This window comes from Pezoporus wallicus, unplaced genomic scaffold, assembly GCF_028554395.1.
Source record: "Pezoporus wallicus isolate ANWC-B61680 ecotype Strahan unplaced genomic scaffold, APGP_CSIRO_Pwel_v1 contig_593, whole genome shotgun sequence".
Taxonomy (NCBI): Eukaryota; Metazoa; Chordata; class Aves; order Psittaciformes; family Psittacidae; genus Pezoporus; species Pezoporus wallicus.
In genome coordinates, this window is record NW_026642342.1 from 662,342 (window position 1) to 1,231,251 (window position 568,910).

The following is a 568,910-nucleotide window of genomic DNA, read 5'->3' on the forward strand; positions in this document are numbered from 1 at the left end:
CAAGGTTTCTGTGTGGTGATCCTTGGGTTGCTTCATTCTGGAGTGCTTGCTGACCTCTGAAGCTTCTTCTGGACTGTCCCAGAAAGAAAAGGACAGGAGCTCCCAAATTTACCTTGCTGATTTGGAAACCTTCCACCCAGAGAAGCTGTGGACAGGGCTAACTTACCCATCTCCTTTAATTCAGCTGTGGCTGCTGAATGGTGGTTATTTTCAAAGTTATTTGTGAGAGAGAATGGATTTCTGCTCTTGGAGTAAATAATACAAATTGCTGCCAGTTTTTCACTGATACCACACTAGCAGTGGTGGCTATAGCTTGTCTTTATAGTCACATTTAAGGTAAAACATTTGCTTAAAATCGGTTGTGTTTTGTTTTTTTTTTTTTTACTTTGATTAGCTTTTTGTGTTGATGTAGTACAAAGCATGACCAGGGTTTGGAATCACTTCACTTTGTCATAGCAGCAGTGAGCCTCTGTTTGTAGAAGAGAGGGTCCTGGGTTTGGGGACCAAAGAGCTCAGCAGAGCAGCTACAGGCTTGTCTGAATTGACTGAAGTCAAACCTTGAAAAGGTAACTGGCAATTTTTACCAGCTTCTTCCAAAAAAAAGGCACAAGTTCAGGCAGACTGGTGTGGTGTGAGATGGAGAGCTGAACTGATTTGATGGGTTGAGGTAAAACCCCTCTGCAAAAGGCATACAAGGAGAAAGACGAAGTATCCTGAAGCAGTGGGTGAACAGAGTGAACAGGAACAGCAGCAGTGCGCTTGAGGCACAACCCAGCAGGAACAGAAATGCCAAACTAAGAGAGCGATGCACCAAAGGATGTTGGGGTACCAGCTGTTCAGGCCACCATGGGCTGTGTCTGCATCCCAGCACACATCTGCTGCTTGAGAACAGGGTGTCACTTGCTCAACAGGTGAGTCCTCAAGTCCTTCATCCCACTTCCTCCTAGTGTGAAAATGGAATTGTGCATTCCCAGGAATACAGGTCCTTCCTGGAAAAGGATGTATCTCTGAACTCCCATAGGGAGGAGGAAGAAATGTAATACACAGAAGGGTTGTAGGATCACCATCTCTGGAGAATCTTCAGAAATTGGCTGGATGAGGTCCTGAGAAACTTGCTCTAACATTGAAGCTGTCCTGTCTTTGAGTGAGGAGGTGGACTAGAGACACATGGAGGTCCCTTCCAACCTGACTTAATCTATTAATCTGTACAACAGCATTTGGAGAGCTTCTTTTCTTTGAGGCACAAGGGCTATCCCAGGTTAAAAACTTAAAGAGACAATCACCAAGTTACTCTGGATTGAGGCTGTACATAATTTGCAAACTGGACATTCCAGTACTGCTGCTTATGGAGTTAAAAGCTAACAATGCTGACGTAACATGGAGGTTCAATTTCAGCCTAGAATGGGGTCAGGTTCTTCTTGTTCCTTTGAGGAATTTTGTCTTTGGAGAGGTGTAAAATTTTACCAAGCTAAAAGGCCATTCTGGACCTTGACAGTGAAGAAAAGCAAAGAACTACTTTGCCTGGGTTCCTTAAGGTACAACATGGATGGAGCTTGTTAGAATTAGCAGTTGTATGACTTCCATCCCATGTTCATTTCTGCACCCATGACTTAGTTTCTTCTGCGTTTGGGCCTTTGTAGAATCAGCCCCAGTAAAGCTTTTCCCCTCAAGCTTATAGTCATGATGGAGATGCGATTCCAGAACCCTGGTGTTGAACAGAGCTGCTCGTGTGCTTGCTACATTCAAAGAGACTTATCCTAGTAGAGATTTATCCTAGTTTGGCTAGAGTGCTCCCTCCTGCTTACATCTTTTATTATGGAATGGAAGTTACCTTGCAGTGTCTTTCCTAATAACCTGGGCATCCAGAATTTTCCCAAGTATCAAATCCAGGATCCTGGGTGTGTGTTTATGCTTCTGGATTTAACAGCAGCTTCGTTCAGGAAAAAGAAAATAGATCTCCAAGCTCAGTACAATTGAAATCTTCCTCTTTTCTGGAATTCGATCCTGAGGAGAGTCACTAACCTCCACCAGGCAGCAGTGTATCCCACCTGGGCACTGGCAGGCAGGCATTGTGCTTCAAAGGCTCCTGGAAAAGTCAAAGCTGCATTGTAGTGATCAGCCAATTACTTATTTGGTTATTAACACTCAGGGGTATCATCTAGGGATTAGTGTTCCATTGTGCTAGTGTGTTTATACTAAACACACCCAGCTAATAGTGTGTATACACAAGTTCTCTATTAACTGGATGGCTTCTGGCTTTAGTAAGGAGGTGCCTGCTTGAAGAACTCATCATGGCATTGGCAGTTGTCTCCTGCGTATTCTGGAGGCAATGTCCTGAGGAAGCATGGTCTGATAGTCTTACAGTGAGGTAAGAGGAAATACAGTGTATACACATCAACCAAGCAGTACATATTTGAGCACAATTATGACAGTTAAAATAAAATATGACAGCTGAAACCTATCCCAAGCTGGAGAAGGTAAGTACCAGATATTGCTTGTGTGTATATGATGGCTAAAATTGAGAACTGGTAAGAATCTGTTATAATCACCTCTGTGCTGAATCACAGACAGCTGCTAGTCAGCAAGGAGAAACATCTCCAGCAGCAGAGCATGTGCTATTATTACAAGAGCCACCAGTTGTGATTCTATGAAGAAAGTAAGGTTAATTTTGCACTTAAAGCAATAGTTTATTAGTTAGTTTTCTCTCTGAGATGGGTGGAAAATATTACAGACCAATTCTTTTACTAGTTAAAGGATCCCTCTGGTGACAGAAATATAGCACATGAGGGTTAGATTTTTTTCTTCACTATCTATCTCAGCTTAGGCTCTTAGAGAAGGCTACAGGTTAGCAATACAGGAGAGCAGGAGAACACAGGGAATGGATGGAACTGGTGCACACAAGACATGGCAGTTTCTGCATACCAGCTGAGCAGCATGTCTTGTTTTGTAAATATGCTACAAGGTACTTCTCCAGAGACAAAGCACTAGCCTGAGGAAGATCCTCTTAGACAGAGGAGAATATGTAGAAATGTTATCTGTATCTCAGATTCTTAGACAAACATTACATCATGTAGTGCTTTAACTGTCCACACATTCATACAAGTAAAATAATGTCCAATATCAACTCTAAGAGCTTGTGGTTTAAAGCACACCAGGGGACTTCCCTCTCCCCACGTGGAGGCATGTTGCCTTGGCTTCCAGGACACTGAGAAAGAAAGGGAACTTCATTGTGACTTGGTTTTAAAAGGTTTCTAGACATACATTTAAACTAAGTGAATTTGGCAGCTCTTCTGTCACTCCTGGTATAAAGTCAAGGGGACAGAATGGCAGAGGGCTGAAGTGGGAAACAACCACTGTAGATCTCGCATGCAGTTATTACAGTTAATCATTTGATGCTGGCATTTATTGCACATTTGGGGACACAACAGGATTTATATATAAATGAAAAAAGGTGCAATCACCATTTTTAATGAGCGTGCATGATAACACATTGTAAAAAGCCTTTTTATAGAAATTACCTTAATGCAATTACACGGGAAAAGAAAAGGGGTTCTCAAGTTACAGTGTACAAAATAAAGCACATTGTTCCAATGACAGACTTCAGAAAAATCCCTAAGTGTCTCGGGACAGAACACTATCCAGTTTGAAAGATACTGATTAAATGTCTTCCATTTCTCTATGCTGAGAGATCTGAGATAACAGCTAGTTTGTCTGACTTGTCTCCAGTTTCAGGGGGAGATAAAACTTCATCTGTGTCATAGTCTTCTTCAAATGATCTGCAAAGATAAAAGGTATGTCTTTAAAAGCTGCGTTTTGCTGCAAGTGTTTTCAGGTAAGTTATTTCAGTGGCTACTAAACCAGCTGGCTAAAACACAGTTGCATGCAAAATATATATATCCTCGTCCAGGTTAACAAGACACTGAAAACAGCGTGGTATTAATCAGTATTCTGACAGCTGACATGAGTTTGTGCTCCCATCCATCCTCATTCCTAAATTCTGGAACAACTTTTCACCGGTGTTCAGCATTCTAAAACTCAAATCCACTTTCAGTAACAACTGTCAGTAGCTCACAAGTAGCATTAGTAGTTCAGGGTAGAAATAAAGTCATCCAGCCACGCATCAGGGCCCTAGAGGAGAGTTGGCTTTCTTAGACTTGCTCAGAAACACCTGGTTTCCAAAACATCTTCTGGCTTAGGGTATGTTTTGACATCCACAAATGAACAATTGTGGCCATTCTGTTATATTCCTTTCTCACTCCAAGTTTAATATCCAGGCCTTAGCAGTTATGGTCTGAGGAGGTTCGGCTGTGAATCCTCAGCTCCAGCCAGTTACTCTTTTCGGACTGGCTGGGTTCTGTGCTCTGCAGCAGAGGATATTGCTTTAGGTCTCTCATCCCATTCCTATTCCTGAGAAATACCATTTTTAGTGCGCTCAGTCTCAGCACACTACAGGTTAGTTTCTCAGGGCTCCCAAGAAACTAAAATTCTTCCTTTTGTTCTGAAAGCAATGCTGCTTATGAAGGAAATGTTGCAGCAGATGTTTCAATGGCAAGCACAGGAATAACTCTAGTTTCTTCATGGTAATCTGTGCTGCACAAAGGTTAACTCCTCCAATACCCCTTGGATCCAAGATGGTCTTGGATGCCAAGAAAGAGCTCTGTACTGCTTCTTGTGCTGCTCTTCCCTTCAGTAACTCAGATGCAGGCAGAGCAAATCCTCAGGTGCCTGTCAGTGTGTATGTCCTGCTGTGGAGAGGATTCTGTGCTATAGTATGGTGATCCCTATGTGAAAAAGAGACAAACAGCAGAGATCTTCCTGGACAACAGTGTTATCTCTTCTATAAGGGAAAGCACCTGCTTATTAATTCTGCCACCTTCTGGATTCTTGCATAAGTGGGAGAAAGAACAGTCTGGATCCTACACCAGTAACTGTTCTGATCATGCATGTAAAGATTGTCAGTACACAATGTACACACTTCTTGCTTCCGTGGTACCTGCTGGGAGCTGGGATGGCTCTGCCTCCTGCACCCCTACCTGGGAAGGGACCGTGCATGTCTCTCTGTGCCTTGGTTTCTCTGTTTCCCTGGTTAAAGATGATGCAGCTGAGGAAACCTCTATTTCCATTTGAACACTGTTCTTAGGGATGTTCCTGCTGTGTCCCCTTTTCCTTCAATCTCACCAACTTCTGTCAGCTTTCTTCCTTCTGTATGTGAAATATGACTTCTGTCCTGTATTGTTTATCTTGCACATACACCAGCCCTTGGAGCTCCATTCTATTATTTCTTTCCAGTGCCTTTTGCTTCTAGACTAAACCTTCTCATGTCTGCTTTAAAAGGGGCTTCCCATTGTCCTTTCCCAAGTTAGTTGCCTTTCCACTTCACTCTTTTCTCCTTAAGTCTCAGCAATGTCTGCCTTTCCCATCTTTGAAAAAAATCCCACCTTTATGGCCAAGAAGCATCCAAGGGACAGCTTTTCCACAAGATTATCACTAAAGATAAGTCACCTTCTCTCCTTCCAGGCCAGTTTAAAAATTTCACAGTCTATAAATACAAATATGGACTTGTGCAGATTAAACACCCATTCCTCAAGACTCAGCCATGGCAACTCTAGTTTGTTCAGAGAAGGCAAAATACTCCAGGAACTTCTTTGTCCATCTTTCCAGCAAGCACACATTTTGCCACTGGGTGGTTCAGTGATGTGCTTCTCACCCCTTTCCCTTATACTGCCAGGTTCATGAAAGCAACTGAGCCATCAGCCATCAGGGAGGCAAGAAAAATAGCCTGAGCTGCCTAAACCTTATTTACGTTTATCTGCTTCTGTGTCTTTGTCCTGCCTTGGAGCAGAGTTGCCCTGTTGTGTGCCCCCTCCTTGTTGCTCAGGTGAAGGGGATTCTCTTGTACCAGCAGCTGATATAAGAGGGCCTCTGCCTCCTTATTTCTCTTCCTATGGAGAAATACCTCTTTACATGAAATCAGTTGTGGTTTCCATGTATATCAGCTGGTTGAAACTGGTTTCTGGAACAGTGAACGAAACAGTGCCCACTTCTGCTAGGCAGGCCGTAGCCTGGACTGCAAAAAAGGACTTCTGCAAAACAAATGCTTATATCTGCACAAAAAGCTTGTGTTGGTCAGCTTCAGCTATTGGTTCTGCCTTCAAACAATGTGTGTGTACATTCACCAGGGAACAGATTCTCTTCCCTGAATCTCATGCATAGATGTATAAAGCAGAGCATGGCTGAGAAGTGTTCAGATGAGCTTAAGCTTCCAGTGGAACATGATGCTTCATTATTGTCTTGAGCAAGACCACTCCTTTCTCATCTTATTTTTGGTGACTACAGCTCTCAACAGGGTCACAGCAGCGTTGAAGTCACTGAGTATCCACTATGTCTTGATGAGATTCCTCTTCCAGGACCAGTGCTCACACATGGGCAAGCCTGCAGACAGCCAGAAAGACACTGACTGGGTTTAGAACTTCCCATCCACAGAAACTACGAACAAGGCTATGTCACAAATGTGGTACACACCAATTCGTCTGTGATTGCTCAATGATGGCTATTTTCAAATGTTAATACAAATAATAAGACAAATATCAGTTTCCTTATTTTGTCAGCTAATCTTCTGGTATGATAGAGCTCATAAATTGTCTTGGTTTTGTCCCCACTCCCTGCCTCTGTCATCCTCAAAAGACAGCAGAAATAATGTATGTGCAAAAACTCAATGCCTGTTTCTGGCAAATTTGTCTGGGCACCCAGCTCTTTGTTTTTCCTTTTCCATTCCTTTTTTCCTGTGTGGTCTGTTGCTATGCTGCACAAATGAGATCTAATCCTGCTGCCATGACTACAGAGCTTTCCAGGGGCTCTTAAAAGCAAGCAGCAAGGTTGCTGACATGCTCTTTACAGGAAGACACAGAGCTGTTTCTGACAGACTTCAAATATCTGACATCACGTGTCACTTTTCCTCTGGTTTTGGTGAGTTTGGGGATTCATGATCCTGCAAAGCTTTTATGGCAGATTCCTATTTCTTTCCTGTGCTGAGGACACAGGTGTTGCAAAGCAGCTGCACAGAATACAGCAATTTTATCTTCCATCCATGTTACCTCATCTTCCATTGTGAAGGCCACAAAAAGGCAAGGCTGCTCAAACGAGATGAGGGAACAGCCCATAGCTGTTTGGATGCACATCACAGGGAGAAAGGGAAACACTGCTCTCAACAGCATTGCAAATCTCTGTGGCTAATTAGTAGGTGCTACTGTTAGCCCAAGCAGTTTTCAGTGGGGGAAATCTGACAAGTATGCAATCTTCTCAGTACTCTCACTTTAATTACTCAGCAAATACTGTTCAAGAATGGATGAAGTCCTGAATCATGCAAGATTAACATGGGGTAAGCATTCTTTGGATGTTTGTTATATTAACCTTGAGACTTTAGAGAAATATTCTCCAGAATATATTAACACAAGTGCAACTCAAAAAGACTATTGTACTGAGTCTCCATCAAAAGCCTCTGCAGGAAGCCCTGGTACACAGAAAGGTTATGGAGCAACTGCTCTGTCTAAATTCACTGACTCTAAAGATAGCTGGAGTATCTGTCCATAATTTTATAGAAGGCTGCAAAAAAAGTCTGTAGTTACTGCAGAAACCATCAGTATTTTAAAGAAAACATCTCAACGAACATATTATATTAATTAGAATGTTGAAACACAGCTAAGAGCACAGGCTGGCAGGCATGGAGTTTGACAAAAGTAAAATTACTTGAATAAAGAAAATCTCTGCTTGGTATAATTAATGTAACATAGCTCCAGCTTCTAATATATGGTAGCGTGACATGGTCAATGCATGGCCAAGACCAGCCAAAGTAATTTGATTGCTTTATTTGTATCGTTGCAAAAAGAAAAAGGCTTTGTCCTTTTCCCCAGCTTCTTCATTACTACAGCGTGTGCAGCTGATTCAAATGGCTGCCCACAAAGCAGCCCATTGTGACAACCTCACCAATACCGCATTTGGAGCCACTGTTTCAGGCTTCACATGCTTCAGTGTTGAGTTCAAATGGGAAGTCCACTAAACCTCTGTTAAAAATGGCATCCACAAACTACTAACCCTCAGCTGGAGCCAAGGAGTGCATCTCAAGGGCAGAGCAATGCCTGTGCTTACCCTTCTTGCAACTGTTCATTCCCAGACTCTTCAGCCACAAGAATCTCATACTCTTCGGCAGCATATCTGTCCCAGTCAGAGGGTTCAGGGCCATCATTTTCAATGTCCTAAAGAAATCAGTCAAGCACACTACATCCATACAGCTGTTTCACATGTTTAGACCTACTGCAAACAGCAATGCTAGGAACAGTAAGCAACTATACAGAAACAGCTAATCAAAAATTGCCTATAACTGAAAGATTCACAATTATCTTCAAGTTCTCTTAATTTTAACATCTGCCCATAAATGACTGTGAAAAAAAATACATTACTTAGTCAACAAAGCTGACCTGAGCTGCCAACAAACAGCCTACTTCATTTCACAAATGCTGAACGTGAAGAACCACACATTTTCTTTGCTCCAGCACAGCAAGCCCTGCATCTGTGCACTTTGTAACTGGTTAAAGAACTTAGTGATTTAAAATCTTTAATGAAATGTCAATTTTAACTGATGTTTTGAGGAAATTTTCACAATTTGCTAAGTGTCCTGGTTTTGGCTGGGATAGAGTTCATTTTCACAGGAGCTAGTATGAGACTATGTTTTGGATTTGTGATGAAAACAGCGTTGGTAATTAAGGGATGTTTTGATTACTGCTAATCAGTGCTGACACAGAACCTAGGCCTTTTCTGCTCCCCACACCACCCCAACAAGAAGCTGGGAGAGGACACAGCCAGGACAGCTGACCTCAACTGACCCAAGGGATATTCCATACAATATGGGATTGTGCTCAGCATATAAAGCTGGGGGAAGAAGGAGGAACATGTGGAGTGGTAGTGCTTGTCTTCCCAAGTTAGGAATGATGGAGCTTTGCCTTCCTGGAGATGGTTGAACACCTGCCTGGCCACTGGAGGGAGTGAATAAATTTCCTGTCTTGGTATGCTTTGCTTGCGTGTATGGCTTTTGGTTTATCTATTAACCTGTCTTTATCTCAGCTCATGAGTTTTCTCATTTTAACTCTTCTGATTCTCTTCCCCCATCACACTGGGGTGGAGTGAGTGAGCAGCTGTGTGGGGCTGAGCTCCCAGCTGGGGTTAAACCAGGACACTAAGTCTGTGAGAAGGTATCAGAGCAACATCATTATAAACATCTGGCTCTCTGCCATTTACTATAGGACAGGGAAAATAAGTTATCCCCCAGGGCCCGCTTGACTGCTCTTACGATGATCCAGTTTAAGCAAGCAAGCAAGCAAGCAAGCAAACAAACAAAGAGGGTGGTTCTGGCCTGAGATATATTTAAGCCTTGAATCATGGAACCACAAAAGTTCTTACAGATTACATGGGAACAGCTGGGAGGGAACCAGAGTTAATTTTGGCACCCCCTTCACTTTACTGTACTTTGACCAGATAAGAGGCTTCTGGGAGATAGTCTCTAAGCTGTAGTCACATCTGGTTTCACTGGATGTGCAAGGAGAGCCAGAAATGAGGGACTTTACACCAACAGCTGACAAAACTCAGGTCTCTGAACATCCCACAGTGGTGAGCAACAACCTCAAAATACAACAGCCACAATTTCCTCCTGTATTTTCTCTGCTTGTGAAGAGAGGATGATGAATAACTGCAGCCAGGCACAATCTGCAACATTCAAAGCTTCCATCTAGTCCGCTACATGTGTGACCTAATCATGAAGCTGGCATCTCATCTGCCTCAGTCCCTGTGTTGTAAAGAAGATCTGTTTCTTCTGTTCTGCTTAGGCTATGGGAAAATTGCTAGTGTTAAGGATCAGGCACCAGCCCAGATGTTTAATGAACGTCACACGTAGCCTACAGCTGTGTATGGGAGATGGAAAGAGACAAATGGGATCTCAAGTTCTGAATCTCACAGCTCCTTTCCAAACTGAGTTAACCACTGTCCTGGGTTCAGCAGTAGCAGCCATTTTTCTCCTTCTTAGTAGCTGGTGCAGTGCTGTGTTTTTGACTTTCGGCCTGGGAACAGTGCTCATAACACCAATGTTTTTAGTTGTTGCTAAGTAATGTTTACCCTGACCAAGGACTTTGTGAGTTTCATGCTCTGCCAGGGAGGAGGGGAAGGCGGGAGGAAGAGAGACGTGACACCTGACACAAACTGACCAAAGAAGTATTCCATACCACAGCACGTCATGCCCAGTATATAAACCGGGGGAGTTACCCAGAAAGGCTAGATCACTGCTCAGTCAGGCTGGGTATTGGTCGGCAGGTGGTGAGCAGTTGTATTCTCTTCCCTTGTTATTTCCTTTACCATTATTATTAGTGGCAGCAGCAGTGGTTTGTGTTATACCTTAGCTACTGGACTGTTTTCATCTCAACCCGTGGAGTTACATTCTTTTGATTCTCCTCCCCATCCCTCTGGGAGCAGGGGGAGGAAGTGCGGGAGTGAGAGGCTGTGTGGCTGGGCTTAAACCACAACAACCAGATTCCTTTCCAGTGCAGCTGAACCCACCCCGCTCTGAATTGAATCAGTGCAACTCAGCAGACTCTTGTCATTCGCTCTAGAATTACACACTGCACTGCCAGTGCTGGTGTAGTAGGATCAGTGATGGTAACCAAATCACAGAACTGTATTAGCATAACTACATATATATATGTATATATATGTACACACATGTATATATGTAGTATAAAACTATATATATAGATTAGTATAACTTGTGTTACTATTATACAAGTAATACATATATATAAAAAATATATATATACTACAACATATATATATATATATATATATATATAAAATGTATTTCTGTAGTAGTATAACTTGTGTTGGATGAGAACCAGGAGGTGTCTAGTCCCAGCCTCTGCTCAAATCAGGATTTGCTATGAGGTCACATTCAGGGGGTTCAAGGCTTTGTCCAGTCACATGCTGAAAACCTCAGAACAAAAGCTGCACAACCTCTCTGGGCAACCTGTTCCAGTGTCTGACAGGCCTGCTTGGGGAAAAAGTATTCTTATATTAAGCTGGATTTTCCCTTACATCCCAGTAGCAGATATGGGAATTTTTTAGAAATCTGTATTTAGAAATAAAGATGATTTATACCTTTTGCACTGCAAAGGGATCCCTCTGTTCATTGTCCAGATATTTCTCTAAATTGAAGAAGGTGTTGTAGAATACATGAGCCATTCTGCACCTCTTCAAGTCTCGCAGGGTTACTCTTCCTACAGAAAAAAAAAACCCACATTATTGTGCTACTGAGTTTTTACTTAGTGAGAGACTGGACCTGTTCCTTGTCAGTCTCATAAAAGTTTTAATTATAACACCGATATTCTACAATATTACATTTCTTCCCAAGTCAGTAAAGGATTTTAACACTATTCAATAAATGTATATGTTTATTAGGCTTGTATCTCACATACATATGGAGGTCTTTCACATTCATGAGAAATATGAAAGAATGTGAATGGGGATGGTTCAGTTTCATAATCTAAGCTGTCAGCACTTCCCACAGCTGCAATATACAAGACTTGTAGCTCCAGTTCCAGCAAGTTAATTCACAAGGTCTCTTGTTTCAGTATTTCAAACCTCCTGATGCATAACATGAGACAATAGCCAGTGTTCAGACTTTGACCTTGTGCAGTAATTTCAGCCCTGTGATTCCAGCACTTACAGATGGATTTCACAGTAACATTACTCTCTCAGTTCATCACAGATCTAAGAGGATGGAAACTCTCATTAAACAGGACTTACCTTCCTTCTCTGGCTTAACGAGATCAAGCATCTGACACAGCAAGTCATGAAATGGCAGTGGTTCTATGCCCATCACTTCCATCCGCTCACACTGCTCCTCATAAAAGTACTCCAGTTCATACATGGAGAGCACTCCATCCCCATCCAGGTCCATGCACCGAAACCAGTACTCAATGCTAGGAAATAGAGACAAGTCTAGTGAAAGCACAGCACTGCGCTAGGAAATCTGTACAGCAGAGATTGCAGCAATGCACATTCCCCTTTTCTTATCCTCTAATCCTCTTCTGCACAAAGGATGGCATAAAATGAGGTACAAAAATACCTTCTGGGAAGAATCGAGACACAGGCCAACACTCAAGAGCATCTCCTGTTAACCTCCTAGGCAGCTTGTGAGCACAGCCATGTTCATGACGTACTTCACCTGGTAGCTGTAGCAAGCGTCCACTGTGCTGCAGCTCAAGTGGCTCATTTGTCTCTCTCTGATTCAGTGGCAAATGTTGGCTAAATACAACCAACTCTAAACCCAGGACACTGGTTGTGCCCAAGTGACCCTGGTGAGTGATGAGGCAGGCATGGTATGCGCTTATTTTCTCTACTCCTTCATACAGAAGGCAATGCTTTGAGGCAGCTGCACGTTACATCCTCCCTTCACCTCTGGGCAGTCCAACATTTATGAAGCTGTCTTCTCATTTTCACTCGTAAGAATCTCTGTCATAATCACATGCAGATCTAGTTCAGCTCTGCACAAGTCTCACAGTGGCTGTACAAACCACGTACACAGGCAGGTTCTACAAAGTGACACAGCAAAGTTTTCCGACAAACCCTTCTTACACATTTACTACATATATGAAGGGAACATGCCCATCTGCTGGAAACATATCATGGGTTTACCCTCAAAGCCAGTGTTTCATGCCATGGAGTGACCAAAGGGATTAATGACTACCAAGGCACTTTAACATTAAAAGAAAACTCTGCTTCTACACAATTTCTCTGAGAGGCAAATTATTTGATCAAACATTGACAGTAAGTTGCTTTCTTCCTAAAAATCACTGGAATCCAAGCTGCCATCTCTTGTAGAAAGCAGTAGGTCACAGAAGTTTTGTATACTCTTATCTGCTCATATCAATGCTTTTACTAAGACACAGAAATCAGTCAAGACCTTGTAGCACTCCTTTTGTCTTCCTCCGAAATCAGGAGCCACACAAAATCAGCGTAACTCATGCGGCCTTCCTTTTGAACTTCGTTGCCTCTGAAACATACATGAAGAAAAATAATAAACAAAAAAACCCCAAAACCAAACCACCAAGCTCCTAAATACTCAGGATCATAGAATCATAGAATAGTTCGGGTTGGAAAAAACCTTAAGATCATCTAGTTCCAACCCCCCTGCCATGGGCAGAGACACCTCACACTAAACCATATCACCCAAGGCCTCGTCCAACCTGGTCTTCAACACTGCCAGGTATGGAGCATTCATGACCTCCCTGGGCAACCTATTGCCATGCCTCACCATCCTAACAGGAAAGAATTTCCTCCTTACATCCAATCTAACTTCCCCTGTTTAAGTTTTAACCCACTACCCCTTGTCCTATCACTACAGTTCCTAATGAAGAGTCCCTCTCCAGCATCCCTATAGGCCCCCTTCAGATACTGGAAGGCTGCTATGAGGTCTCCATGCAGCCTTCTCTTGTCCAGGCTGAACATCCCCAACTTCCTCAGCCTGCCTTTATATGTTATCAAACACATTTTTCAAAGGCCCCAAATCATTGATAAGAGAAAATGGGGCATGGTCACCCATTTAGCCTGTACTCCATGCCCTCTGCAGCACCCATCTTTGTGTGCTTCCCCACAGGCACAGCACTTGCTGCCTTGCTGTCACTGCAGAGCTGAGGCTCATCTACCACATTCCCTCTCACAACAAGTGCTGGGCTGTTTAGTTTTCAGTGACTTTAAAGCAGGGCTCTCCAGCTATCCCTGTGACACTGCAGGGCACAAACACAGTGCTTCCATGTTCCCTCCAGCTATGCCCAGCTTATTCCACAATGAGGTCTATAGGTGGTCATCCTATGGGAATTTTGTACTTATTTTCTTAAGACACTCAGAAGTGTCACTCCATTTTCAGGCAGCTGCAGCACCATGTTGGAAACCGTTCTGATCAGTGGGATTTCTGAGGGTATCCTGCATTTCTAATCAGCCTGACAGAAATTCCCTTTGCTTCCATCCCCAGCCAGGATGCTATTCCTCACCTCACCACAGCGCCACTGAATATTCGCTCAATAATCCTGTTCGATAAAGCTGGAAACAAAGAAAACATGGAGAAAATGAAACTACAGGTCACAGGAATACCTAGTCAGTTGTTTATGCTACATCTACACAAAGCCATTTCCCACTACTGAAATAATGCTCTATCTATACTGTCTAACCACTTCATGGTCTCTTTTTATCAGCATTTTGTAAAAACCAAAGATAACTCTTGCAGTGTATCTGCTTTTGTACCCTCCCAAACACTATATCTTCCCACAGATATGGCAACTGTCTTGTCTCGATTCTTGGACATGGGCAGTGTTGTTACTCCTACTTTGCTGCAGTAGGATTTCTCACATAAGCAAATCCTGATGATAGGAGACTATTTCACTGTGTATTGCAAAAGAAGTTCAGTTATCAAGCAAAAACCCACATATTAAATCCCTACAAAACACTTCTTTGCAGAGCACAAGCTGTGGCATTTCTGCTGCAGGGAAGCACAACGGAAACCAAGCATAGTTTTAGGTGAATGGGAAGGCTTTGCCATTCAGGAAATGTGTGCTATAGATTGTTACGTCAGAGACACAACAGCCAAGCAGTAAGAAGTCCTGAGGACTATACCTTCCTAGACTGCTGACACCCTTTGTTTAGACCCCTACCTTAGCTCCTTCTACACATTCTCCATCAGTCCTCTAGTCCTGGAACACTTCTGACACACCAGCCAGGCAGACTCAACCTGTACCACCCCTCATACCTCCCTGGTATAGTGCTGACAGGCTGCTGTAGCACTGAATTGATGGCTTCTCCCCTTCACCCTGCCCACAGCACCCCTTCTGTCTTCAGCTTCCCAGTGCACAGTGCTCTCAAGCTTCCTGTGCAACAAATACTTCATCCCCACACTCCACCCTCCCAGCAGGGACCAAGTCTCCCATATCATTTACCCTAAGTCAGGTCCATCCTCACCCCAAGTCAGGTCCGTCCTCACCCCATCCAGCCCTATTATCAATGCTCCTGACTCCTGTGACTGCCACACTCACCCAGAACCTCCATGGCCTTCCCATAAATATCTGCACTCAGAACACATGAGCCACCACACCACTGACACACGCACACCGCTACAGCATTGTCATTCTCACACCCCTTTACTTCTTTCTTACTTCAGCCTTGTACAAAGCTTTGGCTTGTACAAAGCGTCCCCATCCCAGAGCTCCAACAATGCCTTACAACTTGTCACACACCCAGCTCCCTATAGCCCTACATACTAAAACAGATCACCACATACTTCACCTTTCCTGACACAGCCAGTCACGTGTCCAAACAACTCATTTTCCCAAATCTGATTCTCTGTCCTAGACCTACTTTCCCCAAAGATGCAGCTACTACAAAAAGAATCCAAGAAAGCTTTGTTTTCAGGATTAAAGGTGCTGGTCAACAGCTCAAGCTCTTGTCCAAGACATTATATCCTAAAGTCTTAACAGCTTCACTGAACTCTGGAATATTTCTCATGCATAATGAGACTGCACTTCAGCAGTCTCTGAAGTTCATATGGGTTTGTCCTTGTCCCTACTTCCAAGTTCCAGCAAAATCCTTAATAAATAATAAGCAAGCTTCAAGACATGGTATTAGCTTCCCCTTCTAGCAGTGGCTCACACCTGAACAGAAACTCCCTCTCTAGCTGCTCATGAAGAAAATAACTCGTACTGCATGTGTCTGTGTCTAAGCCCCTACAACTGGCTCTGTAAATCAGCATTTGTGTAAGAAATGGATGGCTCCATTTAGATTTTTTTTGAGGCATCAAAACAACCAAATTAAAGCTAGGCTTTACTCTTTAGTGGGAACATTCTATTTTCATCCATCCCCTTTATCCCACCATGGCTTAAAGGCAGCATACCTTGATCACTGTACCTAGCCAGATCCTTCTGGCTGATGTAAAGATCATGGTCAGTGTCCAGCTCCCAGAATTTACAGTATATAACATAGAAGTGCTCATAGGAGAAATAATCTGTGATCTGATTTATGTCATCCTCTTCTTCCAAGAGAGCAAGAGTCTGAAAGAGTACAAATAAAGTGGGAAGTTAAACCTAGACAAAGAGGCAGTTCAGCAGCTGAAGTCCTCCAACCTCTGGGGAAGTTGGGTGAACACAGCTCCAAGAGCTAATCCAAAAATACAGCCTTTCTCCCCTGTAGGAGATTTTGCTGCTTCATTCCTCAAGAGGCACTTACAGAGCATCTGGCTCAGTTATCCTGGTTAGTGTGTGTGTGTATATATATATGCACCATATTTCTGCCACTCCTGTGAACAATTTCTGCTAATTTTCACCTAAAGTGAAAAGTGAGGCAGAGAAATAACACAACTGCTGTCTCAGCTGGGATCCATTATTTGTGGAACATTTCTAAGCTGCACCAAAGACTCTTAGAGCCATTTACAGCAGCAAGTCTCGGTTCTCCACAAGAACCGAGATCCATCTTTACACATCACACATCCTTGCCTGGCTCCCAAAAGGCAAAATCAAGTCTTGCTTCAGACTCATGCCTGAACTGGGGAAGGAGGGATGGATCCCAAGCAGCTCAAACCAATCATACTAATTTTCCTGGGCTGCAGCTGGCAGGAATTAGACTGGTTTAACTGGGAAGCTTAGATAGATTTCCAGCCATGACATCTGTTAGCATGGCTTGTTAGAAAACATTTAGAGACAACTTTCTTGTTTCATTCCCACTTCACATCAAAGTCTACTCTTCCCTCTCATGAGGGTATCACGTTTACCAGTGCCAACTCCCTGCTTGCCCTTCTCCTAGTGCAGAGGATACCAGACCACCTTTTCTGTCTAATAAATTATGGCTGCAGGAATATATAAAAGCTAACAGACTCCAGTGAGCTGTAAGTCTGGCCTCCCCTCACAGCCCCTCAGAGGGAAGGAGGTGAAACACAGCCCAAGAGCTCTATCCCAGGAAGTTGGGCCTCTAAGCAGGCAGGCTTAGTGGCCCTCCTATCCATAACCACAAAAACAGATGCTGTACTATATGTAGGTACTGATAGTTAACATCAGCTTTCAGTCATCTTGACATTCAAGGAGCCCGACTGAGTCTCAGCAAAACTCTAACATCCTGCTATCCACAAGGTTCAGTGAAGTTTCAAGCACTACCATATGTACTGTTCTGGCTTGCTGGTTCTTAAGTCTAAAAACTTCTGATCAGTCACTCAGTAGTCTTCAGATTCCTCACTGGTCTCTCCATTTCTCTGCAGGTGATAACCACTTGGGGAGGTTTTTCAATAGCTCTTTTTTTCTTTTTTCTTTCATAGCTCATGCCAAAATATGCCATCTACACACAGTAAAGAACTGCCCAAGCAAAATTAAGTTCCTTTAGCTGAACTTCCCTGCAGCAGGAGATGAAAGAGTAGATATGCAAGGAGAAAAATGGGAAGAGTGCATAAAGGGACAAAATGAGTGAGTAAAGATGCAGGATAAGTTGAGAAGATTTGTTTGTAGCAGACTCTAGGGAAGAACTAGCATCAGAGAGCTTGGACTGGCATGAAACAATTCAAGAGAGCACTGATGTCTCCATTAGCTGATGTGATTAGTGGGGCAGACGATGTCTCAAAGGAGGAGTGTGAATTCATGCTTGAGGTTTTTGAGGAAGCCAGCATGCTATATCTGGAAGGGAGAATAGGATGCAATAGGGAAGCCTCACTGCTTTAGCTGAGTCCTTAACCTTTCAACCTAATGACTTTTAGGTTGGGCTGAACTTCAGCAGCCTTAGACAGTTTTAACCTGGTACTCTCTTGGCAAAGTACACAGGGAACAGATACCCAAATCCTGAAGCATCTGCCCAATATAACAACATATCACAGGGATTGTAACAAGAACCAAGCTTCATTTATTAACTTTTCTGAAGGAGTCTACTGCAGAAGTGGAGATCTGCTCCTGAGATACATACCTGACCAACTGTCAAGTGGGCTAACTGCTGGCTGGAAGTCAGGAAATTGGCTGTCCTACCCACCACCTACTGTAGGCAATCCAGCAGCTATTCCTGGCTGCTCAATGAGCCACTTAAAAATAGTGCACTGCTGTGTCTTGCTTCCCTTCCTCTCTGGCTGGGTCAGGAGCCAAGAGCCAATCTGCCAGATGTAGGTTTAGAGTGGGTGCACAGTCGCCCCTGACCTTCCATCAAGTGCACTCTTGGCTACTCCAGTCAGAAAATCCCAGAGTGGTTTGGGTTGGAAGGGACCTTAACACTCATCCAGTTCCAACCCCCTGCCATGGGAAGGGACACCTTCCACTAGAGCAGCTTGCTCCAAGCCCCATCCAACCTGGCCTTGAACACTGCCAGGGCTGGGGCAGCCACAGCTTCTCAGGGCAACCTGTGCCAGCACCTCAGCACCCTCACAGGGAAAAACTTCTTCCCAGTATCTAATCTAAATCTCCCCTCTGTCACTTTAAAGCCACTCCCCCTGTCCTGTCACTACATGCACTTATGAGAAGTCCCTCTCCAGATTTCTTCTAGGCCTCTTCAGGTACTGGAAGGCTGCAATAAGATCTCCTCAGAGCCTTCTCTTCAGGCTGAACAAGCCCAACTCTCTCAGCCTGTCTGGCCTTCTCTCACCTCAACTCAGACAGAATTCCTCCACTACCTTCAGCCATCTCCTGGCACTGAGCATTTGCATTTGGCCTACCTCACTACACCCCAGGCACAGCTCCCTCGCTATACAGTACAGAGCTACAGGAACAAAGGTCTGATGCATTCCATATCTTATCCAGGCAGAAACCAACATACTTGCAAGAAGTTGCTTTTCCTCAGCTCTGTTAGAGTGATCTTCCCAGACCAGGATCGGTTGACTGTGTAGAATACTCTCTGTATAACCTGTAACACATGAATAGTGCTCTTGAAGTCAACTCCTGAAATATACCAGTTTGGGAACATAAATGCAGAAACTTTATTTTGTTTATTCACTCATCTTAAGGGAAATTCTTTCTGAAAAATCACTTTGTGGTCTTTTTTGTAGCTACTACTATCCTTATTTCCCCATGCAGTCTGAAAGGCACATGTGTTTCTGAAACAGTATTATCCATTTTGACTTTGCAAATATTTTTACCGATCTTAGTTCACACATCTGAGCATGCAGATACATTATTTATGTCAGGAAATACGTTTAAAGTGCTCACAAATCACTTTGAAATAGTTTTTCAGGTTTCAGGCACTGTAGTTTGTGCATGGATCTCAACTGAATACTCTGCACAAGCAAAAATAAAATCAGGACTTTAGAAGAGGAAACAGGACATGTAAATGAAAGCCACAATTGATGTCTGACCTATTGTGTCTATAACAGTATCTCATCCTCTCTGTGGCTCCACTGAAAGTAAGCAACTGGGATTATCTCTCTGCATTTATCTTAGGAAGGTGTCAGCCTCATTTGTCTCCTTTACTGATCTGCCTCTGGTGAAAGTAAAAAGCATGGGGGGAAATACACAGACTTCTGAGAACCCAAGGGAAACAGTTCATAGTCAGAGACAGTATGCTCCCAAGCACCTAAAGAAAGTAAGCTGAACTCTGAATAGCCTGCTCTTTCCTAGCTTGCCAAATATCACAGCGGGGAAAAAGTAATGTGTGACCAAGCAAGCACGTACATGCAAGAATAAACTTAACAGAGGAATCAACAATTTACTCAACAAGAAAAATTAAAAATATAATTAACTTGACCATCAGCACTGAAAGATATGGAATAGAGTTCTTGCTGATGAAACCAAATACAAACAAGCCTTTGATGTCTCCAATATCAAGTTGACATACTATTATAGAATCCTGGTAAACCTTAATAATAATGCATGCTTTTCCAACATGCAAATTAACTTTACACAACAATATGGACATTATAGAGATTAAGCCAGTTAAATTAAATGGGATGGATTTGTTTCATAACTACAACTAGCTCTGAGTAGGCAATCACCGTTTAAGGGTCATACTTTTGACTCAGTCACACAAGTGCTGGTTCTTAGTCCAGAATGGATCTGGAACCAAGTATGAGATTGCTGCTAACAGCCTGCTTTGGGATACACAGATCAGTAAGCCAGTAAATGCTGATGAGCACAAATGATTTTTGAAAGCGACAAGAATGATCTGAGGACTTAAAATGCATCCTCAAGAGAGAGAACTAATAAATTCAAATTAGATGAACATGACACCTATTGGTAACTATTCTGGTCCTTGAAAGCCTACACATGGAGATGTGGGATAGCAAGAGGACTTTTGGTCTCACAAAATATATAACTAGAAGCTGAGATCAGCCTAATTCAGACAGATAAGAGTGCATTACTTTTACACTGCCACAGATTAACCACTGGGACCACTCCTAAGGAAACGCTGCAACTATCACTCCAGACTTCAAAGATGAATGTCTTTCTGGAGTTAGGTATCAATTCATTTAAAAACAAACAGAAAAACCTAACTATAGGAGTCATTGAGTAATGTCCTATAGCCTGTATAATGCAAGAGGTCAGACTAGGTAATTACAATGATCTTTTCTGGTCTTAAGTACAATGAAAAAAAACTGTATGCTTGCTTCTTTTTGAATGCCTGTGGCAGTCCCTGCCATTCTGGACTACATTATTGTACTTTGTTTGGCCTTTACTTCCAGATTGCACAAGATCCCAGAGACTGAAATGGGTCTCACCTCATATTATCACACCTGACAATGCTGCAGCTATTCCTCAAGATGCATCATTTGCACACCATTTCAAGGACTCAAAAATAACAATCTGAAGAATCAGAAAAGGGACACCTAACCAGCATTTTTTTGCTCTGCCTTCAGGAAAGACAAAATATCCCCCTTTATGACATCTAAGAAACAGTTCCCTTATCAGATCATATTCATATAGACGTTCCAGCTGCTCTGTCCTCACTTAGTGGTAAAGCATTCAGAGGTAAAACGGAATCTTCTTTCATCTTTTACCACAGCAAGTCACTCAGTGCATCCTTTATTATTCAAATAATGGTCCAGTTTCAACAGACACTACATAGTGTATATTTCAGTAGAAAAATGTCAATACCTCTCTTCTATATTTCAGTAGAAAAATGTCAATACCTCTCTTCTTCAGGTTATGAAAACTAAGCTGTCAAAAATAGCATTTGGAAAACATCCTAGAACACAGTTACACAATCTGAGATAATCTGCAGCATTCAAGCCTTACACCTTACGGAAAGCCAAAACTAGTTTCATTTTTCCCAGCATGAAAGATTATTTATTCTAAACTCAGTACAACAGCCTTTGGAAGGGAGAATCCCTTCCTATTTAACCATTATCCTCATGAAATCTACCTCCAGGACCCAAACCATTGATAGGTCAGTTATAGACATTTCCCCCATTTTCCCATTGAAGAACAAAAGCAATACCACTTCTGGAAAAAGCCGTAAGACTTTATTAAACCCTCCCCTTACACATTCGCATTGGTAATACTGCATAAGCCAAAACATTTTTCAACAACCAATATGTTTTGCCAAGCTGTTTTTAGTTGAATCAGCTCTTCAACAACAGCATGCAGTGCTAACTCAGAGCCTTGTCTGAACATTCTGCCAAAAGTCACATTTTAAAGATTTCCCAATAAATGCCACATGATATTCTGCACCGTCTTCACCAGCTTCAGGAGTCTGTCTCTGTTGAAACAAACACAAGTAGTTTAGTACACTGGCAATACAACAGCTCACAGATACTGATATAGGTAAATTACAGCTTATTGTATCCAAAAGGCGCCTCTAAAAGGTGCAGAGGTAGGCAAAAAGAAGCATGTGTACACATCTTACCCATACTAGACTGCTAGCTTATGCTCCAGGTGATTTCAATCAAGTGATGCTGTATCCAGCAATGGACACACAAGTCAGTCTCCTTACAGCCCTTCTCTGTAACACAAAAATAAACTTAAACTCTTGCACTGGCAGCAAATATAGCATTCTCTCAGTGTAAGTAGGTATAAGGCACTCTACCTTGAAGGAATCAAAAGGATCCAAGTAGTCCCAAAATCCAAGGACAAAGCTGTTTCCTTCATTACCTCCTGGTGGAAATACTGAGTTTTGTAATATTGAAGAGACAAAAGTGCCAAACTGTCTGTGAAAGGAGATGTGAGAAATAGGAACTCCTGGTATCAGAGGAGAGTCACTGCTGCAGTGGGCCAAGTACTGCCACTCCACATGGCAACAACCTGACCCAACAGACCGTCTGTCTCCCAGTGTCTTGACTCTGCTCCAACTCAGTGATATGTCCGAGGCCAAACACTGAGCTCAGAAGGTATTTGTCTGTTAGGACAGACACCCGGAACAGCACTGGCCTGCCAATGTGAGAAGTCTAAAGGGACTTCTCAGCTTTGTAAGATTTGCTGCTATATGCATTCAACTCCAACGCAAACACAAGTTTCCTGTCTCCATGGGAGCAAGCCTAGGAAGTCACCTCTGTCAGAGTATTGTGAGTGACGGTGCCTGAAGGCTCCAACTCTTCAGTGGAGAGACAAGCACAATCAAGAAGCACTAAGGAGCTTCACATCCTCATGAATGGTCTGGTTCTGAGACTGCTTTGTGACGGTCACGCAGGGCCTTGCCCAGGCACAAGGGAAGTTGTGGAAAAGGAGAGGAAGAAAAAGGTGCTGCTGTTTTTAGTAGCAGCCTGCACTTCACTTATCTTGAAGTGGAACCTCAGCTTCACACAGCTGGTCTCTCAGATCAGAACATGCACTGCATCCCAATGAGGTCCAAAAAGTGCAGCAAGGGTGATTATGTAGGGCTTACTCTACAAAGATTTTTGTTTCTTGCCTTTATTCCCTCATTTAGACGCTGAAATATACAGGAAACAGCATATGACTTGAGAAGAGGAAAGGCAGATGCACAGAAATGCTTTTGTCATCAGCAAACAGCTAGCAACAGGACACTGTATCATGACCCACTCACCAGCAAAGAGCAACTGGTTGATATTGCAGTCAGAAACCAATGCTAGTATGACCTTAAATCTCTCAGCTCTCACCTTTACTTTAAGCAACACATATAAGGGTACGCGTGCCACAGGTACCTTCCACTCACCCATTCACGTGCCTCTAATCCCTTTGCCACTGTTATACCTATTCTGTCCAGTTACTATGCTTAATGTATCTACTGCCTTGCTCCATAGGGACTAAATATGTTGATAATATACAGATGTTCACTGTCAGGTTCAAGTGCATCTGAAACATTTAGAATTGATTCTTGTCACACATTTTCATAAAATATTAGTGTGACAGCGAGGTTAACCCATAAAAAACAGTGTCTTTCCACCATCAGTGCTTTAAATGACAGGAACAAGCCTATGTCTGTCAGTAATCTCTCAGCTGCCAGTACATGGTGCAGCTGGCCCCCATGCAGACCTCAAAGCAAATAGGAGAAACCTTAAGATCTAAAGCCCTGCTGCGATATAGCTCCCATCAGGTCTATCATTTATACTTTTTACCAGGTTTATACTCAATATGAGACAGGCTAAAGGCTTAGAGAAAGTACAACTTATTCTATAAAGTAACAGTCTAACTGCTGACTGCAACATTGGAACAAAACTACAGAACAAACCCAACAACAAACAGTAGAAACCTCAAAGACTCAGACTTGATAGGCTTTCTGGTAAGAGCAAGGGGCAGGAGACTGGTCAGGAGACCACTGAATGCAGTGGATACTTTGTACCACAGAACAACCACAGATTCTTTAGGTCTGAGTGACAGAAATCTTCAAGCATACAGCCTTCCACATCTCCACCAAATGAGGACATCTCGTTTTCTTTCATGAGTATTAAAGGCCAAAGAAGATGTTTTCATAGATTTGCTTAAGACCAGAAAATCATTATTAACCTTTTGAATAACCTCTTGCACACACAGGCAGATTCATTTTGCCTTTGGAAGCCGTTCTTCACATAACTCATTGCCAATAATATTAAAAACACCTTTAAAAAAAAAAAAAACAAAACAACCCAAGGATTCACTGATGGAAACAGTGACAAATCACAAAGGGAAGGTTGGTATCATAGCAGATCAAAGGAGCCAGCCTACCGTCGTAATATACCGCGAATGGAACTCCGGAGCATCCTTCAGGAACGTCAGGCCAGGATGCGTTTCCACCACATCCTGCAAGATAAGACCAAATAAAATGAAATAGATTTTCTTCTCCTTTTAATGTTTAGAAGTTACTGGGTTTACAAACCAATACTTGTGCTTACTTTTGAAACTGTATTTGCAACATTAATGGTAAAACCAAAATGACATCTTTTATCTATAACCTTCTCATATTATAAGTAGAATACATTTTCTGGGCAATACGCACCTGTTGGGCCATTTTGATTTACTTAAGGACAGAAAAACAAAGGAAGAGAGTTAGTGAGTAGATGAAAAATCATTTTCATTGAATGAGACAAAAAATTAGTTAGTTGGCCATGCAACTACCTCCCTTCCAAGACCTTTTTCTTCCATTCATTGAAGATATTAACATTTATTAGAGCTACACGTCAGAAATAGACATTCCTTTACAGGTTGAGAAAGTTACCTTTTTTGTTCTCCACAACAATGAAAGCTCCTGTGAGCCTTAGAATGCATACAGATATGATCACTGCTTTTCCAACTTGAACTACTTTAGAAATGCCTCTTTCTCAAGATCAGCCTTTTGCAAGTCAAATACATGACCAAAGTCATAGATAAACTGCTCAGGCCATGAACGATCAGTTCAGATCCTGTATGAATCAATATTTGTGTAATCTCTATGTGTGACTCCTCTACCCTTTAAAGAAGTGTTCAAAGTTTTGCTTGTCCATAGCACAACATGGCAAAGGGATAAAGCAGACACAGTACCCTTAGGGGTGCGATATGACCAAATACTGGCCAGTCTAACTTGATGTTTAATATGATGGTGTAATATTGCTAGTCTCTGGTTGACTGACAAACAAGATTGTACATGCCTCTGATTGCACCAGTAGCTAAAAAGCAGAGCTGCAATCAGCAAAGGCAGCGTGCCCAGTGGAGAAAAGATAAAAGCAACACGAGAAAATATACCCATCACAGTCCTGGTTTTGAGACATAGAAATACTCAGTGCAGACAAAATCTTTCCCCAGAGCAGCATCTCCTCAGACATTCTGTACAGAGGGCAACTCAACGTGAGAAACCTACAGATATGTGGGAAAGCTCAGAAAAAGCATCAACAAATTATCTGAGGAGCAGATGGACCCGATTTATAGAGAAGCCATGAAGAAACCTATCCAGAACCTGCCTAAATGGCCACAAATAATTAAAGAATGATACTTTGCTTTGTTAAAAACATCACATGGGAATAAGAGGAAAAGAAATTAAATCAGGATGCACACACTTAGCCTAAATATTAGGAAACGATAAATCAGCACTGAGACTTGTGCACTAGCAGGTTTAGAGGCATATACAGAACAACTGGAACTGAAAAAAAATTGGAGATTTCCACATATTGTAACTGAGAGTCTTACTACACAAATTCAATCATAATGGTCTTATCAAGCAACTTTTACAACTTTCCTAATAAGCTTTTATATTGTGCTTGACTATCAACAGCACCATGCATTTTCCCCAATAACCACTTAGGGAAATGGGTCAATTTTCAGACTGGTTACCAGATACTGATAAATATTAATCCTAAGAGACTAAATAAAGCTTTGACAATCTTCAGTGACTACAGCAAGACATGTAGTTGGTTGGTACTTTTGCAAAACAGTCCACTTTAAATGCTTATTTTTATTTCACTCCAAAATAAACCTCACCAAGGAGCTGTTAAATCAAAGGTCTGCAGCTCCTTTGTAAAGGTTTAAAGGCATGAAAATGGAAGTAGTTACAAAATAAACACAGCTTGCTTCCCCATCCCTTCACTGCCAAGCTGTTGCAGGTACCTGAAGCAGTGGGATGAAGTCCTCCTGTTCTAGGTAGTCACAGTTGGGCTTTGCTAAAAGGGACGTAAATCTGGATGCATCATCATGGCAGTTACATAGGATTCTACAAGAGAGAGAAAAAGTTACTCCAACCACACAGGAGTACTTTGCAGGACAATAATGAACTATAGATTGATTACGAAGTGCTTTATTACATGTTTGAAAGGTGTCCCTGCCCATGGCAGGGGGGTTGGAACTAGATGATTTTCGAGGTTCCTTCCAAACCAAACCATTCTGTAATTCTACGTTACACCATACTTCTACACTGTGAATGATGCAAAATTGACCTCAGGCTACCAGCACCCATTTTCTTCAATATCTTTCAGCAGCACCAAGGTACTTCCAGCCAGTGTAGCTTTTTTCATGTTAACATTGCAGTGGTAAACAGTTTCTTATTGAAGACCGTTCTTACTTTGATTCACAGCAATATAGTAAGTAACCTGACTTTTAAAAATGCTGCATTATAGCAATTACAGTGAGAAAAACTTGTCTTTGGAATGGTGTGGTTAAGAGAATACAGAAGAGGGGCATGACCACAGTGTGCAAATATCTGAAGGATGTGAAAATCAGAGGAGTGAAAATATGTGGTTTCATGAGGGATTAATTAAGAGTAATTGGAAGAACCTAAGGAAGGAAAAAACGTTGGCTATGTTAAGGAAAACTTACTGATCACAGTCACCCTAAACATTTTTGAAATTTTGCCAGGGTAACTAGAAGCTGTTTTGACAATATTATCACAGGAAATACTTTGGGAGTCCAGGGTTAAAGGCTACTTCAAGAATCTGAAGAGCAAACCATTAAGTGAAAAATTAGAACTCTCTCTAGACATGAGATGTAGACATTTCTCAGGTGTTTCACAACATAGACTGAATAGTTCTGGAGTGAAAAAAAAGGTTAGGCAAAAGAGTAAGCCTGTTCCATCTCACAGCTCTGACTTCGAGTACAATATATCCAGAGCTCTCAATTTCAAAAAGAAGCCTTGACAAAGATATATGGAAGTGACTGTCAAACCCCAAGGATTTACTACACAGCATGCTTGAGGAAAGGAGTAACTATTAAAGCTCCCAGAGTTTTCACCTGTATGATGCTTCCTAATTTTACATTCCTTCTTCCTGTCCTAGAACATTATCACATGCCTCCTCTTCCCATTCCCAAACAGCACTCACTCAGTTGCATTAATGTAGCAGCACACACATCAGGCCTGAGAGAAATATATCCAAAATCCACTGACATCTACCAGCTATCTCAGAATAGCTGACTTATTTCTAGAGAGCATGTTAGTATATTTTATATGCCAACTATAGGCATACAGCTGGCATATAAAATAACTTTAGGCCAATGGAGATTTTTAAGCCATTTATTTTCTTCTAAAGAAGAGACAGTGATATGAAAAATCTGGTGGAAAGAGAAGGGGGCGAGGGGAAAGGGGGATGAGAAAGACTTTCATGGTAGGCTGCTCTTATTCCAGAAAGAGAACTCTGCATTTGTTATACTCACTTTCTCCACACAGATACAAAAGAGTGTAGAGGTACACATCCTGTCCTTTCTCCTCCTGATGCATGGAACATAGGTGCTTTCCAGTAGAGTGGGCAGCCACATATCTGTAATAAAACACCAGAAGAAAGAGGAATATAATATCACTCACCAGAGGAGCTTGCTTGTTTACACACCAAATTCATCATCGACCCTTCTACATAAGGGAAAGGAAGTGGTAAGGCACACAGGTTGGTCAAAAAGCTCTTTACTGTATGCCAAGGTTCAGAATTCAACAAAAACTTTCTGCCTTTTTAAGTAGCTGAGAAAAATGTCCTGTGAGGCTAGGAAATGGATCAGAGACTATCAAGCTCTTAAGCTCCGTCTCTGACTGAACCGCTCAGCAAGATACCCAGCACAGTGGAAAAAAACAGGTACCTCCTTCCAGAAGGGCACTCACACCAGCTGCCTCACTGGCCTGCCTTAGAAAAGGATGACCCATTCTATATGAGCTGACTTCTTATTGACAGCAAGGAAACTTCAATTCTGATTATAGACAATTAATGATTAAATGCCTGAAGGTGAAAATTCACAGTTTTTGGTGTGGTGTCTTCCACCCAGAACAGCCCATTTACTTTCTGCTATTTTAGTGGGCTTTTTTGTAGCATTTCTTTCAAAGCCTCGAAACTTGTACCATTATTGCTAATCCCACTGAACAGAAACAAGCCTTACAATAGCTAAATAGCATAGAGTATATCCATATAGGGACAGATGATGCAGAGACCAGACAGAAAGGTAGAGGTCTCTTCTACACCACCATCCTGCTTTTCTCAGTTTGAACATGACAGGCCACACTCAGTTGCCTGTCTTGCCATAAAAATCAGTTTCAAATGTTTTGGGTTTTTGTTTGTTTGTTTGTTTTTTTGCTTGAGCAAAGAACTTGTTTGTTTTTTTTCCAGAGATAGTTTACAAATAATGCCCCGGATTCCTTAAACCAACAAACAAATACCAACCCAGTCTCTCCTTTCAGAAAAATCTTCCTTCTTGGAAGAAAAGGGCTCCTCTTTGACAGAACCTTCATTTACTTCTCAATCTACAGTGCCAAAGATGCATTCAGGGCAAACTGAACATATGAAGTGTGTCTGACAACTGCTAGTTTTAGATCAGCATTACTAAAAACCATGGATGAAGGAAAGGAAAATAAAACCACCCATCTGCATCATGCTCCCACACAAGTGCTGCATTTTGTTCCCTGAAGCCAGGAACTCATTAGCAGACTGTAGCTACTCCAAGTCTGCTGACACCTGAATTATGGATATTGAGTATACACATCTCAGTGGCTGAGGGCTAAGTGTTTTTCTCTTCTGCATCCAAAGAGGCTGTAGGCTGCAAATGGCCTTCTCAAGCAACACTGCAAGAGCACACACAGATCCTGGCCAGATCAGCGAGGCAGCTAATCACAAAGCAGTTAGCTAGCACTACCTGAAGAGGCTAAGTTTCTACTATCTCCTGAGCATAACTATGGAGGAACAGAAAAACAAAAATGCCATCTGCATTTAGCAAGAAATCTAAGAGCCATTTTGCAAATCAAAGCAAGAAAGAGCATACACATCAGGTGCGGCAAACATCAAATTGAGCTCCTTTTTGTTTACTATTTTCTTAATCTAAACAAAATGATTCAGAGCAAAAGGATATTGGTTCTTCCCCCCCAAAAATGAGAACAGCTATGAGATACTTTATTAGCTTTAGTTTCAGTCTGTCTCTCAGAAAATTAAAACCCTAGAGAACAGTTACCTTAGCAATTTTCCCCATTTCACAGATGTTTGCTTTCTCGTCTTCAAACTCTGTAAAGGCTTCTTCAATCCTGGCAATGGTTTCTTCATGATTAGTGCAGACATTTGGAAGTCCTTTAGGGAAGTAGAAACGTGGAATGTTTATGGACAAAGGGGTACTGCTGGTGGCTTTATTCACAGGCAGAACAGTGCAAGAGCTAACTGCAGAGTTCAAAGAGACTGGGGGTGAAGTTCCAGATTTCTTCTCTTGTTTACTTTGAACCTGAAAAGATAATGAAAAACAGACACTTTTTAACAGCATGGCACACAGAGCAGGAGGAATTAGTTTGTGCTCCCAGTGACTGGAAAGATACTGGAAACCAACAACAACTAAATTACAGCACAGGGATAAAAACGCATATATTAAGTAGCAAATAAAATGTTTCCACAATATCAAACATGGCAAATTTAGGACACATCACATCTGCTTTTATGTAGCTTCTGTGCATTTAATATATGTAGCCTTTTATTCTATGCCTAACAGCCCAAGATCTGATTCTGTTCAGGGTACTGAGTACTGGAAAATCAATTTTTACATCAGGAATCAGGAGTAGCCAGCAGTTTGCTGTTAGGCACCCACATGATATAGCACACAGAGCTAGTGCAAAATGCAAAAGGTATGTTTTCAACTCCAGTTGAAAAGGACCCTTTTGCAGGCAAAGCACCCAAAGGTATTACTGAATCAGCACCTACAACGTTTGGTGAGAAACAAGGAGAAAACAGGGAACTGAAAGTAGGCTTTCTGCGTGCCTGTTTGAGGGTGGTCTTTCTTCCTATGCCTACCTCCTCTTTATTCATTAGTTCTATGAGCCTACCACTCCTCTCCTGTCTGTAATAAACATATGGCTGATGTGGTGATCCCACTAGATCCCCTTTCTAATGGGAATCTGCAACTTTCTAGTTCTAGCTATACATCAAGAATTCTCATAAATGGCAGCATTTGTATTTAAGTACATCATGAGAGCCTAAAATAGGTAATTTTTCAGACAAGGGAGAGAACACTTCTTAAACTAAGAAAAGCAGTCACAGTATAAGAGAATTCAGATGCTGGAATGCCAAGAGATGACAAATTCCTGCTCCCCCATGAATACACACTGTCTTGGGAAAGGGCGACAGGCTTGTCTGTTGCACAAGGGTTCAAATGCAAGAGTTGTTATTAATATTACAACAAATGTGATAAGAGGCTAATAAGGGAGTAGTCAAGTAAACACAGCTGCAACTTTCAGTTTGTTTATTCTAAATGCTTCAAAACAAAATGGTTTTAGGATAAAGTAGCCAAGTCCAAGTTCACTAAATACAGAAGAATGTATATGATGAACTGACTAAACTCTTTGCCTTAATTTCCAGGAACTTGGAGCTTTTTCCTTAACACATACTGACTATCTCAATTTACCATGGGCTTACTTTTAGGAAAGTGAAGAAGTGAGTGTGAAAGTGTCCCTAACCCCTGTTTTTACTTGCAGCTTAGAGGATATCATAACCCATTCTTCAGAGACCTGTGAAATGAGAGATGGAAGGATTCCATCTTCACTGTGCTGCCTCACTGATCTTTCTTTGAATGGGGAGGAAGTCTTCCTTCTCCCAAATGCCATCCCATTTCAGTAGCAGGAACACTCACACATACATGCCACCCAAAGTATACTTTTATAGTGTAACTGCTCTGTACAGAACACATTAGCCTGGAGCTTGAGTTTCTTGAAGTCCTCCTGTGTCTTAACAACAGAGGAAAAGCTGAAGATCACTTTCAGCCTTCAGGATTTCTGAGTCTATCAAGACCAGTACTCATAGTCTGTATAGCCCTCAGTATAGCTCTTAACCTTTGGTGAACAAGCCCATCTGTTCTTCCTCCCATCTTCCTTGACTTTTCCTACTCCCTCACATACTGCCCATCTTTGTGTCTGATCCTGAGTGACACTGGAGCAGGCCAGGTCTGAGGCTCAAAGTACTACTAGGGCTGAAGAGAACTGTGGGACAGGGTAAGCATCAGCCTGGGTTACTCTGTCTCATAGTATGACAATGCAGGTAGGTGATCTCAAATGGTGGCAGGAGTTAAGATGGGGCAGTTGTTCACTCTGTGAGCAGCAGCTCACAAGTCTAATACAAGACAACACTTCTCCTGGGTTCCTTTTGCTCTACACCCATAGTAACAAAAGCAAAACCCAGACACGTTGAATGTATCTGGAGAGGGAACACATGGCCCTAGAGCAGACACTGCTGCATATTAGAGGTAGATGAAGATCCATCTCCTTCCCATGGATGGGTGCTTCAGAAAGGAAAGCAAAGCAAGGGGTGAATAGAGCTCCCAAGGACAGGCCTTTGCAAGAAGTCTTCATCTGACTGGTAAATAGTGCGTTCATGAATCAGACCTTGGTGTCTAAGCCAAGCTAGGACTTGGAAAACTCTCTCACACCACCACTTCTGCTTTTACAATCTGCCTCCCCTGCCTGCCCTGCCTAGCTAGTGGCTTTTCCAGCCAAGACCTGACTGCACTCACTAGTTTTCACTTTCTGGATTCCAGCAGAAGGGAAATCCCTGCTGGTCTCTTACAGTACCATATTCATACAAACAATGCAAAGCTGGAACAGACAATAAGGTGCCAATTGCAGACTCTTGACTTCTATAATAGGACCTAACATGAGTCTGTCCTCAGAAACAGGTTTATTGCTCACTACTCTCTTCAGTGCCCTCATGCACTCCCAGCTGTCAGGGCTGTGATGAACTAGAAGTGATTCAAATTTAACAAACTGGTCCACAAACCAAAAGGAAGCAAACCAACATATTGTTCTCCTCATGGACACTACCTCTTCACTTGAACAATATATCCCCCTCCCTTAGGGTACAAGAGACCATGACAGCACTATGCCATTCTCCTCCTCTTCTGCATACCACATACATCCTGATATGGCACAAGACTTGAGCTGATCATCCTGTAACACAACTCTTCCACTTTGCTTTGGCCTCCACCTTCTGAAAGGCTGAGCAGATACCTCCAGGTACTGCCAAAGTCAGCAATACTCGGTGCCAGCTCACACAAGCCACAAGTCAGGAGTCCAGAATCTACATTAATTTCCTGATCCACAACACAAGCGAGGTCACATATCTATAGGAGAAATAGAGGGAATGATGCTAAGCTTCAAACTAGGGTGCCAGTTCAGACACAGGTTTGCAGCTGACCTTCCCAATAAGACTAAGTCACTAACTCTTACTCAGTCCAAGTCAAACAAGGTGGAAGCGTTGCTTGTAGACAGCTTCTTTTCAGAAGAATCTATTTCAGAAATAGAAATAAAACCTTTGAACTTTTCTTCCTTCTCATGTAAGAAATGAGCTTTCTACAACATAAAGAAAAAACAAGCAGCAGCAGCTAGCTCCTGACCATCCCATTCCTTAGAACAATCTTGTAAGTGAATATTCTGGAAATGGTATAACCAGATGTCAACCACTCTGGGCACAGCAGGGAGTCAATTACAACTGTTTGTGGAAACGAAACCAACCCAACCAACAATCAACAAAGAAAGCAACACAAGGGGTAATTCTGTGGCAATTCCTTAGGGAAAAAAAGTTTCTCATTGCAAAAAGTTAAACTTAGTGCTATTCGATTAGTCAAATACATTCCTCTAACAGGGATGTGCATTTTCAGAAAGGGCAACTAAGAATGGAAGCTACAAATACTATAATAATCTTTTAGCTTTGTTATGAAAAGCTAATGGGCTTTCTTTTTTTCCCAAATAGGAAGGTGAGAGTAAAGCCCATTTTTAAATATTACCCTACAGTGCAGTGTAATTTACCTTAACTCTCTCTATCCACCATATAACACCTTTTGCCAGTCATATAATTTATTTAGGGACAGACTAAAACAGTGACATCTGGATTATAAATAAACCAGACAGAACTGCAGCCTCATTGTAGCTACACAAAGCACAGAGAATAAGCCTCTGCCAGTCCCAGCAGAAAACTGCAGAAGGAAGCAGTATCACATCAAACGCTCAGATACTTTCTACTCCTTCCTCCTGGCCCCAGGCTCCAACAGGATTCTAGATAATAAATTTAGCAGTTTCTTGAGGGTTTTTTTCCAAATTGGATTCTGTAATCATCTCTTCTATGGGACAGTGACTCAGCCTGGTTTCTCGCAGTCCACACTGCTGACTTCATGTCTCTTTCCATTTTTTTTTTAATGGTTCCTGTCTTCCTGAAGTCTGATGGTAACTGGACATAAGCCATCCTCAAAAGATCATCAGTTCTCCAAAGCTGACTCGTATCTATTGCCTGAGACCTCCTCTTCCTTTCCTTCCCTGAAGCACTTTCCCTTCATTGTATTTATCCGCTGCCTCTCTCACCCATCTCTAAGGACAGTAAGAACAGCAAAGTTTCATCCGCAAATGGCTCCAAACAGCCCAAGAAAGTGAGGCTCTGAGAAAATGCATTTCTGAATAGACTGTTTTCTACTGTGAATTGTAAACTCTCCTGCAGAAATAAAGTTCAACTGTAGCAAAACAAAACTGAGAATAAACTCTACTTAAGCAACACAATCACAAGAGGATTTAGGTGAGAAGGGACGCAGGGATAACTCTATGGCTAGACCAAGTTCCTCATGGATTTATCCAGTTGAGTTTTTCAAACACAGGCCTCGCATGCCTGACAGGCGTGCCTATAGATCTTACACATACCCTTCCCACAACTGATATACTTCACCCCACTCTCCAAATGCTTTCCTGAAAATTCCATAGAGAAAACCACCAGTGTTAATTCAGACAGAAGGACAACAGTGGGCATAAATCCCCACTCCTCTCAGAAGCTCCACTGCAATTCTCATCTATTCTGATTTGCAGATGACACTTCTCTAGGGGAAGACTGCCATGATGAAAGGCCTCTCAGGCAGAGAGGCTTTGACAAACTGTTCAACTGCTTCCATTAGTAAAGGTGACAAGTTCTGCTCCTGAGTACAGCAATCCCAAGCACTACCTCAGGCTGGGGACCCACTGGCTGAGCAACCGCTCTGCTGAAAAAAGATGTGGGGGAAATAGGTGCATCAGGCTGAACACGAGCCTGCAGCACTGGCTAATTATAAATAAGGCAAACTGCACTAGAAGTAGTGCCAGAAGAACATGGGAATTTACCACCTTCTCTGCCTGACACTAGTGAGGCTGCATCAGCATTACTGTGACCAGTTCTGAGCCTTCAGAAAGGATGGGGAGAGACTAGACAGTGATCTACAGAAGACAAATGAGACAGCCAGGGTCAGTATCAAACAGCAGGAGAGACTGAGGGGCTGGGCCTGTTTAGGCAGGCAAAATGAAAGCTAAGGGACAGGATAACCACAGCCTACAGCTATTTGAAGTATAGGTAGAGATGATGGAGCCAAACTCAGTAATGGTAAATGGTATAAAAGGGGCGAGAGCTATAAACTGCAGCTTGGGAGGGTTAGGCTGGAGGATGAATTTAACTGCTGGTACTATAGCCTGCAAGAGGTCATTGGAAAGGGGTGAGGGGAACCCCTATCCTTGGGGAGTTTTCAAGACTTGAAGAAAGCCAGTGCTAATGTGACCTAGTGTTAGGAATAGTTTTCCTGCAAGTGAGATTTTGGATTAGAGACCTTCCTTCCTACCAACACTACTATGGGAGGCTCTCTGATCCTTCCATAAATAGTCCTGCAAGAGATGAGCACAAAACCTGAAATGTACAGTACTTGAGACATGGGTTTACAATAAAGCTTCTCCCTTGCCTTTCAGGCCAACATCTACGTGTTCCACAAACATCTGTCTGCTCCCTACAACCACCTTACTACCTTTTCTCCTGCTAGCATTTTTTCTCTACTTAGTGAGACAAATTACCTCCACTCTTGGCTCACTTCACACTAATAAACCCAAACCATAAGGTATAGCCCAACAAGACACAAAACTTAACATCTCACTGCTACCAAGTGGGAGAACTCCTATCACTGCACCACAAATGTACACTGCCACTGTGTACTAAATGCCAGATCCCAAGCTTGCCCTCTGTGAGCCAATTTAACCCACTAAAAGGAGGAAAACAGACTTGCTGGATGATATTTTACCATGTTAGGAGTTAAGCCAGCTCATAGAAAGGTCTGTGGGGCCCACTGCAAGATGGGGGTGACACACAGTAGCAAGAGGGAACACGTACTGGAAGAAAGATAAGAGAAAGGAAGGCACTATTTTTTCAGCTGCCTGCCCACTGCATTAACTCACTTACTTGCCTTGGATCTGTAGCCCCAGAGCAGCTATTCTTGACGCATTTAGCAGTGAAGGTGCTGCTCCTACTTCAGCCCAGGCACAGGGCTTGTATACCGAAGGCTAGTCAGGTTTTCCAGCTGGTCTACCAGGAGATCTTATCTCCCCCTGCAATCCATTCCCTGATGATGTCCTTAGGTGATCAGGCCAGCTCTGGAGAGTGAACCTCACTGTGCTGAGTGGTTCTTGTTAGTCTCTCCTAAATTGCTCATGGTCCACACCCAAGTTATTACTCCGCATTATTACTTCATGCAATTCTCCTCTAGGGAGCAAAAAAACATGTTCCAGAAATTAACCTCATATGTACTTTAGCCTGTCACCAGGAATCACGAAAACAAAAGCACTACAATATACTCCGGAGCAACTTTAACAGCTGTTTCTTTGGAAAACAGCTGCACCACTCAGAATTTAAACTTTTTAACTTCCTTACTGGGTCACTGATTACTTAAATATAGATGAAGCTCAAGATCAGCTGATTCCAGCATATTGGGACACAATGTAAATCTGGGGTGGCTACATGACCATTTGGTGTCCTAGCATAAAATACCCCAATCTTTTGACAGTTGTCTCAGAAACTGAGTACAGCAGCTGGGGTTGACCAAGACATACAGCCGTGGTGCAGTTTCCAGTTCTGCGGCTACATCTCCATGATCTTAAGGGCCTTTTCCAACCTAAGTGATTCTATGATCTCCTTCATCCCCAGCCCACAGATTACAGGAAACAACACAAAGAAGCACCTTGCTGGTAAAATCACAAACGCCAAAGCCAGGTAGGCTGCTCTGTGCACAGATTTGTATAGTAGAGAGCATAACCCACTAAATACAACAGAATGTTGTGGTTGTTTCACATGCAACAGGAGGCATTCAGAGCAATCACACAAAGAGTTTTAGAAAAACACAGAAAAGACTTCAGTGTCTTACACTACCTCTCATTATTCAATCACTGCCCTTGCTGTTAATTTTTTCCCCTTGTTTACAGACACTTAACTCTGCAATCTAAGCCTGGAAGGTTTATTTTTAAACCTGCTGGTATCTAGCTGCAAATAGCTTTCTGCAAATAGACATGCCTAGAGGGGGGACAGTTTGATTCTCTGATCCAAGGAAAAAAATACAAAAAGGGGGGAAAGAAAAAAAGAAATGCCAAGCGTTCAAACCTGGGCCTGCTGGAATAACTTCAGCCTCTTCTTGAATCGAGATGGAAGAACGAAGTCACAGCCCTTCGCAAGGAAAGCTAGCTCCCCTCCCAAGTCTGGGTCCCTCCGCAGAGAACTTTCTTTGATCATCATCCTGGTCAGCTCCTAAGCAGATGCTGCCCTTTCCAGAAGGAGACCACGTCAAGACCAGCACGTTGCTTTCTTGGTTTTGATTTTTACATGCAAAAAATGCCAAGTGGCTTCAACATACTATGTCTTCTCTCTCTTCACAAGGACAACATCTAGAGATTTTATCTCAACTCCTGAAGCCAAAGCTCCCTTTTTTAACTGATATTCAAAGTATCTTTCAGTACCACAAGGATCTTCTGCCTTCTTGTAATAGTTTAATTGAGAAACATGATCTACAACAGAATCTATTTCCCTGCTGGCTACATGACAGACAATCTGTCCTTGGCTTGTAATAGGCCAGGGGTAATATGGGAAAGGAAGCACCCACCACCACTACCAAGAGTGCTAAAATTAGATGCACTGCAGAAGTGGCTAAATATACCATCTTCCCCAATAGTACTTACTTTATGCACTTCAGTGTTGAAAGTTTAGGTGTAAACATGTATCAGACTCAGCTAGAGTTAAACCACATGATCTCAGCCAAGGCCTGTGCCTATATAATGCTAGCAGTTTGAGGTTCCTGCTTCCAAGGTGGTGAAGCAGAGGATCAACATTAGTTCCCACTCCAGACCAAAGGCTGCAATTTTAAAAAAACATCAACTTTTCCTTCTTGCTTGGAAAAAGCAAATGATCAATTTTCTTTAACACCAAGCAAGCACATAATGATGATCTTGGATAATAAGCTCGGGCATTCTAAAGCAGTTCTTAAGAAAACGGTTTCATACAGACACCAAAAATGCACCATTATTCACTTTTCCCATAACCCTCAAGGCAAAGGCAGAGCATTTCTCAGTGGACAATAGTCTACTCTTTCTCTGCACAACTTTTGAGCGAACAGACTTCAAAGTCTTGCTCAGACTTTGTCTAGACTTGTTAAAAGTGTGTTCTCCCTCCCCTATCATGACAATGGTGCTGAACAAAGGTCTAAATGCAGTTCTTACTCCACCAAATGAAAAACACTTAGTCCCATGAACTGTTTTCTCTACTTGACTTGAGAAATTCTAGCTACATGGCCAGTTTACTTTCTAAGCTTAGTAACACAGAACAACATCCCATTTCTAGCTAGTAGGGCTTGCTTTCACCAACGTACTGCATTTGAAATGAAAAGGTCTCACTAGGCCTCAGTAACAGAAAGCTTTTGTTCAATATGTGCCTCTGATGTCCTTTTCCTGATTTACTGTAGGAGGCCCAAAGTTAATTCAAATGCAGCATCACCTAATGTGACTTACTGCATTACAGGTAGACACAGAAACAGCCAATACAAAAGGTTGTTCTTACCACAGGTTTGCTCTTGTGTAGTTAAATAGGCTATTTACTAAAAGACAGAGACTCCCCAGATGGCATTCACAAAAATACTTTTTTAATGTCTTTGGAAATCTGCATCACCCCCCCACCCCCCAGTTGATTTTCTCTCCTCGCGTTTCTCAATCACCAGGTCACGGTCCCAAAACCTAGGCTGGGGAGCCCAGTTCTTTATGAAAGAAGATTCGAACAAGAATGTATCATAGTTCAGGTCCCATTAGGTCACTGAACTGTGCAGCCTGGGAACTGAAAACCTTTAATCCCAGATGTATCTTCACAGCTACAAGTCCCAAGAATTGCAAGGCTATTACCATGTCATCAGCCCACTTTGCTGTGCGCCCTGCAACTGAACATGGCCTAACAGGGTGGTAGGATGATGACGACAATAAGAAAAGGAAGCCCTAGGAGAAAAAAAAAAAAAAAAAAAGCAGGCAGGAATGTTTTAACTGGAATTGCCACTAAGTGAAGGATACACAGATCCATGTGCAACAGCTTTGGAATACATTTTTGTTTCCTTACTGTGAAAGTTTTTTCTAAACATGAAGGCAATGCCTGAAGAGTCCACAAGGCTCCACTGCACTGAGAGTTCTGCACATATATAGCAGCATGTCAGAAGGGGCATTTTAAATCATTTGTGGCAAGTGTACTTACTTTGTCTTTAACTGAACTCTAACCCAGCTACAGACTGCTATTCCTTTTACAGACTGCAGAGGAAATGCTGTCTGAAGAACCTCTGATACCTACAGCTGCATCCAGACCAGCTACAGAGGACTTTAAAAGATGGATGCATGAAAGAGACATAACTACTACTTAAAAATACCCCCCAAAAAATCAGCCACATACTTGACACTCACAGATTAACCAGCCACAAAAGATCCTGGAAGTCTGGGGGTTTTTGCACTGATAACCTAGGAAAAGACAAGTAAATTGCAGGCAAGGCTTGCTGTGTCTGAATGCCAGTGTTTTGCACTACAGCAGGTTCCTAGCACAGTAGTTCCTACCCTCAAAACACATAAGGTGGGTACAGATAAAAACATAAATATACAATACTGTGAGAAATTCACTGTAAAAGAACCTTGTATCAACAGTTTCAAAGTCAACTGGACAAAATCCACAGCAGAAAAATCTGATACCAGCAGCCTATGGATCAACTGAAGAAACCAAGTCAAACTTAAGAAATTCCTTTTCACTATAAATGACCCAGTTTAAAATGTGAAGGTTAGAGGTGTCAAATCTAAAGAGGTGTCAGACTGCCTTCATTAGCCACCAGAACATAGAATCTCACCTGCACCTAAAGCTGGAGGCTTAGTCCCAAAATACTTGTATGATTTGATCATCACAGGACTTAGCTGTACCCCAAAGCCTGGCTGCAACAATTCAATGCACTCTGCACAGCTGAGAAGGGCACCAGCTTCAACTGCTTCCTAAACTGGTTAAACTTTTCCAGCAACAGTGTGGTGTTTTATTGGTTTTAGAGTCAATGAAGCTGAAAAACCTCAATGTCTACCACTAGACTGTTTCACCTGCCTTTAGATGTCTACTTCAAAATAAATCAGTTTCACACAAGCAGAGACTGTGTCTGTCCCTGACTACAAGGTGCCCATGTCATGAGCATCTCCCCAAGTCATCCAATTTAACATTTTGTTTTTTTTCTCTAGCATCTTTGATCTAAGATTCACTTCCTATTTTCATTTCTTTTAATAATTATTACCAAGCAGAAAAAAAAAAAAGTACCTTTTTTACTATTTGGTTTAGATTAATGAATAATTGATGTTTGAAAAGAATGCAGACTGTGTGCAAGCTTGACAGATACAAATATTTGATGAAAACAATTTGTAATACATGAGATGAAAGCTGATTTCCCACAAGTGGTTTTACATCATATTTTGGATGCATTTTGAGAAAATGTGATTATTTCCTGAAAAAGCTGAAGTTACACTGATGTTATAGAAGCCACTTTTTAGAGTCAATTGCCCCACACAAGATCCTTCATAATCATATAATTAGATTTGCTGAATGAAAAGTTACACAGAATTATGAAGTAACATTTTGAAGGGGCAGAATTATGAAGCTGCTAGGTCAACTTCAGCTTTATATGATTATGAAACTCAATTCCACTCAGAGCCATATGCACGCCACCTGTTTAAGCATGCAATATAGACATTTTGACAAAAAAAAAAATTAAGGTGCCTGGCCTCAGGACAGCATTCTAGAGCACGGTGAGTTAAGAATACTTCTGAGGATCCCAGCAATACCCACCTCAGCCATTAAGGAGAGGCAGGACTAGACAGATGCTACCTAGAGCCAGCTGAGAGGAAACATGGCGGCAGGCAATGGTCTCTTGGATACTTGACTTGCGGCTCTACTATCTCAGTCAGATACAATGCAGTTAGACAAAATGGTCTGATACCATCCATCAACCCTGCAAACTGTAAACCCTCTGCTCTCAGACCTACCCTCTCTGTCCAGAAACGGTTGTGTCACCCATTTGACCTCTGTGAGCAATTCCATTTACTAATCTGGCAGAAAACAAACCTACCTATAATTTCTATCTTGCACAAAGTATCAGAGTTGGCATAAAGATTCAGAACCATGCAACAGCAGGTAGCGGCATGGGGGAAGAGAGAAATGGGAAGCAGGACTGCTTTCTGGCTCACTACACCATCTCACTACTACATCTCTTGAGAAGATATACTCAACAGAAGAAAGACAAAAAGAGAGATCTCTTCTTGTATCAAACTCTGGTCCTGGTCTCTGCTAAGTTATTTACAAACTTTATCTAACAGCTCTTAAAATAAAATGCATGAGCAGGACTTGCATCAGAGCCCTGTACTACTCAAACAGGGTAGTTCCTTACAGACTTTTCTAGGGTACTTTCACTAGAGTTCAGAGTATTCCGCAAACATTACCCGATTTAAATACTTTGTCAAATCAGCCATTCTGTACAGGCAGTAGACGAAGGGCACAGAGAGGCTAAAGTCAAAACCATCTACCACTGACTTTTCAAAGGACTTTATGTAAGACAACAGTTTACCCCAAAGGCAGCACCCTTTGCCTTCCAAAAGAACCCCCAAAACAACCAACCAAACCCCAAACAGAATAAAACCAAAAGACCCCAAACCCTGACCCTAGCACTCCTGCAGTTCAGGTCTCATGATCCCAACAGCCCCATCTCCACCTTCCTCACTACTCACTGGTTCTAGTTTTTCCTATCTCCCTCACACGTGCCAGTCCACCCAGGACTCCTTACTGCCTCTCTATCTAGAGACAAAGCTACAGATAAACACTTGGGCTCTTTGCTAGCCTCTACTAGACAACTGAACTGTTTTTACTCAACTATTTCTTTCAAAACCAACACATTAAAATAATCAGCTTAAGACAGGCACACAGAACAGGAAATGTTAAAACAAATAGTTGGAGGTTTAGAGATAAGCAATGGAAAACTGAACCTCAGAATGGGAAATGTTGGACAGTCTCAAAGTATGTAACACTTCCGGGCCTGCCTGAAAGAAGCATGATGCATTCATTATGTGCTCTGTAAAGTTGATGGACTTCTTGAGTATTCATTTCCGAGTTTCTAAATATTTTGGCTTTAAAAATGAAGAGGCAATTCTATTGTTCTCTGTGGAAAATCATAATTTGTTTTATGATAAAGGCTTTTGCTGATATACATTAGCACAGATTTCAGCATAGATAGGCCAACTGAGCCAGAAAACAGTCCTGTTTGAAGCAGCTCTCCCTCTCTTTTTTTACCATTTAGGATTTGAGGCATATTAAAACTGTCACAGCCTTCATAAATGAAAGCTGGACTGCATTTTCATTGGCACTAGATCTCTGGGGTTTTGCTTGTGCATGCAATCATTTGATAAGAGTTTTATGAGCCCTAATAAAATACAACAAATACTTTACATATTATTTACTCAAGCACAGATGTGCAATACTGAATCAGAATCCATATGGAGCTCCACGGCAGATCCAGAGTTATCGAGGAACATGGGCATATTGCCTAGATGCTATACCTAGAGAGGGCCTTGTGACCACAGCCAGATGTGTGGCCACATCTGTACTATAAATGACAGCAAACCTCAGAATAAGTATAGAGGCAGCGGTTCAGATGACTTTTGTCCACTCTGCCAAGGGCTAACTCCCTCCAAAGCTTACCAGCTGCATCCATGCTGCACAGTGCTCAGCCCAGGCCCCCTCCAGCTCCTCTGGGTCCTCAAGGGAGTTATTTTCTCTTACGATCTTTGGTTCTAGGCATCTACACAAAGCAAGGCTTGTGCTGCTGCACAGAAAAGAAGAGCTCCTGTAGCATGGGTGCATGTTTTATGTCCAAAGAAGGCAGGCTGGGAGCAAACTAACACACAGGCTAGGTGGGTGATTAGGGAAACAGAAGCTGGCAAGGGACCAGATTGATAAGCTATTTAACAGTGTAAACGCATCCAGCTTTCAAGAATTCCAGAAAAACTGCCACAAACTCACTGCCATGCTGTCAAACATTTTTATTTGAAGTTCACAAGTTAGAAAAAATTCTAAATTATTATTCAAGGCAAGAATAGCTATTATAAGAGATCACTTTAGAGCTTTTGCAGGTTCTTAATTCTACACTCTTCAAGGGAAAAAGACTTTTTCCCTTGCTGGAGATATCAGACAAGGTTATGCTCACCATTTTCTGTAAGCAAAGATGTGCAGAGAAACATCAGAAACACTCAGAAAACCCAGTCTAAAAAGATCTCAGTGGTCATCTTGGGTCAGACACACTCCAGCCTTTCAAAATTGCACCAAACTCCTGTATTTTCAGAAAAGCAGACAGTTTTGCAGACACATACATCATGCTCCACTGGAAGCACCTGTGAAAGTACACTTCCAACCTTGGCACTTTTTAAGTGCCTGTATGAAAGGTGAATTTTGGAAACTGAAGCCCTCTCTATACTTTCTGTTCACCTGGAAGGAAGTTTGACACCAAGTTGTCTTGAAAACTTGGCACTTATCAGATAAAAAGCATTAAAAGATGGACAAACACCCGTGGCTTCCCTCTAAAGTAGGCTCCCATTAAGACCCTTTTTCCTGGGAAAAGCTACTCATTATTTGAGAGATACAAGCAATGAAGACTCCACAATGACTACATGCACTAGGGACAGGGAGAGGTATATTAAATCCTCCTAGATTCTGACCTTTGTGCTATGGAGGATCTCTCTCCTTAGAAGCTAGAAATGAGGAGAACAACAAAGGCCTGCCCAGAGATAGGGAAAGGCAGAGGTAGAATATTCAGTTCTCATTAATCCAGTATCTGCTCCCAGGAAGAAAGTAGCTAGCTGGAATAGTTTCTACTTGCTATTATATAGGACCCATTTAAATCACAAGCAAACAGCCTACAGGATTACCAGCAGGAAAGGAACAAGCTCAAGGGTAAAACCATGTCATGGCATACTTAGTTTGCTTAGGGGGTTTCATTTCCTTTTTTTGTTTGTATTTAAATAAAGGCTCCATTTCTGCCAGGTTTAGCATGTTATTCCACACTACAGCATCCCAAGCACAATGAATCATTTAACAGTGGTAACTGTGTGCCCCTACACATGTTTCCCATGTTTGTTTTACTCACTACCCCATCAAAGGTTTGGTTCTCTTACCTTAATCACTTCTGGGGCCTGCTGAATTGAAGCTGGGACAGAGTCTCTGGAGACAATCCCAGCACAGCATTTTTGCCCTGCTAGGAGGGACTGTGAAGAAGTCGTTAAAGTTTCCTGAAGAATTTGCATCACTTCCCGCTCCTTGGATAAGCTTCCCCTGCCTGTCTGGAATTCCACAAGCTCCTGGGCAAAGTCCTCAATGCTTCCCAGGATACGCAGTAAGAGGGCTTTATCGTCCTCTTCCATTTTATGTCCATTGGTTTCCATGATTTTTGACAAAGGGGAAGCAGGGTCAACTGGTTTACTTTTAGGTTCAAGAGACAAAGGTAGTACCTGCCTACCCTGCCAGCCAAACATCTGGAAATGGGCAGGTTCACTCTCCTTTTTAGAAGGTTCCCTCAAAGTACGCTCCATTTTCTGTGAGAAGCACTCCAAGTCCAGCAGCAGTTTGTCTATCTCATCCTTGTCTATCTTACTGCACATCTGTTCTCCTTTGGACACATCAGCTTGGGAACCACACAATACAGAATCTGAAGCTGGTTTTAAATGAGTGATTTTCTCAGAGGGGTGTGAAACCTCAGCATCTCCCGCTCTGGCACATTCTGCTTTAGCATTGGCAGCTAGATCTGAACCACCAGCTAGCTGGTAGCTGAGCTCTAAACTCTCCCAGCCCCCTTTCTGCTCTGCCTTCTTTGTTTTCCCTAATGTTCTTTCCCCATCATACTCCTCCTCAATGTACAGAGCCTCAGCGGAGGATGTGCAGTCAGAAGGGCTTGTGGCTGGTAACTGAGGTAGAGCACAACCATCTTTCACAGCTCTCTCACTGTTCTCCTGTGGGATGCTATGAAGTGAGTTTGAGGTAAACGTCACAGTACTTGCTGGGATGGACTGAGAGGTGCTTGTCACCTCCCACTGATCACCTGGTCTGAGAGAAAGTGCACTTGAGGATGGCTGCTGAATAATATCTTCATACCTAGGTGGCTGCTCATCTCCAAATACTGGGGGAAAGGGAGTTTGCTGCAAGCCATGAAAACAGTTAACCAGATCTGCTAAGTCACTAGCTTCCTTGTGTCCTGGGTGCTTGAGCTCAAAAGGTAGCTTTTTCAGGTATGAAGAAAATCTTGTCATCAGGTTCATATATATCATTTCTGAACTGGCCAGGGGGTCATTGCTGTTCCCTCCACTAACACTGTCTGCAGATTTCTTTTTGATGCAATGTTTTATTATGTCTGTGCACTTTTTCAGATCCTCTGAGCACTTGAGCAAGATGTCTAAGCACACCTTGATATCTCCACCAGAACCACCATCTAGCTTGTGTTTTTCCAAAATCTGGGTAATGAAGTTTTCTTCAGAGAACGAATGAGGCGAGAAGGTAACCACGGGATTATTCATGGTAACTTCTGGAGCATCACTGCTTTCCTGCCATTTCTCCACAGGTGAGGAACTCTGCAAAAATCCACATGGAGGGCAGTTCTCATCATTGCCGAAATGCCCACAGATCAAGTCAAAATCAAATGAACGTCTGCTGAAGGATTCTGAGCGAACCTTCCTTCCCTTTCTGTAGGCCACGTGGCTGGAAGAGTTTTTGAGCTTTTCAAAGGAGAATTCCTTTATTTTACCACTGGCAAGGTTTATTGCCTCACCAGTAATGTCTTTCAAACTGCTGGAGGCTTGCACTGAAGACCCCTTTTTGATTCTTAGATTATTTGGGAGGATTTGGTGAAAGTCCTCATTTCCAGGCAAGGCAAGTCCATTTTCAGGAACAGGAATTTTATGGTCTTGGTTGGTATCTTGGGTAGTGAGCTCTGCGCAGACACTGTGGTGGGCAACTATGCATGTAACCCCTTGCTTAAACACTTGGCAAGTCCCTGTGCAGTAATGTACAGTGTGCCGAAAGTGCTGGTCTATCACCACGCTGCTGTAGCAGTTCACAGAAGTGACCATAAGCCTGTAGGTTGCTGCCATAGCACAGATCACACTTGGAAGTGAGGCTTCAAAATTTACCATGAACTTAACAGGAAAAAGTTCACCCCACACATAAACTTTTCACAGCCACACCAGATTTGATAAAAACATTCCAATGTCAGTTGGAAACACTCAAACTACATGAGAAACTTGGAAATGCCAAGTCTGGAGTGGTATCAGCAGTACAGTTATGACAATTAGTGCAACTTGCATACGGTTTAACGTAAGGCAACTTGATTTTTGTACTCCATGCATAAAGCTTTGCTGACCAGAGATGCAGCACAAGCTGCTCTATTTCTAATAGTCCAGGAAGCTTCTCCAGCAGGTGTCATAAAAGTCAGCCAGTTCTTAGGCAGAAGTGACAATGATTTTTGTTTGACTCTACTTTTGCGTGGGTCAATAAAAGATAGATCAAGTAGCATGTACAGACAAAAAATCCACAGTATGCTTCTGAGATTCCCCTCTCACACTGGTAAGGTAGGTCCCTGCAACAGAAAAAAGGTGTCATTATGATTTCCATGTAATATGCAGCCTTGTCTACTACCAAGCATATGGCACCAGCCTGTAACAACCAACACACAAGCTTGTACAGAGTAAGAGTAGGCTGATATTTTTCCTTCACTCAGATCTACCATATAAGAACACTGCTGAGGAGCTAGCCTATATTTATACACAGGCTGTCTGCGTGTTGCCATTTTAACAGCTCTATTTTAACCACTCATTAATTTCTTTCAGACTTGCTTTTTCTCCTCCACAGACTGAAGAAAACATTACCTTGAATTCTAATGGAGCAAAACATTTGGATCACATGAATTTCTGACTTCAATTTTCCAAGGCTCTAAAGATAAGGCAAAGAGCAGTGGAGAAAAGTATTTTCAGGATTTCCAAATTCTCTGGATTATAAAAAGCTGCAAACAGCCTGGAGCAAAGTAGATGAATGCCCCTAAGAATGCATGGCCTTTAGGAAAGGGCACATGGGCTTCCATTAGCCTTTCACCAGGGTCTCTGGGACCATGGCAAAGTATTTTAAGGAGGAATAACTGTTTTTCCTTTCTCTCAGAACCCATGAATAGCAGCATACTTTACACTTTTTTGTGTAGACATCAAGAACAGAAAGCAACATTTGCAAAAAGGTTAAGCCTGTGAAAACTAGGAATTGACTGTTTTACACTTAGCACAGCCATTTTGAGTTGCATTTCCCTTCATCAGTTAGATGTACACCAGAAAACACAAAAGCTGCTCAACTTTGTTACAAAAAGATAGAAAATCCTAGGTTTAAGACGCTTATATTTTAGTAATTGCTTCATCTGTGTTTAATATTTCAATAATCAGAACACCCCAATGAAATTCTGAGCATCCTCTATATTCCTGTACAAACAGAAAACCACTTAATCAAACATGCTTATCTCGCAGCTAAGTCATATTATCACATGGGTTTATTTTGTGGCTTTTAAAGGTAAATATCTAGCACCAAGTGAAAGGCCAGACCTGCACCCGATGAAAGGAATGCCCTACATGCACGTTATATCCCACCTATCCAGCTCATAAGGCTGTACGAATGTATCACACAAAAGGGAAGTTCCCGAGTTTGGTGCTGTTGTAATTAAGAACTGAGGATAGCTGATGACTGCTGAACTTCCACATTTTACATATTTTTAAAGTCTTAATTTGCAATTCAGCAGCAGTGACAAGAGTATTCAATGGACTTTGTAGTGTGCCATGTGTGCTCATCACAATTAGGTAAATTTGTACACTGCAAAGAAACCTTCCCTATTTGTTTAGATTATATAAAGCACTGAAACGCTTGCATTCAAGGTGAAGAACTAACTGCTCCAACTACCACGCTGGTATCTGTAACAGGCTGCCACCTGCCTATCAAACATCACAGGCCAAGTTGCATGTTGTGCCAGGGCCAGCTCCTCAGTACACTTCTGTGCCTGTCCTGCTCCCCTCTACGCCCACTGGCACTGCCCCAAAGCCCCATAGGCATGGGAGGGCCTTCCAGAGGGATGATCTGAGCTATGAGGTGTGCCCCAGCCACAGCAGTGAGTCAGGGCGCTGGGCACAAAGAGCATAAACAGAATCGTTTTTAAACCCCGGGGTGCTTCTACCATCAGGCATCAACCCAGGTAGTAAGACTCCACACCCTGCAGCCACTGACTCTCAGGCTTCACTATGGGGTGTGCTAAATGCTCTGCTGAATCAGAGCCTCAGTTAAGAAAAAGTACTGTTGGCTCCCCAATGTTTTCACCTTACAGGACTTAATGGGCTTTGTTCAGACAGGAAAACCCATACTTCTAAGCCTCCAAAAAGTCTAAATGATCCACCAACTCCCTGAGAGTGCCTTCTAACACATTCAGGGTAAGAGGTCTTCTGCTTTTCCTTTTCTGAGCCTTCATCAATTACAAACAAACCTTCTGGCATTTCCTGAAATCAAAGTTAAATAATATTTAGAGAAAGTAGGGTATTTCAGGACAAAAGATCTGATGAAGAATTAATATTGCTTCTGAAAATGCGTGGGATTTTCTCTGAGCTCCTTCCATCTCACACACAGCAAGGAGAGACTAGTAGTCTTCAGGAGAGAACAGTCTGGGTTTACACCTAATTTGGGAAATAAATACATCTTGATTAAGTTATTCCTTAATTAGAGAAATAAGGTATTAGAATCACTATCTCCTTTTTTATACAACTCCAAGGGTAATTTTCTCCCTAAGGTTATTCAAGGTGCTGGAACACTTCATTCCAACTATGCAAGACCAAAAAACCCAACAAAAACACACAGAGAAGAACTACAAAGCCCCCCCAACCAAACCCTATTATTGTATAGGCAGCACAAATACATATAGATACAGAGTAGAAACTATTTTCCTCATTTTTCCCCTGGCTTGACCAAGGTAGCACATGCACAGATTGTAGCTTTATTTTCCAGTGATCCACCAAACATGATCCAGCATGTAAACCTAGTCAAGGCAAAACCTAAGCTGAGAGTATTCCTGTTACCATCTGGGGAACCTGAACCCAAGCTTAGCTTGAATGGACTTTTGTTGTGATTTTCAGTTGCTGACTAATACCTACTAGTTATGAATAGCAACAATGGAAAGACTGACTGCATGAAAAAACATTCATACTTCGTTCTTTTCAGCCTGCATTTCATTCCAGTTGGGGCTCTAGAACAGCCCCCAGTTCAGATATACTGTATAAAGATTCTGTAAATAGGACTGCTGCCACAAAACCAGTTCCAACCCCGAGGATATGGGACTGGCTTCACAATACAAACTGTGAATGAATAGGGCTTCTTGTATGACTGCAGAATAATGCTTTATGTCTTTCCTATCTGCAAGATGACATGAATCACTTTTCAAAGGAAAAAATTATTGCAGATACTAATTATATAAAAGGTTATTATATAAAACACACAAGAAATTCTATTCATGCAAAGATTATGTTGGAGTTAAATAACTGAACAATGAAAATCTGTTAGGATGGGGACTGTCTTACTTGTCAGCAGAAGTCTCGAAAGCTACTAGACAGGCCTCTGCTACCTCTGAAGGTCTCAAATTCAGCAAAGACTTCTTGAACTCTTATCTCCAGCACTAGCAACAACATTATTAGCAATCACAAGCTAGAAACCACCATAACGTACTATGGGGTAAACTAGCCCTTTCTGCACCAATGCATGGCATGAGGATCACTATGCAAGTGTGCTTATTTCTAGTAGAAGAGGCGTTTGGACAAACTCTCCTGTTTGGTAATCTTGCAAAGGACAAACAGAAAGACACACAGAACAGCTTTGCCATTTGGACAGTCATCAGTACATTTTCAGAAGCATTATCCTAGCTACATAATCAGGTCTCAGGTCTTACCCTCTTGGAGGAGCTTGTGGTGCCAAAAACCAGCATATAACTGCATCCTCTTACTTACAAATATGTGACTTTTGTTTGCAGTTTACCAAACAAAGTATCAATATGCCAATGCTCAAGTAACAGTATTATAAGACATACAGTATTTCCTAGGAATGCTCTCCTAGCCTCCAACTCTCTCCAGCTCATGAGAATTGTGAAGCTGGATTTGGTTTCTCTGTACTTAGGAACCTTCAAAGGATTTCCCTCCCATGTGCTTAGGCATCCCTCAGATTCAACAGAAACCCTTCACTTCTTTTGAAAAGACTTTCCATCACATACCGCCTCTTTCAATTCTGTTATTCACCAGCTTCAGTATGTCAAGTTCTTGTACTGAAACAGACCACAAACACTAGACCTGTATGCACATTATCCACAGCATTCCTGAATCTATGGAATTCTACATCCTCCCCGTCTTCACCTTTCCAGGATTATTAATCCTTGATTACACAGTTGCTCTTGTATAGAAGCCACTTTGTGCCTCTGATCACTTACACTGCTCCTCTAATAAGCTCTTCTGGTTCAACTACACACTTTGAGATGTAGAAATCCAAACTGTGCACAATATCCAGAACAGATTATCACTGTAGAGTACCCCCCTCTTCCAAGCCTCACTGTTTTCAGATAATATATTCCAAAGCATCTGCTCTCATGGCCACCTAGGTTAATTCATGCATTCTGTCCCTCTTGTTAACCCATCTTTCAAGGGTAAACAATGATAGTGCTGTCCTTTGTAAAATGTGCAGGGAGCTACCTAATGATAGAATGCTCTATGCAAGTGGAAGGTTTTCACTCTTAAAGACTAAAATTTTCATACAGTCTCATAAGAAAGGCTGGGAGATGGGTAACAACAATGATCCAAAGGAACTGAGCAGGTTGTCTGTCAGGAATGACTGAGCAGGACTAGGCATTTCAGACTGGAAGAGAGATGACTCTGGAAGAATATCTATTCTTCTATAAAATTATGAATGGCATTGAAAGGGTAGATATGGTCTGACTCCTCACCTCCTCCTCCTCCAGCACAAGACATGGGTGCAATGACGTACTGCAGGAAGTAGCTTAAAAAGCACACATGCAGCAAACCTCTGAAATGCCTCAAAGGATGTCATGGACCCAATAGGGTTCTGGGGAATCAAGAGGTCATGTTTTAACACTTCCTCTGTCAGCAGTTACCATCTTTGCTGGGGTACCACTTGATGCCCTCTAATTCTAGCTGTATTTGGGCGACAAAATAAACAGGAAAGAATTGCTTCATATTCCCATGGTGGCAGATTACTATCATAATCCCTCCTCTTACCCATCCTACTTCCAATCATGTATTTTCCAGGCTAAGCTTCAGTTTATTTGGCTACTCTTCTTACTAAAAGCTATTTCAATCATGCTCCTCTGTGTTTCCCCCTATTCTTACTCTAATTCTTTGGAGAGGGGAGAATGTCTGCCCCTAACTTTGAGGAGGGTATGTTATTCATTAGAGAAACATAAAACAGATCTACAGCTTGGCATCCTGATTTGCTCCTTCTCATTTTCCTAGAGATCTCCATTATTCCTATTTGCTCCTCCTCCCCCCTCCCTTTTCTTTTTTTTTTTGACTCCTGATCATAGTTTTGCAGAGCACTATCTGGAGTACTTAAAAGATCTTTCTCTAATGGCACAGATTAAGAGCTCATCACTACGTAGACACAGTTGTTTCTCTCTGTGTATGTAATTTTATCACTACTCGCATCAAATAAAACTCACCTACAAGCAAGTACTGCGAGAACATTCTGCACCCCCAGTCACCTCTTTTTTCTGCTACCCTGATTAGTGATTTTCAGCATATACTGTCACCTCATACTCAGCCTCTCTTCCAGACCATTTATAACTATGTTGAGCAACACAAGCCTGAACACAGATCCCCATGGGATTCCACTAGTGATTACTCTTCACTAGAAAAGCTGACAGTTCTTCCTACACTTTAACCAGGTATTAATTACTGAAAAACCTACACTCCTTCTCCATAGCAGATCATTTCATTTAAAAAGCATTAGCAAAGAACGCTCTCTGAAAATCCAGAAAAGGCAGAATACTCATTCACCTCTTGTGTCTTCCTGTTGAATAGCCTCAGACCATCTACCTTTACCATCTGAAGCTGGACTTCAGCATTCTTGCAGTGAACCATGAAGGTCACTGCAATGGGAACACTTATCAAGGCAGGCTTCCAAATAGACATGACCTTGAGAATCACCATCCATGGCAGAATAAATACTGCTCTGCAGTCCATATAGATTTGAAGAAGTCAATTTTTATATTAGGAAATCTTGTTTCAGTAGATTTACTGTAAAAATAATCTCCCAACAGTAACTTAAATACAAGCTCTCCATGTTTGTAGTAGCAGTGATGTAAAGCAAGCCCAACACTTCAAAAGGTTTATACTTGTATAAATAACAATAGTCTAGTCTACACTTCTTAGAAAACAAACCTGGCAGCAGACACTAAACTATTGTTCTAAACTACTGACTTGCAGTTAGTGAATGCTGTATTATTCAGTGTCATTCCTTCAGGTTAAGTCACAGGGTTCTCTAATATTCCAGTGCTTCTATACCCTTCGCAAATACCAGCATGAAGGATCTTTGAACACCAGTATACTAGAAACTGTTAGGGATGACAGATGTATGGGCCTTGTAAAGCCTGTCATTATGGGCCTTGGCTGGGGAGGACAATAGTTAATAATATCAAGAACGATTTCACCCTTTTCAACTTTTCTGAAATATCTTTCTTCAACTTTTCCTCTGCAGAGACTTGGAGCAAAAACTGACCAGACAGGAATTTGTGTCCCATGAGACTGGTTTCCAGTTCTACAGATGAGACAGCAAAAGAGTAAAAGCTCACACGATTTTTCCACACAACACCAGTCTGTTAAGTAGAAACAACTTGCTAACTATTTTTTGTTCCAGTCCCATGTCTCTCTAAAGCTACTATTTAATTTTAGCTCATTTATCAGGCCCAAATACATCAACATACATGTTGAAGCTTAGCAAGGTGCAAGTAAAAATAAACAACAAAAAACCCCAATAAAACACACTGTAGGAAGTATAACCCTAACTGAGCTTTGTCATGCTGACAGAAATTAAGGTGACCAACCAGAAAACACAGGAGGTGAAACAGCTTCAAAAGCATGTAATTAGCAATGCTCAGAGCAGGGGTCAGAGCCATCTTGATTAAGTAATGCATCTCTTGGCTGGTTATATCCTTATATGGAAGGGGATAACTTCATATTTGCAAGCTACATTTATTTTCCCTGGAATCAGTTAATTTAGAGTTAACAGTATCCAGCTACTTTCCACAAAGTGATTTTATTAGACTGTTAAAATAACAGAGGAAGAGTTGTGTCCAAGGCAGCATTCCCTCAGTTATTAACCTTTGTTGATACTGAGGTTCCAATATACAGACTCCCTGAACACACTTTGGAAACTTATTTCTGAGTTAGGTAAAACTCCTCCGTAGCTGCCCAGCCATTTGCTAATGATCTACAGAGTACAATAAATCTTTAAATTAATAAGAAAAACCAAAACTTGTTTTCATTCCTTGCCAATCTATTCAGAACACATACATTTCTCACTGCTGTCCTATTTGGCTTATGTGTCTTATCTGCATCTCGTTGCTCTTTATTCACTTACTTCCTCATGCAGTCAATAGTTTTGGTAAAGTTCTCTCTGTCTAAAGTGACATGCCATTTCTCCAAAGTAGCCTCAGTTCCCAGCCCATATCTGGCCCCAGCTCCTGAGCAGGTCAGCAATGAGAACAGTGAAATGCCAAGCTGGAGAGAAGCGATGCAATTCTGTGCTGCACACACATCCTTTCCTCTGATGCATCACCACAGCAGTACAAAGCTAGCAGTCATTTCCACCAGTCATACCTTCCACAAGCCCATTCCTGCCGGCTTTCCATCTCACACTGAAGAGGAGCAGCTGTTGAAATGTAACAAATTATGCCAAAAGGTGCAAAGTGTTCTAGCATTCAAGAAGTTTGGCACTCCTACAGCCTTTATTGCTTATAACTTTGATAAGCCACACCACAGGCACAGAGCAGCACCATCAAAGCAACACGTAACTTAAGCGGGGGTTAACTTTTCTAACTCATTTCCTCTACCAAGGAAAAGGTGTTTGAGCCCAACATCCCAGCAAGACAGAGGAAGTATCTTCCCCTGTATCTTTAACCTGGGACATTTAAAAAACAAACAAGAAAAAAAAAACCCAAACAAAAACCAACCCAACTTTATCTGCCTCCCCAACCCATGTATTTAAAAAGAAACAGGTTAGAAAGCTAAATGATACACACAAAACCCAGAAAACAAAAAAAAAAGTGAAGATTGCCTTATTTTAATTTGAGTGAACAGCTGTGCTCACATTCATGAATCCTAATATTCTTTAAAACGACTAGTCATTTTTCACAAGCTTGCCTGTTACCTGTGTGACCTCAGGTATTGCTCCCTGCAGTCTATTCATACACAATCCTGGAATTAGAATTCTTTTTTTTCCTTCAGCACAGTATTTACATGCTACTTAATCATTAACTTACTTTCCACTACTATCCTCATTTTACCTTGCAAGAATTGCTGCAAAGAGAATACATCAGTTTTTGGTGCTCAAAGCCTGATTTTCCAAAGTATGTGACATGACAGCAGGTTTCATGTGGTCAAGGCACAGTACCTGCTCAGCTGCACATCAGACATTCCACAGATCAGGTCCAAGGACATAAACAGCTCAGGAAATACAACAGTGAAGTCTGGTAGAAGCTTGTCCCATCACACAAATTAAACCAGTTCTTAAAGACAGCACTTAGCTACCTTAATTATGAATGAGAAAACTCCCACAGTTCTACTTTGCCATCCAGTTTTTGCCAGCATTGGAGCTCAGGATCTAAACTCTAATTTAGTCTTCAGAAAAGTTCAGTTCAGGCTAACAGAAGAAAACCTAGTCTTATGGGGAAGAACAGCATGCAATCATTCAAGTAAAAACAGTATTGAAAACATTTATATAAAGGAAGTGAAGCAAGATTGCACAGCAACCTTTGTGCTGGATCAACATGCACGTAACTCAGAGGTACTGTTTGAAGGATGGAGAAAGGTTCTGGGTTTTGTGGGGTTTTTTTCCGCTCTTTTACAAGGAGGAAAGAACTAAAATGAAAACAAATTCCACTGCGCAGCATCATATTTACACCTCCAGGGATAGCAGCAATGAGTCTTAGACCACATGGCTCCACTACAGAGATTTCTGAAGTGCCTGAGCCACAATATGCTTCACCTGCTCCACAGGTTGCAGCTGAAGGAAATGAAGTAGATGCTTTACCAGTGAATCTCTGCACTCTGCCTCTGAACTTGAGCCACTTTGCCCGTAGCTACCTTTAACACTGCACTGCTGTGCAAATTACGAGTACAAAATAGGATGACACATGACAGTGGTTGCAATGGTCTAGGTAATGGAAACTGGCTATGTGCCATCAGAGAACAACTTTTTTATTTTATATGAAGTCAAATGTAAATCAGTCTCAGCTGATATACAATGTTACCATTTCCAGATACATAAATACTGGAAACACCTCCAAAACAAAAAAAAAAAACAAAACCAAAGCAACAACAAAAAGCAACCCACCACTCTCTCTTGCTTCAACTTCTCAGAATACAACAGCCATTTAATAGGTAATTTTACACAACTGAGAGAAATCCAGCAATACTGACAATTTCTTCAAAGCTGTCACAGAAATAACTTCCCCACATGTAACCTGTGAGAGCACACTTACCAAGCTTGAGAGATTCACAGGAAAATCATGACAAGAGGTGGCTATCATAAGTAAATGCTTGGATTTATTTCCTGAAGCTGGTATCAGATCATGTGAGGTAATGCCATGACACCACCAACAAAAACGTACCCAGCTTTTCACTTCAACAGCAAACAACTGTGGGACTATTTACCTCTTGAGCTCTTTGCACTGCTAGCCTGCCTTTACAGGGAAAATGGGGGCACATAAAAGCACACCTTCCAGGGCTGCTTCTCTAGTGTGGAGAAGAGGTAATAAAATTAGCACCAGCCTTAAAAACATTTACGTTACTTGAGACAGTGTAGTGTGATAACCTTCAGAAAGTATCACTACGTTAGGAATATGTACTTCAGTAAATAATTCCATTAGTTGTTCAATCTCAGTTTTACAAGTTTATGCCCAACTTAATCCTGGATTTGCCTACCCACAAACCGAGGAACCTTGTGCCCACGCTGTTCCCTTCTTGCTCACGAAAAAATACTTCATAAAGCATAGAAAAGATAGCCCTACTTTCATGTATTAACGGCTGCACTGAAGACAAAGGTCCAGACACACAGGGTCCTGCAGCAAGTAGCAAGCAGCAAGCATTCACCGAAAAAGAGAACAGCGTAAGTAGAGACGATCCTTCAACGGTGTTAACCACCTGCTTTACAACTAACAGCTTCGGGCCATCCCGAACTGGAAACTACACCCAGACCACTGTGCTAAAAAGCCGTTATGCCTCTCAGCACATTGTCAAAACAATTTCAGACAATTTATAGCCTCGCTTTCCACACCCCCACCTCGTACTGGTGCTCACGTCTAAAACGCGTGCGATGCGAGTATTTCTTCGCCCTTCACCCTCTGTACTACCTGGTATCTCCATCCAGGCACCGCTCCCCACAACCGCGGCTCAGCCCATCTGTCCCGACCGCACTCCCAGAAGCAGCCCGTCAGCAGCGCCGCTCCCCACAGCCCCCGGCGCGGCCCGCAGCTCCCCGACATACCCTGTCAGCACCGGCACCGACAACGGGACGGTTCGCCACCGACACACAACACACCGGCGCCCCCCACCCCGAGGGCCCGCCCGGCACCTGCCACCGGGCCCTGAGGGGAGCAACCGCTGTCCCCAACCAGGGAGAGCCAGCGACCGCTCGATCCCACCTCACCTCCGCGTCGTTGTCACCCCCTCAGCGGCCCCGCACCGCACCTACCCGTCGGGGCAGCGCCCCGTCCCATGCCGAAGCCTCTGCTCCCGCCGCTGGGCACGCTCTCACCGCCCGCCCCGTCCAGCCCCTTCCGCGCAGCTGGGGGGACCCCGCCCTAGAGGCGCGGCGGGAGGGCCGCGGGCGTTCAGGTCGAGGCCGGGCTATGAGGGGGCGGCGGCGGAATGGCGCTGCCCGCGCTGAGGGGAGAGGAGAAGGAGGAGGCGGGAGAACGCCGCTCCCCCCGCGCGCGTGCATGCGCCTTGCTCCGCCCCTCCTTCTCCCCACAGCTGCCGGGTGTGAGGAGGGGAGCGCGATGGGGGCCCTTCGCCTGAGCGCCTGTACCACAGCGCCGGCCGGGCGGGACCCCGGTGTACCGGGACTTAGCGTCCTCGGGCGGTGGCTTGTGTTGTGTCTCGGCCACTCGGGAAATCCGGCAATACACCGTTGCTTCATCTGTTGGCTTCATCGGGTTTTCAGCCTCCTTTGGCTGGAGGCCATTAGTAGTGTCCGCCAGCAAAGCAGCGTGATGAGTGCCTCCGAGAAAAGGTAAAAATTAGAAAAATTAAGAGGCAAAAAAGCCAAAATGCAATTGGAAGGGCCTCAGTGGCGAGGCCCCGAGTGGTGCTTGTGTTGACAGTGTGTTTTGCTACGCTGCAGGTCGTGGTTTTACGTTGCAACTCCCAGTACTGCAGGAGGAGGTGCCCAGCGACACCGGAACACAGCTGCAGGTAAGCCTTGTGATGTTTAGGCCAACCTCACAAGCTCTTGCTTGCAGCAGCCTCTTTCTTCAGTCGCACACATGCACACCAACGTGCTACCCCATGCTCTCTCGCAGCTTACAGGGACACCTTAAAATCCCAGCTGGAACGCAACAGGTATGTCTCCTGTGCCTCCATTTTATATTCCTCTTCTTCACCAACATGTACACTACTGCCTCCTAGCACTTCTCCCTCATACATTCCTTCTCAGCCACGCTATTCCTCCCTAAAAGTCTGAAACAGATGTCTCCTTTTTGCTATTCCTCTTCATTTTAGTATCTTCTAAATGTGCTGGAAATCCTTTAATATCTTCTAAAAGCACCACAAAGGACTTGGGAGGAAAATCTCCAAGAACATCTTTCATTCTGTTCTGGGAGATGAGGGAAGCAATCCTGTCATCCACTGCCCCTTAGGATGCCTTTCATTCTTCCTCTTTCCTCTGGAGAGGAAATCTTAATTACTTCCACGTCACTAAATTATCATAGTTAACTCAAGAAAGAATCATTACTTGTCAGGCCAAAAAGGCAAATACCTCCTATCCAAAGCATCCACTGATCTGCTGGGACTCTTCCCTCTTGGCCTCACAGTTCCTTCACCTGTTGCGCAGGACAGGGTGTGCATTTGGTCACATCCAACAAGTGAGGGTCCTCTGCTGGAGGACGGGACATGCAAAGATAAGAGACCTGCATAAGCAGTTCAGGCCAAGGGACTATGACTACAAAGCCCAATCCATAGCTAGACAATGGAGTGGAAGAGGACTGCGCTTCAGTCACAGGGGTGAAGGACCTTCACGTTCTTGAAGGACTGGACAGAATTACAGTAACACAGTTAAAACATTAACTTGCTGCTACTTACCCTGTAAATAGTAGCACAGCTACTAGAAAAAGCCAACTAACCAAACAACCCTTACAGACTTTACTGTGTACCAATTTACTTGGGATAAGTGGCACATGGAGTATGAGAAATGAGGCAAGCTAACAAATCCGGGAATTAAAATTGCAGTATCATCTTATCTTGACTGACTGGAGATGAATTTGGGTAGGCAGGAGAAGCATCTGCTCCCTGAGATAGCGTACGTTGGGGAGGGTGATTTCCAGAGACTCATGGACTTTTTCTGTCTTTCACCCATTCCCTTTCAGCAAGTCTGAGATGTAAATTGGAGGGGCTCCAGCTCTCTCCCAGAGAACCTGTAAAACCTTCCCAGCAGATGTGTGGGGCTGACCAGATTCTCACAGCACACCTAGGTGGGTGTCAGCAAAATTAGTGAACGAGTTTCATGCACCCAGGACTGCTCCTGTGTGTGCTTTTACCCTGGAGACCCTGGGGGGGGGGGAATGTGTTAAAAGCCAGAGGAACTTTCCCCTTCACTTCAGCTGGGCTTGGATGAGAGTCCCGAAGAACACACAGTAACCTGAGATTGTGAAATTATGACATGTATCAGAGAACACTCATATTTTCTTAGTATCAAAAGGGGGATCATTATGTAATACTTGCTATGGTAGGGGAACAGGAATGTTTGCTTGGTTTCATGATTACAGGGTAAGCAGCAGCAAGTTCATGCTTAATTATGTTCTTGTAATTTTGCTCCATCCCTCAAGACTGCTTCAGAAAACCCAAAACCAGCAAACCTGAACAGTGGAAAGTATCTGGAGTGGGTTTTGTGACACACAGGTACCACCCTATGATCCGGTTCACTGCCCTTAAAACCAAAGAAACCACTGCTTTCCAAACGAGGGAGCCTGACATTCTGTGAGTAAAACGGGAGATGCCTGATTTTTTGCCCTGCCTTGTGCCCCATTGCCCTGGTAAAGGCATTGACTGCTCCTGTCCTATGTTAGGAAGTTACAAGAAGCCAGTGCTTGAATATGCTGAAAATATGCTTGCTTAATGCTGAAGTGGCAGGACAAACACACTGAAGGAATGCCATGTCCTTTGCAAGCCCAAAGCCTGCCTTTTATTGGCACAAATGCCAGGCAAAAGCATGCACAGCTACTGCTTGCTCTGTTGCTGCTCCACCAACATCTTTGCTCCTTGTTCTTGTGCCATGCAATGAGAACCAAGTGAAGCCTTGCAGCTTCCCTGCTAAGCTGGCAGGTAGCGTGGGCTGCACTCACCGGCTGTGCCTGTGGAGAGAGCTGCGTGGTGGTTTGCGAGCTAAGTAGCGTTCCCTCTGCGGGGCCCCCTGCCCCGTTGCAGAAGGCATCGCGGGTTCGCGAAGCTCGGTTGCGTGTAACAGGCGTTTCTGACCGATTACGGTTCGTTGTGCCGGGGCAGTTCCCCCCTCCCCTTTGTGCAGGTCCCACCTGCCAGCGGTGTGACTCTTCCCCGCGGCTATTGGGGAGAGAGACGGGGAGCTCAGCGCTAGATTCCCTAGGCCAGCCTGACAGCCGGCGAGCTTGGAGCGGCTTTGGCGGGCCTGGGCACCCGAGGCCGTGGCTTCTACACGGGCTAGGGGGGACCGGTCGCACCCACCGAGCTCCGCCGCGGTGCCGGCACCGGGGAGGGCGGTGGTTAGTGACGTAGTTGGTGACGAGAGTGGTGACGAGGTAGGCGCGCGCGGCGCGTGCGCGGTGGCGGGGCGGCGGCGATGAAGGTGGCGGTCGCGGGGTGCTGCCATGGCGCCCTGGACAAGATGTACGAGACACTGGAGCTGCTGCAGCGGCGGCACAATGTGCGGCCCGACCTCCTGCTCTGCTGCGGCGACTTCCAGGCCGTGCGCAACGAGGCCGACCTGCACTGCATGGCTGTGCCCGCCAAGTACCGCCATATGCAGACCTTCTACCGGTGAGCGCCGCCCGGCCTGGCCTCGTCCCACCGGGGCCCGGCACGGCCCACCCTGCTACAGCATCTGTCGTTTCTCCTCAGGTACTACTCCGGCGAGAAGAAAGCCCCGGTCCTCACGGTGTTCATTGGTGGGAACCACGAGGCATCCAACCACTTGCAGGAGCTGCCCTACGGCGGGTGGGTGGCGCCCAACATCTACTACCTCGGTAGGGTTTCCCAGAACCGTTTTCCCCCCCAGCCCTTCGCCCTGCCCCAGCTCCGCCGTGACAAGCCGCGCTCCCGTCTCTCCTAGGTTACGCAGGTGTTGTGCGATATCGCGGAGTGAGGATTGGCGGCATCTCCGGCATCTTCAAGTCACACGACTACCGGAAAGGTATGGCTGGACAGAGCGGGCCTCGCTGAGTGGGTAGCCGGGAGGGAAGCACTAGGCCCGAGCTGTCATGTGTGGGTCTGTCTGTGCCTCCTCTCTTCTAGACTGACTCTTATGATGGAAGCCTTTCTTGGCTCAACACACGGATTTTTCCGGAGGTGGTAGATGAGTCGGTAGCTGTGTGGTGACACAGCAGGAAGCAATGCACCTTTTAAATGTTGTTGTTGGAATAGTCTTGTTTTTTCCATGGTAGTGACCTTTTAGCATGCAATGGAAGACTGTTTCGTTTTCCTTGTGTGAAACAGTCAATTAATAAGTATGATATTGTACAAATGGACTGAGGCTTAGTGTTGGTGCATCTCGGGATTGGTTCCTCCTGGTTATATGTATGTATATTCAAGTTATTCCTTGGAAGGGTCTCCATCATTGTACAGATGATATCTGGTATTACCTAGAAGATATCTAGCTGAATCATAGATTTATATCTAGCTGATATGAATCTATACATTCATATCAAATAGAAGATAGTTTAGCCTTTCTGATCTCCTCAACACATTAAATAGTGCTCTCTTACTTACGATTTCTTGTCCAGTAATATTATGTTTAGTAATACAGTGCTTCAGAGAAAACATGATTCTGTCAGATATTTGTTAATGCTACCTAAATTTGTTATCAAGCATACCTGCTTGATATGCTGAGTGTTGCATGGGGAAATTAGGCTTTGTCGACAATAGCGCTGACTACTAGAAAAGGAATTTTTCTGTCCATTCTTAAGAGTCCTTGGGAGCTCTGGTAGGCATTCAGGTTTCTTGTCCTGAGGGAAAGTTGGAGACTCCGTCTCTTTTGGCAGGGTATGTGTTTGCACTTCCAGATCCTGTGGTGCCTGTGGGCAATTACAGACATGTTCAAACTGCTGCTGAATCTGTTAAGATGTAGTTTCATGATTGACAGTAGCAATCTTGAAGAAACACGAAAAGATCACAGCCTCAGTGGCCTGAGTCAGTACTCATGCATTGCTTTGTGATCTTTTGGTTTCTACCTCTTTTTGAGTTGTTAGGTCCTAAGTTATGTTCTGGTCACTAACCACTCACAGAGGCTTGCTGTGTGCAACACATGCTGGTGTAAGCCTTGTGTAAAGGAAATACAGTGTCTCCTTTGATTGGCAGCCTTGTATTTGGGATTGCTCTAGGTGTCTATGTAACCCCAAGAAGTTAGCTTTCAATAGCATTAGGAGGCAACTATCAATTTGGGCAACTACTTTTCCTTTTCCCAAACGTTTCAGGCCACTTTGAGTGTCCGCCATATAACCAGCAAACAATCAGAAGTGCTTACCATGTGAGGAATATTGAAGTCTTCAAACTCAAGCAGGTTAGTGAAAAATCTTTTTTTTTTTTTTTTTTTTAAACAGTGGTAAATAGTTATCATTAATTTAGAAGTAAACTGCTAAAGCTAATCTGAACAAATACACTATTGGATAGCAAATCTTACCAATATCTCCTAGCTAATCTGGACAGGCCATTTCATGCTGGATGTTATTAGAATCAGCTAGGTTGGAAAAGACCTTCAAAATCATCCAGCCCAATTGTTCCCCACCACTGCTGAGTCCACCACTAAACCATGTCACTAAGGGCCTAATCTACATGGTTTTTGAACACTTCGAGGGACAGTTATTCTTCTAAAGCTTTGTGTGGCAGTGCATATTTGATCTGAATTGGCACAGGCAGGAGTGATTTTGTTTTAATTAATTGGATAAAATTCACAGAATGGAAGGTACTCCAGCTATACTCCTCTCTTATGTTAGCTTTAGGAAGATGGGGTGCTGCCTTGTCTAACATGCGAGATGGTTGGTGAAAAGTTAACTAATCAAAATTGAACCAGCTGAATAAGCAGATACCAGGTTTCTATGGCTGAACTATTTTTGACTCCAGGGTGAGAAGTTCAAAAGACAGATTAGCTTTAGTTTTGAGCTGTTGCCTACTCCCTGCTTTGTCAGAAGGGCTACTCCCTTTGGCTTAAGTTGTGGTGTAAATACATGTATTTATAAGCATCTTGTGAATGGTTATTCAGGTTGCAGTTGCACACTTAAGTGTTCAGTAGATACAGCAATGCTGCACATATGACAAAGGTTTGCTGTCATTCGAAGTTTCTTATTAGTTGGATTTGGATTTAGATTAGACTTCAGAGGGTGCTTCCTTTGAGGAGAAATGGCTTAGCCATTATCCCTTTTAAACAAAGCTGTTTAAAAATTTTCAGGAGGAAGAAGATTCCTTTGATTGTGGGTAGAGAATTTGCTCTATAACTGTAATTTATAAGAGTCTCCTTCAGAGTGCCTGACACTTACTGTGATGATATGATCTCTTTTATAAGGCAGTATATATAAACCACAGCTGACTGTCTCAAGAAAGTGCAGTACACACCATGGAGACTAGAGTCCCTCGACAACTGCAAAGGCCACCTGAAAGATGGGGCTCAGTGGTGTGCTTCCTTGCTTTGAAAGTGAGGCTATTGTCACAGCTATCTCTGCATTGATCTGAGGTAGAACATGTTACACGTGTTCCATCTTGTGCTGTGTAATTTTGAAAGTTACCATATGTGTTTTATTTATATTATATGCATTTTGGCTTGACAGTTAAAGCGTCCAATTGATATATTTATGTCACATGATTGGCCAAGGAGCATCTATCACTATGGGAACAAGAAACAGCTTCTTAAGATGAAGTCTTTCTTCCGACAAGAAGTGGAGAACAACACGTTAGGAAGCCCTGCTGCCTCAGAGCTTCTGCAGCATCTGAAACCCACCTACTGGTTCTCAGCACATCTTCATGTTAAATTTGCAGCTTTTATGCAACACCAGGTAAAGGGAGTGGTGGGGGAAGTATCAGAAATGTATATATCCCAAGCACATTTAGAATTCCAGTGCAGGTAATCATGTCCAGAAAAGCAACTTCTAAATATTTTTGCTCAGTTATTAAAGCTCAGCTTAAGCTGCAAAACATTAAGAGGTTTTAAGACTACTGAGCTATGTAAGTTAAAGAGACGTTATAAATCAGTGGTGGAAGTACCTAATCTTCTTCAGGGACAATGTGAAACAGCTAACATTACTGCACTTGAAACTGATAAAGTTTATTAGAGAATCAGTCTTTTTTAACACTTCACTGAGGAAGGAGACAACTATAAAACAAGGTTATAGAGAAGCAACTGAACAAGAAGAGAGCAGTTAACTGGTGATGGGAGGATACCTGTAGTAAGGCTTGGCAGGTTAAGTTGTCTGGTGGCCTGGGTAAAGCCAAAAGACACCCCCTGTAGGTTGCAGCTTCTCTTGGTTTGAGTTATTCCTGAAAGTGGTGTGACACGCTATTCCTATTTGCAGATTATTTAGCTGTAAATCTGTAATTCTAGACCTATTCTCAACAAGTCTATTTCAAATTATGTTAAGGCTTTTCTTTTTGCTTCAAGGCTATGTGTGCTCAGCTGCCTGGGTTAAGGATGAAGTATGGCCCTTGCTTTCTATTGCTGTCATTTGCATCTGGCTTCCTGTTAGACTTCACATAAAGTCTGTCTTTGTCCCACCATCTCTTTCTTACAGTCCCATGCTGATTTTCAGAAAGTCATCTTCTGTATACAGTATGCCTTTGAATCTCTCTATATAACTTATTTAGAATGGTCAAATTTCACAGAAATGGTAATGACTGTGTTAACACCATTTGTTTCCTAGACAAATTCCAAAGAAGAGCTACCAAAAGCAACAAAGTTTTTGGCTCTGGATAAATGCCTGCCACACAGAGACTTTCTGCAGGTGATGACTTTGTGCAGTGGGTTATCACTTTTGAAGTGCCTCACTTATCTGGACTGCTAAGTGGTGTTTCTGGGTACAAGCATAAGAATAGTTCTGATTAATGGAGGAATTGGAAAGAAACTAGGAATGGTCCATGTATAGAATGCTCTTTGTATAGTGTTAAAATAAGCAAACCTTGTGTCCTGTCATGCACGTGTGGTGCTTGCTTATTCCTATTGTTTCTTTCCACCTTAGAACAAACACTTAACTGGAGGAGTAGCCCTACTTTAACCTGAATTGAATCTTCTCTTATGGTGTTTGGGTTTTGTTTTTTTTTGTTTGGTCCCACCCCTCCCCAGATGTCAAACCTAAAAAGAAAGGCCATCCTGGGGCTTTTCTTCTTTTACAGTTTAGTCTGGGTAAGTTAAGGCCTCTGCCTCTGGACTCATGAATGCAGACAGGATTGAGTCCTAAGTTGAATATTGTAATTTCTTTTCAGTTTTCTTAATTCCAGCAGGAATTGCTGTGGCTTCCTATGAGAATGGTTCTGCTTCTTTTTGTTTAGTGCATATCTTGGCTAGGAAGGGCAGTGGACAAGTAGGAGGTCTGGGTTGTGGGAATTCTTAATACAACTGCCAAACTATGAGCAAAACAATGTTCATGTTTGTGGCTTGTGCTGCTTGGGGTGCCATCTGTAAAATCTCATATGGATGTATGTAAAATCTTTTGTTATGAAAGGGAGCTGCTGGCAACGTGTTCTTCAAATGCAGTGAAGTATTTCAGTGATCTTCCTTTAAAGTAGCCCTTTTTTGTCAGCTTAAAGGGAAGATGGTTCATTATCTGTCTTTTGGATGTGTGGTGGTATCCATTTGCCCTAGTAGCTACCTTTGAAGGATAGAGAGAGGATAATCTTTTGCTATGCAAAGGTACACTGGGGTGCTAGTCCAGACTTAGACTCCTGTAGCAAAACTGATCTGGAGTAATACTGCCTCCAGCAGCATGGTGATTCGGCTGTATGTAGCTCTGGTTTAAAGTGTATCTTTGTTTTGTTTATACAGCAGAGTGACTGTTGCTATCAATTCTTGATTATATATTTGCCTAGAAGGTGGTATGAATTTCAAGAGTAGGCAAATTCTGTTTTCCAAGTTCCATAACTGTCCAGTAGCTGTGGCAGTGGGGAGGAGGATGTTCTGCTTTAGTTGCTTGTAAGGTAAAATACAGTAATGCTTTTTTTAACTATTGCTGATTGTCCTTTCTTAGCCCTTTATTGCTGTAAACTTTAGGACTAACTGAGAGGACTTGTTTGAGATCACTATCTCAGTGTTCTTGAAACTTAATTAAAACTGTAAACCATGCAAGTAATACTTGAAACTTTAATCAGTTTCTGGTGCCAAGGGAAATAACTCACCTCATGTGTTTTTGTGGTTTCGTAAACAGATAATAGACATAGAACATGATCCTAGTGCAGGTGATTCGCTGGAGTATGATGCTGAGTGGATTGCAATCCTCAAGGCCACCAACAGTCTTGTTAATGTGACTCAGAGCTCATGGAATATGCCTGAAAAGAATGGCCTTCATGGAAAGTAAGTTGCATGCAAAACAGATGAAAGGGTGATTTTTGCTGAACTGGAAGCAAACTTACCTTAGAATTGTGTTTCTTGTTCTGCAGCTTGTAATGCCTGTAGGTCCTGCTAAATGCCTTGGAGAGCAAAGGGGATTTTGACAAGAGCTGTACTCTAGAGTATATGACTTCTTTGCTGCTCTGCAGGGGCAGTTAGTTTTGTTTTGCAAACTTAGACACAACCATTTGAGGAGTGAAATATACATGGTTGCTGATCATCCTGGCAGTTACACTGTGAGACTGAAAATCAGGCTGGATTATGAGGGTGGGTGGGTTAATGTTTCTTGGGTGCCTCAGTACACAAGGGTGACATAATACAAAAATGGGGAGAGGGGAATGTTAATATTTTCCAAAGGTAATGTACTTAACTGAAAACTCATTTGAGGAATTAGGTGTCTATTGTAAGATGAATTCTTTATCCATTTTATAAAGATTCTCTTTGCAGCGGGAGCAGGAAATGGGTTTTCATTAGCCACACTTGTTTAAGCTTTATACATTTATTTAGGTGGGACTACAGTGCATCAGAAGAAGCCATCAAAGAGGTGTTAGAAGAGATGAATCATAACCTCAAAATCCCTTGTAACTTCACATTGACAGCTGCTTGTTATGATCCCAGGAAGCCCCAAAAACATGTGGAACCAGTTCATACCATCAATCCACAGACCACTGAGTTTTGTGCCCGGTTTGGTCTCACTGACATCAATGACAGGATCCAGCAAGCTAAAGATGAGGGCTCAGTACGAGGTGAATATGAAGAAGAGGAGGAGGAAGAGGAGATGGACAGTACTGGGTCAGCAGAGGAACCCAGTGAATATAGTACAGATAATTCTGGACTTTCATCCATTAATCCAGATGAAATAATGCTGGATGAAGAAGGTGGTGATGAAGACTTGAGTACATGTTCCGTTGATCCTTCTCCTGACCATCCTCCTGACTTCTCTGCAAGTTTTTCTGACATCCGGATCATGCCAGACTCCATGGCGGTATCATCTGATGATGCTATGGACTCCACTAATGAGGAACTGGAGAAATCTGGTGTGAGTAAGCAGGTGGAAGAGAAGAGCTTAAGTGAGAGACCATTAAAGCGCATTTGTGGTAGTGAAAATGGGAACACTGGCATTAAAAAAATTAAGAGAAGGAATCAAGCTATTTATGCTGCAGAGGATGAAGATAAAACAGAATAATACTTCATATGATGTATAACTAAGTTCTCACCCTGCCTTTTTATGGGAAGATGGCAAGAACTGTTGTGGACTACTCATGCTTTTAATGTTACTTGATCTTATTGATATTACTTTCTTAAGCTGAAGAGGCTCTGTGTACCTCTTACAAGGAAGAAGATTTATCTGGATTGAACATCTAAGTCAGAAGCAGACTTTTCCAAGAAAGTACTTTGTCAAAGGATTTAAAGCTTATGTATAATCACCTGATTTTGCTTCAGTTCTTGGTTATTAGTGTATACTACATATCTTTCACTGTACTGCTATATAAGAATTCACCATGTCTGTTTAACAAGAAAAGGAATCTTAAATTATAACTCAAGTCAAAGTAGGAGGATGTCTGACTTACAAGACTGAATGATTTGATTTTACTGCTTTTGTTTTATACTGAACTTTTAATACAAAGTAGCATATGCAATAACTCCATGAACTAAATTTGAAAATAGAATTCCCTTGATTACAAAACAGCAATAGAAGAGTGAAGATTTTTGTTTCTGATGATATTCATGCCACAGAAAAATGTCATAAACAAAACAATGTTGTCCAGTATAGGCTTTTACTTACTGTTTGATAGAGAACAACGTCTCTTAATTTGAAGCATGGCAGTTTTATGTGGACCATGGAAAAGTGCATCTCTTCTCAAAAACTCACTTGTGTGCTGTTTCCTAAAACTTGAAAACAATGTCTTGAAATTAAAATGCAAGTAGTTAGGATGAAGAGCTTCCTAAACATGGACATCATCACTGTCTCGCCTTAATTAAGGCTGGTTTCAGATAAGGTGGTTGATGTTTATAATTATTAGTTGCTTGAGACAATAATGCCTACCATTGTCATTAGCCTGGGGTTTCACCTGTCACTTCTCTTCAGCAGTTTGTGACTTGCCATATTCTTACCACTGGATTTGCGATCTTCCACAATACCTTCACAAACTTCAGCTGAGGGAAGACAGGAGCTGCCAGAAGAGGGACCCTCTTGGGAGTTTTCTGTTTACTGTTCCAGTTTGTCCTGAATTATTAGCAAACTGATTACACTCTTCTGGCCTACAAGGCCAAGGATAACAAAACTTACTGAATTAATGAAAAGACAACGTTTTCAAGCGTATGTCTTTACACTCGCTAGTCTTCCTATCAAATACTGCTGGTGTGCTGTGCTGAGGTTTTGGAGTCCAGACAGTGTGGCTTCCTTATGACTCTGCTGCCCTTGAGAGCACAAATAGCTCCTGTGTGCTTTTGCTCCTCTGAGGCACAGGCACTGTGGAGAGAAAAAAGCATCCTGACAGGAAAAGGGAACTGGACAGGGAGAAATAAGTGAAATGGATTGGTGAGTGTGAGTTATGTTGCAGGGAAAGACTAAGGGCAAGACTTTGTCTTTCTGCATTGTGGGATTCATCTTGGTTCCTCTCCTGTCAGCAGTTCACTGTGAAAACTAAATATGTGTAAGTATTCAGGGGCTATTAAATGGCAAAATTAATGTTCTCCACCTTCAATTAACAGCTTTATACTGGTGGCTACTAACATCCTGGGCTTTCTTCCAGAGGATGTTATCTTGTTTACTAAACGATTAGTTGAGCCCTTTTAATACTCCTCCTCTGTCTGTCTGTGCCTGCTTATCTCTCAGAACACCCACCAAAGAGAACTGTACTAAGATGTGATGGAAAAACTGGAAGTGTTTGGTGTAACCCTCAGGTTATCTAAAGCAGTTGTGAATTATTAGCGACATTACTGTAGATATTTAACTATCTTTAAGGGTCTTGAGTCTGCAGTGCTAAAATTTTAAGCATGCCTCATGATCTGAAGACTATATTGGAAATAAAATATTTTAAGCATAAAATGTGTTGCGAACTTGGAAAGTCTCACAAGATATCCGGGTGTAGTATTCAGCTGTCAGATTGCCTGTGAACTGGAGTAGATTTATGTTACATGTAATAGATAGACTTTTTAGTCTTATTTGATGTTTTAAAAACAAACTGTTCTGTTGAGTGTTGTCCCATGTCCGTCCCTGTCGTGTCTGTCCCGTCCGCCCCCCCCCCCTTTTCTGATATGTGTTTCTGCTTTCCATAAAGCAGGAGACTTTGACAAGATAATGATTTTTGAATATTTAAATATATTTTAATACAGTATTTCAGCATCCATTGAGCAGAGTTTAGCTGGTAAATATAGTTAACCTGTTTTTGAGTACAAATCGTGTGTGATCTGTATAATGTCACTGTGCCCTTTCTTGCAGTTGTTCACACCCTCTTTGCAGTCTGAAGTGTCCTCCCCTACTGAGCTTTTGTCCATGATAGGCTTTCCCTGTCAGCAAGATCCTTTGCTGCATGTAGAATTCAGTTGAAGCTCTGAACTTGAAGCATCTCCAGTGAATATCAAGTACTCCACAAATTACAAAAAACACCAGGGAAGGCTGACAAAGTTTATTCAGCTTTTAAGACCCAGATGCTTCAGCCCTCTTCAAAAAGAAGCTTTAGAGGATTTTGAGAACTTTTCAAATTTTTGTGAGAAATTTTGTTTCTTGAGTAAATTGAGAAATTCTCTGTCAAGATCTCTGTCTTGTACCACAGTGTTTTTCAGCATGAGCAACTTGCACTTAGTCTAAAATTATATGTGCTATTCCCTACAAAGTGCCTGAGAAAAGTGTTCACCTGTTTTATTCCAGACCAGCACAGGTGTTTTGTTCAAAGCTTCATCATTTTTTTCTCTTCTTAATTCAAGTATTAAAGTCAGTGTGTGACAGCATCCCGAGCTATTGTGCTCCCATTCTCCTCTGCCATTTCTAACAGCTGGCAAGCCTGTGTTTAACTTGCAACAGCAGAAGTTAACCTGACCTTTGTGCCTTTTACTATCCTACCTGCTGCCCCTTTAATTCTGCTTTGAGGAGCAATGGTTGATAGAATTGGAACCTCCGTGCCACAAGAGGTGAAATACAGGGGTGCTAATACAAAAATATCAGATCTTACTGTGTGAAGTTGTGGGTGTTTGAGGCGTTTTCTACAAAACCTCCAAACTAAAAGATCCATGAAAGCAAAAAAAGCTATGACCAAACCTAAAGTTCCTAAACCGTTTAGTTTCTGTGCAGCAAGGCAGAGCCTGGGAAACCGTGCCATGCCCGTGTCCCAGAGTAACCGGTTCTCCTAACGCTCCAGCTCTGTGGATGAACCGCAGGCCCACGCCCTGTTCACGCTCATTAAGTCCCAGGAGCTCCACACAGGCAGGGGCAGGGCTACAGGAGGGCCTACCGAATTCCATGATTTCTATTCCAGGTAGCTGAAGCTACACTCGGTTGATCGCGATAAGGTCGGGCTGTGACCGTGTACCGCATCGTGCCCATTTCGGTGCTGCGAGAGCAGCCCGCGCTGAGGCCCCTCGGCCTCTCCCTCACGGCCAGGCTCGCGTCTACAGCGTCCTCACGCGGTTCCCGCCCAGGGCGGGACGGGCCATGGCCGGCGCATGCGGGCTGGCGGTGGGCCGCCGGAAGGGAGCGTGGTGTCAGCGTCGGCCGATTCGCCGCGCGGGAGGCCGCGGAGCTCCGCCTCCTTTCCCCCCGCCGCTCTCCTCCCGCCCGGCGGCGCTGTGTTGCGCTCCGCCATGAGGCCGTGCCCGCCGGCGGCGGCAGCGGCGCGCGCGCGAGCGTGAGGGCGCCGCCGCCGGAGCTGCTGCTGCGTCCGCCAAGATGGCGTGCGTGCTGGAGGCGCCGCTCCGCATGAGCGTCCTCTCGGTGAGTGCCGCGGGGCCTGCGCCGCCGCTGCGCTCCTCGGCCTGACCTTGGCCTTTGCTGAGGGGGGCCGGCCTTCCGGCCCCTTTGTACGGTAGCGGGGGTGACTGGGGGGGGGGGGCGCGGGCTGTGGTGGGCCGCAAGGGTGGCGCGGGGGTCGGTAGGGCGCTCGTTCTCTTGTGTGGCGTGTACCCCGTCATCCCCTGTGGCAACAACTTCTCGAGAGAGGGAGACTTCTCTTCAGAACGGCATCCTCTCTTTTTCAGAGGAGTGCGTTCCTGTTCTGGCTAAAGGTGCCGGGTCTTCTGAACGTGTTTTACCTCATGACACGACTTAGGCTGTTCAGTTGCTCTCCTGTAAATGTTTTTGCCAGTCTTTCCTCCAGCCCCCCGAAGCTCCGATTCAGCAAAAAGAGGCTTCGCTGACATTGTTTTGCGCTGAAACAGCGCGGCTGCGGCAGGGCAGAGCTGAGGCAGGGTCTCTCCCAAGCGCGGCGGGCTGGCGGAGCATGTGGGTGGTGTTTTGGTGGCGAAACGCTAATCCTCTCGTAGGAGCTACTGGGGATCTCCCGGCATGGCCTGTGCTGAAGGGAGGAGGCTGATGGGTTGCATCTGTGGGCAGGGCGCTGGTGTGGCAGGAGGGTCTGACAACTACCGGTAGCTTCCTTGGAGAAGCTGAGAGTAAGTAGAACTGACGGTGCTGCTAGCCTAGTCCTGCTGCTCATCAGGGTTCTGCTACCTGGGAGTAATAATGCAAAAGATGTAGTGTAGATGCTGCTTAAAAGAACTGAATTTTGGGGCTGTTTCTTCCCTTATTATTTCTTAGTGGTTATTAGAACCTTGAAACTGCTGATGTTGGTAGGTTTTTTGGGGACTACTTGAAAAACTTGTTTGCCTGGATACGAAAGCTCTTCTACATATTGCAAACATAATAGTTGATAGGGTGAAAGCTAGGGTATTTTAGAAACAGAAAACAGTGGGATCTCTGAAGTCTAGAAGACTTTTGTGTATAAATATGTAGATCAGGTAGATCAAAGTCTACTGCTTTTGTCAGAAAATACTTTCATTACACAGTGACTATGAAGCTGTAGAATTCATTTTGCATAATTAAATAGTTTTTCTGGAGTCAGAGAAGCATTGCTACCTCTAGATGATTCTCTTTGAGACTACAGGCAAGATGCTGATGGTGCTTCTGACATCTGGGTGGGGAAGCAGGAGCAGATTCAGCTTGAGAGTAGATACTTGTAAAAGCAAGGAGGGGTTGTCAGTTCCCTTATAGCTTCTTTCAGGGAAAATTCAGAAGGAAAAAATATATGAAAAGCCTAAGGAAAAGTTGAGCTGGCAAAAAGAAAAAAACCCAAGACATAATGGAAAAGCACCCTGGCACATGTTCCTGAGAACCTGGAGGGAAAATTCCCTTCCCCTGTCCCATCCTTAGTTTTTGGAACGCTTGTCATGTGCAACTTTGGATCTTCTCAAAGGGAATAACAATTCATTGGTGCGTAAATGTTTAGCTTACAAGCATGGTCCTGTTGCTGAGAGGAGAGTTCACTTTGTTTTACAAAGTAGCTGTGGGAATTACAGAGAATGTTTTGCTGCTGTCTCTGTTGGAGCTGTGTGGGACGCTGTATAGAAGGACAGTCTCTGAATTGTGTACATATGTCATGTTAAAGTCAGTTACAGAAAAATGCCTTCATACAGGCTTCCTTATTTTCAGGAGCTTGTTTGTGGGTGTTCTTCTTGAGCAGCATTAACTGCTCTTAAAGCTTTCTTTCAGGAATTCATGTTTTTTCTATGTAGTAATTAAACATAATAAAATTGGAATTTAATGTAACTGAAGTAGATGCTTTTTGCATGCCCTGTTCACAGCTGACACTGTTAACTTGCTTTGAATCATAACAGGTTATGTATATTACGTATATCATCTTCTTTAAATCGCACTTCAACACAAGCTTAATTCTTTGCGTGAGTGTTGCCCAGCAGTAACATACTACACAGTTAAATATGATTCTGTGGTTTTGCTGCTATCTTGCCTGATAGATTTTGTAAACTTGCTGCTGTGTTAGCCATTTCTGGTTGTCTGCCATTATATGATATAATCTCAGACTTGTTTGGGTTGGAAGGGACCTTAAAGCTCATAATTCCAAATCTCTGCCATGGGCAGGGATATCTTCCACTAGACCAGGTTGTTCCAAGATCATCCAACCTGGCCCTGAACACTGCCAGGGACTGGGGAAGCCACAGCTTCTCTGGGCAACCTGGGTTAGTGCCTCAGCACCCTCAAAAGGAAGAACCTCTTCCTAATATCTAATGTAATTAATTGATATGAAATATTTAAAGCATTACTTTTTTTTTCCTGTCTCCACAGGAGGTAACAGCGAGTAGCCGCCACTATGTTGATAGATTATTCGACCTTGATCCTCAGAAAGTCCTGCAAGGTGTCATGTAAGTCATCTGAAACACCCTTGGGCTGTTGGTTGTGCATAGGCTAGGTTTACTTGAATTCCACTAGAATTTTATGTCAAGGGCCAGAAGTTCTTCCTATCTTTTTTTGAGAAATCTTGTTGGAAAAGTTTTAATGCGAAAGTGACAGCATTGTTGAAGCAGACTGTCACTCTGAATTGCATATGGTTCATAAGAGCCTTCCAGTTGCCAGAAATGAGGTTAAATGTTCTGTGGACATTCAGAATTTTATTTGGGTACATTTCTTCCTTTTGGTCACCCATTATTCTTCTTCCAGGTCTACTGAAACTCTTATTCCACTGCCAAGCCAGTGTACCTGCCTCTTATTCTTTCCCCTGCTGCTGTGCCTGAATGTTTTCTTTTCTTTTCTTTTTTTAATGTGTGGCCTCTGTCTTACTGATGGGAAGTGCAGGCTGAAAGAAAATGCTTCCATAGAAATTAATTTGGATGCAAATTATATTTCAGTGCTCTGCTGTGTGCCAGTGATAAGGGGTAATCATTGAAGGAGTGAGTAGAAGACTTGCCCTGTTGAATAGGAGTAGAACTGGTGCAAAGATCTAGTTGTTTTCTAGCTGTCCTTGGGCTATAAGTTTTTTATTGTAACCACATATAACGTGGCAAACAACTCCTTGCCCAGGACAGACTCTTGATGGTAAAACCAGACCTTTTCAGGCCTACCAGTAACTTGCTGGCTGTGGCTATCTAGCCAGAAGACATTGAAGAACCAAGTGGATCAAAAAGCCAAGAGTGTTGGTTGTGTTGCTTAGGACAGTGTGAGGTGTTTACCAGTAGGAGGTGAAAAAAATTATTCCAGATGGTGTCCCAGGGGCAACATACCAGAATTGGTGTCCCTTTGAAATACATGGAAAACACAAAATACATGAAACTGTCCTGGGAACTTCATTGGTTGAAATGCCCCCTTACCTGTATAAAAACTGGTGGTACTCCACTATAACTATGTACAGTTTCTTAACTCTGCTGTAGGAGAGTCTGGTTTTGCTTCCACCCGTGACTTTTAGTTCACTGCTTGTAAGGGCTTGTGTGATGGTCCCAGAGGCAAGGATGTGCCTCACCTTATATCCAGGTGGGTTGACTGAGACCCTCTTTTCTCCTTGTCAGATGTCCGAGCCTTGGGTGGTGCTTCCTCCCTGCTCTCCTTTCTTGTCCAAGGACTGGAACCCACAACCCTTGGTAATCCCTTCCTTGTCTTTTGAAGTATAACTGATTTCCCAGAAATAGAAGTTTTGAGCAGTATCTTTGTCTTGGCTAACATCTGAAATTCTTCATCTTGTCCATAGATGTCAGTGGGTTCTATGCTGAGATGCTTTTCTTGCATTTCAAGACAAGAAAATACCAATATATTTCACAGTAGCTTTCAAATGGCAGATTTGGGTAAACCATATTTGTGATGCTCTGGTCAAAACCCTAGTTTTGAGAGCGTATCTTTCCTGAGACTGAGCAAATCCTCTGTGATAGATTAGTGACTTTTGGAATATTGGTGGATGAGTGTGAAACATTCCAGTTTAGAAAAGTGTATATCTAAAAATAGAGTTTAGAATAGTGTATGTATTAAAAATGGCTCTAAGGCCAAGATTTCCTTTGGGCAGAAAGATACTGCTTTGCACTTCTTTTGGCTTCAGGGTATCTGAAGAGATTGAATTTGGAATGAACTGGTATTTAGGAGGTGGGGTAGAAGAGGATTAAAGTTCTACCAGAAGTGTCTGTCAGAAGCCTTACTAGATATTGTGCATAATTTGCTGGAAATCTTTGGTTCCTAAGATGTGCTGTGGGTGTTTTTTGGGTTACATCCCTGCATCCTGGCTGAAAATACTGATGACCTAGATTTTGATTTTGATTGATGGAACAGTATGAATATCAAGGATCAGAAAATAGGCTGTCTTAAGAGACTTTGGTTTTGCACGTTGGTTTCAGTTAACAATACTCATGTTTTTCATATGGTGTTAAAGACACTTGAATGAACTTTGGTTTGGGGCTTTTTTAATTGCATCCTTTTAATTTCAATGAAAACCATCTTCTGATGGTTTGATAAAGGTAGAATATAGCTAAGTGCTTCCTGAACTTGAAAATCATGCCAGTCCAGTTGTCATCTTGTAACTTGAGAAAGCTTTTATTTACACATTCTGAAAGTATTTAAAAGATTAAATATCATCTTTTCTTTTCTTTCTCATGAATTGTCAGAGAGGTGGTGTTCAGAATCTTCTGTCCAGTCAGTGAAGTCTTACCTGGCTAGGAGCTTTTTCCTTTTTCTCCTCAAGGGAAAACTGAGAGACCATTTCGCTTTTGTCAAGTGCTGCTGTATGTGGTTCCATTGATCTTTATTTCCAAATAACAAGTTTCCTGCAGAACTTCTGTTCACATTGTTTCTATCGTGTTCATCTGGGTATTGATAGTAGATAGGAAGGGCAGAGTTGTGTGTACCTGCCAGTAAATCAGTTTCAGTTCTTAATTGGAAATGTTGAGATTCTTACAAAGGTGACTGCTACCTCTTACTGATTGTGGTAGCAAACTATTTAAAGTGTGCCAGGCCCACATCTTCATACCCACATCTGTCTGGCAGTGTATGTATTTACCTTTCTATTTACTGTTTCTATAAATGGAACTTAGTATACTAGCTTTATTCTGTAAGTCTACATTGTGGCCATACTTATGCCTGGAAGGTCTTTCCAGCTTTACTCTGTGACTCCTTGAGCGGTCTTCTAAACTTTTCACCTTCTACATACTGTTTTACAGTTCAGGTTTTCTCAAGTATGCTTTGACTGCATTCTGCAAGGTCAGCATTAGTGTCAGGTGTGCAGCTATTGAATATGTTAGTGTTGACAGCACATAGATTACCTCAGCCAGATACTGTAGGGGATTAAATACTGTGTTCTCTTAAAATATCTTGCTGTTATTGTCAGGGGAGCAGAACATAGCTCTGTAAATTTCTGCATTGTTGGAAGAGTTTAATTTTTCCCAAAATAGTTGCTACAACATTATCCTGTGCTCTGTGTGCAGCAGTATTTCATTTAAACAGTTCTGGGTGGTGATCTTTAGACTATAATTTGCTTTTCATCTGCTCTTAAGCTCAGAACCACATTGTTCAGATGCAAGACTAATACCAATTTTTGTCCTCTAGTTTATTTTCTGGTCTGGGGCTTCTTTGAGAGACTTCTTGTTGTGCTTACATTTACCTGATGTCTTCAAGGAGGCAACCTATCATTTTATGAAGAGCTATTTAAGTCCATCTCAAGGGCTGGTGTTGAAAGGAGCATTCTTTCTGACAAATCTAGCTTACTCAAGGTCCCAACTGTTTCTCATCAGGCTATTTGTCAGCAGTCAGAGGATGTCATCTTTTAAAGCTTGTAAATAATCATCTTTGATGCACTGAGAATTCCTGTGCTACTGCTGTTTCTGTCCTTTATGAGTGTGCTTATCCAGCCAGCTGCAGTTATTAGATAAGCATTTTCCAAACTTGTGTGAGCATTTTCTTTCTCAGAAAAATGAGGTAAACATACTATAGAAGTAGCACTTGGTACTGAAGAACCAATTTCCAAATGTCTGACAGCATCTTCCTTTTTCCCAGGGAGTATGTGGTGGGAGCACTGGTACAGATCTGTGCAGTGTATTTGATTGGAATTATAGATGCTTTCTGCACAGTATGGTTTTGAGTGATTGAGAATTTGTGTAGTTGATAATAAAAGTATGATAGCTGGTTTATGGGTAAGAACTTGTGGATGGCTTTGAATCTGACAGTTATGTTTTTAGGGTCCCTGGAGACCCTAAAATATTGACAGCACTGCAGTGGTTAGTGATTACGCTTAGTGTTTTGAAGACTGAAACTGACATTGGATGTCAGTTGGAAACTTGGATGCAAAGTTAGGTATGTGTTAAAAGCACCTCTAAGGGACAGTGGACTTGTATTGCATTTGACTGAAGATGCGTTGTACTGCCTGATGGTTTCTGCCTTCTTCAAAGTAGTCACAAACCAGAGAAAAAAGCCCAAACCCACCCTGCTTTTGCGGAACCTGTTTTATGTCTCTTTAGTGGTTGGTTGCTTTGAAATGAATTAGGAACACCTCAAATTGTGTGTGGTTTTGATATACAACTGTTTTCATTTGTGTGTTCTTGGTTTTGAGAAAAAAAATTAAAAAGTTCCAGGCATGTGTTTAATATTGACTGTATAATAGTGTCTTGTATTTCTCACCTATGGCAATTGGAACAAGGGCATCAGTGCAGTGTTCCACACGTGCCTTCAGGGAAGGTTGTGTGAAATATAAGAGGCAGCTTCATGGAGTGGGAAGAGAAGAAATTCCTGTCTTGGCTCTAATGAAGCAGCAGGTACCTCCTTCAGACAGTTGTGAAGATGCTACTTCTGCCTCTTGTTTTTTATGTCCTGTTAAACAAATCTTTTAACAGTAAATAATGAACAGGACTTGTTTACACATTGTGTATCCCAAACATATGCAATCACATTTCCAGTCTCAATGGGCACTTCTGAACCTAAATTTTCTGCAGGAGCCATGCTTTGTTCTTTCCATGTTCTTTTGCTTCAGTTTTCGCCAGAATGGCCTTGTGGAAACAGAGTGGTCCTTAGAGGGTTACTCCTGATACATTCTGCCTATATTTTTGACTGATTCTTTTATCTCCTAGACAGTACTCTGTAGTAAATACATATTCTTACAGATGCAAAAGGGAACTTTGAGGTCTGATTGGCTTAGAACAAGTGATGCAATTTTTTTAAGCACTGTTTTCGTGCTTCGTCATTCATGTATTGAGGGAAGAGGCTCCTGAATGTCCTCTGTTGATACTTTATGAAGTGCAGGGTAGGCTCCTTGTGGCTTAGAAATGGAAAGCATGTTCTTTAGGTTGCAGGACCTGACGGAACTTTGAGCAGGTTTAAGTGATGCTGAGAGAGTGCTGGGAGCTCTACTCCCTTTGGGTTTTTTTTTCTCCCTTTCAAGAGGTAAGCTGAGGAATCTAATAGCTAGACAAGCTTTTCAGAATGAGAGAAGATGAAATTGAAAGGCCTCAAGCATCATTTGAGAATTACGTAGTGCTCTGTGAAGAGTAATTTTCAATATAATGGGTTTTGGAGAGTCAAACAGAAGAATAGGGTAGGTAAAGAGAGGAAGATGCAATAGGAAGGGTCAGAGTAAGATACTCTCCTGCTCTTGTGCTTCCTTTATCATGCAGCAAAAGGTACGAATGTACAATCCTATTTTTTTGCAAGCAAATTGTTCTTTATCTCTTGCTCTAATATTTAGAGGTGGTCTAAACTTTAGGAGATTAGTTATCCTTATTCCATTTGGCTTGCAGTTTTCAGTCTAATGGGGTTGTTTAATATTTCAAGCTTGCATTTGCCACTGTGAGCCTGTGAGAGAGAATTGATGATTAATAAATGTGCTTCAGTGCTGCATTTCTGAAGGGCATGAAGCCATTTTTCTCCCAAATCCCCTGGATGCCAGAGTACTGCTGTTGTTGTGATGGTTTGAGGCTGTACGTAGGATGAGAGAGGAAAAGCAACTTCTGTCAGACCTAGCTGATGTAGCTGGAGAAAATCAAGTGAGTATTGGTCACAAAAGTTTCGACGTCTGAGTTTGTGGCAAATGAATGCCAGTACATCATCTTAACTGACAGCTATTTGGAGCTAAAAATCTGAGATTGGACTTTCATGTTAGAAACAGATTATAATCTAGCAGGTAGTAGCTGTGTCATATGAACAGGTTTTTGTGATCCTTCAGTGACTGCTGGCGTAAGCAGAAGTGGACATTGTGTCATACACTATTACAAGCTCATACCCGAGAATAGCTAAGCAGGTGCTAGAGGGCCACTTTAAGGTGTTTTCTTGTACTGAATGAAACTTGAGTTCTCTATGTGAATGACTTTTGGTGGATAACATTCATTAGATACAGACTGGTGGTCTTAAAGTGGGAGAATGGATGAAAATAACATTAAACCCAGCAACAGTGAATGTATACTAGTGCTACAAGAATGGAGCATTGCAGGATGCCTCTTAATGAAGTTTCATTTAATTTTTGCTTCAACTGTGGGATATACTGCTAAATCCTGAAGGCACTGCTTCGTCAAGGGAGGGGAAATACCCTTGGGGGAAGATGGAGACACAAAAAAGTAACAGTTACATTTGGTGGTCTGGCTCATTCACCTGAAGCAACAGTGTGAAGGCTGTTCTTTCTGTGTGGTTTGTCTGTTTTGAGATGGTTAAAAAAGTGTTTTGCTGACCTGATGTCACAGAGCAGGAGATATCTCAGTTTCCCAGAGTTCTGAACTGCAGCTGTTTTCCCCACACCTCTCTTGGATAATTCTTTGGTGTTATGACCTAGTTTATTTAAATAATGGATATTGAATCTGAACATGAAATGCTGATACATAGAGTTCCAGCTATGTTTTTTATGGTTGGGTTTTTTTTAGTTTAAAAAGTTTACATAATAAAAGCTAAACTCCCATCCTTCACTGAATTCAGCATTTTAAATTTGAGCTACATCATTCTTAAAATTGAGTACGCCATTTTTATTATTGATCATGCAACTTGTAACACAATTTTAAGGCTTAGTGTAAAGGATGAGGCAATAAAACATGCTTAAGAGACACGTGGGCAAAGCAGCATCTCCTGTTTTGTCAATCAGCCTAGAGATTTGAAAGGAACTTGGGTTGAAACTGCAGCCAAAGACATGGAGAGCTGAAGTTGTTAAGCTTTATGTAGAAGCCTAGGATGTGAATTGGCTGATGTAAGTTCTTATATGGAAGTAGAGATTTGATATGTGAGGTTTCTTCAGTCTTACACGTATAGTAAGACGAGTACTGGAAACCTGGGTAGATTCAGGGTAGGAATAAAGTGTAGATGTTTCTAACTACAGTTACGGATCGTTCAAATAGCTGACCTTTGTATTTAGTAGACTTTCCTTGGCAAGAAAACTTATTATAAGGTAAGTTGTCTCTCCAAAGAGGAGACTTCAGGTAGGAGTTCGAGTGGTTTCTGTGACATTGTGATCTGGATAAGCTGGATTAAACAGTCACTTTTGGCATTATCTATGTTACATTTAGTGTTCTGCATTGCTGTAATTATAGCCATCTGCTGTTTTTCTACAGTACTTTGATTTTATGCAGTGTCTGAGAGTACAGAATTAAGATTGGGAACAACCATGGATTTTAGGGTTTCCTTGTTTGAACATTGAGTTTGTTTAGTTTGCACTGTATATTAATTGTGTAGCAATTTCTAAGTGTTAAAACCGGAAAACATTGAGTAACAGTGTCTCCATGTGGTATTTTTTTTTCTGAATGAGATCAGAAATCTGGAAACCTTTCTTCCCAACCTGATGATTAACCTTAAAAATAAGCTGATTTATGATTTCTGTGGTTTGCTTTAGTTGGCAGGAGTTGTTAACATTTTTATTCACTTGGTTGGACTAGTAATCATGTTAGTACAAACATGCTCCCTGCTAAAGGGGTAGAAAACAAGTTGGTTTTTTGGTAATTAACAGATGTCCATCTGGGAAACGAATTCTGTCAAAATAAGTATGGACATATTTTAACATGCAAAATTTGTCATTAATTTCCATTGCTCATTGTTTTTGCATCTGCCCATAAAAATGGGAGAGTGGGTGGAAGGGAGAAGGAAAAGGAGGTGAAAGCTACAGAGAGCATAATTGTCAAAGCTGTACAGTTAGCTTCTTATGCGAGTCCAGTCTGCCCAGGTACTATTGGCTTACATGATACTGGAACCTAGAAACCATGCTGAGGTTGGGGCAAACAAGTTTCTTTTTGAGCTATGTCCTTGTATCAGCTCCCAGTACCTCAGCTTTTCATATAGTTGCAGTTTGAGTTTTTGAAATCCTGTTCAAAATGATGGTTTTTGTTCGTTCTATTGTTCATAATTTTGACCAGTCTCTGGTAGATAAATCTTTTGGTCTGACAGTGCATTGTTTTAGATGCTTCCTCTGTGTGCGTAATGTTCTTGGAATCCCTTGTAAATACGTAATTTTATACTAAAGGTGAAAACATTGACTTGGAAGTGTCTAGGACTGCTTTTCCTTCTGTGATTGTTCATCTCAAGTTTGTTCTCTGTCTAGGAACCTCTTAAATGTTGTTACTTACTCTATTTTCAAAAGACATGAGAAAATATCATGCAGGCTGTTTATTTCACCCTCTTCTGTGTAGTTCCTGTTGCTGCTTCCTTAGTAAGTTACACTAGCTTGTTTCAAGTTCTTCTGGTTTGCTTTGCTGGAAAGTGACACGGGCTCCAGGGCTTCCTATCAGAAAGTTAATATTTCGTGTATTTGTGCTTGATTTACTGTATTTAAAAATCTAGGAAAAAAACAAATGTCATTGAGGAGTCCGTGTATCCGTGTTGCGTTCTTGTGCTCTTTTTGCAGAAGAGGGGCAGGTTTGAGGTCTTCTGGGAATGCTTTAGAGGTCTGTCCTTTCTCCACTGGAGGCTGGCTCATACCATGTCAGAAAACTGAACACTTAAGTACTGGACGGACACTTATGATGGGAGGAGCCCTGAACTAGATCAACTTCATGGGAAAGTTGAACTTCAGTGATTTCTGCTTAGAAAAAGGTTCAACACCTTAAGCTGCTTCTGCAGTAATAACTTACATGGACAGACTAAAATGCTCATTTTCTCAGGACGGAGACATGTCATAATACTATTTTTCTTATTTGCTAGAATCATTAAAACTCAAACCTTGTATTTTACTCACAGGTTGTTTTATTTAATACTGCTTTTTGCTTATCTAAAGTGAGCTAGAGCTGGTGCCTTTAAACGATGGCACATGAAGCATCAGAATAAAAACATATCAACTTAATACACAATTGGCAGATTAGTTCCTCTTGTAACTCTTGTCGAGCTGCATGTGTATGGAAATTAGGGTGGGGTGATTTTAATGTACTCCTAAGCTACTTTATTTTAAACACTCCTACTGCGCTAATACACTTACGAATCTAGCATGCATTGCATTTTATATATAGCTATTTAATTGATCTGATTGCTTCGGGGTTACTATGTTCCAGAAGATTTCAAGCTGATAAACCTCGCCTGATAATCTCTTGACATGCACACACCCCCCCCCCCCCCCCCCCCCCAAGTTTGTGGGAAGAAAATGTGTTGTTCTGCTGTTCTGCTTTTCCAGCCTGTAGTTGGTTTCATAATTTAAAACTGAGTGGTCACAGGATTGAACTGATGAAACTATATTCTTATTTTTCATAAGCAATAAGAGGTGGAAAAAGCTGGTTCAGCAGAAGAGGAAACAATATTTCCGAGTGCTTAGCTAGGATCTCTTTGCCATATTTTACTGCTGGCAGCCTATATTATCCCATTTGAAAAATAATATGAATTACTTTATTGTATTATAGTAAACGTAGGCATAAATATCAGCTATCAGATTTTAAACCTATACATTAAAATTATTGTAATTCAGGTTATTTTGTTCTATGAATATAGTTTGATTCTAAACTAGAAGATTGAACACAAAAACAACCAACCTCAAATACATCTTAAGACCTCTGTCGTATGAAAGCTGCATGGTTTGACTTTTGGCTATAGAAAGGCACCTTTGTGAGGCTGAGACACTAGGGATATCTGCATTTTTCTTCTGAAGCTGTTCACAATGTGCTTTTGCGTGGCAGTATTGATAACCTACCTGAGAACTTGGAGCTGATCATTGGGAGAAAGCCTGTGTATATCCCATTTCTGGATCACGGCCTTCTCTCAGATTAGGCCTAGAATCACCATCAACTAATTGTTCTTTTGAGGTTCTTACCTTTTTTCTAACGTTTCCTTTTTCCTCATGTCGAGGACTCCTTTTCACCCATCAGGGAGGTATGAGCAGTGTGCATGACATTCAGAAGTAGAGTGGGTATCCAGTTTTGAACTACAGATTTCTGAGGTTTCTTTGTTACCTGTTATAGAAGATAGTGATCTTTACTGCTTTTTCTCCTTGAATTAATTTCACATTGTCTTGGATCTGAAATCAGTCAAGCTCAAACTTGTTGGAGATGATGTTTTCAAATAAGGGATTTTTCCTCAGTTTTTCCAAGGTTCATGATTCACCAAGGACCATGTACACTGGGACAGTACCTGGTACTTCTTTGATTCTTAAGGAGATTAGCTTCCTGATGAGGGAAATCTCCTTCAAATGTAATGTGGAATCACATAATTGTTTTTTTATGGTAAACAGGAATGAGGGGGAGGAATCCTCTACTGTTATTCTACATTGGATTATGGCATTTTAAGGATATTCTTGGTTTCCATATCCACCTGCTTCTTTGTTATTGAGTAGGTTCGTTTCTGTAAGGCAAATTTGAAGAGATAAGTGTGGCATGGAACTTGGGAGTGCCAAGGCATAATGCATGCAAACATGGTGATCTTTGCTGGTCTTTCTCTGACAGTTTTTAATCACCAACTTGAAGGTATTTTACTTGTTTGCAAGTTGAAGTGGTCAGATGTACATGTTTTGGATTTGTCAGAAGTCTCAAGCTTGTGATATTTCTTGTCTACCTTTCTGAGGAACTTTGTGAACTAGGATGTAGAAACTCATCTGGATTGTTTACAGATGAGGTCTGTGACCTCTGAGTTTGAGTGTTATGGAGGTTGTCCATGTTCCTGCCGCTTCTGAAGGGGTGTCTCAATCAAATTGTCTAGGCCCTACTTAAGACATAATAAATGGTTGAAAGGTTATCAAGCCATTCTACTGTGGAGCTGGTGCAGGAGTCACCAAAGTTTGGTAGTGGGTTTGTTGTTTTGTATAACACAAAATAGTGTGTAAAATCACTTGAGCCGGCCATAAAAATGTCACCAAAATCTGTCAGTTCTTCAGAGTGCTTGGCAAGTGCCTTTTCTTTAGCTTCTCAGGATGCCTTCATGAATGCATGGCATGATGAAGCCTTTCTGATGACTTTGGGAGCTGGTGTCTTACAGATAACAGGGAGAGGTAGCCTTTTTAAAAGTCTTAAGAGTGGCTTGAGCACTCACTTTAGTGCCTGAACCTCGCACATCTTTTGATACAGTTTCCATTCCTTTGAGACATCTGATCATTGTTTCTGCCACTGTTTGGGACTGTCTCTTGTATTTTAAAAGCCTTTCAAAATGACGAGGATACTTTCATGTCAATCATTCAGCACAGAAACCACTGAGGTACTGTTTCTGAGGTTAGTGGAAGTTTCAAGTCCATTCCTTAAACTTTCTTGGGCTTCCTTCCAGCTTAGCCTGTCTTCTGATCTTGCTCCTTCTCCTCTCCTCCTGTCTTGCGGTGTAGTTACCAAACTTACAGTAGCTACAACAGAAGGTCCAGCATTTTATGCTGATGCTCAGCTGCATTAAGCTGTGGTGTACAGGCAGATTCCCCTGAAGTAAGGGCTCACTCGACGAGTCAAGTGGTTTCCTGACTCTGCCTGCATTGACATACGTAAAACTGCAGTGTTCAGCTGCTTTTAATGCTGCTCACCTGTTGGAGCTGCAAGATCACTAGCCAAACTTGGACAGCTTCCATTTGCTTAAGATTCCTAGAGCACTATTCTGTGGCTGGATAACTGCAATGGGAAAGTGAGTCACGCGGAGACATAAGTCAGGAGGAACGGGCAATTACTTTTTACTAATTGAGGTTTATAAAGGTTCTGCTTATGCCAGTCTAGATATTGGCTGCCTTGGCTAAAGAGTTCTTTATAGCTCTAATGGAGTGAGTTTAACACTTGGGACAACTTCTTATTGCAGTGGAATTGGCATGTTCAGTGGGTACCTGAGGTATATGTAGTGTTCATGCAGGGCCAGATAGATCTTAAAGAACAAGACTGCTCTAAATCTCTTAAGATTTGAAGATAACAGGTGAAAGAGTGATATAGTGGCAGGCAAATATACTCACTTAAAGCAATCACTGAAGCTCTCAAATGACTTGAATGATGGACATAGTTAGCCAGTGATTTACTTACCAGTTTTGCGACTACAAACACTATAATAATAAATATTGCTTTGTTACTTGTTGATAAAGAATTATCTGAATTTGGACTGGTTTTGTTTTCTGCTCTTATAAATATCCCTACAGCTAGGAAGATTCCTGGAAGTGTGTAATCTTTATTTTTCTGAACCTGGCCATAAGTTGCTCTGGTTGTTCATAGATCTTTAAAAGGCAGCGGTGGTTATTAAGATACAGTAGCAGTTTTCTGAACAACATAGTTGCAAATTACACATTTTCACAGAACTTCTTAGTATATGCTCCCCGTGTCCTCTTCCGAAAATACTTCCCTTGTTCCTTTACCATAGTATGAGCGTCTTTAATATATTTAACCTTGTAGTAACACCAAGACAGGAAAATGTCTTTGTTTGCACTTTACACCTGGGATTTTGGCATACAGATATTTAGGTGTCCTGCTGAAATTCATTAAAGGAAGCCTGTGGTGAAGAGGAGAGTGAAAGCCTGGTCTCTGGAGACTGGTGATAGTTCTTTTTTTTTCCTTTTTTTCCCCCCCTCCTTTTTTTCTTAATTTTATTCATTTCCAGCTTGTTCTTTCCTGCACCCAGTAGAATATTCAGTTAATACTTCAAATTACCCACACCTGCTTTCCCAGCCCAATAGTGGGGGTTTTATTTTGGAAGTCTAGTTCAATATATGGGCACAAAGAACCAGTATATCTAGTTTTCCTCAATAATGAGACTTCTTAGTGTCTGGCGTGCATGTGAGAGAGTTTGGGGTTTTGCTTACTCGTGTAAACTGGGATGTAATAGAATCCCAGAGCTCTGGGGTATTTATGTGTGGGCTGTGGAAACTCTGCCCTAAAGCACTCCCCAGTCCTGTAGGTGCAGCATGGACATGTGGAAGACTACCTGATAAGCCTTCATGGAAATAGTAAGTTCTATAGTTTAAGCCCTCAGTACCTCAGCATAATTTACCAGGGTTTGTTTTTCTTTCTGGATTTACAGAGATATGAAAAATGCTGTAATTGGAAACAACAAACAAAAAGCCAACTTGATTGTTTTGGGAGCAGTTCCAAGGTATGTCCTTTGCTACTCTCCTTTTCACTGATTCACAACAGATCTGGAATAATGATCCTTAGATCACAGGCACTTTTTTGCTTTAACTTTTGTTTGTAGTTGACTGCATACTTTCTTTAATGTAAGAGAGACTTGAAATGTTGAACTCATGTATTACAGAACAAGCTGCTGAGTAATGCTTTTAATTTAGAATTTTATAGAATTCTGTAAAGAAGTCGTGGTGATTTTTATTAAACTTTTTCAGCTCAGGAATGAAATCTGATTTCTGACATGGATATTAATGGTGAATGAAAGTGGTTGTATCTTAATCCTGTTCTTTAGCCAATTGCCTGGTGAGTTCACAAGTGAAAATGTGTAAGGTTATGTTAAAAAATAATTTAAAAATACTGAAAGCCATCTGAGATAATTTGCTTGTCTTCTCTACCTGCTTCAGTGGACTAAAAACCATTGATCATACTTTATTGCTGAATTACTGCTTCAGCTGATGTTAATGTTTTCTGGATCCTGATTCCACTAGTACAGATTTAACAGGTAACTTTATCTACTGCATTGCTCACTCCAGTTTTCATTTCACACCTCTTCTCCTCCAGGCTTCTTTCTCCCAACAATTTGCAGCAATGGAGAAGGAAAACATGGAGCAATGTACTAGTGCTAGGAGTATGGGATCCCCTATGATCTGTTTGCTTAAATGGTAACTAAGTCCCAAAACTGTCCTGCTTCAGAAAGCTTCTGGCTTGTTAAAAATGTCTTATTTGCAGGAAATACCTTCTTATTTACAGATTGAGTTTGTGTTAAGGCTTGTCCTTAAAGTTCTCTAAGGATTAGCTGTGAGGAAACCCCCCTGTAAAAAACCTGCTGAATTATCTTCTGTTTTGACCAAATATAAACAGGTGCAGAGAAGACTTCACATGAGAGGAAAAGATCAAAGTGGACATTTGTTCATTATGCAGCGATTAAGGGATTTTTTTTTTTCATTAACATGCCCTAAGGGATTCTTGCAACTGTTTTTGATTCTTGTGGTTCCCATTTTAAAAGTGACAGATCTCTAGCTTCCAAATCTAGAATCTGCCTGTTCTTAAATTTCGTAGGACTTCATGTTCTTTCAGTTATCCTGCTTTCTGCTGTTACTTGTTCTATGCCCAGTAATGAAAATCCAAATGGGCTTTTTCTGTTAATGCCTTCTGGCTGTCCAGGTAAATTATATGGTTAATCTGTAACTGCAGATAAATGACTGGATTTGGAAAATCTTAAAAGGTTAAACTATCATGCTTGTCCTCACTTCAGTACAAGTTATCCTCAAATGGAAGTAATTCTAATGCCAAGGCTTTTCAGACTAGAGGTGTAAATGATGCTAAATTGGCTGGGTTATAGTGAGAAAAGAGGATTGATTCTCCCTGGCTAAAACTTAAGTGGCATCATCATCTACTCCCAAGTACCTTTCTGAAAGCTTTAGAATTCCCTCACGGTGTTGACAGGCTTAGATTATAGGTTAGAGAACTGCTTTTGTTGTTCTCTCTAACAAAGTGGTAGGAATTCATTGGTGCTTTGGATACTTTATAATTTGTGAAATGGCCACTGAAGCCCTTAGAGAATGGGAACCTCTGGAATTCCAATTGCAAAGTCAGACCTTTCCCTCAATAAGAATAGGAGTTAAGCAAGCTAGTGTTTTAAGTCTCCTCTGCAAAGTTAATGAGAACAGTTTTCACAGTGTTAGATTGTGGTCTCCCAAGGGAAGCTGAGTCTTTTCTGTAATGGCATGGGGATTGTTAGAGTTCTACTGCTGCTTTGTCCTGTAGCTCAACTTCTTGTTTACACATTTCGTGCTTCTCTTTTCTTCCCAAAGTATTTCTCCACCAAGCTTTCAGAAGAGACCCTTTAGACCCAAAGAACCCCTTCAGATTTCTGTCACTTACTGAGAAAGAAAACAGTATGTTCAGATATTAGAACAAATTCATATGGGATTTGGAGACTAGTCTAGGAATCTTGTTAAAATTGGGTGAAATACTACTGGTAGGTTTGAAATATCCCTATTTTAAAATATCTGACTGCTACTTGGTCGGAAAGAAATGCAAAGTCCTTTGAATATCTCTGTACAGGAAGAAAATGGCAGGGTAGTATGGCTGAATCTCTTGTCATTTCTAGGCCAGTGGACTAGAAGGGGGACTTAAGACTTGTAATGAACTGTACAGATGGATGTACAAACATGGTCCTGGATGTTAAGAATATAAATGCAACAACCTGTATGTGGGTTTTCTTTCTTAAGAAATTATATTCTGTATGTCTTCCTTGCTACAGAATGAGAGTTACTCCTTTACATTCTCAGGAAATGCTGGCCTTGGGCACCTCTGTCAGGACTGCAAAAATTTTACTTTTTGAAACCGTAACTTTTTTAGTAGCAGTGCCAGAAAACAAAATTTCTGAAGTTCAGGGGGAAAGCGGGTATTTTAATGCCATGATATACCAAGTTCCTTCAGTGGCAGGCCAAAAATAGCCTTGCCTAAAAACAGTTTACTACCTGTATTGTCCTTCAATTTTCTAGGTTTTTTTTTTTACCCTTCTACTCTACATCACAGCTAGCAGAGAATGAGAAAGTCTGTACTAATTGTTGGTGTGCTCATTCACTTGGCAATTTAATACTGCTGCTCTTGTGCCTATGAACATAATTAGAAAGCTCTTCAGAATACAGGATCAGTAATTGAAGTTTTTTGTCAGTTGCTCTTGACTCTTAAATCTCAGGAAGATGATTAAGTCCTCAGCTCAAAGTAAATTTTTTTTACGAAGTCATCTTGGTGGGACTTCTGATTCAATGAAACAACTTCCCTCTAGTAGCAGTTTATCTGAAGTGCTGCTGGCTCCCAATAATCTGAATTGTAATTGAAGCCCCTTTGTGGTGGAGTTTGTAGTAGAGGGTAGAAATGTCACCATGTTCATTGCCACTTAGTAACACATAAGGCATAGAGGAATACAGAAGGAACTAGAGACTCACAGAAGTGGTTACTAGGACCACCCAGAAGTCTCACCGTTCTTTGACATAACTTCTGAAACTAAGTAGTTTTTCTCTCCCTGCTCTGTGGTACCTTGAGGCCTTCTTTATGAGCTTTCCCATGAGCTGCACATCAGCTACATTTTAAGGCCACTGAGCTAGTGAGTAGTTTAGGTTCTGTTGTAGGCAGAAGTTATCGCTTGACAGCCCTTTCTGAATTCTGCAGTAAACAGTCTAAAGCCTCTGGCTTATAGAGGTGGAATTGAAAAAGAAGAACATTCCATGAAATGAACACATGAGTAAGTTCTTGATAACTGTTTTGCAAGTCTGCGGACTACTTTCTGGTACCCTGAAAGAGATGGCATTCAGTGGTTGGTTACACAGTCAACAGTTGGCCCTTTCAAGCTGGTGACATATTTCCTCCCTTCATCTGGCGGGTGGCAGAGTGTAGAGAAGACAGTATTAAGTTCCAGTCATCAGAACAAAGCTTTGTCTTCCTGTGTGTTGTGGTTGCCTGTTAAAGCTCTGACCTGTGCTATTACATCACAAATGTTCACTGAATCAAGTTATTGACTATCTAATTATTACTGAGAGTTTAATATTTAAAGTCTAATTCACTTCAGAGCTAGTTTCTCATTAAGAGCTTCAGTTACTCCTTTGCTCCAAAATGAATACAGAGGTTTTTAAATCAGATCTTCAACTTTACCATCCAAGTCCTATAACAAAAAACATTAAAACATTCTTGTCATTTAACAAAATGATTTTCTAACTTCCAGTTGATTGTTCTCCAGAGTTTTAAGGCATAAGAAAGACTTGGGGGTGCTGGTCGATGAGAAACTGAACATGAGCTGGCAGTGTGCACTTGCAGCCCAGAAAGCCAACCAAATCCAGGGCTGCATCAAAAGAAGCGTGACCAGCAGGTCAGAGGAGGTGATCCTGCCCCTTTACTCTGCTCTTGTGGGACCTCACCTGGAGTATTGTGTGCAGTTCTGGTGTCAACATAAAAAGGCCGTGGAACTGTTGGAACAAGTCCAGAGGAGGGCCACGAGGATAATCAGGGGACTGGAGCACCTCTCATATGAAGATAGGCTGAGAAGGTTGGGGCTGTTCAGCCTGGAGAAGAGAAGACTGCATGGAGACCTCATAGCAGCCTTCCAGTATCTGAAGGGGGCCTATAGGGATGGTGGGGAGGGACTCTTCATTAGGGACTGTAGTGACAGGACAAGGGGTAATGGGTTCAAACTTAAACAGGGGAAGTTCAGATTGGATGTAAGGAGGGAATTCTTTCCTGTTAGGGTGGTAAGGCATGGGAATGGGATGCCCAGGGAGGTTGTGAATTCTCCATCCCTGGCGGTGTTCAAGGCCAGGTTGGAAGCCTTGGGTGAGATGGTTTAGTGTGAGGTGTCCCTGCCCATGGCAGGGGGGTTGGAACTAGATGATCTTAGGGTTCTTTCCAACCGTAGCTATTCTATGATTCTATAAAGTGCTTAAGTCTGGAGCTATAATATGGTAGTGTACTTCTTCCTGAAAAAGCTAAAGGCCAATCTCCAGGTAGGTTCACCTCAAAAAACTTTATACAGTTAATTTTCGCCTTTCCCAAAGTAATCTATTAGGGATTCTGTTTAACTGTTGCTGTGGCTTTCATCTATTCAATTATTTACTTATCTATCTATCTATTTATTTGGAGCACATTTGAAATGACGTGTAGAGCAGCTGATGAACTCTTACCCATTCCATCATTTGAAATTTGAGTTCTGCGAAGCATACTGCTAGATTGTGTGGTAGTGAAAGGTAGTAAAAATTTGTTGGGGTTTTAAGTTGTTTCTGGGGCCACACCCATGTGGACATCTGTGAAATTTGACATTCCTTTTGAAATTCCTCCAGGCAGTGTTCTTTTAATGTTTAACAGAAAGTAAGACTGCTGCTTTGACAACTGTGAAACCCACTAAGATGATAAGATGTCTATTAACTGGAAAGTTCTGTTAGATCCCAGTCTGTCAGCTGAGGAAAAGGATTTTATATAGGCTAGTATCTACATTAAACGCAAAAGGATCTGTAAAGATGATTTTTGTGTCCATTATTAGCTGGCAAATCTGGAAAACTTAAAGCTGATGGGCTGATAAGTAAGTAGAGGAATTTGCGTATCACTGATATAATTTGAAATGTTTGTGTGTGTCTTACTTTTGTTTTGAGACTTAAAAAGAAAACTTAGGCAGGATGGTTTTGCATAGCTCACAAGTACCCCAAACAATTCTTTAAATGCATGGTATTACAAATTCGTAGATGACCCATGATATTAATGATCCTGCATGGAGCTTAGCAGAAGAACACCCTTGCAAATGGAGTACTTTTATGCTGGGGTGCTGACTATTGTGAGAGCAGTTGCAGGAGTACAGGGTGAAAAAACACGCTGTTGCTTTCAGCTTTTCTTGGAGTTAGACACATGTCAGATAATGTTATTAGTTAAACAATTAACTTACTGTTTATGTAAAAGATATGCAAGAAGCTGCCTGTGTTTGGGTATTTAGGAATATAGAGGCTTGTGCGTATAGTAAGTACAATTTTAGTTTAACACAAAGAAAGTATGTCTATTACTTTGTGTCCTGGAAAGCTTGTCTTCATGGCTGACATACTTACCCAAATACTCTATCTGACCCTGCTTTGAGCAGAGCATTGATCTAGGTGACCTCCAGAGATCACTTCCAGTATCATCTACTCTTTGATTCTGTAACCTGATTTAATGAAAAACTGCCTTGATGTGTCTACTTTTTCCTTAGCGTTAGCCTTGAATTCAGACACTTGCTCAAGAAGTTGTTTTAATTAGTGTCCTATTATAACACTACTGCTAAAGGACTGGCCATCTTTTAACTGTAGGACTACTTGACAGAACATCTCCTGTACAGACAAAATGTGTTAGTACTTGCCTGAGAATATTGCGCTCTAAAATCCATTATTAGCTAGTATAAGGAAGCCTCCCCATATGAGTGAGGGTATGGTTTTAATGAAAGCTTTAATTTCTTAATTTATAACTTTATATGCTAAGATTATGCATGAAAGATGTATTTGTGCAAATATATGTTGTGCTTGGTGTCATGCAAATCTCTTTAATTACTGTCTGGTTAGGATTAGGCAGAGCAGTATTGAACCTAGTGCTATCCCAAAATGGCTTTAGACTGATTCTCTAAAACAACACCTTTGGGGAGGTATGCCCTGCTCTGTGGACCTGATACTGAACTTTGGTAAAGAAGGTTTTTTCTTGTTTGTGTCTGGGGCAGTAAAGCTGCTGAACAGTTTCAGGGAACAAATTTGGCCATCAGGTTTCACTACAGCCTAGGTTAGTAGGCAGATGTGATTAGGTTTAGCAATGATGGCAGATTATTTTTTTTTTTTAATGTTTTCTGGTTTCTAGTCTTAAGGTGTCCACCAAAAATAAGTTCTTCTGTTGGAAAAGTTCTGATATTGTGAAGTGGGAAGGGCTGATGAATGGTGGAAACTGGTATGAGAAACATTTAACTTGTGTTTTGGTTGGTTTTTTTGTTTGTTTTGGTTTTTTGGGGGTTTTTTTATTCTCTGTTACCTGAGTGACTGCTAAATTGTCTGCAGGTGACTATTTCTATATCTGATGATTTATATCTTTCAGTTTCTACTATGAATAATTTTGAAAAGGTAAAAAATCCTTAGTAGCTGGGCATTGTTCTTCTTGATTAGCTGTGAATAATATTGCAGGGTTGCCTGTTTTGCCAAATCATACAAACCTAGGATTCAATACAGTAAAATACAATATGTGTGTGCGTATATATATACACACACACACAAAAGTATATTTTTATTCAATACAGGAAGAACTGCACCTTTGGAGGTTTCTAGATTCACTACATGCTTTTGTATGAGGAAAAGGGAGCAGCCAGTTACTTTTATGACATGGAGGAGAGAGAAGAAACCTCATCATGAAAGATGAACCCCTTTTATGGAAAGGAAATGGCAACTCCTTCCTGTCAATGTGTCTGTGCAGCACCATTTGTTAAAGAGGGAATAAAACCCGAAGCATTCTTAAGCCTGAGGGGATGAAGCATGCCTGCAGTAGCTCCTGCAGACATGAAGAAAGATTTCTAGTCTGAGGCCTAGAAAAAGAGCAGCTCTAGAAATGTTAGTGAAGTGACAGATAGGAAGCTGTCAATAGTATTATTTGTTGTGGTTTGGGTGATAAGCTGGACTTTGATATGCCAGATAACTTGTCTAAATGTGTGGTAGGATCTTTGGTTCTAACAGGAATAGACAGTGTTCAGAAATCAAGCTTGGAGGAACAAAAAGAAAAGGCATAAATTTCAGCCTAAAAAAACCTATGTCAAATTTGCATGTGAGGTTTGGGTGTTATAACTATTTACCCTAAATTTTAAGTGCTTACCAATAAAGGGATCAAAGTCTCTTTTTAGGATAGTGAAACTGCAGTTTACAGAAGGCAAGGAATCTGTTACGTTTCCCTTGGTCATTTGATACTGCAGGGAACAAATTGTTCTAAAACTGTAAGCTGATGTTTCTGACAAAGAGTTGGCTTGATTGTTCTAATAAAGCCTTTGGTTTATCAATAATCATTATATGAATTGTTTTGGCACGAGATCTCTCTTAACTGCAGAAAAATGTGTTGTGTATCATCTCTTCTCCAGAAGAGAGACCTCGTGTGCTTAGTGATACAGGAAATAATTTTGATCTTCCTAGTTTGTTACATCTTTATAAAGTAGTTATTGGCAAGATTGTGTCCAAAGCCAGAAAATACTAGGATCTACTCCATTTCTGATCTCCAGCTTGCCTTCCAGTGTGGGCACCTTTTCAACTTGTTCTGTTTCAGTGGGAAACCATAAGGATAACAGCATGGACATGAGATGGAGCTCGTTTTTTTTGCAAGTGGGGGTTTATTTCTTAGAGAAGGGTTGCCAAATATGCAACATGCTAGCACTTTGTTGTCCTGATGCTACCTTCCATTCTAAACATTATCTGTTGAGGTGATGATTTAGGTTCAAATGAGCCTTCAAGCTTCATGCCTGTGTTTTGAGCTTTTTTGTTTATTTTTGCTTTGGTGTCTTCTCTAAAATTAGTATTTCTGGAGTAATCCTGTTCCTCATCTCTCAGCGCTGGGTAGCAATTCCTTTCTTGTGAAAACTTCTGTTGGTGGAAGTGCATCTTTTGTGCATCTCGTCTGTCTGTTGCCTTGGGATTAGGACTTTGTTATGCTAATGAAGCTGCCTTTGGTGGCTCTGACCTAGGCAGTGTTATGTAAAGGTGCAGGTGAAAAGCCAAGTTGATTTCACAGGTCTCTTCTCACAGAACCATCCTTCTCTGCTTCTGATCGTATCCTGCCACCACTTGTGGTGATGTTAGTGTTGCTGCGCTGAAAACTGCTTCAGCTCAGTAATCACAAAAAAACTTAACAAAAGTTTTCACAAAAAAAGCATTGTTCTGTTAAGTTAAAAAGAAAAATGGACATAAGAGCACAGAGAGAGTGAGACTGCACCATAGTAGCAGAGAAATGTATGTACATCCTACACCTTGCAGTGCTGAAAGGCTGCTGGTGGTGGCAGTGTGTGGTGAATCTCCACCAATGGAAGTACTGAAAGCAAGACAGTAACTGCAAGCAGTTTAATGACTGATAATTTTGCCTTGGAGCAAGGTTAGTGACTAGAAGATCTGTCAAGATTCCTCACAGCTCTGGTTCTGTGATCCTCAGTTCCTACCTAATTGACTTGCTGACTGCAGAAATTGTGATGTCTTCAGGTCAACTTGAGCTGCATGACCACTGCTGGTGGTGGAAATAAGAATTGTACTCATCATCAGTTACACACGTCTTTTAAGACATTCACGATCTCTGGCATGTTACCAGTTGTCAAGAACTCAGTACTTTTGGACGCAGTATTACTAAGTTTGTCATGCACATTAACAAAGTGATCTGTCTGAAGTCCTGAGGAGCCATTGTTTTCCTGACACTTTGTCCTGTTCTTGGCTGCAGTTGACTTTAAAATTGGAGGTTTTGTGTCATGTGCTCCATAAGGTAGGGATCTGTGCCCAAAACTAGTGGTTTGTGTGCTTACATAAAGGAGCTTCATCTGCAATGCTGATATTTTTAAAGGCTTCCTTTGCTTTTAGAGTGGTGAAAGAAGTGGAGAGCAGAGGCTCTAATAGGCTTCCTGTGGTTATCCCTGCTTTTTCCTCAAAGCAAGTGAGAGCCTGTTTAAGTAATTATATGTTTCTTTATGAGGAATAACCCTCATCATGAGGGTTATATGTAACTAGAACAAAGTATTGTAATTCAGCTATGAAGTACATGTGTGTCAAGGCAAATATTTGCAGTCAGCAGAATTGCATTAGAGATGGTTTTGTTTAAAAGCTGAGCAGCCCTGTATTGCTTAAGTGCCTTTTCTGTTAGCAAAAAAGTTGTTAATATTAGCTCTCCTTCTAATGGCACCTTTTAAAGTGTGGTTTGTTTTGGTTTGTTTTTTTTGGGGGGGGGGGGGGGGTGTGAGCTTAAAAACCTCATATAAAAGGTAGTTTTAGGATATCTCATATCTGTTCCTAAGGAGCTGTAAGAATCAAATTTGTAAGAAGTACAGTACAGTAAAGAAGAAATTCTTTACATCATCTTTGATGTGCAGGATGGTGATATCAGAGTGAAAGTGTAGTGTAGCTGTTTTGTGTACAGTAAAGAATTTCAAAATGCAGCTGAATGGGAAGTTGAAACAGTGTATTTTATGCTTTAAAACTCCTTAGTATTTTCATTCAAAAGCCTTTTAAAATGAGTTGGTCTAAATGAACAGTAGTTTTTCAGATAGTGCTCATAGGCTGGCTGATTCACTGATGTTTTAACACAAGAGTATTTTCACACAGTAACTTCTGGAAGACTTGGAATGAAGTTTGCATGTTGATGGTTTGCAAAGGTAAATGGAATGAACAGTGAACTTACATCAGTCTTGAGCAGAGTGGTAGAGTGCTTGAAGCAAGACTGGATGAAGATGTTGCTTTATATAATGCCTATTATAAAGCTTGTATCATGTCAAAAATAGTCTTACTTTGATGAAGGCAACTGATGTAGTAAAATCTTTTAGCCTGTGTCACACTTTAAATAATACTAAACTGAATCAGTGTCATTCACTGTGTAAGTTAAAAAGCTTTGAGTATTGTTAGTGAAATGTAAGCCTGTTTGGCTTCAGGGGCTATGTGTTGATCCCACATATTCTAGTATAAATGGCTGCAAATAAAGGATGTTTTTATTTTTGCTAAATGGCTTCCAGAGTTTTCTTGGAGGTGGAAATAGAATAATTTAGCTCATACAGACAGTGTAAATGCACTTGGATGTGAGATTATCTAGTAGCAGAAAGAAGCCATACTGTATCAAATTCAATATCCTTCAAGTTACTTTAAAAGTGCCTGCATGTGAACAACTTCAGAGATCTGGTAGCACGTTGGGATACACAGTGTTACATGCTGAATGAAAACATTCATGTTATAAAAAGGTGAATCAAACTGCAATAGTTCAATGGAAAGTAGCAAGAGTTATTTTCAAATGAAATTGATCATTAAAGAGAAAGGTGAGGAAAAACTTGATCATAGTCCTTATTTACTCCATGTTGTTTTGTTTCTTCTTTAATTCAGACTGAGCTTACAGCTCAGTAGGTATTGTACTGCTCCAACACTGGATTTAGTTAAGTGAACAAAAATAAGATTAAGCATTAGAATAAATTACTAGAGCTGTGACCTGAGACTCCTTGTTTTGTTCCTAAAGGAAAAAGATTTCTTTGCAACTTTCTTTCCTACTGCTTGTGTTAGTGCAGAAGGGTTTTTCTCTCTAATTCGCATGGAAGGGGACTGCTAGTGTTACTATCTCTTTTAGAGATGTTGAAGTAGTGAGAGCATTTTCAATAGTATGGCTCAAAGCAGAGTCCTAACATTAGTTTTCTTAACTTGGCTTTAAAAAATAAAAGTTACAGGTACTGTTTGCTTTGTATGAAATTCTTCAGAAGCAGTTATCTTTGCTTTGTAGGTTGGTAGTAGAATTAACCCAGGCCCTTTGGCTCCAGCTTCTGGAGATTTTGAATTAAGTTGTTGCGTCCAGAAGTGAGAATGTGACATCTCAGTTTGGGATATATTTGTTTGACTAACAGTCATAAAAATAACTCATTCTTGAGTCCTAATGTGTAAGAATCCATAACATTGTTTGTCATTTCAGATATTTTACAGAAATTAATCTGTGTACTTTCAAAATGATATTTAGTTCTTGCATTGGAAAATTCTGTGGCCAGTGATTGCTTCTTGTACACTGTTTGAAAACCAATGCTTAGAATGCATTAAAATGGGCAGTTTGAATAAAGTCTGTAAATTGTCCTATCCTGTTTGACCTATTCTAATACTTCAGTTCACAGTTTGTGATCAGTATTAGCTGGGGCTTCCCATGTGTTCAGAGGTCAACCTCTTTATGTATTAACTTGTTTGTTATTCAATATTCTGTAAGCTAACACAAAAGAATATGCCTCAGTAGTACTTTCAGCTGTATATTCTTTGCATGTTTCCATTGTATATTTTTCAGGCCTGTTGGCAATGGACTGAAAGACAAGCATCTTCCAGGGCAGAATAAGAAGAAATCATGACCATTCCAGCATATAGTGCATTCATCTGCTTTGTGGGGGTACTATTAATACATATTCAGATAATCGTGATTTGAATTACAGCTCTTATTTATTCATATACTTTGATATAAGGTATCTCAAGATTCATGGCACTATAACTTGGAACTGTAGCCCTGAGCTCTTTTTCCTTGATTATGGGGCTTGATGAAGTGCTGAGTTTTGTCTCCTTCCCAGGTGTTTTAAAAGCTGCAGAGATTTTTGTGACAACTTGTAAGTGGGATGGAATGTCAAAGAGTAAATTTCTGCTATTTTTAGCTAACTGTGAGGTCTGTGTTCACAGTGGATTGATGAGGTCTAAATCGTATGAGTCTGTTTTACAGTGCACAACTTGGATGCACCAAATCTCAGTCTTAAAAAGAAAGGCAAATTTGAATTTGAATCTTCCTTGCCAAGCCATGATAGTTCCCATTTTTTCAGCAGCTACTTTCCTGGAAAGTTTTCTACTTCACGTAGAATCCTTTATGCTTTCCCTAGATGAATCCCAGTCACTTGTTCAGAATACATCATGCCTTCAGCTGACCTTGTTTTTGGTTTCTAAGCGTTCATGGAGTTAATAGAATTGTCTCTCTGTATGGATTTACTGCCCTACCTCATTTAGATACAATTGCCTGGATACCATTACTGACATCTGAGAAAAAAGCCTTAATTAGTTAATTGTTATTAGAATTGCAGGGACAAATGGAAGAAATTGTATTCTACATCAGCAGTAGAGGAAAATAGCATAGGGAAGCCTTCTAGAAGGTTGCAAAAGTCCAAATATTGTGTTTTAAACTACTTAGCCTCAAACAGTGTCTTAATGTTAATGAAGGTGTTGCAAGATCTTCCCATTTATTTCATTTTGTGTCTCATTGTAATGAGCTTTACTGTGGGATCACAGGCTGAAAACTGAGTCAATAAGAGCATGAGTACCTTTTTGCTATTTTATAATACCTGTTCTTTTGATTCCTCCTGAAACACTCAGGCTCTACAAAACTGAGTTATGGTGGTTCTAGCAGAGCCTTTGTTCCAGTATTTCTGCAGGTTTAGTATAAGTCTGGCTGATTAAGGAGCAATGCTGGATATAAGAGATCCAGGATAAGTAGGGATGTCATGTTCTTAAAAAATGTGGACAATTACCATAGTAATATCTTTTAAATTTCAAAAATCCAAATGATGACTTTTCCTCTTATCCCTTGCGTGAACGTGCCATTTTTTTACCTTTTTAACTTCTTAATATTGACATTGGTGGAATGAATTACAAATATCTTTACTGAATTTGTCTATATTAGACCCTTGGAAACCCCAAACCAGTCCAGGATGTACATTAGTGTGCTATTCCTGTGTTCCTTTTGACAATAGAAGGATGTGGTCTTTGTCTTTAATGTTTAACAGTAATTTATTAATTGATAGTTTCATCTTTATTAATTATATGAGTTCTTTTCACTATATTTTTTGTAGTTTTACAGTTTGTCATTTAACTACTTAGTTTTCAATGTTACTTGCCATCAGTGCTCTCTTTTTAAAGAAGGACACAGAAAATGTTATAATATGGGTATCTAGCTCTGTGGAAAACCTAATCTGAAAAACAAGCATATTTTAAAGATCTAGGAAAAGATATCATTAATAGTTCCAAAATGTATTGTGTGTAAAATCTGAACTTAAATTTTCATCTTAACTAATTATAAAGCTGAGTTAAGGATTTCTATTTTAGACACACAGAAAGACCATATAGTCAGCATGTTTCATTTTCACTCTTTAACATTAACATAGCTGTAACATCTGTTCCAACTGCAGAGTGTTCATGGAAAAGAAAGTAGCAATTAATTTCTTTGGAAGAGAACAACCTTCAGAATTTAGGGTGCTTTTGGACTTTGTAAAAAATACCTTTTTAAAGTGTTTTAGGACATGGCATTGAGGTGCTGGAGCATGCTCAAAGGATGGTAACCAAGCTGGTGAAGGCTCTAGAATATGTCTTAAGAGGAGTGGCTGAGGGAACTGGGACTGGTTTAGTCTGGAGGAGAGAAGGCTCAGGGGGGACCTTATCACTGTCTACAAATACCTGAAAGGAGGTTGTAGTGAGGTGGGGGTTGGCCCCTTCTCCCACGTAACAAGCAACAGGACAAGAGATAATGGCCTCAAGCTGCGCCAGGGGAGGTTCAGACTGAAGAATTTCATCACTGAAAGGTTATTAAGCACTGGAACAGGCTGCCTAGGGAGGTGGTGGAGTTGCCACTCCTGGATATATTTAGAAGATATTTAGATGTGGCACTTCAGGACATGGTTTAGTGATGGACTTGGCAGTGCTGGGTTAATGGTTGGACTCTATTAAATGTTTTTTCCAACCTAAATAATTCTATAGTTCTTTGAACATTTCTGGTTACAAGGAACAGGTTATTTATTGAAGTTTTCTAAATTGCCAATTCTTTAAAGTCAAATTTTCCGGCTTTTTAAATTGTGTGTGTTAAATTTTATGGTGAAATGAAGTGATAAAGATTATAGAAGATACGTAACTGTTTCTAGTAGTAGAGTTAGAACGTGTTGAGAAGTGTTCTGCAACATTAGCTTACAAAATATATGTGTGTAAGTTAAAAGGGTCAAGAAATGTCAAGTCTTTGGTGTTAGAACAGCTGTACAGGTTACTCCACTAAATGAATTAATCTGCTCATGGTAATTCATGTCAAATTATTTTCTACATTAATGGATTTTTCTTGATAATTGGCAAATGTCACAGTTAGAGTAGTAGGTGAGAGTGTGCTTTCCATATATCTCAGAGTCCAGAAAAAAATGTAACACCTTTTCAAGGAGGAATTTTAGCTGGGATCACTTGCATTGCATTTGTACACGATCAAAGAAGTTTCTGCTTCCTGTGTATCCTTACCTGATCTGGACGGCAGAGAACAAAACCAGCTGTCTGTGAAGATGTAACAGTGATGCAGGGTTATTCTGTCGCATTTGGAATAGAAATGGAATGTTTTTTTTCCTTTGCGATGCTTTTGCATAACATTGGCTATGTATTTTACTTATTTTGTAGCCTTTCAGAAGCAGCGCTAATCTTTACCCTGAACATAGTGCAGTTGATAGTTCAAATGGTACATACCAGAATTTGTAGCTTTAGAAACATGTAATTAAATTGCCGTAAGTACGATTTTTGTTACTTTTCCAGAAGGTCATTATACAGGTGCGGTTAATTGTGAGTTTGTACAACTAATGTGTGAACACCTGATAATCTGAGTTTTCTTTACAAACCTTGCTCTGTCAGTATTACAGGCAATGGTACAATGAAGATAAATGGATGAGCAGATCAACTCCACTGAGCCATGTGGGCACTCTGGGCCAAAGTGTCTCAGGACCATTATGTCAATAAGAAATGAGAAGAAATACACAAATTAAAGGATAATATCCATGCAATATGAAATGGATGTAAATCAGTCAGGAATCGCTTTCTACAAAAAATTAGAGATTTCTAAATATCAGGAATAAGGGGCCTTTCAGATAATCAGATGGCAAGGGACAAAGAACCTGGGTGCCTTTGGTAAGTTTTTTGGAAGAAGTGGATTAAGGAAAACATCAATGACTCTGGAAATCTGTGCCATTCTGAACATATGCCAGTCTGAACCTTTGAATATGAAGAAAGTTGAAAGGAGAAAAGATGTCTGTGCTTTTGGGTTTGCTTGCATCTCACACATTAATTTTGTGCCACATTTCAACTGCTTTGTTTGTGTTCAGGGAGAAACTGTATTTCATTTTCTTAGTATGTGTTCATGTTTTGGAGCTTTTTTCCACCGTGAAATCAGGAAGGGTACATGTATGCTTTGAGTGATACTAACATACCTCTGCTTCCTGGCTGCTGTCAAACCTGTGTTTAGCAAAGCAGATTGGCAATCACAGAATTTTTCATCTAAATAGATTCTTAGGGAATAGTGGGGGATTATTTTGCTGTTCTCCTTCTCTAAGAGATTGGGAAATTATCTGCTGCCTGGGATAGAATGAATTTTATGTAAAGAACGTGCTGCTCATAGGTATTGAGGCTGCTTATAGGTATTGAGGAGACCTTTCATCTCATGCCTTTCTTGCAGTGGCATGCCATAGTTATGTCTGTGGCCTTTTACTTTAGATTTCAAATGTAGTGGAAGCAATTTTTGCCTTACGTAAGTGGAAAACACTTGGAATGCGTGTTAAAAGATACTCTTCTGTGTTACTGTCTGTTGTGGGGCTGCTTGCTATTCCCTTGGTTGGCCTTTTCCATTCCCATGTAAATAAATTGCATTTTTGTTTTGTGTTTCTGGTTACTTTTTCCCTTGCCTTTAATTGGGGAAGTCAGCTTTTGGGGTATTTTGTTCAGGGATCTGTCAACCTCAGTAACTACTACTCTCCCTTTCAGCAGTGGCTCCTTTTTGCTCCTAGAGAAGGGTTTAGTATGTTGCCTGGCTTTACGGGAGACCTTTTGAAACTAGATAGGGTAGTGTGTTACTAAATTGAGAATATTTCTGTCTTAGCTCAGTGAATCTAGAAAAGTGACAGTGTATGTTGCATATACAGAGAGAATTGTATCTCTGTGTCCGCTTAAGTCATCTTACCTCTTTCGGTTTTGCTCAGACTTGTATGTAATGTGGGTGTCCTTAGTTAAACACTTTTCATCTTCAGCTTGTAAACCATGTGAATCTTTAAGTGATTATCTTCTCTGCTGATGTGAAGTAGGAATCTGGTCACTCTCTATATGACTCAGATTTAGACTGAAAGTGATTGGGGACCTCTGCTGTGATTCAGGTGCTACATGTGTAATCTGAAGTATGTTCAAAGGGGCTTTTAGCTGTCTTGATTCTGTATGAAGAATCCAAATTGGTTGAGACCCAAAGTATGAGTTTGGCAAGATGTGTTTTAAGCTTGAAGTGATCCTGTTTAGCTACAATTCAGCTGCCTTCCTGCATATAAAATTTTACTGTGCTTTCTTTATGTTCTATATGATCATTCCTCAGTGTTCAAAACTCGGATTACTCTCGGACCCCATGCTTATTCTTAATGATGGCATTTAATATGAACCTGGACCCAGAAGAAGTCACTGCCAAAGATCATCATCTAGGCAATAATGTCCCTAGGTGTTAGGGGAGATTCTTGAGGTTCCCTTTCCCGTTGACGTCAAACTGCAGACTCGTTTCCTTTAATTGAAATTTGCAGTCTTCCTGGTATCCTGAAAGACCTCGTCTGGGATATTAGTACTGTGACACTGCATTTTTTAGGGGACAAAAAAACCTGAACCACCAGTGTGATATCTCTGTACCATAACAGCAAGTAAAACCTGTGTAGGAACACACAGTGTAAAAAGGGTCTCATGACTAAGGTGTTCATCTTGCTCTTTAGTTCAGCCTTCATCTTCTTTACATAGCAGGATTCAGATAATTTTTTTTTTCCATATGTAGAAGTTCTCTTTAATCTGAATTTATCTTTATAAATAATTCTATTTCCAGGTTGCTGTATTTACTTCAGCAAGAAACCTCCAGCACAGAACTGAGAACAGAATGTGCCGTGGTCCTTGGAAGCCTCGCAATGGGTACAGAGAATAATGTCAAATCCCTACTAGACTGCCATATTATCCCAGCCTTATTGCAAGGTACTTTCCACTTAATGGATCTATGTTAATGAATGTTCCTAAAGTACTCGAATAAATGAAGATAATGAAGCTGAATAGGAGTTTTTGTTTGTATTTGTAGGATTGCTGTCACCAGATCTGAAGTTTATTGAAGCTTGCTTGCGATGTCTTCGTACTATTTTCATTAGCCCTGTAACTCCAGAAGATCTGTTATATACAGTAAGTTGCAAGATGACTGTCCTTTTAAAACCTGTAAATTTGGGAGTGAAAGATCTTGCTGTCTGCAGTAGTAATGAGGACTTACTTGACCAACAGTGTTAGTATTTCTCATCTACGTTTAAGGCCTCTGTCTTGCCAATGTTTGTAGCAATATTTGATATGAGATGGTCAACAAAGTAGCGCACCAAAATTTTCAGGCTTGTGTGCAATCTTAACGAGTAAAAACTGTTTCTAAATGGTATTTGCAGGTACCATTATCACAGTTATATTTGCAAAAGTTAGTTTCTGAAATTTAAAATATTGACGCTATCTTCCCACTCCAGCTGTGAGCGTGCTTGCTTAGTTTGAGCATTTGATGTGGAAAAGATTCACCCTCAACTCTTCTGTTCTTTTCATTAATGTATGTGTGATTTACATTTAACTGACAGGAATATGCTCATATGAGCAGTTGAACTCATAATCTTAAGTTCAGCTTGGAGCGTGTGAGCAATAGGCCTGTTGGTGCTGACTTTGTTAAGGTGACTGGGCAAAGCCAGTGAAGGTAAGGCTGTCTTTTAGCAGCTTAGACCCAAAAGGCCTAGCTGAAACTCGCTATCTCTTAATTGGAAAGAGGGGAAAAGGGATTTGCACTTTTCCCTTCTCTTTTGTCCCAGTGTAAGGGATGAGGCAAGCTCTGGCATGTGAACTGTACTGTACCAGCAGTCTGTTAGGAAAAGGATAGCAGTGCACCGGTCAGCTGACTGGATGCCAGTTAATAGGTTCAAATTCTGAGGGCAATTGGAAGCCCATAATGCTAACCACCCTAGTCCCACCACTCAAAGGAATGACTCTTGCTTGCTGAGGAAGACTTGATGCTTGTAGTGAAGCTGGCCTCTGATTTTGTACTTTCTCTGTGGTTCAGGTGTCTCTGTCATTACTACAGACAATTTCTGTGTATTAATAATCTTCAACAGATTTTCCTCATGATTTTGTCTAGTTGTTACATAGTACTGTAATGATGGCTTTGTTCTCTATTTCTTTTCTAATGATTTCTTACATTTTCATTGCAGAAATAGGTATGTAAACTTGTTTTCTATGAACTCAGTTTTACCATACCTGTTCTGAATTTCATCTGCTAGGTAGTCCATCTCATGAAATCCTTCTGCAGCTCTTTAGAGAGTTGTATTTAGTATGTGTAGGTAATCCGCCAGCTTTGTCGTCTGCTCGTTGCCTTTTTCCAATTGTTTTTTTGATTGTTCAGCAAGGAAGCCATCTGCAGATTGAATGTATGACCGCTGGAGGCACCCCTTACGAGTGATGTGAGAGTTTCCTCTTTGTTTCTCAGTTCCTTCCTTTGACTCCACTTTATGCTCCCAGATTCCCCCAGGTTGGCCCCTAAGAGCTTATAATTGCAGGGGCATCTGCTTCCTGCACTCAAGTGTCCAAAGTGAGGGCTTAAGATGATTGTCTCCATTAACAATCCATATCTCTTCTTGGGAATCAGTGCTTAATGAGACTGTTAATTCCTCCCTATTTGGAGGAGAGATGTGATATCTGGAAGGGAGAGGAAGTGGAAGAGCATATACAGAAATGTGGAAGAACCTCTATTATCATATAAATTACCACTAACATTGTGGAACTATATGCCTAAGATAATGGATTTTCTATTTCACCCTTTGTGTTTCTCTGCTTCATAGCAGTGACATCAGAATTCTGCTACTCCGTTCCTTATTCAGGCAGACATGATGTCCTTTAATCACAGCTACAGGAAAAGATCATCTGGTGAGGGTGCCATGTTTACTTTCAAGTGTAATACCCATTTTCCAATCACCCATTCCAGTTGGACACCTGAATGTTAAGTATTTTATGGCCATGCTTAAAATTTCTGTGCATTAGCTTCTTTTTTGCTTCTCTTGTGGGAATACCCAAACCCGTGCTTTGAACAGTAATGAATGAAAATCCCTTGAAAAGAAGGGGTGCTTTTCCTGTTTCTTGGAAGGTATAGCCACAGCCCCCACTGCTGCAAACTGTGTTCCACAAGGCACCATTTGAGAAAAGTAATTACAGGTCTAATCAAAAATTTAGGGCAGACATTCCACTTTCCCAAAACTGAGAAGAACTTAGACCAACATTTTCATCCTTGTAGTTGCACCTTTTTAAATAAGCCGTATGACATAACCAGTGATTTCCCTGCAGATGTCAGGTCCTGCATCTTGCATTTTGAAGCTCCTTTTTGTAAATTTTACTACCTCTGAATTGTGGGGTGTCTCTTTTCCTCCTGCCTTCCTGACTTCTTGTTTGTTTTGTGTAAGATGCACTTCACCAGTGATAAGCTTCTTAGCATATATATATCTATGCTGTACATACATATATACATACTGTATATATATACATACATACATATATATATACACACATACATATTGGATAGTACTGTGGCTTGATATCTTCAGCTGCCAGAGATTTACAGATGATGGCAAGAATCTGTTTTAATGGGTTCAATGTGTTAAACCACAGAGGAATCCTGGGTACATTGTCAGCTTGTTTTGATGTAACTCAAAGGAGACACTTTGAAGTCTTAGGACCTGCTGTGACTTTGTACCATGTCTTTCTTGACAACAAGTTTGGCCTCTTGGCTGCTTCTGTTTGCTTTTTCATGGAGGTTTGCTGTTCTGCTTGGCATATGGCCTAAACACAGTGCCCACTTAGTTTACACACCATTGCAGGCTTACTTCTGTCAGAGGGAGTCAAGAGCACCATCAGTGCTATTACAACATGGTTTTAGATTTAATTTTCACTATTACCCTGCAACTAAACCAGTTCCCTGCAGGCGTTTGGGTTCTGAAGTTGCAAAGAAACCAGAGAAATAGATGCATTTTTATATATGCGATGTGTAAAGGTAGAAGATGGCGCTACTGTTAACCAGACAATAAGAATACTGCTTAGAATAGTTTGTTCCTTGCTTTTCCTGTGCGCGTGCTTGTGGATGTGGAAGAGCTCCAGGACATCTCTCTATAAGATGTTGAAATGGCAAATGAGGCTTTTGCGTATTGACCCTTTCCAGTTATTGAGAAACAAGCAGTAGAAACAACTTGTTTTTGTTCTCCATGTGTTTTTTGGCTCTGTTGGTCTATTGTTTTCTGTGGAGAATAAGAAGGCCTGGTTGTTGGCAGCAAAGCTTTCTAAAATAAGCTGGTAAATTATATATATATAAAAATACTTTAAAATACTGCAGAGCTTAGCCTGACCTCAAAATGTATCCAAAAAAAAGAGAGACTTATACACGTTCATTTTGCTAATATAAAAAAGTGTGCTTAAAGATTTCCCAAGTAACTGGGAAATAAAATTTGTCATAAACAGCTGTATAGCTCTGAAGCTGTAGTCATGAAAACAGGCTGGTGCTACTTTCATTACTGTAAAAGCAGCTGAAGAGCATGAAGATTTTTCTCTAATTTTAATCCCCTTTTCCCTAGTCAGAGGGTTGCAATTCATCATTCTGCAGATAAAACAAAGAGTATGATTTGCTTGTATAGGGAAAGTATAGCATACATCCTTTGTAAAGGAAGACTCACACAGTCGTTCAACTCTTGCATTCAACACCCTTTCTCTCATAGGAGTAATTTAGTTAACCATTATTCCAAACTAAAATAACTAGTATTTCTTTTAACACCATTCCCGTTGCTGCCATCCTGCATACCGGGATGTACTGGTAAAAGTAACTTAAAAGCTTTAAAATTTCATGGTATACTACACAGCTTAAGTAACTGGATGTGTTTTCAGAAGGGAACTTTAGTATAATGATTTTTCTTTAGCTGATATATTTGGAATTAGTGTCACACATGCTAATAGCACCTATTGTGTATGTTTGACTTAAAGTCAGTCAGTGAATCACGTGATTCAGTTAGAAAGTGAGTGCCACAGAATTTATGGTGGACTGTACATGGTTCAGTCTGGTACCTTGTTCCTCTCCCTGCTTTCTTGTACTTGGACATGAAATGAAGAGGTAAGTAAATCACACTTGTACTGAGAAAATACAAACACAACTCCTGAAGTAATTGCTTTCAGTAACCATATCTGCAGTCAGTAAGTTTTTGGGCTTTCCCCCCATTCTTTCTTTGCTGTCTTATGAAGTAAATAATCTGGAGACAAATCCCAGAAGTTTTATATCTAACTTGCATTGACCCGTTATGTTTTCCATGCAGACTTAATTCAGAACTGTCACTCTTGCCTTGAAGTTTCTCCTGTACTATTTTAATGATCTTGTCCTGTGCCCTTGCAAATGAAAGGGAGAAAATGGAATGCAGTATCAAGAGTATTCTTTTTAAGTAGCAAACTGTGAAGAAACTATGTTGAAATACAGTGTTAATACTATTTTCTTTTCTCACTTGTTTCCAGGATGCTACAGTTATCTCCCACCTCATGGCACTGCTCAGTAGGTCTCGATACACACAAGAATACATATGTCAGATCTTCTCACATTGTTGCAAAGTAAGAAAGAGAATACATGTTCTTTATGTAACTTGTGGTTTTGGCATATAAGAAGCTGTGAAAAATGCCTTTTGTGGCAGGAACAGTAGGACAGTAATGACTTAACTGTTATTGTTCTGGATTTGCTGACAGATTCATTGGGGTTCACACAGTAAAATGAAATATGTGAATAAGTGTTTTATTTCTAGTGTGTGTGTTTGTACCTTTGGCTTCTAAATAAAGTCAGCGGTGCAGGCAAGTTTTAGTCCTCACTGTTGTCTTTACAAATTTTGGAAGGCTGTAGGGTGAGAGGAAGTAAAATGCTCTTTTCAGTTGAGCTCTACCAGGTTTCTCCAGATACATGTGCATTGCAGCTATGTAGTGCAATGCCACTGATATGGGAAAACTAATTTAAAAACAGCAGTAAACCCACTCCAAACACAGAGGGTTTTGTTTCTTCCCCCTTCTCCCCCACCATGTTTGTATACACCACTGTTTTTTTTAATTGTTGTGTTTCTCTGGTATCTACTAAACCCATGAGTTATACAGTAACTGCATCAAAATAATTCAGTATAGGAAATCAGACTTGTACAGCATCTTTCCCTTGTAGAAACAGTTTAAAACTAAAAGATCATACATCATATTTATCTCCCAGACTAACAAATGAAAACTGTCTAAAATTTATGGATTTTTAAGCATTTACCTCCAATTTCTTCCTTCCTTATCACTGTGAGTCTTCTGGAACTCTGAATTATTCCTTATTTAAAACTATTTTTTTTCTCTACCTTAAGTATTCTTTATGTACAGTCATCCAATTGCATTTCTTTTGAAAGGCTGAAAACTCCAAAGTTAGTGTGATATAAAAATGTAACTCAGCTGCTAATAGTTATGGAATTGTTTAAAGAAAACATGAAGACAAAATCCTACACTGGACTGTGGAAGTTCAGTTCTCTAGCTAATACTGGAAAAAGAGTTATGAAATAGTTTGGGTTGGAAGGGACCTTAAAGCTCATCCAGTTCCAGCCCCCTGACACAGGCAGGAACACTTTCGACTAAAGCAGATTGCTCCAAGCCCCGTCCAGCCTGGCCTTGAACACCTCCAGGGATGGGGCAGCCACAGCTTCTCTGGGCAACCTGTGCCAGCGCCTCAGCTTCTCACAGGGAAGAACTGCCTAATGTCTAATCTCAGTCTCCCCTCTGTTAGGTTAAAGCCATTCCCCATTGTCCTGTCCCTACAGACCCTTGTCAAAAGCCCCTCTCCAGATTTCTTGTAGCCCCTTTAGGCACTGGAGCTGCTCTAAGGTTTCCCTGGAGCCTTTTCTTCTCCAGGCTGAACCAGCCCAGCTCTCTCAGCCTGCCTCCAGAGCAGAGCTGCTCCAGCCCTCGCAGCATCTCCATGGCCTCCTTTGACCTCGCTCCAACAGCTCCACATCCCTCTTGTATTTTTGCCCCCAGAGCTGGATGCAGGACTGTGTGTGTGTGTGTGTGTGTGTGTTCCCAGAGCACAGCAGAGGGGGAGAATCCCCTCCCTCAACCTGCTGGTCACACTGCTGGGGATGCAGCCCAGAACATGGGTGGTTTCTGGGCTCAGGTGCGCACTGATGGCTCATGCTGAGCTTCTTGTCAACCAACACCGCCTCAGGGCTGCTCCATCCAGTATCTGTGCAACCTGTGTTTTGCTTGGTATTTTCCCAGCCCAGGTGCAGGACCTTGCACTTGGCCTTGTTGAACTTTGTGATGTTCGTACGGTCCCACTTCTCCAGCCTGTCCAGGTCTCTCTGGATGGCATCCGTTCCCTCCAGCATGTCAGTCACACCACACAGCTTGGTGTCATCAGCATACATGCTGAGGGTGCATCAGTCTCACTGTCCGTGTCACTGGGAAAGATGTTAAATGGCGCTGGTCCCAATATGGACCCCTGAGGAACACCACTCATCACTGGTCTCCACTTGGACACCAAGCCACTGACCGCAACTCTGCGTGCAGCCATCCAGCCAAAAAGAAATTGGTATTTTAAGAAGAAAAGTACAGTTGAGGCATCTTTCAAGCCCTTGAAAGTCTCCTTAGTAGCTGGAACAGGTGAAAAAATGGACCATGCTGGCTTACAAAATAACACAGGACTGCTTATTGGGTGGTATAGAAGTCAGTTCATACAATCAGGAGTTAGCTCTGTAGCAGTATAAACACTGTTGGCTGTGTGAGGACTGCTGAGTAACTCCACATAATTAATCCAACACGAAAACTGTTATTGTCGTCTTTTTCCAAATGAATTACTTAACAGGAGTAGGGTAAAGAAGATCTTACAAACTCACTGTGCTCACTGAGGTTTTTAATGCCTCCTCCACCCCTCAAATATCTCTTGAGCAAATTTTACAGTGAATGTTTTGAATAATCAAGTTTTTGGAAAGAGAAAGATGATTGTGTGAACAGATAGGAACATGAATGCACATGAAAAGAGTATTAGAAAATAGTTGCATTTACAGAATAAACATCTGCTACTTAACAAAAATATTTGAGGTTGAGTAACCAGATCATCACAAATGTTAAATTGGTCAAGAACTCGTTTATTTCTTTCTTGCCCAGGCAAATGCAGCTGTTCAGCAAAAATCTGAAATGCCTGTTTTCTTTGTTGTTTAGCTCTTGGGTTTCAGGTCTGATTATCAAAGTCAATTATTGTATTTTCATAGGATCAAGTAGGTTGAAAAAGACTTCTTAAGATCATAAAGTCCAACCATTACCCATAACAAAATGCATCTAATACAGTGAAGCAAAATTTGCAGGGAATTTTGTGATTTATATGGATAGGCAATGTACATTCTTATAATTTGAAGAAGAAAACTGAAATACTGGAAGTTTTAGTATTTAGTACATTTTTAAAGAAGACCTCAGCTTCCCCCCAAAAGGGCATGAGTGAAAGAACTTTTCTAACTTTTTTCAGAAGTAAGTTAATATAATCTTTAGTATTTAGGTAAGGCTTAGCATATATTATAAGAGGTATTAATGTTTTTCTTTTTCCTTGTTTTAGTACATTCATTCATTAAACTAATACTGATGTATCATAGCTCCTACCCTCCTTTTCCCTGCATACTGTTCTCTGCTTAGATCTTGTGCATCTATTTCTTCCTCTTCCTTGCCAGAATCTTGTTTGGTTGGGCTTCTCAGGTTTCTTTCTTTCTTGCCTGCTCAAATATCCCTGGAAAAGCTCAGATCTGTTCTCTTGAGCTAGGCAATACTTAACTCAGGCTGCTAGCGTATTGCTGCTGTTTTCTGGTTTTACTGCTTATTTTATAGTGTCTCACTGCACTTTAATTAACTAATGAAAAACATTGTCCTTGGAGAAGAGTCATCCTAAGCAAGGGAAAGTGTTGATTTACAGGGGGAGCAGATGACGTCCTTAACATACAGAGACAGGATTCTATCAACATATAAGCAAACAAAAAAAAAAAAAAAAGAGGTTGATGTACACAGTAAGCTAAAATGCAAGTCAAAATTTACTTTTTAAGTTTATTGCACAGAGAAAGTGATATGGGTAGGTAAGCTTTACTATTCTAATGGTCAAATTAAAAACATAAGGTGCATTTGGAAACATGTTGTTTGAATAATTGGAAGGATAGTTCTGGAACTTGTATTTGAATGTGGTGACATCTCTGTAAGTAGTAATTTCACCACCAGTTGAAAATTAAAATCTTGTGTCTGGGAAAGATCCAGGATACAGCCTGTAATCAAGGCAGCTTCCTCCCAAGCCTGTTCTGAGAATGTTTTCTTACGTGATCTTAGGCCTGGTGCTGGATTCCTGAACCAAGGTACATTTGCATTTAGATACCTGCTTTTAAAATGTCATTATGGAATTAATTGTTACATTGTTCTGTTCTACTGTTTTGTTGAAAATTGACATTTTTATGGTGGAAAATCATGCAAGCAGTATGATTTCTGTTCCCAAAATATTATGGCATTCAATCATATTTGGAGTTAAAAGATCACTCTAGTAGGACTGGCTCCTGGAACTCTGTTGGTATATGCAAAAAGATACAAAAGTGGAAGGTCTTGCTATTAAATTGGTGCCTAAGCTGCTTGGAAATGATACATCGTATTCTCAAGTTTTCACATTTAAATTTGAAGCTGTCCCTATTTGTGTGTTAGTGATTAACCTGGTTGTGAATTAAAAGAAGCAGGATTGGTGTGTGCAAACACAATGTGTACAGCTTAGGTATTTTCTTGTTCATCTAGCAGTACGCAAATGAGAATACACCTAGGTGTCAACTCTGAAATGCATTTGTCCTGTTTGCACAGAATTTACCATCTGCATCTCATTGAAAAGTAACTAATACTTGTAGATTACTAAAACTGTGTAGGTCAATATGAATTCTTTTACTTTAATTTCATTCTTTTTTTTTTCACATATTTTAATGTCTGTTCTTCAGCTTCAACACTGGCATAGCTGCGGCTTTAAATCATTGCCTCAGCCACTTCTGTGTGCCAATGTAAGTTGTTTTCCTACTTCAACCATGCTGTTCTAATTGCATTTTTTGATAGAAAGCTCTTGGTGGCAGTAGCAGCTGAAGCATCTCTTAAAGCACCAGATATGTTACATCTAAAGTAATTTTATGCTTTTTTACTTAGAGTAAGGGATGTTATAAGATGTTCTTTTGACTGTAAGAGGAATCTGATTTCAACCGTTTTTCAAATGTGAAAATAAAGCACCACTCATGCCTACTAGGATGTTTAGATGTGCACATAAACTCAGCTGGGTTTGAACAAAAGAGCAAGTGAAGATAACTTTCTTCACTTGCAGATTAGTCAAAAAAATGCATCAAGGTATGATTAATGCTGTCACATTCCAAAAGCTGGATTTAAATTGCACGTAGCTCGTACTTAATGCAAAGATGACTAGAGTTGTGAAGCTACTTCTGAAGAGATGTTTGTAAGTCACAGATCAGATTTCACAAGAGACAGTTGAGGGTTACAGGTCCTACTGAGACTTCATGTTTTTTCCAACCTCATCAAGCTTTGTCATACTACAGAAGTTCTGAGACCTTTCTACTGCAAAATCCAGTATCTGTTTAACTCCAGATGCTTTTTAAATCTTGGAAAAATATTGATGTATCAGCCATTGCCAGCTTAGATCTTGAAGACAATAAATGAATGGTGGCTGACTAGGTTTATGGCTAAATATGTTTGAAACTAAAGTAATCTGTAGGAGGAGAATGTCAATCTCAAAGCACTACCACATTCAGGAAACAGTTTCAGAATTAAAAATTAACTTAAAATTGTTGAAAATACTTAATACTACCAATGAAGATGTTAGTAACTGAGGGTAATTGATAAAACTTTCAGAGAAAATCAGGAGCTTCCAGTTGTTTCCAATAGAAAGAATAGAAATATAAATACTCTATTTTTCTGAAATTTTCTATAACTCTAAAGTTTTTTCAGTTGTGGCAACTAATTTCATTGCTTATTGAAAAGAGTGGAAATGATTACTGGAAAAGGACAAATGCTATAAAAATAAAGAGTTGTACTCCTTTATTTTAAAAAAAGTTGATATGCCAGCTGATTACGATGTAAATGTTAATATATCTACCTTTAATACTTAACAGTAAGTTGTAGATAGTGGAAGCCTCTTCCATGTTTGTTAAAAAAAGTAAATCAAGTAAATCATGTTGTATGTTTTCCCTTGAAGGGTCCAGATCACCAGACAATCTTATTTAACCATGGAGCTGTTCAGAATATCGCACATCTATTAGTCTCCACCTCCTACAAAGTAAGACGTTAAAATTATTCCATGTTTTACATATATTTATGAAAGGAATCCAAATGAGGATTATAAAAATTATGTCTGTGCATATGAACTCTAAACAGGTGTAATATGTATTACTAGAATAAAAGTTGGTTTTACTTACATGGATTTCTAGCAAAACGAGACTGATTTGAAGTGCTCTGTGAAGTTAAAACACAATTAATTAAAATAAAGCTATCTGTCATTCATCCAAAGGAGAACAGTCACTTGGCAATCCAATAAATACGGTCTGATTTGCTGAACAGTAGTTGAGAAAAAGAAATTTAGACAATGAGAAGCAAATGTGAGCTGTCCTAAACAGAAGTCACACCTGCGAAAGCATGCACATGTAATGTGTGGAGGCTGCTGACTACCTGTGTTTTGTGCTCGCTGAATTTCCGAAGTCTCAACTCCATTGTCCTTTGCATTTTGCAAGTCCATCCTGGACTATCTGAAAGTACTGCCTCTAGAGAAAGGCATCATACTCTAGCTGTAACTTGGAGGGTCAACTAGATCTTTGAAGTCTAAGGCCAAATTTTCAGATCCTGAGCACAGCCTTAGTAGTCTGCTGTAGATGACTTAATAAAATGTTTGAGTGCATAAAATGCTTTCTGAGGCTCTCCTGTGTAGTGTGGGGTTTTTAGGGCTAGCAGATGTCTGCTACACAGATAATTTTAAATCTGAAGCCAGTCCTATGATGTCTCAGGAGTTGAACTTTCAAGGACTTTCTTATGAATCTATCAGTTATTCCCCTCCAAGTATGAATGTCTCAGTTCTGAAAATAAGAAACACTTCAACGTATCCAAATTTATCTTGAGTTATTTTTACTAAAATCTCTCATACAGTATACCTGGTATGTTATCGTGCCATTTTTATTTTGTTGAAAGTAGGCTGATTGCTGGTTAATTGAGGTTGGAGGAGATAATTGTGCTTGTTTATTTTGATCTCCTGCCTAATGCAGAACATTCCTGATAAAGTATCTTTCAGCAGGAAAAACTCTTTAAATGAGAACTTAAAGTGAAGGGAGGTTTGGTGCTCTGTTCCAGGGGCTTGTTAATCTCCTGTGTGGTGCTTTTTGTTTGGTTTGCGGTTTTGCTTTATTTTTTTTAATAAATCCAGTAGGAAGTGTGTGTTCAATATTTTGTTAGAGGAACTGATAAATTTCTATCTTCTGTCTCTCTGTACTGAATAGTTTTCACCATGATAAGGCAAAATTTTACTCTTTCTCTCATTAGCTAACGTTTTTTATCCTGTAGCTTAAGGTAAATTTTCCAAGCTATGTTTGGGTTGCAACCTATTCTAACAGCTTTTTGGCTTTGAATCTTCCCTAAGTTTTTCAAAGAGCTGCTTGAAAATAAAGAAATTGGAGCAAGGTGAAGTTTTCCAAGTTGTTTTTTCACAACAAGATACACGTAGCATTGCATTAAAGTACATATTTTTAGTCCTACCTTACTGGAGAGATACGTACTCTTTATTTCCTTCTTTGCTAGTTTGGCGAGGCCTTTAAATTCCCAGTGCACATACTGAACTGCTCTTCATACACTTTCATACTTGGGGGATTAATAGCTTCCTTGTAGTTCTAGCTGCATTCTTAGTGTTCTGCAGTAATTAAACATTCTCAGACTTCTCATGTAACTGATACATTTTTGCAGAATACAAGCCATCTCATTCTCATGCTTTTATATCCAGTTTCTTAATATTCAGTCAAATAGAATTTAACAGGAAGGTCAGCATGTATTTCTAATTACACAGTATCACAGTATGCTAGAGATTGGAAGGGACCTTGAAAGATCATCTAGTCCAATCCCCCTGCCGGAGCAGGAACACCTAGATAATGTTACACAGGAATGTGTCCAGGTGGGTTTTGAATGTCTCCAGGGAAGGAGACTCCACAACCTCCCTGGGCAGCCTGTTCCAGTGTTCCGTCACCCTCACTGAGAAGAAGTTTCTTCTCAAGTTTAAATGGAACCTCTTGTGTTCCAGTTTGTACCCATTACCCCTTGTCCTATCATTGTTTGCCATTGACTATTTTGCAATACTTACAGTAAAGCAAAGCAAGGTATCTCAGATGAGTTAGGCAATAGGACCACATCAGTAAACAGCAGAAACTCTCAAAATGGGATTTCAGTCCCCACTAGAAGAGTTTGTCTTGGTCTGCCAAGAGGTTTGGCTGCTTTTTTTCAAGAAACTCTTTTCCTTTGGTTCTGAGATTGTCCCATAGCCAGCTGATTGCATAAGTATCTTTCCCATGTGTTGCATCATTACAAATGTGCATCTTCACCACTGGTGAGATGTCTAACACGAAGGGACTACGCTTTTACAGCAGCATTACAGATAACATTTTCAAGACCACATTTACGTATTTTCCCAAATGCTTGCCTTCTCTTTCTCATGTAACTACAAACTAATTGCCCTTAAGTAGTCTTTACTAGCAAAGAAAGTAGTCGCTGTAGTAATTTTAATGTATTTAATAAAACAGTATTTTATAAAACAAGTAACTTCCAGCTAGACTTTATTGTTCTCATTAGAACCTTTACCACCCCACCCCTCCCTGACTTCCACCTGGCAGGAATATGGGTCTGATTTTTTTTCAGTGCTTTTTCAATACACAATCTGCTTCCTGCTGATTTGAAGCATAGGCTGTATTCATTAGATTGTCTGAAAAGTAAATGGAAGTGTTGTCAAAGCTTTTGTTCTGAAGCCAGGTAGCCTCTTATCTGTTCCTCCTCACTTAAGATCTCACTACTACTGAGAAGAGATTTTACTGCAGCTGTGATTAGATATTATAAAATTAATTTTAAATTAGCATTTACATTTATAGTTCACATATTATGTTTTTACACAGGTTCGAATGCAAGCATTGAAATGCTTCTCAGTTCTAGCCTTTGAAAACCCACAGGTATCAATGACACTTGTAAATGGTAAGTATAACGCTGCTGTTGCTTATTTGACGTTCATTTTATTAACTGGCTGAATTAGAATGACTTGGAGTTCTCTTTCCTTGCTTTCAGTGTCAGTTGATGGAGAATTGTTACCACAAATTTTTGTGAAGATGTTACAAAGGGACAAGCCTATTGAAATGCAGCTCACATCAGCCAAATGGTAATTTTCACCAGGAATTAGAATGAAATAGTATGCAATTTCATACTTTTTAACTGTTTGTTTTTTGCTTGTTGCATAGTAATGTGATCTGAAATCTTAGGAATAATTATTCTTTTGCATCAACTTAATCCTTGAATAAGTGGTTCTTATCTAATGATCTTTATAGCATAACTTTCACTTTGCTGTACATAAACAGGAAAAAAGGTTGCTGAGCTGCAGTTTTGTCAGGAATGTGTATTCAGATATATGAATTTTCTTAAGCTGAACTGCAGTTTTCATAAGTAAATTGGATTTTGCTTTGAATAGGCTACGGTCAATGCAATGTATATACTCAATGTATATAGCCCTTACATAATGTACATACTCCTTACAAAGTATAATACTGAAATATCACCATGTAGTGTAATTTAAAGTCCTTGTTGCAACACTGTTTAGAGGACTCACTTGGGTAACTAGGGCTGTGGTTTGTTGAGAGCTATCTGCACTAAGATGATGATAGAGCAGAGGTAGGCATTATTGCCAAATGTTTTAATTAAAATAGATTATTCTTTAAGCTTCTTGTGGTCGTACAGCAGCATTAATGTTATCAATTAATTTTATAGTTCAAATCAAACTTTCCCTTCTAGTGTGGGCACATGTCTATGTGTTCATATTCATGATGACTTTCTACCCTGTGACAAAATGTGATCAAGTTCTGTAACAGCAACACTAGGGTTATACTCACTTCGTAAGCTGGGAATTGACTCTCTTTAAGACCCTTTTCCTTGTGTTGATAATAATGGAATAAATTCTTTCAGGCAGTTGAAGAGATAAAACTACCCATTGCTATAAACCGCTAAAATTAAACATAACTCAAGAGTTTGGACACTGATGATATATTGTTTGATTATTGTTTTAGCTTTTGACCTGGATCAGTGAGTTGTCTGGTTCAGTTCACCATACAATTTCATTGGCACTTGTCTCAGTGTAAGATCTCAAGATTCTGTGTGAAGAACATGTAGGGTAGGTAGGGTGACTTCTTTCATAATGTTTCCAGGTTATGATGACTTAACCCATTCGTGGAAGAAACTGTAGAGGTGTGTATGTGGGGGGGGGGTTAGGTAATCCTGCTCAACGTGGGATGTCCATCTGGGGCCTCCTGTGCTCCCTTCTAACCACAATTAGTCTATGCAAGCTGGTTTTGCTAGGTGGGTCTTAGTGAAGAAGGCAAGTTAAATTAACTGTGTTGTAGCAGTCTCAGTTCTGATTGATGTTTCTTTGAGAATTCAAAGTATACATAGAGAATTATTAGATTATTTCTTAAGTCATGAAGGTAGGTTGGAGTTAAACAAATTGTTCTGGCTCTGGACTGTCTCCTTGTTCTGGGAGGAATGCTCCTAGGTCTGTTGGTTGCTTTTACTGATTCTGGGATGAATGCTTTCAGGTCTGTTGGTGTTCTTTACTGATCTGCTTCAAACTGGGAGGAGTTGGGTAGATAGTCCCATCTTTTGCTGTTGCTTTTCAGTACTTTGGCTCACATGGACCTTTGGAAGCATGGAAGAAATGACGTAGTGAAAAGTAGATTGCAGGGAAATGGAAGACAAGCTAGAATCTTGAGTTTCAGATTGGGTTTCTGATTAGTCCATGGGCAGTCATCCTTCTTAGAAGAGCACTCAAGACCTCAGTTTCACAACAGTCCTGGGGTCTTGCAAAGACCTATTGGCTTTTCTTCTATAAGTCCATTCCCTGCTTAATTGCCTTCAAGTCAGTCTCTCTCTTTTCTTTTTTTGTAATAGGAGTAGTAGGGGAAATTGTCATAGGTCCTCTTTTCTCTGCTTTTAAATTAGACTTAACTCCTGCTTGGTGTTTTATGTATTTGTGTATAAAAACATACAAGGCTATCTTATGAAGTTTTGTTTGATTTTCAACAATTGAAGTAGACCTGGAAGACTAATATCAAGTTAATACCTCTTGATTGAAATGGAGTAAATATCCTTCACTTGAGCAGCAGTGTTGGCACAGAGGGAAGAACAGGAAGCCTCTTGGGAGAGTGATTTGCAGCTATGAGTGCAGCAGTAACCTTCTCTAGTAAAATTACTGGAATTGCTTCCAGCTAAGCCAAGCATATTTTACCTGAAGTGAACATACTTTAAATTATTTCAAGTTTGAAATAGAGCTACTTTGTCTGGCAAATAGGGTTTGGCTGTACTAAATGACAACTGCAAGACAAGCGCTTTTCTCCTGATTGTTCAGGTGTGAAAATGAGTAGTTTCTGCTGTCAGCTACAGGGCTTGCACAGTAAAGTTTATAAAATTATCTCTATGCTAACAGTCAAGCCTTTTATCTTCTGACAAATAGTATCTAAAAAGACTTTTGATTATGGGATGTTAGCTTTGTCTGTCAACTGATAGTTGTTTGGAAAAGGATCAGTGATGATACCTTCTAAGAGGTGAAAGAACTTTCTTTAGGCACTTGGAAGGAGCTCAGGAATGCAGTGAAACACAATAGTTACAGTACGTTAGCTTATTACTGTTCCTTAGCTGAGCAGTTATAATGGACTCTATGTACACTTTTGACCTGCCCAGTTGAGAGTTGAAACATGTTACTTTTAAGTCACCTTTACTGAAATTCTGTTATTTTTTTTAACCTCAACTGTGGTGATAAAAGCCAGTTACAATGATTTAGTTCAAAGCTGAATCAAAAGGTACTCGACTTCCTGCAGTGAATGCAGAGTAGTTACCATCTATCTTCATTCTACGTCCTTGTAGCAGAGCAGGTAGAAACTATAAGCCGCTTAAATGTAAACCACTTTTAGTGGTGAGTGAACTACTTTGCGTTTCTGGTAGCTTCTAGCAGGTGTGCAGGTAAAATAACAGAGCAACTTACTTGTTAGTCTGATGTTGTGTGTCAGCACTGTAGTTTGAGACCTTGGAGTTGTCATGTCCACTAAGTTGTCTAACTAAGAGCAAATGGTGGTTTAGTTCAGAGGCAAGAGACTTAATTGGGCTCATCATTAGCAAGGAAGTGCTTATTTCGGTAGAGCTTAAGGCATGCCTGTGGACAAGCATCACAATAGCACATCTCCTAAGGTAATGCAAAGCTTGAAGGGTTTCTGACTAAGCTGACAATGTACCAACCCTGTATAGATTCTTCCCCAATTGTTTAAGTGCACCCACATGTCTATGTATATTGCTCCTTTATTTTAAGGTATGTTGTTAATTTGGGGCGGGAGGGGGGGAGTCTGTTGGTAAAAGGGATCTGTGAATCAGTTGAGTTTGATGGTTAGACCTTTTTTGAACCAGTGTGTGGTGTATGTATTAATAGGTGCTCCAGCATGATGTCCTGTACTAGAAATCTGCTTAAAAATACACCTGTAGTAGTTTGTGTGCTCAAGTCTAGTAAGCACAAATGTATTTAAATCAATGGTAGAGCAAAGGGGAGTATATCTTGTTAGTACTGTTGGTTGTTCTGCAATATCTGAAGTGCATAAGAACAATGATAGCTGAATGTATGTTTTGTTGTGTTGTTACAGCCTTACTTCCATGTGCAGAGCTGGAGCAATACGAACAGATGATTCTTGCATCGTTCTTAAGGTGAGCTGGTTAAACAGTTTTCTGTTTAAAATGTTTTTTCTCATGTAGGGCTATCCTGGTTTCATGTCTGATATAAGACGTAGCACAAAATCTGTTATACCAAAGGCTTCAAAGCACCAAGCTCTCATGTTTGTTTGTTTGTTTTTTTTTTATTTATTTAAAAGATTATTTCCCTAGTTTCCCTTTATGTTTTTAAGCATTAAGCAAAAAGCTTTTATTAAAAGCTTTTTTAAGAAGCTTTTAATAAAAGACCATACTAAAAGGTCAGTAACCAAGAATAAATATTGCAGAGTTTTACACACATCCATCTGAGATTTGTAATCATTTCAATATCCTTGGAAAGAAACTTGGAAACAACATTACTGCCTTGGTCTCTGTGTATGAACAAGGCACTGGTTTGTCTTCCAATAGCTTGTTTTATATGGCTATAGTCAAAATACTTGCACAATCTGGAGTCTGTCGTGAGCAGGCGATTTCTCAGCTTTCACAATGCTTGACCTTGGAAGGAGTTGGGAATTAGGTTATCTTTGTGATTTAGATGTGGAATTCCACTTTTTTTTCCTTACTCAACCTAAATATCAATTTTGAGAGCTTATGTTCAACTTTCATTAATTTATTTATGCTTGCCTCATGTTTTTAATATAATCTTATGCCAGCCTGGTAATAGAAACTGATGATATTTAAATCATAATGGTGCAGATCTAAATTTACTGATTAGAAAGTATAGTAATAATTAAACACCTGAAGGCTTTTAAGGCAAACTTTGAACAAACTTGCTGAGGTCTTAGAAATCTCACTTTTGGAATGAGGTGATTTCCCAGGGCTGCTTAAATTTACCAACCCTCAGCAGCTGTTTTCTCTTTTAAAGAGTTCTGGAAGACTTCCTAAGGAAGCAGAAGGTCTTTAGGTGTGTCTGTGCTGTTAGAACAAGTTTACAACTGCTCAGGCTGGAAGTCTTATCTGGTGTCTTAAGTGGCAGATACGCAGGGAGAATGTGTTTTGGCTCATTTGATTAGGTACAAGATGCACAACCTAAATGGTAATCCTTGTGGTAGCATCTATTTTTTTTTTACTAAATGTAGGCAAGTCCTGTAATTCTGCTTCCTTACCTGTGGAGTGGAGATGAGGTACTAATCTATTTAATTATTTGAACGATCAATGGATAGATGTTATTTCAGGTCCCCAAAAATATAACTCTCAGAAACATTTTCTACTAGTGTAATTCTGTTGAAATTGGTAGAGTTACACAAGCAAAAACCTTGATGTTACTCTTCATCCATGTTCATACTTCTATTTGGTGAGACTTAAGTGAACAGAGTCCCAACCACTGAAGAACTGATCTTTCCACTATTAAGTGCTTTTTATTGAGCTTCAGGTAAAGAATGAATTGATTGGTTTTACTATATAAAATAGAGAAGGGATGACAAAAATGCTGCCATGTGAGTGTAACCAGCCTAGGGGGAATGTCAGAATAAGGCAGAATGGACCTGGATTCCAAGTCGACTTCATTTCTGCTTGACCAAATATGCTAGTTAGGAGTAGTCCTCCCTTCCCTACTACTAGGAGCCAGTGTGGGTCAAGGAAGCCCTGAGATTGTTTTTGACTGCATTGTCCTTAGTCAGTCCTAGATTGCAGAAGGGCAGGAGTGGTCGAGTACTTCTTGAGTACAGCTTAGGTACTTTTGATTCTTGCGTATAGTAAGAATAAACCTGTGCAAATATGAACTTTTGAGAGGATTTTCCACTCCATCCCCCCCAACTTTTGTGAAACTTTGACCATGGTCACTTCTAAGCATTGTATAATTTTGATTGCATGAGAAGTTGATTGTAAGTAGCCTCCTGTAAACTTTGTAATGCCTGAACAATTGCTCAGTGTGTCTTTAAAACCTCTAAAATCTTTTTGTTCGAAAGCAGAAATCTAAAGAACATTGTTGAGAATTGCTCTAGGATAGCTGTTTTTTTTCTTGTGTGTGTGAGCTTCTTTATGAATGTAGCTGCACTAAACAATGGTGGTTGGTGTTTTTTGTTTGTGTTTTGGTTTTTAACTTTTCAGACTTTGCCGTGTTTGGTTCGAATGTGTAGTAAGGAAAGACTTCTGGAGGAGCGAGTAGAAGGAGCAGAAACACTGGCCTATTTGATTGAAACAGATGTGGAGCTCCAGAGAATTGCCAGCATTACTGACCACCTCATTGTCATGCTTGCTGACTACTTCAAGTATCCCAGCTCAGTGAGTGCAATCACTGATATCAAGAGGGTATGTTTCCTTACCCAGTTCTGAAGCTTTGAAAAATGTGCAAAACCAACAATAAATGGGCTCAGGATATTTTTTAATTCTATTTAAACCTTATTCAGAGTTCCTCAACAGAAAAGTGACCAGAAGTCCAGAAGGACTTGATGCATATAACCTTCCAGAAACCTCCTAGAAAGTTTGTACCCTGCTGAGTTATCTTTGCAGCAGAAGTCAGAAGTTAATATCCACCTTAATATGGATGTCATGTGACTTTAGAAGACTGGCTTTGGTTGCTTTTGGCTGCTTTTGGAATGGTTTGGATTGAAAGGGACCTTAAAGTTCATCCCCTTGCCATGGGCAGGGACATCTTCCACTAGACCAGGTTGCTCTAAGCCCTGTCCAGCCTGGCCTTGAACACAGTTCTCTTGATAAAAATTCCCTTGATTCTCTCCTTTTTTTTTTCTTTTTTTTTTTTTCTTAAGTCTGCCTTCTTTCTGTTGGGTAAAAAAGAATATGTTCTGCCTGAATATGGTCTGGATGGAGTCATAATTTTACAGAACTGTTTTGGCCTCAATTGTTTAAGTTGACTTATCTGTAACTCAGCAGAGAAATCAACCATATTCTTCAGTTACTGTATTCAGTTGGTAAATGTGGACATCAGCTAATGGAACATCAGTTCATTTGTGTTTCTGGCTGCCCGTGGTGTGGTAGACAAAAGCCCAGTAGCTAAGCATTAACTTACAAAAAGATAAGAACATCACACCTGTAATTTTTCAGTGTCTAAATTAGGTATCTGTGCTTTATTTAAACAGCTTGACCATGATTTGAAGCATGCCCATGAACTGCGCCAAGCTGCTTTCAAGCTCTATGCTTCCCTGGGAGCAAATGACGAAGATATCAGAAAAAAGGTGAGCCTCTGAAAAATGTTAGCAGTTGGGCAAAGATGTAGCTGAAAGAATTTGCACCCTTTCCAGCCCTTTGGTTTGTTTTTTTATTCACTGTGATGTAAATAGGTTGAAATGAGAAGGATTTCTTTCTCTGACATTAATATAAATGTCCAGATTGCACTTTCTTTGCATGGTACTTGAAGAAACATTAATGTCTTGTCATCATAAAATACAAAAGTAAAGGTTATTTATGTAAGCATCTTTACAGGGATGAACTAGATTCTCACAATAACTTGTTTTTCAACATGTTATGGCCCTTGCTACTCATAAGAAATATTGTGGCATATGAGTAATTTCTAAAGCCTATGATCTGAGGGACAGAATATACCTCTGTTGTCATATATCCTATTATAAAAGAAATGTTGGGGGTTTGGGGGGTTTAGTTTGTTTGTGGGGTTGGTTTTGTTTTGGTTTGTTTTTAGGTAACCCCTGGAAAGGCCTAATTATATTGGTAAACAAATTCAAAATTTGTTCCATGATTCTGAAGCAACCAAGGGGGCTTGCAGTGTCATAGCAAAGCAGTTGGTATGAAGGAAAGCAGACTGTATTCAAACATCACAGTAAAGAGATGGGATGATTGGAGCACTTATAGTTAAAAATTTATTTGGAAAGTGGTGGGGAAATTAAACAATGAATAATTAAAAGCAAAATTTATTTTAGAATTAAGCATGGAGTTGCTATATTAAACGTGGCAAGGGCAGGAGAATTTCCTGAGTTTACTTGCTAGTTAAGGGGGGAAAACAAAGAAGAAAGATCTGGACATGAAGGAGGCAGGAAAACAGTGTTGAAAAGATAACTCACAGGAAGGTTCATCACTGGGGAGCCATTCAGGATCTCCAGAATTCAAACCCATAAGCTTCTGTTTTGTTGCAGGATTAACTTCTTTACTTAATAGTAAGGATCCTTCTTTTACAGTCAAAGCTTTGTTTTTTTACTAAGTGGTAGGGGTGTGTACATGACCAAGTTGACTGATTATAGAAAAGCCATCTTTCATCTTGGTACAAGTTCCATTTTATCCTAGTCCTGAGTGCTTGTGCTGGCCATGTCTAAATGTGGCAGATGAACTACCATGTATTTTTTTCCAGATAGCTCTACAACATACCTCTACTCTGTAGTTTGTATATATTGTGTGCAGTCACACGTGCTCTCTTTTGCTTTAGTATGACTTTAAGGGTAATTCATATATGTGTGTGTATATATATAAAAGACCCTCTTGTTCCTTGATGATTAATAAAGTAATTTAAAGCAGTAGTGGGGCATAGAATGTAAATTTTTTTTTTCTAAATTGTGTGCAGATACACGCTGCTTTCCACCTAATTTGGGAAGAGAATATGGCTTGCTGGTTTTAGCTATGTTTTTTATATGCAGTATTTCAAATGTTGCAGACAAAAAAAAACACAACAAACCATAAGTATTCATATTACTTTGTTCATACACCATTCATAACCCTTTTTGTTCCAGATCATTGAGACCGAAAATATGATGGATCGTATTGTTAATGGCTTGTCTGAATCTAGTATCAAGGTGCGATTAGCTGCAGTCAGGTAGGAGGCTTTTCTGATTCATACTTGTCTGGCCAAAAGCCAGTGCTGCACTTGTTAGTTAGAAGTTCCGTTAATTTTTTAAAAGCTAATTTGAAGTTAGTTCTGTTGTTGGCATAGTCACTGGGGGAGGGAGGGGGTTATCCTGGACTAGTACAATTGGGTTTTTTTGCTATTTACAGTCTACTACATCCCAAATTCTAAGATGAATCTTTTTGTAGAAGCAGTGTTACAGTATGGTACATGTGGCATGTATGTTTCACAATGACAGTTAATTTTCCTGTACAGATGTTTGCACAGTTTGTCCCGTTCCGTACAGCAGCTCAGGACAAGTTTTCAGGATCATGCTGTATGGAAACCTTTAATGAAGGTAAGTAAAGAAAAGTCAAGTCTCAAATACTATGGTGTCTGTTCTATTTGCATGCCTTTCTGTAGAATCATAATAGAAATTACCCAGACATCAAAATCCCATGATCTCCTAATTAGGAGTAGTAAATTAAGAAAAGCCAAGCAGCAGTGAAGAGGACTGTGGAGAAGCGGTTTTATCTCAAATGCCTATTTCCTCACTGAGCTTTTTCAGAACATGCAAAAGAGATGCTCGTTTTAAGAGTGGCATGTATGGGTCCTGCTGGAGATTCTGGGCACAGATAAGAGAGTGTAACTTGTTGCAGGCTACATGCTTTCCTGAAAAGATAGTCAGGAGGAAGTTTACCCTGTTGTGCTTTGCACAAGGTACGGAAGTGTTGAGGAGGCTCCTCCTGGAGTTTCATCTGCTTTTCTGTAAACCATGGCACAGAGGTGCACTACAGGACACAGCCTGCTCTCTGCTGAGAGATTGGCTGCAGAGCTAAATTACAACTGCCAGCACATACATGCTTTGCAGAGTGGGGATCTGCTGCTACTGATTTCTTTTTAATTTGGCCTGAAAGCTCTCAAATCTGGCTTCTGTGAAATAACTTTGCATTTCTCCAGCTTGTCATATAATGTGTATCATCACACTGAGTTGAATGAGCACTGTCTGGATCTGCACTACTAGCATCAAAGTGTCTCCTAAAGTATGGAATATCAGAATGCAGCATGATTACTAGTATTCCATTTGAGAATTATTCCTTCTTTATCCTACCAGTTAACAGAAATTCCTCACTCTCCCCCTTATAACTGCAGGTTTTACAGAATGCTCCAAATGAAATTCTTGTAGTAGCATCTTCTACTCTATGCAATCTTCTTCTGGAATTCTCTCCAAGCAAGGAGGTCAGTATTTATCCAGAAACAAGAAGGTAGTAATAGACAAAAGTTACCTTTTATGCTTATAGAACCATTGTATAATGTATTTTAATTGGTAGCCACTGCTTGTGAAACACTACAGAGCTGTAAGGTTAGGCAGAGTGTACTACTGATAGCTTGTGAATAAAACTCTGTTTAAAGTGTTGTGACAGTTAAACATGGTTGAATAGTTAAATGTCTCAAAGAAGTAGACATGAAATTGTGGAGGTTTTGACTCGTAAAACAGTATTATCTAAAAAACTCAGAAGCAAGAAGACGACAAACTGATCATTGGCACTATGATCCATTCATTGTCTTGGAGAATTACTGCTGTAATCTTGAAAATGCTGGCAAAGCTGAGTCTTGTGGGTTTTATTGTTCTTGAGTGAACAGTACAGGATCTGTTCTTGAGTTCTGTGATGTCTGTATTTTGTGCACTTCATACGTATCAATACTTGATAGCAGTGGAACAGTTCAAGTCTTAAATATTACTTAATTACAGAAAACTCTCGCAAGGTTGTGGTATATGTGGGCTCCTACAAGGCAGTTGGGATTACATTGGTTTTATAATCGATCTTGGTGGCTTTAGTCATGTCTGTGAGATAGAAAATTAACTGAAATAATGCCAAGGACAGTTCATTGGCCCATGGCTTTCTTGTTCGTACTGCGGATCAGAGTTGGCTTAGTGTTTCCACTTCAGAATGGCTTGAAATAATGTGTTTTTCTATTGGGATACATGGTTCATGTCTTTGTATATATTTATGCTTGTATAGATATGTAGTTAGTCAAAGTAATGTTTTAAAGTTTTGTTTGTTTGTTTGTTTTTTCCTTTTCCCTTTTCATTTTAGCCTATTTTAGAATCAGGAGCCATAGAACTTCTATGTAGTTTAACACAGAGTGAAAATCTTGCCTTGCGAGTGAATGGCATTTGGGCTTTAATGGTAAGTAGATCACACTGATGAAATACCACTTCTGATTTTGCTTTTTAAAAAGTTTGTGAATGTAACTTAAAGAACTCATCATAGCTGAAATCTGGCTTGTCTTTCCACCCTACTACTACTGGAGAACAGTATCAGCTTGGAACACTTCATCAATTAGTCTGTAAAATAAAATAAGCTCTTCAGTTCTGATATAAGTTTGGTTGCCCACATTATTCAGGGAAACAGTTTAGTGTCTTAAGTAGTGTCGGTAGCATGCCAGGGGACAAATAAAAGTAGGTAAAATAACCAGGTCAGCTGTAATGATGTGTGGAAATTCAGTTCACTGTGTAGCAGTTGCTCATAAATTAGAACCTTTGCAAGCTTAATTTAGGAAAGATATATGCTTGCAGATAATTGTCTGCTACAAGAGTGAAAGCTCAAATTTAAGTTAAGACAAAATCAAGCAAAACCAATTTCTCTCTTTCAGAATATGGCGTTTCAAGCAGAACAGAAGATCAAATCAGACATCTTACGAGGTCTGAGTACAGAGCAGTTATTCCAGTTGCTTTCTGACTCTGATGTAAATGTTCTGATGAAAACTTTGGGACTGCTCAGGAATCTTCTATCTACTCGCCCAGTAAGTAGAGCTGCAGACAGACCTTCTTCTGAAAGCTGATAAAACTTTCAGATATTACAACACTTCTTTGAAAGACAAGTTATTTGTCTTTTTAATATTAGATATTTGCTAAAATTGAGGCTTTATCCAAGTATCTGTAACTAAATATACAAATCAATGTAAGAAAATACTTGAAGGAATTCTCTGCATCCACTCAAACTCTGTATTTATTATCAAGTATGGAGCTAGATGGTTATGTTTAATATTAAATTCCATTGCATTTAACTTTCAGCAAAAGAATTTTTTTAACAGTCTTTGTGAAACTTGTCCAGAACAACAAGATTGCACTGTTGAGTCAATGTGTGGAGAGGTACATATCTTAAGGGTATCTGTGTTTCTTCTTTCTTGACACCTGATACATTTCTGCTCTTATCCAATTGTATCGATAGTACTGGCTTTTTGAGTTTGACTGTGGGACTGTGCACTTACAAAATACATACGTTCATTTTACACACTGAAATAAAATGGTTTGAAAATGTAAGCCCGTGAATTGTTTTTGACAGGGAGAAAGAGATATTGGTGGAGGAAAAGAAAGGGGTAATCCCCTGTGAAGAACAGAGGGAAAACATGCAACAAACATTTGGCAAGCCAACATTTTTGTGGGGGAAAAAAACCACGAAGCCTCTACTGTGCATTTATCACGTATTGTGTTTCTACCATAAAAAGGTCACTGCAAAAAATCTTCTGATATTTGTACTCGTTGAGTCTCAATGCGCTTCATAGAAAATTAGCTCTGTCTTAATGTGAAAGGATATTTAATAACCATTCATTAAATTCACCCTGAGCTCTTGACAGCAGAGTCTCATTTATCACTGAAGGCTTTCTTCACTAGCTTCACCTGCTTTCTATAGTATGTCTTAGAGCCAGAACCAGCCATTCTCATTCTCTACCCAAAACTCACTCCGGAGTAACTCATCCAGCAGCTTTTGAATGAAGTCTCATTATTAGCAATTTTAGGAAGTCCTATGAGAATCCCTAATGTCTTAAAAAAATTGTAGTGTGCCATGTACTGGTAATCTCTGGTGCTGCCACTCTTGAGTTTTGGTATCTGTTAATCCAGTAGGCCTAGTTTCATCTTTTTCTGTTACTCCTAATGATCAGGCTTATTCTAGTGTAAGTGTTTATAGTCTGTGATCAAATGAGCTTTTACTTGTTAAGTCTCTTGAGACAGTTTTCCTGGGTGATAAGTAACATATATGGCTTATTTCTCTGAACCCTGTCAGACTTTTAAAATATGGATATCTGATCTGGTCACAGATTGCCAGTAAGAGTAGCTGTTAAGAAACAACAGTTTTCTTACCCCTCTCTGATATCCCCCTGTTATCAGAAGAGAAGTGTTTCCTTCTAACTGCAGCATCATACTTAGAGCTCGAGTCCAGCAGGATTTAGTCTTCAGACTGGCCTCCATACAACTGAGAAACCAGTGTCTTTTCTGCAGGTTACAGTGAAATCAGAACTAAGGCCCATATCATGCTCTCTCAAACAAGACCAGGCTTCAGATGAAGAGGAATATTATGAAGTGTTTCTGCTGTAAGAAGTTCTTGGTTTTGGGAGACCTCACTAGGAGCTAGGGCCTTTGTGCAGTGTTGTTACTCTTAAAGTAATTCAAGTAGGAATGCCCCTTCTTTGTCTGGAAAGTTACACTGATTGTATTTCATCATTGCTTTGGCAGCACATAGATCATATCATGAGCACTCATGGGAAGCAAATCATGCAAGCAGTGACCCTCATTCTGGAAGGGGAGCACAATATAGAAGTCAAAGAACAGGTATCCTTTTTTGTTTCATGGTGCCTTGGTGGAATAAAATGTAAGAAATGGCTGAGAAGGCTTACTTTTCTCAACATGTCATTTTTGTTTGGGATTATGATGTGAATATTTTACTGAGATCTGGGAAATGAATAACTTTACCTACAAGAACATTGTTTTTTATAATGAATTATTACAAATGTGTTTGAATTGAATTAAAAGTATTTTTTTCAATGTAGGTTTGGTAAAGAGAAGGGCACTGTATGTGAGAGCAAAAGAATTAAATTTAAGGCAATTGCAGTAGCAGAAAAGTGACAGTAGGAACAATGGAAGATAAAGAAGCCAGTATGTCGTGCTGTGGAAAGCATTATGGTTATTTCCTCCTATAGCAGTCACAGGAGCAGGCAGTAAGGAAGAATACCATCATCACCTGCCTTGCTGGCAGTTATGTATGATCTGCTGGGAGACTGGGTAACTCACCTACTTTTGGGTGCCTGCAGGAGCCAGCAGCAATGAGAGGAGAAGCGCTAGCAGGGAAAAGAGCATGCTGGTGTAGCCCAGGAGAAAGTGGGGAAGGACATGCCTACAAAAAATAAAGCTTTAAGAAAAGCAGTGTGCAGGAGGAAGGGGAGTAGGGAAAAGCATCTCTGGCTTGGTGGCTGCATAAGGAGGCCAGCAGACAGGAATTCCTGCTGTGGGTGTGCTAAAGCAAGAGGATAGATGGGCAGAGTTTGGCTGATTAACTGTTCTGACAGACAAGACAGTTGGAGAACCCTGTTTCTTCCCTATACAAAACATGTGGTGATGAAGAATGGGGACAGCGAGAAACTGTGGGTGATTCCAGAGGATTGTTTTGGCTTAAGATGGGTACTGGTAGCAAACAGCATTGCAACTGAGTGTAAAGTCACTGAGCTAAATCCAGACGGGTCAAGTCATCTATGCAACACTGCCTGTCTGCAGACCATACTTCTAGCAGGACAGTACTTACTGGCTTACTTGTTCAGCAGTGTGTAGTTAGCAGCTTGGAAATAATAAATCTCTGCTACTGCTGACATGAATAGAGTGTACACACAGGCGTCATACCAGTGCTAATCATTCCCTGGTGTCCTCTGAAGTCATCCCTGTATGTCCAGAAAGGACGGTTAAGTTCTTCCACAGCTCTTTGGGAAAGAATTTTTAGAGCATTTCCCAGTGCCTCCTGAGAGCAAGCAAAGATGCCTGCTCAAGTCTTAATGCTTTGTGCATGTAGTTCCAAAATGGGCCTAGGTGCTTCATGGGTGTTCGGTAGGATTGCTCCTCTGATTTGCAAGAAATAACCAGATGCATTAATAGTTTCAATTATTTCTGCAGGCAAAATGTGTGATTAGATTTGTTAACAACAAATTATTACTCTGCCAGATCAGAATATAGGTCTGTTTTTTCCTTTTCTGGCCTGAAGAACTAGATGGATATGTTAGTTTGGTTGTTCTGGATCAGGTTTTTTCCCTAGCCACTGATACAGAATAGACTGCTTAATTTTCCAGTATATTTATTTTTTTATATGCTGCTTATTTCTATGAGAGACTTAATTCATTTCAATGAGTAAAACTTTAGTGACTATTGCTTTTTATTTTAAAATGGCAGTGACTGGGTTTTTTGCCAGGGCTGTTCATCCATGGCTGTTAACTCTGGCATTGGCCCCAGATGTATGCAAGCTGAAAACTCCAGATTAAAGATATTAAAACTAATTAAAGAAATTGTTTGTCACAAGTTCAAAGCTGTCAGAGAAACTGTATAAATCATGGGATGTGATCTGTGGCCAAATAACAGTTTTTCTGTCTTTCAGACATTATGTATACTTGCCAATATAGCAGATGGGACAACAGCAAAAGAACTGATTATGACCAATGATGACATCCTGCAGAAAATCAAATATTACATGGTATGGAAAATTTCTCTGAAAGGTTTTATGTTGATCTTTTGCAGGAATGAAAAAAAGGGTACTTTAGCATTTTGGTGTGTAAATTATTCAGTATCATGCACTTAACTTTCATATACCCAGTTTTGTTTAAGGAATAATGTAGTGCAGTTCTGTATGGCAGGCATACTGAGGATCTGATAAAAAGGAAAAGTCCGTGGTTATTTCCCATAAGAATGTTACAGTGACTTAAGCAGTGCTTCTAACACCTGGAAAAAGCATCATGATCTTGGAAAAGGCATTTCCTGTAGACCCCAATAAATATTTGGAAGGATGTGATTTAAAGCTACTCAAGAGCCTTATGTTATGGCACTATCTCTGAGAGAATTTTTAGATAAGAATTAGATAAGAATTAGTCCCTGCTTTGCTACCTTATTTATTGCAGGATGAATGCAAAAATGTAACTCTGAGGATTTCTGAATTTATTCTAAATTTGAGTAATGTTTTTCTATATTTAGAGTCATTCAAATGCTAAACTTCAGCTTGCTGCCATGTTCTGTATATCTAATCTCATATGGAATGAAGAAGAAGGTAAGAAAGCCTCACTATTAATGCATATACAAGTTACTATCCTGATTGAAAGGTTAATATTGCATAGTGATCACTATTTGCAGTGCACAATGCAGTGGGATCCAAAGCATAAAAGGAGACATCATTATAGGTATAACACAGAATAAGTGAGAGTGGTCAAGAGGCCATTGAGGAAAGTGTAGAGAGCTTTTGTGGGGCAGGAAGAAGAGTCACAAGACTGTCAATAAATCGGAGTTGATGAGAGGCACATGGTGGAAGGTTTCTGCCTATAGCATTTCTGTAATAGCTGTAAACAGTTGTAGTGAAGTGAGAGCTTCCAAGTCTCAAAAGGGTTGTGAAAACTAATTGTTGGAGGAAACAGGCTTACTGGAGAGGATCAGCCTGGGGTTTGTTGCAGAGAAATTTTCCCCAGTATGTATGGTTTGAATGGGTTGGGTGGTGAGACTCCGAAACCAGTCAAAAGGCTTGTGGTTGGAACTGGAAGGAATGGGGAAGGCATTTGGTAAAGAGTCATGGTCTGGAACAGTGAAAAATAACCAGGAGAGAGCTGAAGGTTGCTGCTGCAGAGAAAAATACATGTGTTTGTGTTGAGGGGCGGAGAGGGGAGGTGGAGTCAGCAGTGTGGAGCTAGAAGAAATGGCAAGGGAAGGAGTGGTGGGAGGTGGTATGCTTTGTGGAATGGTGAATCTGGGAGGAGGACTTTGAGGTGGATGATTTCAAAACCCTCAAGTTGACTGTGCTGCTCTTCAGCAGTTAGTGTCTCTACTTGGCTTTGATTAGTGTCTTCCCTGTCCCCACCTCAACTATGTACTTCATTCCACATCTCTCAGATCACAGAACTTCATTCAGTGTTTGATACTCGACAGATAACAGCTGTGTTCCTGCTGGCTTTCTGCTCATTATACTGGAATTGTACAGTGCTACAAGACAGACTCAGAAACGCACCTCCAGTTAAATGTTCTCTCCATCCAAATCAGAGAGATGAGAATAAACAAACTAAAGTCAAGCTTCTTACTTTAGGATAAAATGTGTTCAGATTTTTGCCTTCAACATTTTATTTTCTTTAAATATATGCACCAAGAGTACAAAAAAAAAGAAACTACAACTCCTTTGGGAAGTAGCTGCAGTGAAGTTTTTCCGTTGCTGTGTTCTAGCTGAACTGTGTTCCATACCCCTCCTTTAAGCTGGTTTCTACAACCACTCCTTTCTTCTGTTCTGTAGACATTTATTTTTGGTGGTGTTCCCAACAATGTGATTTATCATTGTAGGTTCACAAGAACGCCAAGATAAACTACGAGACATGGGAATAGTAGATATTCTACATAAATTGAGTCAGTCATCAGATCCAAATCTGTGTGACAAGTGAGTATAAAGAAGAAATCAAAAAAGATGATTAGAGGGAAATCTTTGCTTTTATTAAGATTTTTTTTTAATATCTTGATTATTAAAAAAAAATCCCCAGAAAAAAAGCTGTTTATTATTGCACTAAGTTTTATGGTATAGAAAGAAATAATGACGAGTACTTAAGGAACAGGTTTTGTATTGCTCAGGAGTAGCAAATTTTACTGCAGTTCTCAATAGTCTAAAATAACTACACATAAGGTCTTCTAAACCAGTGGAAAGTCCTCTCTGAAATCTCACTGATATCTCACTGATACACAAATATTTGTGTAAACCTTGGGTTACTAACAAAGTTCCAGAGGATTGCAACAATAGTGAACAATCACGTAACACTGAATTAAAAAGGTAATACAGGATCAGCACTGTTGTTGATCTCAAATTCTTTTAAACTAACTAAGCTCAACAGTAAGTTTTCACATACCTGTTCTGTCACTCAAAGTATCTACACAGATCATCTAACTTCTTCAAATAACCAAAATAGCTAATGAAAGTTTCTGTTTTTTTATGGTAACTTTTTGCAGTTATCTGATCTACAGTTAGTAATGACCCATACTTCTTTCATGAACTAAAGGAGATGACCTGTTTTTCGGAAGAGGTCGTACACAGACAACTACAAACTGTACAGTATTTAAAAATCTTTAGATTTTGGTTTCTTGTTTCTATGGAAGATACTCTTAGCATTCTTGGACAACTTTGTAGTAAAGTTAGGACTTCTGCTTAAAAGTCTGTGATGAAGTATCACTATTGAAGGTGATAACCAGCAGCAAATAGATATCAACAAGCAGGCTTACAGAAAGTTATGGAATAATTAAATAAGGTTTTCAAACAGTGAGAAATAGGAATAAAACTTCTACCAGTAAAAATACCTCCTGGTAAGTGGGCCTTGCTTGTCAACGTGTAAGACTTGTTTTTAAGAGACACGGAGCTGCTTGTGCTTAGCACTGTCCCAAGACAGTGTCTCCTGTTTCTTCTGGCCACCTGCTCCCAGGTTTACCTGAGATGTTTGGATGTTTACCCTGTCCAAACTCAGCCTCATCAGCCCTCGTGATGAGCTGATACAGCTTGCAAGGGCAGCAGGAAACTTGGAAGAAAAAATAAGTGATCTCCCTCAGAGTCACTGAGTTGTATTGGATCTTAGGAAAGTCTGTCAGGATCATGATAGCATGGCTGGGAAGTGTGGGAGACAAAAGAAGAGCAAAGCTGCTCACTTCAGGTGATAGGAAACACTGAATTAACTGAAGTGATTATTATGAAACTGTAACCGTGGACTTCTGGGAGGTGTTTTTTTCTTAACAGAAATGTTGCACAATGTTAGATTACATAAATTCCAGTATTACAGTGACTGTTGGTTCTTTTCTCCCTTTCACATCATGGTATGTTTCAACATACATTATATGTCAGGGATGGCATTCCTGACAAGACTAATTTGCTTGTAATATGTTCTGAGTTATGACACCTCTTTCATTTCCCAGGTCAAAGACCTACTTTTCATGGTACATATGTATTTCAGAAAAGTAACTATTTTTCACAATTACTGCTCTTAAGGTGTGTTGATAACGAGGTTCAATATACATCTTGAGCCCCACCATGCTTAAAAGTTGCTCAGTTGGGCTGAGCATCTATATACTTGGATAGACCATGTTATTCTTAGATGCAGGGTGGATTCATAAATGGTTACAGCCCATGCAGAACACTTCTGCACCATGGGCTCGATCCTTCCAAACTGAAGGAGGCAGCCGTGCGGCTTCCTTTTACCTCACTCGTTCATCCTGTATGTCTTGTACAGTCTTGTACATAAAGCTGTTGCTGATAAAGCCAAACCCCAATAACTGACAGGTTGTTCCTTTATTGCAGGGCGAAGACAGCACTCCAGCAGTATCTTGCATGATCAAAGACTAACTGAATCTATGGACACCCCTCATGTCTACTTAAGGAATAACAGGAGATATTCCTGACTCCTTGTATTTGCACAAGTCACCTTGGGCTGCGTTTTTCTCAGGTGCAGGGAGCTGCTTTGCAGAAACAGTTTAAATGATCAGGTCTCCAGTGCACTTGAGAATTTTCTTGAGGTAGTTTCTTTACTCAGAGGACTCCTGGGGGGTTGTTTTGGTATTTTTTGGGGTTTTGGTTGTTTGTTTTTTTTTTTCCCTGAGCTACCTGGACTTCCGGATAGAACAATCAGTCATCACCTTCCTTTTGGGCCTACAATTTTCTGCTTTTGCTGCAGCCTGTGTGTGGATGTGCGAGGATGTGCTCGAGTGTGTGCTTGGGTGAATGTGTGCGAGTGTGAGACCTCAGTTTCGTTTTTCCTTTTTTTGTGTGTGTGTGAAAATCTTTTTCTACAGGTTTTCAAGGATTAACCATTGTTTGCTGTATGAATACTTCAATGAATTATATACAGTTTGAATGAAATGTTATTTAAAAAGAAAAACCAAACTGTTGTATCCCATAAAGTTTATTTTGAATTTTGAGCAGATGAATGTTTTTAAGTAAAATATATGCATTTCTGAACTTCAGCTTAACTTACATTATACTTCCTTTTTAGAAAGAAAAGTAGAGCAAGATAGTAGACCCTAAATTATAAGCAGTGCATTCTGTACTCATGAGGTCCAAGAGGTTTTTGCTACCGTACAAGGTCACCTGGTACTGATGACATGCTCAAATCCATGGAATGGGTGAACGGGATTGCTTTGGGTTTCTTTGGTTTTCAGAAGAAAAGCTCATACTTCAGAGTTTGCATGACTGTTGACTTGTCTGGAAAGGAACAGGTGGCGGCAATATTGGCAGGCATAAGCTATTGCTTTAGTAGCCAAGAACTTGCTCAGATAATTGCTGAAGGATTGGCCTATTTCACTGGTGATTTTTTTTTTTAATTTTTTATTTTTTTTGCTAATCATGAATAGCAGTAGAGCAAACACTATATTGCAGAAGTTGTACTTTCAAGAGGCCAGAAGGAGCTGGCAAGCAGTGATTAAGGGATTGCTTTTGTTCTGCATCCTTTGCCTCCAGATATAATGAAGTGACTTACAAATTACTTCAGTGAAAGATCAGCTGGGTGCATTAAGTTGGGGAAGGGATGGAAAAATTGGGTTTGGTGGTTTGGTTTTGGGGGTTTTGGGTTTTGTTTTGTTTTATTTTTAGTTGAGTAATGTTGCTACAGATTTTCTGTATATATGCAGATATACACACTTGCATGGATTTGGATACCTGGATAATAAGTGATGGGATTTTACTGCATTCAGAAGCCTAGATTGTTCATAAGTTCCTGAAATTATGCCTGTAAGTGTGGAGAAAAAAAATACAGAAAAAGACCACTGTGTAAGGTTAGGCTGGAATATGATGAGAACCCAGTCAAATATACATAGGAACAAAGGTGGGCAGCAAGGAGCTCTCCTTCATGCAGTTCAGGGTTCTTGCTTTCTTCCTGTGTCCACTTTCTGATTTCAGTTTAGGCCATAGTTCTAGTAGTCAGAATCTCCAAGCACTGTATTTACATAGCACTAACTAGCACACTAAAGGTAGCAGCCGATGTCTTAAACCAAATCTTCCTTTTGTTACACTCAACTTCAGAAAGGCTGCAGCAAGAAGAGAGGTCTGTAACTTTGCTAACCAATTTTGATAAGTATCTTAGTCTTTTATTTCTAATCAGAAGGTCACATTGTGATAGCCTTACTTTTTTCCAAGGTAACTACTTGTGTCAGAAAATGTGACAACAGTTTGGCCTGGAATTTGAATGTGCTATGTATCAGATAACTGTTATCACTTGGTTGCAAAGGACAATATATGCATTTCATGTAACTTCTTCCATCCTTGAAAGACAAATAAAAGTGAGCACCTGACACTTTTTTCCTAGACATAGCAGTAAGTGACTGGCAGTTTTTTAATGTCCTTCTGCAAATTTTCCATGATGGACGTTGGGGGCTGAACAAAAGCAAAAGTAAAAATATGTGAGAACTTGATCAATACCAGTATCTCAGAAGTGAAGTCTTCTTCACAAAAGTCAATCAAGTAGATTTTTTGCTTGACGTGGGGAAAAAGACCTTCCAAAAGCAGATACTGTAAACACAAAACTGTACAGCATGCATCTGACTTCCACATTTGCACTCCTGCTATGTGTGTTTAGGAGCTCAAGTTTTTACATACCTCTTCTCATCCTCCCCCAGTTCATGTTTCTAAAAACAAATCTGAGTTTGCTTCTATAACATTCCGGTGCCTAAAGGTGTTCAGAAGAAGGTAAGTATCTCTGTACATGTTTCAAGGTGGTTTCCTAAAATTCTTCCAGAAACAGTAAAAACCAGTGCTCAGACAATCGTGTTTCTGCATGAGAGCAGTTGGCATTTTCCACAGATATTGGTAGGACAAACTGTTGGATGAGAACATCTTTACATTCAGTTAAGCTTTGTGAATAATTTTTGATGTCGCTATAGGTATGTACAAAAAGAATACTGTAAATAAAAGAACTTTACCAGAACATCTAGATTTTTCTCAGCTTCATGGAGAAACCTCAGCTTTCTGTGCCAGCTTCTCTGCAGACTGACAGTTGCTAGCCTGAGATTCACAGTGGGAACAAACTTGTTTGCTGGTCAGCCAGATCTTTACCGACTTCATTTAGGTAACAGCATCTTATGAGTTACTTATGTATTTGCTTGCAGAACCAAAGCAAAGTTCTTCAAGTTGGCATAATACCAATCACCAGGATTTCTGCTGTTCTTGTGCCATTTCTCTTTTAAAAAGCAGTCTTAATTTTGATAAGTATGTCAAGTCTATGTATCAGTGTCCAGCAGCGGTAGTGCTTCTCTCGAAGGTTACATGTGTTAAAAGAAACGAATAGTTTGGCATGCTAGTTGTCAGGGTAGTGGTCTCTCCCACTCAGAAAGTCAAATGAGACTTATTTGGCTGTTGTTTATATCACAGATTTGCATTTTAGTTATGAAAGAAGCCAAATGATCTGCTTAAAAGCATATTGTGCCAATATATTCTTAAGGAAAACATCTCATTTTTTAAAACTTGTTCTTGCAGACTTAAACCTGCAGTAGATCTAATTGCATTAGGTGGTGCACCTCCACGAAACTGCTGAAGCAGTGACAGAACAGGCAGAGGAAGGAATAATTGAGGTGAATGAAAGTAGATTCTTGAAGACCAGAAAATGGGTTTAACAGGAGTGTCTTTGGTAATCCTAAAGTGTAAGCACATATGTGTAAACATGCAAAATTTCAGTAGCGGTTAAAATCATCTGGACTTTACTGAAGGCTTATTCCTACAAAAAGAAAGATGCAGGGGGCATCCAGGGTGCAGTTTGCTCTGCTGAGCTGGTGCTGGAGGCAGGGGAGCCCCTGCCAACGTTCAGCAGAACCATGTCCCCTGCAGGTCCTAGACAATGTCACCTTAAGTTGCCAGGGGCACTAGGAGAGCTGACGTGCCAAAAGCCAAATCCTCAAGCAGCAGGGACCTTGGGCAGCTGGGGGACCAAGCTACCAGACATTATGTGTCTGCATCTGGAGCCCAGTGACCCCCCCCCCCCAGGCATGTGAAGGGACGAGTTGAGCAGCAGCCGTGCTCAAAAGCACATCGTCCTGGGGTGTGCTGGGCACAGCACTGGCCTCTCACTGCAAATAAGGTTAAAACCAACCAACCTTCAAAACCTGAGCTGCCTTTGGAGTAGGGCCAGCAGCTCATCGCCTCTCCTGGGTTCTAGGCAGGGCCGTGGGGAGCTGGGCAGGTTTGACAGACAAAGGGAAGGCAGAGAGGCTCCAACTGCAGCTGCTGCTGCATGAATGGGAATTCGAGAAGACCGAGCTGAACTTCCTGTCTGCAGGGGACTTCGATAAGAGAGTGGGGCGGGCTGGGCTTGGCTTCCGCTCCCCCTGGCATTGCCATGGCTGCCATAGCAGCGTTGGGGTGCTGTCATAGCAGCGTTAGGGTGCTGCCATAGCAGCGTTGGGGTGCTGCCAGCTGCTGCACAGGTACTGATGGGCCCTGTGTGGGGACAGGCTGCTGAAAGCAAACGGCAAGTTCGGGCTAGCAGCAGCACCCTGCCTCTGTGAAAAGGGTGTGACCAAAGCTGTGTCCAGGCTTTGGACACTGCTGAGCCAACACTGCTCCCTTCCAAAAGGGCAGGGTTGTCAGGCTGTATGTGGTGGGTTGGAGGAGCAAAGACACGTAAAAAGCTTTCTCTGTGGTGCAGATTGAACAGCAACTGGATTCATGTAATTAGAGGACATCTGCAGTGCTTTGCACTTGGGACTGCTGCTCAGAAGACCCTTGTTCCTGCAGAAGGATGGCTGCAAAGAAGAAGGAAGTAGTACTGCAGGTCAGTAGGAGCCAGGCTTTTAAAGTGTCTTTTAAACTCATAGTATGTGCAAAGGAGGAAGTTCGGTCTTGGGATATTTCAGATTCTCCTGGCAAAGCCCTGCTGTGAGGTTTCTGGGGTGGAAAAACCTTCCTGAAGGCAGGTAGGAAGTATGGGAAAACATGGCAAGTCAAACCTGTCCTCAGGGTCAGTGCTATGGTGTGCAGAGGGAGGTTGCTATGGGGCTGCAGGTTGTATTCCAGAGCTGTTAAGAGCTGGCACAGGTTTGGCTACTTTCATAGATCAAAATGCGTCTGTGTTTCATGGGACAATGGTTCAGAAGCCATTCAGAAGTAGGGAACTGGGGGAGGGAGCATTTCTCCTGAAGGGCAATTGTCACTGAGCATCTGACCAGTTCACATACTTAGAAAAATCACTGTAATGAAAGAAAAGTTAGGAGGTACAAGAAAAAATTCAAAGGCTGAAAAATCTATTTCACAATGGTGAGTAGATGAATTTCTTCCTGTTTACACTGCACAAGTGACCTAATGATGCATTATAATTACCTGCATAGGGGAGAGAGTATTTCGGAGAATAGTTTCATATGCAAAGACATTGAAAAAAAACCCAAAAGTAGTTATGAAGGTCTTAAAATTTTGAAAAAAAAGCTCAGTCTTTGCAAGAGAGAAATATGGAAGGAGATTATGGTCTCTATAACCTTGTTTATTCACTGTTAAAACTGGAAAGCATGGAGTGCAAATGTGAGCATTTCTATAAGACAGAAAGGATCACTGTTAAGGTAAAACTGCTTTCCCCTGCTGTTTGTCTAGCTGTATTCCTGTGCCATGCAGAAAACGTCAAGCAGGCTTTGCAACTTTTGCAACTAAGGGAAAGCTAGGTCTAGATTTGCAAAAATATGATCACATCTGCAGATGAAAGCTGAACTTTGTGTAAGACATAATGTGATGTCCTGGAAAGGTTCTCGTTGTATTAGAGAAGAGCCAAGTCCTAGCAACCTCAGGGCATCGAAATTAGCAAAGCACTTTGAAGGGTACCTCAATCTATCAGTTCAACTCAGGCTTTAACTCGTTATCACAAATTATTATCTGAAATCATTTGAATTCATTAATGTTCTGTGAAACACTCCGAGGGTGGTCCCAGCACTAGAGGTAACTGGAATCATTACATTACTTAATTCTGCAGGTGTTCTCTGAATAAAAGTAGGCTTGGGGACATGTGTTAAAGAGAACGGATGGAGGTGTTGGACCAACTCGTCATTCTCTGGGAGATGCTGGACTCTGGAAGTCTGTATGAGGCCATTTAATTTGCACTGGAGTTTCCACTCTTAGTATTCTTTGCAATTTTAGAAATGTTGGTGCTAGTTATTGTAAAATCACTGGTCTTACTGAAACTTACTGTCTTCCAATGTAGACTAAATGTAGTTAGGGTTTATGATGCCAACTGTGAAAGTTATTAGGAATCCTCATTGTTCAGGATGAACAAAACCAGAAGATCTTACATTTCTCAAGGAGCTTTTTTTTTTTTTTTTTTTTTTAATCTTACTGTGTTTTTCTAAGTACATACTACAGGGCAAGTCCTGTAAGATAGGAAAGATGCTGAAGATACTTCCCTTTCTAATAACAGGAAACATGGGATAAAATAGCATGTGGCACAATATGGGATTGTCTAGGGCATCCTTGACTGGGTAAGTTCCTGAGCAATCTGCTCTAATACTGACCTTTGAGCAGTGGATTAGACTAAGGACTCCATAGACCTCTTCCAGCCTAAATCTCTATTGTTCACTATGTTTTGGAAGTCTTTAAGTAGCAGCTGGTAATTCAGGTAAGGACATGATGAGCTCAGATCACCCTCTAGTGACCAGACATTGTGAAAGCTGTGTATTTACTAGTTTATCAAGAAACACCTGAAACATCTTAAGGAAGTAGCATAGCATGTGTGCAGGTAAGGTGAGAAACTGCTTGTGGAGAATCATCATTCTCATCCCTTGTAAAATGGGATGAGAACGGGGTCTGAAATAGGTGTGAGGAAAGTAGGATTGTGTGCTGGAGATGAGCATGTTGAAGTAGCACTCTGAATGCTCAGGTTAGCCCAGGCCACAACCTTGCACTGCTTTTGAGCACCATGCTGGCTCTGATAGGAGGTCTCTGCAACCTAGTGGTGTCTGTGTGTGGCTCTCCTCCAAGCCTGTGTTGCGTGACCCAGGCAGCCTGCAGAGAACTGGTCCAGTTATTTGCCAGTGGCTCTAAACTGTGTTAGCTGCTAGCCTGTGTTAAAACATCATTACATATCAGACTTCCATTTAAGTGAAAGCAAAGTAGCTCTTTGTGTTTCTCCTGTAGCAAAGTGCTGTGGTAGGGAGCTCAGGGTCTCTGAGACCTGCTGCCTTGCTGTTCTTCCTGGTAGCAGCACATTTGCAGGGCTGTATGATAAGCCAAGGCACAGGAGGAATATCTGGAGCCCTTCCATGCTTTCAGATCTTGCTGCATGGCCCCAGAAAGACTTTTGTTGCCATAAAAGCAGGAGGGTGCCAGGAAAAACCTGAGGTTGTACAGGTATTTCAGACCTTCCCTCTTGTGCCATAGCACAGCCTGGTAGGATAAACTGGGGCTCCGGTCAGCCATCCAGAGGTCCTGTTGGGTTGCAAGGGACCACATCCCCAGTCACCCCTCAGAACAGGAGGTGACTTAGTCTCACTGCAGAGTGTGGGGCCCCCAGGTAACCAGGCTGTTCAAGTAATTACTGCCACTAAAGAGGGGAAGGCTTGCTGTTGGCTGGATGCTGTTACCGTTTCTATCTGTCTTTCCTTGGTTCTTGTGAGTCTCTAATAAGCTTTTCTAGAGTTAGCTGGCTTACTGGTGGCTGTCTTGGAGCTGGCATCAGGTAGTAGCAAGAGCATGTGGAAAGGAGGAACGAATGAGAGTTTGGGTGTGAGAATATCTGACTTCTCAGCTGCTTTTTCTCTGAGGTCTTCCACACACTTTCTAGCACAGCTTGGCCTTGCCTATCTGGTCAAAGGTGAAAGAATTGCAGTCAAAAAGAGTTTTGAGTGCTCAGGTAACATCAGGCAAGCTTGAAGTGATTTGTCAAGATATTTGCAGCAGTCAGGGTGATGACTTACCATTGCTTTTACTGTGTTTTTAAATTTTCACACAGATTAACATCAATAGCCAGGAGCTTTGGGAAGAAATGCTGTGTCTCAAAGGACTCATTGGTAAGGGTTTGATCAATATAATAGATTGCTTTTGTTCTGTGTTAAAAAGACACCAGTACTATCAGGAGTCAGTTACTAGTGATACGGACGTTCAGTCAGTTCCTCTACTCCTCTGGCCCTGAATGAAAGAAATATGCTAATAGAGGTGTGACTAGCTGGAGGTTGTAGCCCTCATCATTTATGAGGGACATGTCAATGTTTCCTCTAAAGACTCCTCTATATTACTGTTATTAGCTTGTTTATTTATAATGTGATTTGATTCTCAGATCTAGCATTTGAAGCCTGACAGAGGATAATAGTTTCTACTTCAGAATTGAATCTATAGCCTTTCTAGCATTCAACAGGGGTCTTGCCACACTCTAGACAGAAGTCTAGGAGCAACAGCCACAAGTTGCAGCTTGGGAAATTCTGATTGGACATGAGGCTAATCTTCCCCAGGGTGGTGCTCCAGAGGTCACCAAAGAGGACTTCAGTCCTCAGAGGTTTTCAAGATTCTTCTTACTGCACTGGCACCCTTCTGCAGTGCCCTTCCAAATGCTTATGTTGCAAAGTGGAAAAATGCCAAAACCAACTTAATGGTCTGTGTCTAAACTGACCCATTTTGACCTCATTCTTACTAATTTTTCTGCTTGCAGTTGTTGATGTGTATCAAGCCTGGTGTGGTCCATGCAAAACAGTAGTGGATCTTTTCCAAAAAATAAGGAATGAAGTTGGCAGTGATCTCCTGCATTTTGCTGTGGTAAGGACTAATTTGGCACTGCTTAAAATACCTAGTCCCCTGAAAACAGCTTGTAGCTAAAGGCTAAAGCCATTTTATCTTTCCAATATTGAGCTAAAATTCTAACAGTCCAGGAGTTCCAGCTTGTGAGAATGAGCCTGCCAAATACAGACACTTGGCTACATCAGTAAGAATCCAGATCAATAAGAATTTTCAAGCTTCAAGTGTTCTGTACTTTTCAGATTTCTGCTTAAGCAAGTAATGCTAAAGAGAATCATTAACATGCATGTCCTTCTGATGTACAGGGAGAGTCTGAAGGAGCTGGGTTTTTTCACCCTGGAGAACACTTAAGATACAGATGTCTAGTAGGGTATAAATAGAGAAGGCAGAGACAGGCACTTCACAATGATGCGCAGCAAAAGAACAACAGGATCAAGTTGCAGCAGGGAAAAATACAAGTAGATAGAAGGAAAAAGTATTCATTCAGTGTAGGAGCGGCTGGACACTGGGATTAGTTCCCAGAGAGGCTATGGAGCACTGATTCTTGGAGATTCTCAAAATTAACACAGTCTTGAGAAACCTCCTATTGCATTCAGACTAGCCCTGCTGTGAGGCAGAGTCTTGGCCTTGGACTAGAGCCCTTCAGAAGTCCCTCCCTATCTCAACCATGCTGTGATTCTGTCTTTAAATGCCTTTCCTTGCTGAAGGCCAGCTTTTACTTGCCGACAGCCATGGGCAATGAGGTTTCTCATAGAAGCTCCTGCCCAGGACTCTATGCAGCCTACTGCTGCTGCTGCCACCACAGCTCCTCCAGTCTCTTCTCTCACTCCCTGTAGACAAAAGGGCTTGATTTCATTCTTTCAGGCTTTTTCTCTGGGATTTGCTAGGGTAAGCTGCTATGAGATAGATGTCCCTGCCCCACAAGAGCTGTGAGTGAAATCTGCTGGCTTCTCATCACTGATCGTGAGCTGGGAGTTGGTTGTCGCCCTGGCTCTGACGAGTGTCATTTTGCCCCATAAGAATGGGATGTGGAGCTGTTCTGCTCTATGTGGGGGATGAGTGCCAGCCAGCTGGGGATGCCTGAGCCCAGGTGGTTAACATGGGTATTCCTCCAAAGCAGAAATGCTTTTCTAGAAACACCTGTTTTATTTTCCATTCATTTTAGGCTGAAGTTGATTCCATTGACAGTCTGGAAAAATACAGAGGAAAATGCGAGCCTGTCTTTCTGTTTTATGCAGTGAGTGAAAATATTTTTTTACAGTAGTTGCATAGCAATAAACATGACTTACCAGTGGGAACAACTGTTTTGAGGGATACTCTTCTTTCATGTGTGTGCAGGACAATTTTATTTGCTCTGTATATGCCAGTATCTGCTGGTGATCAAGTGCTACATGGATAACAACACACAGCCAGAGTTTACCACGAAGAAACAGAATAATGTAATAATGACAAAGAAGCTAATTCCAAAGTTTTCTTGTTCTGGAACAGAACAGCTCTGTTAGGGTGGAGAGACTGGTACATAATACCATACATGATGTGCTGCTGTGGTGATTTCTAGAGCTCAGAGGGCACAACTGGAGCACATACTGACAGATTTCACACCTTTCAGGGAGGAGAATTAGTAGCTGCAGTAAGAGGAGCAAATGCACCATTGCTGCAGAAGACCATCCTTGAACAGCTGGCTGTGGAAAGGAAGGTTTTAGAACATGGAAGACAGCGTGTGGTAGTAAGTCAATAAATCCTTTACCTGCAGATGTGCACACCAGAGAAAAGGTTCAGTTCCCCATTGCCAGCATAGCTCTAAAGCGGAGTCACTTCTCTGCAAAAATCCTGTCCTTTCGTCTGAACTGACTCTGAAATCCAGTTACTACATTGTTTGAGCGTTCACAAGCCTGTGGAGCCTACCTAGGTGGAGGAACCTGGATAGGGTGACTGCAGTTTTTAAAACTTCGGTGCTCTTGACAAGAGGTAAAAGGAGTGCATATCATCCGGCTCTAGAGGATGAAAGGGAAACTCTGCTGTGACTTCTTTTCACCTCTTCACCTACCCATAGCATTTATGGTATTCCTTAAAGCTGCCTTCCAAATCAGTTTCTAATTTCAGCATCTCTAGCAGGTCTCTACAGTAGAACCCCAGACTGGTTTGGGTTGGAAGGGACTTTAAAGCTCATCCAGTTCCAACCCCCTGCCACGGGCAGGGACACCTTCCACTAGATTAGGTTGCTCAAAGCCCTGTCTGGGCTGCTGAGGTGGAAAGTGGGGACCTGCCTGGCAGATGCCCTCCTAGAAGGCAAGAGGATGCTCAGGATGTTCCTTGCTTATGCACATGCTCTTACTGCTAGGTACAAGACAGAGCCTTCTCCAAAGAAGAGGGAAAAGTGGCTGTTCTTCAGGAACAGTGGAAGGCTAAATAGGTGAGGTAGGTACAGCTGTAGGATGCTCTTTTTTGCCCTTAGCCATCTGCATTTGCTAAAGCTGGAACCCTAAATGATGATTCAGCTGCTGCTGCTCCTTGAGTGCTGGAGGGGACATTCCTCCAAATGGGCACCACGTGCTCTTCCCCACTCTCTAACAGAGCAATACTAAGGATATATCACCTTGAAACAGTCTTTGTAGGCACAAATAAGAAAGCAAGGTAGCTTAGGTGCCTGATACCATTGAACTATTTATCCTTCCAATGGTTTAAACTGCATTTGTCAGTACTGACCTTTCCCCTGAGCTTGGTGAGGGCTTTCTTCTGTCTTTAATAACAAATACTGAACTAGCTGCACATGCTGCTCAGCTGTTCCAAGTGGCTTTTAGAAGAAAACACGTTTGGGCACCAAATCTTATTACACCAGCTCTTGCCTTGTCTAAAATTAGCCACATATTCCCAAAGGCTTTTGCCTCTCACCAGACTTCTAACCTACAGTGACACTCGCTTTGGCTTTGCTGGGACGCAGCTGCAGTCTGCCGCTGCGCACACCACGTGCTGGCTCCCAAAATGCTGGAAATTGCAGCAAAACCCACTGGGCTTTAGCTAAGGCACCGTGGATCTGGAAGGGATGTAATGAATTTTGATCTCTCATTTCTTTACCTATTACTAACTTTTTTCCCCTTTCCTTCCCTCGGAGGCTAAGGCACCTGTTGATTCCCAGCCGTTGTCGTGGAGCAGACGTGGGATTTCCCAATAAACACATGGATTTTGTGCGACACCACCACCGCCGTTCTCTGTCTCTTTCTCGATAGCGCAGGCACCTCGGCCCCTTTAAGGCCGGCACCTGGGAAGGTGGCCTCGCCGGGCTGCGCCTGCGCAGGCAGGGGGCGTCTCCGGACGCGGGTTCGAGTTCCGCCGGTGCCGGCCTGGCGCTGTCACCGCCGCGGCGCTCGCAGGCCCGGTGATGGACGCGGCGCCGGAGCAGGGTGCCTGCCCCACGGGAGCGGAGGCCGACCCGTGCCCGGAGCCTCCTGTACATCGGCTGAGCGTGGCGGAGCTCGAGCGCGAGCTGGACTGCCGCAGCGAGCTGGTGCGTCGCGATGTTGTGCTCGGGCGTAGATCTCCGCCTGCCGGGGCGCTTCCTACCTCCTTCGGGGACAAGCAGTCTGAGGGAGGCGGCCGCGGCTGAGGCCCGGCCGCTCCCTCCCTTCCGCTCGGCGCTGGCGGCTGCGAGCCCGCTGAGGCAGCCATGAGGGGAGGGTCTGTGGGGACAGGACCGCAGAAGTTAGGTGGGTGAGCAGGACGCAAGTGCTGCGCTAGTTCACTGCTATAGCAAAGCTTGCTGTTCAGTTATGCAAACATCTGGTTAAAGTGCCTTTTTTTTTGAGAAAACTATGCGTTTTTCCCGTTAGTAAGCAGTCAGGAAAAAAAAGAATCTTGTGTACTGATGTCTGTCGGTATTAGAAGGACAGTGTAACATTGGTAGCGATCTTTACAAATAGAAAAAGGATTTTGATATCTGTCGGATTGACAGATCTGGCCACTATATAACTATTTTCTATTTCAGATGCTAAATACTTCTTGTTCAGTCCTGCAATGCCAGGTTTCAGAAACTGCATTTCTAATAGGAGAAACTGCAGTGTGTATACTGCCTTTCTGGGCAGACTCTGGTTGGAAGGAGTGCATACATAGCTGCTTTTTGGGTTTGTTTTTCTTTAGTTAGAAATTAGTTTGGAAATTGGAGTAGGCAATTTAAACTCGGTCTGTGGTTTCTGATGTACAGATTGATGATAAAGAATTCGACATTCCTCAAGTTGATACCCCTCCAACACTGGAGAGCATCTTGAACGAGGTGAGTGATCCATTGGACATGCAACCGGCTCCAAGACAGGGAGGAGCTAAGATGAGGCAGCACGTACTCCTGTGGCTCTTCTCATGTTGTGTTTTTGTGGGAAATAAAACTGTATAACTTACTAATTTCCTGATACCTGACAAAACATGTGCTCAGTTAACTGATTGCTGTACAGTTTGTAATATGTTTGGAGTGGGTTTTTTTAATCAAAATATCTACTGCTGAAACATAGAATCAGGCAATGGTTTGTGCTGGAAGGAATCTGAAAGTTCATCCAGTTCCAACCCCCTGCCATGGGCAGGGACACCTTCCACTAGGCCAGGTTGCTCCAAGCCCTGTCCAACCTTGCCTTGAACACTGCCAGGGATGGGGCAGCCACAGCTTCTCTGGGCAACTTGTGCCAGCACCTCAGCACCCTCACAGGGAAAAATTTTTTCCTAATGCCTCATGTCAATCTCCCCTCTGTCAGGTTAAAGCCATTCCCCCTGTCCTGTCCGTACAGGCCCTTGTCAGAAGCCCCTCTCCAAGTTTCTTGTACCCCCTGGTTAGGTATATATAAAGTGTTTTCATCAAATTTAACATGTTAACCTGTGGCTTTGGACAGTCACCTAAAGACTATTAAAGTCCATTAAAGGTCAGGGTCATCAAGCAACTTTTTTTCTTTTTGGCTAGAAATAAATGCAGAGATTTTTGGGTAGTTCTTAAATTGTGAGAGGAGATGAGAGCTGGGTTCTTCACAACTCCATTTATATTGTAAATTTCGTGTATGTAGCCCTCCGAACTGTCTCAACATCTGATGTTGGCTATTGTAGTACCTTGCAGAGGAGAGCCGATTCTGTCTTGTTTATATCCCCATTCAGTACTTCTTTTACAATAGCAACATGAGTACATGATCCTTACAAATAAAAAGAAGGGCATGGAAGTAAAGATAAATTTTTAAGAAAACAAGTGTTTTAGCAAACTGAAGAAATTGTGGTTGGACCTCCTAGGAACCCAGTATAAAGGGAAAAGAAGCCTGGGAGAAGTGACAGGGCTTTTTAAAAGCTGTATTAAAGATGCATGTGTAAGGAGTCCCAAGGAGATACAGTCTGGGAATGAGAAGAATAGTAGAAGCAGCAGTGTACAGAGATATGTCCTGTTCCCACAGATGCCTTGGATGATGAAGGCAGAAGGAACTTACTGGATTTGGGTATTACCAAACTGTAAGGCAATGCAGAGGAGTAGAATCCAAATCTTGAACTTGAGAGGAAATCACAAAGAAAGTGTAGTTCAGTGCAAACAAATCCAAAGTCTGACTTCACTGCTATTTATCTCAGTACATACGGGATGGAATAACTGGCAGAGCACCTTCCAGAAAGGGTTTTAGTGGAGACTGAGCCAAAAAGGTATACAGCTACGCTGGAAAAAGGAGCACTTTAATGGGCACAGGACTGCCAGCTGTAAGACAACTGGGGTGTACCTGCTCTATTCCCTGTACATTTAGCATTAGGTGGGGCTGTTCTCTTTGGCTCTGTGCTTTGAGAGCAATGTGAACTGTATGGAATTTGAAGACATCAGGGAGAATGGTTGTTTAAAACATACTGTCCAAAAAAATTTCAGGCTAAGCCTGAGAGAGAAAGAGGGAAGGTTATCACCAGCAAGAGCACAGAGGAGAGCAAAATAAACCCTCATATCAGCCAGAGGGATTGCTAGACTCTTAGCCACCACTTGGTGAAGAGCTGGAGCAGATGATGATAATTCTAGGCCTTCTCTCTGCAATTGGAGACTTTCGAGAACAGCTTAGTTAAAGGTCAGTTGAAGTTCTGATGGAGTAGATAATATCTGGTGAAGAAAGATCAGTTGACTGACTCTCCAGTCCACTTCTGTGTTTATTGTGAATTCTGGAAACCATTTTTTGGACAGAATTGGTCTCTTAAAATAATGCGTAGTTCTGTTCTTTACATGTAAGACTATCTTGTCATCTCCTCGAGTTTTCTGCTTAACTTGATGCTGTTTTGCTAATGTTCCAGTTTGGGTGTTTTGTATTTTGAATGTGTAATAAGCTGCGTTGATTCTCTTCCTTCAGACTGATGATGAAGAAGAGTCTTTCATTTTGGAGGATCCCTTTCTCTTGAACATTGATAACACAGATACACACTCCTATGACACATCTTCTGTAGCAAGCTCTGACAGTGGGGACCGGACGCACCTGAAAAGGTATTGCAGGACTTATACCCTGGGAAGATAAATGATTTTTGAAGGGATACTGCTTATATCCATTAAAAAAATTCCTTTTTTTTTTTTTTTTTGGAGTGGGTAGAAGGACAATCTAAAGCTAAGAGCAGTTGAAACTTCCTAAGGCAACTTCCTGCTGCCTCCTCCCTGAGCATTGCTTTGAGCATGCAAGTTGTCTGTTACTTGAGTAGTAACCCTTTAATTGCATGGATAGATTTTGTCTTGTGCTGTTACATCCAATGCTGAAGTCCCACAGGAAAGCTGCAGGGGCTCCAGTGAAGCTGCTTTTGGCAGAACACAGTTACTCCTGCAAGATCAAGTAGGCAAAGATGGGATTTAGTTTTGTACTGAGGGCTCACCTGTTTAGCTAAATAAATGCATTTAATGGGAGATGGACTATTTAAATTTCTCTGAATTTTTAATGGAATCTTTCAAACACTGAACCACGATGACTTTAAAGAAAATCTTTTGGAGGTGTTTCTGGTGAATGCCAGAGTCTGCAAATAGCTGGTGGGTATTTTGAAAAGTCAAGTGAACGTCTGTCATTCCTGTCAATGGAATGCTAATCTTGACATCTAAGAGCAGCCCAGAAAGTGATAATTAGTTATAATACTGCTGACTCGTTTCATTAATTACTCAAATGATGGCCTGATCCTACATCCTGAGCCACTCAGGATGCCGTATGTGCTGTGTGAAGATGTGATTGTTGCATGAGTAATAGAATAGAAACACTTTTAAGTGTCATGGCTTATGGTTGCATATAGTGGTGTACTGACTCCTTTCTTTTTTCCAATAAGATGGTTCCTGTTGAGGGAAATGTTACCTGGAGTGGCTTAGACATTTTCCCGTAGAAAGTGGGCAGAAAAACCTGGGAGTGTTACCGTCATCTTTGGATGAAGCTAGTTGCCATGTTTATGGGTCCTTAGCCATAATATAAGCTATTAGCATATTTCCTACACAGAGTCATACATGATTTGGGTTTGAAAGGACCTTGAGATCATCCAGTTCCAGCCCATGCAGTTCCGACAGGCGGGGACACCTTCCACAAGACCAGGTTGCTCCAAGCCCTGTCCAACCTGGCCTTGAACACTGCCAGGGATGGGGCAGCCACAGCTTCTCTGGGCACCTTGTATCAGCACCTCAGCACCCTCACAGGGAAAAATTTCTTCCTTATATCTAACCTAAATCTCCCCTGTTTAAGTTTGAACCCATCACCCCTGGTCTGATCACTACAGTCCCTGATGAAGAGTCCCTCTCTGGCATCCTTCTAGCCCTCTTACATGTTAGCTACTGACTTGTGCACCTCTGGAGAGATAAGAACCAAATGTTTGTGTGTTAGTTTTGGAAATCTGCCTTTGTGGTGGTGTGTACTTGGTAACAAAACTGCAACCTCCTTGGGGATTTTTCTTCTGCTGTGTATGCTACAGTATACCAGTGCTCCTTAGAAGTAACTGTCCCACTTAGACTAGTTACTTTGTAAAGACGTTTTCTCCATAAGCAGAAACACTTAACCTTTCATAGCAGATCATCTGTGTTTTAATTGAATGTTATACCTTATGCATGCCTTCAGTTTTCCTAGGGGTTTATATTCTATTAATGAGTCTTTTCCAATTGTGTATGTTCCTTGTATACTCACCTTTAAAAGCTGAAACTTCCTGACTTACTGGAAGATTAATTAAAGAGCAAAAGTGTTGCTTTCAGGCTTCATTAATAAATCTAAGGTTTGCAGATACGTGCTTGAAATTTTTTTTAATAACTGTTTTTTTTTTTCTTTTATCCCATGGGTGATGAGATAAAAACCTATTTTATGCAGGCACAGTGGTACATAGCAGGCTTTGCTAATAACCTCATGCCCATTTCATTCTGTGTGTGTAGGCCCCGAGAACAGGAATGGAAACTGCATGCAGGATTTACCTTCTGGTTTAGCTGTGGTTTAGGCGAAGTCACAAACTTTTATACTGCTCTAATACATTTGGTTTATATCTCATTTCCTTAGGAAGAAAAAGCTCCCAGATTCTCTCTCACTCCATGGATCAGTTATACGGCTCTCACTTCTGAAAGGAATTTCTGCCCAAATAGTGTCTGCAGCAGTAAGTGTCCTTTTCTCCTGGTTTGCAACCATTAAGAATAAAAAAAAGTAACTTCTGGTGTGAAAGAGAATGTGCGTGCAGTCTCCTCCCTCCGCCTACTATTGGTTTTGGATAATACCAAGATGTTTAGTACATAACTTACTAGCTAGTAATCCCTAGCTGGTAGAGAATAGGGCAGTAGCTGACTCTTACTGCAGCAGTAATATGGTAGAAATACAGAAGATCCTATTTAACACTGGTTTATGTTGCTAGGTATCATTAAACTTGATGGGAAATGTTAATATAAAATGATAGCAGTGTTGTTGGTCTGCTTGCTTGAAGATGCTGGAAAAAGGTTTGCTTAATGCCTGCAGCAGGGACAGACTATACTCCTCTGAGTGGAGTGAGGAGGGGGTTTGCATGTTCCTGTGTCTGTGACTGCGCTTGAGTCACAGGTGCAGTAGAGCTGCTCTGTAGATTGTACTGCCAGGGGAAAACCGACTGTCCCAGATTACAGCTAAGGTGGTGATTTACTAAGCATATGATTTCTAAAGCATGCAAGGGTAGGCCTGTTAGAAGTGACTCATCTGTAGAGTGTGTGATGGCTGTGTGACCAGAGTCTCTGTGGTGTGCTGCTGCTGTTATTCAGGTTGATGGAGGTGTGGGAGAGCCACCTGCATGTGGAGCTAAGAAGGTGTGCTTGAGAGGGAAGGGGGGAGTAGTTTTGCAGACGATGACTATGCTGTGTACAGAGAGAATACTGAGAACTGTTATTAAGATTAGATTGTTTTGAGAAAGACACAATAACTTCCATACGGAATTACAGGATATTCTACTTTCTCTCCACTTCCGTGCACTTTCTCATCGCTTCTGGGTATTTCTAGCCAGTGGTTCCCTCCCTCAGCACTCTCTGCCTTGGTGGGACTATTAAAATGCAACTTGGTGTTTTTTCTGCATTTTGTGGTTCTAATTATGAGACATATGCATGGAGCTGGAAGTTCTGTCTCTCTTAACTCATGACTTCTCCTGTTTTTTTAGGACAAAGTGGATGCTGGCTTGCCCACTGCAATTGTGAGTACTCTAGCAATTTTCAGCTGTAGTTAGTTTCCATGCAAGTTTGTTAAAGCAGTAATTTAAGACAGCTAATAAAGGTATCTGCCTTCTTAGCCTTATTGAAAATTTTCAGATATGAGGGGTGGGAGAAGCAGCATGAAGTATCTAGTTACTGGGGACAGTGCAACCTTTATTAACTGTCCAGCTGCTTCTCTGCTGATCAGTCCCCACACTCTCCCCATTTTCATGTCATCACTAGGGCTTGTTAGTTGAGTACCTAACCCTTCCCCATAGAGTAAGTGTTCATCTGTTGAACACAGTACATTTCCCTAGCTATTTCTTCTTTGCCAGTTATTGCTTTGACTCCTAAAAAGTTTTTAGAGAAACTTAAACTGAAGTGCTCATAAAAAGTGATGGGCTCAAAATCTCTACAGCTCTTAAAACATAACATTTCACTAAAACCCTGCCTGAAAGATACTCCTGCTTAGCAATTTGCATTAAACTTCTGAAGTCAAGTGTGCTAATTAAAATACTGAAGTGTCTGTAGTTAAAGGAGAAGAGAATTATTTTAAGGAGGTGAAATACAGCAAGTATTTGTTCTGTCCCTGTGAAATGAGTTTTGATGTTTTAGGAAGAAACTAAAGATGTGCTTAGTTGCAGCAGTCCAAAAGAAATAAGATTTTTTGTTTAAAAAAGAAAAACAAAAAATGTCACATCTAAGGCAGAAGGTTGCACAGCAGAAGTGGAAGCACGCTCGTGCGCATGGGATAAAAACCTGTACTTACATACTCCATATGTTAAAGTGCTTAATATTTTTAATCTGACTTACACTTGCTAAGAAACATGAAGTAGAACAACATTAATATATCTACAGCATCTTGTGTTTCTATTAAATTTTATTTAATTTGGTGCAGGTTTGCAAGTGCAGTAGGACCTTGGAACTATGTTTAATTCCCCATGGAATGAAGCTGGAGTCTCTGGGCTTGCTGTGGACTGTCTCTTCAGGGGACCAGCACTGCCCAGGGTTGTGGGAGAGTTCAGATGTGGGTATAAACAGCTGAGTGAGAAAAACCTTCTGGGTATTTAGACTCAGCTACCATAGCAAAAGAGTGAGGCTACCTTTACGGAGAAGATACTTCACTGTGGGTATCACTCTGAGCATTTGAATTTCAAACAGCAGAGGAAATGGCAGCCCTCTGGACATGAGAAAATGCATGTGATGGTTGTTTAGGTGCAATACTTCTCTAGCTTTCACATAGGAATTGCTTGTCACAAATTAGAAAATGGTTCTGTCTGTAACCTTTTGAATCGTCCCCTTTTTTGGCAAACTTCGCATGAATGTAGCAAGAGTTTAAGTGGTGGATTTGTCACTGACATTTCATCTACTTTTGATCCTTCTGCATGACTGTTTCAGGCAGCATCAAATCTGATTGCAGTGGGGACTTCCCATGGGTTAGCACTCATCTTTGGTAAGTTTAAAATAATGTTTTGAGTTTTTTGCATTTTAATGATCTTAAACCCAAGCACAAGGAAGAAAAGCCCAGCCTGAATTAGAATTGCAGCGTGGATTTCTTGTAGTGTGTTCTGCGTGTGCTAAATGGGATTTTCTTTACTGAAAGAAATGAAGCACATGTAATATTCTATATTTGCATATTTCTTCTGCTTCGTTGGGGATTGGCACATTGAGATATTTAGCTCTGTGACAATTTAGAGTCTTTTGTTTTTTTTAAATATAAATTACTCTGTTTACATGTGGAAGAAACCAGAACCAGTTTGCAACCGTCATCTCGCACAGTGTTTATCTTACTTATGGCATACTGGCTGCCAGAATTAGGGAAACAAAAATGCATTCTTCTGGAAGTGAAACTTCTGACCCATGGTACCTGCAGGCTTGCATCATAGGTTTCTCCTTCCCTGACTTTCCCCTGCACCAGTCACTTCTGTGTCCCTTCATTCAGTTATTATTTCCTTCCTCTTAACACCAAACTTTCTTTAAAAGGTTTCTGAGCTTTTGCCTTTGTGTATCCAGCTTGCCAGCTGAGCAAGAACAGATCCTGAATTGCTCCTGTCACATTGGGGTTCTGTGCCTTTTGTTTATGCAGCAGCAAATCCTTAACAGGTTTAGAAATTTCATTATCTTCTTTGCTTTTCTTTTGAAGTTGGCTTAAACTATTCAAGAGACCAAAAGTTATGAGGGACAGGGTACAACAGAAGGATGGGAAAGACAAACAGTGTAAAACTCACCTTTCTGGGTGATTTGAAAACTATTTGATGCCATTTGCTTACCAGTATTGAAACGATTACATGATGTGCTTAATCTGTATGTAAAAAACTACTTACCTGCTACAGTCAGTACATGATATTACAGAGGTTTTAGTTGTACATCTTTGTGGTTTTCCTAGAATTTGTCTGATAAATGGAGATCTCCAATACCACTGCTATGGAACACATATTTACTCTGATTTTCCTGTTGTGCCTCTATTTGCAGACACTCTGAAGTCAGTAACCTTTTAAACAAGAAATTATTCTCTGCAAGTATCATAATAGAGAACAGTTATTTTTAGCATTTTACACTGCAGAAGGGGCTGTAACACTCCATATAAGCATGCAAAGAGGAACGGTCATTCTTACCTTTGTCGTGATTATTTCTGCATCAAGCCCTGTTTAACAGAGTGGGCCACTGAATGCCTGAATGTCCAGGATGCTTAGTATGCTGTCTTATTTTGGGTTATGTATTTTGTAAGGTTTGCTTGTTTTGCTCAATGCTAGTTTTCTTTGATGACTGGACCAACATGTTTACTGTTGTTTTATCCATGATATTTGCAAGGCTGTATAGTCTGTAGTTATTTGGTTCATTTTGTGGCCTTTAGGAAACTTGGAGCAATGCAAGCTCTCCACTAGTTAGCTTTTATTAAAATAAATTAAAATAAAATAAATGTCTGTGCTTTGAAGAACTTCTCTGCATACTTGCAACAGAGCCTTTAAAGCTTTCTGATCTATTGAAACATACAAAGTTATTGTTTATACAGCTATGTGCTGGGCTGTATTATCACAGGTGCATTCAGCAGGTTCTAAAAAATGAATACTTGCCTCTATTCTGCACTTTTAAGATCACATCTGAAGTACTGGGTACAGTTTTGGACTGCTCAGTACAAGGAAGACTTCTATGTACCACAGTGAGCGAGCCCAGTGGAGAGGGTTCACCAAGATTACTGTGAGGCTGAAGCGCATGATACATGAAGAAAGTCTGAGAAAATTTGGTGAGAAGGTGACTAAGGGAATATCATATCTTCTACTACCTAATGGAAAGGTATAGAGAAGAGAGGCTTGGACCCTTCTCAATGGTCCGTGGTGTTAGGTAAGAGGCAGTGGATACAAGCTGCAGCATGGGAAGCTCTGATGAAATTTTTTGCCATCAGGGTGATGAAGCATTAGTAGGCTGAAGGAGGCTGGACGCTTCCATTCTCTGCTAAATTCTTTCAGTTCTGTAACTAAAACCTGGGTGTTGATCACAGTGCTCTCAGAACTATCTGCAAAGAGAGAAATCCTTGCAGGATATGGCTGCATAAGTCCTTGTTGTGCACAAAGGTTGAGGATTAGTGTTCTGGCTTGGGTTTAGTCTGTCATTTAAACCAGCAGTTTATGTCTGTAGATTGATCAATTTCTGTACTTTTTTTTATGAAGAAGTTTTTCTGCAAGGTGTGTTAATGCAGATGAGATTTACTTGAGTTTTGTAAGCTGTGCGCATGGCTGATACTGTACAATGGAAACATAATTTTTTTTTTCCCTGCAGAAATGTAGGTCTGTTTTCTGGTTGAACATTGCTGATGTTTAAATTTCTCTGAGTGTTGTGTCACCAGCACATCTTTTAACTCATTATTTTTTCTTGCATATATTTTTGCTTTATGTAGCTATTTTGCTTGTCTCTTCTCCTAAGTCCACCTGTACCTTTTGATGTCTCTGCTTTGTCATTTTGAGGACTCTTGGGTGGCTTTCATTCTGCTTTTTTGAATGCTTTTCTGGTGGAGTTGTTAGATTAGGTGCCAACTCTTTGACATCTTGTGCTACAAGTATTGGTAGGAAGGGATTCTAGAGACCTGTAGTCACCCTGTGTTTGGTGCTGTCACCAATAATCGGATCAGGGCAGCCCTGGCTTTGTCTGGCCAAGTCTTGAAGAACTCTTACGGATGGAAAATACTGCCCAACGGGCAAATGCATTTGCACACTCCTAGTAACCTGCTCCAGGGCCACATAATCTTGTAGAGGCAAAAGCCCCCAACCTAACATCCCATCTAAACCTCTTGATCTGCCATGTCTGGTATCTGATGTTAGTTATATAGAATCATAGAATGGTTTGGGTTGGAAGGGATCTTAAAGCAATAAATAATTTTCAGATTTTTTTTCCTCCGTCCTTCTAGAAGAGCTTTTTACACTACTTATAAGTAACGTAAAAGTAAATCAAGAGATTTTTACACTACTCAAAAACTATCCTTTAAACAGAAGTCACTGAAATGTGTTATTTTTCATGGAGACTTTATGTTCTGGACAGAAAAAGTCTGTATAGCTAAGCTTTGTATTGATTAGTGTGGAACCACTTATTTTCTCTGTTGGCTGTAAAACTTAGTGTCTTGAGCCTTTGTTGAGCTGTGAGAATGATATGATATCGTGGGAGACCCAAAGCACCTAAAGACAGCATTAAATCTAGACTTTGGGAACTGTTGTCCTTGAATGTTTTTTGACGTTAATGGGGAGTTGATTGGCTGGGTGGTGACACCTGCTGAAAATAGTCTTACCAGTTACATCACTGTGAACTTCCAGTTTTATTTCCTCTCTGATGTCTGGGTTTTTTTCAATACAATGAAGTCCAAATTTATAAATTCATTTTTCTTCACTGATTCCATATGCTTTTTAAACCACTTGATTTTAAAACACTAGCTGCCACAGCATCCTCTCAGTTACTTGAATAAATCAAAAGGGCAAATGTTAGTAAAAGGAAGCACTGTCAGCAAAATCTGAAGGTTCTCTCTGAAGAACTTCACATATATGCTGTTTGTTACTTTGCTCCTTCCTTTTATATTGATTTCTGGCTTTTTCTTTCCTCTTTTGGCCCTTTCTGTGTGGACTGAAAAGGAAAAGGTACAGTAACATTGCACTGTGCACGTACCCTGCATGAACAACTCCTGTCTTGCCCAGTTTGCATGTTGTCTATGCAAGAATTTAAAATACCAGATAAGCAGCAAGTAAGGCAGTACAGTAATCAGTCAGTGGGTGATACTGCTGGCTGCTCTGGGAATTGGTTATTGAATGCATGTGCATTGCACACTTCCAAATTCTCCAGGCAATATCAGCAGAGCAACAGGTAAATGTGCTATTTATAATGCCTTAGGGCAGCAGGTCCATAGCTGGTTTTAAAGGAATTATTTTGGGACAGGACAAAGATTACAATCCATCTGTTTCTGCCTGAGAGCTGTCAAGTGGGACCACTATGAAGAAGGAACCCAATTCAGAGAGCAGCAAGCCAGAAATTGTGAAATCTGTGCAAGCAGACAGCAACTTCTAAAAATCCTGCTTGTGCATGGGTTACGCTGCTGAGGAGGGAGCAGTGGGTCCCTGATGTGGTAACCACAGGTTCCTGACTTAACCCTTGCTCTGAGTAATCATTTCAATAGCTTAAGCTGAAGGCAGGGGGTGAGGAGCTCACCCATTAGCTTACCATCCCCCAGCCAAGAGGGATATATCTCTTGGGAGAGCATTTATGGGCACTGTGCCTAATAAAGGTGGGAGGAAAGGACCTATAACATCCAAGTAATTCTGCAGGAAATAAAGCAGGCCTTTCAAACTTATGAAAATCATGGCTCAAGGGAAAGATCTTGATTAAAACCTGGTGATCTGAGAAGTAATAGCTTCTGGAGTGCTATGTGTATTCCTTTCTGCTGGAAAGTGATTTCTATTCACAAACTTTTTATTCTTTACTTGTAGAGCTGTATCAAATGTGCCATCTCATTTGACTTCAGACTTTGACAGCAACACAAATAGTTACTGCCAGAAGTTTTTTTCAGCTGAAAATTTGCTGTATGTCAATTGCAAAATGAAAAGCATTTTTTTGACAGTTGATAGCCCCTTTGTTTCAAACACCTGGAAAAAGCTTTTTGTGCCTAATCCTGAATGTGCCTTAGTTAAAAGTTGATAATATTAATCTGGAAAACCATTAGATCAACTTTTATAACCTTTTGCTTTTATCCATTTTTTACTACTTTACCAGTTGATTAATATGAGTGTATTGATACAGGTGTCTTGCTTTGCTTTGGAAGCAATTTCATCCATCTTATTTAATGGCTTCTCCATGTGTCATCTTTTGATGTACTGGTGTGGGTTTCTGTGGGATTAGCTTTCCAAGTGATCATTTCCCAACTCTAAAAATGCATCACTGGCAAGCAGTGGGCACTTCCTTCTTAGGAAGAAATGACTTGAGTCATACAAAGCATTTAATTTTGGGGTGGGGGTCTTGTTTATTTTGAAATGACGGTGAGGGAAGAAGGAAATTGACTTTAAAGTTCATGTCGGTGTGCATATTAAGATCTCAGGCTGAACTGAAAGCAGTAGTGATTCTGGAGCTGCTACCCTTTTCTGTTTGAAAGCTGTGAAGGATTCTCCTTTTTCATGCTTTACAGGAAACAGGTTACTGATCGACTTACTGACAGGTTTAAGCTAAAGTGGAAGAAAAAGAATGCAATTCACCTTCAACAGCAAAAGCAGCAGTATTTTTCTTATTTTTAAACATATTTCTATGGTTAGGAGATGGCCTTTTGGTAAATGAACTGTAATTCCAGACCTCTGGAAGAGGATTTATTTCTTTGGGACCTGAAGGACACCATCTGGAGAATACCTCTTGGGGGAACTTGTTTTCCAGCTGTAGCTCTGTTTTCTGAGTTTCCATGCAAATTTTCTATGATTTTTCTTCTTTGACTCATTCTAATCTATGCCATATACACCCTTGTCACAGTGATGTCAAGGTGTTTTTTAGTAGCATGGCAAAGGATGATTTTTATTTCCATCACATGGCTTCTGCTTCCATCTTATCCTACTAAAGAGAGCTGTGTGCAGAGCGATGGCCTTAAGTTTGAAGTGTTTCCACTGCCTTATGCTTAGTTAATAGAGGTGGTGGCTGAAACACTCTGCCTGGCCCCTGGAGCAGAAGGTGCTGTGGTTTGCTGTGGCTCCCTGGCATCAGACTGCTGCAATTTAAGCACCATTGCAGAACAATAAAAGGAAAGCTGCATAGTGCTTTGATTTTTCTAGTACCCCTGCATTTCCATATTCCCTGTGCCTGTCTTGTAGCTTTAAAATAATTTATAATTTTTGTATTTCCCTGCAAGAGTGTCGCACTATATCTGTACTAACATGTGCTCTCATCTTGTAAACTCTTAAGAACTTAATTGTAAGCCTGTGAATCAAGTGAATTTTAAATGTAAATAATTGCATGATGTTAAATTTAATGATTGCTCTTTCTTTCTCTTTAATTTCTTATTTCTGCTGTAGATCAAAACCAGGCTCTTCGGCTGTGTCTGGGCAGCACTGCACTTGGGGCCCAGTATGGGGCTATCTCTGCTCTCAGTATCAACAATGACTGCTCGAGGCTTCTGTGTGGCTTTGCAAAAGGACAGGTAATTCCCATAGGATGAGATGGTCCAGTGCCCTGCCCTTCTGCATGCTGTTACTGAGAGACTATCCAGAGGTGACAATATCTCCAAGCCAAGCACATTCAGTATGTAGCTGTTCATTGGTTTTGTGTTGAGAAAGTAGTGTATGTGGCTTGATCTGTCCGGAGCGTTTTTGGCTGGCCAGTTCCTGCATCCAGCGGGCTAACTCAGACAAATTAATTGGGGGTAGGTTTCTGTGGAGGAAATGGGTAATGCAGAATACAGTGAAGGATTTGGTTAATCACAGCTTGTTCTGACATAAATCCTGACCCTAATAAACTGAAATGTGCGATGACAGGACACCCAACTTAGTCTTCCCAGATCACTTTGAGATCTGTGCTTTGTAATGTAAAGCTAGTTTTTGTTGTAGCAATGACTTGAATTTCTTGAAACCTGTGTCTAGTCCCGAGGTTAGTTTTTACTAATACCTTAAGAACTACTGTTCTAGTTTTATGCCCTTCCCTGAACTTAAGGAGAGAAAACAATTCCTGACCAAAAGTTATAAGACTGAAACAAAAGCAAAATAGATAGAGTTAACTTGGTAAAACTGGGAGGACCATGGAATACAAAGAAGGTTGTTTTGTTTTTCTTTTGGTTTCATTTCCCTTTGCTTCTTTGGCTTTCACATCCGTTCTAGATAAAACATGCTCCAGTGCCTGTGACAGGGCTAAATGAGGGACTGTTCCAGATGATGTGGAAATACAGATCTAATCCATGCAGAGCCAATGGCCAGTTTTAAATGATACTCATATAAAGTATTTTGGAGGAGCAGTTCTGAAACGTCTGGTCTATGAAACATTGATAGATGTTACATGGAACCATATAAAACAGTATTTCCAATAAAAAGTTTGACTTAAATTGCCTGAATTTAATATCCAAGCTCAAGCCAAGCTGTTTCCTCTTTCTGATCTGTCATGCTGAGCAAATGCAGGAGAAGGGGAGTGACAAGGTTTGTGGTGAGAGTATAAGTAGAGAAGTAAATTGCTTATAAGAACAGGGTAGGAAGAGATTTCAAATCACTTTTCTTGATAGGAAGACCCTACTAACCTGGGATGATATTGGGAATATAGAAGTTTACCATGTAATAATTTGTAAGGTGGTGAAGAGAGGCCCTTGGCAGTAAACATATGTACTGACAACAATCTGCTTGCAGATCACAATGTGGGATCTGGCCAGTGGGAAGCTTCTGCGATCAATAACAGATGCCCACCCCCCAGGGACAGCCATACTGCATATCAAGGTAACAAACACTACATGTGCTCATTCTGTGATTCTATACTAGTTACTTTTTTAAACACATTTGTGTTCAGTCATTTGTGTTGACTTTCCTTGTGTAGAGCTTTCAGGTTTATAGATTAGAGCAGCTACCTAGGAGCTATATGGTAATAGTATCCGGAGGTTAGAAAAAGGAGCAGAAAATCTATTTCAAAAAGAAACTGAGTGTTTTGAGAGCTGAAATAATTGTACTGCTGTGGGTTGTACTATAAGAAACAACAGTTGTTGTCTGTTCTAACTCCTCTCTCTGATGCCAACATTTATGAAGAAATAGTTATTAGCATACACTTCTCTAAAATTTGCTGTGGTTTGAACTGGATATGTGACTTGCCAACTTTAAACTTAAATGAGTTGGGAGTGTAGAAACTTCAAGTTTTTCAAATAACTTGTTGTGAATGTTTGTGTTGGAAGAGGAATCATCTATGGCTTCTTGCTCATCACAGTGTTGTTGTCACGCACAGAAACATCTGATTTTGTGCATGTCTTCATTATAAGTGGACTTTTCCTACCAGAGCATAATGCTCCTTGGCAGTCTGGTCAGAGCAGAGACTTTGATGCATCACACAAATTCTTCTCCCTTACTTTTCTCACACATCATGTAATTATCTCAGTTCTGTATGTCAAAAGTGTCTTTCTGGTAGATACAATGCTTGTACTTTTGGGTGCTGTTACTAATGCAATAGATACATTTTTTCTTTCCTTTTTTCTGCCTGTAGTTTATTTCTTAGTGACACTTCTAATTATCTCCTCAGTTTACAGATGACCCGACGCTTGCAATTTGCAATGACAGTGGAGGCTCCGTATTTGAACTGTCATTTAAGTAAGACAATAACTCTTAAGTACCTGTAGAAAGTACAAGAAAATAATTCTAGGTTACAGTTTTTAAAACCCAAGCAAAAAAATCCCCCCTGGAACAAGTAATGCTACTGTCTGAATGTTGAAGGTGTGATTTAGGACTGCAGTACAATTTCACAGCTGAAGTAAGATTTTATCTGGCAGTATAATAGCAAAGAATAGCCTAAATTATTAAAGTATCAATCCTGGCATTCCTTGTGGGCTCTTGGTAGTTGCCATAAAAGTTCTGCCTCTTGGTTTTACTTATTTCATTAGTGAGAACTGCCCTGCAGTAACTGCTTGTTTTCTTCATGGTCTCTTCAAGAGGAGGAAGGACAAGGAGGAACTATTGACAGTCAAGGGAATCTGATCATGTCCTGTAATTCCAAAACTTTACTTTTAAGTAAGATCTTAAGTAATTCTTGTCCATAGTTGAGCAGCTTATGTGACTGCTTTTAGTGACACTAAAAGTGATATCTAGAGTTGTGTAAAGGACTTCTTAAAAACAATATTTACGAAGGATGGCTCTTGAGATTTCATGAGGTTGTTGGGCTGATCTCTTCTTCATAGCTCGCCACCAAGCTGATTTCTTTTCGTTGCAGGAGGGTTATGGGAGTGAGAACATGTGAATCTCGATGTCTCTTCAGTGGCTCAAAAGGGGAAGTTTGCTGTATTGAACCATTACATGCAAAAGTTGATCTGAGAGACCATCCTATCACCCAGTATTCACTGCTGGCTATGGCCTCCCTGACAAAGGTAACTTGCTGCTTGCAGAAGGTTTTCTGTGAGAAATCGCAAAGGAGAGGTTTGCTGGTATATGTTCAAACATTTTAATTTGCCTTTCTATTTTTCTTAAAGATATTGGTTATTGGCCTGAAGCCATCTCTGAAAGTGTGGATGACCTTTCCCTATGGTCGTGTGAGTAATGAAGCCAAAGACCTGCTTTTTGGATTATGGCTGCAAACAGTTTCTAGAGTGAAGGGGTTGAGATCAGGTCTTTGGTATTGTTACTTTATCAGCATGCAGTAAACTCTACATTGTAGAGTTGCAGTGATAATCTATTGGTCTGATGTGTGCTTTTTGTAGACAGAAAGGAGGTGAAAAGGCTGCTTCCAGCGGTACCTATGCAAAGATGCTGAATTTCTCCAATAAGTAGGAAGGGAGTAATGTAGAAGACTGCTAACTTCTTGTCTTCCCTGCTGCAGCCTGAATGCACCCGCAGATGGGATGTTCACCTGGTTATTGCTACAGTCAGCTTGGACTGGGGCCGTTGCTTTACATGAGAACAGTATGACAGAACCCTTGACCAGAGGGACAGAAACAAAGTGGAATTAGAGCACTGAATAGTCTTCTGAACTCTTGATTATGTACTTTCACTAATTGCTGTTTTAATTCCTCCTGGAAAAGCACCTGGGGGAAGATGTGGGACATGCTAGATTGGGAGAATGGAGTCAAGGCTGCTAGCAAGCTGCAGCTTGTTGTAGTCCATCAGTCCATGTGAGATTGGATTTACGTTATACAGCTAGGACACAGGTTTTGTTCTGACTGGCTGTCCACTTTGTCAAGAGATACACATTGCCCCTAAACTGTGTGACTGCATCAAAGAGCATAAGCTACTGCTCAGCTGCCAGCAGACCAGGAAATTGCTTTACAGCCTATGTGTGTACATGGCAAAGTCAGTGAGTAGCAGCTGATGAGCAGCATGTGGCCTGAAACTGAGGTTCTGCCCTGTGTACCTTAAATACTGCCTGTGCTTTTTGTCTAACAGATGGACCCTTCTAGTGTCCCTCTTTTGGCGTGGCACTTTGTGGCTGTACAGAACTCTGTGAACCCAATGCTTGCGTTTTGTCGAGGAGACGTCGTTCACTTTCTTCTGGTAAGCCTTGGATGTTCTATGCTGCTTTTCAGATGATCATGGCTTATCCACATATTCATTTGACTGAGCCTCTGTCTCAATGTCAGTATGATGTCAGTGCATGCTGAGGATGTCTGCAGCTTGCAACCAGCTTGGAAAGACAAACGTGTTGGTCATTGCTCTTCAGCAAGCAGGGGTGCCCTTCCCTGTGAATCTAGAGGTATGAGCTACATGCATTCCAGAAGTGTTGATTTGCAGCTTATTTCTGCTGTAAGTAGAAAAATGTGAATTGTTTTCAGGGAGATCATGTGAATTTGAGATACCATTTTATTTTTTTGCTTTAAAACACGAGTCTGGAAAAAACAGCATTCAGGTCTTGTTGGAATGTGACTTAAGAGCATGCTACTTGTCCTGTTTAGATCTGCAGAAGTTACATGTGCAGATATGTTTGAAGATGATTTCATGTCTGATTTCACTATAAGAGCAGTACCTAGGCTTCAGAAGATTTGGCATTATGGCTTCAGAGTGCTAATTTTGTTTCCCAGCTCTGCTGTCATCTTGGACCTTAAGCTTTGCTCAAGCGCCCAGGCGTTGTGTTGTCTGGATTAAATCCTCTTTCTCCCCTCTAAACCTGGGGAGAAAGAAAAGGATGTATGTTTATGTTTAAGCCTGTCTTGCTGAAGGTGTGCATGTCATCGCATGAGCCTCTGCACAGATACGCAGCTCAGCTATGGCCAATGGTGCTGCTCTGCTTATAGGTTACTAAACAGTAGCCATGTTCCTTGAATTCAGGTCCCACTTGTACTTCAAATTATCAAAATGTAAAAACCCTTTTCTTGGTCTGCAGAATGTTTTTTTTTAATGATGATAAATTAAAGCCAGTTTCACATCAGTGTTCTGTAATTTAATGAGCAGGAAATATACTAGTTCCTGCATGGGCTGCGAGAACCCTTGACTGGCAGTTGTCATGCAGTATCTCCCTTCAATTCAGTATTCCAATGGGGCTGGGTCTCTTGGGAGTCAGTGAATGAGAACCAGTCCTCCTTTAGTGCTCTCTGTCTGAATACTGGAGGCTTACACCCCTTTTAGAAACTGAATTGCCTTAGATAATACTTGAGATGGGACTGGGGAGAATAATCCCTTGAACACATGTAGTGCCAACTTGTTTATGATATTCAACTCTTGTAGTACAAATAAATGGTTTAAAATTGGCCCAGCAGAGGGCGTGTATTTTTACTGCCCCCTGCTCAGAGCATTCCTTTTCCTCACTTGCATGAGTGCTTTTGAAAGTGAGACATCACACTTCATTTGAGAAGTGTGTGTGCTGTTACTGCATGTTCAATGTGTCTGAGCAGAGCTTCAGACTCCTGGAGCTGGTGTGATGCCCTCTGGGACAAGAGAAGTTGAGCTGAAGAAAGTCTCTTGAGTTTGAGTCAGACCTGTCCAATTTCTCTTTTAGGTGAAGAGAGATGATACTGGTGCAATACATGTCACAAAGCAGAGGCAGCTTCATTTGCATTATGACCTCATCAACTTTACTGTGAGTCTTAATAGTATTGAATGGCTATTTTTTTTTCTGGTTTGCACTAGTTTTCTTGTAAATGTATCTCAATAGCCCTTAGTTCTATACCATTGGCTTTACAAATGTAGCGTAAGAAGTGGCTGTGTTACCTGGACCTAACTAATGAAAGTGCCACTAAACTTGGGACTCAGTGGAAAACCAGCACAAGTGAAATAGCAAGTAATAGCTAAAAGATAAAAAAATAGTAGCAGGGAGGCAACTATACTCCCTTTTATTGGGAAAGAGGGTTAGCCTTTTGGAGGAAATGTTTTCAAGATCCAGAGAAAATCTGGCAAGAAAGTTTTTTTTTTTTGTTTTTTTAATTCTGTATTCTCAGTAAAAAAAAAAAAGCAAGCTTCTGTGTAATCGGCTCAATAAAATTCTAGTGTTTCCATATGTGATTGTTTGCTAAAGCACCAAAACTGCTTGATGCTTTCAACACCAAAAAAAATGGTTTGATTCTAAAACACATTTACAGAATGCAGTGAGTAAAACGTAAAAGGCCAAAATACCAAGATAAACATCCACATCAGCTGGAATTTTGGAATTTTTGGAAGTTTGTGAACAAATGTGCTTGGCTGCTTATAAAAAATATTGTGAAAGTGGTGTAAAAAAATGTCTTTTTATTTGCAGGGTTTTAAACATTAAAGTCAATGCCACAGAATGTGAATGACAGGCTTTGAGTTAAACTTAGATGTACTATTTCTCTTTTGAATGTGTCCTGGTGCCATATTTCCCTCTTAAGGGACTTGAGAACCGGCACTGAGGTGTTGTAGTAGTCTTGGTTTTCAGACCTTTGGACAGAAAGTGTGCTAGAGCATAAATAGTGTACCAGGAGCACAAGAACTCTGGTGGGTTGCCATTTGTCTCCAGGTGTTTTCTGTAAGAAGGTTCCCTGTATTTTTTCTCAATGTAAAAGCTGGTACTCCAGAAGGAGTCTTTACCTTTGGAGTTATGCGTGGGTGCTGTTGTGAAGTGACTTGCCATCCTAGAACTTCCACAATTGATACTCACGGATATGGTCAGAGCCTGTTTGGTTTGCCCCAAATTGTGTGTGTGTTGCTGAAATCTGTGATTTGTTGCTTTTTCAGTGGATAAACTCACGGACAGCTGTGCTTCTGGACAGTGTGGAGAAGCTGCATGTTATAGATCGTCAGACACAGGAGGAGCTGGAGACCATAGAGATCTCAGAAGTGCAGCTGGTATACAACAGCAGCCACTTCAAATCCCTGGCTACGGGAGGCAATGTCAGCGAAGCCCTGGTAGGCACAAATTGTCTGCTTGTGTTAGGTAGCTCTGTTTCAGATATACTCTAAGCACAAGCCTGGAGCTTTGGAAAAAGCTTTTTTGAAGTATCTCAAAAATCATATATGGTATTGATGTGGTAAGCTAACAGACAGCTCATGTTTCTTTTTGTGCACTGATGTTTTTGGGGAGCTGCTTTTAAGTTGCCAAGCTTTGGAATACTTTGTACAGGAAAAAAAGCTGGTGTACTTTATTCTTCAAGAGATACCTGTAAGCTTTTCCACTTTGTGTGCCAAATACTCTGCTATAGCAGTGTCTGTGCAGTACATGTTCCCTGCCGTTGAAGCTGCAACACTTCAAACATCGTGTTTTCTGGTTTTTCCTCTTTTGTTTATTTGTCTTTCATTTATTTTGATTTTCATGCTTGTTATTTATTTTTTACACCCTGGCCCTTGTGGTGTCTAGACATGTTTTATTTCTGAAGTAGGTGTTAATTTCAGTGCCTCCTGGTATCTCCAGTAACTCACATGTGCCTTTAGCAAGCTTGCTTTGATGTGGTATTTGTATTGCCATAGAATTGTGGAGGATTTTTTTTAAGTCATGGTTGTGGGAAAAGTTACTGCTTTCAATGGAATAAAGGCTGCTTCTGTTTTGGAAACAGTTTGCCAAGAGTGTGTGTAGGAAAGGGCCTTCTGTCCTTTCATTCAACCTCCCAGTGCTTCCTTCCCCAGAGATAGCCTAGGGATTCTGAAATTCCACAGCTGGAGAAGATGGTTCCTCTTCAATTCTGCTATAGCTCTGTGAGACTAGCTGGCCCAAAGTACTAGCAGAAGGCTCGTGGGTCTGTAGCAATTTCAGACCCAGCATATGGTCATGACTTGCCTCCAGAAGCCCAAGGAGAAGTGCCTTCAGTGCAGAATGGCAGACTTTCTTAAGAAAGACCTCTCTGTCACGGTTTTCTTTAGCAGCAAAGAAAAGAGTGCTTCTTCAAATCTGAATGGCCAGATCTACGGAGAAGTCTTTGCAGCCTTTTAGATCTACAAAGATGTTGCTTCTCTGGCATTCACTGCTTTATCTGCTTCCCATGATAGCATTGCTGTCATTATTTCTGCTGCAGATGCATATTGAGGAAGAAAGATTCAGAAGGTGGAGTCTAGTCTGAATGAGCAATCACCGTCTGCCATCTGGAATTGTCAGGCACAACCTTACAGAGCACAGGTAGAGATTGGCACTAAGGCGGTATAGGTCATTACGTGGAGTAATCTTGTACTCAGTTCCAGAAGTTCTGACATGTCCTGTGATGACTTCTGGTGATTACCCTGAAAGCCAGAAATGTGCGGCTTGACAAACTAACAGGCCCAGATAAGTGCTGCCTGTTAAAATGCTATTGCGAGTCTACAAAATAACTCTACTTAATGAAAGTCCCTGGAATGGACACACCTTTCAGCAGTGTGAAGAGATCCAGGAAGCTTTGCTATCTGACCATACTGAGAAAAGCACAGGACAAATAACTACGCTGTGTAACTATATAGCTGAGTGGGAAGCAAGCACTGCCCGTGGGTAAAATCTCTAATTTTGATGTGATCCTCCATTTCTCACATTATAAATGTGCCTTTTGAACACTAGTTACTGGCATTCAAACTCCTGTTGTAGCAACTTCAGTATTCTTTCCATCTGTGTCTCATACACATTTGCTCTTGAGGAAGATCTGTGAAAAAGCAGATGGCAAGGGAAGAGCCCCATAACTTTTTTTGCTTCTGAAGATAGACACAGAGCAATGCTTGAGGGTCCTTATGATTCTGTCATATTTTCTGGGCAACAAGAGCTTAGTAGCGCTTTAAGCTGCATTCACAAGCAGGAAGGAGTGACATCAGAACTTTATTACTTACTGCTGCCCAGCAATCTGTGTTGTTCTCTCCCAGTCCTCATTTTGATTTTTGAATTGCAAAGTGTCTCTAAAGTTCAAGTGTATGTATATGTTCTTGGGAAACTTTACGAAAACAGAAAGGAGTTTTACCTGCATTTAACTTTCCTCCCTGTAGGCACTGGTTGGAGAGAAAGCTTGTTACCAGTCCATCAGCAGCTGCGGTGGTCAGATCTTTTACCTTGGAACTAAGGTAAAGATATGGGGATTTTTAAATAAAAATACAGGTCATTCACTGTTGATAGTAGCTTATCTTCTGGAGAAAGCCAATTTTTTATTCTGTGGAGATGTGGGTAAAGGATGGGTTCTTTGTGAGCGTATAGAATCATCATAATCATGGACTGGTTTGGGTTGGAAGAGATCTTAAAGCTCATCTAGTTCTAACCCCCTGCCATGAGCAGGGTCACCTTCCACTAGACCAGGTTGCACAAGGCTCTGTTCAACCTGGCCTTGAACACTGCCAGGGATGGGGCAGCCACAGATTCTCTGGACAACCTGTTCCACTGTCTCACAACCCTCACAGGGAAGAATTTCTTCCTAACGTCTAATCTCAATCTCCCCTCTGTCAATTTAAAGCCATTCCCCCTTGTCCTACTACATGTTGTGTGATTAAAGAAATGTGCAATAATTTGGTTTTAGCCAAGGTATGCACTAAATGAGACATGGTCATAGTTTCACAGCATCCTGGCTCATGCTACTTCTGGGTAGACTTAGCATTACATTACTCCTCTGTCCTAAGCTTCAATTTTTCTGTCCTAAATGCACTAGTAAGTAAACAGAAGAAAATAAGAAAGCAGGGAAAACTAGACTCTGTTGCATGAAATGATAAGAGGAATATCATGTTCACTTTCCCTGTCATGCAGTGCAGGCTGTCTGTGAAAAAGAGAGAGGTGGCTTATGGGATAGCATGTGGAAGTAGTGGAAGAAGTGAGGGACAGTATCTTGGAACATACAGGTTTTAAGGCCATGTGAGGCATTATTTTCTGTTAAATATGAACATCCAATTTATTCCTGCCATGCTGAGCTTGAGAATTGCATTACTTACTTTCATCTAAATGATTTTTTTCCCTTTCTTTTCTAGTCTGTTCATGTCATGACATTGAGAAGCTGGAGAGAGGTACGTTGAGAGGAAAACTGTACAGCTTAGGTATGAATTGCTTGAGAGGAGGGAGGGAGCATTTGTGAAGTATGTTCCAAGCACTGTATTCAGGATTCCTGATTTCTACGTGCTGCCAGCACCACAGGTACACTGCTTTCTAAGGTGAGATGCTGTGGGATTCCTGCTTGTGTAAACTTGCAGGCTGAATGGAGACCTTGTTCTCCCAAGCAAGACATAATGCCTTGCCATGTGGCAGCTTCTGCTAACAAGATAAAGTTAGTGCAATGTATGACTTTGAAGGACTGAGTAAATGTAAGCCTTCTGTCTGCCAGATATGTATATGGGAGCAGAAGGAAATCTGGCTCACTGAATTTTGTCTCCAGCTACTGCAGGAGCTACATCATAAAATCCAACACAGACTACCTAGAAAGTTCCTTGGATTCTAGATCCTTGTTTCTGTTGATAGAAGATTGTATTTTTTTTAACGTCATTTCTCTGACAGCTGAAATCTCATCAGTTTCCACATTAAAGTTCTTAGTGATCCGTTTATGCCTATTTGTTCCTGTGTTGTTCTTTTCAGTTCACCTTATGTTTATTTGATGTATGCATGTTCTCTCTCAGATTTCGTTTTGCAAGGCTAAATGAAGCTCCTTCATCATTCTTTTGTAAGAGCATCTTTCCATTCCTTTCTTCTTTCCTATCTCTGTTCTCTGTACCTCCTCTCTGCTCAGTTTCTTGAACTGTGGCACATACTGCTCTGGGTAGGGTCTTACAAACACCATGCACAGTGTCACTGGGAAGTGCTGATTATAAATTGGCCTTTTCTGTAATACTAAGTTCCAGTATTACTTGTCATTTTAGAGAGTTGACCACCTTCTGAAACAAGAGTGTCTCACTGATGCCCTGGCTCTAGCTTGGTCTTTTCATGAAGGGAAAGCAAAGGCTGTGGTAGGTAAGTTTGGGTTTGGGTTTTTTAATTATTTTTTAATTGAAACCACTGTGGAAGAGTTTAACCTATGCAGGTACAGAAATCACTTTTCTGGGGTGGAGAAAAAGGTAATTGAATTGAAGAAGAGAAAGTAGGACGTGTTGCTTTGGGTTTGGCTTTTTACCTTTCCACTGGTACCTCAGATGAGAATAGCTTCATGGTTTTCCTTCCTCCCTCATTCTTTCTAGGCTTGTCTGGGGACACAAGCAAGCGGAAAGCAGTGATTGCTGACAGAGTGAGTCACTGATCTCTTCCTAAGTGGATTTTCATGTATACTGGTGTGATACTGTGTTCCTGGAAGAAAGTTTCTGTCCTCCAAAAGTTAATCCATCTAACTCTAGAACATGTACGTGTGCACCTTTGCTAAAATTGTGAGCAGGATTTTAGAGGAGACTTGGGAATACCTTTTAGGTAAAGGTGGGGATAAAATCTCCAGCATTAGCAAATGAAAACTTGACATTATCATCCAGCCCTTGAGATCTCTGGTCCCTTCACAGTGGAGAGAAACTTTTTTTGTAGGTAACTCCAGAGTTTCCTGACTTTTGGTTAGCAAGTTAGCAGCTTATTTGGTGACTCAAGATGGAAACTTTGCTCCATGTATACATGGACATGGAATAAACTCATCAAGTGATCCTGCTCAGTTGTTAGAGGAACCTTTTTCTGGGAAGAGTATGTTTAAAAATACACAGTTATTGGAGTAGTTATTCAGCTTGTACTGTGAAGAACTTTACATGTTCTTCACGTATATTTTATTTGCAGGTAAATAAGTTTTGCTGTTTAAGATACTGTAGCTTAAGCTTTGGGTAAAAACATGACCCACATGAGTCTTGTGTTTCCAAATGTGTTCATCTGCCTGAAAATTTGCTGGCAGACTGGCTGCCCGGTTTCTGTGTCAGTTAGTGTAGGCCTTCAGTGTCCCACCAGGCCACTTCTATGCCAATCATACCATTGTCTCCTGGCAGCCTCTTCTCCCTGCCCACAGTAGGTTATACCCAAAATGGGACAACAAAGTTTACAGTGCTGCCCCAGCCTCCAAGTCAGTCTATTAAATGTGCTACCAAGTAGGGCCTCTAGTCTGGGATTTGAATGAATTTTTGTGTTTATTGTAATTCAGATGGTTGAAATACTTCTCCATTATGCTGATCGGACTTTGAAGAAATGTCCTGACCAAGGGAAAATCCAGGTTATGGAGCAACATTTTCAGGTATGATGCTCTAGAGGACTCTCTTGTACAGATCTTGAAATTTTTTAATCAGACTTTGCTGCAAAAATTGTCTAGTTTTGAATAATACTGCTGTGGTTTACCTGAACACTCTCATCTATTGTGTGCACTAGTGAAATCAGGACTTAGCTATGGCTAGGCAGCAGAGCAGAACCTGTATGTTTTCTGTCCTCTGCAGAAGTGTCACTAAGGTTTTTTGTCCATATGAAACAGCATATGGGAAAACCTGTAACTGTGCCAGCTACCAGCTGATTCAAATAACTCATTGATTCTGCTCTGTATTGGCCAGGCTTCATTTTGTGCTCTGTAGGTTGTGCTGTTTGGCAGGATTTTTGCCAATCCCCACAGCTTTTTTATGTTTCTTTCTCAGGATGTGGTGCCTGTCATAGTTGATTATTGTCTCGTACTCCAGCGCACGTAAGTCTCAGTTTGCAAGCCTGTCTCCCAAGTCTCCCAAATCCATGTAGTCCTGAGTACTGTCTCCTATAATATCACATGGTTTAGAGGAATCATATAATGTCATTGTCATATCGTATATCATGTCACAGTTTAGAGAAATGCTGAAAAACTGATACTAAAGTCAGGGTACTAAATACTCAAAAAGTGTCTTAAATTTTCATTGAAGTGTTGAGGAAGAATTTGCTTCAAACTGCTTCCCCCGCACCATCACCTTAAGAAGGCACCCTGATACGTTTTCTTCTTGTTGTAATTTCCCCTCTGACAGCAGGTTTTCTTGCTGCAGCATCCATAGCTGATTGGTTCTGTGTAGCTGCCTGTAACTTGCATCAGTAAAGAAGCTGAACAGGGCATTCTGCTCCTGAGTTTGATAAATACAGGGAAACTAGAGTTTAATTTGGAGCCCTCAGAAAGCAGATAAGGAGATTTTAATAAGGTTATTTGATAACTAAATGCTTTTCTTCTCCTAGGGATTTATTATTTAACCAGGTATATGATAAGATGAGTGAGAATTCTGTAGCTAAAGGCATCTTTCTGGAGTGCTTGGAGCCATATATTTTAAGTGATAAGCTGATGGGAATCACACCTCAAGTGATGAAAGACTTGCTGCTTCACTTCCAAGACAAGAATAGGCTGGAAAATTTGGAAGCCTGCATTGTGCATATGGATATCACCAGCTTGGACATACAGCAGGTGAGCTCTTGTATTGAGTTCCTCTAAAAGATGGCAGCGTACACTAGTTGCTGATGCAAACTTCTTGTGCTTTTAAGCACAGCCTAGAATGTGGAAAAAAAGGTGTCACCTTTTAGCAGACAAAACTTATGTAGTCCAAGCCATTCATGCGTTTTGGTCACTAATTTGTAACAGAATTTAGCCCTGTGTCCCTCGGATCAAATTGGAAATAAGAAAACTGTGAGCTAAGACCAGCTGTATATCTCCATTATGATTTGTTTGCCTTGCAGGTAGTTCTTCTATGCTGGGAAAACCATCTCTATGATGCCATGATCTATGTCTATAACAGTGGGATGAATGACTACATTAGTCCCATGGAGGTAGGAAAGATGTTCAGTGCAGTGAGTTGATTTCTGCGTGTTCAGCACATGTTCTTTCTGAGAAACTGCATTTCAAACCCAATGCATTATCTTCTCATTCAGTGTGTAGATATTCTTGTTCTTTTTAATTCAAGGGAGAAATCACATGATACATGCAGTGTATTTGACTAGATGCAGTAGAGGAGAAAAGCAGTTTGTAATTACGATGCTTTAGAGCACAAGTTTCCCTGCTGAGGTGGCAATGCTCTGCAAAGTTAGAGCAGGAAATTTAGTTGTGTTACTGAAACAAACATGAAACAAAAGCAGCAGAAAAACAAGATGATGTCTTCTAACAGCTTTGCTGCTTGTGGTGATCCTGGCCTATGTGACATGACATGCTGAGAAAGCATCAGTATTTTACACAATAGGATTAACAGGGGTATAGGTGTGAGAGCTTGTATGAACACCTCATGCGTTTTTTTCTTCCTGTTCTTCCTCTGCTGACACCCTAGTATATTAATATGTATTAAAGAGTAATGGAAACAAAGGGTGAACTTACCTGTGTACAGAATTCAGAAAAAAGGCTAGAAACAGTCCTTGAACTGGGGCAGGCTTTGTTCTTAGCTTTTGGGTGTGATCTATTGACAGTAAGCACAGGACTCTGTAATGCTGTAACTGGAGGTCCTGTTGCTGCTGCTGCTCGTAATCCTGAAAATGTGCCTGGTACACCACTTGCTCTTGAAGGCTATAGCTATAACATCAGTATGTTTCATTAGGGAAGTACTGCTATTTTCTCAGTAGTGCTGAAAAGGAGAGCTGGGTCCATTTGAGTGCGAAAACCTTAAACTGCCCAATTTTTAGCAATTACAACATAATCTGATTTTTCAAAGGAAAGATAATTTTGAAGTGTTCATGATTTAAAAAGGACTTCTGGAAACCTAACACTAGCTGTACAAGTACAAATAACTTTTTCTGCTTTCTAGAGCTAAGTATTTAGATGAGTCCTCATTCTACATACCCAAACTGAGCACTCTCTGGGGCTCTTTTCTCATATGTTCTAACATCAGCTGGGAAAAGTATCCTTTGCCACATCTTGGTGTCTCCTGAGCCTTTTAATCGTAAGACATGTTGAGACAGCAGACTTTCTGTGGGGAAGATACACCATTGACCTCTGCTTTAAACCCACACAGATTCTTTGCATTGAGCTTTTCCAGCTGCTTGAGCACTGCCTTCTTTCTTGTTGCAGAAGCTGTTCAAAGTTATTGCTTCTCCACTGAATGCTGGGAAGTCTCTCACAGGTACGGAATTCTTTCTTTGTAAAGGTTTCTAGTTTTGATATTTGATGTTTTGAATATCTCTAGTCACTTCCAACAGAGGGATGCAAGAAGGAAATGCATGTCTCCCATAAGTGTCTTGGAGAACAGAAAAGTTTTCTAGTACTGTTTATGGTGTGTTAAACTCTCCATGTGTATGAGATGAAATGTTTTGCTAACAGCTGGGAAAAAGAATTGCAGCTGTCTGTTGTCTTGTGAAGAAAAGGTAACAAATAATTCTTGTTTTGTAGATGAGCAGGTGATAATGGGCAACAAGCTGCTTGTATATATAAGGTAAGGTCCTTTAGAAAGGGTGTGAGGCATTTCCTAGTGGTGACGCCAACTGTTTAATTCACTGTAGTTGCAGAATCTTAGTGTGTTTGGAGGCCTGAGTGATTGCAATAGCAATGGCTACTTTGTACAGCTGACTTGAAGTTACTGTAACTTCTTGTTACAGGTGGTGTGAGTGGATAGGTAGGGTAAAGTTGGTGGCTTTATAGCTCAGATTACTGCTGATACACCAAGACCGTATCTTAGAACTTGGTTAGAGTATGTTCTTTGTCCTGTGTGTGGCACAGTGCTCCTTGAACAAGGACTTGCAGCCTGAAAAGCTGTGTTTTAGCCCTTTCCACCATGCCTTTTGGGATAGCTTTGCTTGCTGCTTTCTGTGTTGCTCGTCATTTGCAGGAGTCAGTCTGAGATTGCATGGTAATGATTAATTAGGGAATTTCTCTTTCTGGAATCTACTCAAGATGGTGAACATTAGAGTCTGCATTAGTCCAGCTTCCTAAAATGCAAGATTAAAGATTTTTGTGAGAAATACTGAGTTTCTCTATTCCTTTTGTGCTGTGGAATAGCATACTGTGGATGCAAATTCATGCAGTGGATTGGCTTATTGAGCAGTGCAGTCTGCAGTGCTTGCTTTCATGATTCATAAAATAACTTGGCTTGTTTTAAAAGCATCCTGAAAACTAACTCATTATCTGTTCAATGTCAGGATGTATTAAAAATGCCTTTTCCCTCCTTTTCTTTAGCTGCTGCTTGGCAGGCCGTGCATATCCATTGGGTGATATTCCTGAAGATCTGGTACCTTTGGTTAAAAATCAGGTGAGCAACCTTTTGGAAAGGAACTTTCCTGTATGAGGTTTTTTAAAGAAGGTACATATGTCTTATTTCATGGGATTCTGATAGAAAACTATTCTCAGTCTGGTAGCTGTTAACCTTGTGATACAAGTATGTGCCACTGTAAATACCAAACAAACTTTTAGGAAATTAAATCAAACAGTTGTTGCAATCTGAACATTTAAACTTTGTATTTTTCCTTCAACTGTAAATTGGGGTGTGGGAACATAGAGTTCTTAGTGGCACTAATTTTGATTGGGTTTGTTTTTGTTTTTCCCTTATTCTTTACCACAGAGTTACCAGAAATTTGTCACTGTCTCTTCTTTCTAAACTTGACTATAACATGTCAAATATGGGGATCTTCCCTCTTTTCAAATGCACGTAATGTGGGATGGACAGGAGTAGAAAGGGAGGTAACACCAAAGAACATTAACTAAATATTCCTTCCTCTGTTTGACTGTTGCTAAAACTTGTTCATGGTTGTCTCTGCTCATCAAAACATTGTATTTGCTGAAGATAAGTTTCCAGCCTTGTGATTACTGCAGATATTCAGCTGAGGTCGAGAGCGTATTGTAGTCAAGTGTTCCAAACTGCATCCTTGTACAATTCCCTTTTCCTATAGTTGTCAGCTAAAGAGACAGCTTGTTTTGAGACAACTTAAAAGGTAGCCAGTTTCTTCCTTCTTTTGAGAAAAATCATGAAGCACCCCATGGCTTGATATTTTCTGGTCTTTTGGTGACTTCAGGATCATCTGCTTTCTCAGTCTGTTCCATCTCTGGTTAAGAGGCAATAAGTTGATACTAAATTCTTTTCACCCACCCATCTTGGCAAACCTTAGTTTGGGAGAGTTGGCCCTGAGCATTTCCAGCCATTCTGGTACAAGGCAGAATCTTAACTGCTTCAGAAAAGTCTTTATGTGTATAGGCTCTAAAGCTGTTTGTTCTACATGTTCTGGGTTGAGCAAAGGCTGACTACCCATCTCTTGTTCTTTGTTGTTCTGCCTAGTCCTACTAAGAAGAATGGTGGCCTAATATTCCAGTCATCTTTCCAGGGTGCTGTAGGAACAGCAGCCAATGTTTTAAGGCTTCTGTGTGCTATTATCCCATGACAGTGCAGGCTTATCCTGCTGTCCCCCTTGGGGAGAAGGTTTGGTTCTGCAGCTGCATCTCTTTGTGTTGTTCTTTGCTGCCCTGTTCAGTGCAGAATTTTTGGCTGAGCTAGATTCATCACACTGTTCTGACTCTGCACCAGTAGCTTTCGACTGGGAGAAATAACGTTTTCCATGTGGATTGCCCAAGTTGTTGACAGGTTGTTTTGAGGAAACAAATACTATTGCATACACCTTATAATTTGTTCAGGAAAGTGTGAGCATGTTCTTAATGGCTTCATCATAAGTATGATAATAAAACTAACCTAAGGATTAATACCTAGCTAGAATAACAGTGAACTTATGCCAAAAGCATGACTAGACATGCAGGTTACATGTCATGAGAGTTGGCTTGGTCACTGCCAAAGTGAATCTCCTTTCCTGGTCCATTATTTCCATCAAAGCCCTCAAGCGGACTATTTCTTTCTTTTTAAACTGTGTCTGAAGCTTGGCTTAAGGCAAAGCTTAACTCCTTTAGAATCATCTCTGACAATTTCTTAAAACAGAGGATGCTCCTGATCACTTTGTGCTCATAAAACTCCTGAGTTTCTGGCCAGTTTTACTGGAAAAATTTTGGGGGGGGGGGGGGGGGGGTCTCTAGCATTCCACTTTAGTTACAGAATTTCAGTGAGAAGAAGCACCTTCTGTTTTGCATTTTCTTTTTGCAGTAAAATAAAACAAATGTTTTTTAGTTGTGTGGTGGTTTTGGGTGTTTCGAGGGGTTTTGTTTGGTTGGTTTGGGGGGAATTTTTGTTTGCTTGTTTTGTTTTTGAGTGTGGCTGTGTGTTTTGATTTTGTTTGTTGGTTGTCTGGGATTTTGTTTTTTTCCTAGTCCAGAGCTTGTAGCTGTATGTATGTGGTAGCTCTGGGTTATTGTAGACCCTTTTCTCACAGTGTGCAAACCAGTCTGCTCCCCCTTGCTGGATCAAGCACTAAGCTATTGCCCTCTCTCATGGTCCTTACCAAGTTGCCCACTGCACAGAGTAGAGCTGGTGCAGCAATGGACTGTGGCTCATAGCCTGAAGGGAAGTGATAGCCCACCCAGCAGCAGTAGCTCTGGGGAAGAGCCATCAATCTCTCCTTTCTATGATCTCTGATACTGTTCCTGAGAACTTGGCTTCAGTGATACCTTTCTGTCTGGGTGCTTGAATCCACTCTAGCTGCAGTCTAGGATGTTTTATTTTCTTACTTGTTCGTAGATGGCAAGGTGGGTAGAAGGCTCAAGGAGGCCAGCAGGGAAGATTGTGGGTCTGAAAGTCAAGCTGCTAACTCCTTCTGGCTTCACTGCCACTGTGGTCACAGGAGCATGGCATTTCCTGAGGATGACTAGGAAGAGCATGTTGCCTGACAGTTCTCCATGGGATCCCAGTGTGTATTTTAATACATATTCATGAGTGTTAGTCAGTCTGCTCTCTTTCAGCTGGTAGCCAGGTCTCTTGTGAGTGTGTCTCTCTTGTGAGACAACTGGAGCTGTTGCTGCCCTGTTCATTCCCTGGAAGGGTCTGGATGCCTCTGTCAGCAGTTCAGTAAAGGAGTTTGCCTTCATTTTGAAAAACATGTTCATATTTCAGGAACTATGAAGTCAGTGGAGGAGACAAAATTGAGCAGCACTGAAGTCAGTCTTTGCAGCACCAAAAGCTTTGAGCATGAGAGTGAGGAGGCAGATTGACTGGCTCTTCCCAAGGGAACAGATGACAAGGAGAGGAGCTGTGCCCTGGATAAGGAGGAGTTGCACAGCTTCCCAGGAAAGATGCTAAAAAGGGGAGGGAGTTACCTAATTTCATGTGCTTCAGTCTGCAAGTATAAGCCTTAATTTTTGCTTGATCTCAGATTTTGATTGATCTTCAATTGGTTAGTGAGTCTAAAGAGGGGAGCTTTTTTTCCTGCTAACAAGCAGAAGAAAACATCATTCAAGTAAGAACACTGATGGGCTCCTAAAGTGATTTAAAGCTGAAGTGCAAAGCTGGTAATGATGCTGCTTTTCCCTGTGCTTGTGCTATCAGTTTTCTGAAACTCAGAGGAAACCTGCTGTGTCTGTTTGAATTTTCATTGCAGGTCTTTGAATTTCTCATCCGGCTGCATTCAACTGAGGGATCTGTGGATGAAGAGGTCTACCCTTATGTTCGTACCTTGCTGCATTTCGACACTCGGGAATTCCTTAATGTTCTTGCACTGGTAAGAGATCACTGATCTCCTCCAAGAGAAAAATGCAACCCCGGTTCTTCCTTCATCTATGTCATAGTTGCATGATCTCTAAAATTCCTTTAAAAAAGTTCATTCTTTAGCTAAACCAGAAGTTATTGGCTTGATGCAAGAACAGGTTTAGTGGGTGTTCTATAAGATGTCAGAGGAAATCATTGTAGTTCTTTATGTCCTTAAGCAAAAACTGATGAACATGATGTTGTACAGTCAAGACTGGTAACAGAAGCCATCTTTAAAGCACAGGTGAAACAAGAATAATGCATTTGGAAAGAGTATTTTAGTACCTACATCTTTCTCCTGCATAAAGATTCATCTTTCTTCCTTTCCAAATTTCCTCTGTCTATTGGACCTTTTACCTAACTTGTCTTGGAACCTGCTGCTTCGGTGATATGCACAGAAGGGATTTAAAAGCATTGCCAGTTTTGTGATACGGCTGCTTCTTTGTGTCTGTTTGTATTTCTGGGGTTGGCAGTAGAGAGCATTCTTCTCAAGGTGTCAGTGTTTTGCTTCATGCAGACTTTTGAAGACTTTAAGAATGACAAGCAAGCTGTGGAATATCAACAGAGAATTGTGGACATACTTCTGAAAGTGAGTGTGCCTAAAAATTAACCTCTGTGTTTACATTTAAGTGATTATGTACAACACTGTGCAGCAAAGCCTGTGACTTGGATGAGGTGTCCCAATCCTGCTGTGGATGACACCTCTAAGAAGGTGATGTGCTGGAGTGTGGGTTAACCTCAGCCAGGGCTGTCAGTTGGATATTTGAAAGTGGTGCTTCATGCACATTAAATATGGTGACAGAGAGGTCTCCCTTCCTGTCTGTTATTTCACCTGGGTTGTACTTCATTGTCGGATTTCTCTTCTGCACTGTTAAGTTTATTTTGATAAGCTTCTTATTGATTCCACTCCCTGATTCCTTCTGAGCAGGAAAAAAGGGTCCTAGGAATCCTGAGCTTGGCAGGGTGCCAGTGCTCTTCTGATAAAATCCTGCTCCCTCTATCTGTAAATATTGTGTTTGAGATGTAACATACACAGAATGACAGGCCTATCTTTAGTAAATGGGAGAGAAGAGGAATGTCAGAGTTATCAGGCTGGTGCTCTAGAAATCACTTGTCATCTGCAAACCATGTTCCTTAACAATGAATGTTCTCATTAAAAACCTATCTCTGCCAAATGCCATTTGCTTTCCCCTTCTGAGCTGTCAGCATTAATAATGAGTAACTCCACTTGGAAGCTGTTTATGTATAAACATATCATAAGTAGCATTTCCCAGTCACTTTTGTCACTGATAGATGAGAGCAAGGGCACCAGTGAGTGAGTTCAGTGATAGCACTACTGCAGCAGACTGTGCTGGAGGGGCTGAGATAATGCCACTGTGGGGGAACTTTTGTGACTGCCCGAGTAGGATGTTAGCCCTCTGCTGGGTTTGACCATGACTTTTTGTGTCTTTAGCTGTCATCAGCAGGAGGTGGCATACTGCAGCTGTGTTCTGGAGCTGCTGTGGAATGTGTTCCTGTTGCACTACATAGGCTGGATGGAGCTGTTTACAGCCCTGTTCTGTGCTGCTGGTCATGTAGCAAATGTCCACCAACCCTGCTCTTGGAGGCAGAAAGGAAGGCAACTGTGAGAAGTGCTGCAGGATTAAATGCATCTACAGACAATTTGGTGTTATGAGAACTGTTGGTCCCTTAGTCTGGAATCTGCTGTCCTTCTGGATAAAAAAATAAATAAAAAAATCTTTGAGCTTTTTATTTAATTTTATAATTGAGAAAAAAAAGATCTTCTTAGGAAATAGCTGCACTTCTAAAATTGTTTGGTCAACACAGATGTTCTGCTTATGCTAATCTAAACTTTGCCGAATATATCATCTTTTAAAACATCCACATGGTTGGCCTGCAGCCTCTGTAAGGTTGCTCTATTTCAGAGGTGCAGTATTTTCACGTTCACAGGGACTAATGAGGACCCAGTTTGTGAAAAACAAAGCCAAAATGAAGGAACATGTCTATTGTTTTAGTGAGCCATATATTTAATGCTATTAGCATTATTAGGCTTCTGTAGGAAATGGCCTTTTTAAACAGAAAATGAAGATGAAAAAAGAATTATAGCACTACCTGATGTTTCAAGCAGAGCTCTACTTGATACTTCCATGTGTCTTACCTGTCTGCCTCTACTTGTGCCAGATAACCATGATGATAGCTCATGATGATCTTGAGCTCTAGGTCACTTTAAGAAATCAATTGTATCCCTCAAGCTTAAACTGAATGAGGTTATAAACTGAAATGCTCTGTGTCTAGGCCTTGCTATGAGCAATTCTTAGATTTTAGCTGACAGAATTGTTCAGGTGATGGATTTCCTCCCAGCTAAACTCAGTACTTTTAGAGGGGGACTCTCCAAACAGGGGCATTTCATATCCCCTTAGTGATGAGGATTTTTTTAGAAGTATGAGACACCAAGTCAGGATGCATCACACTCATTTGCTACATGCCTGATGGGTGACAAGCACTTGTCGAGTTTTAAATCCCTTTTGTAGTGAATCTTAGATATTCTTTTTTCTGTAATTTCAAGTCAAGTTAGCACAGTTAGAAGTTTTCCAAAATATTTATAAACTAACAGCTAATTTAATGTGAGAAAAGAAAGTTTTCTCCAAACCTACAGTTTTTACTCATTTTAGTTTTTAGAGTTTCTTAGTCATTAGATCAGATCTTCTGCGTACCACAATTGAAAAGGTGGGTGTCAGGGGCTAGAAGTCAGATTATTTTCTTCCCTTCTGTAATTCTTAATCTTTTTTCTCATGTTACATTTCTCTGCTCAGAAGCTCTTTTACATGTCCAGTGATCAGCGCAGACTACAGAGATGGAGATAAGCATGAGCTTGGAGGCCCTTCACACCCAAAAGTCAGGGACATACAAGAATACTTCCCTTAAGTACACAACAGAAGGTTGAGCCTCTTCAGCTTTAGAACAGAGGGGATTTAGCAAGGGCACATCCACTGTTTGTCTTAAGGTCAGACAGCTAAATGCTGTGGAAGGTGGCTTACCTTTTGGTCTTTAGGATGGACTAACACCAGGAGATTGTGTAGATGTCTAGGGCAGGAGGAGACACAAGGGCTGTACAGGGTTTTCTTGTTGCAGCTGCAGAATCTATCACTTGTGTTTTTATTTTTCCCTTTTCTCTGTAATGCTTCTCAGGTCATGGTGGAGAATTCTGACTTCACTCCATCTCAAGTTGGCTGTCTCTTTACTTTCCTTGCCCGTCAGCTCGCCAAACCCAACAACACACTGTTTGTGAACAGGACACTTTTTGACCAGGCAAGTATTCCTTTGTGAAGGTTGGAAAAATCCCAGAGACGGCACAGCACTACAGAAAGTGTGGCTAGTGCTGTAGACTGAAGCAATTCTGGAAGTACTGGTGCATTATAAAACATGTAGCATCTTGCTGGGACTTTGCTGTGGTTTTGAAGAAGCACAGTAGAAGAGACCACAGAAACACAGTAAGCTCCATATTTCTTTTGTTGTAATTTAAGCTCTGTGGAGGCTAAATAGATTTGGATTAAACACTTTAATTAAAGATATATGAAACTTATTAATTACATGATTTCCTCTTTTCCTGGAGAGAGATGGCTCAGTCCAGGAGATGAGTCAAGAGGGTCAGCATAGTGGTTTCAGTTGTTTGGCACGTAGTCTAAGGCAGGGCCACAGGATCCCCTAGTTCTTTATATTCTCTGGGTTCCCCAAAGTTTGGTTTTATATTCTGGTGCAGAGTCATGGGTTTCCTTCCCTGGAGTCTTTCAGCAGTTCTTGATTGCTCTGGTATTCCTAAGTGTCCTTAGTTACAGGACCAAGTAGAGAGTACCTCACAGATGAATAGTTCATTCAAATTGCACCACTGTGTTCTGATTTGCTCTTTCCACTACTGATGCTCACAGTCTGCTTGTTGAGTTTACGCTAACAGCTATGCTAAGAGGGCCTAGGTCATGCTAACTTCTACACTCTTGTGCAGGTCCTTGAATTTCTGTGCAGTCCAGATGATGACTCCCGCCATTCAGAGAGGCAGCAGGTAATAGCTTTCAAGGAAACATTTCTTTAAGCACCAAGTATTACCAGACTGTAGAGCAGAGTTTGGCCTCCCTGGGAATGGATGTTGGCTGAATTTCGTATGCCAAAGCAGACACCTAGCCTAGGAATGGTGACCAGTATGGATGAACTGGACAGTGCTGTATACACAGCAGAAGTGAAGGAGGATCCTACCCCAGCATTGCCTGCTGGACAAGTAAGAACAGAGGCAAAAAAAATCCTGGAAAAGCTTATGACCTTCATAGCTAATGGACAGACAATTAAAAAAGGTCTGTGAAATAAGCTCTGTGTTAATACAAAGTTTAATGGAGCAGGAGCAGTGTACTTTTAATGGCAGCTGCTAGAGCAATACAAATAACTGGTCTTCAATACCTGCAGGTCCTTTTAGAATTGCTCCAGGCAGGAGGGATTGTACAGTTTGAAGAGAGTCGTCTTATCCAAATGGCAGAAAAAGCTGAATTGTAAGTTGCTGTGTGCAGTATAGAATGTTGCCTTTAAATCTTGTGTTTGAGATTTAAATCTCCTGCAAAGCTTTTTTCCTCCACATTTCTTGTTCCTACTTTGCAGCTGTGTTTGGGATGATTTTCTGTGTGCATTCACATATGCTTCATCTAATATGTTTATATTTAGTCCCAGTCTTTCTGTCTTATCTCTACTGGGTGTTCTTACAGAAGGCATTGTTAAGATAAGAGGGGGTAGAGCTGTGGAAACCCTTCAGCATGAAGCTCTGTGGGGCTTGATGAGTTTTGGCACTTTATATGCAAGACCCCAGGCTTTGTTCAAAGGTAAAGTTGTATATTTGAATGCTCTACCACTGACAGATGGAGATGACTCATTGGGGTGAGACCCACAGGTGGATTTAAAAGCGTGAAGGGGTCTGGAGCCACCCCCATGGTACTTATTTTAGAATTGAGTAGGAGAGACAAACACAATGTCTGGAAAGGCTTAAAATTTCCACCGTCTCCTTTAGATGCTTTACGCTCCTAGAAAGAGTCTCTTATGCCAGAGCAGAGTCAGCCAATGAGAGCATCTTCAGCCAAATCTTGAATCTGGGTATTATGTGAATTAATCCACCATACTACAAAGGATGAGAGGGCTAGAGGTCCAGTGGTGGGGATTACCATGCCTGTTTTCCTGTGTGTCCTAGGAGTTACTCGGTCAAATTCATCAGACTCAAGAAATGCATTTTTTTTTTCCTTGTTTCAGGACCACCAACTAGCCTCTTCCATCAGAACTGAAAGACCTATAATGTAATGTTATTTAGCAGACATTTTACTTGTTCTGCCTCATTTGCATCCTTTTTATCTGAAGTCTCAAAATACTTAAGATGCTTATTAAAATTTGGTAGTAGAGAGCTGTGTCATGCATTATTGAGTCATTTTCAGTGTATTTCTTCAAAGTAGTCTTGTGGATTGGCCTAGCTTAGTTGAGTGTTTTATGGAAACAAAAGATGATCTGTGAACAGCAGAACCTGTGAAACGTGATTTCTTCAAGGATTTTTCTCCTCTGTCCCTTACCTTAGTAACTCTGGTTTTCTTTACTCTGTATGATAATTTCTCCAAAAGAGGGAGATTGATAGGCTTATTAGTCTGTGGTTGATACCAAATGGTACATGTAAACTGGAGCCACCCAACCTATCTACTGAAAACCTTGATGTAAGATACTTTCAGATGCCTTTTGTAAAACATGCTGTATTTTCTGAGTGCTGCCAAACTGTGCTGGATCTGAGCTACCTGCCTCTATTCTGATGACTCAGCTGAGTGTGTTTTTCCTAATGCAGAAAGTATTTTTCATTTTAGCTATCAGATTTGCGAGTTCATGTATGAACGAGAGCTTCGCTATGACAAAATAATTGACTGTTACCTGCGTGATCCAGTGAGAAAAGTGAGTAAATCTGGTTCTTCTGACCTTTCTTCACAGCAGCGCAGCCTGCCCTGCTGTCTGGAGTGTAAATGGGCACAACAGCCCTGCTCTTTTGTTGTACTTCTCTGTCTTAGTAAGTGTCCTCCTTTACAGCTGAGTATTCTTAGTTACAGTTAAGGCTTTTTCTGTTCATGCATGTGTTGGAGAGGTGATGATTTTCTTTTTAAAGCTTTGGAGTTTTCTTTTTAAATTTAAATAATGCTAATACATAAAACTTGAGTTCAGGATGGGATTGATTGCAGATGTTGCTAACTACAATACTACTTTGCTTCTGCCACCAGAATTCTCTTTTCTCCCCCTGTACAGACTTTCTCTGCCCTTAATTTGCAATTTGGAATCCTCTTTGCATTTACCTTCTGCATGTGCACAAGTTGCATATCTGCCACAGTTTTTGAGGTATTCTCTTTCCTAGCACCAACAGAAGTTGGCAAATGGGATCTTACCAGCTCCTTGTAAAGCCACTATGCTGAAAGTTATGTGGGTGACTGAGTCAGAATAGATATGTTGTGATAGTGAAATCATCAAAAAATCTGGCACGAGAGAGCATCTGAGCTGTCGACAGTGCAGCAGAACCCGGGAGACAGGCTAGTGTTGAAAAGCAATTCAGGAATATGCTGGGAAAACTGACTTACCCTCTGATGGAGCACACTTTTCTCTGCCTATGCTCCTAGCTAAAGAGTGATGTCCTGTCTTTTCCTCTTGTGAGCAAGAGGGGGACATTTTTAATAGTGGAAAAACAGTTCTCTTTGACCTCAGTGCTTAACATGTTTAGCATCAGTTCCGTTCCTCTTGCCTTTTTTTTTATCCTAGCAGTTCCTCAAAAGCTATTTAGGGACATATAATTTTTCTTGGAGGTAATTTATATTGACTTACTAAGAGAGGACTAGTCCTGAGGTCACCTAAGACTTCCATAGCAATATCTAATGCTGTTAGTGGTGCTACAGAACATACTATGCCATCTATGGTTTTATGCCTCACAGGAAGAAGTTTTCAACTACATTCACAACATCCTGTCCATGCCTGGCTACAGCGCTGAAGAAAAGCAGTCGGTGTGGCAGAAAGCTTTGGAACATATAGAGGTACAGTGTATCCTAAACCTATGGTAATTCAGCTACTGCTAACTCCTGTTGGATCTGCCTAGTGCCGTTCTGACAGTGGGAGTGTAACAATGTTGAATCACAACTGTTTAGAGAGCTCTGAGTTTAAGGTTCAGTAGTCTCATAGATTAATATAAAAGCATCTCTTAGATTTAGTATGGCTTCCTTGGTTTCCTGCTCTTTTGATAATAGGACTTTATCAGGGGATGATGGTTAGTGAGTGCTGTATAGCAGGGAAGGGATGCATTAGCATCTCCTGAGCATGGAGCAGCAGCAAGGACAGGACACTGACATTGTTGACCTCATGGTCTGTGGTATCCAGTTCCTTATGTTACAATGATAATAACATTCAACCTTGGTACCCTGGCACTTCTAACTTGTTTGAAGACGTGACTTCTACTGTAAGGCACACACTGTTGCTAGACTTCTTTAGCTAGTAATTTTCCCTATGTCTTTAAGATCTCTTTCCTTCAGGGAATGGAGATGTGTCTGAAACAATTGTCCAGTCAGTAGACATGGAAAATTCGTAATATCTCTAGTTCCTGTAAAGTAGTGTCAGTCCCCTGAAGGTTTATGTGGAGATAAGCCAGGAACCTCTGTCTATAAAACAAGCAGTCATGCACTTTCTCAGCTACTTAGCAGAAAAGGGCCACGGAAGTCTGTATCCTGTGAGGTGAACAAAGAAAGTACTGGGCACATTTGGAAGATACAGAATACTTTTGATCTCTGCCAGCATCCCCACTAATGCGTGTCTAATGAGGAAAATGGGCCAAGAGGGAAAATGACTAAAAAACAATAAACAAAGAAATCCTGTGAATCCAGCTGTATGGTGTGCAGTTCAGTGAGCTCACACCCACTCTCCAGATGCACTTTCAGAGCCTGTGCTAATTGTTGGCATGATGGTTGCGCTGTGACTGAGCTGGCCTGGCTTGTTACTACCTAATCAGAGCAACTGTGGTTCCATGCTGGGCTTTCCAAGTTGAGCATACTGCTGTCTGCTGTGCTGCTTCCTGTGTCTGCTTTGTTGTCCTACTGCATCTTTTGTCTCTGCTTGTGCTGGTATATACAACCCAAATTGTTTGGCATTATGAGTGAGTCACCCTCCCTCTGTAAGCTTTATTTTGTGTCTGTCAAATTGCAGGTAGGTCTCCTTGCTCTTCAGTCTGAGGCCTTTACAATTGCTGTTCCATGTTTGGATGTCTCAGCACAAATAAAAAATGTCCTGGGTTGCCCTTCCTGATGTTTCTCATTGTGTTGTACCAGTTTTGCTAAGCTTCTGATAGTTGTTTGTTTTCTCTGTCTGGAGCTACTTCTGATTATTATACAGTGTCAAAAGTGCCCAGTGCCCAACTTGTCAGAGCTGGTACTTTTCTGAAGTCACTGTCTTTAAAAACAGGGTTTCCTTCACTGTTCCATCAGCCATTTTGATAACATCCAGGTGCTTTTACCTATGCTTTTTGCAGTTTCCTCCAAAAAGCTGCTGGTCACCTTTCTTGGTTTTTGTCACTAAGATCAACTCCCTCTTTCCTTTTGGCATCTTCTGTTTCCCAGGATTGGTGAATAGTATATACAATTTCATGTGGTTTAGCAGCTTATTGGCTGCTATGGGCTTTCGTTATTTTCCGTTTTATTAATCATGCTCTCAGACATTCAGAAGACTTAAAATAATAAATAAGATTTTACTAGGGCAGTGGTGTGATTTCAGGTCTTGGAACAACTGACCTTTCATCTGCTGAGGTATGAAAGCAGCAAACTGAACTCTTTAGTTGAAACTACAGAGGCTTCCTTGATGACTGTATGACAGAAAGTGGGGTTTGTGATCAGTGCCACTTCTTTTCTCTGTCATCCTGCATAGTTGTTGTCTCTTGATGTTTATCTTGAAAATAAAGCCTAAGGCTTCTCTTCAATCATAGTGCTGTTTGTGGTGGTCACTTCCTGTCCTCAGACCTACATGCCTTGTGTCAGTCCTGTTTCCTTTAAGGGCTGTCTGCCTCTACCACCATGTTTGCAAGTTGTCCAAGCCTGGGAGAGGATGAAAACCCAAGCTCTGGGGCAGGTTGTGAAGGTTAGAGTGATTCAAGAGATGCAGTCACTTACAGGGAGGCTGGGTCATCTCCCTCCAGCCAGTCAGTCCTATCTTCAGCAGTCCAGCCTCCCAGAGAGGGTTTATCCAGAGTGAGAAGCAAATTAGGGCAGTCACACTACATCCTTTCTGCATTCCTCTGAACTGATGTGGGTAAGATCTTCTGGGTCCTTTGCCCTGGCTTGTGAGATGAAAGAGTTGTGCTTCTGAATGCTGGGGAAGCAACTAAGAGCTGTGGTGGCTCAGCCAGTAAAGCTGTGGGGGTCAGACACCACAGAGCTGTTTAATATACAATACAGTAGACAAATTTTGGTTTGAAAACCTCACAAAAAACATTTTCTATGATAGGTCTTCCTTAAAGAGCTTGTGGAGTAGTCACACTCTTCCTTGTTGCTTGCTTTCTTCCCTTCACCCTGGTCTCTTCCTAACATTGGCTGAATTTGGTGGCTGCTACAGCTGCCTGGAGACCACGTTAGTGCTAAGTAACTTTTTCAGATTGTTTTTTTTTTAATTCCAGATGTATGCTTCTTTCTTTACCACTGTGACAGTTGGTTTTGTTCAGTAAAGCAATGTTTTCCCCTCTGTAGGTGTAAGCAGGGGCTTTTGGAAATGGTTACTAGGTAGCCAATGTTGGTTTGAAGCAGTTGGTTCTCATATATTTGGAAATACGGATGCATTTGGAAGCATTATGAGCAAAAATTGCATGTTCTGGGTTTTGTAAACATGTATGTTATGAAGCCTTTTAGATCAAGTATGACAGGAGGCAAACCCACAGGCATCTAAAAAGATTTTTTTTTTTCCTTTTGTGACAATAAATTGTTTAGTGGGGTTTTTGTTGTTTGTTTTTTTTTGTTACATCTGGACAGGTATCAATTGAAGTTAACAGTTACAGGAAACCTGCTTATAAACTTCTGGTTCTGTTCAGTTCAAGCCAGTTAAGCACTGTTTCCATTTGACTGAAAAATGCCCTAGGGTCTGTAGACGCGGGAGTCGTGGACAGCGCAGAGACGATCAATGTGATCAAGCAATTGATCTTTTATACACAAATCCACACATTGATTATACGCTGATTGGTTAACATGCCTTGCCAACAAGCTTCTGATTGGGCTTTACACAAAGTTGCTTAATACAAGTTACAACAGTTACCTATGTTTAGCACTAGCCTCAACATCCATACACTGCAGTTTTACATCCTGTCTTTTGTCCTTAACATCTGTTCTTAACATCGCTAACATTGTAATTTCATCACTAACGTTGCGATTTCATTTCCTCCACAGTTATCTCTTGCTAACCTCCCCTCTGGCCTAGTATTTTTCCACTTACAGAGAAGCTCTACTTATGCTAACTGAAGCTCTACATATGCTAACTGAGAAGCCCGACTCATGCTGAGTTCATACAACACGGTCAACTGAGGGTTCTGTTTCCTCTCTACTGCTGGCTCTTAGTTGACACTAGGAATGTCTTATTGGCAGGGGTGAAAGGCAGTTGTCAGATAATCTGGTGATTTCCTTGCCTGAGGACTAAGATGTGGTCTCATTGGTGTGAAGAGTTTTGCATTCTTAGCAGGCCTGTCACGTAGTAAAATCATGACTTTCAAAAATGCCTTGAAAACTACCCTTCCTTCTATGTGTTGTTTTGTTTTTCAAAATCACTTTTTGTGTGATGGTATTCATAATTTTATAGCTTTCATGTAGGCAAAGGTGCAGTTACAGTATGAATGGACTCAGCAATACTGCATAATTACACTGCCTATGAAATTAAAAGTTATTATTTTTGTTGTGATTCTCTGAAGGAATTACTGTTGCTGAGCCCATGTAAAGCAGCTGATTTGGTAGCCATTCACTTCAGTGAGCAGATTGAGAGCATCATTGCAAAACTTCAGGTAAAGTGTTCGACTTCATTGATTGATACTGGTGCTTCTCCACAGTGGGGATGCCATTCTTGAAGGGAATGATTGCTAAGAGTAATAGTAAGTTGTTGCTATGTCATAAACAGAAGAAAAATAGCTGGATAACTACTCAGCTGCAGGAATTGCTAAATTTAAATTATTTGGCCTGTTTGTAGAGTTGTGGCCATAAAAAATGTATGACCTCTGGGTTTCTGGTTGCATCACTTGATGCGGTTTTTAGTTTGGAGTTCAGTAATGACTTGTACTCAAAGATCCAAGAGAGCTGTTGTCAGCAAACTTATCCTCTGAGTATTTACACAAGACATATGCCTAAACCAACTTGTTCAGCAGGCACCAGCTGTGAACAGTATCTTCTTCAATGGGTATAATTCAGGAATCACTGGTTTATAGCACATTACTGAAAATAGTAATACTCTGTCTCCTCCTGTTTTACAGGACCAGTTCTTACTCTTCCAGTTTCTGAGGAGTCTCCTTGATCCAAGGTATGTAAGAAAATTGGACCACTTCCAAACTACAGCTTGAAAACATGGGTTAAAATAAATTCTTTTGAAATGGTATATCAGTAGACAGCCTACAGCCAAGATAAGGGCTTAGAAAATGTGACTTGTTCTTCTAACTGCCCCAAGTCAAGTAGGGTAGCCCAGAAATAAGTGTTCTGGGGAGTAACCTTTAGCAGAGCCCTTGCTGGCTTCCTAACTGGGGAGTGGTGTGGGTTCCAGTACATGCAATGTGACACGTCCCCCATGCTGGTGGGAGTTTGGGCATTACTGTAACAGCTTCTTTGGGAAGGCTGTGAAATGGTTACCCTGTGACTGAAACTGCCATTTCTTTTCTCAGAAATGGCAGTTTCTGTTCTCAACCCACCTATTTGATTACTTGACCAAGGGACCCAAGTTTAGCATAAATAGAAAAGCATTTTGGTCTATTGGCATTTTTCATTTTTATCTTATTTCAGACTTGCTGCCATATTTCACTGCAAACTTCTCTTCAACTACGTGCTTGCTCCATCTGCTCCTGTTCTTTTCAATATTTCAGCACTGAGTGTTCTCTTTCTGTTGAATCAGTTTCAGATGCTACAAGACCTTGATTTTATTTGTGTATTTTGTAAGACATTTATATCTGTACAGCACCAATTGCTTTCAAGCAATTGTTAATGCAGCTGAAGGAGAGGTCTTGTTTTGTCAGTTAGCTACAAATTAATTGTGCTTTATGAGGAAGATTAATGGCAGGAAAAGGTAATACTATCTAAATTCAAATGTCAATGTTTCAGTTCTTGTTGAATTGAAATAAAAAGGGTGCTTTGGAATCCAGAACCTGGAATTAACCACTTTTGGGATTTTGCTAGGATGTAAATTTTAAAAAAGGACACATTATTTTGTTATTTTTTGAGTTTCACACCATGTTTGTATGGAAGGTGTTAACTTCCATACCTGTTTTCTTACAAGTCAAAATAAAATTAGAATTTTGCCAAGTAAATATCTTGGTTGGGTTTTAGAGAAGAGAAATGGGATGACTTAGTAACGGAATAATTTTTAATATTTGAATAGTTAAGCAGAAATGATCCCTTAACTGCATGTAAAGTAGGGCTTTGTTTATGCTATGATAGCACTTGCAGCAAGTGAGACCCAGTGAAGGTAGTAATTAACCTGGATTTTAATTTTATGCATGGAGTGGCTTCCATAATCTCTGAGCAATAAATGTATCTAATTTAACTCTACCACATTTAGAGCTAAATATAGTCATTTCTCCTGTAGTTATTTTCTAATCAAAAGCAACACATGCACGTTCAAGCCAGCAATAGGAAGCAGTTTTCTGTATCTGATCTTTTGAAAGATCTCCACTTTCCCCCCAAAGACTGATGTTCAGTAAGGTGCATGAGGCGACGTGGCTTGGCTTGTTGGGCCATATGTGTCTTAGGAAAGTTCCTTTTTCCCTCTGAGTTCCAAAATCAACTAATTCTCTGCACTGCAGTAAGATATGGTAAGACCAGGCTGGATGGGACTTTGAGCAACCTGGTCTAGTGAAAGGTGCCTCTTCCCATGGCAGAGGGGTTAGAACTTTAAAGTTCCTTCTGACCCAAACCATTTTGTGATTCTGTGTTCAGCACCGCAAGTAATGGAGGTAAACCACATACTGACTGGGTTGTAGATGTCAGAATACTCAATAAGCAACAGATAAGTTGGACAGTTGTACAGAAAAATGAACAAAATACTACTAAATATTTTGGATTCACATGTGGCAGTGACTCACCATAGATTGGAAGGTCTGGAAGCCCAAGGTTTAATTTATTAAACTATGTTGCTAATAAGTGTTTTGTAGAGATGCTACACTGCTGGAGTGTTGCAGGGTTTCTTATAACACTTCAGGTCCTGTGGTCTGTTTTCAGTGCTTTGAGATTGCCAGCTTCTAAGACCTATCGAAATGAGCAGAACTGTATCCTGGGAGAGATATGGAAGGAGGGAGAAATCTTGCTATGCATGACCTAATCTGCACATAAACGTATAGTTTTCAGTATATCTATACATAAGACAGTGATGAGATTCTCCGGAAAACATCTGTCTCTCAAGTCAATTGAAGTGCTTATATGCTTTTTTTGAACAAAATTCTTAGAGCAGTAAATGAGCTTTTAATGTCTCAACCACAAATGAATGATTGCTTGATCATATGTGGACAAGACTCATCATACTAGTGTAACTATCCTGGTTGGTGGAATTGCATTAGGGATTAATTTGGCCCATTTAATTTAGCTAGAGATTTATTTTAAAGGAGGGGGAAGGGAGGAAACAGGGTTAACAGGAATTGCCTGGGGAAATTAAAACCAAATGTCCACATGTTTGTATCTTACAAGCAACCACAGAAAATGAGGAATGTGGTATTGCTTAGCTCATTATTCACAGCTTTTGCTACATTTCCATTTTAAACTCTTACCGTTTTTTAACTCTAAAAAAACAACACAGTGAAGCATATCTGTTTGCAGTGTATGTTTGTGTATTTCACCACCCATATTAGCTTCCTTAGCAACACAGTGTTCTGGGTCTATAAGTGTACTAACAGATAGCTAAACTTCTAGGTTCTGTTACGATGGCTCTTCTCACTGACTAGCTCTCCGGAACACTTGCAAGGGTCACTTGTGCTAGGTTTTGTGAGAAACCAGTGGTTATCTCTTCCTTTTAGGAAAGAGCATGTAGATTCTGGCAGGGGAGATGGTTGGCATGGTTATGTTGAAGATGACCATAGTCATGTTGCAGGACCTGCAAGTCTCAAGACTGTTGCTTAGTTTTTAACATTATGAATGTCCAGGTTTCTTTCCATTCTCTCTCCTCTGCATTTCTTGAGTGAAATGATTAAGGGAAAGATCAGTTTGCTCATCAAGTCATGAATACTAGGTGCCGGAAGAATTTAGGTGAGTTCTTTGCACCCCTTTCCAATAGAATTGCTGAAGATGTGTCTGTGCTGATATCTTTCTTATAAGGGGTCTTTGATTGTCTAATTTATACTGAAGCATCAATAGAATATGCTGTAAACAACTGAAATACCTGCTAACAGACCTCCAGCACCAGTAACTAGTGGAAAAGTGTAATTTTTCTCTTAAAACCACAGATTTTTTGCATCTGTGTTAGGGAGAAAAAGACAACACATGATTGAATAAGAAATTACTCTTTCCAGCCAAATTTCTGAGCTGGAATTTGACTTCAGTCTCCTGTGGCTTTTCTATTACAGAGAAGGTATTAACCAAGAACTGATACACTTATCACCCAGCATCACTGAGCAGTTCATTGAGCTGTTGTGTCAGTACAGCCCAGGCCAGGTTTTGGAGACACTTAAAGTTCTGGAATACTGCAGATTGGAAGAAACCACCCAGGTAGGAAAGACAAGTATAAGGACAAGGGCTAGGGGAAGCATTCATATCAGCTGTTTTACAGTTGAATCAGAACTGTAAAAGTACTTTAGCCTACTTTGTGGCTTAGCTCCTGGATACTCTTCCACTCCGTTTCTAATGCTGTTTGTCCCTTCAAGCTGCTGAACTGCTCTCCTGCAGCATGGTTAGCTATAATTAATGTACTGTTTCTGAGTTTAGTCTTCGGGCTAATAAGCAAAAGGCCATTAGTGCTCTGAAGCTACTAAGTAACTGCAGAATATAGGCTGGGTGTGTTAATGTTGGTTGATATATTGAAGGTATGAAATCATGGGCCTGGGTTTTTTGGAAAGTAAAACTACCAAAATCTGACTAGCGCTGGGAGAGCAACCGTTTCCTTCCTTTATGAAAATCTTGATGATAATCTGTCCTTGATTTTGATTTACAGATTTTTATTTAAAGATTTTAATGCTGATGGTAGCAATAGTGCAGGTTGAGAAATAAACCCAGCAGAGCCGGTAATGATGGGAAGTAGGCATGCTGCTCTGGCTGGGTAAGGTGCCTGTGAACACATGGGAAGACATTCCTTTCTGGCCATCTGGTTGTCACTGTCTTGTGGAGTAAACAAACACTGGCAGGCTTCCCAAGACAAACATTTACCTTTTTTGTTTGGTTGGTTTTTTTCCCTTTTAACTCAGATAACCCAGAAACATCAGCTCCATGAAGCTTCTTCATATTTACTGGAGAAGAAAGGAGATATCCATGGTGCCTTTTTGGTTATGCTTGAGGTACAGTACACTGATATCCTGAACGTGGCACTCTAGACATACCAGCATGGCATGACATGCCAGCAGCATGATGGCTTGATGTTGTCATTGCTTCTTAATTTATTTCCCACTGGAATCCGTGGAAGCATTTGCCTTTTGTCAAATAACAATAGGAGTTGTCTGCAGACTCAGCAGAACAATATCGTTTTCTGGCACATCTTTAAACATCTAGGACATAACATATGCTGAAATTTGGTAATCAAAAAAATCATCTTTCAGCTCCTGTTTTCCTTTCCATATTTGGAAAGACATTTATGCTATGTTTAGTCATACTGGGGAAGAAAATGAGGGTGAGCCTTTGTAACCACATCTTGTAAAAATGCTTCTGTCAAGATTCTGCAAGTTTACTGTTCCGAGTTCTCTCTTTTGTTTCAGCGATTGCAGAGCAAGTTGCTGATGCTTACACAAGATGATGAAAGTAAGAGTTATCAAGTTAAATTCCATTTTCTTTTAGAGATAAATACAAAAATGTAAAGTGCATATGTCTGACACCTGGCATAATGAGATCCTGGCTCAGGTGTCTACTTACTGCAGCGACATTTGCTTAAATTTATATTCACATGGCTCTGGTAGTTATTCTGATGCCACTTCCTTACACTTGCTCTGATCTTGCTGGAGATCTAGAACAAGCTGTGATGGATGGGGTTTTTTTTGTGTGTGTGTGGTCAGCTGCCCTCTTAGCTTTTTTGATTGTGACTGGTACTCTTACTGGCTTACCAGACATATTTCCTATGTTAGAATCCATTCAAACTCATTACTGAGCTATAGCAGGCATTATATATGAACAGTGATGAGAGACATCTGGAAGTTGCTTTTTTTGAAGCAAACTTCTCAGAGAAATAAGAATGTTCTGCTGACAGAAAGTAAGCATATGCACAGGTGTGCTGTTCACTAGCCCATGGACTCATGGACAATTAATTAAATGCAGTTTCCATATTTGTTGTTGGTATCCTAAACCACAGCTAAGATCTTCCTTGTTTGATTACATGAAATGCAAATTTATTGTGCTACTCAGGAAAGTGCTAAAAATCAGGACCTGTCTTTATAATTTAGTTGCTCACTGTAGTGAACAGACTTTAGATAAACAGCATGATTTTATTTTGCAGAGTGATTGGGAATTAACATATTTAACAGCGTTTATAATTGCAATTTCTTTTTACCCCCCAAAACTTAGGCTCAGCTGAACTCACCTTGCTAGAAAACATTGAAGATACCTTAATGAAAACAATTGCCCTTTGCCAGAGAAATTCACACAATTTAGACCAGCAACAGCGAGAGGTAAGGTAATAAAAAAAATGCATCACTAAAATCAATAAAGTCCTCTGCATCTCCTAAACCTTTTTCTTCATGTACTTATTTCTTTCCCTGTCTATTAAATACTGGTATATCTCAAGCAGTCATTGTTTTCCTCTGCCTTGTGGTGTTCTTGCAGTGCTGCAGATTTTAGACCCACAAGAGAGAAATCCTCATTTGTAAGGGTGAAGCACAAAATAAAGTGCATGTCAGCAGTGAACACTGATGACACACAGATGAGACAACATCCTTTCCCCTTTTTAGCTCTAGTTGAAATTCTGGCTTGAATGTCAATCAGACACTAAGGAAGGCATAATAAGCTTTGAGCCAACTTCATGATGGCACAAAGCTGATCCTGCTGTCACCGTGACTGCAGAATACTGCTGTTTCGAATATGTTCAAAAATACTGAACGTAATGTCAGCCTGCTCTTTCAGGGGTGGAGACAATAGAGCTTGCTTGAGCTCCTACAGAGAGAGCTGGGTCTGCCTGTTTCCTTGTACTGTGGTTGCGTTTCCATTTTACCAGCGTTAGTGACAGAAGGCAGTGACTCCTAAGGTTATGCATAACTTACGTAGCTGAACTCAAAACTGAGAATATTATTACTGGGTCTGAAGAGGTGACATGTCTGGAAATCAAGGATTCTGTCCAGTGTATGAGGTGACCCACTCAGTTTCTTCTTTTAAATTATTTTATTGTGATACAGATAGCTGCTGTGTTTTACTGAAGAGGTGTCTGTGTGCACACCCAGCATCCTTATAGCCCACCTGCCTAGTTGGATAGATTTGAGTTAGAATTTGCTCTCACTCTGGATCCTGTTCCACCTGCTGGAATGTTGATGCCCAAATAAGATTTGACTCTGGTCACCATATGAAGGACCGGCTTCCCCACTACAAGTTTATGTGAGTTTTCACAACTCCTGTATACTGCCTGCAGAATTTAGATACCCCTTTCCAGCTGGGATCCCTTTACTGTGCTTCCTCTTCTGTAAGCAGTGTCTACAGCAGAGAGTTTGCATCTCACATGGAGAAGTAGTTGGGGACTGAATGAAGTAAAAGAAGATTGTTGTCACAGTTCGAGTAAGAAACAGATGAGGATGGAGAAGAGGGAGAAACAGGAGTCAAAGGTCTTCTGTGCGTAGGCCTCCATCAAACACTATCTTGGTCTAAGATGAGCAGTCTAGACTGAAAGCAGATCCCAAAGTGCTTTGCTCTGAGGTTATGTTAACATGCTTCAGTTCTGTTCCATTTCAAACATGGGAAATGTAGTTGTGTTCTTCAGAATGTGTAACTGAGTCTTTGGAAATGGATTGGACATTGCTCACAGTTCATTTTTAGTACTGCTGTGTTCTTAATGGTTTTTTCCTTGCACTCAATTATTTCAGGCCCTCTGGTTTCCCCTGCTAGAGGCTATGATGTCCCCACAGAAATTGTCTGGTTCTTCACAGTGTCGTTACTCCGAATGTAAGTATTTTGGCTTTTGTGACTCCAAATATTAATGAAAATGTGTGTACAGTCTGTTATCCTCTACTGACTGAATAGAAGAAAAGCAGATTTGTTACTCAGTTCCTTAACTTTCTGGTTTCGCAGCAGATCCCAACTGCAGTGACTGTAGGGCTGAGCTCAGGCTGGGTGCTTGGTAGGCTGCAGCTGTCTGTGAGGTACTTCTTGTTTGGTTGGTTTTGGGCTTTTCTGTTGAGTGAAAAATGGACCCTACCATAAAATTCTCTAAGTTGGTTCCACTGAAGATGGTCTCTTTGAAAAAGCCAAGGTGCACAGCACATACAAAGGCTTTCTAGGTTTTAAGTAGGTTGCAGTCTACACTTTATGAGCTTCTGACTTAATAAACTGTCATGTTCCATGCCCAGCCTTTTTGTATGCCTATCCCTGTACCTGTCTATTGTATATAAAACCAGTGAAACTGGAATACACTAGCTAAATTCTCTGCTCCAGTTCTAGTGCCCTAAATCTGTTGTGGGTGTCAGCAGCATACCTTGAAAAGCCTCCTTTTATGGAAAGCTTAAGACTAGTTAAAAATGAGCTTAGATAGTGTGGTCTTGACACAGAATAATGTCTTTTGGTCCATTCCAGCATTATGCTTTCTACTGATTGTAGCTGTGTGTGGTTAAGGGTCACAGCCTATTATAAGGAAGTGTGGTGGTTATCATGTTGTCTGTCCTCTTTGCATCATTATTACCTTGCAGTGATGGTTAGCTATATCTGGAACCCTGATCTTGCAGAGATCAGTAATCCCCCCAAAAAGCACTCCTTTTTCCTCAACTTATCTTTTCCTCTAAATTCAGAATGTCCCCTAGATTATCTATTTTGGGGAGCTAATGCCTGCAGAAAAGTAATCATCTGAAGTGACTGAGAAATGATGAGGGGATAATACACTTGGATCCTGCATAACTATTTTGTTTTTGTTCCTAGTGTATATACTTCTCAAGCTGCTCTAACTAGCTAATTATCCCCACAAAGAAGCTGAATTGCTGGGTCCATGCATATCTGAGTACTGGCTCTTTGGGGAATTTTGGGATTCGAAGAACAAGATTCATGCAAAGATCAATTCTAGGAAGTTTTAGAGTCTGTGGGGCTATAACATGGCCAAGGAATCCAAATTGGGTTTTGGTAGCAGTAGGAAAAGTGGATGGCAGTGCTGCAAAGTCAGTCTCAAAATATTTACTGTAGGTGGGGTGTGGGACGAGAATGGAGAGGCATTGTGATATCGAAACCTTTTAATTATACTTTCTGATGCAGAAAGCTGTGTGTGCTTAGTGCAAAACACGCAGAAATAAAAAGATGGAAGTTGTGTTCAAATGAGAAAACTTGAACTGAAATGGAACTCTCTTAATCTGTAAGATAGATCTCTCTTTACTCCTTGAATCCTAATGAACTGCTGGTGGCTTTTATGTGTGGTGTTTCAGCTTTGAAGAGTTTGACAATGCAAGTGCTGAACAACATGGCTGCATTTATTGCTCTTCCTTCAATTCTGCAGAGAATTCTACAGGTGAGTTTGTGAAGAGAAGCAGCTTTTACTGTGCCACTCAGTTCTTGGGAAGAGCAATATCCAGGTCACTAAAGATCAGATTAGCTACTTGTCTAGTTCAGAGTATTTCAGTGAAAGTTGGTGAGATATAAGTTGGAAAAGCTGATAGAAAGACCTCGGAGATTGATGCTCTAAGGAGACTTGGGGGAACGCACAAACCTGTGAGAAGTTAATTGAGGTAACCTGCAAACCAAATAAAATATTATCTCAAATGTTGCAATTGCTTTGAACTGAAACTCGGCAGTTTTAGGAACAAAGCCACTATGAATTTCTCAGAACTTGGAACTAAATTTGTTGCAAGTTATTTAGCTAAGGCTATGGGATGGAGAGTTTTGAGGCAAAGTTTATAGGCTTTGGAGAAAGAAATCACAACCAGGCCATTTTGATTGACAGTGCAATGTATTATTTTAGAGATGTTTGTCGGCAGCAAACATTTTATAGAAGAGCTGATTTCAAAATGGGATCTCGGGTTGAATGATCACAAGCAGATTTGATTTGTTAATTTGCAAAATAGACAAAAGATGAGGTGGGATTTAATAGCAAACCTTGAGAAATGCAGGAAACAAATTAAAAAAGTTGTCTGCATTGCAGAGTAGAATGATTGAAAGGTTGAGAAAGTGTTGAATGACTTCAGGGTTTCTATTACAGATGAGAAGAAAAAATGTAGAAGTCTTACAGGCTTCACAAGGTGAACACACAGCTCTAACAACCTATTAGTTTGATCTTAATATTATGCACAACTTTGGATTTTGGAAAAAATCACAGTTAGAGACAGTGAAACATGTTCTAAAGGAATGGATAGAAAGCATGATCAAATGAAATGTGGTTTTATCAAAGGTAGAAAGTGTCGAGCAAACTTAATGGCTCTTCAATAACTTATTTCATCTAGTTTGAACTGGGGTGTTAGATGCAGTTTCCTATTGGGCTTTGTTTGATGTCTAATGTAGGCAGGATATTATACAGAAGCTGTGAATGAATAAGTGGGGAGGTTGACAGCAAGGCTTTCCTGGGTTATGTTGAGAATTACCAGAATGGGGTGAGGGGCAAAACAGAGACCACTGTGAAGATAACACATCTGGGAGGTATTACTGGCTGTTATAAAGTGTAATTTTGCCTCTTATTCTCACTTAGGCTTCCATAAATCATAGATCAGATAACTGCACATTTTGTTTTCCCTTGTTTGGAACCTAGGTTTGAAACACATGGTTATAATCTGTTCTCCTGTTGGGCTAACAGAAAAATGATATTCTACGAACTTGTCATCCTCTTCACATTAGGACATGGAGTCTTCCACTGAGATCTTGTCTGTGCTGGGCTCTTATCAGTCTGCTGCTTTCAGTGCTTGACACTGTCCTCAGCTTTGCAGCTGGGCAGTTTCCTTTGTTAATAAGACACACCATTCATTTAACCCTTCATTCTTGTGCTTAAATCACACATTTCATGGAATCATAAAATCAATTAGATTGGAAAAGACCTTTAAGATCATCAAGTCCAACCATTACCCAGGACTGCCAAGAGCACCACTGAACCATGTCACTAAGGGCTTCATCTACATGGTTTTTGAATGCTTCCAGGGAAGGTGACTCCACCCCTGCCCCGGGCAACCTGTTCCAATACCTGATTACCCTCTCTTTGAGGAAATTTTTCCTAATATCCAATCTAAACCTCCCCTGGCACAGGTGTGATTTCTGTTTACATCAACCTTTATATCTGTATTTCTGGGAATTCACTGCTCTAGGTCACGTTAGGTTGTGTGTTTGTAGCTGTGTTGTATTAAACTATTGCTTCAGGGCTTGGACTGGATGCCCATAGGAGTTTTTCTTTGGGTTTTATTTTGAGGCACAGCTTGGCCCTTGGAAGAATGTTGCTTGGAATTCAGCTGGGAAGATGATGTCAGAAGTGGTGATGACTGCGTCTTACTCTGAGGCCATGTCTTTGAGTGCCTAGCTCGAATGTTCAGGGGTTCTGAACCTTTGCCATGCTTGGGATCAGGAGAGAAACTCCCCCCATGTTAGGCAGCTGGGAGCACTGGATTTTTGCCTCTGTGTGTAGTGTGCCCTGAAGTCTGCTTCCTTGGATTATCTGGGAATGGCATTTAATTGCCCTGCCGGGAAGAATCACAACATGGCATGCATACATGGTGTTTCCCCAAAACACTCTGTGTCCACAGCATTCTCAGCTAGAAAGATCTTTATTTGTGTGGGTATTCCTCTTGCAGAGCTGTGTAGTTGCTCACTGAAAAAGAGTAAAATTCTGAACTCTGGTGTCAAACTGCTCTGTCTTAGCTCTGAGCAGTACACAGGGCCTTGTTCGAACTGTTATTGATGTGCCGCTTTAACTGTGACCTTAAGTAAAATTCTTAAACCAGCTCTTCTTGGCCCTGGAGACATACAGCCTTGCCCAAGCCCCCAAAGTACTTCTGTGAAACTCAGAATTATAAGCAGTGCTTTTCTAAAAATGACCTCAAAAGCTGTTCCAAGAGGTCGAGTCTTGGTGGTAGAGCATAGATGCACTGGAGCTGCAGGCCTGGAAGGTAGAGCAGCTGCCCAGGAATTAACTGGGGGATTTTTTCTAAGGTGGATGACATCAGTGAACTGAGGTAGATTATCTTGCCTTTTCTGAAAAGGAATTAAGAGTATTCCAGTTTTAGTGGGCTGTTTTTCTTCCTCTTCTGCCCTTAATTCCTTACAGATTATTCCTTATGCAAATGTTAACTTTGCAACCAAAATGCTTTGCTGAAGGGCACCTTGCACAGGGCTATGAGCAGACTCCACAGCTCTCACGGAAAATAGGCAGGCTCCTCTCATCTGCCTATTACAGTGTATTGATTCAGCTTGATAGAATTGAAGTCACATGAAATAATAATTGACACAGTTATGTAGTTGCTCGTCCTTAATAAAGTTGTAAAGTTGTAAATAAGAAATCTGAAATAACCTTATTAGGGGAGATACTAGAGGAATCCTCTTGAGCATTAAGAAAAATTCCATGTCATTAAGGATGTGAATGCTGTCTGAAGAGGGCTGAAAGGTTGAGTGTTAATTCCCTTACAAAGCTGTAATCCTTCATGAATGCTTTCTAAGTAGATGCAGCTGATGCCTCCTACAAAAAAGAGAACTGGAGAAGCCAGAAACTTAAACTCTACCTGTAGGAATCCCAAAGTGGGGAAGGAAGGAAGGAATCTGTAAAAACTGTTCCAGACTGGAAGCAGTAAGATCCAGAAAGCTTTTGCTTGACTTTTTTTCCATCTCTGCTTAGGGCTCTGCCTTTTTTTTTTTTCCAGTCCTGAAGGTCAATACTGGGAATTAGTTTTGGATACAATAGTTGCTTCTGTCCCCTTCCAGATGGGACAAGCTGCAAGTGAATGTGTTTTCTGAGTTCATAGTGCACTTATTAGCACAGTTCTGTAAGAGCGTTTGCAAAGAAAATGCTATTTCCTGGACCTGGGAAAAAATTGGGAATAAAGGAGACAGAACTGGCTAAAAGTGAATGAGCACCTCTGGCTTGCATCTGGATACCTGCCAGCTGTTCCTGATTAGTGGACTTTTCCTGGGCAGTAAGTTTGGATTTGGTTTAGCATGCTGAGAGTTGCCATGTTCCCAGGGAAATACCAGCTTGGAAGCTGTAGCTGTGATCTGTTCCTGGCTTGGTGCAACTGGCTGTTACTAATGTGCCATCTCATACAGTGTATTTGGAGCGTGCATAAGTTCCAAAGGGAGACAGATTTTATAAGGTGAAATTAATGAAACATATTCCTCCACGAAAGTAATTGATCCCACAGGGTTCTTGTGAGGGTAAATTTTGTGGGGGCTGAAACCAGCAAATTGGAAGAAATCATTACAACTGCATGAACTCTGCCACTTTCACCTGATATAAGACTTTGTTAGGCCACATGCCTCCTCTTTAGAGAAAAGTCCATTCTTTTCCTACCTGCCATTTTTTAAGTAATCATCTAGTGTGACTTGAGAAAAATGAGGAACTGAAAGTTGCTCCTCAGACTCAAGGTTCCTCCTCTGCAAAGTGGTAGGCAGCTCTCCTTCTCTCTTCTTCACAACTTCTCTTCCTCCTTTATTTCTACCCAGGCAAGAAACAAGTTGCTTTGAATGTGTCCACTTGTGGCTTGAGAAATTTGAGTATCTGTATGTAAATGGTTGCACCTGTACATTTTGTGAGTTACCTGCCTGAGTTTCCTTGGCCATATACTTGAGAGCTTTAGAAAAGTATCTGGTGAATGCAAAAATAACTTGCTCTATGTTATGAAGCATGTACGTGCTGTGTTGGATGTCCTGAGTTCCCTGTTGCCCTCCATAATTCATGTGGTGACTCAGTGTAGTGTACTTTCTATGCTGTTGCTTTTAAATTATGCATGCAGAAAGAAAACTTGGTGGTGTTTGTGTCTGTACTGTTCACCTAGTTAAACAGTAGCTTCTGCAGTATATTGAGCTCTTTTGTATATTCCAAAGCTAGAGCTGATTTTGACTCAAATGCTATTACTCAGTGTTGTTTTTATTTAGGCTTGAACATTGGCATTTCTGCCTGTCACATTTCCTCTGAAGACTGTTGTTCAAAAATTGTGTCTTACTTTCTATTGCTGATTTGGTGATCTCTCTGGGTATCTTGCAGTGTAACTTCTATGCTACTTTAGTCATATTTGTCAACTTGCTTTTGCACTCTTTGATTCTCCTTTCTCTCCCTTGCTCTCAGTTCCAGCATGGAATAGCCTTGCTCTTTTTCTCATTCATTTCATCTAGAGCTTGTTCATCCAACTCCTTCTGTTTCTGTTTCCATTGTGTCTTCATCACTTTTCTACTCTCTCGTTAGTTTCACATCTTGCCAGTCTATTTTTGCCAGTGTCTTGCCCATTCCATCAGTCAGCTTCTTGAAAGAAGGCCTCCCCCACTATCCTTCCCTGCTTCCCAGCAGGGCAAAGTACTTTTTTTCTAGTCTAATTCAATGACTGGCTGTCAGCCTCAGGGATTTGCGTGTTACACAAAGATGAATTCCCCTGATCCTCTTTTGAGGTGTTCCTGAATAGGCTTGTTCTGATTATAGGCATGTGTGTGCCTCACTGGTGCCAGTTTGGGGTGGGGAGGACCAAGCTTTGCTTTTCTGTGCATCAGACTTTTGAGGCCACAGGGCTACACAATGTGGATCAGTACCACTGCAATAGTCAGTGGCAGATCCTGCTACTAACCTGGCACCTTTTCCATGCTGTTTATGTTAAGGACACAAAGATGGGCTGGATCCCAGCTGGTTAGCCAACAGCTTGCAGGGCATCTTCCTCAGTGAAACTGTGCAGTTTTCTAGTCCAATCATGCTGTTGCTGTAAAGGCAAATAGGAGGAAGCTGTTCCTGGCACATGCATGTTGGAAATGATACCACACTGCACATTGGTAGGGGCTGGCACTTCTGCAACTGTGTGGAGAGATTTTCAGGGTCAGTTCTGCTCAGGAGACCCTAGTGCTGGTGGCTGCTAGTGCTGGTGGACACTAGGAGCTGTTGGGAAACTCTGGCTGTGCTAGTTGCTGGGCAGAGGTATTTTCTGGCATGGTCCAGTACACCCATTAGCAGAAGCCTGCTCTCTTGTTGTGCAGTGGGGCCTGGCAGGAGGGGAGGACATTGCAGAAGTCTCTCCCTCTCCCCTCTTCCAATGCTTTGCCCGTGTGCCTGTTTGCAATGCCAACCTGGAGGGGTTAAAAAAAAAAGCCAAAATGGTCACATCCTGTGATTCAACTGCTGCTTTTCATTTCTTCATGCAGGATCCAGTTTATGGAAAAGGGAAACTTGGAGAAATTCAAGGACTTGTCCTGGGAATGCTGGACACTTTTAACTATGAACAAGTAAGTTACATGCATTTTTGCTCTGTCCACTGCTGTGTACTGGGATTACTTTTAGCTATCTAGCCTTCTACTCTGTTTTCCATTTCTCTCTGCAAAGGAAAGCAAATGGATGTGAAAGTGACATGTTTGTGTGATTGGGGGAAGGGGAATGAGTTTGCATTGCTCACAAACAGATTGCAAGTGAAGGGGCTGACAAGTACATGGTGAACACCCCTGTAGTTCAGTTTTCTGTTTAATGTACTGAAAGGATAAACATCTGCTTTTTCTCCAGCTCATCCTGCAGTTAGGGATTTAGAAGCTCAAGCCCAGTATGTTTTGTCTTTTTATGTGGTTTTAAATAAAAGCTTTTTTAATTGGGCTGCTTTGCCACTTCCCAACGGCAATGCTGCACTTCCTTTGTCACCTGATGAGATTTCACCTTTGTCTCATTCCTGCCTTCCTTTGTCCAGTCTCAAATCCCAGGCAGTGTCCAAACTTCAACAGTTTTTAAAACTCTCTTTCCCTATAACAGAATGTAGAGTCTTCTTCCAAACTCACCCTCCCTCATCCTGCCTACCATATGGCACTACCATCCAAGCTATGGCTCAGGCCTCCATGCAGGAGCATGCAATTGAACAATAAAATGGGAAATAGCTTTACTGTGAAGGACTGAACATAAAAAGCCATTATCTCTGTTTGGGTTCTTGGTAAAGGACTGCTCTGAGCAGCATGACAGGTCTTCTGTTGTTGCCTGGCAGTTGTCTGGTACAGGCTGCATGTACAACTGGTGCAACCTCTGTAATGTTTTCTGAGTTGCTGCGACAGAGCACTGATAGATCACAGACCAGAGCCCTAAAATGGGGGATGTAAGCAGTGGCTTACCAGGTGGGGGGGGGGGGGGGGGGGAAAGGGAGGGTCTGCTATGGAAGATGACAAAATGAGCTTACCATGTATCTCTTAATGGTCTTTGACAAAAATCAGTAGAAGACCCATTTATGACTGAAAGGGTATTGCCTCCATGCACATGTGGTAAAAAGGACAATTTTGAGGACAATGGCTAGAATACATAAAGAGAAGCAATTTTGTTGGGTTGGTTTTGCTGTTAGTGATCTGCTAAGCTGCTTGTTGTGAAGAATCAATAAGTATAAAGTTTCTGCAGTCTGGAGGTGACAAAATGACCTAGTTATTCTGTATATTATCTTCCACGCAGACCCTTCTAGAGACAACTACGAATCTTCTCAACCATGATCTCCACTGGTCCCTGTGTAATCTAAGAGCTTCTGTCACTAGAGGGCTTACCCCAAAGCAGGATTACTGCTGCATTTGTCTGCAGCAGTACAAAAGAAGGCAAGAAACTGCTGATGAAATCATTATTTTCAGGTAAAGTTAAGGGGTATAGGGTCACAGCTGTGATCATGTTAGTAGCTGTAAAAGACACAAACGACTACTGGTCTTTTGACTTGCACAAGTAATCCTGTGTATTCCTGTGAGCATGTATCCCTCCCTGCTCCCTTGCACTGTAAATAGGCTGGCTAATCAAACTTATCAGAGCCAGCCTTCTTTACATGCAGCCAGCTCTGTCTCTGCTGGAAAGAATTGTCTTACAATTCAGTGAGAGCTGTTCAGTAAGCTGTCAGGTTATCAGTCATCTCTCCCAGAAATACAACGTGTACAATTGCAGCACCTGGGGTTCCCTTGCCTGTATTTGTACATCTTGGATCTACTGCAGGTCTGACTCTGTCCCTAGTTGGAATCTCTGATATTCCTGTCTGTGGCCAGGTGGCTGTTAAATAAGATCACTGTTACCTTGGTATTATGATCTGTGGCTGTATCAGCAAATGGACATCTACTGTTACCTTTGCAAGTCTAGAAATATTGCAGGAGGATGTGGAGGTATGAAGGGAGTGTATATACTACTGAGCTGTATTTACATATAAGCAGCCTTGTTTTCCATTGAGTATGATTTCTCTTCCACAGTGTAGAGCTGTCAGGTTGTGTCACCCTTCTTTCAAGGACCTAGCAAAACTTTTCTCTTCTACAGCTGTGGCCACTTGTACCATTCGCTGTGTCTGTTGAGTAAAGAGTGTGGGACAGTAACTAAAGGCCTGATGAGGTGGATATGCTACAAGTGCAACTCAAGTAACAAGGGAGGAAAACTGAGCGAGAACTTCTCAGAGCTAAAAAAAGGAAGTGGAGCACCCTTGGCACAGGTAAGGTTTGTGAGGCAGTTCTTCAAGTAAACATCAAGCAGTGCTTAGAGGCTTTGTCACTTCATTGTTCTGTCTGTCTTTGCTTCCAGACAAACCCATGATCAGTAACTGTCAAACAGTATCAGCAGCTAACTAGTCACATTTATGAATGTCATTTTGTTTTGGTGTGGGTATACAGAGCTGTGGAAGTAATTGATACGTGTCCATCCAGAAGGTCTGGGAACTACTAACCAGCCTGAAGGGGAGCTGGATGCTTGCAGCTGATAGCCCGCTAGATGCATCCACTGCTGCTTCTTGTTTGTGAGAGCCTGGGGTGGGCCACTGGGGACAGTTCCTTTCAAACTATTTTTAGGTGCCTTTTATATAAAACTTGTATTAAAAGCTGTCACGTTGCTTGTGGCTGGATCGTGGAGCCTCCATTCTATCTTCATGACAGATAACCTGGCTCTGGGTAAAAGATCTGGAATTAATCCCACTCATTAAGTGCTTGCACAATGTTTTAAGAAGCTTGTGTGTAAACAAGACAGATACAGCTGGATTTGGGTGAGGGAGGAGATAATTAGTTTGTGTTTATTGTCCATATTTGTGTGCAAGAATTTTTTCACCATCGCTAATGTGAAAAGTCCAGTCTCAATATGAATGCTTCTGTGGTACTGTGGATTGTAAGCAAACATGGCAGGTAGCTTGTTGGGATATGTTTTAGGGGTATTGCACCATGGGGAGCTGAACCCCTTTCCCAACATTCCTGCAAAGGCAGTCACTTGTGAAGGTTTGTTCCTAAATGCCTCAAGGTACTTTATGCATTTGTCACTGCACAGATGCATGCAAAGCAGTGTTTTTCCACTTCTGAAACCAGAGTAATTCAATCTTGGAGTATGTTTTTATAGTAGTACTTTAGTTTTCTTTGAGCAGATTATTTCAATTTCTGCCAAATCAGTTCCAATCAAAAGATGGCTAACAGCATTAGTCAACTTCCATCAGCCTCTGTATTAACAAAGCCAGAAACTTCCTGCTTGAAGGGAGACTTGGGGGGAAAGTAATCTCTGAGGAACGTATGGAGCACAATGCAATCGTTGCAGTCAACTTGTGTTAGTTTCTCATATAGTGGCAGAAAGAACAGCTTTCCCAGGAGATAATAAAACCAACTGTTGTCCCAACAGCCTGCTTAGAAATGCTCGTCACTTTATGTACCGTCTTGCTACAGTGAAGTATCGATGCTGGCTCTAAAGCTCGCCAGATTCAGCAGCCCCATATTTTACCTTCTAGAGATCTCCAAAGGAATGTGTGCAAATGGGTTTGACAGACCAGGTTTAACTTCAGAAGCTAAAGGCAGAACTAAGTACTAAAACTACATTCATCGTTAAAGTGCCTGACATTTTGTACCAGTGCCTTAAAACTTGGTTATCACTGGGTTTCCCATGGGCTGGTCAGTCAGGGAACACCTGTGTCTCCCCTTTAATACCAGTCTGGACATACCCCAGAGCAGAATAAAGTGGAAAATGCTCCAGATGACACCAGAATCATTGGGACAGGGATATTATCAGTTTATTTAACTGCTCTGTCTGTAAAAGTGAGGGGCTGGTTGGGACTGCAGCATAAAGGGAGGCATGGAGAGACTGGATGGGGAAGAAAGCAGGCTACAGCACAGATCACCTAGCACTACCTAGAAAATGTCTGTGCCAGACCATCTGAGAGTGCTGGATGCTTCCCTGCTGTCTGTCATGTGCTCTTGGCAGAGAAGCCCATCGCTTCCTGCGGCACGCAGCCGACCCAGCAGAGCTTGGCTCTGTCTCAGTGGAGCCTGAACACTGCTTCAAGCCCCCCACCTCCTGATGTCCCAGATCCTCTCCAAGTTTGCGATGTTACTCATACATTATAATATTTAACTGTTGTACTTGCATGTGATTAAACTGTTGCGCAGTCAGGTCTTTAAAAAGCTCAATATATTTAGACTTGGCAATCGAGAGTAAAATCTCTAGCTTCTCCGGGAAGTTTGTTTGCTCAACAATTGCTGCTCAGTGGTGTTCATTAACCCTCTGTAACAATTCAGCTGGCCAGGCAGTGATCTGCATTACAGAACAGGCCTTTCCTTCTGGGGAGGAAGTGCTGGGAATGCCAGGTGGAGGAGATGGATGCAGTGTTGCCTGGCTGCACTGGAGATAAAAGCAGGAGGGTGAGGAGGGTCCTGTGGAGCACAGAACTGGGTGCTGGGGGAAGGCTGTTGCCTGCTGGTGTGGCAGGGTTTGGTCTTACTCAGTCTCAAATATAAGCAGAGAATAAAGCATGAAAAACAGCTGAGCCCCCATGTTTTGAAATGACACGGCTCTGTGCAGAATTAAGGCCTGTTTGAAAGGTGCATTTTCTATATTAACCTAGTGGATGATGCAAGATACTGGAGATAGATGCAGGCAAGCAAAGGAACTGAAGGAAGGGGCTCCTTCCCCTCCCCATTTGTGTGTTCTCAACGGTCCTCAGCCTGTGTCCAAGATAGCCATGGTCGCTGGTACCACCCTAGGTGCAGAAGGGGTTTATTCCCGTTTGTCACAATGTCTGTTCAGCCTTTTGGTGCTGCAGTTCTCTGGTGAAGGGCTTCTCTGCATTGTCTCTGAACTCTGCTGGCACTGGGCAGACCAAGAGGTCTCTGTTGGTCAAGCTGTTCTTGCTTCCACAGCTGGTGTTCCTGCAAACAAGGAACAGGAAATCCCAGAGGGAGGTTACACTAACAAAGTAGTGCTTCCAGCCCTGCCTTCCCTAGACCCTGGAGAGCCAGCTCCAAAGCTTCTGGACATTCTGTGCATAGATATGTGGGGAGGGTATTCTTCTGCAAGCACTTTGAAGACCCTGAAAGCTTAGTCTGCCTGTTGGCAAAATCTAATGTGGGTTGTTTTTTTCACACACGCATATACCCCCCTTCCCCGCTAGTGAAATCTTCTGTTTAGGCATTTATTTTCTTAGCAAGCCTTGAATTAGGAATAGATTCATACTGAGAAATGCCAGTGAGCATCTGGAGTGCATTTCGTAGTACCAGTTCTGCTCTGCTGAAACAAAGACTGTCAGTTGGAATTTTGCAATGCTGTTGAGATTTGTATGTGAAACGACAGCCCAAAAGACAGTGTTTTCTCTGTCCCTGCTTTGCATGCATGACTTTTGTAGCAATTGCCTTGAAACTGGAGGAGGTGGAGAGATGGCACGAGGCAGCACTGAACCATTATTGAATCTGGTGATAGCACTTACTTAAATGGAGCATTGCTGTGATGAGTGCTTGAGACATTCTGCCCCAGTGAAGCAGAATAGAATCACACAGACTGGTTTGGGTTGGAAGGCTCATCCAGTTCCAACTCCCTGCCAAAGGCAGGGACACCTTCCACTAAAGCGGGTTGCCTCAAGCCCTGTCCAGTCTGGTCTTGAACACTTGCCAGGGATGGGGCAGCCACAGCTTCTCTGGGAAACCTGTGCCAGGGCCTCACCATCCTTATAGGGAAGAGCCTCTTCCTTATATCTTATCGAAATCTACCCTTTCTCAGCATAAAGCCATTCCCCCTTCTCCTATCACTAGGGCAAAGGGACTTTTTCTGGTTTTGCTACCAAAAGTTTGTGCTTCCTCTGTTATGCCCTAAGCGTTGCTGTCTTCCCAAGGGAAATTTTCTGGGTCTAAACTGATCATCTATTATCTTTCCTGTCCTTCCTACCTGATACCATACCATAAATGAATGTTAAAAGAAATGAAAGCATGTGTGTTTGTGGTGTGGTTTTCAAATCTGATTTAAAATGTGCAGGTTTTACGTTACAGTGTTTGAAGTTAGCTGAGGCCTGTTAAGTGAAAGCACAGTAGCTGGGCTTCTGCCTAAATACTTAAGTGAAATACTCGTGGTATCTTAGTCATTGATCTCCAAAACTAATTTGCCTCGTTTCAGTGAGCTAGTTTGTGTTTTCCATTTATTCTGCTAGCCTATATACTAGGCATCACAGAGGCACACGGTTTTGGCTCTTGGGCCGTGAGCTCTGCAGAACATGCCATGAGCCCCTAAGCTGACATGCTCTGGTTATTCTCAGTTTGAGATTGTGCCTGAGTTCTAAGGGCACTGTTGTTAGGGCTTTCCAGATGAAGTTTAGTCCTGTCAAGTCACACCAGGATGGACAATGAATGTGATCCATAGTTAATCCACTTTGTCACACTCCACCTTTGAGCTCTGTTCTGTGCCTACCACCAGCACCCCAATTTGGGACACAGCCTTCCACCCAACCCAGAGCTTCGTGACTCACTTCTACCTGTGAGGAGCTGGTACCATGGTGCATCACTTACTTGAGATGTTAAATGTCCCGCTGCAGCATGTCTGTGCACTTCGTATTGGGTAAGAATGAAGGTTTAGGACTTCTTTTTTTGTCAGTACTTACTTTAGAGCTAGTCAAATGTTACATGACCCCTCTCAATCAGAGACGGAGCCGGTTTCACTGTTTTCAGTGCACCGGTGAACATCAGTTATAGCTTGAATCCCAGCAACAGCAAGATTTTTCCAAGGACTCTATAACTTTTAAAATGCCCAAGTGTGATGCTTTCCCCCCCTGCCCCCCAATGGCACCAAGCCAGTAATTAGCATTTTAAACAGTTACAAGATTATGCATTCTCCTCCATAGATAATATTCCCACATCCATATTAACTGAGAAAATACTCAGTCCTTTGGCTTTGGAGGTGGCTTTGGTGGCAGACTCCTTCTTCAGCAATGCATAGGAAAATCCATGTAAGGGAGGAACTAGAGACACTTTGTACTGTTGGCTTCTCATCAGCAGAACATCTGTGCTATAAGATTTCTTGTAATGTATTGGAAAAACAAGTGATTTGGTAAGAGAAAATGGAGCGTGGGAGCCTTAACTAGAGGAGGACTGGCACCACAGCTGAAATGGAAAATAAACCACACATTTAGAAGACTCATTTCAAAATCATAATTCTCCTTTAACAGCTTTTAAATCAAAACTATTTTCTTGGACTTTTCATACTGGGGGGTGGTTAGTTAAATTTCTTGTTCAGTTGGTTTGGGTGTTTGAGGTTGGTTTGTTTGTTTTCTTTGGGTTTTGGTGCTGGTTTTGTTGCCGTTGTTGTTGGTTTGTGTTTGATTTGGTTTTTGTTTTAGAAAATCAGACCCCTTCCTTCCTATAGCAATCTGTAGCCTGGCAGAAATCTCCTTTTACTGCCTACAATTCAAAGTGTTGCCCTCTAGGACTCATGAGAGGCTAACACGATGCAGAGACAGCTGACTTTCATACTCCCTGAAGTGAAGCCCAGTGAGACTGGCTGCCCTGTGCTCCTGGGCTCACCTGGAGAAGTGCTGTGTCGTGGTTAAGAGAAAAGATGGCAAAATTTCAGTGGGTAATCCTTGCTTTACTTTGCATCTCATTTTCATCATGGTTTGATGAAAATTTCCTCCCTTTTATTGAAACATTTAATATCTAGAAGGATCTGTAGGACAGACTCATGTAAATCGGCATCAAAAGGAGTGTGGCCAGCAGGTCAAGGGAGGGGATTCTCCCCTCTGCTGTGCTGAGTCACACACCACCCCCCCACCCCCCCACAGTCCTGCATCCAGCTCTGGGGACAACAACACAAGAGGGACATGGAGCTGTTGGAGTGAGTCCAGATGCCATAGAGATAGCCGTGAGGGCTGGAGCAGCTCTGCTCTGGAGGCAGGCTGAGAGAGCTGGGCTGGTTCAGCCTGGAGAAGAGAAGGCTCCTTAAGGGGAGACCTTAGAGCAGCTCCTGTGCCTAAAGGGGGCAACAAGAAACCTGGAGAGGGACTTTGGACAGGGGCCTGTAGGGACAGGACAAGGGGGAATGGCTTTAACCTGACAGGGGGGAGATTGAGATAAATGTAAGGAAGCAGTTCTTCCCTGTGAGGGTGCTGAGGCGCTGGCACAGGTGCCCAGAGAAGCTGTGGCTGCCCCATCCCTGAAGGTGTTCAAGGCCAGGTTGGATGGGTTTGATGAGCTTTAAGGTCCCTTCCAACCCAAACCATTCTGTGATACGATAAGATAGTAACAGATGCTGGGCTGCTGCAGCCTGTTGATATTCCCACTAACTGCATCAGTCCCTGTTGCCAATAGTTCTATGTAGCTTAGCACAGTGCTTGACAGTTACGTCTCTGCTCTCCAAGGAGCCAGCAGAGCTCATTGCATGTCCTCTCTGTGCAATCGCAGGCTTTCAGTCTATCTTCACAGATCTGCCTTGGAGCACAGCCGGGAAGGAAAATGTGTGACTTCCCATCTGCCAGGAGAGGCTGCTTTTCCAGACCCAGCACAGAGTGGAGAGGCCCAGTGACCTACCTGTGGTGCTGTGCTTGCTGCTGCTGCTGGAGGGGGTGATTGCTGCCCATTCCAAGCTGAGCAATAACTAAGAGGCCAAATGGTTAAGGCGATGGCAGATGACTCCTTTCTTCTGATATTCCTCTGAAGGAGGGGAGCAAAATAAGTAGAAGCTGAAGGTTTGGTTCAGTTTGTAGTACACAGTTGGGAGGGTATGAGAGGGAATTATGGCTGTTTCAGTAGTGTTTGCTGTAGCTGAGGGTGTCACTGGCTGTTTCGGAGGGCAGCTTTCAGGAATGCAGGTGGCAGATGAGCATCTGTCTCTTGTAAATACCTAAAATGGAAAGCTGCAGTTTCCATGTCCCACCTTCTTACCCATTCCTTTACTCTCACGTGGCACAATGAAAATGGCATCCTGTATGGGAGTTGAGTGTAGACAGGCTTGGGCAGCTGCAGCTGAGCTCCCAAGGCCAGAGTTGTTTGTAAGCATGTTATAAACTTCCCTGTTAAACAGCAATAGCAGGTTGCTACACAGGTGTCAGGAGCTATGAAGGGAACTGATAGAAGAGGTGTCCACTTGGATTTTCTATAAGGTTTGGGGTCATGTTATCAGTAAACCTCTGGCAGGAGCGGTCACTAATCCTTTGTACACCAAGTAGGGCTTTGTCCTTTATGTCTTTGCCTTCTCTTTCCCTCCCCAGTCTCATGCCATTGAGAGAACTCTGCACCTCTTGTCTTCTGTGGTTGGCTCTTGTGGGATGCTGTACAGCAGCCTCTTAGCTCACATTTAGAAAATGAATTATTTGCCTTCATTCATGGCACTCTGTCCTCTTGGGTTCCGGCACTGAATTGAGATCAGTCTGTTGCACTTCATCTTTATGTAATGGTTAATCCATGTGCCATGCTGCCCTTGAAGCCTGCTACATTACAAATAAGAATCTCATCTGCTGGGCCATGCTGTCTGTCCAGTGAGATGTGTGTTTTCTGTTGGATTAATTAATCCTGAGCAGTGTTACTGCTCTTTTGGCTGAAGGCATCAGCGGGAGTCCAAAGGAATATTCCAACAGTGCCCGCTGCAGGCGTGAGCTGCTGAACAGCCTAGCAGAGGGAGAATGGAGGTATGCCAGTGTGCTTCTGGTATTTAATACAGACAGTTCTTCCTCTCTCCTCGGTCACTGCAGTATCTCATGTTGCAGCAGCAGCGAGTTTATTAAACCACAAAGAATCCTGTCCTATCCTTTGCCTTGAGTAGGAGGTTTGCTCCTGAAGTTTAGCTAAGTTCAAGTAGAAATAAGAGACATCTGCTTTCCTGTTCTGCTGCCATAGACATCAGAGGACAGAGCTGTAGCACGGGCCTGTGTGACAGTGCTGCTGCTGCAGTGCTGAGGGAAGGCTTTGGCAAGTCAGTGCCAAAGAGGGCACTGCACAGAGGGACTTGCAAGACTTCCTACCTCCAGTCAGCATCTGTCCCGCAGCAGTGGTGCTTTATGCTGCAGTAGCTCTGCAGAGGTCTGCAGCAGGCAGCTTGTGCCCTGCAAGGGGTGTCCTGAGGTTTTGCCAAACTCCAGTAACAATTCTGTAACTTCAGTGTCATTCTAGTGACTTTGGGTCAGAGCAGCTACCTGCCTTGCTCTCTTTTTAGTTGACTGCTCCATGTTCTTGGGGGCACCATGAAAACAGCAGGTCCTTTTTCTGTGAAAAAGAGGTAGATATACTTGGGTTTACATGAATTGGCTTATTAAAAATCTGAACTGAGGTACCTTTTTGTAAGGCTACTTGAGCCATGATGGAATAGGTGTCCAACCACAGGGGAGGAATGGCAAAAGGTGGACTTGGCATCTGTTGCCTATGGATTTGGCTCTGTAAATGAGGGAGGTGGATTTTAGTTTTATTCCCGGGAATCCCAAAACCTTCCCCAGGACTTCTGGCTGCATCCACACCATGTTCTGGAGCTGCCTCCAGGGTAATGTGATGCTCTGATGCTCTGATTCTCTAATTGATGTAACAGTATCGTTTGTGGAAGGTGTGGCTCTGGAAGGCAGCGCTTGGATGGGTCTCTTGGTATGACTGTTAATGGTGCCTCTGCTTACAACTGCTGTATAATCTGCTTTGCTTAGGCACTAGCTGGTGATGGATTTTGTAGCTGTTAAATTACAGATAATTGTAGGCTTAGGAGGGCTGTGTGGTGACTATCTGAAGGAGGTGGAATGCGTGCAAGCAAAATGTGCAATGGAGATTAGCATTATAGTGGTGGGATCTGTGAGAACTGTAAAACACAAAGGAACCTTTCTTCTCCTTGCTGGCCCAGATCCTCAAGGGGATAAATTGCATCCCTTGGGTTCTGAATCTAGCCTGAGCCCTTTCTGAAGGGTTTGGCTGGAAATGGCTTGGAGGTGCTGAACCACTTGGTACTGATGTAGACACTGACGAGCTGGCTGGCCCTGCAGCAGCACTGGAGGCATAAGCTGTGTTGCGGGGTGAGTGAGCTGAGTAGGTTCCACTAATGCCTGACTCCTGATGCTGGACTCCAGGAGCCTCCCTGTAGCTCTTGAATGAAAACATGCCTTTAGTGACACAGTTAAAAAAAGGAAAAGGCCTGACAGCACTTGTTTCCATGACAACAGAAAGAATTGCCTGCGATATTTCAGCTCATCAGCCTGGAGAACAGTCTGATTGATAGTTACATATGTGTGGTAAAGAGATAGCAGAAGAGGGGAGGCCAATTACATTGCATTTTCCTTGTCCTTGAATGCCTGTGGTCCCAGTAACTCTTTTATTCCCTCTTTGCTTTTTGTTGTTCTTTTCCAAGTGAGACTGACCTGTCTGTCCCTTGGGAAGTCCCTTTAAAACCTGGCAGCTGCAGATACGTGACCCCCACTGTCACAGGCTCTCTGGTTCAAAGCCGATGCCATATGTGCAGGGAATATGGACATTGGTTGCTTGATTGGTGATTAGCAAATAGCTATTTACATGTATAAAGAATATCTCAGAGGGGGAAGAAGTGAGGCTGAGCAGGTGCTTCCAACATAATGATTGCACTTAACACATTCCCCTCAGACCTATGAACGCCTCAAAGGCAAGATGCACGTGGCTTCAGGAGAGTTAATGGAATGATTCAGGTTTCAGGACAGCCATTGTGGGTTCGGTGCCTCTTCCCCCAGAGCATTCCTGGGCTCACCAGCTCTGAGCCACCTCTGGGACATTCACATGATGGAGAGGTGAGTGGCCAGGTTCTGTCCTGGCTGTGCTTTGCTTGGAGCTGAGTACGAAGGGGAGCATGTGATGGAGGATCTCTGGCAAAGCATTGTTCCTTCTTCCACCAGAACTTATCCACTGCAGACTGCAGCTTCTCACCCTCTTTGGGCAGGGCTGCTTGGTTCTGCTTGGGACATAGGGTGCTTCTCACCATGGGGTGAGTACCTTAAAGCTGTACCTTAGTACCCTGGGCTTTGGGTAACTATTGGGTGTACTTTCTAGGGTGTGTACTGAATCTTGCTGGCTCTTACGAAGAGCTGATGGTGAGCTCTTCCAGAGGAGCTTGGGAGCCAGTGTGCCGTGCCCTGAAGAGCATCATATCATTACAGCATGTGCTGATTTCCCCAGATAGGACTGGGAGTCATCTTCGCAGAGCTTTGGAACGTGCTCTTTAAACGCCCGGTAATGGATGAGAAGTAGAAAGCAAATGAATGTGCTGCAACCCTAGAGAACACCATCCCTGGGAGAAGGGCCTGGCTGCTGGTAGGAGCCAAGGAGCTTGTTCCTGACTGGGAATGGTCCCAACTCCTGGCTTAGGCAGAACAGTGAAGCCCTCTCTGCCTTCCTGGGATCAGGAATTCAGCCATCATTGCAGTTATCACCTTCCTTGAAGGCAGTGATACAAGTTCTTCATGTTGGGCTTGATCCAGTGCCAAGGAGACTTTAAAGTAAATGCAGCTTCAGTCAGTACGCACTGGTAGGACTGCAGCATCTTGAGATAATAGCCCTTGGGAAATTTATTTTGGGGAAAATATTTGAGAATGAACATTGAATGTTCCCTTAAAAATAGATCGCCAGAGACAACAGATGCCAGATTGCTGCTCATGAGGGAGGCTGTTCTCCTTGGCTTCTGTTGTAGTTTCTTGATGATGCTTTTGCTTTGGAATATGAGCAGAAACATTCAAAATAGAAACATTGTGATGTGATAAAATGGAACAAACCTACAAGGATCCGTGATGCTCTGTCACCTCCCCCTGGGATATGTTAATGATGCCTTTTAAAGCAGCTTGAGTATGTATGCAGCCCTCCTTGCGTTAATGCTCTTGTTGCAGGCTGTGGTCCCCCTGTTTGCAGTTCTGCCTTGGCACTGCTGGGAGATGCTTGCCCTTGTACCCAGCAAATGCTGGCGTTGCTGGGCAGTACCATGATGTCCTTTGTGTCCAGTTCCTCAGGGGATGTGGCTGCCGCTGATGCACAGGCTGCCTTGTCTCCTCGCCCCCTTCCCACCCTTTGTTTCCTACCTTTTAGGCTGCAACATCCTACTAAGGTTAAAAATGGACCTTAGAAGAGATACCATTAGTAGATACTAGTCATTGGCACAGTAATCCTTCCCCATAATAGCCATGCACAGCCTGTGCCTGATCACAGTGTGTCATGACCCAGCAGGGAGGCTGAGCTGGGCTGGGGGAGACTATCAGATGACAAGAAAGGGCTGGGGGGAGCTGGTGCTGCCTGGGGAAAAGCCCAGGAGAGGCTGCCCATCTGCAGACCCATTACTTCTCTCCCCAGCTGGCTGTGGGGGAGTTTTCCCGTCCCATTTCTTTCTCTCTTTTTCCATCTCTCCTTTTCCTTTCTTTTTTGTCTTCCTTTCCTCAAAGGTAACCGAGTTCTGTTTGTCTGCCATCAGCTACAGACCTCAACAAGAAGTCATTGTGGATGTAAGCGTATCTCTGTTCTTTGAGCAAGAATAGGGTATTTTTTTCCCAGACAGTGGCTTCAAGCCAGAGGAGGGTGGCTATGAAAGCCCCCCTGAACAGGCTGCAGACCGGCTGCTCCAGGCCCAAGCATGGGAGCAGGGATGAATTTCTGTGTGTAGTAACTTGGCATCTCGTTGTGTGTTATTTCTGTAACCTCTTCCCTCTCTTTTATCAGACAAGTTCAGAGTCCCTGTTGGATCCTCAGCAAATCCAAGCTTTTGACCAGCTCTGCCGACTCAACCGAGGAACCTCCAGGGTACGTACCCGCCTGTCTTCCGTTGGGTTTCAACTGGGAAAGGGTATTTTGCTTGTTGTCAAGCCCGGTACTAACACTTGTGCTACAAAGCAGCATGGGCTTTGGCTTCTCTCTTGGGTTTCGTTTAGTGCTATAGTGCTGGCAGTTTGCTGTGCCGGGAGCTGGCTGTTGCACATCCCAAGGCAGTCACGCTGCCTCTGACAGAGCTGGGGAATTCACTGGCAGTGAAGCCATGGAAATGCCTCAGGCTTCGGGGCTGGGCCTGACAAACGGCGTGAAGTTTCTTAAATCCGCTTAGATTTGCAGATAACCTCCTCTCCAGCCACTGGCTCCTTCCATCACCCAGGTTCCCTCCTCCTGCCCCCCGTGTTGTCTCAAGGGAAGTGCAGCTCCCCCTGTCCCCTGCATTTTCCTTGTGCCTCCTGCCTGTTGTGGCTGCAGCTGTTGGTATTTTATTTCCAGCTCTTTCTGGGATTGTTTTCAATTAGGTAAGGTTAAAACAACCTTCAGGTTGTTTTGAAGTTGTCCTGCATGGAGTTCTGCAGGGTTACTACGTACCATATATACCCTGTGCCCTTTTCTCTGCAGATGTTAAGGTTTTGTGGTTGCACGAGTGCTGCCGTGCAGTGGGTGATGTATATGGGTTTTGCCTTGCAGCTGGCTCTCCTGACAGAGCTGTCCCGTGGCCACAGCAGCGAGAAGCACGGGCTGCTCAGCATCTCCCACGGTGACCCAACCACCAGCAGTGTCTTCCAGAACGAGAACTTCCAACTCCATCTGGCTCCCCCTCCGCTGGCTGAAGACTAACACTGCTGCCCCCAGCCCCAGCAAGGCTATGGTTGGTTTCAGGTCTTGGTGCTGGGAAGCTTTTCCATCACAACGCTGGACTTTCCACCCTCTCCCACCTTTCCTAGGACCCTCTGTGCTGTGTGGAGTCTTGCTGGGCTCTGGTGGGTTTGTGGGTGCCTGAGGCAGCCCTGGGGGGAACTCTGGGGGCAAAACCAAGTGTGCCAAAGCACCGTGCAGTGCTGGGCTACCTGCACTGACCCAGAGGCTCATGGCAGCGGTGGCAACTTGGCCAAGTAACTGAGCCAGCTCCACTCCACTGGAGGAGCGTGGCCTGTCCTAAGCCCAGAGCCCGTGTTCCACGGTGCTGTGTGGTTTCTGTGGATGGGTACTGTACCTGAGGTTTAATTGTAGTACTTGTAAAAGCAGCTGTTTTGGCAAGGCCTGACTCACTGTCTCATGGTAGCAGTCAGGGGTCTGAGGGCACAGAACAGGCAGATGGGAAAAGGCTGAAGAACACAGAGAATGTGTGAGCAAACAACCTGCACGTGGCGTGTACCTACAAACATCCATTAAAAGTCCCTTGGTTGAACTTTCTTGTGTGAACTGTGCCCCAGGGAGTGGGTGAGGGCTGTGCTCTGGCAGTGCTGCTGGCTCCCGTTTTTTTAGTGCAGTTGCTGCTGAACTCTGATAGAGAAAGATGCACCACCTTTGTCACGCTGCTCACACAGCTGCAACCTAATAGCAGTGGTGTTTCTATGCTATATCACCTCCTGCCCCAGCCATGTGTGTTATTGGTCTGGTGATCATTATCTTTCCTGTCCCCTTGTTCACTTGGATGTTTCAGGGTACCATACCCTTAGGGTCCCAGCAGGAATACGGGGCAGCGCTGCTGCCTCCAAGGAAAACAGAAGCACTGGCAGTTGTGCAGAGCCCACAGCTGGGGAGGAGCATTATTGCTGTGCACCCTGGGGTACCGTGTGCTCACCTTCACCCCAAGCATCAAGAACTACAACATGGTGCCCCAGGCTGATGTTCCCAGCATGCAGCCATATGTAGGCCTACTCACCCAGAGGTAAGTCAAGGGGCTGCTGGCAGACCTCAGCTTAGGCTTGCAGCTCTTTTCCCTGCCGTCTTTCCCCTGGCTTTTCCTTTACTGGAAACATGAGAATGTTTCCCTCTGGTGTGGCAAACACACAGTTAGGACAAGCAGAGCTCCAGTTGCTTAGTATTTTATTAAAGAGAAATATACACACCTCTCCCTGGCAGCATGGAGCGTGAGCCCAGGGCACGTCTCTTACAGCACACGTACGCCCGTGTTTGTGCAAAGAAAAGAAACCACGTTTCTGTGCGAGCGTGTTTCTGAACTGGGGTGTGCGATGGAGCACGGTGACACACGGGCCACCGTGCTGGCTGACGAAACACCAGCCAGGACGAGGCTGCTCCACTGACGTTTTACAGGTACAGAGGGAAGAGGCAGCTTATTGTGCTTAAGACATCTGAACAAATCCTGGGTAGGAGACACTCACAGCTTGTGAATATTGCTAATTACTTACAGTTAGTAAAGAACGTATCCTGACAACAGTCATACAAACCTGCAAGACCACAGGACCCCACGGTAAGTCTTGGTCATCGACACCCAACGTCATTTCACTGCGCTCACAGCCGGTGCCCCCTGACAGCAGGAGGAGGCGGCTCCTGCTTGCTTAACAACAAGGTGAGCTCATGCCAAGCCAGAGGGTCATGGTGACCCTCCCTGTGCTTGGCACCCACAGCGAGAGGGGTGAGGAGACCCTGTCCTCACTGCCCATAGTCCTTTGGGAACACCCAGCCCAACCCATCCTCCCAGGAAGGAGGAGCTGCCTCTGGAAGAAAGCTCAGGCAGGCCAGGCACAAGAGTGAGCTTTTCCAATGCTCCGCTCAGATTACAATTGAAAGATTAAATATGAGTAAATGTCGTAGGTTTATACATAATGCTTCCTTCTACCTATGGAATGTGTCTGAATGGTCAAAAGACACTAAAACATTGCTAGAAACCTCGGTTAACCAAGAAAGACAGCCCTGCCCTTAAAAAATAAATAAATCCTATTCAGTTTTCCTACGGCCTTCATTTAAATGCCCTCATTAAAACCAGAGTATTTCCAGGTGCTTTGTGAGGATGTTATCTGTTCATGCAATGACCCAAGTTCCTCATTTAACAAGCACTGCACTTCTTTGTGTTAAGTCATCAAAACTATAAACCCTATTATTTTTGTCTGAAGGTGTTAGTCTAAAAAGTACAGTATTACTTTATAACCATTAATGGTAAACTCCGAGCACACGCGCATGTGCACACACACACACTGTTGCCTAAACGCTTCCTAAAGATACTGATTACAAAGTGTATAAAATTAGTAGTACATTGTCAGGATACAGTGAGAGCGATGAGCCACCCTTGAACATGGACTATAATCTAGTATCAACCACTAAACTGTACACATTTATACAGCCTTATATTCACCAATGACTTCTGAAAGGTAAACAGCAAATACACCAAGAAGTTCAGTGATGCTGTTGAAAACACAGTTATTACTGACTCCAACCGATTCCAGCTCGCTGAAACCAGAAGGACATTGTTCTTTCATCAAGCAGGGCTGAAACCAACCCACAGTGAGACAGTTTGCTCTCAACCTGCGGGTTGAGGAACCCCTTGCTCAGGGCCTGCTCCTGAACTGGGTGCAAAGGAGCAGGAGCCGAAGCTTCCTCTCTCTGCTAGAACAACCTTAGGCTGTATTTTAACAAGTGTGCACACTCCTGAGCCCCTGGGCCACCTCCCCTGGGCACCTCCAGTCCCCAAGCTCTGCCGACACAGTGGTGTGGCTGGTAACTACTTGTGTAAAGTTCTGTTGTTATTCGGGCAGATGCAGGCCCTGAGGCCGTTTGGTCCTGAGTGCACGTGTCCGGCACCAAACAGCACAGCAGAGAGCAGCAGGCAGAGCCGAGGGTGGATTTTGTGTGTTTGGAGGTAGTCACTTCCTTTGCCAATTGTTTCGCACCCGGTCTAGCACGGTAGTAGTTAGATGGCCACGCTTCATCTCTGCCTTCTCCCTCTCCTGCTAAGCTGTGAAAGCCAGATCCCCTTCCTGAAATCCTTGTAGAGAAAAGGGACCAGTGGGATCCAGGCAACCAATCCCCCTCTGGGGCAACAGTTGCCTTCTCAGGAGATTCCAGAGCCTGACCTAACTCAGCAGATGCTCGGTGCATAGCCTGTAGTGAAGTTGGAGGCACTTTGTGCGTTCTGTAGCCTGCCACACCAACCTGCTGGAAGAGTGGTGCCAATGGCCTGCGAGAAGGATCGCACCAGCACAAAGAGGATGGACAATGCGCAAGGACAGGGAGATGGACAGAGCCTCTGGTTGCGGCACCTCACGTAGCTATTGGAGAAAGGATATGGGCTACTTGGTTTTGCTGCTTGCAGGCGTGCTGCACCAGCTCACCCTCTGTGCTTTGGAGGCCCATTGCAAACATCCTGACAGATGGAAACATCTCGAGTGGCACATCCTTGGATGGGAAGTAGTATATGATGTAACCCAGACCAAGAAAAGGGCCTGTTTCAGCTATAAAAGTCTTAAGATCTATCACTACCTTACGTGCAGACTTGGGAGATCTGATCAGGCCGAGAACATGCTCAGTGAACATGCTCAGAGAACATGCTCAGGCTGCTACTAGTTCACCAATATGCATGTCCTGTGACTGCACTCCCATGAGGAATCTGAAATATCAAGTGCACTGGAAAAAAAGGATTGTCAGAGAAAACAGAAAATAGAAATACTACAAAAGCAACATTACTGAGTGGGAACTGGACTGATCTGATACCAACTTGTTGGATCACACAGTGGTTTCTATAGTCTCAATCACCTCCATCTCGCACTGCGAGGGTGACAGGAGCGGGCATTCATCTGGTTCCCAGCTGCTATCCGGGCTGTAATCTTCTTCTGAACTTAGCTCAGCCACCCCCTCCGTGTCCTCATCACACGACTCCATGTAGTGAACCCCCACCGCATTGATCCCAGAGTCCTCAGAGCTGGAAGGGGACGAGCAGTGATCTGGTTTTGGTGTATTGCTCTCTTTTGTGATTAAGGCATTGCGAACAGGGACTTCCTCAGGCTTTATCTTGTGGGGCACGGGGGGAGGCTGCCTCTGCACGTAGCACATCTTCCCGTTGATGCATTTCACTCGGTAATTGTCAATGAAGAGGTCTGCGATGGTGCAGAACTGCGGGGAGTCAGGGGGCAGAGGGGGCTGGAAGACCGGGGCGAACTTCAGGAAGTGTTCGGTGAGCGACACAGAGATCTGGATGGTGTTTGTAGACTCCCGAGGACGAATGGGTATTTCAGTGCTGGGAAGCTGCTCTACGGGTGTCATGGGCTGATAGACGTATTTACCTGCGGGGAAAACAGAAAAGCAGCACTTAAAGATCATTATCTTTAAGTCAGAAACAAACTGATGACATGATGCTTGCCTTTGGCCATTAAGAACAACCAGCGGTTCCCTGTGCTCAGCAGCTGCTCTGTTTGCAATGGCCTCAGGGTCCTTAGTCCTCTCCTGGTATGGATTCTCTGATGCTTAATACTGTGCATAAGCACAATTGTCCTTACGCAGTCCTACTTCTCTCCCTGCCCCTGCTTTGAACACAGCTGCAGGACATCACTTAACTCTGGAAAATTAACTGCAGGGGCACAGCTCCATAGCTTTGAGGTGGGACAGATGGCAAGGCTGACAGCACCCCTTTCGAGGGGGACAAGAACTGAAAAGATGCTCAGACTTTGTTTTTTTCACCGAACACAGAGCAATTTGAGCTCATGTCTTTGCTATAATGATCAAGATTTTATTATATTATTATTATTCAAAATTACACCAAGTCTCCCTGCATGTGTTTCCCATTCTTTTTCTGGGGACTCAATTATGGTTTTCCATATTATAAACCAGAGATTCATACATGATTACAATTAGGACTTTAAAGCAGAAAATAAGGGAATTCTCAAGCCATAGAAATGCTTTTGGCATCCTGATTGTCTGCTTAAGTAGTAACAAAATAGGATTATGTTGATTTTCTACAGCTGAAACAAGTGTGAACTGAACATCTTTTAGTAAAGAAATAAATAAAAGAGTAGAAAATCAGTACTTTGTTAAGAAAAACTGAGAACCTGAGGCAACGCCTAAGCCTGTAAATGCTGCATTTTATTTGCATGAAGCCTCTGCAAGATTCATGTCTCTCTAGGGGCTCGTACACTGTGACAACACAGATTTCCAGAAGACCTACAAGTACTGGGGCTCGAGGAGGAGTTTTGATGTACGAGTTCAAATGCTTTGCCAAGGCAGAAAAGTACCACAGCACTGAAGGGCTGGTTTGGATGCTTGAAGCTCTCCAGGTAAGGGGCAGAAAGGCGCATTAATGAGTTGGGCTGTGCCGTGATGAGACCTGCCACGCATTCCTGTGCTTGCAGCTCAGAGGTAGGTGTAGCCCTTCTCCCCTGAATTACCCATTCCTCTGGAAAATCGGAGCAGTGATTGCGTTTCCACTCAGGGAGGCTGAGCGTGGCTTGGGACAGCAGCACTAGAGAAGGACTTTCCTCAAGGAAGGGACTGCTTGCCCTCCTTGCTATTCCTCTCTGCCATAAACAAATCCCAACCTCAGCCTGGGCATCCTTCCCAGACGTGGGAAGAGCTCTGACTGCAGCCAGTGCCCCTGCAGCAGGGTGAAAGCCCTGGGATAGGCTGAGGGATCCCAGCTCTTGGCTGCAGCAGCCTCCGGGGTGCTGGCTGGCTGCGCCAGGGCCCACGCACAGCCTGTGCTTTGCCAGCCCTGCTCCTGCACATCAGTGGGGAAGCCTGGAGCACTGGGAAGGCTTTTCCCACCCTTGCTGCACTATTGCTGTTGGAAGGGAAATGGCTCGTGTGACATCAGCCACGTCCCTCTGCTACGACATAACCTCCCATTGCTGCAGGATGGGGAGAACAGAGGAAGCTTCACAGAGAGCACAGAGCCAAGGGGAGCGTGCTGTGAGGAAGCCGACACTGGAAGTGGGCTCACAGGAACCAGCCATGCTGAGAACAGCCCAGCCCTGGAGACCAGCCAGAATGAGAGCAGTGAGACGGCAGCAGTGGGTGTGCAGGGGAAAAGAACATTTCATGAACAGATCTGACCAGCTCCCCTTGAATACCTCATCAAGCACTTCTTTCTTACAAGCTGTGGAATGATAATTGTTAACGGAGCTCACGGAAAAGCTCAGTGAAAATAAAAGATGCTTTTTTCCCTCCTGTTTGTGGCTGGATGACAGAAAATACAAAGCCATCCTCTCCACTTCCCATCTTTCCAACATACCATCGTCTAGAGACAAAACTCAGTGTGACTCAGAGGAATTAAGTGCCTGCATCAAACAACTGAACACTTCAACCGCAGGCAGAGCAGGGCCCTTATTCCTCTGGTGCCCTTTGGAGCAGCATCACAGATATTTCAGTACTGGTAGTCACTGCCTTGGGGGCAGGTGGGCAGACCCACTGTAACAGCAGCAGCCCACGGCTTCCTGCCATCCACTGCTCTCCAGAAATCCTTCTTTGGAATTAATGGCCATTAAAGATGCTCTTTTCTTGCAAAGCAATGCAGATGACCAATTAGTGTGCTGCTGGCTGGAATGCCTAGCATTCAGCTCATGGAAACTGAAATGCAGCCTACCCTTGCCTAAAACCACGATGCTGTATTTATTCCTCTATCTGGAGTGCTCCTGTGTGGGCTCCTATTCTCTTCCATTGACAACGAGTGATAAAAAAATTCTCAACTCAGTTTTGTGCCACCTCTACTTGAAGCATCCATGGATGCCGCTGGTGAAGGTTTTTAACAGGCTCAAGTAAAAAAGGTATCTGTACAACAGGGTTATATTTTTCCACTTAAAATAGCCACGATGTGCTGGCAGAAGGCTGGGAGGCAGTGTGGGGGAGAAAGCAGGGGGTTTAAGCCAAGCGTGGACATGGAATGATGAATCTTTGATTCATCAGCTTGACTTTTCCCCAAAAGAAGCAGGGGCAGGGGCAGATGAGGTGTTACCTGGGAGCTCAGCTGCTTGTTTTACCATTGCACCAGCACGAGGTAGTCCTCTGTGTGTTTCAAAATTGCCCTGCTGGCACTAATTTCAAGGTAAAAGAAAACAGCTGCTACTCTGTTAACAGAGGATTTGGGATCTCCATGTGTGTGACCCTGGAACAGCTCAAAGTTTCCTCATGTTCCAAGGACAAGCTCTGCCAGGGTAAACCAGGAACTGCCCAATGGAAAAACCAAGTTTTTCTCCAGGAACTTATTTCTACACTTCCTTAGAATTCTGGTACAAGTTTGTTAAGTTTTAGCTTGTTTTAGGGCCAAGTTTATTTCAGATTAAACTTGTGGTTTAGAACAGGATCAGATCTCTTTAAGGGGTGCTCGTACTCACAGCTGGGACTGTCAGACTGAATCACGGACAAAGCTGTGATTGCAGCCTCCGTTACAACTCTTTAGCCTACATAATGTGTGTAAATGCATCAGCCATGATACAGCCAATGAAAAATAAATGCAGAAACTTAAAAATAAGATGTGCCTCTGCCCCTGCAGCTTGCGAGCTTTTCCCAGAAAATTATCCAAAAGCATGAGCCCCAAAGTTCTTTTAATATTTGTATGAAAAAATAACAGCCTGATTGAACTCTCACTGAAATCAAGAAAAGTATTTCTGCTGACTTCAAACAGCTGGCAAAAGCGTATGATAAAATAGTGTTTGGGGCACCTATTCCGATGCATTCCTTTCAATATGCTAGCATGTAATTGATTGCCTACTTATTCCAACCAAGTCAGTTGAAGAACTCTGCAGTTGAGCTGTACTGATGAATGCTCCCGTAAATTACGGTGTCTTGTACAAATCCAGATGTCAGACTAGACACTGCGCTGCAAGCTGTTTCCTGGGTCACCTGCCACCGCTGCCTACGCGGAAGATGGTAATTCAGTGGAGGAAAAACTCCGCACGTGCTGAACACGTGTCCAAAATTAAACTGCAGCTCCTGTGAGAAGCAGTTTGCTGCGTGTGCACAAGTCTGGGAAGTTCTCGAGCACTGCAACAGCCGCTGTGGGGAAGCGGTAGTTCTGGCTCTGCAGTTCCACCACTATGGCAAAAAGGCTCAGGGTGAAAAACAGCCCATTCCTCTCCTGGGCGTTTAACAGGAAACGTGTGAAACGAGGCTCTGACAAAACTCTCATCATGGTAAGTCTCAATTACCCATGACAGTCATATGCTAACAGATGAGATAATGAAATACGAGGCAACAAGAAGCAGGTACGTAGGCTACACTGAACTGTTGTGCCTGCCTGCACCAGTATCTACACTTGCTGCTGTTATGTACTGGTGAACTGTTACCCGCCATAAACACTGCTCCTCTTGGATCCCAGTCACACAGTTAGAGCCATTGGAGCACAATTAAGACGGACTGATTCTTTTTTCCATTTCTTCATGATTCAGCTGACCCTTGTGAAAGCCTAAAAACCAAATTAGCACACACTAATGGCAATACTTAACTGCAAAACCACTATTCACCGTGCCCAAGGAAGTAAGTTCTGGGCAGTGCTTATCTCCCTGCTTCTCTGTTCACAGGAATAGGATTTTTATTGCCAAACCGGATGGAGGCTGTTCACCAGAGCCATGCCTCCATGCCCCCAGTGCCACCTGCCAGCACGTTAAGGCAGAACCCAGCAGAGCAGTAAGCTCTATCACGACCTGCAGAACTCCAGCAAACCCCTGCACCACGGAAAACTGTTTATCCCCAAAAGCAGACACATACTTCCATGTACTATCTATTTAAAGCCTGTTTGTGGCTTTGATTACCAGAACTATATGGTTGATTGATTGGAAGCTGTATTATAGTGTTCCTGCTTACAAAACCATAAATACATACCCGCCTTCAGAAGCGAGCCATGAGGTCATTTCTGTTTTTTTGCTAATTGAGCAGTCTGCATGCATCCTCACTGAACAGGCACAGCAGCAATTTCCATGGCTAATACAAAGTAACTTAACCATGAAATAAGCAGAGGTGCTGCTTGAAGATTTTAGTCTCCACTTCCCTTCATCCTGGTGTTCCAGTTTACCTCTGGCACTCATTAACATGTTTGGCATGTTAAAAAGACCATACTAAATGCATTATTCAGCAGCGAGATTTCTCATCACAAACCCTCAGTTTTTCCCTCTCAGAATGCTACCTTGGAGGATATTTTGCCCATAACACCATGAAGTGTACTGCGCTTTAGGAAATGGTGAAAGATAGCTGAGGGTCTTATGAGTCTAAGTCAGTGATACATATTGTGTGTATCTGTTTGCATGCACGACATTTAGACATCTTTTAACTGAAACATAAAAGCTTTTTTTCATACATATTCTTTCCCCTACAGGTGCTTGGACAAGTACTTCTACACACTCCAATCTGTCAGCTCATTTACTCTCCAAAGAGCAGCAAGGTTAACAAAGACCTGCTGACCGTACGTTATTTAACATAACCTGGCTCATTTCGACCAGTATGGCCGAGGAACTGCTCCCATGCACCTGAGCTGGGTGCTTGTGGTGAAAGAATCTAACCAACAGACACTGGGGGAGAACCAGCTCTAACCCCACTGGAGATTCCACTGCCTTTGGCTGCGGTGTGTGCTTTGGAGAGGATGAAGCAGTGGCTTCAAAGGCAGGGCAAAGCACATGGGCTGATATTTGGGCAGCTGGTTGTTCCCACTGGGTGAGGGTATGCAAAAGGCCTATGGAGGTGGTGCCCATGGTTTGAGAGCAGAGAGCTGATTGTTAAATGCTGGTGACTGTTTTCTGCTTGAACCTATACCTTTCTAATGGCATCAGTGATCTTCCATTGCAGTCAGCTGTGACTCTTACTCCAGCCCTGCAAGGATCTTGTATTGCCACACAGAACCCTGCCAAAACAGATCAGCTTACGTGGGAGGGGAAATTGGTCCCACTATGAAAAACATGGAAAAAAACCCAAACTAATTAGATACTTCACAGCTTTGAAGGAGTGAATGCAAAGCAAGTATTAATCATGTATGTATAAGAGGAGACAGTGTTAGCTTGGAGGGATTCTGCATTACTCCAAGGAGAGTTCATGGCAAGGCTGCTCTTCCACATTTCTCTGCGTGGGGAGACTTTGGAGATCAGCTTCTTGAGCTCTAGCTTTCTGCACAGCAAAAGATGGACAACTCCCAAACATTATTCCAGTGGGAGTTGTTTCCTATGTCATCAGAGTGGCAGGAGAGACAAGTCTGTTTCTTTAGGAAAAGCTGACTGGAAGCACACCCCTCTGACATCTGAATGAAGTTGTCTCGCAGGTGATGACAGCTACAAGCTGGAGTCCTGTGTTGCTGCCTGGATTGGCACTGTAACCCAAGGACCATGTATAAACTGTCAAACACCCAGCTGGTTTTCCAAGCTCCCCGTGGCGGTGGGTGGCACTGGTGGCAGACAGTTCTGCCGTGCCAGACTGGCCCACGGTCGGACCCAGCCCGTACAAGGGAAGGAAGCAGGTTTCATTTCAACACTGACAAAGCAGAAAGTCAGAGGGATGGTTTTCATCTTCTACAGGGTAAAGCAAAGCTCACTGCCCACAGTCCAGAGATGTATACTGAAGGACACTCCACACCCTAAACCTGCTTAAAGTACCTACTATATTCAGCAGAGAAGTGTGATAGTGGTCTGAGTTACACTGGGATACTGCCTTCCATCCCCGCAGGCTGCAACAGAGGATAAAATGACTGCCTCTGGCCTTTCTCCCTCTTTCTCTCTCCACTTATATGCACAGCTTGGAACAACAAACCTTTGCAAACAAAGATTACCCTAACTATAAATATTCACCAAGGACTATAATAGCTTCAAATTACACTTTGCATAGAGCATAGTAATAGCTCTTCCAGAGGGGAGAGAACAAATGGAAGGAGAAACCCTGGACTACATTTACAGATGTCAGATGTTAAAAAAAAAGCCCACCCTAACCCAGTTTCCATTCCTTTGTATCGTACGGAATAGCCATCATGGCATATGTAGCAAAACATTATGGGCTGTGTTAGGAACATGAGACAGAGAATAAGCCACCAGAGGAAAAGAAAATTTCAGGACACAGGCACTGCCAGATTTAAAGTGCAAGATCAAATAAAGCTGAACTGTGCTATTGGTGGCCATAATGAAGCACAACTGAAGTGTTTGTCAACGTGGAAGGAGCCTTGTAGATGAAGATATGCAATACCTTAATGGAAGTGATACCTTGCCCTGAGCTTCTTCTAAAGAACTTTGAAAATGCACTGAATTTGTTCAAACAAATTTCTAGTGTGGGGAAGGCAAACGGAACATCCTGCATGTTTCCAGTACTTCTTGAATAGCTGGAAGGCATAATAAGTGACCGTAAAAGAGACTCCAAGGATACAAGTCAGCTCTGCAAAGGAACACCAGTTACCCTACCACCACCATAAATGAAAAAGAAGTCATGCAACAGGACCTTAGCCTGGAAATATACCAGGAAACATTAGCAGACTCTGACCTAACTGAAGTGTATCATCACAAACAGCACCTTTGCACAGAATCACCTACTTCAGAGCACTAACAAATCCATCCCATTCCCAACCTCATCCAAGCACAGAAAAGAATCGGTCTAGCAGTGTTTCTACAGTGGTGATTTTGAACAGTTGCCAGTTCTCAGGTGACTGAGAGGTGTTCCCTCTCATTGCTGAATAGCAGAAACATCTGTGACAGCCCTTGACTTGATGAGCCATAAGCTTTTCACAAGAAACCAAGAAGGGGGGGGGGGGGGGAACGGAAAGTTTTTCTTCATCAAATTTGTATTTTAATGCCCTTTTGTCTTGATCTGTTTTAAATACAAAGAGGATCATGACGGTACATGCTGTGAGCTGTCTAAGCCTTTGAGGTTTTTCTGTGCACCTCCCTTTAGAGCAGGTAACTCTTAAATGCAAACAGACCCTGCAGCTTTCTTCTGTCATCCCTGCTCTTTCCTCTCATTGCTTGCATGAATTTACCGGAGTTAGAGAAAAAGCAACCCAGAGAGCTTGAGAAATGTTTCACGTAGCTATAAACCCTCTTGAAGGGGACACATTTGCTTATTAACCATTGTTAGGGAACAGAATATTGACACCCAGTGAACAACAATGCACACCACACGTGTGTCCTGAAAGGAGCTGTTTCATTTCAGTACCCATGAGAAGTGCCATAAAGGGGAGAACAGCCACGTTTGCACATTTCCCTGAAAAGATTTGTCCTTCAAGTTATGCTACATTTTCTTAAAAAAAATCAGTACAAAAAATAGAAAAAAAAAAAAAAAGCTTAGTGCTAAATATTTATTCTGCAAAACCATCCCTGTGCACCATCTGCTCAAGCTTCAGCATCCCATCATTTTCATGCAGACAGACAGTGTGCTGATATGGTAACTGATCAGCACAGATCAGTGTCAGAAGCTACCTAGAAAATGAAGGCATTTCCTGCTATAGAGAAATCACAGGCACTAGGGAGACAAGTTATAATCTCGTTCAGGTGTGCAGTACATACCGCAGAGGGGCACCCATGAGCCCCTGTATACCATGGGACTGTTTTCCTGTGAATTCTCAAATAAGCAGAACAGTTCATGGGTTCTTCAAGTCCTCTCCAAAGGACTGTACCATGCAAGAAAGACCCATACTCTGCACCCACAGGAGACAGCCTGGACGGACAACTGAGTCAGGAGATTGGCTTTTGCAGCTTGGAACAGGCACACCTTTACGGCTACAGCCTGTTCTTCTGGTGGGCTGACAGGAGAAACAACGGCATATGTGGTGTGCTGTACCTATGCTGCTGCCTTCCTCATGTCAGAATGCTGGGTTTCCTGCTGTGCAGTGGCCTTACCAGAGCCCAAGCTTTCTTGGCTTGACAAACAACACATTCTTTAACTTCACTGAGGGTAACAGTGTCCTTATTATCAGTACAGGCCATTCTTTTAACCCCCATACTATTCCTTTTTCTGCTGCCTATCTACACACATTGCCATTCATACTTCAAACCATTTTTCGTGTTTCTATTACAGAACCCATTTCTGGAGAATTTAAAGGGCTGCTCTCCTGGCTTGCACCCAAAATATATCACCACATGGAATTGATGTGTGTAGGTATGGATACCAACTGTTCCCTTAGGGGGTATGGGCTCCAGCAACATTCTGCATGAGCAAACAGATGAAGTGCCACCACTGGAGGAGAGGAGGAGGAGGGCCATCATGTCACACAGTGCTACTGAGGGCAAATGGCAGGCAAAGCAGCTGGACGACTCAGGTGGGAGCAAACACTACCAGAGAGGTAAGAGCACTGCACTTGATTTCATACTCAGAGAGCCAAGATCTCACAAGACCAGCTGAGGAATGCTAAGGTCTAGTGGCACAGGGTAGGAAAAACAAGGAAAAATGTGTCTCTTTTTGCCTGCCCTGCCTATAGGCAGGCAAATGGTGGACTGCAGAAAGGTTGCAAGAGTAGATCAGTCCACCCTGGCACACCTCATGGTCTGAAGCTTTCACCAGGGACAAGTGGCACTTGTGAATGCAAACATCTGCAATGTGGCTCAGGATCAGCAAAGCACTGAAATGCCAACAACACAGGCAGCTACACAGCATGAAGCAGACAAGCACCCTGCCTGAAACTGCTGCAGGTGTGCTCCAGCACCAGTGTCATGCATCAAGCAGTGAGAGGGACAACAGCAGAACATGCTCTCACTGGGCACAGCAGGGAGAGTATCTCAGGGCTGGGTGCAAGTACACAAGCAAAACATGCAGTTTTGAGAGCACATGTGTGGGCTCTCAAGTTCCACAGCCACCAGTGAGGACAAGAATACAAATGCATGCCTCTTGTTGAAACTGTTTTACAACATAGGTTATGTACGAATTCCAACTGTTACGTTGCCTAAATTAAAGTATGGGTATACTAAAAACAAGGCCCAGTTGCCAAGCAATCAGATTTTACTTTCCCAGTAGGTTTTTGACTTCCGTCTACGTGAATAAACTCAGCTACTGGCAAAAACATCTCCAAATTGCACCAACTGCACTTCTTGAATTCTGTGATCAGTCATACATAAAAACTGATCAGTGGCAGAATCAAAGCTGTCATGAAAACATACTCTGTATGTTGTGGGAAGATGAATCCATGAAGGTGCTGGAATAAAAACCACAACACACTAAAACAGGGTCACTTTATATGCAGAGAGAGAGAGGTACATATATATATATATATATATGCACTACCTGGAATTCAATTTACCGTTAACCAGGTTTTTACATTAATATAAGCTTGTGCCATCCATCAACAGCTAAGCCCACACTGTCACAGTTATCATTCTGAAACATCTTACAATGTTTATAAGTAAAGCATTTTGCTTTTTGTCCTTTAGAAAAACAAGAATTTCTGGTATAGCCTTATCAGTGTGCAGAACTAAGTTACCAAGACTTGACATGAGTCATGAAGCATAAGGCAACATTGGTTAAATTGAGAGCCATTACATAAAACCACCCCAAGATCTGCATCCTTTACAAGCCCAGCTCTGCTGGTTGCGTCAACAGGAGCAGCAACAAAACATGCTTGATGAGTACACAGGTGCTGCCCGGAAATTCAAGGTCCTGTGCCAAGTACCTGAAAGCCCTTTTCAGTGCTTCCAGCAAACCTGAGCACACTGTCAGCTCTGCAGACCTGCAGGATGGAAGCCATGAAGATTACAATCTTGTGACTCAGTTTTGTCTCATAGGGCAATGCAAGGGTATGACCACGGGCTGCAGTTCAAGACACTTCCATCAATAACCACGAGAGCAAGGATAATATGTTAGAAGGCACTGCAGTTACACACTTCTGCATTTAGGCGCTTGGAGTAAGCACATTCACAGATTCAAGCTGGCAAACAGATTTCCTCACCTACAGAGTCCAGGAAGGAAGCCACACACTTGCCACAGGCATTGTACTCCAATACAAATGTTATCTTTGAGCTGTTACTTTGCAGTGAGAAAAGTGCCTGAAACCTTTTACTAGAATGAAGATCTCCGAGCAGGAGCAGAGGCGCTGCCTTCACCAAGAAGCCTTTTAGAGTGCCCTGAATTCACAAGACAACCACACCAGCTGACAGGATGCAATGATAATTAACTTTTCTTTTGGAATTACTTGCTTCTCGGAGGAAACATCCAGAGACTTGTCATTTTAGGGTGGTCCTGAGCAGGCTTTATGAAAACAGTGGGTTAACCTTTCAAGCAACTATAGAGAAGGGTCATTTAGCTGCAAATCTCAGAGGCTCTTACTAGCAGATCATTGAGTTTTGGGCAAGCAGACATAATAATTTGTGCATCACGCTCTTCAGATGGATGGACAGATTACAAAACACAGCCTCACAGTCATGCATGACAAACAAGAGTTTTTGGCTGGCAGGAAGTGTTTTGGTACACAAGGCCTCTTTTTCTCAGGTCTTTTGGAGAAAGAAGTGCAGTGATTTCTATTCAAGCCTGTATGAAACATAGAAGATTTAGTCCTACAGGGTGTACTTACAGCAAGTAACTTGAACTCAAGGATTTTCTTGTGGTCTATTCCTCTTAAGTGGTATCAGGGGTTTTATTAATAGTAATAGAACATGTATGTCTCCTTACTATAATACATAACTGCATTATAGTAAGGATTTCAAAATTAATGTCAGCAGGTTCTTTTAAAGGCACTGATGTTCCCACAGGGTATGATGAATCTACACCTGTGGTTTCTCTTTCAGAGACACAGCATCAATAGTACATTCATATTGTGAACTGCAGATTATAACTAAAAGCAGAGCAACAAAATGCCATCCAGGTCCAGAATGGTGCACCCATCAAAACTGGTGGATAAGTGTTTTCCCTTAGAGTAACACTTCAGAATATATTAAGCTGACATTCTCTCCTTCATTATGTACAGCTTAGTGAAATGAAGCTGGAACATCATAGCTCTTCAAAATACAGGTGAAGAGAAGATCTTGCACAGCCACAGGCATCAAATCCTCATTAAAAGCCTTTTCCCATTACAAGCTGAAAGATCCACCTTTCTGTGGCTCTTGCCTGGTGCTCAGCATAATGCCTTGCTTGTGCACAAACATTTTGTCCACATACACACGCTTAAACTGGATGTATGTTCAAATCCTTTTCACAGCAAAAGCAAATGAAAAAAGCCTGTATCTCCTGCGCCTTGTAATCATCCTCTCATCAAGACAAACCATGTTTTCAGAGAACCCTCAGGTCCAGTTTTCAGAGAACACCCAGATCCAGTTCCTAGTCCCACTACTCCATTCCTTTAGACAGTTTCCCACAAAGAAAAATGTATGATATGCTCCAAATATTCAGGTTCAGAATTTAGAAGATAAGCATGTGACAACTCCCTTTTCATGTTTATCCAACAACTCAATCATCAGGATGTAGTTTTGCCCTGTAGAAGAGCACTGCTAGAAATTCAAGTTGCCACCACAAGTGCCAGGCTAGCTATTTCCAGTCTGCATTACCTGTTGCAGAGACACAAGTGAAGCACTGGTACACTACTGCCCTTCTGCTCTCTCCTGGATGTGGCAGAGAGCCACCAAAAAGCCAATATAAAGAAACCCCCTCCAGGACACAAGCAAGGCTTTTGGAGATCTACAATGTGTGCAGTGCTACAGAGCACCCAAGGGCTCATTTTAGGATCCCCCTCCAGGGCAGTAGCTGCTTCTCTAACATGAACTGACATGAACTTCTCCAACAGAAACTCTCTGGCAGGCAGACACAGCCCCTCTTTAGACCCTCCCTCCCCCCTCCACCTCTGTCATGGTACACTTGAATACCGTCAATAACCATTTTAGCTCTCTTACCAGTGATCTGTTGCAGGAAACTTAAAGGCTGCCTTGCTGATTCCCTGCTTACAGTTCCCATAGGCAGACTGGGGTCTGAATAATTACATGGGCTTCAAAGATTGTCAAAGCCCCTGCTGATCGCTTCTGTTGCTTGAGAGGTGGGAGAGACACCACAGAAAAGCTACTGGTGTGCAGAGCTACCTAAATGCTGCACACATCCTTGCATAGCAGGGGAAAATACCAGCTCCTGGTGCATGGAACTAGCGTGTGCACGCTGCCAGAGGACAGCAAGGAGATGTGATGTGACATTTGAGAGCACATCTTTCTCTCTGGAAGAGGTATAACCAAGGCTGGCCTCAATGGAGAGGGACAACAAAACTATTTTTTTAATTTCTTTTTTTTTAAATTTTAAAAATGTTACCAAAGAAAACCACTGGTATTTCAAGCAAAAAAGAATGTACGGAACAAGTATCTGCTCAGAGTACACCCAGGTGCAGTGACTGATTTGCTTCATTCCCTGGCAGCAGCTGTGGGAGATTGTTAATCACCTCTCCCCACTCAAACACACAGCAGAGACTGACTGCAGACCCAAAACTACAACTGGCTTGTGCACCTCCAGGGGACTTGCAGATGCCTCTAAAACAGACACAGTGAGGAAGCAATGGAGCTTGCCCTGAGAATGAAGAGAAATCCTGGGCTTCCTGCTCAGTTGGCAGATGAACAAGCAATTCAAGTATATTTGCATTCTGCATCCCCAGAATATGTGCTGGCACAGCCAATATCAGGTAAGTCCTCCTCTCCTTACTCAGAAAACACAAGCCCTCCACGGTGTGCCACCCATCCTATAAAACCATGTTCTCTTGGCCAAGGAATGACAGTTTCTTGGGTTTCCTGCCAAGCCTGCCTGACCTCATGCAGAAACTGGCAGGTCTGCATCTAAACTCGGGGCATAACAGTCCCATAATTACGTGATGCATTCCAGGGAGCAGGAAGCTATTTCAAGGCAGACCTCCAACTGCTACACACCACTTAGCAAAACACAAGGGCAGGGGAGCACTCCTGTTTTTTAAAACCTCTGCTGTCACAACAATTTACACTTCTGAGCCTAACAACTGCTTTTTTCCCTTTCTGACCACCCAAAGGAGACCCACAGCTTTCATCCATGATCAGTTTGTTTCCTTGTAAATGGTCCCAACAGCCGAATCTCGCAGAAGTGGCAAATTGAAATTCATTTGCTGCATTTATTTTTAATATATGTAAGAGGATTTAAGTATCTAAAAGCCTGCTTTTTTGATGCTGATCATGGAAAGGCTAATACAAGGTAGCAGAATTACTATCTGTTGATAGTATTATATTGCTGCGAAACGAGTGTTGTGGAACCATTATTCATGACATATTCTTGATAACTGCAACATAACGTACTGAGTTTTACACAGTATTTTAACATAATGCAAGAAATTCAAATTAAGAAATACAGTTGCAACAGAACACCTTATTTTGCACTGTCCAGTGATGAAGCCAATCTTGTATCAAGTGTGGTGCTTTCTCTGGTGGGCTAGTTCTTAGGAAGTAAAATCAAAGTCCTGCTGTCAATACAGATGTAACCCCAAGGATTTGAGCCCTTCTGACAGAAGCTGGCGCCACTACACGGCCAGCAGCCTCACAGACAGCGTCAGTGCAAATCAGAGCTGCAGCAGAAATCCAGAGGTGAGGAAAGGAAGGCAGGTGCCTTGCTGCAGACCTGCCTCTGGCGCATGTTTTCTCTGACTTCTGGAAAAAGTAGATCTGAGTAATTTAAGGCTCTAACCTGCATCTAATAAACAAAACCTCACAAGGCTGTCACACGGAAGGGGAGGAAGGTGTACAGGGGACTGTCACCCTGGCAAGGGGAATGCACGCAGGGATAGACTGAAAGGGCACAGCACAAGCAAGAGAAATGTGTAAATGGACAAACTTAGGGGCTGAAGCCGAAACACCTTCTTCCCTATGGGAAAGAGGAGTCAGAAGGCTTAAACCCTCATCCTGCTTCCACATGGAGACAGGAGTGTATAGATAGATGTCTGGCAGCACAGAGGGGAACGATGCTGTAGATACCTGCTGCAGCAGGATACAGGGTGCTGCCTGCTTTCCCGGATCCCTGATGCCCACAGAGCCAGGCAGTGACACCCTACGCATCCTGCCAGCCCTCACTCCTGCAGCCTCTCCAGGCCCACTGGTGCTGCACATCTTGTGTGCACCTGCTTACAGATTTTAGTTGGGTTCAGACCTCCCAGGCACAGGGGCACACTAGAAAACCATCTCCCATCTCAGAGGGAAATCTGCTACTCACCAAGCCCAAAACTGACTGAAAATGACCTGAAATAAACTCCCAGGCTTAGACACAGAAGTCATACAGGTACCCACAGCACTTGAGGTTCTTGGAGCTGTTTGGATACACAACAGTCTCTGTAATTTTGCCCGCCAGCTATTATTGCCATTTTATGGAGAAAGAAACATCAGAGGTAAAGAGAGCCCTTAAAGTATTGTTCACTTCAGAGCGTGCCAACAAAAATGGCTTTGGGGAATTCAGACTAGGTTCTTTCTCAATTATTACTTCTATAGCCTAGTGGCTCTGCAACACTAAATTGCCTCTGTCATTGAAGTAAGCAGATGTAATCCTGAATACACATGAGAAGACAATCTACTCACCGTAGTGGTGGTGAGTTTTTGTAATTTTTCAGTGTAAGTGCACTTTAACCGAGTTGACATTCTCCAGGACCTCGGACACTGATGGAAAATAATACTTCAAAGGCCTTTTTAATTGATGTAGAGCTTCCTGTACCCCAACACAGCTCTTAAGAGTCACAGAAAACCACTTTCAAGAACCCTCTGAGAATTCCCAAGTCAATATTACAGTACTATGTTTATGGAAGATAACTCCCAACACTGTTTAATTACATCTCTGACCTCTATATGATTTTCCATTATGGGCCTCATTCTCACTCCTTTTAAGTCCAACTCAACTCATTCTGCAGGAGCAGGATACAAAGCGATCCTTAGCTCTGAAAGTGCACGAGGACATAAGGAGGCAAGAAGGAGCACGTCTTCATCACTGTCAGAAGATTAAACAAGAAAAGACCTCATTTAAAATAGTTTCATGGGGCAAATATATCTCAAAGGTTCCTTAGTCATACAGGAGGAATTAAGAAGGAAGTCCATACTTCTTACAAAAGCTTTAATTACATTTAAATCTTGTGATTGCCCCACGGAAGCTCAGGGTTGGATACGATCTTGTGTGGTCCTTCCAAGAGGGAATCAGCTCCAAGCAACTCGTAAAAGACACCAGCCTAAGCCTTCTTTAAAGGCTTTCAAAGACCGTGATTTCTCACTTTAAGTACTCTGTTCTATTGATTCATTTCTTTTCCTAGTTAAAATATTTTCCAATATCCAAACCTACATTTTTCTTGCCACAGGTAAGTGGTAACTGGTTATTTACTAAGTCTGTGCAGAGGACTAGAACACAGCTTTCTTTGCAAGGCCACCTTTACACTTTGCAAAGCTCCTCTACCCTCCCTCCATCAGTCTTTTACCGCAAAAGAAACCCCTCTGCTTTTGCACCCTGCTGTAAATCATATTTTCTAAGCTGATCTCCTACAGAACCTCCCCAATTCTCTGACAGCTTTTTGAAGTGCAATGCTCAAAACCAAGCTCATCAGTCTGGTTTCATCACTGCTGAGCTGAAGAGACTAATTAAATTGCAAGCTTGCAATGCTCCTGTTAATGCATCCCCAAGTGAAGGCTCGGGTTCTGGTTTGGGATTTTTACCAGAAAGGCCTCCTGCTGCTGACGCACACTGAGTTTGCGATCCACCTTAATCCCCAGATCCTTCTCCACAATGTTACTTCTCCTGATGTTCCCAGCTCTGCATTTGGTTTCCCCTTCCCAAGATGATCCCCAATTGATTTCAGGTAACACCACCAGTTTATCAACACCATTTTGAGCTCTGATTCTGTACTCCAGCATGCGTATATGCTCATCTATCTTGATGGCGACCACAACTGAGACCAGAGACGTTTTGGAAAAGAGTGTATCTAGGTCACAACTTGAGGGCCTTCGTGTTACCTATGAAGTGCCAATGAGTCATCCCTGTCTCTGTGCAGCAGGTGACTACAGTACCTTCTCACATAGCCACTTGTGCCACCACACAGTACTCATTTCAGGGCACAGGCAGCAAAAACAAGCCATTTTTCTGAAGTGATTTCAAATGAACCCCAAATCAAGGCAAAATTCCTGGAATGTGTATTTAATTCCAATAGAAGCTCCAAATAAAAGGTGGCTTTTCCCCATCAGGGGTGTGTATGTGAGAGGGAATCCATGTAGGAGATTAAACTACAAGGAGAGATGGCGACAGACTCTAAAAAAAGGGGATGTCAGGAGTCAAGGGATACCTTCAGCAGCACCAAGCAACCCTCACATAAGTGTCCAACATTAACCCCAACCATTCAGGCTTTAAGATCTCCAAAACACAGTACGACCTAAGTACACAGCTCCACCACCACTTCCTGACCTCGTATCGACCCACTGTTTGAAAAGCCTGCTCTTCAACGCTATATGTGATTAATTATTCATCAAACTATGTTTGGACATCTACAGTTCAATCCCAGCCTCCATTACTATACGCATTAGTACCTGAATACAGATATTAAACTGGTCGGGCGCCTTTTCAACAGAATCGGATCAACGCCGGGTTTTAAAGCAGTCACTGTTACATAGATACCCTAAAGCACTTCTCTACTCGGAAGGGTTTTTAAACCGCACGCCTGCAAAAATAAGACAGTTAGACCCGAGAACGAAGTGAACGCTAGTGAACGCCCGCTCCATGAGGACAGCGGTACGCAGCACCAGCGGGGTGCCACAGCAGCTCTGAGGGGTGTCCGGACGCCAGGCCCTGAGGCAGCTCTCGAGCCCCGCCGCCGCCCCAAGTTCGGGGTCCCACCGCATCAGCCTCAACGCCGGGGTCCCCACTGCGGCCGCCAAGCAGGCAGGGGCAGCTGGGGGAGGACTGGACTGGACGGGACGGGGCGGTGAGGCGGGCCCCGGTCAGCGCGGCGCGCGGGGACCGTTGGGGCCGCGCGGTAGGGTCGCTCACACTCACTCACAGTGGCACCATCCGAGGTGGCAGCACCAGTGCAGGCGGAAGCAGCGGCCGTGGCTGTGCGTGGCGCAGAGCGAGAGCCCGTCGCAGGGCTGGAAGTCGGGTCTGCCCGCGCAGCTGCGGGCCAGCGCCTGAGCCTCGTCCAGCTTCTCGCTCTTCGCCGCCGCCGCCGCCCCGCTCATGGCGCCGCCGCTCCGCCCGCAGCCCCCGCGCCGCAGCGGCCAGCAGGAGGAGGAGAAGGAAAAGAAGGAGGTGGAGGAGGAGGAGAAGGAAGAGTAGGAGGAGAAGGCGCCGAGCCGCAGCGGGGACCGCCCGCCCGCCCAGCGCCGCGGGGGACAGCGCCGCGGGCAGGGCCCGGCCGCCCCGCCCCGCCGGCTCCGCCCGTCCTTCGGCACCGCCCGCAGCCGGGACCGGTAACCCTGGGGAGCCCGGGCTGTGAGCTCGGGGGCCGCCCTGCGCACGGGGGTTACACTGAGAGCACCTGCCGCAGTGAGCTTGGACCCGCTGTGAGATTTACCTGATTTTCAAAGGTCTCCTGTAGGTGCAGGAGCACACGTGCACCGGTAGAGACCAACCCTGGCTGGGCCAGCCTGGCTCCCAGCAGAGGTGAGCAATGCCGGCAGGCCACGGTGCCAGGCATTTAGTTCATGGAGCATCCATCCCCTGCTTGCCTCTGCCATGGTAGGGCGTGAAGAGCTCCAATCTGGACCCTGCCTGGCATGTTAAATGATATCCAGGCATCTTTGCATCTGAACAGCAGCCTCCAAGGAGCACGAGAAGGAGGCAAGCAGGCTCGATTATGTGACCAGGTACAAGTGATCTGAGTGTTCCAAGTGTGTGGCACTTGGCGATTTTACCAGATGGCATGGACAAAGATCACCCCTGCGAGTCAACGAACCAGGAGACTGAGCTGTACACGTGGGCTGTGGCAGAGGCAGTTGTTGTTTTATTCTTCTTGCTACTTATTCTCAGGTCATCTAATGAGGAAACTATTTCTTTCTATGCATGCAGTAATTTTAAAACAGATAACCTTTGTCTTCCATTTCTGTAAAATATCGGTAGATACAATTTTGATTAATAATGGAAGTGTATTGTTATTCTCTGACAATCATATCTTCAGGCCAGAATTAAAGTTTGGATTTATCTTGAGCAGGGGCAACATGATTTGGTTTCCTAAGTGTAGTGGTGGGCTTGTTCCCCTGTCATGTTTGAAAGTAAACTGTTTTTGTTGCCCCTCTGCTCAGTAGTAGGAGAGTTGAATTCAGCTTTCTGTTAGAGCAGACCTGTCAGTTTCATAGTCATTTATCTTTGTACAACACCCGATAGCTCTTTGTCAGAAGTAGTGAAAAAATACTCATGTGTTCTCCAGAATATTCCCAGACAGTTCCTTTGGGGTCTATCCTTGGGATAGATCCCAGAGGTGTCCCCATGGTGTCCCCCCTCCTGAAGATGCACTGAGAGAATCATTTGCTTCTTGCCAACCAAAAGAGCTGAAGAACAATCAAGCTGCAGGTGTATTGCTGTGATCAGCTATGTGCTTCATGGGTAAAAACAAGGAATATGGATCATAACTACAGAGCAGAGAGATGCACTGAGACTTCGGCCTCTGGCCATCGTCCCTGCCTGGCAGCACAGACCAGCTCCCTGCAGTGCTGCTGGCCCTGGGACGTTTCACTGCTTGTACCAATTCTGAGCCACAAGGCTGAGACCCACCAAAACAACACATACAGTTGAGCAGCTCCTAACCCATGCACTACCCTACCCTCAGTCAGGCTGCTGAACTCGTTAGCTGTATGCATGTACGCAGCACTCATGCTGCACACCCACAGCACTCTTTTCCCCCCAAAGCAAAGGCGCTGGAGGATGGAGTTTCATCGGCTGGATGGTTAAATGGAGGGCTCATTGGGTGGGGAAGTCTCTGTCCTGTGTCACAAGGGAGGCTGCACAAAACAGTCCTGCTGGTCCCTTCTGAACTGAGCCCCAGAGTGGGAAGGCTGGAATGCTCACCTGCGGTATACCAGCCTCCTTTCAATGCAACGCACATGGGCAGTCAGCACATACCTGGTCTGCTGCTGCCCTTCCTGCTCTTACATGGTTTCAGGGAGTCTTTCGCTCCCTCCTGCAGTATCTCAGTGCTAGGTGAGCCCTGGGCATACACAGCTGCATCCCAGCTTACGCCCTTGGGATGTGCAAGTGGGGGCTGCAGCCTCTCCCTCTCAGCAGGCTGGCTGCCCATGGTTCAAGGGAGATCTCTGCACAGGCTAAATGGATGTTTCTGGGGCTGGTTTTGATTGCTGGGATAAAAGCAATCAGAGCTGGCTGAGGGCTGCAGGGACCCATGAAACTAGCCTAACTGGGCAGGAGATGGTTGCCTAGCTGCACGGAGCAGGGGCTTTGAACCTTCCTCAAACCGATCATCAGGACTGAGGGAACTTCACAGGCCTATGGATTTTAAATTCCTCCAGGGTTAATTGCACTGGAAAGTGAGCTTTCCAAATAAATTCTCAAGGCTTACCTGTCTTTGTTTTGCCAAAATCCCACTGAAATCTGTACACATTCAGGACCTTGCTCAGCTGTTTGCAAGCCGAGAAGAAACTGACTGCGAAATCAGGTGTTTCTTTGACATTGTCCTGTTGTCGTCCTGTTCCCTGGAGTCCCCAGCAGCAAAGAGAGGATGCAGCTGAGCTCCCACGAGACCCCTTGCAGAAGGAGAACTGTGTCTTCTATGTGCTGGTGTGGAGCTCTCCCTCTCTACTGCTGTTTCACCTTCTGAGCTGCTCTCAGACCTAGTCTGTGGGCTGTAAGATCACTTTCTGTTAAAAAGAAATGAAATGGGTTACAGAAATGGTGTATACGCTTCTGACAAACCTCAAGAGCCACAGCAAATTCGGACACACACTGCAGGACAGTGCTTCTTAGCACACCATAAGGCAGGGAGCTTTTTGCCTCCCTTTGAAGACCCAATGCTGCAGGGGATGGTGATCAAAGCTAAAGCAATTCTCTCCTTTGGTGCACTCCCATTCTTTACTGTTTCACAAAATGCCTGTGGTTGAGCAGTTAATGGAGGCATCTGCTGCACTGGCAGAGTTCACTGGCTTAATTAAAGACATCTAACAATTTTGCAGCTGCATGGAGGAGACCATAGGTACTTGCAGGGCTGGAACCAAATATCCTCAGCACTGAAAGCTGGCAACCCCGTTATGCAGAAAGCTTAGATGTGCAGCCAGACACTCACATGAAAGTAGAAGCAGGTCCCCAAGATTAAGAATGAACTACAGCCAGCTTGCACTGTGTGTCACCAACAACTGCACTGCCTCAGTTCATGCTCACATAGCTTCGAATGGTCAGACTTGCAACAAGTGACATTCCTGGCTCTGGATGGTTTAGGGATGTAGCAGAGATGGTTTTATCCGGAAAGCATCTTTAACAGGTATTTTCTCACTGAGTGAAACTATTTAGCTGGTTTAAAAAGACAGCTGGGAAAACTAATCCTGTACCAAGTGGTTATGAAGTCCTCTCTGCACGGGGCTGTGTTTTCTCCCTGTTAAATGAAGAAACGTGTCACTCGTATTTCTGGTATCACTGCATATTTGAGCTAGTCAGGGACTTTGCAAGGCTGTTATTTTAACAACTTACCCAAGAAGCTCACGGATAGGCTGGTGCTTTCTGATTAGATTGCCTGTCAGCAGACACCTAGGGCTTGGAATCAGGCTGCAGAGCATGGGCACTGCCCTGCAGGGCTGAGGGCAGGGGAGCAGAGCAGTGGAGCCATCAGCAGCGAACCTCGTGCCCGCCCTCTCAAAGCTACAAATGCAACCTCTCAGCGCAGCAACGTCACCGATGGCTGGACAGGACGATCAATGCTGTGCTGCTTTGATCAATATGAATTTACAAATGAGCTTCTGTCAGGAGAGACATTACTAGAGTGAACAGCCTCTATTCTCAGTAATTTCAGGGTAGATGAGAAGGGGAATGGGTACATCAAATGCACCAGTGCTGCAGGTGAGGAGGAGCATTCTGGCCACAGGGCTGGTGGGTCTCAATATCCCGAGACCAGCATATCTCCAACAGAGAAAGGGCATGCCCTCTCCTCCAGAGCCTGATCCTGCTGTAAGGGGAATTGCCCTTTCCCAACTCATCTCCAGCCCAGGTGAGCACTACAGCGTGAGAGACTGGAGAGAGGATGTTAGCCTGGGCAGCACATCGTGTCCAGAGCTGTCCTGTGGATGACATGACAGCCGCCAGCACCAGCCAGTGCTGTTGTGTAACATGTCACGCGGAGCCTGCTTGCATGGAAGTAGTGCTTCACCTTTCAGCAAATGCTGGGCTGCTCTCGGCTGTGGCACACAAGTGATTCAGAGGAAACCACAGCTCTTTGCTGAGCCTGGAGTTATCACTTTCTCTGGTCCTGGAGGAAAATCCTCCCTGAAAAAAAGGCACTTGGTTTGGCTTGTGACTTCTGAAAGGTTTCCTGCCCTCAATTTCGTACCCTCGCCCACTGAAGGACAGGGGCAGATAAAGGGTAAAATAAGACATATTTAGGAAAAAAAAAAGCATGCAGCCTTTTCAGATGCAAACTCCTCCACAAATGGGAAAAATATCTAACTCTACCATGTAGAGAAGCGATGGAGAAAAAAGAACAGCTATCCCATATGATACCTTATAATCTGTCATTAGATATTTAAAGCAGTTTTATTAAAATAAAAAGCAAAAGTTAGACATCCAACGTCCCCGAGAAGAGAATCCACACCAACCTATTCCCCACACAACCTATCTGTGGAAGATACATTCACTAGACACGAGAAATGGGAGATTTTGTCCCAAAGTATCAAGCCTGGAGTGAGTCTGGCACACTCTCACCCTGCTCTACTCTCTGATTGAGACCTGCCACCTCCCTGCCTGTCTGCAGCAATGTTTCTGCCTGCACAGCTCTTGAGCCATGCACTTCTCAGCATGTCCTCTGCTCTTGTAGAAACCCGGTAAGTACCACGCCATGTCTCAGTCTGGTCAACTAGAGCATGCTGATCCCCAAGACCTGGTAACTGTAGGCAGGCAAGATGGGGAGAGTGATCCAACACATAGCCACATCTAAAGAGATGCCAGAAGATGTTTCTGCTTGGACAAAGTCAGGTGAGGATAATGAAGATGGAGGATGGATTCTGGATGCAGAAGGCCAGTTGTGAGCCAACACCACAGGGCAGGTTAGTCAGGTCAATGTGTTTGTGGTTTCTGTGTCATTTATTAGGATCTCCTCTGCAGCAAGGAAGAGGGACAGTACCAGCTCTGCCCCTTTCTCTCTGCCCAAACATGTTCTCTCCAATTCATTTGACTTCATCTCTTCATGCTGCACCCCTTGTGCCATCTCTCTCCCAGCAGCAGGAAGGCAACAGCCTCCAGCTGGCTCTTTGGGAGAGAGCCAGGGAATCCAGGGGCGGTGGGCTGCACAGGAAAGACCTGAACAAACTGGGAAGTAGATTTAAGACAGGATCCAGTAGATCAGCTGGTCTTGGGTGAACTGTGATCACCTCTCTCTTGCCTCCCACAGTTATTTGTTTTGTAGGCTGTGGATGCTGCTCCCTCACTTCCACAGACTAGAAGAGATGCATATCTGTGAAGGCCTGAAGGCAGAACAAAATAAGAGGGGCATTTACACAGCGATGTGCAAAGGTGGGTGAGGCTGGTGCTGAGAAGGAAGGGTAGGTGATGGCAGTGGCTACCTGCAGCAAGAGGGGAACTGAAAGCAATCATTGGCCAAACTATTCTCTGCAAATGCCCATGAAGGCCAGTGACATTGTTTATGAGCATATAGCACTTTGGTTTTGATTGGAAAAGACAGTGCAATTACAGCATCTGTTTCATGAGATCGGCCTCCATTGAATGTGTATAGCAAGCATCAGTGAAATCACAGCTTGTTGCTCTGGCGGCTGAGGTAGGACATCCACTCTTTGAGGGGAGGGTTCCCCATAGCTACCAGCTTTTTTAGAAAGGCACTGGGCTGTAGTTCAGGAACATCAGGGTGGGCCTTGGAGTATTTCTGCAGCTTAGCCAGAACGCAAGGGAGCCCAACGGTGGAAGCATAGAACATGGGACCACCCCTGTGTTTTGGCCACCCATAGCCATTGATATAAATTATATCCAGGTGTTCTGGGTGTGATGCTATTCCCTCAGCCAGAACGTTAAACCCTTCATTGATGAGGGCAAACAAACAGCGCTCCAGGATTTCTTCCTGGTCTATAAAGTGGGTCTTGATGTGATGGGTATCTCTGTACTGGGACAGAAAGTTGTGAAGCCATGGATCTGGCTTGGCTATCCTGCCCCCAGCCTTTTCATACTGATACCAGCCTTTTCCAGTTTTCTGGCCAAACCTGCCATTCTCACACAGCAGATCAGGCAGTGGGCTGTAGCGATGGCCGTGCCGCTGGCGGGCAGGAGCTCCTGGAGGCAGTGAGGCCCCAGTGAGGCCCTGGTCCTTTCGAGACCTCCAGCCCACATCCAGCCCAGCAAGATCAGACATTCGGAAAGGTCCTATCTTAAAGCCAAAATCTTCGAGAACCTGATCTACTGCTTCTGGGCTGCCTCCTTCCTCTAAAAGGAAAACTGCCTGTTGTACATATGGAAACATCATTCGATTCCCAACAAATCCAAAACAATTCCCTACCACCACACCAACTTTTTTCAGTGCTTTGGCTAGCTGCATAGCAGTGGCAATGGTGGTGGGGGATGTGTGATGGCCATATACTATTTCTAATAGCCTCATCACATGAGCAGGGGAGAAGAAGTGCGTGCCAATGACCTGCTGTGGGCGGCTTGTGGCAGAAGCTATCTCATCAATGTTCAGGGCTGATGTGTTTGTACACAGAAAGGCCCCTGGCTTGCAGATTCTGGACAGCTTGTGGAATATTTCCTTCTTTAGTGCCATATTCTCAAACACAGCCTCAATGACTAGATCTACATCACGCAGCGCATCAAAATTCACAGTGAACTGAAGACGTGCAGGGTTATGGAAATCCAGGGTTTTGGCACTCTGCTCCATTTTCATAGCCTCATGGTCCAAAAGGAGCATCACAGCTTTTCTTCCCATGTTCAGATACTTCAGGTCCTGCTCCAGGGCTACCACAGGGATGTTTGCTTTAACAAGACAGGTCACAATGCCTCGGCCCATTGTTCCCAGCCCTAAGGATAAAAGTGAGACAGAATCAGAGACTATGAATAGAAAATGTTACAATTAATCACTTGACAGTGGTATTTCCTGTCTGTCTCCAGGATAAGATGTGGAAGCCTATGTGGAAGACTATGCACACATTCCAGTGTGTGCAGAACATGTGATACGTGTCTTCTCCTCTCAAGGTTTTACACCTAGAGAAACCAGCATTAGTTAAGAGTAAGAACCTAGGGATCAAAGACAGGAGACCTGAGTTTCAGCTTCAACCCTTTTACCAACTTCTAGCAGGCAGTTTCACAACCCTGAGGTTACCAGTGCCTCTGAGTTCCTGTGAGATGGTCCCTTATAGGCACTCACAGAAAATTAGTGTAAGCAAATACACCCCATACAGAGCATTTGATATCAGCAAAGCTTAGACAATTGGTTTCTCCCTCCTCCTTCCAAGCTTCCTCTTTGCTTCTCTCCTCTTCTCCCTCTGCACTTCACTGTGTGATCTTTGAAGCAAAGAAAATTCACCTGCTATTTCTGTAAAGGCCCTGCTACAGTGATCTGCACTAAACTTTGTCTCTAGTGTCGTTTATGTTTCTCCTTGCCAGGTCAAATGGGATGGAAGCAACACAGTGTTCTTCACCCAGATTTCAAAATCTTCTATCTCCTATCTCCTTTTTAATCTCTCTGGAACATCAGTAGCCTTTTGCTTACTGTTTGCACTGTATTATCAGGCATCTCTGCCCACTGGGCCCCCCACTGGGCCCACTGGCACTAGGAGGACAAGTCCTCCAACACAGGCCATTCCCAACTTTGAAGATTCTCAAAGACACAGTCTGCCTTGTCCAATCACACAGTTCAAGTGCTTGCCCAGAATTCCTGTAACTGAACATCCATTCAAGGTGTACTTTTTTTCTCCAAGATCCATAAATGCACTGCTACCAGCTCATACCCCAGGAAAACCAGTGTGGAGTTTAGTGGCTTGATCCCTTCACCCCTTTTGGGCCCTTCCACCAGCTCTGTCCTCTGTTACATTAAATGAAGCTGCATGCTTACACTTTCCTGTGATACATGACCCACACTATTTATCCTGCTCTCCAGTGATGGAGGCTTTTTGGACTAAGTTAATACAAACTAGTGAGAGAAAGCCAGCACAATTTCACTAGTTTTAAAAGTGCAAAGCATCTGAATGGGAGGATTATGAATATCCTAAATAAAGCAACAAACAAAGCAGAGGTTTGTTATAATTCCGTAAAAATGATTATAGTTTTAATCCCAGGTTTACGAATGAAGTCAGCTAAACAAATAAACAGAAACAAAGGGATTAAAAAAATTGTCTAAGCAGCTTTGTAAAGATGAGCTGAAATTATGTCATCATCTAAGCAAGTTCCAACAACCAAGTTCAAACAAGGTGGGTTTTCCTGCAAGCCACACACCCTTGGTTTAGTTCTGTCCACCCTCAGCATGTGTATACACAAGGCATTAAAACATTCCCTGCTTAGCCACAATAAGACATCAATATCTGGCAGCCTGCTTATAAGCAATTACACTGCCAAGCAAATGCTGAAGTTTCTTGCTAGGAAATTAGATTTGTTACTTCATAATCAATTACTACTAAAAACTGATTTGAAAATAAAACTAGAGTAACATAAATTGGTCCTTGGTATTTCAGTGTCCATGCTTTGCTGACCTGAAAAACCCAAACACTTAGCTCCTCTCACTGTGCTCAGTACTCAAAGCCTTAGACATGGTAGGTACAGTTCATGAGAGAGCTTTTTTCCCCGTCGTTGGTGAGCTACATGAGCTGCTTTCTTCTCAGAGAGTGCAGGAGGGTAAGTCACCACCTCGTGTACACACACCAAGCCCAGTCCCCTCTTTAAGGCTCTCTTTAGATAGCAAGCTAAAGTGTTTGTAGTTTGACATGGCTCCCTTTTGAAGTCTCTTACTTTCCAGGGTGGAGACCTCAGGTTTCTCCCTAGGCTTTCCCCCTAGGCTTTCCAAGCTCTTGTAAACAGATAATGCACACATCCTCGGCCTTATCAACTCCTGTTCCTCTTTGTGTCAATTCCATGACTGAAATCTCAGCAGTTCTCTCACAATATGAACACTTTGCTTCTTCCTAAATCCAAACCTCTTCCATAAGCAGAGGTTCTCCAGCCTAAGTTCTGCAGTGGTGCTAACCATTTGGTTCCATCCGTATGTAGTATGAGTACTCCCGCCTAGGTTTTAGCCATCCAATGATAGACAGGAATATATGCTTGTAGTACTTCATTTTCTAGGCCACAGGAACAGGCTTATAGATAAGATACGAGCTTGCCAAGCTTGTTTCTGACCTAGAAATGCTGTCTCTCAACTTAACTTACAACATAACTCTTCAGTGGCATGTATGAAATGACATTTAATGAAGCTGGCAGAGAGAGTAATGAAAGCTCCAAGGGTTTTGTTACATTAGAGTCTGCACAGCATGACTCCCCTGGAAATATTTTCTAAAACTGGGCTATAAAGCTAAGGAGTGATTTGGATATGCAGCAGGGAAAGAAGCATTTCAGAGGACTCCCCTTTTGAATTTTTTAAAGTCAAGTTATCTTGGGGAAGCATATATTAGAGCAGAAAAAAATGGTGGGGAATCTCTGGGACTTAGATGTGTAGAAGGCTACAGAAGAAAGAGAAAGGGAAATGTCACATGCTCAGCTCAGATCACACAGGAACTACTGCAGAACTGCTACTATATGTTCCATTTTCTTACTCAGTAGCGCTCTCTCTTCTCCCAAACCATAAAAAAACACCCCTATATTATTATCTTTCATGCAGGGAACAGTTTTCAGAGCTGTGCCCTCTTCCATGCGCAAGGCACATCTTTCAAAGGAAGACTGAAAACCACTTCAGGAAAAAACAGTGTCTAGCCATCCTGCCTTTGTTCTTTTGTTGTGAAATGTAGCTTTGACACATAAATAAAACCACAGTTGAACTCATGCAATTTCAGGCCAAATCTGGAGATGACAAATCCACTTGCTAGACAAGCTGAGTGAATAATAACTGTTAATTATTGATCTGTCACATGAGGTACTCAGAGTACAAAAAATCATGCAAAATTAATTGAAGGACTGGAAAGACAAATTTCAAACCAAAAGATCTGCAAATATGTACAAAGCAACTTACGTACAGTCACACACACTAGAGAAAAACATATTCTGAACTATAATGAATATTTGGACTTTACAATGCCAGGCAGTGGAAATAATACTTCATAGATTGGTAAAAATATGCAAAGACTGTTCCAGTTTTCCTGATAAAAACAACAATGAGCAGTTGGCAGTGGTGGACTGCTGCAGGCTGCTGCTGCAAAGAGCTTCTTTCTCTGTTTCAGGGTATTAATTTCAAGCAGAAATAATGTGATACTCATGGCAAGCAGGGAGCTATGGGACAGGAGAAGGGACAGAGAAGAGCTCTGCTTCTGCAAGAGAAGGAACCAGAGAAGGTGGAAAGAGATGAGAGCCAAGAGTTTAGAACAAGAAGCAGCAAGTGAAGTAGGTGATATTGCAGGTGGCTGAAGACATTCAAAGACAGCTAGGCTAAGAGCAGGAGGGAAACCATATAACTGGGTGTTACCCACTTAGAAATCTTTCAGCAAGCAAACTGCAGACAAAGGCAGCTACTGGGAAGCACGCACTGCACAGGGATGGTTGCCAGTTCATCATCAATGCTGTGTATCAAGTATGCCCACAGAAATAATAGATCATCCTTGATGCTGAATCTACATTAAGACATGGTTGGCAAGCCATGGGCCAGCTCCCTCCAACAAGTTCTTGCTGATGTTAGAAAGGCAGAAGAACCACAACGCAAGGCTCCCCTGGAATTCATGGCACTGCTTCCACACTCTAGGTCCCCTAGGCATATGAAAATGTACCAAAGGAGGAGGAAGTCAGTGTGATTTTTGCAGTTGCTTCCCATCGTGCAGTGAAAAAAGATGGAAGCAGCAACATAATGCAACATGGTCTTAGTGAAACAGCACAGCACTGTCTATTGGAAAATGGGGTCTGTGTGATTTCTGACTAGACAAAATTTATGCAACATTTTTCTCTGACTCCCCTTCTCTGCAGTAAAAATAGAGAGGCCCTGGATCACATAGGTAGGCTCAGTACCTGCACAGATGAGCCACACTGTTTTAAAAGGTGTTAGTCTCTCAAAAACCATCCCTAAGATTTTGATTTTTGATGCTTCAAGAATGTATTTAAGATCCAGAATGTAAAGTCATGAGATACTGTACAGAATGGTACTGGCTGGAGAATGGCTTTTTGTTACAGCATCCTGAAAGACAAAATCCAATTGTGCTGGCATATTCTACACCTGTCACTAACAGACTTGCAATTTCAATGATATCAAAAGGAAAACAGGAGGAAAACTTTCTAAGGGGAGGGGAAAAAGCACAGGTGGAAGAAAGGAGTGACACAAAGCAGTGACAATATGGTGTGGGATTCAGAGTTAAAAGGACGTGATCAATAACCTCGAAAATAGGAGATGTCACCTATCAAATAAAGTATAACATGAACATAGCATAAATAGTATAGCATAAACAAAGCCAGCTATAACTATAAGCAGTGATTCAGAAAGGGCATTAGGATTCTTGGTAAGTGTCAAGGCCCTCAGTGCACTGATAAGCTTTAATGACCCTGACCAGCTACACCTGGAGCCTTCACCCAGGTGAAGCATGGCCCATGGGCATCAGAGATCTATTTAAGCTCAGACCCAGACCTTTGCTCTTTTCTTAAGATATGCTGGAAGAGTTCTGGTGCCTCACTGTGGGTGTGGAGGCTACAGATACTGTTGAGCCAGATCTCAGCTTGCACACTGGCTTCTCAACTTTGCCTCGGACCTGTACCATCACGTGAGCTTTGTTTGATCATCTATACTTCTACTAGATACTGGCCATGATCTCTGGATCTGCCCTGCTTGATTCTGCTCAGCTATTGTAAATAATTGATACAGCAGTGGGTTGTGCTGCCATCCAGAGGGAGAAATGGGTTGATAGGAACTTCAAGAAGTTCAGCAAGGGGAAGTGCAAAGCCCTTGACTTTGGAAGGAAGTAGTTTTCCTATGCACCAATGTATGGTGCGGGCTGACTCTCTGAAAGCAGCTCTGCACAAAAGGATCTGGGGATCCTGGGGGACACCAAGTTGACTATAAGCAGCAATATGTTCTTGTGGCAAAAAAGACCAATGGTATACTAGGCTGGTTTAGGAGAAGCCTTAGTGGCGGGTTGAGGGATATGATCCTTGTCCCCCTCTTAGCACTGGTGAGACTGTACTTGGAGTACTGTGCCCAGTTCTGGGCTCCCAGTACAAGAGTGATTTGGAGCTTTTGGAGTTAGTTCAGTAAAGGGTCACTAAGATAATTAAGGGATTGAAGAGTGTCTCATGAGGAAAGGCTGAAGAGCTGTGACACCAGCCTAAGGAAGGCTTGAGGAATCTCATCAATGTATACAAATACCTGAAGGGAAGGTGTAAAGAGCCAGACTCTTTTCAGTGGCTCTTAGTGACAGACAATGGGTATGAACTGAAACATGTGAGCTTCTATCTGAACATCTTTTTTTTTTAATGTGGGGTGACTGAGCACTGGCACAGTCTGCCCACAGAGGTTGCATCCTTGGAGATATTCAAAAGCTGTTTAGACATGGTCCTGGGCAACTGGCTCTAGATGGTCCTATTTGAGATGAGAGGTTGCACAACAAGACATTCAGCTTCAAAGGTTCTATGGTTCTGTCCCCCTTGGAGGTGTTATTGCCACTGGCTCCCCATCCCTGGTGTGCAGCTGCTTCCTGTCAGTAGTTAATTAACAGGATGTATTGTACACTGCTAATACGAAAGTTGGCTGTTACCTTTAGCATACTAAGTAGAAAAAAGGAAGAAACATATTGGTACCTGGTCTTAGCATAATTATTCCTGGAATACTGTTCCCACTTTGGCTGTGTGTGTTTTATGTAGTGCTGAAAAATTAGGGCAAGTTCTGAGTCCTGAAAATGCTCACAGTGTGACAGATCATACTCTGTAGCAAAAGTATCAAAGCACTTAGTTTACTTATTCTGCAAAATGTATGTGTTAAATTGAGCATTGTTTGTAACCAGCTACAAAACCACTGAAAGTGGGGGTAGAGTTTGGCACAATTTCAGACCAGAATTCAGAAACCTGTCTGCATTTCTCCACAGAATTCCCTCTAGCTCAGTTACATCACCAACATAAGCAGATAGGATCTAAACAGCCCTTTTGGCTAAATGGTCACTCTGACTCTGCAAATGTATTTTCTGCCATGGTTTATCAGGATGTAGCAGAGAATCCCCGTTCTGGTCACCTCAGCATTCCTACAAAACTCCACCACAAGCCCTTCCTGCCCAAGCACATGTTGCAGGACTGACATGTCTGGGATTGCATGTGTCTGAAGTGCTATGCTCTTCAAGCCATATGATAAACTTGGCAATAATTCATGACTCTTTACCTAAATGCTGTAAGAGTCATGGATCCTTCTCACAAGAATGGTGGACCAATGTTTAAACACCATTTTGATTAAAAATACAATATGGCAGCTAATGAAGAGATGGGAACTTTTAAAAAGGAAAAAAAAAAAAGTTTTGTGGTTTGAAATGAACTGTCAAAGCTCATATTAGAGTTCATGTTGAAGGGCAAGAGAGACCTGAGAAGCACCCAGGAAAGAGCTGTGTTATCTGGTGAGCTTTCTCTAAACCAGAATGGATGTTTTCCAAATGCTCCATTACTTGTCTAACGATTTTTTGAGTGCTACTATCAACAGGCAGAGCTGAATGATAGTATTTTTTTAATCTCAGCAGTGCATCAAAGGTTTTATTTAAATTGCTCTTATAAAAAATTAATGAAGGCATTATCTTGCTGGGCTACAAAATGGCAGGAGTGGATCCCAGTGAGATGAAATCTTCTTAAAATACAGCTGTCAAAACGTTTTTGTGTTAATACATCCCTGAGAGAGACTCTGCATACGCACTTGCAGTACAGACCTAGACTACGAGGAGGAGAATTTTGAGCAAACCTGCTTATAATGTGGAACAAAGCCGGGACTAGCACAGCAGTATTTTAAAGGGAACAGACTGCTTATGGTCCAGATGAAGCTGAAAGAACAGGCATCAGATAACAGTCTAGTAGGATGTGACTTGCTATCTGAATTTCTGAGCTTATCAATGCAGTAACAAGTTCCAGCCTTGCACCTATGGAGCATCTTTGCCTGTGATGGGTACCCGTGACTTTGGCAAATGATCACTAGGGAATCCCACTTCAGCCTTCTGCCATGAGTAAAGCCCAATTATATTCATCCCACTTCCCTTCAACTCTTCAGTTAGCAGCTACTCAGCTTTCCCATTCCCTTACCTATCACAGCTGCTTTGTGGATGGGCTGAGGGGAAGCACTTTTCCAAGAAGCTCCACTGGGTGTCGTCCACTTCTGCGTTGATCTTTCGGCAAAGAAAGCATACTGCAGTGCTTGTGCCTGGCCTGAGGTCAGCAGGATGTTAAACAGCTCTCGCTCCTTCCGGACGCCATCTGCAAAAGGCTGTTCTGTGGCAGCTCTGACTGCCTGGAAGCACAGCTCTGGAGCCAGACACCCGTGGGCCCGTTTCTTCACCTTCAGAAGAGCTTCACGGAGAAATGCTTCCATGTTGGGCAGTTTTGGAACTGGCTTCAGGCTGAGCCTGTGGGGTCCCAGTGGCTGGCCTGGGGGTAGAAAAATTGAGTTATGGACCAAAGCATCCAGATCTGGAAGACTATGGATGTTCAGGTGTTTCTACATAGACTGAGAATGCAGTTTGCCTCTTCCTCATCAGCCCACTCCAATGGGGCTTGCATGGCACAGTGATCTGGGTCTAGAACTAAAGTGTTTGTCATTCCTCTTTAGTCTCCTGTTTGCTGTGACAATTGCAATTTTTCAAGTCCTTTCTCAGACTTCAAAAAAGCAAGATTTCAATTTCAAAGAAGTAATTCTCTCCTTTTTCTCAGCTATACAGAGTGCCTCTACTTCTCCAGCTCTCTTACTGCACAGTCCCAGCTGCCACATTCATATTGCTCCATTAGCTTCAGAACTAAAGATTTCCTGCAGTATTGTTTAGTACTCGGTGCTGAATGGACTTTGCTAGCCAGATGGATTCCAGCCAGTGTCCTGACCCAGGCATTTATAAGAGACTGGGAAATAGACACTGACTTCAGGAGTCTTTCTATTCACTTTGGGACTAACCAAGAGCTCACCTAGTGTGAGTTGGGGAGCAAATGAATAACAAGGGAGAGTTCATGCCTCTGTGTCAGCAAGGGGTGAATCAAGCAGCCACATAAATATGTGAGTCTCATTACAGACAGAGGTTGCTATGGTGATACCTAGAAAGGATTTTAATTGAGAGAATTTAGTTACATTTCTGAGGCCGAAGTCTTCTCCATCTTCTTCAGAAGTGCAAACCTTGATGCTTGCTACAAGATCTCTGATCTGTCTATACTCAGGCTGTTCCTATGCTCTTAATGGCAGCTTGCCTCAGTAAAGACCATGAAGAAACAAGAGCAGAAATTCAGGATGTATCCCCTTAATATCCCAACATTTTTATAGAGACAATTTTGTCATCACGGCCACATCTGAACTGTGAACTGTGTAGCAACGTTATTGCACTGACTGCTGCAGTTCTGCTCTCAGAAGCACCCAGGACTGCCATCAAAGAAGGGTGCTGGATGCCCCCCCCCCAGTGAGAACCTTATGCTGAGAAGCTCTCTGCTATACAGCCTCATTGCCCTAGCTTCTTAGAGGAGAGCTCTGCAACAGGAGAACACTTCCTTCAAAGGTGGCATATTGCATCCAGCTCCTTTCTCTTCCTATTGTCTGAATTAGGAAAGTTCCAGAGTTTCAGTATATCAGCAAAAGATCTGGGAGCAGGAATTCATACAGAGGATGCTGAAAAACTGGAATAATGGCAGCACTGCAATCATAGTTACTCAAAGAACATGTCCTGACCCTAGGTCTTCCTCCAAAACTGAGTTATGTTTGAGAGAAACAGAAATATGAGTTTCCTAAATGAGCTGAGACACTGATTTCCTGAAATAATGGTCTTCAGAACTCAGGCTTTTTAATTATGCCTTTTAGAGAACATAAATATGAACCCTCACTGTGTAAGTAGCTTCCCTTTTAATCAGAGTTCATAAAAATGCTTTCAAATTGACAGTGAATATAATTTGTATCTGCCAGTGTTGCAGGATTTAGTCAGGATAATGTTCCTTCATTTTGGAATTCTTTGTTTCTTGCTTGAATTTGTGTTTTTAGCCTAGAAATGCTCTTTATCCACAGTCCTTTCTTTAGGACGTAAATAGTGGGTTTCATTTCATCACGAGGAAATCTTGAGTTTACCCCAGAAAGCAGATCTCATGACTGGAAAGCCACTTAAGACTGGATAGATCAAGGGTCTTCATAGGACATCTCTCATATGGAAAGGACCAGTAAAAAAGGAATACTACTGGGAGCCTTTAAGCTTTATCTTCAGATAAATACTACTTGTAAGCACAAATAGTGATGGGAGACATGAGACAATTCCTCAGGGTAAAAAAGAAAAGTAACACTCCTCAGGGTCCTGTAATACAACCCTTATTAGTTGCAAGCCAAATAAGCTTTTGCCAAGTATTTCTGCAGCATCTCCATGCAGCGTCTCTGCTTCTGCAATCAAGACATCAATCAAGAGTCAAGGACATTTATGAACAGGAAAAAAATTATCTGTATCCAAACCTGGGAAGAAGAGATCAGTGTGGGACATGCGCAGCTTGATTGCTGAAATCAAAGCAGCAGGAATGTGAACAGTATCAAACATCTGTGCTGCAGGGAAAAGCATCATCCATGCACAGGAGCTAGCACAGATGCTTTGTTTTACTAGGGCTTGTAGTGCAGATGTCACAAAGGGCAGATCAAGTCTGTAACATTTCTATCAGTGAAAGCAACATGTAAGCTATCAAATACTGTGCTATTTAAGCAATAAACCGCTCCCCCCCATTATCCCAGAGTTGTAAACCTCTGAGGTATTCTAGGACTTCCCATGCAAGAGACCGGGTTAGCCTAATGGTGGTCTTGGCACAGTGAACAATTTCAGAAACAAAGCTGAGACTGGACCCCTGCTCCTCAGGCTTAGAGTGGTCTCAGGCCTGAAGAGAACAGTCCAGTTTGTCAGACATTTCACAAGCTCTGGTTGTGTCAAAGGGGCACTTTGCTAGACCTTCAGGCTAAAGAGGGTGGCAGCCAGAATCATGAGCCCTGGAGAGAGATTAAAATGTCTTGTATTATGCATATTCCCTTGCAATGGTAACTGAAAGCCTTTCTCCATCAGGCTCCATTTAAAGCATGCAGTTACCTAACAGCACTATCTGTTACTCCTTTGGGTTCTATGAGGCTCAGAAGAAACACATGCTTCTTCCACAGTTACTCCTAGGTGGCTTACAGTAAGGAACTCCGTCATCTTTCCATGCACAGTTTAATACTCATGGGGCCTGAGCTAGTCTAAATTGAACTGATTTTCCTTGGCTCTTTGGTGCAAGCCATTGATACCTTTGCACTCTGAGAAAGATGCTAAAGGTCAATCAGCAGATGTGGTCAGAAAGCAAGGCATAATTATATATGAAGGGAGAGCCTCAAAGAAGGGTGCTGTGTGGCAGATCATCAGCCAGTTTCTGCTCCAGCTGAGGAAGACTACAGAAAGAAAGAGGTGGCCAGTGTAAGCTGCAAGCTACTGCCTACCACAAGCAATTACAGCAATTCTTCAATTTTGTGATGCCATCAGGTGGATAAATTCTGTAATGCAGCTTTGAATTAGAGCAGCAATTACCAAGCACATCAAATGAAAGAACATTCTCCTTGTCTCCAAGGATTTAGCTCCTGTCTATTCCTTCTAAAAAATCCCTTCAGAAGTGAAAAAGAGGCCAGTCGGCCTGAAGAAGGCCAGGAACACTTGCTTGCTTCCTATCTGCAATTTATAATCACTGTTTTTCAATGAAGAATTTCAATTAGAATTCATAATTGTCTTTGTGTATCCCTACAACCTCTTATTCAGGTTTGTTTACAAATTCCTTTTGAAGGTGTTCCTCATTAGGAACAACCTCTAAAAATGCAAGGATGAAGATGTTTTCCCAGCATACCTACTGTAAAGGTAGCTCTGTCAACTGCATATCAAACCAATAATCAAGGACCCTTGCTTTAGTAAGGCCAGTCAATTGAGCTGGCTCTCTTGCTATGAGATACTGCAGCTCCAGTGCTGAGAAAGATTTAGGAGAAAAGAATTTCTGAATTGACTCTTTGAGACTTCTCTTGCAGTACAGCCTCCCCAGGAACAGAAATTTCATTGGTGACAAAGCCAGTTATTTAGCCAAACTGCTCTGCCAGCAGTTGTTAGCCTCATGTTGAAAAAAAGAAAGTAAGAGATACTTGGAAACAAAATGCTGCATGCCCTACAAAGACAGTGGGCTTCGGTGATGGCTTTTTTTTTTTATGCAACTATGTGGTTACACTAAGATTATCTGAAAAACGTTCAATCAAACCAGAGCATAATGTGAACAAAACCCAGACCAGCTATGCAAGCCTGTAGTCTCTTCTGCTTGATGTGGAGAAAGAAAAGTTTGCATTTGTATGGCAGAATAATTCTATTAACTTTAGGCAAATGCCAAAGCTAGGAATGAATCAAAAGGAACATACAGACTTTGGGTATAATATTCTTTCAAATCATCAGGTAACCTGAGGCTAAACTGTGAATCAAAACTTTTCATGGCCTTCTGCAAGGTCTAATGAGAAACTTTCCAGGCAGGAAAGAAGTAAAGACTAGCTGACTTTTCAGCATTTTCACTATTAAAGCACATACTGCCAATTCCAGTAAAGGTTTTGGAAGGAGTCTGAAAGCATTTTTAAAGTCCTGTTGGAGCTGGTATACAGTGTGATGTGAAGCACCTTCAAGTGACATTACTCATTTTAACTAGAGTAACTCAAACCAGCAATAAACAGATAGAAAATTTACCACTAATATTGAGTAAGACTGAGACAGGTCACCTGCTGAACATCCAGCTAAGTTCCTTGAATGCTTATACAATTCTCAGGATCTTTTCTTGGTAGTGACAATTCACAGTGAAGATGAAGCTACAGAAGAGGAATTTGCCAGTAGTGGTAGCGGGCATAAGTTCCAGAAAGAAAGTTACACTGAGGAATAGTGGCGATTCAACCCTGAGGCTGTCCTTTAAGGTCAATTTGACTTTTGTAGTTGTCAACCACTGCACAATGTCTGTCACAGAAGAAATAAGCATACAAATATCTAAATTTCACCCAATTTCACATGGCATTTGTTGAAATCCAGAGTTCTTGCTGGTTTGCAGCTCTAGCAATGTATCCATTACTCATTTTATGATATACTGCCGCTGCCATCAGTACTGGTACAGATTTTATGTAGGGCATCATTGAGAAGCCCAGAGGGTACATCAAAGGTAACACTGTTTGTTGGGTTCATTTGCCTAGAAGAGTAGCAATATTTCACTGCTCTCCCAACAGATGGAGAAACAGCTTTCATTCAAAATCAGTGAACCAAAGTATCTTTGTTTTTCCTAGAAGCCATAGTGAAGCACATCACTCATCTCTTTATAAAGAATTATATTTAAATAGTCTCAATATATATAAGAGAAAAGAGGACTGCTTACGTCATCAAATCTGCACTAAAAATGAAGCCCCAAAATACCATGCAAGCATGCCATTGTGGCAGAACTCCAAATGAAATCCTGATGGAAGTCAGTGGTTTGTTTCCAAAGGTACAAGGAAGGGTAGTAGTGGAAAAATATCCTGTTTCCTCTCAAAGTGATTCTCCTCACGTTGCACAAGGAATGTTCCTCTTCTTGTGTCAACTCCAGTGAATTTGATTTTGTAATTTCTAAGGGTGGGGGGATATCTCTCTCCACAACCCTCCCATCTCCACAGGCCATTTTCTTACACAGCAGTTTAAGCATTAGGGACAGAGTCCCTTCCGGACTCATATCTCATGAAGTTGGGCTGAGGATGTGCTAGCCCCTTCACTAGAGGGAGAAAGTTATTTCTGATCAGCCATTATTGATGGTGCAACCAGAATACATGCAGTACCAGATGTGATCCAAACTATATATGGAAAGAGCTCATACTCCCCCGAATCAGTGGAGTGCAGCAGCCCAGAGGGACATGTGAGTTTGGCTATATAATCAAGAAGCAGGAGGACTTGATACATATCTATTTTCTGTATCCTCATTTGAATTCCTGCGGCTCTCCAGCATCTAATTTTTCCACTTCAGACAAAAGAAAACAAATTCTGCAATTAATTCTATCTTACATGGATGCCAAAACTCAGTGAATGGAGCATATAGATTGGAACAAACTGATGGGCTTTGTTCTGAGTCTCTCCATCCCTGAAACGTCACCAATTATTTCTTGGCATTGCTACAATTGTTTCCTCACCAATCACTTTGTTTGCCAAGTGAATTGCTGCCTCAACTGTGTTTTCTTCCACAATTTCATCAACCAAGCCCAGTTTCAGTGCTTCAGTTGCAGGAATATGTCTTCCTGTGATAAAAAGAGAAATAAGGTGACTACAGTGGGGCATGATGGGCAATAAATGTGTAGCTGGCTTCAAATATTAGACATGTTTATTATCAGGTACATAAAATGCATTACTAACTACATGCCTCAGAAGCATGTGCATCCATCCCTTAGCCCATCATTAGTGGAAGCTGGCTGAATTTCAACCTAAGCAGCTACACAGATAGAAGAAATTCATGTTTCTTAGACCAAGCTGGTGGTATGACTCAATGCTATATTCCTATATACAGAGCAAGGCTGAGGCACAGTAATTTACCTGTAGTGATTATATCCAGAGCAGCTGGTACCCCAATCAGTCTGGGAAGTCGCTGAGTGCCTTCAGCACCTGGAAGTAACCCAAGGGTGACCTCTGGTAAACCCAACTGTGCCTAAAATGTCAAATTCAACAACAAATCTGATTAGAAAGAGTGATCACTACAAACTGAGCAGAATAGAGGAAAGACAAGCAAATCTGATTCACACATCGCTCCTTTAGGAAGCCTCAAAACTTCTATGTAGAAACTTCATCCTTGCTTTTTGCCACACAAGACATTAAGACAAAAGCCCGCACGACCATTTCAACAACCTGTGTACAAATGCACAGGAAAGACACCAATTTTCAGGGGATGTATGTGCGCTAGCGCAGCACTGGAGGACAGCTGTGAGGCCAACAGCATCCCCCAGATTGACACATGTAAACTAATACTTTCAAGTTGTTACCAAATGCTGGTGAGCACTCTGATTTAACTATACCTCCCTGCTCTAATTCTTGGAAGTTTAGTAAAGGAAAATTGGTACTGAACCCTTCTCTAATCTTCCTTCAAATGGTTCTTCGTGCACTTAAAGGTTAGTAATGGCAGAGAAGCTGGGGCAGCAGAAAGGTGGAGTCTTCTCTTAAAAATCTATCTAGATTTTGTTGTTTCATTTAAAAAAAAAAATAGCTTGCATATTTCCCATTGAGCTCCTAAGAGATGTGGAGTCATTTTAAGACCACTACTTGTGGTACACACCTTGGATGGCATATAAGGTGATGTAGACTACCTCTTTATGCTGTTACAGCAACCTACACTGTCATGGAGAAACAGTGATTTACATTGCAAGAGCGAGGGGATGGCCCTATCACTGAAGAGTCTCTACAGGGATACCATGCACTGCTAAAAGGTAGCTCAGCATTCCCAAATCTTGAATGAAGGGTTTCAAGAAAACAAACTCCCCCAAAATGGTTCATTCCTCAAAAGACTTGTAAAACTGTCTTTTGGTCAGAGTGCTCCTTGAGGGCCAAGAGCTTGGGGGAATCAAACTGTAAATGCTGTGTGCTCGCTGTTTCAATTACCTATTGAAACTAGGCCACTAGCAGAAAGAAATGCAAAATTCACATGGCTGGGTTAAAAGAAATAAGTAAGAGAAAGTCACACTGTACGAGCCAGTAAGATACAGCCATCTAAATCAGAATATAGACAATAACTCCTGAGACCTAGGGCAACTTAAGACTCAGTTACTGGAGTTTCTATGCTGCCATCTTACTGTATTAGTTACAGATCAATTTTATATTTAGAAATGACTAGAAGTTAGTTATATAGTAAAGCATGTCAAAGGGGATACTGTAGGTGAAGAACGTCTGACCATGCAGACCTGTATCCTGTAGCTATAAAGCTCCACTTCTCCAGGCAGATGATCCCAGGAAAGGTATGCTGCACCACCCTGTCCATAGCCATACGTACATGGCTCCTGATGCCTTCACCAGCCTCTCTGTTTCACAGTGTGTGTTACCTTCACATGTGCAATCCGATAGTGACAGCCAAGTGTTATCTCCAGGCCTCCTCCCAAGGCAATGCCTTCAATGGCAGCCACCACAGGCTTCTCACTCCTTTCTATGAGAGACACGATGGGGCCCAAGAAAGTACCATGGCTCCTTGGAGAAGAAAATCCTTGAATGTCAGCTCCTAAATTAGAATAGAGACATGAAGAAAAATTATTGGGCAAGGCAGTGAGTGGAACAGTCTGTCCCCCTGTGCAATCAGAATTGCTCACAGATGATCAAGTCCTTGCAAAGGAGGCTGTTTGCAGGAGAGTGATTAACAGGAATCAGCCCCTTTTGGGACCACCTTCAAGAAACCCCAGCTCCTTGAGCCAGCTTGTTATGTGCCCCATGTCAATTGTGGCAGAGCAGAATAGAAAAAGCCCACTGTCCTGTGGCTATTTCCAGCCTAATCAGGACTTCTATCAGCAGTGTTATGAGGCAAAGAATCTTCAGACACAGTGGGTGTCTCCTCTTTTTCTCAGGCTGTATTTGATGGAACATGTTGTACCTGCACTGAATTTCCCATTTTCGCCACAAATCGTAACAGCTTTCACTGAAGGATCTGCATCTGCTTTCTTCAGGCCATCCTCTAATGCCTGGAGAACTGTCAAACTGAAAGAATTAGAGATTCGGTGAGTAACAGTTGAGTACCTTACCCTTCCAAGAGGTCTGTCATAAACACTGTTCCAGTGAAAATGAGCTGTATGTCCTAGCATATCTCTCCCCTAGCCTGCCTTCTGCCACAGCTTCTCTGTGTGAATCCTTTCATTAGTTCCCCACTTACTTTACAGCCAAGTGCCAAAATCCAACAAGTTTATGACTGCTGACCAGTCATTTACCTCCTGGAGGGTCATCTTCTGACTATGGCGTTGCTGTTTCAAAAGTAAGCAGCACAGGGAAATGTTATTTTGAAAATACCTTTATGAATTAAACATTTAGATTTTCAGGAAAACAGTTTAGCATAATTTAAAGTTAATTAATGCTAAACCACTGACAATCTAAGACTTTTTTAAAAAGGGAAAGAAGCTCCAGGGATAAAAAGTTATCATCTTCCAAACACCTGACACAGAGTTGGTGCTATGCTGATGATTATAATGCTTTCTACCTTGTGGATCTGTTTATAGGTCCAGACTTAGAGTTGTGTGGGATCTTGACAAAGTGAATCTGGGCCTAAAACACTACATAAAATGTCTTCTTTTGTTTCACTGAATATATTTCCACAGACACAAGAAGGGAATATGGCCAGCAAAGAATTAACAACAAGCTTCAAAATGGAATAGTAAAAGTATAAATAGTATTTTTTACAGATCAGGTATTCAAAAAATCTGACCTGACTTCATGCTCACCTCACTTTTGAAGCTCAGAAACTAATTTATATGTACATGTGTGGGATGGATGGACATGGAGAGTATAGCCTGTTTTACAAGACAGTGACAATAAAGACGATGGTAGGTAAAAATAGAAGCATTAAGACCTAACACTTTATTAGTAGAAATATTAATGCAAATTGTGTGTATATCATAAACACACACTTGTATGTAAGTGTATATATAGTTTGTGTGACTTTCCTGTGTGCACATGTGAATAAATACTATATATGTAGATCTGATTCAGAAAATCTGAGCCACAAGAAGCTGGAAGCTGTGGAATATCACTGATGCTTGCCAGTCCTTTATAAATACAACTTCTGCTCTTACATCTTCTGCAAACCATAAGCCCATCTTGGTTGCATAAGCTTGGTTGCTACCATAAGCACAAGCTTGGTAGCTGACGCAAAGGGAGCAGAGTTCTGTTGATGCCCAGTGGAAGGAGGAGTGTTAATTAAAATGAACTGATAGGAAGGCCTGACACATACTTAGTTTATGCATGATTTTAATATGTCTGAAGGCATTTAATCTAAAAAGGAAGCTTGTCATGAAGTAGATAAAAAAACCATCACTGTACCTAAGTGTAATGCTTCTAGGAGTGTCCAGGGTGGGTTATCACATATTTGCACATATGTATGTGCAAAAGCTTGCAGCATGTAAGTGGAAATCCACAGACTGAAAAGGAAAATCTAGGGAGCCTGAGAAATGTCCTGTAAGCCAGCTGTGTTGGATCCTGCCAGACAACATCTGCATATTCCTCCTTCAAAATCAAAAATGAAGAGAAGCTGTTAGCAAAGTCTATTAATCAAGGCTGTTGGCTGTAGGGAGGTGTCCAACATCAGCTGCTGCCTGGTAAAGGCCATGCTACACAGAAGGATCAGTGGGAGCCCTGAGAGCTAGAGACTTATTATTAAACAGGGGAAGATTATATTGGATATAAAGAGGAAGTTCTTTACTGTAAAGGTGGTCAAGCACTGGAATGGGTTGCCCAGGGAAGCTGTGAATGCTCCATCCCTTCTAGGCCAGGTTGTGCAGAGCCTTAGGTGAGATGGTTTAGTGTGAGGCATCCCTGTCCATTGCAGGGGGGTTGGAACTAGGTGATCTTAAGGTCCTTTCCAACCCTAACTATTCTATGATTCTATGTATCAACTGCTTCATCCAGACATCAAAGACAACTCTGAGGTCTAGCATTAGTAACGGTTCTGAAAGCTGAAACTTAAAATGAGAATAATTTGGCCATGACAAAGAAAAACTGTTAGATGACCTGGTAAAGGTCCTTCCAGTGCATATAGTTCTGTGTAACAGAATATGAAAGCCTTTCCAATTCTAATATATGGTTTCATATTCTGTGGGAGAAAAAAATACGTATTAAAATTTTGGATTTTATCTCCCTTTGGAATATCAAGTGCAGTGGCTGCTGCTATTTGACAAGGACCCACAGGCTGCACCCAGTGCTTGCTGCTCTTAGAGGTCTATTTTTGCACCAGTGGAGGGCCAGGCCCCAGAAATACCAAATTCACCTAGAGGCTGGAAGCTTAAAGGGAAAACCATTATGAAATGTCATTACACTTTACAAAACTAGCTCCCCCATGTATACTATTCTGGCTGCAAGAAAAGTGATTCTGCCAAGATGATTCAGTATTAGTTATCAGAAACAAACCTCAGGTGCTGTTAAAGAACATCTGCACACCAGGGTAAGAAAATATTCTTGTAAGTGACCACACCATGCTTTTATTTTGCATAAAACTCATTGCAGTGATGATGTGCAAAATTTGTAACAAGGTTTTATTATTTACCTGAGTAATTTCAGATTTTAGATAGGACTTGTGAATGTTTGAAATGAATTACTTTCATTAAAAAATAAAAAAAAGAGGAAAAAAAGAGTAATTTTAAAGGAATTCAAAAAATTTACTTAGTCACCTTTAAAGAAGTGAGACGAATCCAACAGTAGAAAATGCTATCTATGGAAAACATGCAGGTGTGGTCCTTTCCTCTTGCACTTCCCCTAACATCCACAATCACTGCATTGGGAATGTTGCTGCATACGCCTATGCACGTTCTTTTCAGCACCCCTCATACACCTGCTGTCCATGAATTTGCCTAATCCCTTTCTGATTCTGCTGATCCATCTGCCTCCACAGGCTGCTGTGGCAGCAAGCTCCGTATTATCTGTTTTAAAACAATCTCCTACTAGTTTAATCAAATACCCCTAGTCCCCTAGTACAACTGCTGCAGGATTTGGTTGCCTTTGATTTATTTACTTTCTTCATGATTTTGTAAACCTTGATCTTATTCTCCCACAGCTTTTTCCTCTCCAAACTGATGACTCTCAGCTTTTTCAGTCCACTTGCTTCATGCAGTGAACCATCCCCCTTGGCTGTCCCTTTTTGGTTTGTCCCTATATCCGTCTGCAAGTGCAAAATCCAGAACTACACACAACAGTTAAGATGGTTAATATTTCAGAAAAGGGATGTCCTCTGTTTGCTTCCAATATTCTGCGGTGGCCAATATTCTGTGGGCTTTTCAGGCTACCCCAGCACATTGAGCTGATCACATAACTATCAAAGCTAAGGCTCCCTTCCCTGAGCTGCAATTGCCAGTTTTGATATCAGCATCCTGTAAGCTTGTCCCGGGTTATATTTTTTTATTTGAAGAATTTTTGCTACTGTTTTTTAGCATGTTTTGATCCAGTTTTCATATTTTTCTAGTCTTATTTTCCAGTTTGCATCTCTCCTGTCAAGTTTTACAGGCTTTCTTGTTCTCCTCATTTGAGTAACCTTTCCACTTCTTAAAAAAAAACTTTTTCCTTATTTGTCTCAGCTTTCTCATCAAGCCATGGAGGGCTTCTACTGGATCATTTACTGGCTGAACAGTTTGCCTGGGCTTCTAATAAACTTTCACACCCCCTCCAAAATCCAAACCCAAACATCAATCCACCCTCCACCCTTGTTGCAGGCTTCTTGTCTGTTGGACAGCTTCTTGCAGTGTTTCTGTTTGAACTAACTGCTGGGTATTCACATAATTCTCTTCTTGAAATTGAGTACTCCTGTGCTGGATTTACCTGGTCTGCTCTCTCTTCCCTCAGCGTCAGATCCAGCTGTGTAGTAGTTGCTGACACACAGCAGCTAACATGGCTTGAATGGAGTCATGCACGTAAATTAAGGCCAAACCCAGAATGGCATCCTTTCTGTGGGGTTTTAGAATAATTGTTCTAGGAAGCAGACACGTACTTCATCCCAGAATTTTCTCTCTGCATCTCATCTTGATGAGATGCTGATCCAGTCCAACACAGGTTATCACACATCACTGCAACCTACCCGAAGTTGCAGCTTCTCTTATCTCCTTTGTATGTTCTGATCATTACGCTGATCTGGGGTCAGAAGGACAATCCTGGCAGCCAGGGAAAGCCTTTTCCAGTCATGACTGTTACACTGTTACACTTTATATAATCTCACATACACTTCCTATCCCATGTCCCATCTTTTCAGCTCTGGAGCTTTTCTACACTTGCCAGCTCAAGTGCTGAAATCCTCTTCCACATCCTTCTTCATTTTCAGTGCAGCAGCCTGCCTCTGCTAATAAGGTGTGGCTGGTCCTTTCTCCTACAAGTCTTGTATATCTGTTCCCCAAAACTTCCCAGTTCTTGATATATCTAAATCTCTCCTCTCTATGCCATGGTCTCATAAATGCAGATCTCTGAATAATAAACTTCTCCAAACTAGTTTAAAAAAACACCTCCAAACAAATCACATTTGGCACATGCCACCTCTGCTGGTGGAGAGAAAGATTAGCTTGGAGGGGAGTCAATCTGGGAGCCAAATTTGCTGTAGATTCACAAGTCAGCATATGTTCCTCAGGAGCGTATGCCCTGGAGGTATTTGCACAGCAGTGGATGGTGTCAGACATGAGAAAGCTAATTCCTACCCATCGGTGGATATTAAGTGCTAATGGCCAGTGTGATGGCCTGGGTGCTGGGAAAACAGCACCACAAAGAATGGGGAGAGACAGGTGAGGTTTGAGTACAGCAGCAAAACCTCACCAGCATTTTAGAAAGCATCTGTGCCTGCTGTGAAATTAAATTTTCAGGATTGCAGGAAATGGCTCCTGTCTGTAGCTTTCACTGCCGGCTATCACCTACCTAGTCAGACATTTCCAACAGCAATCACAAACCTGCTCCCCTACTGTCCAGTACATAAAGTATGCAGCAGCAGGAGGAACACACAAGGATCAGAGTACTCTACCTTTCCTAGCTATACCCAGGTCTCAGCTAAAAACTACCAGATGGCCAGTATGAGATAATTATGGATACCTTCTAAAACAGGTACTACCCTGACATGATCGAAGACCACAGGCGTGTATCATGTTATAGTTTCATAGCAGCTTACCTGTTTTAAATACACGTTGTGCAGGCTCCCATCCTTCCCCACGTACTCCTACTCAGTCCCTTGTGCCAGCCATGCTCCTTGTGCAATTGCACAAGGAGCTGACAGCAAGAGTTAGACTGGCTGAAAACCAATCTAAACCAGCCTGCTGGTGTTCAGCCACATTTGCTTGCTGCCAGCCCCAGGAGCACCAACGCTAGCAGAGCAGAAGCTGTGAGGACACATGGCACAGCATGACACAGTCCTACCTTAGGTTGTGCTATGGTGCTACAGAGCTCTTAACAAGGGAATGAGCCTACTGGGTGCAGTAAGTACTTGGGTCTCTCTGGGGCCTTTGTGCTGTGGGACTGTCAGCAGATAAAAGTGTGTGGGCATCACGATATGTTCGGGGGGGGGGGATTGAAGATACAGCACTCAATGAAAACTGCCTTTTTAATGAATCTGAAGTCTGCCAAGCTCTTCCTTCTCTCTCCTGGGGTTGGGGGACAGGACCAGGACCACACCGTCTGTTACCCTTGGTTTGTCAGAATTGAACCCTGCTGTGAGGTCACTGAGAGTTGAAGAGTAACGGGTAGGAGAGGCAGGGGTCTGTTCTGAAGAGGCTGTTGCACAGCTGCATGCTGTTGCTGTTTGAAGGCAGAAGGGAACTTTCGTGTCCTCTCCAGGATTTCTCAAAAGAGGCAGAGTTGAGGTTCCTTAAGCACATATATGTTACTGTTAACAGTTGCACTTGATGATCTTAAAGGTTTTTTCCAACCTAAGTGATTTTATGATTCTTTATCTCTGCATTTCAGTTTTTCCTGGTAAGGATGGAAAGTTTATTGTGGGCACAGCCTGGAAGTTTTCTTAGGCTGGTCTTGGGCACAGGAGGTCCAAGGGATTTCCTGCACCTTGCAGTTCTGGGATTCAGTTCAGCCAATCTCATCAAGTCACTCAAAGTTTGTTTTCTCATCATAATTATCTCAGCACGTGAAAAATGATCTTATTTCCCTTGTAAATGTGTTGCAACCAGGGGGTAAGCGTTGCCAGTTACAGCAGAGCAATGTAGCTTGCTACAAAGAGCAAGTTGCATTTCCTATTCATGCTGTTGTCTATTTTGGCTTCTCTTTAATAAACTTTCTGCTTACAAGTTGAGCATAAATGCAGAGGACTTTTTTTGGGCTTGTGAATATACATTGAATAGATACTATGGTCACTGTTGCAGAACAGCTCTTCAACTACAGCTGCTTAAAAAGGATCTATGTGCTACTCAGAACTAAATAAACTAAAATGCACATTACAAGAAATAATGTAAAGTAAAAAAATCATGTTTGTTCTTTTCAAAGCACATGAAAAACTACAATTTCAGACGCTCCTACGGATTGGTGTTTGTCTTGTCACTGACTCATGTTTGAAATCACTTGAGCCCTTTCTTGACCAAGATCAGTATTTAGAGGTCAATTCCTTAATCATTTTTAAACAGCAAATGAACTGTCTTTGCTTCTGATAGCCTTTAACCATGGTTTAATCCTGGTGCCAGATCCTCTTGCTGAACCATGTCTGTTACCTACGAAGCCCTTTGTCCTAACCTCTGTGCTCACTTGGATAGCGCAGGGACTTGCCAAGCCGGTACATGGAGCATGTGGGGCAGGCGACTACAACAGTAGCAAACGGATGAGGAAAGGCTGGTTTTCACCTACGAGCTCTGAAGGAATGTCAGGGTGAAGCAGCTGAACTGCTAACACTGCTGAGTGCGATTTTTTGCTGGAAACATCATCTTGATGCTTAAAGACGAGAAACACACTGAGCTTTCGAACAGCTTCCAGGGAGGATGACAGAAAATACAGACTGGTGAGCCTGACACCCTCCTTGAAAAAAAACAGCCGAAACCGACTAGAAATCATTACAAAGTGCAGAAGTCACGGAAAAGTTCAGCATGGTTTCTGCCAAGGGAGATCTAAGCTCTCTCTGAAGCAGGTACCCGAGTGGTGTTTGAAGCCCCTCGTCAGAGGCTTTCAGGGGTGCCTGTCCTGCGGCCAGGAGGGGCCTCACACCGACAAGGAGAGGCGGGCCATTAGGACACGATGAAATCAGTCAGAGAACCCCCCACCCCTCTCACCACGGGAGGGCCAGCCACAGGGCCGAGCCTGCGGCCGCTCCACACCCATGGCCCCTGCCCAGGCGAGGAGCGGCGGGACCGGCCGCCGCAGGAAATGGCAGGCGCCCGGCGTTACCTCAGCGCGTTGACAGGCGGGTTGCGGAGCCGGATGACGGCCACGGAGGCAGCACCCCTCGTGTACTGCGCCATGACGAGCTCTCCTCCCTGTCCCCGCCGCCCGGGCACGCCGCCCGGGTACACCACCCTGGCCGGCCCCCGCCGGGCTCCGCCCTCAGCCAGGCCAGGGACGCCCACAGCGCCCGATGCGGCTCCCGACCCAGAGGCGGCGTGGCCCTGGCCCGCAGGGACCCGGTGGCTCTGCCCGGGGTTTAGTGTGCACTTTCCTTCGAGTTACGTAGCCTCGGACTCCTCGGCCATTACCTTTACAACACTCAGTTTAGTGCAGCGGGGAGATTTAGACTCGTTATTAGGCAGAAGCTCTTCCCTGTGAGGGTGCTGAGACGCTGGCACAGGGTGCCCAGAGAAGCTGTGGCTGCCCCTTCCCTGGAGGTGTTCAAGGCCAGGTTGGACGGGGCTTGGAGCAACCTGGTCTAGTGGAAGGTGTCCCTGCCTGTGGCAGGGGGTTGGAATTGGATGAGCTTTAAGGCCCCTTCCAACCCAAACTATTCTGTGATTCTATGATATAGTCAGCTCTGACACATTGTAAAATCATACTCAGAAAAATACCAGTTTGTAACAAAAAACCTAGAAGGTAGGGGGAAATAAATAAATAAACAAATAAATAAGTTGTTTCTTATATTACAAAATATGTCCTTCACACAAAAAAAGTAATTTTAGGGAGAAAGAAGGTTCTTTGGAGGGAAAATTCCTGGCTGTTGAATGACTTTTTACATGGATCTGCTGGTGTCTGGTTGTCCTGCCCTGTGACCATCCCCTGTGCAGCTATTCCAGAAGCAATGCAGAAAACACAAGGATGCTTCCAGTCTGTGTTCTCACAGTGCTGATAAGAGACACATCAGAGTTGATCACAGAACAGCGTGAATCCCCCCAGTAACTCCTGCGGAAAAAAAGCCATCAACCACACATGCTGCTCACAGGTATGAGTGTGTAATGAGGCCTGTCTTTCCCTACGGACTGTAGGCTGTTGGTTCAATCTATGGGGTGAGGTGTATTTTGTCCTAGCTTGCTGTGGAATGTGATCTTTGCTTGAAACGTTTTTATGTCTCTACAATCTCTCTTTTCTATCTCTTGGCCTTTAAAAGTCAGCCATGGGGCAGAATGGCTACAGCTCCTTCCCCTGGTCTGGAATAGGTGTAGATAATTTTAGAACTTGATTTATGTCTATGGAAAAGTCTGTATGAACATGTAGTCTTCACTCATAGCAACTGCTGCCTTTATTGTTATTGCTGTTGTGATGGATCCCTGCAGCTCTTCTGTCACTTGTTATGTAAAAAAACCCCAAACCCAACACAACAACCAAAACCAGGGACAATACTCTGCAATTCGCTTGTAAAACAGTGTGTTTGGGGAGTTCATAAAAATAGGTAAACTGTTCCTTGGAGGGCTAACTGGCCTGGTGTGTTTTTATTAACTGTAATAAAATCAAAGATCACTCTGAGTTGTACTTTCTGTTTATTATTTACAGCTTTATTTTACTTGTCCTTTAATAACACAACTGCTGTAGTAGTGACAAAACAGGGCACTTCTGAGCATGAATAAACACAGAAGAAAACAGGTCTCAGGAAAAGACATTTCACAGGAAAAAAAAAAAAAGAAAGAAAAAGAAAAAAAAGAAAGATTTAAAAGATTGTGGCAAAGCTCCAGTAAAAGTTTCAGGTTTATTGTTGCAAGCCATATATGCTTTTTTCTCCTTAAAGACAAATAGAGTTTGGTAATGAGAAGAAGTGTGTTTAAATGTATACAGCAAAGGAAATTAAAGTCTTCAGACCTTTGTTCTGTGCTGAATTGTACAGGACCAAGTGCAAAGGCCTGAGCTTAACTGCAACTCTCAGTCCAAAGGAGAAGGTGAGTACATGGGCATAGGTCCCAGATTAGGCTCCTTCCTGTTTTTAACTCTCACAGTCTGATCCAAGCCAATGCAGGTCTGCTCTATCAGAGATGATCTTGAGCATAGGCAACCATGGGAGGGGGTTGCGGTTGCAGAGCCAGTTGGTGCACTTAACCTTGACAAAATGTAATCAAGATGGTTAAGCTTCTTTTTTATAAGCTTTTGAGCAATTCACCAAAAGCTTGTACAGGTTTCTATTTTTTCTATATTTCTATTCTTGTACAGCGCTTCTATTCGTAAAGCTGTTCTGCAAGGGGCAGGGCTCTTCCCTGCCTGGCAGCTGTTGACTGTGAAACCACAAGACATTGTGGAATCTTCCTCTAGCCCTAGGCCTGCCAAAAGAAATGATATCTTGCTATATGAAGAGAAATATAACTAAAAGTGACTGTCTAAAGTTGCTCATGTCTTCATCCTCTTCTAGGGGATAGCTGTACTAGCTGTCTGTGCTAGCTGGTGCCACTTCTGAAGTGAACTATGATTATGACAGAGGCTTAACTTTGTGTAAGAAAGTTTGAGGAGTAATGAAAGGCTTGCTTTCAACAGGACAAGGCAGGTAGGTCATGGATATTCCTCTGCAGTTGTCCAGTTTTGTCATCCGTTTGATTACTGGGCTTTTGACTACTGTGTAGTAGAGAATAATGCTCAGTAAATATATAATCATAGAATAATTTGGGTTGGAAAGGACCTTAAGATCATCAAGTTCCAGCCCCCCTGCCATGGACAAGGATGCCTCACACTAAACCATGTCACCCAAGGCTCTGTCCAACGTGGCCTTGAGCACCTCCAGGGATGGAGCACTCACTTCCTTAGCAACCCATTCCAGTACCTCACCACCCTTACAGTAAAGAACTTCCTCCTTATACCCAATCTAAACTTCCCCTGTTTAAGTTTGAACCCGTTACCCCTTGTCCCATCACTACAGTCCCTAATGAAGAGTCCCTCCCCTGTATCCCTATAGGCCCCCTTCAGATACTGGAAGGCTGCTGTGAGGTCTCCACGCAGCCTTCTCTTCTCCAGGCTGAACAGCCCCAACTTTCTCAGCCTATCTTCATACGGAAGGTGCTTCAGTCCCCTGATTATCCTCGTGGTCCTTCTCTGGACTTGTTCCAACAGTTCCATGTCCTTTTTACATTGAGGACACCAGAACTGTACACAATAATACATTTATGTATTATTATATGTATTATTGTATTATTACATGTACATATACCTGGGGCCCATTCTAGCTCTGGAGAAAGGCAAGGCTTCTCAAAATGGCAATATTAAATCCTTAGAAACTCCATTATTATAAGTGAAAGTGAGGGATTATTCACCAAAGGACCACTCGGTGGATAAAGAACTGGCTGGATGGCCTCACGCAAAGAGTTGTGATGAATGGCTCAATGTCCGGCTGGAGACCAGCAACGAGTGGCGTCCCTCAGGGATCGGTGTTGGGACCGGTCTTGTTCAACATCTTTGTCGCTGACATGGACAGTGGGATTGAATGCGCCCTCAGCAAGTTTGCCAATGACACCAAGCTGTGTGGTTTGGTTGATACGCTGGAGGGAAGGAATGCCATCCAGAGGGACCTTGACACAATTGTGAGGTGGGCTGATGCCAACCTTATGAAGGTTAACCATGTCAAGTGCAAGGTCCTACACCTGGGTTGGAGCAATCCCAGGCACAGCTACAGGTTGGGCAGAGAAGAGATTCAGAGCAGCCCTGCGGAGAAGGACTTGGGGGTGTTGGTTGATGAGAAAATGAACATGAGTTGGCTTCAGTGTGCGCTTGCAGCCCAGAAAGCCAACCAAATCCTGGGCTGCATGAAAAGGAGTGTGACCAGCAGGTCAAAGGAGGTGATCCTGCCCCTCTACTCTGCTCTTGTGAGACCTCACTTGGAGTATAGTGTGCAGTTCTGGTGTCCTCAGCATAAAAAGGACATGGAACTGTTGGAACAAGTCCAGAGAAGGGCCACGAGGATGATCAGGGGACTGGAGCACCTCCCATATGAAGATAGGCTGAGAAAGTTGGGGCTGTTCAGCCTGGAGAAGAGAAGGCTGCGTGGAGACCTCATAGCAGCCTTCCAGTATCTGAAGGGGGCCTATAGGGATGCTGGGGAGGGACTCTTCATTAGGGACTGTAGTGATAGGACAAGGGGTAACGGGTTCAAACTTAAACAGGGGAAGTTTAGATTGGGTATAAGGAGGAAATGCTTTCCTGTTAGGGTGTTGAGGCACTGGAATAGGTTGCCCAGGGAGGTTGTGAATGCTCCATCCCTGGCAGTGTTCAAGACCAGGGTGGACGTAGCTTGAGTGATATGGTTTAGTGTGAGGTGTCCCTGCCCATGGTAGGGAGGTTGTAACTAGATGATCTTAAGGTCTTTTACAACCCTAACCGTTCTATGATTCTATGATTTCAAGGAATGTGAATGTTGTGCTTTGTCTTCCACACCCCTCAGAATGTGCTGTGGTAAAAGGAAAAGAATCCTGCTTCTTCCTGAGCCAGAGCAACAAGAGTCTGTCAGGTCTCCTGGGATCATCAGCCTTAGGAATCATCAGGAAGTGCTGAAGGATACGAACAAGTGCTTTATTTATAGGAGGCTCAGCTTATTTTTTATTCTAGTATATCATTGCTGCAAGGTGTTTCAGAAGATGCAGCTTGATTTCCTATAAACCTATTCACACAGAACAAAAATTTCTGGAAAATTATTATTTGACTAGTTGCACAAAACATGTCAATTCCTGACCCCAGAGGCATTTGAAAAGGAGGGTTTGCAGTGGTGTTCCAGCTGTAGAAGTATTTCTGCTGAAATTATGTCTGAGGAATATGGAAGTTCTAACTAGCTGCAGAATCCGTGCTGAGGTTTTGTGGTAAAATTTGTGGTCATGGTGCTGAGAAGTGTGGGAGCTCTGAAAACTTACTTGTTCTTGACAGCAGTGGGTCCAAACATCAGACTTGATTTACACCCTGCTGTTGAAAACAATGGCTTGTAGAGGCCAGTTAAATTCACCAACAACTGTTTTCTGGTTTCCCTTTTACAGTTATGACTTTCAAATTTTATATATTATATATATTTATTTAAAAGAAATTATTTGTTGTAAAAAGAGCTGTGGATCTCCTCACATCTGTAATCTTTTATCTGGTATGCTGTTCTCTGATCCTAGGTAATACCTTAAACTGTGCTAAAACCCAATATTGGTAAACATTTGATCATAAAATAGTTTTCAAAGGCTCCTTTGGTTATACACACACTTAGGTGACCTCCTCTTCTAAGGTCCTTTTGTAATCTGTCTCCAAAAACAGCCTTCCAGAGCCTCAGTGAGCTGGAGTTCATTGCCTCAGGGCTGGCATGTATAGCTCTTTGAAAGGCACAGCTGGAGTAAGTGTGATAACTATGTCTACACAACAAGGCATATTGTGGGCTGTGAAATATCATCCAATCTAGAGTTGAAATTTCTGCTGAAAAGCTTCAGCTTGTTTTAGCCATGAAGGTCATTTTAGCTTGATGTGATAAAGACATATTTGAAAATATCTCCTTGCTGGGTATCCTTTGAGGCAGTTTTTCCTTTAGCAAGAAAGGTTTCAAATGGCTTGGAAACTTCTCCTCCTGTTCTGTCTTCTAGACAGAGGCTGGGCATAATTAAATGAATAACTAATTTTGTCACTGTTAAATGCACTTGGAAACAGGGCTGTAGGCACAGAACAGTTATATATCCAAAACTGCACACTCCCCTTTGAAAAAAAAGCTAATTTTCTTTAAAGAGGTATGTTTGCAGATGTGGAGAGTGCAGTGACACAGCTGAGCAGCATGACTATTTGTCTTATTGAGACTTTAGTATACTCCCTGGCTTCTTGAAAACAAGAGTTACCCCTCTAAAACTCCCCACCACATCGGGTCTGTTAAGATATGTATTAACATCCAGACCTTCAAAGACAAAGCCAGACAGTTTTACATACATAAAGCTGATTTAACGTATTTGTTAGCAATGGTCAAACCAGTACTATTTCCCATCGAGTAGGTTGCCTGTTCAGCATTTGTTTCCCTCCAAACTACTCTGTGCATTTCAGATTTAAATACTCTTAAAGAAAAATTATCATTTCAAATGGAGGATCGTGATTTCTCCCTGCCAGAACAAAGTGTCAGTCAGCTATTTTTAAGAGTCCAAGCCCATTTCATGATTTTTAAGCTCCGATATTTGAGTGGTTTCAAAGCAACACCTCCTGGCAAGCCGTGGTATTGCTTGTGCACGTAGAGAGACCTTTTTCTTGGATTGATATGCAGTAAGACAGCAGAGTGAACTGCAGCGATGGTTCCTCATTACTTACCATGGAAATTGATGTGGCTGTTACGATTTCCACTGGGTGAGAACTAGAAGTGGGAGACATGTTCCAGGATTTTTAAAATGCCAGCAAACACAAGCACTTAGTGCTGTCATACAGGTATTGCTGCCTTTTGTATTTATTTATTTTAATTATTTGTACTGCATGTGCTGGTTTGCAGTAGATGGTGTCACCAAAAGCACTACAGGACTTTATCCAAAAACCGGTGACACCAGCGAGCTATGGATGCTTGCTGTCACCTCTGTAATGGTGTAATGGACGGGGCAATACAGGCTGGACAGAAACTGGATTGAGAGCAGGCCTGAGAGGGACTTGAGGGTGTTGACAAGAAGTTCTCCATGACCCAGCAGTGTGTGTTTGAGCCCAGAAACCTCCCATGTTCTGTGCTGCATTCCCAGCAGTGTGACCAGCAGGTCGAGGGAGGGGATTCTCCCTCTCTGCTGTGCTCTTGTGAGACCCCCCCCTGCAGTCCTGCATCCAGCTCTGGGGCAACAACACAAGGGTGATGTGGAGCTGTTGGAGAGAGTCCAGAGGAGGCCACAGAGATACTGCGACGGCTGGAGAAGCTCTGCTCTGGAGACAGGCTGAGAGAGCTGGGCTGGTTCAGCCTGGAGAAGGCTTCGGGGAGACCTTGGAGCAGCTGCCAGTGCATAAAGGGGCTACAAGAAATCTGGAAAGGGGCTTTTGACAAGGGCCTGCAGTGACAAGACAAGGGGGAATGGCTTTATTCTGACAGTGAGGAGATTGACATGAGATTTTAGGCAGAAGCTCTTCCCTGTGCGGGTGCTGAGGCGCTGGCACAGGGTGCCCGGAGAAGCTGTGGCTGCCCCATCCCTGGCAGCGTTCAAGGCCAGGTTGCACACAGGGGCTTGGAGCAACCTGGTTTAGTGGAAGGTGTCCCTGCCTGTGGCAGGGGGGTGGAACTGGATGAGCTTTAAGGTCCCTTCAACCCAAACCAGTCCGGGTTTCTGTAAGAACTGGATGAAAAATTATGACTATTGGGGTAACAGGGGAAACCTGAGGTTACAAGAATTTTGTGGTTTGCCTGCCCTACTTGCACTCAGCCACGAATTCGGGCACTGTTTTCCACGTCAGCCCACACAGGTGACTAAACTGGCTGCCCTGGCGGCCGAGAACACGCCTGGCTGGGGCCCGTCCATTGTCCGAGAGGCCCGATCCTCGGCAGCAGGGATTCCCCACTGCTACGGGACCGCGGAGCCTCTTGCGGGAGCCTCTCGGGCACACCGCGCTGCTACACGAACCCGCCACCCCGCCGCGGTTCGCTGGGCGCGCAGGCGCAGGAGGCCTCCTGCGCCTGCGCGCCCAGCGAACCGCGGCGGGGCGGAGAGGAAGGTGTTGCGGTCCTGCCCCTCTTCGGAAGTGACGCTGCGGAGGCGAGGCCGGCGCGGTGCGGAGCCGGGCGGTGTTACCGGCGCCGGACGCGGTGCCCAGGTAACGCGGGGAGGGCGGTGCGGGCAGGGTCCTCAGGGTCGCTGCTGAGGTGGCCCCTCAGACACCTGAGCGCTGTCGGAGCGTTGGGTGCCTCTCCTCTCGGGACTCCCTAGGGGCACTGAGCGCATCCCGCGGGGTTCGCTTCTGCTTTGCACGCGTCGAGACAGGATTTGTCCTGTGTTGAGTGGCATATTAAAAAAAAAGGAGGTTTTAGTATTTAGAAGAAACAGTGATATCTGTGGCAGTAGCTGTTTCTCAGCCCTATAATGAGGCAAGGTGTTGGTAATGCTTATTTTGAGACAGGTGAACAATCGTAGGGTGTTATCTCCTCTTCCCGGGAAGGAGGAAGCGTTTAAGTAGCTCTTCAGAGGGGATCGGAGGTAGATCATTACTGAGTTAAGACCATGGTGTCTGGTGTACTGTTGTAATCTTGTCTGAGCAAAACGTCCCAGGGGCTGCTGACATAAAAAAAAAAAAAAGAAAGTGTAAGTAATTTCTGTGCTTCTGTCACCTGGCAGGAGGTTGGAAGAGTGAAAGGGATGGCTTTAGCAGGTGCACTGCTTGGACTATCTTTGGCTTAGCTCAATAGAGTGAAACAAGGGGATAGCTGGTAAGAATTGCAGTGCTTAAAACTGAAGGAAGACAGCATCTTGCCGTCTTTGTGTGAAGAAGCAGTTCCCATGGCAGAATCTAGTACCTCTAGCTTATTTTTGCTAAGAGAATGGAAATAGATAGAAGTAACACTTGCAAATGTAGCACAATGAAAACGAAGCATGTAGAGGAAATGGATAGGACCCTGTCAGACTCCTTTCTCGTTTCAGCTTTGTGGGAGTTTTGCTGCTGGAAATTGCTAAGACCTTGTTGTGACTTCATTTGCAGTTGTTCTTTTATCCTCTAGCTTTAGTAGTTCAGAGATAGACTGGTCTTAACAGACTGATCTTGCTCTCAAAGCAGAGTGAAAACATAAGGTAAATACTTTCTGCATTCACTCTGAGTTGGATTAGAGTCCTGATCTGATTGTGCCAAGGAGGCATTTGAGATGTGAAAGCTAACTTCTATGTGTACATAACTATAGGTACCATGAGGTGTGGAATTTCAGGAGATCAGGTTTAAGATTATGTTCCCGCTCAGAAGGGTGGCCCTGTGCACCTCTTTTCCAGCTCTCTGTCTGCCTATTTCCATTGCCTCTCTTGTGCAGGTGCAAGTGGTTGTGTGGTTGGCTGGATTCCTCTGCTAAACCCACCAGCAGTTAGCACCATACAGCAAGTGAACCGATGGAGCTGTGTATCTGTACTAATGCAGTGTATGTAACAGGGAGAGGCAGGTCCGCCCATTAGGCAGTGTCATGGGGCAAAATCAGTTAAGCTGCTTGTGAAAATGTTCCCTGGGGCTGCACTTCCCTGCACAGGTGAGCTGGCCTAGTGTTGGTGGCTGGGTTTTTTGTGTGGCTTTTTGTGGTGGTTGTTGTTTTGGTTTGGTACTTTTTTAGCTGACAGCTGTGTGATACTGTCTCCTTATTTTATGATGTGACTAAAAATCTCAGCCCCCCTCCAGACTTTCATATTTATGTTGTTTCCTGAAAAAGTTTACTTTTGCTTGATGACCAGACTGTTAAATGTGAAGGATTAGACATGTAGAACTGGAGAGCTTTTAGGACTTTGCCTGTGATGATTATTACCAGTAACTCCACTGGAATCATCACTAAAACAGATGTTCAGAGAACAAAAGGAGTTTTTGCTAAGTGTAAGGATAGGAGTACTAGCAATGTATAAAGAGATCACATTAGGCACAGGAAAGAGGTGGATAAAGAATTGAAATGGATGTAGCAAATGGGAAGTTACTCTCAGTTGCTCAGTTTTGGTCTGAACTGTATTTTAACAGCTGTTTCTGACATCAGCTAAATTTTTGTCCATTAAGATGATAAAAGATAAGACTATTAGCAAAACTTTGCATCAGGTGCATGCTAAGACATTTTAGGGATATAAATAATTTGATTAGCTTCACTAAGATTAAGAAGAATCATCCTGAAAAGGAAAAAAACAACAACCCAGTGTTCTATTTATTGTACTGTTTTAAAGTCCACGTTAGTACAGCAGCTCATAGATTTTATTCAGCTATTTAGGGAGAATGAATTCTCCTTGTAATGTCCAGGAGTTTTATATATGCCTTTGTGACATAGTTCAATGGCTTTAATTGCAGTGTTAAAATGCTACTTCTTGGAAAAAGTGCTGACTTTCCAGAACTCACTGTGGTTTTGTTTTAAATGATTTTTGTACTGTGGCTTCTGCCCCTGCCTTGAACCTGTTCTGCAGTATATATGTTGTATTGTTTTGATCTCCTTTCATGGAAACGTTTTCTATTAGGTCCCTTATTAAAGTTGCTAAAGCTGGATCTAACTGCTTTTGTTGTTGAATTTATCTTTACAACTAGAAGATAAATTGCTCCTTATTATTGTTTGTTAGAATAGATAGTGTAAGATTTAATAAGTTACTTTATCAAATATTTTAGGTGGGTCTCAACAGTACAGTGCTTAAGTTAAATATTGACTTGCTGTGTAGGACTTTGGTCTTGTGTAACCCTTGCTGAAGCTGCTGCCAAGAGAAGGGTATTGTGGCAAAGATAGCAACGACTTAAAATTACCCCCTACCAAACTGAAGCCAGCCTAGCTGTGCACAGAGACAGCTAATGATTGCAGAGGAGGCTCGGCAACCTTCCTGTAATATATTCATGCCCCATGTTAGTTTCTGCTGCATTACATGAGTAGGTAGTAAATTTTGTACCTGGGGGTGGTGACAGTCCTTTTCTGTTTCTCTGTTGATAGTGAAATATCTAGACTTTGGGGTCTCATCATTGGTGCCAGCCCTGGTGGTCCTTTCTCATCTTGTTCTTATTTTTACTGAAAAGTACCAGTGTGCCAGTAGGCCAGCTGTCAGGAGGTCTGTCTCTGGGACCATGTCTCTCAGTACAGAAGGCTCTTTGTGTTTTATGTATGCATGATGCCTTGAAAAAATAAACATTTCTCCTTCTTGCAGATTCAGATATGAACTAAGCATAACTGGTTCAGTATTTTTGGCCTGCTTCATGCCTCTTCCGTTGCTGTTGTGGGCTTTCTTACAAAGGTCTAAAAATCTGCTTGCTAAACTTTATTGAAAACAGAATTCCTCTGGAACTAAGGAGATAGTTTTTCTTTGGTGCTGTGGCATGTATCATTGAATGCTTTGCTGTGGGGAGCTCGGCATGCAACACAGTCGTATATTATGGAAAACTAATTTTTTTTCTAGCTGAGAGGCTTTGTAGGTGGGAGGCATCTTAGTCTTTCTCATTTGTCTGTGGGAATAGGAGTTTCATACTAATCAGGAGGTTGTTAGCGAAAAGAAAAAAAAACCTCAGACATCTGTGGTGCTTTAGATGAAGGAATTTCTGCATCCTTTAATAGTAATATATTTTGAGCTGTTTATAGGTGGGTGGGGGAATAAGTGACTTAATATCTTTGGTAAGTCTAGTTTCCTGTCAGAATCTAGTTCTAGGGAGACTTTTCTCCTGTGTTATTGCAATAAGGTTGAGTATGTCATATGTTGACTTCTTTTGCTATAAACTAAGGTTTTGGTGGAAGAAATGTTTTCTTTTACATGTAGGATTGGGTTAATAAATCCTGCCTCTTAGTCCTTTTGAAACCATTTCCCTAAATGTGATGGGGGTGAATTGCTCTTTGCTTACTCTGGATATTCTGGACCATGGATTTATAGAGCTGTTTGTGTAGAGCCCATGAAGTGAAAGGTATTTCAAGTTTTGATACTTCTGTCAGCTTTTTCCACTTCATGGATTTAGTGTGATGGGATTCGCTGTTGGGTGTGTTTCAAAGATGCACGGATGTTTGGTGTGAGTGAGGTCAAGGTTTAGGCTGAACTCCAGATGGTGGTCAGAGGATTACTTGAAGAGCTAATTACGAGTGTTCTTTATGTAAGTCTGAATAGTTACATCACAAAGATTTTTCTTTAGTGATTCATTGGGCAATTTAGTGGGGAAAATAACCAACAACTTCTTTACTTTCTAATGAATCATGTTTTTCCCTTGGCCCATCTGGCTCATATTGAGCTGTACACCAGCACTTGCAGGCTATTTTAATGGATGTTTATTTCGTGACCTTGAAAACAAGATCTATGATATCTTTGAAGTATGGATATCTCTTTTTCTCTGCATGTGTGACCTATGTTTCTCCTTGTATCCATCTACTGAGTGAGTTACTGCTGTGGTGTGAGCTGTGAACAAAGACCTCTGCCTGTGGTTTATTCAGGCGTGGACTCCCTTGAGTTAGTGAATGCTATTTTTGGAGTTCCCTCGGGGAGAAGGTGGTCAGCCCATCTAACCTCACAGCCAAGCAAAGGCAAGTACAGCAATGTCAGCTTTGGTCTCACTGTGCTGGATCAGCTGTTGGTGGTGGTTCTGTCAGAGAGGATCCTGTCTTCTGCCAAGAAGTGTTAGTGGGGTCATCCAGCAGCAAGTTGGCCAGAAAACGTTCATTTAACTCCCTTGACTGGTTATGGTTGTCAGGAAACACCTTGTCCGCGTTTAAGAGGCTTGTGAGTTATGCCTGCTCCTGTCTTAGCTCAAGAGATTTGCCCCATGACTCATAGATAATGGTCAATGCCCTTGGTGTCTGCAGCTCTGGATCACTGTACCAGCCTGGCTCATCAGGTTGCAATCTCACTGTCTTATTTGGTGCCTGGTGCTATGGCCATTACAGTTTTGGCCTTTGGTCTGTGACAAGACAGCTTAGTGCTAAAGGAGGTGGAATTTCCTTTCTGTTTCTGGACTACTTTTTTATCCTTTGAAGAGCAGTTTCTCACTGGTGCTGTGTATCCAGTGCTGCTGCTGGCTTCAGATCAGCCAAGCACCTGAATATTGGCAGAGGTGGAGAAAACAGTGGTGGGGTCTCATGGTAGTGGTGCCATGGGCCTCAGCAGGTAGCAGATTGATTTCTGAGTTTTCCTTAGCATCATTTATTTTCTACCTGTTTTCCCTATAACAACCTGAATGCTAAAGTTCACGGTGTTGCTCAGTGGTATTGCAACACCCCTTTAGAAATGAGAACGTTTAAAAGTTGCTGTACTCATAGGGTTGCTGGGAGGACTTCTCTCCCTTCATATCTTCCTAAGTGAAGGTTAATATGTTTTACAGCTGATACAGAGTACTTTGACCTTCCTGGTTCACTTACAAATAGAGAGCTTTTTTAATGGGTCGTTTACATTCCTGCGCAATGTCCTGTAGTTTTGATGTGCTTATCTGTCTGTAATGGGAGGAAATAGTGATGCTGGTTAACTGATTTGATGTGATCTTGTGATTAGAGACTCCTCTTGCAGTCTGATGGGCAGTAGCTCACAGCCAGCACCTTTGTTCAATGAAGTATTATTTTTTGTATTTGTTTATCTATAGCCCATTCCTGGGGGGCAAGAGCTCTCTGGGGAGAGAGGATCCAAGCTGTTGATGGGTGCTGCTTAGTGCAGTCAAGTTCAGGAGCTCAGTAAGCTGACCGAGGCAGTTGACTGAGGAGAAATCTTTATAGAAAATTCCTGGTGCTTGGAGCCATAGGGAATGTTTTCAGGGTTTTTTTTTTCACCTATGTCTAGGGCCAGAATATACAAGTTGTAACAGAAAGAATCATCATGATGTCCCTAAGAGATTAAAGGATTTGTATGGATTTTCCTTTCCTTTGTCAGGGAGCAGCTGACCTCGGGACCAGCACCTCAAGCTTACTGATGAGCTGGATGCTTTCCTGTGGTTCTGAGCACACTTAAGCAGCAAAGATGATTCTCCAGACTCTGAGTGTGAGATTTGATCAGTGCCCTGTTCAGAAAGTTGATCTCTTTGCCTTCATTTCCAACAGGATCTGTCATTTCTTTCTCAAAAAAACCTAAATCTAAGCCCAGGCTTCCTGATTCATGGACTGGAATGCTATTGTGGACTCCAAATTGGCTGCTGCTCAAGGTTCTGTGACACGTGATGCCTTGTGTTGCCGCAGATAACGGACATCTGATTTTGTTGATTCCCTCCTGGTCAAGGCATCCTTGAGCCTTCTGTCTGTTTTGTGTTGGCCCCTGTGGTTGCAGGAATGAAAGAAACCACTAACTTCAGATTTGCATTGCTTTGCATAAGCTGGGTGGTTCTTGGCACTTAAAATGGCCCACATTTTTCTACTACCCAACTGTCTCAGTATCAGGAAAGATGGTAGTAAAGAACCTGCTCACCCGAATGGACAGTTTCCCCTTCTTGCAGTCAATGAATTCACTCTTTAGTTTGGAGGTTGCAGTGCATTGTACTTCTTAATTTCATTTCTTTCCTGGCAAGTTATGCTTTTTCCAGGTTGCTCCATAAGATTTCATTTCAGTCTTTGTTTCTGAAACTTCCCATCTCCAAGGCAGAGGTGCTATACCACACCTGTGTGTTGGGAGAAGACTTTTTTTTTATTTAATGATTAGAGGATTAAATCTTCCATATGTTCTTTGAAACTACTACTGAGGAAGCAAGGGCTATTGCCAGAGTCACATGGAGGTGTATTACAGACTTAGGAGTGTGTTTATGCTTTGTGTAATGAGTCCTCCTTTCCCTCCTGGGCTAGCTCAGATTATGTTGATAGTATTAGTGAAGAACATTTCCAAGTCTGATCTCACTCTACAGCAAAACCTGAAGGCTTGCTGAGGTACTGACCAAGCACTGGGACTTTGCAGAGTCATCCAGGAATGAAACTGCATTTTGTGGAACAAATTGTATTGAGATTGTTGTTTGCATGGAGGACTCTGACACTTGTTTTTAGAAAGAGTCACTCCAAGCAGAGCTCTACTCAGCAGAGTTGTTTTTAAGTGGCTGGTTTTCTTCAATCTATATATAATCTTAAATCTAAATTGTCTGTAGGAAGCTCTACTTCTCTCTTTGTAGTTCTCTCAAACTCCAGCAGCAAGGTGACAAGAACTGTGAATTTGGGATATATGCAAAATCTTTATACCTGTAAGCCTGCAGAGTGGTTTGGGACCTGTCCTGCAGATAGGGCCAAAGGGGAAAAAAAAGTGGTGGGGAGACTGTGTATCGCAAGCAGACAAGTGAGAATAGTATATACTGAGCTGTAATTATTGGGAGATATGTGTCTTTTCCTAAGCTTCCTGGCTCTTAAGAGCCTTGGAGAATGTGACCTGAATGATCTGAAAGAGATAGAGAGTTTTACTCCCTTAAGTAGAGTTGACTCTTTCACAGGCACTTCCAAAAGGGCAGAATACTGGTAACAGGAACTGCAGGAACACGCTGTGTTGAAATTTTATCTGCCTAAGTAGCTGCTAGTCCAATTCCATTAATGTTTGCATATTTAATAAACTTTTACTGTGGGATTTTAATGAGTTGGCAGTTGTCTCTGAACACCCAGCAGCAGCAGTCACAGAGTATAGGTGGCTCTCAGATGTGGCCTTCTCTCACTTAGAAGGCACACTGCCTTTCCTTGGGCAGTCAGCTCTTGACAGACTCTGGCATGCTTTGATTCAGTTTGAACCGATGTACATCAACAGTGAATACTTAATTTGGATGGAGCCCTAGGGTTAAGTTTTCAGGGGAGGAATCATTTTAAAAACTGTGATGTGAGAGGCACATGACCTTGGTTAATATCCTAACACACCAGCTACCTGCTCAGGATGATTCTTGCTAGTGATCTAATTATTTTGGCTGCAAAATGGGCCTCCTAGGGAATTTATTTCTAGTGTGGCATTTGCTCATTTACAATCCTAGTGCTTTTGCTTTGCCTTTTCAGCCTTATTTTCCACATATATCATAATCCTTGGAAGTTCTCAAAGCAGACTAAGAAGTGGCCCTGATTGTGCTGCATAGTTGGAAACCAGTGTCTCTAGTGAGGTTAAGGAAGCTAAACTATTATCAAGGGAACCTTGGAGAAATTCAGCAGAAAAGCTCAGTGCTTGTGAGATAAACCTAAGTGTAGTGAATATATGTCAGTATGTAAAATGTAGCAGACAAGGTGAAAAGGGACTTTTGATAACACAGCATAATTCTCAGTTCTGGCACCTGTGTAGCTTTAAACTCTAATGTAGATAGTAAATGTGTAAGCTGTGAGAGTTGCAGGGGTGAAGAAAGAAGCCCTCACCACCTTCTTTGAGATAAGACAACCTAGCAATTCAGCGACTTGATCTGTCAAATTGGTTTTGGGTGAATTTAGAGTGTGCCTTGTAAAAAGCAGGAAAAATGCAATGTTTATGTAACATACAATTTTTCCTGAGAGTGCTGTATTTTAAGTTGAAGTTTTTCTTATATCTCCAGAATACCAGTTTCTGAGAGGAAGACCAAAGACAGCTAATGACTAAAACTGATGGACCGTTACATCTTCCAAAATAAGCCATGTATTGAAGGTGAGTAGACTTTGCATGTGACAGATGAGCTGCCCAGTGCCTTGACCCTTGACCATCAGTCTTCCTGAAGGTAGGTCTGTCCTCGTTTCAGCTTAGTGTGCAGCTGCCTTTCTGGGCTGGCACAGCCCATAGAAGTGTGCTTGTGAAAATACGTATTTTATCACTGGGAGAAATATGTAGGAAGTAGGTAACATTTTCTACCATAGCTATTGATTATCACTGATTTGAAAGATCTGAAAAAGCTGGAGTACTCAGTGAAAGAGGTGAGCCAGTGGGAACATGGATATTTTTTGGTGAGTGGAGGAAACTCAGGAGTTTCATTTGCAGGATGAGCAAGTTCAGTTTGGAAGGCAAACTTTTGTTTAGTTTGGTGAATATATTAAATCACGTTAGGCATTTTCAAGTTCTGTTCCAGTTGTACCTCAGTTGATGCTATCAGCATTCAGAGTAGCTGAAGAAGAGTGCTTACTATTAAAGATGGTAAGTTAATTTCCCCAAAGTAAAGAGCATAAAGCTTGAATTAAATGAAATAAAAATTATATTTCGTAGAGTTCTTGATATCTTTTATGTTATTTTTCTACTCAGCCCATCGGGGCTGTAGGCAGTGGCTGTGTGGTATTGTTTTTAAATCCTCTAATAACAGAAGTCAAAATGGGAAATGTCACACGAGTCCTGCATTCAACATTCAAATAAAACCAGGATTTCTGAGGCAAACAGTTGAGGTTTAAAATATCTTGTTTTAGCATTTACTGTCACTTTAATGAAGAACATACAAGAAGAAGCCATGAGCTTAGGTATGCCTAAGTTTGCCTCTTCAGCAACATTAGTTCTAATTTTTAATTAGGCTAATAAATGTGCTTTTCTGTTGGTTACTTTTTTAATTTTTCTATATTTTGGTATGAGCAACCTGATACCTATGGACTCAGAGCTAATAGAGAAATGCAAGTGGTGAAAAATAGCTCTGGGGGGTTGTCAGTTGTCATTCTGTCTGTGCAGAAATTGTTCTAAAGTGTTCAGCAGTGGAGTCACAGGCCTGTTGTGCATAAATCCCTTTTGGTGTGAGAAGAAAGGGCCTTGTAGAAATTCAGCCTGCACTGAACTCTCATTTCCTGTGTTTTGCAAATTTAAGCTGTGTCTCATTATCCATGTGAGTTTCTTAAATATTTGTATATTTGGTAGTGCTGATGAGCCTCTCATGACTGTAGTACTTGACAGAGGTAGGAAGGATGCAGGGTCAGGGGGCTTTACTACTTGAGGAAGATAAGACTTGTATCTGGAGAGAGAAATACTGTTCATAATAATTTGTGCTATTTGGTTTCTGGTATAATCTGCACAATTTTGCATAAAAATGATGGAAACCCAAAATCCCCAAACCAGAGTGTTACCAAGTTCTAAAAGGTTCTCTTGCATTGACTAGTTGTCTATGTTTTGCAAGTGTCCTCTTCAGATTCAAGAGGATGAGCTGTGGGAATTTTTGGGAACATGTTTGAGTAACTTAATTTATATACATTAGAGCCATGGGAATTTTTATGTAAGATTAGTTCTGGAGGAAAGCGATCTGCAATACTGGGTCCATGTTTTGGAATCAGCATCTTTGCTTCTGATCTGTTTTTCATTAAGTGAAAGTGTGTTGCCCTGGGTGTTCCTTGCAACGGTGTGTGGGGAAAAGTAATACTGAAGTGTACAAAAGTATAAACTGAGGTCAACTGAGTATCTTTGTGAACTGGCATAACTGGATTTTGAGTTGGTATTGTTATATATATTTAGACACTGAGAACTCCTGCAGGCCTTTAAATAGGAACTTGCTATTGATGTTTCACACTTCCTACTTAATAATGTGGAAGCTAGTGCTGTGAAAAAGTAGGATGTATTTCAAGAGCATATGTTAGTTGTTTTCCATGTATATGAAGAAATAGCCATTTTTTTTTCCCTGTCTTGTGTTTGCAGTCTACACATTCAAAACATGCCTGCAGGTCTTGGAGTGTCATAGTTTCTTCTACATTATGTGTTTCTGATATGTAAAGAGGCTGTAAATGGTTATGTATGTGTATAATGATTTTTAGTTGTTTTTTTGGGGGGGGGAAGTATGTCTAAGTGCAGTCTCTGAATTCTGCACGAATCAGCATCTGTATATTAATCTCCAATATTAAAAAGTTCTTATGATGCTTGATTGCAGAAGTCTATAGTTAAGCCACATGCTCTTCATGTTTTGAAAGTAAAAATGTTACCTGTGAACCCTTTTGCCAAAAAAAAAAAAAAAATCTGGAAAACTAAGGAATCTCACTTGGATATATTTATGCTGGCATAGTCTGTACTTTTCTATTGATGTAGATGAACAGAAATACCTTTTGCTCTCTCCTCTTTCTTCTGCTTTCACATTTGGTGAAAAGTGTAACTTTAATCTGTGGAGAAAGATTGTGCAACAGGGTAAAGAAAGACGGAGAGTGAAAAGAAGATACTTGGCTGTTATAAGGCTTCTTTGTTCTCTGAGGTCAGGAAAGGCTGAACTCCCAGTGATTTCATAAGCTCTTTTATTACCTGTTTACATACTGGTCAGTAAGTCTAAATGGATGTATCCTCCTCCGTATGAGTCATTAAGTAAATAATCAGGCAGTACTGGTATTCCTGATACTGTCTGCTCTGAGTACTTATTCCTGTTCCTTGCTGATTTCTTAGCTGCTGTCACAACCCCAGCAGATCTTGTCAGCGCAGGGTCTTCTCACAGCATGTAGTTGTAAAGAGGTGCCTCCATTGGAACTAGTAGCTGTTCCAGCCTTGTTAGGTAGCTGGAAAATGTTTGGAGATGTTTCCAGTAAAACAGTTGGTACTAATTCTTGGCTTGAAGCCTCCTCTTGATCAGAGGCAGCATTGTGGTTTGCCAGATGGCCAGCAAGCTGGATCTGATGCCTGCTCTGATCGCATCCCTCCTGCAGGACAGGGCACAGGAGGAAGTGCATCTCTGGCCTCCCATGGGAGCAGCAAAGTGCACTGTATTAAGGGCTGTTACTAGGGCAGGAGGTTTCAGCAGTTCACTCCTGCTTGATTGCTTTTAAGTACTGCTGGCTGCTGCAGAGAGGGCTTTAGGATTGGAGGTCTGTGCTTCTCTGACAGCTACTGCAGCCAAAGGGTGCCTGAGTGATGATGATGTGTTGCTGTCTCCTCAAAGAGGGTATTTGCAGCTTAAATTGGGGTACAGAGTGCTCCGAGTGTTTGAGCTCACTGGGCAACACTACTTGGGAAGAAATAGACATGGCAAGGAATAGGATATGGTCTATGAGACATCCACTGGCTCACTGAGGTACTGTAAGACTGGCTTCCCATGTGTACCCTTCAGATATTGTGTAACTACTGGGTTTTGCTGAGGCCTTGTCTGTTTTTCATATGGATTAGACTGTAACAGGCTTTTATCCTAAGTAGACTGTTAGCTTTTTTCCCTTGCCTGTCTGTCCTAGCTGTGTCATCGCTTGTGGCCTTATGGATGTGAAAAATGCCTTGGTGTTTCTGGATTAAATTCTTGCCTCATCGGGAGAAAAATTTGCTACCAATTTAACCTGAATCTTGACTAAATATGGACAATTTGAACTTCGGGCAGATGCACAAACTGGATGGTACTGCCCAGGCAGAATCAGTTGCCATCTTACTCTTGGGCGTAAGAAATGTTTTGAGTGTTGGATGACTGAGACTGTTTTGGGGGAGCTCTCCAGGCCACTAGAGCTGTGGATGAGAACCGCGTCAACTTTTAGATATTCCTTTGCTTATCCCCTTCTGCTAAGGGCAGTGCTCCCAGCCATCTCTAGAGTTGCTTAAAGAAGTCCAACTAATCATGGGATTATCTCTTTTTTTTTTTTTACTGGAGATCATGAGGGTTTCATGTTTAAACCGAAAGCAAGATAGATGCAACTCAGTTGTATAAGTAGTGTTAAGTAGCTTGAGACACACCAAGTTTCCTAGAGGAAAATCCATCACGTTCATCCCCACATTGAATTTATAGCTGTTGTCAGTGTTACAGTGGTGGATTTGACAACTTAGTTACTAGATGTACATAGACTTTTTCAGATGTTTCATTTGCTGTGCTGGGGACCATTTGTTTTACTGCAACTGGATGTGAAATATTACCTCTGTGGACTGATAGGATTCACGTAATGGCACAGGAGGCTGTACTATCAGTATTAGCCTGAGGCTTGCTGTTCTTAGAGCTGTTTTACACAGCCACTGCACTTTCATTAACTTTCCATGAACAAAACTATAGGAATTCCTGATCTGAGACCTCACTGTGCCAGAAGGAGTCTGCAACCCACTTTACTTAGAGAGCAAGTGTCCAGGCTGAAAGTCACCACAAGCTTTTCTTCTGTTAAGGTCTGCTATTAAGAAAATACTTTTTTTTTTTTTTTTTTTTTTTGTGTGCTAAGCAGAGCATATTAAGCTGTCATCTAGTTAAGGGAATAAACTGGAAAAGTCTTTGGAGGGGAAAAGGAGGTACCACTTCAGATTCCTTTGGTGTTTCTTCCAGCTTCCCAAGTACAACAATTCTATTTTTATGTTTTTTTTTTCCCTACATTTAAATATTCTGTGGATATATTAAAAAAAAAGAGTTTGATTACATTATGATTGTTGTAATGATTAAATATTGATTGGCATGAAAGAGGTGCATCATTCAAGTAACTGTAGATTTGCCAGGTGGCACTACTTGTCTGCATGTTGCCTTACCAAATACAAAGATCCTGCTTCTCAAGCACATTGCATTTGCCATTTTTAAACAGAATTACGTTTTTCATTAAAATAACATTTGCTCAGTGCTCTCAAGTAAAGGAGAAGTTTAGTATTTACCGGTGAGGTACATGGCAAACTTAGTTCTTTTAGCACTTGACTCGGTCCCCATTCTCTGATGCGTAAGCATTGCATTATTTGTTATGTTGAAATAGTGGAAAAGTGCTCAACTGTTCTCGTATCTGCTACCAAGATTTATTTTTCCTTGAAATCTAAATGCTGCCCTTGGGTTGATGCATCTTTTTTACCTCAAGCAAAGCGGAGTTTTGGTTTTAGCTTTTTAATTTATGCAACCTTGATAAAAGCAGCCAGGTTTTGCTGGAGTCAATCTGATGCTAATAAATTCCTTCTGTTCTTCCTTAAGCCACAGTGAAAATGAAAGATGCTAAATTTACTGGCTCTTCTTTATGCCTCTTTGTCCAGTGCAGAAGGAAATTAAGCTATTTTGACCTTGCTCTGACATGTGTAGTCAGTGAAAATGAGGGCAGGGAAAGGCTTTATAAAAATAAATGAAGCCGATATTGGTCTTTCAAAAAGTGTTATTAATGTACTCTAGTATGCCTCAATTAAAGTCACAGCCTGTGAAGGCAAGTGCAGGCTATCTCAGCTGTTATGTCATCTACCAATACGAGAAATTATGTTTTCTGTAAACACTGCCTGACACAACACTACTGAGGTTAAGAAAAATAATTATCCATTGTCATTTAGGAAGTGAAAACTGAGTGTGTGTAGTTTACCACCCAGAACTTGATTGTGTCTCTGGTGCTACTTTGTATTTTTCTGTTATATTTGAAGAACTGAGCTGTGTGCTTTTAAATGGGTTGTTTTTTCCCGAGATGACGGTTAAGAAGCATAATGTTTACTTTGCCAAATTTTGCAGCTGTAGCAGAGGATATTGTATTCTCAGTGTGTATTATTTCAGGTCTAGCAAGAACTGCTTCTGCTTTGATACATTCCTGCTTCTCCACTGTATATTTTCTGGTCAGCTGTGCTTGCACTGGCTAACTTACCTGAAAAGTGATAATGCTGGTATCTTTATTTGCTCTGCCCTGTACTGATACCAGTCTTTAGCTGGTGCTTAATTCCTTGCTTGTGAATGAGGGAGTCTTGTACACTGAGAACCTGAACAGCATAATTTAGCGGTGACTCTCAATTATGGTTGGTTATTCCAGGCACAGACTCCAGGAAGTTGAAACCTATCTTCATTTTACCTGATAGAAGAGTTTCAAAACTTAGATAAAGTGACTCAAAGGAAAGCCTTTTCTGTGGGCACTTTTCTTCCAGTAAGTATTAATACATGTATCTAGCATGTTGTGTCTTGGAGTTAAAATGAGTGGCAGTTTATAGGAAGTGCCATCTGAAAAATGCAAGGGATTTGCTTTCTTGCAGTATATAAAAGAAAACTCCATTTTGTTGTTCCTGCACCAGAAATAGCAATGCTCTGTCACGAAGTTAAGATGTGCGCCACTGCAGGTTTTAATTTCATTTCAGGCCAGGTTGGACGGGGCTTTGAGCAGCCTGGTCTAATGGAAGGTATCCCTGCCTGTGGGAGGGGTTGGAAATAGATGATCTTAAGGTCCATTCCAACCCAAACCATTCTGTGATTCTGAGACTCTATGATTTTGGTTTACTGACAGGAGCTATTAGAGGTATACATGTTGTAGTATGAAACTGTTGCTGCTACAGATGAGTCAAATCAAATTTTTAATTACATTTCTGTGAAAACTGGGGTTGTACAGAAACATTTTGCATCCTTAAAAACTGAAAATGTTGGTGCAATGGTAGTATACCCTGCCTACTTAGAAATCCCTCCCCTTTGTTTGGGTGGCTGGATGTGCTAGCCTAGATTAAAACTTGTGGGTACAATTCTATCTTGTATTAGAGTGTAATATTTACTACGATGCCTGTTCTTAAGTATTATAAATGCTTCTGCATATTGCTTAAAAGGATGGAAAAAAAAGTATTACCCAAGAAATAGCTATGTTTTAAGGTTGGATAGAAATTTAACTCACTGGGACTTCTTGGAACAAATGCTGTTAAATGAACTTCATTTCGTGTAGCAGAGAAGAGAATTTTCTGAATATAATTAGCACTGAAGTATGTGTGTGTGTGTGTGTGTGTGTGTGTGTGTATAAAAATAAATGGCTATATAAGTCCAGTAAAATTAGGCAGTTTTACTAAACCACAAATTTAAGGCAGTGTTAGAATGGTTGCCTGGGGCTTCAGTATGACTTTTTTAGTGCTCTGGATGGTTAATACAGAGTAGACTAACTGCTAGGACAGAGAAGCCCAGAATAATATTCCTTGTCCCAGTTAAGTCAAGAACTATTAGAGCAGTGGAAGTAAGGTTTCAACAAGAGGGGGGGGGGAAAGGGTGAAGGAAGTGTCAGCTCTCACTCTTGCTTTTGAGAGGGGAGAGCATACAAATTTACCAGAAGTTAGCATGGAAAAGGGTGAGTAGCAGTTATCAGAGAAAACAGGCTAATGTTGCCAAGGTTTGTAAGTGCATTAGGACCGATTTTTTCACTCTTCCTGATGCTTTAAACAAAAAGAAAAAGAAAAAAGGCAAACTGTGTTACTGTTTGCAGTAGGACATGTAGGTCAAAGGAATCTGTTCTTTGACCTGTTTGTCATGAAAGGCTTCTTTGTTATCAAGCCTGATGCTTGAGCCAGTAAGAGTTGTTTCTCTTCAACCTGATTGTGCCACACTGGCTACACAGGGGACTTACCATCAGCTGATGGCTTTGCTTCCCCTGATGCTGGGAGCAGGGAAGGCACAGCAGCTAAGAAACTCTCATAAACCCCTGTCACTGTTTAGCTAATACTTAAATGTTTGAAGGATTGACATCAAGTACTTTTTAATGTACTATTCTCACCTTTTCCTAAGGTATTATATTTTCCTTCTGTCATGTCTTAAGATATTTGATTGTGATACTGCAGTAGAAAAAAAGTTTCTGAGCAGCATATTCCAAGAACCAGAATCTTGGAAGGTGGCCTTGTGTGAGAGTTATCTTTAACCTTTTAACCTTCTCATTGAAACAACCTGGAGTGATCTACTGGGAATTATTCAGTAAGCAGAATTTCTAGTCTCTTCTTGAAGTGCAAGAGTAACAGGACAACTGGAAGGAATGAAAGGGTGTTATGTAGAAAGCCAGGTATTAGACAACAGTCCCATAAACAGCTGCATACATGAAGGCTCTTTGCTCAGCAGCCATGACCAGTAACCATTAGGCTTCTTGGCTGTTAGTCTTCTAGTCTAACAATCAAGTTGACAATCGAAAAACTACTTGTTAGAATAAATGGGGCTCTTTGCTAAAGGAAAAGATGTTCTGCTCTACTCTTCTTTGCAAGGAGCTCACCATTGTGCTTGAGGATTGAACTTCAGGAATGATTTCTGATAGTGCTGTCTCATTATTCTCCTATCAGCAGTCTGGCTGATGTTTGAAGCTATGAATTTGGGAAAAAGGATAATCCTGGGTAATCAGTAGCCGTACCTTCATAGCTAACTCTTGCCTCTTACCTGTGTGGACTGTTGGTCTGTCATGCTGTTAGCAGAACAAGAAGATACACCAGTGTGTTTAGGCTTGCAGGACATCTTATAGCTCCTAGGGAACAGAATTCCACTGCCTGTGTTTCCTCATTCTGAACTGATGATCTATCTGGAGCATGAATAACTGTTCTCACACTTGAGTAAATGTGAAGTCCCCTCTCTTACTGTCTCTGATCTACATTTTTCAACATCAAGGGTTAGTTTCTGGCATCCTCAGATTAAAATACTTATGTAGCTGAGATTCATTATCCTTAACACACACTTGCTTTTGAAATGTTCAGAGCAACAAGGCTGTATCTGTAATGCTTCCAATGAAGCATGTGAGAAAGCATGTGAAAAAGTTTGATCAACTGGTTTCTAGAAGAGGAAGATACAAGGTAAACCCAAAGGGGATACAGAAGTGAGCATTAAGGGTTCTTTTCTTCTCAGCAAGCACTTCAGATGTGCTAAAGAAAATTGTCCTTCATGTCATTTCAGATGATTATATTCACAAAATCCAACCTAGAAAAATCATACCTGTATTGGACACTAACCATCAACAGTCGGTCTTATTTTGTGCCTTTGTCTTGATTACCTTTGTTACCTTGGACACCGAGCAGGACAAAAAAGCTACATCATTCTGATTGCTTCATGTTTCCAAGATGTTTTTTGAGACAAAACGTTTCCTGAGTTTTGTTCAACCTCTGAAGTAGAATTTGGTCTTTCTGGTAATCGCGTGAGATCAAGTGATTGCCTGGAGCAAGAGAATCTGTACTGAATCTGCAATAGCAAAGACTTTGGTAACAAAGACCACCTCCTATTGCTCTCCATCTCTTCAGGCTTAAAGTTTACCAGGTTATAAATTCACCTTGTCATCTTCCTATATAATGGCTAACAATTCTTCAGCATATGAACAAGATAGTTTCTCAAGGATTATTTCATGTTTATATCCTGGCCAGAAATCTCGTCACAAGGAAACTTTGGTGTAGTCTATACAAGCCATACTGAGTTGTTCTTTGGCCTTCTTTCTGGGTATTCCTTTTACGATTTTCTTGGTCTTCCCAGGGACAGTCAACAAATCAGTGTGAAGCTTTGACCTTCAGGTTTGCAACACAGCTTACACAGATACCTTATAGGAGTAGAAAAAAATGTCCCATAATAGAGCTTTTTTTTTTTTTTTCTCTTTTCTGTTCAAAAAAGGGTTTATATCGATCAGCTGGTGTGAAGAATTGCTTATGAAGAACTTCAGGGAACTCCTGAACTCTTTCTGTTTGAAGAAGATGGAGGAAAGTATCTGGCAGTCTACACTGATGTGGCTGAACTTCACACAGAACGTTGTTTAATCTGTATTCGCTGTTCATGCTGTGTATTTTATTAACTGTGCTCAGTCAGTAATGCATTTCTGGCAAGCTGGGGTTGTATTTATGGAGTGAACTTTGTCAGTGTTGTAAAAGTGATAGAAAAGACTAGGATCACTGTCCACATGCAGGTCTACAGGTCTGCCATTCACCTCTGATGTTTTGGTCCCATACTTTTATGTGGTGTTTTCTCACCTTCCAATCTGTGACATAAAGGACAGAGCGCCTTTTCAGTAATTTTGCTTAAGTGGTTGACTATAGCTGTTCTAAAATATGTTTTTGCTTTCAGTCTCTCCAGCCTAAATGCAAGTGCAGGGGCCCCTTTTAGGCCACATAAGTTCAGGTATTGTGGTATATTCAAGGTGCAGTCATTTTCTGTTTGTTTTGTTTTCTCTGCTGTTTGGCACAGGAAAGACTCCCCAGACCCCAGCTGCTGGCAACAATTAAGGACTGTAACCACTCCCTAGTGGGAATAAATGTTTCCAGCCAATATTTACAGCCAGTTCTGTTCTAGAAGAACAGATCTGTGGCTGCTGTTGTCAGCTGCAGATGGAGGGAGGCTTCCTTTTGGCTCTTCAGTGAGAAATGAGATGTACAATACAGCAGTGGTGGTGGCGGCGGTTGTTAGTTTTACTGGTTGCACATGAAATGCTGCAGGTGGTTTTACGTAGCAGTGTCTTAAACTTCTTGGTGTATCTATGCTTTTTTCTGAAACAGGTTCTTGATCTGGGGAGTAATCATAGAATCAACTCGATTGGAAAAGACCTTTAAAATCATCAAGTCCAACCTTTATCCCAGGTCTGCCAAGACCACCACTAAGCCACGTCACTGGGGGCCTCATCTACGGTGGTTTCTGAACACTTGCAGGGACAGTGACTACCACTGCCCTGAGCAGCCTGTTCCTGATCACCCTCTTGGTGAAGAAATTTTTCCTAATATCCAATCTAAACCTCCCCTGGTGCAGCTTGAGGCTGTTACCTCTTGTACTATTGCTTGTTAGTTGGGAGAAGAGATGAGCACCTCCTGCCTCCATCCTTCTGTCAGGTAGTTATAGAGAGCTATAAGGTCCCCCCTAAGCCTTCTGTCCTCCAGACTAAGCACCTCCAGGTCCCTCAGCCGTTCCTCATCACACTTGTGCTCCAGGCCCTGCACCAGCTCCGTTACCCTTTTCTGGACTTGCTCCAGCACCTCAATGTCTCTCTTGTAGTGAGTGGCCCAGAACTGAACACAGGATTCGAGGTGCAGCCTCACCAGTGCCCAGTACAGGGGATGGTCACTGCTCTGGCCCTGCTGGCTACGCTATTGCTGATACCGGCCAGAATGCTGTTGGCCTTTTTGGCTGCCTGGGCACAAGCTGGCTCATGTTCAGCAGCCATCAATCAGTACCCTCAAGTCCCCATGGTCACCTTGATCCTAGTGAGGAGGGATCCTCCTTGTAGTTTAAAGTCACAGAGTATGACTAAGGCTGAGTCTCCAGAAGGTGTTTCATGAGTCTGTCCATTAACTGCATCTTTGGAAGGTTCTGCCTTCTGCAGCCTTTGTGTGATTGTGAGGTCATTGATCAGTGTTTGATAAGCTACAGAACAACTGTTTTGCTTACTTAGTACCATCTGTCTTGTATTCAGAGTGAGAGAGTGTTTCTCATAAGAACAGAAGATTGCAATCACAGTAGAATATATCATAGTATGTTAATGCAAATATTTAATGTTTTCTGTCATTGGAGTAGCACGGCACACCAGCACGTTGGTTGTCATCTGTATCTTTTTAGTATTGGATTTGCTTCTTCTTCCAGAGGCCTGCAAAGGTCAGTGTTCTGCAAGGAGAAATGCCACTTGACATCAGTTTTTGGGAAGCCAAAAATTCAGAGCAGCCATCAGTGAAAATTGCTCTAAAGGTCTGGCTTTATCAGTGGTAATATGTTCCTACCTGAGGTGTGTATGGAAGAGCCCAGGGTGCTGTCTTGGCTTTGCAAGTTTGTTGCCAGCAGCTAATTGCAGTGATTTCTGTTTCTTCCTCTGCTTTTTTTCCACTGCTTCAGGAAATAAAACTGCTTCTTGGAACTGCTTCTGAAACTCATGGTTACTTTCTAAAATATACTGCAAATCCTGAGGAGATTACAAAATATGCTAATAGTAGTGTATGTGTTTTTGACTCTATTCATACTTTAAAAAGAGAAAATCTGCACTTCTGTGGAGGGTTTCCAGAGGCTGAACAGATTTTAACAGGCTCCATAGCATTTTCTGTTTGCTATTTCCTAGTTTTCCAGTGTTATCAGCTTTTGATGCTCTCATCCTGGGAATAAGGAAAGATAAGCACAGGGTTTTCCTGCTCCTGATGGTGCTTGTCCACTCAGTACTTATGGAGAGCTGGCTTGGGATAAGTGACATAACTCTAATAAGATATGGTTATGCTGCTGGAGAAAAACCTGGGTCTAATTGAACTTATGCACTTGATTTTAGTGAAGCCGTATATGTCTTGAGGATTGGAAACGGGGAGGAAGACTAGGTGTGTGGAGGAGAGAGAGGTAGTTGTACGAGTTGCAGCAAGTGTGTGTAGAAGGAAAAAGAATTAAGTCTGTGATGAGAAAGGTATAAATAGGGACAGAAAATATGCTCCTCTGAAGGTGGAGGGAAAAGAAGCAGATAATGGTGATCAGGTGACAGTCTGGTTAAAGTAAAGAGCAGGGAAGAAAAATAAAGGTGGATATCTCATGAGGTCATGGAATGCATTAACTTCTTTTTTAGGATCTTCTTGCATTTTAGGCAAGAAGAAACACATAATTAGCAACTTTTCTCCTCTCACATTTATTTAACCAGTCTGAGCTTATTGTTTAGGGTGGGATGGGAATAACTGAAGAAGATGATGGGTTTTATTTGCAAGGGTAACAGCACAGGGGGGAAATCCCTCCTTCTTCTGGTGGAACAGTTCCAGGTAAGTCCCTCTTCTGCTCCCAGGGCCTTGTGGGTTCATTTTCATCTCTATTTCCACATACATCTTCACTCTGGTTCTATAGTTTTGCAGTTTTTGTAACAGGCAGCATGATACCTTTAATTGGAGCATTTGCTGGTTTCTAAGATGTGGTGCCATGGCTCGTGTTCTCAGGTGATGTTATCCCAAGCACTGGGTCAAACTGTCAAAGCTGTGAAATCAAGGTACCTACTTCAGGGCTCTGTATATGTTGCTACTGCATTGTGCAATAGCAAAGAGAGAGAGCTGAGTAAATTGCTGGCTTGTGCACACTGCATCTGTAGTCCCAGGGATAAAAATCTCCCTGTTCTTTTTCTCCTATTTTTATACTTAGTTTTAACCTTTGTGTCATTAAGAACTCAAAGCAGGAGTGTGCAATTCAGCTGTGGCAGAACTATGCTTACTATGAATCTGCTACTTTGCTCAAATTAAACATTTATGGGGCCAGAGACTCCTCAGTGTTCCAGGCTTCCTACAGTGTGGTGATTATTTTCCCTGCACTTCGAAACAGCTCCTGCAAGAAATACATTGAAATTATCCTCCACGGGCCTCTCTCCTTACAAGCCCACCTTCCCTTTTTGTGTTCAGCTTGTTTTTTTCCCTTAACCATAGCTTACGGGGAACAGCTGTTGGTATAAGTATTGCTTAATATTCCCTGTGAGCTGGAAGATTTCACCCAAGTCTGATGGGCAGAAATCTGGCCTCAGTTATTTGTACCTATTTTCGTTTTCAGTGGTCTGTACCAAGCTGGTGTAATTGATCAAGAGCTCCTAATTCCTCAAACCAGGTAACAGTGCTGCAGCATGTTACCTGCTGATGCTGTAACCTGTGTTGACAGACTTGGTTTTTGCAGAGAGCAGTAGAATACCTTCTGAGGCTTGCATCTTATTTGCAGGCTGCTCTGTGGCTTGAAACCTGAGCAATAGTTCTGTTTGTTGGGCACACTGGGAGTGAAGATAACTTACAGAAAACAGAGTTGTTCCTGAGCCTAGTCAGAGACTTTTACAGGACCTAGGGGATGTTGCAAGAGCATGGTCTACTTCTTTGGTTTAACTTTTAGCTTAGAACAGTGCTCCACGGATGCTAAAAGCCCACGCTCCTAAAATAGATTGAGTAGAACAAGCTCTTTACTGATGACTCCTATTCAGGAGAGGAGAGAAGGAAGGTAACAATGAACAGATGGCAGGTATTAGTCATATCACCTAATAGATCTGAAGACCCTGGATGCTATTAGCACAAAGGTGGCGGAGAGAATGAGTTCTCCTATCAAACCAGACTAGATATTTAAGTTGCACAGGATAGAGATAGAGGGGATCTGAGAAAATAAGGGGACTTGCAGCCAAATGAGCTGAGTACGCTCACAGAGGCTCAAAGTCCTGGACAGATCCTGAGCCTGCTTTTACCTGCCCAATTTGAAAGCCATTCCCTTGTATGTTTGACAAGCCTCTCAGAGTATCACTCCTTGGAGCTGCCATGCTTGTAATGCCATTGTCTCTGCTGAAAGTCTAGTACAAAGGCCCAATACCTCAGAAATAACTGAATTCTTCCAGTTTCAATATCAGCTTGAATGGCATTATTCTAGCTTTTGCTATAATAAATGCATTGCAAGATCTGCTTGAGCCTTTCATGTAGTATCTAAATTGTCAGTGTGCACCTTGAAGTCTAATTTGGCTGGCCCAGCATCTCCTCTCAGCTCTAGATCACTGGTGTCTACACATTGACTGTGGCCCACTTGGCAGTAAGCTCATAGGAGCACAGCCTCTGAGATGCTACTGCCTGCTGGTTTGCTGGGAGCATACTGTGTAAATGAAATGTGCAATGTGTACAGTTGTTTATACATAAGTGGCTTCCAGCACACTTAACAGCACAGAGCAAGTAGGCCACTGAAGTACCTGTGGAGGCTTTGTGGGAGAAGTGCATTGTTTCCAGTTGATTGTTCTGATTGTGTTATTGCTATAATCGTTTGCTTTAAGGCCAGTCTCTCCAAAAGGCAGTGTGGCTGTGGCACACTGGAGGGTAGGAAGACAAGGTGCACATGTGGGCTCTTTTGATTTCTGTGTGCAGAGATGTGGTCATTGGGCATCACAACATCAGTCTGATCTCCCTGCACAATGGCTGTATCTTGGTGATATTCTATTTATTATTAATGAAAATCTTGAGCAACAGAGGCTGAATGTGTGGCCTCCTCTTTCTCCCATCTTTTGTTTCATCATACTGGTATTCATCTATAAAGAGAGCTGCTCTGCTAGAGATACTCCCATCATTTTTCTTACTTGTGCTCAGACCTTGGCAGAAGCCAAGCACCCTGTGGGTCTCTGAATTACAAGTACCATTTTGGTGGTGCCCTGGTTCTTTGGACCTCAGCTATTGCCCGAAACCTAATCATAGACTCATAGAATCATAGACTAGTTAGGGTTGGAAAGGACCTTAAGATCATCTAGTTCCAACCCCCCTGCTATGGGCAGGGACACCTCGCCTCGTGTCAACCAAGGCTCTGTCCAGCCTGGCCTTGAACACCACCAGGGATGGAGCATTCACAACTTCCTTGGGCAACCCATTCCAGTGCCTCACAACCCTCACAGTAAAGAACTTCTTCCTTACATCCAATCTAAACTTCACCTGTTTAAGTTTGAACCTGTTATCCCTTATCCTTTCACTACAGTCCCTAATGAAGTCCCTCCCCAATATCCCTATAGGCCCCCTTCAGATACTGGAAGGCTGCTGTGAGGTCTCCACGCAGCCTTCTCTTCTCCAGGCTGAACAGCCCCAACTTTCTCAGCCTGTCTTCATCCTCAGTCCCCTGATCATCCTCGTGGCCCTTCTCTGGACTTGTTCCAACAGTTCCCTGTCCTTTTTATGTTGAGGACACCAGAACTGCACACAATACTCCAGGTGAGGTCTCACAAGAGTAGAGCAGAGGGGCAGGATCACCTCCTTCGACCTGCTGGTCATGCTTCTTTTGATGCAGCCCAGGATTTGGTTGGCTTTCTGGGCTGCAAGCGCACACTGAAGCTGGCTCATGTTCATTTTCTCATCAACCAACACCCCCAAGTCCTTCTCCTTAGGGTTGCTCTCAATCTCTTCTTTGCCCAACCTGTAGCTGTGCCTGGGATTTCTCTGACCCAGGTGTAGGACCTTGCACTTGGCATGGTTAAACTTCATGAGGTTGGCATCAGCCCACCTCACAAGCGTGCCGAGGTCCCTCTGGATGGCATTCCTTCCCTCCAGTGTATCAGCCAAACCACACAGCTTGGTGTCATTGGCAAACTTGCTGAGGGTGCACTCAATCCCACTGTCCATGTCAGCAACAAAGATGTTAAACAAGACCGGTCCCAACACCGATCCCTGAGGGATGCCACTCGTTGCTGGTCTCCAGCCGGACATTGAGCCATTGACCACAACTCTTTGTGTGCGGCCATCCAGCCAGTTCTTTATCCACCGAGTGGTCCATCCATCAAATTGATGTCTCTCCAATTTAGAGACAAGGATGTCATGTGGGTCAGTGTCGAATGCTTTGCACAAGTCCAGGTAGGTGACATCAACTGTTCTACCCCTGTCCATCAGTTCTCTAGCCCCATCATAGAAGGCCACCAAATTGGTCAGGCAGGATTTCCCCTTAGTGAAGCCATGCTGGCTGTCACCAAGCACCTTAGCATGCCTTCCAGGAGAATCTGCTCCAAGATTTTGCCAGGCACAGAGGTGAGACTGACTGGTCTGTAATTCCCCGGGTCATCCATTTTCGCCTTCTTGAAAATGGGGTTATATTTCCCTTTTTCCTTAGATTCTCTTCCCTAAGATTCTCTTCCCCAAGGGTCCCTTAGGTTCTCTCTCTTCCCCTAGGTTCTCTCTCTTCCCCTAGGTTCTCTCTCTTCCCCTAGGTTCTCTCTCTTCCCCTAGGTTCTCTCTCTTCCCCTAGGTTCTCTCTCTTCCCCTAGGTTCTCTCTCTTCCCTTAGGTTCTCTCTCTTCCCTTAGGTTCTCTCTCTTCCCTTAGGTTCTCTCTCTTCCCTTAGGTTCTCTCTCTTCCCTTAGGTTCTCTCTCTTCCCTTAGGTCTCTCTCTCTTCCCTTAGGTTCTCTCTCTTCCCTTAGGTTCTCTCTCTTCCCTTAGGTTCTCTCTCTTCCCTTAGGTTCTCTCTCTTCCCTTAGGTTCTCTCTCTTCCCTTAGGTTCTCTCTCTTCCCTTAGGTTCTCTCTCTTCCCTTAGGTTCTCTCTCTTCCCTTAGGTTCTCTCTCTTCCCTTAGGTTCTCTCTCTTCCCTTAGGTTCTCTCTCTTCCCTTAGGTTCTCTCTCTTCCCTTAGGTTCTCTTAGATTCCCTTCTTCAGTATTCTCTTCTCTAATAGTCTCTTATGTTCTCTCGTATGTTCTCTTTTTTAATAGTCTCTAATAATCTCTTATGTTCTCTTTTCTTAAATTTGGTTCTCTTGGGATCTCTTGGGATGTCTTCTCTTAGGTTCTCTTAGAATCTCTCGGGTTCTCTTAAATTGTCTTAGAATCTCTTGTGTTATCTCACAGTCTCTCCTCAGAAACTCTTGTATTCTCTGGTCTTTGGTATTCTTTTCACTTTTATTCTCTTATAAGAGAGTAAACTAGAAAAAAGTATAAGAGAAGGGAAGAGAATGTAAGAGGAGAGAATGTAAGAGAAGATAATGTAACAGAATGCAAGATAGATTATAAGGGAAGAGAATATCAGAGAACATAATGGAAGTATATCTAAGAAAGAACTATTTGATTTCAGTACAGCTTGGTTTTTACCACAAGTAGAAGAGTTTTGGAGCAAAGAATGTTTTTTTTTCCTGTCAGTTCTTTAAACAAAATCCATCTGCAGGGATTACTGTTTGAATACAAGTTCAGAATTCTGCTGATATTTTGTTAGTATGAGAAATACCACATTGAAAGAATTCCTTGGATCCACTGTGATTATGTTAAAGAGGAAAAATCCAATTAATGGGTTATGTTTTGTAACTCAGTTTCTGGTTGGTATGAATTCTGTATTACATTCATTTGGATTTTGTTTGTTCTATTCACATTAATTGTTTCTACTATTAATAATTATTAAGTAAGTTGGTAGGTACATTTATGCATTCTTAAGAACTAAAATCTGTGATACACCATGCTGTCTTCTGTATTAGCATATAGATGCATAAAATCTCTAAGGGCGAATCTAGACAGCATCTGTTGAAAGCCAATAGAATACTACAAAAGCTGGTGGCAAATGAAAGTGCAGGAAGAGCTAAACTCATCTGGTGGTGAAAGTCCTCCAGCCCCAGAAACCCTTTCTCGTCTATGGGCCTGTCAGCTCCTACCTTTGCTACCAGTTATCAAATGGTGTTTGAAAACCTGGCCTCAGAAGGCTGCATTTTTAGTGTGAAATTCAATAATTTATTCCAGTGGCATTCTGCCAGCTTCGGGCATCTGGTGTCTCGTGGTTTCATGAACATCTCTCTAATTTTATGTGCTGTTTTCTATATATGCAAGCTATGTTTAAAACTATAGTGTAATCAAATACACTCTTTTTTTTTTTGTGTGTGTTTTTGATCTTCAAGTCTGTATTATTGTTTCATCTACAGTATCTACTTACAGTATTTTTTTTTTTTTCTAAGCAAGAATATAAACCTTGGTTTGTTTACATGCACCATTCCTGTCTTAAAGCAGTGGTAAAAATTGTAATTACTGGCTTTTGGGAGCTTTCTAAAATTGATTTCATAGAGTCATGTAACTTTATTACAAACAAAGGCAAGTATTTCTGTTTTTAATAGATAAAAGTTATAAACTCTGAAGTTTGTCAAATAAACCTGTTAAAGTATATGTATATTTACTCTGGGTTTTATCTTAAAGTAATCCCTCCTTACCTCCTTATCAGGAAGGAGTTCTTAACTGCTTAATAAATACACTTCTCAGTGGTGTGCTCATTAGGAATTAAACTACATATCTATGTGCTATGTTCCCAATTTCTGGGTGTGTTTGCTAAGTGATGTGATCTGTAACAATGTATATACATGTTCATCTGCTTTGGAGTGGTCAAATGTCTACACTTGTAAGGAATTTGGATAGCACATCTCTTATGTTTCTCTGTTGTATCCCCATCTTGATCTCAGGATGTGTCTGTGAGGCTGCTCTACTGGTGCCACCGAGTTGCTGGCTGTGTGCTTTTGTAATACTACTCGGGCACCAGCTCCTACTAGAGTAGTGCTGGTGTTGGTGGCCAGTGGTTTCAACTTCAGGCAGTGCACACCAGAGCTGGGCTGGTTTATCTCATTTGGGGATTTTCTTGTTCTCTGCAAACTGCTGACTAAAATGGGTGAAGTCCTCCCTGAGGAGCATTGTCACTTGCTTTAGGTAACGCAGTATGAAGGCACAGCAAGAGGCTTTAATGCATTGGTGGAAATACCTTCTGCTCCTGATGGTGGAGCAGTGTAAATGGATGAACAGATTCACTACAGTTGTGTATCTGTCATTGCCAATATTGATGTATTGCTTCCAGGAAAGTGATTGACCTGGAAATTAGTCTGTAAATAAATGGTTAATATGGGGCAATAGCGGCTGCAGGTCAGTAGTTTCTCCTGCAAAGAATATTTCTATGTCCCTCTTTCTATTCCCAAATACAGTGTATGTAGCCTAACCTTGACTTCCTACTGGGAATGTGTAATTACCTTTCCTGGTTGTGTGGCAAATTAGAGAAGGTAAGAGAACTAATACAGATTAAAATAAAATGGCAGTGGTGACAAGACTTAGTGTTCTTGGTAGAAAACCAGCAAATGTGTGCTGGGCTGAGCTATGAGTGACAGGGATTTGGTTTGTAGGACTTGTTTTCACTACTCCTCGGTTAGTAGTTTTTAAGGCATATTCAATAGAAATTATTCATCTTCTGTAATTGTGAACTGTTTTTTTCTCAACTGCAGATCTTCACATTTCTTTCCTGTAGCAGAGTGTAACTGTTATTCTCTTGTGTGTATAATTGTAATGACCAAGTCCTAACTCCTTCTGAGATTGTTTTCCTGCTACCATTGAAAGTGACTGTTTCAGAAGGTGTGACTGCTGATAATTTAATGTATGAGAATAAAAGAATATCAGAAAAAGTTGTGAAGAGTGTGGGGTGAATTGCTCTGTGGGAGGGACCCCTAAGAATAAAACCAGCTCCCACTGATAGTCATTGCTGTCTCCCATACAAGAGTGCTGGTGGCACCTTCTTTCTTGCTGAGGACTGGTGTTATACATCCCCTTCTTGTTTCCTCCATAATTTATTAAATAATCCTGAAAGTTAATCTTGGGTTAAATCAAAGTATGCAGTGTTAACGTGTTAGGGGAATGAGCAATGCTTGCTCCTTCTTCTGCAAAATAGAAATACACTAAACTTCCCAAACTTGGGGAGTGGTTTTGAGACCAGTTGAATCACATGAGGCAGATAGTGCCTATATTTTTGCAAGGCCACTCAGCTTATGTTGTCTAAAGTCTCTTCATGCTGGGAAAACAGTTGTGCTGGTATTACTGAATCCCTTCTTCAGTGTTGTAGTAGCCTTGTTGTGTCCATGATGATTAAGGATATATGGAAAGCAATGTTTGAGGGTAGAGGTAATCCTTACTTAAGATCAGTTAGTTTAGTGTTTTGCATTAAAGACTAGCATTAGCCAGTTGCGTAATTTAAAGTTGTTGATTAATTTTATGCATAACTGGCTTTAGTCTTTGTAGCCTTGTAGATTTTTGAGGAGTGGGAAGAAGATGCAGTAGGCTCAGGGTTGGCAGTCTCAGTATTCGTTGTCTCTTTGCTTGCATATTTCTGATAGCAAGAGGAACAATGGTATTATGAGTTGTATATACATAGGAGGACTGTAATAACCTATGCTTTTCCTAAAATTTGCTTGAAAGGGAGAAAACAAATAATGTGGAGTTCAGGTAAAACACTAAGTGCGAAAAATCATTAGCAGATTATCTTGAAGCATGTTATTTTGAAGTCTAATCCAATCCTGAATGGTGTAATTTGTAATAAGGAAAGCCTTGAGCTCTTTTACTGGAGCTGCTTGCTTAATTTAGATTAAAATTGTGCCACAAAAGGATTAGAGAGTGTATGCCTGTGCTTAGAAAGGATGTACTAAATGTTTTGAGGCATTTTTCTACTCCCAGCCTCTTTTTTGAATGTGCCTACTTAATTTGGGATGTTTTCTGCTGTGTTTTAATGTGCCAAGTAACATCAGGCTGTGCTAATGGGATGTTTCAGGTTGATCTTAGGAGCATTTATTTAAGTGCATCTTTGGTAGTAGGATTTTGAGTTTTCTTGTTCTTTCTAGGGAGAAGATTTCAGTGCTGGATTGTCCTAAACATTACCTATGGTGCAACTTCAGAGAACAGCTTGATTTATCTGACTTGAAGAGGAAGCACGTGTGCAGTAAGCCAAGAGGACATGGGCTTTCAGTGCATCTGGAAAAATGATCAGGTATCAGCAGTTGTTGACATTTAAACTGTAGTAACCAGTCAGAAGCTGGAGAAGGCATGAAGCGGTAACATACTCACTCCTGCAGTTGTCCTTAAATTTTAGATATGCTTTCCTTTTGAGGTTAGGGAATGAGGTGAGTTCACCTCTTCTCATGTTATACTGTGTCCATAGCTCAATTGCAGACACCTAATGGGATCCAGTTCAGATGTGGGCAAGTGCCAAAGAGGTGTTTCCGTAGATTAAAGTTAATCTTACAGTGTTCAGATTTTTTTAAATATAACTTGGACTTTGAAAGCGTTTGAATCTCTTAATTCAGGTTTATTAATTCTGAGAGGGGATAATTTTGATATTTTTCATTGTCCTTTGGTGACTGGCTGGAGAATGCAGATATCCTTACAGGAATCCAGGCTCTTGTAGCTAGAGTGGAGACACCAGCAAAGCTCCAGAAAATGCAGTGTTGTGGTTCATTTTGAAATCTGAGCAGGTTATTGGTTTAGTGAGGTAAGAACTCAATGGTTTTAGCTATTTGTTTTCAGGCAGCTGTTCTTGATTCAAAAATGATGTCAAATGTCTGGAGTAGTATCAGACTTTGCTATTGGAGGTGAGTGCTCTGAGTAGGTACTTTGTTTAGCTGGCTCTCTTGCTGATTCTGTGTCTGATGTCTGTTGCTATAGGTAGTACAGAGCTTGTGCACATCTGGTGTCCTACCTCTGATACTTCCCTTTGGCAATTATCAGCCATGATCAGGGATGTGCTTTAGCAAGCTCCCAGCCCATTTTGTTATAGTAAAGGGGGGGATTCATTAAAAGTAGCTTGGCACTTCTGCGGTAGACAGAATTTGTTTGTTTTGTACTTCTGTTCACAGTTGTGCTGTCTGTCTTTGGGAAGAAAGAGCCTGCATCACGGAGGAGGTGACTACTACCGGGGAGCAGCCAGGTTTAGCTTCAGGAGAGGAGCTCTGGGAGGCTGAGCAGTGCAAGGAAGAGGCAGGGAGTGAGAGATGCAGTAGGCAGCCAGAAGTCTGCCACTCGTGTAGGGTAACACTGAGAAGCAGTCCTCAGAGGTGATGACAAACTTCCCTAGGGATCAGACAGCACTGGGCAGAGTTTGCTGCAATTGGAACATTGAGGGCCAAATGGAAGGCTGGGAACAAGGCGAAGCAGGCAGGGGGGTGCTATATAAACCCTTCCTATTTCTAGTCTGACTGACCTAGTCCCTCTGAGTTTCCCTTACGGAAAACATTCTAGTTCATAGTCTAAGAAAACTTGGCTCTTTTCTTCAAGGAGCTTCCTGCAAGGTCTGTGGCAAAAAGTTTTAACTGAAAAGGAGTCCAGGCTCAGACAGGTGGATCCAGAAAATTTCATTTTCTGAGGAGTGGCCAGCCATGTAAGAGCACCCTTGGGCATGACAGAGCGACCACTTAGGACACAGGTTAGGGGCTTTAAGAGGGCTGTTGTCCTTCAAGTGTACTGTTCTTTCTCTTTGCCCTCTGAGTGAGTCACTGTGGTCTGCTGGCACTTTTGAAACATGATGTAAATGGCTCAAGGTTTCTTTCTTTGTCTCATATTCTCTAATAGTCTAATGTATCAGTGTGAGCTTGTAATATTTTTTGTAATGGAGATCACTGTTGGTGTTAGCAGGACACTTCCTGTGTTATGGATATTGCTCTTTCAAGGAATATACCACCTGTTGAATGTGGGTTTTTTAGTTTAACTACACCTATTTTATGTATTGCAAAATTTGTTAGTTAGCAAATGTTCATATATCTCTGTAAAGAACTGAAAAGGAGCAAAATGTATAAAAATTCTGTAATCTTTTGGGAATTAAGTTTAGAGGAATATTTTAAAAAAATTGTTTCTTGTTTTCTTTATAGATGTTAGCTGAAAAATCTCTTATCCTTGTCTCTAACTGTAAAATCGTGTAAAGTTTTCTTCAGTTAGTGAATGGATATATGCATAATAGAAGAAAACATTTATGTGCTTCGCTTAAGGAGACTAAAAATGGTTTTGTTCTGTAAATATTCTTACGGTTGTATGATCTTTGTCATAAGGAGATAACTTCATGCAGAGAAGGCTACAGCTATGTAAGTTTTAAGAGGTGTCTGAGCCACTTTTGAGTGGGGTTGCAAGAAGAAATGAGATAGAGCTACATTTTGGGATTAATTTCTTAATATAAAAGCTGTCAATTTTTATCTGTTCTCTGAGGAGTGGTGGGTGCTGTAGAGGTAGAGCATCCATATATTTAGACTTTAGCTGTCTCTCATTAAGAGTTATAAATAAGGTGAAGTATTTTACTGAAGAATTGAATTCTCCCTTGATGTGAATGTGGTTTCATTTCAATGAAAGCAATTAGTTGCATGAGCTACCCTGTCCTTTCTTCATCAACGACACTTCATCAGTTACTTCATTGGCATTGCTGCTTCTTATTTAGCTTTTTTTTTTTCAGTTAATAGACAAGGCACTCTATATTGCAGTGCCATATGCATAGCAGCAATGTAATAGAGGTGGCTTAAGGATAGAAAGTGTGGCTTGTAAGGGGGTTTGACATTTATAGATGGTATGTAATGGGAGAGCAACTGAACCAGGCAAGCTTCTAATTATGTAGCTTGTCATGGTTCTTTCCTCCAGTATATTAATTTTTTGTGGAAAGTATACATGCGTATCCTGTAAACCTTTTCTTATTAATAAGGGGGAAATTAGAGCTTGAGCAGGCTCACATCTGTCTGCTTGAAAAGAAGTGCAGTCACTTTTTTCACTCTGTTTATGGAGGCCTATAGGTTATAAACCACTCTTGTGAAAGGGTTGTCCTGGAAGGTCTTGGGGTTAATGCTTCAGCTGACATGTTTTTGAACGTGCCTCTCATGCTTTCTCTCTTAGCCATTACTTGACTTCACTAATGTGGTGCTTATTTTCCCTGAATAGGCAAAACCTGTGCATTGCAATGTTGACGATTTGATTGAGTTGGTTGGAGTATTAGGAAATCAGCTAACTTTTATGTGCCCTTTTGATGAAGGCTGTTTAAATTTGCTTGTCCCTTAAAGTCAGTTCTGTGACTTAATTCAGAAAGCAAGTGTTTAGTATCTCATACAGCATCTCCTGAAAGAGTCCTGATTTGGGGTGCCTTCTACATCTTGCTGCATTGTCCAAAATTGATCAAAATCACCACTGCCAACAAGTTTAATGTTCTCTATCTGAATATTCTGGACTAAAAATCTGTTAATCATGATTGTAACTGTATAAGGTGTTGTCATAACTTCATGAAACGAGTAATTCTGTGTCAAGAATCAAGAGGATTCTTTTAGGGTCTGCATTTAGCAGCGGGGGAACAGAACAGGTTTTTTTCGATAGAGGAAAGACAAGCAGAAAGCTCTGAAGCAAAAGCTACTGATAGCCTCGTGACTGATGCTAGTCTTGGAGGAAGATGCTCAGCTGGTTTTATTTGTCTTGAGAATATTTATGTAAAGCTGATCCACTGTTCCTGAAAGAATTGTATCACAGGACTACAGAGAAGACTGTTAGTACTAAATATAGTGCCTAATTCTGGCAGTCTCTGACTTACAAATGCTTGAATTCCGCTGTCAGCAGTTTTTGTAGGATGGTGGTTTTTTGTTGGTTTTTTTTTGGTAGAAATCTGAATAATATTCCTCAGAGAGGTTGTGTAACAGTAACAAGGATGAAGGATTTAATTTGGCAAGACCTTATACTGCAAAAGATCAGATTAATTTTTTAGCTTCTGGTCTTGCTGCAAAGCTTTCAGTATTTTGATATCTTCATAGAAGAGGCCTGAAAGGTTCCAAAAGATCATCTTGACCTTTTGCATTAAATCATCATCACTATTACTGGACAGTTCTTAAGATGATTTTTCTTTTACCTCATAATGGGAGGCAGTGTGACTTCCTTGAGCTGGTGTTTTCACTGTTTACCATTTAGAAAAGTTCTTCTAGTGGCCTAGGTAAATTTTTCTTGTTGCATTTTGGGTCCAGTGCTCTTCCTACTCAGCACAGATGTGGAGGATAGATTTCCTCTTTCTTTGCAGAAACTGTTTTTTATCTTTAAAGAGTACATCATACCTCAATCCTAGCTTCTTTTTTTACTCTGTTCAGATGGAGTAACCCCAGTGAGTTAGCTCACTCATCCCTCATAGCTCTCCTTACTGTCTGTCTTGTAGTTCTGGCATGGTTTCTCTCTTTCTTGACAAGCCTGACCCATAAATGGCCTTTACCAAAGGCCTTATAAAAACTAAGTAGATTGGGAATTTCTGCTTCTTCAAAGGATAGAAGTTGCCTTGTTTGTGACAACTTGGTATTCATAATTTGTGCTCAGTCTGTGATCCTCTCTACCTTGAATCCTTATCTACACACCAGCTGCTCAGCAGCTGATTCTATATTTATTCAGGTGATTTTTTTTCCTCTGAGCAGAACTTGACCTTAGGGAATTGTACCACATTTTTTAATCACTTCTCCAGTTTCATTAATTCCTCCCTGCAATAGCTTCCCATTTATGCATGCCTTTTTATAGGAATATGTTGTTTTATGGGAATAACATAAATTACAGGACTTTTCTTTCCAGATGGCACTAATATTGAGGCTTCGTTGTCAGGTCTCTCATTTCTTTTGCAGGCTCCTAACCTGGGAGAGGAAAGGTGACTGTAGCTCAGTTGGCTTTAAATGTGTCCCTTAGAACAGCTAATTATGCATACTTATTTTTACTTGCAGTATTTCTCACTGCTGACAATTCTACTAGAGTCAATTATTGTTACGGAAGACTTCATTTTGGCATGTTCTCTAAAACAAATAGATCTGCTTTTTTCACATGGCCTCTGCTAATGATTCTGCAAATGATTTCTAGAGGAAAAAAAACAGCAGAGAAACACATTTTTCATTTTTCTAGTTGTATTACCCTACTCCTGACTATCTGTATTCAGGCTGACTTCCTGTTTGTTCATCCTCTCCTTGATAATTGTACAGCCCATTGTCTGATTTCAACCACATGTTAGAGGTGGAGGTTTTAAGATAATGAAATTCCAACAGGTTTTGCACAAACAGATGGGGGAGCTTGGAAAGAGATAAATGAAGTGCCCTCACACACCCCTGGCTAAGGGAAAGCATGTGGCCAGAGTCCATGTAGTTTCAGGTGTCAGAGACTTCCCTCAAGGAGGAACACCTTAGTTAGCAGCTTCCCCAGACACAAGGGTGCTGTCTATGTGCACGTTCTGCTTTACGTGTCTCCTCTGTGCTTCCTGCCAGCTGGCCATGATGACTGTAAATCTGGAAAGACTGTTGTTCACTTGCTGCATTAACTGCCTTTTTAGCAGCAAGGAAATAGGCTGTCATGTCTCTTCTGTAGTAGTGCTTTCTTTCCTGATGGAGTTCCAGAGCTTTTCTTTATGGTGGAACCAGGCCATCTTCCTTCAGGAAGATAAAAATCTGCAAAGGTACTCTTTTGAGCTTCCCCAGCCTTATCAGTGCATGTTGCTTTTGTTGTAGTGGCATGCCTTCTCCTAAAACTGCACAGACTTCTGTCTTTGTGAGGAACCTGAAAATCAGGGCACCTCTGGAAAGAGTAGATGTGCTGGGAAAATCACCCGAAAACTCCTTAAAAAAGAATGTATACCAGCCTCAGGCTTAACGAAGGAAAGACGTTAATGACTTTAAGCTGAAAGAGAGATTTAGATTATATATTAGGAAGAAATTCTTCCCTGTGAGGGTGGTGAGGTGCTGGCTCAGGTTGCCCAGAGAAGCTGTGGCTGCCCCTTCCCTGGTAGTGTTCAAGGTCAGGTTGGACAGGGCTTGAAGCAAGCAAGCTGCTCTATGGAGGGTGTCCCTGCCCATGGTGGGGGGTTGGAACTGGATGAGCTTTAAGGTCCCTTCCAGCCCAAACCATTCTGTGATAATGCATTTTGTCTTGTCATTCTAGTGCCTTTAGTGTAATTTTTTTCCCTTTTAGTTCCTGGAGTGTTGATAAAGGTGATACAAGGTTAAAGGAAGTCATCATATAGTCTTATGTACTCCTACCCATCATATCTTGCAGGGCACACTCAGTCAGAAAACCCCCAACAACTGGCAACTGTGTGAATGACCTTTTTTGTTGTAAGAAGCCTCTCTTTGGTCACAGAATTTGGTAACAATTTCATTTGAAGACTGTAGGGTGGTGGTACAAGTGTCTGTGAGTTTGTTTGAATGGCTTTTGGGCAGACAGTTGACTATACGGGTAGCTTTCTCTCAAGCTATTGCACATCTATGAGTTTGCAGCCATCTCAAGCTCTCTGCTTTCATTTTTAAGCAGACCTAAACCTCTCATCATGGCTCACTTATTATGCTGTCTTGTGAGCTGAGGAAGCTCTGATGTTTCTGATCTGAAAGGGTCCAAGCCTTGTTCTAGGGATAGTCCTATTGCCTGTGGAGCAGCAACTTGGTCACCCAAATGTACATCCTAGATTTATCCTACTCCAAAGGCAGCCTCTTATTGGGTGTAGGGTTCATCTTCCAGGTGGTGGCTCTTTAGCTGCCGCAGGAGCAGCAAGGCAGGGCCAGGGTCTGGAATCACTATGGCTGTCCTGTTGTAAATGGACTCCCTTTCAAAACAGGGCTCATAGTTATGGCCCTGGCTGAAATTACAACTCACCTGTTCTCATGGTATTGCATATGCCAAAAGGTTTGGGGCTTTTTGAGTGTCTTTTTGTCCTTTGGTCACAATTCTTGACTCCTAACTCTTGGTGATGGTCCTGTCAAATTGTAGTTCCTCTTCACCTGCCTTTGCGGGGAGGACTTCTCAAAGTTCCAGATCCAGGGAGATCCTGGTTAGAAGCCTGAAGATCTGATGGTGAAAGGTTTCAGTATGATCCTTTTCCTTTCCGTTGCCCACCCCACTGCTAAGGGTTAGGACATTCAGAAGAGGAATGTACGCCTACAGGTTTGGAAGAGTGGATCAAAGATTTCATGGAGTTTTAGAACTTGACAGTAAAATGTCCCACTAGCTACCCTAACCGTGCAAATATTTACCTAGGCTTTCTCCTGTTAGAGAATCATTTGCTGTTTCACCTCACCTATTTACTAATCTAGGTAGAAAGCTTTTACAGTGGAGTCCCTCTTGTACCTTCAGGTGTGTGTCAGATAAGTTTCTAAACAGCCTTATTGATGCATGATTATGGAATTAGCCTTTGAGTCACTTTCATCGCTTTTCTAATTTTCTGCTTTTGTTAGTGGAATACGCAACAGTAAGTGTTAGGCATTTACTTTGATTTTTTTTCTTTGCTTCCCTTTGTGTCTGTTACTGGTCACCATCAGAGACAGGACACTGGGATGAATGGGACTTTGCTGTGATGCAGCAGAACTTTTCCAATCAGAGGTGCTATTAGGATTTTTGGCCAGGATTCAGCATCAAGTTACCAAGGACTACAAATAGCAAACGTATGCTACTTTTTAATATTGGCACAATATTGTTATTCTCAGTCTTCTGCAATTTTAGTAGTTTTCAGGGGTATTAAAATTGAAGGTCACGGGGGTTGGAGAACTTGTTAAATGATTATTTTAGGACTGGGCTGAAATTACTATGATGTGCCAACTTGAAACGTTATGTCTAGCAGATGCTGTATAACATTCCTTGGAGTTGCTAATTGGCTTGAAAGCACTTAATTATCTTCTTTTTCAAAAGTGGCAAACAGATACTTTTTAGCTACTTGTAGCTTTCCTTTTTGCACCCCTTACTGCCACTTTTGCCTACTATGTCTCTCAGTGGTCTAGTTACTTAGTTACTCATGTATTCTTTCTGAAATCCTGCTCCCTGTGAACGGTTCACTGGCACTTGTGTGGTCCCTCATGAAGTTTGGGGTTTCTTTAATATCCTTGCTGTACTCTGTACTTTTTTTCCCATTTTCACATTGATACTGAGCTAAACTTATCCACAGGATTGTGTTTGGGTGTCTGATACCTACAGTTCCCTGCATCTACTAGTGGTTTTGTCTAAATGAGGAGGAGGAAAATAATTACTCTTTGTGATACAGATCCACTTAGTTGCCACTGAACGCACTATGTAATGTGTACTGTTAAAATATGTAATCGGTTGCAACCATCCTGTTTTCTAATGCTAATATTATTTGGCTACCGACATGATCTTTTGACAGCCACCAATTTTAGGCCAATGATTGTATTTCCTTTTCCATCACAAGTTAAAGTATTTGGCTTGCTTTACATTCAGGACCTTTGTGTTTGGAGATTTTAACCTGAGCTGTTGAGACACAGATGAAATTGAGTGTTGGTATGTTGAACCAAGTCACCATGGAGAATTAAAATCTGAGTTGTATGTGCAAGCTCTTTTCTCCTGCTGGAGTCTTCCTGGAGTTTTGTTCCCACTTATTTCCCCAGCTGGGTGATTGTTTTTTTGTTTTTTTGTTTTTTTGTTTTTTTTTAAATGTCACTGCAATTAACTGTTGGAATCCTCCAAAAATTATTTTCATTTCTATTTTTATTCTGACTTTTCTTGTTCTATAGCAATATTTCTCTTTTTGTTCCACTTCTTGCATGTGGTACTGTGCTCCCCCTTCTAGTTCCTGAACTTACCCCTTTTTGCTTTAGGGTAAGAGAGTACATTAACATTTTTGTTTCTGTTCCGAAAATGCCAGGGAAATCTGGAAACTGTTGTTCTTGTGCCACCGTGGTGATGGCAGTTAAAAGCAGTGTTGGGCTCTGAAGGGAAAGGAAAGCAGGGAATCAGAGCAGGTCTAAGTACCCTGGTGCAACTGGGGTTTGAAATAGTGACACGAAATGATGCCTTTGAAGAGGAGATGTCTCGCCATACCTGCGCGTCTGCTTCTCCTTTTGTATAGTAGTGCTCAGTCTGCAGTTGTATTGCCTGGATAGAAATCTTATGCCTAGTGTTTTGTGACTTTTAGTTCTTAAACAGTGGATATTTCTTCAACTAAAGCTAACTTGTGCTTTCTTTGGCTTCCAAAGTAGGTAACAAGAAATTTGCATTAATTTTAATTTTATCTGGCCAGCTTTATAAAGCCCAATTAAAAAATCCAAGTCCAAAATCAAAGCTCAATTTATTGTGGCTGCTGTCGAATTTAGAGCACACTGATGCATTTCCATCATTGCAACTTTTTTGTGGGTGATAGTATTGAATAATACACTATGGTACAACTAATAGATGAAGATGTGCAAAGAAGCACATGTAGAAGTTCAACAGCTCCCAGGCAGCATCTTTTGACATAACATAACTGGAGAAGAACTGCATGCAGAACTACTGCTCTGTCCCCTTTCCTTGTTTCATGTCAAATATGCATTAAAAATATAAACTACTGCCTTAATATATGTAAACCCCACATATCTTCTCATACACATGCATTTTTAGCTAGGCATTGTCTCTGTAGGGGTGGCTGTGTTGGCCTCCAGGAAGGCTTTTGCATCCTGCCCTCCTTCTCCCTTCACACAAACTGGAATAACTGGTGCTGGCTCACATGATATCACTCGTGTAGCACAAAATCCTTGGTTTCTAAACCCAGATCTGCAGTGTTGTTACATCCAGTCCTGGTTTATTTTGGGATGTTACCCAGTTTTCATAAGGAAAGGAGGGATTCTCTCAGACACTCTCCTGAGATGTGCTCCACCAGAGTAGCTTTTTGGGACATCCTATTTTGGTATAACTGCTTCCTACTTGCTAGCAAAAGAGGTGGTGAAAGTATATAGAAATTCTGGCTCAATAATTGTTTAGATTGAGTTTTAAAGGCCAAATTGGTGAATTCTGGTAAACCCTGGGGTGGTGTAATTGCATATCTTACAGCCTACGTTCTTCTTTAAACCTTAACCTTAATTCCTAGTTATGCTCATCCCTCCAGTCCTTCCCTCATATTTCAAAGCTACAGAAATAAGGCAGAACTCATGCGCTTACCCTGTCCAGGTCCAAGTTAATCATAGCTGTTCTTGTGCATTCACCACGACATTGCCATCTATTTGAGTGTCCCAAAATGACACCCTGCCTCCTTACATCTGCTGTGCAGTTTTAAGTATGTCCATTGGTATGGAATTGAAAATGAAATGAAAATGGCTGGTAGGCTGCTCTGTGGTTATGTTGTGCCCATCATTTATTACGTAGCTGTAAGCGTGAAACTGTACGTGCTCCAGTTCTTGTTTCTGAATGTGTGCAATGTTGTGAGCTTGTCTGCCCACTGTTGGGAACGTTTGAGGAGAGCTGAATGCGTGATTTTGTTAGCGCTCCTATTTTTATTTTGTTGGTGCTTTTGCATCACTAATCAAACACAAGCCTCCTATTGTTCTCCCTGCAGCTTCCTCCGGTACATGCTTATATTTAGTTATTTTAATAATAACACCCAGGGTTTGTAATCCTGCAAGCAGCCAGGGAGATGATAAACTCCTTTGCTGATTACTAAATACATTTGATTCATATAACAGATGGCTGTTATTTGATAGGCTGTTGTTATCCAAGCCGTACGGAGGGGCAGAGATTCACTGGAGCAATGACTTGAAGGCATTAGAGGATGTCCTCACCCGCTCCTCTCTGTGGAATGGCAGCAGCGATGCCATTTTACCCAACAGCTTCACTTGGGTCATGAACAACTTGTTTCCAGTGTCCTCTCCTGCACATCGCAGCCCTTCCTGCTCGTGGGGGAGCACCACGGCCTGGCCCCTTGGGGCGGCTCAGCGCTGGGCTCTGGATAGTGGGTACCCAGCTCTGTGGTGGCAGAAGGCTGCCGGCGGTGCCCACGCCGATTGGCTGCCCCCCTGCTCCCTGCTCCTGCTCACCGAATCTGGGAACAGCCCGATTTACATCCATTCATGAATCCTGACGTCAGCACGCTTCGGTGCTTCTTTGCAGCAGGCTGCAGGGTTGTGTGGGTGGAATTTCCTTTTATTTTGCAACACTTCCTTTCCTTTTTTTTTTTCCTTTTTTCTTTTTTTTTTTTTTTTGCCTTCCATCTTTTTTAAAACAAGAAAATGGAGCATCACATTGGGAATCTTCATCCTTGTGAGTACCTAGATGAAAATGTCTTTTTCTCATTAAGCATGTGGGTTTGTGTGTGTGTGTTTAATGGTCAGCTTTACCCTTTCACCATTTATATCAGAAGGACAGATGGATGTTGCATTTGTGATGTGAAAGGGCTGGGGAAAAAATGATGCTGAAAGAAGGGAGCAGGAAACCTAAACCTGGATTTATCCATCAGTGCACATAGATCTGATAGCTGGCCTGTCCTTTTGCGTGTCGGTGTGCTAGACATTTTTCAGTTGCAATTTTGCACGTTATCTTCTTGTGCCCCCCTTTTAAAGGGGAAGGGAATGGCAATGGAGAATGGATATATATGGAATATACAGGGAATGACATAAGAATTGCTGAAGATAATATCAAGAAGCAGAACTGTATTTTTTGCCTTCTAGGCAATCATAATTTTTTCCCCTTGTGGTCTAATCAAACAATTCCTCTGTTGTATTATAGTAATCAATAACTGAATTTTGTTTTTGAGATGAAGAAGAGATGTGGTTTTCTTCCTATCAGCCGGGTAGGAATTTGTTCCATTATTATTATTGAAAATAGGAGTTTGAGCTGTCTCTTTTGTGCTGAACACATGATTTTTAGCCCTCATTTTCCTAATAGATGAGGAAGCTAGGAGTAAAGGATACTGTTCACTGGGGCAAGATTTGTCATATTCTTGCTTAGCTTAATGGGGCATGATGTCATGTTTTTTTCCCATGAAATGAGTGCAGATGCTCTTTTTTTTGTTTTGGGGGGGTGGTTTAAATACTGCAATAGCTTCATCACAGCAAGCCACATGTCTCTCATGTAAATGAAAAACTGGGTATTTTAAGTTGATCTGGAGAAAGATGACATCAGGCCTATGTGTTTGGATATACTGATTTTTACTAATAGTCTGTTCAACAGAAGAATCTGGAGGAATATATTTAGATTGATAGTTTTGAAGGAGAAATTATGGGAATATTTGAAATAAAAAACAAATGGCTGAAGTAAAGTGCAAAGACTCCGCCAGTCTGACTTCCCAGTGTGGGCAGTTGTCACAGTGTGTGGGGGTGTGTGTGTGTAGCCACAGACATCCCGGGATGGCCTAGAATGTGGAGGTGAAAGTTGCCAGTGCTTTGAAAGTTTTTGTTACTATCCTTTTTGTTGTGTCCCCAAGTGTATGAGGGTTTTTGTTTGCAGAGAGAGAGGCAACCCTTTGAACCTTTGTTTGTGTGGTAGACCTCAGCTGTGAAACACAAATAAATCCTGATTTTGATGTGGTAGTGGTTTTTGTTTGTTTGTTTTGCTTTACCACCAGTTTTGTTTCCTGTATTTTGGTCCGCCAGTCTGATTCTTTGATCTGGAATGGTTCTGTCATTCAGATTTGTCTTTGTCCCTTGCTGCCTGATAGTTTAATTTATAGCTGGCATTCGTTTTGACCCCTGTGCCTGGAATTAGGAAATAACTTCTAGCACAGAATATATGGTAGAGACTCTTAAACTTCTCAGCTGTATGTGAACTTGTGTTTAAGAATGTTTGGGTTTGGGTTTTTTTGGTTGCATTTTTAACCTTCCTCTTTTGTTTCCTATTGTAAAGATTTGGTAAATGGCTTATCTCCAGTGGATCAGAAAATTGACTAGTGATTTATTGGACAATCTCTTCCTAAGTAAGCTGTTTCACAATTAGTAGTTATTAGAAAATGGTTCTGCTCTAAGCAGTGGCAGGGTGAGAAAGGTTTTACAGTTATTTCCTGTGTTCTCATGACTTTATTAACAACAAATGTGAGATGGTGACTGATTGGACTGGAGTTGTCCATATCTGGTACCAATTCCAGGCTTTCTGCAGTCTTGATGTGTGGATTTGATTTCAAATAGCAGGACTTCTCAAGATGGTAGTTTTAAAATAAAGCTTCTATATATCAAACTAAAGAAGTTTGACACTGATCATATGAGCAGATTAAAATCAGTGCAGGTTCCTCTTCAGCAGTGGTCCTTGGGGCCGGGGTAGGCAGGGAAAGGTGGCCACACCTTGATGTGCATAAAGCATTGTAGCCAAGCTCTCACCTGGTGTCCTGTGTTTGGAGGAAAACAGCAGCAGCAGATTTAGTGCCTTACAGCTGCCAGTGAGTTTCTCAGCCGTTACTGAATCAAAATGTGTCACCTGAGGCAAATATTACCTCTGCAACCTCAGAGAGGGCTGAAGCTCTTGGACAGCTGGCACTTCAGCAAGCTGTGGCCAGCTTCTTGTTTGGTGGTTTGTTTGGGGATTTCTTTATCCCTCCTTGGCAAATATGTCCTGTGCAGGGGCTCAGGCTGCTGAGTTTGTGACATTACAGCAAATCACTCTCCTCTCCTGGGGAGAAGGAAGTAAATATTTCACCTAAAACACAATCCACTTTGGATTGAGTTTTGAATGATAAATTGGCAGCTGCGTCAGGAATACCAAGGTGGGCTGGGAACAGAAACTCTGTGTGTACTTACTCCCACCCCTGTAAATACTCAACAAGCATTTTGACCTCTGTTCTCTTTCTCTGTTTGCTGCTTCAACTGAAAAGTTGGTCGTTGGAGTGGGTTCAAAAGCATTAGCAACAGTTGGGTGTAGGCCAGAGTGAAGAATAGCTTTCTGGTGTGAAGCACATGGGTTTTATAATCCTCCTGTGACCCTGTAATTGTTCTGTTTCTTCTTGCTAACTCAGTGTGAGAGGTGCTGTAAGGGAAGGAAGGAGAAAGTCTTGATGGGGTGTGGGTGGGAAGCTGGGCTTCAGCATAGTGGAATGGAGGTCTCTCTGCATTGGACATTTTATTAACTCCTAGCATGTTTGTCCGTTCCTGTCCCCAACCCCTTACTCTGATATCTCAGGAGGGCACCAGAACCAGGGATGCAGCTGTAGACATGTGACTTTCCTGCTGAAACACAGAAAATAAAACCTCACCATCCTTATCTGTCTGAGGAGATTCTCAAATGTTGGGTTATCAACTGTAGCTAAATGTGGTGTATTTAGGGGTGAGCCAAGAGCCAAGGGGCTGAGTGCTGCTTTGGAAGAAGGTTTCTGCAGGGTGTTGGGTGGCACATGTGATGTCAGGCCTCTGGAGGCTCCTCAATGGTTTCTCAGCCCATGACCATGTTTTGTGTGTGCTGTCTTGATCGTGTTACCATCATGTAAAGCTCTAGTGGCCTAAGAAGAGGATCATGCCTCTCAGATGTTGCTCTAACCCCTTAACGCTGTGTCAGTAATACAGGCTTAATAGAGGCTCCTGAGCAAGTCATTGTGCTTGCTTCTCTATCAAGGAGTAATCCTCTTTGCTCATGTATGGAGCTTGCTAAATGCAACTTAATACTACTGTCATTTCTCATCTGAGAGATCTGCCAGCTGGATTTCAACTGTCCCCTTTGCATCAGGTGCACACACTCTCTCGTATAGTTTTGATAGAGGCCAAAGCAGTGCATGTACCCCAGTAATTTTTGTACTTTTATGAACAGTTATTTATTACTTTAGTACTAGGTATGAAGCATGTAAGTTGTTAGTGCTGAGAAGTTTATGTGTGTAGCTGTGTGTGCTTTGCAAGTACTGAATAATTCATATCTACTACAAAAACAAGAACAAGCATGTGAGTGAGTTTACCTGAGACCAGGCGGATGCCTCACATGAATTAAAGTGAGAGCTTGATTCATTCACTGGATTCCTGAAAATAGCACTTTGATATTGATCTTCATCCTCAAAGGTCTTTCAGACATTAATTAATCTTAATGCTATTCCTTGGAGGAAAATATGATGTTTCAGTTCTGAAAGTGGGGAAAATTACAAGGTACTGTTCATTAGTAGTACTGGAGCATTTTAATGGCTTCATGTGGCAATGTCAATGAGGCTGTGAAGTATCTGTGAACTTAACTTTGAGATTTTCCTGGGATTTGTAGTTTTAAAATATTTGAATTTAAATCCCTTAACCTGTTATTGTTATTTAGTAAAATAATGTGGCTTTTGAATGAAGTAAGAAAAAAGTGCAGAATTCTGAAGGATGAAGAGAAGAAAAAAGCAGAGCAGAGCCTGAAGTCTGTGACTGGACTTTAAATGTTGTTTCATACTATGAAGACAGCTGGAAAGATGAAAGAGGAGAATGTAACTTAAGGTCATTTCTAAATTTTGAGCAGATTCCAATCGTAATTCAGTAGTATGAAAAGCTAATCAGAGTTTAGTCTGTCTTTTACGCAAGCTAAATGTTTTACTATAGTATTGATGAGGCTGTGATGGAGGGTATCTATGGACAATTAGACTTCAGGACATTGTATATGAAACTCCCTGTGCTTTATGTATGGTCATAGCTCAAGGCATGCAAACAACCAGGGTGAGGGAAAACAGAAGTAGCAAATGAGTGTACAGAGTTAAACTGACTTTTGTGAAGAGAAATTCTTGTAACAATGCAGTGTAAGATGGTCCTTAGTTTTTTACCCTCCGCCTCCCAAAGGCATGTAACTGATGGATTGTCCTTCAAAAACCAAGGACCTAAAGTCAGGAACACAGAGAAGGCCCGCTGTGCCCCAGAAACGTGGAGCACCAAAATCCTGCAGTGAATAGAAGAATCATTATGCAACATCACTTATTTCCTATGGCATCAGATTATGCAATTTCTGAGCAGAAGAATGCAAAGCCCTGGAAGAACACAGTAGCATTTTAGCAGATCCAAAAATATCTTCTGCATGATAGAGGAAGCATTTATGTATGTAGGGCTGAAAATACGCAGTTACGTAAGGTGCTTAGTTCCCAAACTGCACCTTGCATAGATGGCTAGCAGGTGGAATGGGAATCCAGCTTGCTTCCATTGAAATCAGCTGAAGAGGTCTCCTGAAACATGAGGGGGGGGGTTGGTTCTTTGTCTGTGTTGTTTGCAGAGGTGATTTTGTTTTTCCCCCCTGCTCTGTTTGTTCCTTGTGCTGAAAATAGAAGTAGGTGCTTGATTTCTTTTTCCGATTCAAGCACCACTTCTCCACCCCCTACAAATTTGTGTGTTGAAGGATTTCCTAGTTAAATATTTGCCTAGTGTTTGTGGAGGTAGAAATCCATTCCTATGCTGAGAGCCAGTGCAGATGCACACATTTCATGTGGGGGATAACAGTCAACACAATTCGGTTAAGGTAAATCTATTAAATTCCTTTGGAGGAGTCAAGAGCATGTAAGAAAAGGGGACCCGGTTGATACAATCTGTTGGGATTTTGGCAAGAATACTTATCGGAGGCTCTTACAGAAACTAAGCAGGTATAAATCAACTTTGAAACATTTTTCTCTAAAAGGAACTGTCATATGGCTCTGCTTTGATGGCACTATTTATACTTTATCCACCTTTTCATCCCTTGACTCGATATTGTAGGAATATTCTGAAGCAGGAGCATTTAGGCTGTGAGACTACAGTAGTAAGGTGTTGAGGATAATAAACATGTAAGAGAATGGCAGAGAGTATTGGAAAGCTCTTGTGAGCTTGTATGATAAAACATCAGTCAGATTTATTGTTGATTAAATACAATTTAATCTTACCACCCTATATGTAGAAACTGGTCTCTGACCCAGCTTTTACTGCTCAGGAGAGAGGTTTTAAGGTTGTAAAAGATCCATAGAAGTTAGCTCAGTATGCTTAAACACCAAGCAGCATTAGAGGAATAGTTAGGAAAGCAACAAAGAACAAAAATGATCGTTATGCCTTTGTACGTTCCTGTGGTGTGCCCACATTGGGGATTCTCTCTGTGGTCTTGTATCCCCTTACAGTGATGTAAGTTACAGTTGGGGGAGTAGGAGAAATGGAAAATATGTAGAGAGGTGATTAAAGATACAGAGCAGCTTTCATATGGTGAATGAGAAGGTAGAGTGGGGATTTTTAAACTTGAGAAAAGATGTTGGAGTGGAGAATGAGAGTTCATAAAATCACAGCTGGCACTGAGAAGATAAGTAAGGGTTCAGGTGTCATTGAAACAATGACCAACTGGTGGTTTGAAGAAAGGAACTGGATGAGAGGTACAAAGAGGAGAATAGTTGGTATTACCTTATGCATCATACAGTTAGGCTACAGAACTCCTTGCCACAGCACAGTGGTTGCCAAAGTGTTCTGGTTAAAAAAATTCTGTGACACATTTGCACAGGAACAATATTCTGTGGGCTAAAGAATGTAAAAATACCCCTGTGTGCTGCTGATGGAGAAGTCAGTGAGCTGCAGATCATGGATGGCACTGCACTAGTGAGGTTTTGCTGCATGCAGATCCTTTCCTTAGGTTTTGGAGACAGGAAATAGGGATAGATGAACCTGTCATTGTGGTGTGGTATGGTTTCTTCTTATTCTGTAGTCTAGGTGCCACTTATTTCTGCTCTAACAGGCTTAGTTGGAATAGGTAAGGTGCATATCAAGCCTCCAGCTGGCTTTGGCTTTGTGCAGAGAGCTTGAATTCAGCCATTCTGAATATTTCTTGGCTGGTAGACTGTACTATTTTTGTCATTGTCAGAAAGGGTTCAGATCAGAAAGCTAGACATAATTCTCTTTCTCACTGACACAGAGACAGACAAAAGTATGTTACAATTGTAAAATAACTTTTTGCCAAAAATTGTATCTCCCTAACTTAGGCTATATTAAATAAAGGCTAATTTACATCAGTAGACACATGAATTCAAGCTTCTGTTGTGATAATATGGACATAGCTACATACAGCAGTTACATGTCTGTGCTCTCGTGTGCTTAATGCCCATGGTCATGTTAAAATATTCTGTTTACATTTTAGAGTGATCCTGATAGCTGTGGACCCTAAGCATTTGCTACTACATAGCTCAGGTGATGATTTTGATATCTGTGAAAGTTACTCACCTTATGTTGAAGTGGCATCCAAATAATTACTGGAGAAAGGAATTTGAAGTACATATTCCAGCTAGCATTCTGCAGGAGGACAGAGTAACGTAGTATTTATTTGACAACAAGAAAGAGCAAGGTAAAGCACAAAAAAGCCAGTGTTATAACGCTGGAGGATTCCCAGGTAAATCTGCTGTTTTCTTGTAGAGTGGGTTAGGGTATATGTGCAGATGTGTTCAGAGCTGTGTAGTGACAGAAAATCTCAAGTGGGTCCGGTGAAGCATTTTTAACTGTTTTGCAATAGTTTAATTATGCTTGGACAATGTCATAATTATAATATTTAAAAATGATGCTGTATTGTGGCTGAGCATTCATGCAGGGGAGAGGTGGGATCTATGTCGTGATATGGAAGAAACATGCTTCCTTGAAGGAGCAATGCATCTTGAGATCAAGAGGTTGGTTGTTTTAAAAAACCCCAAGCTATTCCCCTTCCTGGAGAAGGGAAAGAAAAAAATCCCAATCAGAAACCTAAACCAAAATCTCTGAAAACAAAGAGGCTGCATTTTGATGATGTGTAACTTATTCTCTAGTAGTAAATCTGCTATTATGGTTTGTGTTCAACACAACCATGCAAAACACATATTCCAAGTACTGTAAAACCATAAAAGTGCAGCATAAGAGGAGTATGAGATCCACAAGTGCAGCACTTTCCTCACCAGGAGACCAGAAAAAGAGAGTTTATTGGAATCCTTTGTAATAAAATCATGTGATTTCAAAACACAAAGGTCAGAAGAGACAGCAAACGGTGGTACTTGCCAGCTCAGCAACTCTGAGTGCTTTCCTGTGCTGACATTGTACAGTGTGGAAGGTCAAGAGATGGAAGAGGACTGGGTGTCAACCTGTTGTAAAAATTCCTTGTAGATATGGAGAAATAATCACAAAGGGCAGGATAACAGAGCTGCAGGATCTGTGTAGCAAGATAAATACACTTTATAAGCATGCTGTTTGTATTTTTGTTAGATTCTAGAACAGTTTGAAGTATTGTCCTAAGCCAGGAGTATTGCAGTAGTCTTGAGATGATACACACGTAAATTGCACTTTTACCAGTGCAGAAAGGTGTTTGTTGTTACCTTGCTGTACCTAATGGAGCCAGAAGGAAATCACACTGAGTACCAGGAAAAATCCAGGGAACTTCAGAGCTCAAATGCAAATAGTGATATGGACAGGAATTTATTCTGTCCTTGATATTTGCCATTTATCAGCTGGTTAGTTTCTGCCAGCTGCTGTTTTTCAGCCCTTAATCGTGGATCACACAGTTGCTTTTATTTCCTTTATATATTGGAAGTGCAAGCATAGAATATGCTTGACTGGGTAATATAGAAACTAATGCTTCAAAGAAAATAATATTACTAGACATTAGTGCTATTAGGAAACTGAGCGGCAACCGCTTTGTACTTATGCAACCTTTACAGCATACAGTCTGTTGGCATGCTGTGTCTGGAATTGTGATTTGTTGCTCTATTTTTAGCACAGCTCTTTAAAGGATAAACTTCCATTGTGGCCCATGCCACATGTCTTCAAACCTGACCATTGCTTTGACACACTCATAAATAGCGGGCTTTGGTTTCTCTGTGTGTGTGAGAACACTTACTGGCAGACACAGTATCAAGCAAAATGCATTGTGAGAACTTACTCACCTGCTCTGGTGCTGTTTTGGGTAAGCTGTCACTTTCCTAATAGTTTTGAACTGCAGTTCAGGCTGTCTGATGTATTGAGGTACAGTCTCAGCTCTTACTGGAAGAGGTGCACTTTGTGCTCCTTTTGTCTGGGTACGGTGGGAGTTTGCCTGGAAGAATGCTTTGCCCTGGAAATGGAATAATTTACAAGAAGTTGTGGCCATGCAAAATTACACCGAGCCTCTAATTTCCTTATAAATTTGTTAGCTTCAGAGTGCATGAACTCATCAAAATAGTTCAGAGTCTGCCTTGAAGTCTGCTTTTGCAGCAGCACATTGTGAAATCTGAGTTTCTTCAATAAGCACACAATATTCCTCCACACACAGTGCTCAGCTTTTGACTTGAAGACTGCTACAGCAGAAACAGTGCAAAGATAGAACACTGCTTCACTACAGTCTTCACTGTAAAAGTTAAGGAAGCACATACAGGTCATAAACATTCCAGCTGAGAAACAGTCTATTTATAGAGAAACTTTAAACTTTCAAGAAAACGTTTTCTTTGCATCAAATGAAACTAAGATTTATTTTATTGGGAGGAGTTCAACATGAACACAATCAGCCATATCTTTGGTACTCTCACCAAAAGAGTAGGGGAGGCATGACGGTAAAGCTTGATACATGTTCTTCATCCCTTGCTTGAAGAGATGGCAAGGTCAAAGACAACCTTATTTGTCTGTGTTAGATCAGACTTTGCTAAGACAAGAGGCTGCACATTGTAGACTTTACTGTAATGGAAGATAATTAAAAAAATTAAATTTCCTCAATAAGTCAGCATCCATGCATTGTGGCAGAAGCTGCCTTCTACCCTCCCCCCCAACATATCTGAACCGCTTCAAGTTGTCTTGATATGAAGTTATTTTCAAATGAAGGCTGCTGTCTCATGCTCTCAAAACCTCTGAAAACTCAGGCTGCTGATGCAAGTACCTCAGTAAGGCTGTACCATGACAATTTGGAAATAATTGTGTAACTTTTGCATGCCTCCTCTTCTCATGAAGCACACACAGTGGCACATAATGCGGCAGGGCACTGTGCTTAAAGACTTTTTATTTGGAACATCCAAGATTTCCTAAACCTGATCTTTTTATTGAAATTGAAGAGAGGGATCTCTGTACACTTGTGAGCCCTGGACTGAGCCCCAGTCATGGGGGGAAAGTAGTTTTCTCTAGGGCAAATGATATCAGAGTAGAAGTGAACTTGAGGGTCAGGGTGGTCTAGTAGCTATTAGCAGCAGAATATATATATGTTGTGGTGCTTCAGGAGCAGGATGGAAGAGAGGGGCTTAACTTTCCAGGCAATACTGAGAAATGCATGGGGAGAGGAGGAGACACACATGCTGCTGATAATCCATTTAGAAACTAGGAAAATATGGAATATGTACAGGAGAAGCTGTTCTTTCCCTGTTAAATCTACACAAACATTCCCAAGTCTGAAAACTACATAGAAAGCTAAAAGCCAAATCCTAGACAGTTAGTGTACTCTGAGAGTCATGTAACAACAAAACAATTTTATCCTTTAAGTCTGATTTAGTCCTTAATGCAATTACCATCTGTTTAAATTTGAGATACTTCATGACACCATTACCTCAAATTCTTGTTTCGCCTCTTACTCTAAGCTTTCTTGCAGGGAAAACTGACTGCTGTTTTATTTATGTTGCTTAACAAGATGGTATGCAAAGCAGATTTCTCTGTAGGAACACTGGTCTCATTATTTTTGTTCAAAGAATCTCCTGTCTCAGACTTTTGGAAATGAGCAGGGACAGTGCTCACAAATGCTGGATTAGAGTTGGTTTGATATCTCTTTAGGTCTTAAATTCTGTTCAGATCTGAAACTTCTTGCTGTTCTTTCTATCAACAACAAAATCTGTGATCATGTAATTGCTACTACAAGTAACCATACCCACACTAGTGTAGTCACCCTACAGCTTCCTGTGCTGGGAATAGATTACTGTAGTGCTGGTTACAGGTCGGCCAGGAGTAACCAACTCTTGAACTTTCCGTGCTAGTCTAACTCAGCTCCTTTACTAGTATGGACTGTGCTGCAGTTTTTGTCTCACTTGCTGTTTTGTTTCCCTTCAAAGAACAAAGTGTACAGGCTAAACAATGTTCTAATAAAGCTTTATGCATATCCGGTGTGATCAGGCAGAAATATGGGAACATAAGAGGCTCCTGGCTATTCCCATTTGCTGCTTCTGCTGTCAGAGAGGGACTGAAGCCCAGGGCGTAAGCTTCTCATACACCTGGCTGAGGGATTTATCTCTCATCTCTGTAGTGACCTCATCTTGAGAAGTTATGGGGCTGAGCTGTTCCCTTTCAATTGGCTGTGGGCTGTCTGGCCACCTCTTTCTTCCTTTCAGTGGCTGTTTGCAGATCCTGGGACTTTGCACCAGTGTAACTGAGCTTGCTTTTTAACAAAGTAGTTTCTGTTAATGCTAGGTTTTTTCCTCCCTTTCAACCTCATATGGAATTCTAAATTGAACTGTGTTTTGTGCTACAGGCTGAAGGTGCTTGATTACTCCTGGTGCAAAACTAGAGACTTATTTCAGAAGTGGCTGTACCCCAGGAATGTGCTTTGGCTGTGGGCAGCTTTTGCAGTGTGACCCCTGGCACTGTAGAAATTTGGTGCTATGCTGGATAGTGGAAAAAGGATCTTTCAGTGGAGCATGTAGCAAGAGATGGGGAAACTTTTTAAATGGGACACCAGCTCTGATATGCAACCTACCAGGAATTTCATGCATGAAGAAAGCAGAGAGCAATGTGAGGAGATGCTCTTCAGGCTTGTTGAAGGAGGGAGATCAGAGAAGATTGTTCCCGTAAGCTCTCCGAGTCTTAGTTGTTCAGGAGAGTGACATTTACATGGTCAGAGAGTGTAACTTACCTTGCTACTTTGAACTTGAAAGGATTAAGATAAAGGACCAGTATGGTTATAACTAGGTCGTGCTCTGAAGGGACAGCTCCAAACCATCTCTTGGTGGACTCAAGGTACTTTTGTCACTGTGCTTTGGTTTTCTAATGCCTTGTCTCAAGGGTTTGAAGAGGAATCCTGAACTTGTGGACTGTGCCAGACCCAGAAACAGTGACTGGACTCAACCATACCTGAGCGGGGAAACATCTGGGGCTCAGCTTGAGTCTGATAAATGCTGTAACCATGGTTAACCATGAAGAAATAGGTCTTTATTGCAAACACATTTTCATGGTTTTGACCTTTAGGCCTTTGTTTAAAACTTGTGGTGTTTTTTTACAAAGTAATTCATGTTGTGAGTTACCAAGACTATAGTCTGAGTGGAGTTTCTGTTGGAATAATTTATTTGCTTCTTTCAGGGCAGTAATTACTAACTATCAGCAGTCGTCTGGAATGTCTGGTTAATTATCAGCTCGCCTCGGTGAAAGTGCACTTAGTGAGAATACTTACCTGAAAATGTGAAAGTTGCTCTTCGTCCTCTCGTTTCAGGTACTGGCTACATGTGTCACATCTGAATTATGTTGTACTCATTCTCTAAGTACCAGCTCAGACCATCTCCTTGATGCACACTCACTGCATCATGGCCAGTACTCAGGAGCGCCTGAGCTTGTCTTCCTCTCCAAACTCGATCAGTAAAGCTTTCTGTGAAGACAAAGACTTTAGTAGGTTACATGATGAACATGCACCTGCTGGAAACCACCCATCCCCGGAGCTCATAGAGGATGTGCGTGAGAAGGGCTTGCTGCAGGCAGACCTCATTGAAAATGTGAGCAGCCCGGTCACTGCAGCAGTGCTGACCAGCATCAGCGAGGACTCTAGGGACCAATTTGAGAACAGTGTGCTGCAGCTGCGAGAGCAGGATGAGTCTGAAACAGCCATTCCTCAGGGCAACAGGAGCACTATGGATGGAGAGAGCAACAGTGGAGCGGATGATGTTAAAGTCCAGTTCAACAGATCAGGCAGTGGGAGCGGTGGGTTTCTTGAGGGACTTTTTGGTTGTCTGCGGCCTGTGTGGAACATCATAGGCAAGGCATACTCCACAGACTACAAACTGCAACAGCAAGGTAAGTAGGGAAGCAAACCTTTATTGCTTTAGGGGGAATGTGTGAAGGTGAGAAGAGCAACCCATGGCTTTTCCTAAACTTCTCATGTGACCACTTTTTGTCTTGTGTAGCCCTAATATGGGTTTGCAAAGAGAACTCCTGCACTGTATAGCCAAAGGCTATCATTTGTAGCAAAGAAAGCTTGTAATGAACTCAGAAACAATTGCCTGTTCTGAACCATGCCTTGGACCATTGTAACAAGGTCTGAATCTGAACCGAGTATTTGTGTAAGTGAGGATCAGAAATACTTGTGTTGAAGACAGGGATTGTACCAGCTACTTCATATCTTCTTTTTTTTCATGCCAGATGAAAAACATTGATGAAGGCATTTGTATTCCTGTATGGATGTGTGAAGGCTATCTCCAGCTGATCACTGAATAGCAGTACTATTTCTCTGTGGGCATATTACATGAACTTTTGTTCAGGAGTAATTTTATTCTTTAAAATATCATTTGGTGCTTATTATGCCAGAAATATGTCCTTTAACATTTATATATTTTTCACTTAGATGTATACATGTATAAGTTTAGTTTGGGAATAAGTGCTGTCCCAGTCAGTGGCATACATATATCTTTAGGGGTTACTGAAAGCTAAAGAGCAGAGTATGCTTTGCCTTTGGTGTCTAATTTCTCCCCTAGCACAAGGGGGAGGGAAGTGGCAGATGGGGAGAGAACAAGCTGTCATAAGAATTAAGGAGCCAAAATGGTTGAGGCTTATAAATGGGAACAGCCTGGCCACCATTGTAATCCATGGGGTAGAATTCTCCTGTATTGCCGTGATCATGACTCGGTATTAACCAAATAGTTTCCTGGATAGGCAAATCGTAAGATACGTGATTAGAAAACCCATCTGAGTGATTCATATCTAAGCCCCAGAGTAGGGGAACAGTTCCTAATATGAAGGAACAGTTCCTAATACGAAGGAACAGAGCTGTAAAATGACATGTTGGGGCTTTTTACAAGGGCCTGTAGGGACAGAACAAGGGGGAATGGCTTTAACTTGACAGAGGGGAGGGTGAGATTAGACCTTAGGCAGAAGCTTTTCCCTATGAGGGTGCTGAGGCGCTGGCACAGGGTGCCCAGAGAAGCTGTGGCTGCCCCATCCCTGGCAGTTTTTAAGGCCAGGTTGCACAGGGCTTTGAACAGCCTGGTCTAGTGGAAGGTGTCCCTGCCTGTGGCAGGGGGCTGGAACTGAATAATCTTTAAGGTGTCTTTGTGTCCAAACCATTCTATGATTCTGTGTGCTCAGCAAGAGTTGACTTGATTTTGACATCCTTTGGCAAAGTTGGTTCAAAGTTTTGTCTGCATGTTGTAAAATCAGCATGTCACGCATGGTTGAGTCTATAAATAAAACAAGTGACTGAAAACTCCTTGGGGAATTAGCACTTACTGGGGGGATTGCACAGTATGTGGAGTCAGATGTGGTGAGTTTTGGAAGAGACTGCATCTGGCTGGGGAGTCTCCCTTGTGAAGGAAAAGAAACTTCAGAGCCGTTGGATAGCATTCAAAGGAGGTGTGGTGTCAATATGCCTGTGTTATACTGCTTTGGTTTGGATGCTCATAGTTTTAAGTGAAGCTAAAACTTTCCTTGAATAGTTTACAGATACAGAGTTACATTGACTGCTTCCAGCAGCTCTGTGACTGTTCCATACAGGCACTATCTCACCTGGTCAGAGTGTTCCCTGCTGCCTGCTGTGGAGTGCTTGCCTGTGCCTGTGGGCTTAGATGGGTAGCTTCAGGAAAGCTACCTGTGAGATGAAAAGCTTGTATTTCATGTATAATTGGGACAGCAGGTGCATGGGAGATCACAGTTTAATATGTGCTTTGAATGGCTCACATGGGACACTTTCTTTTGTGTGAAAGTAACTAATAAAAAAGATTGACATGCTAACTAATGAAACGGAGCAGCTGAGAGCGTTGTTGTGTTTGGAGGGTACATGCAGAGCTCCAATTTGTGCACACATAAGTATCTTGCTGTTCTCAGTGTCGTCACATGTTCAGAGCCATAGACTCATGGATGCTTTGAGTTTGCTGTCGGCATTGCAAGGTTTGTGTTTGTGCACGTGCTATGCACTTGGAGGAAACAGGCTGAGGAAATGTCTCTGGCTCTTTCAGCAGTAAATGGAGGCTTGTGGTAGCCTTTCATTCCCATGGGAGTTTATTTACAGCTTTGGGCTGGTGCCACTGATCTGTGCAGGTGATTTTTCTTTTTTTTTTTTTTCCCCTTTTCATGAAACAAATACTTTAAGCCTTATCCAGGAGCAATCCTTTATGTTGGCCTGAATCAGCAGCTGGGGTGAGAGACCAGTTTGGACCTGAAGCCATGGGGGACTTCACATTGCCTGCAGATGCTTCCTAGTAGTTTGTGCTGCTTGCTAGCATCCCTGCTCACCTGCTTTGGATCTCCTGCAGGCCCAGACTTTAGGATGTGGTGGCTGTGAGGTTGTGGTGTGGTTGCAAGTAGCAGCATATAAATAGGTTTCATGCCCTTTGCAGGTGTCTGATACTTGAGTCCGTATTGCCCAGAAAGGCTTGGCTTGTAACTTGGTGAATGGGGTAAAGATAAGAACAACTTTTTCAAGATTCCAGATTATCTTTCTGTTGAAATTAGTACTTGAGTTTGCTTCTCAACACCTGAGGTGGTCATCAGAAGGAATGCATTTCTGTGCTTCCCTTGAGGACCCACACTGGGCAGAGCTTTGGCCAACTGGCATTTGCTGCAGGGTGGTCCACTGTTTGACTAAGCAGTGCCAGTTGCTGCTGTTAAATGCTCTGTCTGCTCGGTGAGCAGTTATTCCTGCAGGGAGTGTTTGCTTCTGTATTGTTCAGTGGCTGTAGGTTGATTATCTGAGTTTTAAGTATTTTGTGTTTGACCCATAAAATCACTCCTGATGATGTTTTCCAGTTGTTTACCCTGATTTCTAAAGGCTGTTGGTGAGTGCTTTCAGGGAGATATACTTTGTTCTTTAATTTGTGTCTACCAGTTATTTAATTTGGATTGTTGGGACTCTAGCACTTTATATTGACTTGTGTTTTTACAGACTCATTAGACTTCCAAGCTATTTCCTTTGGATTAAGAATCTGTCTTCAGGAGCTGCTTTCACCTTCCCTTTCACAAGTTATGTGTTTACCACCAGTGTGTGTGTTTTTGTGTCAACCTGGGCAGTGAGGTGCTTTACAAAGTGTGCTTGTGTTTGTGGGGGTTTTTGTAAACCCGAGATGCTTCTTGTCAAAATGCCAGTGCTGGTGAGCAGCCAGCGCTGGCAAATGGCAAAATTTGCTTCAAGTAGATTGGCTCAGGCTGCTCCTGTGTTTCTTCCCCATGGGAAACAGATTCCCATCATTATACTCAAATGGCTCTTAATCACCTTAGAAACACAAGCTCTTGCGTAATTCCTGCTTCTATTACACTTTAATTTATTTAGGGGAGGTATCCCACAGTTCTCTTTAGGCCCAGAAGAGTCTGGAATAAAAACTGCTCCATCCTGGCAGGAGGCAACTTCATCTGTTGTATGCTGGTGGAAGAGGAGTGCTGTATTCAAGGTCTGTGCAATCTCAAAGGATGTTTAGGCAAGCAATGGTAATGGTCTTTTTTGAACAAGGCTGCTGGTGCAGCCTGGTCTTGATTAGTGTGTCCAGATGTGTTTCCTAGTCACCCTGCTGATCATCTGAGGTGTTACTCTTCTGGACAGGCTCTTTGACATAACTATGGTGAATTATCATAGCCAGGCACCCAAGTTATTGCAGCTGGTTTATGCATGTCTGTTTCTGTTTCGAGCTGTTGGTTGAGGTGACAGAGATCTCAGTTTCTCATTGTACCTGCTGTGTAGATGGGACAGCAATAATTCACCAATCTTTGCTTCAAGGTGTTGTGGGCTGTTCAGAACAGATCCATACAGGCAGCGGGCAGAGCTTTAGACCTGCTGTCTGGGTGATGTGCATGCTCTCAACTTTCATCTGTATTCACCTGGTGGTGTGTTGAGTCCTCCCTTTTCCAGCCTTGCCCATTGCCCCTCTGCAGGGCTGATAAGACTAACTTTGTCTTACTGACCCTTGTCAGCCTGTTGGCCTTGAGGGTAGTCCCAGGCAGCCATAGGGAGCACATATGCAGGGTAATTTACATATTTTAGTAGGTGGGTTTGGGTTGTAGTAGGAAATGCTCTCAAACCCTGGTTTTCAACTGAGCGCAGTCCAGTGCTTTTCTCCACCAGCATCACTTTCTTTAGGAAGCTTTTCAGTGCCTGCTATGTTATGGGTCCCAATGAAATCGCTGATGCTGGCAGCCTTGTAATGTAGGAACATGCTCCTATTCAGTGGAGGTGTTTTAATTTTACTTTTGTCTTACTGTTGCGTTTGATGTTCCATATAATTTGGCTCTTTTTTCTTCTTAAAATTCCCTAAGATGTACCATGTTTCACTGGTTGTTGCTGCACTGAATCCCCTTCCCTGAATCGTGCCCCTGATGATCAGGGTGTGAGAGGGATATGGGAAAGTATCTATCTTACTGAATAAACACAAGATGACAGATGGCTTTGCAGGAAGAAGTGCATGAACTTGCACTTACTTTGTTTACAATCTTCCTCAGCCTTTCTCATTGCAGAGGTTAATAGGTAATATTAAGAGCAAATTAGGGCTCCTAGGTGACAGCAATATAGTTACCCATCACTACTCCCATGCTTTGGGTGCCTTAGAGAAGTTGCCTGGTACACAATATCACCTTCACAGTGTCATTATGGAAAACTGAGGATAGGGATAATCCATGCCCAGTCCATGGTTACTGGGGTTGGTTAGTTCTAATGCTTTTTCAGTTGAGAGCTGCATGCACTCTTAATATTTGTATATGATGTAAGGTTGCAAGTGGATGTATCAGTATGAGAAATAGATTTGTGTCTGTGAGGAAACTTGCTGAGGACTGAACTTTGCCCTGCCAAGTTGAAGGAAATTTTTGCTGTAGATGAACATGGTTTTTTCTAGTTCAGTGAGCAGAGTGCTGGGATCTGGCTCCAGATGGGAGCTTATGTCTTTCCCTGGCCATGCTTGGAGACCAGGCATTTGGCAGGAGACATCCAGCTAGTGGCTGACTGCTGCAGGAATGATCTCAGGGGAAGATGTGAATTGAGATCAGTCCAGAGGCAGTTTGGTATATAACTTTCCCTTCAGTGGTGACAGTAGCTAAAAGGGACACTTCTGCATCATCCCAGTTACAGTCCTGGGAACACCCCAATGGCTTGGAAACTGTATGAAACAAGAAGACACATCTTTGTAAACATCTGAAAGAGGGATCTGTACAGGTGCAACTTGCTTTTATTTCGGAAATCAGAGGGTTGCTTGTTGGTTTTGCTGCTAAATAATTTATTCTCTTAACTTAGACATTTATTGAGTTACAGTAAATAAACTATTGCCTACCTTTTATCTTGCTGTTTGGGGTATGTTAAGGTAATTTCAAGGTGACTCCCAGCCAACAAGGCTTTTTGTTCTGATGGGCACAGCTGTCTTGAAACAGTTTATATAGTGCTGCTGGACAACTCTGGCAGTATCCTCTGAAGAGGCATTTGGGTGCTAAGAGTAAAAATCACTTAAGATTTTTTAGCCTATTTGACACTGATATACCCAATGTTGGTGCGGGAAAGGCCTGTTTCTGTGACTGGTAGTGGTGATTAATGTGCTTTGTGTTGGGTAACTTGGTGGTTGCTGGTCTGTGGTTTATAACTTTCTATCTCTGACTTTTATTTTCTATTTTTGCCCTATCTTGGGTGAGGGATGGACAACCCTCAATATTCTTTCTGTCGGTTGTGAATATTAAATGTGTCTTCTCATCTCAACGGAGTCAAGTACTTCATAAGAGATACCATCCTCGTTCAGTTTTGGAGCAGTCCTCCCTAAATTGTTAATCCAGTGTCCCTGGTACATTAAATTGCTGCCTGCTAAGTGGAAGCAGCTCACCTGAGTGGTTAGCAGTGGTGGTGAGCTCTGTTGAAAAAGCAGATGGGAGAATGGGAAGGAGCAGGCTGGGCGTGACTGTGGTGGGGAAGGTGGGGGAGAGGAGCTAGATGAAAGGGATGCTGGGGGTGAGTATGTGTGGTGCATGCCTCAGCTGTACCTCTAATGGGAGGAGATGCCATCTACTACCTCCAAAAAAGTCCACCTTTGAGATTTAGCAAGGGAGATGGTAGGTGCTGTCCTGGTGTGATCTTAAAGCAGAACATTTGTGTGGTCTTGATCTTTTATCCCCTTTGCTTGCCTGTGCCTAGATACATGGGAGGTCCCATTTGAGGAGATCTCGGAGCTGCAGTGGCTGGGCAGTGGTGCACAGGGAGCTGTCTTCCTGGGCAAATTCCGGGCGGAGGAGGTGGCCATCAAGAAAGTGAGAGATCAGAATGAAACGGATATCAAGCACTTGCGGAAACTCAAACATCCGAACATCATTGCATTCAAGTAGGTTATGAAACTTGTTAGAAATATACCTTTATCACGGGAAGAGCTATTTGGTTACGTATCCTGACTAAGGTTTTTAAAACCCAGGAACTAAGCTGTCTATAGAAAAAAATGGGTGGTCATCCTTCCTCTTCAGTTGTCACACATTTTGGTGAAAACAAAGCTGTGGACACCATTCTCACCTAATGCTGTACTTTGCATGCAGTGAACCTTACAAATCTGCGTGGTGTGAAAGTTAAAGGAAACCCATCCCTGTCATAAATGAGCTTTCTCCTGTCCAAAGCATGCAGGAACATTCCCCTTCCTGTTCAGGAAGGAGAGCTGTTAGCAGAGCCTTGGCCAGGCAGACTGAATAGGCTACTCTCCTGCCCTTTGACTGCCACCTTTGAGAGCTGCTCTGGCACTTTTACTGTGGTCCTCACTAGCTGTGTGTTTCCTTTGACAGGGGAGTTTGCACTCAAGCCCCATGCTACTGTATTATCATGGAGTACTGTGCACATGGACAGCTCTACGAAGTCCTGCGAGCAGGGCGGAAAGTCACCCCTCGGCTGCTTGTGGATTGGTCCACAGGGATCGCAAGTGGGATGAATTATCTGCACCTTCACAAAATCATCCATCGAGACCTCAAGTCACCAAAGTGAGACTCTAGCTACTTGAACATCCTCCAGTTGTGGTTGTCTTTTTTGTTTTCCTTGAGGAATAATTTAAAGTTAGGTCAAAATCCCCATTACTTTTTTTCCTTTTTGAAAATGGGATATTCTGTTGTTTTCTGCTTTTTTATTTTTCCTTCTTATTTGCTCTTTTGTTATTTCCCTGTTTTTTTTTGAACCCATCTTTCTCATTTCTCTGTTGCTGTCTGACTAAAACTATCTGTCTGCTTATATTCTTATTCCCTAGACGTTTATCACTTCTTTAGCCTATAACATGACTGTGACAATGTGTTAAGAGCATACTTTTAGATGCTTTAAAGTGCGGTTCAAAGGACAGCTTTACTGCAATTCTCAAATGTCCCCAGATACAGTGGCTCTTCAGTGACTTGTTAATTTGCAATTTTATCAAGATTGATTTTTTACTAGTCACATTTAGAAATGCATTTGAGGCACAAAACGCAACTGCCCCAAAGAAAGTGAGTGTTTTCATTGCTGAAAATGCATAGTCTTTGTTCTTGTACTGCAGTTGTGAACAGGATGGCCATATCAAATGTGTTGATGAAGAAGGGATTTTTCTCCCAGTGTAAACGCTGATTTCTCTTGGTTTTGTTTTTTCTTCCCTCTCCTCTCTCTAGTGTTTTAGTTACACACACAGATGCAGTAAAAATTTCAGATTTTGGTACATCTAAAGAACTCAGTGATAAAAGTACCAAAATGTCTTTTGCGGGAACTGTGGCTTGGATGGCCCCAGAGGTGATACGCAATGAGCCCGTCTCTGAAAAGGTGGATATCTGGTGAGTAGTATTAACATTTAAGTATCTTCACCTTCTGTTTCCTGGCCAAGGTTTTAAAAGCCACTTGGTTTCCTAGCACTTTACATATTCAGTGCTCTTTTCTCATCCTAAGCATGGGGACAGTTTGCTCTGTGGTAGATTATTCTTTTTTCCACCTCCCTAGTGCCCTGAACTCTGTTATTGAACTATAATGGAATGAGCTATAATGGCTATAATGGGAAGAGAAATGACATACATGTGTAAAAGCTGTGTGTTGAGATCTGAAGATACCTAGCGAGACTCAGTGCAGACTATCTGTGTCTTGCAGTAAGCAAATGCAACAGCTCTTCCCTGCGTCATTATTCAGGCCAGAGCTTTCTTCCGCTCCTGGTGCTCAGAAGCCACCTCAACTTCTGCAGCCAGATTTTTTTTCACTTGCTTTCTACCCTCTTTAGGGCCACGCTTGAGCTGAAGGTAGCCCTCTACTCTGCTAGCTTGAAGGGTCCAGCCAGCTTTTGCCTTCCTTATACTGGTCTCTCCTGTTGTATGTATAGCCACAGGATTATAGTCCAGTCAATCTAACCCCTCACGCTGGGACTGAGAGGAATGAAACCAGGATATATTGTAAGAGTTTTTTGAATGCCTCTTTCTATCCCTCATGAAATGTTCTGTGTACAAGGGAACACAGGAAAGGTTCAGATCTCCATGCTATTAACCATGCTTGAGAGAGGACTCAGCCCTGGAGCTCCTTTGGAGCTCCTCTTCACAGCATTTGGGATCCTCAAGGGAACTGCAGCTATGTTTCTGCCTTGTTATTTCTGCATGCTGAATGTCAGTAGCCAGGGTGGATGCCCTTTCCCTGCTTGCTAGCCGAGATGGATTTTCTTTCTTGTGTTTTTTCAGCTTCAAATGCTGTCATCTCCCTCATGCAGCATGAAGCTGCAGGTCAAAGCCATGGGTGGTTCAGAGTGCAAGTGGAGTCACACAGCAGGCTGCTGCTGGTGTTGTAGCTCAGAGCTAGGTCATGACTTTAAGTTGAGATTTCCTGAAGGGATAGGGAAAGTCTTGTAATCTTCAGTATACAGATCTTCTTGCACCCACAGTGTTTTGTATGTTCATTTTATGTGGATGTAGCAGGCTTTAGCAGAGCCAGCACTTCAAGGAGAAACTCATGGGTAGTTTTGGAAAGAAAATACACTTGCCATTTGTCTTTTGAGGCTCCTTCCTTTGAATCACAGGCTCATGAGGAGGCATACTGCTGGATTTCCACTTTCATCTTTCTGTCCTTTAGAGTGGCTTAGGTTAAGGAATATTGTGTGGAGCACCATGTGCAATAAAAACCACGTGCTTGCTGTGTTGAAGATCAGGGCCCTCCCTTCCTCCTTTCCTCAGTGACTTAGAGATGTTGCTTCTTGTTGCAAAGCTATAGGTTCTTTGGTGCAAGTTCTTCTTGAGTTCGCTGCAGTCACAATTGCTCAAACTCCTCCTTGATATCCGTTCCATCTCCAATATGAGTAAAACTGATGTTCATGAATGCGGACAACAAATGGGAACAGCTCCTGAGCTGCTTATATATGTCTGCTCTCTTTCCTCTTTAACAACATGCTAAAAAAATAAAGAAATCTATAATCTTACCAGGAGTCTTGAAAATCCTTTGTCTTAATCATAAACAAATCCTTTGTCAGTTCTTAATCATAACAAAGCTGAAACCAGATAGGGTGTCCTCGTAGTTTGTCCCGTATGCTTTCCTGCAGCCCAGGGGAAAATGTTTTGAGGGAAAAAATGTTCAGATTTGCTTTTTGGTCCTTCTCCCCCCCAAGATTTGAAGCCGATGGGCTTTGGAAGTGCAGCGTTTTTCACATGAAGTTCTGTTTCCTGACTGGTTGTCCAGACCCAGTCGGTTCATCTGTACTTGCTAAAAGCAACTTGATATTAGTACAAGCCAGAAACTCACTTCTCACTTTTCACCTGCTGAAGCAAGCTTGGCAGGGCTGGTGTCCCACAGATGGATGGGGCAGGCAGGTAAGGTGATATATCTGGGTTTGAAATTGAGAGGGCTGTACCTCAGCTTGCATCGTAGGTGGTTGTTTACGTACAGTAAGACTGGTGTTGACTCTCAGCAGCATTTTGATTACTTCCTTATTGACTGGTTTGAGATGTCTTTGGTGTTTTACTGAGTGAAGATTGTAAAAAAACCAAGTAGCTGTTTCCTGTTATAAATTTAGGTTTTGGTCCCTGTTGATCTAAGGAAGAGAAACAGAGGGAGTTTCTTCACCTTTGCCTTTCAGTTCTTGTAATAGGAGGCTCTTTTCCAGGAAGAGTTCTCTTAATTATTTTTTTCACCTTTCAGCCTACCTTTCTTCAGCACAAAATAAATACTGGATGAGACTGCATGTGCTTATGATACTGTCACTTAGACATGTTGCATTTGCTTCTTAGTTTCTATGTTGCAGTAGTTGTAGCGCTGAGTCTCAAGCCTGCGAAACTCACCTAGGAGTATCTGTAACAGCAGAGGGAGCTTTTGTCTAGGGAAAACAAAGTTGAAGTGTTTAAAAAAAAACACAACACAAAACCTTTGTGTTTTCTCTGTAAGACACTTATCAGTTAGAAATAACTGAGTAACTAGTAGAACAACAGAATAACTGTTCTTAACAATAAGAATAGTCAAAAGTCTATCTGAGGAAAGCTAACTTTCCTTTTCATTTACCAGGAGTGAGCTTTAATCTGTGCAGAAAATGTGCTTTCAGGTTCTTTAAAATCTCACAAGTAGGGAAGGGTGGGTCAAAACCAGTGTGATTTGGTGTTCGGCCCAGTGCTGGGGCAGAGGAGGAAGAGTTACCTGGTAGGTGAAATAGGTACTCTTTGGTAAAAATTAGTATGTAAACACACTTGCACCTACTTGCAATTTCAGATCAAACAGTGGAGTTTTTTTTTCAAGCTCCATGTGTTTCTGTTAAATTGAATTCACACAGAAGCTTTTATCCTGATTTATTTCTTCATCAGGTCGTTTGGGGTAGTTTTGTGGGAGCTGCTTACAGGAGAGATACCCTACAAGGATGTGGACTCTTCGGCCATCATTTGGGGTGTGGGCAGCAACAGCCTGCACCTTCCAGTCCCTTCTACCTGCCCAGATGGTTTCAAAATCCTCATGAAGCAGACTTGGTAAGAGCCTGAACCCCACACTGCAGAGACCCAGGGCTGGCTCCCTGCTCTTGCGAGACTCCCAGTAAAACCAGTGAAACCAGAGTCAGGGTGTTGAGCCCAGAGCAGAGGGCTCTTGAATACTCTCACACTTGTCATGAGAGCAGTAAGTTCTAACGTTTTGATTCTGCATCCTTGTGGCAGCAGGCTTGGACTCCAGGAGGATGTTTGTTGCTTAGGGGAAGCAGGAAGCAACCTGTCTGGTTTGCTGGGCAGATGGGTGGGGGAGGGAGTGGGTGATGCTGTTGAGACAGGCTAGTGAGGGGGAAGGAATTCAACAGGAGAGAAATGGGGGAGTAGAACTTGATGGGAGCCCCAGCAGGGTGATGATTACTTCTGAGTTGGCTGACCAGTGTGAATCAGGATTTGGAGTCCAGAGAAGAGCTGATGGAGGGTCTGGAAGCACATGTCTTATAAGGAATGGCTGAGGGAACTGGGGGTTTTTAGGCTGGAGAAAAGGAAGGGAACTTATCTCTCTCTACAGCTACCTGAAAGGAGGACGGAGAGAGGAGGTGGCTGGTCTCTTCTCTGAAGTAACAAGTGATAGGACAAGAGGAAATGGCCTCAAGTTGCAGCGGGGGAGGTTTAGATTGGATATTGGGAAAAATTTCTTCACCAAAAGGGTGGTCAGACATTGGAACAGTCTGCCCAGGGCAGTGGTAGTCACAGTCCCTGGAAGTGTTCACAGACCGTGCAGATGAGGCCCTTATTGACATGGTTCAGTGGTGCTCTTGGCAGTCCTGGAATAAAGGTTAGACTCGATGATCTTAAAGTTCTTTTCCACCCTAGTTAATTCTATGATACAAGGTCAGGCAGCATGAAGGTCATCTTTAGTAGCCTTCACAGAGGTGGGTGCTTTGTTGTAGCAAAGTAGGTGATAAAAGGTAGCTCTGTGCAAAGAGAAAAGGAGATAGAAGGAGAGTAGGGGTAAAATTTCTATAGGCTGCCTCCAGGGTTAAAGGAAATGATTTTTCACTCTGAAACCCCCTTGTAAGTGACTGGGTTTTAAACTGGACAAAGAGAAATTAAAGCTTTCTTTATGGAACTGGTATTTTACAGGGATAGATATGGAAAATGCTTTGTCCTTGTAATTGGATTTGACATGGAGTGTAAGGGGTCTTCAGCGTTTTCCCACTCCATGAATTTTACCAGCCATCCTTTTGATGGCACAAAGGGAAAAATAGGTGAGAGCATTTATGGATCTTTTCAGGTGACTCCTTACCCCCCGACCCTGAGCTGCAGCAGGTCATGCTGTTGCAGGATCTGTGCTGAGACTGCTCTGCCTGGCTGTGCTTCTAGGCATGGCTGCAAAAGGCAGGCTCCCAACACCGAGTACATACACTTTTACCTCCACCTAGTGGGAGTAGGTAATTTGTAGAAGCTGGTTTTTTTTGTCCTGGGCACCGAATCCATGGAACAAGTCCTGGTGGGTTCGGTCCTGAAGCTCAAGTACTGGTGTTTTTTCTCAAAGATACAAATGCTTTTGTACTTGAATGTGATCTTAGATGTTTAGTGCATTACAATACTTGTAGGCTCAGGCATGTACTATGTGGCAACATAGAGACATTGGTGTTTATAAACACCCTGTTTAGTTGAATGTAAATTATCATCTCTACTAGATTGAGTATTACCATTCTAAAATTTGGAAATTACCATGATAGTGAATTTACACCTGTTTGGTCTTGACAAACAAGTTAGGAACAGTTTCAGTTTGTATCCTATCTTCCACTTTGTAAACACATTTTTCTATTTTAGATGATTTTCATCTCTGTGTGTCTTCAGAATAGATCATCACAAACCAAAGACAATTATAAAGCAACTCATATTCAGAAAAAGAGAAAGCTACAAAATCTCCTTTGCTCTAATCTGTCAGCCACACAATACAGAAAACATGGTCTAGTGAGAAAGCCTTTTGGAATGGTAAGAGAAGCTAGCAGTATTAACCTCACCTAATGCTTGGGTATTTGTTTTGCTTCAGGCAGAGCAAGCCCCGGAATCGTCCCTCTTTCCGGCAAACACTGATGCACCTGGATATTGCATCTGCTGATGTGCTGGCTACTCCTCAGGAAACCTATTTCAAATCGCAGGTAACTGTAGCCCATGAGTACAAGAGTTAGCTCCAAGGATCTGATTTCAGAGGCTGCACTGAATACAGCAGAAATCTGGATCCATGATTTCAGTTTGACTCCTAGGGAGAAGCAAACTGATGAGTATTTGAAAATCTTTTCCCCAAACTTCCACAAACTAAGACAGCTGCTGACGTGAGTCAGAAACTCAGCATTGTCTCATTCACTTCTCCCTCAGACTGCTGACTTTAGATGTTCTGCTCCCAGCTGTTCTCCCAATACTGTTGTACAGGAGACCATGAGACTGCTGAGAGCGGAACCATTGCATTCATAGTGAAGATGAGCAGGCAGCCAGTGGAACAAAGAGCTGTTACAGGGCAGTGAAGGGATTCTGGGACTTCCAGAAAAGATTTGAAAGTATGTTCTCAAAGATTCCTCTGAGTCCTACCCAGTGTGCTATTGTCTACTTCCAAGGAGGGAATGAGAATGAAACCTTGCCTCCAGTAGAGAGGATCTGTATGGTGTTAGGGTTTATGTGAGGAAGCAGGTGTATTTATTCAACCTGCAAGCACCAGGGCTTTAAGGGGAAAACAGAGCTGGTATCACCCTAATGAGAGTCATTGTTATGAATACAGCTTTCCAAATCATAAGCCTTTATGTTTACTTTAAATGGCAAAAGGGACAAAATGTTGTGTTAAGATGAAAAGAGCTTTAGGAATTCTTAAAAATATATATTTTAAAAAATGCAGTTATATTTTAAACTAATTGGAGCACAAATGAAAACACCATTAGAAAAAGCTGAACATGCTGCAATGTTGTTACCCAAATAGTTGAATTACCAGAAACATGTTTTCAACCCAAACCTGTAATTTTCTGCAGACACAAAGAATGTTGCCCGAGAGTGTTTCTTTGGTGCAGCTAGGGTTCCCAATTCATTGTAAATACCTAAAAGTAAATTGCTTTCCTAGGCTGAATGGAGAGAAGAAGTGAAGAAACATTTTGAGAAAATTAAAAGTGAAGGAACTTGTATCCACCGGCTAGATGAAGAATTGATTCGTCGTCGAAGAGAAGAGCTGAGGTCTGTTGACAGACTTTTATGTTTACTGCTCACTTTTCCCACCCAGCCCTTCTCTTCTCCAGCTAAATGAGCCCAGCTCCCTCAGCTTCTCTTCACAGGGCATGTGCTCTAGCCCCCAAATGTTTTCATGCTCCTCTTTTACTGATGACCTCAAAACAGAATGCAGTATTCCTGATGGTATAAATTTGGGCAGCCTAAATTCCTTGTGAGTCCAGAAACTGAAGTTCCCATGGACGTGCCCTAGGCCTTGAGCGCTGCTTGGCAGATGGGAATCTAGTGAGAGACAGAGAGAGAGAGAGAACAGTAGAAACTCTCCCTGCTTTTGGGCAGTCCGAGCAGTTTGCTCCAGGCAAGATGTGCAAAGGCCTGTGTATTTACCACAGAATGTTTCTGCCTGAGTTTTGATGTGTGTGTTGACAGCACTCAAGCCTGTACATCCGTCTCGGTGGAAAACACATCTTGCAGTTTGCTGTGAGCTGTCTCTGCCCTGGTACTTTCTTTGGATTAGTTATTTCCAGAGAAGTGAGCACACTCCAATTTACCAGCCTACTGAAATTCGTTTTGAACATTACACCAGCTTAACAATGAAAGCGGAACGTTTATTTAAGAAAGTGTTATCTTCTGTGATAACATTTGCAATGTAGTTGTGACAGAGAAACATGAACCACTGAGTAGCAGTTCTATGTCAAACTTGAGAGTCTAAAGAAAACCTTGTTTAGCAGTTTTATGTAGTTGTTGATGAGTGTTCCCTAGCCCTAGGGAGCTTTTGATAGTCACATCTTTCAGCTGTGGGTCAAGATGTCTTCTGCAGCTATATAGTAGTTATAGGGTAATACTGCTTTTTGTGAAATACAAAGGGATGACTTCTTTCCCTGTTTCTTTAGAAGATGATTTAGCCCCTACTCTGTGCAAACAGGATGTTCAGGGCTTGGCCAAAGGATGCATGTGAGGCATTTGCAGCTTCTCTAGTGAGAAGTGTTGCCACTCTTTCAAGACTGAAATGCTTTCTAAATCACACAATGATTCATTGCTGTATCAAGCTCTTAGTTACTGTTCACTGTTACCTCTATCTGAGGTTCAGTGCAATACAGCTGGAAAATTGAGCTTTTAAAAGGTTTTTTCCTAAAGCACCTATACTTATCCTCCTCTCTTGGTCTGTGAACTGTGGAATAACAACTTTTCTGTTTTTCAGACATGCACTAGATATCCGTGAACACTATGAGAGGAAACTGGAACGAGCCAATAACTTATACATGGAGCTCAGTGCTATTATGCTGCAGCTGGAGGTCCGTGAGAAGGAGCTCATAAAGTATGTATTTCTAGGCCTAATGGCATGCCATGCATGTGGCAGTATGCATACAGGATCAAAAAACGAGTGCTTTACACCTAAACTGCACAGTGGTACTTGTAGATTTAGTGCCCCCGACAAGCTCACAGGGTAAGTGAAGAGCTGACAAGCAGAGAGAGGCCCCTTAAGAGGAGATTACTGCAGACCACTTAGTGCACATATCTTTACCCAGTGTCCACTGACTGGGAGAAAGGCACCTTTCCCTTGTGATGCTGGCATCCTTTGGCCCCTTTGTAAAGAAAAAAGCAGTGTTGTTTCAGGACTGTGTGCTAGGGCCCTGTTCCAATTGCCTGATCTCTGCAGAGAGTATTTAGAAAAGGATTGTACCCTTTCATGCTGCATGTTGTGTTGCACCCAGCCGTAGCTGAGAAACAGGCACACAGTGTGCTCGCAGTGGAGCTGTGCTTCTGCCCTGCAGGAGCTGCACTTGGATAAAGAGAGAATTGATCTGTTTTATGGGGTTTGGTTTTCTTCCCTGTGTTTCAGGAGGGAACAAGCAGTAGAAAAGAAATACCCTGGGACTTACAAACGCCACCCAGTTAGACCAATAATCCACCCCAATACGGTGGAGAAGCTGATGAAGAGGAAAGGGGTCTCCCATAAACCAGGCAGCCAGACTAAACGGTAAGAGCAACCTAGCCCTGTGCCGGGAACCAGCAGTAGATCCCCACTGAGATAAGCAGGCAGCTTACTTGCCTTTGAGTCTGATGACAACAAAGAACAGGCCAAAGGGATGTTCACTCTTGGGCATGATCTGATCCTCAGAACCACATCTGTTTAATTATCTGAAGGTAGAAGGAATGAATTCTGCCGTCCCTTCTACCTGGGCAGCTTTCTGGAGCTGTTTGGCCCATATAATTTTTTTGCAGATGATGTTGCTTTGACAGGAGGTGTCTAATGTATTGTCTCAAATTTCTAAGCGGGATAAGGAATTGTGGGAATAAACCAGTCCTCAGAGAGGATGGTTTCATTACTGAGGAATTAAACTGGGATGAGAGATTTGGGAATTCATGCTGTCTTCTTCAGCTGTGTCTCTTTTGCATGACTTTCAGTAAGTGATTTTTTTTTTTTTTTTTTTAATGGGAGCTTTCTATCTTATTCTTCTTTATTTTCTGGGATTTCCAGAAGTTAGAGAGTCCCGATTAACAGTAAATAATCACTCTGAAATAATAGCCACACATGCTTCTGAAATGAGCAGGCTGGTAACCATGAGCAGATTGGGATCCTACCATGCTGAGTGCATAGTAAAAGACGTGCCCTGCACCAAGGTCTTAGGAAGGAGCTATTTTGGGAACAGAACATCAAAATAAGAGTGGAAAAAGGAGAGTATGTGGCATATATTGGAAAAATCACCAAGAAAAAAGTGTAGAGCATAAGCTGAACAGAAAGGACATTGAGTGGAGAGAATTAAATAAACCTAAAATGCACAAGTCAAACAGCTGAATAAGAGGGTAGCCTGTAGATTTTAAAAAGTGGGGTGTGCTTATGGCTACAGCTGCCTCTTCATCCTGACTCCAAGCTGATGTCACGTCTGAGTGTGGTTTAATGAATAACTTCTGCTGACTGTCTCCCAGGCCAGATCTACTGAAGTCAGAGGGCATACCCAGCACAGAAGCAGCATCCAATGGCTCACCAGTCTCAGGAAGTCCCAAAATGTCCACGCTGAGTGGCAAAAGCCGCTACCGCAGTAAGCCACGTCACCGCCGAGGGAACAGCAAAGGCAGCTACAATGATTTTGCAGGGATCTTGAAAAACCAGCCAGTGCAAGACGATGCACCTCCTCCTCCACTTCATAATCCTTCTCATCACTCCAGCCTACCACAGCAACCTGGCCACAGCCATCCACATGGCCATCACTCACGGCTTCATGCCCATGGACAAGATATTGCCAATTGTGCAAACAACTTAAGGTACTTCGGCCCTGCAGCAGCGCTGCGGAGCCCTCTCAGTAACCATGCGCAAAGGCGGATGTCTGGTTCTAGCCCTGACCTCATCTCTGCTGCCATGGAAGCAGATTGCCGAAGGAACCTGGAGAGCAACGAAAGCAAAGCTGATCATTGGGAGTGTTGCAAAACGGATCCATATAATTCCTGTCTAGAGTGCAGGGAAGAGGACAGTGGTCAGGTGCAGATGTCATCTGTTGAAACAGGGATGAGCCATTCTCAATCACCAACATCCGTTTCCCTATATGAAAACGCTCAGTTCATTGAGAAGATGGATGAAGAGGGCTTTGACAGCTGTAAGTCAGCATCTGCCCTAGGTACTCCTCAGCACATGGCTTCCTCAGTGCTACCTTGCAAACCAAGACCCCTTCAGAAGGTAAGGACAAAACATAGTGATTTAGGAAATCCGAAGTTTGTTCCTCTTTTCCCTCTCCACCAAAAGGAGGTGTCTGGATATAGGATAGTAGCAAAGCCATGTTTCCCATGCACATAGCAGTAGAGTTATATGTACAACTTCATCTTAAAGAAATAATGCCTATCTGAACTTCACTTTGTGATCTGGACATACATTTAATGTCAGAAGTACTGTAGGCATATTGGAGCATACTGCTAATAATGAGGGCTGTCAAATGGGGTTTTGATAGGGCCTAGGTCTGTTACTTGCAATTTAGTGAGTTTTTTGTTTGATCTGAAACTTAGTCTACTGAATTTTTGTTGTTGCAACTGTCTCAAAATGTTTTCAAGCCTTTCTCAAAACAAAGGAGGGGATAACTGCATTGTTTTGGAGATGTTAAATATCCTGTAACAGTTTCATTGAGAATCTGTAGCACTGCTGTGTCTTGGAACAGGAATTCAACGTTTGCCATCATCTTGGGGACATGCCTTTTGCTGCACCTGCCAGAAACTATCTCCTTGACTGAAAGTCATAGTTCTTGTGTGTTTGTGAAGGTTTTGCAGGAGTTCGAAAAGATGTTACAGCACAGTTGCACAGAAACAGTTCATTCTTCCTGCTTCCATCCACCAGGTGGTGAGAGAAGTAGGAACCAGTCTGAGTGAGTTCAAAGAGTAGGAAAACTGGGTCTGGGTGTAAAACTGAAGGAAAAGGAGGATGAGACCAAGAGTGTGGTTTGCGTCATGAATGAAGGGAGGAGGACCTCACATTACAATGGGATGGGATGAAATAAGAGACTGATTCTGAATGAAGGGTTGGCAGGTTGGGTAGGCTAGGACAAGGCTGCAAAAACTATGAGTGCAGGAGGTGGATTTGGATGAGAAAAGGAGAATAAAGGGCTCTGATTGCTGAGGCAGAGAATGGAACAAAACTCAAGTTTTCCTAGATGGTGAAACACACCAGCAAAGGCTATGTCATCCCCCGTCCTGCTCCATGGTGGGCTCATGCAGAAGAGGGTTGACGTTGTAAAGCCGAGAGTGCTAGATAACCTCAGTAATTTATGTGGGTTTCAGAATGGTATTAACTACTTAATTTGCTTCTGTAAAAATCTGGAATGTTATGTACTCAATACCTGCTGAAGTACTCCAGTGTATTTCAAAGCCAGTCACTCCAAATTCAGAAATGGCAGCATGAAGACTGCTGGATTTCCTGGTGAGAAGATGCCTGAGCCAGTTTTCACTGATGTGCAGGTTATTTTCCTCTTGTTGCAGGCTGCTGACACTGTGACTTTGTCCTGGAGGACCAAAGGGCAACCATGTAGTTGCATGTTTGTTCTTTCACCAAAATGATACCATTCCTGTCTTTGTTTTCTGCCAGAGTGGTGATGACTCTTCAGAAGAGGAAGAGGGCGAAGTAGACAGTGAAGTGGAGTTCCCTCGTAGACAAAGGTAAAAGGTGAATTCACTCTAATCAGTCTCTGTTGGGACAAAATTCAGGAGGAGAACTGTCGTAGCACCAGGACTGAAACTGTAAGAGGTGCTGACAAAAGAATAGAATTGCGTTCAGTGTGTCCCGTCCACACTGTTTTTCCCCCATGTTCGCTCGCTGTTTTCAGCCTGTTCTGAGGTGGTATCTTCAGCACAGCCTTTCTTCTGCAGGCTTTTTATAGCACAGTTGGATCACACTTGATGACATTCAGCCTGTAATAATAAGCTGCTACATCTGTTTCACCAGATTCAGGCTTCCTGAATGTTGGGACCCTCTGTGGGCTCTTTCAAATGTTTATTAACTATTGCTGCAGTGGAGCAGACTCCAGCACCTTTGTCGTTGAATTCAAGTAGGATTGAAGAGCTAGGTGACAACAAGGGAGATCAAATTTGATGGTGTTGCTTGTAAAATAAGACTTGCAGGGGCATTCTTACTGAAGCCTATGTAATAGTGGGCTTTACAGTCCTGTGCTCAGGAAATAGATCATAGAATTGGTGCTGTGGCTTTATGAAAGCAGCTGCTTGAAGTGCAGAAGTGATACAGTGGGCAAACAGGTTAAAGGCTGTTAGGAAGAAAGCAGAGAAGAAAATAAAATTGTGTCTGCTGTTGCGTACATTCACAGCACATCATGCAGCTTGACTCCTGAATGCCAACTGCATTGCCCCAGCTCAAAGACCATGGTAAAACTTGAAAAGGTACTGAGAATGTCTGACAAGAATGGTTAGAGGTGGTTTCCATAGAAAAAAAGAGATTACGTCCATGAAAAATACTTGTCTAGCAGGAGGGGAGATGGTACTGGAGGTGCATGAAATTGTAATTTATGTGGAAAAAATGGACAAACAATGATACGTTTCGTGTTAGAGACATTTCATGAAGCAAATGGGGGCTTAAAATGAAAAAAAGAAAGTGCTTTCATATGTGGAGCTCTTTGTCTAGGTATGCTGTGGAAATCAAAACATAAACAAGAATAAGTGCTATATTTATGGAGTATAGATCCATCAGTGTCTATTGGCACTGCAGGTTTGATCTTCAGCTCAGAAGTTAGATTTGCTGAGTGATACAAACCAAGAAGATATGCCAGGAGAAAGCAGGCTCTGTCTGCATACTCTGTTTTGTCATACTTTACCCAGATTATGTCTTCCTGCCTAGGGTCAAAGACAACACTGAACTAGAGGAGCTTGCTCACTCATACAGTCCTTGCGTGATAATTGCCACTTCTGTGATTTAATAACTTGGAAGACAAATTGCCTTTCCTAAATTCAATGTGATGACCTGTTGTGGGTCTCCTGGCATGATCAGCCAACTGATAATTTGTGCTATTACTGTTCAATCCTGGTATGAAGCAATTTCCACATTCAGGTAACTGAGGACTTTCGAGTGCACATATCTAAATTCTAGCCTGGCTGTTGAGATCACTGTTTTTCCCAACTGAATTAGCTTGAAACCTAATACAGTTTAGGTTTGTATATTAAAGTACAGTCTTGCTTTAGGACAAAGGACTGTTAAAGAAGACTATGCTCCAGAGCAGATCAGCTAGTATGAACATGTAGCAGACAAGCCAGAATAGAAACATATGAATTTTAAAGATGTAGATATTGAACTACATCATTCAAACAGTGGTAGGTTTCCATAGCTTCAAGATAAGAAAGGCAGCCCAGCACTTTGCAGAGCTCTTGCTGCCAGCCTTGCAGATCAGTTCTGATGCAGCTGCAGGAGTGTTCTTAGAGTGGGAAGAGACTCTCAGAGAGTTGATGTGAAGCCTTCTATCCCCTGGAAATGGATAGAACCTTGTTTGCGCAAAGATGTTTTTGGAAGCATCAAGTCCTCAGCCCAGTGTGGAGAAGCAACCAGGCAGTATTGCATGTGCTGTGCCTGAGTGATGTCTTCTAGGGAGACGGGTATTGAGCAGCCCAGGCTGCCTGTTACAGCAGGGAAGCCCTGTTCATGTTGTGCTGAAGATGCCAGTTAAAAGTACAGGTGCAAAACTCTGCTCTGCATGTCATGCTTCAGAAAGGAGGACGAGAATTTTGCTGGGGAAACCTGTGTAGAATGTAGCAGCCACTCTGCATTCACTGCACTACTAATGCTGTGAGGGGTTTGATTGTGATATATGTTCCAAAAGAGGGCTGCTCTTGCTACATGTCAGAAACAGAGTTCCTGATATTTGAACTGTAAGGCTGTGCTGGCTCTCTAGCTCATTCTTACTCTGTTCAGTGAGAGCACGTGTGGAAACCTGCCCACTGAGAAGCTGTAACTGTTCTGGCTGGCAGTGTGCTCCTGGGGAAAAGCTCACCCAGGGCTGAACAGGCACCAGCAGTGAAGTCTGTCAAGACCAGGTATAACAGAATAGCCAAGCACAGCACCCGGGAAACTCTCTGCAGTCAGAGATACTGTGATACAAGCTGCATGCTGATCTACTCTCCTGGTTTGCAGACCTCACCGCTGCATCAGTAGCTGCCAGTCCTACTCAACCTTCAGCTCGGAGAACTTCTCTGTGTCAGATGGAGAGGAGGGGAACACAAGTGATCATTCAAACAGTCCAGATGAGGTGGCAGCCAAGCTGGAAGATGAGCTGGCTGAGAAGCTGGAGGACATGTTGTCCCAGACTCCAGAGATCCCCATTGAAATCTCTACCCAGTCTGATGGGCTTTCAGACAAAGAGTGTGCAGTGCGGAGAGTCAAGACTCAGATGTCTCTGGGCAAACTTTGTGCAGATGAACACAGCTGTGAGGTGAGTTGTAAGTTTAGGTCTCCCCTCTTCTTTCTGTTGAGTAAAAACCCCCATAAATGTTATGGAAATGAATCCAAAAGCCATAAATTTGGGTGACTGTCTAAGAAATGCTGTGGTAGATGTACTATAGCAAAGCAACTGCTTAAATAGGTCTTTCTTATAACTGGCCACATGAGTAGCTGGGGGAAAAAGTAGCACAAAGCAAGCTGTACATAATTTCCTGGTCAAGATGAGCATGATGCTGGGAGGCCATCAGGTTTGCAGTTGCATTAAGTGGAATAAAAATAGTACATAGATAATGAAATGGAATGGATATAAACTGTTTGCTTCAAGCTTACCCATTGGCAGTCTTGCTGGCGAAGCTAGAACGATTTTCATCCTTTTACTGTCTGCCAAGTATTTGGGAGGGGTAGGGCAGAGCCTGCTGTGCTATCTTCTCATAACTCCATGTGTCCTTGGTAATGCTCTGACCAGATACTTTTCTGCTGTACCCTTGTTGAGACAAGTGACCTTTGGCAGGGTGATTGTGCACTGTTGTTATCTCCTGTGTGCTGCTAATCTCTCTGCTGGTGGTGACCTTTGCCTGTCTGCTGTGACAGGTTGGGATGGTGTGGTTGATCTGCGGTGCAGGAATGTTGCTCAGGTCTCCACTTTTCCTTTTGCTTTGCAGAACCCAGCACAGTTTGGAGAATCAGACTGTGACTCTTCTGAAGGGGAGTGTTCTGATGCCACAGTCAGGACCAATAAGCCCTGCAGCTCTGCTACTTGGTAAAACAGATCTCCCCCAAAGCTTCCTGATACTGGCATTTTGATTTCCCTGAGATTCCACTTCATTCCCCTTCATCACACTTTACAGGAAGAGAAGATGCTTCTCCTTCCCACCCCAGGAGTGATTTGCAATAACCCGAATCTCTGGAAAATGTCCAAATGAAATTAATTCTCTTTGAGCATTTCAATCAAGAATGGCAGGGATGTATTTTATTGAATAATCTAGTTACTGTAACATGGATATTTATTTTTTTGACATTTTAACACTTTTTACTGTAAAGAGTGGATTGTATTTATAGACACACAGACTTATTGCAAAAAATTAAGTTCAGAAAGCAAGCACATTACAGAGAAACATCCTGGGAGTCCTGCCTGGACAGCTATGTGTACAGACGTGAGGGGCTTCTCTTGCTGCTTTCACAGGGGACCAGGCCTCATGGCCCTGAAGATTGGAGAACAGATCAAGAAAACTAAACCACTCAGTCTTACCAAATGAGGAAGCATAAAAAGACCTTACTATAGGGTAACCTGTGAACAAAGCGTATTCAGTATAACCAGCTGGGTCATTTTTAATCAGAAGGTTGGACGTGTTCCTGGAGAATATTGGTACCGAGGTGCTAACTTCCAGGATCTTCTGAGTTGATACATCCCCAGGAATGTAATAGTGGGTTTTATTTTAAAGATTTTTAGTTTCTTTTTTTAATCAGCATTTTGTTGTGAGACCCTGCAAATGTATTCTAACCTCGTCCTCTCGAGAATTGGTATAAGAGCACTTCTTAACATCGTCCTTGCTTCACTCTGGCAATGTCGATCTCCAGTTGAGCAGGGAAACCTCTTTCAGATGCAGTGTGCCATTTCCCAGTTTACTTCCTTTTCTTACCTCCTGTCTGTTTCAGTCAGTCAAAATAATCAATCAAATCAGTGTTGGAAAAGCAAGAACTTGCAAACCGTGGAAAGCACATTCTGCAGAGCCTGAGCACTCTTCTGGGGAGGAAACTGGAGATGCCTGTCCTGGACTTGGAGAAGCAGTCTCTCACCTACAACAGCATCAATAACCAGCAGAGAGCTGTGCGTTGAGGGGGAAGACTGGGAATCACTGGCCTAGGTTAAGAGCATCAGCCCTGCTCTGTCTCCTTATTCACTGTACATTCTTGAAAGCATTAACAGCTGCCTGCCCTTCATGTCAGGCTTTGTGCAAAACGGGTTGCACAGGGAATCTCCATGGTAGCTGTGTCACAGCTGTGTCTCAGGTGTACCCTGAGGCCTCTGTTTCTCCTTTAAGCTGACACTCTGCAGGTGAAAGTGAGAATAGTACTGCTATGTGACAGGCCGAGGCATTGGCAGATGAGAAAAATTTGTTTTCTGATAGAACTCATAGTGCCTTCCCTTCAAACACTACTCTTCTAAAACAATATTTAAAGAGAACAAAACGATAGAGCACGATTCCCCCCTACCCCTTTAGCTGATGTTGCCCTGCAAGAGCTTTCACTCTGCCCTTCCTAGCGTGCTGGGTGCTGCTCTGCAGACTGGCACACCAGCCTGAGCTGAACGGCAGGAATGGACCATGGACAGGTACTTTTGTTGCTTTGTTTGTTTACATTTTATGTTAAAATACTGGTTTGAATTTAACTGTGGTAATTTATAGCCTCATGGCAAAGTGAAGGAAAATGTCTTACTTATACAGAGAGCAGTATTGTATGAGTTTAAATTATCCCATATTTTTAAATTTTTGTAGCTGGACTACACACAGATCTTAAGTTATGATGTTATTTTATTATTTATTATCATTTCTGTAGATCAGAAGGTTTGCTTCACTGCTAGCACAATTGTAATCTGTTTGTGTGATGTTACCTTCTCCCTGGTAGCTGGGGGGGAATGGGAGCAGAGCTGGTCTCAGCAGCTGTCAGTAGTGGCTGCCTCTCGTGGTTTCTAAGGATGCTGTTACACTGGGCCAGAGAACCTGTCAAGGCTGTTCTGAGAGGTGGATGCAGTCAGCCTCATGGTACTCCTCGTGGTTAATGCTGCAATGTGCTTGTTTTGCTGGTAGAGTTGACAGCTCCTGATCTCATGGGGAATGGTGATCAGGGAGTGAGTGGCTTCTGAACTGGTCACAAAATGAACAAGATCCCTGGCAAGAGCACTCAAAAGGACAAGCAGAGAGGAGGGCAGTTGCTCTGGGCAGCAGGTACGAGATTGGGGTGGCCAGCAGTGGATCCACATGGTGGATTATCCGTGTCGGACCAAAGAGGTTGCTGGAGAGGGAGCAACCAGCTCATACCTGCGTGCAGCAGCAATACTCAGCTCTGGGTGGAAGCAGAATGCCATTGGGGAGTGAAGCTCTTTCCTGGCTTGTTTCTTGTTTCCTCACTCTTCTCATCCCTCATTTCTCCCCCAGATGTTCTCTGTTTATTGGCCAGCGGCAGGAGGAGGTGAAAGGCTTGCTGTCATGGTGTGTGTGTGATTTTGGTGTGGAATAGGCGGTGCAGATGGTCACTCAGGAGGCTAGAGGCCGGGGTGCAGGAATTTAGCAATGGAGAACTGTGTGCACTTAACATACGCACACAAAGAGACTGAACAATTGCATACAGAGGTTGAGAACTGCCATCAAATGTCCCCCACAGCAGAGGATGCCAGACCTTATGCCCCTGGAGACACTCTGCTGCTCAGATTTGACAGGCTTCTTGAGCTCCAGCAGGCAGGGCTATTCCCAGCCTGGGCAGCACTGGTGTCCTAGGGCAGCCTTACAGCCAAAGGAGAGCTGCCTCCAGCTCAGGCCTGTCAGAGTCTCTGTGCAGGGACTTGTCTGCAATGATTCAGTCCCTAACAAAGATCCCAGAGGGGTTTTGGTAGCTGTGGTCTCTGCTTAGCCCTCTTCCACCATATAATGAAATTCCTCTGGGCATGCAGAGAAACTTTGATGTGTGGGATTTTGGGACCTTTCTGGGCCAGGTGGTCCCAGATGTGTGCCGATTCCTCCCCATCCTTGCCTGGGGACACTGGCCCATTCTGCAGCCCAGAAAAGCAGAGCTGAACCCTTCAGGTTATCTGCTGCCACACTTAGCTCTAGTTTCTTTACATGCCCCAGTCATTGCATTGTTGCAGTCCAGTGTCGCTCATCCTAACTGCTGCCTACTATGCAGTGTCCCTTTGGGACTGCCACTAGGGCATCCCCCCCTTGCCTAAACACATAACACTGTACCCATGGCGATGTAATCCCAGGCTCCCGCTGCGCACATCCCATGCCCTTGGCTGTGTGCAGGCAGGAGTGGCTCAGCATTCCCCTGCATTCTTGGCAGTTTTTCAGGGGGTTATATAGGCATTTTCCTTAATGAAACCTCCCTAGATCTGCACATAGACATGATCTCCATGTTGCTGTATGGGCACTTCTGCTGCGGTTCCTCACATGTTCTCCCCTAGCAGGGTATGGGGCTGAGAGGTGTAAGTCAGCCTGCTTTCTCCTCTCAGCAACACTGTATTTGCAGGGCAGAAGTAAACTGTTGGTTCCTTTTTCAGCATCCTGACTACCCTGATCCAGTTCTCACGGCTGCTGACAGCTCCTGAACACTAGCCTAGATTTTCTCTCAGAGCTGAATGTTGCGTTCCCCACTGTCGTGTTCTAAGTAACCATTTCATCTTGGCCCTGTCCAGTAGTGTTCATCTCCCTCCTCCCTGCTCTGTGGATTCCTGATACAAACTTGATTTATTTTTTTTTTTTTGTATTGAACAGTGTACAGTGATGGAAACAAGAATGACTATCAAAGCAAACAATGCATGGAATAAAAAGCCAGTGTACTTCAATGCTTCTCAGGCTGGTTTGGTGATGTGGGAATGGTTTCTTGTGTACTTTGGGACAATGTCATGAAGCCTTTTAATAACTAATTGTTACGTATCTCTGAACACAGCTCAACTGGAACTACCAGGAGCTCCAAGTAGCAGGGAAGCCTTGGTTGGACACATGTAGCCTATCAGTGCACGAAAGCATTGGCTTTTGCTCTTGTCAAATGAGTAATTTTTTTTGCAATGTGAACTGGGGACTGAATCTGCAGCCATGACTTTTCATCCTGGGAACCTTGCTGTCCCACTCAGTTTCAGCCCTACTGGTGGGGATGAAGCATTCACTGTCTCATCTTCCTGAGTGCTCCCATCTGCCCTCTTCCATGCCAGAAAGTTTACTTTATCCTCTGAGTGGAGGGCAGACTCATGAAGAGTAGAGCAAGGAGGTGCAAATACCAAAACCCCAGAAGCAGAGTATCTAATAAGATAATATGACCTTCAGCAATGGAACAAAGACTTAACCTGCTTATTTGGAAACCTTCTAGTTACACAGGAACAAATGTGTAGGTTTCAAAGGTACTGCCAGCTGGGCACATCAAGCTCTTTATTTCTTCCCCCCGCCCTTAGACTTTGTGGGGAGTAGCAGCCACTGACAGAAACAATCTCCTGAGTTCTGACATATGAATGGTACGTACCAGCAGCTCACAGCTGGTCCCAAATCCTGAATGATTTTGCTGCAGGGTGCACTTAACATCTGAATGATAGAGGAACAGTCTTTTACAACTGTGCAAGCTCTCCTACAGAAGGTGCAGAAACATGATTACTTTCTTCTCAACTTGGTCCTTGTACTACTGTACCTAACTGCACAGAAGTGCATGGTTTCTCATTTCAGGCCAAAAATGCTGAACAAATATGGGTTTGGAGAGGACAGGGGGAGGAGGGAGCAGGGCCTGCCTAAAGCTGGGAAATGCTGCTGCAAACTAGCTGCTGTTGCAGCTTGACACAGCCCTATGTGCTGTGGCCTCCCAAGCGCCAAGGGATGAGGCTGGGCAGAAACCCAGCTGTCTGCTGCCACATCAGTCACACCAGTGAGACAAGCTGGGCTTATGGAGCTGGATTTGGAAGGAAGGATGGGAGCCCAGTGGAAGCCTGTCTTGACTTGGGAGGGAGACTGTGGTGCTTGGGCTCCCTCTGTTCAAGAGCTGGGAGGAACTAAGGGGTTCTGATTTGCCTTCCTCATGGGATGCTAATACTCCCTGTTTTTCATCCCCGTGCTGATACATTTGCAGGGGGTTGTCAATATCCTCAGGCACGCTGGAGGCACAGGCCAATTTAAACAAAACAGGCACATTAACCGAAGTATTCACAGAGCCCCTGTATAGTGCTCTCCGTGCAGATACATGCACAGTTAAAACATTAATTAAAAATAAAGATCCTTATACCTCCTCTTTGACAAGAAGAATGATTTAAAAACTGCAATTGTCCTTGGTCCACGCTGGCACAGAGCATGCAGAATATAGCCCCCGAGACAGAGAGCTGTTGTGAGGCCCCAACATCTGGGGCACCTGGGCCATCACAAGCTCTTTTTGCCGTTGAGTATCTGAGTGTGCTTGTTGTCATCCAGCTTCAAGCGCTTCTTGCTGTACTTCTTGATAAGGGTCCCTGGTATCAGTGCTGCCACAGCCATTGCGAGCAGTTTGAGCAATGTGTCCCAGGAGAAAATGGCATCCAAAGAGGTGATTTGTGACAGAATGGCTCCTGTCTGCACACAGATGAAATTATATGGGGTAAGACCTGAAAGAATCAGAGCAGAAAAAACCCTGTTAGCATCGCACCTACGTAAAATTATCTCAAGTACACCCTTGCCCAAGGCCAGACACAGGAGTCTGTGTTCATAATGGAAAGAATGGGGTTCTTTCTCCACTGGTATCTGTAAAATGCTCAAGACCTCCAAGTGTAAGGGCAGCACAAAGGCAAACAGTTCAACGGGGCAGAGTCCCAGCTATGACCCTGGTGCTCTGCCTTCCAGAGCCCAGTGTACTGCCCAAGGCTTGATGATGAGGAGACAGGCAGTGTCACACTACCCCCTCAGACAGTCTCCCCAGGCCTTACCAATGAGGACGGAGAAGAAGAACTGGGACACAGGGATGTTTAAAATGGGAGCTGAGAGATTCAGAAACCAGTTTGGTGTCATGGGGAACAGCCTCAGGAACAACAAGAAGAAAAATAAGCAGCTCCTGTTCTCTTCTACCTGCCAAGAGAAACGTTCCAAATTATTTCTGCCCTTCAGACACAAGTAATATCTGAATGGCAACAATACTAAAGTGAAGTTTTCTTCTAACATGCCATTACATCAGTCCAGAACTGATGAAAAGCATCAAATATATGTATGTATGTGTGCCTAATGGTAAGGCAGCCCCTTCCATTCAAGTGGTGAAAATGGGCTGTAACCTGCATGACATCAGGAAGTCAATGTCAGAACCACCTCGAGCTGTACAATGTAGCACAAAATGGGCAAGAGGCAGCTCTGGAGCACAGGGGCTTCCCAGCCAATCCATTTGATGTTACTTTTGATCCCTGGCAATGTTCAAGGCCAGGCTGGACGGGACTTGGAGCAGCCTGGTCTAGTGGAAGGTGTCCCTGCTGTGGCAGGGGATTGGAACTGGATGAGCTTTAAGATCCTTTCCAAACCAAACCAGTCTGGGACTTTCCATGCACCCTCTTTGCAATCAGGCTTGCTCCCAAGAAAGCAGTCTGCTCTTAGGTTGTGCCAGAGGTCTCTTACAGACCTGTGTGCTTTCATTGTTTCACAAAGTCAGCTCACAAGGCAGCCTCAACCAGGGGCTGCTCTGCATGTCTGCACAGCCAGCCCCGTTCTTACCTTTCCTTGCAGCAGAGCCACTTTGTCAGGAAAGTAGTAGACGATGAGCTGCTTCCCGAACGCGCCAGAGATCAGGTAGCAGAAGGTCGCTCCCACAGACGTTAGGGCTGAGCACAGCACCAGCCCGGTCCACGGCCCGAACAGCGCTCCAGCCAGGACGTTCTGCCGGGGCACAACAGACTGAGAGCCGGACGGGACAAACGCGTGTGCCCTCACACCCGCTGCCTTCAGGCGATAGCCCTGTTCCTCACCCAGCACCAGCTGCGGGCACAGGGCCCCTCTAAGAGGTTGGTACCGGCTCCCGCCCTGCAAGCACCCCTCGCCCCGCTCCCGTACCAGGAGGCTGGAGCCGGGGATGGCGAAGCTCTGCTTGTAGAGGTACGCGGCGCAAAACAAGGCCAGCGCCGCGCCCCGGTGCTGCCTCTCGTAGTCCCGCAGCGCCTCGGCCAACTCCCGCAGCTCCTCCAGGTCCGACGGGAACCGCAGTGGCCTGAAGGGGAAGGATGGGAAGGAAGAGCACGGGGAACGCCGGGGCGCAGACCCGCACCACCCCCGCCGTACCCACCTGCGCGCCTGCCCGGCGCTCAGCCGCGACGACAGCAGCCACAACCCGGCCGTGGCGGCCGCGAAGGCGAGCAGCAGCCCCGCCAGCCGCCGCCACATCCCGCGGTGCGGTGCGGTGCGGTGCGGTTCGGTGCGGCGCGGCCTCACACGCCGCGCAGGCGCGGAGCGGAGCGCGGCCGCCCCGAGGGACCCGCCTCCTCCCAGGGCACAAAGGCGGTCCCGAATCCCAGAAGCACGGCAGGACCTCATGTTTCTTATGTCAGTTCCACAGCCCCGTTTATAAATCAGGTCATTGATACAAGTGCCCTGCCGCGCTGTCGTCTGTTCTCCGCAGAAGGTGCCGTGGAGCTTTCGGGTGAGTCCCCAGACGGCTGTGAACGGCTGTCACCGTCAGATGTGCAGGTCTTAGCTCCTACCTCAGCATGGGATAGGCTTGAAGGTGTGTTTGGTGTTCTCCATCAGCACAAGGTCGTACCTGCACAGCTGTGGTCTGCATAAACACAGTAATGCAAGCCAGAAAGTGAAAGATCAGCCTTTCTTGTATCACCTCCCAGTCAAGTCTCCCAGCATGCTGGAGGCTCACATTTAATCAGTCATGTTCTCAGGACAGCTAGCTTGAATTCCACCTAAAGTGAGGTTGAGTTCAAGCCTTACCGATGTCAGGGATACCTTGATCATTCTGTTCTTTGTTATCTTTGGCATTTCCTTGTGGAAAAAGCAACACAAAAGTCAGCAAGCAAACTGAGGCTCTGGAGTTCATGGTTCCCTCTAAGCCAGTCTACACTTGTGTGCACCCTGAGCGGGGTGGTCCTTCCAGCTCACCAATTCCCTGGTGCCAGTGTTAGGGATTGTGCTGGCACTTGGAGCTGGGACCAGGCATTGATCTGGCTTAGAGCTAGACCAGCCAAAAAACAGTGGAAACACTTACGGTTTCACCTGGGACCACGTGAGCATTGTTAATTAGCACTGGAGTAAGGAAAAAGACAGGGCAGGACATCCCTCCATGTGACAGCGACACATAATGGTGTTAAAACAGTCATGTAACTGTGCTCATAGTCTGTAGCAGCTCCTCCTAGGAGAGACTAGACAGCCTCTGATGAAAAGTTAGGGCATTTGCACCTGCTTTTTAAAGGTTGTATGTGGCTCTTGGGCTGGAAGTGACTGTGGAGATAGGGAACAGGAGAAAGTGAGTGTCAGCAAGGGGGAGGTGCAGAAGGACTGACTTTGCTTATTAGGTATATACACCGTCTTTTCCTTATTGCAAGGCTAAGATAAGCTGACCTTCATCGTCTGCAAGCAAACATGTTCCGCAGCTCTGTCCTTTTGTTTTTGCTTCACCCTCCTCACTCTGTGATATGCAATCCTTGTTTAACCCAAGTTTAAAGCATGGTATGGATTGATGTTCACATAGCAACATAGGGTCAACCTAAGAGATTATGTACTTGCTGAGCTCAGGTAGAGATCCTGTCCTGCAAAGGTGCCCTAGAAATCAGGGAAGCTTAAGGGTAGGACTCCAGAGCAGAGGTGACTGAAGCAGCTGTAGAGGTCTCATCCGCAAATAACCTAGCAGGTGCCTCACGATGTGGACGGTAGTCAGTGCGTTAGGGCATAGCGGCAAGCAGCTCCCAGTTCCTGGAATTCCAGGAGTAAATTAATCTCCCTGCTTGGCTGGACTTAGAAATTGGCTGGGTTATAAAATGTGTATTTGGGGCTGGATATCTGTATTAGATTTACCTGCAGTCTAGAGTTCGCGTCCGGGCAGCTTCTCAACAGTTGTTTTCCTGACCAAAGGTACAAAGGTCAGGCCACATCAGAGTTGGGCCACTAAGTACATGTGTTTAGTACAATAAGACAAAGTCTGTGTTCAGGTGCGTGCTCACCTATGGGATTTGTGTGTAGGCACTAAAGACAGCATTTATTCCTAAGGCAGGTGTACAAGAGTGAAATGTGAAATAAAACTAATTCTTCTGGACAAACTTAGCCAGGCCAGGAATGTGGGAGATTGATTCACTTCTGTCCAGTCTGCAATGGCTTCTAAACCTCTGCTTACCTTTCTGGATTTGTAAGTGACCGGAACCTCATTTGGAGAATCCTGAGTTTGAATTTTGGGCCAATGACAGATCCTGTGGAAAACGTCAGGGAAATCCTTTCTATATTTTCAAAATCCTGGTCAAATCCAACTAGCAAAGTGATTTGGTTGTAACGCTGAAAGGCTGAAACTTCTCTAAAGATAAAGCAGACAAGGTGTTGGAGAGTCACTAAGGGAATAGCACCACTTGTAATACATTCAGTGTGATATTAGGAACAGTGCTGGGGTGAGGACTGAACTCACAATCAGCTTCTGATTTACAGGAAATTCAGGTCTCCAGGTGTGAACCTGCTCAGCCACTTTTGCACTCAGTTATTCGGGGTGAGAGTGGGGACACAGAGGTCTGATGTCATTTGCTCTGGTCCCAAACCAGAATCCCCACTGTGATGCTGTTTTGAATCCAAGTGGCCCAGACTCGAATGATGTTTGTACCTGGCTGTGTGTGCAGACCTGAACACTGAGTCACTTGTGGAGTCTGGAGAATACACTGCTGTATATAGACATCTGTTTGTAACAACACTGTATGGCTGAGGAAGCTCTACAAATGGAAGACTGTACCTTGGGGGTATTAATGCCCCTAGCTAAATTTCTGGTAGGTCTCTTCCAGCAAATGCAGCAGAAGCATCTGTGAAACAGTGCAGTGTTGAGTGGAATGAATGGAAAGTAATCCAGCTTTAAGCACAGGCTTAGAGACATGAAAACTTGCAGGGCTGGGGTTTGACAGGATGGCCAGTTCCACTTTGAGATATGCATGAAAACAGAACCTGTCTTGGTGCAGAAGCAGCACAACCGTGGCCATGACCACACAACACATTCTTTATATCTCTGGTTGTATGGCCATCGTTTAAAGTTTTCCCTTAGGAAGGTGAAGAGTGCAGTTGTGATGGAAGTGTATCCTGGTTGCAATGCTCAAAATGTCTGGTCTTGTTGAGAAGTTTTAGGAGTCTGACAAAATAGGGCAGGTTTTAACCTGCCAAAGGTGTTTCTGATGCGTGTGTGTGTAGGCAAGCTGCCTGGTGGGCTGCCACACACTCGCTGGTCCTGTTGTGCAGCCTCAGGGAGCTATGCAGATTGCTCCAGTGCAAGCAGATATGGCTGAGAGAGTATGCAGATAGAGAAAACTAGTTGAGCAGGACTTGTTTGTCTGAAGCGTGTTATGATCAATTGGGAATTTGTATGTCAACATAAGACCAGTCATTAATTTGCCTCTCCAAGTGAAATGAATTGATTTGGGTGTTACATAGTCAGGCTCAGGTTCATCCCAGCTGTCTTGGGCACCCAGAGCTGCAACGGAATACTCCCTGGAAGGGGAAGGAAAGAGGGGGAGATGTGTTTTTTTCCTCCTGCTTTAGTGGAAGTGCAGGACAGCTGTGCCCCTGGCTGAGATTGTCCACTTCAGTCCTTTAGATGACTGCGAAGAGCCCAAACCAAATGCCTGGGCTGTCAGCTGCTCTGCGGCAGGGAAGCCTGTGAGGATTGCGTAGGGCCAGGAAAGCCCTAAGGCATGTACCCTGCCAAGGATCAGCAGGGAAATGAGAGGAGGGTATCTTGCCTCCTCGCAGATGCAGTCATACCAAGTGGTTTGCTAATATTTAGGGACCATAGATGGGTAAGACTTACGGGTTAACTTTAGATTCTGCCTCCTTCCCAGTTTCATCAGCTAGTACAATGCTGAAGGTGCCTCTTCTGGTGTCTTTGTTCCATGTAATTATATCCACAAAGTAGTGATAAACTGAGGAGAGAGAGAGAGCACAAGCTTGGTCAGACTCTGCATGCTTGCTTTGCTTTCCAGCCCAGCTCTGTGCCTGTCTGGAGCTGAACTGCAGTCAGAGGATGACTTCCTCCCATTCAGTTCATCTCTAAAACCTCTTTCTCCATCCCTTTTTCCACCTCCCTTTGCAGAGATTGCTAACAGAAATATTAAGAGATGTGGGAAAGCCCTGCAGCAAGGGTTACACAAATGGCATGCAAGATGGCCTTTCAGCACACGCCCTCTCACTCCCTGCCTTCCTCATTCATTTTCAGATTGCCTTTTCTTTGTCCTATCTGCCTCTGAATGTCCACTCCTGAACCCCTTCATTTCTTTTTTGCCATCTTTCATTTGTCTTCTCCGTCTTAGAGCAGAATTGTCTGTTCTTTCCTCTGCTCTGTCAGTCACAGAATTCGCTTGCTGACCAGCCATAATCCCTGCCCATGGCTTGGTATGTTGGTGGCCACTGAGATGAGGAGAAACCTTGGGGAAACCTTTTTTTACACCGATTCTCCCTTGCCTGGGCCCTTTCCCTGTGCCTTTTGCTTTTGTCCATGGTAGCTCTTTCACCTGTTCAGCTCAGAGCATGCCTTTGACTCTCATTGTTCCCACACAACTTTTCCTTGCACCACACCTTGTGGTGTGTTGTTTTGAAACACAGCTTAGGAACTACCCTTTCATGTTTCATTTGCGTGTTCTCAGCAAATTTCCTAGCACCGTAAGCAAGATGAGCCTGTTCTTAACACATCTCTAGCAAGCAACTGGCTTTCCACAGCACCGGGCAGGTTTGCAGATAAAGAACGTAATGGCAAGGCTGCAGATGGACACAATTCTACCCAGCAGCTGCTGGCTTTGCTTCTAAAATGCTGCCTATGATGCCAATTGCAACTAAACGTCCCTGCTCAGCTGCTGTGGAAGGAGGCAATACGCAGAGAAAAACGATCTCAGAAATCTTAGTCACTTACTGCAGAATGGCTCTTTGTCTGCCGTATCAAAAAACATACTTGTCACTGGATGGCTCTGTTGTGTTAAATAGCTTTTCCACTCATGGGTATAATAACCTATAGATGACAGTTTGTAGAGGAAACAGAGTTACTGCACAGGTAGGTAAGCAACTAAATTGCTGAAAATAACAAAGCAAGTATTTAAGAAATAGCATATTGCTTGCCAGCTGTGAGGTGGTGCTGTGACACATGCTCCTGGGCTCTGCAGACTTGTACCAGGGCTGGGTTTGACTTGTGTAACTAAAGCCAGCTGAGTGTCTAAATATGCCTGGTTACTGCTCAATGCTTATTTTAAGGTCAGTCTTTTTTCCACACCTTATGACCATCCATGGTCAAAAAGGATTTCATTTTGCAGTGCAGAATGAAAATCATCCCCTTTTTTGTGAGCTCATTTCTGGAACTGTCAGGGGGTTTAACATCAGCATTTCAGAAATGGCAGCCTGTCACATCCAGGCTGGGACACCTCTGTGGGTCAGTTACGAACACCCAGAATGCCCTTTGTCCATCACACTGCCGTTCCTTTTACAGTCAAGAGGGCTTTGTGGAGCTGAAGATTTCTTAGAAAAGATTCTGTTGTAGTAAGAACATGTCCCTGTCCCTCAAACTCTGCAACTAATGGACCTTAATTCATTGTTTCTGAGACTTTTGTGTAAAGATCCCATCTTGTTTTGGCTTTTCCAGTTCTAGAATCCTTTACACGTGCATTGTGTTCTAGACCGTAGTGCCATGTGACTGTACAAAGAGCAGGGACGTTTCTCAGGCCTGTTTTGCCTGCAGCAGAGGTTTGTGGCCCTGCAGATGTCAGTGAGACACCATCTCAACAGCTTCAGCGGGAATAACTGACATGCTTTCGCAAAGCACCATGTGGTGTTAGCCCTTCAGCAAAACACTTGTCACACTCCAAGTCTCAGTAACAGTGGGCAGCTCTGTCAGACACGTGTGTTCAGGATGTATTTACATTCCCTGGATCCTCACCTAGGATGGGGCACGGCATAGGCCAGAAGGTTTTGCAGCTGGCACACTTGCCATTCCGGTAATTCCTGTAGGAGTCACACGGGTACGCCGTGATATTGCAGCTCTGTTTCAGGGATGACATGAACAGGAAAACAGACCTCTGGTGGTCACATTTAAAATACTGCAATCCTTAATCATACACAGGGAAGAAACATTTTGTTAGCAACCCTCGTGCTTCCGGAAAACAGCATCAATGCACTAGCTAAAAGGGACAATCACTGACCAGCCTGAACAGCAGATTGCATGGGGCTGTGGCAGAACACTAAGTGGGCACTGGCCTCTCCCTTTGAGTGCACTCAGCTCTGCCTGTGTCTACTGGTGCAGTTTCAGAGGATCCAGCTGTAGACACTATTCAGTGTCAGGTGTTCTCTTCTTTTTGGTGTAAAAAACTCTTTAGAAAGACATAACAAATAAAATGAGGTGTTGCATGAGCAGCAAAATGGGTGAAGCCTCATTCCCATTAAAAAAAAATCCATATTTCCTATGGATATTTATTTCAGGTTTGTTTTCTATGCAGATCCTTTTGGGTCTCGAAAGGGTTGAGTTCACATTACTGCCTTTTCTTCCATGAGGTACCTTCTTCACCCAACTTCCACAAAACCATTGCTGCCAGGCTGGAAAGGGTAAAAGCTTTCTTGCACTCAAGACCAGGCCTCTGCCTTCCAGACTGCACTGCCTGTCACTGCCAAGAAAGGGGCATTGGGGTCATTATAACCCCATTCATCTTGAACCTGTTTTCTGAACAGGTTCTTGCTATTACTTGTCTTTGGAGTTTGTGTGTGTTCTAAGAAGTAATAATAATATTATTATTAGTAGTAATAATAATAATAACCCCACAGGTTTTCTAAATATATTCACAAAATAAAGGCACAAATCCACCTTATAACTCAGTGTATGGACAATTATCCTATTTGCATTTGTGACAGAACAGGATTAATCCTGATTCGTATGGCTTCCTGATACACATCAGCTAACCCCCTCTTCCACCTCTGGGCCACGTCAGTGCTGGGAAGAGACTGCTGTTATGGTTTTCCCAGAATTGGGCTTCATGTATTTTCTAAGCAATGATGATGTTTCTCTGTCCTTCTCCTCTCTTTCTGTCAGTGTTTGTGCAATTCAAGGCAGAATGAATTACCAGAAAATATTGTCAGTGGGCAGCCAGGCTGGTCGGTCCCACCGTTGGGGTAGAAGTCAATGTGGCCTAATGCTTCTCTGTAACCTAGTCCTGATAAAAGAAAATATGAGAGGTGAGGAGTGGGAATATTGAATCATAAAATGCAGAAGAAGGAAACATAAGAAAACAACTAGGGGGAAAAAATAGTTATTTAGCTTTAGGATGCCTGCCTGTGCAGGAATATTAATGTCATTCATCTGTTTAGGCAGCAGGCCAAATGGCTGTGACCCAGCTGTGTCAGCTTAGCAATGCTATCAAATACCTAAAATAAGTCAGTGCATGCGACTGTACAAACTCTGGCTTTTTGTGTCATTGTGTGTGGGAGAGGAAAAGGGATGTGAAACACTGTGTATCGCTGTGCTGCTGAAGTCTGAGTTCTTGGAAGGGCTGGGAGAAGATGAGGTCAGAAAGCCGAGCCCAGTGGGTCCGGATGCCAGTGTGAGCAGAGCGGAGGGCTTGCATTGCACTGCTGTGGGTTTGGAGATGTGCTGTGCACCGGCTGGGAAAAGAGAGGGCTGGAGGAGATTCCAGATTCACCCTGGAGGAGGGTTTAGCCTATGGGAGGTGGGATGAAGAGTGCAGGGAGCCACTGGGTTGGGAATAACTGATCTGCTATGCAAGGCATTCAGCGGTGTGACTAGCTTTTGGGATGACCCCCCAGTGTGAGGTTAGTGCGGAGCTGCTCCGGCAGGACTGTGTGCTGGTCTCAACAGGGGACTGCTGCACCAGTGCCTAAGTCCTTGCTATTCATGGGCCATGAGGTTGTAATTGCTATAAACCTGCGGCATGTTTGAAATGCAAATAAAACAGCAGCTCCCGAGGGAGTGCTGATGACAGTGAGGACAAGGCAGGGACACAGAGCCCTTCACAAGCACCACTGAAGGAGACTGCTGCTCTCCTGGGATAGGGGAGCAAGGATCACTGCTGCCTACCAGAGCCCCTGCTTTCCCATGCTCCCTATCAGCCTCTAGGTTTCTTTGTTATGGTAAAGAGGACAAATATCAGGTACCATCCGTGTCTGAATGAATGACATCAACAAACTGTGCATCTGTAGGGTCCAGCCTCTCACTGGGTGGTTTTCCTCGGTACAATGGGCCTGCTGGGTCAAGACCTGCAACACAAAGCCAGGCACTTGGTGTCACTTGAGCACTGACTGTGGTCGTGGTGAACAGCTATCCTTGCAGCAAAAGGACTGACAGGAGGAAGAGCTTACCCGTGATTCTTCCAAGTGCACCATCAAACAGCTGCCCCACAAAGCCAGAGATGTGTGCTCCCAGGCTCACTCCTATCATGTGCATGGAGTTAAGGGATGCTCCATCAATCTGAGATTTAAAAGTACTCGTGGTCACAGATTTTAGGCACATGAAAGGCACAAACAGTATTAGGAGAAGGAATGTAAATGTATCTCGCTACTTTTCCCACGTTCTCCCTTGGTGTGTTCCATTCTGTGACTATTCCCCCTTTGATGATCCCACAGTACCACCAGCGCTCATGTTTGAGGCCCATATCTGACAGAGCTGTGATGAGAGCTGCTCAGGCAATGGTTGTATTTTACTGTGGCAGTGACTACAAGTATGGAAGGAGAGAATATTCATCAGCCCCATGAGAACGATTCCATTAGCCCCACATGTAGTTCCTGCAAGAATTCCAGTGTCATCATTGTCTGTACCTGTGCAACATCTTAGAGGAGTTGCAAACTCTAGTGGATGCCCACAAGCTTACTTTTGGACATACATTAAGTGGAAATAGAGTTTCTATGTATGGGAAAACATATCTGTAGAGTTTTTTATTTTTATATATAAACTGAATATTGCAACAAAATACCATTGTACCAAGACTGAGGGTAGAGTTTGGCACTGCAAGTACAGCTGCACTTCGAAAAAAATAATATATTTCCTTTTAGGAGTTTATTTTCCCAGAACTGCTGCTGTTTTAACCACTTCCTTTGTGCCCTCTCCATAGGGTGCCTTAATGACTGTATCATAGTGTGAGTGTTCAACTTACCAACGTCTCATCAATCAGTTTCTTCAGAATCTCAGCAACTCTTTTGCAGTTTCTGGAAGCATGGCTGTAGATGAGAGTTGTTGCCCCATGGTTCCAGTCCACAACGATGACATTCATGTCTTCTACAGAAAGCAGGAGGTGCACCAAGTCTGGGATCCAGACGGGGGCAGAGCCTGTGAATCGGTACCCATGGATGATGAAGGTAGTTTTCTTGGTCACATCTAGATACTTGGAGGCTGGTGAATTGAGCTTTTCAGCACAGGTTGGGTTCTGTCTGGTGTAGAGCAGCAGCTTCACGTTCAGGTGTGTCCCTACCAAAGCATTGCCGATGCTGAGAGTTGTGAATGCAGGGCATGTCTCCTCGGGATCTGAAAAGAGCACAGTGTGGCAATCCTGAGGTTAGCACCAATGCATTTGCTTTGATCCCTTCTTCCTGCCAGCCTGCACAGGCACAGGAATATATGTTGTGAGCTACCTCTTTCCTCTCCATCATGTTCATGGCTGGAGCTACCCTGAACCTTAGGCTTTCTTGTCATGTTGGAACAAAGACAGCAGGTGTACCATCTTGGAGCAGCACAGTCCTGCTTCCACTAGCATCTGGGAGATGGCATATACTCTCTCCAAGAATCCCTCTGGTGTGAGGAAAGGAATTAGAGACTGACAACCAATTGTTGTATTGGTTTGAGAGCAGACCCAGGTGCTCCGGACAGGTTCTAGAGTAAAGAGATACCTTCATGGTTTGTTTGTAACTGGAGCTGACAAGCTGCAGAGGATCTTGCTGTTGTGAGGGACAGCTCAGTCCTTCATTTGTGTTTGCAGATGCAGCCTGCTGTTTCAGACTGCAAAATGGGACACCCTTTGACCGCATGAAATACGGTACTGATACTGTTTCATACACAGCTGAAGAGTAACTGAGATTTATGTAAGTGCTGCTTTATGGGATGGCCTCTGCCATTTGAAAGCCTGTCTTTGTTCCTTGCTTTTCCAGCAGAACACCAGCTGAGCCTTCTGAGTCCAATGCTATCTCCAGCAGGGCACTGGGAGGGAATGGAGTAGCTGTCTCCAGACAGGCACTGCTTATGAAGGCTCTCTCAGGTTTTGTAGCCTCTTCCTGCGTCACAGTCCTTTTCTGCAAATCCCCTTAATCTGATTGAAGAACCCTGTGGGAGAGTGAGTCTCTCACACATACAGCCTGGGCTGCAATTAACTGTTCAGGCTGCAGTTGCTAGAGAAATCTTCCTGAGCTTTGTTGTTTGAAGGGCTGTGCAGTAGGTAGAAGGGTTTAGAAACCCCACAGCTGTAAGCTAATTGAGCTCGAGCAAATCTCCATTGCTCTGTGCATTTCAATTTCCAAATGATGAAACTCTCACAGTTTCTAGGAGCAACTTTCCTTGTTCTCCTCCTATGGAAATCAGAAGCGTAAGAGTGATATAAATGCTATGTGCCCAGCACATAAAATGATCCGCTCAGTTGCCATAGTTCTGCTAATTACTTTGTAGAATTCCCAGGAGCTCCAGAAATAAAAGTTAATAGGCTGGAAGTATGTTGCAGTTAAGTCCAACTGGATATTTTAAATTGCTACCATAAATTCAGAAATAAATTTTAGCACTAGAAACCCATGGAGTCCTTCCTGTATAAAGCCTATGGTAAAATATGACTAAGTGGGAGAGGAGTGGTAGAAAATGAGCCCTCAGCCAGGCCCAGTGAACCTCAGTTGAAATCAGTGGCCTTTGAATTGAGGGTGTTCTGCCTCTGTAATGCTTCAATCAGGGCTCACAGGGGCAGTGGGACTCTGGGTCCTGCCTGCAAGAGTAAAGGTGACCTGCATGGCTGTCTCCTGAGCAGCTTGCTCTCACCTTGCTCTTACAGTGCTAAGATGCTCCAGAGAAGCAGCAGTAAGAGCTCCCCTGTGACACTGCTCACATGGAGATCTCAAAGTAGCTAGCAGAGAAAAGGCATCATTTTTTGCTGCTATACACCAGCATTCACAGTGATTCTCAGCGACTGTCCTTTAGGTGCTACTGCAACATAAATAATACAATATTTCTTTTTCATTAATAACCATTGTTTTATTCTATGGTATTTTTATATAGTCTTGTTAGTCGTCTTTACCACCGCTGAAGCTGTAGGAGTACAGGCAGAAATGCAGGCAAGAATTACTTCTACATGGTGCAAGATCGCACTGATTGCTTCATTTGTTTCTGTATCTCCTGCATTGTGCTGAGACTTGCCCACAGGAGCGCTATGTTTGTCACCAGAACAGCCCAAACCTTCTGCTAAAGAGGAGGTTTTAAGGATCTGATCAGCATTTGCTAATACCTAACACAGGAACTGTTTGAAAAGCCTTGTTATATCTGCACCAAGTCTGTTAGATTCGTTCTATTTTGATTAACAAAATCAGATCAGTGCTAATAGTGGGGGGAAACCTGCCAGCTTCTCTTCAGGCAGGCTGGTGCATATCCCAGACTCATCCACCATGTGTTACAAAAGCTGACACATGAGGACCGCCAGTGATCCTGGATTTGCTCTTCATTCTGATAAGCACAGCGAATCCTACGCAAATGGCTGGAATTGTCTTTGAAACTCCAGCATGATTTCTCTGATGGACAAGAGGCTGATTGAGCTTAACTCTGCAAGCAAGTAAGTGAGGTGGAAACAGACCACTGTACTTAACCCATGTCCAACAGTCCTCTTCCCTCAAGGAAAGGTGAATAAATGTGACAATTAACTCAGTGTCCCATTAACTAGCTTCCAGCCCTGTCTAGGTCATTAGCTTGCTGAACAGCCTCAGGCAATTCACTTTCCTCTGTCTGCTCAGTTTTCTGGTGTGTAAAATAGGATGGCAAACACTAGTTTCCTCACAAGCTTGAGATCAGCCTCAGAGGTGCTAATGCAGCAGGATTCTGAAGTTCTGAAGTTACATATATGAATATGAATATATCTATATATATATGTGTAACTTCAGAACCACATTATATATATATGTAGCTTCAGAACCAGGCTTTTTCTTCCTTCTGTCCTGGATGTTCTTCTGCTCTGGATGTATCTGTCCAGGATGCTCACCCTGCGCACAGGCAGGGTTTGCAATAGTGGCATTTTCAGGGCTGTGATCTGGAGGCTGTCTGCATGAATAGAATAGCAGCTGAATTTTTTAACTCCACTGGTCTGTCCTCTTGCAAAGTGAAGTTCCAACGGATTTTCACTTCAGAGGGTCAGATTTGCAGTTGTCCTAGCTGTGGTCCTTGGAAGACTGTATTTCCACAAAGAGCCTGTGAAGGGGGCTGCTCTCCCAGTCAGTGCTTTGCATGGATCTCAGATAAGCATGTTGCCGCTTCTGTGCCTGCCTGCAGTTTCACTGACACTGAAAACAGTCACCTTGCCTGGGCTCTCTACAGTGTGTTCCAACAGATTTGTCCTATGCATCAATAATGAGCCTTCAGCTTTAAGCACATTTCACTACCATACAGCAAATCCCAGTAGCATCAGTGAACGTTTCTATCACTTTTCCAAAGAGGGAGCATGCCCTCTACCTCTTAAACTGGTCTTCAGTATCTCACTGGGTTTCCTTGGTGCCTTTTTCCACTTCTTACGACTACATTTCCTAAAGCATATTTAACAAACCAAGCAAAATGCGACCCCAGGATTACTCCAGAGAACCCAGAAATACAAGTTATTATTTACAAGAATTCTTCTGGGGTTTCTTTAATCCTATGTTTTCCCTATAAAGCAGAGAGCTATAACTTGACTTGCTCCCATGAGTATGGTAGCACAAGGCAGTACATTTGTTTATTGTTACACAGGTTGATTCTTGGTAGGGCTGTGAGGATATCAAATGAAGCTTATGTTCACGAATGGTAATTCATCCTTTGCGTCTGTCATATCAGACACTGCTGAGAAGAAATCACTCTTCTCTGAAGATTTCAAATGACATTTTCAGTGTGGATGGATAGTACTTATATAAGAGGAATGTTTGCAAAGGGAGGAAAAGATAATAAAAATGACTGCTGGTTTTATATTTGGAACTCTTAGAGCTGACTACATTCATGTAACCCGTATAATTTGCTTTGCCAGAATAAATAATGCTGGTGAAAAACCCTACGCAGTAACTGTAATGCAGAGAGTAGATATATTCATGCTTCTGCAAAGCACAGAAAGCGTGTTATATTTGACAGAAACATTGAAAACAAATGCTTGGTTTCTTACCTGTTTTCACCGCATACAAAAGGTAGATCAACACAACGCACAGCCTCAGCATATGGATTCCCACATGGAACTTCTGCAGGTAAAAGGTTTGAAGGATCCCACAATTTCTTTGGCACGTATCTTCTGTCTCTGACAACAGTTTGCTCTCTTTTTTTTCCCTGACAGTAACCGTAGGTGTGGTGAAAGGAGGAAGTTACCAGCCAAGAAATGAAGACCAGTCTTTAGTTATACAACTAAAGCTTCTTCTGAAAAAGGTGGGGCACCTTCTATTTTACCAGGTCTCCTTATTTTAAATCTAGTTTGCCCTGGGAAATGACTAATCCAAGACACAAATGGTTTGGTATCACTGTAAGCAGCAATTTGACTACAGGTGTTGAAACTAAGGGAATTATTGCATGTCTGTCTGTTGCAAAGAATGTCAATAGGCAGTGGAGAACCTGTGTGTCACTGCAAGTGTGATAAGCATCTGGGCAGGGCAAGCGCCTGGTTTCACAGGGCCCTACATTGAAGGATTCATACTCTCCCACATCCCTCCAGCTGTGCTGAGCACTCTGGCCCAGCATCCCTTCTAACCTATGAGACCCTGTCACCTCAAGCAGGAGGCACAGCACTATGGTGTGACCAAGAGAAGGTACCAGTTTGAGTCAGTCTGGGTCTCCACTGGGCTGTCAAGTGACTGCTGTGTTGGATGACACTACATCTGGCACCCTCACCAGATCCATATTTTCTTGCAGACCTGCTGGAACCTCATGAATCCAGCTCTAATTTAAGTAAGAAAGGGTTTTCTTTTTCCCGTGCTGGATGGCAGGAAGATGGCAGATGTAAAGACCACTGTCAGGGGCAGGAAAGGAAGTCTGAAGCTGGAGCTGGAAGATCTAGTGGCAGAATTGGAAACATGAGGTGGTGGGAAGTTTGTTAAGAAGTGAGGGGAGCGGAGAGCAGGGATGGCTGCTGTGTAGAAGCTATGTGGTAGCTTTTCCTAATGTTTCCTTAGCAAATTCTTCTAACACAGACCAGGGACAGGGAACATGGGGAGGATCAGAAACACCTCATTAAGCACAGGCTCTGCTTACTTTCCCCCGGTGATGATCCAGTGAGGAGCTGCACTCTTACAGTTCCCAGTGGCATAACTGTTTCTTTGGTCCATTCTGTATGTATTAAGCATTTTGACTTTGCTAATTCTTGGGTTAATCGTTAGCTCTGCCTGCTGGCTGGCTGCTGCTCTTTCCTGTTCAGACAAGTGCCTGCTGCTTCCCTGGTGCAGGCGCAGGTTACGCTGCAGCCATGGGTGCAAGCCCAGTAACATACATGTTTGCTTCACAAGCACCTTGAGCTCTCCATCCTCATACAGTTCAGCAATCAGTCTTACAGGACATGTGCTATGATGCCATTTGGTAATCACACAGGCAAAAGCCGTGTTATTTTGAAGAGGTTACACATTGAGAAAAGACACCAAAAACACTGGAGTCTGGAAGCTGCAGGCTCCAGGGAAGTGCTTTTTCTGATGCACTGGCAAAAGAAAGTAACTTGGAATATTGTTTTCCTTCCAGTTCCTTTCTCACCTCTACCAGTAATCCTAAACTCTGTCAAAATATTTGCTCCTTAGCAAGTTCTGCCAATGATGTGAAGGAATTGGTCCAACAGTGAAACAGGCAAGATGAACAGAAGGCTTTTACCTATTGCAAAAGACATATCAGAATCAGAGATAAAATGAGAAGAAGAAATCAAGAAGGCATTGCCTTTCTTCTCAGCACAAAAAGAGGTAACAATTTATTGCCTCAAGCTAAGGCCTGCTTGTTTCTTTTCCCCATTGTTTTCCTCAGATTTCTATTTCCCATCTGAGATAGCACATCCAAGTGGCTATCAATTCAATAGGTGGTACACTGGGACTGGCAGGCTCTTCCTTGTCAGCCTCAATCTTCCCTCAAAAACCAATGATTTTGAGTAACTACTCAAAAATATGCTATTTTTTTAGCACAAATCAGACTGTCTGTTTGCAGTACATGTACTGGCAAACATACCCAGCATGTCAGCACTGGAAATGCCAGTATTACCACCACCATCAAACCATGAGATGAGGCGTTCAAATAACCACATATGTTTACAAGTTACTTCCAGCTCTTGAATCCTGTTGACCAATCTGTCATGCCTGCCCCACACAACCTTCCTCAGCCACACACTCGTTAAAGATGGTAACAACTGACTTAGGGATATTAGGTTTTGTACACTGAACTCTCACCACAGAACACATAGGAATACTTCTTGGGACATAAACCTTCAGAGTCAGAAATGATCCCATTGTGAGTTTTGAAATCAAAACCAACTTGAGACAGTAAAAATAACTTCTTTTATTACATGTAGAAAACATTTACGATTGAAACTGGCACCAACTTAAGAACAATTTAACAGAAGATAGGAAATAATTTTACATAAGAGAAACATTTTTTATATTAGCTCTGAGGTGTCAGGCAGCCACTGTTATTTCACACTTATTACAGAAGCATTTTAAACTGTGTGTGGCCACTGTTTGAGGCTTTTTCAGAAGTGCTGTTTCCTCCTTAGAGAAGCCTTTGACAGCGATGGTCAGCTGAAAAATATTCTTTATATTGCATTCATGCATCCACAGCATGAAATCTCACTGATTCACTAGTTTCCCGTGGGAGGAACGTTTTCATGGAGATACTGGAGAGCCAAATCTGTCCACTTCATTTCTTGCTCTTTCACAGACTCAGTTGTTCCACCATTGTCTTGCTCTGGTTCAGGAAGCTCATTCTGAGAACCAAAGAGAGATACACTGCATTTCACACATAATACACTTCCTGAAAGGAGTAGGTTACTAAGACTTCATATGGGTAAATACACAAATCCACAAACAAGACCAGAGGGTGTATCTGAACAATACATATCATACATACTGAGCCACTTAAAAATATTACTAAGCCCAGTTGTGAACAATATTCTCTTCACATGAATATGGTGCTTAATCTGAAAGGCAAATTGGTTTTCCAGGCCCCTGGGGTGTTGCTATACACTCCGACTGCACATGCAGTGAAGGAGAATATACAGCAAATGCAAAATAATAATAGTATAATGCAATTATTCTATTGCTCATTTCCAATGTGTTTCTTCTGCTGTTGCCAAGCATACAGATACTGTATTTATTATAGCTCTTATTAAGACAAGTGGTTCTGTAATATGTTACTTTCCTATGGCAGGTGAGAAATCCTTCCTCTTTCTGCATTCAGAACTCAGGGGTGGCTGTGCTGTATCAGTAGTAGAAGTCAGGTGCAACATAGAGCTGCTCACAACACAGTAAGAAGGAGGTACAGTTTAACTGAGATTTCATTTTCCTCCCTCATATTATTTGTTCTCTGTGCTGATGTATTGGTGCAGTCGTAAGGAGTGCTTGTTGTTTCTGCTAGATACCACTTGGGCAAGAATTGGGAGTTCTAGATCTCTGGAAACCCCAGCATGAGCTCAATAAAACGTTTCAGTTTTGAAAGCAACATATGGTTTCAGCCCCTTTGAGTTCATAGGAATCTCTCAAGTGAGCACTACGATCAGATGCTCAGGACAGGCTCAAATACCACTCTGCAGCCATTCTATTTGCTCTTTGACAATACCACTGAGTAAATCTCCTGTGATTTTGTGCTGGTTTTTCTATGTGATCAGAGCCAATCCTATCCCTGGGGATCTTTATATCCACAGCCAGTCCTTTTTGCCATTGTTATTTAACGAAGCTTCCTGCTTTGAGGCTGCCTTCTGTATGTGACTGTAAGTAGCTCAAGAAATGACTGCAAGGAAAGACACCACAATGTTTGGGCACAGGGTAAAGGCAATTGTCAGCAAGGAACAAGTTCGTAATTATTAGCCTGTCTAATAAAGGTTATTCCAAGCAAAGAGGGGTTTGGGCTTCTGTATCTGAGAATCACAGCTCTCCAAGATCATTCCTCAAGCCCAAATCTTGGCAGGATATAACTTGTATGCTGTATATATGGATTTTGGAGGTGTGTAGCTGCTCCTTGCCCTCTCTGAAAATGCAGCGGTGTAAGGGCTAAAGCTTGAGCTATGTCACCAGCAATGTGGAAATGTCTCTCTAGAAACTAGCAGCCTATCAAGTCCCCGTGACCTTAGCATGACTGCTTTGTGAATGCTAGCCAGGGCAAAGCTTGTGTACCAGAGAGAACAAGGAAAAGGAAACTCCTCGGATATCTCCCACTGCCCTGGTAGTTTCAAGATGGCTAAGGAAAGGTGTCATTGTGGGAGATCTGAAGTTTCAGTTGTGGGCTTTATGGGATCAGAAGTAACCTTTTTCCAGCTGCACCTCTCTGGTCTTGTAGCTGTACAACAAGCTGTACACTGAATGAAAAGACAGGTGCCATGCATTGGATGCAGTGCTACAAACGAGTCATACTACAGATGCCAGTTTGTTCACTACTACCCTTGAACTGGCCACAGCAACACTGTATCTGAATAGACTGTTTAGGAAGATATTTGAGAAAATTTTGGTTTTTTAAAATGGAATTTCAGAAAATAAAGAGTAACCAAGACTCTCAGCATGTGACTGTTCCTCTGTTCTACTAACCAACTGGGAAACCACTTCAAACACTAGCAACAGGAAGGGGAAACACAGAGAAAAGGCACTTCTGCTTCTCCCTGGTGCCAAACCCAGAATTGTGCCATGGAAAGAACACTCAAGTTGTGAGATTTTTCCCCACAGGGGAGTGGGGGAGAGAAACATCCACATCCTTGTATGCCCACAGGAATGACTGGCATACAGGACATGAGTGAGTCACATCCATCCTGGGAATCTTTTGCACACATAAGCTGTACCACGAGCAATACTCTTTGTGCTGTTTCTTGGAAGTGGCTGTGATAAACACATCAGCCTTAACTGTGATTGATAAGAGCAGTTCACCTACCACAGGGATAGCTACATCCTCGTACGGTAATTTATCTTCTCTCCATGCATCGTCGATCAAATCCAGGATTCTGCCATCCCTTAGCACTTCGCTGTCCATCGTTGTAGAAGGTGAGGACAGCTAAATCTGTGACACAAAGCAGGCAGTACTGCTAACAACCACATCTCTAACCAAGTAGTTGGAGTTTGGAGTACGGGCTTGCTCCAGTTCTGATCCAATTTCTATTAAGCTTTTATGGAAAACCTTGATTTTCCTAATCCACTGAAAAAGGGCTATGTGGTTATAACACAGGAGAACTACACCTGGAAAGCACACTATCAAACTGAACTGCAGATACATACATTCATCTCTAATGCATATCGAAAACTAGCCTCTTATTATTAATTATAGATTTACGTATGTTTATAGCTGCCGACCCTCAGAAATCTCTTTTGGGTAAGCTTAAGGACCTAGAGCTTCCCTGTCCCCTCTTACTCTTCACAGAACTGTTGCTTGTGTTTGGTGCCTGCTCACTTTCTGTCCCTGCTCAATGCTGTTAACTCATCCACACCTTTGTGAGTCTGGGAAAGTCAGAACAAAGGCACCCAGAATACTGACAAACCCGTAAATCCAGGAAATGGGTGAAACGAGAAAAATCAGAGAATTAAGAACGGTTTAGGTTGGAATTTGACCTCAAAGCTCATTCAGTTCCCACCCCCTGCCACTGGCAGGGTCACCTTCCAATGGACCAGGCGGCTCCAAGCCCCGTCCAGCCTGGCCTTGAGCACTGCCAGGGATGGGGCAGCCACAGTTTCTCTGGGCAAGAGAGACCTGCCTTCCCCCTCAGCCACTGTTATCACTCCAGGGGTTTCCTGTCATCATTTTGTTACTACTCTGTCCTCTTCAACACGTCCCCGCAGGCACTCGGGACAACAGCCAGGGCTGGAGGGTACCGAACCCGGGTATCTCGGGGGGTGCAGGAGCCCCGTGGCCATGCCTGGCTCCAGAGCTGTATGTTGCACAGGCCTTGCCTCTACAATCAGCGAGGCGGCCCCGAAGGGAGCACAGGCGACCGGTGCAGTGAGATAAGGCCCCGGCCCCCCCCGCGCCGCTCCCGCCGGAGACCTCTCTGTGCCCCACCGCCCCTCCAGCCCCACTGCCCGCCGAGGACCGCGGCCCATTCCCCCATACCCTGCCCATTCCGGCTCGGCGGCGCGGCAGTGCGCAGGCGCGGACCCTGCGCAGGCGTAGCGGCCTCCAGCCGCCGAGGCCGCGGCTTGGCTGCGCCGGTAGGTCAGCGGTGCTGGGAGGGAGGGAGGGAGGGAGGGAGGGAGGGAGGGCGCTGGTGGCGGGGAGGTGCTGTGCCGGCCCGATGGCGGGCGGGCGGGCGGCGGACACAGTCGGTAGGGGCCGCCGCTGGACCGTGGCCCCTCGCGGCGAGGCCCCATCGCTGATCAGCGGCCGGGCCTGGCCGGGGCCTCCCGGGGAGCCCGGAGCACAGGTCGGCCCCGCGGGACGGGCGGGGGCTTCTCCCTGGGGAGCGGGGGCCTGCGGGTCGGAGTGCGCTCGACTCAGTGGATGTGATGCGTTCGTGAATTGTTGGGTTTTAAACGGTTTTTGTTTTGCTTTGTTTGTTTGTTTTTCAAATACTTTTATGTCAGTTTCAGAAGTAACGGGCCAGCTCTTCTTGCTTCACCTGTAGTTGATGGCAGATTGTTTCGTCCTCTGGTGTCCGTGTGGGGTCTTTACTCAGTTGCCTGTAACGTGCACATAGTGACTTGCAAGCTTGGGAGGTCAGGATATAATACCGACTTAAACCTGATGAGTGGATAGAGAACAGCCCAGAGGAGGACTTGGGGGTGTTCATTGACAAGAAGCACTCCATGACCCAGAAGTGTGTGCTTAAGCCCAGAAACCTCCCATGTTCTGTGCTGCATCCCCAGCAGTGTGACCAGCAGGTCGAGGGAGGGGATTCTTTGCCTCTGCTGTGCTCTAGTGAGACCTCTCCTGCAGTCCTGCATCCAGCTCTGAGGCAACAACACAAGGGGGATGTGGAGCTGTTGGAGAGAGTCCAGAGGAGGCCACAGAGATACTGTGAGGGCTGGAGCAGCTCTGCTCTGAGACAGGCTGAGAGATCTGGGCTGGTTCAGCCTGGAGAAGAGAAGGCTTCAGGGAGACCTTAGAGCAGCTTCCTGTGCCTAAAGGGGCTCACAAGAAATCTGGAGAGGGGGTTTTTACTGTGGCTGCCCCATCCCTGGCAGTGTTCAAGGCCAGGTTGGATGGGGCTTGGAACAACCTGCTCTAGTGGAAGGTGTCCCTGCCCATGGCAGGGGTTGGAACTGGATGAGCCTTAAGGCCCTTTCCAACCCAAACCATTCCATGATTCTGCGTAGCATAACTGTTCAGAGGTGTCAGATTTTGAGGCTCTTCTCCCAAACCCAGATGGGCTGGCAAGTATGCAGGGCTGACAGATTCAGGTGTCTTACCTTGGGGACCCTGCTTAAAGCCTAGCAGAAGCAAAAGGGGATGCCGTCTGGCTCCTTGTAGCATTAAAGCTTTCAGTGTTGAAGTGATCCTGGCTTCTCGTGGAAGGAGCTGCGGGTAAAGGACCTGGATTTCTCTCTGGATTTCCTTTCTGAATTTTAGCAGAACATCTCTGTAGTGGACAGTGAAATCTCTCTGCTACCCACTGAAAACTGATTCTGTGTAGGGGTGATTAGAATGAAACAGCAACTGGCTAATGTCTGCTCTTGGCACCTGGAGAGCTCTCTTGGAGAGCTGTCAGCAGCTCAGGGGATCTGCTCATCTGCTCTCCTCAGCAGCTCTTGCCATCAGCAGTACAGCAAACATGTTCTGCATATGGATTAAAGTTTTCTTAAGTGCAGGCAGGACCAAAGAGAGACAAAACACTATCAGTGTAGGGATAGGGGTTATTTTTTTTTTCCTCAGTGAAGTATGTATTTTCTATATGTGGTTTAAATACAGCTGAATTCCTAGCAGGAGACAGGCTTGATTCTCTGGATGGGTTTAAAAAGCTGTAGGAGCAGGATAGAAGCTCTGATGGAAGTGAAAGGAAGCAAAACTGAGTCTTTGCTTCCGAAGGTCTCAGTTTTTGTGACCTGCTGCCCCTTTTGTTGATTGCTTAATAATGCCATATTGATCTTTGAGGAAAGATGCTGTGAGGTTCCATCTCTAAATACTTGAGAAAGTGCACAGATGTTTTGAAAACAAGATTGTGTGAATACCTCCACAGACTGAAACTGAAGTGTAGTTTTGTACCCTCAGGTACAAAAAGTATAGCCATCTTTTCTGTTAGAGCCACAGTTTCATGTAGGAGCCACTGAAATAAATCCTAGCTCTTTTGTTCCCCATTTTTGCCTTCAATGTAAACCTTTCTTGCTTCACAAATACATGAAACTTCTGTGTGCCTGCATACATGTTTATGACATAAAGAAGGTAATTTTTGACTAAGACAATGTACTGCTACTGAAAACCTCTGCAACTTATTTTCATATCTTAGGGCACCACATGAATTTTTAAAGGGTTAGTGCTATCTTAAAAGAAAATCCTCACAACCATATGAACTAGTGATGCATTCTGAATGTGATCATGAGCTTGCATTCAGAACTCATCACTATAGGGGGTCTCTTTAGCCTAGTCTGTCAAAAGAGACACAGGAGAGATCTAATTTATGGATATATCCTTACTGCCACTTACGGTTTTTCCCTTGACTGACGAATGTCTCTGTCAGTGGTAGGTCTTGGGCTGGCCCATTTGGAAGTTCCCAAGTGCATATAGGAGTCAGGAGATCTGTCAGTCCCAGTGGGTTGAATTTGCCCATTTGCTGAAGTGCAGCTTCTCTTTCACTGCTGCTGAGTTATTCCATTTATTAGATCACACAGTTCTATTACTGCAGTTTGATAATGCTGGGTTTGCCAGAAAAATCTGGTTTCCTTTGTTTGGCAGGTACTTGGCTTGCAGGTTCATGAAGATGACCATTGTTTTCCTCACCTGAAATTGTGTGCTAATTGTAATTTTTCAAACTTGTCTGTGGGCTTCTGCTTGTTCTGCAGCAGGATGGAGAAGTAGCCTTGTTTCCTACACTGCGATGGGTGACCACTGCAGCTGTGTATGTTCCTAGCTGCTAAAGTCACCAGGATTTAGTGATGGAGGCTTTGCTGGAAGGAATGCAAAGAAATGGGCAGGGGAGGTATGTATGTGACAGTATCATTGAAGTATTAACATTCCTTCTTATTTGGAATCAAATACTGTGATATCAGACAAGACTTCCATTGCTTAAATAAGGGCTTTGGAATTTGTCCACTAGCACATGATGGTGGATAAACACTGGTGCAGTGGCCTTCAGCTGGTGCAGAAGCAAAGTCACTGAGTTAGCTGGCTTTGCAGTAATCCCTTGTTAGGTATTATAGTCTTAATTTAGTTTTACATCTTCCTGAAAACCCTGCCTCCCTTTTTTTGTTTTTCTTGCTGTGAACTCTTCTTACCATCCAACGGCAGGAGCAGTAGTAATCAAAAGTGTGAATAAAACAGCCTTGCAAGGTTAATAGGACATGACTGTTACCTTTTTTTATTGAAAACATCTGATTATTTCCTGCTTGTGTTGAAATTGCAGAGTCCCATTCATCTCTGAAGAATCCTTAATGTTCTGTCTTAGACTTTTGGATCTCTGAGAGCGACTGTAGTGCCAGTAATGGAAATAAAATGTTTGGTGTGTTAAGCAAATGTCACTGATGCTATTTTCATAGTCATCTTTGAGAACGTGACAAGTTTACTGGTAGAGAGCTGTTTGCAGAAATCAAGTTTAGGCTTAACTTTATGTTAGCAGATGCTGTGAAGGAAATACTGCTCTGCATAATAGCTGCTAATTTTTGGTTAACTCACGGGACAGAGTGAACTTTAACTGATTTTAGCTCCTTTAAGAGATATTTCTTTCCCCAAAAAACTGCTAACTTGTGAAGTGTGCATATGCCCTGGGGGAACAGAGAAATTTCAATTCCTTAACCTATTGATTTCCATTTCTTTTCAGTGCTTCCTGTTTGACAGGCAAATTAAAGGGGTACAGATCATCATGGAGTTCACCGGCCTCTAGGGCTGTACCTTGCAGCCTTAATATTGGCCCTGGCTTAGCAGCTGGTGAAGTTTTAGAGGAGTTAGTTGAATTAGCTTCAATAATTACTGTACCAAATTAGAAAGTGCAGGGTCGCTAGGGAGCATACTCTCCCAATGGATTGCAAATGGTTTATTCTTCATTATCGTGTTGTCATCCAGCTGCCTCTACTCAGGGCTTTGTCTGCATTTGTGATAAGCTTCTGTTTTCAGGAGCTGATAGGTTGGCTCTAAGAATTCTGTGTTGACTGAAACTTGGTATAAAACGCCTCTGCCTGGAGAGCAATTAAGGCAAATAAAAAATGGATAAAGCATGCTCCAGTTTACTTAGATAATGCATAGTACTGAGACAGAGAGAAGTGTTTATAGGTGCTTGTAATGTTCTCTGTGTAGAAGACAAACCCCCTACATTTAAAGTGTGTAGGTCATTTGTTCTTGCTGGGATTTCACAAGTATTCTTTGTTGGCCATTATCAAATTTAGATCTCTGCCCAGACATATGAACATAATGTGTGAGATGCTGCATTGGAGAATGGGATTAAAGCAAGTATTAAATGTATTTCTCTGCCAGCTAATTTCATAGAGGTCAGAACACTGCAAATGCAGAGTTGGTCCCTTGGTGCAAGTCAGTTTATTCTGCTGACTCTGTTGGGATGGGACACTGGGCCTGTGTTGCTTGGTGCCTGCTTTGTGACTTCAACCTCTTTCTTTTCCAGTGGTGGGTTCTTGACTTCCTGTGAGGCTGAGCTGCAAGAGCTGATGAAGCAGATTGACATTATGGTGGCTCACAAGAAAACTGAATGGGAAGGACAGACACAGGCTTTGGAAGCTTGCCTGAGTGTTCGGGAGCAGGAACTTTCCTCTGCCAGGGCGGCTCTGCAGGAAAAGTATAAGGAGGTACCTTAGGTTCATACTGTCCTGATTGGTATCAGCCTGTGTGTTTTACATACTGTACTGCAATATAATGACTGAACCTGGATTTTAGAGTTTGCCTTTGAATGGACGTGTGTTTTGGGATTGTTTCATTAGTTTGGGGTCTTATTTTTGGTTGTGAGGTTTCTTTTTCTTTAATATTTAAATTTCACTTTGGCAAATAGCTGTGTTAAGTGAAACAGGAGCCTGTCTCATAGTTGGAAATAAGGAACAGCATTTACAAAGGAGCCTGTAGGAGCAAGGTGTCTGATTCATAATTCAGTCAAAGTCAAGTGATCAACTCCCTAAGGGTTGGTGGAAACCCACAGATTGAATTGTCAGAGTTTCTGGAGAGAACCCAGAATCTGGCTATAGCCGTAATGGACAGCCCAGCAACCTGCAGTCATTTGGTGGTGTGAACTACAGCAAGATATTGCTGGTTGATTCTCTAAGGGCTATTTTTTGCAGCCCAAGATTTTGTAGCCTTTAAAGGCCTAGGGCAACTGCAAAAATTTCTGTATTGATGGAGAAGTACCCGTAAGTGACGATTTTGCACAGGATGAGGACCATAAACTTGCACTTGTGCAAATGAACTGATGTATCTTTTCTTGGATCAGAGGAAATCAGCAGGAGTCTGGGTGGCTGTATCTTAAGATCTAGCCACATTGACATTTTCTGAAAGCACTTAAAATTTGTCCTTCTATTTATAGCTGCTGTGTCATTTATTTTGGCAGACTCTGTACTACAAATTGTGTTTTTGGCAACTCTGTGAAGTTGCTTTGACTTCTTGGGTTGAAAGCCAGCTGATAACTGCACAAGTAGTTGGGTTTTCTTGGTGCCTGTGCATCTATGTTACATCCTCAGAATTACTCAAGTACTGCTGTGTAGCTTTTGGTAGTGTGATAGGCTGTAGCAGCAGTGGGTTAAGAAAGCTGTAGTTTCTTGTTGATATGGTCAGGTGCTACTACTGGTCTGCACAGTAAGTGTTGGGATGAATGTCTTTGCTACAGAGTTATTAAATCTGCAGTCATGCCACAGGACACTTGCAAGAACGGTGTTTTTTATCATGTAGGTTATCGTTGTTATTATCAATTGTGTTTTCTCAAGACACTTTTGAAATATTTCTTACCACCACCGGCAAACATTGATTTAAAAACTGAACTGTAGGCTATGGGTAAAGTCCCTGCTGGAGTATATTCACACTTCTGAATACACTCATGAATTTTCTGTGTTTGCTCGCTTGCTGTCCTTTGGACCTGCAGTTAGAAAGCTGCCCACTCATAGTTGGGGATGGGAAACGAGGGGGGGGGGGGAAGAAGGAAGACAAGAAAGAGTCACAGGAGCACTTGAATCAATGGAAGAGAAATCTTCCCCATGAGTTTCAGAGCCCTATTTTTACTTTGTTCCTCTCATTGCCATGTGTTATGTCGAATCTTTGCTTCACCTGAGCTTTTTAAGGTAATGACATGGCCATCCTTTCTCTTGGTAGATAGCTTGAAATCATAATTCATGCTTGTAAGGAATTTGATGAAAATACCAGATAGAAATAGCTTTTTGATGCAAGCCAAAACTGTAGGTTTCATCCTCAAAAAATGAAAGCCAGAAACTAGCTCAAAACAAGAGGCCAGAACACAAACAGTTCTGCCTGTAGCCTACCAAAGATTTAGGCATAGACTTAATCTGATTCATAGTGAGTGACCCCATTGAAAGGTGCAATTGCTAACAGAATTAGGATCCTTTAATAGTCCCCACTCCTACTGTAATTTATATTTATGAAATCAAAACTGATCCTAGTACCTACTGACAATAAGGTCCAGTTGTATTGTATTTATTCGCTTTTTAACTCTTCATTCAGGTTGACATGTTGCGTCACCAGGTAGAAGACATGGAAAAGGCCAAACTGGACATGGCTAGAGAATATGAACAACAGCTGAAGAAATTTCAGGAGGAGGTGAGTTGCAAAAAGAAAAGACTGGGTTTTAGTTCCCAGTTGATATAAAATGTAATGGGTGATACACTTTGTGGTATTACTTTTATTTAATGCCATGGTTTTAAAACTTCCCACTCTTAATTTTTATGTTCTTAGAAAAAGAAAGAAAGAGCATTGAATACAGGCAAAGTAATATTTTTATGCTTCATTAGACCCATTTTTTGTGCTTTGGAGGAACTTGGTGGCAAACAGAAAGCTGTTGGAGTAGAGATGTGTAGCAGATGTGGTGTTGGAGTTTTCATCTGTTAGACATCTGCAGAAGTTTACTGCAAAAATGTCCTGTGTTCATCCACCCTAGTCACCATTGTGCTTATTCTGAAGTTGCCATGGGTACAGGAAGCAGCATTTTGCTCGTTCAGCATTTCATGACATTAAAAAAGGGTGGTGGTGTAGCTGGTCTGGATCATATGAGATCAAGAAATAAGAATGGAACGTAGCTTGTCTTCTTTTTGCCTCCATTGACTCTGATTTTGTTGGTAAAGATTTTGTTCTCTCAAGGCATATTAATCTTAATACACTTAATAAAAACTAAGTATAACTAGAAAATATTTTTTAATAGCTTTCATCTCAAAAAGCTTCTTATTCACTCCATGGTGGTGCATGTGGAATGTCCTGCAGGTGGTATAACAGCATTCCATGTTTATGCCTTAACTCTTTGCCTGCCTCCATTTGCTTGTCAGTAGCAGGGAGTTAAATGGCATGAGCAGCTAGTAGAGCACTGACCTGTTTTCTCTGGAAGGTTGTGCCTAGTTCATGCTCACTATAAGGCATAAGTTAAACTAATTTGGTAGTCTCAGCTTTGATGACAGAAGCCATCTGTCCTTATTTAAAACACCTTACTATTCAGTATGACTAAGAGCCTTCATTCACTAGGCATTCCCACTGGTATTGTGAATAAGCTGCAAAGCAAAGCTGAGTTGCATTGGCAGGTCTGCCTGAATTGCTAAGGCTAAAATACAGTGTGTGTGTTGTGGTCAGAATTGCAATGTGTTGTTGTATTACCCACACAGTACTAATGTGGAAGACATTAAGCTCCAATATTCCTCAGTCTTCTTAGTACTGTTGGGGAAAATTCTTGTGGTCTCGGTTTACCACCATTAACTGTAAAATTACAGGTACAGTGTCCAACTCACAGGTTTATTCTTTCAACCATCTCTGTAATCTGTTGTGTTTGGCAAAAGATGTTGGTATATTAACTCTAAACCTGTATGTCTGTCCATTCCCATGGAACATGCTTAAGTACTTTGCTGACTCAGGGCACTGGAGAACCTTTTGTGACCAGTTCATGAGGTCTTGATTGAGATGCTTTTTCTTCTCATGGTCCTTCTTGTCATCCGTGGACTAAGCTTTCTCCATCAGTAAAATTGGAATGGTGACTTCTCAAATCCATGTGGCTATATGGAAACTTTTTATTTAATAGTTGATTTGGGAGAGCTTATCAGATGGAAAATTCCATACAAGTTGCAAGTGCTTATTTGCACAGCAGGTCATTTAAATGTCAAGAGTTTTCTTCTCATTCCTGCTTCTGATATGACTTTGGCATTCTAGCAGTAGGCATAGGTGTGATATTTTCTGTTGGCATTCTGCACTCATTGTGAAATACATAGTGTGTCTAAGTAGAAAATAACACATGAAGTAGTATTAATATTATGTATAATGGCAATTCTCAAATCTTCCTTCTCCCACTGAGCAGAAGAGTTCCGTTTCCCACCTGAGCTTCACAAGTGTGTTTTAATCACATAAGAAACTGTATCTCTGGGTAGAACTACCCCCCACCCCATGTGTGGTGTGACATGCTCCTCTGTATGAGGAGAGCAATCACAGGTACTACCTGCAATTACTGTGGCTGGGAGCCAGAGAGAGGGGTACCATGCTCTTGCTGCAGTAACAGTTACATGTAAACCTCCATCTTATCAATATTACAGTCGTGTTTTAATAGTGCTAAGACAGAGGTCTAACTAGAGCTGCTGATATCATGATTTCAATGGCATCTTGCTACCCTGATACAAATTGGCATATTTTTCTGTTCTGTTGGTATAATAGGCTCATTATACATCTAGAAGTCTTCACTTGCAGGCTGTGTGGCCTTGATTAGGGGAATTGCTTGTGTGAAGCCATTTTGTGTGCCTTCCTTTAAATTGCTGTTTAACTCTTGCCTTGAGGCCTCAAACAAAGTTGGCTCTTTCACTTTGCAGTTGTCTAGGCTGAGGAGGAGCTATGAGAAGCTGCAGAAGAAACAGCTAAGAGAAGCTAGAGGAGAAGCTAGCAAGGGACAAGGGGAGGACCATTTTGAAATAAGCCGACTGACCAGGAAGCTGGAGGTATGTAGTGAAAAAGCAAGTGCTAACCGGAGTTTGTATGCGTTAACTGACTGGGCTTCAATTGTGACTCAGTAGTCACCTAGGAAGAGGACTGTTAATCCTGCTTAAGAAGTACTCCCTCTCTACTCAAGGTGTAGCTCTTCTCAACTGGTTGTGTAATAAAGGTGATTTCCTGCACTGCACTCAGAACACAGGATAGACTGTGCTGCTGTTTTTAGACTAAATAAAAGGAAGAAGGTGCTGGAAGAGTAATTAATTATGTGAATGGAATGAATTCCAGTGTGGTGAGGTTGTCATCTCACTTCTTTGAGGAGGAGGGAGCTATGTGTCACACTTCTCAACTCTGTCTCATCTTTTAATCTTCCTGCTACACGGAGCTCAACCGCACTCAGTTTTCTTCTACTGTGCCCTGAAGATGTGGCCAGCAAACACATCTGACTGTAGTGTCAAACACACAAACACACTGATGTAGTGTCCAATTTCTGGAGCAGAGATTAGCATTAAAATTCTGTAATTCATACTTGTCATCTTGGTGATTTCAGTAGCAGCATGTTTTGGAAGCTAAAGCCAGTTGTTAAACCTCTGACAGCAAATCCATGAAATTAGCCATGAATCTTTTAGCACTTAACATTTGTAAACAGCAATAACTGACACTGATGCTTTAACGCAGGGGGGAAAGAAATTCAGCAAGCACAGTATGAGGGGGGTTTTGTACTGCTGAGTTGTTGCATCAAATGACTAGCTAATGGTTTCCCTGCTGTGGGGAAAGGTGCATGAGGATATGGTGGAGAGGGAAAGCAAACGCAGATATGAACTAGAAGGGGGTCTTCTTGTCAACTGCATGGACATACTGCTCCAACCCACCCCTGCTGTCCTTGCAGGAGTTTCGGCAAAAATCACTTGACTGGGAGAAACAGCGCTTGCTTTACCAGCAGCAGGTGGCATCACTGGAAGCACAGAGGAAGGCTTTGGCTGAGCAGTCTGAGCTCATTCAGGTACAGTTAATATCTGCTGAAAGTTTTTGTTTTGTTTGTGGCAGCAGAAGGGAGGGGGGAAGGTGGAGAGTCTAATGAAAACTCTCAGGCTTGAATCCAGTTTAAGTTGCTATTGAAATGACTTTTAATGTCCTGGTGGAATAAGGTTTACTTGTATAAGTGCTGTGTGGAAAAAAAGATCTGGAGTCTGTCAACAGAGATTGGATCAACCTTCTGCAGTTCTCCCTACCATCCCTCCAATTAGTAGAGAAGATAGTAGGGTGAAGCTTTCACTTGGTGGCAGAGACCACAGCACGTGACACTTTAAAATAGCTGTTACATCATGTCACCTAGTTCAAAGCTGTGCACCTGCCAGTTGCTAAGTATGTACCTTGTGGATCCAGCTCAGAGGATGATGTTGGAAGATAGTCCTCCCCTACAACAGGCACTTACTTCTGCAAAGTACTGCAGTAATAGCAGTTTTCAGCCCCTCCCTCCAGCCCCCCTTTCTCTTTCTTATGTCTCTTTTACGTTTCTTTTTCTATGTCTCTTAAAAACAAGAAGTAGTGGGACTGCAGTTCCTGAAAAGCTAATCATTCAGTGAGTTAGTATTGCTGAAGCAGAGCAAGATGAATTGACCTAGAGCACAGCTGTGAAGTCACACTGACACAATCACAGCAGACACTGATAAGAAGCTCTTGCTGGGGGCTTTACACTTAATGGGCTCCTGAGTTGCTCTTGAGTGGGAGCTCCTGCAAGGAGGAAGTTTGTGATGACAGGATTGAAGCTGACTCTGACAGCGGCTTTGTGAGAGGCTGACACTGGTAGATCTACAAATGCAGAGAGTCCTTAAGCGGAAGGTCTTGCTGCTCTGCTGTCTTTGTATCATTGATAGCTCAATTGTTTGAGAACAGATGTGTCCTTGGAGTGCAGGCTGGCAACTGGAGTGCAGAGGAACTCTTCTTACTGTGCAGCAGAAAAAGAGGGATTTGGGGAGATTTTCCTGAGTGGTGCAGATGACTTTGGTGCAGAGGTACTGTGAGCAGACTACCTGAATCCTCAATTTCTTTGACAAGACAAACATGAAAGTGCTAAATTTTTGCCTTGGATGTTTCTGTGCATTTTGTATGCTTGTTTTTTTTTTTTTCTGGCACAAGGTCAAGCTGAGATCTGTGACCATGGAGTACTTCCCCTTTCTTTACTTTCAGCTGGCTTCCCCTCATATCTTTCAATTCAGCTTTGGGAAGCCTGGCATTCTTACTGCTGTAGCACCTGCAGCTTTGAAAGCCAACAGGGGAAACTTGGAATTCTGGGCTATCCTGCATATTCTGTGGTTGGAAATAAGAGATAGCTTAAATATTTTCTTAATGCAGAAATAAATATTCAGGTAGTCTGGTACTCCTTTTTCTTGGGTGGAGAAAGGCTGTGCTTTAAACTCTTGCCCCTCCCGGTTACATTTTCTGTCATGACTATTCAAATAATGAAAAGGCTGTAATCAAAATTGTATGATAGTCTTCCAAATGCACAGTTCCTATAGTTTTCTCAGTTACGAGGCATTACGTGTCAGGCAATAAATCAAGGCATGTGGTGATTCTGAAGCTGGCAGGAATTGGTACTCTTAAAAATTGGGAGTAAAAGAGTGCTCAAATATTTTGTTTCAGCCTTTAAAAATTATAAGGTACTATACAGAAAGGGAGTATATGAAATGAATATTCTTGGAAGCTTTATATGAGAGCTGGCTTATTAAATTTCACCAGCTAGCTACATGGAAAGAAATGCTATGAAATATTGTGCCTATAAATAATAGAGCATGTATTGTTTGCTAGTCATATGTTCCTTGTAACTTTTTTTGTCTGCCATTAAAACAATGACACATTCAAAGTGAGCATTCTCGCAAGCTGTTAGAACCAGATATTTACTGCATAAAGCAAAAGATAATTGACTGTTACAGGCAGTTTGGTTTTTGGGTCTATGTGATGGTTGTGGGTTTGTTTTTTCCCCTGTGCACCAAGAGCTGCTTTTTATCCTGGTGTGGAATTAACAATCTGTTAACAATCTCTACTTGTGTATGGTATTTACAAACCTTCTTACATACTGCCCTTTGTCCTGGTCTAGCCTTAGGTTAAGGAGCAAAAAAGTAGTAGTTAGATTTGTTCTGAGATAGCTCATACTCAGACAACATGAGTGATTTGACATCCTCTCTACCCAAATTCTCTTTCACCCCTTTTGGAATTGGAGATTCCTCCTTTCCCTCTTCCTTTTTTTCTTTGAATGAATTCTGTTTGCCCTCAGAAGTTTTACCCATTGTAACTCCCCTAATTCCCTGCAAGGTAGTGTTACACAGAGAAATGGGTAGTTGTTTTGAATGTAGTTTTGATATGCAGTGTTTTCTGTAGTTCAGCTTTAACGCAAACCAATTGCTCTCTGCAGACTCAGCTTGCCAATCGGAAGCAGATTCTGGAGTCTGTGGAGCTGGCCAGCCGATCGGAAATCCAGCATTTAACCAACAAGCTGGAGAGGGCAAATGATGCTATCTGTGCCAATGAGCTGGAGGTGGAGAGGCTGAATATGAGGGTGGATGACCTGACCAAAAACAATCGGATGATTCTGGAAGATCAACAACGAGTTCAAGAAGAGTTAAGGCAATCCAAGAAAATGTTGGAGGTCAGTGGAGGAGCTGTTAGGAAATGGAATATAGAATCATAGAATCATAGAATAGTTAGGGTTGGAAAGGATCTTAAGATCGTCTAGTTCCAGCCCCCCTGCCATGGGCAGGGACACCTCACACTAAACCATATCACCCAAGGCTTTGTCCAATCTGGCCTTGAACGCTGCCAGAGATGGAGCATTCACAACCTCCCTGGGCAACCCATTCCAATGCCTCACCACCCTAACAGGAAAGAATTTCCTCCTTAAATCCAATCTAAACTTCCCCTGTTTAAGTTTGAACCCGTTACCCCTTGTCCTGTCACTACTGTCCCTAATGAAGAGTCCCTCCCCAGCATCCCTATAGGCCCCCTTCAGATACTGGAAGGCTGCTATGAGGTCTCCACACAGCCTTCTCTTCTCCAGGCTGAACAGCCCCAACTTTCTCAGCCTGTCTTCATACGGGAGGTGTTCCAGTCCCCTGATCATCCTCGTGGCCCTTCTCTGGACTTGTTCCAACAGTTCCCTGTCCTTTTTATGTTGAGGACACCAGAACTGCACACAATACTCCAGGTGAGGTCTCACAAGAGCAGAGTAGAGGGGCAGGATCACCTCCTTTGACCTGCTGGTCACACTCCTTTTCATGCAGCCCAGGATTTGGTTGGCTTTCTGGGCTGCAAGTGCACACTGCCGGCCCATGTTCATTTTCTCATCAACCAGCACCCCCAAGTCCTTCTCCACAGGGCTGCTCTGAATCTCTTCTCTGCCCAACCTGTAGCTGTGCCTGGGATTGCTCCGACCCAGGTGTAGGACCTTGCACTTGACATGGTTAAACCTCATGAGGTTGGCATCAGCCCACCTCACAATTGTGTTCAAGGTCCCTCTGGATGGCATTCCTTCCCTCCAGCGTATCAACCGAACCACACAGCTTGGTGTCATCGGCAAACTCGCTGAGGGTGCACTCAATCCCACTGTCCATGTCAGCGACAAAGATGTTAAGACCGGTCCCAGCACTGATCCCTGAGGGACACCACTCATTACTGGTCTCCAGCCAGGCATTGAGCCATTGACCACAACTCTTTGTGTGCGGCCATCCAGCCAGTTCTTTATCCACCGAGTGGTCCATCCATCAAATTGATGTCTCTCCAATTTAGAGACAAGGATGTCGTGTGGGACAGTGTCGAGCACTTTTCACAAGTCCAGGTAGATGACGTCAACTGCTCTACCCCTGTCCATCAGTTCGGTAGCCCCATCATAGAAGGCCACCAAATTGGTCAGGCAGGGTTTCCCCTTAGTGAAGCCATGCTGGCTGTCACCAAGCACCTTGTTGATTTTCATGTGCCTTAGCATGCCTTCCAGGAGAATCTGCTCCAAGGTTTTGCCAGGCACAGAGGTGAGACTGACTGGTCTGTAGTTCCCCGGGTCATCCATTTTCCCCTTCTTGAAAATGGGGGTTATATTTCCTTTTTTCCAGTCATTGGGAACTTCACCTGACTGCCATGATTTTTCAAATTTGATGGCCAGCAGCTTAGCAACTTCATTCTCCAGCTCCTTCAGGACCCGCAGATGGATCTCATCAGGACCCACGGACTTGTGCACATTCAGATTTTTAAGATGGTCTCGAACCAGATCCTCTCCTACAGTGGGCGCAAGGTCTTCATTCTCACAGTCCCTGCATCTGCCTTCCAAGACTTAGGTGGTTTGGTCAGAGCCTTTGCCAGTGAAGACCGAGGCAAAGAAGTCATTCAGAACCTCAACCTTCTCCAAATCCTGTGTAGCCAGTTCTCCCGAGAGCTTCCTGAGGGGGCCTACGTTGTACCTAGTCTGTTTTTTATTTGCTATGTACCTGTAGAATCCCTTCCTGTTATCCTTAACATCCCTAGCCAAGTTTAATTCTAACTGGGCCTTATCTTTCCTGACCTGGTCCCTAGCTTCCTGGACAACATCCCTGTACTCTTCCCAGGACGCCTGTCCTTGCTTCCACCTTTTATAAGCCTCTTTTTTCATTTGAATTTTCCTCAGCATCTCCTTATCCATCCAAGGAGGTCTCCTGGCCCTCCTGCTGCACTTCCTTCTGGTTGGGATGCATCACTCCTGAGCTTGTATTAGGTGACCCTGGAATATCAACCAAGAGTCTTGGGCCCCCCTGCCCCCTAGGGCTGTATCCCATGGAACCTTCCGAAGCAGGTTCCTGAAGAGGCTGAAGTCTGCTCTTTTGAAGTCCAGGGCAGTGAGCTTGCTGCACACTCTTCTCACTGTCCTGAGGATCTCGAATTTGAGCATCTCGTGATCGCTGCATCCAAGGCTGCCCTGGAGTGTCACATTTCCAACGAGCCCTTCCCTGTTGGTGAGCACGAGGTCAAGCATGGCACCTCTCCTTGTCGGCTCCTCTGACTTGCAGAAGGAAGTTGTCTTCCACACAATCGAGGAACCTCCTGGATTGCTTGTGCCGGGCCATACCGTCATTCAGCAGATGTCAGGGTAGTTGAAGTCACCCATGAGAACAAGGGCCTGTGAGCGTGAGGCTTTTCCTATCTGTCTATAGAATGCTTCATCCACAGGCTCTTCTTGATCAAATATAAAGCAATGCTGTGAGAAGTAGCAGGAAGGCTCTTCATCCCAGAGCTCTTGTCTCTTTCTAGAGCTTTTGTAAAGTTCCTGATTGGCCTCAAAGCTGTCTTTGCACCCGTGTTGTGCTCTGCAGTATTTCCAAGGATTCCTTAAAAATCTGGTCAACCTCTCAGTGCATTACAGCAGACTGATTTTGCTGGTCCATCTTGCAACAGTCATTCCTTCTTCCTCCCATGCAGGTGCTACAGGATGAGAAGATGGAACTTAGAGCCACCTTGCAGTCTCAAGAAGATTTCATTGACAGCTCCAAGCTGCACCAGGAACAGTTACAGAGTGAGCTGGCCAGGGCGACGGAAACTCTTTGCACAAAAGAACTCCTGATCAGGTAGCATCTGTGCCTCAATGGTGTTTATGCTCTTGAATCCAAATTTATAGTTCAGGATCTCCCACTGAAGATTGTAGAAGTATTTTCATACAGCTGGGTCTGTATTGGTTGATCTGTAGAATGATATACTGTAGTTTCTCACAAGTGCTGTGCTTCCTTGCAGCATTTGCCAAATTGCATTGCTTTTGAAATCAACTGATACTCAGTGAAGAGTGTCAAGGAATCAGCTTTCTGCTCAGCTAGGTTTCTGGAGGCAGCATAGGGCTTTTGATTTTTATTTCTTTTGCTTTCCCCAGGCATTTTTAGTCAAGTGCTGGAGGCCTGTCAAGATTTGGTAATGTGCTTATTAACATAAGTAAAAGTTCTCAGCGATTTAATGTTGTCAGGTTAGGGTATTGATAAGGTAACAACCTGTGTGACAGAATCATCTTGGCCTTCTGTGCTGACAACATGCTGTTCTGATGGCTGTGTCAAAACTTTTGGCTTATGTTACCTAACAGCCACACTGTTTCTTGCAGGCTGCATGTCTGCTAATGTCAGGGAGACTGTCTGGGGCAGGGAGGCCATCACAAAAGGATGTAATCTTTTTCAATCAGCCTGAATTCAAACAGGGGGCTGTCATCTGGCAGGTATGTTTGCATATTCACGATACACACAGGTGTCACCTACTGTTAGGTTTTGCATATTTTTCAGAGAATTCCAGAAAAATTAGTGATTATATTCCCTGTGAACTCAGACATAGTATTTCTGTGCTGAGATTAAAGTTCCTGTTTCTGCTTAGGGCCTTGGAAGAGCGCTTGCAAGAGAAACAATTGTCTTCTCCGGGGCTAGAGCTGGAGCATATACTACTGCAGCTGGATATTGCCCAGGAGAAGGAGCAGCACTTGCAGTCAGAGGTGACTCATCTTGAGAACAGGTAGTTGACTGCTTGCTTCCAGTGAATGTGCAGTAAAACTCGGATAATAATACAATAGCTAATATATTGTATTCATTAAGTTAACCAGTCCCGCTGAGTTTTGTAGGCTTATTTTAAATATAAAAAGGCTAAAGAAATCAAAAGCTATTCATTTTGCAGTTTAATAGTGAGGCTGTTTTGCTAATTGGTTGGCTGCTTTTCACTGCACACTGTGGGTGTTCTCCGTGTTCTGGCTTGCTTAGGCTTAGCACCTTCATTCCTAATAGATTAAGGAGTCTTTGTTAGTCAGCTGGTAAGAACCAGATCTAAACCTTCCTGTGAAATAAGAATTATAAACAAGTCTTCCTTTCTGAGTTTGTGGCTTTCAGACTAACGTTTGCAGGGGAAGTTTGTAATCTTAGTATGGTAAAGAAACAAACAAGAAACAGCTATTATCTGTTATATCAGTTTCCTGATCTCTTTTGAAATGATTTGGTAAACAAAACCAAAGGATTGGTAGGAAGTTCTAGGTTAAGAGTCCAGTTTCTGTTATGACGGATATAGGAGGCTGCTTGAAAGATCAAAGTTTCTCTGACCATGTCCTCCTCCTTGGGGTATTCTAATCTGTAGTTTTACATTTGGCACCCAGCCTGGTGTCTTCAAATGCAAGGTGTGTACAGCTGAGCGAAGAGCTGGATGAGAATATCAAAGAGCTGCAGTCAATGGAAGAGCACCATACTGAGTCAAAGGCAGAGATTAAAAAGGTAATGCTGCTTTGTTCCTGGAGAGTGGGAAAGGCACTTGTGGAGTCAGCTGTTCTTCTGTGTGTCATGTGTCTCAGTAGTGTATGGTTAGCAAAGCTCCAAATGGGGCCAAAGGCTGGGAGTCTTATGGAGGCTGTGATATGCTGAAGGGTAAGGAGGAGGTCTGCCAAAGGTGGACTTTAGAGGATAGGTTTAGAGGTTCTTGGCTTTGTGGCTTACTTCGTGAGCATCTCTCAGGCCTGCCTCTGTGTCATGCAGCACTTCTCTACAGTGTGGAGATACTTGAATTAGTGCTGGAGGGACAAGTATGCAAAGAAATTAAGGCCTGGAATGCCAAGTTTGAACCTAATACAGGATCCCAACAGAGTGAAGAAGAAGGGGTGAATGGGTTTTCACAGAATGGCTTGGATTCGAAGGGACCTTAAAGCTCATCCATTTCCAACCCCCCTGCCATGGGCAGGGGCACCTTCCACTAGACCAGGTTGCTCCAATCTCTGTCCAGCCTGGCCTTGAGCACTGCCAGGGATGGGGCAGCCACAGCTTCTCTGGGCACCTGTGCCAGCGCCTCAGCACCCTCACAGGGAAGAATTTCTGCCTAAGATCTCACCTACATCTTCTCTCTGTCAGCTTGAAGCCATTCCCCTTGTCCTGTCATGACAGGACCTTGTAAAATGTCATAGCCTTCCAAAAAGCTTGACTTTTAATAATGGTCAAGATAAATTAGGATAGGAGATTTCACTGGAGCCTGGTTAGAGTAGAAACCTCATTGGCCTGAGTGAAAAACTTCACTTCGCTGAAAGTCTTTTAATCCTTTATTCTGAATGTACAGAGGTGGAGGTCTTGTTGGAGATGTGTGCCTGGTTGCACATTTAAACAACCACACAATAAATGAGTCTCCTACAGGCTGCTGGGAAGGAAAGGGAGATTTATTATGGTTCTGTTTTATATGCTTGGGAGGCATTGGGGTGACATGGAGATAAATCACTATATGTATAGTATTTACATGGCTAGGCAGAGATCATCTGGTTCACTTTGCTAAAATGCTTGTAATTCTTAGAAAAATCCTGGTGTTTTGGGTAGTTAATATTTCTGGCTAATGGAATGCTAGGGAAGAAATTATGCTATGTTGTTGTTCTGTCGCTGAATAAATATACAGTGTGCTTACCAGCATATTGTATGCAGTGCAGGTCTGCCATCTCAAAAAAGATTGTATAAAAGAAGATCAGAGATGGAAAAAGATGACCGAAAGGATGGCATGGGATGTTTTTATACAAGGAACAGCTGAATGGAATAGGATTTACCAGATTAGAAAAGAGATATATGAGATTGAATATACTAAAAATAAAATGCCTGTCATGTGCAAAGTAAGTAGGGAATGATTATTCTCTCATAATGCAGGGACCAGTGGTCATCAAATGGAGTTACAAAAACAAAGAGGTGTATTTTTACCCTGTGCATAGCTAGCTTATGGAAGTTTGCCATGGTAGCTTTAGTTGCTACAAGCTAATATTGATTCAAAAGGCTTAGGAGAAATTCAAGGAAGAAAAGTCTGGCTAGAGCTATTTAAAGATACCATCTCTGCCTCAGGAAGGCAGAATGGCACATTGCAAAGTTATATTATGGAAGTGTTACTGTGCTTGTCCAGTGATGGTAAACCTTTGGGTATCTGTTGTTGGCCGTGGAGGGTAAATGGTGAGCTAAACAGACTGTGATTTGATCAGTTATGGGTCTTCTTGAGTGCACCACAGCATGTAACTGATACGGTGTCCCAGTTGGCAGTTTACAGTGTGGAAAAGGTTTGTGATGAGGTACTTGTCAATCAAGAAAGACAAGCTTGCACAGATTGCTTGTTACATAGAGCTTTTTGTTTCCAATACTTAGATTTCGCATAACCATGTGCAATACTTTTGCTTTTTTGCTGAAACATCTTTTAAAAGTTTATGGGTGGTGTGTGCATATCTTCCTCCAGCTGAAAGAGCAGCTCTCTCAAGCTGAGCAGACTCACAGCAGTGAGCTAGAAGGGATGAAAAGGGAAATCTCCAGGCTGACACAAGAGTTACACCAGCGAGACATCACAATTGCGTCTGCAAGTGGCTCCACATCAGACCTAGAACAACGGCTGAGAACAGAGATTGAAAGAGCAGAGAGGAAAGCAGTGGAACACAGGGTAAAAAAGGCAAAAGACTTTTATGCTGTCTCTTTAAGGGATATGAAGGTTGGAATACTATCCTAGCTTTTAGTTATGTTAATAGCTCCCTTCTCTTTTCAGCCTTTGGACAAAGACTTTGAGACCCTTCTGATGAAACCTTCAAATTTATGGCGGTCACTGAATCTGTCTTGTTACGTCTTTTCCAGCCAGTAACTGACAATCCATCAGAATTCTTTGAGATGGCTTATGTTTACTAGGTCTCATGATGACATCTGTGGAAATTAAAGTAAATGACTGGTTATTTGCATGGCCTTCTCTATAGCGTCTCTGTAGAACTAACAGCCCAAAACTTGCTTTGTACTCGTGCTTGAATTGAGGGTGCAAAATGCCTGTAGGGTGTTGCGGGCATGTGTTGTGTTCTTTATTGTGAGCTTGTTGTTTGCCTCTGTCCCCTCAGGTAATTCTGGTCCAGCTGGAAACCTTGAGGCTGGAAAACCGTCATCTCTCAGAGATGCTGAAAAAAGCAGAATGCGGTATACCAGAAGTATGCATGGGGCACCAAAGATGGGAAGGGGCTAGTATTGTGTTTTCCCTACCAGGGAACAGTAATCTTTGCCCAGGCTTCTCAAAATGCTTGGTACAGTTCAGTGAACTTTAAAATTTCTGAGCAATTAAGGCACAGAAACACTGAGCATCTTATTTGGTCAGAGAGTAGTGAGGAAAACTTCACAAACAGAGCCATCTTCTCAGTTTCTTCTCCATGGGGTCTGGTCAGTGGTTTTTTTTTGTTTTTTTTTTAGTACATTTTGTTACATTTCCATTTTATGCCATTTCACTCCTGATTCTAAATCTGTGATATCCTTTTGATCTGTCTCAGAGCTGTAACTGCTGTGGTCCTTGCAGTTTCTGGGGTGAGAGCATGTTTCCCTTCTGGTGAGGAGCCATTCAACAGGGCTGTCCTTTGCACTCTACAGGGAGGTTGCAGCCTGGGAATATGGGCTGGATACTTTGGGACAGTGCACTGAGAAGAGGCACTGTCGCTAGGTGAGGTCGCCTTGTCCACAGGGGAGAAGTGGAGCCCCAATGGAAGAGGTGCAGTCTTGTCAGAATAATACCTTGAAGGTGATTCATTTTAGTGCCTGCAGGAAGCAAGAGACGTCTAGTTTGCAAGTTCTGTCTCACATAAACAAAAATGGATGCCTTATGAGGGAAAGGACTGGATTCAGACAGCTGAAAACCTGATGGGAATATAATGTCAGAGGTTTTATCCTGTCAGTCTGTGGGAGGGAAATACTCAGCTCTTCGTATTAGCTTGGGGTGATTGCCAAATGTGCCAGGTTCTTGGGGATAGTGTTGAATGAAAACTTGTGGCTGGTGAGATAGAGAAAAACCCAAAGCTTTCTGAATGGCTGATTTGAGACTAGAATGACCTAAGGCCCATTACTTTCTGCTTGAAGTGCTGAGCTTTTGCCTGCCTGACTTACCGAAAACTTCATAGCACAGTGCAAAAGAAGATCTAGGCCAGGTTCTTCTAATGCACATTTGGAAAGTCCTTAGATACAGCAGTGATGATAATGCATCTAAATTGAATAGAATTGGCAAAATGAAAGCAGGACTGTTGCAGGAGTAGAAACAATGGAAATTATATCCACTGAGCCTGATAAGGAGACTGGGAGAAGCAATTCGTTCAGAGTTCCAAAAAGAAAACACAAGTAAATTCTCTTTAACTGGTGACAGTTTCCAAGGGAATATGGGTCATCCCAGGTGGAGAGGTATATGCATGGCCTTCTGTAACTACTGCCATAGGCCTTTGCTAATTTGAGTGAGGGGATCTAGAAACGTTCTTGCAAACATCTTTGCTTGCATATTTAGCCACTGGGCTATGTGTTTCTTCAGCCTCTATGAGAAACCTGCTACTCTGATACCTGGAGTGTTGCTCAGATTGAGACAGGTTATTGGGGTGCCACCTGAGTGTTCCCAGCTTTGACTGAGGGGCTTGCACCTTAGCTAGGTGGGGAATCTTGAGAATATACACCTGGAGGAGAACTCGAGGTGATGTAGTCTTTCTCATTATCCCAAGGCCAGAGGGAGGTATCTGTGACCTATTCTCAGTCTATATTTTCGTGTGTTCAGAAGCATCCAGTGGTGAGAGAAACTTCCTTTCCTAGGCAGATCAACACAGCTTGTCTGGATGCAAACACAACAAGGCATATATAATTGATCTGCTCTTATGAAACCCTTGAAAATCTTGCCAGTCAGAATTGACATTAGAGAATATGCCTGAAGGAATCACTTGACAGCCTTTGCTCTGGATTTGACTATGGTGTTTTGCAAATCAGAAGTTTCAGCTTCAGCCTTTCTCTGTCTATCAGGAAAAAGATGTCAGAACGCTCACTGAAGACTATGTTGCTGAAATAAAGAAGTTAAAATCTGAGAACCAGCAGTTGCGGAAGGATCTTGCAGAGGCCAGAGGAAAACTGGAGCTCCCTCGACAGGTATGCCAGGATGAACCTGAGGGCACCGCTCAGCAGATGCAAGGGGGAGAGTCTGAGGCCAAGGATGTGCAGCACAGGTGAGTGTTGCATTAATCGCAGGATGCTGCTTCCTTATTATGGAGGAGAACAGAGACATAGGGATGTGTGGGGTTTTAATGACATGCTTTATGTATAGTATCTATCTCCAGCATATAGTATGTGTGGGAGAACACAAGGAGTGTTTTGGAATCTGCCTTTGTGCTTTAAGTAGTGCAGTAGCTTTTAGTCTCAGCTGGTTCGTGTTCTGCAAAGCTAGCTAGCATTTAACTATCTTTTGACTGCCTTTGCCTTTTTCTTTGATTGAAGAGCAGCATGTGCCCTATTTGGTGAAAGAGTTACTTGTGGCCCAGGTAGCTGTGCTCCATTCTTTTGCATTGCTGGCATGTACAGACTGTAGTTTGTGGCATCTACAATAGCAGAAGAATGAGAAATGACTCTGTAGATGCTGAATGAGCATCTGGAACTGCTATGGAAACAGCAGCCAGTTTGTGGATTGTCAGGGCTATTAGTAACCTCTATGTTGATTGTTATCTCTGTGCAAGTGTTTGCTAAAGTTCAGCTGCTAAGAGGCGAACTGTCAAACAGTTACGTGTTCAAACCTGCCTTCCAGGACAACTCGGGAAGCACAGCACAAACATGACGAACAAGCAGAGAGAGCACATCGCCAGCCTGGTGGATCTGTTCAGCATCATCAAGGGGAGCTCCAGAGGTGTGGGACTGATGAAATAAGAACTGTGACCCCTGAGATGGGTGAACTTCCCACCCAGACCAGCAGGAAGAACTCCATGGAGTCACATTCTTTGGGCATCTTGCCAGGAATGGTTTCTTTGTTCCATGTGCTGGATGGGAACAAAGATTTTGCAGATGAAGCATCTCAGCAGTCCATCTCAAATCATCAGAGAGAATCTGTGCCCCTGGTAAGTCATTGTACAGACAACAGAGGTAAGCTGGTTGCTGTTGGACAGCTGAGGATATAGCTGGGCTCTTGCCTGGCAAAAGGAGCCAGGTTTTTGAATGTACAGTCTGGCTGCATGATATGAGTGATTCTGTAAGCATATATCAAACATTAAATAGGGAGGAGAAACCACTGCTGGGTGGGTAATACTTGGACAATGAGAGCCATGTGGTTATTCTTCAGAAGTCTCTGGGGAAGGGCTTTGGATTTGGTGTAATTGCTAAGCTAAATCCAGAAGCTCATGGTGTTCTCTATCCTGGTGCTGTACATCATGCACAGCATGTACCATTACCTGCTTATGCCACTTCAGAATTCTCCTTCAGCTTTTGGCTTGGTAGAGGCTCAGAGGGGGATACAGAGTGCTGAGTATTTCAACGTAAGAGTTTCTGGGTGAATCTGAAAGCTAGTGCTGCACGCGCGTTTATGTTCACTGTAATGCATGGGGTGAGTTTGACCCCTCTGTATGGGACTGCAGTAGTCAGCACACTGAACTTAGAACCACTTATGCTGGCTGATAGGAAAGCTTGAAATCAGTGCTTCACTGCAAAAGGGGAAGCTATTATTTTTCTCAGTCACTAATCATACCTTTTTAAGTAGAGAGCAGTGTTGGCACCTTATCTGCTCTTTTACCTCAGCTCAGCTGCCCAAGATACAGGAAACTTGGACTCAATCACTTCTTCCTTAGTGTTTAAGACCATTTATCCTAGTACCCACTGTAATGACCAGGCTGTATGCTGACCTGTGCAGGGAGGGGAATGGAAGAGGGATAGCAAGAGTGATTGTCATACTCTGAGTCAGACAGAACTGTAGTAGTTCAGGGAGGGGAGAATCCCGAGTACTGGACCTTGCTCCAGATGTGTTCCCCTAGCAGTCTTTTCTCCTCTGGTTGTGTGTTGTTAGCAGTGACAACAGTTAATTTTGTGGGGAGATCGGAGAAGAGTAAGGCTGGTGCACAGATAAGTGGAGACTTGTCAGATTTGTAGATCTTGGTGAGGGTTACTACCAAGAATAGGTCTTGATTATTTCAAGACTAAATTAGCTTGGTGGCATGTCCAGAAAACACATGTTGGGAGCTTAGGGAACTGTAATATTCCAAATGGAAACTCTTCAGATTGCAGGATTAGAAATGAAGGGCAAACAGTTCCACTTAAGGGCCTGAGGAGCTCTTGGGCTTGATGTTTGGTAGAAAAGAATGTGTTACTTCTTGTTCTGAGAGGTAGAAATAAGGCTTGTAAGGAAATGCAGGTTATTTCTCTTGGTGTTGATTGGGATTCCTTGCTCATGATCAGGCTCCAGTGTCTGTAAATCAGTTCCTTTAACATCGAGAGGAGAATTAAGAGAGCTAATTACCAGGAACTTATTAAGAGCTTTCTAGTCAGCAGACAGTAGTGGGGTAGGAGAGATTTGCTTGTTATCTACAGCCTATTTTCTGTGTTCCTTTGTTCTTGGCTGTTGATAAAAGATCAAAAAAAACCTCATAAGACTCCAGTTGGAAACAACCAGTTATGTTGTTCTCTTGCCAAGACACTAAGGCAAGATTTCTGTAATGGAAAGCAGCCCCTTAGTAACTTTATAATTCACCTGCCAGGCCCTGTGCAGGAAGCTTCTCTTCATCAACTCCTAAATTAAGCCTAGTTTACAGTCTTACTTTTGTAAGTTAAGATCTTGTGGTTAAGTGATGCGAGTAGCAGGAATAGTTCTTGACTGTAAAGAAAAGAATCTGGGGTAGTTTATTGACCAGTGAGCTGCCTTTCCCATGGGAGTTTGGTCTGTACTTCCTTTGTGGAATTGGGAGGCTTTTGCTGTTGGTTGGAGACTGTTGGGAGGGACATTTACCTATGATAAAAGCATGAAATCTGAGTGCATAGTCTGCCTAATAAAAGAAATGACACAAGAGCCCTTTAGAGGCATATTTGTTGGTATGGTTAGTGGATCAGTAGTATTTCTGCTGAAACTTGGAATGAAAGAATGCGTGATGTCCTTTTGTTTCCCTTTTAGTACCCCCTGCCTACAGCTTCAGTTGGATCGATAGCTGCAAGATACTTGGAAGAGGAAGAACTGAGATCCCAGCACATCTTGGAGTGCCTAAATGCTCACGTTGAGGAGCTGAAAAAGGAGAGTGAAAAGATAGTGAGACAATTTGGACACCAGGAATAATGCTTCTTACTGAATTTGAGTGCTGGTATGCTTACATGGTTCCAAAGTGTGACTGGGAAGGTTACCTATAAACTAGGTGCCATTGGAGCTAGAGTGAGAGGGTGCATCTCTCACTTTGAGCTGAATCAGCAGGATGGATATTGAGGAAAGGAAACTCCTTTCTAACGTTTCATCTCATGGACGATACTACCCCACAGACGCTTTAGATAGCTTGCTGTAGGTCAGAAAGGTGCATCAGTTGTGTTTGTGCACTCATAAAGACATAGTGGTGTTTTTTTAGAAGCAAACTATTTGCTAATTTTAATGTAAAGTATTTTAAGTATATTTTATACATGTTAAAAGCATTGAAATAAAAGAGAATTAAAACTCCACCTCTTTTCTTGTTCATGCAGATATACAGAGTAAATCTCTTGTGGCTTATCTTGCCTTTTCTCAGGAACTTTAATCAACATCTTCTTCAAAGAGCATGTAATATAATTCGTGTTTCCTTTAGGCTACCTATATTTTCTCCAGCTAATTTCCCCTTAGTGGAATTTCATAATATTTCCTGGTTCTTGCAACTTCTTCCTTTTACTGTTTGTGTAGTATTTGGTGTCTTTATCTTGCCTTGCACATTGCTTGAAGTACTACAAAATAGCTGAGGAATGAATGCCTGAATTCTTATTATGGACATAGCTCTTATAAAAGAGAGGAGCTGGAACTGGAAATGACATTGAATGGGAGGAAACCTGCAAACAAGTGAGATTCATCTGGATGGCAGATGTAGTTGCAGCTGCTGTGTAAGCTGGTATCAGCCTGTTTTGAATCTAGGCAGTTTCAGATGCTATCCAGTCAAGTTGAAGTGCTTTCTTAAAATGCATCTGTGGCCTGTTCAGAGGAATTTATTCAGTCCTTCAAGGAAAGGAAGTTTTTAATGAGTGAACGGAACCTATTCCTATGGACTCAATCTTCCAGGTGCACTCTGCAGTTCTCTGGCTGAGCCTTTACAACTTTTGTATAGGTAAATCTAGGAACGGAGACACCCCTTGTCCATGTCTGTAAGTTTCCTGTTCCTTTCCATCAGTTTCATCTTGTCTTAATGCTGTCAAGAAACAGGAATCAAAACCAACATATGCATGCAAAACCCAGCCATACGATTAGACAGATGAGTTCAGTAAAGGTGATGCCCGTCTGCAGACTGCAGCCTCTTCAGCATGCCAGAAAATGGAATTGCACTTGGTCAAGCAATTCTGCATTCCAGAGTTCAAAGCCATTTGAATGAAGTCCTTCGAACTCCATAAGGATAAAACCTTCAGATCCAGTCTGGATTCTCATTGTGCAGTCTTTGTCATGAAGGTTTGAGCTGCCCACAACTGGAAATAAACTCTGGTTGTGCGTTTTGCAGCACTGGCCTTGGTTCCTGTCGAGCTGTCCACAGGCAAGTGTTTTTGGAATGTCTACCTTAACTATGCAGATCTCAAGTAAGGGGTTGCTGGTCATGGGGTTTTTTGACAAAAGCTGGACAGCAAAATAGGATAGATCAAACTTGCTTTCTCTTGCAGGGTGAAACTATAGGTCCACTGAGTGTGGTATGCTGGAACTCTTAGGGATTCCCCTTGTCCTTCAGTGGTGACAGCAATACCATATTTTAAATGATACTTTACAAACCATATTTCTTGAAGATTTTTTAAATAAGTTACTGAGTTGCATCATGCACTAAGAGTTTCCAGAAGTTCAGAAGATGTTTTGGGTCGTTAGTGATGTTTGCTTTCGTATTCCTTGCTTTTAGAGATACTTGGCATTTCATGTTGGCAGAAGTGAAGAGCGAAACTGCAGATGATCCATTTGTTTAATTAGCAGCTGTAACCCTACAGTATTTGTTGACTTCTAATACATGTAATAAGCACCTCCATTCAGGGAGTATGATGTCAAGATTTGATCTAAAGTGATCAAAAGAGTAAAATTTGCAACAGGACAGCTGCTGAATTACTTCTCTGTGCTGGTGTATGTACCCTCTCTGTGCCACCTTCTCTCTTTGCAGAAGCACAGTGCCATGGATTGCTGTGTGCCTGCTGTTTCTGGAGGTGCTGTGCTCAGACAACAGGAGAGAACAGAGGTTGAGCAGGGCGGTGTGATGAGTTGAACAGTTTCTCTGCATTACTTATGTTTACTCACCTGCCTTTCTAACAGACAACATGGAAACAGCAGAGCATCTGGTTGTATGCTAACCAGATTTGTTCCATGGGTGAGGAAGTTAGCTTGTGGGTAGATGGAAGTGCAGAGATGTACTTGCCTGAGAGAAGAGCTTGTTCTACACATAGTTTATTTACCTTCCCTGAGAAACAAGGTGTTTGCAAAACTGAATGACCTGAATTCATAGTGCTAAGTAATTGCACCTCTTGGTGGGGTAAGGATTACAAAACCTGTTCAGTCTGAAGGCCTGCCAAAGGAGAGCTCTGACTGAAATGGGAGAGCTGGTAGTGCTGAGATAACGAAGTCTGTTCCAGTGATGTTCTCCTGGTGTTAAGAGTCTTGGCTGCAGTGAAGAATGTGCATTTTTTTATATGATTGGGAGGAAAAAGGCTTGTTTATCCTGGAGGGAGATGTCATAACAAGCACAGACTTCTGAGATGCTTTTATCTAGGGCTGCAGGGTTTCTTGGGTGTTCTCTGCCTTTGCAGTGTCAAACATCCCTTGGAATAATCACCTGGTCCTGGAAGCTTTATAATTAATGAAGCTGTAGAGGGTTCTTTTTTTATGTCTTTGAACTCATGTCTTCGATAATACTAAAGAATTTCTCACACATTTGCAGGGCTGAGGCAGACGTTTGTTTCCTCTTTGAAACAAAAATGTGGAACTTGACTTTCAGTGCTTCTGTTGGGACCAGCCTAGCATCAAAAAAGTAGGAGGCTGTTGCAGGCTCTTTCATCAGCGTGCTACACATGTTCTTCCATGGGTGTGACAGTACATTGGGTCAGTCTTTACTATGAGAGGTTAAATGAGTTTGTGCCTGTATGATGTGTGTAATCGCAGGTGCCTGGGGTCTGCAGTGCTGTGTAGGGGGAGGAGGGAATACTGGAGAACTTACTAGGTAGGAGGCAAAAGTGTATAAACTGTTCTCTCTACTCCCCTGGGATAATTTCCACCCCCGACTCCTCAGCCTTTTGGATATGGAAATAGAGCACGTGGGCTGAGAGAGACCTTGCAACAGGGAGTCTTTGAGAGGAGGAGCACAACTGCATTCATCCTGGTGTCATCCTTCAGAGAGGCTTTACTATAGCTGCCCAATAGTTGTGCCTGTTTATATGCATGTAAGTGAACATCAAGTATTTGGTTGCATAAAAGGTGTATATAGTTTGATATCCTTGACTCTGTTATGTGGAAAAAGTAGTTTTCTTTAGCTCCTAAACTCTGGGGTACGGCCTTATCTTCCCATTGTAAGAAGGTGACGTATTTGACTGTATCAGCTTGACCTGTAAACTGCTGAAATGTGTCCTCCTTGATGTGGAAAAAATGGGGTCTAAGAAAAAAGAATTCTTCTGCTAGGCATCAGAATAAGCCGGGGCTGTCTGTGCTTATGGACAAGGCTTGCTTTAGCCTTCAAGGTCCCAGTCAATCAAAAAATCCCTAAGTCTTTCTTGCGTCTGCATCTGTGCTGTTCAGTATGTGTTGCTGTCCAGGGAGCAGATGCCTGCTGGGCTACAAGGCTTGTTAGTGTTCCTGCAGGAAGGAGCTGCTGCTGCTGCCAGTTTTTGAGGGCAAAGACACTCAGCTGTTTGGAGAAGGACTTAAAACCTACTTTTATGTCACATATGGAGCCTCCTGGTCTCCAAGTACAAAAAGACCCTACAGCATTGCTGTACTCCTGGCATACTAGAGTAAGCTTTATTAGCTTACGTCTTGTGTTTGTACTTGCAACTTGTGTCTGCAGTAGCCTGCATCCCCACTGGGAGTTCTGCTACTTGAATACAGCTCCAGATACTCAACTTAAAATGGGGACTCAATCCTGGGTGTTGAGGTAGAGGAAGTTAAGTAGGAGGGATGTGGAGGCAGTGAGCCTGCTGCATCTGGGCAGCCCTTTGCTATCGTGTAGAACCGCCACCCGCTTGCTGAGAAGAAGAGAATCGTGGGAACAGCCCCCATATGCGTGTGGAAAATGCAGCAGCTTTGTGAAGAGGAATTCGTATCGTGTGGTCAATGAAACAGAATGCAAAAACATAACAGGTTTATTGTAAATTCAAGCTCAAACATAGTATCTCTCGGGCCATGCTAATACAGACATCTCAGTCGGTTACAAAAGCGTTGCTTGATCTTTTGATGTGTACTTGTGGTGAGATTCGCTAGAAGACCACCTTTGCCTTGTGCATGTAGGGGTTTTCCAAGAGTACAGCACCATGTAGGTTTTTACATGATAATAATCTCACTCAGCCAGCTATTCCACATAACACCTTTGGTTTTTCAGTTGCAGTGTTGCATAGACAAGTTGGAGTAAGGAGTGATTTCTTTTGAGAACTTTATTCTCCACTTTACTGTTGTTTTAGTTATGGAAACACCTATATTCTTGAGATATGATAGTAGTGCTGATATCACAGAAAAAGTGTTTACAATTCACATACTCTAATATAAAAAGGTAAAAATGATTTTGTTTATTGTATTTAAGAGTCACTGTAAAAAGTAATTTCGCAGTATTGCTTAAATTTGTAAGACAATGAAGTGCACAAGAAAACTTCATGTTGTATCTTCTTCTTAATGCTTGTCTCTCCTGGGCTGTATTTTGCAGCTTGTCTGAAGATAAACAGAAACTTGGTTTAAATATCCTGAAGTTCCCTGTGTCCAATATTGCTGCTCAAAACCAGGGTGTACTTTCTTCATCCTGCCCTGTAACTAGGTGGATTCTTCTTGGAGTAGCCATTGTAAGACTTTTCTTATGGTCCATAACTTGGAAGCCAGCAACCACTGCTGGCACAGAATGACCTATGGCCAGACATTTGTTTTCTTCAAAGCGTTTGCCTGGGCAGTATTGCTGAAACATAGGTGAGGGTTTCATTTCATTTCTTCCTCTGCTGCTCCCTTCTTAACAGGATTTTCTGCTTCTTTAAACTTTTGAGCCCATGGTCTTGCAAAAGCCTGCAAGTGTTGTCCTGTATTCGTTTGAAAGAACAGGTCTGATTGAGAGAATGAGCAATCTTCTAAAGCTGTGTTGGTTTTGGGCATGTTGGAAAGGTTGGTTCATGCAGGTGGGTGAAAGAACAAGGAAGGGGTGTTACTGGCTCTCAACTTCGTATTTCAGGACATGTGAATAAAAGCTGTGGTTGGCGTTCTCGTGCACCATCACAAACACCTCTCTGCATCCTGAGGTGTTGCAGGTTCCCTCCCAGTAGCCTCTGCTCTGGGTGAGAGGGTAAGCGTTCTCAGCTTGAACTAGCACCTTTGCTATCCCGTGCATTTTGAGTTTAAACTGAACATTGCGATTGGCTGGCAGCAAGCCGGAGAGTGGCTCCAGTATTTCATAGTCTTCCACCCACTTGCTGTAGCTCTGAGGGAAAGCTGGCCACTTCACTTCAGTGTTCAGGCAGGTGATGAGGTAGTTGAAGATATAGTCGTAATTGCCGGGATCTGACTTTTTCCTGGCATAGATTTTCAGAACAAAGTTCCCTGCGTGGGGGAGATGGATCTTCAACTCAATCTGGTTCCCACGATGGATTTGCATGATGTGCCGCCTTCCCATATCCTCTGTCAGGCTGCTGCTATCGCAGTGCAGCGAGGCCAAGACGCTTATGTCTTTGCCCAGGGTGAAGGTGACAGAACACCGCCCATCATTGGTGTGAATGATGGGGTCGGGGTGGGATGGCCTTAGGAACCCTTGCCGCTCCGTGAACCAGCTGGGTCCAACAGGCTGATGTAGGTCCTTTGGGAAGCGCATGGCCTTGTCCACAGACTTGCACTCTACCACATACTCTAACACGCAGTTGTAGACATCTGAGGCTTTGGAGGACTTGGCAAAGATCTGCAGCTTGTGACTCCCTGTCTTCTGTGGATAGAGATCCAGCTTCATTCCGTGTTTTTTCAAAGTCATTAAACCGTGTTCATCTGTTCCCTTCAGCTTAAACGTGAATAGTGTGGCAGAGCGGCAGTCCACTGATACAGAGGCTTTTCCATTGACTATGAAATACAAAAGAAAAGAAACTGCATAGGAGTTCCAGTACATTTTTCCATGTGCACTGTGTTCTGGGGTTACTAATCTGTCCCAGTAAATTGCTGCTTCACTAATAATGAAATAAAGAGCTGCAATTGCCAGGTCATAGCTTGTCAGCTGTCTGCTTAGGCCAGTGTCTCAAAAAGAATGAAGTGAAAAGTGGCCTTTGTTTTAGAGATGTGCATTCATCCTATTTTGATACACGCTATATTTGATATGCACTGTGGTCCTATAGAATAGTTAATATAACTGAAAGTATTGTCAGCTTGTGTCCTCGAGAAGGGCTTAATTAGATGTGATTAGTACCATTACTAGTCTAGTAGTTGTTCCAAGAAGCTTCAGAGAAAAGTGCAGGAACCCTCCATTATGTAGAAGGAGATAATCTACCTCCCTATGAGCCTGTTCCCAAACAGCTTGAAGACAACATGAAGTCCTAAAATGCTGCTGCCTTCAAGTTTTAACTCTATGTTCTTAGCATTTGTGACATAGTTGAATTCCTGCAGTTCTCTTGAAAAATCTGGAGAAGGGATCTTAAATGTGGGCCCTGTAGTTCTGTGGTGTTACCTGAATAGTTTTATGTGGAAAGGGCTGCTGTGGACTTACACAGGATGCCGCATAGAAGTGCCCCTTTATGTGTTGTTCACTAATTCAAACTTATGGAACACTGTAAAAGGCTTTAATCTCTTTATCTCTTTTTTTTTTTTTTTTTTTTCCAAGCCAGAGTTGCTACTATATAATGGCAATACTTCTAATTTTACACCGCTGATGCCGATTGATAGAGTAGTTCAGCTTCAGCTGCTGATTGAGGCTTTCTTTTAGACCCAGTGGCTACTACAGATTTTCATGGCTTGGACAACAATAACAACAGAAACCCAAAACCCCAACAAATCAAACCAAAACGAATACAACATACCCGCCTCTGCCCCAAGTGCTCTGAGTGCACTCTGCTTGCCAGAACCAAGATGAAAATATAATGTGCTGCATGCACAACAGAGTGTGGAGGAAGCGGGGCTACATAAAGGAGGATGCTCTGCAGGTTCCCTCCCAGAGTGTTGTTACCTGTTTGGATGACAGCCGTCTCCGGGTGTGCTGTCAGCAGGCCCAACGTGTAAAAGTTGCTGTTGTGCAGCATGTTGTTCTCAAAGTCTTTCAGCGTCAGGGCTGGTTTAAGAAGCTGCCAGTTACTGTTGTCTGGGAAGTGATTGTTAATGAACAGGGCCGGGTGAGTCAGAAAATAAAACTCATTGTATCTGGAAGAAAGAGGAGATTAAAGGAAAATGAGTTATTATAAATAGTTAATTCTTCCCCTGCGCAGTGGTGGTGGTTTCAGCAGGAGCAAGTTGGAATGTTTCGGGCTGCTGAGAAACTGAGATTGGTGGGCTTGAAATTTCCTGGGCAGAGAAGGAACCTGATCTTTGATCTTCCATTTCCAGGGCAAATGCAGAGCTTTTGTATAAAACCAGGGTGTCTGCACTACCCCCTGCAACCATGGGCTTCTGCAGAGGGAGGCACTGCTTGTTGTTTGAGGCACCCTCTCTCAGGCAGGTGAAGGCTATGAATCAAGTGACAGCTACTATTGTATAAACTGAGGGTGTGATGCACAAAACAAGGTCACTTTTAGCAGTTACAGTTTGTTGCTCAGAGTCATTGCCTTTCTACAGATACATGCTCCATCCCTTGTATAGGCAACCTCAACACTTTGCTCAGGGGTTTGGGTCTTGCTGTGAGACCTAATATTTGTCACTGCTTGGTGGGCCAAACCCATCAGCTTTCCTTCTGCCTTTGTGGTAGGTTTATTATGTATTAACATAGAGGATGGTTCTTTACCTGAAGGTGAACTTGGTGAAAGAGTCATCAACAGCACCACTTCCCCAGGTGCTATCGAGTAAATGCCACCTTCCATCAAGGTAAACAGCATTCCAGGTATGGTCAGAGTCCCCTGTAAAGGTCTGTCCCATCTTATACCCATTCCCCTTAGAGTGTCCCGATAGCTTCATGCACTGGATACCTGCAATACTAAAAGGAAACAGTAAGATGCAGCAGGAGACTTCTGTTTTAAACCTGTTGGTGTACTTTTGTGGAAGGACAAAAGGAGGGGCAAGGCCTACAGAACTTCAATCCTGTAGTCAAATGGACCAGCTCCATCAGCTCCTCGGGTGCTTCCTTACAGCTGAGTCCCAAGGGAGTTAAGGGTTTTATACGTCCAAGTGTGCTTGTGTTCTTTGAAAACTCCAGCTTCTGCTCGTGGTGACAGACGCTGTGCTAAATGCCTAGGTTACTGTGCTTCTTCATTCTTTGGAAAGCTTGCTGTTAGCTGGGCCCCTCTACTTTTCTTGCTGGCGGAATCTCTGTACTTCGTACAGCTTTCCTCTAACTGCCTTCCCATAGCAGCCTGTCAGCACATCCAGAGACAGGCGAGTTCTCCCCTTTACCACTGACATCATGTAAAGACTGCTTTTCTCAGCTGTGCTAGTGAATGGCTTCATATGGGGTGGGCATGCAAGAGTGACCCAAGGTAATGATGCCAAGGTGTTGGGTAGGGGCCATTTGTTTTCTTGTAGTCTTTGCACAGGGACTTTGAGAGAGCATCCCACTGGAGGAAGGGGCTTTCCTTTTCCAGTTTTTGCATATTCTCTCTCTTTTTACCTGATGCACCATCAATTCAGCGTTATTAGAGGAGGATGACAGAGATGAAGTGTGCTTAATTGCTCTCTGCCTTCTTACTCAGTGGAATCCCTTTGAAGCTGTCCACAATTAGCCTGTGTAATTAGAAATTAAAAGTGTGCCTGTTCATGCTTGTGTTCTCTCTGTGGTGGCAGGCCTGGTGTTTGACACCCGCTAAGGTATCTTAGACCTCATGGGACCGTGAATGCTGATTTAGTTTCCTTAAAGAGTGAGCTTGTGCTTGCCCAGGGTACAAATGATTGGTCTCTTTTGAAAGAAATATAATGAATACCTGTGTTGAAGTGTAAATAAGACTTAAATAAGCACCATGTAATAAGCTATCTGCTGTTGATAGGATTTTATCATTGGTGTCTTATTTCAGCATTAATCTAAAACTGCTTTGCTTAGAGGATTGTCTTTCATGTAGGATGGTATTGACATTTTTCTTCTTCATTGAAAGGTACATTAAATGGATCAACTACCTAAAGTAATAAACTGTGCATGCTTCAAGAGCAAGGCTGCCTGCATAATGTGGGTTTAACTCAGAGGAAAAGTGGTATTTATGGGGAAGATAATTAGCATGGTTGTGGAAGTCGAGGTCTGATAACAGATACTGGCAGTATCTGTTATCATTGCATCAGGTAATTGGCAGTGCAGCAGTGCTTGCAGGGAGGACTGCTTTCTTTACACAGATGATGCTGGTTTAAAGGGAAGGTGGCAACTTCAGCTTCTCATAGGATTTACTAAGCTCTAAACCTGGATGTCTTTGTACTACTTAGTTATTTGATACTCTTGAAGAGTATTCTTATATTCTTTCCAAAATTCTTTAAGAAAGAGTGTAAAAGGTAGAATCACTGCTGCAAAGGGTTGATTGAGAGCCAGCTGTGTAGTCTGCAGAGAGAAGACAACCCATAGAGAGGAGAAACATGGCAGGACCCCATCCCTGCTGAAGATGGCCAGCAAAGAAGAGGAGGGAGCGTTCAATGCAGCTCTCATAGAGCGTGGGCTGTTTGTAGTGTAAGCGAGGCAGTGCCTGTCACAGGAGGTATTCAGAGTGAACGTGGCCAGCCTGGAAGGAATGCCATTGAGAAACCTGGTGTCATGGGTGGTCTATAAAGTCCCTGCCAGCCAGCAGCCGCCCGTGAGCCAAATTCTAACGTGGAGCTGGGTGGTAACTGGAGCAACTCCACTGACAAGACTGGTGAGAGCTTGGATTTACATGATGTAACTGAGACTGGGATCCTGGGATCTTCAAGGAAGATTTGATCCTAGGAGTTCCCAAGGGGCCTAACAAGAGCTAAATACCAAATTCCCATTAATTTCATGGGGATTTGGCATCTAATCCTTCTAGGCTTCTCTAGACATTCCTGTTAGCTGGGATATTTGGTGAGAACATTAAGGGGCAAGTTCTGCCTTTCGTTCTCTCTGTACTCTCACAGTTAACATACGCAAAGCAACAGGAAGAGTTTGTTCTAAACATCCTGTAAAAGAGCAATCCTGTACTAGTTAAAAGAGTGATCATCTCTCTGTTCTCATTTAAATTACTTTATGCATATAAATTAACCAGGAAAAGGAAAGATTGAGAATATCTCCAGAAATGCTTGAAGTGGCAATGTGATGGCAGCAGATAACCTAAATACAAGGTGGACTGGAACAACTGAGTTTGGAAACAGTTGGCAACATCTGCTTGGTGCAGCACAGAGGTTAAAAGCTAAGTTGCTTTTCTGCCCCAAAAAGAGTAGGGAAATAATCTGGATCTTGCTATAGGTGTCATTGGAATTCAACGGCATCTTCTTCCCTTTGATTTCAGATTGACTTTGATGATTTCATCTTAAAAGGCAAGTCTGGCTTCTCCAGAGGGAGACAGAATGGTTTATACTTGTATTAGGTAAGTGTACACTGTGCCTAAAAAGAAGGAAGGCTACTGACTGTAGTAAACAGGAAAAGCAAGAGGATGTGAAACCTGGATAATTTGCAGACTAATTATGAGTAAGGACACAGTGGGACTCAGCCGGTGTCAGCCATTGACCAGCGTGAGTATTGGGGGAATTACTGGTGACTGGTGAATTGAGTTTTTTAAGTTGCCTCAGTGGGAGCTAGAAGAAAAGGGCACTTTAAAAGGCCTTTTTCTCTCAAAAACTTGGCTCTGAAAAACCTTTGCGCTTGCTTTTATGCCTAGACTCAGCATCAGACTTGAACAGTGCACAAGAAGCAGCAATGAGGAGATCCCCTTGCAGGAAAGCGTTGTTGTCTTTGGTTACAATTTTGCAAGGAAAGGAGCTAAACATCTAGCTAATATTTGAAAAAGTGATAGGCTTGGATGACTGGGAGGTTTCCCAAATCATGAAATGCATAATCGTCGTGGAACTGCAGAATTAAGAGTAAATCAACCGAGCCTTTCAATAGGAAAAAATATCCTTGGAAAGATTTGTTAATGAATGAAACATATGCTTTTTAATGAACAGATGCAAATTTTTCCCACTTCTAAGTGCTAATAACTGTTTCATAAGATGCAGTTATAAATTCATACTTCATTACCCTATTTCTTTATGTTACTGTTCAGAAAGCAAGATGCAATATCGAGGGATATGTCACTGGTTGGAAGCATTCACCACTTTAGCGTCTGATCTGTCCTTTTCCCTGTTTATTTTGTTTGTTTCGTGGTGAAAACCTTCCCAAGTTTTGTTGGATGTTGTGGAAAGCCAATTGTTAACTTACACATGGCAGTTAGTAACTGGTCTTTAATTTTTCCCAAAGCTATCTTGTACATGGCAGCTGCTCTGCTGAGAAGGTGCTCCCTAGGAGAGCCACCTTGCAAGCCCATGCCCTTAGGAAAGCACACCATTGCTTTCTGGTGTTAGGAAGACCTTTCCAATCTTGTGTCTCTGAGTTGTCAGGTCCAGTTTTCTCCCCTTGGACATCCCTTCTACATAAGGCTGGTCCCAAACTTGACAAGCACCCTCACGGCCTTTGCTAATCTAAGCTGAACTATTGCATAGAGCTGTGAGAGGTGAGGTGCTGCTTCTTGCTGTGGTGCTTGAGGGTTGCCTTGCACAAAGGCCACCTCTTTCCTTTACTGGGTTGGAGAAAAATGAGGGAGAAGGGATTTATGCTCTGTTCACATGCAAGGCACTGTGCTCCCCACTGAAGAAATGGCTGCCTTTTCCATGAAATGGCTTTGTGATTGTAAATCCTGCTTTGTGGGGGAAACCCCACTGGATCCCCAGTGAAGTCAACACAGTTTTGTAGGCAGGAGAATGGATTTTAGTCACTAAATGCCCACGTAGCTATAAAATGGAAACTGCAATGTTGGCCTCCAGGGTGATGGACCTTGAGATTGACGGCAGAAAACAGTGTGGTAAGTGTGAGATGGTGCTTTGGTAATGGAGGGGAGAGGGCATCTCCAGAAGGTTTTGGGGGAGCTCCTTTTGGGCCTGTGCCTACCACTTGCGTGGGAGCATGCTGGAGACAACACTCCTTGTTTAAGTCTTGCCATGCTTTTAACCTTCACATACAGATATCAAAGGGAAAACACAGCTTCTTCTAACTGAATTAGCTCAGTGTTTTCATCTGCCATTATGTTAATGCAACGCGAAGCTCAGCAGATGGCACAAAGTAAATTATGCTGGGGAGGGAGGGTGGAGGGAGTGGAGGAGGAGGCAAAATTGACCTTTCTGGGGCTTGCTGGTTTTCCACAGCATGTATTTGAAAGCTAAAGTTCTACATCCTGCTTAGAGTCACATCAGTCAATGCAAAGGCAGACAGAAGAGGCACAGCGATGACAATGAATATTAACTCTCCCTGGCATTGAATGTTTCTGAACTTAATTTACCTGCACATGTGTTCAAAGAGCCCAGCGTATCCCTCACAAATGCTCTTCCCCATCTGAAGCACATCTATGGGCTTGCTTGACAGCTGGCTTTTGTTATGGTAGCCCACTACGTCGTATTCTGCGGGAAGGAACACAGACAAAGGTTCATCCAAAAGCCTGAGGCAATGGAATCGATGGGTAGTGGGAGCCACACTTGGATTGCTTTTCATCTCCATGAGCATGAGCAAGGAGAAATGAGCCATGGCATGTGCTGCACAAGGATGCTGTGGATGGTGGTTGGGGGGAGAGGGACAAAGTCTTATCTCTCCTCACAGTTTGTTTTAAGCCTGGGCTGGGGTTCAGCAGTTGAATTGAAATGAGAGGAGAACTCTGCTTTTTTACAGAGAGTCTCCCCAGGGGTGGCACTTGTGCAGGGGGATCTATCATCTGAGGAGCTCCCGGTAAAAGCAAGAGTGCTCCGCATTAGGAGGAGTTGGACTGCTGTTACTGTCAAAGGAAGACACTGAACATTTTGCACTCTTTACAAGCAATTTGTATTAAAAATACCTGGGAAGTAACTCATCGAGAAATACCTGAAATGACTTGCTGCAAGTGAGTCATAGCAATACCTGGAAGTGTAGGAAATCTTAAGTACTTTGAATGAATACAGAAAAGTGGCGCAGCGGGGTTTCTTCAGGCAGAGCTTGAGGAACTGGCCTGGGAAGGTTAATTCAATACTGACCAACCTTGGCCATGTCCGTAACCTCTTAAAATACGAACATATTTTTCTGACAAAGCTCTAAGGAATGCTGCATCAGCTGATTTATCCTCCTTTTAATGCTGTGGGAGAGGAAAAGAAAGCTGGCAACATGCTGTATTTGTGCTTTGATGAAATGCTGCGGCTGCTTGGCTTGTATGTGAAGGGCTCAGATGGCAGCTGCCTGTGGGTCAGCCTGTGGGGCTGTAGGGAAGGGCTGGCTTTCTCCACTGGGGCTCTTCACTGGGCCACCAGCAAAGCTGCAGGGCACTCTGAGGGGTATGGAGGGATATCTGGCTGCGTGTGGCTCCATATTCATGCTGGAAATGGTTGCTAACATTTCTTTTAGTGCTGCTGCTTTATGGAGGTGACAGTCCATCAGAGGCAGGGAGTTGAACTGGGTGGGAATTAATACCCAGAGAGCAGTGCTCTCACTTAAAATCCATCCAAGGTAAGAGTTTATATAATCAGTGCTCTTCTAGGATAGACACACTGAGGTTTTGCTCACCAGTTTACATCCCTAGCACTGTGTTTATTTCCCATACCTGTAAATGGGGGTCAGTTTCTGCAGGGATGAAGGAGAACTGGGGCTGAGATGGTGAAAAAACCTGTGAGGATTTTTGCAGCCTACCTGTCAGGGATCAGACACCTGCCATGCATGTGTAAACGGACCAGCTCAAAGCAGAGTGTCTGCCCTGAGCAGGACCCAGCCCAGGCAGTGGCAGGCAGAAATGAGTTAACAGAGTAAAGGCTGAATGGTCAGCAGTGCTGGGATGAGTCAAATGCTGGGTTTCAGGAAATCAGCAGCCTGCGTAGTGCAGGGGAAGATTAAAGCTGCTCGGGGTTGACCTCACTATGCTAACCATGCAGCTGCTGGCAAAGCTCTGCTGATTGCAGTGGGTGTGAGATTAGGCCAGTGCTTCCCAAATTGCTCCACTGCTCTCTGTCAGGTGGCAGCTTCAGCCAGAGAACTGCACCTCACCAAAAGCCCATCAGGATGCTGAAGAGGTGAGGGGAGGAATAGCTGTGCTTTCCCCCTCCATCCCCAGGAGTTAATGGGAAACAAACATTTTTGTGTATGTATATCACTGGGTCATTGCAGTTGTCATCAAGATTGAATAGGTGCCTGTACAGGCAGGAATGGCAGTCACACAGATGACAGCGTGTTTTACCAAGGCTGGCCTCTCCAGTGTGCTGCACTGACACGAGTGATGGATGTGTCAACAGGATGAATGCAGTTAAGGTACCAGCTAGAAACTGCACCACAGCATGTATCCACAAAACACAGGGGCAAAGGTGCAGCAGGACAGCCATCAGACTGTCATAGAATCATGGAATGGTTTGGGTTGGAAAGGACCTTCAAGCTCATCGAGCTCATAGGGACTTTTATGGTTACACTTTCGGATGAGTTGGGTAGGAGTTACAGATTCATCATGTGGAATGAAATCATTTACACACAAAACCTCGTAGAGCCCGTCAGTGCTGGGAGAGGGACTATGGAGGCAGAGATGTGAGATATCTCTGTTGGATGTATCGAGTGAGACAACCTCTGAATACATTTCTGGATAAATACATACAGAAAACCTTCCTCCCTCATACCCACCCCGTGAAGCTAACCCACAGGATGTATAGTCAACCACAATGGTGGTGTAACAGTCCTGATAGCAACAGCCTTATCTTTTCAACTGAAGATCAAAACCTACCTATGTGATGGCATATCCACATCCATATGGCTCGGACTTTTTCCAGATCAGTCCGGGCTTGTTTAAGCAGGGCTTTAACCAGTTCTTCTACGCTGTTCTTGACGTTTACCTGTTTGAGAGGGGGAATCATTGCAAGCATGGTGAAGAAATGGCTATGGTACAACTCCCTTCCTCCCCACGCTCTTATTCTTTTAAAGCTAGTGAGAACCCTCCTGCTGGGAGACTGATCTGACTCAAGCGTCCTTAACATAGAAATACAGAGCTGTATTATATGTTTTAGGAAGTATTTTTGATCATAGTTTCCCCCCTAGAGTGGGATCTACATTGCTGATCTTTCTAAGGAAACTGGGAGGTTCCGAGGCACTGGCCCCAGTATCTCAGGCTAAGCTGGTGTTAGTGCTGATAGCTGGGTTTCAAGGATCATCCCCAGAGGGGAGCTGAGGGGGAGGACAGAGGCAAAAGAGAGACTTACTTTTAATGCGTAGGCATCCAGCTTCTCAAATTGCTGCAGATCTATTGGCATGGACTTCAGAGAGGATTTGTCCCATGGATAGGCTGGGAAGAAATGAGTTGTCGTTGTCTCGGAAAGGGAGGGAGGGGGTATTTCTCCTGGCTGTATGCTTGAATAAGTGGATGCTGTAGAGCTCCTGCCTGACCCGTGGAGGGATCCATCAGCAGGTGCTTAGGGAGCAGAGGACATGAGGGCATTTGCAGAAGGTCCCTGCCAGCTGCATGGAAAGCAGGAGCCATCCTGTCTAGTCTGGTGTAATCTGGGCAATGCTGGAGTGGGATGTGCCCCCCTGTCTTTGGCACTGTACAACAGCATAGAAAATCCCAGGATATTATATTTAGGAGAAAAAATGCAGAAGCATCAGGAAAAATCTGCATGGTGAAAGACCTGGCAAAAGTGTGACCTTCCAAAAAAAAAAAAACAAAACCAAAAACAAACAAAACCCACAAAAGAGCTGGTTTCTGCAGCAGCTTTGCTGATAGAAATGAGTATTTTGGGTGGAAAATTCTGCAAGAATTCAAGCACATGAGAAATGTAACACAGGAAACGGCTGGACTGAAACTGCTGTGTCTACCTCTCTGTCTGCATCTTTGCAGGCTCCAGGCTCCCGATTCTACTTGGTGTGAACAAACGGTTACTAACTTCTCATAGAATTATGGTATGGTTTGGATTGGAAGGGACCTTAAAGCTCATCCAGTTCCACCCTATCCTAGCTGAAAAGCCAGCAGTACTTCCGAGATCTGTATTCATCACCCACTGCTTCCCCATCACCCCCAAACAGGGCTCTGTCCTACTGGGGAGGTGGCCAGAAGGTCTGTTCCTGACTTGTAAAGGTGTTTTGTTAACATAAGCCCTGCTCTTCTGATACCCCAAGCTCTCCCCATCCACTGACCCAATGAACGGAGGGTTGGGAAGCAGAATGCTAATTGTGGCAATATAAAGTAAATCCCTTTCCAGTGTGCTTCAGTCTAGGCTTGAGGCAGGGCAAGCCATGTTCCTAGGAGTGATGGGCTCCCTATCTAGGGCTGCCTTGCATTGTGCCCATTGTGCCAGTGGTGTGGGGACAGCTGAGTGTTACCATGCAGGTCCTTTTTTCCTGGCGGCCGTGGGGCTTCAGTCCTTTGGAAACCTGGCACAGTGGAGAAGGGAAAGGGAGATGAGCAGTTGTTGGCAGGTGGGAAAAGACAAACAGAAATAAGTGATTCTGGGGAGCAGGACTGGGTGGGAAAAGCTGAAATTGAGGCTTTTCTTTGCATTGTTCTCTTGCATTTGGTGTGGATGTCAACATCCTGCAGAGCGCGTGTGTGGAGGGGAGTGGGATGAAGCAAGCTGCCTGAACCACAGTGGGCTGTGTCCTCTCCCTGCAGTCCTTTGGCTCTGCAGAGGCCACATTCCCCAGCAGTCAGGCATCTCCTGTTCTAGCCAGAGGGCTGGGGACATCAAACCCCCTGCCCACCACGCAGCCAAACACCCCCCAGGCAGGGAAGAAGGGAGCGCTGAGCTCCAGAGCTGTCAGATGATCACCCTGCAGAGAGCTCTGTGGCAACTGCAGGATTGCTGAGGGATGCTGTGGGCCCGACTGTCACCACCTTCATTATCGCAGGGCTGGAGGAGAAGACCCCCCCTGCCCTAGGAGAAGAAGGATTTTGTTCCTCAAGCCCCAGGGTCCAGCAGCATCTGCCCTGCAGGGAGAGTGGGTACAGGGGTTGGCATCCTCTAAAGAGCCTCAAGCTCCATGGGGAGAAGAGACCCGTGTCTTCTCCTAGGTGAGATACGTGCTGTGGTAGAGCAGTGACTCACCTTTGTTGTCCTGACCTCTCAGTCTGGGCAGCCTCCGGGGACCTGCAATACCCCAGCATGGTTAGTGCAATCACCCCAACACCCACCCCAGATGCTGCATCTCCTCAAACTCAAGTGTTTCTTGCCTTCCCTACTTGTGCAAAGGGAAGGATGCAGCCCCTTTGCCCTCCCACCCTTGGCCTGCTTTGCTAGGATGGAAAACCCAGGCCGTACCTTTTCCAAAGGAGAGTTTCTTGAAGAGTTGCGGGGTGGTGTCCTTGGGATGAATCTCCACTGTCATTTGGGTTCCTGCAAGAAACGATGACAGACTCCCTAAGGAAGGCAAAACTAACCCAGACGTGGAGGAGAGGGGAAGACTTAAGAGCTGACTCTTAAGTTGGTGACTGTGAAGGTATCAAAACACTTGGGTTTCCAGGCAAAACAAAGCACCCATAAGATAAACTGTGCACTCAGCCTGGGGTCGCCTCTGGTGTAATTTGTAGCTCTCAAAAAACACAAGACAGCCCATAAGAGCCTCACAGGTGATAAAGGGGATCATAAATAAAGCAGAGGTCCTCAGTGAGGATTATGTGGCAGCTTAAAAACCCCACGTTTATCACCATATTAAATAGCTATTGATGGAGATACGGTAATCGGAGACTTAATTTGTTTCATTGATTTTTCTTGGAATCAAACAAAAAAATGGCTCAGAGCTATGAAAATGGTTTGACTTGTGATATTAAAATGCTTTGCAAGGGCCATTCCCTGTCAGAGGCAGAGTCCAGGTCCAGGCTGAGGCTTGCACTCCGCATGCCATGGTGCTATAGAGCAACCTCACTGGAAACCCGGGGGTCTTGTGTTTAAAGTTTCACAGAGGGAAGTACAAGGGAAAAAGTTTGGAATTGTCTTGAAGGAATTACCTGAACTTATTGAAAGAAACTACATTGTTTTGGGCAAGCATTTCAGGAGGCTTTGCAACCACCGAGGCTCCCTGGGGAACTCAGTGCACTCGTCGGCTCCCTGTTTCGGATCAGACAGAGGCTGCTTTGGAGACTGAAGGTCAAGATGTTAATGCGCTTGGGGCTGCCATCCAACCACATATGTTACCAATGTTATCAAAAGTCTCATGACATTTGTGGTTTTCCTTGAAAGCCAGCTCTTGGAACCAGCTAATTAGGGGGAATCTGCACTTTAAGCACAAAGTTTTTCCATGGCATTTAACTTCAGAAGAAGTTAAGCATCTCCTGTGATTATGCAGGAAGGTTCCATGTCCTTTAAGCCCACAAAACAGAAATCCAGAAACCTGTAAAACCCCTCCTTTTAAATTCTAGAGCTTGACTCTAAGTCTGTGATGACTGCAGGTATTGGGATGGCAAGACTAGAGCTGGCTGCTGTATTTTGTCAGTTAACTCAAAGGTAAAATGAAATTGCTTCTCAAAGGGATGCCTTTGTGCAAATGGTATCATTTCCTTAGGATTTTTATATTTTCAGGAGTCTTTTTTTTTTGTTTGTTTCCCAAGATTATTTTTTGGTTTGGGGTTTCTGGGTTTTGTTGCCAACTTCCACTTCCTCCATTTTTCCCCATAAATTAAGATTCTACGTTTTCAAGAAACAAATTTAATGGCAAGGAATGCCACCTTCTAGTCAGCTTAAAAGGCATTGACCAAATGACTAAAACTGTAATTCTATGGAAATTTTCCAAAGTGCTACATCCATTGCTTTGAAAACTAATGCTATGAAATGCTTACTGCAGATTTTATGACTTATTTTACTGTTCCTAATCAAGATATCTTTCATAAAGAAACACTGGTTCTTCTCCTCCTTCTCTGTGGTTCTTTGCCAGCAAGTGCCTTGGGATCCAGCTGGCCCAGCAGTGCCCCTGTTCTAGTGCAGGGATGGCTCCTTGCAAGTCCTTATGAAAGGACTTCTGCAGTCATCTCAAGCTATTCTACCAAAATTATTTCTTCCAGCCTTTGCACCCTTCCATCAGCACTGGGATATCTGACATTAGCAGCTGTATGTTCTTACCATGCTTTCCGATTACACCTATTCTATGTCAAGGGGGTTGATGGGACCCCTGGTGCTTCAGGATCCACCTCCATGCACCCACACTGAAAGACCTGAGGATTCTCCAGGGATTTTGGAACTTTTAATTCCTCAGGCTTAAGATCACAAAATTGTCAGGGTAGGGCTCTTCCCCTCTTTGGGGACATTCTGAGGTTGGTTTATTACAGCAAAAGCTTGACAGGGAACTCACTGGAGCCCTGCTCTTAAAAACTGATATCCTTTGGGATACCACTTACCTTCATTGGAGTATGAAGTAAGGGCTTGTGTCTGCTTGCAGGGCTCCTTGGAGACATGACAGCCTGGTTGCACAAAGAAAAACATTTCGGTGCCTTGAAGACGGTGGAGGTGCCTGGTGTGGAAATTGATTAAATCTGTGCCTTTGTTCAGCAGCCAAGTAAGTAATGACACAAGGAGTTTGACCTTATTCTCCAGCTTTTATGCCCAATTGGTCAGGGTCCTGGGGTGCCTGGCCCCACTCCAGAGGGATGCTCCAGACCAGGAAGTGCTGGAGTGGGTGCTGCTGCTCAGGGTGAGGAGTTAGGGGTTTTAGACCAGCAGGTCACTGTTTGGGGAGGTGGGTGGAAGGGCAGCACAAGAAGGCTTGGAGGTGATTTGGTCCCTGAGAGGGAGCATTGTGGTTGTCATTATCTCATCCTCATACTCACCTCTCCCCTCTGTGCTCTGGGAGCCCCTGACCATCTCAGCTATGCCAGCTAGCCCTGGGGTCCTTGGAGCAGAGGAAAGTGTGGAGATCTATGCAGCTGCAGGCAGCACAGGTCCGCTCCCCTGGGCTCCACTGACACGCCAGGGCAGGCAGCAAATGCCAGGGCTGGATGGTTCAGCCTTGCGGTGGACACTGGCCAAGGTGATCCCTTGCTCTCTTCTCAAAGTGTCATGGGATCACTGTCCTGCCAGCCACCAGAGACCAGAGCAAGGAGACCATGGCTAGTCCTGAAGGCCGGATACCATCTGTACCTTGTGGCTGGGAGAAGGATGGGGTTCTGTGGCACAATGCAGGGCTGCAGCCTGTTTGCCTCAGTGAGGCTGGGACGAGGCTTATGTCATCCAGTTTGTAAATACTGCGGCAGCACCAGCTGCTCTGTGGTATCAGAGGTTTCATCAAGATGCTAACACAGCTGATTAAAGGGGAATTTATTAACCCCTGTGGTGCTAGAGGAGCAAAAGCTCTGCTTGCTTCTCCAGTGTAGGAATTCCTTAGTAATCCTCGCAGGGATTTAGATTGTGCCTTAGGTAGAGCTGTAAGGGTAGGTTTTCCATATGCATACTAAATACTCTTAACATTAGTTCAGGGTGGTAAAAGACTGATACCATTCTCTTGTAATGGAGGCTTTGACTTGTGCTCTGCAGCTCTGGTTGCAGACCCTGTTGAGTGTGACAGAGGAGCATAGAGTGTTGAATGTTTATCTGCTTCCCAGAGTGGAGGTTTTTGTTACCTGGTGTCTGAGACTATCAGATTTGTAAAAAGACAAACCCAGAGGTGTATCTTGCCATGAAATGTCACTGCTCACAGTCTGTGAGAACCATCCAGCCACTGCTGATTTCAGAGGGGATTTGATCAGGGTTCCTATTGAGCATAGTACAGGGCACAGCCGTGGCTTTTGTATGCTGCTATTGCTTGGCCTGTGGAAACAGAGCTCCTGTTCTGTATAACTAGAATCCATTGGTACCATGAGAATTACCTTTGCCCTACCTTTGCCCACTGTCTTTCTCTGCTAGACACCCCGTTAGGCTTAGGCTACCAAGAAAGCAAGTCAGATGGTCTGATTTCCTTTCCTGGGAGCTGCTCTGTCCCGTTGCATTGCAGTCCTGCAGCCTGGCTGTGTGCAGCCTGGGGTAGCATTTTCAGATGTTCCTTCTGAACTGTTTCGGGGCAGATGGGTGAGGAATTGGCAGGGGAACACTCAAGACTAACAGCCACATCATTCCTGGATAGCAATCAACTTGCCTTGCACTCAGCAAGGTGAGCAGGGGAGATGGAGAAAGGATTGGTGAATAGATGCATTGAAAGGTTTCTTGCACACCCCAGACCCTGCTTGAGCTGTGTGAGTGCTGGGGAAGACTCTGGAAGCTCTATCTGCAACCTGAGTGATTTAGGGCACTGAATTTACCTTGTCATCAGCTGACTGTGAAATGCAAGAGCTCTGAGCACCTGAAGTAGGGCTGAGCTGCATGTCTGCTTGCATAGGGCTCTGCAGTGCCACCCACGTGCATCCTGGCCATGGGGCAGAGGAGGGGATGCTTCCCAGGGTACAAGGCCTGATGCCCTCTGCTTGTCTCTGTTGAAACCCCTCAAAGCTCTGGAAAGGGATGAGCTGTTTCAAGCATGTTTATGTTCTAGAGGCACAGCTGGGTGCTAAAAGCTTGCAGATGGGTTTTGTGTGCTGTGGTTAGTTTATCAGTAGAGTGAGAAGACATCATACCGTTAAGGTCTCTCCCCTGAGGTGGCTGTGACCTGCTGTTTCCATTTCCATCATCCTGCAGACCTATAAAACATAAAGGTGAGATCATAGGCTGTCCTCCTGCAGGGAGGTTCTGGCACTGCCTAGAGGCCAAGCACACCCAAGCCTTTCATGTAACCCATCATTCCAGCTGATCTACCAGGATTCCACCTTCCCTGTCTTGTCTGCAGCATTTGTGGCAGCCCCTGTTGCTAGAATAGGAAATACCAGGAGGAAGAAAGAGCATAAGTCTAGGCCTAAGTTGCTTTGATAGGGTTTGCTCTTCTTTGGGTATGCGGTGGATGCTAAGTTAGATGAAGCATGAACACAACCTCTGCGTTAGTTTTGCTGCCCTTGTTAGCCTGGAACTGATTGTCTGCAAACATAGGTTTTCAACAGTGTTTTAGAGCAGGAGTGCTCCTTTTTCTCCTTTTATTTCTGCTCAGAGGGTCCCCCCACAGTTGCAGAGCACAGCCTTAGCTTTTTGGAACATCCCCTGGAGGGACAGGGACACTGTCTCAAACTGTAGCTATAAATGGCTCAGGGCAGTCATCCCTGGAGACAAAGCCTGGACATGCTTCCAACAGCTTTGCCCCTGTACTCCGGTGTAGTAGGCACTGCTCTGGGGTGAAACTGCAGAGCTCTCACCCTATTCCCTTTGCACAGCCACAGAGGCTGTGGAGGCACCTCGGGGCATGGCAAAGCAAGGTGCAAACATGGCCCTTGGATTAGTATCTGTGTGTATGTCACCTCCTGCACCATGGGTTGCATGCACAGAGTGCGACATGCAGTGTTACACAAGCAAGGACTGTCCTGCATCAGGACCAGGGAAGGCACACTGGGTTTCTATGGGCAGAGCTTGAAGTCTAGGGCTTTGCAGCACATCTGCAAAGGAAAAGAGGAGAAGGGTGGTGGGACTGGGGGGAAGTCCAATGCATGCTCCAAAGCTGCTGCTTCAGTTCACTGTCTGAGACACACACTGCCCTCCCCTCCCTGGCACCAAACAGAGGTTACCTGTGCTTCCGTCGTTGTCTGTTGGCCTCTCCTTCTGCCCTTTCTGCTTGCTCACTGCCTCCTCAGGGTGGACGATAAGCAGCAAATTGATGGTTACCGCGCTTGGATCTGTCTTAAAGTCCATGGTACCCATCAGAGCATGGCCAGGGTGCTGGTCCTGCCGCCGAGCTGCCGCTGCTGCGAGCTGCCCTGTTTATTTTCCACCCTTGGGGAAAGGCGAGTGCTCTCCCCCCCCAAGCCGCAGCACCGGCGGGCTGGCCCTGCCAACTGCACCATGAGAGCCCTGCCAAAGCCAACCCTAATGAAGAGGTTACTGGTCACCTTTGAAAGGAAATCACGGGAGGGATCCGTTTCCTAAAGCAGAGGAAAGAGCTTGGTTTCGGTGTGGGGGGGAGTTGTGTGTGTGTCTGGTTTCAGAGAGTGCCCCAGCTCCCCCTCCCTTCTCGATGCCCTTTTTGGCTTTAAGCACTTGTCTACACTCAAATCCCCCATCAGCACTGCTGGCTGGGGGGGATTTGCTTCCCAGCTCTGGCAGAAATCCTTAAAAGGCTTTCTCTTTTGATCCTCTGCCCCGGCTGACACTGGAGGGATACTTAGGAGTGTAAATAATAACCGCTGCAGGATGAGGGCAGCAGCTGCAGTGGGGGAAAAGGGGCTAGAAACGGGGCATGACCAGCCTCGTGTGATGGGGATGATCAGCCTTCACAGCGTTGCTGGTTGCGCACAGTGTCAGCAGCAAAGCGAGTTGCAGGGTGCAATCCATGCTGTGTCCCAAAGAAGCCAGCTAATGTACTCACCCAGCTAAGAAAATGGGGTACAAGAAGGGCTGCAGTGCGGGTTCGCAGCGGGGCTCAGCTGGTCCCTGCAGCTCGCAGAAGGGGCTGGCAGGGACACACGTTCTAATTTTACTGCTGGCCGCTGGCCCGGCTTGGCCGGTGGTCCTCAGGGAGCAACAGCACCTGCGGGCTGAAGGGCTCTCGGCAGTGTTGGGAAGGGCTCTGGGGGCACAGGAGGCTCTGCTGGCAGAGGAGGGGGCTTGGGTGCTTGGCACGAGCAAGGTGCCTTTATGCAGGTGTCAAGGGTGCTTTTGGGGCTGGGGGGTTCTTCTCCCCAGCCCACAGCCAGAGTTGTTGTCCGGGGTCTGTGTGCAGGAGCTGATACTACTGCTTGGTGTTAGGTTACTTGTGTTTGGAGACATGGTTTTTCCCAGTGGATCTCTATATAAATCCTGTTCCCCCCCCATCTCCTGGCCCTTTTCTGTTCCTGAGCCCCTTCCAAAGCACGGACAGCCGGTCTGGCCCCGTGCTTGCCTGCAAATCCAGCCCTAAACAGCTCCTCAGTGTAACCAGAAATAGCCTATGTGGCTGTGGGGAGCCTTCCTCCATTCACCCTTGGTGGTGCACATTTATATGGCCTTTCACACACTGTGATGCCCTGGATGGTGCCTGCAGCATCCCTGCCAAGAGAGGATCGTCAGGGATGAGACATTGCATGTAACCCCCAGTAATGCAGCAGGAGTCCTGTGCTGGGGGTGGATAATGTTGTAGGGGTTTAGGTAGTGATTTTGCTCTATAGTTAATGTATTTGAGTTGCTTTAGGTTCACTAGGGGTGCCTGGTTCAGCTCTGGCTATAAGGAGCTAGCTGTAGGTGGTTAAACCTGAAGAGGAGGAGGAAGAAGGACAGATGCACCCTGAGGCGTGCTGGGCTCTGCCAGACAGACTTTCCAAGCCATCTGGGGCTTGCCCGTCTCCTGTTCAGGTCCCAGGATTTATGGCTGGAGTGACTTTCTAATCACAGTTTCTCCATCTGCCCGCTGGCCTTTAGCACCCCTTCTCACCTGTCACCAGTCCCATCTCTCTGCCTGTGTGCCCAGCGAGGAGCACCCTTTCCTCCCCATTGCCCCAGCCACTCATCCAAGGTGCAGCCCTTCTTCCTGCAGGTCCCTTCTACCTCATCTTCCCAGGTGGGACGCTCTGATCTCCTAAATCACTCATTGGCATGGCTCAATCCTGATTCTGGTGTTGCACAGGTCCTGTACCAAGCTCTGCTCCAACAAATGCTTCTTCCCACCATCCCACTTACTCTGCTACTGCCTGCTATCCACAGTGATTTCCCTGCATGTCCTGGCCTTGCTCCTCCAGCAAAGCAGCTTGCTGCTCCTCCAGGTCTGCTCTTAACCTCATTCCTCTCCAGTTCCAGCAAGGTGGTGGCTCAGTGACAAGAAAGAATAAAGCTGTGGCTGGGGACATTGGTAAAAGAAGGTTTCAGTGGTGCAACCCAAGTCACACTGAGAACACAAGCTGAACTCAGTGCAGACATCCAAGTACATGTGGTGGCACCAGCTGATGTTAAGCTGATGCATTTCTTCCCTGGCAGCTCTGAGCTGGAGCCTCCACAGCTGAGCACGTGGTGGTTGCTGCTGGTGTTTCCTTCCTGGTGGGATGTAAAAAAATACTAGAGCCTTATTTTCTTTCTCCTAATGGTGAACTGGCTGCTCCTGGCCCAGCTGCCCCAGCACCATGCCGTTGTCTTTCTTCTGGTAGCCTCATTGCTTTAAATTCAGCCAAAATGTGCTTCCAGCACAATGAAAACATTTGCAGGAAGTTTCTGCTTTCTAGAAATAACGATACCAGGGAGAAGGTGGTTGGTTTTGGAGGGCTCTTTTGCATTTTCAGTTCTTGTATTCTATTTTTTTCTGAACAAAAGGGTACCTTGAGAGGGGAAAGGGAAGGTTTCTGATTGTGCTTTTATGACAGTGCCATGAGCATGAAGGCAAAGGCTTTGCTTGGGGTGGGTGCTGCCACCTCCCCCTTGCAGCAGCAAGCTCTCCTTGTTTGAGGGGTTTATATGTCCATGTGGTTTCCCATGCATAGAAAGCCTGTCACTGGCCTGAGATAGGGTCACAACCAGCAGCATCTGTCTGTGTGTAAGGATATTTTTGAACCTTATAAAACCACCATAATTTACATTTTGAGGATGAAAAGGAGAAAGCCTTTTATTGCTGTGTTGATTTTAAAATAAAGGAAGCTCTTTGAATTTGCTGTAGGGTTTAAAATATTCACCTAAGTCCCAGGGAGATGAATTAATGGCCAGAGAACAAGAGAAGCTATCAGAGTGTCATGATTACAGGTATTTACCACATGGCTGTCATTTCTCCAGGGGTGATCTGGGGGAGAGTGAGACTGTACAGATGTAGAGGAAGAATTAGATTATTTGAATCCCATTGGGTAGAAAGGAAAATTGCAGGCTGTGTTCCCCGGGAAAGCATTTTAACTCTTCTGCAGGTGTTTTGCCTTCACTGTGGTCCATAAAGGCTCCAGGAGAAGATGCGGTGGGAAGATGCCCTGTGCTGAAGGGTGGCTGCTGGAAGCCTTGGTCCTACTAGGACCATGGGTGAGGAGACCTAAATGCTTTTCCAAGACTGCTGTAGATGTCTGCACCTGGAAAAAGTGCTAGGGCTGCCTTCTCCTCGGTGCAGAGACAGGGTATGTTCCCTTGACCTGGCTAGCTTGGAGGCAATGGCTTACACCCTGGTGGTACAGGATCTTCTCCACTGTCTGGAGAGGAAGGCCTGGCCCAATGTCAAGGTCACCTACAGATGAATGTCAGACCCTTTAACTTAGTTTGGAACTAACACAGAATCATGGAATGGTTTGGGTTGAAGGGGTCTTGAAGCTCATCTAGTTCAAGTTCCCCTGCCATGGGCAGGGACACCTTCCACTAGACCAGGTTGCTCCAAGCCCTGTCCAACCTGGCCTTGAACACTGCCAGGGATGGGCAGCCACAGCTTCTCTGGGCACCCTGTGCCAGTGCCTCAGCACCCTCACAGGGAAGAACTTTCTAGTGTCTCAGTCTCCCCTCTGTCAGTTTAAAGCCATTCCCCCTTGTCCTGTCACTCCATGCCCTCATCAGGCATTTGACAAGATTTCTTGTAGCCCCTTTAGTCACTCGAGCTGCTCTAAGGTCTCCCCTTAAGGAGCCTTCTCTTCTCCAGGCTGAACCAGCCCAGCTCTCTCAGCCTGCCTCCAGAGCAGAGCTGCTCCAGCCCTTGGAGCATCTTCATGGACTCTTCTGGACTTGTTTCAACAACTTCACATCCCTCCAGAGGTGGACACAGCAATAACCCAGGCAACATGCCCTTGATGACACCTTTGGTAACTGGCTATACTCACTGCTTTAAAACTTTTGCCTTCCATTTGATACTTACTGGTTCTTGGGTTCTGGCAAATAATAGCCTGGTTTCTCCTACTTGTGCCATCCATAAGCAGTCACCTCCAAGCTTCAGAGCCTTTGTGCAGGAGTTGTTCCCTGTTGCTGCTGCTCCTCTTCTGTGCCCTTGTAAGCTCTACTGTACCCCTTTTGAGATGGGGGACCAGGGCTAGACATGCTGCTCCATGTGCAGGCATACCAGTGATTCCTGTCTTGTTCTTCGTGCCCTTCCTGTTCAAGTCCTTTCCCAGCATTAGCTTTCCTTTGTTCACTCACCATGGGCGGGTGTTTTCACAGAACTATCCACATAGACTCCCAAGATCTGTCTCCCAACTCAGAATAGCTCATTTAGAGCCCATTATTGTGTGCGTATATATTTGGAGGTGGTTTTTTTCCTCTTCCCCCCCCTCCCCTGGCTTTACTTTGCATTTGTAGACACTTAATCTCAGCTGCCATTTTCTCTCTCAATTGCAAGTTAACTTTGGAGCACCAGGACGCGTTCATGTTGTATAATGCATTACAATTGCACTCTGATGAGTTTTAATCTACTCTTTTGGCCTGCCTGTCCTTTCTTCCTGCCTCCAACAGAGCTGCAAGACTTGTTCTCCTCCCAGCGGCTTCCAAACCACAGCTTGCTCAGATGCTCTGTTCATTTTGCAGCTTCTGCTGTGTCAGCAGCTGTGCTTTATGATTTAAGACAGCAGCAGAACTTTCCACTGAACTATAAAACCATGTATTCAGTTCCTGGTATCCACACAACGGGGAAGCTAATTGATGGCTGAGAAAGTCCTGTGAGGAGAGGTCAAGGACGTATTCAGTTTGCAGGGAGACAATGATGGCTGCTGCAGAACTGAATTGAATGCCATGACCCCCAGGAAGAGACATGCTGGGGGCGATGCTTTGAAGCTTGAGTCTACCTGCCTTGGAGAAAGAGCTGTCCCCAGGTGGATGAGCCTCTGGCAGGAGGTAAGGCATCTTGGATGGGATTGCTGGTCCATAAAAGCCAAGCCTGGTTGGCCTCTGGCCAGTGGTACAGCACAGCACTCATTGCACTGCGGAGTGTGTGGACAGCTTTGCCCTGGTTGCCTGCACAGTGATGCTGGAAGCAGCCATATGATGAGTGCGGAGCAGGGTGAGAAGCAGAGCTGTGGCTCAGGGAATATGAGTGTCACATCTCTGTGCTCAGAGAGAGGACTGCAAATAGAAGGTTTCTGCTACTTTCCTTCTTTTTCAGTGAAAACCAATACAGCCGTGATGATCACTGCTCTTTGCTCCTTGAAGACCAAGCCTTCAGCAACTGAAGAGTCAGCAGAAGTTTAGCTAAGTTTTCTTAAAAATGAAAAACCCAATGTTGATGCCCTGTGGCAGAGGTCTGGAGGGGTGGCCCTGTGTCCTCAGCCACTTGCGGTTGCTCTGGCAGGCTGCTCCTCCTTGTCTTGCATGGTTGCTGGATTCTCTGCCTGCAGCACCAGCAGCTGAAGGCAAAGCAACCTCTGTCCCCAGCACACAGGGCTGCTGGAGGAAGGGAAGGAGGGGTGCTCTCGGCAGGACATTCACCACCAGAGGTTGCCAGGGCTGCAGAGCTATGTTGTCTTGTCTGTCCAAGCATGGATATATTGACCTTCAGCGTGCTGCTTGGCTTATGTGTTGTTGCTGGCGTTTCTAGATGAGGAGAGCGCTTCTGGTAGGGCTGTGTGTGGTCATTAAGGCACTGATCCTTTTGTGATCTTCAAATAACTGATGCTTTGAAGGCAGTGGGGGCAAGTGCAATGCCCCTGACCTTTCTGGGAGGCCAGTGAGCTTTCCTGGCTTCTGCTGGTTGAGGTTTTGTCCTCTCCCAACCACCACAAGACCACCTCTCAAAATGGCTCTTTCAGCTTTTCCAGGGACAGTCTGTGTTAGCCTGTGGGTACCCTGCAGAGGGCTTGGGGATCATTCGTTAAGGTGTCCCAGTAACCTGAATTATGAGTTAGCCATGCCCTTGGGAGACGTGCTTTATTGTTAACCACTTACCATAAAATTGCTCTCAGACAAGTGGGGTTAATGCGCAATGCAAAATGCATCTGGGATGGGTAGTACACTTACAAATGTTTTATGAGACATAAATGAAGACATGAGGGTGGGTGGGTGGAAAACATTATTTCTACTTACACCAGTAGTAAATATGAAGGGGGTCTCTTCCCTGGGGCAGGCTGGCTTTCCCAACACATCCCTCCTCTGAAATTCTGGCTCTTGTGCTGTGCATGTCCCTCCCAACACAAGCAATTCGATGAGTCTATGTCTGGCAGAGATTGTATAGCTGAGAGTCCTCCAGCCCATATCTTCATGCTTTGCAAGGCGTTTTGCTACCATCTCGGAGGAGCTGGTTGGTCAGTTCTTCAGGTCAATGCCCCCCAGGCGTCTGGCACACTGCTTCCCATCAGCCTGGTAGCTCACCAAGAGGAAGCAGATACCCTCTTGGTTCCCATTGCCCTTCCAGAAGGAGGAAGATGAACTTGGCAACCTGCAGCTCTGACACGGACACTGGTCCTGGCTGGAATGAGCATTCTGGGGTTGCCATGGAGATGCTTGATGGGCATTTCTAACTTTTCAGAGAGCTGGCAGGATGCTGGGGCACACTAAGCAATGTTAGCAGGGCTGAAATAGTTCCCTTCCACTCCAGGAGTCCAAAAAGCAGTCAGGAAAGACTTCCCTACTCGGGAGGGAATGAGCTTACCTGTGGAGCTGGGCTGTCTTGTCCAGTCACTGCTCCCACCTCACCAATGTGAGCTGTTAGAAATAGGAGAATCATTATTAGGCTCTTTCCTTGAGCAGCTGGCTAGAAATAACATTATGCTTTTTGTTCTGCTTGCATAGTTTAGGGAAGCTGAGCACCAAATGGCATGATGCTGCTGGTCTGATGAGGTGCATGGTGCTTTGTTTGGAGAAGGAGAAAGTTGTTTTGGTGAAGAAATGGGAAAAACCTAACTGAGCACAGTCAGTGCACAGCACATCAGCCTGAATATTGGAATGAGAACCAAAGGGTTAAATTAACCCAGAAAGCCTACGGGGGTCCCTCAGGATAGCTCCAGAGCAGACTCAGGTAATGATTTTTCACTTCTGTACTTCCATTATCATTGTCTTAGCTGGAGATTTACCATTTGTCCCTCTTAGCTCTGTGGCACATTATTCGTGTCATTGAGACGCTTGCAAGGACAGTGCTGTTCACTCTGCTTTCCTATTGGAAATGTGATGGGCTCAATTCCTGGAGGCTCCTGCTAAGCCTGAGCTTTGGGGAAGAAGTGTGCATGGGCTGTTACCCCAGGAATGATGCTCTGCTTTGCCTTCTCTCTCCTGCCAGCTCCTTCAGATTGCCCAGAGAAGTCCCAGGTTTACCATAGTGCTGAAACAGCCACTGTGCTCAGCAAAGCCTGTAATTTGGCTCTTTCAAAGATGAGCTGGTGCGTACCAACCACCCTCCTTTCCCTGTTCATCCAGCCAAGGACACATATCATGACTAAAGGCAAGAGTAGATGTGCTTAGGTTCAGTGCAGCCAAACTGGGTGGGAAGAATACCAGTCATTGCTTAGCAAGAATAGGTTTGTTTGGGTTTTTTATATGTTTGGGTTTTTTTTGTTTGTGGTTTTGTTTTTTTTTTGTATGTTTGGGTTTTTTTTGCTTGTTTTGTTTCTTTCTTAATTTTCTCTTGTTTTTTTTTCTTTTTTAATTTTCTTTTGCTTTTTTTTTCCTTTCCAAAAATACTTTGCTATGCCATGTAATATTGACATACTTCTAGAAAAGTAAAATAAGAGCCTTCTGCCTGCTCCCTACCCCTCAGGTCAGGGCTGTGTTAGGAGCCTGTGCCCCTTTGTGCCAAAGGCGTGTCTTGTTTTCCTCATTTCTGTGCCTGTCTGCTTTAGCATTCAAACAAAAGAAGACTCAGCCCCTGTGACCACCCTGCAGAGCTGAGGACACAAGCACTGCTCCCTGTTCAACAAGGGAAATCACTTTGCTGAAGTGACAAAGCATCTTCATTGCTCTGAAAGCATCCCTTTAAACAAGCATCCACTAAAAAGGTAAGATAAGCGCTCCTGGGTGTTGCACATGAGGGCTGTGCACAGTGCAGACAGTGTTTGGAACAGTTTGCACCAGTAATGTCCAGCGCGGTGTGGGTGCCACAGCAGCATGCCCTGTCCTCCTGGGTCAGATAAGAGCTTCCCCCTCATCCCGAGTATTACTACTGTTATTTATTTGTGTCGTGGCCGTGCCTAGGAACATCTCCGCCATGGACCGGGAGCCCTTCATGCTGCAGGCAAACACAGCGCAGGTTGTGACATGCATCACCAGTGGAGTAAACACTGAGTGTCATCGCAGTGACACCGCCTCACCACCATCCTCATCACCCTGCTTCAGTGTCAGCTCAGGGTAGCATCACTGTTAATTCCTTCCTTGACTCTAGTTAATTTGATAAGCCAAAATCTTAGGGAACCAACTGCTCCTTGGGAGCAATGTGAAGCTTTAGCAGGCAGCACGGCCCCTCTGATCCTGACCCACAAACTAATGCAAGCTGAGGATCATCTCCAGAAGCAAATAGGCTGGTTTGGTTAAAGCAGCAGGTCTCCAGTTGAGCATAATGGAGAGGAACTGTTACCTTGGGGTTTGCTCTGTCTCAACTGTCTCCCCTTACAGTGTTTTTCAACTGTACAGAGATGAGCCAAGGACACATGAACGTAATGTGATCCAGGAAGATTCCCCGAGTGCCAGGAAGTTGGAGCGCTGCTGCCTCTCCTCTTTATGGACTTGTGCAGCCCGGCTGCTCGCTGAGTGGGGCTCCTCCAAGCAAAGTTTGGAGGAGAAGCTCTGCAGGGTCTCACGTGCTCAGGGCTGTACTGACGCTGCACTAACTCCCTGCAACCAGTGCATTGCTGGGCCCCTGCTTTACCAGTACCACGAGGGCTCTCTCATGGAGCCTCCTGGAATGGCTATTGCTCTTGGCTGAAAAACAAACAACAGTTTGCTGGTGACAGTGCAAAACCACCAGCTGTGGGGGAAACACCTGACCGATGCACAAAGCCAATCTCTGCACATGGTTTCTACCTGCCCAAGGCTCCCTACAGCCAAGCTGCAAGACCTGTCTCTTGACCATGTCCTCAGCCCCATGGAGGTGATGGGTTGTGGCTGTGCCCAGGCTGCCCTTTGTCTCCTTACACCTTTGGGGGTAATACATGTGCTTTGAGGGGTAAAGCATGTGGTTTCTGCCCCTGCTGTTGCTGCCTCTCTCCTGCAGAGCTGGCCATGTGCCACACGCTGATATCTTCTACCCCTTGTGCCCTCGTCTTAGGTGCAAACAGTGGCAGTGGACGCTTCCTGGGGACCTTTGTGCAGCCACATCAGCAGGATGAAGCTGCATCAGCAATGAGCACCAAGAGCAGGTAATTAATGGGTGGTAATAAGACTTTTGAGGTTTAGCCGAAGGTCCTGCATTCTCTCTGCCATTCAGTGTTGCTCAGAGCATCTCTCCCTGCCAATTTCTGCCACAGCTACCCCGAGCAGGAGCAGTATCATCAGTGGTAGGTGGAGATGCCAGGGCAGCACGAGCCAATAATTTCTGGGACCATCCGGTGTTAACCCCTGCCATGCCAGCAACTGCTGCAGCATTGTCCCCAGTTGCACTGTGTCCTGCCTGGCCCCACAGGCATGCAGGAGCCCAGGTGGCCCATTGAACATCATGTGAGGCAAGGAGCTGGGGGCTGACAGCGGCCGTGGGCCAAGTCGTTATGACCATCTGCTCTATGCTGTGCCAGGCTGATGGCTGCTATAAAGAGCGTGCGTGCCACAGAGCGTGGGGGATCTGTTGGTAACAGGAGCTGAAGGGCCTCAGAGAGGAGCTGACTCTGTCTTTTCAGCTCTGTCTAATGTATATTTATCTGTATGTACAAATAGAGCCAGCTGAGGCGGTTGGGTGTTGCTAAGCTGTGCTGGGCCATGCTGAGCTGGCTTACAGTGTCACTGTGCCTTCACCTCCATCCAGCCTTGGTGAGCCAAAAGGCTCACAGGGCAGCAGCCAGCGAGGCAGAAAGTTGGAGTCACCAAAAGTGGGCAGCAGGATTGGGTGGGTTTTGGTGCCTGTTTGCAACACGGAGAAGGGATGTCAGGGGTTCCCACTTGCTCATGGCAGCCAGTAAAGCCAAGAGTCATCCTGTGGTGGTGAGCAAGATGGGGCAGAGCAGGAGCAGACCCGGTTCTCTCACTAATGGGAGCAGCAGTGAGTGCCTCAGTCAGAAATGGGACTTTTATCTACAATGCACACCTTAGCAATGCAAAAGAAAGAAGCAGGGCTTTCACTCAGTGCCATAGAGCAGCCATCAAACACCTGACTCTGCTTTTTTATTTTAGCCAACCACATAAATGCAGTCCAGTGCAAAGCTTTCTCTGAACTTGGTTTTCACTTTCCGGGGGAATGTGTTATCAAAGGCAGAAATGTGGCGAAAGGATTGAATAAGGACTGCTCTGGTATTGCGCACCTAGGGCCATGGTGCAGGCTCAGTGTTACGGGATTTTCTATTATCCTCTCTTTGAATCTTAGTCCTTCTCCTTTCCTTGTGACCTATAAAATGCATAAGGTCACTCCTAGCTCAGTGGAAAGAGGTTTTCTTTGTGAGCCAATTTGGACAACCTTCAGGACCTGTTTAATGCTGGTTTGGGTCAGACTGAGTTTCAAAGGGAGATAAATTTCAACCAAGCTCTAAAATCTTTCATGAATTGGCCTAAATCCAGGGATTATCAAAATGTACCAATTGAAAAGAACTATTGAAAAATAAATCAGTGCTTACAGTACCTGAATTTAGGGGACCAGAAATGTAAATGTCAGAAGAAATGGGTGATGGTGACTCCCTGCAATGTTCCCTAAATCCATCCCAAAAGTGCAGTGAGAGTGAAAGAAAAAAGAAACCTGAATCTAGTTGACTTAAAGGTCATGAGACTTAGCGTCAGGGTCTTGTGATTTTGTAAATGTTAATACTGCAAGCCCTGTGTTAGGAGATGCACTGCCACTAGTCATCAGCTATGACTTGGAGACTCAAGTTGTTTCTGATCTGCTTTAGTGAAGGTTTGATGACAGGGTTATCAGGTTACCTGTAGGAAAGGTCTTTTAAACAAGGCCCATGAGAAAGTATGAAACTGAGTAATTTTTCCTGAATTCTTACAACTTTACTGCTTTTGCTGACCAGCCCCAAAAGTGCTCATTAGTTATTTAGGATTTGGGCAGCTAAATGTCACCATTGCATCTCTAGTTTTTGTCCTCTGGGATCTCAGCATACCTTAAATAGGTCATCTGAGCTCATGCCTGTGTCTTGGAGAGTGAGGACCGAGGTCTGGGGGTGACACATCTCGTGAACCTGGTGCAGAGCCAAGGTTAGAAGCACATTTTCCTGCAGTATTCGATTTTTAGAGCCTGCCTCTTTTCTCCTTTCCCCAGCCCTGAATTTTACCCACATGTCATCTTGAAGCTGTTGGTTGAAATATTTCATATTTGGTTTATATGTAGTGCTCAGGGCAGCTCTTTAAAGGTCAGGTTTATATAAATATCTAATGCATATGTATAAAATACATCATTTTAGAATAAATTCTGAACCACTGGAAGACATGGGAAGGTTTTCTTGGGGTAACCAATTTCAGTGCTAGGTCAGAGGACCCCTGGACACACTGTATTTTGATTTATAAGCTTTTCTGGCCATGTGTTGAAGTCAAAATGGAGTTTGAATTGTTGGTGCTCAAGCCGTACATCGGGGCTCTCAAATCCCAGCATTGCTCACATGCTGGGGAGTCTTATGAGCTTCCAGCCAAACTCATGCCCTGGTTTTATGGCGTATTGCACTGCTTGAAGGGGTAAAAGGTGATTAGTGTTTTCAAGGAATGTTGCCTGACACCAGCAGCAGTAATTCTGCTGTAGTGTTGAGGAGCCCAAAGCATGCGGTGAGGAACCTGGCATCAATGCAGCTCTCAAAGCTGCAGCAGGGCTGGCTGTGCCCATAAGTGTGGCCTCCTCAACCTCTGCTGAGGAACCAGGTAAGGATGAGCCTCTGCTCTCCAGGCATGCAGCGTGTCCACAGTTCTGTTTTTTGCAGCCCTGCAATGTTCTTTGACTTGCGGAGCATGAATCTTCTTGTGGAGCACCTTATCCTCCCTCCCCAGCCTCATCCATCTCATAGCACCAATACAGATTGATCTTGTCCTCTGGACCTGGACTTGTGCAAAAGCATTTGACACTGTCGTGCACGACATCCTTGTCTCTAAACTGGAGAGACATGGATTTGATGGAAGGACCACTTGGTGGATAAGGAAATGGCTGGATGGTTGCACTCACAGTATTGTGGTCAACATCTCAATGTTGCAGTGGAGAACAGTGACGAGTGATGTTCCTCAGGGGTCTGTACTGGGATCAGCACTGTTCAACATCTTTGTTGGTGACATGGACAGTGGGATTGATGCACCCTCAGCAAGTTTGCTGATGACACCTGGACAGAATGGCATGGGCTGTGCTTCTATTTTCCCCCTCGGAGTTACTCAGCATATAAAAGAAATGGAGGTGAAATACAATTATGGTGTCAGCAGAAGGGACAGTGACATCTCAGAGCTGGAGCTGCCTGGTTGAATTTCTTGTCAGCAGAAATTACTGAGGATAACAGCTAACTGGGAAAAGGCATCCTCAGTAACCCTGCTACTTAGAAACAAACACCGATGATTAAACATTGCCATATATCACTTAGAAGAGGTGAATTCTTGTTCTGCACTTAAACACAGGGGTGCAAGTGCTCAGCTGGTGTAAACACATCTGCCTCAGAGTAAATGAATCCCCGTAAGTCAGGGGAGCTGTGGTATTTACACCAGTGGTTTACTAACCTTTAATGCACACGTGCAGCGAGGAAGCCTCTCTGGTGATTGCCCACATTATGCTTGGTGCCTGCCAGTCCCGTGCTGCCACAAACCCCTAATTAATTCCCACGCTTTTAAGGAAACGAAGCCATACAGAAATGTGCCACCAGTAACAAATTGCACAGTACTGATGCCACCAATTAATGCCGCAGGAAATAATGCTGTATTTCAGATGCTGAACGGCTATGGTTGTTTTTCTTGTCCTTGTAAATTAATTTGTCACCATACATTAAATAAGGCTACTGTCCTGTCCAGAAGTTGTTAAATTAACATTCAGACATTGTCTGAAGTGCTGAAGGGGGAAAACATAGAAAGGGCATGGGTCCTTATTTTTTTTCCCTTCTTGTCTTTGCTATGTCCGAGAACAAACAGGCAAGTGAGCATATAAACCTGCCTGATGTTTCCCATACAGGTGAGGATGAGAGCAAACCTCCGGCTTCTGGGACTTGGTGAAACAGGTTGCAGGTCTGCTTTCCTTAGGGTAAATGGGATGAGTATGGAAAAAGGAGGAAATGAGATGAAGTATGTACTCCTGCTGAGGCTGATCTCTGTACCTGTGAGCTTGAGTCACAGTGGCAGTACTATTGACATGAGCTGGCAAAGGAGCAGGTCCCTTTACCTGCAAAGTGTGGTGCAAATGTACAGGCTGAGATGGGGTTTTGTGACTGAAGGCACATGTGTGAGTGCACCAGGAAAGCAGGGCTGGCATGCAGAGCCTAGCCCATTTTTGTTTGCAAGGATTAGCTCAAAAATAGCCAGGCTATTATTGTTGATTATTTATTTATGTATTATTTAGAACCTTTCTAAGCGTATGATTAAGCAAAAGCAGCACCTTGAGACATTTACTGCTCACCCTGGGCTCCCCAGACTTAATGCTCTGTCCTGCCTAGACATAAAATTAGTTAAAAAGAGAATGTCTTTAAATACCACAGACTCTCACCCAGAGAGGATATCCATTAGCCGAGTGGAATATTGGAAGGAGCATTACGCAGCGATGCTGAGGTATCCACCTTGCTACGGAAACTCCACTTGCCCTAATGGGTAATGAGAAATGAATTTGATAATGCAGAAAATCTACACGTTATTGAGAAATTAGATTAGTCTCCAACTGGATTAGTTCAGTGCTGGTAGTTGGAAAAATTAATAAAGTGCAGATCTGTATCAATCTCAGTGCTCTTTTCTGTAAAGCTGTAAAGCATGAACATTATCCAGTGAAAGCTGTTGGAATAGCAGCTAAGGCTCAAACCCACAAGAGGCTTTGTGTGCTGGGGTGATGGCTGTCACAGTGCACCCCCAGAGAGTGTCAGGAAGGGGCTGGGAAGGATGTCCTGGCTTCCAGCCCCCTGCCATACTGGCTGGACATTTGGCTGGGCCACTGCATCCCCAGTCGGGTGGCCTTGCCCTGGTGACTCATATGTAAAGTGGAGCATCATCCTGGGCTTGGCTGTGTATGCCTTTTTCCTTACGTACCTTATTGCCCCATGGCTTTGTTGTGCTGTCCTGGGTATGAAGCTGTATGTTTAAATAGCTTTGGGTATCAAACCCACCACGTCCTGAATACCAGCTTCAGGATGCAGCTTTCAGAAAATAAAGCTAGATGAGCTGAGGTCCGACTTTGTGACTGTGCAATGAACACAGTGGAAATCTATTAAATGCACTTCTAGTGGATGTTTTCCCAGCTTGTACATGATTGATCACAGGTGAGGCTTGAATTTGGGCTAGAGATGCAAAAAATGCACAAATGAAGCTGGGTTTTTGTTTTTTCTTTCACTTAGCAAGAGGTAAGCATCCAAAAGTTAAGCTGGTCTTGGCCTGTGTTAAGAAGAGTTATCTGCGCTAGCCATAAATCGAATTGGGATGGCTTAATTGCTCTTTTGCAGTAAATAAAGCTGTAACGGAGATGTCTACTTTATGATATAGAAGGGATCTCCCAGGCTATGGAGGATGATAGCTAGCTGCAGAAATCCATTTGGAGGCTCTCTGGGATCGATAAGCAGTTAAGAGAGCCGCGGGAAGATAACATTGCCCGTCTTTGCGCACAGACACCCAGAGAGGTGCACGGCTGTTACAAGCGCGAAGGGTGATGCTTGCGCCACGATCCATCAGGTTTAAAACATGGTGATATCTCTCTGAGTTTCCACTTGGTGTCCACATGCAGAGAGGTAAGAGCAGCCTGTACACCATACTAAAAGGGACCCATCAGCTTTGGGTCAGTGGCTGAAGTCAGGATGATGAACCTAGGTTTATTAATACTTATGAGAACTCTGTGGCTCAGATCTGAGGCCAGCCTGGTGCTTGCAGACATGCTGAAGCACATGCCGGTAGCCAGTCCTGGGGCTGCCTAACTTAGTGGAGCAAATCCACTGTGACAGTGGAGGGAGTGGTTAAGAGGCTCAGACATGGTTTTTGGTGGAGATTTCCAAGAGGTACTTTGGCAGGGCACTGGCTCTGGTCTGGGAAGGGTCTTTTCCACCCACGAATATACTGCTGCTGGGATGGTTTGTGCTCTTTGGCATTTTGCTAGGTGGGCTGTGCTGTTTCTCCTGTCTCTGGGGCAGCTGGAACCTGTTATCAACCATGGGAAATGTAAATGGCAATGACTGGTTCATCCCTAACAATTTACTTTGAAATGTTGTTCTTCAGAAGTCAGATCAATTACCACTTAGCTTCCATCCCCTGCCTTGCTGGTCTTTAAAAGGGAAATATCATAGCTGCCTTCTAATCCCACTACTCCTCACCTGGCCCATGTGTAATTTGATTTAATTCTCCCATGCCATGGGAGAGCCACTGGGATTGCAACAGGAGCAGGACCAAGCTGCTGTCCCTCCAGCCCCAAATCCAATTGAAATTCAGAATAGACCAGGAAAAAACAAACAGTGAAGCAATCACTGCTGTGATTCTGCTTAGTTAAAACACAGGGGTTTTACCCAGAATCTTCCTCACTCTGACAGTGTGGGATGCTGGAGTCCATGGGTGATACCAGAATCCTGCCTGCCTCAGAAGGAGTGAGAAAAGCCTTCTGTTCTCTGACATGGGTCCTTGTAGAAAGAGAAAAGTTTTACCTGCTGTGTTCAGAGTGGATGCACCCAGTGCCATGGATTGCCAGCAAATGCTTGGGAAGGCCTGAGGCCACATGCTGTATATTCTGTTTTCCTTAGTGAACACATGAGAGAACGGACCGGCTCACGAGCACTTCACTGGAACGAGAAGGTGTGAGGCTCGCTAGAGCTGTTATTTCCAATGACTGATTTGCTTGGCCTTATTTAATTAGCTGTCCCTGAAGCAACCTGCTTAGGTGGCAGTGAGTTTACCCTGATGCAAAGCACAGACTCACAAAACGAGGCTGGATGAGGTGTCTGGTGTGCCAAGGCACCAACAGCTTCTGCCTCTGATTATTTCCAAGCAGAGGGCTGTCTCAACCGGTCTCAGAAATGCTGATGCTAATGACCTTTTTTTTGGGGGGGTGGGGGTGGGGTGGGGGTGGAAATGGGGTACACCCCTGCTAGGTGCGTGTAAATCTGTGCTGTTCAAGCTAGACAAGATAATAGATAAAGTTTGAATGAGAAGTGCGCTCAGTGAGCTTGGCTGGGGTTTGGCCATTCAGCTGCACTAGCAGAAGTATTTTTAATTCTCTTTTTTTTTTTGGTTGAAAGGATATTATAAGCTTTTGAACAAGTAGCACTGCCACTTTTCTCCAAAAAAAATGGGAAGTTGAGCAGGGGAGAAAGTACTGCCTTAACTATCTGTGTCCTCTAGGGAAGCTGGCTGGAAATTGAGACTTTTGATCTGCAGGCTGAAATATCGACCAAAGAATAGAGTGTGCTGTGCCCCATTGAGCACTCCCTGCTGCCTGGCTCTCCCTGGGGAGGGAAGGAGGGGGGACTTTGCTGAGTGCATTGCTGGGAGGAGGATCAGGGTTAGTATTTAGCCATTTCTACTTTGTTTTCACTTGAACCTGAACTATATATGGGTATAAAGGACATATGCTTATGCAGCTACTGCTCAGAGGGCATGAGTGAACTCTGTGCCCTGCGGTAGCAGCATCTCCCCTGTGGGATTTGTGAGGGGGACTGTCCACGGCTGTCTGTCTCCACTTCCTAGAAGGCAAAGGAGCAGAAGTCCCCTGAGACATCCCCAGATATGACCTGGCTAAAATTAACCAACAGGTTCTAAAACTGAGGGTTAGGAAGGGGACATGGATGCAGACATGCTTCATTTCATCAGGGAGGCTGGCTGCAAGACCTGCCATCTGGGAAAAGAAAGTACATGCTTCACCCTTTCCTATAGAGAATGTTTCCCCCCTTGTGGTATCCATGGTAATGAAACTTTAACTGATTAAAATGATCCTGCCCTTACTTCTCTGGCCTTATTTAGATCTGTACGCTGCCTCGCATCCCCCGCTCCCTCCCCATTGGTGCCCTCTGCACTGCCAGCCCTGTCACAGCGGCATGTAGTGTCATGATGTTACACATATACAGGTGGCATTTCCAAAAGCATCTGGGGATGGGTGCTTGGATCCTGGGCTGTCAGCGAGGACAGCACTGGCTGTTCCATGGGAGCATCGAGCTGCTATCCCCTAGAATATAACCCATCCGCAGCATCATCCTCCAGTGCCTTCCTGCCAAAATCCCTTCTTTGCCCTCAGTTCTCTGCTTTGGCCTCAGAATTATGGGCTTTTTCTTTTCTTTTTCAGGGACAAAAAATGCTGAAATATCCCTGAGCTTGCAGGCATTGCACAAGCTGCGGGAGGGATGGCAGCTTCCTCCCTGCCATTGGCCACACCATAAAGCATGCTGCAGGCACTAAAAAGCCAAGGCAGCGGTATTGCTGAGCCCTGTAGTGGTGCAGGAATCACTCTCCAAATTCAAGATGTTCTCTGTATTTGTTTTTCCATCTAGCTCCATTTGCTGACACCGAGCAGCCCATGGCTTCAGGCAGCCAGCGCCTGCGCTACAGATCTCTGTTCATCTCTGCCAAGTGCTGAAGTCAGACAACTGGCTCCGGCTGGAGACAACTCTGGTTGCTCACACTGGGATTAGCACGTAAACTGGTCCAGTCCCACCAGAGAAGCCGAGCATGGCCTTTTATTTTACCCCTCTGGCTGCTGTTGCCTCTGTAAAAGGTGTCTGATACGACTTTGCTTTTGACTTTCTGCAAAAGGCTGTTATAATAAGGGGTTTTTTCCTTTCTTTTCGTGCTCTGTGCATGTGGAAGGGCATGAATGCCTCTTGGTCCACCTTGTCTCAGGCTGGCTCTCTATTGGACACCTCTTTAGAATGGATTAAGGGGAAGACAGGGGGATCTCCAGGAAACCAAGGAATAATCTCCAAAGCACTGTGAGACCTAAAGAAGCAAACCCTTCCTGAGACAGCTAACACCACTGAGCTACTCAGTTACAAGTAAAGCTGTTCTGGTGCACTCTCTCACTTGCAGAATTAACCCTCTCCCCAGGATTCTGCAAGCAAAACCAAAATGAGCTGAAAATAGAAGTATTGAGTATCTTTTAAAAATTGTCAACTAAAAGTTCAGCCTCTCTGTTTTCTTAGAGCTATTATGGATGGATTAGCTGAATGAATGGGGTTGCATTTTCCTTTTTTACTCCATGAAGGAAAAAGCAGAGCACCAGAAGCCACTGTGATGGTGCAAGGCACAAGTCCTCTCAGTGTGCTGGAATGCAGGAACTGCCCTGGCACAAGCTCTCAACTACATCCTGCTATAGCCAGGCACCAGCTCTGCTCAGCCTACCCAACAAGTATCTCAGTCCTTGTTATCACTTCTAAAAGCCTCCCTGTTATCTCTGAGCAGAACTAGCTCCCAAGAGCTGGGGTATGCTCAGTAGTTCTCTTGGTGACTAGCAGAGGGCTGAGCGTGATACTCAGCACCAAGTGGCTCCAGCAAATCACCACCTACTTCAGCGTGTCTGCTCTTTACCCTCTCTGAGGCCTATTTACAGTTTGTTTTAGTCTGAATATGTGCTTGCTGGCTGTATTTCTTCACAAACTTCAGCAAGAGGCCCTGAAATGGGAACTAAGCAGATGATGGCAGAAGACAGTAAAACCAATACAGAGATCCTAGGCCACCTCATCAAGTAGCAGAAACTGGCGTAAGGGTATTGATTTCAGCAGAGCTGTGCCAGTTTACACAAGTTAGGGCTTTGACCTAAGTAATTCACTGTAATAAAGATATCCAGATGCTGGAAAACTTCCAGTGAAACCTTCTCCTTTGATCAGGTTGGTTGCCGATCTGTATGAATATCGATATGTATGCATTAACACCATGTCAGGCTGTAAGATTCCATATTTAAGGCAAGTTATAGCTGGATTTCAACTGCTCTGGGTGGATACCTGTGCAACCTGCCAGAGCGAGGTGTTGTCCTTGGCAGGAGTGAATGCTATTCCTGTTCTCTGGTGCATGGGGAAATTTGATCGCTGCTCTTCCCGTCACTTCAGAGCGTGACTGGGAGGGAGGAGGCTGGGGGGGCTGAGATGATGGGTTTCTGTGAACCCACTGGCAAGCAGGTGTGAGGGGGATCATCGGGGTGGGAGCATGGCTGTGGGAATGTGCACACTCAGTCCTGCTTGGGCACTAATCCTTGCAATAACAAGAGGGGGCTTGTTTTGGGGTCCCTGGGCTGTAACCTGTTGATCACTGGTGGTGCTCAGAGCCTGTCTGCAGCTTGCTGGGGAAACCCAGTGTGGCACCATGCAGAGATGCTGGTCCTGCCTGGGTGACTGTGTATGCTGTGCCCTTCATCCCTTCTTCCCCACCCTGGCTGCTGTTTCAGGGCACACCAGGAGGCGTTCTTGCAGCATGTGAGTGCGGGATGCACATGATCTGGGAGCAGCCTGCAAGTCCAAAGGCTACCCTCTGAAGACTATTCAGGTTTGGCTGCCAAGAAAATAAAGCCAGGTCTAGGGCTGTAGGTTTCCCGTGCTTCAGATGGGTCCTTACAAACACTGAGCAGGGTGCTTGGAGGTTACTCAAGTGAGCATGGATTGCTTCCATAGAATATTTCGCCTATTTGGAACCTCCTTCTTACTTCTTTTTACAGAAAGCCCCCTCCCTTTGGAGCAAAGAGTCTGCTTATGTCTAATTTCTTTCAATGGGACTTCAGCATGTGCTCAAGTACTTTGCTGATTTGGGGCCCGAGTCATTAGCTTTGTGGCTGATTACTCAAGTGGATTTTAGGTGAAGAAATGGGAATGCTAACATCCAGTGAAAAGAGTTGAGCCAATGCTCAGACTTAAATTGCAGCCAGCCTCCAAGTGTCAACACAGTCCCATCATGGTTGCTGGGCAGCCTTGGATCCTGGTGTCGCTCCTCACTGCTTCCATCTCCCTGCAGCACCCGGTGTCCTTGCAGCTCAGTGCTTGGTCCCAACAGCAGCCTTCCCCAGCTCCGTTTAACAGCTTATTGGCGTTTGTCAGCTCCGAAATTACAGTCTTAGTGGCTTCACCCACAACAGAGCAAGGAATGCCGCGGAGCTGATTGCATGCACTAGAGGAGCTGATTACCTTCTCAGTGTTTCAAATCATCAGAAATGCAAACAAGCTGGCACTGTAAATATACATAGACTTTAAGGCAACCAGATCAGCAGTGCATACATGTGCTCAGGCCATCACCAATTACCCAAGTTGGTATATTCCGCTCATCGCATCATCATATTTGGATATATCATATAAAAATAAAGGGCTCACAGATAAGGTTGTCTGTTGTGCTGTGGCTCTCAACTTGTTGATTTTTATTATATTTTAAGAGCTAAGTAGGTTATTTTATACATACATTTATGCAGTTCTTACAACTGTAGGTATAGTTAAGGCTGGTGTGTGTCAGCCCCAAGGTGCTGCCTGGCCCTGAGGCAGCAGCATTGTGCCCATCCCCATGCTCTGGCATGCGTTGCCCTGGCTTGCTAGTGGGGATGAGGGATGGTAAAGGGTCGGGGTTGTTTTATTTAGTGATTGATGGATGATTTACAACCAGCTGTGGGGGCTTGGATGCTGGCAAAATGTCAGCATTCAGTGTGATGGGGAAAAAGTGTATTTTTGTCCCAGAAGCCTCAGTTCAGTCTAGCCTGTGTGCTGCCAGCCATATGGGCTGGAGCAGCTCAAGTAGGGCAGAGACTGTGGGGCTTGGGCATGCTTTGCAAGTAGGCATGCTGTGAGCTGAGTGCAGGGGACACTTCTAGCTGAAAAGAGGAATGTCTCTGCACAGCATCAACCCTCTTGAGCTTCCAAACCAGCACATCTTGCATTCTTCATCTATGTTTTCCCAGCTGTGGGCTGTTTGTGTTGAGCACTGCCCTTGGGATGGCACAGCAGGGCTTTGCTGGTGGCTTTGGGTCAGCCCACAGTGTATGTGACTCTGCAGAAAGCACCATGTGTGTGGAAAGCCTCATCTCTCTTGGACAAGGCGGAGATAGGCAGCCAAGAACTGAATGGAAGTGTTGGAATGGAAGGTTACAGGCTCTTTAGGAAAGACAGGCCTGGCAGGCAGGGAGGGGGAGTTGCCCTTTATGTTAGTGATAGGCTGGAGAGTATGGAACTCTGTCTGGGGACTGGTGAGCAGTCAACAGAGAGTTTGTGGGTCAGGGTTAAAGGGAATATAGCTATGGGAGACATTACTGTGGGGATCTGTTACAGACTGCCTGATCAAGGAGAGCCTGTGGATGAAGCACTCCATAGACAGATAGGAAAAGCCTCACGCTCGCAGGCCCTTGTTCTCATGGGTGACTTCAACCACCCTGACATCTGTTGGAACAACGGTACGGCCCGGCACAAGCAATCCAGGAGGTTCCTCGATTGTGTGGAAGACAACTTCCTTCTGCAAGTCAGAGGAGCTGACAAGGAGAGGTGCCATGCTTGACCTCGTGCTCACCAACAGGGAAGGGCTCGTTGGAAATGTGACACTCCAGGGCAGCCTTGGATGCAGCGATCACGAGATGCTCGAATTCGAGATCCTCAGGACAGTGAGAAGAGTGTGCAGCAAGCTCACTGCCCTGGACTTCAAAAGAGCAGACTTTGGCCTCTTCAGGAACCTGCTTAGTAAGGTTCCATGGGATACAGCCCTAGGGGGCAGGGGGGCCCAAGACTCTTGGTTGATATTCCAGGATCACCTAATACAAGCTCAGGAGTGTTGCATCCCAACCAGAAGGAAGTGCAGCAGGCGGGCCAGGAGACCTCCTTGGATGGATAAGGAGATCCTGAGGAAAATTCAAATGAAAAAAAGAGGCTTATAAAAGGTGGAAGCAAGGACAGGTGGCCTGGGAAGAGTACAGGGATGTCGTCCGAGAAGCTAGGGACCAGGTTAGGAAAGCTAAGCCTCAGTTAGAATTAAACTTAGCTAGAGGTATTAAAGATAACAGGAAGGGATTCTACCGGTACATAGCAAATAAAAGACAGACTAGGGAGAATGTAGGCCCCCTCAGGAAGCTCTCAGGAGAACTGGCTACACAGGATTTGGAGAAGGCTGAGGTTCTGAATGACTTCTTTGCCTCGGTCTTCACTGGCAAAGGCTCTGACCAAACCACCCAAGTCTTGGAAGGCAGATGCAGGGACTGTGAGAATGAAGACCTTGCGCCCACTGTAGGAGAGGAACTGGTTTGAGACCATCTTAAAAACGTGAACGTACACAAGTCCATGGGTCCTGATGAGATCCATCCGTGGGTCCTGAAGGAGCTGGAGAATGAAGTTGCTAAGCCGCTGGCCATCATATTTGAGAAATCACAGCAGTCAGGTGAAGTTCCCAATGACTGGAAAAAGGGAAATATAACCCCCATTTTCAAGAAGGGGAACTACAGACCAGTCAGTCTCACCTCTGTGCCTGGCAAAATCTTGGAGCAGATTCTCCTGGAAGGCATGCTAAGGCACATGAAAATCAACAAGGTGCTTGGTGACAGCCAGCATGGCTTCACTAAGGGGAAATCCTGCCTGACCAATTTGGTGGCCTTCTATGATGGGGCTACAGAACTGGTGGACAGGGGTAGAACAGTTGATGTCATCTACCTGGACTTGTGCAAAGCATTCGACACTGTCCCACATGACATCCTTGTCTCTAAATTGGAGAGACATCAATTTGATGGATGGACCACTCGGTGGATAAAGAGCTGGCTGGATGGCCGCACACAAAGAGTTGTGGTCAATGGCTCAATGTCCGGCTGGAGACCAGTAACGAGTGGTGTCCCTCAGGGATCGGTGTTGGGACCGGTCTTGTTCAACATCTTTGTCGCTGACATGGACAGTGGGATTGAGTGCACCCTCAGCAAGTTTGCTGATGACACCAAGCTGCGTGGTTCGGTTGATACGCTGGAGGGAAGGAATGCCATCCAGAGGGACCTCGACACAATTGTGAGGTGGGCTGATGCCAACCTTATGAGGTTTAACCATGTCAAGTGCAAGGTCCTACACCTGGGTCAGGCACAGCTACAGGTTGGGCAGAGAAGAGATTCAGAGCAGCCCTGTGGAGAAGGACTTGGGGGTGTTGGTTGATGAGAAAATGAACATGAGCCAGCTTCAGTGTGCGCTTGCAGCCCAGAAAGACAACCAAATCCTGGGCTGCATCAAAAGGAGTGTAACCAGCAGGTCGAAGGAGGTGATCCTGCCCCTCTACTCTGCTCTTGTGAGACCTCACCTGGAGTATTGTGTGCAGTTCTGGTGTCCTCAATGTAAAAAGGACATGGAACTGTTGGAACAAGTCCCGAGAAGGGCCACAAGGATGATCAGGGGACTGGAGCACCTCCCGTATGAAGATAGGCTGAGAAAGTTGGGGCTGTTCAGCCTGGAGAAGAGAAGGCTGCGTGGAGACCTCATAGCAGCCTTCCAGTATCTGAAGGGGGCCTATAGGGATGCTGGGGAGGGACTCTTCGTTAGGGACTGTAATGATAGGACAAGGGGTAATGGGTTCAAACTTAAACAGGGGAAGTTTAGATTGGATACAAGGAGGAAATTCTTTCCTGTTAGGGTGGTGAGGCGCTGGAATGGGTTGCCCAGGGAGGTTGTGAATGCTCCATCCCTGGCAGTGTTCAAGACCAGGTTGGATGAGGCCTTGGGTGATATGGTTTAGCGTGAGGTGTCTCTGCCCACGGCAGGGGAGTTGGAACTAGATGATCTTAAGGTCCTTTCCAACCCTAATGATTTTATGATTCTATGAAGGAGGCTTGTGTTAGTCTGGGGGCTCCTGGTGATGCCCTTGTGTACAAGAAACAATGGACAGTTAAAAACCAAACAATGACATTTCAGTGAACAGTTTGGTTTTGAGTGTGAGCAATTTTAAAGATTTTCCCAAATTACTTCATAAGAGATGAAGGGAATAAACTGAATGTAACACTGAATAGCCTCAAAAGGAGTCAGTGTTTTGCTTCAAACACATGTGTGCACACTCACACAAACCTGTGCAGATGTTCTGACCTTTAGAAGAAACTAAACAGGCACAAAAATCAGCTAATCTGAAATGAAGGGATGGTTTTGCTGTTGCCAAAGAGGCTGCAAAGTGTTGCTTCACTCAAGCTGTTATCTCTTCTCCCTCTCTCAGGTCTTGCTCGTGTTGTGCTGTCTCTGCACCTTAGTGTTGGGAGTATCACGTCTGTAATCTGGAGATAACCTTTGCGCCTCTGGCTGTGTCTGCCCGTCCATCCTGGGGGATATTTGTCCTCATTTATTCCTTTTGCATTTAGGATCACTGTGCTTCACTGTGCTGACACAACCTGAGTTTGTGAGTGTGTAGGCTCCCACAGATTTAGTGTTTTGAGCCTGCGCTAAAACATACTTTACTACATGCCTTCCTCTTCCTATGCATGTGCTTGTCTGACAGAGAGGCACTTCATCCCACATAACCCTGTTGTAACCCTGCTGGTTTCATGGGGAGCTCCTGAGGCTCAGGGGCACTTTGAGCCGCTTTGGTGCTGGTGTTTGCTCCCCCCTGGAAAGGCACCACACTGGTGCCCGCTCCCCAGCTCTTTGCTGGGTGCAGAGCCCTTCCTAGCACAGCGGCATGGCTCTGTGGGCTGCCGAGAGGTGAACAATAGCCCCCCGAGGCAAGAAGGTGGGAGATGAAAAGAAACTTTGATGAGAGAAATGAAAGGGCAGGGAGAGGAAGGGGGCGTAGAGCAACGTTGTCAGGAGGTGCTTGAAGCTCCCAGAGAGAAAGTGGGAGTAATACCATGGGTGAGTGCAGGCTGGTGGGTTTTAAGGAGATGCTGATGGATGGGAGCAGTGAAGGTGCTGGGAGCAGGCCTGTGGCTGCCTGGCCACAGTCACAGTGTGGAGCAGTTTGGGTTAGGAGCACGTCATGACCAGTCAACCCAGCCCAATGTCCCTTCCTGCTGCTTTTGAAGCATCTGCCTCAGCACAGACAGCTCCTTCTCAGCTGGCAAGTCTCTGAGAGCTGTCACTCAGTGAGGAAGAGCTAAAGGTGGGTTGATAGAGAGGTTGTACCTGTGGACTGCACCCCTCTTCAGCCCAGCTGCCGAGGAGCCCTGTTAGGATGAGACGAGTCACAGCTGAGGTGTGGTCACAAGATAAATAAGGACCCAAGTGTACTGTAGGAGGCTCCAGCTAGCTGCTGTGGTACTCAGGGTTGCAAGCAGCTTCAGAGATGTGATGATGACTGTGTGTAGGACTGAAGCACCTACCTGTAGTAAGTGAATGTTTGCAGAAGCTGCCATTGGATTGGGAAATCTGGGTGTCTGATAACATTGCAGAGTTGTGCAACAGGGCTTCTGATTCGTTGAAGTGCATGAAGAGAGCAGCACTTTGCCTTAATGGCTCTGATCTCATCCCTTGAGGTGGTAGGGTCATGAGAAAATCCATTGTGTCTGCCTTTCCCCTTGGGTACCACATTGTTTTTTCCCTTGTTGCTTCGCAGCAAAGATGATGCAGGCAGGGACAGAGCTGGTGTGCTGCTGCAGAGACTGAGGGCCTGTATTGAGTACTTCAGGGAGGATGGTGCTAAGGCTGGGCTGGGGAGAGGAGGGAGCAGTTGGCTGACCTCCTGCACATGTCCTCCACTTCTCCTCTTTAATCTCCTGAGTCCCAGACTCATTCCCTTTTATCCACTCCCATTTCTGGGGAGAGTGATCTTGTGTTAGTACATGATGGACCAGTCCTCTTGTTTGTGCTTTTGCCATGAACCTGGAGCTTTGAGAACACACCTAGAAATGTCATCCAAAAATAATGAGATTAATGATCCTCTCCCACAAGTAAGACTTTTGCTTTCCTAGAGAGCTGGATGGAAACCAGCAATAAAAACTCTTTACCAGGGGGCAGGAAAACTTGTTTCCTGCTAGCAGATAGCAGGTTTTAGCCCTGCCAGAAGCCCTCATGTTCTGTTGTATCCCTATCCAGGAGCAGTCCCCTCTTTTGGTTAACATTTGACTTTTGGCAAACAGCAGAGCAGTGGCTCTGGGAGATGCTGATGGCTTTCCTGCTGATGCACGGGGAAATGTGTCCCAGAGAGGCAATGTCAGCGTTGTTCTGGCAGAGGGACTTTTCCCACTTTCCTCGTTCACTATTTACCTTTCTGGAGCAGGTGAGGGAGATGTTTTCCTTCCCTGCTCTGCATAGTGGGTTTTGCTGGAGGTTTCTAATGGGTCTGGATAGGGTCTCTGCCCTGCTTCTCCTCCATAACAGATAACTCTCCAGTTCACTTACCTATACTCTTATTGGTATCTTTCATTTACTGGAAGTCTTTGTATTTACCAGGAACACTGAGATTTATGCAGGACAATGTCAGATTATAGGTAATAAATTTAACAAGAGTTTTTTTGTTACCAGCAACTCCTAACCTCTGTAAATTCAGTGATGATTTAGCTGTAAATGGTTGGCTGTAGCCAAGAGATATGAAATGAGAAGCTGATATTGGAGGCTGGCTAAGTGCAATGCAGGTTCGTTCCTGTTCCCAGAAATGGGGCTTTCTTGTGGACAAATTGGCACAAGACTGTAGCTTTTAAATGGGAAAACCAGGCTTTAGAAATGAATAATTTCCTATTAACAAGGAAGGTCCTGTACTCCTGCATGCCTGCTGGGAAGGAAAGCAGTGCAGGGGAGATGTGTGTGCCTGACCCCTGCAATATTTGGCATCACCTATGTTATGCAGGCAGGGAGCGTATTGTGCTCAGAACACTGGGTCTTCCCTTGCACTCTTTCCTTGGTCGTTCTCTCCCGCAGTGGCAGTTCTAATGCAGAGCCCCAGTGCTGCTGATTGCTGACCTCCAGAGGCTGGTGGGAGAAAACCTCTGTCATCTGCATGGTCAGAGGAGACTTGGGATGCTGGACCCCAGCCTGGGTTGCAGCATGGGCATCAGCAAAATGGGGTGTCTGGACTCAGACTAACACTGCGGCTTATGGATGAATAACTGGGAATGGAGGCATGTAGCCTGGGTGAAGCCCTGAGCAGCTCTCCTTGCTTGAGTGCCCCCCAAAGGGTCTCATTTACTTTGTACCAGCAAGGAGCCTCTTCTCCAGTCTGAGGGCTTGTGTCCTTGAGCCAGAGATGTGCAACCTGGAAAGGGGTCTGGAATGAGCCTTGTGGCATATGTAAGAGAAGTGCCTGTGGAGAGGCAGCCTATGTGTTCAGACTTCATTAGAACAACTTCCTTTGTAATTGAAAAACCTGCCTCACTGCTCTGTTACGCCTTCCTGGTGAAGACCACCACCTTCCCAGGCTGGGCTGTGGTCATCTCCAGTGCAAAGCTGGCAGAGAGGCAGGGGACATAGGATGCCGCTCAGGTGGAGATTACCCTTTTCCCTGCAGTGAAATAAATCTGATTGCAAGTGATGATGTTACACAAGCTGTTATAGCACATGCTTGTTAATGTTCAGAATTGCCCTTGAATAAGTTTCAAGTTTTGGCTGGAAGATCAGAGCAGGCTTAGCTTTCTTTTTCTCCAACCCCAGAATTTTCTGTTGTTTGTCTGTAACCAAGCCCTGGTATTTGTAAATGGAAACAATTAGGTTTCTTTGTTAGCTTTTTAAAAAATAGAAATGTAGGTAACTGTTAAAAGCTGTCTTTGCAGGTTTTGATCAAAAAGCTGTGATTTTGATAAAAAAGCTGTTGCCTGTGTTTCACCTTCCCCCACTGTATCTCCCTTTCCCCCAGTTTCCACAGGCTCAATCAGCACCAGACAGTCACTCATTTAAAGGGAGGAAGAATATTGTGATGTTTGACTGCCTGTTTTGGATTCTGTGAAGGAATTTCATCCCCTCCTGGTTGCCATGTCCCTGGCATCCCTCCCAGATCCGAACTCTCTGGAGGACGGAGGCAGAATTATCTCCAAGTTCTGCAGCTGCCAGATGTTAACCGATGAAACGACAGCCTTGCTGCTTCCCTCTTTGCTCTGGGTAAACCTCTGACTGCCTGCCCTGTTTGAAATGCAATCCTTCCTCAAATCCCCTCCTGCACGGCTCTTGATGTCTCTTGCCAATCAAACCTAGTGAAGACTTACTTCATTCCTCTTCCAAATACTTGTATTAAGAATTACACTTGAATGTAGCTGTGTAAAGTGCCCGGGCATTGTGCGCTGTGGTGTGGAGGGATGAGAGCAGAGAACTGTGCAGTTATCACTGCACAGAGTATATCTTGTGTACTCTCCTTCCTTTCAGAGTAATGACATAGTCTTTCTCCCTTCCTTGTTGATGGCATAAGGTAGAGCTAGGGATGCATAGGTCACTAGTAGGGTTATGATCACGTAGACCCTGGCTGCCAAAGCAGGAAGCTGTGCACAGCAGGAGCCAGGGTGCTGCATCTCATGGTCTTGGCAGCTGGTTCCCCAAGAGGAGCTTGGTAAGGGCAGCCTGAGTCATGTCAAGTGAACCTGTGGCATTCAAACTGCCACAGGAGCTGCTGGGGCAGTTTAAATGTGTACCTGGGGTATACGAAGGGGTAGCTTTGTAAGGACTTTGTTGAGACGCAGGTTTCTCTTGCAAGCAGCCAAATGAGCAAGGCAAAACTTGCTGGGTGAGGTTTAGTGCCTAATGCAGTTAGGTTATGGGGGTGAAGCAGGTCCTTCTGGCCTTTGCATCTATCCATCTGTGGGATTTGATGACAAATAACATCAGGCAGGCTACAGTGCCTGCAGTGGCATTCACTTGTTTGTGCATATGGGTTGTAGATTTGATTGAATATTCCTGGCCTTCCCTTTACCTGGGGAAGAATTTGCGTGATTTTGCCATGTCTGTGCTTGTGTGGTGTGCTCTGTGCAAGGGTGCAGGACACACGCTCTTGTCCTTGAGTGCAATCATCCATGTAATTACCCTGTGAGTGATAAGAAAAGGGAAAAAAATTCATATTACCCTCATGATAGTGTTCACAGGACCATTGATTAAGGTGACAATTGGAAATTCATCATGATGTAGTAGGGGAAAAGGGGAACTTTCCTCTGCATGAGAAGGGAATCCAATCCAAAGCAGCCACTGCAAGCCAGCTTTTTGCGCTCTAAGTGATTTCAGTAGAGAAACATCTGAATGAGACCCTGAAACAGCTGATATGTGGTGGGCTGGACCATTCTCCCTCCTTCCTGCTGCTTTGGGTAGTCTTGCACCTTAAACTTCACATCTCTTGTTTGCTTCCAGAAGTAGGAACACAGCTCAGACTGCAACAAGCCAAATACTGTGATAAAGTGGAGCTCTTGTGGCAGGTTCCCCTCCCTGTTTTCTTAAAGCTTCCAAAGATAAATTGCATTTTGCTTCAGGATAACAAAATTTCCTTGGAGGAGAGGCGTATTTTTTTGTAGCTTTTGCATTCGGAACATGAGCAGAGTTTTATTTTAAATCTCCATTGAAAGTGTTTTCCTGTCTGTATTTCGCTTTCTTCCCCATGAATGTTCTGACTTCACAGAGCCAGCAGAGAGCCTGAGACAGAGTGTTTCTGTCACTTATTATAGCTTGCCTTGGCATAAAATTTAATCTTCAGTTTTTCTTTTTTTCTCCTGAAGAAATGAAAGTTGAAGCCAGATTAGAAACAGATAAAAAGAAGTCATCCATCCTCAAAGGAGGCTTTGTTTTTCTCTCTCTCTCTTTTTTTTTTTTTTTGCATTTGCCTTTGTTAATCCTCTGCCTTCAGGGGAACAAAGAGATTCTTCCACCTGGAGAGGCTGGAAAGAAGGAAAAATGTGGAGCAAGCAGCATGCCTGATCTGCGCTTGTATTGTCCTGCAGCCTTGCAACCATCCTGGAAAGCCCAATTAAAGGGAAAACTCAGGAAGCAGAAGTTGCAGCATCTGTGGAATCAAAGTGATGTGGGGTTTTCTTTCCTCCAAAGAGGAGAACCTGCTGATCTTTACCTTGTCCTGCAGAGAAAGGTCATCCTGCCATGCACTGCTAGAGAAGGAAGAGCCTTCCCTGCCCCTATAGCTGGTGGTATTGTGGAGTGGAGAAAGCTGTGGGTCCATTCTATTATATGGTGACTAGCATTGCACTAGAGACTGTCTTAATGCCGCTCTCATCTTTTGTTCAATCATGTGGAGTGATTAATATGCTCTCAGGCACTGAGAGGCTTGAGGCACTTGACTGTCTCCTATTTCTGTACTTAATAAACAGAATATTCCACAAGAAGAACTTGCAATTCATCTTTCACTACTGTGCGGGGAGTTACTCCAAGTCCCAGCTCTGACTGTGCGTCTCTTTTGCCCAGGGAATTAATAGACTCTTCCATAGCTTAGCTCCCTCTGTTCTCACTCTGGTTGCCAAATTAACCTTCATCTCACCTACTTTTTCTTCATGTCTCACTTCAATTTAGTCCTCAAATTGTTCACATGACAAAAGGAGTTGTCCTTCCTACAGCTTCTGCTCTGATAAGATACCTGAGTTTTCTGTGAATGGCTGAAGAAGGGAATATCTTCTCTCCCTCCCTCCCTTTAGTTTCCCTATGGTATTTTAGGTCCAGAAGTCTCCCTGAGGCTACTTCTCCTGGGAGTGCAGTAAGCAGTTTGGACTGCAGTGTGCCAAGTGACTGAGTTGTTGCCCTTGGTGAATACACTAAAGCACTTACTGGTGCTAATTAATGTTATTGCATCATATCACATTTATTTAGACTTTAGTATTGCATAGGCAGTACTGCAGAGGCTGGATGCTGCTCACCAACATCCCCTGTGCTTACTTGTCTCATACGGCTTGTATTGGTTCACAGTAGACAAGTCTGAAACGCTAAAAAATAGAAGGAATCTGCTTTTCTTATCATTTATCAGCTCCTCAGGCTTTGACTGCTGGGAAGATGCTGTAGGTGCATGCTTTTCCTCTGCAATTAATGCACAGGCAAGCTGCTAGCAGGATTAGGGATGTGAGAGCACTGCTGAGGATGGCTTCCTGCGAGAGCACTTGCTGAGGATGTGCTGTGCACAGATCTTCCTGCCCTCTTCACAGACCTGGCTTTGGCTTGGAAAATAAACTGGGAACATTGTGGCTGCTTTAGTGCCTGTGCTTATTCTGGCAAGAGGAGGCCCCTCTGCCTGTGGGTCCGCACTGTGCTGGTGGGGCTGATTCAGTGGAAGGCTTGTTTAACCTTTATGTCTGCTTTGAGATGCTCCTATGTTAGCAAGCAGCTTGCCAGCCCCCCCCCCCACCAAGGGCACCTTCCCAGTGATCCTCCTGGTCTGAGCTGGGCAGTAGCTCTGGGGCAGGACAGGAGCCTTGGTCACCCTAGGGATGAATGCACTGTATTGCAAGAGGTGTCAGACTCTCCCAGGGCTTGGACTTGCTGGTTCACAGCTCAAAAGATTCGGGGTGACCCTTCCAGAACCCCCTTGCAGCACGATTCCTGCCACCACATGCACAGGGACAGTCAGATGGGATTAATCTTTGTGTTTCAGATGGTTCAGTGTGGTGGGAGAGGAGTGGGACAATCACAGACTGTGACACCTTTGGTCCTGAAAGTGGTTTTAAGGGGGAGATCTGTGCTGCAGTATGTGATAACTCTTGATGTTTCCTTTCACTGGGATCCCAGATCTTCATCCTCCAGAAAGGGCTTGGCATTGCCTGAAGCATCATCAGAGAACAAAGGCAAAGCTGTTAATTAAGACAGAGCTAATTCTGGCAGCTGACTGCCGCCATCTCAATGTGCTGCCGGCTGTGCCGCAGGAGCAGAGGGACTGGCCGTGCACAGCAGGCATGGGACTGCCAGAAGCCCTCCCGGAGGCTCTTTGTACTCTTAGCATGACTTTTTAGCCCTGTGTCCTTCCTGGATGGATGCCTGGTGGGCATCACTGGGGGTTATGTGTGGCCTGGAGGGGTGCTTTGCCTTCTGCAAGACACTTTGAGCACTGTGATGCACTGCTGCCGCTGCCTGTGGTCTGGGGCCTTTTGCTCTGATTGCAGCTCTGGGATGTGGGGTTCTGGGGAGAAGCAAATGAGATGGGACCCTGCTGGTGGCCTTCAGGTGGGGATCTGAAGGAAGTCCATCCTGATGGATGGGGCACTGCAGGAGAAGCATCCCAAACATGGCTAGTTCAGAAGGCGAAATGGGGCAAAATATGCCAGCCAGCCAGCTTTATTGCCCTTGGTGTGTCCTTTAGCGGGATGTTGGTGTGGCCGTGATTTCTGTGGAAGCTGATGACCATAATCCCATCAGGTGAGCAAGAAAGAGCGGCCCTATGGCAAATGATGCTGCCTCCCTGTGCCTGCCCTCTGAATGAGGGCTTTTCCTGAGCTGCTTCCTCTAAAAGTGAAGCATTGCTGTTGAGACTTGGAGCAAGGCTGACAGAAGAGAAAGCTTTCTGAACAAACACAGCTGGCTTTTACCCAGCACAGCCAACTCTTTGGCCAGCTGAAAAGAAATCAGAAGAATATTGATGTATTTTCTTCTTTTTTTTCTTTATACAAAAGTTGTCAGGCTCTTTTTCTTTGTCAGACGTTGGCTTCTGAATGCAAGTTTAAGTTTTTCAGTGGATAGCAATTGTTTATTTTGGTTATTCCCCCCCCCAATAACCGAGGCAGTTCTCTGGATAACTCGCAGGCTCAGCTCTTTGCCTCTTGTATTTTCAAATGATTAACATTTTTTGCTTTGCACATCATGAATATTCTATACTTGAGCTGTTACTGAGTTGTGCTAGATCAGATAAATAACATGGTGTTGCTTTTGTGGCAGACTGGATAAAGATGCAAATAATACTGACATTTACTTCACAGTTTTCTTTCTGTGATCCTCTGAGTGAGTAAACTGGATTGCTGAGATATTCATGGGAAGGAAATGAAGAAGGGTTGTCAAGATAAAAGCAAATTTCCTTAAAACATCACCAGAAGCTTCTTGGCAATTTTTTTCTGTTATTTGCTCAACTGAATAGGACCTGCTCGAAATACATTTTGCACAACTGCAAAAGAAAACTCTTGTTCCTGTGGCACTGCTGAATGGTGGGTTTTGTGCACTCTTTCACTGAGAAGCTGTGGAACTAGATGATAATTTAAGGTCCCTTCAAATCCAAACTGTTCTATGACTCTGTTTTCCTGTGCTTGGTACCTCTGCAGGGCTGCTCGTCCCACTGTAATAGCAGATGCGCTCTGGATACAGGATACAGGCTATGACCTGAATAAGCCCTTGCTGCTTTCCCTGCCCTCAGTTTTGCCCCTCTCTTTCCTGTGTGTGCTGGGGTGCATGAACCTTGCAGGAGAGAGGGATGGGGTCATCTTTGAACCAGGTGAAGTGACTGCCTGGTTGGGGAGAGGAGCTAAGGCGGATGCTGACCCCGGGAAGGCCCGTTGAATCCTTGGCCACATCCAAAGGAGCATGAGCAGCAGGACAAGAGAGGGGATTCTGCCCCTCTACTCCGTTCTGGTGAGACCTCTCCTGCAGCCCTGCATCCAGCTCTGCAGTCCTTAGTACAGGGAAGGTATGGACTTGCGGGAGAGGGTACAGAGGAAGGTCACAGAAATCAGCAGGATAGAGTATCTCTCCTATGGGGAACAGATGAGAGTTGGGGTTGTTCAGCCTGGAGAAGACTCCATGGACACCTTATTGCTTCAGTTCTTAGAAGGGGCCTATAGGAAAGATGGGGAGAGACTTTTTTGCAGGACCTGTTGTGATAGGATGAGGGATGATGGTTTTAAACTAAAAGAGGGAAGACTCAGGCTGGATGTGAAGAAAAAGTTCTTTACATTGAGGGTGGTAAATACCGCACAGGTTGCCCTGAGAGGTGGTGGGTGCACATCCCTAGAACCATTCAAGACCAGGCTGGATGTGGTTCTGAGCAACCTGATCTAGTTAAAGATGTTCCTGCTTATTGCAGGGGGTTGGAACTTAGATGAGCTTTGAAGGTCTCTTCCAACCCAAACCGATCCGATTCTATGAACCAGAGCTGCCTTGTCACAGTGCATGGGGTGGTGGGGACAGGGTGAATCCCCTTCTGGAGGGATCATTTCAGCTCCCATCTGTGCAGTGGTGACACTCCACGCTGCCAAAGGCTCACGCGCACAAGGACGTGGCCCCTGGGACAAGCACCTTCTGCTGGCAGAGACAGGGATGCTATACCCTGGGGACCCTGGCGTCTGGCGGGGAGGGAGAGCAGCCTGCGGCTCCCCTCCTCCTGGGTGCCATCTTACCTTGGGCCCCGGGGCGATGCCCTGCAAGCAGTGAGGATGCCGGAGGAAGGCAAGAGGCTGAGGAAGACCCTACATTGACTTTTATGTGGCTGCAGCGTGCTGACCCTGAGATGGGAGCAGCAGCGTTTTGGCCTGCCCGGGGGCCCGGCTCGCCGTGGCGCTGCCTGTTTGCTCCAGCTTCCGGCGGGTACAAAAGGGAGGAACCGGACCCACCCTTCCGTCCCCGGGGTGAGGGCTCTGCGTCCGCCCCATAGTGGGTTGCGGAGGTGGGGTCCCCCGAGCAGGATTGATGGGGGAGGGTGACGGCGCCTGCGCTGAGCCGCCAGGGGGCGCCGTCCCCCTTCGGACAGCAGCTAGCGGCGGGCGGAGGCGGAGCGCTCCGCGGGGATTGGCGGGGTGGTGACAGAGGCGGGGCGAAGGCGGGGAGCGCCGCGGGGATTGGCAGGGCGGCGGCGAGGGGCGGGGCCGGGCGGCGGCGGGGGCCGGCTGCGGCGTGGCCGCTGCTCCACTCGCGGCGGCGATGTGACCCGGGCGGCGCGGGGAGGCGGCGCGGTTCCGGCCCCGTCCCGGCCAGACCCGACCTACCCCGGCCCGTCCCGCGGACGCACCCCCATGCCCGCTCACGGCCGCCCGCCGGTAGCGGCTGACGCCTGCGGAGCAGACACGCGAGGAGCCCGGGGAGGCGATGGCTGCGGATCTGGTGGTGTTGCTCTGCCTGGCTGCCGCCGCGGCCGCCGTGGAAGGTGAGACGCGACCGGGACCGGGAATGGGAATGGGAATGGGAAAGGAGTCAGGGGTGATGCTGAGCCGCGAGTCCCAGCGCCGCGGGGAACCGGCTCCCCCGTCGCGCAGTGTGCCGCGGGCGGCAGACTGTCACGGGGCTGGCTCCCGGCGCGGTCCCTGTCCGTTTCGAGGGGCGCGGAGCTCCCCTTGGCACCGGCCGGTCCTGGCAGCCGCTCTCCCGCAGCCGGGGGGAGCCGGTGCTGGCAGCACGGGGCTCGCCCGCGGCCGTGGGTGGCTGCGGGAAGGGGCTGGGGGTTTTCCAGCGCTCGGGGGCGGCTGTGGAAAAGCCGTCCGGATCTGCGTGGGACCGGCGGCTGCTCCGGATGCTGTCCCCGGCAGAGCCCTGCCTGGGGTCGCGGTGGGGAACACCTCCAGGGGCCGTGGCTGTGCAGTAGGCTGCCTCTGGCTGTCTTCCTCCTCCCGTGCTTCCCAGCAGCACCCGTGAAAGCTTTGAGTCAAAGGAGGATGGGTGCACCTGCGATGTGGGCAAGGGGTCTCCTTTCTTTGGGATGGACTGGTCCAGGAAATGCTTGTCCCATTGGTGGGCAGATGCATGGACATCCCTTCGGCGAGGTCCGTGCTGTCGGGCTGAAGTCTTTTTTCCCCATCAACCTGCCTGGCTGTGGGACTCTGTGCACTGGGATGGTGCCCACGGTTGAGACCCAGCCTCTGGGTGCTGGGCCTGGCAGGACAGCCAGGTCGCCCCAGGCTGGTGTTGGTGGTGCATTGCTGCTCTGGCTGGTGTGGCTTTGGAAGTATTTATTGGGTTATTGGTTTGCTTTATTTTGCTACTGCCTCCTTTGCTCCTGGTACAACACGAGCAAAGAGGCCGTGGCAGGGGTTGCCTGGTGCTTGAGCAGTATCTGTGAGTGAGGAATATTGTGTGGTCCCCCGCTTGAGGCAACAAGAAGCATGTGGCTACAGAAAGATGATGCATGGAGTCTTGTGGGCTAGCTGAGGTGCTGGCCTGTGTGGGGTTTGTCCCCTCTTTAGGGTGATACAGCTATTATGAGCATGGTTACAGCTGAACTAGATACTGATAGAGCTGGCTGGAGAGTGGCAGCTCAGCTCTGGGCAGCACAGAGCTGGTTCAGGAGCTGGAATGCTGCTGTGATGGTCTCCAGTGGGATGGGAGTGTTGGCCATGGTTGCCCTCTGCTCACAAGCATGCCTGCTGGGTTGTGGCAGCCAGGCCCATTTGCTGCAGCATCTACTTTCTGCCAGCTTTTGGCTGAGCCAGGCATTTGCTTTCTTATTTCTCAGGCTTCCTCCCTCGTTTCATCTCTGTATAGAAATAACTCGAGGTGGAAATGCTGATGTGTTGCTTAAGCGTGATGCAAACGGGTGCATGCTTGCTTGGTCGCAAAGCCGCACGTGAAGATGCCAGACCTGTTAGCAGCACTTCACTAGCTGGTGTTTGCAGCGTCAGCTGCTTGAGGTACTGCTGACATCGCGGCTGTCTGGGAGACCTCGGCTTGGTCCCTGTCTGAGAGCAGTCTCCTGGGTGATGTGTCTGTCTGTCTGTCATGCAGGGTCTTCCCCTGCTTGCCCCAAGCCATCCCTGGGAGTGTGTGCTGGGCTGGCAGAGCCAGCATCCTTGCCTGGGACTGAACCTGTTGAAGAGCAGTGTCATTTCTACTCAGCTGAGGAAATGGCTTGGATAGTAAAGTAGTATCCTGGGGGAGACCTCAGATTAAAGGGGAAATTTTGGATGAGAAATTCCTGAGGCAAAGCAATCGAATCTGGTTTGGACTTAAGGCGACAGGCTGCTGGCATCGTTATATAAGGAAAACACCTTTTTATGGAGCTTATTTAAATCACATGGATCCTCCTGGTGCAGAGGTCACATTTGCTCGATTGAAACATGGGTTTTGCTGCCTAAGCTGAAGCATTTCCTAGAGCCTGACCTACCTTGGGGTCTGGCTTTTCCCCTGGAACAACCATGAGACCGGTTTTGCCAGCAGCCCTCTCTGACAGCAAGTCAAAGCCACGGCTGGAGGATGGCTGTGCCATGGCTCCCTGTGTCCCAGAGGAGCCATCCGAACAAAAAGTCTTTTTCCTGGGATGCGGGGGGGGGGGGGGGGGGGGGGGGGTAGGGGGAGAGTTGTTTGAGGGTCTGGACCCGGTCGGAGGGGGAGGAGGAGGAGGATGCAGCCGGGGTCAGGGCTGCCTGCAAACATCTCTTTATCCTCCATAAAACCTTGCTAACTCATTGCCTGCGGCACATGAACCTGGAGATAGTGGAGTCGCTTATCTGAGTTTTCTTATGGTTACTTGATTTTTACCAAATCTTGGGGCTTGGCTGGCTGCTTTCTGCTGGACACCTGGATCTTTATAGTAGTTTTAAAATCTTTTTGTGGCTTGTGAAGAGGAAGAGGGACATGAGAAGATGACAGGAAGAAATACTCCATCTCTCCCACACCCTGCAATCACTCAGGCGCCGCTCGTGTGCTCTCTCTTGTGTTAGCTGAACCAAATATAGTCACATTTAGCATATAGAGAGGATGGTAATGGGACATTGCTGCGCCTTTTAATACAGGAGTTGTTGGAATTTGAGGTGCTGGTATGTCAGTTGGGGCTGATGTCCATTTTGGTGCAGTTTCTCCACACAGGATATTTAATCTGCGTGCCTGCTCACCTATCCATCATCTCTCTGCCTCATGCCTGCTCTTTTAAAAGACAGATTTTTCTCTCCATCTCCTGTATTGCTGCTTGCAGCATTACGATAAGCAAAGCAAGGGGGGAGGGAGGTGAAAAGCTTCACTCAGGGCTGGCAGATCCGGCTTAGTTTTGCTTTCTGTGCTTATGTGCTTGCTTACCTGCCTTGCCTTCGGAATCACAGCCTGAGGAAGGACCGGGGATGAAGAGTTTGCATACAGCATGTTGTCCCTGGCTCCTACTCATTGCGTGCCGCCCATCCCAGGCGCCCTCTCTCCTCCCGTTTTGGCTCGGGATGCACACATCTGTTGCAGGCATCCTTTGGGCTTCCTCTGCTTCCGTCAGGCGCCGGAGTGGTGCCTGCACCGAGCAAGCTGAGAGCCGGTGGCTGCCGCACCACCCTTCCCATCACCGCTGTCACCATGTGAGCTTCCACCTTTGGCCCAGCTGCTTCACCGGGAGCAGAGCAGTTTTCAAGGAGAAGCTAGGAACAAGTCTTCAGGAGAGATTTGCAAGTGCTGTTATCCTGCATGGGAATTTGCAAGTGCTGATATCTAGCCATTCCTTTACTCTTACTTTTTTGCACTAACTGGGAAAGAAAAAACCCCAAAACCTCAAGGGGAAAAACTTTATCCTTGGCATGATGAGTGAGCCCAGATCTTGTTAGCCTGAAGGGAAAGCATTTTGTCAAGTCATAGAAAACTGCCCTGAGACTGCAGATACCTGTGTTGCTGGTATTTTTTTGGTTTTACTAATTGCTGGTATCTCCAGTCAATAAAAATGTGAGGTTTGTGATAAATGCGTATATTTTTCTGCTCTTTCTGCTTACTGTCTCCCTATGGACACAGTGTTGCTGTCCTGTGCTCCAGAATGTTTAGTGGCCCTGTCTACTGTGGCATGAGCTGCCGGGGAAGGTTTGTAAGGTGGCCTCATCCCTACCCCAGATGCAGCTCCTAGCACAACATGACAGAGTAAAAATCTTCTGCTGGCCATAAGAATCGGAAGAAAATATTGATGCCTATGAAGTAGCCTGAATGTGTTTGGCTCTGGATCCAGACCACGGTGCTAAATAATAGATGTTTCTAGCAGAAATGGATTCTGTAAGTGAAAGAAATACTCAGATTTGGTGAAAGGGGGAAAATAGTTCCTTGGGCAATGGGGAACTCAATGCTGATCAGGTCAGCAAAGTCTTGGTCCCTAGTGCAGAAGGACTGCTGTGGGGTGTAGATGAGGCCCTTAGTGACATAGTTTAATGGTGGACTTAACTTGGCAGTCCTGGGGTAGAGGTTGGACTTGATGATCTTAAAGGTCTTTTCCAACCTAGTTGATTCTATGAGGCTAATGGAAGACATGCTCAGAGCAAGGCTGAGGCTCTCAGAGTGCTGCTCTTGTAATGCCTGTGGTGTGTGCTGCACCACTCCAGCTGAGATCCAGACAGCTCAAGGAGGCTTTTTATACCTCTCCCAGCTGCGGGTACGAGCTCATCATACTCTGATGCGGAAATAGCTTCATGGAGGATACCCAGACTTCTGTGATACAGCCCAAAAGACACTGCAGTGCTCCGTTCCCTCTGAACAGACACAGTTGGTATAAGCAGTCATTTAACAGCACAGGGAGGCTGAGTAAATAGTTGGGGTTGGGGGAGGGAATGTTTTCCCCAAATATTCATTAGAATTTGAAAGTGCATTTCAATTTGACCTTGTTCTCTTTCTGCAAACATTTGAGCTATCAAGCATTGCATGCTTGAATACTTGCACAAGGCAAATGTTAAGCTTGGGTATTTGCTGGGTAGTGATTTGGAAAGGCACAGCCTCAGTTGTGATGTTACAAAGCCAGAGTGCCTGTTGCTCATGGAGGTCTACAGAGCTGGGGTGATGGGAGTGGTGTGGATATCCCACATGGTAGAAGTCCACTGGTGACCGAGAGCACCTTGCAAAGTGATGCTGAGTGGTGGGGATGGCAAATGAACATGAATCCAGAAGACTTTTGGATGCATCATGGTCCACCTGTGAACACAGGGTGCTTCTGCTGGCTGGGCCTCCAGCATCCCTCCCATTTTCCCCTCTTGGTGGAGGTTGGTGTGGGAGGAGAAAGAGATGGAGTGATATCAGAGCAGCATCAGGAGAGAGCGGGGATCTTGGATGGCCCCGGAATGCCAGGCTGGTTATTGCACAGTCCAGTTTTTAGGGGCTAAAACTAGTCTTTCCAAAGGTGAGCAGCTTGAGAGGCTGCATCAGAGTGTGCAGGAGTGGGAGCAGGCACAGGGGACTGATGTGGACACCATCCAGTAGCAGGTAGAGGCAGCACAGCCCTTGTTTTGGGGACAACGAGAGCAAACTCTTGCCCAAATCAGTACTACTGCTTTCCAGATAAGTGGCAGACATAGCTCCCTTCTGCACTGTAAATGTGGTTGCTCCCAGGCATAGCTGATATTTGTGGTTTGGTTTGGGTTTTCTTCTTTGCGTCACCATCCATTTTCCACAAAGTCACATCATGAGAAATGGTGAGAAAAATGTGATGTGTGTTTGTAGGAGCTGAAGGGTCTGCTTTATTTATTAATTTCTCATAACTTTTGAATTATTAAAGTGCGTTCGGCAGAGATTAACTTTCCCTGCTCAATATTTATTATTGTTTCATTTCTCTGGAAGTTGGAGCTACGAGAGCTTTGATAAATGGACTGAAAGGTTCTGTAGTTCCTCTATAGCTAATCTAAATATCCCCATATCCTTTGCTGAAAAGCTAATTTGTAATTTCCTATGGTAATGCTGCTTAGTGAGTTATAATGATACACCAGGGTCTGCTTTTCCTTCTGGTTCTCTGTTGAGGGAATAACGCTACCATAGGAAAATGGTGTGAAACCTGGAAACTGGCCATTAGTCCCTTAAATTTTTGGTCTAATGACAAAAATCCAGAAAGCATGTGGACCATATGGTCCATTTTCTTATGTCGAGGCTGGAAAGCATCCTTCTCCTGAGTTTAGTTTTGCAGGAGGGATGGGAGTGGTGGCTGGAGCTGTGCCGGAGCCGGCACTGTGTACTGATGCCATGACCCATCTGCCCATGTGGGTTTGCATCTGTAAGCAGAGCCTGATAATGTGCAGAATCCCGGCTTCTGGAAACCTCTTCCACCACCCCAATTATAAACAAGTGTTATCAGTCTTCTGAATAATTGAAGAGGCTTTCTGTTGAATATTTAATTACAATAATATTTGGTTAGGGGGGGTTGTTGGTCTCCTTTTGTGCAGTTGAGAATTGCTGCAAGAAAACAACCTGTTAAAAGAAAATGTTGTTGTCTATGATCATTGATTTTTCTTTTTCCTTTTCTTTTTTAAGCTAATCAGTTACTTGGTTGAAATTAGTTAATTAGCTCAGCTGCATTAAGGCTCTTTGGCATTTAAACTTGATGTTTCTAAATAATTATAGTTTTGCCTGCTAAGCCCACAACCCAGGGTGACCTAATTACTATTAAAGCATACGTGCTTTGGTCTGGCTTTAATAAGTTCCTGCTGGGAGGCCTGTGGTGAAAAATCAGAGGCAACAGTTCAAAGGGGAAGGGGCCCTGCGCTGAGCCCTGGCCAAGGAAGATGACTTTCTTTTGGCCTTGCTTCTTCCAATACAAACCTGTTAAGTTTGTTTGGGGGGAGATAGGGGGGTTACAGTATTTATTTATTTATTTAAATTGGGAAATAGCCACGCCAAGTGATAAGCTCTTATTAATAAGCCCTCAGGTATGCACTTGTTGTGTAGTAAGAAACACATTTAATATCTGGGGAGGCATCCAGTGGGTGTTACTGTTGTTCAAAGCTGATGAAGTGTTGATTTGTTATGCAAGGAGTAAAAGTGGAGGCTGGGAATAGGTGAGAGGCTGTGGCTATCCTTTTAGCTTTTAGGCTCTTTTCTCCCATCCCACACAGGGGCTTTGTCATGATGTTAAGGGATTGTTTCATGATGTTTTCCCCAAAAAGTCCTTCTTACATTCTGCCTGTCTCTCTGATGCACTGGTACTGTGTATGCTACAACCCAGCAGCAACAGGGCACCAAGTTTTGGATTATTCAAACCTAGTGAGCATCTTCCTTGGATTGCTTTGGATGTGGCTGGGTTTTGGTGTCTTTGCTTGGCTATATATTCATGTTTTTGAGGGGAAGAGCAGCTCAGCACACTGCCCTGGTGTTTGGCATCTCTGGATGTTCTCCTCATGGCTCTGCCATCTCCTGGGGAGCCTTTTCAGTCTTGCAAAGCCCTGCAGGTACATGTTGCAGGTACATGTCTTCACATTCCTTTTCCTATTTTCTTTCCATTTGCAGGGCAGAATACGGGGACACCCATTTTTGCCTGGCCCTGCATGCCAGTCCTGGGGCAGGGCAGGTCTTCTTCATTCTGGGCTTAACTCCAAATAGGGGGGTGCTCCTTGAGCTCCAAAACCTGGGAAAACAGGTGTGTGGTGTTGGCTTTTGAGCATGAGACCAACCCCCCCTGTGCCAGCTCCCTGTTGCGGGGTGCTGTGGGTGAGCTGGCAAGCAACACACAAAATGCATCTACAAGGCAAAGTGGAGGGGACCCAGGGCTGGTGTTGGTCGCCTTTCTCCTGGTGCTATAACCTATGCCATGGCTGGAGAGATGGAGCAAGGAACGGCAACAACAGAAGTTGTATGGAGGCTCTAAATTTTCTTTTCTTTTATTCTTTATGCCATTGGAGGCCAGGGATGCGCCTTTGATTACCAGAGGCCTCCACTCTCTTCAGCTGCTTCCTTAGCCGCAGGGTCGGAGCGGACTCATTATCATCCTCGCCAGGGTCCTGTTCATCTAAGGATAATTGCTTTTTGCTCAAAAGACATTAAATCACCGTGGAAGAGGCAAAGGGGTGTGAATTACATCTTCCCCAGGAAAACCAGGAACCCAACAGAAGAGTTGAAAAGGAAGCACTGCCCTTGGGAGGCAGGAGAACCGGGCTGGCTGCTGGGGATCTGCTCCAGTCCTGTTGGGCAGCCCCCTGTCGTCTGGCTGGGGGGAGCTGGGAGGGGGATAGACTCATGTACTGGGGACAACCTGGGGCAGCTCAAAGAAATAGTGGGGTGCTGGCTTTGGTAGGTGGCTGAGCACCTTAATTTTATTGTTTTTCACCCAACACTTTCATATTTCTAAATGCCCAAGGAAGGAGATTGATGCATAGGAACAGACCATCACCTTTCCAGACATTTGAGATATACACACAGATATCATTCCCTTAGTCTATGGACCATCCCTGTAAAAGTCCATTGAGTTAATTTAATCCATGACTTTGGGCTCCATCTGTCATAACTGCCTGTTAAGGCAGGAAAGATGGTGTGTGGTGTTGGGTTTCTGTGTGCTCGAGCCAGTTCTGATTCCATCACCACTGCACTTTTCTGGTTTGAGTACCCACAGGGCCTGTTGCTGGGGTTTGAGTAGTCACAGTGCTTGTTGCAAGGGTTTTAGTACCTGCAGCACTTGTCACAGGAATGGAAGTAGCCGCAGTGCCTGATGCTGGAGTCCCTTGAAATTTCCAGATGCCCAAGGAATGAGATGGACACACAGAGACAGAGCAGGAGCAAGACGCTTTTAGAGCGCTCTGTGATGCATCAGCTCTGCTTTTCATATGAAACAAATATGTTCAATATGTTCATATAGCTACTGCTGTAACGATTTTTAAGCAGTGATGTTGGGTCTTTGCATCCTTTATTGAGTGCTGGCAATTAGAAGCACGGTCTGGCTGCAAGTGAGCCTGAGATGCTGCGTGCCTCAGCCCGTAGGGTTTGGCTGAAGCTGTCCAGAAGCTTCATGCAAGTGGGTGGACTTCCTGGAGATGCATGGTCTTTGAGATGAGTTGCTGGTGAGGGTCTAAATCGCTTGAGCGCATCAGGCTATTGGCAGAGGCACTGTGAGGCCATATATAATGGTGTTATTGTCACCAGGTACAAAACTGTAAAGGGGTAATTTCTGGATTAATAAAATATAGGAGGATCACCTCTATGCCATGTTTCCTGGGGAGGGATGGTGTGGTTCCTTGAGCCACGTGCACCACACCAGGTAGCCTCACTCTTCCTCAGTGAAATAGAGAGAAGCCTCAGCTGTGCAGGAATTAAAGGCACTGATGCCTTTAATTTGGACCCAGTTTAGGTAGGACCTTCCCAAACTCTTCCATCACCTGGTGATGCCCCTCCAATGGATGCTGAAACTGACCCTGCAGAGGGGAGGAGGTTGAAGGAGGCTGGTGGGAGCTGTAAGGTTGAGAGCTAATTGTGTTCAGTATCTTTACAAAAATCAGCTTTTATTATCCCTCCTTGCACTGTGCGTGGGTTATTACTGCAATGGCTGGCACCACTGCGCACATGCTGGAGTCCCCTGCACTGAAAGGCTTTCTCGAAAGCCTGCTGAAAGCTATAAAAAGACGCTCATTAACTTCGACGGGCTTTGGCTGAGGCTGGAGAAAATGGGCTTCTTTGAGAAGGATGCTGCTTAGAACACCCTCCCGCTCTGCCTTTGTGTGCCAGTGCTGGGGCTGACTGGGGATGGGGAAACCCTGGCTCCTAACTGTGAGGAAATGGTCTGGTTGCCTTCAACCAGTGGGATCCACTGAGCAGCATCCCAGGGCTCCTTGCTAAAGGGGCTTGGGGGGTGATGGGTGGGCACCTGCCTTCCCCTGTGCCCTGATAACCCCTGTGTTTTCTCATCCCATGCCAGGCATGGACCCTGCCGGGCTGGTATGCAACTTGATCGCTCCCAAATGTGATGTCTTGAGTCAGCAGCCCAGCAGATTTTTGGAGGTGGCTTGTGGCAAGGCACGTTTTTATTTATTGCTTTAAAGCTTTGCAGCGTTCAGGGGAAACTGGGATGTCTTTGAAACATTTAAAGTATTCCTAATAGGTTACCTTGAAAGCTTTCTTCAGTCTTGAATGAATCAAAGTGCAAATGTTTATAATGCGACACCCACACGGGCTGGGAGAGGAATTTTATTAAGGCAGGAGAGTCAGAAAACAATAATAATAAAACATGTTTTATGAAGTTGGTGAGAAACTTATAAACTAGGTGAAGTTTTACAGCGTATGAATTTGATACAGGCTATAAATTTGAATTCCCAGGCTGGTCCTCAGGTCTTGCTCTTTATTACCTGAAATAACATTCTCCACTTTTAATAGCTGGCTGTGGCAAAGCAAATGTGGTTTTATTTCTCTAAATGATCTGCCATGCATGTCTTATAATCAAACTTTCACCTATCCTGAAGGCTTCAGCCCTTTCCTTGAGCAGCGCAGCGGCTGTTGCCAATTAGCGAATTATTGCTATTTGCTTTGCAGTGGCAGGAGGGACCTTGGAAATCCTTGTGTACATCCCCTGGTCTGGATTATTTAGCCTTTTACCAGCAGAAACTCCCTTATTGTCTGATAAGAGAGTTAGTTTTGCTAATACATCGGCAAAAAGGGTTTCAAAGATGCTCTTGATAAATCTGTGTATTGCACTAATAACCCACTGTGCTTCCAGCTCATGGCACTGCTTGTTGGGTCCCTGTACTGTCTGTGCACACACCAGCAGATTATTCCTCTTCAAAAGTATGTGATTACTAACATAAAGCGCTCTAGTTAATCACCAGATTATTCCCTTTCAAATGGGAAAGTAATTAGGGATGGCTTTTTAAATAGGCTTCCCACCCTTGGATCCGTTGGGATTAGCGTACGTGGGTGTGTAAATATTTAGTTTCCAAGGACTTTCTTATTTTTTTCCTCCCCTTCCTTGAAGAAACAGTGGTGATAAGCAATTGGAATGAGGCAGCAGCTATGGTTGGACACTTCTCCCGGTGTCTATAACATAATTGACATTAAAGATGACCCACAAAGGAAAATGAAGTTTTGCTGGTGCGATGCACCAAGCCAGCTTTTAAAACAGGGTTTCCTCAGCTTGTCTTTGAAGTTGAAGAGTGTTTTGCCTTGGGATGCTGGGATGTGTGGCGTGATGGAGAGCAAGTGCAACCCAGGGACCGTAAGAGCTATGATTGAGTGTCATGGCCTTGGTTGAATCTTTTGCCTCCAGGTGCCTGCTAGGCTGGGGGGATTTTGGAGCTTGTTTCCATTCATGGAAGTATCTATCTCTTTAACATCCAAACAATTTGGACTTTTTTGCACTAAGGCGCTTGATGTTTGGATTCAAAACCATGTCTTGTTTTGAAACTTGATGCAGCATTTGCTATGTGTTTGTAAAACTGGGAAGGCAAGTGAAAAAAAGCTGAAGTCAGAAGCAAAATACATAGATGCAAAAATGGGTTTAACAGAGTGATCTGGTGGAGTTGCAGTTAAAGTATCAGTTGAAACCCGTAATTGACACAACTCTCTTAGAAGTCTGCATTCCCTTGAGACCCCCAGAGCCTTTCCTAGAGCTGACACATACCCTTGCCAGGCCAGGAGAAGCCAGAACTTGTATTTCCCCATCCATCTAGCTAAGAAATCCCAAGCACTAGTGAGGCACCAGCAGAAAACCTGGCTCAGAAGAAAACCTGCACAGCCCTGAGGTTTTAGAGGTCAGGAGCAGCTCTCGGTGTGCCTGTCCTGCTTCTGGGAGGTACCTACAAGGTACTTTCGGGGCATCAGTGCTTCAAATGCTCACGAACCCATCACTTCTCTTTCTGGCAGGGGTTATTTATTCTGGGCATTAACCCAGGGCTGCCTCTCGTGTGCCTTGGTCTTACTTTTAAAGATTGCATTTATGCTGTTCAGCTGTAATTGGCAACTTTTTGACTTTTTGTTTGCCTGCCTGCATGCTGAAAAGCCTTCAGAGGTTGTTTAGGAGGCAAGGGGAGCTTGTAGATCTAGCGCTTTTTGGTGTTTTTTTTGTTATTATATATTATTGTAATTAAAACATATTTTTAGCAGCTGAAACTCGAGCCCGTCTGGGTATTTATACAGCAAGATGTTTTGGATGAGGAATAGGCCAAGATACTCACGTGGTTGGGGCCAACGTGAAACAAAAGAATCCATTTATTATCCAGGCAGGAAATTTGTTCTTCGGGATGTTGTAGCTGTAGACATAATGATTTCATTTCCTTTGGTTCACCCAGATTAATGGCTTGTGCTCTTTTGTTTGTGTGCCTGTGTTATTTCTGCAACACGACTTCCCCTCCTGCTCCGTGCTGGCGTGTGCGAACATGTGTGCAAGTGCCCTGGGCAAAGAGGGGGGGATACGGGGTCTCTTAGGCTGGGCTGCAGTGGGCTGGTTCGGTTTTTGGGGTCAGATAGTGGAAGAGAAGAGCAAAGCCTGTGGAATCACTTGGGGTGTCCTTCCTGGCAGTGTTAGATGTCCTGGTGTGCATGCATGTCCGTGATCTTCTTCTCCTGCATCTCCTTCTGCATTCTCCTCCTGCTGTGGGCACTGGGGCAGTGAGGGATGTTTTCCAGTGAGGTTGTGATGGGATGGCGGAGGTGGAGACATTGAGACAAGCATGAGTGTTGTCCTTATGGAAGGAATGAGAGCAGCACATCTTTTCCATGTCCGTGCTCAGGGGTGTATGTAGGTGCTGTGTACCTGGGAAATCCAACCTTTGTGCTCTCCTAAAAACTGCACTGGGAAACAGCTCCTTTTCCTAGGGAGCCATGCTGATGTGCAGGGATGCAGGTGTCAGCTGCATGGCAATGGATGAGCTGCTCCTTCCTTGCCAGTGAGGTTGGCCTTTGATACCAAGCAGGTTCCAGCCCCTCGTGGGGCTGCTGGCCATCTGGAAACTGGTAGCACTTACACTCCTCAATTAAAAACCCCACAGGCTTGTCTTTGTGGGCTCTACAAGATCAGCAGCAGCCTTAATTGCTCCCTTTTGTGACTTCTGAGTGTTTGGCTTTCAAAAGTGATGTGACAGGCAAACAACGCCTTTGCATTGCTTCTGTCTGATCTGTCCTCATGGGTTTTGGCATAGAGCTTTTAATGTACTATGTGCAGTGCGACTGTGATCTTCTGTTCTATATTAATCTGGAGTAACCTGGTGGAGTTGGAAACGCCCATCTGTGATGAGGACTTGAATGTGGTGCTGCCTAGGATCCATGACAGAGAAGGTTCGGTGACCATCTTGCTGCCCTGTGCTCAGCTCTTCCTCCTTTCCTTCTGTAGGTGTTTCTGATTTAAATCTGGGGAGGAAAGAGTTTCTGACACCTCTTCTGGAGGAAGCTTCCCTGCTGAAGGAAGATGCTTTTGGCTATCAATGTGCATCTGCCATTGCTCCTGACATCCTTCCATCGTCTTGGTACTTGATTTCAATGATCCCATCTTGCATTCTTGTTGCGCCTTTGTGCTTTTGTTCTGAGTTTTTGTGCCACGAGGGGCTGGAAAGCGTGAGCCCACCATCTGAAAGCTGCAGGGAAGAGGGATAGGAAGCTTCTGGTGCCCTGCTGAGCTGTGAGTGCTTTCTCCCCACCTGCCTGCCATCCCAAATTGCTTCTGTGTCACCCAGGTGTCAGAGTTTGTGAAGATGTGACAGCTCCGTTGTGCAGAAGATGATGAACAGTAATGAGACCCAGAGCACAACGTGCACTTAAAATGATTTATTTCAGTAAGGAAACTACAATCAGGGAGGATGGGTCAGTGTCATCAGGAGAAGAGGTTGATATGGAGATGAGTTTAGGGGGAACTTTATCATCAATGGTGCCGCTTTAAAAATGAGCAGAGCTGGTGTTGCATGAAATGGAGCTGTGCCGATCATGCTGGGACCATCCCTTGCTCACAGTGGATCTTCGGTACCTCCCTGGGATCTGGCCAGGGACTGGCAGGCTGCTGGAGGTGCCTCAAGTGGATTTCTCCTTGCTTACCTCCTTGCAACCCCATGCTTAAGTGTTTTGGTGAGGTGTCACCCATGTGTTAAGTCATCTTTACCTGTGCATTTGGGAAGGAGACCATCCTGGGGTGTGTGTAGGGAAAACAATCCCCCAACCTTGCCTTGGCACCACTCCTGGCACACAGATGGCTGTCCTCATGCTAGAGCCTTCTCCCAGCTTGCACCCGTGCAGGCACTGGAGGCAGGGGATGCTGGGCAGGCCAGCAGCCAAGCAGTGCCTCCTGCCAGCATCCTTCTCTTCCTCCTTCCTTGCCTCCCAGAGCTGGTGGGAGCTGTGGACACGCAGCAGTTCAGTCAGCTGCAGCTTGCAGGAAAAGCTTGGCGTAAGCCGAGTCCTAAGCAAAACCTTGTGATCTAAGGCTGACTTTCAGCAGTGTTCCTTTTTCCCCCTCTTCTCACAGAGTACAGATCCTGGTGGGGAGAAACCTGGGGGACATAGGGCCTCGTGCTGGCACGTCCAGGAGCAGGAGAAGGCAGGCAGCAGTTTGCCCACTGCTCCTGGCACAGTTCAGGTTATGCACCAACAGCTTATGAAGAGGGTCCTGCAGCCCCTGCAGTGCACCCCATTAATGAAGAACACCTTCTAAAGGGGCAACTGCAGTTGATTGTAGCTGTCAGTAGTTTTAGGCAAGGGTTTAACACAGCTCCACTGGCCTGTCAGTGTCATCCTTGTGTGGATGGGTGTTTAAACACCTTGGCAAACACATTTTATTTACTCAATGGACCAGCTATCACGTGCATACGTACCTAAAGATAGCTCAGATTGATAGTAAAATTTTGGGGGACAGGATGGAGGGTAGTTACAGATCCTGGCCATTGGCTCTTTAGCCTAAATCAGAGTGGAGAAAAATAAAAAGACAGAAAAAAGGTGAGTTCCAGGCAAACCTGTAAAGCCAAGGGATGGGTTTGCAGGACATTTTGGGAAGCAGCGTTTGGTTGTGGGGCCAGAGCAAAAAAAACCCATTCGGGTCTGCTCACAGGGTGCTGTGCCCTTTGTCATGGACCTGTTGGTTTTGCTACGTCCCCTTTCCCTCCCTTTCCCATGTGTGTAGCTTTATGGTGGGGAGGACATGGCAGGTGATGGGGCTGGCTTTCCACCAAAGGGGGATGCAGTGGAGCCTCCTCCACTCCCATTTGTGTCCCACCAGAGGCTTTCCCTTGCTGCCAGCAGCCCCCGTGGCGGCACAGATTTATTTCACTTTGCCTCTCGTGCTCTTTGCCTCATTTGCACTCGTGAGATGACTCCATATGGTGCAAAAACTGTAGAGCTGATGCTCGGCACGGCGGCCGGTGCTGGGAGGGAGGTGGTGCGGGAGCCGCTTCCCAACAAGCTTTTGCAGCTTCTTCCATTTGAGGTTCAATATTTCCACCTCCTCCCCTCGATGCCTGTGCTACGCTGAGGCCAGAGCCGAGTTCCACATCTCCAGTGGCAGTCAGAGCATCCCTGCATGTTTCCAGACGTGCTACCCTGCCTTCCCTCCTCTCCACCCTCTGAGGCTCCCAGGGCACGATGTTCAGGATGCATCCTCATGTCAGCAGTACTGTTGCTATTGTTTGGTTATTATTTACACCTGAAGAATAATTGACTGGCCTCCCTGAAGGCTTTAGTACGTGTTGGATGCTGCATTAAAAAATACAGGATCAATCTGGCTGCCGTTATTCTATGCTGGGCTGTGCCAGCAAGCTCATTGCATGCTTGCTTCACGCTGGCTTGTCCAGAGCGGGATTTTTCTTTGCAAGCCTCTAATTTTGGTTCGGAAGGGGAGTAAACTGTTTTCTGGCTCAACCAAGCAGTCTGGCTTTGGCTGTTGGCAGTCAGGGTGTTTGTCAGGGTGAAAAGGGAGGTTTTTCTCCCAGATTTTGGTGTCTGAAACACCAAGCCCCTGGATGTGTTGGGAGGAGATGCGCATGGGCGAAGGGATGCTGTTTGCTAAGCTTCAGTCCCCCGATGGTGCTTGCTCGCCATCTGAGCAGTCTGTCATGTTCATAGCTCATGCAGAATCCCTTTGACATTTTAAAATCAGATCTAGTAAATAGGAGCTGGACTATGCCAGGTGCATCTCTCGTCTTGAGGGCTCTTTATGGCTGGCATTTTAGATTTAGGGCTCTGCGAGATGCATGTTCTTGTAGCGAGCACGAAGCTTTCCTGGAGAACATGGTCCAAGACTGTGACTCATCCTGAATCCCTCAAGAAGGGAAATGTAGGATAAATGTTTTGGGTTTATAGAGCTTTCCTCATAGGCAGTGCTATCCCACAGTAAGGCAAAATAAATCCAGCAGGGAAGCAGAGCTGCATGGATAGGTCTGGTGCAGTAGCTCAGCAAAACGTCATGCACCACCAGCACAGAGACATTGCTGGAGTAGGTCTTGAAGACTGGCTTCATAGCCAAGCATGGTGCAGCTGTAAGACATGTATGAGCATACTGCTGCGGAGATCCTCAGGCAATTCCACAGGTGAATGTCCTGTGTATCCACACATGAAGACTATTCATCTTTTTTATTTATTCTAGCATGTGTAATCACAGATGATATTGATGTTTATGGTTTCTCTGTCTTCTTAGTTGACAAATTCTGTATTTAAAGGTTATCCTTTCCAAGGGAAATCCCAGTTTCACTGAACTCATTAGGCTTCAATGGTCCTTGTCTGTGAAATCCTAAATGCTGCTCTTATTTTATTTCCTTTTAGGGAGGTTCCTTGTCTTTTCATATATAGCATGATGAAGATCAAGTTATCTCTTCTCAAGGGAAGAGCTCCTGGCAGAATATCCTTCTCATAGAGCTCGCTCGCTTGCTTCCATTCAACCTGCCTGGAGCACACCATGTGCAACCAATGCTATACATGGCTGATGACCAAGTAGTGAGCTACAGAAAAGTAGCAGAAACATGAAGTTGCTGACATCACTATCCCATGTTTGGTTTATCCTTGCCATCCCTTAAGGTGCTGTGCTACCCCTGGGGTTTGTGGTGGGCTGGGGGACTGGATCCTCCTCACTTGCTTGACTGGTGAGATGGTTGTTCAAGTCAGCAGGTCTCTACCCAAGAGGTCCAGAATGCAAGGTGCTGTGCCCATCTGATGTTGAAACCACCTGACTGTGTGACAAGGGATAGAGTGTCCTCAGGCACCCAACCTTGAGTCTTCATCTGCTTTGGCATGTGCTCCTGGGTGGTGATAGTAGGGATGTCTCTTGGGATGGCTGGCTCTGTCCTGGTGGGCCAGAGCATTCCTTAAAGTGCTCTCTCGGCCCTTGTTGCTGCTTGATTTTGAGTTGCCAAACACATCTGCTCCCATCTGTAAATACTTAGGCATGGACTATGATCTGTGTGTGGATTTTGTATACCTGTGGCCTGTTTGCAATTATAAAAAGTATGATATCATCAGCTGACTTTTGTCACTTACAGGAGCAAATGAGCTCCTTTATATTTGGAAAACATTGGATTACCTGTAACAAGCTGTCCTGAGATTCTCCCCTAGCATCCGATATCTGGGTTTGAGCTTGGTGGATTAAAACTTGTTCCCAGTTTTTCTGAAGTAGATTTACAATTAAGAAAACAAAAGGTATTGAAAGCCCTATCTCCTCTCTCTTGTCTTTGTATGTGATTTAGTCCCCTTTGTCTTTTTCTTTTTCCCTGTGATGTGTGCTCTTTTTGTTTTGGTAATTTGCTGCTGTTTCCTTCCCTCTTCCTTATCTCTCCCTCTGCAGTTCTTTCTCTTTTCCTCTCCATTCCTCTCCCCCTCCACCTCCCCCGTGTAATTTATTTGCAGGCAGGTTGTCTCTTTGATTTACTGTCTCTCTCCTTGGTAGGATTATAATTAATGGATTGTATGGCTTCAGCTGAGCTCATCCAACACCACGTACCCATGCTGGGTCAAGCCCCTTCCAAGTGTGAAAACCCAGAGGGAATGCTGGGGCTGGGTCTCTTCTGCATGGTGTGCAGGGAGGAGTGAGTGTTGGTCAGTGGGACTTATGGTCCAAACTTTACATCACCTCCTGAACTTTTTTAGCTGGTGTTAAACATGGGCTTGGTGGAGGGTCTTTCTCCTGTGCTTTGCTCTTGCCTGATATGCTGGGTTTGCCGTGTGTATGCATATACGCTTCCAGAAATTCAAGCAGGTATTTTACTGTCTGTTTTCAGGCACATCAACCAGTATATTTCAATTTGCTATATCCTGATATGGGTAGTGTTTGCTGTTTGTAATTAGAGCGTTTCATCCTGCAGTCACAGCAGGCAGCGGCTTATTGATAAAGTTGTTATATAGTTGCTGAGCAAACACCCCCAAATCTGAGCTTCATTAAGTTATTGCCTGCCCTGCTGTGATGCATCTTCATTGCATGCTGAAATCCATGCCATTGACAAGGGATCCCAGAGGAGGTCCAGGACTGTGTTGTGCAGCCACAGCTTAACGCATCCCATCACAAATTGACACAGCACACTCGTCCTCAGCTGATATGTATATGTATAAATTCTTTCTTTTTTCCAACCAAAAGCAGGGCTTTCTTGGCCACCACAGATGTTCTTATGCTGGCTGGTGGCCATTGATGGTAGTGTCATGGTTGAGGTGTCTTTGCAGAGCAGGCTCCTCTACCCCAAGAGGTTCATGTAGACCCCAGAGCATTGGTGGTTTCCTTTAAAACACAGGCAGAAGATGCTGGGTGTTGACTTGTTTTGTTGTTGTTTAGCACATCCTCCCCCTTCTCGACGGGTTCGTTATTCAGTGGGTAATCCTTCATAACGAACCCGCGGGAGATTGATAGGGAGAGCTCGTTATGCACTTCCAGAGCAGTTTCAACATCGTTCAGTAGCAGCAAAATGCACCATTAAAGGCAGAGAGCTATGGGAATGATGGGATGTAATTAGTTGTTGCTGTAATATTTTTGATTGAAAGTATTTAGATACAGTAAGAGGCTGTTTTGGAAGCTGGTGCTCTCAGGAAACTGTTCAGAGCAGCAGCTCTTACCAAAGGAGAGAGGCTGATCCTGCTCTTACCTTGCCTACCTCTATAGCACTGTAATTAAACCATCTTGGAGATGTCATGGCATTCATGCAGTGTAGCTGCTGGCTCCTTTGTGGCATAAGGGGTGAGCAGTAGTGCTCCCTCTCAGTTAGGAGCTGGAACCAGATGGGGAGTCCTCCTGCAGAAGAGGCTTTTTGTGGGGTATGTGTGCCCAGCACCTTGCTGCCTTGGTCCCTGTGGCAAAGCCACACACATCACATGTTCATGCTTTTTCCCAGCTTAGTCCAAGCTCAGGGTATATTGAAGCCTTGCAAGGGTGAACCTGGACCACATTATAGGATGTTGTGGTCAGAAGCAATGTCATGAAGAGCACCTGGAATTACTCAGGCAACCTCCTGGTGTGTGCTTGAACCCCTTCATCTGTGGGAAATAGAATTAAATTCAGACTATTCCCCTGGCACCTGTGGGACTTTCTTCCCATTGATGTTGAGAGGTGTGATGCAATCATGAATTAATGGTGATGAAAGCCATGGATGCAGTCTGGGCTTGGCCTGAAGTCATGACAACCATGGCAAGGCAGAGCTTGCGGCATCATAGCAGTTGATATTATTTAGCACTAGTCTTTGTAATAAAGCATCTTGGCTCTGTTCCTTTATAGTTCCCTTTTTCTGGTAATGTCACCAAACTTGGACAGAAGCTTCCCAAGCTGTGCGCTTGCCTTGGGTTGATTTTGCTGAAGCTCCTGGGAGAGAAAGAGGAGGTAGAAGGAAAGCTTGGCATTTATGAGCATGAAATAAAGGGGAAAATATGGTGCTTTGCTTGTGGAAAAAACTCTTTTGCTTTTGTTCCCCTTCAGGAAGTCATGCTATGGGGCTGGGACTGCCCAGAGGACATGCCCTGGGGCTGGACCATGCAGTGAACCCGCCAGTGATAGCTTTGTACTGTAGCACATCAGGACAAGTTTCTGAAGATCTTACCCACAGTGCATCCTCTGTCACCCTGGACCCTAGACTTGAGCCCTGCATGGCCACATGTGCGCTGCCTCTTGCTCAATGCCTGCCCTCCCGTCTCCCTGTGAAGGTTCAGCTATTGACATGCACCCCTCTGCTCCCCACGCATCTTGGGGGCTTATTCCCAGCAGCTGGCATCCTTTCCAAATCTCCTTCTACCCATCTGTTGTTACCAAGCCTTCTCTCCCTATTTTGCTTAATTTCTGTCTTTTTTCCTCTTGGTTATCTTAGACATGCCTGCATCTCTTTGCATATGCCCAAGCATTTGATTTTAAGTGCCTTAGGCTGATTCCTGCCATTATGTTGTGGAGCGAGAGCTGTTGCTTCTTGTTCTGGGAGAGGGACCATGTTCCCAAGGCATCTATTGAGGAGTGCAGTACTCCTGGAAGTTTCTTCATGGCCCCCCTGGACAGATTTGTTGTCACACCTCTTTCTGTCCAGATGACAGTGCTGAAACAGGATCAAGTTGTGTTGGTCTCCTTTCTTCCGCCTCTCTCTGCCTGTAGCCAGACCTTGCACCCTGCCAGGGAAAAGTCCCACCTTCTATGATGAGATTGGCAGGAGCCCTCTTTGCTGGAGAGATCTGAAATACAGGTTTCAAGCTGGGGGTTTCAGGAAATAAGTTTGACTTTGTTTTAGGTAGTTCAGAAAGGTTTTTCTGGAAGAGGCTTAAATCCTGTTGGGAAGGGTGGTTGGTGAGGTGGCATCAGCTCCTGCAGTGGATCCTGCGCTGCCCTGCTCCCCACCTGTCTACTCTTGCCTGAGTAACTTGAAGGATGCCACCCTTCCCTTTGCTTCTCTGAGATCCAGCTTATCCCACCACAGGCATCAGCTCTGGCCACATCTCTCACTGGTTTGGACAGGAGGGTGAGGGGAGCCGGGGATGGCAGCGGGTTCTCCCTGCCCGGATTGCATGAGCACTGTCACAGATGGATGTGCCGCTCAGCAGCGAGGATGCTGGTGCATTCTAATTGCTGGCATCTTTACTTGTTATGAGTGTAATTGTGAGTAGACGTTTGTTTTTGTATTGATAATTAGGGACTGGAACAGATGGTGAAGGCTTAGTTTAAAGTAATGTGTCCATTAAAGAAAATCTACTGTATACAGCTGAAGATTCTTCACTCTGAGAGCTAAGCTCTTGGTAGCAGAGCTTGTCTTCTCTCTAATGAGGACTTCAGCCATTATAGCCTGGTCAGCTGCCTTCAGTGGAGGCTCAGGTCCTGAAGACTTCTCTGAGTGAATTGTATTGAGCTCCCTCCTGAGCAGAGCATCCCCTGGGCATCTGCTCTGCACACGTGTGTGAAATGAGTTGCTGGAGTAGCTGTACCTTGAGCAGGCAAGGGAAGGGCAGCGCCTTACCTGCATTTGCCCTTTGGGCACTGAGCCTGCCTGCTGGCACAGTGGAGGTGCTGGGATTGTCTGATGCAGGTGAACAGGCAGCACGGGGTTCATGTGGTGTGGCTAATGGTGTCATGCTAGATGTAGGAGGCATGGGGAGATGATAGCGTTAATACCCAGTGCCAAATAACAAGGAGTGGTCCTCACAGCAGGATGAGGCAGGCAAGAGGAGAGGTGCAAGGTATCTGTGTGGCTTTTCCACTGGTTAATGCCACTCAGGCAGTGGTCTGCAGTAATCCCCTTGCTAGCAGGCAAAGGGATCTCACTTCCTGCCCCTGCTTTGCCTGGTCCCAAGGGCTGGATGCCTGGGGGAAGCGACCCCTGTGTCTGCACACTGGTAGTGATATTTTGCAGCCCAGAGATGGAGACATGAGCACTGAGAGCCTCCTCTCATCCCCCATTGCTTTGCAAGGAACTAGGGCAAGAGGCAGCATCATCTGCAACCCCCCCAGTGCTGAAGGAGGGTGCTCAGCAGCCTTAGCCCTAAGTGGCCTGGCCGTAAACGTCCCTGTGGGATTTCCCCTGGTGTCACGGGGTTACTTGAACCTCCCAGAAAATGAAGTAAAAGCCAAGATTTCCTCCAAGAGGAAGCAGCGGAGGTCAATGGGAAATTGCTCAGCTGAGTCTTTCTGGTGCCAGTGCCTCTGCAGTCACGGGGTTAGGGTGAGCTCAGCAGGAATTTGAGCTGAAATTTAGCCAGTTTATGTAAAAAAAAACCAACAAGCCAACCAAACCACTTTACCAGGTTATGGATCTTCTTGTATATGGCAGCTTCAGGGCAGAATCTGAGCAAGAGGTGGTCTGTAGAGGGTCAAACTTTTAGCAGTGGCTCTCAGCCCTCTTTTTCATTGGGTGTGCAAATTGCTTTAGAAACACAAAGCTGTTGAAGTGTGAGATGTGCATCAGTGTGGAAACCTCGTGAATGCAACCTCCCTGGCCACAGCCACACAGTCCCCTTGGGGCTCCAACAACCTCCAAATGAAAGCTTCTCTGTGTTCAATTAATTTATTTATTTAATTAGTTATTTTGAAGTCTGCTCTTTAGTGATCATTGCTGCTGCTGCTTTCTTTCCAAAAGAGCCTTTGGGGAGAAACTGGAGCTAAGGGGTGAGATCTCCTGGGTGGGATCCTGGTGGATGTCGCCTCAGAGCAGCGCTGGTCCTCGCGTGCTACTGCCCTGCACAGCAGCTGTATTTTATCAGGAGTACATTCCTCTGTCATCATCCCACCCCCCAAAAAATCCCAAATCCCATCCCAATGGCTTGGAGAAGGAAGCTGTAAGTGTGTGGAACAGGAAGGGAGATGATGGAGTGAGAATGCTGCCTGAACAAACCCTTGCAAGAAGTGCCTTTCCTGTAACTGAGTGTGTCCTTACTTACCATGGGGTGGGTGAGCTGGGTCCCAGGCTGGCCAACGCTCCCTGCGTCACCCTGGACTCTGCTGCCTCAGTTTCCTGTGCATGGCACGAGGATACTGCATTTGCTGTGGGGAAAAGCAGAGATCATTTTAGGGGCTCTCAGAGCATTCTTCCCTGCACAGCCCTGCTGGGAGGGGGGACTGGGAGGTGCTTGCACGGCCTTTTGCTTCCGCCTTTGCTTCCATTTATGCATGGGCACGTCTGCCTGCTATTTGAAGGGCCATAGTGAGCATTAAATGACAACTTAATGAGGTGTGGGGCTGTTTGCAAGGGATGGAAGGCTTGGTGGTGAGCAGAAACTTCCTGGAGGTCTGGAGCCCCTGGTCCTGAGGAGTTGGAACTGGGATCGTATTATCTGGCTTCTGCCAAACAGAAAAGGGCTGAAACTGTATGGAGCAACATGCTGTGATAGCATGAAGGCCACCATGCTTTTGTGTACCCTGTAGGGGTGAATGAGTGGGTGCTGTGGGCTTTGAAGGCTCCCTGGCAGTGCCACAGAAGCATCCTGGGATTGGTTAGGGGCGCAGAAGCCTTGCATGCTCCCGAGCACCCTTTCCTTCTCTCTTTGGGGCAGTTGCCTTGCTCTCCCTCCCTCCACGGCTATGCTTACCTCTGGAAGCCAGGCTGGGCCAGCAGCTCCGGCAGGGATTTTGTTAGAGCATTTATCAGTTGTAGCAGGGTGGGGAGTTCCTGGTCACGCTTCTCTGGCTTCCCATCCCAGAGCAGCCAGCAAAGGGAGGGGTGGGAAGATTAATAGGAGTCTCATTTCCCTCATGCAATTGCTGGAGCAGGCGTGGAGAGATTAAAAACAGCGGTCCAGCGGCAGTTCATGTTCCTGGGCTGATTTTTATTTCCTGACCTTTATTTCTCTGGTTGCACCCATTTTCCTGGCACTGTAAAGCTGCCATGAGTACCTGGGAAAGGGGAACGACGGGAGGTGCTCGGCTGTGCCAGCATCTCCTCCTCCTGCTTGTTCGAGACACAAGAACTGAGGAAATGAATCTGCATGTCTGCTTGCTGCAAACAAATAAATAAAACCTGGAGCATTTTCCCCATCTGTTTCTATATGTTGTTGCTCTCGCTGTTATTCTTCTTGTGTTTTGTTGGGTTTTATTTTTAAAGACTGAAAGTGGGGATATGTCAGCTGTATTACAGCTTCTAAACATTTCCCACCAAATTCTCCATCTGAAGACCCCTAGCAGACTAAACCGGCTCAAACAGTGTGATTTTTATTTGCTTATATGAAATCACTCTGACAAATAACAACTGTGTGCCAGGGCAACTCAGGGCACCAGACAGATGCAGTGCATAAAAGGGGATGTCTGGTGTTGCGGGGCGAAGCAAGTAGCTGCGAACAAGTTGAATGGGACCCACTTGAAAAGCCCATATGGAGGTTCTGGAGGAGAGGGTGGGCTCTGCCTGTGGTAGGAGTCTTTCCCCCTGTCTCCTGCTGCTTCCAAGGAGTTAATGCAAACTCACGGGCCTGGATGGGGTTTTGTATGTGCATGTAATGACTCCTTGAAATGCAGCATCCTTCTTAGTTTTTAAATAGTTTTATTTGGTAACACTGTTGGGAGGGTCAGAGATGGTAGCATGGGCTTGGTTCAGGCTGAGACTCTGCAAAGAGTGTTGTCCTGCACCATTTGCTCTGGAGTGAAGCTGTTCATTAGATGTATTAGGGCACCTGCTGCTTTATTTCTGAGCAGCTCCAAGGGTCAGATGCATGTTCTGTGAACCCAGCCGAATGTTTTTCTGTGGCTCCAAGCTCATAATGTCATCGAAAACTTCAGGAGTGAATAGTTTGCTTTCCTTTTCTTGTGTTTCTTCAGAAACTTTGATGGATACACGGACAGCGACGGCCGAGCTGGGCTGGACCGCCAACCCGCCTTCAGGGGTAAGTGTTTCTTGTCCAGCTGATCCTCACATGATCTCATGGGGTTCTTATGGGCTATTTAACTTAAAATGCAGGTGGGGAGCTGAAGAAGTTGTAGTGGGAACAGTGGTGCCCCATTGGGCTAGTATGGGACATCTGTGCAAAGCTGCATGGCTGGTCTGGGGCTGAGCATCCCTTCCCTGAACCAGTCTTGGGAGTTCAGCAAAGGTGGTCTCTATCTGCTTGGTTTCTCCTCCCCTGCCTGTCTTCTTCCCAGGTGAAGGGTCCATCCCCATCACCACTCTCCATCCCTCTGCTCACGCCTTCCCTCTCCCTGTGCCAAAAGGCTTGTAATTAGGAAACATTAGTAGGCTCAAAACAGCTTTCATACCTGGAACATCATCCATAATTGCACTCGGCAGTGCTCTTCCCTGGCTATTAATGTCACTTTTATGAAGTAATGAGGAACAAAACACCCTGAGGCACTTAAAACATCTTTTTTATATAATACGAGCCTTTGAGGAATGGAAGCATAAAATAACCTGACTCACATTCCCCTGGCAGAGAAAGTGAGAGACTCAGCCAGTGGGGAAGAGAAGTGGTGGTAGGAGGAGATGTGAGCTGATAGATGGGCATCATGGTAGTACAGGCATCTGATTAGGCAGGGATGAGTACAGCAGCAGAGTCTGTCCCCAGGGCCTCCAGTACATGTCACCAAAGGGGAAAGGATGCCAGCCTGCATCTTCATTAGGGTGTGACTGACTTGGCCAGATCCTCGAAAGAAATGAGGCTGCACACCTTTTGCTCCAGGCATGCAGTAGTCTTTATGAGCTGGTTGGTTACAGCTCTTAGTGTTAGGATTTGTCCCATTTAATAGCTCACAACAAATATTAGGGGGCAAATTTGTATCACTTCTTGGCTTGTCCAGTGATAATGGCCAGTATTTGGTCAAGCCTCTCCAGAGTGTGGGTGCCAGGGTTTGCAGAGTGTCACCCATCCAAGCAACCTGGCTTAGAGATGCTAAGATACATGTATGAATTTCTGCTTGTTAGGGAGAAGAGTAGCTGCCATCTATAAATGGAACCTTCCTGCACCTTGGGGCAGGAGAGAGGGGGTGGGGGAGGGGCTCCTGGCTACTGCTGGAGTGTCATCTCTTTCTGCCACATTCCTCTCATTCCTCTTGGGGCTGGAGGTGCAGAGATTTGATGAGCCACCTCTCTTGACGCTGGGGTTGCCATCAGCGTGGGCTGTGTGCAGGCTTTGAGTCCCTTTGGATAGTGGTATCCCCCTGTGCTGGGCTGAGCTCTGAGAGTAACTGTTCACCCTGGCTCACAGATGTGCCCTGGGGCTCAGCGGGGATGCTGACATTAGTGCTGGGGCTCAGATGCCAGCTGGACAGCAGGGGCTGTGGTCGCTGAGGACTGGCTGCAGTGGGGTGTGGGCTGTCCTTCTGCTCTCCCCACTGGATGCACTTTAAATCTCAGTAGAGACAGAGAATAACATTGTCTTAATCTCCAGCTCCCTGTGAATTATTTAGTGGGATCTCGTCAAAATGATGCATTTGTTGCTGTTAGAGCATTGATGGCAGCAGCTGCTGGCACTGTGGGTCTTTCCAGACACAGGCACCTGCTGCTCTTCAGTGCCTGGTTGCAGGATTCATCCCTTGCTGAACTCAAGGGATTCCCAAGGGAGCATATGGGTCTGGCCCCAAACCCTCAGGAGGGTTTTCCAAGTGGCATTACGTGTTATTTCCAGCACCATGTGCTGGGTGCTTGAAGTGTGGGTAGGGTCTGCTGGCAGGTTTTGGCTCCGAGTTTTGAGGCTGTTTACAGCCCTCCCGCAAAGGAAAGCAGCAAAGCTCAGGAGATGCTCCGTAGAAGGATCTGGCGAGAGAGCTGGCTCCCAGATGGGCACCGGGAATAAAGGATAACAGGTCATGTCCCCCCTCCCATGCACCTGGCTGGGGTGTAGGAGCTGGTGGGTGGAGTGAAGGGAAGGATTCCCTCAGCAAAGACAGTGGAGCTGGTGTTAATGCTGGTGTGAGTGCAGGAAGAGAGCTTGTCATCCGGTGTTGATTGGATGACAGGGCTGTAATGCACATCCCAGGTGGAAACTGGGACCGGGGAACAATGCCAGCCCCCTTGGTTTGGGGAGAACCTTTCTCATGTGAAAAGGTGTCTGATAATGAAAGGGAAGTGAATTCACACATTTTGTCCATGGTGGAGAGGGTTTTTTTGCAGTGCTTTCATGGTACAGAATGAGAAGGGAGAGCACTCAGCTGGATGTGTGAGAGTTTATTGCTGTCTTGGTAAACATTGTTTAACAACAACATGCAACCCTGAGCTGTGATCATTGCTTAAACTTAGTGGAGCTGAGTAGGTGGACCCAGGAGCAAGCATTCTGCTGCACTTCTTGGCAGCATGAGGAGGACCCTGCTTTGAAAACAAAATAAGAACCTGTGATTTTTTACATCAGGGCTGTGTTTTACAAGGGAGAAGCTTGCGGAGTAGGTGAGGAAAGTGGTTGTTAAATGGAAAATGGAAGATGGCAAAATCAGGGTTACAGGATTGGTTGTGGTACATGAGCTCTTTGGGAAGACTCAACGTGACAGAGCAGGTTGGCATCACCCATCTGCCGTTGTATCCCCATGTAGGCACAAACACCCAGGAGTGCTGCCATAGCATCACTCCTGGAAGTTATGCATGATATTCAGAGTGCTGTTTAAAGATTGTCATACGAGTAACGCTGTTATGAAGAGACTGTAAACATGGATTAGTTAGAATGAATGGATTATGAGGTTGTAAATCAGTCTGTAGGACTCTAATGCCATCACAGACTATTCACAGTTTGCCGCTGTCCCTTAATTGAAATTGTAGCCTGGATTATATTAATGCCCTTCTATAAATCGAATTGCAAATCTATATTCTGTCTCTCTGCAGCAGTGATGTTTTATTTAGTTAGTTTTCTTTCCCAGGGGAAATGATCCCATCGTGCTGAGAGCCTGGGGTCAGCCTCACTCTCCAGCACATGTGCTGGCTTAGGCTTTAATGAAGCTGTATCCTTGTGTGCTGCTTTTCTTCTTACGTCCCCATACCTGGAGTGTATTTCTTTCCATTTTTACATCTTCTCAGGGCAGCTAAGATGGTTACATGGAAAAGATGTTCAGATGGGAGCGATGGAGGGAGACAAGCAGGGGCAGGAGGGTGAGGATTTCTTCTGATGCTGTCCCAGGTGGTGTTTCTGCCCATGCATCCTGTTGTGTGTCCCTGACTATGTTTCTAGTCTCTTTGGGGCTTTAGGATTCTCTTTCCAGTCTTGTGCAGAGTGAGTAGCACCTCCATGGCTCATGGGCCACTGCCAGCCCTTCTACCTCCATCTTATCACTTCTCCCTTCTTTCTGCAGTGGGAAGAAGTCAGTGGCTACGACGAAAACCTCAACACCATCCGTACATACCAGGTGTGCAATGTCTTCGAGCCCAACCAGAACAACTGGCTCCTCACCACGTTCATCAACCGGCGTGGAGCTCACCGCATCTACACCGAGATGCGCTTCACTGTGCGGGACTGCAGCAGCCTCCCCAACGTCCCTGGCTCCTGCAAAGAGACTTTCAACCTCTACTACTACGAGACAGACTCTGTCATTGCCACCAAGAAGTCTGCCTTCTGGACAGAGGCACCCTACCTCAAAGTGGACACCATTGCTGCTGACGAGAGCTTCTCCCAGGTGGACTTTGGTGGCAGGTTGATGAAGGTGAACACAGAAGTGAGAAGTTTCGGGCCCCTGACCCGCAATGGCTTTTACCTGGCTTTCCAGGACTATGGGGCTTGTATGTCTCTGCTGTCTGTCAGGGTCTTCTTCAAGAAGTGCCCCAGCGTGGTGCAGAACTTTGCCATCTTCCCAGAGACGATGACAGGAGCGGAGAGCACCTCTCTAGTGACTGCCCGTGGCACCTGCATCCCCAATGCTGAGGAGGTGGATGTGCCCATCAAACTGTACTGCAATGGGGATGGGGAGTGGATGGTCCCCATCGGCCGCTGTACGTGCAAGGCTGGTTATGAGCCGGAGAACAATGTGGCTTGCAAAGGTAAGGCTGATTTTGGCTAACAAGGTGCTTCTATCGGTTTTGAGCTTTGCTTAACAAAATGTTTGTCCCCAGACAAGCTCCTTTGGGTAATGCCTGTTGTGAAATGGGCTCTGCACCGTTTACCTGCTGCGAAGCAGTGTTGCTCTGGGGACCAGGCAGGGATTTGGGAGCAGTCAACCTGTGTCTTCTTAGTGTGCTCCGGTCAGTCCATGGCCAAACTCCATGAGCAGTTGCTGCTGCGAGCCCGCTGGAAGCCTCCTCTGTGATCTGTTACCTTCAAAGTGCCGCGCAGGCAGAGCCGCTTTCATCTGCCTTGTTATTCCCCCAGCAGAGCTGCGGGAGCCGGGAGCTGCTGTTGGGCCCGGCTGCAGCGAAGCTGCTCTGATTTTCAGCATTAATTGGTTTGAATTTTTTTTACTGTGTTTTTTGGCTTTCCCCAGCCCGCTGCTGCCTGCTGGAGGCCTCCATAGCACAGGGTTATAAATATAAAATATAAACAGCACTCGCTGCTTTTCATCTCCTTTCGCTGTTCTGATGAATATTTCCCAACTACTGTTGGAGGATTGGCTTTATTTGCTGCCCTTTCTGTCTCTTCACAGTTAAGATGGTTTTGTTTTTTTTTTTTTTGTATGCTGTTTGGAGTGAGGGAAAAGGAGAGGTCTTTTTGCATGAGAAGCTAACCTCATTTCATTAGTGCTTTCCAGAAGGTAGGCACCACCATCTTGGGAAGAAGAAGGTTAAAGACAGGTGTCAAAGGGCTTTAGGGTTGGTTTTGGAGGAGGGAGAGTGATGGGAAGAGGTCTGACTTGAACCTCTTTTGGTGCAGGTGGCAGCAAGTGTAGCAGGCTTGGATGTGATGCTCCTTGGGGTGGCCATCATGCGTGTCTTCTTCATGAAAATGGCGAAGTTAGGATTCAAGCTATGGAGAAACTTGTTTGTTCATCTGCTTTAAACCTAGGAACTTGTGTAGGTGTTCACCATGAAAAGCTACACTCCTGCCTGGCCAGTGTAGGGACGGCGATGCCTTCCTGTGCCAGGGTTGCAACAACTGGGAAAGGACCAGAGTCCTTGCTTTCCCATCAAGTAGCATCGCTGGTGGATCCTTTCAGTTTTGTGGTTGATCTTGAATGTGATTTTGCTCCCACTAGGAGATGGATTCCCATGAGGATCTAAAGTGCTCTGTTGGAGGGAGGGCTCTGCAAACCGAAGTGTTTCTGGCGAGACGTTCCTCTACTATTGAATAAACAAACAGAAAGCGCACATGGTTTTATGGCAAAATGACATTTTCTCGTCATTGAAAAATAAATAATCATTTTAACTAAAGACTGGAATTGGGAAATAATGTCATTTTGCCAGAAATGTGGGGAAAACGATAATGTAAAACTGCTGCAGGTTTCAGTGATGTTGACCATTCTATCTACTGCTGCCTGGGGTGGTGGAGAAAGTTGGGGTCTTGAATGCTTCTAACTTCCCAGGAGGAGATTGTTGCACCTACCCAGTGCTTGTTGTATGGGACAAGGCAGAGAATGGGGGATAGGAGGACACAAGATTCTACAAGAAATCTGGAGGGGGGCTTTTTACAAGGGCTTGTAGTGACAGGAAAAGGGGAAACAGCTTTAACCAGGCAGAGGGGAGATTTAGGTTAGATATAAGTTCTTCCCTGTGAGGGTGCTGAGGTGCTGCCACAGGGTGCCCAGAGAAGCTGTGGCTGCCCCATCCCTGGCAGTGTTCAAGGCCAGGTTGGACGGGGCTTGGTGCAACCTGGTCTAGTGGAAGGTGTCCCTACCCATGGCAGGGGGTTGGAACTGAATGAGCTTTAAGGTCCCTTCCAACTCAAACCATTCTAGGACTCTATAAAGAGGCATGGGAGCAAACCTGCTCAGGGTGGGCATTAGGCCTATCTCCATGGCTTCTTTTGTTTCCTTTTCTCATGCAAACCCCAAACCAGTCATGGTGTGTTTATGCCATCAAAGCTGCGCTGACCAGACCCCTGTACATTGGGAATTTGCTGAGTTCTCTGTGCCACATCACTTGTCTCCAGCTGTGCTCTCACTCCTCAGCAGTGCTGATGCTGAAGGAGAAACCCCTTGTGCTGCCCTAATGTGGGCTCTGCAGAGCTTCTAGTGAGCATTTTGCCTTGCATGGGGAGCATGCTTTGCATTCGGGCTCCTTGAGGGAAAATTCAGGATTCTGTCAGGCCTAAGGCAGTAGAAATGTGTTTTATGGATTGACTGACATAATCTGGGATCCTGAAAGGCACCAAAGTATGCTGTGGATGCAGACCAAGCAGGTGATTAAATAGCACCAAGCATATGTGTGATGATGAGACGATGTTTTTTTGATGATCCTGTGGGCACTGTTGGGTGCTGGTATGATGTTGTCTTTAGAGCAGAGCTCCCATAACTCCCCTCTCCCAGTCCTATGAGAGTATTTCCCAGTTCCCGTGTTGGGGTGATAGATGAGAGGCTAGGGTTGTAAGTGGGACCTGTGAGTTTGAAGTTCGCACGAGGAACCCAAAACCGCTAAACCTGCCAGCCCCTCCTGAAGGTTCATTAAAACCAGTCCTAAAAGCCTGAGCCAGAGCTTACGTTAGGACTGCTGGAAAAATTAACTGCATTTGAATAGAAATCTGACCTTGGGTTGGACTCCATCTTCTCTGTAGCTCGTGTGCACCCTTTGGCCAACAAGTTTCTCCTTGTAGCCCTTTAGACCTTGGAGATACTGCAAGGCCCTGGGCACACTGCTGCCCTTCTGGTGAGCATGAGGTGTCACATCACAAGGTTTAGCCATAATAATTTGTTGGTTTTCTATTTGTCTTGGTGCTTTTGAAGGGATTGCATTCCTCTGCCGCCTTCATCTGCTGGGCTCACCTCGCAGAGATGCTGCCAGAATTAGACCCCAGCTCCCAGGAGCCACGTGCTCCTGACATCTGCTCAAAGCCTTCGTCGGCTTGAGATGAGCCACTTAACAAACCCAGGGGAATTGTCACCAAGGAAAAAAGAAGTAAAAAATCTCTTGGTATTTTAAGGCTGACAAAATGGGCTTAATTCTAAAGTGGTGGGGAAAAATTAGGGTTGAATTGTTTAGCCCCCCCCTCAGTCCTCTCTCATCCCTCCCACCCCCAGGGATAGAGGCTGCGTTTGTCATGGGGCTATTAGACTGGAGTGGTTTCGTGCTGACAGCAGAGCTCGGGGCCGCTGAGGGATTCATTAATACCAGCTTTTATCGGCACTTAGCCGTTCGCAAAAGGCACAGGCAGGATGCAATCTTCATCTGGGGGTATTTTGAGTCCCGAAGAGATTATTGTTGTGTGTTAGGGTCAAAGTGATGAGGGGTCATTACCAACACATCACTAAGGTGGGGGTGGAGGGAGGTTTTCTTTATCCATCTTGCCTGGTTTTCATTTCCATCCCAGGCTGTTTGGGTTTGGCACAGACCTCCTGGCTGGTGTGGAGTTGTGTTGCTCTCATATGGGAGATGGCATGCCATACCCTAAAACCCACTGGACTGCCTACCCCATCCTCTTCGGCATCTCATGCCCGTGAGAGCTTGTGGGTCAATGTGAAATGGAGGCTGTTACTGAATTCAAAATGAATAATTCATTTGGTGCGATAGCCCATGCTCAGTTCGGGTTGATATTAAATCCATTCATCTTGCTCTGCTCTGTCCCTCAGCCTTGCTTTATGGCTTCCTTGCATGGTCAAGGTGTAATGCATCATTTTGCTGGTGAGGAGGTGGGAGGAAAAGCGGGAGTGGGGATCACTGGGAGGCCAGGGAAATCATTTGAGACCTTGGATGAGCGTGCTGGGTGGATTTTGCTTGTTCTCCTCAAGGAAGATGATTAAACCCTTTCTCTGCTGGTGTTTTACTCTGAAACCTAATGATGGCAAGGTAACCCCTCGCTAGAATGATGGCAGTTGCGAGTGTCTTGGCTTTTATCCCTTTTGATTTTGAGGATGGGGCACTGTACTTTTGTCCTCTGGAATCACGCGTTCTTTCTCTCTGACCTTCTCAGTACCAGGCGATAATTCAGTTGCACAGAGAAGCCAGCGAAGAAGTCTGGGTCTGAATCAGCTTTGTGCTGAATCTTTTTACTTTATAAAAGATTTATAAACCCAGGGAGAAGGGGTGAGGGTGGTCCTGCTGCTTCGCAAGCTTCTCTTGCCTTTGTGTTTTCCCTACTGGCAAATTCCTTTCGTGGTGTGGTCAGGAGCATCCAAGCTGCTGCAGCTTGGGATAATGAACCGACCTGCTTGCTTGCAACAGCTGAGCTAGCAGGGGTGGCAAAATAAAAACTAAACCCAAACCACAAGAGCAAAGCTGGGCTGTGATGCCTGTGAGGCAGAAACTGCTCCTCAAGCATTGTTGCTCCCAGGCATCCCAGCTTTCTGCAAGGCAGCCAGTCCCCTTCCCCATCTGCAGGTCCCCCAGCCCTTTTTCAGCTGCCATGCACCAGGCTTTGCCAAGACTTTGCCAAAGCTTTGTGTGTGTGTGCGGGTTTATTTTAGTGATCTGCATCCCATTGGCTTCTTTGTCTCCTTTCTGTGTTTGGCCTTCTCTCCTTCCTTGTGCACGGAGGGCTGGATTTGGGAAAGGAGTTGTGGGGGGTAAATTTCCTACCAGTGGAATGTCAAGGAGCAAGCAGCCCCATGCTAGTCCCCCCATTATCCTCCCTTCCCACTGAGCAGCTCTGGTGATAATTATTGATTTCCATTATTTATCCACCACAGAAGGCTGGAAACAATAGCGGAGCATGGGATTTATAAAGTGATTTTGTTTTTAATAATAATTAGGAACATTTTGTAATTATTAGTAGAATAATTTGCTAACACTTAAACCCAGGGAAGCATCAAGTTTTCCAGATCAAATCATTGCTTGTGCTGAGAACTGGGTCTTTTTGTTCTGTCTGGCTGTGCCTTTGCCTACCTTTTTCATGCACCATGTTCTGATCCAGTGCCCCTGTACTGTGTGTGGCACCCAGTAGAGGTTTCATTGGGTGAAGAAGATGATGATGGTTTTGTTGCATGGGTGGATAGCAGCAAGGGAGGCTGTGAGCTGCCTCACTGTGTCTTGGGGATACAGAGCCCTCCTCCTCTGTGCTTTGGGGTATATCTGTTCCGGGATGATGCAGTTTCATGCCTAGCTGCCCTGGCACCTGGATCAGGGTGAGCACTCCAAGCATTGCAGGGGCTGCAGAAAGACCTCACTGCCTCTTTGCTTCCCCACTGCTTTCTCTTCAGCATCTCATTCCAGCTTGCCTGGCCCACAGGTGATCTCTTTTTGAGCACTTTATCCTCTAAAACAGGAAGAGAAAAACAAAGAGGTAAAAAGAAAGTGTTTGCCCTGCCCATCTCTCCTTTTTCCTTCCCTTGGATTTGGTTTAGCGGAGCCACAGCTTCCCAGCTTGCTTTAGGAAGTGCAACCCTCTCCCCATCCCTGGTTTGGTGGCTGTGGCAAGGTGGAGGGGTTGGAGGGGTGCTCTGGTGTCCCTGGGGCGCAATGGCACAATGGCATCTGGCCCTGTCCTATGACAGGATATGTGATGGGGCTGGCAGCGTCCCAGAGCGGGATGGGTACATTGAGGGCTGGGATCCCTATGAAGAACCCCACCTGCAATCTTAAATAATTGGGCTTAAAACCTGCTTTAAGCTTCCTCAAGCTCTTTCCCGGAGACCAGGACAAGGTCAAACAGTTTGTTTCCAGACCTTTCTGTCTCAATCTGTACTTACGGACACATGGTCGCTGCACCAGCAGGGATGCGTGCCCGACAGCTTGGATGGAAGGGAAACTCTGCGGCTGCAATTGATACTCACGATCCTTTAGGTGGCTTTGTGGGGAAGACGTTTCTTTGTGTGTTTGGAAGTGGGATTTCAAGCTTTTCTCCACTTCAACACCCAAAGAACGGGTGGCTGGGCAGTGTGCTGGCACACTGGGGCTGCACTTCTGCTCCCCCAGGGTTTGGGTGCCTGGTAGACATTAACCATCAGAAAACCTGATTTTAGACCAAAGTGAGAGCATCCGTGCACCCTTCCACACCTAATGGCAGCAGAGAGTGTTTTATTCTGTGTTTAGCTGAGCCACAAACCTCTGACTACTGAGAAAGTGGCAGCTCTCCCAGCTCTTCCCAGGGATGCCAGAGGGAGGGATGGAGGGACGCTCCCCTTTGTTGGAGGGGCTTTGCCTGGCAGCCATCTCCCTGCTTCCACCACTGGGTGGAACAGGCAGCCCAGTTTTACGACGGCCACGCTGCAGAGGGGAAGCGTTTGAATCATTGCGCCTCCAAAAAGAAAAAAGAAAGAAAGGGAAAAAAAAAAAGTGTGATTTTTCTTAAATTATGCCTTAATGAAGACATCCATTAACCTCTGTGATAATTTTGCAAGGAAAATGTCCAGAAAGCCTTGCTAAATATTTTTTCTAATGAGTGTGATGGGTTTTAATGGAAGTCTTAATTAGACATTATTAGCCAAAATGTTCCTTTGGTGGATTCGGGCCCTTTCCTTTCCCACAACACAGGGATGGGGAAGGACCGTGTGCCCTGGATGCTGCTGTCAAGGATACTCGGGCACTGCAGCTACTGCTCTCTGGCTTTGTCCCCATATCATGAGCAGGGTCTGAGTGATGTTTGCAATCCAGACCCCTCCAAATGGGAAGTGAAGGAGAAACCTGGATAATGCCCAGGAGAAGATGTGAGTGGAGGTCAGGCAAGCATCACTAGCCTGGGCTGCCCTGGCCGCACTGTCACTGCACGTGGCCTCAAAGGGAATAGGGAATGGCCCCCTAGCTGTATGGGGGGGGTGTGTGTGTGTATGTGTGTGTGTATTTATTTTGATGCAGTATTTTCCTTCTCAAATTGTCCCATGGTCCATTTATGTGTTTTCCCTCCTTATAATGGGAACTTTTAAGTGTTAATCCAGTCTTAAAAAGAAAAATCCCCCCTTGATTTCCACCCCTCCAAGGGTGCTTTTCATGAGCCTGTTTACAAATGGGAGCATAAATCTGCTTCCAAACCCTTGGCTTGTTAATGGTCCATCTAAAAAGCTTTCTGTGGTAGCTGAAGTGTGCTTCCTTGGGGATATAGGGGTGCAAAGCTCTCTGTATGCTGCAGGAACTGCTATGGGCACATGTCTGTGCATCCATGCAATGGTGGGGCTGCAAAACCCGCTTAGTTTTCCTGACCTCCTCTGCTTACACTAGCCCAGGAGACCCATCTCTCACCCTGGCCTCGTCGAAGGCCCTTCCCTCTCCGGCTAGTGTTGGGATTGTTCTCCTGGACAATGGGAGAGCTGTGAGGAAGCACAGGATCCGGCTCATGTCCTGCCCCTGCATTGTTTCCATCCTTGTTTGCAAGCAGTCAGCACCTGGCAAACTCGGTGACTCAGCCCGGGGTGGTTTAGAGCCATTCTGTAACTTTTTCCTTTTTTTTTTTTTTTTTTTTGCTTTTTTTGAGTCACGAGAGTGCTCATTTGGGAACAGCTCTAGCTGGAACCTCTGCTTTGAAGATGGGCTGAGAGAGCTGGGCTTGTGCAGCCTGGGGAACAGAAGGCTCTTGGGGAGACCTTAGTGCAGCTCCAGTGCCTAAAGGGGCTACAATAAACATGGAGAGGGGCTTTTTACAAGGGCTTGTAGTGACAGGACAAGGGGGAATGGCTTTAACCTGACAGAAGGGGGATTTAGATTAGAGACGAGGAAGAAGCTCTTCCCTGTGAGGGTGCTGAGACGCTGGCACAGGGTGCCCAGAGAAGCTGTGGCTGCCCCATCCCTGGCAGTCTTCAAGGCCAGGCTGGACGGAGTTTGGAGCAACCTGGTCTAGGGGGAGGTGTCCCTGCCCGAGGCAGGGGTTGGAACTGGATGAGCTTTAAGGTCCCATGGAACCCAAACCATGATTTTACTGCAGTTTTTTTTTCCAAGGGATGGGCATCTCACCCATGTTTGGGGCTGTGCTGCACTGTACAGCCCATGACAAGCTCTTTAGGAGTCAACATGTCTCCCAGAAAGCTAGTAATAATAATTAAAAAGGGAAAATAAAGGAGTGTTTTTACCCCTGCTGTCTAGTAATAATAATGATAAACTGGGCATATTTTTACCCCAAGCCATGGGATAACTCATTGGCAGTCCCTTGTGCAGGATGTTTGAAAGCTAGGCTGTGCCCTTGAGGTATTGTTGAGCTTTGCAGGTCTCCTGCAACCGCTGGTTTGGGAAACAGGCCTTAGCTGATGATGTTCTATTAAGTGAAAGACCCATTGTGTAAATGCAAGCCATGGAAAAGCCATGGATGTTGTGGAGCATGTCACACTGCTGCACCTCACACTGCTTTCCCTGGGCTGTCAGAGGGGTTTTTGCATGTGTTGGACTTGCCAGCCACAGGGCCTGGGACACTGTGTGTATGTGCAGAGGAAGGGTGGAGCCCACCAGGGTGAGGGCTAAAAGAAATGAGCACAGATTACTGAGGTTTTAATTTCCCACCCTCTCCAAATCCCCTGCATGTGCTGCCTGGATCGTTCTGCACCCAGCCGGTGACAAATGGAGCGGTGCCTTGGGTGTTAGCTCTGAGTGTGTTAAAAGTGGTCATTTGTCACACCTGGTGTCTTGTATCTCAGAGGATGCGTTGAGAGTAGGAGCGTGGTGATTAAATCAAAGCATCACTGGCGCACTTAAGCAAGGCTTTTGGAGGAGGGCTGGGGAGCCAGAGGAAAATCCATCCGTCTTCAGCCAGCGCAGCAGACTAGCAGCCAAGAAAAGATCCACGCCTTGTCTATTGGAGCATCAAACCAAACGAAGTAGTCAGCTGTGGGTGCCTCAAATTAAGATGTGCAAACCTGGACGAGGAGGGAATTGATGTTCCTCCACACTGCGCTCCCAGGGGAGCCTCACACAGCGAGCAGCAACCAAGGAAATGCAATTAATGGCATGGTGTGGAACTGCATTGCTTAGTTTTCATGTTAAACTCAGGACTTAGCTGCTTATATGGTATTTCTTGTATGAAAATGGCTGTTAGGAAGGAGAGAGCTGAGAGTAGGAGCTACCAGCTATTGTGGTGATGCTATTGGTGTGGCTGCATCCTGCATGGTAATCGCTGACCTCCCAGTGGCAGCATCCCTGTGAGCAGGGAGTGATGCTTGGGCTAACACCATCTCTTCTCATCTCATCTATTGACTTCCTGGGGCCTCTCCAGGATGATGCTCTGGTCAGTGTGGCAGAGCTTTGCCATCTCCTTGGTTTTTTGGGTGAGCACGGGGCTGTGTGTCACCTCAGAGGTGATCTCAGGTCTGGTTTCTGGGCTTTGCTGTCTAAAACTGGTCCATAAAAGCAGAGGCTTCCTAGGGAATTGATACACAAGGCGAATTGAAACGAATAGGAATTGAATTTCTACCCTAGCTCAACTGGTTATCCCCTTGCTGGTTCAGCAGCCAAGAGGGTAAATTGCCTTTGAGTTGAGATTGATATCGACTTATTTTGATCTGATTTTCTTATTTTTATTTTTTACTATATGTTACTGAGGCACTTAAAACCAATTGCTCAATAAACCTACCCTGGACATAGCTTTGGGATGGGTTGATGCATGCCAGCATGGCACACAGGGAGCTGGTTGCTCTCTTTGGGAGCAGGGATTACTTGATGCTTGCGGGGTTTGCTCTGTACAGAATATACATAAGTGATGCTCATATATAGAAATAATAGTAAATTGCACTCAGCTGTGGGAAATATGGCAGCTTGCTGCTGAAAATGCCACCCGAGGGGTGGAAAGCTTATGCTTTTGTGGATTAATAGAAGTAGTTTCCCAAGGACCAGGGCTTTGTGCAGGCAAGTAGATGTGAAGGCACGAGCAGAGGGTGCCTTTAGTCCCCTGATCAGTGCTACATTTCCCTTCCCCTCTCTGTGCCTGGGTAGGAAGGTGCCTTTCCTCTGAGGAACAGTAATTATGGCTTGCTTGGTTATAAATATTCATAGGGGAGCTCTCTTAATTACTTTTCTAATTAATTCCACACATGGGGCTCTTGGGGGGGGGGGGGAAATGAGGGATCTCGGGGAGCAGTTGCGCCTTGGCTGGGACATCTTCCCCTGCTGAATCCATCCTCCCATGCCAAAACCATCCCTGGGCATGGTCCTCAACCAGTCAGTCAAACTGCAGCCCCAGAGGCTCATCTTCATCAGGATGGCAAGGTCCTGCTCCATGATGGGGCATCCCACCACCCCAGTGCAATGCAAGGCACGATGTCCTCCAGTGTCATGGCGTGAATGCATGGAAGCCGTGTGTCCACATGTCCCTGGCTGTGCCAGCAGTGCAAACCTGTCCCTGTAGCTGGAGCTATCCTCCATCCTGGGATGACTCATCTTCATGGTGTCAGCACTAACAAGGAACCACTTCAGCTGTAATTAATAAGCACTTGATGCTCTCTAGATTGAGGGGATACTGCGTGGTGTGAGCTGGCAAAGGAGGGAAAGGTACTTAATTAGTTTCGATTAAGAGTGGTGGATGTTTGCATCCCAGCCAGGAGGGGTTTGTGCTTCAGGGAGCCCAGGGGCGATGCTGCTCCAGTTTCCCATTTGGGAAGGGTGCTGGAGTTACGTGTGACATTGGTGGCTCCTGAAATCCCCAGGGGGTTTCTGCTGGTTGCAAAGCAAAGATGGATTGTTTTTAGGGTCTTCTAACTACAGCCCCTTCTAGCACCTCTGTATCTGAGGAAAGAGCTAGTCTCTGAGATCCACCATGCATTTTTGTGGCAGCTCACTTTCCTGCTCATTAGGTGGCTCGATTGCTCACGTAGGTGTTGAGTGGTGAACGGAATGTGCTGTGAAGTGGTACATCAAAGTATCAGCTCTCCTGTACGGCTTTCAGTCTGTGTCTATGGGCTCCTGGAGTCTCACATTGCTGCAATTCATGGGGGAAATAGTCTCATGCCATGAATTCTGTATTGAGACCAGTGCCCGGGGTAGGAGTAAAGCATCTTCTGGGGCTTGTATTTTTGGAATGTGAGTCCTATCCTGAATCTTGATCCCCCCACTTGTTTGCTTCAAATTCATCAGGAGATTCATTGCAAGTGACATTGCAGTGCTGGAGATGCATTTGCTCACCAGCACATGTCTTGGTGGTACCCTTTCATGCTTGGCCGAGTCGACCAGGATTGATGCAATCTGATGGCCATCAGCATCACCAATGTGACACTATGAGCATCTCTTGCCTTCGTAGCACCAGCCATCTTTAGCTCAGCCTTAGTTTTATCATCCCCATTAAAACCAATAGTGCCCCAGGTTGTGAGGGTTTTCCCATGTGGCTTCTTCCCCACCCCTTAGCTCTGGTTTTAACATGCAGCAGAGATGTAAATATTCATCTGTCGCTGGTAGGGGCGGGGAAGCCTAGGAGCTGTCTGTCTATTTCCATGGAAAATCAATCTCCCTTTTCCTTACATCTCATCCCCAGGGAGAGCTAGGTCGTGGCATTTCATTTGCAGCTACTATTCAGGTAGCTCCTGGCCCCTCAGCCCATGCGGTTTGGGACAGCGATGACAAAACCAGCCCTGTCCTGCTTGCACGGCTGACAGCCCGTGGCAGGCTCCAGCCGCTAAATATGTTTTTAAAGAAGAGTAGAAGGTTAAATCGCCTCAAGTCATGGCTGAGAGATTCATGCCCCCTTCATTTGTTGACTCAGAATAATAAGCTTGGCAGCATTAAGACTGTGATGAGCAGCTGGTGCCCATCACCACTGCGGCCATGCGACTGGTGGTTGCTCTACTGTAAACCTTCCAGCCTGTGCAGATGAATTGTGTAGTGTTTGATCAAATTATTCAGTGTTTGACCACTGAACGTGGGCGCTCAGAGAGGCAGTGCTAGCCTGATCCTTCCCTGCAGTGCCTCCTTGTTCACTGTTTTTGAGAGCAAGGCAAGTATCCCTGCTCCCTTCAATAGCGGTGCTTTAATTCCCAAGGGGGAAGATCTGAAACACTGGGGAGAAATGGAAGTGGGCTTGAGGGTTTCCATGAGCTGTGCCAGGTGCCCTCCAGCCGCGTTTCATGCCTGATTTCCCATGCAAAATTGGTGGAGCAGAAGATCTGGTGTTGTTATTTCAGTGTCAGGTTTATGGAAAAAGGGGGAAGTGGTGGGGAAGTTGTGGTGTGAGAGCAGGTGGCCTCAGCCTGGCATGAAGTGGAAACTAAACTGGAGCAAAACCCAGGTGGGAGAAAAGTGATCTGCAAAATGACTTTCAGAAGTGGGTTTTTTTCACCCCCTGTTGTCTGTTTTGGAGAACAAAGCAAGTTTCCCTGCTCTGCGGTGAGCTGGCAGCCCTGCAATGCCGTCTGCCCAGGGCATGCACGCTCTCCCCTTTCTCATCCAGCAAATGGGTCTGGGACAGATTTCATCTTTAGACCTTCAGAATCCCTCTAACCATGAAAAGCAGAGAAAGTCAAGCCCAAAGTGGTGGCTAAATAGGCAAGCATGGACCTGTTGGAAAGATGGGTGCTGCAGGCACGTGGGAGCCAAACTTGGCTGCTTCCATGCCCTACTCGAGGCTTAAATTCATTGTTTAGGCTCATGGCACTACCTAAACAGTTCTTCTGCATCCAGAGATCCTTAATCTTCCCAAGCCTGCTTTCCTGGAGGAAAAACACTTCTGGATGAGGATCGGCTGAGTTTTGCTTGCAGCCAAGCACACACGGCTCAATCTGCAGGCACCTTGTTCTGCCCTGGAGGAGCAGATCCTTGGTTGATGAGGGATGGGATTTTCGGGAGAGGCAAATGCAGACGCACCCACACTCTGTTACCTCTGATTGGCTTCGCACAGCTACCTGCAAGTGCCACTGAAATCCTGCCCTGCTTTGATTGATTCCTGATCTGTGAGAAGAGCAGCAGCAAAAAAAACCCTGAGAAGGAAAAAACCACACTGAATTTTACTTTTCTCCCAAGAATAAACCATGGCAGGCCAGGAAGCTGCTGACTTCAATTTACATGTGTCCCAAGGCAGATCTAAACCCATTTCTCCAGAGATAAGGGTCTGGTTTGATTAACCATCTGTGCCATGAAGAGCCAGGGCCTCTTTCCTTTACACACTGAGGAGAGATGCAGCCTGTTGCCCACAGGATGCAAACCCAGATGCTGGAAGCTCGTGTTTATCTCATGAGTTTTTGCCTATACAGTGTTGAAATACAGAAAGGCAATGGGACGAGGCAGGCGCTGTTTGTAATTAGCTTGAGTGAGCACTTGGCCTTGGGGCAGGAGCAGCTCTAAGTGGTTTGGAATGATGAGAATTTCTGTGTTTGGCTGCAAAAATGCTGAAGTTTGCACCAAAATGTGGTTTTTATCTTTCCCTGAGATGTGGCTCTGTTGGGGTGTTCTGTCCCCAGGGTGCTGTGATTTCTGGCATTACTTGGGGACTTGTAGTGAGCTTCCTCCCTGGAGGAGCACACGTCTGTCTGAGGGGGTGGGGATGCTCCAGCCTCCCTGTTTCTCCATCTGGGTCATGCTACTTGCCCTGCCGCAATGACTGGATGTAGGAAAGGAAATTTGGTGGCTGACCGGTGTTTCAATACTGGGTCTGACCTCTCCCTTCTCAGCATGGTCAGGAAGGCAGGATGCGTGTGGTGGGTACCCTCCCACCCCTCCTTGCTGGAGCATAGCAATGCTCCTAATAAAGAAGCCTCTTCAGTTTAGTTTGCAGATGCCTCATAGTGGTTGGCATGGCACCGGTGTTACTGACTGCCTGCTGAGCTTGGTGAGGCCATGCCAGGGCTGAGGTGCTCAGGAGAAGCACTTGACTTGGTAGAAAAGGGAACTGGATCATTTAAAAAGTAGCAAGGAGGCGGGGGGAGGAATCCTAAACAACCCCAATCCCTTTTCCAACAGAGATGCAGGAGGGAAGGGATGATGGGAGAACATCAAGTAGTTAAACCTCTGGCAACAAGTGCCTGCTCCCTGCTTGGATGTCTGTGGAGAGGACAAAAAGAGGGGATGTGGTATCACCAGTCTCCTGGTGCTTCCTGCCCCTGTAATCACGACATCCTCTAAATGTTGTTCTATGGCATGCAGTCTCAGTTGGATGGTATCTTTCAGCTGAAAGCATCTAGGAGGGCTTCCTAGCCTGTATGGAGGCAGTGGGACAGGGAGGAGAGCTGCCTTGCCACTAGAATTCCTATCATTTGAGCTAATCAGTTTGAAGGCTGAAAAATTGATGGGCTTTCCCCTCACCTTCTTTTCTTAGTGTGCTTAAAGATAAATGCATTTGGTGTGGGCAAAGGGGTTTCCAGTAAAGCATCTCTCTCTTTATTTTTGGTTTCACTGAAAACTCATGAGCCTCTTGCAGAAAGCATTTGGTTTAGGGGCAAGTTTTTTTCCTTAATGAAAACTGTCATTTCCAGAAGGGGGGAGAAATGGCCTTGAATCCTTTTCCAGTGGGCTGTAAGTGCAATGAGCTGCAGTTCCTCTTTTGCTCATGGCTTGTGGTGTCCTCAAGTGCAACAGGCCACCTTCCCCGCTACCCATGTCCTGGGGGTGCTGGTGGGTGACATCCACATGTCTTTTTGGAGCAAGGCTGGACCATCTGGGCTCTTTATTGCCTTTGCATGTGGCAGTGCTCTCTGCACCTCCAGCTTGCTTGAGGGCGTCACATTCTGCAGCACTGCTATTTCTAACCCATCTCTTCTTACCTGCTGTGCTAGTGTTGTGGTTTAAGCCCAGCTGGTAACTCAGAACCATGCAGTCATTTGCTCATCTCATCTTCTTTCTTCCCCCCTGTTCAGGCAGGATGGGGAGGAGAATTGAACGAATCAAAGAACAGTCCAGTAACTAAAGTATAATAGAAATCTACTACTAATAATAACGGAAATAATAAAGGAAGAGAATATAAAACTAAAAAGAGAAAGGGAAAGAAAACAATAAACACAAGTGACGCACAATACAATTACTCACCACCCACTGGCCGATACCCAGCCCAACTCAAGTAGCAATCTGGGCCCGGGTAACTTCCCCCAGTTTATACACTGGGCATGACGTGCTGTGTTATGGAATACCCCTTTGGCTAGTTGAGGTCAGGTGTCCTGTCTCTGCTTCCTCTCTGCTTCTTGTGCCCCTCCTCACTGGCAGAGCATGAGAGACTAAAAAGTCCTTGATCAGGGTAAGCATTACCGAGCAACAACTAAAACATTGGTGTGTTATCAGCTTTATTCTCAGACTAAAGCCAAAACACAGCACTGCACCGGCTACTAGGAAGGAGGACAAAATAACCAGAACAGCCACCATAACCACAGATGTGCTTAAACACAATGAGCTTGTCCTGCAAAGGCATTGGACCCAAAAGGGAACCCAAAACAAGCATGAATTTGTGAATACCTGGCAAATGTGGTTAGGTTTGCCCCACCAGAGACATCAGAGGCATGGGAACAATGAGGCGGCGCAGGCTCAGTTTGCTGTGGGTGAAGGAGCTACGGTGGGGTACCAGTGAGGGGAGGAGATGGGCTTACTGAATGGCCAGCTAAAATCTGTAATTCTTTTCAGAAGCTCCTATTTTAAAACCTGATAAGGAAAACTGCCACTCCACATCCCCAGGGAGCTTTAAAGCAAGTTAATATAGAGGAGATGTCTCCTTTCTTTCTTTTCTTTCTTTCTTTCTTTCTTCTTTTTTTTTTTTTTTTTTACCAGACTAAGCTTCCCTGAGAGAGTAATTAAAAAGTGCAAGTTCCAGGTGCTAACCGAGAGGATTTAGTTTGAAGAATGAAATGCTTGGATGCCCCTGCCCTTGTGCCCCTTCTGCAGAGCATCTGGTCTGTTAACGGGTGGCTTAGCCTTGGGTAGGAGCAGGGGTGGAGGATCAGAGTGATCCCATTTACCTCCAGCTCTTTCTAGGTCCCCAGGCACCTGAAATATAAGGGTGCAGGATACAGGCTGTTAAGACAGGAGAGTTACCAGTAACAGTTACAAAGCCTCGCAGTGCTGCTGTGTGCCGCTACTGCTGAGTTTTCTGCCTCATCATTTCCAAACACACCCGTAATGCTTAAACACAAGGAAATGGATAGTTAAGCACATCATTAATCTTATCCAGCCCACATAATCAACAATCAATTAATTCTTCTCTGAGCTGGAGAGATGCAGATTGCGCCGCAGCCTGGGCACTGGCAGAAGGAGCACGTTTCCGTAGGGGAAAGCAAGGCAAAGCCTCATCCCGTGCTTGTCCGAGGTGTTAAAGTGGATTCAGACCTTGCCAGCTCTGGGAAGCTTTCTTGCAGCAGCCCTTAAATCAAGGTAAACATTGTGCTTGCTGATAATGGGGTGATTTATTGCTCCCTCCTGGTCTTGAGCCCTCTATCCGAGCCTTATGCTCAGACTGCGCATTTACCATCTGAAGGGTTATGGATCCCATGCTGCACGGGTCTCTAAATCCCATTATGGCATTGTGGGGGCTTGAGAGTTCCAGCTTCATCTTCAGTGTGAGGTCATGGTTTAGCTCCCCCAGAAAGACGGGAGACACAGGCAATAGTGAGAGCAGGGGGCTGCAGCTTGCAGCAGCTTGGGAGAAGAGAGAAGGCATCCACCTCCCCTGACACTGTGGAAGACTTTAGGCAAGCACAGTGTAATTATAGGAGAGGAAAAGCTAATTGTTATCATTACCAATGAAGAGCTACGTGCTTGCAGATTACAGGAATTTATGAATAAGCAAAGTGATGAAAGAAACCTGAGGATGCTGGGTTGCAGAGTGTACTTTGTTTGGATATTGTGACAGAGCATCACTTTGATGAGTTGTAATTAAAAATTGACAAACCCCTTCAACCGACCCACCAACATGCCCCTGTGCTTAAAACTATGCTGTGTTTGTAGCACTGCAATCCTTTCATCTCCCTCCCATTTCTGTCTCCTCCCATCAAAATGCAGGTGGCCTTTCCCTGGTACCACTGCACTCTCCTTCCTGCTCTTCCAAAGAGGCCAGCATGTTTCAGGCATGTTTCTGAACACATCCTTCAGCTTTAGAGTCCATTACGCATCTCATGGATGCTAACGCTTGCTGTCAGGAGTGTAGTGCTGCAGGGATGTCATGAGGAGGTGCTGGTGGGAAGGGAGAGGTGGAGAAATGGAGATGACCTTGAAGTCTTGGTGTCCACTTGTGGTTTCATCTCCTGCTTTGTGTGCCTTGTGAAGCTCTGTGCTTCCTCGTGCTGTTATGGGGCACAGGGCTGCGTGTGGGGCTCAGGGAGGGGTCTGCATCCAGCTGCCTTCTGGTCGGGTATCCTGCAGTTTCCTCTCAAGGCCTTATGTGCCCTCCCAGTGTCCTGTGATGTGTGGTGACCCTGTGTGCCTAGTTGTCTGTCTCTAAGAGATGGTGGTTTATGGCCCTAAGAGCTTCTGTAAGATGCCATATGTGTAGAATAGCTGTAGTAGGATGCAGAGGACTTGGCAGTGGTAGGGAGGAGGAAGCGCAGCATGAGATGGTAGCTGATCCCTCTGAATGCCATGTCCTCACTCAGCTGTTAGTGCCATTGGAAAGAGACGGTTCATTGCAGCTGGTTGTGTGCCTTAGGCAGGGGAATAAATCCCCTGAATAATAAAATTGTAAAATATTGTTTTGATTTATCCTTTTTTATCGTCTTTTAATATCTGGAAAGACTGTGTGAGCAAGAGGCCTTCATGAGTTTTGAATGACAGGTTAAAGGGCTCCAATAAAGATTAGATGGTCCACTATCTCCCAAGGAAATTGCATCAAAGTGGTTACTCCTGCTCGCTCCTATTAATTTCCTCTTCACGGCTGCTAGGAGATGCCTCATATCCTGATGCAGCAGACAGGGGCTAAGAGGCACTTTCCATTATCTCAATCATTGCCGTCTTTATGAGACACTTAGGGTGTTTCTTTGCAGATCCATGCCTTGGTGGTAGGAGCATCACAGGGGCAAAGCCAGGAGCCAAACGGAGGTGGGACCACTCTGTGTGTGAGGGCAGGCACGGTCTCTCCACAGATGGGTGGTGGATCTGGTTTGGAGGTCTGGTCCCTCAAGTACATGTGCCAAAATACAGACAACTCCTTCTGCAGCCATCTGTTTCATAGGGGCCACCTGGGGGTTTTATTAGATGTCCAGGATGAATGAGCATCCATTCATCATCACCTAGTTTGTGAGGACCGGTGGAGTGAGCAGGGTTTGGGGACCCCATCTTTGTCGCTCCACCTTCACCCTCTAACTGCAAAGCAGCAAGGCAGTTGATGAATGAAATCTCTTCCTGTCACTGACTAAAGCCTCGCTGTAACTGGAACATCTTCTTGTTTATGGATTAGTTTCCATTTCCTGCTTGAATTAACTTGGAGGCCAAAGGCCAGGAGGATTATTATCCCCAGCCCTGGGCTGCAGGGCTTTAATGGGGATGGATCTGTAAAACACTGTCATGGGCTTCCCATCAGCTTCTTAATTAAATATTTGGATTTTGCATGGCAAAAGAGATGTGAGACCTGAGCCATACCCTTGGGGTGGTGGAAAAGGACATTCCAGAGCAGCAGAAGGGGAATACTGTCCTGCTCCTTCATGTTTGTTTCCCCATGGGTGCTGCTGGGCCAGGGGTCCTTCCATCCCCATGCCTGGGTAGAAAACGGTGGGGAGTGAAGCAGCTTCTGCAGCCCCCTTGCTCTGCCTGGCTAATTACTGTATCTTTACTGTGTGATTTCAGTGTTTTCCTGGTGGCCACAGAAATAATTCATGGCCAGTGTGGAAAGTTCTGGCCATCCAGACTTCAATAAGAAGGTGCTACCCTGTTTAGCTCTGATACAGGCATGAAGCTTTTCTGTATCTGTCTTTCTTTCTGCCCTGTTTCAAGGACAGGACATGCTCTCACCTCTTCTCTGGGATGATTTGGCACCCAACTGCTTTTCTCTCCCTTCTCTTGCAGCCTGTCCAGCAGGGACCTTCAAGGCCAGCCAGGGTGCAGGGGTCTGCGTGCCGTGCCCCTCCAACAGCCGCTCCACCGCCGAGGCGTCGCCAGTCTGCACGTGCCGCAATGGCTACTACCGGGCAGACTTTGACCCACCGACAGCTGCCTGCACCAGTGAGTAATAGATCAGAGTTGGCGGAAGGGTCTCGCACTCCTCTGCTGCTGGGGATAGCATCTCAACCCAGGAGCTTTTTTGTCTTCTTTTCTCCCCCTGTCCTGCTGTAGAGGGGAGCAAGATTGGGGCTGGGTGGGCATTTGGTTGCCAACTGTGGTCAATCCACTGTGAGGGTTTAGGCTTGCAGAGGGCTGGGGTACCCACAGTGAACATCCATCCCTTTCCACATGGCACACACCACCTCCATGTGCTATAGAAGTTGTTATATCACCCTTTGCTGTGCTTGCCTGGGACATTGCTGTGGCACACACCAAACAATGAGTGATGGGACAGCCCTGCAACCTACCTCTCTGGCAGCCATGTGGATTTATACTTCACTCTGGCAGTGGTGATGATGGTACAGAGATAATCCACAGGATAAATTAGAATTTAAAGTTACCTGCTGTTGCTGTCTTGTTCATAGCATTGCAGATGGAGTATTTCTATTTTTATAGGGGAAAAGGTGTGTTAAGCATTGGTATTCAGCACGGTGTTGCATGTAATGCAATGCTGCTTGGGTGTCTGCCCAAACTGCCTGTGATGGCAGCAGCCTCCTCAAGCCTGTCTTTTGGTGAGAAAACAGCCCAGGAGAGAAAAAAGAGCTGCTGTGCTCTTAAGCCCACTGGGACCATGAATCTCAGCCTCGATTCCTAGTCCCCATGGGGATTTTGAGTCAGCCTGTCAAGAAGCTTTAACACAAGGATGCTCTGGACCCTTGGTGCTAGGAAGTGCCTGAAATGCAGGTTGGAAATGGGGAAAGGATTTGCATGCTTTGCTGGATCACTTGAGCTGTCAAACCAGAGGTACTCAGCAGGTAGCACAACTGCACATAATCCATATATCTTTATTATGTCTTGTTACACAGCTGATTTACAGTATTGCTGCACTGTACAAATACAGTATAAAAAAGTCTATTTGCCAATTTTCATTTCTTCTCGTTGATGCTTAATTTTACAATGCTCTATTTGAGGTGCCAGCTGTTCCCTGACAAAGTTTCTCTGTGTTAGAGGAGTAAATAACACTGTGGAGCTGTGTCCCTTAACTAGAGCCCTTCCCAAGGGCAATGCTTTTGAATGTGTTCCCTGCGCCATACCCCTGGCAGAGGAGGGAAGGGGCTGTAATTAAAGGGGAGGAATTTGGGGAGACAGTGGTTTGCTGCTGGGCCAGAGAAGAAAGAGGTTTTTCCTTTATCTGGAAGAAAAACAGCTTGTCTGCTTAAGGTACAAAGAGGGGGATTGGATTAAGGGAGCAGGGGAAGAGGGCAGTGCAGGCAGGGAGCTGGGCAGGGGTGGCCACCCATGACCCCCTGGGCTGGCTGGGAGCAGTGACCAGAGCAGGGTATCAGCTGAGGTCATCCTGAATGGCTGACCTCTCCATCCATCCCACCAGCCATGTCACCCCCACGCTGATGAAGCTGCCTCCGCCCAGCCCATCCCCAGCCACTAATGGGGCTAATTTATCTGCGGGCAGTAACGATGTTCCCCAGCACACTCACGTGGAGGGCTCCCCTGGGATGGTTTTCCCCAAGACAGAGCATGCTTCGCGCTCTTAACCTTTCCTCACAGGTCAAGTCATCCATCATTTTTATTGCTCCCTGCATCACGGCAAAGTCCTTTTTCTTCCTTGGAAGTGCAGCACTGAGCCCATCCAGCACAAGTAATTAATTGCTTTCCTTATTTGACATAACACAGCAGCTGGATTTTGTGGGTTTGGATGCAGAGCTGTCCTGGCTAACGCCAAATCCTTCCCTAGACCTGGGTAGATGTATGTTTGTACCTCAGTGAGGCTGTCCTGCCTGGATTCCTCCTGAATCACTCCTTACGGACTCTGGCCCTGTTTTGGCAGCGCTTGCAGTTGGAGCTACATTCAATTCCCATCCTCCGAAGCATTTGCAATGGCTCCCAGTGGATTTGATCAATGCAATTTTGATCTCTTGTCCAACATCCGAGCTGCTTGCAAACCAGAGAGTGGTGCCAGCTCTCCTCCACGCTGTTAAATATCTGCGCTCCCAACTTGAGATATCGAACCATTAATAACCACTTTCCATTTTTGACTCCCTTTGCCCACTGCTCCTCCATTTATCTGCGGTGCTGGCTAAGTGGAGTTTCTCTCGCTGTGATAATCTGTTTGAGTTGCTTCTCCACGTGAGCACTGGAGGTATCTCGACATCTCCTGATCGTTAAAATGAGTCCATCTTTGCAGATGGATGTGTGTGCACTCTGCATGGGTTTGTTGGTTTTTTTTTGAGACTAAGTGGATTTGTGCCATGGGAGTCCTTGTCTGAACTATGAAACCCCCTCTGTGGCTGGTGATGCAGCTGTTGAGCGTTGCCAATGGGGAGAGCCTGACCCTGACTTGGGCAAAGCTATGGAGACCAAATCCCTCTTGAGGCAGGATGTGATGGGCAGAGGAGCAGATGGAGCCATGATGGAGCCCTCAGGGCTCCCGCTGAGCCCCAGTAGGGCTGAGCATAACATTTTGGACAAGGGCTGTCTCAAGCACTCTCCTTTGCTGCAGGTGTCCCGTCTGGTCCCCGCAACGTCATCTCCATCGTCAATGAGACATCCATCATCCTGGAGTGGCACCCACCACGAGAGACAGGGGGTCGGGACGATGTCACCTACAACATCATCTGCAAGAAGTGCCGGTCGGACCGACGCGCCTGCTCCCGCTGTGATGACAATGTGGACTTTGTCCCCAGGCAGCTGGGGCTGACAGAGACCCGGGTCTTCATCAGCAACCTGTGGGCACACACGCCCTACACCTTTGAGATCCAGGCTGTCAATGGGGTTTCCAACAAGAGCCCCTTCCCCCAGCAGCACGTGTCCGTCAACATCACCACCAACCAAGCGGGTGAGTCCTGGGATGATGCAATGCTGGGGGGTTTTAGCCATACTCTACCAATGAAAAGCTCCATGTGGAAGGAAGCTCCACATCTGAAGGATAAAGCTCCTTGCATGTGAGTGGTCTGTGATGGATGTGGTAAATCTGCAGCCAACCCCAAGTGGGCTGTGGGGAAGGTGGCAAGAGGGAAGAAAGGCCAAGAAAAGAGGAAGGAAAAGTATTGGGGAGGTGGATGGGATGGGAAAAGTGAGACCTGGGTTGTGGGAGAGAGGGGACTGATATCTGGTTTTTATCCACCTCTAGATTGCTTGGGGATGAAATAGCATCACCATTTCCCACCTTTTCCCAAGTGGGATCAGGGAGATGGGGTGAATCCAGCCATGAAATGCAGCCTGGTTGCGTTACAGCATGGAAGGAACAGCATTACAGGATGGAAGGAGCATCATCTCAGGGCTGAGTTCAGGCTCTGTCTCCTCTGGCACATTGCTCTCCCATAATTTTCCTCTTGTTCCGTTTTCCAGGCTCCCCTGCCCCTTTCCCTCCCTTTTTCTGATCAGGTGTCAGGAGTTGAACAATAGCTCTGAGCCAAGCTGGGATGCCAGCAGGCTGGGGGTACAGATGACAAGGGGGAAACTGGTCCCAGGCTGCAACAAGGAACACAGAGAGTAAAGGAGATGGAAACCCATCTGCTTTGGGCAGAGAAAGGGAATGGTAATTCCTGCTTTGTGCTGAGCGTGTCATGTAGGCAGGCTTTGCCAAGGTGCTCCCTTGGGATAGCGCAGCAGAGAAACCTGGCATAAATATTTAAGTCTCCTGGCTCCGGGCAGTACAAATCTATGCTTGTGCCTGGCTGGCATTGCTGTCTCCTGAACCACGTGCAGTCAAGCCTGCCTCTTGTTTCCAGGCCTTTTCTTTTCCAGGGTGGGATTTTTGGGGTGTTTCTTTGCTCACATCCTGCCCCGGGGCTGCTTGGAAGCTGGGAACAGCCAGGCCACCTGTGGCTATCTGTTCATAGCCCAGCACTGGCTGTTTGTCTTGCAAAGGATGGGTATTAACGTGGAAATGCTCCCAGTGCCACAGGATGGGCTGCTGGGTAATGTGGTGGAAATGCGTTGGGCATGTCAAGGGCAAGATCAGTGCTGACCATCTAAAACTGCTTGGCTTGCAGTTGGCTTTTCCAACCGCAGGGCTGGTTAGTGCATCTCACCCCACAGGGCTGCTCCCAGCCCCATCCACCTGCACACAGCTATCCACGCTAACAGGGTGGGGAACGCAGCAATTAACAGCAATCAAGCGAAGTGTTTAATTTCAGCCCATGAACGTCTTGGAATGGTTGTGGAGAGATTAGCCCCCCCCCCCCCCAAACAACCAGGTATTAAATATGCCAGGTAAACAAAGGTGGTGCCAAACTATCGACATCTCCCAGTGCAGCTACATGGAATAGAGCTCCCATCACACCCAGATTCCCTCCATGGCACTATCCTATGCTCCAAGCTGGTTGTGCCAAGCTGAGCTCTGCCCTGGTCATGCTAGAGAGGCTTTTTGATAGGATTAAGTACAGTATCAGGGTCATATTTGCTGGCTCTGACTCTTTCAAGTATAACTTGGAGGGCAAAAAGCCTTTGGAAAAGTGGCTCCTGGCTAATATATTAGTTTGGTGTCTTTGATGGTGGAAGGACAGCATTGTTGCTGTTGGGACGCTCAGCTCCAGGGATACTTGGCTGTGGGAGTCCTTGGCTGAAGGGATGCTCAGGCGCAGATTAGCCCTGGGATTGTTCCAGTGGAAGCAGAGAGCAGAACATGGAGCAGGAGCAGTGGGGACAATGTGCCTGGTAACTATTTTGGGAAACCTGCTCTCTTAACTCTGGGTGGGTGAGGAGCTCAAGGATGGTTTGAGAGTGTTTTGCAAGTGCTTGGGGTTTGGAAAAAACTTCTGGGAGAGACACATTTGGGCATTGAGGATGAGCATCCCCCGAGAGCTTTGAGAGCAGGCCCAGCAGCTCCTCTGGGACAGGGCTGAGCCAAAGCTGTGCCACAGGCTCCAGCACCCTGGGATCTCCTTACTGGGTTGGGGTGTTCCTGAGCTGGTTTCCCATCATCGTCCTGGGGGTTGGCAGAGTTTTGCTCCTACATCCTATTATAACAGCACATGGGGTCACAGCTGCGGTACAGGCTCCTGTAGTGCTGGATGCTGGCTCCCCCAGAGAGGATGTTACAGCAAAAGATGGCAAGTGGAGCTGGAAAATGCCATTGGGTCTTGGTTTGTCCCTGCTGGGGAGAGCTTTGCTGTCTTTGCCCCACTGTGGGAGACATCCTTGGAGCAAGCAGTCCCAGGGAGAAGGAGCACTGAGGATTTCTAAACCCCTAATTAAAAAGTCATTGGTTTAAATACCAGAATTCCCTTGCAGCTTGCTGCTCTGGTTCCACATAAGCTGCTGAGATGTTGCTCTTCCCACCGCTAACGTGTGAACTTGTCCTGTATGGTGAACAGCCACAGGCATGGGATATTAGGGATGCTCTTGTGTGTCCAGGGAATTTTTGCCCTCCCCAGGGCCATTGGTCCTACCCCTCTCTGATAATTTTAACTCTTCCCCTGCTTCCTTGCCAGCACCCTCTACTGTCCCCATCATGCACCAGGTGAGTGCCACAATGAGGAGCATCACGCTTTCGTGGCCTCAGCCTGAGCAGCCCAATGGCATCATCCTGGATTATGAGATCCGCTACTACGAGAAGCTGAGCCGCATCTGCACACCCGATGTCAGCAACACTGTGGGCTCCAGGCCAGCAGCAGTAAGCTCGAGTGGAAACCTTGCAATGGGGCGTGGGCTGGGGACACGTGGAGCTTTGTATTGTGCTGCTCAGGAGGCTGCTCAGGTCCTGAGCTTGCTGGGAGATGGGGAACATCGATGAGGCTCTCTGCTGACAAGAGTCAGAGTGGTGGGATGGGGGGTGGAACAAGCAGCAGGTCACCTGCGCTGGCTTGGGAGGGTGGGAATGATTTGCGGCCAGAGGAAGGGAAGAGATGTGGCCACAAATGCTAATTCTCCCATGGCAGCATTTTCTCCGGTACGTAAGTGCTGTTGCTGCCTTGGCTCTGGTATCTGCTAAAGCCAGCAGTGACTCGGAGCCTGGGGTCAGTGTCAGGAAGAAAGGAGCGCATGGAAAACACCAGGCAGAGTTATCAGGGTTGTCCCTGTGCCGGGTCATTGCCTCCCGCTGCATCCTTTCACTGGCAGCTGTCCTTGCCCACAGGGGACACACACTCGACCCTTGCGGTGAACCGTGCCATGGCCAAGCTGTTCATCCCTCCTGTGTCTTGCCAGCTTGAATGAATTCCTCTAAATGTGAATAATTAGGTGATCTCACCAGAGCCCCTATACAGCAAAGCACTGGGGAGCATTGCAGAAAATGAGATTTGGGATGCATGAGGCTTCCAGCAAGGTTTAGCACAAGAACCCTTGTTAGCAAAGCAGTGATCGTAGGGGTTGGGGCTCTTGTCAGAGGCCAGTTGCCCTTGAACCTGCTTGAGCAGGGCCTCATAGGGCATGTTATGGTGTTTCTGTAACTGCATGATGTTTCTGCAATGTGCAGGGACATCAGTGGTTCAAAGAGGAGGAATTTGCTGCTCATGAGTATATTTGCTGTGGATGCTCTTACTGTTTCCCCACTGCTCCATGCTCTTTGCTATGCTGTGACCAGGAGGGCTGCCTGTGGGACCTCCCCAGATCCTTAGAAGACAAGTAGAGCTTGTAGGTCCTGTTTCTGGGAGATTCTCTGCATCAGGGATCAAGGGCAACCAGGAGGGTCTGAGCCTCCTTCCCCAGGCTCCAGTGCTTTCCCTTCTGGAGCAGAACCAGGGCCACTGCTTGATTCCCCTGAAGATAAAACTCATCCCTGCCATCAATGTGGACGGGTGGGCTGCAGGGCACATCGTCCCCAGCACTGTTCCCCATTCCCATTGCATCTGACCGTTTCTGTCGGTGATGCCTTCAGGATCACAACGAGTACAACTCCTCCATGGCCCGCAGCCAGACCAACACAGCCAGGATCGAGGGGCTGCGACCCGGGATGGTGTACGTGGTGCAGGTGCGAGCCCGCACTGTAGCCGGCTATGGCAAATACAGTGGGAAGATGTGCTTCCAGACGCTGACGGATGGTGAGTCCGGGGAGGGGGGCACAGGGAGGCAAACGGGGTGGTTGTTTTGTTCCAGTGACAGCTTCAAGCTCTAATTGGATTAAACGAACCTGCCTCTGCAAAGCTCGCTCCCAGCGGGCAGCGTGGCAAAAGCCAGGTGATTTACAGCAGTGTCTTATTAATCGCCAGCTGGAGGAGTAATCTGGTTTGAATCTCTCAGCTCTCTTTTTTTCCCCCTGCTATTTAGCTGTGGTTCTGTCTTTCCTGCCTCCAGCTGTGGTGGCAGAGACCCCCTGCCACCAGCTGTGAGCCTGGCACCGTGGGGTGGGGAGGACAGGAGGGTTGTAGATCCCTGGAGGAAGGACTGTGGGATGCTCAGGACTGCATATGAGACATCAGGACAAAGCTGGAAAGGTCAGAGCCATCACTGAAAGCTGATTTGCCACCCTGAGGTGGTGTGTTGAAGGAAAAGGACCAGCTCATGACCTTTGTGGCTTCTGGCCTCATGCTGTCATTCTTCTGGCCCCAGTCCTTCCCTGCACCCACAAATACTAGATCCCTTGGGATGGTTCTTCATTAATCCCAGCTTCAGAACTAACACAGAAGTCAGTGAATGAAGCACTCCTGGAGCAGATGAAGTCCCCTCAGAGAGCCCTTCCCTGCTGCTGCTTGCATGGTTCCTGCTCCACATAGGTGACACCTATGGGTCCCAGCTCTGCTGCCTGCTTTTCCTAAAGCTTTTCTGTTTTCCTAAAACCGGGTCACCCTGTTGAGTGGAGTGGGAAGAGGAGGACCACGCAGGGGACCGAAGGGAAGGAAATGGTAATAAACCCTCCCAGTGCCTTGAATATTCAAGATTAGAGAAGCGAGACAAAAAATCTTGCCTCAAATAAGCAATTAATTGAAATTTAATAAGAACGGATAGTGTAGATTATTAAATAATAATTGATGGTTAGATGAGAATTTCTCAGGCTTTAAGCAGCATGCAGGAGATAAATCTAGTTGCTACTAATTAACCGCGGAATAGAAAAATACAGATAAAGGGGTGCTTATGTGCTTCTTTTGGAGTGAGTTTATTTTAACTCACTTGTGGCTGATGGCACAGCCTGGCAGACCTTGCTGGGGACAATTGGAGGTAGGGGGATGTTTCTGGGGAGCTGCAGAAGCCCCCGTGAGTGTGGGGTCTGCTGGATACTGCCCGCTGCGGGTGCCCACACCACTAATGGGGCAGGGGAGAAGAGGAGGAAAATGTGGGGAGGCACATGGAGGTTGCAAGTGGCTTTCTTGGGGTTCCTCCAGTCCTCCCTATGCCACCTTGGCTTTCAACTCAGTCTGCTGCTGAAGGACACAGCAGGTGGCCAAGGGCATGCAGGGGGCTTGAGGGATGCTTGGTGCTGTAGTTGCTGTGGCTCTACAAAAGGAGTTCGCTCCTGTTAAATTTGGTCAAAACGGCCAACAGGTTTAAATTTTTTTTGAGGGAGGAGAAACTCCCGAGCGATGGACAAAGCCACCCTGTGAACCTCATCTCTGCAGCAAACTGGGCCTATGTGCAGTGGATTTGACTTCATTCCCAGGACCTTCTCTTCCACATTTTTAACCCAAAGTATGTGTGAGCCAAGTGTGACAATCCTTCCCTGTGCAACGCAGCACCGATTCATCACCTACCTCAACCAACACTCCTGCCTGGATCCCCCTTGTTCCACCACCCTCCCAGGGGAGCAGCGCCCATGGAATCAGAGGGGGCATGACAGGATCCCTTCCCAGGAGGCTGCCCTTGCTCCATGAGTGTGCAAGGGAGAATTCACCCTATCCCTTTTCTCTTGCAGATGACTACAAGTCAGAGCTGAGAGAGCAGCTGCCTTTGATCGCGGGGTCCGCAGCAGCTGGAGTGGTCTTCATTGTCTCACTGGTGGCCATCTCCATTGTCTGCAGCAGGTGGGTCCCCATGGAATGTGTCCCTGTAAGTGGAGGTGCTAAGATGTAGCCGGGAGAGATGTGGGGTAAGAAGAGAGGGATGGGAGATCCCATAGATGGAGGGAGTACAAAGCTGTCACTGATCAGCAAGTGCTGCTTCAGGGGAGTGGTTTGGGGCTGCTGCCAGCTACTGGTCCCTCAAGCCTGGCTTGTTTTCTCCCCTTGTCTCCCAGGAAGCGTGCCTATAGCAAGGAGGCGGTGTACAGCGATAAGTTACAGCACTACAGCACCGGGAGAGGTGAGCGGGGAAAGTGGGCTGGGGAAACACTCCTAAACCTGCACCCAGCATGTGCCCCATGCCTCCACCTTCAGTGTGTGTGGCAGGGGGATGAAAGCCCCATGGGACAGGTGGAGAGCGCCATAGGGTGGGAGCAGAGATGTCCACAACTGTGTGTCAGGGTGTCTGGGGGGATTTTACAGTGGTGCAGCATTGAGGGTGGGAAAAGAAGAGTGATGAGGGGGATCGGGAGGATGAGGATGGATTTGGGGGGAGAGGGAGATGTAGGGGGACAAGGGATGGGGAGAGGATCCTGTGAAGACTTCCAAAGGAGGTAGGGAAGGAGAGAGGTGGTGTTCAGAGGGAGGATAAACTGATTTCCTGCTGCAGCCCAGTATTGGGCTGCTCCTTCCACTGTTGTGTATAATGTCTGCTCAGGTGCCCTTGATAATAAAGTATCAGTTTCATGGGGTGAGTAGTTGCCACCCAGTGCTCACAGGGTCCATGCCCACAGGATGTAAATCCCATTTATGCTCTCTTAGAGATGTCTCCCAGGTGGAGTTTGCTTTCCTTGTCGGAAGAGACCACCTGCTTGGGGAAAAAAGGGATGTGATGGGATGCAGGGATGGGTGAAAGATGGCTGGGGAAGGGCAGGAGCAGGATGGAGGATCGAGGGGGGAGGGGTGGAGACAGAGTGATCAGTCTGGCAGAGAAAAACAGGAGTGCTGACAGGGAAGGAGAGGGTTTGGAGGCAGCCAGGTGATCCCAGCCAAGCCAGCAACACCACGTTAGAACTCTTGACCTTCTCAGCTGCATACCAAACCTTCCCAACATGATGGCAGGGCTGTGGGGGACCTTTTGGATGCTTTCAGAACATCACTGGGTGATGCTTAAATACAATGGACCTGTGCTTTTCCTTCCTTGTTTCTCTGTTTCTGCACCTTGGATGTCGGGGGAAGATTTATTTGATGCCTGATGGCTTGGTCTGTGTCAGGCTGCAGGTGGGCTTATTTATCCTGTTTCTCCTCCTGGTTTGAAATGTTTCACGCCCTAGCTGTGTTCCTAGCTCACCCCAAGCACTCCAAAACACAGGGTGCTCAAACCAGGTAGGAAAGAAACGAAGCATGTGTCTGTGTGTAGTTTTAAAGCTGGGATATGTGAGGATCAGTGCCAGGAAGACTGGGTACTGGGGCTCCTGGATGCACAGCAAAACCCTTTCAAGGTTAGCAAGCCTCCAGGCGCCTGGTTATTGCAGATGCTTGAGCAAAACAGGTGAGAAATTTGTGGCCAGCAGCTAATGGAATAAAAAGTGCATCCATTGGAACAAATCAGCCACACGTTTAGCAGCAGCACAGCAATTGCAGCTCTGCTGTTCCTCCCAGGAGCACCCCAGGTTTGCCGGCTGGTAAGGACTGCCCTGGGTTGGTTCTGGGGTGAGATGGGGTCTCTCAGGTTGTCATTTCTCATGCTTTTATCTCTGCCACTCCTTTGCTGGGAGTCTTGAGATAAGGTAGATAGGGAAAGCGCCCTGTTGGAGTGGTGGTGATTCAGTGGGAAGGGGTTTTTCTCTGTCCCAGCGATATTTATTCCCAAGGAAAAATGATGTCAGAAAGAATCTAATGCTGGAGTCAGGGCTGTGGGGCAGAGTGCTTAAACTTTCAGAGTGATAAAAGGTTTGCCGTCATCTGCAGTAGAGATAAATGGCCTAATCCAGTTTCTAGGAGTACTGGGGTGATTTTAGGAGCAGAGTTTTCTTTGCAGGCAAGCTCAGCGTGGGTTGCCTTTGGTGCTGTGCTCCGGTACCTGGCATTTTGCCTGGGTTTTGCCAGCATAGTGATGATGAGCCGGTGGCTGAGGTTTGCAGAGACGAGTAATGGGTTTAGGTGCCCTAATCGCATTTGTTCGGATGGGATGGGCATTAGAGAGGGAGCTAAACCTGGTGTTCACTGAGCCTAGGGGCAGACCCCAGGGCACATCAGAGGGTGTTTGAACACCAGCCTGTATTGGTGGTGGGCAGGAAACTTCAGCATTATTGCCTCCTTTATTTCTTCAATATTTTGATCAGTGAGTCAGTCTCAGTTATGATCCTGTAAATCCCTTTGTAATCCTGGCTGGAGCATCAGCTGCTCTTGTAAAAAAATTTATGGGGCAGTTAAAGTGTATGAGACAGAGCTGTAAAGGGATTTATGAACTGGGAGATGCACAGATGGCTTCATTGCAGCTTTCCCCGCCTGCCTCCAAGGTGCAGAGCTTTTGCCCCAGGTGGCCCTTTTAGGCATGAGGATTCTCCTGTCCGGTCCCTCTCAAATCCTGGGTGCCCTGCAAACAGTTCTCCCTTTGTAGCTGTTCTACACCAGCACTGCCCCTCTGTGAGGCTTTCATGCCTCCTCCCAAATTACTTGCAAAGTGGCCGGGAGCTGATCTGGATTCCCAGTGTAGAGCTGCACAGGGAAAACACTGTGGTCCATGCATTCATCTGTGGTTGCCTCTAGAAGGGCTTTGGGAAACACCAGTGTGACAGGAATCAAACACTGTTGATCACAGTAAGGGCAAGGTGCCTCAGGAGGGAGGACCAGGCAGTGATGTCCTTCCTGGTCTCCTCCAGAGATGACCTTGAGGGGCTGCTACACCATCCCCAGTCCTCTTTTGGTTAAGAAATGGCACAGGAGTCTGATCCCCCTCAGGGGGACCACAGCCCATTTAGGTTCCCCTTTGGGGACTATGGTACAGTCCTCAGCTCAGGCCCAGGGATGGCTGTGGGCATGCTCTGACCTGTGGCTGTGCCCCTTGCAGCTCTGCAAGCCCCAGAGCATCCTGACAAGATGTCTGCTAACACCATCTGGGGAATCTAGGGGCCTCTTTTGATTTCTCTGCCATTTGAAAAGGGCAAGATCCCACTTCCTGCATCTCCCTGCAGCATGTTTGGGTCCTGCTGTGTGCGTTGCCCCTGTGTGAGGGACTGCACACTTGTCACAGAGGCGGGCCAAGCTGTATTTTATGGCTCCATACAGGTTGTTGATTATAATTGCTGCACTCTGTCAATTTAGTAGCTGCCACAAAGCTATCAGAGGCTTTTTGGGGTAAATAAATATTTCTTCACTAATGCATAGAGCCTCGTAAAGCCCTCACCATAAAGCCAGCTAATTATAGTTCATGTCTGTAACTGCTCCCCATTGCCAAGGAAGAAGAAGAAGGAGGATAATAGTGGAGGAACAGAGGCAGAGGGGGAGAAGAGGGAATGTAGGGGAGGGTCAGGTAGAATAGGGGAGACCAAAGAGGATGGTAAGGGTCTATGGAGGTGGCATGTGAGGACAGTGATAGCAGTCATCTTAATGGGTGTACAGAGAGTATGAGGACATGGGGGTCTCCAGTTCTTGGCCATGGCACAAATGCTCTTATTTTCTCTCCCTTTTGCTTTGCTCCTGTATTTCCTGCAACAAGGGTCTCCAGGAATGAAGATCTACATTGACCCCTTCACCTATGAGGATCCCAACGAGGCAGTCCGAGAGTTCGCCAAGGAGATCGATGTATCCTTCGTCAAGATTGAAGAAGTTATTGGAGCAGGTGGGTCTTGCCATCGCCTGCCGCCCATTCCTTCCTGCCCTCTCCACTGCTCTTGCGTGGCCAGACACCCACCTGGAGAAGTTTTCAGGGGTGTATGTGTGGTCCTTCACTGGGAAATCCTCAAGGAATCATAGAATCTACTAGGTTGGAAAAGACCTTTAAGATCATTAAGGCCAACCATTACCCCAGAACTGCCAAGACCACCCACTAAACCATGTCAGTAAGGGCCTCATCTGCATGGTTTGTGAACACTTCTAGGGATGGTAATACCACCACTGCCCTGGGCAGCCTGTTCCAATGCCTGATTACCCTTTTGATAAAGAATTTTTTTCCTAATGTCCAATTTAAACCTACCCTGGTGCAGCTTGAGGCCATTACCTCTTGTCCTGTCGCTTGCTACTTGGAGAAGAGACTGACTCCCACCTCACTACAACCTCCTTTCAGGTATTTGTAGAGAGCTATAAGGTCCCCCCTGAGCCTTCTCTTCTTCAGACTAAACCCCTCAAGGTCCCTCAGCTGTTCCTCATCACACTTGTGCTCCACAACCCTTCACCAGCTCTGCAGCTCCTCCCTGGACCCGCTTCAGCACTTTAATCTCTCTCTCGCAGTGGTGGGCCCAGAACTGAACACAGGATTTGAGGTGCAGCCTCACCAGTGCCCAGTACAGGGGACGGTCACTGCCCTGGCCCTGCTGGCTACGCTATTGCTGATACAGGCCAGAATGCTGTTGGCCTTCTTGGCTGCCTGGGCACAAGCTGGCTCACGTTCAGCTCCATCAATCAGCACCCCCGGGTCCTTTTCTGCCAAGCAGCTTTCCAGCCACTCTTCCCCAGGCCTGTAGCATTGCATAGGGTTGTTGTGGCCCAAATTCAGGACCCAGCACTTTGCCTTTCTGAGCCTCATCCCAGGGCCACAGCCCATCATTCCAGCCTGTCCAAATCCCTCCATAGAGCCCCCCTATCTTCCAGCAGATCAACACTTCCACCCAGCTTGGTGTCATCCACAAATTTACTGAGAGTGCACTCAATCCCCTCATCCAGATCACCGGTGAAGATGTTAAACAACACTGGCCCTAACACCGAGCCCTGAGGGATACCATTAGTGACCGGTCACCAGCAAGATGTGATAACATTTACCACCACTCTTTGGGTTCGGCCGTCCAGCCAGTTTCCAACCCAGTGAAGAATACACCTATCCAGGCCATGGGCAGCCAGTTTCTCCAGGAGAGCACTGTGGGAGACAGTGTCAAATGCTTTACTTAATTCCTAATGGACAATGTCCACAGCCTTTCCCTCATCAAGCAGATGGGTCACCTTATTGCAGAAGATCAGGTTGGTCAAGCAGGACTTTCCCTTCATGAACCCATGCTGACTGCTGGCCAGGTCCCTGTGTTTTCCCGCACACGCTTTATAATCTCACTTAGGATCGTCTGCTTCATGACCATCCCTGGCACTAAGGTCAGGCTGGCAAGCTTGTAGCTTCTGGGGTCCTCCTTCCTGCCCTTTTTGTAGAGAGATGTCATGTTGGCCAATCTCCAGTCTTCGGGGATCTGCCCACTAGACGAGGACACCTCAAGGTTTTGTGATGGATTAGGACAGACCCAAAGTTGGTTTGTGTTCTTAAAGTTCCTATGAGGCAGGAAAAGCTCTATGAACATATTTGCTAGATGACAGTGGGGTGTCTTGGGATTTCCCATTTGGCTTTTCCATGAGATAACAAGAAAAAATCAGATCTCGCTCTAGTCTGTGCCATATTTCCATACATATGTATATATATACATGCATTCACATATCTGTATGTCATCTGTGCTGGTTTTATTGCCATTTTTAAATTAACGTGTCATACTTGTAGAAGAGAAAGTGAGAAGCCAGGGGGAAGTTGCAATGAAGCAATGAGCTAGTTTGATCGGGATCGAGTTCAGCGATGTTTCAGCTGCCCTTTGCTACTCATCAAGGCAGAGTGGCTGAAAACCTGGCTTAAACGTAATCCCTTCACAGGCAAATTTTTCCTTGGTGAAGGAAAAGCTCTCCTGCTGAAAATGAGAGGATGTTTTCTCTGCATTTTAAATCAGAGGGCAGCAATGCAAACGACCCAACTGTTTTCCATTCCAAGATAAGTGATGTGCAAAAAGGTAACTGAGATTATCAAGGCCGACAACTGATATTTGGGGTAGTCCTTAAATGTTATTGCTCTTGCTCTGCAAATCCTTATTAGGGGGTTTGCAAGAGCAACCCCAGCCTCTTCTTCTGTCGGTCCTGGATTCTGTCACCTTGGAGAAGGTCGCAAGCCTAAACACATCCTCAGCAGCAAACATTGCCCCTTTTAAAGAGGACAGGTGAGTAGATTTATAGAGGAGAGTATTGCTGAAGGTAATTCCTCATCCAGTTGGTTTGGAGACCAAGCAGCTCAAGGTACCATTATGCTTTGCAATGTTTTTTGTGGAGGAGTAGGTGGTAGTGGATGGTCTTGCACTTGCAGGGGAGTTTGGAGAAGTGTATAAAGGACGCCTGAAGCTGCCTGGCAAGCGGGAGATCTACGTGGCCATCAAAACACTCAAGGCTGGCTATTCTGAGAAGCAGCGCCGGGATTTCCTGAGCGAGGCCAGCATCATGGGGCAGTTTGACCACCCCAACATCATTCGGCTGGAAGGGGTGGTGACCAAAAGCCGACCAGTCATGATCATCACTGAGTTCATGGAGAATGGGGCCCTTGACTCCTTCCTGCGGGTAAGATGCTGGCATACCTCTGCCTTAATCAGTTAGGGCAGGTGGGTAGTCCTCTGTGGAGGTGCAGCATCCTCCTAAGATTGGGCTGAGCAGCTCTGGGGTCTGTATGCTCACCCCAGTGCCTACTCTTTCTGATTGCAGCAAAATGATGGGCAGTTCACAGTGATCCAGCTGGTGGGGATGCTCAGAGGAATTGCTGCTGGGATGAAGTACCTTGCAGAGATGAATTATGTGCACCGAGATCTGGCTGCCAGGAACATCCTGGTCAACAGCAACCTGGTGTGCAAAGTGTCTGACTTTGGCCTCTCGCGCTATTTGCAGGACGATACATCCGACCCTACCTACACCAGCTCCTTGGTAGGTACCTTGTGAGGTTTTGTTTTGCCCATCCCCAGTGCCTGCCCTGCGTCTGCTGCCAGCTGGACCTGGGGGAAGGGCACTGGATGTATGCTCCAGAGATTCTACCATGACTGGGAGCATTTCAGGAGGGTTCCCACCACACAGGCTTGTGCCCCAAAGGCCCTGGCTGTGGTTCCCACCCATCATCCTCTTTTGCCTCCTTTCTCTTTCGCCCTTTATGTTTTTTGCATCACTCCTCCTCCAAGCACCTTTCTGCCCTTAGCAGTTTCCAGATAAGCCCCTTCCTTCTCCTCCATGAAGGGAAGGTGCATGGAGGAGTCACTGCAGAGACAGTAAGGGAGATCACAGCATCTCCCATTGGCACAGCGATGGCATTTTAACTCCCTGGTACTCCAGGTTTGGTCTGCCTTTCTCTGCTGGAAGCTTGTTCCAGTATTAATTAGAGTCAAGCCTAATGGGAGTTCTGCTGTTCCCTAGCCACCCTTCTCATCTTTAATTAACTCATTTGTAGGTCATGGCAACCCCACTGTCCCTTTGCTCCCTGCCACCCCAGGAGACACCCAAGTCCCCACCATGACCATTCTCCGGCCAGCGAGCTCGTGAGCCCCTTAGTAGTGTTAAAGATGATTAGAGAAGAAGGGAATGAGCAACCCCTTGGCCTCATCTAATTGATTAATTAAAAGACTGCACTGGGTGCAAGCACAAGGCAGCACCGACTCCTGTAGCAGCAGTTTCTTGGGCTCCAGCCTCCAAAGTGGGAAACCCGTGGAGTGCCTTTAAGGCTGACTTTGTGTTTTGGCCCAGTTGCAGCCTGTTGCTCTTCATCCCCTGCTCATGGGATGTTCCCCCCTACAATGGACCTGCCCCACTCCTTGCCCAGACCTGTCCTGCAGGCAATGGCCTTGGGTCAGACACCCAGCAGTATCTGCTGGGATGGGGTAAGAAGTAGCCTTTTCACCACCTTTAGAGATAAAAGAGGTTGTCTCATCTGTGTTTTTATTTAATTTAGGCCATAATAGATCTCCCCGGCAGCTGGGAAGTGATGCTGTGCCTGCAATTACATCACTCTGCCTCCCACAGCAGGTTTTTAGCTCTGGGGAAAAGGCAGGAAAAACAACCTAGCAGTTAATTTCTCCATTTGTAGTTATTCAAATCACATTTTTTGCCATTCATCTTTCAAGAGCAGCTGACACTTCGGCAGAAAGCCTACGCAAAACAATTGCACTGAACGCTTTACAATGCAGTTCTGCCCCCAGTAAATACTGGACATGTCTGTGGTTTTTCTTCATCCCTTGGCTGGTTTTGCTGTTATTTCAGGGTTGCTTTCCCTTGGAGCATTCCCTCTGTGTACACTGTCCCTCCACAGCATCCCTGCCCTCTTGGCATGGCCTCCAGTCCTTTGCATTCTGCCAGGAGCTAATGGGATGGCTTGAGACACTGAGCCTGATTTTGAGCCTTTAGGAGAAATGAGGGGCCCTGTGTCAAAGGTGCTTTCCTGTTTCAGTGCTTTCTGAGTCTCCTTTGAGGCTTAAAGATGTTCTCCTATTTGCATCTCTCTCCAGAAGTGGGGCTGGAAGGACCTTCCAGCAGTTGTGGGAGCCCAGATGATGCTGAAGAGAATGCTTTTAGGTTAGACCTTGAAGGTCGATGCATGGGGATAGCTGTGGCTTCTTAACCTGTGATAAGTGCTAATACATTCCTGCTAATAGCCCTTGTCATCTAATGTCTCCCTGGGTAAGGGACCTGGGGACAGGTTACTGATGTGCTGGGTCCTGTAGGGCAGCCGGCATGGGGAGATGTCATTCAGGGGTCACATGTGAGTGGGATAAACCCTTTTGTTTTGCTTAGTGAGGCCTTTCTGTGCAGGTACATGATACATCCATGAACATGTTTTTGGCTTCTGTCTCCTCATCACATCGGGTACCACCAGCTCACTCCTTGGTGGCATCCCCAGGACTGGCAGCCAGGGCTGTGCAGAATGGCTCCAACCCTGGCTCATGGATGTCCAGGCACCTCTGCCAAGGAAGCTGTTTCTCAGCTGCTCTTCCTTTTTCCTTAGGGGGGCAAGATCCCTGTCAGGTGGACAGCACCAGAGGCCATTGCCTACCGCAAGTTCACCTCGGCCAGCGACGTCTGGAGCTATGGCATTGTCATGTGGGAGGTGATGTCGTTTGGAGAGAGGCCCTACTGGGACATGTCCAACCAAGATGTAAGCACTGGGGGTCATTTACACAGCTCTGGAGGTGGTGGTGGGCTCATTCCCAAAACAAATCCCTGCCTGAATGGTTATCTGCTCTTTCATGGGGCCTCGGCAGCACTCAGTTTTGGAGATGAAACAGGCTAGGGAACAGGAGGATGCAAGGAGGGAAATGGGGAAGAAAAGCCAGTGGGCTGGTAATTGGACTTCAGCAAGCCACAGGGCCTTTGAAAATGTTCAGAGGGTTTGCGAGCAGGGAAAGAGCTTTGGTAGTTGGACTGCCGTACTCCGATGCGATCTGCTGAGATAATGAGTGGCAGCTCTCCGCAGAGAGGAACTGCGGTGCGCGGAGCATCAGAGCAGAGATTAACCTCTGAGTGCCCCAGCTCCATCAGAGCCAGGAGTGTCTCCTCCTGCTCCCTTTGCTGCTGATCAGATGGGCTGGCAGCTGCCTTCCCAGTCTGTGGCAGCACTGCCTGTAGCACCTCTGCCCGCACAAGGAGCTTGGCTCAGAATGAGGAGTGGCAGGGGTGGCTTACCCACTGCTCTGGCTGTGTTTTCCTCCTATATGAGGTCTCCAAGTCCCTCATCCTCCTCACATGCTGCTTTCTTCCCCGCTACCCTGCAGGTCATCAATGCCATTGAGCAGGATTACCGGCTCCCACCACCCATGGACTGTCCCGCTGCCCTGCACCAGTTGATGCTGGACTGCTGGCAGAAGGACCGCAACACCCGTCCTCGCTTCACTGAGATAGTCAACACCCTGGATAAAATGATCCGCAACCCGGCAAGCCTCAAAACTGTGGCTACCATCACCGCTGTGTGAGTCTCCCAGCATGTGGGGGATGCTCTCAGGTCTGCATCCCAAGCCGTGGCGAGAGGCTCCCTGCACAGCTTGTGCTGCTGGAGGGAAGGATAGGAATTCATCAATCGTTTGCCAGGCATGGGGGGTTTCTGTCTTTGCTCTGCCTGACAGGCAGACAAAGAACACAGTTTTCAGTCAAGCCACAGCAATAATTCTTTGCTATTGATTCTTTATGGTGTGTGACCATACCGGTGCAGTGTCTGTTCTGCCAGTGTCTCTGTCCCTGCAGCTCCTGCAGCTGGATTACAACGTGTGGGGTTGCAAAGTGCTGCTCAGCAGAGCAGTATTCTCATGGGACTGGCCTTCCTCACAGCCTTCCTTGTCTCAGGCATGTGGTGGGAGCAGGGCAGTGCTGGGGGATGCACAAGAGCACAGGCTTGGGGAGGGCATCTGTGCACTGGCTGGGCTCTTGCAAGGCAGCCCCTTGGCACTGGTTGGGCTTGTCCCCAGCGGTGTGTCCTCTTGCAGGCCTTCTCAGCCCCTCCTTGACCGTTCCATCCCCGACTTCACTGCCTTTACCTCAGTAGACGACTGGCTGAGCGCTGTGAAGATGAGCCAGTACCGAGACAGCTTCCTGACTGCTGGCTTCACCTCCCTGCAGCTTGTTGCCCAGATGACATCCGAGTAAGTTGGGTGCCATGTGAGGTCCAAGGCTGGTTGGGGTTGCAGGGTGGTGGGAAGGTCAGTTTAAGGCACCTGCAAAGGAAAGGTGTGAGTATCCATCGCACTGGTCAGCAGAAGCACCCTGAGTCTGGAGGTGGCTGTGTTCACCATATGGGGGTCAGTGTGTGGGTCTCCTTGCTCTTAGTCCCACTTTGTCCCAGTGATACTCACAGGGCTGTACTTGGGTGCTGTGGCTGTTCTGCTGCTGAAAGGCATGGACCAGCTGAGTTTACATCCCTCACCACACCAAGAGACAGCAAACCAGATACGCCAGCCCTCAGCTGCCCACTGATATTTCTCTGTCTGTCTTCCAGAGACCTCTTGAGAATAGGGGTGACTTTGGCTGGGCACCAGAAGAAGATCCTGAACAGCGTCCAGTCCATGCGAGTACAGATGAGTCAGTCTCCAACCTCGATGGCATGACGTCCCTTGTTCTATGGGGAAGGGGACGGGGAGGGCACATAGCGGAGGGGCAGAGGTGGGAGGGGAGGAACTGACAGGCCCCGTGGGGCAGCGTTTGGAGAGGTGCTGCAGCTGCCTGGGGGACTGTGACCGCAGATGAAGGATGTTCCTGGGACTCATCTCTAACTGGTGACTTCCGTTCCTCACCAACAAAAGCACACTTACCAATGTCATGGGGAACAGCTTATAAATACATATAAATATGTACAAATCATATATTTAAAAAACAAAACAAACACAGAAAAACAATGAAGACAAACCAATGTGCGTTGGGGAAGCAAACCCAAACTCTAGATACCAGACTCCAATCCCACCACCAGTGAGCAGTGGTCAAAACTGAGAAAGGGGAAGGGACAGGCATGAGATGGAGCATCCCATCTGGAGAAACCACCTTCCTTTTCTTCTTTTGACCTCCCTCCCTGCCCTGTCCTTCCCTGCTCACCCCACTCCCTTCTCTGCTCATGGACTGGGCGGAAGTGTCCTGAAGACTTCTCCACAGCTCCCTGCCATCCCACCCGGGTGCCACTCCAGCAACTACCAAAGGACTTCGCTGACCACTGCATGGAGGATCCGACTCAATCCAGTTAATGTCTTCATATTGAAGAAGTGATGTACCTTCAATAGAAAACCTTGGGGTTTTTGTTGTTTGGGTTTTTTTCTTTTTCTCTTTTGCTTGCATTTTTTTTTTTCCAAAAAGGAAAAAAAAAGGATTAAAAAAGATACCAATCCATCCTGGAAAACAGAAAGAGGTGTTCCCATGTGTGTGTGCGCTCATGCGTGTGTGTACATCGTTACCCTACTGTGGACTCACTGCTTGTCCGTAACCGAAGATCACCGCTGACCCTGCGGCCAGCAGCCAGCTGGTCCCCAGCCCAGGGGGGAACAGGGGTTGTGCCCACAGCTCCCAGGAGTGGGAGGGAGCAGGGAAGTGCCCAACAGCGAAAGCATCCTGCAAACAAGGAGGATGCCAAGGGCCGGCCGGTGCGATGGGGACGGGATGGGACCAGAGGAGCCGCTGTGTGGTTGTGACTGGGTTGGTGACTGCTGGAGAAAGGAGGAGAGGTGCTCTGGGAAACAGACTGCTAAGGCCTCCCGAGCCTCAGCGATGTGTGGAAGATGGCTATGGAGGACTTTTTTCCCCATCTTGTGGACCTAAGGATTTTGACATTGATTTACAGACTTAGGTTTCATGGCTTCAGAGGTAGGTCCATTAGTCTTGTGTGTGTCTCTGTCCATCCATCCGTCCTTTCTCTGTGTTTTACTACTTGCTTCCTTAAAGCCTCTTCCAGTGAATGTTTCCCTGTGTTTAATTTGATTTTCTTTTTGTTCAACCGTCGGTTTCCTTTGCAAATTGATCTAGTTAAAATTACTAGACGCGTGTCAGTGTTTACACAGAATATTGTAAGACTGGGCAATCTAACTTCCCTTTGTGGATCGCACTGAGAGTTTATAAAATGAATGAACTCTTAATAAGGCTTTTACTTAGATGGTTGTGTGCAGGCTGTAATGATCCATCACCATGGTCTTGGAGGCACTGCACTGGAAGCAAGCGGCACCCACATGGCAGGGAGAGCAGTGGCATGGGCAGGCTGCCCACTGTGCCTCAAGGGCTGCTGGTCCCTGCTCTTATTTGGTGGACCATACATGTGTGAGAAACTCTTTGTCCTCCTTGAGCATCCACCCCCACTGTGGGGATGCCCCACATCTGCTTGCGCCGAGTTGCATCCATGTTGTGTTGGATGTACTGCATCCTCCTGGGCCTTGGGGGTGCCCCACACCCAGCTGTGCCGTAGGGATACCTTGTGTCTGTGCTGTGGGGGTACCCATATCTGGCTGTGCCGTGGGGATGCCTTGTCCATCAGTGCCTGGAGGATGTCTCATGTCCACCTGTGCTGTGGGTTTTCCCCCTTGTCCTTCCTTGCTGTGGAGATGCCTCACATCCAATCACACCATGGGGTTGCTCCTTGTCCATCTGCACCATTGGATTGCCCAACGTCCATTTATACTATGGAGATGCCTCAGCAGATTTGCTTGCTGGCACTGAGCGCAAGAGACAAGCTCTTCCTCTGCTGTTGCCAGTGCCTGTCCATGTGTCCTGGGTGTGAGTGTTGTCCCCTGTGCTGAGGCCATCAGGCTGCTCTCTGGCTAGGGGACCCCCTTGTGTCCTGTGGGGAGTATGTACTTGGTTCAGGAGGATGGTGGCTGACACCATCAGCAGATGAAGGACCCTGGTGATGGGGTGCTTTTTACACCTGAAATTTTAGTTCTTTAATTGCCTGAAGAAGATGACCCACTGCTCTGCTGAAGAACAGGAACTAACAAGATGCAGGAATGAGCTTGTTTCAAATCACTGAACTCCCCCCAGAGAAGGAGACAGAGAAAAACACCCCTTGTTTACAACAGCAGGGACTGCTCCTCGTCCTGTCTGATAGACGATTGCTAATACCTCTTGGGATACTCGTGGCCCAAATCTGTATTCCAGGATGTTGTCACAAGGAATACAACATGCAGATGGAGCGGGTGCTGTGCATGTTAATGCGCTGCCTTGCCACATTGATATTCGCTGGCAGTGAAGGATCCTTTGTGGGTTTTTTTATGGTTTCTCTTTTATTAGAAGGAAGCTAAAGGCATTTAAAGAAGCGAATGACAGCGACACAGGCTAAATATCAAAACCCCACCTTTATGACTCCCCTGCTGTATGTCACTTGGCCGCGTAAGCACCTGTGAAGCAGCTGGTCCAGCACCCTGCTCTGCATCCTCCTGGATGGAGGGATGATGTGATGGCACCATAGACCTTTCTTAGCATAAAACCTGTAACATGAAGCATTGAGTCCTGCACATCCAACCCAGCAGACGGGGTACCCACAAGTGGATAAACTGGCTGCCCAAGTACTCAGATGCTTTCAGAGATACTGAGTCCTGCTTTACGTCTTGGTTTGATTTCCCAGCGTGGATGATGCTCATGACCTTCCCTGGCCCTTGGCTCACCCGAGCTGCCAAACACCCATAGGCAGAGTACCACTGCTGCCTTGCCCATGGCATGGTGGCTGCAGGCAAGTTTCTGGCTTGCAAGGAACTTGTGCTGTGGGTGTCAGCATGGAAAGGAAGCACATCTGGGCCCCAGGACTGCCACTGATGGAGGAGGGAGAGGCTTTTGTCTGAGAGCGGCACCATGTTTGCACAGCAGTGGTTTGCAGCCTTCCCCATGCTTCACAAAGCCTTTCTGTCCAGGAATGATAGCATTATCTCTGCCTAGTCATGACAGTGTGGTTGTGTGTCTTTGGACTGGCTCTTCTTTTCCTTCATCAGGTGCCAAGGAGGAAGCTCTCACCAGGATAGGAGGTGCAGGGCCCCACCAAAGGGGTGCTGCCTAAGTCAAGGCTTGGTGCCAACATTCAGTCCTGTGTCAGAAGCAGACTCCTGAGTACTTGGTTGGTCACTGGTTGGTCCAGGTCATTTAAGAAGTCTCCTTCATTAGTGATGTCATGGAGAAGATGTCAAGATGCTCTCACTTTGCCTTGTGCAGAGATGGGGCAGGAGCCACAGGCAGTGGTGGGACCTGGGGCTATGTTTTTATGCACTGAGGAGTGGTGCAGTTTTGGATCCATTGGATGCTTTGCCATCGTGGAGCAGTTCTGCCAAATGTAGGGAAAGAACCCCACATTTGGCAGAAAGAAAAAAAAAAAGTATAAAAAAAAAAAAAAGTGAAACCACTAACTGTGGTCCAAAAACGAAAGCTCCTGTTTCACATCGTCTTCTGATCCATTGGAATTCCTTTCTTAGATCCCAAAAGGTAAGGGATGGCTCAAAAATTATCCCTCCCTCCAGTTTTGGTTTGCATGGAAATGAAAGTTAGAAAAAGGTTTTTCTTGTCAAAATGAACCAACTCCACAGACCTTTCCTCTAGGCTGGGTTTTATCCATCACACAGGGTCCTGGTAGGTTCAACTGGCATATGCTAGTGCTGAGAGGTGCCCTTCACTGGTGGAGTCTGCTGGGGTTGGTTGTAGCTTCTTGTAGCTGAAGCTCATTCATGGCATCTTGCTCCTCTGACTGCTCCTGCCTCTGTGCTTAGGAGCAGCACTTGGATGTGGTTGCTCGCCTGGGTTGCCTTTGAGTGAGCCCAGCTCGTGCTTGCCGTGTTCCTGTCCTTTCACAGGAATGCTTGGCAGTTGTCAGCTCCTCTACATTCCTATGGCAACTGCAAAAACCTCAGCCCGTTTGTGTCTTTTGTGTGTGTGTCTGTGTTGGCTTTGTCTTTTTTTTCATGTTGTATTACATAAATACGGAATTTTGCTTCAAAACACCTTTTCAGACCTTGGCCCCAGGTCTTGGTGTGGGAGTGAGTGGGCAAGGTGATCACATCTGGACTGGGTGTTGCCAACTGGCTTCACATTGCCCTCTCCCTTCTGCATCCTCCAGTGTCAGCTCCCCTGTGTAGCTCCCCACATCCCCCCACAAAAACCCCCATTGACAATTCAGCTGCATCTTTTCCCCTGGGGCTTTGCTGTGTCTTTCGTACAACCCCATCTCTGGTGGGCTGCACTGTGCGCGATGGAGGATTCAGCAGCAGCTTTCTCAATAGCAGTAATTAAAATGAGATGTCGTGCCACTGCAAGCAAAGGTGAACTCATCCACTAGCACATCCAAGGCGAGAAGGAGCTTTTGAACGTGGAAGAGGAGCATGTATTAATAGCATTATTATGTGCCTCTTTCTAGAAAAAAAGAAAAAAGAAAAGGAATGTATTTTATGCCATTTAATGACCTTCAAATTAACAGTTCTTTGAAAGCACTTATGTATATTTAATTTTAAATGTTGCTGCAAGTCAGAGCGGGGCTTGCGATGAAAACAGCAGGCAGCCGGTTTTTAAATAACAGCGAGTTCAGACCATTATTTCTGAGCCTGTCAGGTTCTGGTGCTTGTAATGCTCCTTTCCCTAGAGAAAATGGGGCTGTCTCTCCCCCTGTTCCTCTTCCCTTCTCCTTCATCTCTGCCCCAGGAGCTCCCTGGCACCAGCCTGAGCCCTGCAGGTTCTCTTCTTCTGCTTTCTTCTCCTCTGCAGGGCAATGGCATCCTCTTGACGAGCCAATGGGGAGGATTCCGATTTGGAGTGAGGGAAGGGTTGTATTGGGGTTGATTTGCAGAGGTCTTGTCGATAAAGCTGGCTGCATCCCTGCCTGCTGGTTGAGGATATCCCTTTGGGAGTCAGGGGAGCATCACAGCTGGCCTGTGGCCTAGCATAAATCATTGGGCATCACCTATGGAGAGTTTTTTTGCATCACCACCAACACCTTTGTTGTATGATGGGGACAGACACGTTTGCATTTGTTGAGGTCTGAATTAATGCTTTTGCCTCTGATCTGTAAAAGCTGCCGATATATTTGAGCCACTCTATGTTCACTTGGAAATCATTACTCTTAAACATTGAATTTGACTTTAAAGAAAAAGGGATCAATTGGTTTCTAAGATGAGGAATGGATTTATAGACCCTGTGATGGATTTTCAAGCTCTCAGAAATGTTCTGCAGTTCCAAGGCCAACCATCCTCTTCCGACTGCAGATGGAAAGGGAGGTGGTTGGGGCCACGGTTTCACATCCAGCTCATGCATTCATCCAGGTGCTGTGTGTCTCCTGCTTCCTTAATGTCCCCACTGTGCAAGGAGCTGCAGGGGATTATTTAACCACCATGTCATCATCTGCATTGGTGCCTCTTCTGTGAAAGATCCTGCCAGAGTGGATTCTGATCTAATTATGACTTGGAACCTGGGAACCTTCCATATTATCTTCAAAGAGCCTGAAGAAGACCTTTTTCAGCAGTTCCCAGTGAATCTCCTCTGTTTCAGAGGAGCCGGAAAGTTCCTAAGTGATGATGGAAAACATACGAAGTCCATGCCCATGGGACTTCCATGGCGAGTTATTTCACCCTGTCAGTGATTACCCCGTTGCTCCTGTTTCAGCTTACATTTTTCATAGAATGGGTTTGTGTTGGGTGGGTCCTTTAAAGATCATCTTGTCCAGCTCTCCTACCATGGGGGAATGGCTGTGCTCAACCTTCTCCAAACCCTGTCTCTTGGAGGTGTGAGAGCTGCCGTTGTGTTGCGTTCTCCCAGTTTTGATGCGCTTGGGTTGTGGTTCTGCATCTGTGTCTTGAGGGATGTCTGCTGGCTTGTGTCCATCTGTCACTGGACCATGATGGACTATATTGCCATCCCACGGTTTGCCTTGGAAAGAGGAGCAGATGCAGCTGCTCTGATCAGGAGAGGAACTGTGAGATGGGAGCCAGGCAAATGCCTTTGGGTACTTTGGGTAAGTATCCATGGCACTAAATTTGGTCTCTTGGTTCATAGAATCCTAGATTGGTTTGACTTAGAAGGGACCTTAAAGCTTAGAGAAGAAGTTCCTGTCAGAGAAGCAAATCAGTGCTAGGGAAGGAAATGCATCTTCCTGTGGTGACTATGGTACAATCCAGCTGGGCCTTTCTGGGTTGTCAGAGCTGCTGACACAGTGTCCCAATGTGTCCCATCTGCTTTGGCTGTCCTACATGGCGCAGCATTGTGAGCTAATCCCACCCAGGATTAGCTGCCTGCTCCCTCCCCATCTGTGTCTGAGCATCTCTATTGCTTCTGCTCTTCTTCCTCTGGCCATTGGCCTTTAAAATGCCGTTGAAGCCCCTGGCTCTCCAGGGCTATCCCTGGTGTGTGCCTCTGTTGTGCCTGTTTTAGGCGGATCAGCGGGTCCCAGCAGACCCTAACACACACACAGCAAGTGGAGGAGAAACCAGCTGCAGTGTGAAGTGAGGCAACCGTGGACAGCGTGGCCGTGCCAGTGGCAGAGATGGGATGGCATTGAGGTCTCCCGGCCCATCTCTGGGGGGAAGTGCTGGAGGAGGTTAATCTGGGCAAACCAGCTGTGTGAATTTTAAGTGGATTAGCTGAACTCTGTTCTTTCCCAAAACAGACTCACTCTTTCAGGGCCGATGTGCAGGTGGATTAGGCAAAAATCTACTTAAGGCTGTGTTAATTCTAGGTAAGTGTAGGGAGGTTAATGCCTATCCACTTAAAAAGTTAATTGGAGTGAACTTTTCTCCGTGTCCCCAAGTAAACAAGCTTTCCCCATCCACCAGCCCATGCTGTGGCTTTCCCTTCTCTGCTCTCCTATCCCCACACCTTGCCCAGGAGCTGACATCGTGGTGGGGGTGAACCTGCTCCTCTCTCAATTGTTATCCTCAGGGGTCTTATTAGGCAATTGAACCCTTGCAAGAAGGTAAGGGAGAGAGAGCAGGGAAATTATGGTCATCATCAGTGCAATTATCAATGCTAATTAGCACTGAGCAGGACTGATGGCAGGAGGTACAGACCATGCCAAGTGTTGCCTAAGAAGCAAGGTGAGCCTGGTGTCAGAAATGTGGGCTGGAGCCTTGAGGATGCTCTCACAGGCAGGCTGTGAAATGTGTGCAGGCCAGCTGGTTCATTGTTCCCCCATCATGCTATAGGGTGAATTCTTGATTCCCCACCACAGTAATGTGGGGAGGTGTCCACAGCCAGATGCTGCTGGCTCTGGTCTGTTGGCTGGGGTTAGTGCCGGGGTGGCAGTGCTATACCCCAACCCCAGTGATGCCCAAATGGGGACAGAGCTCCAGCAGGTTCCTGCCCAAAGGGCAAGAGCCAGGCCAGAGCCTGAAAAGGGCTCTCTGAAGTGGTTTGTGATACAGTGATGGCTTTGGGAGCAGCTCCACACGTGCGTCCATCCCTTACCTGCTCTGAAGCCGCACCCCTTTTCCACAGTAGCATTCAGGAATAGCAGCTGGGTTTGCAATGCCATTCATCCTTTGATCATTTGGGGTATTTGCAATTCTGCCTGGGCTGTCCTATTCCCATAAGCACGGAAAGGGAGAGCACCTGAGGGTTGGCATGCTGCCTGCATCCCAACCACGATGCTGGCTCTCCTACAGCTATACTGATGCTGATAACACCTTCCCTTATGGGATGCCTTCTCATCTCACAAACGTGGCCCTTTTATTGCTATTTGTGTCATGCCAACAGTTACAGGCTGAGATCAAAGCCCTCTGTGCTGTGCTGCTTGCAGGGGCTCCCACGCTGGAGCATGGGATGTGCAACAGGGGGTGATTCAGTGGTTGTGTACCTGGGGAGTGATCAAATGTGCTTCCCCCTCCCCATCATCTCCTGGCTGCCCATGACCTTACCTTTGGGTCCTTTGGGATCTTTGCAGATCATCCATAGCTGTCCCTGGATGAAGGGAGGGGCTGCTGCTGCACCTTCCCCGGGAGAGGCACAGGCTCCTCAGGGGAATATAAACCCCAAACCCTTCCCCAGCTCCACTGCTCCCGGGCAGGGTGGCTGTGGCTAAACGAGCTGGGAAAGGCCACAGGGAGAAGGTGGTGCTGGAGCCATTGCTTGGCTTCAGCTTTAATGTGGCCAAATCCGTGGCCGATACCAATCACTGTCACCTCACTGACTTGGGTGCAACCACCTTGATTTGCAGCCCTGGGTTCCTGTGGACCCATCTGGCTCAGCAGTGTGTTCAGCAGCATCTGCTGCACCCTGCGTCTGTTGCCTTCTGTAAAACATCAGTTGTATTTCTGTTGTCACTGATTTTCCAGCCGTTTAGCTGTTCTGCTCCCGTTAATGCTAATGGGAGCCATGAGACTGAATCTCCAAGCACTGAAAATGGACCCCGGTGCATAAGGAATATGCAGTGATATCTTTTCCCCCAGCCAAAGCTCTTTTTTTTCCTTAGATCGTCTCAATTTCTCTCATGCTTTCTCCCATGCCCCTTTTTCTGCAAACACCAAATTACTAAATAAAAGTTTCATTACTACCCAGGCTTGCTAAAAAAATTATTTTAATTCAGGAGAATGATGCATTTTAAGAGCACTGAAATGTCAGACATAGCTGGAGTTGTTTTTTGAAAGCATTGGTATGTTCAGAGAGGCACAGAGGCACCCGGCAATAATTAGCCATTGAGCCCCAGTTGTCAGTGGCCCAGCAAAGGGACACAGCGGTCAACTGCTTTGTTATTTAATGTGGTGCCTTTATGTTTCCAAGCTGCAGCTGTATATTAAAAGCATCTTTGCCTCTGCAGAGCAGCTAAATAATGGGATTTTGCTGCTACACAGGACTTCCTGGTTGCAGGGTGAGAAGGAGGTGCTCCTGGTGCTGCTCTTCTAGTTTGGAGACCTTCTGGCTTCCCCCTGGCAGCAGACAAAATGAGTGGGCTTTGTTACATTGGAAAGAGTTTTTCATGGTGCCTGATGGTTTGCTTCTGCTTTAGACCTGAGGGTGCTCGTACTACAGTGGGAGGGGGGAGAAAGAAAAGCATCATCACTGCTGGGGTACACAGTAACCCTCCCGCCCCCAAAATCAAGGCTCAGTCTCTGCTCGCTGAAGCATCTCATCTTCACACAAAGAAATGTGTCTCTTCCATTCCTTTTTGTTCCCCCGAGGAAAAAATTGAGAGCTTTCAGTGAAATCATCAGTTTTCTGACAGCATATTAATTAAACACTGCTTTTTGTGGGTTTTTTTCCTTTCTTTCTTTGAGAGGCTGGATCTGCTGTAAGAAGTCTTTGGGTTCTGCTGGATGCAGTTGCCATCGGCTGCAGGACAAAGGGGCTCAGCATTCCAGCACATGGTTTTGGGGAAGTGCCGCTGCATCTCCCAGCATGGGACATGTTTGTTCTCATCCTTTTCTCATTTCCCTCCTTGCAGGGGCATCAAGTCCAGCACCACAGAGGCACTGGAGAGGGGATTGACACTGGTCCCTGGGGACCGCTGCCCTCCGCCACCCATGAGATGATGACGGTGATGCCCCCCGAGCCGCAGCGTGCCCCGTGCCAGCCAGCCCTACCTTGTCCTGTACATAACCAGTGAGATGTCTGTAAAAGATTTCAACCCTTGCAATTTTTTTTTGCCCTCCCTCCCCCTGCCTCCTTCCCCAATTTGTTGATTGTGTTGAAATTGTCGGAGTTTGTAACAGTAACTTTCAGAGAATATTGTACTAAAGAGAAAATTGCACTCAATAAAAATGATGAAATAAGCCTGATCCCTCTCCTTCCCTTTCCCAGGGGCAGTCTTTCTGCTGCCGGTTTCTCTCCAGCTCGGAGCTGGGTGAATATTTGCCATGAATATTCATTTGGGGAACTGGCAGCGCTCCATCGCTCCTTGACTTACCTCAGATTTTGATGTCTATCAGATTTGGCTCTCCAGTTTGTAAATGAAGTGACTCGATTCTCAGTGATCCCTATCGGAGGTTGCTTGCTGCAAAAAGCCGGGAGAAGGAATTTTCTTGGCATGGGTTTCTCTGCAGAGTGCGTTTCAAAGTCCTGATGTGGAATCGCTCGGGGAAGCCACACTGGAAGTGCTGACTGGGATGAAAGCGCTGTCTGTGCTGGGGGAGCACAGTGGCTCCTCGCCTCCCCAGCCTTTGTGCAGCCTGTCGATTAAAAGGCCGATGCTCAGCTTGAACATGCTTGCCTTAAGGATTACTGTAAATGGTTGCAGGAAAATGGATTCTTCCCTTTGCATTGGCTATGCTCAGGCTTTTTATCCAGCTGCGACCATGCAGCCCCTCCAGGTGCTGCTGCGTAAGATTAGCTGACCCTGCTGGCTTTGGGTGACCTCAGGGAATGTCCTCCAGCTGGCAGTGAGGGCTGGAATAGGAAGGTTTAGATTTTCATATACATATATATGTGTATATATATATATATATATAAAATGGATAGCTTTAGAAATACATCACCAGCACACAGGTATTTGAGGTTCAGAAAGAGGAGCTGCTACAGGGAGAGCTTTTGAGTTATGGGATTCTCATACCTTGTGGTTTTGGATTGATCTTATGGGGAGGGAGGTGTCTGCTGTGGGTGGTGCTGGCACATCCCTGAGGTCTCTGCTGCCCTGTAATTCTCAGAGCTGTGGTATTGCTGATATGGGGCTTTCTCACGGCTGCTATCCAGAGATCTTTCCGAGTTCTTGCTGCCCTGGGCTCACACAGTGAGTTTTGCCTCACGCGTCGTGCACAGGGAGAGAACGGCAAGCTTGGAGTAAATGGGTTTTTGAGCTGTTTTGGTGGAGGGTTTTTAGCCAAACCCATCCTGGCAAATGAAACCAGAACTCCTCTGCCATCAAATCCAGCCTCCTGGCAGGTCTTTGGACATGCAAGATGCACATGGGCAGTGGCTGATAGAGGGCAGAGCTGAAGCTGTTTGTGTGTCCTTGATTGAGTAGCTACTTGATTTAATGAGCTACCAGTGTTCATGTTTCTAGAGTCCTCTGGGATTTGGGGAAAAGAGAGGGTATATCCTTTACACAGGTTGCCCTAAGATTTTCCCTTTAAGTAACCAAAAGACATTTACAGCCAGTGCTTAACGTTACCAAAGCAGCTTGTCTGGGAATAGCCTTTTAATAGGGTCTGGAGGAGACCTGCTGGCAGTTTGATGGCTTAATGGGGCTCTGAAGGATGGCTGGGAGCTGTGTGGGGTCACTAGCAGAGCCCAGAGCACAGGGACAGTCCTTGATGCAGCCTCACCATGCTGATACAGGTTTGTACAGCTGCAGGCTCTGTCCCTTGTAGGTTTTATCCCCACAGGATGCAGTCACCTGCATTCCAGCTGGAACAAGACATCACTTGCCAAGGCCACACAGTGTCCAGAAAACTTTGCCTGAGCTTTGAATACAGATACAGGTGTCTGTCACAGCCAGAGCAGGGGCTGACTTTCCAAATGAAAAATCTTTCCTTTCATGGCTCTCAGGTTTGAGGAATGGAAGCAGTGTGTTGGCTCCAATTACTCTGCACCAGACCTCAGAAATTTCAATATACCGGATACTCCAGCACACCAGCTCGATGCCAGCCTAACCCGATCGTCAATAGAGTAGCTCCTGATTTACCCCACCACATCCAGAAAATGGAGCTGAGGCTGCCCTCAACACAGGGTGGGGAAGAGGTGTGCTGTGAGGTGCAATAGGGGGCTGCTCACCCATGAGGTCTGGTGGGAGACAATTGCTCTTACTCCATTACTATGGGGCAAATGAGGCATTGGGCACAGCTCTGGCTTGAGGACAGCCCTGGCCTTGGGGAAGAGAAGTGGCTGGGAAGCTACCGGCTGCACAAAGAGATGTGGCAGAGCAGGAGGAGGAGGTCTGAGACACACATCCCCCGTCCTCTCCCACTTCCCTCCTTCCCTCCCATACTTGGCAATGAAAGACAAATAAAAGACAAGCCCAAGAGGACTATAGGCTAAATTGTAATTGGAGCAATATGGTCCGATTATAAAGTTATGTGCCAACCCGCATTAAATGGCAGCATCTGCTGGAATTATTGGAGATGCCTCATCGCCTATTAAAAGTGCTGTTTTTTTTTTCGTGGAGGACAAGCCTGGCAGGCTACAGTGGTGCCTGAGAGCCTGTGCCGAAGCCAGGAGGGCTTGGATGGAGCAGGGCTGGGCGAAAATCTCCTCCAGGTCCTGTGGGAGATGTTTTGGGGGATGCTCTCAAGAAAGCCACCTCCTGTCACCAGCCAAGTTGCTTGTTTCTGTTTATCAGGTCACGCTGCATACACCTCCTAGGCAAGTTGCACGTGCATGCACCAACCTGTGTGTGCGTGCACAGCTTGCATCCTCCCTGCTCCCCAGGGTGCTCGGAACAGGGCAGGATTTACTCTACTCAATTGCTTTTAGCTGGTTTCTAGTTACCTTCTTGATTAAACCTGCATGGCCACCCCATCGCTGTCCCCTAAGCCACCCCCAGCATCAGGTATGAAACCCTCCAGCCTGGTTGGGCAACAACGTGATGCTATTGATTCTGCTAATCCTCTGGAATGCTCATCTACCTGGACTTGTGCAAAGCATTTGACATTGTCCTGCCTGACACCCTTGTCTCTAAATTGCAAAGGCGTGGATCTGACAGATGGATCACTCACTGCATAAGGAACTGGCTTGATAGTTGCACTCAGAGAGTTGTGGTCAATGGCTTAATGTCCAAATGGGGACCAGTGATGAGTGGTGTTACTCAGGGATCAGTATTGGCACTGGCACTGTTTAACATCTTTGTTAGCAACACAGACAGATGGATTGAAGCACCCTGTGTGGCACAGGCTGATGTCCCCTCTCACTGAAGGAACACAGAAAGTCCAAACCCTGAAACACCCATTCTGCCTGCCTGAAGACCCCCTCGCATCCCGGTGCTATGAAGTGGTCATTCCCACCCCCACTAAGAGGATGTTTTGCCCTCCCTGGACTGCTGCTGCTCTTGGCACACGGTACTAGAGCTGCTTCCAAGCCTTTTATCTGCCGGTGCCACGCGCAGTCCATGCATTATTTACTGTGTGCCTTCCCAGCTCAGCACTGCACGCCGAATTATTCATTTTCCTCATGGGCTTTTTCCATGGCTCTAATCAGGGTTTCTTAGTTCTTTATAAATACTAATGAATTTGTTTCCCAATGCCCTTGTGAGGGAGATGGGGTACTACATCTTCTTTGCACACAGTGAGTTCCAGCATGGATCTGGGGACTTCAAAGCCATGTAGGCACCCCGGGAGGCTGTAAGTGCTGGATTGGCACTGCCATGTTGGCTCCTTGGCTCCAGGTATCCCAGCAGGAGGGCAGATGATACCCACCCTGGTGCTGGCCCCCATATGGGTGATCCCCGCTCAGCCTTTATCCCAGCAGTGCCTTCCTCTTGGAGGACCCATCTTCCCTCCTGTATTTAGCATTTATTTGAACACATTGCTTTGCAAACATACGGGTGCAATGTCGCTTGTGGCGACTCCACCATGGGACTGCTGCATTGTGTGCACTCAGGGAAGCCTGTCAGCTTTAATGCTGCAGAAGAGGTTGCAGCTTTCCATGCCCACCAGGTCTATGTCTCCACAACCAAGCTTTCCTCCCCTCTTCTCTGCTTTCTGAATTGTACCAGGGGCCACAGACCTTACTTGCTGCTCCCTTGGACCTTTTTCCTGGTGCTCTGTGTTCCTTGCTCTCCCCAGTTGTTCCTCACTCCTTAGGTGGCCTCACACTGCACAGAATCAGCATCTCTTTGCCATGCTCACTTCTTACTTGCTGCTTTGTGCGTTTCCCTCTGCCCGACTGTCTACTGGACCCCTTTCTTTCAGTTTTTCCTCCTCCCAACTGACTTGACCAGGGACTACAGAGAGAAGCAGCGTATACTGGGGCAGCAGGTGTCAGGTCAGGACTGGTTTTAGCTTGGGGAGGATTCATTAACTGGGGTGTGATATGTGCGATAGCTGGGAACCGCCTGGGAGTGCTGAACCCTGCTCACAAGGTGCTGAGCTGTGCTAATAAGCCTAATTGACAAACAAGGTGTCTCCGAGACTACTAATTAGCTCAGCTGAGCTGCATTGTAGGGTTGTCAGCCTGTGAGTTGCTGGGTAGTGCTGGGAGGGAGCTGTTGCCTCCAAGGGGCCAGGCTGGACCAAGGTATTAGCAGTCAAGACCTCTGCTGGAAGAGGTGGTCACTCCTGCATCCCCTGAACCAGAGGAAGCCTCCTGAGCAGCAGCAAACACCCATTTCCAGCCTGTTCTCATCAGGAACATGAATGCACCTCCACTGCTACATCCATGTGGGTGCTACCACCATGCATGTTGATGCATTCAGCTCCTCTACAAGAGCCTCATGCTCATGGTGGGTAACTTACCCCTCTTCCCCATGTGTCTGGGGTACAAGCCAGCTCAGGGAGGTGGCAGCTGGGTCCCGCACTGGTATTACTGAGTATCTTAGTAAGGTCTATGAGGACAGGGCAAGGGGTAATGGTTTTAAATTATAAGAAGGTAGATTCAGAATAGATATAGGGAAAGAATTTTTCACTATGAGGGTGGTGAAACACTGGAACAGGTTGCCCAAAGAAGTTGTAGGTTCTCCATCTCTGGCAGTGTTCAAAGCCAGGTTGGATAGAGTTCTGAGCAACCTGGTCTAGATAAAGAAGGCTTTGCTTATTGCAAGGTGGGTGTGCACTACTTAATCTTTAAGGGTCTCTTCCAACCGAGACCATTCTATGATTCTACATTGAGCCTTTAGTGTGCCAAACAAAACCAGATGCACCCAGCAATGCATGGAGGAGATCCAGCCGTGTGTGTGCCCACGAACATGATGGGTGGAGAACAAACCTTGTACTGTTCAGGGAAAGATTCTGATCCTCCCCTCCACCATCCCATCTCCCCATAAAATACAAACAGACGTTACAAAATCCCAGACTGGTTTAGGGTGGAAGGACCTTAAAGCTCATCCAGTTCCAAGCCCTTGTCACTTGCAGGGACACCTTCCACTAGACCAGGTTGCTCCAAACCCTGTCCAACCTGGCCTGGAACACTGCCAGGGATGGGGCAGCCACAGCTTCTCTGGGCAGCCTGTGCCAGCACCTCAGCACCCTCTCAGGGAAGAACTGCTTCCTCATCTCTGATCTAAATCTCCCCTCTGTCAGGTTAAAGCCATTCCCCCTTGTCCTGTCACTACAGGCCCTTGTCTGAAGCCCCTCTCCAGGTTTCCTGTAGCCCCTTTATGCACTGGAAGCTGCTCTAAGGTCTCCCCTTAAAGAGCCTTCTCTTCTCCAGTCTGAACCAGCCCAGCTCTCTCAGCCTGTCTCCCGAGCACAGCTGCTCCAACCCTCGCAGCATCCTTTTTCCTGAAGCTGTACCTGCTGGATCCTGGGTTCTTGGTGAGCTCCGTGCCAGCCCTGTGCTGTCTTGGTGTCATGCTGCTCAGCTGTACTGATGCTCTGTATCTCCAGCTCTGCCCTCCCTCCCTCCTCAACAAAGCTTCTCTCATTAGAGCAGAGACACCCGCATGGATAGCCATGACAAGCAGCAATTATTGCACTGACAAAATAAAAGTTTTGAGTTGTTTTGCAAATATTTTTAAAGCCCTGATACAGCAGCAGAAGTGGGCGTAATTACACATAAAAATATATCTCCTTTAGAGTCTTTTAATTATCTACTCAGGTGAACCATAATTTAAGGGGGAAATCTTTAAATCTGTTCATTACTAATAATAAAAAATGAGGCGGGAGAGTGTTATTTTAAGGTAATTAAGAGAAGATACAGGTGGATGGATGAGATAGAGAGCAGGGATCTGTGCTGTGCTCCAAAGACCTTGGGCTCTGCTCCCCTCCCAGTCACCACCAGTGTCCTTTCTCCTTGCTGGGCAGTATGGAAACATGTGGTGCTGATACTATTATGTGCCAATACTAACTAATCTCGTCATCAGCCTTCCCCAGTCCAGCTTTGCCAGGTCCTGCCCTGTGAACCCTGGGACCATTGGAAACCACCCCTGAGACTTGTCTGCCCTTGTAGACCACCTTCCAACCACACATTAGCAGAACCTCTGGAGGCCAATGCGCAATTGAGAGTTTTACTGGGGATTGGGGATGGGAAGACAAGCCTGCTCTCATGACTGTGCTAGGGGTGGAAATCCCATAGGAACACTTGGGATCAGATGGGCTGGGAAGAGAGTTAGCTCTAGTGATGCTAAGCCTACCTGGTAGTATTTTTTACTCTTTTATCTTTCCATTATGTGTTTATTTTGCTCACTAGTTTAATCCTGTTTTTCAAACCATATTCCCTTGGGGACCAGGCTGGTCGTCTCCCACGACTTGGGACTTCTTGCTGGTTACCAAGGTACCCACCAGTACCAGTGGTGGCAGCTATTTAATGCAAGCTGAGTCTTGCATTAAATATAGTTCCAGGGCTGTAGTTGCTGCAGAGCATTGGCTTACCTGAGACCCTAACTAATAATTGTTTCCTTCCTCCTCTGCCACTTCAATTTCTGAACTGCTGTCAGGTGAGGCACCTTTTAAAATGAGTTATTTCCATCCAGTCTGCTTTCCGATAGAGGAACGAGTGTTGAACTTTATTTTTCTTACAATGGCTCTTCAGAGCCCCAAGTAAGATAAAAGCCTGGCTCTTTAGGGCTATGTGATACGTGTCCTGCAGAGCCTGCAAGCATAATAGATGCTCCATCTTCTGGGGATGAAAGCTAAGGAACAAGTGGATAAGGCAACTTTTCCAGGAGCCTGGAGGCAGTCTGTCCCAGGGGTGCTACAGGTGCTCATGTAAGACACACACCACCCTGCATTCACATCTCCCAGGGACCCAGCTAGCAAACAGGGAAAGCCAGGCTGGTTTTAGCAGTGCACATGCTTTCCCAGAAGGACAGAAGGCCTTGCTGCCTATCTGTGTCACTTCTGTTATCATGAATGTCAAGCAGTTTACAAACAGAGGCATTAAATGTCAGATCCTCTGCCTTACAAGCCCTGCTTGTAATTTAAATGCTCAAACAACCTCCGTGGTCATCTTATTCCCGTTTTCTTCCTCTGATAAATGGTGTCCCTTGTAGCACTGCATTTTGAGGTAGGACCACAAAGCAGTGCTCTTTATGCTGCTCTGGACCTTCATCCCAATGTCCTCATCCTCCCTCCTGATGTTTGAAAATGCTTACGATCAGATCTCCACCTGGCCTTCTGCTTTAGCAATAGTAACATACACTTGGGGTGAGGTGTTCAGACCTCAGTGACTCTGGTATCTCCCTGTGCTGGTCCCTTTAATAATCAGACCCAAGCCTTCCTTCTCAGCTGTGTCCAACTGAGGGCTACTCTCCTCGAGAGCTTCAGCCTAGGCATGGTTGCTCCATGACTTCTCGTGTGGCTTTGTTCTCCCTCTTGGGTAAGTAAGATGAGGTGTGCTTCATCTATTTCTCTCATCTCAGACTGCATCTTGTGGCTTCTCTCCTTTCCTGGTTTTCTGTCAGTCCTATGTATTTGTAGGATAACAACAGTGCTCAGGGTGGCCCAGCAGTCATCTGGTTTGTGTCCTTAGGAAGATAGCAAGGCTTCCCTGATCCTATATTATTGCTTTCCCCTTAGTGTACTGTGCTAGTCCCTTCCCCACCGCTGGCAGTGAGAATAGCTGCCACAGCTGCCAGCTCTCTGGTTGCTTGTCCTTGGTGTAAAAGCTTTCCCTTAGGAACAAAGAATGTGCCAACTCGGAGTGCATAGGTGACATAAAATGCTAAGCTCTATTCCATTTGGCGTCTTTGAGATGGGGTTTCTCATTTGCACTGTGGCATTGACACAGTAAAATAATACATAAAGCACACATAATAAATTAAAGCAAATACTGCATGCTGGTGCCCAGGAATTTGGAACTTGCTGCATGCTCTGTGCGTCCTAACTAGATGCATTTTAATAACTGCAAATGAACCTGTGGCCAAAGGAGTCTTTACTGAGCACACCTGTAATGAATGCTGATGCTGCCCTTCCCCACAGAATGCTGATAATCACATTTGCTAGTCCATTAGAGCTGATTTAGGGGTAAACAATAGGTTCTATCTGAATTTGTTTTGCAACCTATTGACTGTAGGAGGTAGTTTTTCCTATTCTTGAAATATTTGTAAATATTTTTACCAGGCCTTCACACTGCAGTTGTTTGTGTGCTTTTTTTTTTATGGTTGTTTTTTATTATTATTATCTATTTACTGTGGTCTGACAACAATTGTGTTCACCCTCCATATAACCCAAAGAGCTTGTGGTTGTTCCCTGCCCCCCTCCATCCTTTGTTAGAATAATTGTTCTTCCCACAGTGACTGCTGCATGGTTTGTAAGCTTATTTCAGGCTCAACTGTGGGGATTAGTGATAACGCTGCCTATTGTATGAAGGTTCATATTATTTAAAATTGGAACTAGAACAAAGGCAATTCAATTCCAGTTCCTTGCTGTATGGTAAAACAGCATTTACTGGCACTGTCTAGGAAATGCAAGGTATGAGCTGAGTTTCTGCCTGTCTTGAGGTCAGGAAAAGGAGTTAAATGTGGCTGGATAGACAGACAGAGCATGGGCAGGAGGGGAGAATGGCTTGGGTTGCCCCTGCCATGAGGGTTGCTATTAACACCTTGTTAAGCATTGCCTTTGTCCTGCAGATAACCAGGTAGCTGGTGCAGCAGGAAGGGGATGTGGTGTTGCAGCAGAAATGCTAAGGTTTTAATTTCTCTTTCTAGTTTGCTAAAATCTTCCAATTTAGTAGGGTCTTGGGGGCATTTCAATAGATCCACACTACCAGCTAACAATGGTGCTAGGGTGCTCCCAGCTTTGGTGGTCACAGTTAGCTTCATGCACATGACCTTGTTGTGCATAGCTGGGATAATCACATTTGATTGAGGCAGGGAGCTAGAGGTATTATCCCCTTCCCCTTTCTGCATGGTTCGGTAATATGAACCCAGGTCTCCAGCAAGTAGCCCATGATCTGTATATACATGGTTTAAACCCCCCTAATGCTAGGTATGTTTGCAAGAATGCCCTAGACCCAGTTTATGTTCTGGTGGTGCTTCCTGAGCTAGTGTCCTTTGGCATCTAGCACCTTTCAGGAGGCTTTTCCTGGCTTAGCTAGAGCAGAGGAACTTGTGGCAAGACTGCATGGTCATCCTGTCCCTCCTGGAGAAGGCTAGGAGTGCAAGCAGAACCCAGGCTGGCACGGCAGCAGTGCTGGCCTTTCTTGGACCTCTCCCTTGGGATTATGCAACTGTATATCCCTGTCAATGCATGTCTTCACTCTTTAGATCTTATTTTGACTTGAGATTTAAGGGATGAAGGAAAGATGTTGCTGTCTCTGATTCCAAGGAGCTTCTATGGCCACTGAGGCTCTTGCTATAATACTTCTGTCAGCAATATTCAACCCTCTATCCTATCCCACGTGGTGATGCTGACTTCCCCTTTAGGCTGGGAGATGCCTGTTGTGACCTGGTCCATAACCTGCCCATCGTTATCCTCTCCTAGCCCAACAGCAAAAGGAGGAGAGAATGTGGTATGTGTGTGTGTATGCATGGGGGGCGGTGAGAAACCCCAGACACACAAAAGCTGGAGGAACGACCAGCAGCTGTAACCCTGGCAACTGTGTCTCAGGATTTGAATGTAATTATACCTCGAACGTGATAAACACTCCTAAGGACTCCTTATGTGGAGAACATACTAAACAAGTCTTTGAAATTACCCTCATCAAATATTGATAGAGGGAGAGGTTGGTTTTTTTCTTTTATTTTTTAAAAATAAATAAAAAGGGAAAAAGACAGAGAAAAGGTGAATGCTTGCAGTTGCCCACAGGCCGTGGCTTAATGAGGATATGTTGGTTTATAACCATCGTGCAAGCCCCACAGAGAGCTCTGGTTTGCAGCAAAATTAAAAGTGAGGGTGGGAGAAATAAGAGAAATAAAACAGCCAGGTGAGGCAGCTGGGATTATCGATTGGCATTTTGTTTTACGTTGGCATGCAGGAAAGTGATCCCAATAAACACCATTTATCTTGCCCAGCCAAGGCAGTGAAGGTTTAATTGCTGCTGGCGGTGGAGCTGGTGAAGGAGAAGAGGTGTTTCTGAGGGTCCATTGGTCAGCAGAGCACTGAAGGCAGGGATGTCCTCCCATCTGTGGGTTTGAAGGTTGCTGGCAAAGCGTTCTCCACAGAGAGAACAGGTTTTAGTCCCAGGGTTTTTCCAGTGCCTGTGGAGCAGGATCATAGGAAGCATCACTAGAAGCAGTGGCACTGGCTTAGTGCCAGAGCTGTGCCCTACAAGGATGCTCCAACACTCATTTCTCCTTGCTGGCACTCATCTCTTTCATTGGAAGAGGTTCACTGTGGACTTTTCATGGCTCTTGTAGTGTGTGAAGGGAGGGAGCTGAGCTCCACTGCTCCATTTTCACCCTCTCCTTAAGCCCAGTAGGTGCAAGAGGCGTAGTTCTTAAAAGCAACAGGATGAGTTGTGTTGGGACTGACTGTTGTGCTCAGCATATGCCCTGCTAAATGCTTAAAGGATGTTTGATGAGCTGAGCAGCTTCTCATCTCTTGAGTGATCTCCCAGTAACGCCTGTGACCAGAAAAAAGAGCAGGTCAAGAACCACCTTGTGCAGAAAGAGGGAGCAGCTGAAACTTCTTCATAACAGAGGTTCTGGAGATGTAGAGGAGTAGCAGAGAAGAGGTAAACAGCTCTTCACGCTGGTTCTGCAGGCAGTGAGTGTCAGGAGGAGGAAGGTGGAGTGACCTAACTTTGTCTGTTGAATTGCCAATTGTGTGGTACTTGCTGCTTTTGTAAGTTTGTATTTAACACAGAGAAAAGGCAAATGGGTGAGCATGTGGGTGCCCTTATTGCGGCTTTGGTAGTGATGAGTGCTGATTGCTTGACCATAGCTAACGGCTCTGTGGACTGGTAGAGACCTGGAGATGAAGGCATATTCACCCTGTGTGCTGGGGTGATGTGGTGGTGGCATGCCTGGCACTGCTTTCATGTGACTGTAGGTTTTATCGCTTAGTAAGTCTTGCAGAGCAAATCTGAGCAACAGAGAAGCAGCAGCTGTCCCCTTGATGGGATCCATCAGCAGAACTGTGGCTAGGGTAGTGGGGAGTGCAGCCAGAGTGCAAATGGGACACATCAGCACTTTAGTATGAATGATGGGGGCATGATGGTGTTACCAGCTTGATGGAGAGCCATATATCCCTGATGGCAAACGCCTTCCCTGGGCATCACTGTTTTTGGCAGGCCTGCACTTAAAACTGTCTCTTGGTCATTTCAGAAGGGGACATGGCAAACATCTGAGCAAGAAGAAAGCCACTTTTCAGCTTCAGCCACACTGATCTGCAAAGTCAATCTGATGCCAAGAGATGTGCCAGGATAGATAGAGGTTTTACAGACTGTGACCAAACAGGAGTGGCACACAGTTGAGACCCACACGATGCGCCCATCAGTCTGGTGTCCCTAGCTGTGTGCCAAGGCAAACATGTAAAAAACCAGTTCTGTTTGCTGGAAACAGCCAGCACAGCTATGACACGCAAACACTAGAGCTTGATCAAACACTGCTGGCTATTTTATGGGCTGCTTATAAACAGTTGGAAACCTCTGTAATGCCAGTGCTGAGTGTTAGTTACTGCTGCTGTAGCTGGGAGAGAAAATAAGGGGGAACTGCATCTCTAAAGGATTTTGCCTGGGTTGTTGGTACAACACAGAGGATGACTGTGTAGCACAAGTCAACTGTGAGTTGGGCTTGGAAAGCAGTAGGTCTTGTTAAACTCCTTGGTGCTGGGAGATGATTGCTGAACAGCATGTAGTGTGTCAGAGGGACAGAGCTGCAGGTTGTCTTCTGAGAAGTGTTTTGCAAATGATTTAAAGAAGACTGAAATAAACCTATGGCTACCGCCTCCTGCAGAGCTGCTGCCTGAAGTAGTTTCCCATTCAAGAGCAGATTGGGGTGGATCATGTATAGTATGTGATGGTGATCCCTTGCTGTTAGCTACATCAGTGGAGAGGGGTTTGGACAACATTTTGTAGCTGAAGCCTTTGAGGAAGCATCCAGATGGTATCTGCATCTTTTGTTTATTGAGGTAAACATAAAAACTTGAAATTTTGAAAAACTTCCATCTTCCTTTCCCAATGAAATTCTGCTTTCTGGAGCCTTTGGAACTGATGAAGGAAGTTGGGTTCCTATGTAGCACTCCTGCACCTGGCACTGGCAGAAGATGTCGATGGCTGTGCAGATGCTTTTGAAGGAAGAGATGCTTCATCATGGAACTGTGAGAGGTGCAAGCAGTAGGACAGATGTAGATGAACATCTCCCAGGGCGTGTGAAAGGGGGAAATATCAGCTGATGTTATAAATGATGCTTTGACCTTTTGGAAGAGCTGTGTGAGGTGGCCAGGGTGCAGGGAATCATTTAACAGAACAGCTGAATTCTTGGGCTGAGCCAGGCAAAGAGTATCCTAGCAGAGGAGCTGCATCTTCCAAGAAGACTCCCAGAGCATCAAGCTCAGATGGTTCCTTTAAAGGTTAATTCTCACTGGCAGACATCTGGAAGGAAAGCTGGAGAGCTTGGGGGAATTTGACCCACTACAAAAATCTTTATGTTTGTGGGGTTTTTTTGTCTTTGTTTTTCAAATGTTAAGATTTGCCCTTATTCATTTCTTAAGGGGGGGAGGGGAAACCCAACAAAACCCTCCAATCTTGCCTCCCAGTGCAGAAGCACAAAGAGGCAGCCGTTCCTGGAGTCAGTAGCAGGCTAGACTGCGCTTCCTCCTGCTGCAAGGTGGCAGAATAAAGAGCTCCTGCAGTCACCTTTTTTCTAAGAGTTGCATTGTTAAAACCTTCCTTGGGGAAATCCAGGGAGCATAATTGCTCTGGTCTGACTCTGCCCGCTGAGCTGTTTGAATTAAGTGGGTGTTTTGGCATCCTGAGCAGAGCCTTGTGGGAAGTGACCTTCGCCTTCCGCCGCTGCACTCTGCAACCTGCCGCTAATTAGGATGGAGAGAGCCCTCCTTTGTTTTCAAATACTAGTTTACCTCTGTCTTTACTTTCTGCCTGGAGCTGCCAGGTGTGGCTGGGTGCATAATGAACGGAGCACAGCAGATGGTAGTGCTCCAGTGCCGCGAAACCCAGCTTTTAACATCGGGAGGGAGAGGCTGGGCTTTGAGCCGCTCGCTGAGTCTATTCACAGCAAAAGCCCCTCATTAGCCAGTGTCAGAATTGACATCTGAAACCACGCTTTGTTTAAAGGAAAATGAAAAATATTTCCAGGGCTGCTTTCATTCAGTATTTGTAAACTTGGGAGGCTGGGACAAGGAGGCGCTTCAACAGCGTCAATGCAAGGGGCATCGCTGAAGTTTAGACGTGGGCAGGTGGCTGGTCCCTTGAAGGAGATGGGCTTTGCCTGCTCTTGGGACCATTTACTCAGGTCATCTCTCCTCTGTAATGGTCTGAGAATTGCCCAGCTCTGGGCACTGTCTTAAAGGCTGATGAAGAATTCCTGCCTTTTGGAAAACCCCTTCTTTCCAACCTAAAAATGGTGGGACAAAAGTGAAGTTTTTAAAGGTAAAACTTTGCATCTCTCCTGCAGAAGAAACTGGATTATGGGGCACTTAGAGGGTTTAAACCAGATTTGCTCTCAAAGAGGATTAGTTAAACTGTTTTAAATTTCTATGTGAATGTGCCCTATTCAAATGTAATCTGGTTTATCATAATTTGCTTTGGAAATGAGTCTGGTAAACCCAATTAATGTAACTTCAGTCCTGAATGAGAGCACCCTGTAGGGATTTGCTAATTTGGAAGTAATACACTTTAAATCCACACCTTCAACTAATATGTCCAAATTTTACCTAATGTTTCTTGTGAGATAATGGTTAGCCACATCTGGTGATATAAGGAACCCAAATGGTTTATTTGGGTGTATCAAAGACCCCTACCCATGCTCTAGAAATACTTAAGACCCCAATTCTTCTGAGACATTTTGGATCAAGGGAATCCATACCAAAAAGCATCAGGCAATGGGTTAGCTGAGCAGCAGGTTGGAGACGTGGGCTCCAGAGAGGTCAGCTCCCAGGAGGGCATCTAAGCAATGCAGAGACACATCTTCAGGCAGCAGCTACTGCAAAACACATCACAGCCCGCTAGCACTTGTAGCTCATTCCTTTGGAGACCTGTGGTCTGTAGGGCAGGAGCCTGGGTTTTTGGAATGTGAGTTTGGAGGCAATGCATGGTGGTCTGAAAAAGCAGTTCCTGACCCCTTGATGGGCAGAGGCCTCTCTCTGGCTGCTAGTTGATGATCAAGGGCATGAAGGAGCAGTCAACCTCTCAGTCTTGGCATGTGGTGGCTGTTGAAAGTAAGGCCATGGCAACCCCTGCCCTTACCAAAAGTAGGAGGGAGAATACATCAAGTTGTAGGAAGGGTGCTGTGGGTCTGTTGTCATGTCTAGAGGCTCCAGATATGCACCTGAGCAAACAGAGGGCACTTCTGTGCATAATGGTGCTGCTCCTACAGTTGTGTTCCCACTCCTCTGCTCTTACTCAGCTATAGGATTGCCTTAAACTAGGAACATTGCACCCTCCGAGGTCACATAGTGCCAGACAGCAGAAACGGGAGTGGACAGAGCAGAGGGTGCATTGTCCTGGGATCAGCCATGCACTAAGACTGTCTTTTGGTGCATCCTGTGGCAGGGATCTGGACCTTCCTGGGCAGGTGGTATAGCAGCTCTCAGCTGAAGCAGGAGGAATGTGCCGTACACCTGAAACAGTGGGAAACGCTGGGATGTTCCAGGCAGCCAAGCAGGTATTCTGTGGAGGGCAATGTGCTGGAGAAGGCAATGTAGAGAGAATGAGTAATCCACCCTGCAGGACACTCTGGACATGCCATATCAGCTCTACTTCAGCACTGTCCGGTGGCATGGTGTTGCCCAGTTTTATGAGGTCTTAGCAGCTTGCGCTGCTCTGCTGGCCACAGGCTATCTGCCTGCCTTTGGGCAGATCTGTCTGCATGGAGCAGATGCTCAGATGGTGTCTGCATGGAACCAGCTCAAAGGTGACAATTGTAGGAACGACTGAACTGCTCTGGATTGGAGCTGGCTCTGCAGGAGGTAGCTCAGCTACTTCTGATCCGCTTGGGCAGCTCCCAGCCTGGGTAATCTCCTCTCAGCAGATGGAAAGGTGACCATGCAGCAACCTATGCTGGGTGTTTCCATTGTGCTGTGTTCATAACTGCGTGTTATCTGACCTGAGCTTTCTAAGTGGTGCCACTCAACAAAGGAAGTGCTTGGCAGAGCAGGGTGTGGGCCTGCCATCTCCTTTGCTCAGCACCAGTTTTCCTTGTGTCCCTAGATACCGCAGAGAGAGATTGAAGCTTGGATGGAAGCGCCGAGTTGGCAACTTTTAATATTGCTGAAACATAATCAGCTTTTGCTTCTACAGCAATTAGCATGTTATTACCCATAATGTTTTGCATGGCAATTTTGTTGTAAACATTTGTACTAATTCACCATAACCTAATTATTTTTATGACATGTAATTATGAAATATTTTTGGAAGAGTAATGTTTTCTTTTTCTATTTATACCATTATTTCCTGGAAGTGTCAGATATTTTTAACATCAGGAAATGGCATCTCCCCCCTTCCCCAATTAGACTTTTCTATTTACTGCCTCAACTTGCCTGGGTAGCGCAGTAGCTGGGAACATGTTCTTGTGGAGATGTGTGATGGATTCCAGGAGAGACTAATTGAGCTGTAATTTGTGGTAGTGTGATATTTAAATGGAGGAATATAACAGGTGGTTTTCTTCTCTGCTCAGTGGGGAGATGTGATCAATCCCAGTTGCAACACCTGCCATGTCCCCTTCCTAACTATTTAGGAAAGAGTGATGTGGTGAAGCTATAGCATTAGGACCATGCCTTTCAGGAATGCAACCACTCTGAACTTGGAGGCAGGACCTCTTGAGGGAGGTGCTGGTGGATTTTGCCATCAGTAACCTACTGCTCAGACCTTGCACATGGGAGGGCTGGCATCCTGGAATAAAACAACTAAGAGACTCCTCAGCCCGCCCTGTCTTCTAGCTTGGTGTGACTGTGTCAGTGTGCTAGGAGGATGGGGATGCAGGGTACCAGAGGGGATGCCTGAAAGCTAAGGAGAAATGTCTGTGCTCTGGTTCAGAAAAATCCTGAGCCTAAGCTACAGAGGCAAATATAGAACTGGTGCCTGGAGCAAGGAGTGACAAACCCAGCCTTGAGGGAACACTGCAGGATGATGAGAGGTGGTTTTGAAAGCCTCTAGCCAGGGAAAGAAATGTAATTTGCCTTGTCTACTCCCCGACTGCATTCTGCTGGCTTGGTGACTGCAGCAGGCAGGGAGCTGCTCACCCTGCTCCCAAAGGTTGTAGCAGCAATCAAGCATGTGTGTGTTGCATGCACTCAGCCAACATTTAATGGCAAGAGGCCTTCTTTCATCTCATTCATGGAGGCACCATATAGAAAATGTTCAGAATTCAGGCTTAATCTTAACAAATATGAAATTTGGCAGACTGAAAGGCTTGTATATCTTGCCTGATCTCCAGTCTGGAGAGGTCTCAAAACAGAGCCATGTGAAGCACATTGACATTCTAGAAGAACATATAAAAAAAAAAAAAAGGCTTTTTTAGATGACTATATGTCATATAAATGAGGTTTATTTCAGTGCCTGTCATGATAGTTGAAGCAGTAAAAAAATCAGTAATTGCCAGTCCTTTGGTTGCATAAGCTCTGGATGTTTAACTCTGAGCTACATTTATACAGCAGCTTTTAGGGAATATAGTCAATTCTTTGCCTGTCTTCGTGTCTTCTGGTTGGCGTAGATGCAGCTGTACAATGTCAGCCATGCTGAGTATGGCGAGTGTTGCACGGAGGCTGCTGTCTCAGAAGTTGCCTCAAGTTATCTGTTAATCATGTGCTGCTGATGAGGACCGTGGAACTTGGGTTAGGAAAAACACACTGGCTTTTTAAAATCATTCTCAGTGCTGGATATTAGTGTGAAGTCACACTTTCAGAAAGCCTACAAGTAATCAGAGGTGCAGATCTGAAATGATACAGTGATTTTTGTGACTGCAAGACCTGAGAATTGAAGTGGGCTGTTACATGAGGAATTTTAGCAGCTCTTTGCCCTTCCTGAATACCAACAGCCTCCCTCAGGTTCCCTCATACACGACTTGTCCAACAGCCCTTCTTAAATGAATCTGCTTTGTTCTTTGGGTTATTCATTACCAGTGAGAAAAGAGAAGGTGACTTGCAGAGTTTTTTCATCTCCAAACCCCAGCGTTATCCTCGATCTTTCTGCAGAAGTAATGAATTGAGATAGTCTATACACAATCTTATCAAATATCTTGAAAATGAAGTGAACTCTGCACTGAGTTGTAATCCAGCTGATAACTGTTCCTGAGGTTCCCCTTAACAAAAGCTGAGTATTTTCTGTCCAGCTATCGCTGTGATTTTGTGTTTTCTCCAGGGATCAGCAACATTATTCTGTACATTAAGAAACAGTTAAAAGTGTGTTAAAACTTGATGCAATATTTGGTGTCTTTCAACTGGATTCCCTTAAAGGCACCACCATGAAGCATCCTGTCTAGGGTTTTGAGAATTAGTCAATGAAGGTCTCAAGGGGCTGGCAATGATAGAATCATAGGATAGTTAGGGTTGGAAAGGACTTTAAGATCATCTAGTTCCAACTCCTCTGCCAATCCTTCCCCCATCACACTGATAACGTAGGGGGATCACTGTTGTACTTGATGAGTTTTCTGCATGGGATGTGTAAGCAGTTAGCAGAAGTGCAGTTGCAATTGGTGAAAATTAGTCAGTCCCACTTTTTTTAATACATATGGGAAATTGTATCTTGCATCTTGGTGGGGGCAAACAGAAGAATATTTCTGTATTTCCAGATATCTGGTAAAGATCAGACTGGATCTCACACTATGGAGGTCAGGAAATTGGAAATGGCAGTTCACTGCAACGGAGAAGTTTCCTAGCTTATGACTGGAAATAACATAGTCAAAGGTCTCTGATATACTTTGATACTATAGGAGATATCTATCAGGTTGTGTCATTGCTTTGTTTTTCAGAGGAATGAGTAAAAAAAAGTGAGGCAGAGACAAGCGGCACCTCTTCTGTATCAAGTATCTTATGAAAAGTCTGTTCTTTATCCCTGCTGGAGGTCTTATGAAGACTAGAGTTAAATATAAGACAGCATGAGACAGACCTTATTTGTGAGAGTAGCCAGATTATTATCAGCTACTCATAAGAACATCCCAAAGTATTCCACCTGCTTCAACTTCACTTGCAGAACACAATCACCCCTGCCTCTGATGTAACCTGCTGTTCTGTGTGCTTTATGTATATATGAAAGTAATACTTTATGAACATGTATTATGTGCCTTGGTAGAGGGGGAGGTGAGATAGGCAGCCTGTAATGGGTGATCTTGAAGCAGCTGTCTTAAAGTGCTTGTCAAAACAGGTTTTAAAACTATTTTTAAAGCCTGTGTGAGTGGCAGTGTGTTAGCCTATAGTGTACCCCTGTGTGTCAGCATGGCAGTGAAGAAAACCATGTGCAGAGCTATCTTCAGAGCTACAGTTTCAGATGCACCTGAAGCCAAACATGTGTGATCTTCGCCAGCCATGAATTTCTTTTATTTGTTGTGATTCCACCTGAAATGTCCTTGTGGGTTTTGGGTTTTGTTGCACTGGGATGTTGAGGGAGCATTGCGGGAGCCAGCAGTTGGGCTTGCATATATACGGGAAGTGGGCTGAGACATAAGTGTTCAGAATTTATGGTGGACATAAAGACCCCTGGAAGTGATTGATTCTACTCATTGCTCACGCAGATAATGACAGGTTTGAGAATAAAACAGTAACTGATAGCCTCTGAGCTGGGAATAAAATTTATCCTTCTATGATGTCATCATGATGTCATGCTTTATTGCCGATAATTTCAAAATCTATCTCAGCCCATGGCTGCTGCCACCATGCTGGGGTTCATGCGTGTGATATCACACATGCTGTCAGCTCCAGTTGCTGATGACAGTGCTCTTCTAATTGTGATTTAAAGTGCTTTCCTGTCCTGATGTGGGAAGTTACAGCTTTCTCAGTGCACATTGTGTTCTGGGCCAGCTGCTGCTGAGGAGGGAGCATAATTTGGAAGGGTCTTTGGAGGGCAGTGAGTGTAGTTTTCATATGCTGTGTATACAGAAAAAATACAGGGTTTGTGGCCTGGAGGTGACTGTCAGGGTCAGAATGGTTATTAAGGGATGAAAGGGTGACTGACGCATGTAATCCTTGCATCCCTTGCCTCCTCTCTCCCAAAGGAATATTGAACTGATATTCTGTAAGGACAAATAGGAAGGAGAGGAAATAAGGGCCAAGGCTCATACACAGTCAGGTTGATTGGTGGATCTACATGGTACTCATTTGAACATACTTTCTGCTCAAATGAGGAATTTGTGGATAAAAAAGACCACAGGTGATAAGCGGTGTACCTCTTAATTCTAACAAGATGGCCTTTCCTCTTGTCCCAGGGAACTGTCTTACCTCTTCCAACAGAGGATAAGGCGACTTTAGACCCCTTGCTCTTGGACATAAAGGGGGCTCTAATCCTGCATTCCCATTTACTGTACTTCACAGGAGAGCACAAGAGACCCTGCTGTGGACTAACCATGGCAAGCTGGTAGAGAGCCTGGAGCAGATGTTTTGTCAATATACTCCAGCTCTTTTTGTTTTGGACAAGGAAGGCTCCTGGAACAGGTCTCTTGCTTGATTGCTAGCATCACCATGTCTTCTGTGTTTTCACACCAATCGCCTGATAGCACATGTTAGTCCTCTTCAGCCCTTTGGACTTCTGTCTGTAAATCTCTGTGCTGATTATTTCTAAGTGGAAGGATTGCTTTGACATTTCTGCTACATCCCATCCTCCCTGCAGCCTTCTCCCCAGTCAGTTGAACTGTATCTGGATTCCCCCAGACAGAAGGGTAGGCACAGGAGCAAAGTCTGTCATTTTTCTTGCAAAGCCTGTGGCAGCAGATTGCAACATTTTCTGTCAGTTCATTAATTACGAGGTCATTAACTTCTAAGACTAGCAAACACTAGAAATACCAAAGTTGCTTCTCAGATGTTACAAATAACATATTGGATAGTTCTGAATTGGTAGAGATGGCTCAAAAGCTGCCTGCTAATACCTGGAGCTCTGCTGTGATGGGGCTCAAAGCAATCCTAATGGAAGAGCCAGTGCTTTGCTGGCCACCGTAACTCATGCAATATGGGAGCAGTAAAGAGTACACGTGGTATCTGTGGTCCTGGAACAACAGGTTAAGCTTGGTGTAAGCCTGCCAGAGTATCGGAACAACCCTCTAAGAGCAAAATGATGCTGTTTTCAGATTGTGGCAGATGTATTGTTCCAAAACTGCACCAGCAGTCCTTAGGAAGTTGACAGCAAAATTTTCACGGGTGGTGTGAAATTAGCCTCTCTGATGGGTGCCATTTACTGCAGAGGGAGGAAACCAAATCACAGAGCAGCAGTGCCACTGATTTTTTTTTAAATACATATATATTTTATTTTTAACAAAGTGCCCCTGTGGTGCAATTGGCTGCTTTCTCAGCGCAACAGCACCAGAGAGGAAATTCCTTCCCAGTGCTCACAGGTGATCAGCTTCCGCATTGGAGCATGAAGTTTGATTACCCTTGTAACATTTTATTAGCTTGCATAGCTGCAAATGTTATTAATGCTCATAAAATTATCCAGTCCTTTAAAATGTCTGTTCCACTGGTGTGTGTCTCCATGACTTCCTGGGGTAGTGGATTCCAGAGGTGACTGTGCTGGGTCAGGTTGTATTTTGCTTTTATTTCCCTCAAATCTACAGCCCTTCTCTTTCATCAAGTATCCCCTGGTTTACTTTTAAACTAAGGGGCAGGCTGATGTGAAGCAGCAAACTGGGCTCTTTCATGATTTTAACTTTTTTCTTTGTGCATACATGTATATAATGTATTTATAAGTAATGTATGTTTGTGTATATATGTGCATGTGTGCATACACATGCATGTGTGTGCACTGGTACATGTGTATACGCGTGTATATACTGTGTCACTTATGCATCTTATTGGGCGGCTTGGGTGGTTTGCTGCAGGGATCGCCATCCCCCTCTATGTGCCTGTGAAGGATGCTCTGGGTGGCAGAGTAATAACAGGGAAGAAAAATGTTGCTGTGAGCCGTGTGTCAGCAGACTTCAGACACAATGGGGCCCATGTTTCCAGACAAGCCTTTTAGCTAATTAGCTTAGTAAAAAAAATCTATTTCTTTCCTTAAATTCCTTGCCATCCATCTACCTAATAGAGTCAAGCAGCTATATATTGTGTGTGGGGTATGCAATGCATCATCTATCTCCAGTATTTATCTCATTGCTCCCAGCCTGGTCTCTCCATCTCTCTGTCTACAGGAGTTGCCAGGTTTCCCATTCTGGCAGTGACTGTAATGCAGACATGCTGGAGTTCTCCCCTTCTGGGTTTCCCTTTTCTGTCCCACAGCAGCTCGGTCATGGCCGTATCCTTGCCTGCCCATTTGTGTTCCCATGATAAACATCCAGAAAGCACATACTGCTGCAGCTGTGTGGTCTGGCTGACTTTCTCACCCAGCTTTGTATAACCTGTGTAGGGTCTGAAGTGGTGCCCACCATCACCTCTGGTGCTGGGATGGGTGAGGGATGTGGCTTTGTTGAAATCGGAGATAGGTGCTTTGGCTTCAGCATAACTCAGGCAGGAGAACGCAATCCCTGAATTTTTGTTGTGTGGACAACCATTTGTAATCAAGTGGGAACATCTCTTCTGGAAAGACATCTAAAACCTAAAGACCCATATGGCAACAATTTTCACCTAAGGTCTGTTTTTGGACGTTTCAAGCTCCAGTCTGACTGTTGGATTGCTGTTAGCAAGATTAAAGAGCTACTAACATCAGAAATCGTTTTATGTAGGAACGCAAGGACCAGAGTCAAGTTGCTTTTTAACATTCTTCTTAGGGAACTAGATCGACTGAACTCCTTAAGGTTCTCACTCTAAATTATTATTGTAGCCGTTATCTGAACTCCTTGTTTCTAACCCTTTTTTGGAAGTGTGAATACAAAAACTGGACACAATGTTCTTGCCAGCACCAGGTAGCTCCCTTTGTACTTCACCAGGCAGAGAAAGTGTGGTTAGCCTCAGCTTGATGCTGAAGCCTCAGAGTGATGCTTGTGACTTTTGCTCACTGCCCTGGAAGTGGCTTGCTAAGCCCCCCTCTACATCTCGGTGAAGTGCATTGCACTTGGAGATGATGTTTGCATGCATATGGGTTGTCAGGTACTCGGGGATGACAAATGCTTGTTAAATGGTGAGCTGGTTGCTTCTTTTCTGGGCTTGATTTTTGTTTGGAACTCTCTAGATGTTTGAGTAGCATGGAGTCAGCTCCTCTGGCTGGAGGAGATGGGCTGACGCATTCAGTGTGTATTTGTCTTGAATCTTTCAATCTGTTTGCAGCCTCGTGTTTGTTTGTGTGAAATTGTTGAACCCCCATTAGTTTACCAAGAAAATGTATTTTCTACAGGCTGGTGAACTGTCCTTGTCTGGAGTTGCTGTGCTATTATCATTTGCATTTCTTGCAAATGCTCTCAGGCGTTCTTCAACGTGTCACTGGAAAACCTTGAACGTTAACAGTGAGCTTCTGAGGTCTGTCCCCTTGTTCATGTATCTTTCACTGAGCTGCTTGTTTTAATAACAGAAATGAAAGTGTTGGGCAACTATTTCTAAAACTGTCTGAAAACAGAACAAAACCCCCAGAAAATTCTGGAACAGAATGCTTTTGTTGGCGAGAGTTAAGGTTTGTAAATATTTATTCTTCGCAAGCAGAAAATACCAGGCTTTTGTGATAGAAAAAACAGGCAACTCAAATTTAAAGTGACAGCCCCCGTGTATGAATTGTGGGCCTGCAGAAATGTCAATAGGTCAGAACCAGCCGTTGCGTTGGCATGCAAGCTCCTCTACCATTGAAATTCATGAGAGTGCTTTCTACCCTTTGCTGTAGTGTAGAAAATAGACGTAAGTGCATTTGTGTCTCTGTGTTCCTCTTGGTGTAATATCTTACCTATGCTGTTGTCCCAGAGTCTGCCTTGCAGCTGGAAGTCCTCCTGTGTTCACTTGCTCTGTAAGTAGTCTCTCCCTGGTGCCTCCTCACATGGATCAAAGATACTCTACCTTTCGCAACCTGTCCAGTGCAAACAGTACCTTATTTCTTGCCCATTGAAAACTAAAAACACTTCAAAATCTGCACTCTCTGACGTGTGCGTGATTGTGGAACACAGATAAGAGAAACTCAATAAAATTAAGGTTTGGGGCTGCACATAGTAAGCAACCCCTTTACACACACTGGAAAAAAAAGTGCTTCTGCCCCCAACACAAGAGGGATGTGGAGCTGCTGGAGAGAGTCCAGAGGAGGCCACAGAGATACTGCGACGGCTGGAGCAACTCTGCCCTGGAGACAGGATGAGAGAGCTGGGCAGGTTCAGCCTGGAGAAGAGAAGGCTCTGGGGAGACCTTATGTCTTATGACTTCCCTGTGAGGGTGCTGAGGCGCTGGCACAGGGTGCCCAGAGAAGCTGCGGCTGCCCCATCCCTGGCAGTGTTCAAGGCCAGGTTGGACGGGGCTTGGAGCAACCTGGTTTAGTGGAAGGTGTCCCTGCTCATGGCAGGGGGTTGGAACTGGATGAGTTTCAAGGTCCCTTCCAGCTCTAACCATTCTATGATTCTAACTGATTGACCTACCCTTGTTAATGTGAGTTCTCTGCTTTGCCCCAGTGTGTGGTGGTAGCGCTCTGCTATGGCTCACTGCAGTGTGTGTGCACATCAACCAGCGACTTCTGGGAGATAATTCTGTGCTGTGTGGA

The 568,910-nt window shown here is 44.3% G+C and overlaps 14 protein-coding genes and 2 long non-coding RNA genes across 45 annotated transcripts; 8 read left to right on the forward strand and 8 right to left on the reverse strand.

Annotated features, from left to right (window-relative positions):
* Positions 1-869: 869 nt before the first annotated feature.
* PPP2R3A (protein phosphatase 2 regulatory subunit B''alpha) lies at positions 870-56,990 on the reverse strand. Of its 8 annotated transcripts, none has more exons than XM_057428974.1 (14): positions 56,681-56,990; positions 43,828-46,277; positions 29,289-29,549; positions 27,519-27,622; positions 25,983-26,085; positions 24,132-24,206; positions 18,859-18,945; positions 15,977-16,133; positions 14,088-14,136; positions 13,001-13,090; positions 11,842-12,017; positions 11,194-11,312; positions 8,146-8,252; positions 870-2,086 (listed from the first exon to the last, which is right to left on the reverse strand). In XM_057428974.1, the coding sequence occupies exons 2-14, from the start codon at positions 45,832-45,834 to the stop codon at positions 2,077-2,079; spliced, it is 3,345 nt and encodes a 1,114-aa protein (XP_057284957.1). In that variant the 5' UTR covers positions 45,835-46,277; positions 56,681-56,990; the 3' UTR covers positions 870-2,076. The 8 variants fall into 8 exon arrangements, with proteins under 8 accessions (XP_057284957.1, XP_057284952.1, XP_057284953.1 ...); XM_057428969.1 differs by lacking the exon at positions 870-2,086 and adding an exon at positions 3,386-3,776; XM_057428970.1 differs by lacking the exons at positions 870-2,086; positions 56,681-56,990 and adding exons at positions 3,386-3,776; positions 56,340-56,394.
* On the forward strand, positions 56,928-69,032 carry DBR1 (debranching RNA lariats 1). 3 transcript variants are annotated; one of them, XM_057428978.1, is made up of 9 exons: positions 56,928-57,220; positions 57,332-57,402; positions 60,298-60,393; positions 60,509-60,589; positions 61,869-61,954; positions 63,216-63,440; positions 64,302-64,382; positions 65,799-65,944; positions 66,488-69,032. In XM_057428978.1, the coding sequence occupies exons 1-9, from the start codon at positions 56,928-56,930 to the stop codon at positions 67,164-67,166; spliced, it is 1,758 nt and encodes a 585-aa protein (XP_057284961.1). In that variant the 3' UTR covers positions 67,167-69,032. The 3 variants fall into 3 exon arrangements, with proteins under 3 accessions (XP_057284961.1, XP_057284962.1, XP_057284963.1); XM_057428979.1 differs by lacking the exons at positions 56,928-57,220; positions 57,332-57,402 and adding an exon at positions 59,968-60,216 and having other exon boundaries at positions 60,298-60,422; XM_057428980.1 differs by lacking the exons at positions 56,928-57,220; positions 57,332-57,402 and adding an exon at positions 59,972-60,216.
* A 1,619-nt stretch (positions 69,033-70,651) lies between these two features.
* Positions 70,652-136,431, forward strand: ARMC8 (armadillo repeat containing 8). Of its 9 annotated transcripts, XM_057429323.1 has the most exons (23): positions 70,655-70,913; positions 73,278-73,354; positions 86,304-86,375; positions 103,475-103,617; positions 103,718-103,815; positions 108,190-108,282; positions 112,683-112,742; positions 113,939-114,019; positions 116,880-116,955; positions 117,046-117,136; positions 120,648-120,708; positions 122,761-122,961; positions 123,750-123,845; positions 125,346-125,428; positions 125,714-125,795; positions 126,590-126,676; positions 127,537-127,629; positions 128,096-128,245; positions 129,957-130,052; positions 131,857-131,952; positions 132,447-132,519; positions 133,788-133,881; positions 135,775-136,431. In XM_057429323.1, the coding sequence occupies exons 1-23, from the start codon at positions 70,869-70,871 to the stop codon at positions 135,806-135,808; spliced, it is 2,082 nt and encodes a 693-aa protein (XP_057285306.1). In that variant the 5' UTR covers positions 70,655-70,868; the 3' UTR covers positions 135,809-136,431. The 9 variants fall into 9 exon arrangements, 8 of the variants coding, with proteins under 8 accessions (XP_057285309.1, XP_057285308.1, XP_057285306.1 ...); XM_057429326.1 differs by lacking the exon at positions 129,957-130,052 and having other exon boundaries at positions 70,654-70,913; XM_057429325.1 differs by lacking the exon at positions 86,304-86,375 and having other exon boundaries at positions 70,654-70,913.
* A 3,025-nt stretch (positions 136,432-139,456) lies between these two features.
* On the forward strand, positions 139,457-147,350 carry NME9 (NME/NM23 family member 9). Of its 4 annotated transcripts, none has more exons than XM_057429218.1 (8): positions 139,457-139,883; positions 140,105-140,230; positions 143,384-143,441; positions 144,077-144,180; positions 145,325-145,396; positions 145,769-145,885; positions 146,501-146,577; positions 147,272-147,350. In XM_057429218.1, exons 2-7 carry the CDS (start codon positions 140,198-140,200, stop codon positions 146,570-146,572), a joined length of 456 nt encoding a protein of 151 aa, XP_057285201.1. In that variant the 5' UTR covers positions 139,457-139,883; positions 140,105-140,197; the 3' UTR covers positions 146,573-146,577; positions 147,272-147,350. The 4 variants fall into 4 exon arrangements, with proteins under 4 accessions (XP_057285201.1, XP_057285200.1, XP_057285198.1 ...); XM_057429217.1 differs by having other exon boundaries at positions 139,868-139,969; XM_057429215.1 differs by lacking the exon at positions 139,457-139,883 and having other exon boundaries at positions 139,890-140,230.
* Positions 147,351-147,451: 101 nt separating this feature from the next.
* Positions 147,452-221,697, forward strand: VPS8 (VPS8 subunit of CORVET complex). Of its 2 annotated transcripts, XM_057429315.1 has the most exons (45): positions 147,452-147,664; positions 148,358-148,426; positions 150,492-150,622; positions 152,637-152,730; positions 153,748-153,780; positions 155,177-155,231; positions 161,302-161,426; positions 162,616-162,702; positions 163,490-163,557; positions 164,174-164,327; positions 164,430-164,489; positions 165,340-165,447; positions 166,886-166,966; positions 168,079-168,249; positions 170,275-170,349; positions 171,238-171,273; positions 172,117-172,207; positions 172,432-172,478; positions 173,358-173,447; positions 173,836-173,882; positions 174,392-174,614; positions 174,884-174,973; positions 176,199-176,250; positions 176,517-176,559; positions 177,300-177,372; positions 180,590-180,709; positions 181,253-181,324; positions 183,925-184,044; positions 184,736-184,792; positions 185,188-185,270; positions 186,609-186,693; positions 187,713-187,811; positions 191,705-191,794; positions 192,257-192,303; positions 195,542-195,683; positions 196,376-196,465; positions 196,880-196,922; positions 197,679-197,782; positions 199,181-199,259; positions 200,720-200,802; positions 206,598-206,678; positions 207,868-208,037; positions 208,699-208,867; positions 220,290-220,370; positions 221,028-221,697. In XM_057429315.1, exons 1-45 carry the CDS (start codon positions 147,539-147,541, stop codon positions 221,175-221,177), a joined length of 4,194 nt encoding a protein of 1,397 aa, XP_057285298.1. In that variant the 5' UTR covers positions 147,452-147,538; the 3' UTR covers positions 221,178-221,697. The 2 variants fall into 2 exon arrangements, with proteins under 2 accessions (XP_057285298.1, XP_057285299.1); XM_057429316.1 differs by lacking the exons at positions 147,452-147,664; positions 148,358-148,426; positions 150,492-150,622; ... (2 more) ...; positions 155,177-155,231; positions 163,490-163,557.
* A 3,303-nt stretch (positions 221,698-225,000) lies between these two features.
* On the reverse strand, positions 225,001-243,531 carry CUNH3orf70 (chromosome unknown C3orf70 homolog). The gene is made up of 2 exons (XM_057429130.1): positions 243,175-243,531; positions 225,001-225,580 (listed from the first exon to the last, which is right to left on the reverse strand). The coding sequence occupies exons 1-2, from the start codon at positions 243,350-243,352 to the stop codon at positions 225,024-225,026; spliced, it is 735 nt and encodes a 244-aa protein (XP_057285113.1). The 5' UTR covers positions 243,353-243,531; the 3' UTR covers positions 225,001-225,023.
* A 5,230-nt stretch (positions 243,532-248,761) lies between these two features.
* Positions 248,762-273,802, reverse strand: EHHADH (enoyl-CoA hydratase and 3-hydroxyacyl CoA dehydrogenase). Its single transcript, XM_057429088.1, has 7 exons — positions 273,689-273,802; positions 266,235-266,338; positions 265,696-265,868; positions 264,203-264,314; positions 263,806-263,910; positions 257,709-258,050; positions 248,762-250,343 (listed from the first exon to the last, which is right to left on the reverse strand). Exons 1-7 carry the CDS (start codon positions 273,760-273,762, stop codon positions 249,073-249,075), a joined length of 2,181 nt encoding a protein of 726 aa, XP_057285071.1. The 5' UTR covers positions 273,763-273,802; the 3' UTR covers positions 248,762-249,072.
* Positions 262,335-263,797, reverse strand: LOC130609783 (uncharacterized). The gene is made up of 2 exons (XR_008974870.1): positions 263,018-263,797; positions 262,335-262,868 (listed from the first exon to the last, which is right to left on the reverse strand). It is a non-coding gene; the product is annotated as an uncharacterized LOC130609783 (long non-coding RNA).
* A 7,491-nt stretch (positions 273,803-281,293) lies between the features above and the next one.
* On the forward strand, positions 281,294-359,746 carry MAP3K13 (mitogen-activated protein kinase kinase kinase 13). Of its 5 annotated transcripts, XM_057428955.1 has the most exons (17): positions 281,294-281,413; positions 289,724-289,812; positions 310,715-310,860; positions 333,831-334,405; positions 340,695-340,878; positions 341,324-341,515; positions 342,164-342,322; positions 345,305-345,463; positions 347,481-347,589; positions 348,537-348,646; positions 349,839-349,955; positions 350,481-350,618; positions 351,569-352,313; positions 353,706-353,776; positions 356,250-356,547; positions 357,218-357,315; positions 357,404-359,746. In XM_057428955.1, exons 4-17 carry the CDS (start codon positions 333,904-333,906, stop codon positions 357,438-357,440), a joined length of 2,919 nt encoding a protein of 972 aa, XP_057284938.1. In that variant the 5' UTR covers positions 281,294-281,413; positions 289,724-289,812; positions 310,715-310,860; positions 333,831-333,903; the 3' UTR covers positions 357,441-359,746. The 5 variants fall into 5 exon arrangements, with proteins under 5 accessions (XP_057284938.1, XP_057284942.1, XP_057284939.1 ...); XM_057428959.1 differs by having other exon boundaries at positions 357,218-359,746; XM_057428956.1 differs by lacking the exon at positions 310,715-310,860.
* Positions 359,747-362,445: 2,699 nt separating this feature from the next.
* Positions 362,446-364,684, reverse strand: TMEM41A (transmembrane protein 41A). The gene is made up of 5 exons (XM_057428960.1): positions 364,536-364,684; positions 364,307-364,460; positions 363,971-364,132; positions 363,202-363,340; positions 362,446-362,883 (listed from the first exon to the last, which is right to left on the reverse strand). Exons 1-5 carry the CDS (start codon positions 364,631-364,633, stop codon positions 362,663-362,665), a joined length of 774 nt encoding a protein of 257 aa, XP_057284943.1. The 5' UTR covers positions 364,634-364,684; the 3' UTR covers positions 362,446-362,662.
* Positions 364,685-364,931: 247 nt separating this feature from the next.
* On the reverse strand, positions 364,932-378,696 carry LIPH (lipase H). The gene is made up of 10 exons (XM_057428990.1): positions 377,773-378,696; positions 373,570-373,937; positions 372,779-372,887; positions 372,575-372,676; positions 371,527-371,616; positions 370,353-370,520; positions 369,339-369,434; positions 368,244-368,355; positions 366,585-366,758; positions 364,932-365,024 (listed from the first exon to the last, which is right to left on the reverse strand). Exons 1-10 carry the CDS (start codon positions 377,822-377,824, stop codon positions 364,952-364,954), a joined length of 1,344 nt encoding a protein of 447 aa, XP_057284973.1. The 5' UTR covers positions 377,825-378,696; the 3' UTR covers positions 364,932-364,951.
* A 158-nt stretch (positions 378,697-378,854) lies between these two features.
* On the forward strand, positions 378,855-381,734 carry LOC130609732 (uncharacterized). Its single transcript, XR_008974861.1, has 3 exons — positions 378,855-378,922; positions 379,379-379,534; positions 380,988-381,734. It is a non-coding gene; the product is annotated as an uncharacterized LOC130609732 (long non-coding RNA).
* ANAPC13 (anaphase promoting complex subunit 13) lies at positions 380,101-458,635 on the reverse strand. 2 transcript variants are annotated; one of them, XM_057428992.1, is made up of 3 exons: positions 458,632-458,635; positions 382,695-382,796; positions 380,101-380,544 (listed from the first exon to the last, which is right to left on the reverse strand). In XM_057428992.1, the coding sequence occupies exons 2-3, from the start codon at positions 382,791-382,793 to the stop codon at positions 380,419-380,421; spliced, it is 225 nt and encodes a 74-aa protein (XP_057284975.1). In that variant the 5' UTR covers positions 382,794-382,796; positions 458,632-458,635; the 3' UTR covers positions 380,101-380,418. The 2 variants fall into 2 exon arrangements, with proteins under 2 accessions (XP_057284975.1, XP_057284974.1); XM_057428991.1 differs by lacking the exon at positions 458,632-458,635 and adding an exon at positions 383,865-383,907 and having other exon boundaries at positions 382,695-382,820.
* Positions 383,890-409,423, forward strand: CEP63 (centrosomal protein 63). 2 transcript variants are annotated; one of them, XM_057428989.1, is made up of 14 exons: positions 386,141-386,883; positions 388,516-388,696; positions 390,567-390,662; positions 392,897-393,022; positions 393,904-394,017; positions 396,427-396,660; positions 399,453-399,598; positions 400,380-400,514; positions 401,143-401,257; positions 403,227-403,424; positions 403,864-403,950; positions 405,779-405,978; positions 406,551-406,857; positions 408,894-409,423. In XM_057428989.1, the coding sequence occupies exons 1-14, from the start codon at positions 386,840-386,842 to the stop codon at positions 409,050-409,052; spliced, it is 2,142 nt and encodes a 713-aa protein (XP_057284972.1). In that variant the 5' UTR covers positions 386,141-386,839; the 3' UTR covers positions 409,053-409,423. The 2 variants fall into 2 exon arrangements, with proteins under 2 accessions (XP_057284971.1, XP_057284972.1); XM_057428988.1 differs by lacking the exons at positions 405,779-405,978; positions 406,551-406,857; positions 408,894-409,423 and adding an exon at positions 383,890-383,962 and having other exon boundaries at positions 386,747-386,883; positions 403,864-404,138.
* On the reverse strand, positions 414,021-432,219 carry KY (kyphoscoliosis peptidase). The gene is made up of 12 exons (XM_057428986.1): positions 431,993-432,219; positions 430,961-431,023; positions 428,756-428,818; positions 426,687-426,761; positions 426,474-426,515; positions 425,752-425,802; positions 424,635-424,717; positions 424,163-424,271; positions 421,724-421,841; positions 417,055-417,243; positions 416,287-416,477; positions 414,021-415,193 (listed from the first exon to the last, which is right to left on the reverse strand). The coding sequence occupies exons 1-12, from the start codon at positions 432,123-432,125 to the stop codon at positions 414,295-414,297; spliced, it is 2,016 nt and encodes a 671-aa protein (XP_057284969.1). The 5' UTR covers positions 432,126-432,219; the 3' UTR covers positions 414,021-414,294.
* Positions 458,636-467,108: 8,473 nt separating the features above from the next.
* EPHB1 (EPH receptor B1) lies at positions 467,109-544,735 on the forward strand. Of its 3 annotated transcripts, XM_057428997.1 has the most exons (18): positions 467,109-467,375; positions 491,502-491,566; positions 494,949-495,630; positions 514,480-514,635; positions 517,193-517,528; positions 520,128-520,309; positions 521,513-521,675; positions 523,481-523,589; positions 523,802-523,866; positions 527,287-527,409; positions 529,888-530,135; positions 530,277-530,492; positions 532,555-532,704; positions 533,321-533,514; positions 534,026-534,181; positions 534,535-535,883; positions 541,404-541,707; positions 544,408-544,735. In XM_057428997.1, exons 1-16 carry the CDS (start codon positions 467,318-467,320, stop codon positions 534,641-534,643), a joined length of 3,012 nt encoding a protein of 1,003 aa, XP_057284980.1. In that variant the 5' UTR covers positions 467,109-467,317; the 3' UTR covers positions 534,644-535,883; positions 541,404-541,707; positions 544,408-544,735. The 3 variants fall into 3 exon arrangements, with proteins under 3 accessions (XP_057284980.1, XP_057284979.1, XP_057284981.1); XM_057428996.1 differs by lacking the exon at positions 541,404-541,707; XM_057428998.1 differs by lacking the exons at positions 467,109-467,375; positions 541,404-541,707 and adding an exon at positions 473,595-473,694.
* The last annotated feature ends 24,175 nt before the right edge of the window (positions 544,736-568,910 follow it).

Bases quoted from the DNA above. Each gene is read 5' to 3' on its own strand.
- EPHB1 (XM_057428997.1), top strand. From the start codon at position 467,318: ATGGCTGCGGATCTGGTGGTGTTGCTCTGCCTGGCTGCCGCCGCGGCC. The intron at 467,376-491,501 runs GTGAGACGCGAC...GTGTTTCTTCAG, and splicing joins CGCCGCGGCCGCCGTGGAAG to AAACTTTGATGGATACACGG. The intron at 520,310-521,512 runs GTAAGCTCGAGT...TGATGCCTTCAG, and splicing joins TGGGCTCCAGGCCAGCAGCA to GATCACAACGAGTACAACTC.
- NME9 (XM_057429218.1), top strand. From the start codon at position 140,198: ATGGCTGCAAAGAAGAAGGAAGTAGTACTGCAG. The intron at 140,231-143,383 runs GTCAGTAGGAGC...ATTTTCACACAG, and splicing joins AGAAGGAAGTAGTACTGCAG to ATTAACATCAATAGCCAGGA. The intron at 143,442-144,076 runs GTAAGGGTTTGA...TTCTGCTTGCAG, and splicing joins GTGTCTCAAAGGACTCATTG to TTGTTGATGTGTATCAAGCC.
- EHHADH (XM_057429088.1), bottom strand. From the start codon at position 273,762: ATGGCGCAGTACACGAGGGGTGCTGCCTCCGTGGCCGTCATCCGGCTC. The intron at 264,315-265,695 runs GTAACACACACT...TTGACATTTTAG, and splicing joins ATCGGATTGCACATGTGAAG to GCACAGTTGGGTTTACCAGA. The intron at 258,051-263,805 runs GTGAGGAAACAA...TTCTACCCCCAG, and splicing joins CTTGGCAAACAAAGTGATTG to GCCAGCCACTGGGACCCCAC.
- ANAPC13 (XM_057428992.1), bottom strand. From the start codon at position 382,793: ATGGACAGCGAAGTGCTAAGGGATGGCAGAATCCTGGATTTGATCGAC. The intron at 380,545-382,694 runs GTAGGTGAACTG...TTTGGTTCTCAG, and splicing joins AGGATGTAGCTATCCCTGTG to AATGAGCTTCCTGAACCAGA.
- KY (XM_057428986.1), bottom strand. From the start codon at position 432,125: ATGGGTACCATGGACTTTAAGACAGATCCAAGCGCGGTAACCATCAAT. The intron at 426,762-428,755 runs GTAAGTGGTATC...CGTTTCTTGCAG, and splicing joins TACTTCATACTCCAATGAAG to GAACCCAAATGACAGTGGAG. The intron at 417,244-421,723 runs GTAAATTAAGTT...GTTTCCTTTTAG, and splicing joins CTCTTTGAACACATGTGCAG to TATTGCAGGTATCCAGTGCA.
- ARMC8 (XM_057429323.1), top strand. From the start codon at position 70,869: ATGGCGTGCGTGCTGGAGGCGCCGCTCCGCATGAGCGTCCTCTCG. The intron at 125,429-125,713 runs GTAGGAGGCTTT...TTTCCTGTACAG, and splicing joins GTGCGATTAGCTGCAGTCAG to ATGTTTGCACAGTTTGTCCC. The intron at 132,520-133,787 runs GTAAGAAAGCCT...TTATCATTGTAG, and splicing joins CATATGGAATGAAGAAGAAG to GTTCACAAGAACGCCAAGAT.
- TMEM41A (XM_057428960.1), bottom strand. From the start codon at position 364,633: ATGTGGCGGCGGCTGGCGGGGCTGCTGCTCGCCTTCGCGGCCGCCACG. The intron at 364,461-364,535 runs GTGGGTACGGCG...CTTCCCCTTCAG, and splicing joins AGCGCCGGGCAGGCGCGCAG to GCCACTGCGGTTCCCGTCGG. The intron at 363,341-363,970 runs GTAAGAACGGGG...TTCTCTTGGCAG, and splicing joins TGGCTCTGCTGCAAGGAAAG to GTAGAAGAGAACAGGAGCTG.
- VPS8 (XM_057429315.1), top strand. From the start codon at position 147,539: ATGGACGCGGCGCCGGAGCAGGGTGCCTGCCCCACGGGAGCGGAGGCC. The intron at 153,781-155,176 runs GTGAGTACTCTA...TGACTGTTTCAG, and splicing joins CTGGCTTGCCCACTGCAATT to GCAGCATCAAATCTGATTGC. The intron at 174,974-176,198 runs GTAGGAAAGATG...TTCTTGTTGCAG, and splicing joins ACTACATTAGTCCCATGGAG to AAGCTGTTCAAAGTTATTGC.
- CEP63 (XM_057428989.1), top strand. From the start codon at position 386,840: ATGGAGGCTTTGCTGGAAGGAATGCAAAGAAATGGGCAGGGGAG. The intron at 386,884-388,515 runs GTATGTATGTGA...TTTCTTTTCCAG, and splicing joins CAAAGAAATGGGCAGGGGAG to TGGTGGGTTCTTGACTTCCT. The intron at 388,697-390,566 runs GTACCTTAGGTT...CTCTTCATTCAG, and splicing joins TGCAGGAAAAGTATAAGGAG to GTTGACATGTTGCGTCACCA.
- CUNH3orf70 (XM_057429130.1), bottom strand. From the start codon at position 243,352: ATGAGCGGGGCGGCGGCGGCGGCGAAGAGCGAGAAGCTGGACGAGGCT. The intron at 225,581-243,174 runs GTGAGTGAGTGT...TTTTCCCCGCAG, and splicing joins CCACCTCGGATGGTGCCACT to GTAAATACGTCTATCAGCCC.
- PPP2R3A (XM_057428969.1), bottom strand. From the start codon at position 45,834: ATGGTAAATTTTGAAGCCTCACTTCCAAGTGTGATCTGTGCTATGGCA. The intron at 27,623-29,288 runs GTAACTGTTCTC...GTTTTATTACAG, and splicing joins AAATGGGGAAAATTGCTAAG to ATATGTGGCTGCCCACTCTA. The intron at 3,777-8,145 runs GTAAGCACAGGC...TTATCTTTGCAG, and splicing joins AATGAACAGTTGCAAGAAGG to ATCATTTGAAGAAGACTATG.
- MAP3K13 (XM_057428955.1), top strand. From the start codon at position 333,904: ATGCACACTCACTGCATCATGGCCAGTACTCAGGAGCGCCTGAGCTTG. The intron at 340,879-341,323 runs GTAGGTTATGAA...TTCCTTTGACAG, and splicing joins CCGAACATCATTGCATTCAA to GGGAGTTTGCACTCAAGCCC. The intron at 345,464-347,480 runs GTAAGAGCCTGA...GTTTTGCTTCAG, and splicing joins ATCCTCATGAAGCAGACTTG to GCAGAGCAAGCCCCGGAATC.
- LIPH (XM_057428990.1), bottom strand. From the start codon at position 377,824: ATGCTGAGGCTGTGCGTTGTGTTGATCTACCTTTTGTATGCGGTGAAA. The intron at 371,617-372,574 runs GTACCTGATATT...TTCTTTTATCAG, and splicing joins CATTCATTCAGACACGGATG to GACTAGGTTACAGAGAAGCA. The intron at 368,356-369,338 runs GTAAGTGACTAA...CTCTCTCCTCAG, and splicing joins AGACAAAGAGCCATTCTGCA to TTTATCACTACTTTGTGGAT.
- DBR1 (XM_057428978.1), top strand. From the start codon at position 56,928: ATGCGCCTTGCTCCGCCCCTCCTTCTCCCCACAGCTGCCGGGTGTGAG. The intron at 57,403-60,297 runs GTAAGCCTTGTG...GTTTCTCCTCAG, and splicing joins ACACCGGAACACAGCTGCAG to GTACTACTCCGGCGAGAAGA. The intron at 63,441-64,301 runs GTAAAGGGAGTG...TTTGTTTCCTAG, and splicing joins CAGCTTTTATGCAACACCAG to ACAAATTCCAAAGAAGAGCT.